General features: G+C 43.4%; 1 protein-coding gene and 1 pseudogene across 5 annotated transcripts; one reads left to right on the top strand and one right to left on the bottom strand.

Annotated features, from left to right (window-relative positions):
- The first annotated feature begins 62,475 nt into the window (after positions 1–62,475).
- LOC112440019 (small nucleolar RNA U3) lies at positions 62,476–62,632 on the top strand (annotated as a pseudogene).
- A 9,909-nt stretch (positions 62,633–72,541) lies between these two features.
- On the bottom strand, positions 72,542–439,192 carry TRIO (trio Rho guanine nucleotide exchange factor). 5 transcript variants are annotated; one of them, XM_034959746.4, is made up of 57 exons: positions 438,937–439,192; positions 312,384–312,458; positions 302,831–302,945; positions 296,218–296,410; positions 292,054–292,566; positions 290,156–290,278; positions 286,022–286,213; positions 278,422–278,553; positions 266,291–266,521; positions 250,497–250,619; positions 244,659–244,850; positions 223,272–223,441; positions 222,090–222,264; positions 217,696–217,891; positions 216,807–216,973; positions 214,642–214,761; positions 212,720–212,911; positions 212,097–212,246; positions 207,279–207,393; positions 203,495–203,610; positions 200,424–200,546; positions 194,245–194,439; positions 194,030–194,145; positions 193,198–193,264; positions 192,483–192,592; positions 191,581–191,650; positions 190,892–190,981; positions 187,760–187,852; positions 184,759–184,870; positions 182,844–183,034; positions 180,851–180,952; positions 176,586–176,728; positions 175,905–176,004; positions 162,559–162,802; positions 121,360–121,652; positions 119,746–119,916; positions 117,017–117,112; positions 111,188–111,336; positions 109,994–110,060; positions 108,555–108,658; positions 105,686–105,755; positions 103,299–103,388; positions 102,639–102,731; positions 101,530–101,580; positions 101,196–101,273; positions 100,061–100,252; positions 97,461–97,638; positions 94,471–95,264; positions 89,934–90,181; positions 85,739–85,877; positions 84,882–84,909; positions 84,505–84,667; positions 84,116–84,237; positions 80,104–80,182; positions 78,148–78,348; positions 75,486–75,624; positions 72,542–74,866 (listed from the first exon to the last, which is right to left on the bottom strand). In XM_034959746.4, the coding sequence occupies exons 1-57, from the start codon at positions 439,091–439,093 to the stop codon at positions 74,324–74,326; spliced, it is 9,291 nt and encodes a 3,096-aa protein (XP_034815637.1). In that variant the 5' UTR covers positions 439,094–439,192; the 3' UTR covers positions 72,542–74,323. The 5 variants fall into 5 exon arrangements, with proteins under 5 accessions (XP_034815637.1, XP_034815639.1, XP_063460239.1 ...); XM_034959748.1 differs by having other exon boundaries at positions 85,751–85,877; positions 438,937–439,093; XM_063604169.1 differs by lacking the exon at positions 438,937–439,192 and adding an exon at positions 437,803–438,018.
- Positions 439,193–538,601: the final 99,409 nt, after the last annotated feature.

Raw genomic sequence — 538,601 nt, 5'->3', positions numbered from 1 at the left:
CTGTTCGCTTGACTGGGGAGATTTTCTAATCTTTCTTCCCCCGCTGGGTCAGCAGAACGGGGTTACACTTACTGAGAACTCACAGTTTACTTTGGGAGCGCGAATATGTGCATTATTGACAAAACTGTCCTCTTATAGAATGATTTATCCAAAGGAAAAAATATGGGGAGTAGTTTACAGTAGAATAAACAGCCCAAAAATGAAAAGGCGCTCACCTTGTTGTTCTCCCCGCACTCTGCCGGTCAGATGGGCCTTTTCCAGAAGACAAAGGAAGAAAATGAAAATCCTGTTGAGCACTTCCTTTTTCTCCAATATACACAGTTCCAGAGACAAACTGACTGCATGGGAAATGTTTTGGCATCTTTTGAAAGAGAAGTTCCATAACTAAAAAAAGATGTGAGAAACAGCCTGGAATCTTGTGTGGCTTCAGTAGCCTCAGGGCAATGTCCACAAGTAATTGGATCGCTTTCCTCCCTTCGCCTAGTCTCAGAACACAGGTCTTTGGCCACTCCAGTGAGATTCTTTATCCCAGCAACAACAGTTAACTTAATGCCAAGCATTTACTGACAGCTGGCATCCAGCCACATGCTTTGATATATGGCTTTTACATGCATTGCTTCATTTAATCCTCACTTGCCCATGAGGTAGGCACTGTTATTATCTCCAATTTACAGACCAGGAAACTGAGGTTCAGGAAGTGCTAGTGCATAGTTTGAACCTAAGTCTGAACCCTCAACCACCCGACCATTCTTCAATGCATGATTCACAGAAGATAATAAAAATGTTCCCAAACTCTACTGCATGTTTAGAAAATAATCCCTTTTATCTAAATCAGATCTTTGACATTGATGGGTAGTTTTCTACAACCATAAACCATCGCTTGCGTGTATAGAGCCACGTTACTCATACAAAATAAATGACTTAAAATTGTTGCGCCTAATTAACCTAAACAAGGGTATGAGCAGTGACAAGTACAAATTGTCTATTCTACAAACTAGAAATACCAGGACTAATTTCTTGCGGTATAATAAAACAAAATTTACTTAGTCCTTTAACCACAAAACAAATTAGCCAGTTCCCCTTCCCTCCTCCCACAAGATAATATTTATGAATACAGCTGTTTGTACTTGGCCTAAAATCCTGTCAATTAATTCACATTTAGGATTTTGGTTGCCTGTAATGTTCATTGTTACTCCAAAAGCTGAATGAGAGGCCTCTTAGTGTGGTACTTAACGACCAAACTTTGGAGCCAGACTGCCTAGTGTGCCTTCATACAAGCCATATGGTCTTACATAAGTTAGTTAATCTTTTTGTGCCTGTTTCCTTATCTGTAAAATGGAGCGCCTAAGAGTATCTACCCCATGGGATTTTTATGGGGGTTAAATTACTAAATATGTGCAAAACTCTTACAATACTTGGCACATAAACATCATATAAAGACGTATATACATGGAGATTTCTAATTGGCTTTCTGGTGATTACATGAGTGATTACATGTCTGCACAATTACGAAGTTATTTTTTAAAAATACCTAGTTCATGAGCTCTTTGAGGGCAGGAACTCTGACCTAGAATCCCTAGAACCTAGCTCAGAGCTTAAATATGTATGAATGGGTAACTTGAGAGTGTGGTGTGATGCCAGCTGAAAGTCATGCTGAACAAAGACCCCTGCAGCAACAGTCTCAGCTGAAATGTGGACGCAAATCATCATACTTGCCAAAACATCCACCTTAGAACTACCAGAAACAGGCAGTGCCTAGCGTTGTGCCCAAAAGCCACCTGATTGTGACTCTGGAAAGCTCAGAGTGATTTAAACTACGGACAATGGTTACTCCAGCTAGTTGCATGAGGGTTGTGGTATGACCCAAATCAGAAGAAAGAAAAACTGGCCAGTATTTCCCAGCAAATATTTAATTGGAGTTTTTGTTTTTATGAGGTTTTCTTGACCATTTGAACTCTGAAAATGGAATGTGAACATTCAGAGCCTTTTAAGGTTCACATTGCAAAATGCATTTTTGGGGGGGGGGGACAGAGTCTTGCTCTGTCGCCCAGGCTGGAGTACAGTGGCACTATCTCAGCTCACTGCAACCTCCGCCCCAGGTTCAAGCGGTTCTCCTGTCTCAGCCTCCAGAGCAGCCGGAATTACAGGTTTCTACCACCATGCCCAGCTAATTTTTGTATTTTTAGTAGAGGCAGGATTTCACCATGTTGGCCAGGCTGGTCTCGAACTCCTGAACTCAGGTGATCTGCCCACCTCGGCCTCCCAAAGTGCTAGGGTTACAGGTGTGAGCCACCATGCCCAGCCCATTTTAACCATTTTTTAAAGTACAGTTTAGTGGCAGCCTGAAGGTCCCAGTGTGGGGATAGACAGAAGCCCCTGCCAGTGCCCGCTGGAAGCTTCAGGGCTCTTTGCGCTACTTCTGTGCCTGCTGTGCCGGCCCCCTTCTTCAGAGTTCTCCTATTTCTCCCTGTTTAGGCTTCACACCTTGCCCCTCACCATTCCAGCCTTGTCCCACTTAATTTCTTAGCGTTGCCTGTGAAATGTCAACTTATCTTGGCCTCACGCCACTTGCAGTATTTGTTCACCTTCACACTGGGATGCTGGAAGTGTGGCATCTCACCCATGCCCTGGACTGGCATGTAGCAGGGTGGTCCACACTTCTACAGCCTCTGCTCATCCAAGAAGAAGATCATACTGTGTCCGGAATTGGCAGGTTCTTGGTCTCACTGACTTCAAGAATGAAGCCACGGACCTTCGCGGTGACTGTTAACAGTTCTTAAAGATGGTATGTCTGGAATTTGTTCCTTCTGATGTTTGACGTGTTCGGAGTTTCTTTCTTCTGGTGGGTTCGTGGTCTCGCTGGCTTCAGGAGTCAAGCTGCAGACCTTTGCAGTGATTGTTATAGCTCTTAAGGCACTGCGTCCAGAATTATCCATTTCTTCTGGGGGGTTCGTGATTTCACTGGCCTCAGGAGTGAGGCTACAGACCTTCCCAGTGACTGTTACAACTCATAAAAGCAGTGTGGACCTAAAGAGTGAGCAGCAGCAAGATTTACCGCAAAAAGCAAAAGAACAACACTTCCACAGTGCTGAACACGACCCAAGCAGCTTACCAGTACAGGTTGGGCAGCCTGCTTTAATTCCCTTATCGGACTCCACCCACATCCTGCTGATTGGCCCATTTTACAGAGAGCTGATTGGTCCATTTTATAGAGCACTGATTGGTCCGTTTTACAGAGAGCTGATCGGTCTGTTTTGACAGGGTGCTAATTGGTGCATTTACAATCCCTGAGCTAGACACAGAATGCTGATTGGTGTATTTACAATTCTCTAGCTAGACCTAAAAGTTCACCAAGTCCCCACTAGATTAACTAGACACAGAGCACTGATTGGTGTGTTTACAAACCTTGAGCTAACACAGGGTGCTGACTGGTGTGTTTACAATCCTTTAGCTAGACACAAAAGTTCTCCAAGTCCCCACTAGGTTAGCTAGACAGAGAACACTGATTGGTGCGTTTACCAACCTTGAGCTGGACACAGAGTGCTGATTAGTGCATTTACAATCCCTGAGCTAGACACAGAGTGCTGATTGGTGCATAGACAATCCTCCAGATATAAAAGTTCTCCAAGTCTCCAGCAGACTGAGGAGCCTAGTTGGCTTCCCTAGTGAATCCTGAGCTCTGGCCGTGGGCGGAGCTGCCTGCCAGTTCCAAGTAGCAAGCCGGCACTCCTCAGCTCTTGAGCAGTCGATGGGACCCAGCGCCGCGGACAGGGGACGGCGCCCCTTGTGGGAGACTCCAGCCGCTGGGGAGCCCATGTGTGGCAGGGTTGGGGCATGGTGGGCTGCAGGTCCCAAGCCCTGCCCCCATGGGTAGGCGGCTGAGGTCCCCGGGGAATTCAAGCGTGGCGCGGGCAGCCCGCGGTGCTGGGGAATCCCACGCACCCTCCGCAGCTGCTGGTGCTAAGCCCCTCACTCCCAGGGCCGGCGGGGCTGGCGGCGCTGGCCGGCCGCTCCGAGTGCGGGGCCGCTGAGCCTGCATCCACCCAGAACTAGCGTGCAGCCCCAGTTCCTGCTGGTGCCTTTCCCTCCACACCTCCGGCAAGCAGAAGGAGTCAGCTCCGGCCTCTGCCAGCCCAGAGAGGGGCTCCCACAGTGCAGCGGCAGGCTGAAGGCCTCCTCAAGCGCGGCCAGAGTGGGCACCAAGGCTGAGAAGGCGCCGAGAGCGAGGGAAGGCTGCCGGCACGCTGTCACCTCTCAATACGTGGCCTTTCAAAAATCGCTGGGTTCTAGCTGGGCACGGTGGTTCACGCCTATAATCCCAGCACTTTGGGAGGCCAAGGTGGGTGGATCACCTGAAGTCAGGAGTTTAAGACCAGCCTGGCCAGCATGGTGAATCCCAGCTATTCTGGAGGCAGAAGAACAAGAATTGCTTGAACCTGGGAGGCAGAGGTTGCAGTGAGCCAAGACTGTGCCACTGCACTCCAGCCTGGGCGACAGAGTGAGACCCTGTCTCAGAAAAAGAAAAACAAAAAATCAGAGTTCCTGGGAGGTGATTTTTTTTAGGGGTTGGTTTCCAAGTGGCCCTGGAAGCTGGGTTCAAATCGTAGAATGTCATTTATTAGCTGGATGACCTGGAGCAAGATACTTTAAACCCTTTTTGCTTCCATGTCCTTACTTATATATTAGGAATAATAATAGTACTTACCTAAAATGGGGCTTGTAGAGTTGATTCAATAACAGCATGTAGAGGCTGGCCCTTTGTAAGTGCTCAGTTAAGTGCTGTCATTGGCACCTATTGACGTCTATATACTGTCCTCTATTAGAAAAGTTGACGCTGACTGATTTTGGTATTAAAGTTTTTGTAGTTATTCAGGGGCTTCGTGTGAATAAGAAGCAGTGTATGCTTAGATACAATGCAAGAAGGAAGTGGAAAGATAAGGATTTCTCACATTCTAACTTTTATGGATATCGACAATGACGGCGTAATGTTTTAAAGACAATGGATGGTCAAATACCCTGCATAGCTGGGCAAGGTGGCTCAAACCTGTAATCCCAGCTACTCAGAAGTCTGCCACAGGAGGATCACTTGAGTCCAGGAGTTCGAGGTCACCTTGGGTGGTACAGTCAGACCCTATCTCCAAAAAAAAAATTAAAATTATCCAGGCATGGTGGCATGCATCTGTAGTCCTAGGTACTTGGAAAGCTCAGATAGGAGGATCACTTGAAGCCAAGAGTTTGAGACCAGCTTGTGCAATACAGCCAGGTCCTATCCCTAAACAAGAATTTAAAAACTAGCCAGCAGCCTGGTCAACATAGCAAGACCCTGTCTCTATGGAAACTAAAAAACCTTAAATAGGCATGGTGGCAGGGACCTGTAGTACCAGCTACTCAGAAGGCTGAGGCAGAAGGATTACTTGAGCCCAGGAGTTTGAGGCTGCAGTGAGCTATGATCATGCCACTGCACTCTGGTCTGGGCAATAGAGTAAGACCTTGTCTCTAAAAGTAAAAATAATAATAAAAAATTAAGACATTTTTCTAAAGAAATTATGTAAATGGATAAGGAGCACATAAAAAGATGTTCAACACCTCTAATCATTAAAGAAATGCAAGTTAAAACCACAATGAGATACCACTTCACACCCATTAGAATGGCTACTATAAAAACAAAAAACAACAACAAAAAAGAAAATGGCAAGTGTTAGAGAGGATGTGGACAAATTGGAACCCTCACTCATAGATTGAGAATGTTTTCCACTGTGAAAAACAGTATAGTGGCTCCTCAAAAAGTTAAATGTAGAATAACCATATGATCTGGTACTCCAGCCTGGGCGACAGAGGGAGACTCTGTCTCAAACAAACAAACAAATAAAAATAAATAAATATGCTTTGAATTTTATTAATAATAAAATAACTGTAAAATGTGTTTTGAATGTGTACCATAATCTTAGTCAACTAAATTACAACACTGTCCTCTTAGTCATTCACACCTCAGTGCCACCCAACCTTGGCACTTTCTAAGAGCAGATGTTGACTGGAGGAGTGCCAAGAGGGCTTAGGAGCTGCCAGAGGGATTGAGGAGGTCAGCTTAGAGCCATAAAGGGAACTGAAAGATGTGGGGGTGGTGTGTGTGGAAAAGAACTTCATGATTTTGAGTAGGTCCAGACCAGAACTTAGCATTTCCTTAATTTTTCAAAAATAATTTTAGCAAATTAGATGGCTTCGCTCCTTCTCACATTCTTGACACCTATACTGCCTGCAGTTTGCATAGAGCTGTGCTCACTCACCACCTCTGACCTTTGACCTTGTGTTTGCACTGCCTGGGCTGTGCTTTTTTCTCCCCTTACCTGGCTGGCTCCCATTGGTCCTTCCTCAACCTGCTCTCCTTGGGGAGGCAATTCTGGACCACCCAAGACAAGCTGGAGTTCACAAGCTGGCTTCTCTGCCCTCCCAGCTCTGCCCACTATTCTCACTGCACCTAGTGCCCTGCACCTAGTACTCTGAGACATAACTTGTTCAAATTCTTGGCCGAGCATGGTGGCTTATGCCTGTAATCCCAGCACTTGGTGAGGCCAAGGCAGGCTGATCACTTGAGATCAGGAGTTTGAGACCAGCCTGGCCAACATGGTGAAACCCCATCTCTACTAAAAATACAAAAATTAGCTGGGATTGGTGGCGGGTGCCTGTAATCCCAGCTACTTGGGAGGCTGAGGTGGGAGAATTGCTTTAACCTGGGAGGCGGATGTTGCAGTGAGCCGAGATTGTACCACTGCACTCCAGCCTGGGTGACAGGCTGAGACTCTGTCTCAAAAAAAATTAAAATTAAAAACAAAAATACTCCATGCTTGACTGTGAGCTCCTAGAGGGCAAGGACAAAGATCTCAGCCTCCCTGGGTGTTCTGCACAATGCTTGGTAGCCATTTAATGAGTGCTTGCTGAACCAGGAATGAGGTCTCTTCAAGGTCCCACTGCCCACTTTCCTCCTCCTCACCGTGCTCTTGAGTCTGCAAATACATTCCTTGGCTTCCTTTACAAGTGGACTCGGTACACAGACATCCTTGTCAACAAATTCGCCTTCTGAAGGATGACACTTCCTCTTTCATGCTTGGTAGGCTTGTTAAGATTTCAGGGACAGCAGGACCCTTGCCAAATGAAATGTACAAATGAAAAGACAATTTTGCCAAATAATCTGACAACTAAGTAAAAATACATGGAGAGATACAATCTCTAAAATCTTTTGGTTACTTTACTGGGCTTGCAGCTCCAGTTAACCAACAAAACAAATTTCTTATGTTTTTGTCAAAGCAGAACAAGCAGCAGTCTTTCTGGCTTTGCCACCCCCACCCCACCCATTTTTAAAAATAAAGCCAAGAGTGGGAAAGAAAACCAGATTGCTCTTTTTTCTCTGAGTTGTCTATTTGTTTGTTTATTTTTTATTTTTATTTTTATTTTTATTTTTATTTTTATTTTTGAGATGGAGTCTCACTCTGTCCCCCAGGCTGGAGTACAGTGGTGTGATCTCAGCTCACTGCAAGCTCCGCCTCCTGGGTTCACGCCATTCTCCTGCCTCAGCCTCCCAAGTAACTGGGACTACAGGTGCCCACCACCACGCCTGGCTAATTTTTGTATTTTTAGTAGAGACAGGGTTTCACTGGGTTAGCCAGGATGGTCTCGATCTCTTGACCTCATAATCTGCCCGCCTCGGCCTCCCAAAGTTCTGGGATTACAGGCATGAGCCACTGTGCCTGGCCTGTTTGTTTATTTTTTGTAGTGACTGAGTCTCACTATGTTACCCAGACTGGTCTTGAACTTCTAGCCTCAAGAGATCCTCCTGCCTCAGCCTCCAGAATCACTGAGATTAGAGATGTGACCCTCTGCACCCAGTTAAACTCATTTATTTTTGAGGATCCCAGGGGCTGGCACTCTTCATTAGTTGACTGCTTTTCTAGTCTAAAATTTTGCTTCAGGTTTGATCTGTGAAAGACAGCTGGCTGAGGAGAGTAAATCTTGGAAACGATTAGTTCTGGCCCTCCACCATCAACTACTTGAAGGACAGTGGAAAATCACTTATCCTATGGGGGCCTCCATTTCTTTATCTGTAAAAAGAATAGAATGTCCTGGATGATTTCTCAGACTCCGTCTAATCCAACAATTACGATTCTGAGATGAACATTTTCTCAAACAGGTTGCTTTAAAAACTTGTGGTGCATTTAAATGAATAAGTACCAAGCAACAATGAAAACTCACAGTCTCAAAAATATTGAGTAACACTGTGCTATGGTCTGAACATTGGTGTCCTCGCTCCCGTAATTCATATGTTGAAACTTCATCTCCAATGCAATAGTGTTAAGGGGTGGGGTATTTGGGAAATGATTAGGTCATAAGCGCTCTGCCCTCATGAGTGGGACTCAGTCTTTAAGAGGTTGAAGAGAGTGGCCTAGTCCCTTCAGCCCTTTTTGCCATGTGAGGACACAGCAACAAGGCTCTATCTATGAAGCAGAGAGTGGGCCTTCACTGGACACCAAATCTACTAACACCTTGATCTTGGACTTCCCAGCCTCCAGAACTGTGAGAGATATTTTCCTATTATTTATAAATTGCCCCATCTGAGGTATTTTGTTATAGCAGCCTGAACAGACTGAGACACATTGGAAAGACATTTTGTTTGTTTCCTTTTAAGAAGAAATGCTATTTTCTTCCATTAGTATTGCTGCTGTGTAAACAACAGGGACTTCTGCAGCCTTTGGTCATTATGAGGAAAAGAGTCTGCCTGATGAGGAAATGTGCATGGAGGAAGTAGAAACAAGAGATGGGGAAATGGCCTTGGTACATTGTTTGAGCTCCTGGATTTAGCCATACCTGAAGCAGTATTACTCTTTCAGTTGCAACTGACATAATACTAATATAGTGTAAGCAGACAAATTTCATACAAAAATATTTCTGTACAAAAAAACTTGGAAGAATAAGCCCCTAAATATTAATTATTATCTATGGGTAATGGGGTAAAAGGCTACTTTTGCTTTCTTCTGCATACTTTTCAGCATTTTCCAAACTTTCCCAAATTATTTACTACTGGCCTAATTTTTAAATGTTATTTTAATGCGCTGTCCCCTAAGAAACTGTGGGAACTTTGCTGTGTTGTAGAGAATCCTGCCTCCTCTGGTTTGACCCTTTTCACTGAGTAACAGTTAAGATTTCATACACTATTGTATCTTGTGAAGTGGGTCTTTGTTCAGCCCCTAAATGCTATAATGGTGTTGGCAAACTTTCTGTAAAGGGCCAGGTTGTAAATATTTGAGGCTTTGCAGGCCATATACTGTCTGTGACAAGCAGTCAACTTTGCTGTTGTTGTGGCACAAAAGTAGTTGTAGATAATTTGTAAATGAATGAACATGGCTAAGTAAAGTTTGTAAATGAATGAACATAACTAAGTAAAGTTTATTCCTAACTTTACTTAGGAATACTGAAATTAATTTTTTTTTGAGACACGGTCTTGCTTTGTTGCCTAGGCTGGAGTGCAGTGGTGTGATCATAGCTCACTGCACCCTCAAACTCCTGGGCTCAAGCAGTCTTCATGCCTCAGCTTCTGTAGTAGCTGGGATTATAGGCATAAGTCACTGTGCCCAGCTTAATTCTAATTTTATATAATGTTCACATGTCATCAGATATTCTTCTTCTTTTTCAACCATTTATAAAAGTAAAAACAATTCTTAGCTCATGAGCCATACAAGGGCAGATGCCAGGCCACATTTTGTCCTCTAGCCATAGTTTGCTAAGTCCTATTCTATACTACTAGGATGTCTCATTGTATCAGCCATCACTGCATTTCAAATTTCCATGACCTTCTGGGTTGAGTCTCCAACAGGAAATCAGGCATGGTTTTTCAGCAAGCCTCATGGACTTGGGGGTTGTTTATGATGTCTGTGTCTCCTCTGGATTTGTGCTTCCTTTTACTGAGATGCTTATAGGATCTTCCTCTTTTTCAACCTTTATATTAGAGTTAGCATCCCTATACCTTTGCTCAAGACAGCAGCCATAGTCAATTCTCAAAGTTGTCAAAGCCCTATTTTGGCATCTAAGGTTGAATATTCCTATTTTGAAGAACTTTAAAGGATGTTTTGTTAATTGCTGCCAGACTGGCTTTCTTCTCTATAATGACCCCTAGGTGAGAGAAGTTTATTGCTCTGCCAAAAATATTAAGTAAATGACAAGTCAATGACAATTTACATTTTTAGAAAATATTCGATTTCAGAATACTTTTGAAGTTTCATTTTAAGAAGGAAAAGAAGAGTGAAAGAGTTTATTTTGGTTGCTATCTTGTGTCAGTTAATAATGTTTTCAGCTCTGACTTTTTACTTTTATTTTTCGAGACAGGGTCTGGCCCTGTTGCCCAGGCTGGAGTGCAATGGTGCGATCTCCGCTCACTGCAGCCTCAACCTCTTAGGCTCAAGCAATCCTCCTGCCTCAGCCTTCCAAGTAGCAGAGACTACAGGTGTGCACCACCATACCCATCTAATTTTTGTATTTTTTGTAGAGATGGGAGTCCCACTATGTTGCCTAGGCTGGTTTCAGACTCCTGAGCTCAAGTGATCCACTTGCCTGGGCCTCCCAAAATGCCGGAATTACAGGAGTGAGCAACCACACCCAGCCCATTTTCAGTTATGACTAACAACAAACTTAAATTAAGGTGGATAAACAAATATGGGTTTCAGGTCACAGAAAGTCAAGAGGCAGGCATTCTGGCGTTGCTCCTGCTTTTCAACCCTGTGACTCTTGGTCCTTCCAACATGATGGCTGTTGAAGCCAGGGAAGGAAGAAGGGGAAGAGTCAGCATTGGCTACATGCATCCTTCCATCAGATAGAGCAAATTCCTTCCCAAAAGCCCTCAGCAGACAACTGATTAAGTAACATTACACAGAATGGTATCATGTGACTATTCGGGCTGCAAGGGAAGATGAAAAAGCAGCATTTAGCTTTTTCAGGCTCCATGGTGGTAGGTGGGGGTGGAAGCTGGCAATAGAGAAGGGAGTTAGGAAGAGTTGTGGGGTTGATATAACATTTATATGATACTGAATAAAATTCCGATGTCACACAAAGCTTTTTTACCCTATACCATGGAATGCACAGACTTCATCTGTCTTGCTGACTGTCCAGCTCCTGGCACGTTGCAGTCACTCAATAAATATTTGCTGATTGAATGAATGAGTGAGTCAATGACAAGATCCCTGGGAAACTCATTGTTGACATTATCAGGTCATGATGTGACCTACCCTTTCTAGGACAATGCACTAACAAAGAGTCCTTTGGTTCACTCAGCTCCCTCCTGCTTTCAGCTATGGTTTAATGCTGCACCATATGACAGCATGCCCTTACACACAGCCCCACCAGTGGTCTCTGCCCCATGGCTTAAACCAGGGGTGTCCAAACTTTTGGCTTCCCTGGGCCACATTGCGAGAAGAATTGTCTTGGGCCACACATAAAATATACTAACACTAACGATAGCTCATGAGCTAAAAACAAAATTGCAAAAAAAAAATCTCATAATGTTTAAGAAAGTTTATGAATTTGTGTTAGGCCGCATTCCAAGCCATTGTGGCCCATGGGCCATGAGTTGGACAAACTTAGTTTAAACCCTTGTGAAATGCCACCTGTTCCCTAGTGCCTTTCTGGGGGGTTAAGAGGAGATGCACTGCTTCCATCACGTTGCCCAGTTCAGAATGAAGCTTATTTAGTGGCTACCTAGAGCCAGAAATCATGAGATGTATTAAGATCATAAGATGAACATAAGATGCACTAAAATCATAAGATGTATTAAGAAGATAAAGATAAAGGTAGGGAGGTGCAGAACAAATATTCATTTAGCCTTTCCTATGTTCCAGACACCATGCTGGAGATTATATGTGATTATTCAAAATTACTGAAGAGGAAGAAAAAGCTCACACAATGAACTGTGAGTCTTTTAGAAACATCATAAGTTAAATAAAACAAGATTAGGAAAATGTTTAATTACCAAATACTAAAAACTGGTAGAAAATGCTTAACAGTGCATTAAGAGTGCATTAATTACCTTTTCTACCCTAAATGACCAAAGCAATTAAAAAAGAAGGACATGGAAAGTCAAAGAAGAAACATCAGTAGGAAAAAAAATTGCGACACATTTTTGGATGAGAGAAGATAGAGAAAGAGTAACTGAGCAGAGAGAGAAAGCTTCCTCACTGAAGTGGCCACTATAGAGAAAACCAACAAGAAGAATAGCTAATAATAATCATGATAATATTTATTGGATGGTTATTATATTCCTGGCACTTCTCAATGCTTAATATGCATCATCTCATTTAATCTGTGAGATATAGATAAGTTTATTGTCTCCATTTTATAGATGAGGAAACCAAGGTACAGAGTTGTAATAGAATGCTTTGAAATGGACCCATTAGAAAACAAGAAAGAGGCCAGGCATGGAGGCTCATGCCTGTAATTCCAGCACTTTGGGAGGCCAAGACAGGCAGATTACTGAGGTTAGGAGTTTGAGACCAGCCTGACCAACATGGTGAAACCCTGTCTCTACTAAAAATACAAAAATTACCAGGGCATGGTGGCATGCGCCTATAGTCCCAGCTACTCGGAAGGCTGAGGTTGGAGGATCGCTTGAACTTGGGAGGTGGGGGTTGCAGTGAGCCAAGATGTCACCACTGCATTCCAGCCTGGGCAACAGAGCCAGATTCTGTCAAAAAAAAAAGAAAAAAGAAAAAGAGAGAGAGAAAGAGAGAAAGAAAGAAAGAGAAAGAAAGAAAGGAAAGAAAGAGAGAGAGAAAGAAAGAAAGAAAGAAAGAAAGAAAGAAAGAAAGAAAGAAAGAAAAGGAAGGAAGGGAAAGGAAAGGAAAGGAGAAAAGAAAAAAAACAAGAATGAGTTCTTAAAAATTAAAAATGTGTTAATTCAACTGAAGCCTTTAACAACGCCTGGCCCATCCACAGTAAAAATTTAATCAATATTAACTATTGTATTGGACCATTTACTTTCTGGTTCCACTTTTATTTTCCATCATTGTTTTGTGACCTATGCCTACTGTGAGTTGGACAAGCTTCCAACAAAACAACTTCCATCATTTTTTTGTGACCTATGCCTACATCTAAATCAGAGCAGCCCTCATATTACAGTCTTTTATTGGACAGAGGGTAGGACCTTAGAATCTTCAATTCTATTACAAACTTGAATCTAGATCCTTCCTTTGAAAGGAATTAACACTGAGGCAATGAAGCCAATTAATTTTCCTAAGGTCATGCAACAACTCAGTAGGTGCAACCAAGAGTAGAACCCTGGCCCTCTGGTTCCCAAGAGAATGGCCCTCTATCTGTCTTTTCTTCGTCCAGCCCTGAAGTGGCCATGCAGGGGGAGTCTGTTCAGCCTCTTTCTTTCAGGGAATGCCCACCTCTCCCTAGTTCCATGTCTTCTTACAGGGGATGCCAGTCATGGGTTCACCAGAGCACCCCTATTTCTTCTGGTCAAGAAGGGGTCACTGATCCACACAGGGCCAATTGGATCCTTCCCTGGGGTTGGAATATGGATGTTAGAAGACAGAAGTTATGGCTGGGCATGGTGGCTCATGCTTGTAATCCCAGCACTTTGGGAGCCCAAGGTGGGTGGATCTCTTGGGGTCAGGAGTTTGAGACCAGCCTGGCCTACATGGTGAAACCTCGTCTCTACTAAAAATACAAAAATTAGCATGATATAGTTTGGCTCTGTGTCCCCACCCAAATCTCATCTTGAATTATACTCCCATAATTCCCACATATTGTGGGAGGGACCAGTGGGATATAATTTGAATCATGGGGGCAGTTTCCCCCACATTGTTCTTGTGGTAGTGAATAAGTCTCACAAGATCTGATGGTTTTATTGAGGGTTTTCACTTTTGCATCTTCCTCATTTTTCTCTTGCCACCACCATGTAAGAAGTGCCTTTCAGCTCCCACCATGATTCTGAGGCCTCCCCAGCCATGTGGAACTGTAAGTCCAATTAAGCCTCTTTTTCTTCCCAGTCTCAGGTAAGTCTTTATCAGCAGCATGAAAATGGACTAATACAGTAAATCGGTACTAGTAGAGTGGGGCATTGCTGAAAAGATATCCGAAAATGTGGAATCAACTTTGGAACTGGGTAACAGACAGAAGTTGAAACACCTTGGAGGCCTCAGAAGAAGACAGGAAGAGGTGCGAAAGTTTGGAACCTCCTAGAGATTTGTTGAATGGCTTTGACAAAAATGCTGACAGTGATATGAACAATAAGGTCCAGGCTGAGGTGATTTCAGATGGAGATGAGGAACTTGTTGGGAACTGGAGCAAAGGTGACTCTTCTTATGTTTTAGCAAAGAGACGGGCGGCATTTTGCCCCTGCCCTAGAGATTTGTGGAACTTTCAACTAGAGAGAGATGATTTAGGGTATCTGGCAGAAGAAGTTTCTAAGCAGAAAAGCATTCAGGAGGCAATTTGGGTGCTGTTAAAAGCATTCCATTTTAAAAGGGAAACAGACCATAAAAGTTCAGAACATCTGCAGCCTGATGATGCAGTAGAAAAGAAAAACTCATTTTTTGAGGAGAAATTCAAGCTGGCTGCATAATTTTCATAAGTAACAAGGAGCAGAAGGTTAATCCCTAAAGCATTGGGGAAAATGTCTCCAGGGCATCTCATAGGTCTTCATGGCAGCCCCTCCCATCACAGACCCAGAAGCCCAGGAGGAAAAAATGGTTTCGTGGGCTGGGCCCAGGGTCCCCATGCTGTGTGCAGCCTAGAGACTTGGTGCCCTGTGTCCCAGCCACTCCAGCCATTGTTAAAAGGGGCCAAGGTACAGCTTGGCCCATGATTCCAGAGGGTGCAAGCCCCCAACCTTGACAGCCTCCATGTGGTGTTGAGCCTGCAGGTGCACAGAAGTCAAACATTGAAGTTTGGAAAGCTCCACCTAGATTTCAGAAGATGTATGCAAATGCCTGGATGCCCAGGCAAAAGTTTGCTGCAGGGGCAGGGCCTTCATGGAGAACCTCAGCTAGGGCAGTGCAGAAGGGAAATGTGGGGTCAGAGCCCCCACACAGAGTCCCTACTGCGGCACCACCTAATGGAGATGTGAGAAGAGGGTCACCGTCCTCCAGACTCCAGAATGGTAGATCCACCAACAGCTTGCACAGTGAACCTGGAAATGCAACAGACATTCAACGCCAGCCCATGAAAGCAGCCAGGAGGGGGGCTATACCCTGTGAAGCCACAGGGGCAGAGCTGCCCAAGACTATGGGAACCAATCTTTTGCATCAGCATGACCTGGATGTGAGACATGGAGTCAAAGGAGATCATATTGGAGCTTTAAAATTGACAGCCCTGCTGGATTTTGGACTTTCATAGGCCCTGTAACCCCTTTGTTTTGGTCAATTTCTCCCATTTGGAATGGCTGTATTTACCCAATACCTGTACCCCCCATTGTATCTAGTAAGTAACTAACTTGTTTTTGATTTTACAGGCTCATAGATGAAAGGGACTGGACTTGTCTCAGATAAGACTTTGGACTGTAGACTTTTGGGTTAATGCTGAAATAAGACTTTGGGGGACTGCTGGGAAGGAATGATTGGTTTTGAAATGTGAGGACATGAGATTTGAAGGGTCCAAGGTTGAAATGATATGGTTTGGCTCTGTGTCCCCACCCAAATCTCATCTTGAATTGTACTCCCATAATTCCTTTGTGTTGTGGGAGGGACCCAGTGGGAGGTAATTGAATCATGGGGGCAGTTTCCCCCTTACTGTTCTCATGGTAATGAATAAGTCTCATGATATCTGATGGTTTTATCGGGGTTTCCGCTTTTGCATCTTCCTCATTTTCCTCGTGCCACCACCATGTAAGAAGTGACTTTCACCTCCCTCCATGATTCTGAGGCCTCCCCAGTCATGTGGAACTGTAAGTTCAATTAAATCTTTTTTTCTTCCCAGTCTCAGGTATGTCTTTGTCCACAGGGTGAAAACAGAGTAATACATAGTGGGACATGGTTGAATCCAGGAGGCAGAGGTTGCAGTGAGCCAAGATCACGCCACTGCACTCTAGTCTTGGTGACAGAGCAAGACTCAGTCTAAAAAAAAAAAAAAAAAAAGAAGTGAGAAGTCACTTTTCACTGGGGTTGCTAGTTAGGGAGAATGTTTGGCCAAAATGGCCACAGCCATCCTATTGTGTTTAGTGTGACACCAGGCAGACCCAGGTAATGAAGAGAGAGAGACAGAGAACCTTGATAATGCACAGAGGATGGACAAAGGGAGTCCACAGAAGACAGTGGCGCAATTGGTACAGGAAACCAGAAGAGTCTGGAAGGGAGGGCTTCAGGGAGAAAAATAAAGTTGATTATTTATTAATACATTTGAGCATTTGGAAAATAATATCCTGGGTACCCGGTAGAGCTGATGACACACTTGGGAAAAAAATTAAATATGGGTACATAGAAAACTCAACATGGCAACAAAATGAGACAATGAACTCCAGGAAGAACAAACCGTTGTACAAAAAGGGAAACATTACATTACGCTTCTTGGCTCACCAATGGACAATATTGACATAGTCATAATAAGGTTAAAAAACTTGTGACATACTACATTGGTCAGATGAAAGGAGACAAACATGTGGGAAGGGAAGAGTAACAGAGACAAATTTTCATCTATTGTAATAGGAAGTCAAAAGATACTGTTTAAAATGATACGGAATAGGGCTGGGTGCGGTGCCTCATGCCTGCAATCCCAGCACTTTGGGAGGCAAAGACAGACGATCACTGAGGTCAGGAATTCAAGACCAGCCTGACTGACATGGTGAAACCCCATCTCTACTAAAAATACAAAAAATAGCCGGTGTGGTGGTGCATGCCTGTAATCCCAGCTACTCGGGAGCCTGAAGCAGGAGAATCGCTTGAATCTGGGAGGCAGAGGTTGCAGTGAACTTAGATCACGCCATTGCACTCCAGCCTGGGTGACACACCGAGACACCATCTCAAAACAAAATAAATAATTAAATAAATAAAATAATTATTTTTAAATGATAAGAAATTGGGTATATTATGTAGAAATACGAAAAGAAATACCATAAGAACTAGGTAAAACAGGTGAAATCTTAGAGCAAGAAGCTCAGGGGTTTTCTTGTTATAAGCTTTTTAAAAATGATGTGGTTTTAAAAATCATATGAACTATTATTTTATATGTATAAAATTATGTATATATAAATATTGGCATATATAAAAATTTCAAAAAGTATGTATTTTGAAAAAACATAACAGATAATTAGGAGTGGCCTCCATGACGTTAAGAATAAATCAATTATTTTATTCCTCCGTTAAAATTAGTCAGCAGATAAGCATAAGAACCAAAATATGCCTCCCTCGAGCACCAGGCTCTGCAAATACAGTGAAACTTAATGATACAGAGGAAAGAAAAGGCAAGAAATAAAGCACTTTTATTAAAAGCCACTTATTTGCAGCTTCATAGAAATGCAAGGAGAGGTCTTTATGGCGAGGGTGGCCCTGGAACTTCCAACTGATGAGGAGGCAGCCTGGGAGGTGGCCGAGGCAGATGTCAGCCTCATACCCTATACATCATGTTCAGAGCAGGGCTGAGACCTCATTACATAAAAATTTAAACATCTTTAAAATAATGACCATGAATGTGAGTGCATAAATCTACACCAGGGAAAACAGTTTCCATTTTGAAGGAACTTGATATTCTCAAGTCTTTTTTCCTTGCCACCATTTCCCATAACCCTTTATCATCCCAGCCCTCTAGAGTCCTGCTAGTAATGCAAGGGACATTTGTAATGCTATCAGCTCAGCCCTGAAGGCCAAGAGCATATTCTCGAGTTGCTTGAACCCTCAGAGAGGACTGCCACTTGCCTTTCTACTGAGGCTGAACTCCAGAATCATGCGGGCATTAGGACATGGGAACTCACTGGTCTAGGGCACCGTGTCTCACTACACCAGGAGGAGAATCCAATGAGGGCAAATGATTTGAATGAGAATTGCAGAATCCACACTGTGGAGTGTTGCTTATATAGTAATGTGGAAATTAGGACCATGCAGATACTAGTGACAGAATCCCAGTTGGAACTAGTCTAGGTTAAAAAGACAATGGATTGATTCGATTAACTGGAAAGTCCAAGGGGTAGCTCTGGCTCCAAACATAATTGTTTCCCAAAGTTCAGACAATGTCATGTCATTACTCTTGCAGTCTCTGTCTCTCAACACATCTAGGTTCCTGTGATCCTTAGCACACACACTCTCAAAAAAAGAAGATTCTCTCTCCAAGCAACCATGGTAATCTCCAAGAAAGGATTGTGGTCCCCCATTAAACATCACATACACACGCACACACACACACACACACACACACACACACACACACACACACACAATTCTGAACTAATCATTGCATATACCATTGTATGAAGCTAGCCTGGATCGTGAACCCAGAAGAGGAGAGTGGTGGGCCCTGCATTTGACAACTCACCCATCAACAATTCCCAAGTGGACAGCCCAGTTTGTTACCAGAAGAAAGAGGGAGGTATCACAGGCAGGCAGAAACTACAGAAATCCATGTAGTCCTAAAAAATATAACTTAAGCATACTTATGAAGTCAGCATAATTACATGTTTAATAGAGTGTTATTCTTGTATTAAGTAATAATTACTCCTTACTAGACAATCAGTGAAATCCATGGCCAGGAACACACCTCTATCCTGGGTCTGTTCAGATTGTCATCTTTTGTCATTCTGACCTGGTGGCGTTTTCTGATTTCCTAGTCATTCTCACACAACCATGTTCCAGGCCATCTACAGAGCTCTCTCCTACCAATACTGTGGCCTGAGATTTCTCAGTTTCTCTGTCTGCAATTGCTTGAAGTACATATTTTAGGGCCTCATTTGCTGTATTTCTGTAACTCTTGTTCTACCTATTCTATGAGCTTTCACAAAAAACCTTACAGAGATCAGAATATAGGAAAGCTGGCTTTTACCAAATATTTTAATGAATGATTTTGTTTGTTTTTGGTATTGAGGCCATTGGTTTTCTTAGCAGGCAAGTAGATCCTGTGATTTCTCACTTATTTTCTTGGACCCATGGCGCATTTCCAATGGTGCAACACTATCTCCCATCCCAATGCCATTCTACGATGCCACCTTGCCATCTCCCCTCCATCCCCCCAGCAAGAAGTGTAGTCTAATCCCACTTCTTTCATCTGGGTGGGCTGGTGACTATGTTGACAATACACACAGTATTGAGGAAGTGATGCCATGTGACTTCTGAGGCTGTCATAAAAGGTGATACGGTTTCACCTTGTTTTCTGGAATACTGGCACTTGGGTTGCTGAGCCATATTGTAAGAAGTCTGACCAACCTGCAGCTAGCATGCTGGGAGTAGGCTGGGGTTACTTGGAGAGGCTCATGTAAGCACTCCAGTTAGTAGGCCTTAGTCTTTGGAAACTACCCCTGCCACCCCGACCATGCCATGTGCCAGACACCTTCCTATAGTCTGAATATTTGTGTCTGTCCCCAATCCATGTTGAAACCTAACCCTCAAAGCGATGGTATTAAGGGGCTGGCCCTTTGGGAGGTGACTAGGTCATGGAGTGGGGAGCCCTCATGAATGGGACTGTGCTCCTATAAAGGAAGCCAGAGGGAGCTTCTTTGCCCCTTCTACCTTCTTATTGCCTCAGTTTCTAACTCCACAAAATGGGGATAATAGCAATACCTACTTATAGGATAGTTGGGAGTTAACTTACATAAACTTATGACTGGCACATGATCATCATTCAACTGTGTAATTGTTAGCTGTTTTTACTATAAACAAGTCCTATGTTTTACATTTTGAAGCCTTTCCTGGCTCTTGATAACTCAGATATTGCTGCTAAATCTAAAGGAATTGGTTTAAATTTAAGGCTAAATGTTAGAGTAGTGAGGGTGTGGCCCTGGTTTCCATCCTATAGGTGTGAGGTCATGAGGCTTCAGGGACACTTTATGCCCTCCCAGATGCTGCCACTGAAGTCTGCAGTCTGTAGTATCAATGCTTGGATCCTTTTAGAGCATTGGAATGGACTCAAATCACGCACGTTTCCATTCAATAATCTCAAAAAACAGTTACACAGAAACAATCTCAATATTTAAATTGGTGCCACATACCATAAAGCAAGGCTCAAAGAAGTCCAGACCCTTGACCCTTGAGGGAGGTGAGGTTGCCCAACCGACATCCTCCCATTCCCCATGCCACACTCCTGTGCCCATCTCCCCTCTTAGCTCACAAAATCAATACCCTGGCCCTGCTTCTTTTCTTTTTTGAGACGGAGTTTCGCTCTTGTTGCCCAGGCTGGAGTGCAATGGCGTGATCTCGGCTCACTGCAACCTCCAGTGCCTGGGTTCAAGAAATTCTCCTGCCTCAGGCTCCTGAGTAGCTGGGATTATAGGCATGCGCCACCAGGCCCAGCTAATTTTGTATTTTTAGTAGAGATGGGGTTTCTCCATGTTGGTCAGGCTGGTCTCGAACTCCCGACCTCAGGTGAGCCGCCCACCTTGGCCTCCCAAAGTGCTGGGATGACAGGCGTGAACCACCAAGCCGGGCTGCCCTGCTTCTTTTCAACCTTCCTACGTTTAAATTAGATCATTGCTTCCTTATCCCATGTGTTTCTCACCAGCTCACATTTCACAGAAGTTTTAGGATGCAAGAGACATCAGTCTCAGCTACTGGGGAGACTGAGAGTGGGTGACAGCAACCTCACCCCCGACACGGGCACTCCTGAGCAGATTGTGAATGAGGAGGGTGTAGAATCTAGGCTTCATGTGGTTTCTACTCTAAGGTGGCAGCGTGAACTTCTATCTTCTGGTAAGTAAGTCTGTCCACGCCCATTCCGGATTATACTTTACAGTTCGTTCCTCTCCTCATTGCCACCTTTGCAGCACGAAGCTATTGTTCTGGCCCCGACCATCTGCTGTTTTCCAAGGGAACAGCTTGGGCAAACAAAAGAGATAGCAGGTGGGGCAGGAAAAGAGACCTAATTACCCCCCTAACAGAAAACACAGGGCAAAGATGAAGGACTTCAGGCTGGGTTTATAATAGGATAAGAGCGTTGCTGATGGGAGGGAGCAGGGGCGACAGGGGTCTCTCCCTGTAGGGCCGACAGGAAACCAGAGAGGAACTGAATTTACCACACTGGGCACGGTTGGCTCTAACTGGTTTGCTCTGAAGCAAAGTCTTATAAAACATTTCAGCAATGACAAAAAGAGAAGAAAAACAGTGTACGTTTTGGAGTATTACTATGTCCTGTTGCCGAATATCCTAGTTATGCACAAAGGTTTTTTTTTTTTTTCTTTCTTTGCTTCCAAAAAAAACAAAAAAAGACAACTAACTGTCAGTGACCATAGAAATTCAACTTTGTTTTGGGGGTGGATTTCGGGCTTGTTTTGGCAAACTGGGCACAATCCCAGAAGTCCCTCCTATGGCTGCCTCCTCCAGTCAGTTGGAGCCCTCTATGTACAAAGACAAAACTCACAGCATCCACTTGCACAGGAGGAAATGTATTCTAAAGGCCTCTTTTCTTTTTGAAGATCTGCCTCCAAACCTCAACAGGTGAAAAGAATGAGAACCATCGTGATTGTACTAAGTTTGAAAACTACAATCAGAGGATTTTTTTTTTTTTTTGGTGGAAATCCACTCATGCAGCTTGAAAGGTCAGAGGTAAATGGGCAACTTCTGTAACTTACAGACTTTCAATGTAACAGGCAGAGTCCGGGTACCACGTAATGCCTCATGTGGTTAGAATTTCCTCAGAGAGACGCACAGACCTTCCACTTCAGCTAGGGCTGCCTTTTTTTTTTTTTTTTTTTTTTGAGACGGAGTCTCGCTCTGTCACCCAGGCTGGAGCACAGTGACGTGATCTCGGCTCACTGCAACCTCCACCTCCCAGACTCAAGCGATTCTCCTGCCTCAGCCTCCTGAGTAGCTGGGATTACAGGCACATGCCACCACAGCCAGCTAATTTTTTATATTTTTAGTAGAGATGGGGTTTCCGCCATGTTGGCTAGGCTGGTCTCGAACTCCTGACCTCAAGTGACCCGCCCACCTCGGCCTCCCAAAGTGCTGAGATTACAGACATAAGCCACCGTGCCCAGCATCTAGGGCTGCCATCTTTGATCTCTGCTGGGGAAGAGAAAGAAAGAGGAGAGGCTCCAGGTCTTCAATCCTAGGCAAGGAGAGGGGCGGGGTCCCGACACATGAGTGTCCCCTCTCCTTCCCCCAAGCCAGCGTTACACAACTGCAGTTGGTCAGAATATATTCAGCAGTTGAAGGGGAAAGGGGATCTTTAAGTGTAAACTGAGGCTGGTATACAGGAAAAGGAGTGAGGAGACCAGCCCCATCTTGGAAATGATGGGGGTTTTGTGAGCCCACTGTGTCCATAACCAGTGATGGCATTTGTGATAGCTGCCTGGCCTTCTGCTGCTCCAGCTGCTCCCTTAAATACCCAAGGTGGAAAGGAACAGATGTGAGGGAAGGAGGGTCCTAAAAGGAGTCTGCCATGTTAACTTAAAAAACGACATCTATAAATTTAGAAAGAAGAGGAGACTATATTTATCTTTCTCTCTCTCTCTCTCTCTTTTTTTTTTTATCTTGAGACAGAATCTCATTCTGTTGCCCAGGCTGGAGTCTGGCAGTGGTGCAATCTCGGCTCACTGCAACCTCCGCCTCCTTGGTTCAAGCAATTCTCATGCCTTTGCCTCCCAAGAAGCTGGGACTACAGGTGTGCACCACCACACCTGGCTAATTTTTGTGGTTTTTTTGGTACAGACAGGGTTTCACCATGTTGGCCAAGCTGGTCTCGAACTCCTGACCTCAAGTGATTCACCTGCGTTGGCCTCCCAAAGTGCTGGGATTACAGACATGAGCCACCACGCCTGGCCAGAGACTGTGTTTCTGTATTTCTTATAAGGGGTTACAGCCTGCAAGGTGGCCATCCCACAGGCTAGGAAGCACAGCGTTGGGCCAAGACCAGAGACAGGTACTTTCAAGGAGGAGGGGTTGGGGTAGGAGCTTTATGCTGAACAAGTTGGCTAACCATACATATTCAATGGGAGCTATGAATATTCATGACGGTGGTCCTGGCATATGTGTATTGAACAAACATGCATGTAACAGATGGCCCATGTTCACTTGGTGGTGGAGACTTAACATTTAAACATATTACAATTAGTCTGTGTACGTCAAAAGGTCTTTTCAGGACATGAAGATGTGCAAGAACACCATATCTGTAACCCAGCTAGGACCAGTCATGTCGGTGGTCTCTTATCAGATGAAAGTTTCTGAAATCAGTCTCTTGCTCAATCAAAACTGGAGTTCTGGCTGGTGGAACAGGAGTCAGTCAGTCAGCGTCTCTGAACTGAGGAGCTGTGATTATTCTAATGTTGCTTATCTCGAGGCTGGTGCTTGTTTAGCTGCTAGAAAAAAAGAAAAACCTTGGAGCAGTTAGAACATAGTTGACTGTTTAAGTGTAGGGGTGCGTGACTTAACCCTTGCCTGGCATGGCCTTAGGTCCTGTTCATAATTTGGAATCTTATTCTTACAAAGAGTCTGTTCAGTCGTCCTTATTGTTAGCAGTGGCAAATCCATATGGCCACCTCAATTCTTGCTTCCTCAGAAGAAGGAATTCCACCGAGGAGCATAAGGCAGAGTGAGAGACAGAGGCAAGTTTTAGAGCAGGAGTGAATGTTTATTAAAATGTTTTAGAACAGTAACAAAAGGAAGTAAAGTACACTTGGAGGAGGGCCAAGCAGGCAACTTGAGAGATTCAAATGCGACTTTGACTTGGGGTTTTTTATGTTGGCATGCTTCCAGGGTCTTGAGTCCCTTCTCCTCTGATTCTTCCCTTGGGGTGGGCTGTCTGCATGCACAGTGACCTGCTAGCACTTGGGAGGGGCCGCATGTGCTGTGTGTAGTACACAGGCTCCCTTGAGGCATTCTTCCCTTACCAGCCAAATGTCCCTAGAAAATCATATACCAGCCGGGCATTTTGGGAGGCCAAGGTGGGCAGATCACCAGGTCAAGAGATCGACACCAGCCTGGCCAACATGGTGAAACCCCTTCTCCACTAAAAAATACAAAAATTAGCTGGACATGCATCGTGTGTGCCTGTTGTCCCAGCTACTCGGGAGGCTGAGGCAGGAGAATCACTTGAACCAGGGAGGCGGAGGTTCCAGTGAGCCGAGATCACGCCACTGCACCCCAGCCTGGTGACAGAGGGAGACTCCGTCTCAAAAAAAAAAAAAGAAAAAAAAAAAGAAAGTCGTATACCAGTTAAACTCCGCCATTGTGCCTTTAGTGCATATACTTGAGCCCACTTGCCCAACTCCTGTGATCTTATCTGAAAGCTGCTGATCACCAGCTTCAGATGTTTTCCATTTATTGGGATACTGCCTTTCTCTGGCACTGGCTGTGACCAAATATTATTTTAGAGAGATAGTTTAACAACTACCTTACCATCACCTGATGGTTGCCTGACATTCCTGGTGGGGGCAGGGGCCCCTTCTGCCTTGCTTATGTCTGACTGACTACCTACTGTAACATTATGATTATTTATTTATTTATTCTTGAGACAGAGTCTCACTCCATCGCCCAGGCTGGAGTGCAATGGTGCAATCTTGGCTCACTGCAGCCTCCGCCTCCCAGGGTCAAGTGATTCTCCTGCCTCAGCCTCCCAAGTAGCTGGGATTACAAGTGCCCGCCACCACACCCAGCTAATTTTTGTATTTTTAGTAGAGATGGGGTTTCACCATGTTGGCCAGGCTGGTCTTGAACTCTTGACCTTAAGTGATCCACCTGCCTCGGCCTGCCAAAGTGCTGGGATTACAGGTGTGAGCCACCACACCCAGTCCCCAAAATATATTTCTTTGACATACTTTGAAATGGCTCTGCAAAGCTTTCTCTTGTGGGGAAAAATCTACATTCTGTAGAGGATCCCCTTCCCTTTCCAGGTCCTTTTTCTGATCCAGGAGAGAATTAACTAAGAGTGTGGCACCTTTTTAAGTCTGATAAGAAACATTTTACAATCTATTCTCTTGGAAGCCTGCTACCTTCATGTGCATAATAAAACCTTGGTGTCTACATCTTTTTATCTTAACCCAGACACTCCCTTTTATTGACTCCAGGTCTTTAGATAAAATCTTTGAACCAATTGCCAGTCAGGAAATCTTGTAATCCACCTATGACATGGAAGCTCCTCCCCCACCCTCTCCCCACCCCCCGCTTCCCCCACTTTGAGTTATCCCACCTTCCTGGACCGAGCCAGTCTTCATCTTATGTGTATTGATTGATGTCTTATGTCTCCCTAAAATGTATAAAACCAAGTTGTAGCCCAACTACCTTGGGCACACTTTCTCAGGACTTCCTGAGACTGTGTCATTGACATGTCCTTAACCTTGGCAAAATAAACTTCCACATTGATTGGGACCTGTCTGGGATACTTCTTGGTTTACGACACCCATGATGGATCCGTTCCTGTGCCCTTCGGGTGTCTGGGTACATCCTCAGCACCGCCTTTCAGTGTCAAGGAAACCCCAGCTGGATAGCCTTAAAGCAGCTTTAATGCTGCAGACTTTGAAGGCACCCCACAAGGACTGGCCCTCTGTTTTACAAAGTCTTCCAGTCTAAGTGCTTCCCAAACTGGAATCATTTGGGGGTTGGGCAAGCTTTGGAAAACCAAAACCAGATTCCAGCCCCAGAGATTCTAAGGTAGAGATTGGAGTGGTACCAGGGTTTCTGTGGTTTTAAGTTTCTAGGTTATTGTGATAGGCAGATTCTCTGTTTAGAAAGTGTGAACCAGACCGGGCACGGTGGCTCACACCTGTAATCCCAGCACTTTGGGAGGCCAAGGTGGGTGGATCACGTGGTCAGGAGATCGAGATCACCCTGGCTAACACAGTGAAACCCCATCTCTACTAAAAATACAAAAAATTAGCCAGGCGTGGTGGCGGGCACCTATAGTCCCAGCTGCTCAGGAGGCTGAGGCAGGAGAATGACATGAACCCGGGAGCCGGAGCTTGCAGTGAGCCGAGATCGCGCCACTGCCCTCCAGCCTGGGCAACAGAGCGAGACTCCGTCTCAAAAAAAAAAAAAAAAGAAAGAAAGAAAGAGTGAACCAAAGGTTAGTTGTAATTCATATTCTTTAGGCTTATTTTTCAGGCAGCTTCAGATTAATGGCTAGGGTGGGGTGGGGTAAATGTCTATCAGGTGACTAATCCTTTTGAGATGGCCAACACTTCTGAGAGGATCATATCAATATTAATAAAGATGTACACACAAGCTGGCCTGTGAAAGGAGGATGAACAAACCAGAAAACTCAAATTTACCACATCACACAGGCTATTTCCCTCACAACTACTATAGATCTGCCATCCCCCTGAGGATTATAATTTACTCATCAACACAACAATGAAATTCAATGAAAAACCTTCATAAATATACATTCTTTTTCATTGACCAGAAGTTACAGACATAACATGCAACAAATAAGACAGTACAGTATCCTCAAAAAGAAGATTTTATTAAGTTGGGATATGGCATTTGGGTATAATTTCATTCTCATAAATAAGAGTATTTATGTTCAGGAGATTTAAAATCAATTTTTTAGGGGCTGATATTCCTCTTAAAAAGGTAAGATTGTTTACACAGATGCTTGTGGAGTTTGTCATACCAGCTGTATTAGTCTGTTTTCACACTGCTGATAAAGACGTACCCAAGACTAGGTAATTTATAAAGGAAAAGAGATTTGATGGACTCACAGTTCCATGTGGCTGGGGATGCCTCACAATCATGGCAGAAGGCGAAAGGCACATTTTATATGGCAGCTGTCAAAGAGAGAATGAGAACCAGGTGAAAGGGGTTTCCCCTTATAAAACCATCAGATCTCATGAGACTTATTCTCCACCACAAGAATAGTATGGGGGAAACCGTCCCCATGATTCAATTATCTCCCACAGGGTCCCTCCCGAAACATGTGGGAATTATGACAGCTACAATTCAAGATGAGATTTGGGTGGAACACAGCCAAACCATATCACCAGTCAAGATGATGAGAACACAACTGTTTTTGAAAAGCAAAATCCACACAATAAAGAACAAAATCATGTATCCAACATTGTGCTGGATGTTACTTTTCAAAAAGTGAGAGTTCATAAAAATCAATTTAATTTTGATTAATTTTGATTATGGGGGCTAAAGAGACCCCGTTCCCTTCCCCCTTAACAGACAAGAGAGTATGGATAGCTGCACTGCCCAAATTTAAGATCACACTGAATTAGGACAAAGGAATTTTTTTAACTGAACTTGCTGTTTGTTCTTGGTTTTTTCAGTAATATCCTCCTTAATTTTCACATTGGCTAAATGAATTTTCAAATACAGATATGTGAGTGTAAATATTCTAGGCAAATATATCGGAAAAAAAAAAGCAGGCAGGCACTGCCCATCTTGAACCCGCTTCTAATAGAATGCATCTTTTAGACTTTGTATTGGCTACGCTGCAGGAGCAGCATCATGTGAGGGCAGAATTTTAAGACCAAGTTTGGGTAATTCACCTCTTCTTTCCAGTTTCTTTGTGAACTTGGTCACCATCTCCAGCCCAGTACAGTACAAGCCCTCTCGTGAGTGACTTACTGGAATAGCCAGTGCTCTCATTCCTTTTAAGACACACAGATGCTGCTCACAGTGTGCCACACACTCGCACTGGCTTGCCACCCTCCAGAACACCAGGCACTTCTGTCCCTACCAAAGGAGTTGAGTCACACACTTCCCAACGGTCAGCATCAGTTCTGATTATCGTAATTTTATAATTAATTTTTTTTGATGGAGTCTTCTTGAGCTGTTGCCCAGGCTGCGGTGCAGTGGCGCCATCTTGGCTCACTGCAGCCTCCACCTCCTGGGTTCAAGCAATTCTCCTGTCTCAGCCTCATGAGTAGATGGGACTACAGGCACCCGCCACCATGCCTGGCTAATTTTTGTATTTTTGGTAGAGATGGAGTTTCACCATGCTCGTCTCGAACTCCTGATCTCAAGTGATCCGCCCACCTCAGCCTCCCAAAGTGTTGAGATTACAGGCATGAGCTACTGTGCCCAGCCTATAATTCGATATTACAGAGCCACTGAAAGGTGATTACAAAAAAAGAGTTGCTTCTATGGCAATTAAGTTGGATGCTGTTGCTACAAATGAATGAGTCAATTAACAGGGCTATTAATCTGGGATGGTAAAGGCAATGGGATGAAGGGTTGGAGGGGAGAGTCCAACAAATCTATAATGATGCTATACTTAGACTGCTTGATAAATTCAGATTCTGCTGAAAGTCTGAAAATGGAAGACAGTGCATTTCAGGTGTGGCTATTTGGGAACAGTGATTTAGAAGTCCAATTAGCAGACCCAGGTGCAAAGAAAGGCCTTTGGTCTCACGTCACAAAATGGGAGAATAAATAGATATTTACATTAGTTAATGTAAAATGTATAAGCCACGGATACATCTTTCTTTGTTTCAATTCCATGCTTTAACTAGCTTTTACAATAGAAAATGGCTACTCTTGTAATTCTGTCTTAGTCCATTTAGGCCCCTATAATAGAATACCCAGACTGGGTGGCTCATGAACAAACATTTATTTGCCAAGTTCTGGAAGCTTGAAAGTCCAAGATCAAAGCATCAGCACGTTTGGTGCCTGTTGAGGGCCCACTTCATGGTTCATAGACAGCCATCTTCCCTGTGTCCTCATGTGGCAGAAGGGGTGAGGGAGCTCTCTGGGGCTTCTTTTATAAAGGCACTAATCCCATTCACAAGGGCTCCATCCTCATGACCTAATTACCTCCCCAAATCCCAATCTCCTAATAGCATCAAATGGGAATTGGGTTTCAACATACAGATTTTTTGGGGACCCAAACATTCATTGAAGAGCAGGTTCCAAGACTCTTCTCTAGCTCTGTTCTCACCTGATCTCCTGTTTGGTATTTCCAACACCACTAAGACCACCTCAAAGCTAACTCACTATGGGTTTGAATGGGAGGCAGATAGTATTAATAGTTGCCCTTTTACAATCAGACAGACATGGCTTCTATCCAGGTTTCATCATTCCCAGTTGCATGGCTGTGGGCCATTTACTCACTTCTCTAAATCTCAACTTCTTCATCAGGACAGTGAGAGTAATAACGGTTCCTACTTCATTGTATTCTTGTGAAAACTAAATGAAATGGTGTGAGTAGTGTTCAGAAGTGCCCAGCACCCTGTAAGTGCCTAATATATGTCAGTTATAAAAATAATGAACTACTAATTCATATTAAAAATATTATCTCCATGAGGTCAAGAGATTGAGACCATACTAGTCAATATGGTGAAACCCTGTATCTACTAAAAATACAAAAATTAGCTGGGCATGGTGGTGCACACCTGTAGTCCCAGCTACTTGGGAGGCTGAGGCAGGAGAATTGCTTGAACCCGGGAGGCGGAGGTTGCAGTGAGCCAAGATCGCGCCACTGCACTCCAGCCTGGCAATAGAGTGAGACTCCATCTCAAAAAAAAAGATCTTTAATTATTAATAATCCAATGACCTATTATAAAGTATTATTATCAATAATCCCAATAATCATTGATTATTGTTTATTAATATTATTATACATATAACCAAATGTGCATGTCAGGAACTAAGAAGGGTCTGAGATTTTATGCTACTTGCAAGCTAACAAATTAGTCTGCCTTAGTTTCATAGATGCTGGCAGAAGACACAATGCTCCTGGGTCAGAGACAAAGGACTTTATTATTCACAGCACTGCAGGAACTATGAGCTTTATGTTCACGCTGGTTCTTGTCCCTCCTAGTCTCATGGGGATGATGATGGCAGGGCCAGGTGGATGTCATATACACAGTAGATCTATGTCATAGCTGAAGGACTTTGAGCTTGAAAAACCTTGATTTTTATGAGGGGACTGCTAACAAATCTGCCCAACCTTTGCTCCAGCGGAAGATGTTATCTTTATAAGCCTGGTCAGGAAAAAATTTGCCTTCTGACACAATAGGAAACACTATCTTTATTTTCCAAAGCTGTTCACTATACCAACATGCCAGAAAAGATTATTCAAGATAAAAGCTATCATGAAACATGTAGAAACACCATAGGATGCAGCCACCCAACAATGTACAGGCTGTGTTTGTCATCTTGGTCTCAAAGACATTGTCCTAAGCCTTGTGGTAACTGTGGCATGTTGTGTAGTGAAGTATGTAGGCAAATAACTGGAATGTGATCTCCTTATCACACATGCAATGCTTTCCACAACATGCCTTTCACCTGTCTCTCCAGCCTACCCACCTGAAATGCACTCTCAGTGTTTCCAATTCTTTTATGTACACACCCCATTTCAGCTTGATGAAACCTTATGCAGCCCTTCAAACTCACTTATATGCTACCTCCTTCATGAAGACCTCTCTGATAGCCCCACTGCAACCAGATATTCTTTTCCATCACTGCACCTCCAAATCACTTTGTATCTCTCTTAAGACTCTTACTTTGCATTCATTGTGGTTTATTATCTGTACCTTATGCCCTTTCTTCAAGAGTTTATACACTCCTTTAAGGATAGCAACATGTAGATGCTTGGGGTCCAAGTTTTGTTCAGGGGCTCTGTAATATCAAGGTTTTGGGATGGCATCTGTCATTCTTTTGGGTTCTCCTCCTTAGCTGCACAATGGCTTACAGAGCATTAGGTATCAAGTCCTCCCCTAAGAGACCTCAGGCAAGAAAGATTATGTAGAGTTAAAAATTGTTCTGTTCATAATATTTCCTTATGATAGAGACTCTCTCCCCAAAACTCAAAACAGTGAGTTTGCCTCCAGTGTTCTCTCTCACCTGCTGTTGAAGACTTTTAGAAACTATTTACCACAGAACCATTTAAATTTTCTTTGAACCCAGAAATATTTAGCAAAATACCTGGTACTATAGGTGGCCAACAATACAATTACTATACTGCATTTACTTGCAAACAAAAAGAGCATAAGAAGAGATACAAGGATACCTCATTTTATTATGCTTTGCTTTATTACACTTCTCAGCTAGTTCTTTTTTTTTTTTCTTTTTTTACAAATTGAAGGTTTGTGGAAACCCTGCATCAAGTCTCTTGGCACACATTTTTCCAATAGCGTTTGCTCTCTTCATGTCTTCTCTGTGTCACATTTTAGTAATACTTGCAGTATTTTTAATTATCCCATTATTACTTTATATGTTAAAATAAGACTGCCCTGTTCTTATTTTATGGTCATGTTATGGTCATCTGTGATCAGTGATCTTTGATATTACTTACTATTGTGATTATTTTGGGGACACCATGAACCATACTTACATAGGATGGCGAACCTAATAAATGCTGTATGTGTTTAACTGCTCCACTGACCAGCCATTTCCCTGTCTCCCTCCCTCTCCTTGGGCCTCCTTATTCCCTAAGACATGACAATGTTGAAATTAGACCAGTTAGTAACCCCGCAATGGCCTCTAACTGTTCAAGAAAAAGGAACAGTCACACGTCTCTCACTTTAAATCAAAAGCTAGAGATGATTGAGCTTAGTGAAAAAGGCATGGCGAGAGCCAAGGTCAGTCAAAAGCTGAGTTAAACCAAAAGCTAGATCTCTTGTGCCAAATAGCCAAGTTGTGAATGCAAAGGAAAAATTCTTGAAGGAAATTAAAAGTGCGACTCCAGTGAACACACAAATGATGAGAAAGTGAAAGAGCCTTATTGCTGATGTGGAGGAAGTTTGAGTGGTCTGGATAGAAGATCAAACCAGCCACAACATTCCCTTGAGACAAAGCCTAGTCCAGAGCAAAGCCCTAAATGAAGAGCAAAGCCTTCTATGAAGGCTGAGAGAGGCGAGCAAGCAGCAGAAGGAAAGTTGGAAGCTAGCAGAGGTTGATTCATGAGGTTTAAGGAAAACAATCTGTCTCCATAACATAAAAGTGCAAGGAGACACAGCAAGTGCTGATGTCGAAGCTGCAGCAAGTTATTCAGAAGACCAAGCTAAGATCACTGGTGGATGTGGCTACACTAAGCAGCAGATTTTCAATACAGATGAAACAGCCTTCTATTGGAAGAAGATGCCATCTAGGACTTTCATAGCTAGACAGAAGTCAGTGCCTGGCTTCAAAGCTTCAAAGGGCAGGCTGATTTTTTTGTTGGGGACTAATGCAGCTGGTGACTTGAAGTTAAAATCAATGCTCATTTACCATTCTGAAAATCCTGGAGTCCTTAAGAATTATACTAAATTAACTCTGCTATGCTCTAGAAATGGAACAACAAAGCCTAGCTGACAGCATATCGGCTTACAGCATGAACATTTTAAGCCAACTGTTTAGACCTGCTTGGAAAAAAAAAATTCTTTCAAAATATTACTGCTCATTGACAAGGCACCTGGTCACCCAAGAATTCTGATGGAGATGCACAGGGAGGTGAGGGTTGCATCCATTCTGCAGACCATAGATCAAGGAGTAATTTCAACTTTGAAGTCTTATTATATAAGAAATACATTTTGTAACACTATAGCTGCCACAGATAGTGATTCCTCTAATGGTTTTCGGCAAAGTAAATTGAAAATCTCTGAAAGCATTCATTACTTTAGATGTCATTAAGAACATCCCTGATTCATGGGAAGAAGTTAAAATATAAATATTAACAAGAGTTTGGAGGAAATTGATTTCAACCCTCAGGGATGATTTTGAGGGTTTCAAGACTCCACTGAAGGAAAGAACTGCAGATATGGTGGGAACAGCAAGAGCACTAGAATTAGAAACAGAGCTTGAAGATGGGGCAAAACTGCTGCAATCTCATAAAATTTGAAGGATGAGGGTTATGGACTAACAAAGAAAGTGACTTTTTTTTCTTTTTCTTTTTCTTTTTCTTTTTTTTTTTTTCAGACAGAGTCTCGATCAGTCTCCCAGGCTAGAGTGCAGTGGCCTGATCTTGGCTCACTGCAACATCCGCCGCCTGGGTTCAGGCAATTCTCCTGCCTCAGCCTCCCAAGTAGCTGGGACTACAGGCGTTCACCACCACGCCTGGCTAATTTTTGTATTTTTAGTAGAGACGGGGTTTCACCATATTGGCCAGGCTTGTCTCGAACTCCTGACCTTGTGATCCGCCCACCTCGGCCTCCCAAAGTGCTGAGATTACAGGCGTGAGCCACCGCGCCCGGCCAGAAAGTGACTTTTTTGAGATGGAATCTACTCCCTATGAAGATTCTGTGAACATTATTGAAATGACAATAAATGAGTTAGATTATTACATAGACTTAGTTGATAAAGCAGCAGCAGCAGGGTTTGAGAGGATTGACTCCAGTTTTGAAAGAAGTTCTGCTGTGGGTAAAACTAGTAGCACTGCATACTACAAAGAAATCTTCCCTAAAAGGAAGAGTCCATTGATGTGACAAACTTCATTGTTGTCTTATTTTAAGAAATTGCCACAGTCACCCCAGCCTTCAGCAACCACCACCCTGATGAGTCAGCAGCTATTGGCATCAAGGCAAGACCCTTCACCAGCAAAAAGATCATGACCCACTGAAGGCTCAGATAATTGTTAGCATTTTTTAGCAATAAAGGATTTTTAATCAAGGTATGTACATCTTTTTTTTTTTTTTTATTTTTTGAGATGGAGTCTCTCTGTCACCAGGCTGTAGTACAGTGGTGCGATCTCGGCTCACTGCAATGTCCAACTCCTGGGTTTAAGCAATTCTCCTGTATCAGCCTCCCAGATAGCTGGGACTGCAGGCACATACCACCACGTCCAGCTAATTTTTGTATTTTTAGTAGAGATGGAGTTTCACCATGTTGGCCAGGCTTGTGTTGATCTCTTGACCTCGTGATCTGTCTGCCTTGGCCTCCCAAAGTGCTGGGATTACAGGCGTGAGCCACCATGCCTGGCCGGTATGTACATCTTTTTAGACATAATGATATTGCACATTTAACAGACTGCAGTATAATATAAACATAACTTTTATATGCACTGGGAAATTTTAAAAAATTGTGACTCACTGTATTGTGATATTCACCTTACTGTGGTGTTCTGGAACCAGACCTGCAATATCTACAAGATATATCTGTATTTTTAAAAAGTCATTGAAATTCCAAAGCTGGAGAGTTTAATCTTGGCTGCAGTGGTCAGTCTAGAATAAAGTAAGTAGCATTTGAGATATGCCTTGAAGAAAGAGTTAGAATTCAGTTGTTTGCACAGGTGAGGTGAGGGTTATAGGCATTCCTCCAGGAAGAAGGGAGAAGTATTACCCCCAGTCTAATGCTGTCACCTGAACACCTCAAGCCTTTGTTTACTGGGATCTCTCCTCCAAAAGCTCCTGTGGCTTGCTGAGTTGTAATATTTAGACGTCTGCTGAGACATCACCCGCTCAGAGAAATCTTGCCCAATCATCCTATCTAAAATAACCCCACCCCACTGCCATTTCTTACCCCCTTACCCTACTTACAATCACCTGAACCATATTTTCTTATTCATTTGCCCATAGTCTCAAAATACAATGATTCTTTGTATCCATTTGCTAGGGCTTCCATAACAAAATACCACAGTGTGGGTGCATAAACAATGTAAACTTATTTTCTCCAGTTCTGGAGGCTGGAAGTCCAAGATCAAGGCATCAGCAGGGCTGGTTTCTCCTGGGGCCTCTCTCCTGGGCTTGCAGGTGGCAGCCTTCTGGCTGTGTCTTCACCTGGCCTTTCCTCTGTGTGAGCACACCCCTGGTGTCTCTCCGTGTCCTTATCTTCTCTTCTTGTAAGGACACCAGTCATATTGGATTAGGGCCCAACTTAATAGCCTCATTTTCACACAATCACCACTTTAAAGGGCCCATCTCCACATAGTCCCATTGGAGGTACTGGGAGTTAAGGCCTCAACATATGAATTTGGGGGGATGCAATTCAGCCCAGAACACTCTTCTTTCATCTTTCCAAATATATTATCATCTCCCCTGCAGGGATATGGGCCACACAGGGACAGGGATTTGGTCTCTCTCATTGCTGAATCTCCAGTGCCTAGAACAGGGTCCAACACCCACCCCCTGCCACCCCCCCCACACACACACACACGCACACACTAGGCACTCAATGCATATTTGTTGAAGGACTAAACAGTGAATTAAAGGGATCCAGGTTCTTCTCATTTGACTACAAATGGTGAATCTAGCTTAATACTGGAACTTCCCCGCTCATGTCCAGATCTGCCTGATGTGTGTGGAGTGGTGCTGGCATGTGTTGCTGATGGCTCTGGTCCCTGCCTCTTGCTTTGGGTTGGACATTTCTGCATTCTGCAGCCTCCTGCCCTACTCATCTGGTGGCCCACTGCTCTGTCAGCCCTCAGTGTCCTCCCATGGTGGCATGCAAAAGAGCCTGGGCTGATGTATGTGTCCCTCAGGGTTGGTGCAGTCCCCAAGAACTTTCCGTCTGAATGCTTCCTTCTGCTCTCCCTAGGCTGAACCTGGAAAGCCAGAAACAAGCTTTCTGCTCAGGGATTGCCTTCCCCACCTTTCTGGCATACTTCGGAGTTTCTATTCATCCTGATGCCCCTGGGGATTTGACCTTAACAAGCAATGAAGTCTCTCTCCTTCCCCTTCTATCTGTTGGGACTTCCCTCACAGCAGATCCTCCTTGTTCCCTGCTTCAGCCTCACAGCATGCTCTCGGTAGAGGAGAGGCTACCAGAAGAGAAGGAGGAGGAGGAGGAAGGGGAGGAGGATGTGGATTAAGAGAAACAGGAGGAGGAGAAAGAGGAGTGGAAGAAGGGGAAGGAAAAGAGGAAGCGCAAGAAGGGGAAGGAGGGAGGGGCAGAGGGGGAGGAACATCAAGAGGAAAATTCTTCAGTAGGCATTTCAAAAATTGCTTCCTTGTTTCATCACGATGATGGAAACTTTCCTAATTGGGAGAGAGAAGTTGGTAAGGAAGAAGTGCAAGAGCCCTGAGCTACTTCTGTATCTTCCTCTTGTGGACCCAGGAAGGTTTCACGGGCAGCTCAAGCAGGGAGATCAGGCACCATCAGCCATTCTGACCACCCCAGTATTAGGGAAATTATGAATGTCCCACTTCCAACACCTGGAAGCATCAGCCACTGACCAGCTATGGCCCTCAGTCACCCGAGACCCAGAATAAGGCATGGAATTCCACCATGAACCATGTGTGTTTAAATGAGAAGGGAAGTCACTGAATCCAGATCTTTCTTTCTCAGCTAATGATCAGAAGTAAGTTTTGTGTGAAGCTTCAACAACTGTAAATAGTAAAGCATCATTGCTCTGACCTCAACCTGCTCTGAACTCTTCTTCTAATTAGATGTCTCTGGTTTATTCCTGTGGCCAAAGCAAGATCTCTCTCCAGATTTTCTAGGGTATTCTCCACCTTCAGCCTCCTGGCAAGTGTCCCACCAAAAGAAAATTGAAAAGTATTATGTAATGTTATCTTTGTTGAATGTCCTCTTTGAGGGGCTGCTGCCATTGATAGGCAGTAGCAGTACAAGGAGAAGCTCATGGTGCTGTTCGTACCTTTCCAAGTGTCCCTACCTAACTTATCTAGACGGCCATTGCTATAGATAGCAATTTATTGTGCTATTATAGATAGCATTTTATTATGCTATAAAATGTCTGTAAAAGGGGGAAAATAATAAAATTTCTAGCTATGAATGAGCGTCCCTACCATCTTTAGGGATGCTCATTCATAGCTTAACAATTTGTATGTGATGGGAAAATGCATTTGTAATTTTATATAATATTATAGCCCACAGAACACTGGGTATATAGCAATGAAAGTTGACTTCTTTGCCCCTGCTGTTGAGAGGATGCTTAAAAGTGTTACCCAGAATATGACACAAAATAGCCCAATGGGAGAGCCATTTTCTGCACAAACATTAAAGAGAAAGTGGTCCTGCAAACCCGTGTGGTCCTAGGCACACAGAAGAAGGTACAAACAGGACTAGAATAGAGTCTGTCTTTTTCTGGGCACACTGGTTATCATCAGCCTTCCAGGTTGATTTCTAACAGGACCCACTAAATCACTTGTGCAAGTTATTGTTTACGCATGTGTGTGAACTACTCAGGATTCTTGCAGCTGTGAGTGAGAGAGACATAGAGACATAACTCAGACTGGCATAAACTAAAACAAAAAGGGAATTTATCAGCTCCTGTTACTACCACGTCTGGGTTACTTCTGGCTTTAGACGGAGGTGGATCTAGAATTTGAACTGTGTTATCGCCACCCCCATCCCTCCCTCTTTAGCTCTCTCCTTCTCTCTCTCTGTTTTTCTCCACTTCACATCTCACATGTCTCTTCTTGGCCTCAGTTTTCAAATAGTTGGGGACTCTCCATATGGCTGCTCTAGACTCAATTCCCCTGGTTTAGCAACTGCATAGAAAGAACTGTGCCTATTAGCTCTGGTACAGAAATCCCAGGAAGAGGCAGGCCTATTTCAGTTTCCATACGTATCCTGTGGTTGCAAAGATAGAATACCCTCATTGGCTAGGACTGGGTCACCCAGGTGGAGAAGGGAGCTCTAGTCACATGGAGTAGGCTTCCCATAGTAATGAAGGGTTCTGTTTCTAGAATAAGTAGAGATGGCACACTGGGCAAACAGGGACAACATACTCACTACAAATGTCTATATAAAATTATTTGTTTACAATTCTAGGTTCTGGGTACAGATAGTCTCAGCTAATCTATTTTGTTTGTTTTCTTATTTATTTATGTGCTTTATGAAGACTCCATTGAGAAACTGTTATTTTAAAATATGCATCAGGGAAATCCTCAAAGATGGCTGACTAGCAGTGCCCAGTGCTTGTCTCCTCCACAAAGAAAGAACAAAACAAATTAGCCAGGTGTGGTGGTATGCACCTGTAATCCCAGCTACTTGGGAGGCTGAGGCAGGAGAATCTCTGGCAACTGGAAGGCAGAGGTTGCAGTCAACCAAGATCATGCCACTGCACTGCAGCCTGGGAGACAGAGAGAGACTCCATCTCAAAAAAAAAAAAAAAAAAAAAAAAAAAAAAAAAGAAAGAAAGAAAGACCAAAACAACAAATAAATAACTGCACTTTGAGTAGAGTGTCTAAGGGAGAATCCTGGAATTCATCAAGGAAGTGACAAAAACTGTCTGAAACACAGAAAGTTGGGATGGTAGAAGCATAGAGAGGGAAGCAAAGCACTCAGCCAGGATTGACTCAGAGTCAAGAGGGACTCCCTATTGCACAAAGGTAAGTGAGAGTTACCCAGCAGTCCTCAATACCAACATGAATGGTTAAAATCCTAGCTACAGGAGAGCACCACAGTCCTCACAGTCCCTGAGCCCAGCAGAATGAGCTGCCTGGAGTCCATGAGGCTGCATTGCTCTAAGAAGGAACTCATGCTACGTCCCTCCCACTCCCTGAGACCCAAGATGCCATTTTGAGAACAGATCTATGCTAGACTGCATCATGTCCTGGGGCCTAATAACCCCTGTATCTCCACATACCTGGGGTCCCACTGTTATCCCACCATGCTCACACAAAGTGTTGTGGTGCTACAACCACAGCTAGACACAGTGGTATAGCCATGTCTGCCACCGGAGACCATGCACACCACAAGGAACAGGAGGTCTAGCACAGCAGGAAGGCCACCCCTGAGATGTGGGGAGCCAATATATGTGCTCATCAGGGCCTGAGAACCAGCTTCCTGGTGATCCCACACCCTCAACCAGCAGAGCTGCCACATATACTCCCAGGGCAGGGACCAGCATACCTGGCACCTGCCACAACCAGCGACCCTGTCCCTTTGACTGGCAGAGCAGAACTACCCAGGGAACAGGTACTGCCCTACCCAGCACTAACTGTTGCTGGCAACATCACCCCCATGACCAGCAGAGCTGCCACACCTGGTGCATGTTCCCCTAGATTCTGAGAACTAGCTTGCCCAGCAGTCCCCATCTCCAGTAAAAACACACTACTGCCACCACAAACATCTGCAGTCTAGGCCAGTGAGACCACACACCAGTGATTGATTACAGCAGTGGAAATCACATGGAGACAATGCTACTGCACTACCAGAACAAAAGCCAAAGGGAGGGATGAGAGTTGTGATAACACAGTTCAAACACTAGATCCAGGCCTATAGAAAGCTGGAAGTAACCCAGACCTGGTAGTAACAAGAGCTGATAAATTCCCTTTTTGTTTTTGTTTATTCCAGTCTGAGTCTCTATGTCTCTCTCACTCACAGCCAACGCTATAGGACACATCTATAGGAAAAAGTCTTTCCCTATGGAAGCTACTCCCTTAAACTAGAAGAGGTGACTGTTCCACCAGATGCACAGATATCAACATAAGGACCCAAGAAACACAAAGAAGCAAAAACAAAACAAAACAAAACAAAAAACACACAAACAAATGAAACGAAACACAACACTTCCAAATGAACATAATAATTCTCCTGTTACAGACCCTAAAGAAAAGAAAATCTATGAAATACTAAGAAGAACTTGAAAATAATGATCTTTAGGAAACTCAGTAAGAGATAAGAGAATACAGAATAACAATTCAACAAAATCAGAAAAACAATTTCTAAACTGAAAGAGAAATTCAACAAAGATGGAGATACCATTAAAAAGAATCAAACATAAATTTTGAAGCTGATGAATTCAATGGATAAAATGAAAAATACAATCCAAAGCTTCAACAGACTAGATCAAGCAAAGGAGTTTTAGAACTCAAAGATAGTCTTTTGAAATAACCCAGTCAGAAAAAAGGAAAGAAAGAAAAAGAAAAGAAAAAAGAATGAAGAAAGCCTATGGGGCTTAAGGGATACCATTAAGCAAATTAATATTTGGAGTACAGGAATTACAGAAGAGGAGATGGAAACAGGCATAGAAGACCTAATTAATGAAATAATAGCTGAAAACTTCTCAAGTCGTGGGAGAGATATGGACATCCAGATCCAGAAAATTCAACAGTCTCTAAATAGATTCCACCCAAAAAGGTCCTCTCTAAGGTACGTTATAGTGAAACCGCCAAAAGTCAAAGCAAAACAGAATACTAAAAAGAGCAAGGGAAATATGTTAAGTCACATGTAAGGGGCTCTCTATTAGACTAACAACAGATTTGTCAGCAGAAACCTTATAGGCTAGAAGAGAATAGGATGATATATTCAAAATACTGAAAGAAAAAAATCTGCCATGCAAGAATATTATACCCAACAAATCTATCCTTTAGATATGAAGAAATGAAGTCTTTCACAGACAAGCAAAAACTGAGGGAATTCATCACCACTAGACTGGCTTTATAAGAAATCTTTAAGGGAGGCCTACATCTGGAAGTGAAAGGACAATTACTACCAGGACAAAAATATAAAACTATAAAACTCATTGTAGACCAGAGATACAAAACAACCAGAACACAATTCATAAAATGAAAAGAGTACATCTTCACTTATCAGTAATAACTCTGAGTGTAAATGGATTAAATTCCCCAATTAAAAAGATATAGACTGGATGAATGCATTAAAAAAAAAAAGACCCAATTATATCCTGCCTATAAGAAACTCACTTCACCTCTAAGGATACACAGAGACTGAAAGTAAAGACATGGAAAAAGATAATCTACAGAAACAGAAACAAAAAGGGAGAAGGACTAGCTATGCTTATATCAGATAAAATGAGATAAAATGGACTTTAAGTAAAAAATTGTTATAAAGAAAAAGATGGTGTTGGTTCGGCTCCATGTCCCCACTCAAATCTCATGTTGAATGTTGAATTATAATTCCCAATGCTGGAGGTGACGCCTGGTGGGAGGTAATAGGATCATGGGGGTGGTTTCTGATAGTTTAGCACCATCCCACTGGTGCTGTTTCGTGATAGAGTTCTCGAGAAATCTGGTTGTTTAAAAGTGTGTAGCACCTCCTCCTTAGCTCTTTTCCTCCTTCTCTAGCCATATAAGATGCGGATCCTTCCTCTTTGCCTTCTGCCATGATTGTAGGTTTCCTGAGGCCTCCCCAGCCATGCTTCCTGTTTAGCCTGCAGAACTGTAAGTCAATTAAACCTCTTTTCTTTATAAATTACCTCAGGTAGTTTTTTATAGCAATGTGAGAATGGACTAATACAGCTGATCATTATGTAATGAAAATAGATCAATACAGCAAGAAGATATAACAATTATAAATATATATGCATCCAACACTGGAACACCCAGATATATAAACCAAATATTATTAGACCTCAAGGGAGTAATACATTCCAATATAATAATCGTTGCAGACTTCAACATCCCACTCATCATTGAACAGATCATCTAGATAGAAAATCAACAAAGAAACATCAGATTTATTCAAGACTAGCCTGGCTAACATGGTGAAACCCCGTCTCTACTAAAAATACAAAAATTAGCTGGGCGTGGTGGTGTGTGCCTGTAGTCCCAGCTACTCCGGAGGCTGAGGCAGGAGAATTGCTTCAACCCAGGAGGTGGAGGTTGCAGTGAACCGAGATTGTGCCACTGCACTCCAGCCTGGGTGACAGAGCAAGACTCCATTACAAAAAAAAAAAAAAAAAAAAAGGAAGAAAGAAACATCAGATTTAATTTGCACTATAGACTCAAATGGCCCTAACAGACATTTACAGAACTTTTCATCCAACAGCTGCAGAATAAACATTTTCTCATTAGCACACAGAATATTCTCCAGGATAGACTTCATGTTAGAGTACAACACAAGTCTCAACAAAGTTTAAAATATTGAAATCATATCAAGTATCTTTTCTGCCCACAGTGAGATAAAACTATAAATTAAGAACAAGAGGAATTTTGCAAATGGTACAAATACATGAAATTTAAACAACATGCTTCTGAAAAACCAATTGTTCAACGAATAAATTAAGACAGAAATTTAGGCCAGGCACAGTGGCTCACACCTATAATCCCAGCACTTTGGGAGGCCTAGGCAGGTGGATCACCTGAGGTCAGCAGTTTGAGACCAGCCTGGCCAGCATGGTGAAACCCCATCTTTACTAGAAATACAAAAATTAGCTGGGCATGGTGGCACTTCCCTGTAATCCCAGCTACTCAGGAGGCTGAGGCAGGACAGTCTCTTGAACCCAGGAGTTGGAGGTTGCAGTGAGCTGAGATGGCGCTACTGTACTCTAGCCTGGGTGATAGAGCAAGACCCCATCTCAAAAAAAAAAAAATCAAAAAAATTTTCAGACAAATGAAAACAGAAACACAACATACCCAAATCTATGGAATACAGCAAAAGTAGTACTAATGGAAGGTTTATAGCAATACATGTCTACATTGAAATATAAAGATTTCAAATAAACAACCTACTAATGCACCTTAAGGAACTAGAAAAGCAAAAAACAAACTGAACCCAAAATTAGTAGAAGAAAAGAAATAATAAAGATCTGAGCAGAGATAAATAAAGACTAAAAAAGTACAAAAGATCAATGAAATAAAGTTTGTTTTTGAAAAGATAAAATCAACAAACCATTAATTAGAATAACTAAATGAAAAAGAGAGAAGACCCAAATAAATAAAATCGGAAATAAAAAGGAGACATTACAACTGATACCAGAGAATACAAAGGATTATTAGAGACTTTATGAGCAACTATACACCAACAAATTGGAAAACCTAGAGGAAATGGGTAAATTCCTGGATACATACAACCTACCAAAATTCAACTGGGGATCGGGTGCAGTGGCTCACACCTGTAATCCCAACACTTTAGGAGGCCAAGGTGGGTGGATTACTTGAGGTCAGAGTTCGAGACCAGCCTGCCCAACATGGTGAAACCCTGTCTCTACTAACAAAAATTAGTCAGGTGTGGTGGCACACGCCTGTAGTCCCAGCTACCTGGGAGGCTGAGGCATGAGAATCGCTTGAACCTGGGAGGCGGAGGTTGCAGTGAGCTGAGATTGCACCACTGCACTCCAGCCTGGGTGACAGACTGAGACTCCATCTCAAAAATAAGAAAGAGAGAAGAAGAAAGAAAGAAAGGAAGAGAGAGAGAGAAAGGAAGGAAGGAAGGAAGGAAGGGAAGAGAAAGAGAGAGAGAAAGAAAGAGAGAAAAAGAAAGAAAGAGAAAGAAAGAAAGAAGATTCAACTGGGAAGAGACAAAGCCTCAACAAGTCTATAATGAGTAAGAAGATTGAACGAGTAAGAAAAAGTCTCCCAAAAAAGACAAACCCAGGACTAGATGGTTTCAATGTTGTATTCTACCAAGTTTTTAAAGAAAAAATAACACCAATTCTTAAATTTTTCAAAAACATTGAAGGAAGGAATTCTTCCAGACTCATTGTATGAGACCAGCATCACCCTGGTACCAAAACTAGACAAAGACATAACAAAAAAGAAAACTACAGGTCAATAATACTGATGAACACAGGTGCAAAAATCTTCAACAAAATATCAGCACACTGAATCCAATAGCACATCAACAACATTATACACCAAGATCAAGTGGGATTAATCCAAGGGATGCAAGGATGGTTCAACATATACAAACCCATAAACATGACACATCACATCAGTAGAATGAAGAACCAAAATCATATGATCATCTCAACAGATACAGAAAAATCACTTGATAAAATTCAACATCCCTTCAGGATAAAACTCTCAACAAATTAGTTATAGAAAGAACATACCTCAACACAATAAGGGCCATATGTGACTAATCTACAGCTAACATTATACTGAATGGGGAAAAATTGAACGCTTTTCCTCTAAACTGGAACAATACAACTGGATGCTCATTTTCACCACTCTTACTCCACATAGTACTAGAAGTCCTAGACAGAGCAATTAGACAAGAGAAAGAAATAAACGGCATCTGAATTGGAAAGGAGGAAATTGTCCTTCTTTGCAGATGACATAACCTTATATTCAGAGAAACCTAAAGGCTCTACCAAAAAAACTCTTACATCTAACAAATTCAGTAAAGTTTGTTGAGTCTAAGAGTGTTTTTGGTGGAGCCTTTAGGTTTTTAGGGTATGAAATCAGTATTACCTAACATTAAGAAAAATTAGTAATGTTTCTATACGCCAATAATGAACTAGCTGAAAAATAAATCAAGAATGCAATCCTGGCTGGACGCGGTGGCTCACGCCTGTAATCCCAGCACTTTGGGAGGCCGAGGCGGGTGGATCACAAGGTCAGGAGATCGAGACCATCCTGGCTAACACGGTGAAACCCCCATCTCTACTAAAAAAATACAAAAAATTAGCTGGGCGTGGTAGCAGGCACCTGTAGTCCCAGTTACTCGGGAGGCTGAGGCAGGAGAATGGCGTGAACCCAGGAGGTGGAGCCTGCAGTGAGCCGAGATTGTGCCATTGCACTCCAGCCTGGGCGACAGAGTGAGACTCCGTCTAAAAAAAAAAAAAAAAAAGACAAACTTTTCATATATAGTATAATAAGCAGAATAAATCCATAAAGCTGAGAATAGGAAATATCATGTAGAGAAAAATCAAAGAAACCAGCAACTAGTTTTGTTGTTGTTGTTGTTTTTTTTTGAGATGGACTCTTGCTCTGTTGCCCAGGATGGAGTGCAGTGGCACAATCTCGGCTCACTGCAACCTCCGCCTCCGGGTTCAAGCAAATTCTCCTGCCTCAGCCCCCACTAGTAGCTGGGATTACAGGTGCGCACCACTATGCCCCGCTAATTTTTGTATTTTTAGTAGAGACAAGGTTTTGCTCTGTTAGCCAGGCTTGTCTGGAACTCCTGACCTCAGGTGATCCACCCGCCTTGGCCTCCCAAAGTGCTGGGATTACAGGCTTGATCCACCACACCTGGCCTAGATTCTTGTTTCTAAACACCAGTCTTCAATAATAGGAATCAGGGCTCCTTGGAGAAAAGCTGATTCTAGGGCTGGGGAGGGAAAAATATATGATGGAGCATATATCTTTGGAGCATCTTGTAGTACCAGGAAGCAAGGAAGTGCTCAAAAGCAAAAGAATGGGCACGTGCCAAAGGGAGGCAGAAGCCAGCCAGAAAGAGCTCTGCATGAACAAAGCTGGGACAATCTGAGCAGCAAATTAGGGTATGTTCAATGGCAATACAATAAGCAGTCACTATAATTATATTGACCAACATTTTATGTATTTATTTGTAGAGACAGTGTCTCACTCTGTTGTCCAGGAGTGCAGGGGCACAATCTTAGCTCACTGCAGCCTTAAACTCCTGGGCTCAAGTGATCCTCCCTCCTTAGCCTCCCAAAGTGTTGGGATTACAGGTATGAACCACCACTCCTGGCCATAAATATTAACATTTTAAAACACATGGAAATAATTTACATTGAGTGAGAAAAAATAAACCAGGTTTCCAAACTGTACATCTATCTGTATAAATATACATATGATTAATAGGGAATGGTCATAAATATTCAAAATGTCAAGTGTGGTCATGTTACTGGCAGAATTATTTCCTGGTTTCCATAATGTTGTATTCTTTTTGCATAGTTTTTACCAAGATTAACATGCAAATAATCACCCTCTAATGTCTTTTAAAACTATAGATTTTCTTGTTGGAGATTTGCTTAAGACACATTTATCTATAATTTCTTCACACTGCAAACTTCAGAGTCTAAATTTATGTCTCTCCATATGACATTCCAAGGAACCCCAACAGTCTTTAGTATCACCTCTGAAAACTGCCATCCTTATAATTGTACAGATGGGCACCACTCCACTTTATTGCTTTTATTTTTTAGAGATGGGGTCTTACTATGTTGCCCAGGCTAGCCTTAAACTCTGGGCTCAAGTGATCCTCCCATCTCAGCCTCCCAGGAAGCTGAAACTGTAGGCACATGCCAGCACACCGGGTGTTGCTCCACTTTGAGGGTGTAGTTTTTTATCATAAAGAATCTTTGGGCCGGGTGCAGTGGCTCACACCTGTAATCCCAGCACTTTGGGAGGCCGAGGTGGGCGGATCACCTGAGGTCAGGAGTTCGAGACCAGCCTGGCCAACACGGCAAAATCCCGTCTCTACTAAAGATACAAAAAACATTAGGCGGGCATAGTGGTGGGTGCCTGTAATCCCAGCTACTTGGGAGGCTGAGGCAGGAGAATCACTTGAACTCGGAGGCGGAGGTTGCAGTGAGCTGAGATCCTGCCACCGCACTCCAGCCTGGGTGACAAGAGCAAAATATCATCTCAAAAAAAAAAAAAAAAAAAAAGAAGACGACTCTTTGGAAGTGAAAACAAGCATGTGGTAGGAACCAGGTAAGCAGCTGTGCTTGAACCAGACTCCAGAGCATGGGGAGGGGAATATGAGCCATGGTGTCGTGTTCTGGAGACAGCTGGGTGTGCCAGGCACAGCAAGGAAACGTTCTCTTCGAACTTCCCCAGTGAGAGGATAATATAACCCTGAGATTTCCCTTCTATGTCAAATGCCAGGAAAGGAAAGCCACATGAGCTATCTTGTTGACATTAGTACGTGAGGACAAGTCCTGTCTGGATATGTTAAGGGGAACGCGTTGTAAATAACCCAATCTGTGAACTTTGGGGCTTGGCTGGCCCAAGCTTCCCCCGTGTTATGCTTGGTGAGTTTGGCTTTTAAACCAGCAGCACACCACAGGAAATGCAAATAAGCCTTTTAAAAATCCACTGGGACAAAGGAGATCTCTAACTTACAACCTTCCCAGAGCTAGATATTTAACATTCTGAGCACATTTTACCAGAGAAATAATGTTGTGGCCAGCCACTGGGACCCAAGGAACCCACAGACGTCTACTTACCCCACCTGGAGCTGAACGCAGGCCATGGGGTGTCCTTGCCATGGAAAAGGCCAGTAAGGAAACAGGAGAGTAATAAAACAGGACAACTCATCTTTGTCTCTTTCTCTGAAATCCGCATGTTTGAAGAACGATGCGATGAATTAATGGAGAAAGTAAATGGCAGAAGTAAACGGCAAAACATTTTTTCTTTTACAGTTCTGAAGGGAATTTGTGTGCCCTTGCAAGGACTTTAGTAACCAAATCACCTATTCTTTACAAAGTGTACTCTCACTTGAAGGAAGGCATGTGTGCTGTATGCATATGGATATAGTTGTATAGATAATATACAGCTGCCCACACACACTCAGCTGCAATAAATGCTGCTCTTGATTTTCTAAATCATATGACTAATTTGGTCCACCCCTGTATTAGTCTGTTCTCATGCTGCTAATAAAGACAGACCCGAGGCCGAGCGCAGTGGCTCACACCTGTAATCCCAGCACTTTGGGAGGCCGAGGCGGGTCTCAATCATGAGGTCACGAGATTGAGACCATCCTGGCTAACACGGTGAAACCCCATCTCTACTAAAAATACAGAAAATTAGCCAGGAGTGGTGGTGGGCACCTGCAGTCCCAGCTACTCAGGAGGCTGAGGCAGGAGAATGGTGTGAACCCGGGAGGCAGAGCTTGCAGTGAGCTGAGATTGCACCACTGCACTCCAGCCTGGGCGACAGAGCGAGACTCCGTCTCAAAAAAAAAAAAAAAAAAAAGAGACATACCCGAGACTGGGTAATATATATTAAAAAAAAAAAAAGGTTTAATAGACTCATAGTTCCACATGGCTGGGGAGGCCTCACAATCATGGCCGAAGATGAATGAGGAGCAAAGTCACATCTTACATAGTGGCAGGCAAGAGAGCTTGTGCAGGGGAACTACCCTTTATAAAACCATCAGATCTCATGAGACTTATTCACAAGAACTGTGTGGGAGAAACCGCCCCCATGATTCAGTTATCTCCACCTGGCCCCACCTTTGACACGTGGGGATTATTACAATTCAAGGTGAGATTTTGGTGGGGACACAGCCAAACCATATCAACCCCTATAAGAGAAATGGCAAGAAAATCTCAGTCATGAGGAAAGATGTCTCCCTGCACTCCCAGGTTGTTACATAGAAATGCCTTGAACTGGCCAGGCGTGGTGGCTCACGCCTATAATCCCAGCACTTTGGGAGGCCGAGGCGGGCAGAGCACGAGGTCAGGAGATAGAGACCATCTTGGCTAACACGGTGAAACCCCATCTCTACTAAAAAAAAAAAAAATACAAAAAATTAGCCAGGCATGGTGGCAGGCGCCTGTAGTCCCAGCTACTTGGGAGGCTGAGGCAGGAGAATGGCGTGAACCCGGGAGGCGGAGCTTGCAGTGAGCGGAGATTGCGCTACCACACTCCAGCCTGGGCGACCGAGCAAGACTCCCTCTCAAAAAAAAAAAAAAAAAAAAAAAAAAAAAAAGAAATGCCTTGAACTAATGCTAAGAACTATAGGCAGAGTTTCTGGCATTCCCTGAAGGTAATACGAGTAGCAGTTGTTCCTTCCCAGGGTTGGATAGTGAACATGGTGTGCATATTTTATAGAGAAATCACGTTGAGGCCAGCCATTGGGTTCCAGGCTGACACTACGTGCCTGACAGTTTTAAAGAGGTTAAGGATGGAGCTTAACCTTAGAGATAGAGTTGCTCCATCTCTAAGGAGGTGGAGAGGCCCCTGGCTAGGCCAGGATCTTCATCCCACCCTCCCCTGTCCTCTGCTGACTGGATCAGGAATCTCCTGACTCAAGGGCAACCAGTGATGTGGCCAGATGTGAACAGATGTGAGGCTTCAACCACATTCTCTTGCTCTTGGAAACTTTAACATGGGAAATGTCGGGAGACTGAGGCAGTTAGAGGTGGGGCAGCAGCTTCTCCAACAAGCTTGAAGGTCTGGGAGTAAGCCAATAGAATTTGTGCAGCTAAGATTGGGTGACCAACCTGTGGAAAAGAAAAGCCCACGGGCAGAATAGGGGGCCTCAGGAAATTGCGTCAGCTGCAGAGTCCCAGAGAGGAGGTCCCAAGGTCTCACTGCTCAGGCCTTAGAGCTGCCAGGGGTTCCAGGCAGGTTCTAATTCCAGTCTCCACCTGGCCCATCTCCATAGATTACCAGGCAGTGCTGCCATGCTGGAGCCCTCGTTGCATGGGAAGACTTGACTTCCCTGCATGCAAAAGCATGTGGCTCACACAATCCCAGGTGTGGCCTTTGTTGAGACTGGGAGGGACCACAGGCCAGGTAGCCTGAGGCTGGGCTGAGCTCATTCTGTTCTTTAGTGGAAAGGTCTCAAGCTGAACTCAAGAATACAACCTACAGGGCCGGGGTGATGTCTTGGTTTTTGTTCCATTTTTAATGTGGTATGAGGATAAAAGAAAAAAAAAAACTCAACTAAAACAAGTGCTATGAAAGCTCATGGAGATGTTCCAGAGATCTCCTTTATTAAAAACAGGAAGCATTTTCAAGGATTTTTCAAGAAGGCTTTGTCCAGATAAAAGCTGGGTTTCAAAAACATCACCTTCGTTGGAAGAGTTTCCATCCACCTTCGTTGGAAGAGTTTCCCTAAGGACTAGCGGCTTGTGTGTGGGAAATGACGCCCCACCCCTTTTCTTCTCTAAAGTGCACACTTCAAACAGCATTCGGCCAAGCACCGTGGATTTGCAGACAGACCTGGCAATGTCTGTAGAGTGCCGCTGGGCATCAGGAACCCGGGAGCCGTTCTGCACAAATGCCAGTTATTCCCAGTTTACAGGTTAGTAGGGTGACCAGTTGTTCCAGTTTGCCCTGAACTGAAAGGTTTCCGGGGCATTAAAACTGACAAAGTACCAAAGAAAGTAGGATGAATTGATCACCCTAACATGAGACGGAGACAGGAATGACTTTCTCCCTTTCCTCTTGTCTGTTCCATCCGCTCGACCCACCTGTATGACTTGATCAAGAACACTGATGCCCCTTTTGACATCCTGGTCTCTCAATTCCTTCACTGTCTTAACTCTAAGAAACTTCCTCTGCCAGATTACACCTTGCTGCTAGTGGGACTTCCTGACAAATAAGAACACAAAGCTCCAATTCTAATTGATAAATGAGATATTTCAACATTAGATGTTTTAATTTGATTATGCACTTGGCTTTCATTTTCAAACATTTAATAGCAACTTGATCACCAGTTCTAGAGAGAAGGGATAGAGAAAGAGAAGGGGTAAGAAGCCTTTTGCTGTGTTTTGGGAGTGAATGCCAGCATCTTATGATTAACTTCCAAGGTCCTGGCTGTCTGTATATTCTGGTAACATCATTCTTGAGAGTCTTGTCCCTGGCTAAAGACCTCAATTTGCTCCCAAGTTGTTGCTGTCATTTATGGATTAAAAACTCCTTCCTCTTGTAAGACATTGTTCGATGTGCTGTGTACAAGTCTTCAGGTTTGTTTATCATTCAAGACTAACAGAGCGTGGCGTGTTTACCTCACTTGAAGAAACATGGCTTTACAGAGACAGGACAAAGGGAGAGGGGCTCCAAGTCCATCCTGACTCACCTCTGCTCCCACAAACTCTGACTTTGTTCTATTTCTAACCCCTGTTTAAAAAAAAAAATCTCAACGATTTATCCCCAGACGTGTACACTAGGGATGCTTTGTGTTATGCCCAGCTAACTAACTTTCCACCCTTAGCTTTGTCTTTTATTTTTTTTTTGGCAGAGTTTTGCTCTTTTGCCCAGGCTGGAGAGCAATGGCATGATCTCGGCTCACCGCAACCTCCACCTCCCGGATTCAAGTGATTCTCCTGCCTCAGCCTACCAAGTAGCTGGGATTACAGATATGCGCCACCAGGCCCAGCTAATTTTGTATTTTTTAGTAAAGACAGGGTTTCACCATGTTGGTCAGGCTGGTCTTGAACTCCTGACGTCAAGTGATCCATCAGCCTGGGCCTCCCAGAGTGCTGGGACTACAGGCGTGAACTTCTGCACCCGGCGGTCTTTGTCATTTTTAAAACTGCATTGCCAAAAGTAAGCTTTCATCTTTGTGTTTCTTTTTGATGATAATGACCTGATCCTGAGTCTTGTGAGACAGAGCAACATAAATGCCAGTGGAGTTGCCTTTCACCCACATTGCGCCTTTCTGAGGCTTTAATAAGCATACGCATCACCTGCAGATCTTGATAAAATGCAGATTCTGATTCACTAGGTCTGGGGTGAGTCTGGCATCTGTATTTTTTTTTCAGGTTGAAATACATTTTATTTCTTTATTTACTGTAGATATGCGCGGACAGAAATACAAGGTCATGAATGAAGTAATGAAAAGATCAAATGCAGATGGATCCTTTTGTGTGTGGCCCTCTTCCATCTCCATGGGTTTGATGGATGATAGGTCTCCTGCAGTCTGAAATCCTAAATTCTTTTTCACCACATTGATTTTTACACTGACCACTAAGCTTTCTGCAGGTATCCTATGGGTTAGAGACAGCACAGTGGGGCTGGGTACGGTGGCTCACACCTGCGGATCACCTGAGGTCAGGAGTTTGAGACCAGCCTGACCAACATTGAGAAACCCCGTCTCTACTAAAAATACAAAATTAGCCGAGTGTGGTGGCGCATGCCTGTAATCCCAGCTACTCAGGAGGCCGAGGCAGGAGAATCGCTTGGACCTGGGAGGTGGAGGTTGCAGTGAGCCGAGATCGTGCCATTGCACTCCAGCCTGGGCAACAAAGAGTGAAACTCCATCTCAACAACAACAACAACAAAAAGTCAGCACAGTGATCTTTACTTCAGTTGAAAGAAGAAAACAATGGCTGGAATTAATAATCTAGGTAGGAAATGATCTTCTGCATCTTTAACAAGCTCCACAGGGAGGCCGATGCTGCTGGTCCAGGGACCACATTCTGGGCAGGGGAAGGAGTAGAGGATGACAGATGTCTAGGATTGGGGGGGCAGGGTGGGGGGCAGGATGATGTTAACAGTCAAATTCTTCATAAGACTCCAATAGAATAAAACACCTATAATCACTCTTTAGGCCATAGATTCTACAACCCATGAGCTTCCATTTGTTCACCAATTCACGGGATTAATTATATGTCATTATGAAGGTTAAATAAAAAATAAACATTTGAACTCCTTCCCTACATTCAGGGTTCCATACAAACTGTCTTGTGCTCTGCCTTAAAAAAATTATTTATCCTAGTGATTTTTCCAATCCATGCAGAGAGATGACTTTACTGATTTGATAAATAAATAGTACAGTATTTCCTTGTGTGAATGTACCTTGATTTATTTAACTGATCCTATCTGAGTGATCTTTTAGTTTGTTTTTGATTTACCTTTGGAGGTTTTCATTAGCATTATCAGTGTCCAATCAGTGACAGCCTGGGCTCATCGGGCCCTCTTATCTAGGAAGCATAAGGAACACTTGAGTATTGGCCTAGTGCTGGGATCACACAAATCAATGCTAATCTAGTCAGCTGGTACAAACCATACATCTCCCAAGAGGAAGTTAATGAAAAAAAATAGAACAAATATTCTTAAAGTAATAGTGATATCACTTTCTGAACAAGCTTATGGCTTCAGCCCTCTCTCTCTCTCCACTGCCTACCACTCTCTCTGCCTTCTTTCTTAACAGGAAAGTTTAACCATCCCTGGCTTCAACATCCTGATGGTTCACTGACCTATAGCTGCAGCCCAGGCCTTTCTTCCAAGTGGCAGTCATTTGCAGGGTGATGTTAATTCTAGGATCTTCTTCCAAGCAATCATGACTTCTTTAAATTCTAATACAACCTGGGCTGGGCACAGTGGCTCATGCCTGTAATCCCAGCACTTTGGGAGGCTGAGGCAGGTGGATCACTTGAGGTCAAGAGTTCGAGACCAGCCTGACCAATATGGCGAAACCCTGACTCTACTAAAAATACAAAAAATTACCCAGGCGTGGTGGCGGGTGCCTATAATCCCAGCTACTCAGGAGGTTGAGGCAGGAGAATGGCTTGAACCCAGGAGGCAGAGGTGGCAGTGAGCCAAGATCATGCCACTGCACTCCAGCCTGGGCAACAGAGACTCTGTCTCTAAAAATAAATAAATAAATTTTAATACAACCCGGAAAAAAACAAAGACAAATTATGCTGTCCCATTGGGTTGTCTGTCCTTGTATCAACACCATGTCCTGATGACTGAAAGTTTATAATAGGTCTTGATAACTGTTTATATAATTGCTTCCAGCTTCATTGTTCTTCAAGATTGCTTTGGCTTTTCATGCTCTTTGCATTTCTGTTCAATTTTAGAATCAGCTTGCCAATTTCCACAAGAAATCCTGTGAGGGTTTTGACTGCAATTGTGTTGAGTCTGTAGGTGAATTTAAGGAGATTTGACATCTTTATAACATCGAGCCATTCAATCTATGAACACAGTATTTCCCTCCATTTATTTAATACTTTAAAAATTTCTCGGCCGGGCACGGTGGCTCACGCCTGTAATCCCAGCACTTTGGGAGGCCGAGGCGGGCGAATCACGAGGTCAGGAGATGGAGACCATCCTGGCTAACACGGTGAAACCCCGTCTCTACTAAGAATACAAAAAATTAGCCGGGCGCAGTGGCGGGCGCCTGTAGTCCCAGCTACTCGGGAGGCTGAGGCAGGAGAATGGCGTGAACCCGGGAGGCGGAGCTTGCAGTGAGCCGAGTTCGTGCCACTGCACTCCAGCCTGGGCGACAGAGCGAGACTCCGTCTCAAAAAAAAAAAAAAACAAAACAAAACAAAAAATTTCTCAGCTGGGCATAGTGGCTCACGTCTGTAATCCCAGCACTTTGGGAGACTGAAGCGGGCAGATCACGAGGTCAGGAGTTTGAGACCAGCCTGGCCAACACAGTGAAATCCTGTCTCTACTAAAAATAGAAAAAATTAGCCAGGCATGGTGGCACGCACCTGTAATCCCAGCTACTTGGGAGGCTGAGGCAGAAGAATTGCTTGAACATGGGAGGCGGAGGTTGCAGTGAGTGGAGATCGTGCCATTGCACTCCAGCCTGGGCAACAGTGTGAGATTCCATCTCAAAAAAAAAACAATTTTTGTTTTCAACAACATGTTGTAGTTTTTAGTGAAGAGCTCTTACACTTTTGTTAGATTACACTTTATGTTTTTGTTATATTTTCCTAGGTATTTTATTTCTTAAAAACATTATTAGAATTGAGCCAGTTTTCTTTTATGAAGTACCCTAGCTACTACTCCCAAAAGCATTGCCTTCACGATTATCATTTTTATTGACTTAAAACATGTTTTGGTTAAAATGAGCAATATATTCCTTAGTTTGGGCTTACCCTCCTTGAAACACAACTGCCTTGGAACACCAGGAATCACTGACAGAGAAGATATTTCATGATATTTCCTTAGCCTCAATTTCTCAGTCCTTCTTAGAAATTATTCTATAGGCCGGGCGCAGTGACTCACGCCTATAATCCCAGCACTTTGGGAGGCCGAGGCACGCAGATCACGAGGTCAAGAGATCGAGACCATCCTGGCCAACATGGTGAAACCTCGTCTCCACTAAAATAGAAAAATTAGCTGGGTGTGGTGGCGTGAGCCTGTAGTACCAGCTACTCAGGAGGCTGAGGCAGGAGAATCACTTGAACCCAGGAGGCGGAGGTTACAGTGAGCCGAGATCATGCCACTGCACTCCAGCCTGGGCGACAGAGTGAGACTCCATCTCAAAAAGAGAAAAAAAAATTATTCTATAGAAACATCTTTAGATTTGCCTGGCAAGCAAACTTGGCAGCACTTTGGGATGTGAGGAGCAAATAGGAAATCAATGCTAGGGAGTTGGAAATTCTTGCCCAGAGTTAGGACATTAATGCCACTGTCCCCAACGTCAAGCCCAGGATCTGTCTGTTCGGATCATGGAGCAGAGCTCAATCACTGTGACTATTGCTGGGTGATTATTGCTGGGTGGAGCGAGCAAAAATTTCCCCCTGGGGTGAGACGAGGCTAGAAAAGAGTAGGTGCAGGAGACTTCTAATGGATGAAAACTTATTTCCAGGTCTGTTTTAGAAACTGAAGCTATTTGCTCAAGCTTTTTTTTCTTGGAATTAATTTGCTTATATTCCAGGCATTGTCTTCACTCATGGCCTGGATAATATCAGTCATTTAACTAAGAGATGACTGCCAGCCTTCCTGGCAAAAGACCAAAAGCCAACTAAAGTTGATGCTAGGACAGATTGGTTCTCCTGAATGCCATGTCAAAGGGAAGGGCAGTGGTATGTATTAAAATGCATATGGATCCCACTGCAAGGAGATGGTCTTTTCCATTTGGTGTTATGGATCTTAAATTTTTAAAATTAATAAACCCATGCTCTTATTTCCCAGCACCTGCAAAACAATGACTAGCTCTATAAAAAATCTTTTTTCAAACATGGCGATTTTTAAAGCAAACATTTAAGAATTTTAGATTACTCATAGAAACAAGTAACAAACAGGCCGGGTGTGGTGGCTCACGGATGTAATCCCAGCACTTTGGGAGGCCGAGGCGGGCGGATCACCTGAGGTCAGGAGGTTGAGACCAGCCTGGCCAACATGGTGAAACCCCGTCTTTACTAAAAATACAAAAATTAGCCAGGTGTGGTGGTGTGCACCTGTAATCCCAGCTACTTGGGAGGCTGAGGCAGGAGAATCTCTTGAACCCGGGTGGTGGAGGTTGCAGTGAGCCAAGATCTTGCCATTGTACTCCAGCCTGGGTGACAGAGTGAGACTCCATCTCAAAAAAAAAAAAAAGTAATAAAACGCAAACACAAATACAACATTCAAAGCTGGTATCCTCATTAAAGACAACCTACAGAACCACTGTGCCTGCAGGATCAACATGTGATACATGGCTGGGGCTGCTCTGACTCTTGGAAGGCAGTTTCAGGAGGTTTACTGGCAGGGTTAGGACGAGTACAAGACCCATGATTCTTCCACCTCAGCAGAGCACAGCAGATCCCAACTTCTAAGCTGGGTTGTGGTCCCAAGGGAAACTGGGAGCTGTGAACAAACTGTCCTGTTCAAGCAATGTTATAGGGATGGGGGAGATTTTCCCAGAGGTCTATAGCCGCTGAAGTCAAAGGACCTGGAATTCCCTTTCTAGCCAGCTAGGGGGAGGTGGGTGGAAGTCTTTGTGAACCACAGGTTTGAACTCAGCCTGCTGAAGTTTGGCTTCTTTTTCCATTGAAAAAGTTTGTCTTGGCTGGGCTTTGCTGGCGTTGGGTCTGAAATAGGCCTCCGGGTGTGAAGTGCAAGGGATCACGGAGGGGTGGGTTGCAGCCTGGGGCAGAGGCTGGTTTGCGCTGGCACAGAGAGAGCAGAGGCCCCGCAGCTCCTGGGGACAGACACCCTGTGCTGGACTCATACTGGGCTAGCCATGGGAAGAAGGATGAGGCAGGAAGGAACTGGGGTTGAACAAGGAGCTGCTGTGGGCTTTAAGGTGAGCCCCAGGGGGAAGGAGAGGGAGGCTATGCCTGCTGTGCCAGTCCTGGCAGCCCTTTGTGGAGTTTTCATCAGTTTCGGGAAGCTTGGAGAGAGAGGGCCGCTCCCAGAACTAAGATGAAAGTGGCCTAGAACTGTATCTGGGTAACAATTACAGGCACAGAGGATCATTCCATTTAGTAGAATTCCCTGACTTTGCATCGTGAAGAGCTTTGGAGTGTCGTCTGTTTCTACTTTTGCTTGCTATTTCTGGGATCCAATATGCTCACGCTTGCATTATTTTTTTCTAAAAAGAGATTTTATTTGTTTATTTATTTATTTATATTTTTTTGAGATGGCATCTCGCTCTGTCGCCTATGCTGGAGTGCAGTGGCGCCATCTTGACTCACTGCAACCTCCGCCTTCCGGGATCAAGCGATTCTCCTGCCTGAGCCTCTTGAGTAGCTGGGATTACAGGTGTCTGCCACCATGCCCGGCTAATTTTTGTATTTTTAGTAGAGACGAGGTTTCACCATATTGGCCAGGCTGGTCTCGAACTCCTGACCTCAAGTGATCTGCCTGCCTCAGCCTCCCAAATTGCTGAGATTACAGGTGTGAGCCACTGTGCCTGGACAAGACTATTTTTTAGAGCAGCAAAATTGAGCAGAATATACAGAGAATTTCCAAATGCTCCCTGCCCTCTCCCCGACATGCACGGCCTCCCCCATGGTCGACATGCAACACCAGAGAGGCACATTTATTACAATCAATAAACCTACGTTAACACACAATTATCACTCAAAGTTCATAGCTTACATTAGGGTTCACTCTTGGTGTTGTACATTCTATGGTTTTTGACAAATGTATAATGACAAATGGACAAATGTACAATGTTAAGCATAATCATCATTATAGTATCTTACAGAGTAGCTTCACCGTCCTGAAAATCCTGTCCTCTGTCCATTCACCCTTCCATCCCCCCAGCCCAGGCAATCACTGACCCCTATACTATCCCCACAGTGTTGCTTTTCCCAGAGTGTCATATAGTTGGAATCATACAATATGTAGGCTTATCAGATTGCTTTTTTTTCTTAGTAAGTTTCCTTCCTTGTTAGCTCATCTCTTTTGTTTGTTTGTTTTTAAGACAGTGTCTCACTCTGTCGCCCAGGCTGGAGTGCAGTGGCACGATCTTAGCTCACTGCAGCCTCCACCTCCTGGGTTCAAGTGATTCTCCTGCCTCAGCCTCCTGAGTAGTTGGGACCACAGGCGCGTGCAACCACACCCAGTTAATTTTTGTATTTTTAGTAGAGACGGGGTTTCACCATTTTGGCCAGGCTAGTCTCAAACTCCTAACCTGAGGTGATCCACCCATCTTGGCCTCCCAAAGTGTCGGGATTATAGGTGTGTGCCACTGCGCCTGGACTTGACGCTGATTTCTTTTTAGTGCCAAATAATATTTCATTGTCTGGAGTCTGGATGTACTACAGTTGATTTATTCATTTACTCACTGAAGGACATCTTGGTTGCTTCTAAGTTTTGGCAACTAGAATAAAGTCTATAAACATTCATGTGCAGGTTGTGTGGACATAAGCTTTCAGCTCCTTTGGGTAAATACTAAGGAGGGTGATTGCTGGATTGTACGGTAAGAGTATGTTTAGTTTGGTAGGAAACTGCCAAACTGTCTTCCAAAGTGACGGTACCCTTTTGCATTTCCACCAGCAATGGATGAGAGTGCCCATGGCTCCACATTCTCACCAGCATCTGGTGGTATCAGGGTTCTGGATGCGGTTATTCTAATAGGTGTCATACTTGCATCTGTCTGCTCTTTCCTGTTTTCCTGGTGTCCCTCAGATGCACTCTGCGAACCTCTCCCTGCCGTAGAGGCTGAAATCTGAGGGCTTCATCAAGGGACTCTCCTGTCCTCTGGCTTTTGGTTGGAATTGGCCAATGGGAGCACCAGCAGGAGGAAGGAGGGAGGGACGGAGGGAGGGAGGAAGGGAGGATTATAAAATGTATTGCCCTCAGCACATGGGAGGAGCCAACCCTGATATCCCTGTCCATACCTTTCAATGGCCCTTTCTAAAACTCTCAACTTCCCCAAGGTGAGTGGGCCATCTGTTTCCAAAAGGACCCTGATTGACAGGTGGCAATCCCTGCACCCCTCACCCCCACCATCCAAGAAAGGATTTTGTATATTATTAACTAACTTTTGGTGTTTGGCCAGTTGGTACATTCCTCCATATGGTCATTTTAAAATTTCATTTCTAACAGTGGACTCCATTCATTCATTCACTTTAAAAATATGGAATGAAATGCATTTCCCTTTGGCAGCAGTGGGTATTCAGATGTATGTATCTGTGTGTTGGGAACTGAGCACAGAGGCAGAGCAGGAATTATTGTCTTCTATCCCTGATGGGGTCAGCCTGCCCTGTCTCTGTTGGGTCGCCCATGGCCCCTGACCACCTGAAAGAATCCGGGGCAGACAACAGATGAAGAGCTCTGCCCCAGGTGGATGAAAGGACAGGACTGAAGGAGTCCAGGTGGACAAAAGGAGTTTCTGGGAAATCTGTGGAGCTCAGGCTGAGTGCCCAGGAAGGATGTCACGGGGTCTCAAGAAGGGCAGAGGAACCCACAAGAAGAGACCTTATTGATTATGCACTAACATTTGCTGCTTGGCCATCGGTACATTCCTCTGTAGGCTCCTTTAAAACCTCCTTTCAGCCAGCTTGGTGGCTCACATCTGTAATCCCAGCACTTTGGGAGGCCGAGGCAGGTGGATCACTTGAGGTCAGGACTTTGAGACCAGCCTGGCCAACATGTTGAAACCCCATCTCTACGAAAAATACAAAAATTAGCTGGCCGTGGTGGCAGGCGCTTGTAATTCCAGCTACTTCGGAAGGTGAGGCAGGAGAATTGCTTGAACCCAGGAGGCAGAGGTTGCAGTGAGCCAAGATTGTGCCACTGCACTCCAGCCTGGGTGACAGAGCAAGACTCCCTCTCAAAAAAAAACAAAAAAAACAAAAAAAACAAAAAAAAACCAACCAAACAAAAAAGTTCTCCTTTCATACTATGGGCTTCTTGAAGCTGTGAGGGAGTCATTATCTATTGGGCAAGAGGTGCTGGGAAGAGTGATAAGTATGACAAGCAAGATTCCTGCCCTCATGGAGCTTATAGTCTAGGAGGGACACAGACAGGAAACTAGCAAGCCACAAATGCATCACTGAAAGTAGGGAATGCAACTCAGGTAAAGAGGGGGATTGTCAGAGAGACTAAAGGGGCGCTCCTTGGGGGTGAGGAGTCGGGGGGGCCTTTGTTTCAAGGACATTTGAGGATAAGGAACATCGAAGGATAAGGAGGCGGTTGGGTCAAGACTGGGGGTGCAGGGTGTCTGGGTAGACAGGGGATCACGTGGAGAGGAGACAGCAGTGTAAAGTGGATGACTGAGGAGAGAACACATGGGGCGGGGCAGGCACAGCACAGCCACATCCTCAGGGCCTCGCTGGGGTCCTCGCAGCCACGCTGGGCCCCATGAGGTTTAGGCAGAAAGGGACGTGATCTAGTTTCCCCTTTCTCATGCTGACCCTGCTGCTGAGTGGGTAACGGAGTGAAAATGTGCAGAAGTGGGAGAAGGGAGCCCAGTCAGAGGCTTCTGCAGACACGTGGGGCCCTGGAGTGTGGAGGTGTGGGGAAGGGGTCGTTTTGAAGGTGGACCTAGAGCTGGATGAAAGGCAGAAGGTAGGGGAGAGGCAAGACGATGGCTACTAAATTTCTGGCCCAGCATCTGGGTAAATGGCTGCCCTCTGGGAATCAGGAGAGTAGCATTTGGGACATCCATGTAGAGCAGGTAGTGACCTGGAGCACAGGAGCGTGTGCTAGAGCCATCGAGTTAGGAACTGTTGGCACAGAGATGGCTTGGGAGGCCCCAGAAGATATCCACAGCCAAGTCCCTGGAACCCGTGAAGGTTACTTACCTTCTGTGGCAAGAAAGAGTCTGTGGATGTGTGTAAGGATCTCGAGACAGGGAGATGACACTGGACTATCCGGCTAGGCCCTAAATGTCATCACAAGTGTCCTTAGAGGAGGGAGTCAGAGGGGGATTTAACACAGAAGACAATGTGAAGAGGAACAGAGGGAGACTGAAGATGCTGGCCTTGAAGACTGACCTGATGTGGCCACAGGGCAAGGAGCCACAGCAGCTACCGGGCACTGGAAGAGGAAGGGAGTTGGGGGCCATGGCTGTGCAGACACCTTGCTTTCTGCCTCCTGATACTGATTTTGGGTACTGACCTCCACATCTGTTAGGGAGTTTCTTTTGTTTTAAGCCACCACATTTGTGGTGATTTGTAACAATTCCACAGGCAACTAATGCAAATACAAAGGCACCAGACCAGCTGAGGTCACCTAGGGAAGGAGCTCATGTTGTTAGAGAAGGCGACCAAGGGTTTCTGCCTAAGGAATTCCCAGGGGAGAAGAGGTCTCAAAGAAATATAGAGTGCTCCAGAGAGTACCGGAAAGTGAATCAACACCGGTGCAGTTGCAGTTCTTTTTTTTTTTTTTTTTTTTTTCGAGACAGAGTCTCACTCTATTGCCTAGGCTGGAGTGCAGTGGTGCAATCTTGGCTCACGGCAACCTCTGCCTCCTAGGTTCAAGTGATTCTCGTGCCTCAGCCTCCAAGTAGCTGGGATTACAGGCGCCCGCCACCATGCCCAGCTAATTTTTATATTTTTAGTAGAGACGGGGTTTCACCATGTTGGCCAGGCTGGCCTCAAACTCCTGACCTCAGGTGATCCGCCCGCCTCAGTCTCCCAAGTGCTGGGATTACAGGCATGAGCCACCATGCCCAGTCACACCTGCACCGTTCTAAGGCCTCCTCTTATGTCTGTTTCCTATTTTGTGCATTTGGCCCTAAAATTGAGAAAGGAAATCAAGGAACACTGACCTTCTCACGCCTTTGGATTACCCCCTGTGATAACTGCTTGGGAGAGCTTAGTGCTGGAGGTAATTTTCATGTTTGCAAAAAAAAAGTGATACTTTGCATCTTTTCTCTTTTGGTGTAAACATTTAAAAATAAATATGGAAACCAGGTCATTAGCATATCTTAACAATCCAGCAGTGTAGGCAATTCTCAAATTATCAACAGGGCGTGTCTCGGAAGCCTGTTTTAATGCCACTTGTTCTGACATACACTTTCCTGTAGAGGCACATTAATAGAAGATAAATGTAGTCATAAAGACCAGTGGAACAGAATAGATTGCCCAGAAATAAAGCCACACACCTACAACCATCTGATCTTTGACAAAATTGACAAAAACAAGCAATGGGGAAGGACTCCCTGTTCAATAAATGGTGCTGGGATAATAAGCTCGCCATATGCAGAAGATTGAAACTGGACCCCTTCCTTACAGCATATACAAAAATTAACTCAAGATGGATTTAAGACCCAAATGTAAAACCTAAAACTATAAAAACTCTGGGAGACAACCTAGAAAATGCCATTCTGATCACAGGAACTGGCAAAGATTTCATGACAAAGATGCCAAAAGCAATGGCAACAAAAGCAAAAACTGACAAATGGGATTTAATTAAACTAAAGAGTTTCTGCACAGCAAAAGAAACTATCAACAGAGTAAACAGACAACCTACACAATGGAAGAAAATATTTGCAAACTATACAGATATTTGCAAACTGTGCTAATATACAGCAGACCTGGCAAAGGTCTAATAAATATCCAGAATCTATAAGGAAATTAAACAAATGTACAAACCAAAACCAAACGATGTCATTAAAAAGTGGGCAAAAGACAGAATACTTTTCAAAAGAAGGCATATATGCGGCCAATAAGCATATGAAAAAATGCTCAATATCACTAATCATTAGAGAAATGCAAATTAAAACCACAATGAGATACTATCTCACACCAGTCAGAATAGCCATTATTAAAAAGTCAATAAATAGTCTGGGCATGGTGGCTCATGCTTGTAATCCCAGCACTTTGGGAGGCCGAGGTGGGCAGATTGCCTGAGGTCAGGAGTTCGAGACCAGCCTGGCCAACATGGTGAAACCCCATCTCTACTAAAAATACAAAAATTAGCCGGGTGTGGTGGCACACGCCTGTAGTCCCAGCTACTCAGGAGGCTGAGGCAGGAGAATCGCTTCAACCCAGGAAGTGGAGGTTGCAGGGAGCTGAGATCGCACCACTGCATTCCAGCCTGGGCGACAGAGCGAGACTGCGTCTCAAAAAAAAAAAAAAAAAAAAATCAAGACTATACTTTCAGGGATCATTTCTATAGTTTGTTACTAGAGAAGTTTCTCTGAACGTGTAGAGCACCGATTTGGTGGGACTGTAAACTAGTTCAACCATTGTGGAAGTCAGTGTGGTGATTCCTCAGGGATCTAGAGCTAGAAATACCATTTGACCCAGCCATCCCATTACTGGGTATATACCCAAATGACTATAAATCATGCTGCTATAAAGACACATGCACACGTATGTTTATTGCGGCATTATTCACAATAGCAAAGACTTGGAACCAATCCAAATGTCCAACAATGATAGACTGGATTAAGAAAATGTGGCACATATACACCATGGAATACTATGCAGCCATAAAAAATGATAAGTTCATGTCCTTTGTAGGGACATGGATGAAACTGGAAACCATCATTCTCAGTAAACTATCACAAGAACAAAAAACCAAACACCGCATATTCTCACTCATAGGTGGGAATTGAACAATGAGATCACATGGACACAGGAAGGGGAATATCACACTCTGGGGACTGTGGTGGGGAGGGGGGAGTGGGGAGGGATAGCATTGGGAGATATACCTAATGCTAGATGACGAGTTAGTGGGTGCAGCGCACCAGCATGGCACATGTATACATATGTAACTAACCTGCACAATGTGCACATGTACCCTAAAACTTAAAGTATAATAAAAAAAAAAAAAGAAAATCTTTGGGGTGAATGAAATTGCCCATGGATTAACTGGAGTGATAAGAACTGGGGATCAGTTAGAGGAAAATAAAACCACAAACTATTAAAAAAAAAATGTTTATAGCATAGTCATAGAAAAAAATACTAGCTATTAAATAAGCTAGTTAAATGGTGCTACAGCATCTACATGGATACATCTTTCAAATGGAATGCTAAGTAATAAAAAGCAAGTTGCCGAAGTTAGATGGCAAGCTACACGAGTTGTTGTTAAATGATTATAAATATATGTGTATATATATGTGTGTGTGTGTGTGTGTGTGTGTGTGTGTGTGTGTGTGTGTGTGTGTGTATATTTGGGAGGGAGTCTCGCTGTTGTTGCCCAGGCTGGAGTGCAATAAAACATCGAAAATTCTGCCATATTAAAATAAAAATATCAATATTATTAAAGAGAACAGAAAAGAAATCAATAAATAACAGGTGCTGGTGAGGTTGTGGAGACAAGGGAACATTTATACGCTGTTGGTGGGAGTGTAAATTAGTCTAAATTAGTTCAAACACTGTGGAAAGCAGTTTGGCGATTCCTCAAATAACTAAAAAACAGAACTACCACTCGAAGCAGCAACCCCATTTACTGGGTGTTTACCCAGAGGAATATAAATTGTTCTACCATAAAGACACATGCACGTGAATGTTCACTCCAGCACTATTCACAATAGCAAAGACATGGACTCAAGCTAAATGCCCACCAATGACAGATTGGATAAAGATAATATGGTACATATATACCATGGAATACTATGCAGCCGTAAAAAACAATAAGATCGTGTCTTTTGCAGGAACGTGGGTGGAGCTGGAGGCCATATTCTTTGCAAACTAACCCAGGAACAGAAAACCAAATACCGCATGTTCTCACTTATAAGTGGGAGCAAAATAATGAGAGCCAATGGGCACAAAGAGGGAATTTGAACAAACACTGGGGCCTACTTGAGGGAGAAGGGTGGGAGGAGGGAGAGGATCAGGAAAAATAACTATTGGGTACTATGCTTAGTACCTGGGAGGCGAAATGGTCTGTACAACAAACCCCACCTGACACGAGTTTGCCTGTATTAACAAACCTGCACATGAATCCCTGAACCTAAACTAAAAGTTTAAAAATGTAATCATAAAGAAATGGATGGATTGCATAAAGCTGAGTAAAAGAGGTTTCTAACCTTCAAAAATGGAGCAGACAGGCATATGTTTTCTATTAAATATGCAGTAATTATAAACGAGGCAACTAGTTTTAAAGCCTCTACTCTTCTTGGACTTTCACAAGAGACTTTGCCTTGCAAACCATCTAACTTTCCCAGAGCAGGAAAATGCTCTGGGAATCTCAGCAGTCCCGAATGCAAGCCCCTGAACTTCAATAGGATGGCGGACACATCCTGAAAGAGAAACCCTGGTACAATTTTTGAATTGTAAATAAGAAATGGCCAATGGAGAAAGATATTCGTGGAAGCAAATGTTCTGTTGCTTCAAATTACATGAGAATTATGCTGTCCTCTGCCACCATTTGCCGTTGCCAGAGCAATTGACACCTGGACCTAACCTGAGCTCACTGCCTGGAAAGCCTGCTCTCTCTTTGCTTTCTCTGGTTCTTTCAGAACTTCTGTTAGACAATTCATTGAATCCCATCTTTCAGAAGTTATTTGGGTCCATTCTTTTCCCCTCTGGCCTTTGCATCCCCTCTGATCCTACCTCATGGACCGCTCTGCAATGAGTGGCTAGGGCCTGCCCAGGCCACTGGCTCTTGGTAGCCTGGCCAGTTTCTTACTTACCATCTGTCATCAGTTACCTTTTTCTGGATATTCTGGTTCGGTTACTGTGGAATAGTAGAAGAATATTACTACTGGTAGTTAAGTAAGACGTCGGCAAGAAATGAATCTGCAGAAAATGTACAAGACAGTGAAATGTGCAAAGAGCTTACATTCTGACAGTTATTGGTTGTGTAGGTTCCCCTTTCTATAACTGATACAATTGATCTCTTTTGAAAATAAGATCAAGCAGTTGTTTTATACCTATCTCAGGAAACCAACGTCACATAATCCTAAAACTAGCAAATAGAAAAAGAAGCACCGATACTGGATTTCTGCTTCTGGGAAATGGAGCAGACATATTCTCTCCTATTCCTCCCACTACCTACAAGAAACAGCTTGATGTTACCTATGAAACAAACATAAGAAGACTCTGCAAGATGAAGACAGCAGATCCGTGTGGGGCTTCAGGGATGAGGAATCCCAAGGATGGTGGGTTCCCTGGGATTTCTTTTTGCCTCATGTATCCCAGACATGGAGCTAAAGAAGCCAGCAATGTGGAAATGCCATAGCTGCAGACAAAAAAGGTCCCAACAAAACCTTGCTCTCTTCAGACAAGAGCACAGGAAAGGGGCAGCCTGCAGGACAGAAAACCTTTAGACATTAACTGCTCTTCTCCAGCCACTCATCACAGAAAAAACAGTGGCTCCCACCTTCACCCCGCCAGCAAAGACTAGTGCAGAGCCCAGACTTCCACCCTCACCCAGCTGTAATGGGGCACCTCTGCCAACGTGGTGTTAGAGAAGCCCAAATGGGGGAAGCAGAACTTTCACCTCTGCTGAACAGTAACAAGACTCTCCATCCTCTTTGCTATTGGAGGGATCGTAGTTTCAGAAAGGACGAGCTGATCTTTCTCTTCTGCATGTAGTAAGCCATAAAGATTCCTCTGGGAGGGGAACAGTCACCATGCCAGAGCAAGAAAATAGCCCTTATCAATAGAGGCTTGGAATTGGAGGCTGCAAGGAACCTGAATAAACATACTTAATGAAGTAACCGTTACCTTCCACCTGTCTTATACCCATACCCCTCCACGTATATCTCCCAGTGACTCCCCTAGAAAATTTATTGCCTCTACCAGATTTTCTTTTTGAGACAGGGTCTTGCTCTGTCACCCAGGCTGGAGCACAGTGGTGCAATCCTAGTTCACCACAGCCTTCAAGATCTGCCACTGCACTCCAGCTCAGGCGACAGAGCAAGACTCCATCTCAGGAAAAAAAAAAAAAAAAAAAAAAAAAAAGCCTGGGCATGGTGGCCATGCCTGAAATCCCAGCACTTTGGTATGCCAAGGTGGGTGGATCACCTGAGGTCAGGAGGTTAAGATAGCTTACTATAGCCTTGAGCACCTGGGCTCAAGTGATCCTCCCACCTCAGCCTCCCAAGAAGCTAGGAACAAGACATGTGCCAACACACAGCTTATATATATATATATATATATTTAGAGATAGGGTCTTGCTATGTTGCTCAGGCTGGTCTCGGACTCCTGGCCTCAAGTCATCCTCTTGCCTCAACCTCCCAAAGTGCTGGACTTACAGGCATGAGTCACGATGCCCAGCCCAGATTTTCTTTATCCTGTCTGTCATTTCTTCTCAAATTTATCATTCTTTGTCTAAAAAGTATAAAAGCATCTTGCTTTGGCCATATCTTTGGACTTAACTCTCTTGCAAAGGTCCTCACATATATGTAAAACTAATAAAATTTGTATACTTTTGTCTTGTTAATCTTCCTGGTGTCAATGTGGTTTCTAGAGCCAGCTGAAGAGTTCACTAACAGCTAAAAGGAGAGGGAGGATTGGAGGTAATCTCTGCCTCCCCTACAACTGTCAGAATTTTATACCCAGCAAAATATATCCTTCAAAAATGAAGGGGGAGTCAAGATGCTCTCAGAGGAAGGAACACTAAGAGAATTTGTTGCTAGGAGGACTGCCTTAAAAGAATGACTAGAGTAAGTTCTCTAAGTAGAAAGGAAAGGATAAAGGAATCAATCTCAGAAAATCAGGACGAGAGAACAATGGAAAGAGGAAATGTATGGGTAAATACATTTTCTTTTTCCTCTTTAGTTTTCTAAATTAAGTTTGATGGTTGAGGTGAAAACATACAACACTGTGTCATGTGTTTCTAAATGTATGTGGAGAAAATACAAATGCTCCTTAACTTATGATGGGGTTACATCCCGGTAAACACAGTATGTCAAAAACATTATAAGTTGAAAATGCATTTAATGCTCCAATAAACCCTTTGCAAAAAATACTAAGTTGGCCGGGTGCGGTGGCTCATGCCTGTAATCCCAGCACTTTGGGAGGCCAAGGTGGGAGGATCACCTGAGGTCAGGAGTTTGAGACCAGCCTGGCTAAAATGGTGAAACCCTGTTTCACTAAAAATACAAAAAAATTAGCTGGGCGTGGTGGTGCACACCTTTAATCCCAGCTACTGGGGAGGCTAAGGCATGAGAATCACTTGAACCCGGGAGGCAGAGGCTGAGTGAGCTTAGATTGTGCCACTGCGCTCCAGCCTGGGTGACAAGAGCAAGACTCTATCTCTAAAAAAAAAAAAAAAAGAAAAGAAAAAAAAGAAAAAGGAAAATCCAAAAGAGTCTACAAAAAATACTCAGAACTAGTAATTCAGTTCAGCAAATATGTGGGATAAGAGATGAGCATTCAAAAATCAACTGTATTCTGTATTTCTATATAGTAGCAATAAATGCATGAACACCAAAATTCAAAATAAATATTTATAATTGTTTAAAAGAAGAAGTACTTAGGCAGAATTCTAATAAAACATATACAATATATGAACTTGTAGAACTACTGATGAAAGAAATCAAAGGAAATATGAATAAATGGAGACATACCATATTCATGGATTGGAAGGGTCAACATAGTAAAGATGTCAGGTCTCCCCAGATGGATACACAGATTTAATACAATGCATATAAAAATCTCAGAAAGATATTTTGTAGATATAAATAAGGCTATTGTAAAATTTATAAAGGCAAAGGAACTAGATTAGCAGAAACAATTTTGAAAAAAAATAAAGTAGGGGGATGTCTACTTGCTTTCAAGACTTACTATATAGCTACAGTGTGTGTGTGATATTGGTGGAGGGATAAATAGATCAATGGAACAGAGTAGAGAAACCAGGAATAGGCCTACATAAATAGTCCCAGCTGATTTTTGACAAAATATAAAAAGGAAGCTTTTTTTTTTGAGATGGAGTCTTGCTCTGTCACCCAGGCTGGAGTGCAGTGGAGCACTCTCGGCTCACTGCAACCTCCACCTCCCCGGTTCAAGCGATTCTTCTGCCTCAGCCTCCCGCGTAGCTGGGACTACAGGCATGCACCACTATGGCCGGCTAATTTTTTGTATTTTTAGTAGAGATGGGGTTTTACCGTGTTAGCCAGGATGGTCTCAATCTCCTGACTTCATGATCCGCCCACCTTGGCTTCCCAAAGTGCTGGGATTACAGGCGTGAGCCACCGCAGCCAGCCAAAAGGAAGCTTTTTTAAAACAAATGTTGCTGTAACAATTGGACATCCATATGCAAACAACAAAACCCTCAGCCTAAACCTTACACTTTATATAAAAATTAGCTCAAAATGAATCATAGACTGAAGTGTAAAACGTGAAACTTAAAAACTGTTAGGAAAAGCAGCTTAGGGAAAAAATCTTAAATATACAACTAGGTAGAGTTCTTAGACTTGACACCAAAAGCTTGATCCATAAAAGGCAAAAGTATTAAATTGGACTTCATCAAAATTTTTCTCTGTGAAAGATCCTGTTAAGATGAAGAAAAGACACACTACAGAGTAGGAGAGAACATCTGCAAACCATATCTCTGACAAAGGACTAGTATCTAGAATATGTAACAAACACTCAGAACTCAACAAGTAAAAACCAAACAATCCAACAAGAAAATGGGCCAAAGATGTGATGAGACATTTCAGGGAAGAGAATATAAAGATGTGCATATAAGTACATGAAAAGAGATTCAACATCATTCGCCAACAGGGAAATACAAATTAAAACCACAATAAGATATCACTTCACGCTTGTCAGTTTGGCCACATTAAAAAAGTGACACCACCAAATGCTGGTAAGGAGACAAAGAAACTGGATTACTCATACGTTGCTGGTGGGAATGTGAAATGATACAGTCTAGAACAGGGGTCCCCAACCCCAGGCCATGGACCAGTACTGATCCGTAAAAATTACTGGTCGGCAGTCTGTTAGGAACCAGGCCACACAGCAGGAGGGGAGCGGCAGGCGATGAGTGAAGCTTCTTCTGTATTTACAGCCACTCCCTATTGCTTGTATTACTGCCTGAGCTCCGCCTCCTGTCAGATCAGCCTGGGCGTTAGAATCTCATAGGAATGCGAACCCTACTGTGAACTGTGTATGCGAGGGATCCAGGTTGCACGCTCATGAGAATCTAATGCCTGATAATGTGAGGTGGGACAGTTTCATCCCGAAACCATCCCCCACTCCTTCCCCATCCATGGAAAAACTGTCTTCCACAAAACTGGTTGGTCCCTGGCGCCAAAAAGGTTGGGGACCACGGGTCTGGGAAACAGTTTGGCAGCACCTTAAAACATGTAATATGTGACTACAATATGATCTTCCAATTGTCTTATCCCAGAGAAATGAAAACTTAACGTTCATATGAAAATCTGTACAATGAATGTTCATGCAAACTATTTCTTAACAACCCAAAGCTAAAAAAAACCTCAGATGTCCTTCAATGGGTGAATGGTTCAGTTGTGGCCCATCCACACTGTGAACTACTACTCAGTAATAAAAAGAAAAAAAAAACTCTTGATACAACAATCTGGATTAATTTCCAGATAATGATGCTCGTAGAAAACACCTGTTTCAAAAGGCTACATACTGTATGATTTCGTTTAAATAACATTCTCAACGTGCCAAAGTTATAGAAATGGAGCACATGTAAGTGGTTGGCAGAGGTTAAAGAAGGGTGTGGTGGCAGAAGGGAAGTAAGTGTGGCCATAAAAGGGCAACAGGAGGGTCCCAGTAGTCGTGGAAATATTCTGCTTCTTGACAGTGTTACTGTCAGTATCCTGGTTGTGATGATGTACGATCGTGTATGTTATCACAGGCAAAGGGTACATTTCTTTTTTTTTTTTTTGAGATGGAGTTTTGCTCTTCTTGCCCAGGCTGGAGTGCAGTGGCGCGATCTTGGCTCACTGCAACCTCCGCCTCCTGGGTTCAAGCAATTCTCCTGCCTCAGTCCCCTGAGTAGCTGGAATTACAGGTACGTACTACCACGCCCGGCTAATTTTTTGTATTTTTAGTAGAGACAGAGTTTCTCCATGTTGGTCAGGCTGGTCTTGAACTCCTAACCTCAGGTGATCTGCCTACCTTGGCCTCCCAAAATACTGGGATTACAGGAGTGAGCCACCACACCCAGCCTAAGAGTACATTTCATAACAATTGGATGTGAATCTACAATGGCCTCAAAATAAAAGGTACAACCTACTTTAAAAAAGCATGTAATATATGAGTTTTACTTAAAAGGCAAACATATCTATGAATGGTAGAAATCAGAACAGTGATTACCTTGGGAGGGAGAGATTGACTGGGAAGGGGTGAGACAGACCCTCCTGGGGGAGGATTATGGATAACAGAAACGTTTTATAGTTTGCTTTGGGTGGCGATCACAGGTATATACATGTATAAAAATTTATTGACGTATGTATTTTCTGTAAGTTAAATTTCACATAAATAAATATAATATGGCCGGGCACGGTGGCTCACAGCCTGTAATCCCAGCACTTTGGGAGGCCAAGGCAGGCAGATCACGAGGTCAGGAGATCGAGACCATCCTGGTTACTGTGAAACCCCATCTCTACTAAAAAAAAATACAAAAAATTAGCCAGGTACGGTGGCAGATGCCCGTAGTCCCAGCTACTCGGGAGGCTGAGGCAGGAGAATGGCATGAACCCCGGAGGCGGAGCTTGCAGTGAGCCGAGATCACGCCACTGCACTCCAGCCTGGGTGACAGAGTGAGACTCGGTCTCAAAAAAAAAAAAAAAAAAAAAAAAAAAAAAAATATATATATATATATATATATATATATATATATATATATATATATATGGAGAATTGATTAGTTCCAAGAATTACTCCTTTCTCTACAATTGTCTCAAAAATGTACAGGAGAAAGGATCTTTTCCCCTAGTGGTCTAAGATGGTCTAATATTTGTAGTTATAAACAAGGCTATTCCAAAATTCATAAAGGCAAAGGAACTAGATTAGCAGCAACAATTTGGAAAAAAAATAAAGTGCGGGGGGATGTCTAGTTGCTTTCAAGACTTACTGTATAGCTACAGTAATCGAAGACCTAATCTAATCTAATAGATTATTGCTTCCTCCAAGATGAGTTTCATAATTCTGCTAAAACACTGATTTCCCTGACTTGTTAGGGCTAAAGAAAATCCGAGTATTTAAAATACTAGAATAACTTGCAGAATGTAAATTATCTTGGTATCTGAGAAAACAAAATCTAACGATCACGACAGACCAAACATCTGAGGCTCTTTCACTGGGCACAGTGAGTTCTGCTAATCTTACAGGCAGAACCACTCCATCGAGTCATTCAGCAAGTGTCCCATTTAAAGGACACCACCACACACCCCTCGCCTCCTTCGTGTTGCTCAGGTGTGGCACTGTGGTGGGCCAGGTAACTCCCCCGGGGCAGGATGCTGTGCTGGGCAGGTAGATTAGAACCAACCTTGAATTTCCGCCCCCTCCAGAGCCCACCGAGCCATAGGTACCGCTGGGACTTGGGCGGGCACACACCTCAGGGAGTTAGCTTCCCATGTCCTGACTTAGAGACTGCACAAGTGTCCTTTCACGTCAGCCTTCTATTCAGGACTTCAGCAAACAGATGAGAAAGAATACCTGTTCCTGATGGTGTGCTGAACAATGAAAGTCATCAGCCCAGAAGGAAAGCCAGAAAGAATCAAGAGAGAAGATACGGTCATTGGAAAAAATAAGCTACTGTCAGCAGGGTGGCAGAGCTGTGGAAGCCACTTGGCTGCAAGTCTCCCTGGACTGGGTGGGCCCAGGGCCGAGGCCGAGGCAGGGCCACCACTGGGGAGTCTTCTCCCAGGTGCAGGATCTTTGGTTTATTCTTAACCAAATGAAACTGTTTCATTTTCTTGAATCTATCTGGACATTACCTTTGCTTTTCTGAGGCCAGGATGAACGAGCTCTTCCCTCGCTTAATTCTCTGTTCATCAGGCAACAGGGTGCCTTAGCTATTCTAACCAGGACAAGCTACAGCCTTGCTGTGCACGGTCAGTCAACATTCTGGCACATACCAGGGTCTCGAGTGTGGTGTCTGTGAACCAGTCTGCAGGAGGCTGAGCAACTCCCATTTCTGAGTGTGTACAGAGGGTTCTCAATCCAGTACATTCTGCCACCTCCCGCCCACGAGAAGTCTCTGCATCAGTCTCTCCCTCAGCCATCTGTCTTTCCGATTCAACAGTGACCAATTTAAATAAAAAGCCTAACACAAAAATCAGGCAAATATGTTTAATTTTTTAAAATAACTGATGGCAAAATAAAATATTTACATCACATCATACTGTGTAAACATGTAAGGTCTCTGTACAAAGAAATATACATGCAAAATAATGTAAAAATTTAACTGAAATAATAAAAGAAACAATACACAAATAAAAATTATGAGGTTACGAATACACATCCAGTTTCGAATCCAATTTCTTTTAAAAAGTTTCTGTACAATTTTACAAGAAGAAACAAACAAAAACCCAACAAAAGAATAAATAAAATACATTGGAAGCTGCAAAGCTTAACTACGCCAGTTTATGGCTCAAGACCCAGGTGTCTGGCTGGCTTGGGAAGCGGGCTGGTCTCCTTTGTAGTGCAGTTCACACGAGAAAGATAAAAAGACATCCAGAAAACTTCGAGGGTGCCCAGAAACCCAGCCTCCTTGAGTTGAAAGGACTCCCCACACCAGTGCGAATGCTGCCACAGTGACTCGGGCATTGGGTACCAGCCGCGGGGCGGCCAGTGCTTAATCGGCTTTTATTTCTTACCAAAAGCTCAAAACCCAGCCAATTTTTATATAGAAAGTTGAACGTCAAAAAGTCTAAAAAGTAGTAAATGTCCAGACTGATTTTGGGAAAAAAAATAATACTTTGGCATTCTGAATAATAGCATAATAAATTTTAAAACATTACCCTATTATCCAGTTTTATATTCAGAGTATGAAATCACTTTTTGCAGTCCTCAAAACCAACAAATTTCACGAAAAGTCTCTTTGAACCGATGGCACAGGGCTACGACCCTACCCACCCACCCGCCAACCCCAACACACACACAAAACCATAAAGCTCACCATACGAAGTATGTGCTTTTTCTATGTATTTATTACAGGTACAACAGAGGTCTTCATAAATAGTTGCATAAAATGTTAAAGCCACAACATTGCACATGATATGAAGTAAAACCAAAAAACCCCCAATGAGTGCATTTACAGTATTTTCATCTGACTGTGTACTGCTCAACAATCTGATTGACGGCTTGGGGCAGGAACAGGGGGAGGGGCAGTGGGGCAGGACCCAACCTGATGTCTTCATTTGATGGGCAGACCCTCGGACCCCCAGAGGAAGCCCCAGGTGGTGGGTGGGGGGTGGGTAGGGGAGGCAGGTGGGAAAATGACAGACCGAAGGCAGGAACAGTCTTATATACAAGTAAGGCCTACATTTCATCAGAGCAAAACGATTCATTCTATTTTATGCAAAAGTTTGAGGTTGAATGCACGTTTCAGAAGCCACGTCGGGCGTGAGATGCACACAGACGAGGCGCCTGGAAGCTCAGAGCCGAGTGGTCTCTGAGCCCTAGACAAGGCCATGGGAGTGGCCGCCACCTAGGTGCGTCTTCCCCAGAGATGCACAGTATCTTTGTTCGTTAACACCAGTGGTTGAACATAGGCATTTTGTTTCCTTGAATAAATCTTGAAAACGTTAAATTTGCAAAATTCTATTCATGTTTGTTTAAAAAAGTATCTTTTTATTTTTTTGCAGAAACCTGAATAAAATACTGTGATACAGCAATGCGACCTCTGCCTTGGGCAGAGTGTAAGTGACGGTCCTCCACCCCAGCGCAGCTTGCAGCTCTGTGTCCAAGCACTGCTGAGCACAGCTCACTTGGAATGCAATTTCACACGATGAACATACCGGCAGCTGATCAGTTATGTTTGCTTGTTTTCTCTTGAAAATTCAGATTAACAGCTGATTGGCAGGTGAAAGAGAATGAGAAAGAACTTCTGGATAGGTCAAACTCTAGGCAGAAGCCTGCTCTGCAGAAAGTTTTTAATGCTACGGATAGGTCGAACATCATTCTGGTGTTTGCGCCGCTCAATGAAGGAAGTCAGTCTGGACGTGTCGAGGACGCCCGTGCTTCTGCCGTTGCCGGCCTGCAGCCACTGCTCCTGGAGGGCCAGCGCAGCCGAGGGACGCTTGGCGGGGTCCTCCTGCAGGAGGAAGCACACGAACTCCTTGGCCTTCTGGCTCACTCCTTTAAAGTAGTCATCTGGGAAGCTAAAGTCTAAGCGGCAAATGTTCAGGCAGGTCTCTTCCACACTGTCATCCAGGAAGGGGGACACGCCACTAAGAAGTACGTATGTGAGCACTCCAACACTCCACGTATCCGAGGTCAGGGAGACAGGGTTCCCGAGGATGATTTCAGGGGCTGCGAATTCAGGGTTCCCCAGTAACTGGTGGATGTAGTAGGTCGTGTTGAGCTGAACAGCATCTCCAAAGTCAGCCAGTTTGATGGTTGGCTTGGCTAAACTCTCATCCACCAGGATATTCTCAGGCTGGAAATCAGAATACGACTGTCATTTTCAGACCATCCAATCTTAAGCTTACTTGTGATGATGGGCGGGACTCTATGGTGAGGTGGAAGGAATCTAGGATGTCAACTAGGACAAGCCATGCATGTGCAAAGCAGGCCGGACCACTCAGCTGGCAGCCGAGGGTGAGGAGGAAGAGATGACACAGCGGAGCTGGGACCCAGATCCACACAGGGCAGCTCTCTTTGGAGATCTAAGTGCCAAGTAGCCTAATGAAACCAGGCTGCTTTATGAAGCTGGGTGTTCATTTTCCCTCCCAGCACCAAGGGGAATGCTCTCTTTCCTGCCTAAGCTACCACTGCACCTGCCACACCCACCGGGCAAAACTCATGGGGACTTTCTGAAAGTCGTGGAAGGCTGGGAGGGCTCCGGCGTTTTACCCAGTGTGCTCCTGACCGTGTGCATCACTGAACGCAAACGCTTAGAAAGAGAGATTAGCAATCAGTGTCTGCGCTGCCCCACCCACCCTTTTTGTCCCTAGTCACTTGGGGGCTCCTGGCCTGGCTTCAGAGGGGGCTCTGTGTCCCGCATGGCCAAGCCGGTGTGCTCAGACCCCCCTTCACCTGCCCGGGGCCTCACCAACCTTTAGGTCCAGGTGTGCTATCCTGCAGTTGTGCAGGTACCGGACAGCTTCCAGAACCTCCCCCAGGTGCGCCCTGATCTTCCCTTCAGTGAGGCTTCCCCATCGCACCACGCAGTCCAGGAGGCGACCCTGGTCAGCCCTAAAGAGGCAGGAACGGGTGACTGTTATGATGCAATTTGCTTTGAAGACCTCTTTGGGCTAGTAAGAAGTAAACATGTCGGACCTGTCACCTGTTATGAATGTGTCATCGGGATCTCAGGGCCATGCCTCTAAGGCGTGACTAGACAAGGAGGGGGATTTTGTAAAGCTCTGTTGGGAAGATGCGAGTGGGGTACAGGGTGTCTCCATCTTAAGAGGGAAGCCGGTGGTAGAGCGGCACAGTCAAGGGTCCAAACCCGCCTGTTGCGGGGGATGGCGTGGCCCGGCTGCCGGCAGTACCAGGTGCAGCAGGCATCCTGCGGTATCTGCTGAAGGAAGGCAAGTAGCTCATGCTTCTCGGAGCTGTAGTTTCCTCACCTGTAGAATGGGCCACGGGTAGACTCACCAAGATCATGTAACCACAGGCTGGGCAGGAGGTGACACACTGAGTGCTCAGTGTTGGACTCAGAAGGCTTCCTCCTCTGAAACTACTGTTCATGCTAAAAAAACACTTACCCAGCACTGCCAAGTGCCAGGGGCTCAACGCCTTCTAACAACTCATTTAATCCTTATGACTCTCTGTGAAGTGGGCCTTAGTGTACCCATTTGATACATGAGGAAACTCAGGCACAGAGAAAGCATGAAACGTTCCCAAGGTCCCACAGCTCCAGAGTGGAGAAGCCAGGATTGGACTGAGGTGGTCTGGCCCCCACCTCTCTCAACACCGGCCTATGCTGCTCTCTCTGCAAAACAGAAATCTGTAGGAAGATCAGCTGCCTGTCTAGCAATGGGGAGTCGCCGGTGAGAACAGGAGTAATCTGTCATGAAAACGGATCCTATTAACAGGATGGTGAGGCCAAACCATTTTGTTTCCCAGAAATGACAGCTGAAAGCACTGAAATGTCAGTCCAGAAACGAAGGCCTTTAGGAGATTTGTGACAAGCACTCAAGCCACAGTTTTGTTAAAACTCCCCAGGGAAGGTGAGCAGTGGCCATTGGTCACCAGCGTCTGGAGCCAGAAAGGAGACCTCCCGGGTCCTGAGGCTCCCAGGCCAGGCCTCGGCTTGGATGTCGGCTCGGCTCTTCCACACACATCGCCCCATCTCGGCCCCACGACAACCCTCCAAAGCCAGTGTGACTTTTAAGGACACCAGGGTGAGAAATGAGCCGATGAGAGGGAGGGCGGGGACTGAGGCCAGGCGAGGCCAGTGGACCGCCTCTCCATACACACTGCTCAGCCTCACTGCGCCCCACCGTCTGCCCTTCTGCCATGAGATGTGCTTTCTATTCTTGAAAGAGGGGCTGGAAGCACGTCCCCATGTGCTGGGGGAGGTTCTAGCTGTGCAGCCATGGGTGGGAGGCCTTCCTGAGACACCCATGGCATATGGGCGGCCCGAGGAAGCTGGTAAGGCTGCATGTGGGGCCATGTGGGACGCTGTGGCAGCCTTGCCCTAGGAAGGGTATGGGGAGGCATTTATAGTTTCTTTAAGAAAAAAATGACATTAACTACAACATCAGGTACAGGGCCTGGAGGGAGTTCCTGCCGGTGAGGGGCCCTGAGCTTGAGTCTGCCCCTACATGACCCCATGGGGGCGCCCTGCTAATCCTATCCTTCCCACTGAAGAAGCTATGCAAACTTCCCAAACGGTGGCAAAAGGTTTTACCCTTCCCCATGGAAAAGCAGCTGTAAATGCAAGTAAATGTATAAAATGACTCCCCCTAAAAAGGAGGAATCGACATTTTTCAAAGCTAAATGCACAGATGTTTGGGGTGGATGAATCCATGGGGGTCGTCCCTGCCTTGCAGGAGGTTGGGTAGCATCCCTGGCCTCCGGCCGCTCCCTGCTGGACTCACCCCCAGCCTGAGCTCTCCTGACATTTCCACGAGAACCCACCCCTAGATGAGAACCGCTCCTGTGGGACGCAGGTTTCAAACTCTTTTCTTGACGTGACTGAATTATTTTCTGATCTTACACAGGAGCCCAGTAAGTACAACGGGGACCAGAGGGGCAGCTCTGGTTGGTGTGCCCGCGCCCCCTCTGCGGAGGACATTCTGCGGGGAGGTGCGTCTTACCCTCCCATCCAACTGGCCTTCACTTGGCAGGAGGCCTGAGGGGCACCCCGCTGATCCGGGGTGAGCTGGCCCTGCACAGGCTTGGGGTATCAGGTCAGCCTCCAACCACTAATGGGGGCTTGGGTTCAGCACCAGAGACAGCCTGGCCTCACGGGACCTTCAGAAAAGGGGTGGGGCGGGGGGGTGCGTCTCCGGGTTGGCTAAGCATGTCAGGTGTTCCATCCCAGCAGTGACTGCCCTTCATCAGGCAACCGCCCTGTGGAAGACCACACTGCTTTCTGCCATTACTGGAAGGCTTGAAAACTGCGGGCTCTGACAGTGAAGATGTTTTTTAGTTCTGTAAATTCTACAAACCCAACTTCTATCCTTCTTAGAGAACAAACAGGAACAACAAAACCCCCTGAGGTGGAGGCAGAGGGCTGGGCAGAGGGAAGGCCAGGTGTGTACGCACATTTCTAAGACCAGGATGTAGCTGGTGGGGGTCTCAAAGGTGTCGAGGAGGCCGACAAGCAGGGGGTGCTGGAGGCTCTGCAGGATGCCAAGCTCATGGGTGACCTGGTCGCGCTTCATCAACTTCTTGTTCACAAACTTAGTGGCCACTGCTCGCTTGGTTCCTTTCTGATCACATTTCTTAACGACAGAGAATCTGCCCCTGTAAAATATGTCAGGGGGACCATCTGCAGAGGCTGCTGAGGTCTGGCACCGAGAAAGACTCTGTTATCCTAAATGGACTGGCTGTGTGGTGGCCCAGCCCTGTCCAGAGGCCCTGCTCTCCCGGCCACTCCACGGAGGGGCTGTGGTGCCATGGCTGTCCCCCAAATCTGCCCTTGTCCCCGCAGCCATGCAGTTCTGCTGGTCCTTCCTCCCAGGCAGCCTTGGTCTCCTCACGTCGGTGGCTGCTTTCCCAGCACTGAGTGTGGGGGAAGTGACAGGGGAAGACCTCTGAGCCTTGGCCTTGCCAGGCGACTCCCTTCTGCTTCCCACGACGAGCAGAAGCTGGGATGGCTGCTCACGCCTCCCGTCAGCCACCTTTCCCTGCACGTTTGAAAGGTGCGTCTGCTGTGGTCACTGCCTCAGCCTCGCCCCTGTGGGGGTGTGTGGGGCAGGCACGAGGACCCTGGAGCTGCCCCTGATGACCCACTCCTGGGGACTGGCCACACCTCAACGCGATCTGGACGAGGCCTTGGACCTCAGGTGGGGGCCTGGGCTGGGGGCCTGAGGTGGGTGAGTGCATTCTGCACATGTGAGGACCAGAGACGCGCCTGTGGCGGGCAGACTGTGTGGTTAAAGGCCACGGTTTTGCTACTTCTGTCACTCGGAGGCGGGGGCTATTCGTCCCCTTGAATCACGGCTGCCTGGGGCTGGCTCTGGCCCACAGGATGTGGAGGACGTTGGTCGTTCTGAGGCTGGGCCTTCAGAGGCCTTGACGCTCCTGCTCCTGCTGTTCTGGGATGCCACTGCCCTCACGTGGGGGAGCCCAGGGTGAAAGTTGATGTGGAAAGAGGCCAGTGTCCCAGATAACGCCTCTGACACGCATGGGGCATGGTGCACCAGCTGACCAGGCCAGGAGAGGCCAACAGAATAATGGTCCCATCTGCCCACTGCACTGGAAGAAGGCACATGTCACCACTGTCCTAAGACAGCATGTGCTGGTGTGACTTTTTATGCAGCCACAGACAGCTGACAGAGACAGCAACAGGAGCCATGTGACTAGTTATGACCTCAGGAATGAACGCCAGAGGGTGCTGCTGGCTGGAGTTTCTGGGGGAGTTCTTACCAAGGGACAAAGGACAGCTGTCATGCTCCTCTGACCTTGCTCTTCCTGCCACATGGGACACAACACCTGAATGTGTGTGCTGTGTGGCCCTGGAGGCAGAGCCAAGAGAAGCCGGGCTGTCTGATGGCACTGCTGGGCCGCCCCTGACTCGGCTGCCCCTCATGAAGAGAAAGAACCCCTTTGATGGGGAAACCTCTCTCTTAAGTTTGTGCAAGAGGACCCCGATACCCCATCTAATTTTACTGTCACTCCTTGAAGTCTCCACGCACGAATGAAACGTGAAGGGCACAAGAGGATTAAGAACTACAAGAAGCGTTTGAAAGACTCCTGAACTCTCCCAAGGACGGCACAGAGCTACCACTATTCCACATGCATAGAGGGAAGCAATTTCTCCCCACTGAGGGGTGACTGGTGGCATTCGGCCCTCTCTGCTGGAACCCGAGTGGAAAACGGCTTCCTTACTTCCCCAGTGTTTAGCGTCTAAAGGCAATGAGAGTTACGATTCAAATGCAAGACACACAGCTTCCAACTGCTGGCAAGATAACACTGCTTAGCTTTATTCCTGCACTCTCTGGTATGTCTTCCCCATGCTCTGCTCTTTCAGAAGGCATTCTGGGTTGTGCATCATACCTGCCAAGCTCAGCCACTTCACTGTAGAAGGAGTCAAAGTTGTCTTTCCAGGTCACCATGATCCCATCCATCCCTGGACCTGCAAGAAGAACAGCACCTGCCTGAGCTTGTTTCCCATGGAGCTTCTTGGGTAAGAAGGCTATCGCCACGCACTGTCCCTCACAGCAGCTGCGCGTGGCCACCGGGCACCTGCCACACGGCTCATGCGAGTGGAGATGTGGTGGCTGCATAAAGGACACACAGACACTGGGGCTTAGTGTGAAGGAAGAATGCAAAATAGTTCACTAATAATTTTTCAAATATTGATTTCATGTTGAAATCTAATACTTTGGATGTATTTCATTAAATTAAATACATGTTAGTAAAAACTGCTTTTATTTTTATTTTTAAAATGTGTTTACTAGAAAAATCTAAACTTGCATATGTGGCCTCTTTTTGCTTCTATTGGACAGCACTGCTACAGATGGTCCTCCCCGTTCACCTGGCCGCACCACCTCGAGGCTAAGTTGCTCTCTCCTCCCCACGCCTCCTTTCACAGCCGTGAGAGATCAAGAGTCCACAGTATTTACTTAACGTCCACAGGGTTTTACATGGTTAATGAATCATAAATACACTACAAAGAGGATTTTATTATAAAAGTGCCAACTATAAATCACCTGTTAGTAATGAACCCTGTGTACATGTCCACAGGAACAGAAAGCATCCTTTCAAGAGTCTTCCTGTGAAAAGAAGCACTAAGTGGGGGAGCCCCACGTGGCCCCGCTGCCAGGCAGCCCCTGGGAAGCACAGCTGCCACTGTGATTCTAGGCCTCCACGGGAGCCTGGCCCTCCCGACCCCACTCATCCAGCCTCCTCTCCCCACTTAGTTTCCTCTCCCCTCTTTCGGCCCGCTCACCTGACCTGCAGTCCAGCCCAGGCCGAGCATCTGCCCATCCCTATCTTCACGTGGGCTTCCTCACCTCTCCCCAGGTTGTCACTGGGAATGCGTTTCCTTAAACCATGTCCAATCCAAGCTGACTTGTCTAATCGGGCTCCCTGGGGTGGTGGCCACCTCCTCCATGTGCCTTCCCTGACTCACTCATGGCTGGAAATCATCTCCTCACATAGCAGTGGGCAGTCCTGGTGGGTGCCATGTGCTGCCAGCTAGCACTGTTGTCACAGGAGTACTGCTGACTGCTACATGACTACAAGTGAACCCGTGTCTGATCCACCTCTGCAGCCTCCCAAAAACCAGAAGAATGCCTGGCACACACAAAGCCTCAAATCTTCACTGAAGGACACACAAGAAGCAATAATTTCACATCAATCACTTAAACCACAGGCTACGTTTTATTCTGCAGTCTTTTTTTTGTTAATGCTGGCACATTTGCACCCCTTTAAAGTGCTTTATAAATGGTAAGGCTAATTCTGACCTTGCAGGTGAAGGAGTACTGAGAGAGAAGCATTAATAAAAATAAAATTATTTCACTAGGCAGATTTGAAGCATCTACCAACTCACATTAAGAAATATTGGACTATTATTTACATAAAAATATTTTTTCTTCTTTTTTTAACTGAAAGGGCTTGGGTTTTTTTTTCTTTTTTTTAAATAAACATTTTTATTTGAGCATTACATATATACAGAAAAGTGGACCAAACATAAATGGCGACTCTGTGACCACCAACCAGACCCAGAGACAGAGCATCATAGTGGGCAGGTGCTCCCTGGCTCCTCTAAAACACACCTTTCTTTTTCTCTGTGCTTTTTTTTTTGTTTTTTTGTTTTTTTGAGGCAGAGTCTTGCTCTGTCACCCAGGATGGAGCGCAGTGGTGCAATCTCGGCTCACTGCAATTTCAACATCCCAGGTGGCAAGTGATCCCCCCACCTCAGCCTCCAGAGTAGTTGGGACCACACGCGCACACCACCACACCCAGCTAATTTTTTGTATTTTTGTAGAGATGGTGTTTTGCCATGTTGCTGGTCTCTAACTCCTGGGCTCAAGCCATGGCTACCTGCCTCGGCCTCCCAAAGTGCTGGGATTACAGGCATGAGCCACTGCACCTGGCCCCCTTTTCTCATGAACAGAAGCCTCGGCCCTGGCTGGTGGGATGACAGGGCTCTCTTTGGATGATTCTCTTGGACACAGTTTGGGGGCCTGCACGTGTCCTCAGGGTGCAGGGCCAATGCCTCCAGCCTCGGGACTCCCCTCTCACAGCCCAGACTCTGACCAGCTCCCTGCCTTGAGCCAGAGCTGGACTGAGAATAAGGCTTTGTTTCCTAAGCATCTGAGAACTGGGGCTCTGCAAGGCAGCCAGGGCCAGACAGAATGAGGGCGCACATCCCAGACAGCTCGTGGGTGCAGGAATAGCCTCAGGCAGACAGGAGTGGAGCCAAGGGTAGATTTAAAACAAAACACAAAATTACTGATGCCTGCAAACAAAGTGGCTTCTCTCAGAGAACAATTTGGAAATGGTTAAGATCATCTTGGAATAGTCCACATAAGATAATTCTTCTGAAGACCTTTAGGGGTGCAGCTGAATTTGTGTGATAGAAGTAACTACACACTTGGATTATTTTCCCATTTGCATTTCCAGGGTATGAATAGTCTTTTTTTTTTTGAGACAGAGTCTTGCTCTGTCACCCAGGCTGGAGTGCAGTGGCATGATCTCGGCTCACTGCAACCTCTGCCTCCTGGGTTCAAGTGATTCTCCTGCCTCAGCCTCACGAGTAGCTGGCACTACAGGCGCGTGCCACCACGCCGGCTAATTTTTTGTTATTTTTAGCAGAGATGGGGTTTCACTGTGTTAGCCACAATGGTCTCGATCTCCTGACCTCGTGATCCACCCACCTCGGCCTCCCAAAGCGCTGGGATTACAGGTGTGAGCCACTATGCCCAGCTGAATAGTATACCTTTCTAAAGTCCTTTAGCTTTTGCTAGTGATTAAAAAAAAAAAAAAAATTACCTGTGTAATTTCTGTGTTATTTACAAATTAGAAAATCTTTACTTTTTATTGTTTACTGCCAAATTCTAGACTTTTAAATTTCTTGTTCCATGATCCAAAAAATCAGAACATGTCTTCTGATTTAATGTTGTTAAAAACAGGAAATTAAGATATCTGGGACAAAAGTTCTAAGACAAATTCTGCTTATTGTCTACACACGGGGTGCTCCAGGACTCAATTTATCTTTCATCTGGGGTTTTATTTGTCCTCTGGAGGCACCTCCATTTGTGGCGCAGCCCAGTACTGCATGGCCGGCCTTCTGCAAGATGGCAGCAGAGAACAGTCCACACCTTTCTCAGCAGCTATCTACATCAGGCAACTACAGGACGTTTTGAAAGAGCCTAAGATATTGGTTCTGCCCCAGGGAGCTTGTGGTTTAGCTGAGGAGAGAGAAGAAGCTCTTCACACTGGAGCAAGCAGGCGCCATGGCAGATGCCTCCTAGCCAGACGCTCTGGACAAGCTACTGAGCCGCCCTGGGCCTGGCTCCTCCTGGATGGGGTGAGGAGGGCGCACATTCACCCAGAAGGGTTGCTGTTAGGGTCTCAGACAGGCACAGGGCCTGCACAGGCCCGGGACTCACCCACATCTCCTTTCCTGCTTTTCCCATGCACATTCTACATGAGACCAACCTAGACCAGATCCAGATTCAGCTGGGTAGCTGGATATGAGTGTTTTGAGTACTAGGAGCACGGAAAGCACCCTGCTCCAACTCAGAGGCTGGTCGTGGGGGGCCCTGGTACCCCATGGTGGGCAGCTAGAGGCCTTCACCAGGCAGGCCCCCATCCTCCTCCCAGCAACAGGAGCTCCGGTGTCTCCCCCGACCTTACATAAGGTGCTGAGAAGTCACTCTCCTGTGACATCCTAGACACTCTGGTCTGCTACTTACAACTGTCTTTTGAAGCCCCACAAATGACTTATTGTTCTATCTTTCAGGCCATTTGGAGTGTAAGGGCAGACTCAGGACTTAAGGAGACTCCTGAAAGACGTGCCCCACTGGGTCACGTAGAATCCTCGTTGCACAGTGCTTACCTAGGACCCTCAGGCTGGCCGACGATGAGGCTGAACCCATGTCATTGACAGCGATGCACGTGTAGATGCCGTCATCTTCCGTGGTCACGCCCACAATCTTCAGAGTGGCCTCTCCCAGGTCACTGCGGCACAGATGGGAACACACTGCGCGTCAGAAAAGCTGGGCCCGTGGCCATCAGCGCTGGCCTCCTCCTTCAGGATCAAGGGAAGGCAGGAGCTCAAGTGCTGATGAGGAGCTGTACACCCAGGCGTGAAATGGGCTCTCACGGAAGAAGTGGAGTGCCGAAGGCGGCCAAAGAAATCCATCCGTGAAGGAGGAATTTCCAGTTGCCAAGTGACAAGATGGTGCTCCCAGCCAGCGAAACCCACCAGGAGTGGGCCTCCCTCACCTGTAGGAGATGCTGTAGTGACCATCGTTGTTCAAGGTGTTGTGTTCAGGGCCCTTCCAGGTAATTGAGGCTTTGGGGCGGCCACAGACTCGACATCTAAGAACAACGGTCTCCCCTGTCTCACACGTGACCTCACTCAATGGAATGACGAATTCTGGGGGAACTGCACGGGAAAGGAGTCGGTAAAGGCCCATCAGCCCTGGCTCCTCCTCCACACCCACCCACATGTCCCCGACAGATTGATAGGACCTAACCCGCTATGCACGCCTAGAGCGCCACGGAAAACTCATTTCCAGAGGCCACACTCAAGTGCTCTGAAACATGCCCCACAGGTCTAGAATCATCTCTAGGACTAGAAGAAAAAGAACAGAACTCACCGTCATAAATGTAGTTGGGATTGAGAAGCTGAAATGGAAACAGCAAACAAGCATTAACTGAAATGAGCTACTTTAGGGTGTATTCCTTTCATTCCAGGGCTACAATTATTGTTGAAAGATTTGTAGAAACTGACTTGCCTGGGCATCAATCAAAACAGACCACATTTTCGCTGCACTCAAAAGCTTCATGTCACACTAATTTGGGTGGGTCTTTTTCTTCCTACCCACAAACACAAAAACACTGCTTAGATGTGTGTTTTTCTCATGCTACAGGCTGAGTCCAGCTGGTCCTCAGACGCCTTCCTAATGCAGAGCCGCCAACGCCCTGGCCCCTGGCGCTCAGAGTCCCTTTCAGGAGATACCTTCTTTTTCTCCAGGCAACCCCCGCCGCAGGTGTCAGGCAATCTGATTATAGGACTAAAGCTGACTGAAGTTGTCCCCAAGGGGATCTGTCACAGCCAGAGAGCCCATATGCACCCCCACATCTAGCCACTTCCCCTTGGCTCTAAGGCAGGAACACTGAAGGAAGCCTGAGCCATAGCTTCTCTGCACCTTCGCTGCTTCTGAGAACCTAGTCTCTGTGCTTCATTTGCAAACCTAACCATATTCTTTAGAAGCCACATGTGCACCTGTGGAAGTGTGCAGGGGTCTACCTGGTTCCTTGTAGGAAGCACCCATCCCTGTGCTGGCCAGCATAGTGCCCCTAACAAGACCCTACAGGACACGCAGGGCACGGGGCTGGTGGGTGGGAGGGAGGTCATAAGCAAGCCCAGCTTCAGGTCTGCAGAGTCTCTGCCCTCCCTGATCCTTTCTCTCATGCTGGGATGACACGGACTCCTGAAGACCCCCGAACACACCTTCACAGATACCTTGTTGCTGAGTCCTTCCCGTGACTTCCGATAACCGTTCTCTAACTTGCCTTCCCTTTTGCCGTCTTTATCTTTTTTCTCAGATTTTTTCCTTAAACGGAGTGCTGTGTGCCAAGATGTTGACTTCCTAGGGGAAATGAACACACTGTGGGTATTATGCCTTTCCAACATTCACCAAGTGCTGCCTGGAAGCGTTAAAGAAAAGCTGAATATTCAACGTATGTGTGTGCAGGGGGATGGGAAATCCTCTACGAACTGTGACCTCTGTTAGAGAAAACATTCCTTTTTTTTAAGAACCAGGAGATAAAACCAACAATCTCTTAAAGTTTGAGGATGAAAATATAAAGGTGCCTGTGATAAATGATTTTATGTGTAACTTGACTGGGTCACAGGATGCCTAGATATTTGTTCAAACATTATTCTGGGTATTCCTGTGAGGGTGTTTCTGAATAAGATGAACATTTTGATGGGTCCAGTAAAGGCATCTGCCCTTTCTAAGGTGAGTGGCCCTCATCCAATCAGCCGAAGGCCTTAAGGGAACACAAAAAGTCTGGTCTCCCAAGCAAGAGGGCGTTCTCTAGCAGACTGTCTTCAGGCTCAGCCTGCACCACGTGCTCTCCGGGGTCTGAAGCCTGCTGGTCCACATGCAGATTTGGACTTGCCAGTCTCCCTAACTATGTGAGGCAATTTCTCATCATAAATCCACTTCTAGACAGGCATACCTTTTAGAGGTCCTGGGGACTTGGTTCCAGACTACCACAACAAAGTGAGCCACATCAAGTTTTGGTTTCTTAGTGCATATAAAAGTTATGTTTATACTATACTAGAGTCTATTATGTGTGCAATAGTATTATGTCTAAAAAATGTACATACCTTAATTAAAAACAGTTTATTTGCTAAAAAAATGCTATCATCCGCACCATCAGTGAATTGTACTGTTTTTGCTAGTGGAGGGTCTTGTCTTGATGCTGATGGCTGCTGACTGATCAAGGTGGTAGTTGCTGAAGGCTGGAGTGGGTGTGGCAATTTCTTTCTCTGAGACGGAGTCTCGCTCAGTCACCCAGGCTGGAGTGCAGTGGCGCGAACTCGGCTCACTGCAAGCTCCACCTTGTGGGTTCAAGCTATTCTCCTGCCTCAGCCTCCCAAGTAGCTGGGACTACAGGCGCCTGCCACTACGCTCAGCTAATTTTTTTGTATTTTTAGTAGAGATGGGGTTTCACTGTTAGCCAGGATGGTCTCGATCTCTTGACCTCGTGATCCACCCGTCTTGGCCTCCCAAAGTGCTGGGATTACAGGCGTGAGCCACCGCGCCTGGCCTTTTTTTTTTTTTTTCTAGTAGAGACGGGGTTTCACTATGTTGGCCAGGCTGGTTGTGAACTCTGACCTTATGGTCCACCCGCCTCAGCCTCCAAACGTTCTGGGATTACAGGCGTGAGCCACTATGCCTGGCCTGGCTGTGGCAATTTCTTAAAGTAAGACAACAAGAAATTTGCCACCACTCCCCTTGTTACAAAAGACTTCCCTGCAGCATGTGACACTGATAGCATTATACCCAGAGTAGAACTTCTTTGGAAATTGGAATCAATCCTTTCAAACCCTGCTGTTGCACTGTCAACTACGTTTATGTAATATTCTAAATTCTTTGCCAATATTTCAACAGTGTTCATAGCCTTTTCACCAGGAGTACACTCCATCTCAAGAGACCACTTTCTTTGCGCACCCCTAAGAAGCAGCTCCACATCTGTTCAAGTTTGATGAGGAGATTGCAGCTCTTCAGCCACATTTTCAGGCTCCATTTCTGATCCTATTTTTCTTGCTGTTTCTGCCACATCTGAGTTATTTCCTTCACTGAAGTCTTAAAACCTTCAAAGTCATCCATGAGGGTTGAAATCAACTTCTTCCAAACCACTGTTAATTAATGTTAACATTCTGACCTTCTCCCATGATTCATGAGTGTTCTTCATGACATCTGGAATGGTGAATCCTCTCCACAAGGTTTTCAATTTACTTTGCCCAGATCCACTGGAGGCATCACTGCCTATGGTAGCTATGGCATTACAAAATGTATTTATGTATTTCTTTTTCTTTTTTTGAGACAGAGTCTCGCTCTGCTGCCCAGGCTGGAGTGCAGTGGCATGATCTAAGCTCTATGCAACCTCCGCCTCCCGGGTTCAAGCAATTCTCCTGTCTCAGCCTCCCAAGTAGCTGGGACCACAGACACATGCCACCATGCCCAGCGAATTTTTGTATTTTTAATAGAGCCTGGGTTTCACCATACTTGTCAGGCTGGTCTCGAACTCCTGACCTCAGGTGATCCACCCGCCTTGGCTTCCCAAAGTGCTGGGATGCTGGACGTCAGCCACCATGCCCAGCCCAAAATGTATTTCTTAAATAAGACTTGAAAGTCCAAATTACTCCTTGATCCGTGGGCTGTAGCATGGATATTGTCTTAGCAGGCAAGAAAACAACACGAATCTCCTTGCACATCTCCATCGGAGCTCTTGGGTGACCAGGTGCATTTTCAAAGAACAGTAATATTTTGAAAGAATTTTTGTTTTCTGAGCAGTACGTGTCGACACTGGCCTTAAAATACTCAGTAAACCGTGTTGTAAATACATGGTGTACAGATGTGCTGTCAGCCAGGCTTTGTTGTTCCATTTCTAGAGCACAGGCAGAGTAGATACCTCTACCACAGCAGGCATTCCAGGGGGATGAAGAGTTGTAAAAACTGCCATCAAATTCAGTAAAATAATACTCAGTGCAGCAAAACCGGCTTCATGTTTCTTAACTGAATTAACCTTTTGGTATATAAGGTGTGATGATAATTAGCATGGTTCTTAAGGACCCCAGGATTTTCAGAAGGGTAAATGTGCACTGGATTCAACTTAAAGCCACCAGCTGCAGTAGCCCCTAACCCTTTTATTTTACAGGATTAGCTTTCCTTAAACTTCATGAATCAACTAGTTTGCTAGTTTGCAACTTTTCTTCTGCAGCTTCCTCATCTCTCTCAGCCTTTATAGAACTGGAGAGAGATGGGGCCTTGTTCTGGGTTGGGCTTTGGCTTAAGGCAAGGTTGTGGCTGGTTTGATCTTCTATCCAGACCACTCAAACTTTCTCTGTCTCAGCAAAGGCTGTTTTGCCTTCTTACTATTTGTGTGTTTAGTGGGGTAGCACTTTTATTTCCTTTGCATTTACAATTTAGCTAACTGTTCGGTGCAAGAGGCGCTTAGCTTTCGGCCTATATCCACTTTTGACATGCCTTCCTCACTAAGCTTCTGGCTTTTGATTTAAAGTGAGAGACATGTGACTCTTCCACTTGAACATTTAGGGGCCACTGTAGAGTTATTAACTGGTCTAATTTCGATATTGTTGTGTCTCAGGCAGGCCTGAGGAGAGGGAGACACATGGGGGAATGGACAGTTGGTGGAGCAGTTAGAACACACGTTTATTATGTTTGGCATCTTGTATGTGTGCAGTTCATTGTTCCTCAAAACAATTATAATGGTAATATCAGACATCACTAACTACATATCACCGTAACAAATACAATAACAAAATGCATGAAATATTTGAGAATCACCAAAATGTGACACAAATACAGAGTGTGAGCATACGTTGTTGGACAAATGGCACCGAGAGACTTGCTTGACATAGGGTTGCCACAAAACTCGTGTAAAAAAGGCAATGTCTTCAAAGCACATTAAAGCAAAGTACAAAACAACCCGAGGTGTGCCTGTGTCTATGCCAACATCTCCGCACGCTCCCTACTGGTCCTGCTCCTCTGAAGGACCCTGACTAATATGCGGCCTAAGAATGTATGTCAAAGAAACAAAGATAGGGGATATTTTCCCCTTAGGTTTCTTAAAACAAACAAACAAACAAACAAACAAACAAAACAACACTTTCTTGAGTTATGACTAACACAAAAATGTCAAATGGGATTCCTCAACAGTGTGCTAGAACAGACTATTTCTAAATGCAGATTATTCAAAGACCCTGTGAGTCTGAGTGTGTGAGATGGAAGGCCACCCATCCTCCCATGTGCTGAGAGCTGAGCCTGTTCTGACACACCAGCGCAGATCTCCCTTCCACATGCTTACCCCGTCTGAGGTCGTGTGCCTCACGGGTGCTGTGCCCCCTCCCTCTGCTGCCTGCCAGGACGCCGTTACTGTCATGCACTCACTTGAGAGTCCCGTCCGGGTTCTCCACGATGACTGCACTGGTGTGGCCCAGGACAAAGCCTGGAATCCAGCCCTCAGCTGCGGGGCACTGGTCAGTGGCGGCTCGGAACACCAGAAACATGTTCTGCTGGTTGCTGGCCAGAATTTGAACGACCTCTCCTTGGTAGACGTTGATCTCATCCTCCTTCACTGCCGTGTAATCGTGTGTCACCAACATGGTGGAGATGTTGCTACTGCTGCTGCTTTCACTCTGCAGAGGGACAGATGAAGACAGAGAAAGGCAGGGAGGAACTGAAACGAGACCTGATCACATGAAATCCCTTGTCAGTGTGCCCCATGGCACCATGACCCCGTGCAGGGCTCACCAGGCAAGCACCGAGAAATTTTCAACATTTCCTTTACCCTCTGGCTAACTGTGTGCATCTATTTCAATAACTGAAAATGTAATTTCTCTAGAAAGCAGTTTAGGGACGCTCTTAAAAACTTCACTGCAATAATGACTCTTTGGTTTTGGAAGCTCGTTCCACTGTGGTCTTCCTTGCACCCTCACGGGAACATTTTAGTCCTCCTGCTGACGCCACGTTAGGTTACTCCTAAGCAAACATAGCCACATCACTGTGAATCTCATTATCAGTTAAAAAAAGGTATTAGAATTGATGCAAAATTAATCTTCATTTCACTGACAGATTAGATAACAGAGAAGTCCCTAAATCTTCCAGATAGAATGTTCATTGGGAATGCATACTCTAGAATCATGCTAAGTTGCTGACATGCCTAATCATTTCTACTTCGTCTCTTCAAAAAGAAGAACATGGAACCCCTGAACGTAAATCGATCACTATTCTGCTCATATGGAGGGCGACTCTGCCTCCAGCAATACGAACTTGCTAGGTGTCCCTCTTATGAACTTGCATGACTCAAGTGTCCCCAAGGCTCTGCTGCCATGGGAACACATCACAAAGCATCCCAGTGCCGCTCGCCCCAGGTGCTGTGACTCAAGCTTTGGGAACGGATTCTGGTGTCGGATGCGTACCCCCACCCTCATACCACTGCCCCTGTGGGACCCGATCTCTTCAGTCACAGGGCTGACATGCAGCAGGAACTCAACATATGGTGAGTGACTCGGTCAGTGAGGCAGGATTGCAACAGCAAGACAGAGATTTCTTAAGGCCCTACCCAGGCCACACACAGAGTGGTGTTAGCTCCTGAGGAGAAGAAACACAAACGGCAGTGTTTGTCCCACTCTCATCTAGCGCGTGGCCTATGGTTCTGGGTGGAGAAGAAATGCAGATCCCCTGCCAACGCCTGAAGCTGCATCTTGCCCAAGTCCCCTCTATCGAGTTAGGATGTGAGAAACGGCATCTGGTGCCTCGTTCCCGCGAACTTGTGCTCAAAGGCTTCCACTGAGGGTACTGTCGGGATGTTCGTGGGTTCCCAAGGCTCCAAAGGCGCTAGCTTCTGCTGGGCTCTCCGACGCCCTGGGCAGATCCTGGGTCAGTGCAGATGCAATTAGTCAGACAACCCTGCTCTACCGCCTCTCAGCCCTGGTCTAGTGAGCCAGTATCAGTACACGCTGGAGCAGGTGGCGGACTGCTGTAGCTGGCCAAAAGGACCAGAGGGAAGAGACCTCTGGCCCTCCTCCACGAGGTCAAGCCTGAGAAAGCCAACAAGCCAGCCACTAGAAATTCCAGGTGCCAGGGCTATCAATCTAGATCTGTGGTGCATACTTAAAACATGGCGGTGCCGCCCAGCTCCTGTTCCTTGTCTCTGCCGTGGAGGAGTCTGCTTCCTGTTCTTGTCCCTGTGGGTGCCCACTGTTTGCCTGTGGCTCTTCAGCAAAAAAGCATGCTGTACAGGGAAGGCTTTGGCTTGTGCATACTCATTTATGCATTATACTTTTAGCATGGACTTTAGTATTCTGACTTATATGGCAATGCCCAAGAGTACTGAGATTACAAAGCTAAATTTCCAAGAATATGTAAACAAAAAACAACTTCTGCAGCACAGCTGCTTTTGGTAATATACCAGGCTACAATCTCATAATTAGAGTATTTTGCTACTACAATCGTAACTATTAGTATTTTCTGGGCATCTCCTATGTACTAGGCATTTCAAGTCTATCCTGCTTAATTCTCACCACCAACCCACCAGTGGGCATGGTTATCAGTCTCTCAGAGTGGAAGGTCAGTGAGCTGGCACTGGCCACCTGGCCTGTGCAAGAAAGGCAGGGCTGGAGTGACTCCAGTGTGCATGCACTTTTATTGCTGCTCAATAAAGCAGGACAAAAGGCCAGACCACAGAGCCGCACGAAGGACTGGTGCAGCCATGGTTTGGGGTGATCCACATCCATGTCACTCCTGCTGTCAGCAGAGGTTTGCAGAAGCTGCTCATCTAAAGGGGGAAGAGGGAGCCGGGCTGTGGGCTGGGCACAGCTGCTTGACTGTGACCACAGACAGCTTGACAGAAGTGATCAAGGAGGAAGGAGGCCTTTGCAGATCTCCAGGGGGACAGAAGTGCAAATACGTGGGGGCTTTTTGAGACGGAGTCTCCCTCTGTCATCCAGGCTGGAGTGCAATGGCACGATCTCGGCTCACTGCAACCACTGCCTCCTGGGTTCAAGCAATTCTCCTGCCTCAGCCTCCCAAGTAGCTGGGACTACAGGTGCGTGCCACCATGCTCAGCTAATTTTATTTTTAGTAGAGACGGGGTTTCACCATGCTGGCCTCGAACTCCTGACCTTGTGATCTGCCCGTCTCGGCCTCCCAAAGCGCTGGGATTACAGGTGTGAGACATCATGCCCAGCCTAGAGGGCATTTTTAAAGCCCCATTTTGGAGTTCTGGAGTCTTCCTAGGCCTTTAGGGCATTTCTGTAAGGCATCTTGACTTGTCTGAAATCCTGTTCAGCAGGTTCCCTTTCCAGGTTCCCTGCCACATGAGAACAAGTAGGAAGAGAAAGAGAGAAAGCAAAAGCAACTTTCCCAACCTAAAGCTCGCGGGAACACGTGCCACTTGCAGATTGCGCCTTGGCCTCAGAGACAGCATTCAGGATGGAGCCAGGGTGTGGCCATTTTTCATGTCTTCTCATGAATGTCCAGAGAAGACTGGCATTGGCTCCTGTCTTGGAGCAGTTGAAGTGTTAATTTTGAAACACAGACTCTGAAATCTCCTCTCGTGCTGAATGGGAATGTGTCCAGGCTATGATGAGCTCTAGATGCTAACTGGCAGATTCAGTGAGGGTCACAGCTATAAGGCCACACCTGGATACTGAGTATCCAACTAAGTGCTGACAGGTATAGCCCGTCACTGGGTTGACTGCATCTCCCCACCACCCCACACTGGACTCAAATCTATGCTCACCCGCCTAGCATACCTGCCTACCTAGCATGTCCAACCTAACTGAAAGGCCACCTTGCTCTGGAGGACACAGTACGGTGGCCATGACAGTGGATGCCTACCCGGCCACTTCAACTGTAAATAAATGTATCAAGACCCATTTGTTAATTTCTTCCCCAATTAAAGTTTAACAAAATACATAACAAAAAATAGTAGGAAAGGATAAGACCAAGTCAAACCAATTAAGGCATTAATAAGTCCAGAGGAAAGAGAAAGACATGCAAAAGCTAGATTTTTTTTTAATATAAAGAGAGACACAGACCCTTTTAGAGAAATGTATTTAAAAATTTATAAAGCGTTCAAACATACACTCATTAGAACAGTTCTATTCACTCACGCATGCCTTCAGGAAAGTGTTACGGGCCAGGCCATCTGCCCTGTAGGAAACAGGTGGGTAGGACAGTGAGGAAGCAGGAAACAGAGGGAAAACCCACCACAGCAACCCTTGTGCTTGAGACGGCAGCATGAGTGACGGGCCAAACGAGGCCAGAGCCCAGCAGGCCGCAGGGACCGGCCCCAGCCTGCACTGCAGAGCCGCCTCGCCAGGTGCCCAGAGCAGTCTCTGTCTTCCAGAGCAACACGGTGACGTAAAGCGTTCCCAGTGGACAGATTCTTTCCCCCCATTTTTTCATCTTAGTTTGCTTTGAGTTGCTGTTGGAAGTTTTCTTGAGGGAATGGTCTTCCCCAGCAGATGAGTCAAAAATGCCGCAAAGATAATTTAAGGCATAAAAGAGCAAAACCAAGCGATGAGCAAAAAGCTTAAAGTGTACAGGTTTCAATTTAAACAGGAGGTAGAGAGCAGGGAAAAGGAACCCTCCAAAAAATAGGTGCGTGAGGAAGGCAGAGGTTAAAAAAGAAAGTTCCAAGAAGATATTCTGCTGGTTGGAAATGGAAGAAACCAAAAGACGCTGCGTTGAGAAGGTTAATGATCGGCTTGCTCTTATTAGAAGACACGAACAAAGCAAGGAGTAGTTAGTAGCGCCGTGGGCCGGCCCGCAGGAGGGTTAGCCTGGTCCCAGGTAGAGGCCGCAACGGGCCGCGGAGAGCGCTGGGCAGCTGAGTTAGTGAGAACAGCCGCGGTGGCGTTTAGAGCTGGCGGGACAGAGGCAGGGGGGCGGGAGGGCGCGGGCCCCCCGACGCGCTTACCCCGTTGCTCTGGGTGGACTGCACGGACTGCTCGCTGGCCGAGGAGCACGTGCTCATGCGGTCAGTATCCTTGCCAGGGGCCGCGTGGCGGGGTGTCTGCCGCTGGAGGGAGTCGCTGTCCCCCGGGAAGGTGAAGGAGCCGGGTCGGCTGGCGGGGGAGGCGGGGATGGAGCTCCAGAAGGAGCCCCCCTTCTGCAGGGGGCTGCTGGGGGGGAAGGGCTCCTTGCCGAGAGGAGAAGGGACCGCGCTGGAGAGCGGCGAGTTCAGCGGCGACGCGGCCCCGGTCCGGGGCTTCCCAAGCGGCAGGGTGCCCAGGCTAGCACGCGCGTCCTTGGCGGGGGCGTCTGGGCTCGACCCCGAGGCGTTCGCGGCGCATTTCCTGGGGCTCTCCAGCACCTTCATCTTGGGGATCGGCTCCGCTTCTCGCTCGGACCCCTCGGCGTCCGCGCCGGGGGGCCGCCTGCTGGGCGCGCTGGGGCCGGCCTCGGGGGCCGCGCCAGGGGGAGGCAGGGAGGGCCCGGGGGTGGACGTACCTGACATCTTGTCTGCCTCTGCCTGGCTCGAGGCTGCAGAGGAGACCAGCACGGGGGGGTGGTGTCGGACAGGCTGGGGGATCCGGGAGGGCCGGCTCCTGCTCGTGCTGGGGGCGCCGCCGCAGCTGCTGGGGCCGCCACTGTGGCCGCTGCCGCCACTGGGGGCCCCGCCGCCGCCGCTGCCCCCACCCCCGCCGCTGCCCCCACTGCCGCCGCCGCCCCCGCTGTGGTTCCTCTGGTACTCGATTGGCGATGTCAAGGCTGTAAGACAAGACAGCGGGAGAGACTGGGTCAGGGCGCCAAGGAGCACGCCGCGGGGTGAGGGAGGAACAGGGCCCACCCTGGGATGGGTCATGGGGCAGACCCCGTGCAGGGGCGCAGAGCAACCCCACCCATCAGGAGAGCTAGAAGAGGCCCCTGCTTGCCAAGGTATTGGGATGCCGGCTGAGTGCAGTGGGTGGAAGGGGCCGCATTCCTCAGCACATCCCGGACTAAGACCAAGGCAACAGATTTGACTAGAACTCCTCCAGCTACCAACTGGCTTCCGCAAAGGTCTTTCCTAAACCAGAGTCCTGGGGTGAAAAAGAAACCCTGGGGCTGCCGTGGAGGCGGTTTCATAGGCCACCTCTGCTCTGCAGGCTGAACACAGCCCCGAGGGAAGCTAAGGGGCTCCTAGAGGCCCCTGGAGCGGGAGGCTGTCCCATCTCTTGACTTGGGTGCCTGAGTTTTCTTACATCTTCATTGTAGAAAAACATAGAAATCAGGCCAAAATAACATGTATGGAAACATGCACAAACTCTTGAAGTGTTAAAGCCTTTGAAAAATACGACAAGCAGATGCAGCCCCCCAGCCCCAGCCCCAGGCAAGTGTGAGCAAGCGTTGAGGAGCCAGAGGCAGTCTACAAACTCTGTGCTGGCCACAGCCTCTTCCAGGACTAAGGGGTGTGCAAGAAGCAGGTGAAAGGGTCCCAAGCTCCCACCCCATGAGCGATCTCCTTTAATCCTCTGGGATAGGTATTACTAGTTACTCAACTGAGTGGGTGTCAAGTAAACTCTGACATCACAGACCATGCGTGCAATCTGGGGGCAGTTCATTCTATTTTAAAGACAATGATGAAAATTTAGAGCATTCTCAATTCCAAGCTATGGATTGGAACTCAATGCACCACATAAGAACACCACATTAAACCTCTTCGCACCTGAGGAACTGTGCCTCCCTATCCTCAAGCGCCCACCCCTAGCTGCAGATGTAAATGATTATCAGCTTGCAAGCAGGATGGAAACTTGGAGTTAACACCCAGGCAGCACATAACACTTGGCTAAAAATGCCATGAGGCTTGAGATTTTCCACTGAGTGCCTATGTTCCTGGCTCTTGAACGTCACGCAAGGTGTAGAGGTGGCTTTCTTGTGACAGAGAACATTACAACATCCTATTGAGCTCGAGCAGGCATAGATGCAGACCGTGAATACGAACATGAAGCAAAGAACCCAGAAGACACAGATGACATGGGCACATAGCTTCGGACTGAATTCTCAAAGTTCTTTGCTGATCACCAAATTAAAAGCCAGTGTTGAAGCCAACAGTTGCAAAGAGATCAAATACATTAAGAGGCAATGGAAGGGTAGCGTGGCCACGCCCACTGTGTTCTGCAGCATCTCTGCAATCCCTCAAGTCACGGAAGCAGGGAAGTACTGAACCGTCTCTTTTTTTTTTTGAGACAGAGTTTCACTCTTGTTGCCCAGGCTGTAGTGCAATGGTGTGATCTCAGCTCACCACAATCTCCGCCTCCTGGGTTCAAGTGATTCTCCTGCCTCAGCCTCCTGAGTAGCTGGGATTACAGGCATGCACCACCACGCCCGGCTAATTTTTTTGTATTTTTAGTAGAGACAGGGTTTCTCCATGTTGGTCAGGCTGGTCTCAAACTCCTGACCTCAGGTGATCTGCCCAACTTGGCCTCCCAAAGTGCTGGGATTATAGGCTTGAGCCACCATGCTTGGTCCCGTCTCTTATTTTTTTAATGGGGAAAGGAGGTGTGCGTGTGCAAGGCCCTCGTGAATGTCTCTGGCCAATGCCATCTCGTGTTCTCGCAAACTCCTCTTCCTAGGACTGGGCCCTGGTACATGTTATGTGTGGGACAGTGTAGCTGTGAGGGGCACAGACCAAGAGCCAGATGGCCACTCTGCGTCCTGACTCTGCCCTCAACAACTTGTGGGACTCGAGGCAAATTACTCAGCCACTCAGTGCCCCAGCTTTCTCATCTGTAAAGCGGGAATAATAATAGTACTGGCCACACAGGGTGGTTGTGAAGATGAAATAAAGCAATATCTAGGCAGTGCCTGAAGAGTGGTGAGTGCTAAGTTCTGTCATTACTATGGATATGAATGGGAGAGGGAAGATAAATACAAGTGAGTACACGAGGAAAGAAAGCACACGTCTAGTAACAGAACACACATTACCATTTAAAAAATTGCGCTGGTTTTCTAAAATTTGGTTGATTTCATGGATCCAAGTTTGCCGGACACTTGGACTAGATGAATGCAAAATGAAGGTCTCTACCACGTCACCCGTCCTCGATGTCAGAGCAAATTTACAGGGATCATTTTCCACATTTTCCTCCAGGCAAAGGCAACTCACCTTAAAAAAAAAAAAAAAAATTATTCATAATAGCTAACAGGTGGAAAGGAAGCAAACCATGTGTCCACTGACCGATGAATGGACAAAGAAAATGTGGGCTATGTGGACAGTTTTTCAGCCTTAACGAGGAAAGAAATTCCGACACACAATACGACATGGATGAACCTTGAAGACGTTATGCTAAGTGAAATATGCCAGTCTCAAAATACAACTATTGTTATGATTCCACTTACAGGAAGTCCTTAGAGTAGTCAAATGTGGGGATAGGAAGTAGAGTGGAGGTTGCCAGGGGCTTGGGGGTGGGGAAGTGGGGAGTTACTGTTTAATGGGTACAGGGCTTTAGCTCTGCAAGATGAAGAGTTGTGAAGACAGATGATGGTGATGGCTGCAAAACATGAATGTTCTTAATCCCACGGAGCTAGGTAATTAAAGATGGAACATTTATGTTATGTGTATTTTACCACAACAAAAAATTAAAGCACATCGATCCCCACTGGCCAAGTGCAAAGTGAAGTTCATCCTACCTCAATCCTGAAACAAGCACTTTTCAGTTGAACTGCCATTTTTACTGCCTCAGAAAACATCTGAAGCTTTTTAATGCCTCTTAACTCAGGTACATGGGGAATACAAGGCTGTTAAACTAATAGTTTGAACTAACAGCCTGAACAATTAACTAGAAATATGGGTCTGGGATTACCTGTTTCCCAAACCCCTCTATGATGCCTCAGTATTTATCCTTACTTACTTCCCAGGGAGTAAATGACACCATTAACCAAATCTCAAATATCAGTAAAACCTATGTTATAAAGGTGTATGTGATATCATGATTAAAATATGTCAAATAATTTTATAAAAATATGTAAAAAATATATACAAAATTCCTACAGTGCTGGAGTGATTTTCTGCCAAAAGACTTGTGAGAAGAATGGGTAGGCAGTTCTCAGGGGATGTGTCCAGTGCAGGGGATGGATGAGTGCAGTTCTCAGGGGATGGGTGCAGTGCAGGGGATGGATGAGTGCAGTGCAGGGGATGGATGAGTGCAGTGCCCGGGATGGATGAGTGCAGTTCTCAGGGGATAGGTGCAGTGCAGGGGATGGGTGCAGTTCTCAGGGGATAGGTGCAGTGCAGGGGATGGGTGCAGTTCTCAGGGGATGGGTGCAGTGCAGGGGATGGGTGATGCAGTGCAGGGGATGGGTGTAGTTCAGACGATGGCTGCAGTCCAAGGGATGGGTGCAGCTCAGCGTATGGGTGCAGTTCAGCGTATGGGTGCACAGTTCAGGGCATGGGTGCACAGTTCAGATGATGGCTGCCGTCCAGGGGATGGGCGCACAGTTCAGGGGATGGGAGGCTCAAGTGTAGTGGTGAGCCCAGAGAGTCTGTGCCTGACATGGCCTCAGGGTGAGGGGCCTCAAAAGGTGGAGTCTGGAGGGGCAGGCGGGTGGTGGGAGGTGCAAGGGCCCGCAGCCCAGCCTCATGCAGAGGCAGCCTCCTTCTCCAGCTGTTTGGCTCCAGGGCCCTCCTAGGTGCTGGTGGGCAGAGGCCCCCAGCCTGGCATCTGTGCCCATGGACAGACCCACCCCGGGTTTAGGCAAATGGAGGCTGCTGGGGACAGCCAACAAAAGCCTGAACGGAGAGTCGGATGGGGGAGTACGCAATGTTCTGCCTGTGTGCTGTGAGGCCCGCAGGTGTGCAGGGTCTGAGAGTTCCCTGTCCCTGATGGCGTAGGGCAGGAGGCCCTACCAAAGGGAAGTACATCTCCCTTCTGACCTCAGGGTCTGCACAGCTGCAGAGCCAGGAGGACCCTGGCGGGGGCATGTATCTCCCAGGAGTCATCTGCTGGGACCTCAGGCCTGCCCTCTGCTGTTCTCTACCTCACCCTTGGTTTGTCCCTTTTACAGACTTGAGGGCCATTTGCAATTATTTTCTTTGTCCCTCTGTCTTCCTTTCCTATTAGAGGATAAGCTACATCAGGGCAGGGAGGGCATCCAGCTGGGCCATTCCTGGAGCCCTCACGCCTGTTGCTGAGTGCTCAGTACCTCCTTGGTGAGTGGAGGAAGAGAAGAAGACACCGAGTGAACTTTTTCTCTGATCATAGAGCAACCCCCCAAATCCGTGCTATCAAATTTAAACCAGTTTTCCTCGGTCCTAGAGAAGGGGGTGCATAAACACTACCCATGACCAGTTCTCATCATGGTAAGAATGAATGGCTGTGGTCACACAGAGGTGTGTACAAGACATCAGCCACTCAAGAACACAGACAGTAAAAAGAGAAATGGGGTGAATTCAAGGCTCTGAAATATACTAGAAAATTCTCAAATACTTAAACCAAGCATCAGGGTATGTCATCATTAAAAGGAAACAGTGTATCGGTGTGATGGGTACATGCGCTGGCACAGAGAAATCACACAGAGACACACATTACCTTGATACTGTTCTTAAACAGGAATCCCGGCATGGAGAAGCCCTTCTTTTTATCAAGTGGCTCGCTGAATATGACGATCTGCTCAAAGAGGAAGATGCGCCTCTCTCTGCAGCGAGGCAGAAGTCCTGCATCTTGGTCTGTGACCAAGAATGTGTCCTGCAAGAGCAGTTTACCCTGGGCAACGATTTTCCCCTAAAACAAGAAATAAAGGGGGAAAAGGAAGGGGAGAAGAAAACATTGCCTTCTAAGTTATCTGAAGCTGTTTTCTTTAGATTTCCTCCCATAGAATAATGTATTTTTCTTTTATTAATCTATGGAGTTTAATTTTTTTTTCTTTTACTGTTCTTGGCTCTAAACAGAATAATTATCTAAATAAAACTCTTGCCAACATTTGTATAGACCTCTGGCGCCTCAATTACAGTCACAGATTAAAAGTGGAATTTTAAATGTCTGGTTTATACTAGAACAGTGGTTCTCAAAGTGTGGTCCCTGGGTTGCCAGCAGGAACTCATCAGGCATGCACAGGAGTTTTCAGAAGCCCTCCAACGGCCTCTGTGTGTGCGTCAGAGAGAACCATAGCACTAGAACTTTCAATGCTAATTCTCTAGCAAAATAAAAACTTCTCCTGCCTCCTTAACTCCGTAGTCAAATTTTTAAAAGAAGATTCTGGTTCTGAATTCATCTTGAGGATATGTAATAGGTAATATGTAATATGAATAGTCTAGCAACTCATGCAAACATATCTTAAACTAATGAGGAAGTATCAAGTCCCAGAGATGAGAGAGTGGGGACCTCCGAGGTCCTACTACATCCATAGCTAACCATGGTCTTAAGTGCTGAGGAAAGGAAACTCAGCTCTTACAGTACTGGGCCCAAGAGACAAAGCCCGGTCCTGCTTGTTTCTGCCATGAGACACTGGGCTTTGAGCACAGGCAAGTCCCAAAAAAGCAAACCAAATGCACCAAAAACAAACAAAAAAAGGAAATAAAATATCAATCAGATTGAGGTAAAGTGAGAGAAGCCAGAAAACCAAGTGTGAAAAGGATCAGCTTTCTCTATGTGGAGAGAAATAATCCAAGACAAAAGAAAGAGATGAAGGCAGAGGTGCTCTCTTAAAAAACAAGAGCCGCATTACGTCGAATCCTTGCAGCCGCCCCACGTTCATCATGTCGTTGCACCGCCTGGGTACTATGCACATGACTTCCACAGCTCTCTGTGGGAGGGGAGAGAGAAGAGTGAAAGCTCAAGTTCCTCTAGGGAAAATCTGACGTGCTCACCCTCCGACCTGATGAAGTTCTGTTCTTCCTCCCCACCCTCTAGTGTGCAGGGCTTATGGAGATGCACTGGAGAGACTCTGTCACCCACTGCTTTGACCCCCTCCCAGGGCCAGACCACTGTTAGGAGACACTTGGGGATTAGGAAAAGAGGCTGGTGGGGATTTGGGTGCGCACAGCCGCTGATGCACGTACCTCTAATTCTGATGTATCCAGGCTGGCCTTTTTGGAATACTTGAGGAAGTCCTGCAAGGGAGATGGAGAGGACATGATAATGGTGACAAAGACAACAGCAGCTGACCTTTCATTTTTTTTTTTAAGAGACAGGGTCTCACTATGTTACTCAAGCTGGTCTTGAACTCCTGGCCTCAAGTGATCCTCTTGCTTTGGCCTCCTGAGTAGCTGGGACTACAGGAATGAGACACTGCACACAAGCTAACCTTTTTGGCCACTCACACTGGCCAGACATTGGGGTTCAGCACTTTAGTTCTGAAAGAATTTTTTTTTTTTAAATAGACAAGCTCTCACTATGTTGTCCAGGCTGGAGTGTAGTGGCTATTCAAAGGAGCAATCATAGCTCACTGCAGCCTCCAACTCCTGGCCTCAAGCTATCCTCCTGCCTCAGCCTCCCAAGTAGCCGGGGCTACAGGTGTGTACCACCACACCTGTCTGGTGCTTTAGTTCTACTTTATCATATTATTCTCTCAGTAACACAACAAAAAGGCATTCCTATGTAGATTTCAAGCTGCAGTACACAGAGTCAGACCAGATCTATCCAATTGTTCCTGTTTAATCCAAGACAAGCTCTTTGTCTCTCTCTAGATCCAGGTCCTAGGTGTTGTACATGAAGGAATATCAATACACTTGAAGTCTCTTTTATCACGGAAAAACACGTGACTCTGCCTTCGGTTATGCTTAAGAATTTAACTCAATCAAGGGCTAGTGTTAAGCCAACAGAGAGGAATACAAAAGGATTCCAAATTTACTTTTATCCAAGGTTCCAAGAAGATTAGAAAATAATTAAAGTTGACAGAGCAGAAGAAAAATCATTAGCATTCCAAGGTCTGTGGTGGGGGAAAAAAAATTCACTTTTACTGATATTTTCATTCTGAACTCGATGTAAATAAAAAATTGAGAAAACTGTTTGAAGTGTTTTCTTAAATTTTTAAGGATTAACTTATCAGAAATAATATACTTGTTACACAGATGATTCCCGTCCTACCAAATCCTTCTTTCCCCAACTGAGTCTTATTTTCTCAGCAAACTCACTCCTGACACCAGAGTTTGTCCCGCCACCTTCTCACCTTCAGTAACAGCTGATACTTCATGATTCTCTGCACTGGTTTGATCAACAGATCTGTGAGCTGTAACCTGTGGCCAAGACGCTGCTTTAAGTCCTGCAGTTTTAAGAGAGAGAAAAGATCGTATGGGCTGTTCATTAAAGCGCAATTTTTTAGTCTTTGTAATTGTCAGAAAGACTACAACATTGGCAGTAAAAGTAACGAGGAAAAAAAGCACTAGACTAACTAGAGCTTTGCTAGCTCACAGAATTTCCAAGTTTTACACTTTCACCTGAGTTGTTTTTCAAAGCAGTCTTTTATGCTTGTTTAAAGGCATTTTTTCAATTGCATTCTTTTATTCATATAAATATATATATTATTTTTAGGCTACAAGTTTAGATCATAATTATTCTGACTTTGTAAGGAGACTTAAGTGTAACACTTATAAAAACTCTTATTTTTAACAATGACTGCAGTCTTCTGAGTGCCAGGGGTGTGACCACAGACTAAATTCATACTCATTTCTCTGATTTACAGGAAAGAAAGAAAGGTTCAGAAGTCTTATCACTCAGGCTAATTTTCTTTGGAAATTAGTCTCCTGGGAAACCAATGATACTTTCATTTTTAGAAATAAGTTGGAACAAAAGATTCAGAAATACTTTCTGTTTGTATCTTAGGTCTTACCTCAAAAAAGGTATCAATGTATTCTGAGACAATGTGCTCAGACTTTGGTTTATTTTGACAATAAACTATGTACATGTGCAACCTTCTCTCCTAGGAATAAAAAAGGCAAACAGTTGGGTTATAACAATGGGAAATTCGATTAGAATACAAGAGTACCCGCACATTTCAGCACATTCATAAAGGGAATCATCTTAAAACCAAGCTGCATAGCTAAGGCTCTCGGGAGTAAATTCCAGATTCAGGATGTAGATCAGCATTCTACGGTGTGGCTCCAAAACCAGTCCTTCCCCCATCACTCTCCATACACACCAAACCCTTCACTTTACAGTACCAAATACCAACAAACACCATAGGTAGCAAAAGAACATTTTTGTTTGTTTGTTTTTTAAAGAGATAAGGTCTCACTCTGTTGCCCAGGCAGGAGGGCAGTGGTGTGATCATGGCTCACGGAAGCCTTAAACTTCCGGGCTCAAGCGATCCTCCCACCTCAGCCTCTGAGTAGCTAGGATTACAGATGTGCGTCACCATGCCCGGCTAATTTTTAATTTTTTTTTTTTTTTTTTTGTAGGGATGGAGTCCTGCTTTTTCACCCAGCCTGGTCTCAAAACTAGCCTCAGCAACCCTCCTGCCTTGGCCGCCCAAAGTGTTGGGATTACAGGCATGAGCCACCACACCTGGCCGAAACACCCTTCTTAATATTAAACAAAGAATTACTGCCATCACTCCAAACCCTGCCAACAGTCCTAGTAAGCCTGGTTGGTTTTAGTAGAGAAGAAGCTCTTTAATCTCAAATCCTAAAGGCAGAAGAAAAAAAATGTAGACAATGAGCCTTTCCATAAATCAGTGATCCTCAAAGTATAGTGTGCAGACCCCCAGGGCCCCCTGAGTCCTTTCAGTGGCTCCATTTGGTCAGAACTATTTTCTAAATACCACTAAGATGTTAGTTGTCCTTTTCGTTGTGCTGACATCTGTGCTGATGTGCAAAACCAATGGTGGGTGAAATTGCTGGCACCTTGGCAAAAACTCTTCACTGCCACAAATTTATAGTAAAAAACAAAACAAAACTGGTTTCACTTAAGAATGTCCTGGATGAGTAAACATTATTCTTTTTATTAAAACTCAACCAGGGAGTATATACCTTTTTAACATTCTTGTGACAAGATGATGTCCACATAACACTTTAATTGCACTTGATAAATGTCTCAAGAAAAAGCACTTATGTAACCGAGTTGTGAGTGGAACTAACCACTTTTTTTTATGGACCACCATTTTTACTTGGAAGAATGATTGACACAAACTGTAATTATTTACTCTTGGGTATCTGCTAGACATTTTCTTGAACATGAACAAAATAAGCCTGTCATTTCAAGGCAAACAACTGGCAGTGTTTGTTAGTGAAAATTACAGCTTTCAAGCAAAAAATTAAAATTTTGGAAATATGTATCTGCCACTCTGAACTTCACAACACTTAAAGACTTCAAAGAGATTGGTGGTCAAGTTCAAAAACTGGATTTTTGGATACTGTGTAATGAAACGTGTCAACCTCTGGAAGATCTGCCTAAGTCTGTGACCTGGTATCTTCCAGTGGACTGATGCCTGATGTCACAGGACCGCGCATGGCTGCAGGAGCCTCGAAGCCCAATAGTTCAATGTATTTAATGTCACAGCAAGGGAGAAGTTTATGGGTAGGTTTTCAGATTCCGTATTGCAACTAACCTTTAAGAAATGATCAGCTGTCAAATTTTTGGTATAGTGTCTAAGAAAACTACGTAATTATCTGAAAAGGCTATTAAAATACTCATCCTTTTCTAACTATATGTGTGTGAAGATGGATTTGTTTGGATACTTGAACCAAAAAACACAGCAATGAGTTGGATGCAGAAGCAGATATAAAAATCCAGCTGTCTTTTACTTAGCAAGACATTAAAGAGACCGGCAAAAATGCAAAAACTCCTGTCACTAACTTCTAAAAATATACCATGATTTTTCCCAAAAAACAAAAAACTTTAATGTTAATACGCGTATTTTCGATATCCACACTATTCGGCTGTTATGTTAAACCCACTGCAGGTACAGTTACATCTCCACTCAACAATACCTGCCTGTTCACAGACACCCCAGATACTGTTCAGGCCTGGCTCTGGTCTTCTCTCACCAACCTGTACTGTTGCTAGCCAAATAGCCAGCTTCAGCCAGGTGACTGGGAAAGCAGGTAACTCATGTTGAAGAAGGGATTTTAATTCCAACTCATTAACACCATGCAGTTTGATTTTATCTTAAACATACGCACTTACGTAAAGTATAAGTGAGTTCTCCTTTAATCTGACAAACCAGTGACTAAGGATGACACCATCAGAACAGGATATAAGCAATGCTATTGTGCTTACGTGTTTAACAAAAAGGGATCCTAGTTTTTCTGGATCTTCAAGGCACTTCTCTAACTCTCCTAAAAAAAAGCTGGAAAGAAAGGAGAAAATATTAGAACTATTTCCAGTGTGGCCTTCTAATTTTAGATTTACGTTTACATTTTTTCTTTTTCTTTTTTTCTTTTTTTTTTTGAGAGAGTGTCACTCTATCACCTAGGCTGGAGTGCAGTGGTGTGATCTTGGTTCACTGCAACCTCCGCCTCCTGGGTTCAAGCAATTCTCCTGCCTCAGCCTCCCAAGTAGCTGGGGTTATAGGCGTGCACCACTATGCCTAGCTAATTTTTTGGCATTTTTAGCAGATACAAGGTTTCACCATGTTGGCCAGGCTGGTCTCAAACTCCTGACCTCAAGTGATCCGCCTGCCTCAGCCTCCCAATGTGCTGGGATTACAGGCGTGAGCCACCGTGCCTGGCCAGGTTTACATTTTCAATAGTCTGTTCTGACATGAGCAACTGTGAAGTGTGAAGTATATATTTAACAAATATATGGAAACTTAACAAGTATAAGGAAAACCTTTTGTTAAGCTACAAAGCATAAAGGAATACAAAGGCACAGAAGATGAGGCACGACTGTATATCCCTTGGATGGTGACCTTCCTGGTCTTTGGATAACAAACATTCTCATCTCTGTTCAAGGACACAAGTGCTAATATCCTAGGCTGAATAATGAGTGAAAAATAGATGTTTCAAAGTACTTGGACATTTTTTATTTCTGAAAACTTGGTCTTTATACCTGCAAATTTCATATTCATTCTAAGATAATTTTTAGAGACTCAAATTGGACAGCAGATATACAAAACTAAATATGTTACCTGTGCCAGCTTTATGAAGTTTTCTCAAATGTTATCAAAATCAACTTCTAGGTTATAAACATCAGCTCCCTTTAAGATTAAAATTAGGTATCATCACAGTGACAAAATAGCTGTAGGACAACAATGTTCATTGTTTTCTGGGCTGTAGTTGTCTTTTAAGATATATGTCCACCTTAGTTATCACTTAAATATATTTTTATATATGTTAATATTTGGTATTACATTAACTCATAAACCACCATGCCAATTAATGTTGTACTAAGGGATTTACTAACCCCGCTGCGGCAGACAGCATCTCTAGATGCAGTGTCTGTCTGGTCATCCCAGAAACACTGTGTCATTTTCAGCTTCCCTTCACAGCCTTAAAAACTAGCCTTGGAAGCAGGAGACTAAATCATAATACAAAATATCCCTTTTTGAATTGGTTTCACTGTAGTTGTTCAGTAAGTCTACAGCACAGAGCTATAAACTGGAGTGCTGTTTCTAAAGTTTACCAATCATTTATCTGTAAATCCAAATAAATTAGACATCACAGGGGATATGAAAATAAAGACCTCTCTGACCTGGGTTCAAAGGTTTTACATTCTATTAGGAGGGAGAAGTACAGAAATAACAACACTACTTGATACATGCCACGGTAGTTCCTCCTCATATCTGTCCAGTATCTCATAGTTTAAAAGAGCATATTCCCATCTGCTTCTGCAGAAGAGAAGGAGTCTGACGGGGAACACCCAGGCCTAATGGAGAAGCAAGTATTGGAGCTCAGCTTCAGAGAGAGGCCAGAGCTTTGGAGGTGATGACATCGTGCTCCACCTGAGCAGAGGGAGGAGCAGTTGCATCAAGACAGGAGAGCAGAAGGCCCGGCCAGGTAACCGGAGCAGACAGTGCATCTGGAACATTCCACTGGAAGACCAGTGGCCAGCATTAAGCAATCCTCAGATGATTAAGGATTTTTAAAGTTTAAGCGAAGTGATCTAAAGGGACAGGTATGTTGACAAGCTCTGGTAGCCAAGGTGAGCTACGTAGCACCAGCCCCCAGATGGATCGCCTCCTGATTAGGATAGGTGTGGGGAATGTAGTGGGATCAGAGTTGAATTTCATGGGCAATCGTGTCTACTTTTTCCATTAAAATTGAATTGGGCCAGGCGTGGTGGCTCATGCCTGTAATCCCAGCACTTTGGGAGGCTGAGGTGGGAAGACTGCTTGAGCCCAGGAGTTCAAGACCAGCTTAGGCAACACAGCAAGCCCGGGTTTGTCTACGAAAACCAAAAAAGTTAGCTGCACATGGTGCTGCGTGCCTGTAGGCCCAGCTACTAGAGATGCTGAGAGATGCTGAGGTGGGAGGATCACTTGAACCCAGGAGTTCAAGGCTGCAGTGAGCTATGATCGCACTATTACACTCCAGTTTGGTGACAGAGCGAGACCCTGTCTCTAAAAAATAAAAAGAACATAAAATAATTGGACAAATCAGTGTCTTCAAGGTCCTCTAATGATAACTTGTATTTATTCTAAAGATGGCTGCAATTCTAGTTAGAAATACTTATTGAGGCTTATTCTATGCAGATGTTGTTTTAAGCACTCTGTAAAAGTATTAACTCAGTCACTCTTCACGAAAAACCCACGAGGTAAAAGTATTAACTCAGTCACTCTTCACAAAAAACCCACATTATAATGTGGGTGTGCAGATGAAGAATGGAAGTGTACAGGAGGGAGGCCGAGGGCTCGGGGTCAGGACCAGGCCAGCAGCTCCGGCAGCTGGCTCCACGCTGGTGCTTCCAGCTACTCCCTTCCACAGACTCTCGACATGGACCAGCATGAAGAAGAGACAAGACTCTCTCCGTGCCACCAAATGCTACTGCAGAACTCCTGAGTACATCAATATCTCCTTTGCACCAGCTCCCTCCAGGAGGCTACACAGGTAATACAATGAACAGAATAAATTCCCTTTGGCCTGGCCTGCCTTGGTTTAGCAAGTGTGGGTGCTTTGCACACCATCGGGCACAATGCATGTTTACGTACTCTCTGTGCCAGTCGTAAATCTGATGGATGTTGCCGAACACAATTTTGTCTTTTCCTTTCATGTCATCAGGAACACCATCTTCTTTCATAAGTGCCATGTAGCCCTACAATTAAACAGTTATGATAAGTGTATTTCATGGAATATGTCTGAATCAACTAGTGGCTTATTGATTAATAGTCACAGAGGGCAAAATGGACACATGCACTGTCTTGTAACCAGTTCTTTGTCTAAAAACAAACAAAAAAACCCGATATGAAAAGTATCCTTAACTGATACTTGGAATATACCTATTACATTCATTGCTGTAATTTTCTTTCCCTGGACTGTTCAGCATTCACAGATCAAAAATCTTCTAAGGAATTAAAGAAGTTTAAATAAATGTAAATGGTTTCATTAAAACAGTTTGTAAATATTAAATATTTGGTCAGAATCATATCTCCTGTTTTCAGCATTTATCTCTTAGAAACAGAAAGATTTTCTTTTCTTTTTGGATTATTTGTGTAATCGGTTAAATAAGGGTTTAACAATATTCTTTTTATAAACTGATTTTTAAACAACAGTTGATTGAATATGCTGCTAAATTGTGGCTTAAAATTTCTATTTAAGTCTGTACAAGAACCTCTTAAGTACTCAGGTTGCTTATCTCATTGTGAACAATGACTGCAGACAAATCAAGCATGTTAAATCTTTTGTGTTACGCAATTAACTGTAATAGCTGGTACTTTTAATGGGATGTGTAACCAAAAAGTATTGTCCTGTACAAATCTGCAAAGATGAAAGAATACACATAAAATTTTATACCACAAAAATAGCTTTTTGATGAGTTGAGTTTCTTAATCTGACTAATCCCCGAATTGACTGGCAGGGATTAGCCTAGAGATGGCTCTCGATCCAGTACAAAAGGCAGTGGTTTGCTATGGCTACAGTGCTTGGCAACTTCTGGTCAATGGAAATGGCAATGTGTTCTGTACAAAACTATCAGTAAATGACCTGGTGCAGCCACAGTACAGGCTCTGAACCTGGGTGGATTCAGGATGGAACCGAACCCACAGCTGGGCCACACTGACTTTTTCAACCAGTAAGGTCTTCATTTCTGTAGTGATACAATTAGGGCAAGATTCCTGTCTACTAACTACAGTATACTTACTTAGTATCATTTAATAATAATATCAAATTATTTATAATAATTGTAAATTTCAATTGTTAAAAAAGATTATGTCAAGATACACTATGCGAAAAAGAAGCATTTACAACTGAATATGGATGGTAAAGACAATTGGCTAAACTTAATTTTTCGGAAATACATCGCTGGTCATTTTTTATTTTGGGTCAAAAATGTTTTTAAAGCTTTTGAGAGGTGTTCAACTGTCTAAAACGATACTACTTTTGACAACTCTTGGAACTGATACGAAGATACTAAATTTCTGGCAATACACACCTCAACCACATAGCCAAGGTCCCGCACATAGTCACGCTCTGTCTCCACTAGTTCTTGCAAAACGTAGCTGGAGAGAAAAAATAGTGTTTATCATGCAAACTGTTTTCTAAATGAATTTTTTTGTACCTTTGCTCCTGGTCAGGACGGACTCCTTCCAGGACTGAATAGTAATGTATCAAATTTGTACATTTAGGTGTTAAATTCTGGAGAGTCCCAAATCACTTACAGGTTCAAGTGGGTGACCCACGAGAGCTCTGGAGGTCAAAAGACACTTAGGCACAGTGCATGAGGGCAATCAGGGTGAATTTACCCTTCTGGATTCTGATCACATACAGGGACAACAATGAAGCTTAGACATAACTTTCTGACAAAGCCATGATAGTAAAGGAAGTGGCTTTTAAAAAATGATTAAGTCATTTTAACCTTCACTGGCTATACAAGAAAAACTTTTAAATCAGATGTTTAAACCTTGTGTCTAATCACATCACTCACAAGTATTTCTGTTTGTTACATTCAGTAACCGTTTAAGGCCACTCAGATAACAGAAGACAATCATTTGATCAGTATAGCAAACAACCTCAATTGGCCTGAAAAGGTTCATCCATGTGTTGTTCAGTCATTCATTCAACCAACATCAACCTGGCACCTCTCATGTGCCAAACACCGTCGGAGGTGCTGGGATACAGTGCTGAATAAAACACCCAGTCTCTGCCGTTTCGTAGTTTACGTTTTTTTTTTTTTTCCTTCTCCAAAGGCAAGTTTAAACCTTTTGTAACATTTTTCAGGACTCTTTTCACCATATGCTGCTTTACTGGCATTGAGAAACCAGTAAAGTATGTTCAAAGAATATTCAAGTTTTGGGGACTGGTTCTAATTTTATATTACTTTTTCTTTCACAATCACATGTACAATAAAAAGTCTAGGAGTTTCTCACCAGATGTGGCAGAAGACATTTTTGCCTTGCATCATTCTTACTTATGAAGTATCATATACAAATAAAACAAGAAACTGCGGCTATGGAATACTGTGCCCTTATTAGGTCCTGAGTCTTTTACATACGTGCAGTTACTTAATGAGAGGCCCTGGAGCTTCTCATCTCGGTAATTCAGAGCTGAATCTCAGTCACATTTTTGAAGGCAACAAAGACAGGACGGAACCCAGAGAACAATAAGAATGAAAACATTTCTGTCTTACTGTCTTCTCTTTAAAGAGCTGGATTTCCTTTCTTCCATCTCATCAATGGGCGAGGAGGAAGAGAGAAGGGAATTATCCGAAGGGTTGAAGGAAGGGCTGCTACTATCTCCCTGGTCAACAAGGAGTGAGCTGGGGCGATCCTCCAGTGCCTGGAAGAAATTGACATAATCAACAACACTTACTGCCCACAGCCCATGATTGGCTAAAACTAAGACAAGAAAATACCCAAAGTCAGAAAATACAGAAAATGTATTTGTGAAATTATAAAATCTTTGTTTGTGAAATTATAGCATTTAATAACACAAAAAACCCAACTATTAATAAAAAAATAGAGTCAAAGGAGGTGGAGAAAAGAGAAAAGTTGGAATGAAAAGGATAGTGAATTTACATACATTAATATATTCTATTTCTTGTTATCAAATAAGTAGAAATGTTATACTTGCTTATGTCAGAGTACTGCACCCATTTTTGGACATATCACACATATTTAATATCTAGCAATTTTCTTACTGGTTATATTCCTGCCAAATGAGCTGCTGGGATGTGCGTGGGTCAGGCCAGTGTGGCACCTGGACATGGTACCTGCATTCCCTGTTGGTGGACTATGTAGCAACATCAGCAATCCAACAAACTTGGTTTGTTTCCTGATTATCCTATTAGAGCTTTGACTCATACTTCAATGCATACAAATCACTCAGGTAAAATTAATCTCCATCTAGCAACTTCCATTCTATCCCTCTATACAAAATAGTAATCGTGCTTGTCTTAATTACTTCTGCAATACATTCTTTCCCCCACTGGCTTTTGGTTTCTATAGGTGATTGTTTTCATTGCTGTATCCCCAGTAGAACCTCATGCAAATCTTTGCAAGTGTTCAGCAAATCTGTAAGTTGAATATTGGTGACTTCTCTCCTTGGATTAATGTGACAATGACTGGTGACTGATTGCTTTCAATTTGGTACATATTAATCTCGTTGTTTTACCTGGATTCACAGAACACGTAAGATTTATAGTTCTTTTAACATTCCCAAAGCAACAAACTGGATATATAGATATGATTGAACTGGAAAAAAATGTGATGAATTTATTCTAGGTTTGAACAGCACAATACAAAATGCAAAAACAATACCTCACTTAAAACATTTGGTATTAATAAACTAAAATCTCTAATACTTGTTCTATTTTCTCCTCTTAACAGTAACAGACTGAATCTGATTTCATTGTTAAGCAGAGCTTTGAGGACACAAAGCATGTACTGTACAAGCAATCTTGTTAAAACCCATGGAGCTATAAAAAACACACCAACTGCTGATCTTATTTTTGAAAAACAGGACATTAAGTTAGTTAAGGAACAGAGTTTGATCTGAAAAATAAATGCACTCTTTTAAATAAATAGCCATTGAGCTTTGCTGGAAGCAAACATTTTGCTGTGAGCAGCAGAGCTTGTTTCACGCTCATCAGATCACATCTGTTTTTGAGAGCGAAGGGAGGACGTTCTGCACCCCCCATCCCCCACCTGGACAGCTGAAGCCTGTTAGATTGAATTCTGTTCATTTGAACAGTGAGAAAAAAGAAAGAAAAGAAAGAGAAAGGCTCCAGATGCCCCTGATGCTGCAGACGGCAGGGAGGTAAAGTCACGGACTTCATCAGTGTCCATGGGGACCTGTCTTCCAGCTTTCTCGACCTGCAACAATGGAGTCTCCAGGCCCCTCGGCTGCCTGTCCTAGATCTGATCTTTCCTGACAAGATGGGCTGCCGAAAGGGTGCACACACCCTGAAGCGGTGCAGTTGTGGCTAGACGTCCTTATCGCCTTCATGAGGCCCATTTGCCTCTTCCACAAATGTGTGTGAGAAGGCTGTCACCAGCATAAGGCTGTCTCAAAACTGCAGCCACTGGGACTTCACAGATTTTGGATGAATTATTTGTGAAACTCTCTGGGTTTGGTTGTTTTTTGTGTCCTTCTCCTCTCTTTCTTACATGAAGATAGGTCTATAGAAATATTCTACCTCTTATGAGATTAATTTTGATAAATTATATTTTCTTAGAAAGCTGCCCATTTCATTCAGGTTTCATTTTAAATTTACTATCAAAGAGATGAACAAAATAATGTCTTATGATTGCTTGAATTTCCTCAGTTTTTTCCTCTCTTATAATTTCTTAATTTTGGGAATTTGTGTTTTCTATTTGCTTGACATGGTTACCTAATGCCTATATTTAAAGAATAAATTTTAGGTTTTATTATGCTACTGTTTTCCAGCTCATTAATTTCTGCTTTTATCTCTATGAATTCATTCCTTCTGCTTTTCTTTGGATTATTTTGTTGTTTTTCTAACATCTTGAGTTAGATGTGATTTCATTTATTTTCATTCTTTCTTGTTTCTCCCTTTATATTTTGATTAGTGAAGAGAAGAAAACCCCAAAGTCAAGTTCACACAATCACTGTGGCGGCAGGGAACTATTACTCTATTGCCGACATGCAGGAAAAATGCACAGCCTTTAAAATAACCAGCTGCATCAAGAACGTGGAGGTAAGCCAGACGAATGAATCCAGGGAACAGTTTTCAGGGTGGCTTTTATTTTTCGAGTCAAATCCTCAGGTTTTAGGTTTAGGTAGGTTCAGTTCCTTAAACATCATACTGTGTAACGGCTGAACATCTTCTCTCCTCTCCTCCCTAACCCAATAAACACATACAGAGCTTCTGAAGAATAAACAATGCAGTGTTCAAATCCAATTATGAATGTGTGACAGCCTCAGAAATCACCCACAAGAAAACACATGTGGATGCTTAAGGATCTACTGCAGAGTCAGTATAAGTTTAGGATATTACAATGATGCATTAGTGTTTTCTAACAAAAAGTAGTTCCCATGTGACGTTAGAGCATTAGTGACAGGAAACTAACACAGGGTGATGCTTCTCTTGAACCAGAAAAAGAGGGGAGAATTTAGATCGCATTCCCTGGCAGAATGAAGACGGGATGAACCTATCACATAAAGTACAAACATGGTTCTCCCAAGGGAGGGGAAGGCACCAGTGAACACCCATGTGGATGAAACCTGGTTGAGAGCTCCCATGTGTAGCTGAAAGACAGTCTCCGAGGCTGAAGGACTTGCCTGGTGGAACTCACCGTAAGGAGACTGTGAACCCAAGTCTGTCTGACTCCAAAACCTATGCCTTTCCTATGCCAACAGCTTTATGCCCACTGAAGTGAGCAGAAACAACTCAGTTTCACCGAGTAAACCGAGAAAGTTTAATTCTTCAGAATTGAAAAAGGAGATTAACACAGTAAGAGTCAAAACTGACCATGCCACAGACCACCTCTCCATTTGGAAGTCCACGTGAATTAATTACAAATGAATCATAGACCACATAAAATGCAATACAATTTAAACAGCTGCAGAATAGTGGCCAGATCTGCCTCACAGCATTCCCTGGGAAACCATTTCGGCTATTTGGTAAGAATGATTTTAATGGTCATTTAACTGACGTGTATAAATGGCTTTTAAAAAAAAGTTTAAGGATGCTTAAAAACTCACTGGATACAATTTAAGCACCCTTCATTTAGACACTTTTATCAACTTGTCTTTTAAAGAGATACCAAGGATGTAGCTGAACTCAGTACATACTGGCATGGTTCCAAGCTCCTTTTTTTGTTTTTTTGATATAGGGTCTCACTCTGTCACTCAGGCTGAGTGCAGTGGTACAATCTCAGCTCACTGCAGCCTTAACCTCCTGGGCTCAGGTGATCCTCCCACCTCAGCCTCCCGATAGCTGGGACTACCGGTGCATGCTACCACACCCAGCTGATTTTTGTATTTTTTTGTAGAGATGCGGTCTCGTGTTTCCCAGGCTGGTCTCGAACTCCTGGGCTCAAGCAATATGCCTGCCTTGGCCTCCTAAAGTGCTAGGATTACAGGCATGAACCACCACACCCGGCCTGATTCCAAAATCTTAACCAGTGGAGTCCGAATTCGTGAGTTATCTACCACGCCCTAGCAAGCTTCCTGTTCAAAGTTCACTGGGTCTTCTCCGGAACACCACACGATTACCTGGGGAGAAATTTCTAGCTATGGCAGGGTGACACGTCAGTCCAAATTTTTCTTTATATAATTCCCATTTGACTCAGTCAACCAGTTTCATTAGAGGTTGTCTGTGGATGAAGGAAGAAATGGGAATGATATATCTGGTACCTAGTTAATGCCCAAATGCAGGAAGAGAAACTTCTAACTTTAAAGAAGTATACTCTGATTTAGCAATTCCAGTGTTGAAAATTCACCTGACAAATATAATCACAAACATGTAATGGATGTTCAGAGAAATATGGGAAACAAGTATGTATTAGGAATATATTTAAATAAATTATAGCATAATCTTGTCTCTGACCCTTAGTGGCTAGTCAAGTTTTTAAATGTTCTGTGTGCCTCAATTTCCTTATCTGTAAAATGGGATAACAATAGCGCATAACAACCTCATAGGGTTGTTGTGGGAAGTATATAAATTAATACATGCTCAGCACTTAGAACAGCGCCTGGCTTAGAATAAGTGCTCAGCGGTATTATTATCACAGAATCCATGTAGAGGAATACTATACAGTTATTAAATAAAGGAAAGAGGTAATCTGTATGTACTGACATGAGAAGATCCTTAAGATGTGTTAATTATTAGAGTCTTAAAAATTGAATGAATCCATTTGGAAAGAAAACGCACGCACATATATATATTTGCACCAGCAAGGAAAACGTCTGGAGGGAAACGTATCGGAACTATTCGCAGTGGTTACCTCTGGAGAACGGATTGCTGAGACAGACTGAGGGCTTTTACTTTGGGAGGAGCTGCTTTTAAAAGACGTTGTCTTTATAGGGATAGTAGGATTTACCAGTCTAAAAAGTTGTTACCATTGGTGGTTTTTCCACTTCCCAGTTAGGAAAACTACAAAAACAGAAATTAATTGATTTGAATCAGTTAGAAGCAACACATGCCTGTCTTAACTTCAAAGAACCAACATTTAATTTGGGGCTTTTATCAAATGAACCCACGTTGGCCAACTGGCAACAAAGAGATCACTAAGAAAATAAAGCCCTTATATAATAATGCAAACCCTTCTCTCTCACACATTGTAAACCCAAATGAAAGATCTCAGGGGTTGCAAAACAAAACTGAGAGTCTAACTGTGGGTACCACTGACCCTGGCACATCTTCAGACAGACTGGAGCTGACCACATTTGCAGTGACTGCAGGCAAGGTATGCAGTGAGGTTTGCCCCCAGCTTCTAGGAGGGAACTTGTAAGTCCTTGGAATGTTCTGCTTGATGAGAATGTCTGTTTACCTGGGGGCCTGGGACCAAGGCAAATAGTCTATGCTAGCAATGTGACAGTGTCTTGATCTCTGGAGGGGCAGGAGACTACCTAAGGTCAGCCACACAGAGCAGTCAGCCATATGTGTCTGAGCCCAAACAGACACTCAACACCAAGGCTCGGGTGAGCTGCTGTGGTTGGCAATCCTCTGTCTGCCTGACTCCACTGGGAGAGCATGGCTGGCAGCTTGAACCAGGCACTCCCTGAGACCTGCCCTATGCAGTTCTTCCTTTGCCTATTTTGATCTGTGTCCTTTCATGGGAATACGCTGCAAATGTGGGAATAATGGCTTTCCTGAGTTCTCTGAGTCCTTCAAATCAGTGAACCCGAGGGTGGTCATGGGGACTCCTGAGATGTGCCATAAGCCACAGCCACATTCTGCAGCCCAGAGCAATACAAAGACAAGGGCAAATCCATCTGCAAGTAGCAACACAGAGCAGCTTCCAAAAGTCAGACTTTCTCTGGGAGGCCTCACCATCTTGCTTTTCACGAGTTCCTCAATTGCACTGACGAGCTCGGCTGCACTCGGTGTTTCGGAGCTGGTGGGGCGGACTAATAACCGAGAAGAGGCCTACGGAAGAAATTAAGAAAAGGAGGGGGTGCGGCAAGGGCTCACATTAGTAACTGGTCAGACAGTAAATTCCCCTGCAAGCTCCATCTCTTTTTAAAGTAATTCCAGACAAAAAGACCACAAGTTTGTCTTTGTTTACATTTATTTAAAGTCATCCTTTTGAATTTACAATATTCTGACAAGAAACATTAAATAAAACCTGTCTGAGATACATGTGGGAAGCAGACAGTGTCTGATTTGAATCGCAGTCATGTAACATCATAGCGTTTTTTTCAAAGAGGTGACTAGGCAAGGGAACGTTCTAACCGTAACTTTCGCAAGTGCTGACAAGGCTCTGGGCTAGGGAGAAGGAATAGAGAATCTGACCTACAGCAGAATGAGAGGCTTAGGGTCTAGTGAGAGAATCCTGGAATAATCAGGAAACAAAACAGGATACTAAGAAATGGCTTTACTGTGTTTATGGGATTAAGAAAAAAAAGAAACGAGGAAGAGGAAAGGAGCGGGGTGCGGTGACCAGACAGGGAAGGAGGGGGACAAGCTCACCATTTTCTGTGCCATCCATTTCCCCATGATTAGTGCAGAGTACAGAAGAGCTGAGGCCTCACAAGCTATCAGATGCCACTTATGGCTAGAATCGAGGGCGTAAAGGGGTTGACAGGAAATCTGGGGGAGGGGCTACTAAGTTCGAGTTTCAGTAATTAGCAAACACGATGTGTTTGCAGATTACTTGAGCCGTTAATTAACTGGGAACTAGAAGGGGCGTAATATGAACCTTGCTTCATATTAAGGACAGCGGCGAGGCATGCGACCCACAGCGGGCTGTCCTGGCCATGCGTGTCTCACAGCAGACAGATACAGGCTCATACACTCACAACAAGGCTTTTACACGTGTGGGTCAAAATATGCACTTTGCAAAACAAATGTTGGTTTGGTCTAATGACACTTGGAATATGGGGTGAAGAAAACAAAGAAAAAAATTCAAACGGAAAGGTAAGGAAATTGAGCCAAAACAGACACAGAACACAAATCAACATAATGCTGCAGTGAAAGTTTACAAAAAGAGAAAACAGAACAAAACAAAAAATTAGTCACGAGATTATATACTGTGTGGGAAAATCACTACAGATTTTTGTAAATGAAGAACTGCTACTGATAATACTCAACGAGGTAACATAGTAACCAATAAGTGATTCTAGCAAACAGAAGGATACAGTGCAGGTCACTCTTTAAATGGAGAAAAATCCTCCCTTATGGGTGAGTAAGTCAACAAGGCCCAGCCCCTCAATGTTTGGATAACCACCCAGATTTAAGAAATGCCAGTTTTCTGCTTTTCAAAAAGGCATGGCTTAGCGTATTACAAAATAGCTTAGGAAATATCACAGAAACCACACAGCCCCATGTCCTAGCCAGGTAGCCCGTGCACTGGGTGGGGTAGGGGGCTGTGGTCCTCTCACCTCAGGCTCCCTGTTCCTTCTCCCCTACACATGGTGGGGAGCCTGAACCTCAGATGCACACAAAACTCCAGGACTCCAACCTGTGCTCAGTCCTGCAGCTCACAGCCATCATTGCAGGCCCCACAGCACCCTTACAGTGTGTTGGTCTCGTGTTAAAAAGGGAGGAGGGAGTAGCTTTCCACCAACAAGGGGTGGTGGACAGGTCTGCCTTGGGTTAAGAGGAGTGCATGATTTGACTTGGCCTCACAGCTGCTAAGCACCGGCTGAGGCCAATCCCAGGTCGTAAAATAGAGGGTGATTAATCTGGCAAGTGACTGTGCAAGTACTGACAAGGGAGTCAGGGAAGGAAAAAGGGAAGCATGGGGGAAGATGTTGATAAAGTTATCTGTTTTACTCAGAAAACTTAGTTACTGCCAAAAAAAAAAAAAAAGCATCACCAGTAATGACTTCATAGCATGATTTTGAGGGGCACAATAGGGCCAGAATGCTAGAGGATGTGCAAGCCACACTGAGCAGGTTTCCTTTCTGCTATTTTATTTTTTAGGGCTCTACAATTGGGCTGACAAAATAATTTTAGACTACGTAAGAACTCAAGAAAACAAATGACTTTCATGGCTTGAAGCTCCTGCATAGACCCAAAGAGCTTTCAACTGATTCTTACACTTTGACAACTATGCCTGCACTCTAGCGTAGGGATCCTACAAACTAATGTCTGGCATGTTGGAAAAAGTAACTGGACAGTGATGTAACCTCATCTCAAACCAGAAACCTGCCTGCAAAAACCTCACAGAGGGGAGATGGCCAACTCTTCATTTAGTGATGCCTTCAGACAGACCTGCATGGGATATCTCTGATTGTTCTCTCAGGGATTCTAGTCAATACATTAGGAAACTTTAAAATTACTTTAGAAGTGGCAATTACTGAAGCATCATTAAAAATGCATTGAGCCACATGTGTAGGAAAAACTGCACCCGCTGGCCTACTGCTATTCTAAATGGCTTTGTTACTCATACTTTTGGGGTACAACCAGGCTGACGCTGCCTGAAAGAGCACTGCATTGCCCTTTTCCACATCTTGGGGCCTCCTGTCTCCTGAAATGAGGCTGGTGTGGAGCAGCTACCGAGCGTGCCCTGCCCCTGCACGGCAGGCATGGATTCCCCAGCCCTCTTCCCCCTTTACCTTGTCATCCTGTGAGTCTGGCTGGAGGAGGCTGTGCTGCTGGATGGCCATGGGTGGCGGCAGGGGCACGGCGTCGGCCCCCTCCTCGCCTTCCTCTTCTCCACAGCTCTGCATCCCCGAGGAGGAGGATTTGGAGAGAGTACCGCTGCTCAGGCCCTCGTTCCGGCCTCTCTGAAATCCAATCAAGATTTGCTCATTATATTCCAGGCCAGTTCACAAACATGGACCAAGGGTTACTTGGAGAAGCAAGGTGGGGACAGAGACTGGGATGGCAGAAATCAGGAACAAAGCTGTTCTCGACCTCGATGGTAACTTTTCCTCTCTTCCTGCTACCCAATAGCTTTGCTTGTCAACTTGGATGACAGAATGGCCACTGAATGTGTCATGTGTCATATAAAGGGACTGCCAATGTGATCTGTTAGGCTCTGAACACAGCTCATCTTTGAGAAGCCAATTTTTAAAAAGGTTCAAAAATCTGAACTACAACCCTCATGTTGATTTAGTTCCTTTGGTCCAGCTGATTTCACTTTGGGTATCTTGCTATAGAAAAGTTCACTGAAATAATAAGGGCATAAAAAATATAATCCAAGATGCATTTTAAGCACTGGATTTGAGTATTCTTTTCCTCTATTCTCACTTTTAGAAACAAATTTCAGTTTTAGTTTTCCTAAGAGGACAGAGGTTTATCAAGAACGTACATAATACATCCCAACCCCCACACTGCAACAAAATCTCATGGCAAAAATATGCCCAGGAAAAAAACAGCAGAAAACAGCTATCTGCCAATAAATCAAATAACACAAATCTCATCCCCACTCTCTGCCTTTTCTTCTTCGAACCTGTGTGAGACTTGAGTCGGGGGTCGATCCAAGTTAATTAAAAACTCTGAGGACCCCTCATTGACACCACCAGTGCTGAAGGCCATCTCCAGCATCCTGAAGGAATTCTGTTTCTTGCAATGTAATTTAAAGCCTCCCTTGTCAATAGGACATAAAAAATCTCTGGCTGACCTACATGCACTTATCTTTGGTGACATGGGAATAACCCAATGTTTACTACTGGGTCAACAAAGTAAATTAACTGGTTATTTTCTACTCAAGACAAGCTGTAAGTATAATAAATATTGGGGAAAAACAATTGGAAAGTGCAAACACTCCACAAGTCCTTCCAAATTTCCAATTTGAGCTTTCTCTGCAAAATGCTGCCACAATGATCAGCTCAGAGACTGCCTAAATCTTCTGCAGTCTACACAGAGCCTCTGGCTTTGCCTCATGGTGGAGTGGGGAGGAGAGGGTCCAGAAGCCACAGTCTGGTCTCCCTCCTGGCCCAGGCCTGGGGGCTGACTGGGCCTGGGGCGCATGGTGGTCTGTTTTGTTTGTTTGTTTGTTTTTAATCAGAAGCCACACGTGGTCCTGAATGTGCTTACTGGGTTCAATTTTCTTTCAAGTGTCCCCACTAAATCTCAGTCTGCTAAGCAGAGACTTGAATGGTAATTTCTGAGTAAGTGCGGAAAACAGAACCAAACCAGTTTACTCATAAGATAAGCAACTATTCTTGCAGCAAAAGCCCAGCGGGCCCCGCCGCGCCGGCCCCAACCAGCGGGCAGAGCCTCACCTCCTCGACCGTCTCGTCCTGCGGGGTGGCCGCACTGTCGTCGGAGTCCTTCTGCGAGCCGGCGTCAGCGCTCTTGCGGACCTCGCGGCTCTTCTTGTGCTTGTGCGCCAGCTTCTTCACGTGCCCGTCGGCCTTGCCGCTGCTGAGCCGCCGCACGGGGCTGGTGAGCCACTTGCGCAGGGTGTTGCCCGGCCGCTTGGGGCCCGGCGAGCTCTGGGCCCCGATCATGTGGGGCTGGAGGGAAGCCACGGATGCGGGTGGACTGGCGTCATTGCTGGAGACGGAGAGCGAGTCTGCCAGGGAGAGAGAGGGAGTGTCACTGACTCGCACAGACCCTCCGGTGGGAAGGCCATGCCATTAGCCCGCAGGCTGCAGGGAAGCCAGTGGGCTTGGATACCTCGTCAGCGGGCTTTGCCTACGGGGTGTGAGATGACAGGGGCTGATGCTTTACACGCACTCTCTTCTCAAATGTGTAGCAAACCTGAGTTCTGCTAGAGATGATCATTCTCAAGATGCACTGTCCTCTCCAAAATCACCCATGTCACCAATTCTGAAGACCAGTATCGTTATCAGCCAGATTTAAGATGTCATTCATCACATAAAATACTGTGGACATTGGTACTGCAGACAATGGAGGACAGAATTTAAAAATCATTTTCACCCATTTTCTTGACAAAAGCCAAGAAAGAAGAATGAATTTAAAGGAAATTTTGAGAAGTTTTAGCTATGCCAACTGACATGCTTACTGTAAGCTAATCCTGTCGCAGAAGTGCATTAGTTTGATTCTCTACCAGTGAACAAAAGCAGAATTGTGTAATTATTATGGATAAAATGACAGTGATTTGTCCTGGTGAGACTCTGACCAGCAGCAGCCTCTGGGAGACCAGCATCCAGGACAAAGCCGATGACTGGAAAGCAGCAGAGCTGGTGGGGCTCTCGGAGGAGCGGCCCTCAGCCTCTTTCCTGTTCACGGCCAGGCCACGGCGGCACACCGGGACTTTGCTCACAGCCTTGACAAACTTACCGCATGTGCCGAAGTAAATATCAGCAACAATGAACAAAAACGCCACCACATTTTAAAAAGAAATGTGAGGGGCCGGGTGCGGTGGCTCACACCTGTAATCCCAGCACTTTGGGAGGCCGAGGAAGGCAGATCACGAGGTCAGGAGATCGAGACTATCCTGGCTAACATGGTGAAACCCCATCTCTACTAAAAATACAAAAAATTAGCCGGGTGTGGTGGTGGGCGCCTATAGTCCCAGCTACTCAGGAGGCTGAGGCAGGAGAATGGTGTGAACCCAGGAGGCGGAGCTTGCGGTGGGCCAAGATCACGCCATCGCACTCCAGCCTGAACGACAGAGCGAAACTCCATCCCCAAAAAAAGAAAAAAGAAAAAAAAGAAAAGAAATGTGAGGAGGAGAAGCCTTCCTCAAATAACCAAAATGCTCTATAGAAAATATATCCAAGTCAGCTTCTCATTGGATCTCAAAAATCAAATATAGTCAATCTGGAGTGGATGACATTTCAAGAGAAAAAAGAAAAAAAAAATCCAATTTTTCTTTGTTTTGTTTTTCAGATGGAGTCTTGCTCTGTCACCCAGGCTGGAGTGCTGTGGCACAATCTCAGCTCACTGCAATCTCTGCCTCCCGGGTTCAAGAGTCTCCTGTCTCAGCCTCCCAAGTAACTGGAACTACAGACGACTGCCACCATACCCAGCTAATTTTTGTATTCAAAAATCTGAAATTTGGGTGACAGGAGACACTCAGCCAATCCATGGACTTGTGTGACGTCTACTGTACAACTCGCACACCAGTGAGCGTGAAAGCTGCTGGGCCCCTTCCTGAGCTCTTGGCTCAGGGGCTCCACCACGGTGGCATGGAATGAAGTGACCAACTTTAGAAAGCAGAACGGTGACAATGGTGATCATTCACTGTGCTTGCTGTCTTCTCAAGTCAAGTAATCTTGTGAGCTACTCCTTTGCACAGATACCTGTAGGGGCTGCACTGCCTCTCTGGCTCTGGACGCCCTTCCCTGCTGCAGGTGAACCCTGTGATTACAGGAGCAGAGTTGGCAGCGGTTTCCCACCAAGTGCTTCCGACGCTGGGACTAGACAGCACACGCCCGTCTCACTGCTGTCCCGTTCCTTCCTTCGCCCAAGACACAGATTAGTGAAGAGTCCAGAAACAGATGATGCGTTTTAGGCATGAATGATCTAGATTTTTCTCAGAGGCAAACTCTGGTTCAGAACCCATTGATATCTGTTAAAGAATGATAACCCTTTCCCCTGGGTATGTGTGTCTATATTATGTTTGTGTACATATATGTATATATATTTTCTCATATATTTACTCTATTTTTAAACAAGAGTTACTAAAACATTTCCCTATCAGTCTCACTTTCCTTCGGTGCAGTCTGGAAGGAGGTAGGAAAAGAATGAAATCCATTCCCAGGGACTTTCTCAGGTGCTGATTTAAGATAAAATGCAAATGAGGTAGACACAGTTCCTAGCCTCAGGAAGGACAAAGAGAAGGGGAGGGTTTGGATAATCTAGATGTCAGATGACAATCTATTCAACGAATATTTTTTAAAGTACCAACTGCTAGCAGAACCCTGCACTGCTCACAGCAGGTGGAGCAGGTGGCAGATTTCAGAGTCACTTACTGTGCTGTGACTTGGAGCCAAGCCCCCGATTTCCCACTGGACAGAGATAAGGAACACCTAGTTTCTTCATCCATGTGACTCACCACACAGTGGTATTTGGATCACAAAATTATCCTGTACTACAGGTGAGGTACAAACCCTGTTAGGGCTGAGAAGGGGCAACAGGAGGAGGAACCATGGAAGGGTCCCTGAAGGAGATGGCACTGAAGCTGGCCTTTGAGGGAGGTGGGCACAGGTAATCTAAGCACTGGGTCAGGAGAATGAATAAAAGCTCCAGGAAGGCAGGGGCCTCATCTGTCTGGGACCTGAGGTACTTCCAGGGCTCTGCACAGTGCCTGGCATACAGTAGGCACACAAGTATTACATGGAAACATCAGAAATCAACAGTCTAAAGAAACAGCAAGCTGACCCACAGCTCATATTTTAAGGACAGTCTTTTGTTTGACATAGATTCACAACTGCAAAAGACAAGGAACTATGAGTGTGGCTCGTGGGGAGGTCGGGAGACACCCCGGATGCCTGAGATGTGGTGAGGTGTCACCATGGAGCTCTGCTGTGCCTTGGATAAACTGATGGAGGAAAAAAAAAAAAAAAGACCCAGGCCCACTTATTTTAGTAAAATGAAATCAAGTACAGGTCTTAACATCCATAAGCAGAACACTTACACATCACAACTAGTAGGACCTCAGCCAATATATCAACCTCACATTTTTGGGCCTGTAAGTTAGAACTTGGGGGGAGTTGGCATAGGAGTGGTATGAAGCCTAAGTGACACCTACCAAGTATTCTGACCTGGTCCCTCTGTCCACCCAGACTTGCAGGGCTGCAGAGAAGCAGGCGTACTCTCGGAAAAGGGTGTGCAGGGCAGGCAGGGACGCAGGGCAGCCCTGAAGCACACAGACCTCCCTACTGTTCAGCAGATCCAGCGGCCTCTGCACGCATGAGAGAAGGAACCACAGTCAATTAATAATGCTTTGTGGCACCCAGCTGGCGTTACAAGGATGATTCCCAGGACACTTAGCCTTGCCTGGGAAAGGAGCTAGTTGTTGTAAAAATGGTTCAAGAAGAAAAGGAAATTAAATACGTCATTCCCCAGCTTCTCTCTGTGGGCTCAGCTGCAAGGGATTTGGTTCTTTGCACTTTGGGAAGCTGGTTCGAAAGAGATTTCCTGCTTACCTGGCAAGTTAAGCATTAAAAATGTGGCTATGGCCTAAATGGTCCCTCCTAGTACCGGGGGGTGGAGGGGAGGGGAGGTCAGGGCTGCCCAAGGTGGGAGCTCATCGGTGCCACAGAATAAATGCAAAGGACTGGGTGACAACTGCCATTGATGAGAAGCAGCAGTTCTTGCCCCGAGTTCCTACTTATTGAATGACAGAAGTGACATTCTTTCATTTTGCCGGACTTATGACTTAGAAAAATGTTAGCAGTGATCATAAACTATAAGAAAAATTTTGTGGAATTTAAAAAATTTTACCTTGAGAAAAATTTTGTTTCAGAAGTCTGCAAATGTAGAGGGACAATAATGACCCCTTCTCTTTAACAAGAATGCTCAATTCTTCACGCTATTTGACTCTCTCTGGTGGGGAAAAAACTTTTTTTCTTTTCACAGTAGAAATTCCTTTGGCCTAAATCAATGGAATGTAACAGCCCATGTCTATGCTCTTTGCTGGGTTGTGATACAATATACACATTAGGAGTTAAAAAAGCTTTAAAAGTCTTTAAACTTAATACCATCATTAACAGAATGAAATAACATATTATTTTTAGCTATCTGAAGAATATAGACTTTGCCCACTAAATCAGCTACTTTGATGCGAATTTTAAATTAAATCCCATGTCCTAATGGTATCTTGAGTAGAATTAAGGTCTCCAAAGTTACTGGGCACAGGATAAGGATATATCACACCATAAACACAGAGCTCTAGAATTCTGAAGTCTCCATGGGAAGACCTTAAATTAGTTTCGTGCACACAGTTGCCTTTCCCCAGAAGAGGTCCTGATGGCTGTGAACACAGCAGCATGAGGCCCCCTGCCCAGACACCCACACTGTGCAGGCATGCTCCTGTCCTTTTGGCACTGTGTCCTTACTTTTTTGCTCAGGATTTGATTGTGGATGGCTCAAACCCATAACAAGAGCAGCCCTCTCAAAGAGAGCCCTGTGATCAGAGCCCTGTGTAATCAGCTCATGATCACACTGAGAGGTGACAACATGCTGGCGGCCCTCGCTCGCTCTCAGCACCGCCTCGACTTCTGCTCTGGCCACGCTTGAGGAGCCCTTCAGCCCGCCGCTGCACTGTGGGAGCCCCTCTCTGAGCTGGCTGAGGCTGGAGGGCTCCCTCTGCTTGCAGAGAGATGTGGTGGGAGAGGCACAGGCGGGAACTGGGGCTGTGTGCGGTGCTCGCAGGCTAGCGCCTGCAAGAGTTCCAGGTGGGCGTGTGCTCGGTGGGCCCTGCACTCCTAGTGGCCAGCCAGCGCCACCAGCCCCAGGCAGCGAGGGGCTTAGCACCTGGGCCAGCAGCTGCAGAGGGTGTGCCGGGTCCCCCAGCACTGCCGGCCCACCCGCACCGCGCTCCAATTCTCGCCAGGCCTCAGCCACCTCCCCGTGGGGCAGGGCTTGGGACCTTCAGCCCGCCATGCCCAAGCCCCACTGCGGTGGGCTCCCGCGCAGCCTGAGCCTCCGCAGCGCCCGGTCCCATCGACTGCCCAAGGGCTGAGGAGTGCAGGTGTGCAGTGCGGGACTGGTGGGCAGCTCCGCCTGTGGCCCTGGTGCAGGATCCACTAGGCAAAGCCAGCTGGGCTCCTGAGTCGGGTGGGGACTTGGAGAACTTTTATGTCTAGCTGGAGGATTGTAAATGTACCAATCAGCACTCTGTGTCTAGCTCAGGGTTCATGGATGCACCAATCAGCACTCTGTATCTAACTAATCTGGTGGGGAGTTGGAGAACATTTATGTTTAGCTAAAGGATTGTAAATACACCAATCAGCACTCTGTGTCTAGCTCAAGGTTTGTAAATGCACCAATCAGCACTCTGTGTCTAGCTAATCTAGTGGGGCCTTGGAGAACTTTTATGTCTAGCTAAAGGATTGTAAATACACCAATCCACTCTGTGTCTAGCTCAAGGTTTGTAAATGCACCAATCGCTGCTCTGTGTCTAGTTAATCTAGTGGGGACTTGGAGAACTTTTACGTCTAGCTAGAGGACTGTAAATACACCAATCAGCACTCTGCGTCTAGCTCAGGGATTGTAAACGCACCAATCAGCACCCTGTCAAAATGGACCAATCAGCTCTCTGTAAAATGGGCCAATCGGCTCTCTGCAAAATGCACCAATCAGCAGGATGTGGGTGGGGTCAGATAATGGAATAAAAGCAGGCTGCCCAAGCCAGCAGCGGCAACCCACTTGGGTCCCCTTCCACACTGTGGAAGCTTTATCTTTGCAATAAATCTTGCTGCTACTCACTCTTTGGGTCTGCACTGCCTTTATGAGCTGTAACACTCACCGCGAAGGTCTGCAGCTTCACTCCTGAGGCCAGCGAGACCACAAACCCACAGGGACGAATGAACAACTCTGGACAGGAGGTACAAACAACTCCAGACGTGCCACCTTAAGAGCTTTAACACTCACCGCGAAGGTCTGCAGCTTCACTGCTGAAGCCAGTGAGCCCACGAACCCACCAGAAGGAAGAAACTCCGAACACGTCTGAACATCAGAAGGAACAAACTCCGGACACACCATCTTTAAAAACTGTAACACTCACCACGATGATCCGCGGCTTCATTCTTGAAGTCAGTGAGACCAAGAACCCACCAATTTCGGACACAACATTTTCCTAGCTGGGCAACTGTGAAGGCAGGAAGCCAACCATGATCTTAGACTCCAGGGCACCATGTCTGGTTGTTTCCAACTACATACCCAGCTGCCAGCAGGCAGCGTGGCATACACCTGGAGCTTAATGAGTATACACTGAATAAATGACAAACAGGTGAGCCAACAAACCAGCTGCAAGCTATTATTTCTCAGCCTATGCATACTGACTGATAAGTCAACCACTATGAATGGTGATGTCCTGAGTTACTGGTATATCCTGATCAGTTTTGAAGTGAACACAAGTAACATCTAATTTTAGTCAAGTTCATGAGTTTGTGAATTATTTATTCAAAGATGATAATTCAAAGCAAATAAGGCATCCCTTCTAGCGACTCATCTCTCACTTGTGTTACTGCTTTGCTGTCTCAGAAGGCAGAGTCCAGACTAAGTGTACGTGAACACTGCCTGTCATGTAAAGCAGTGTCAGGGTGGGGGCTCAGGACAGAACTGACCTGAGAAATACCATGAAAGATCAATCTGGGCCGGGCACGGTGGCTCACGCCTGTAATCCCAGCACTTTGGGAGGCCGATGTAGGTGGATCACTTGAGGTCAGGAGTTCGAGACCAGCCTGGCCAACATGATGAAACCCTGTTTCTACTAAAATTACAAAAATTAGTTGGCATGGTGGCGCATGCCTGTAGTCCCAGCTACTCGGGAAGCTGAGGCAGGAGAATCGCTTGAACCCAGGAGGCAGAGGTTGCAGTGAGCCAGGATTGTGCCACCGCACTCCAGTCTGGGTGAGTGAGACCCTGTCTCAAAAAAAAAAAAAAAAGACGCATCTATTATGCAAAGAAACAGTTACTCATCTCTTGCCTTTCCCTCAACTCCTATCACCTTGGAAGAAAAAAAGTCAACTAACTCTCAGTCCTGCTTTTTCACCCCATCGCTAACTTTCTCATCAGCAAGAATGCCTTCAGTTCCCACTAGGCCTGGTTTGGGAATGTGCTTCCCCCTTTCCAGCCTGGGGAAACCCGCTGATCCAAGGCCCAGATGGATGATCCATAAGGGATGTCAGAAAGAATGCTGGACTTGTCAAAGGGCCTGAGTGAACCTGGCACTCCCACTACACAGCAAACATTCTGGCATGTGAGTTTCCACATCTCACAGGGTTGTAATAGGATTAAATGAAATAATGGGAACAAACAAACTTCATAAACTGTTAAGTGCTGTTTATAAATGTAGGATGGCTGAGGCATAAAGGACTCCATGATAGCACAGAACTCACTACATTGTATTTACATCAACTGTGAGTACCCAGAAAATGAGAATTAGGTTTCATCACAATTAGATTTGTAACTGCAGGCCTAACATGGCGTCTAGGATGTACTAAAAATCACTTTTAATATGAAGGATGAATGAAGCAATCTAGATGAATTACTTCAATTCTATTTCTATTTTTAAAATAGAACAAAGTAAACTTGAGCACAAGATACTATCAGCACATCGCAGTCACTTAAAAAGATGTTCAGCTGTGCGCATGAGAAAGCCATCTGTGATCTGCTTGAAGCACCAAGAGAAAGTCAATTCAAGTTCATTCCTTCTTATTTTGAGGAGGGAAAAATCCTTACATAGATGGCTTCCTTGCTGAAATAAGAGTTCAAAAAAAGTCCATGCTAGATTTCTTTTTAAATAAAAAAAGAAAAAAAAGGTAAAGAAAGAAGAGAAAGCAGAAGTGCTGACATTCAGCCCCACGCAGGAGAGAGTTTCACCATGTGAACACACAAAACACGGGGACTGCCGGGAGAAGAGAGGCTGTTTTCTAGGCCCAGTCTGTAAATTTGGGACATCTGTGATTAATAAAAACCTTAAAAAAAAAGTTTTTTTTAAAAAAAGGAGGGAAAGGACCATATCCTGCTGGTCGCAGACCAAGGAGGATCATGTTTCACTTTAACCCTCTCTTTATTTTCACAATGGTAAAAAAGTCTTAAAGACTTCTGAGTGTTCTAGAGTAACAACTGCATTGCTGAGCAGAGTAGTAAGCCGAACTAAAAACTTCAGCCTCTGAATTTGAAAAGGTTTCACCCAAATCTCTGCATGTCTTCCATTTCTCAGTCTCACCAGCATGGAAGCACCAGGAGAAGTGGCTTTTGCTGCCTTGTGTGTGCTGTATATCTGGAGTTTAAAGTCTGCCTGGCACATGCAGGTGTTCAATAGGTATTTGCCTGGTGTGGTCTTTACAGATGAGTGGACACTCAAGGCCACCGGGCCGGGGTTCCACTAACACCCCTGCCACCTGCTGGGTGTGGGTTCTTATGAGTCAATGACCCCCTTTTTGCTTCAGTTTCTTGATGTGTAAAATGACAGTGATTCCTCTAGCCTTTACCAGGCTGCTGGGGGGAAAAGGTATGAAAAAGGTCTTTGGAAACTTATAGCCTAACACAGTATGAGGGAATACTCACACTGATGTGTAGGAAAAAGCTGCAGAAGGCTGAGGAAGAAAGCAGGATGAAGCAGAGCGGCGAGACGACGAATCTAAGGACAAGCGCCCCAGGCCCAGAGTGGGAAGAAGAGCTGGGGCTGTGAAGGCCGGGCCTCCTTGGACAGCCAGGGTCACAAACCCCACAAGGTCACCAAGCCTCTGCTGTGACTGGCAGCCCTCATGCCACATAATGTCAGCCAAACATGCACACATGTGGGTCTGCTGCTGATTGACAACCAGGGCGTTTCTGATGAGACAGGGCCACCACACGGATGCCCTGCTCAACAGCAGGAGAGTTCCGGTGAACATCTGTCTTGCATTGCGAATTCTCCACGCTGTCTCCCCCAAAGGATTTTAGCTAGCTTATGTTAAAGACAGATATTCCCATCTTACTGTCCATTGTAGGTGTTCAAAAATATCTGTCAAATGAACAATGAAATGATGTCTTGATAAAAACTAACCAGGATACAGCACAACTCAGAGGCAAGTTCTTGAAGCAAAGGGCTAGTTTAAAATTCTAGTTGTAAGGATTTAAAGAAATGTTCACTTAGCAGTTATTGCTATGTGCTGATGAAAGCTAATTCAAAGACACTTTGCAGCAACTGCTTCTAATGTCTGAAAATAACTCCATCAGACTATTTGAAAAGAGGGCAGTCCCGGTGTAATCAGGTATAACCGGCCTATAGCAATTTCTCAAACTTCTGTCTTGTCAAGAATTTGATGCAGTAAATCACATTTTTATTCAGGAAGTTCTTCCACCATACAAGGGAGGTTGTAAGGCAAATGTGAAAATCAGATCTATAAATTACTTAAAAAGAATAATCAAATTCTTAGCTTATGACTGTTGACGGTGTTGGTTCAAATGTTCTAGAGCAAAATTTCTGAGTAAATGATTGTCATCTCTACACTTTCAAACTGGATTTGAATTCCATGCTTCTGGAATCAAGGTGGCCTTTTTTTTTTTTTTTTTGAATAAAGAAAAGACCACAGTGCACTAGAAATTCTCTCACAGATCACATAAAAACTGAGTTAATCTGTAAGTTAATCCTCTGGATGCAACTTCCAGGGACTGCATCTTCTCTGCATCTTACATAGTGATTATAATCATCCCCTGGGCAATGCATATTAAATTAAAATGATGATGATGAGACAAAGCTGGGGTATTACTTGGGAAATCTTAAGCAACTGACTTGCCCAGTAATACAGTTACCCTTTTGGTGGTTCGGAATATACAAGTATTTTTAAAACATTTCTCCAAACTTAAATCTATATTCTATTTGTGAGCAAGTATCTGGAGAGGTTTCTTGGCTGACTTCTATGTGTTCATTCCAGTTACCTTGCTCTTACATATGTTTCGTGTATCGTCTGTGAGTACTAGTGAGTCTTAATTTGTTCCTCTGGAAAAGAAAGATTCATCAGGGGTTGAAACACCAGATTTAGAATGGACACTGCGTCCCCAGGGGTTCTCTGCTTCTCTGCACATACCTGGGTTCCAGGGCTTTATTCTGGGCTGCAACTGTTTGTTATGCTGTCATGTCAGCATGGGAAATCTTTACAACAGCCAGAGAAGCACTGAGCGTGAGTCTGGAGAATGGCAATGACTGAAAATGTGGCAAAAGACTATTAAAAGCAAATTTTACATATTGCACAGTGGGTCCTAAATGCAAAAATATGAACTCTGTCTTTGCTTTCAAATATGAATTGAACACAGAAAACATGAAGGACAAAGTTAAATTCCCCAGGTTTTTTTTTTCTTAAATAATCCCAAGATTCAACCAGAGGCCCAACACAGCACTGCCACGGCTCATGCTATAATGAAGAACACATGGTCTTTGCCGCCTGAGAAGGGCCAACACTTCCACCGTTCCCTGCACAGCCCCCTCCCACAAATTCAGTGGGGAGCTTTCACCAGCAGACACCTCCAGGTGACCCTGAATGCCAGAACACAATGTAATCACTGGCATCAATTAAAACCAACCCAGTGAAAAACAACTGCTCTTCTTTGTGAATTACGAAAATGAGAACACACAGCGGTCTCCCCATTTTGGGCCAGTCTTCATGAGTCATGTCATGAAAAGAGAATGGCCTCATCACCACTCAAGAGTGAGGAGTCCTAGAGATATGAGGCCGGCCGCGTCGATCTCACCAAACAGAACAAGCCAACGGAAGTCACACGTACACACTGGCTCTTACACTCTTATTCTCAGCGTCGTTTCTGAAAACACTGAAAACATTACATAAGCATTGGAAAATGTAGCTATGTAGACAAATGCAAGACTTTGAGCATCATTTTTCCTCTCAAGCTGATTCTTGGAAGGGGAATGCTAATCTATCAGCATTTCCGGTCAGGAAACCATTTCATTTTAAAGGTCTTTCTTTTTATTTTCACCACTGAAATTTCCAATAAAGAAACGTGAAGAAATTAAATGTAAATGAAAACAGATGGTAAGATCCTTTGCTTGGTTAATCAGATGCACAGGATCTCACATATTGCCAAAGTGAAAGTGTAAAACACCTCAGAAATAAAATAAATGAAGAAAGAGTCCAATTACTGATAGTGGATAACAGTAAAAATGGGCTAGTGTGGATCAACGTAAGGAATTAAAACAAGGCTAGAGACTGGAGTTATACATGTCCTGAACGGAACAGGACCTGGCTGGCCTGAGGCTCAGGAATGCTTTAGAAACACGTGGTCTGCAGCTGGTGGACAGTTGATCACCAGGCTGTTGGCTTCCAGGAAAAGATGAGCCTATAGCTGTTCTGCCTTGTGACCAGCAGCCGAGCAACAAGAGGCCAACATAGGAATCAAGTGGTGGTTGTTGGGCTAGTCTTAGTGAGTCACGTCTTGAAAGAAAATGGCCTCATCACCACCCAGAGTGAGAAGCCCTAGAGATAGGAGGCTGGCCGCGTCGATCTCACCAAACAGAACATGCCAGTGCCAACGGAAGCCGCCTCCAAGGGACTTTCTCTGCTTCCCACTACACTGCCTCCCAGCAGAGATGGGGCCGAGAGGGCGTCTTCATCCCACCGGCCGTGGAAGCAGTCTGTTCTGCCTGCCTCATCTCCCATTTCCTTCCAGAGGTGAGATGGGGTGAACCAGGCAGACTCAGATTGATGGCTCACCTGGCAGATGGCCACACATTGTTAAAAACCACGATGTCATAAAAAATCACTAGGTTGTAAAAAAGTCTTTTTTAACCCAACTCTGTAGGCCGAGGCTTACTTTTTAATGTGATCTTTCTCTACTCTGGACAAATACTGACTTGACTGGAGGAGAATGTCTAGGCCATATTGCTGTCTTGAAATGATAGGGCCATTTTCACTGCTTTTTAAGTGAGCCAGCCCCTAAAAATATATTTTTTGGGAAGATGAACAGTATGCTTTTTCTGTAACCAAAAGTCTAAGCTATAACAAAAGGAAAAAATCCCCAAGGAACTATCTTACCAGTGATTACTGGGAGGGGACTTGGACTCATTCCTGACTTTTACACAAGAACAAAAGCAGACAGCCTTGCTGGGTGAAAGAGAGACACTTAAAAAAAAATTCCATATAAATGAAACCAGAAAGACACACACACATCCTGCCAGCTGAAGACATCCATGCCCAGCAGCTTTCCGCCCCGCTCCTAATGCGCAGTCCACATGGCTCTTTAGCACTGGCTGGGGGTAGTGGACCTTGGAAAGGTGATGTCGCATCAGCCCTCGTGGGGAAAGTTCTCCAGCCAGGGAGTGGCCCCACTGCCCGCATCGAGCCCCAATGTGGCACTGTTCCAGGGTCCTCTTTTCAGTCTGACAGCAGAGGTCAGGGGAGATCCGGTTCCCTGCACCTCTCCTGCATGACAGAACAACAGGCATAAGGCCACGTCTAGGCCTGCTGTGAGACAACCCACGCTCTGATGGAGGCTGAGGGCGAGGATGCAGCATGTGACCCCATATTCCCCCAGCCCCCGCCCCAGGCAGGCAAGGAGCGGAGCGACAGCCTGCTGCGGCACTCTGGGCTCTGGTCTGTTTAAATGCTCAGAAAGCAAGAACTTCTGAATGCTCCTCTAGTTGTGTGGCTTTTTCAGATGTTTCTGATCCTCTGTGTCCCCAAAAAGTCAAATGGCTGTTCTTTTCACAAAATTACCCAAGATTCGTATTACTCATACAAAGAAAGATTATTAAAAACAAAACAACACAAAACAAATTCAGCATGCGTATGAGACTATTATTTTGTGTACTGCTGACTGAGGGATACTGAAGTTCTCCCTGTTATAAAATAATGGGTTCTTGATTCTTAATTTCTCTATATGGGAAGTTATTCCCAAGGCAATAAAGTACTTATTATTGTCCTGAATAGACAACCATCATGTAAGGAAACATAAAGTTAATTTTGGGGGAAATAAGCAGTCCCACGGTGCTCACGCACCCTTCTGTCCATCTGAGTCTGCCTTCCAGAGGTGCTCACCCAGTTAAGAAACATGAATGTTGAACCCATGGGCATAATAGTTCTTGACATTAAACACAGAATGTTAGAAATGAAAGATCTAATCTTACGTGAAGAAGGCATATGGAAGTGTATTCTTCATAATGAATATTTATTTTTGGCTAATGTCTTCCTATGATTTGTTGAAAAAAAAATGAAATCACTTTGGCTGCTTTGTTAAAGAGGATACCAAAGACGTTGGGGGCAGGGGGCTATACGCAGATTTTTTTAAAAAGTTGAAACATGTCTTTAAATGAAGCAGGTGGCACAAAAAGACTCTCCCAGGCAAAATGGTTTTAAAAATTGTGCAATTAGTGGTTTAAACTATATGACTGATTTATTTCAGGAGGTGAATGATTTCTCTTCATTCATGTATACATTTATTATTATTTTAAAAAATTTATACCAGATTCAGAATGCTAGCATGGGAACATCTTTTACCTACATTCAAGAAAATTTACTATAAACCATGCTGACTTATACATGCTTTCACAGAGCCACATGACAACATACTAATTTTAATACAGCATTAAGGGGAAAAAACATGGCTTTGGAGTATTCTGCAATCAGCCTGCCAACTACTATCTCTCTTTATTTATTTATTTATGGGACAGTCTCGCTGTGTCACCCAGGCTGGAGTGCAGTGGCTTGATCTTGGCTCACTGTGACCTCCGCCTCCTGGGTTCAAGTGATTCTCCTGCCTTAGCCTCCCGAGCAGCTGGAATTATAGGTGCCCGCCACCACACCCGACTAATATTTTTGTATTTTAGTAGAGACAGGTTTTCACCATGTTGGCCAGCCTGGTCTTGAACTCCTGACCTCAAGTGATCTGCCCACCTCGGCCTCCCAAAGTACTGGGATTACAGGCGTGAGCCACCACTCCCAGCCACTTTACACTGTCTACAGCAAAGGTTAGCTAAAGTTTCAGAGTTTCAAGGGATGGAATATTAGCTTAGAAAGAGCTACAGCTATGTAGAATGAGGAACCAGAAGATTATTTCCCCCCAATAAACCACAAAGCAAATATCTAGTACATTATATTATACAGTCCCTGGTTAATTCAAAAACAAAGAAACAAAAGCTGTAACCAATTAGGAATTCCTTTTACAATTATATTTGAGTAACTCCCCCATCAAAAGGAGAATGCTGCTCAACTAAAGCTAATAAGCACTTGGAAACAGGATGAAGACATGTCGCACAGACTGGAGGAGGTAAAGCGCCCCCAGGTGCATGCACCCCGCAGGTACCATCTACTCCCAAGCACACAAAGCATTACGGGATGCAACACCAAGACCTGAACTAATTTGATTTTATGACATCTTGTCCCCCTCTCTTCCCCCTGCCCACCCACATGCACTGAATGGCAGTGCATTTTATTTTTCAAATCACCATTTTGTCATTTATTGAGGGCTGTCTCCCACTTTTTTGGGATATCACATACTAAAACCACCACAACAATAAAGGCCAAAGACCAAAAGAAAAGAGGGCTGGAGCAACTGCTTTTGGAGTTCTCCGTGTATCCCACACGGCGTTCAAACGCTGTCTCTCCCCTGCTGCCAGTGCCTCGGGAGAAGGCGGCTTTCTAAGAATGTTCCGCACCTTCCTGTTGTTAAATCTTCCTGTGAGGAACTCTTCCCTGCCTGTCAAGCCTCGGAGTGATCACAGTGAGGATAGAGGAAGGGAGCGAGGGAGGGAGGGAGGGCTGGAGTTATTCCAGGCAGGAACAAAGCAAGCGCGGAGATGGAGACAAAGGGAATGAAAGGAGCGCCTCTGCTAAGAACACCAATTAACAGCACGGATCTTGTCCTTGGCTGAATCAGTGCCCGTGGTGTGATGAAAGGCACGGCCACAGACCGGAGGCGACAGTGGGAAATAAGCAGACCGCCCCTGCGTGGGGCTGGGGCTCAGAGTGCCTGTGGTGGGCACTGTGCTGTCTTTCTTTTTAACTGGAGAGAGACAAAGGGAAAAACATTCCATGTTCAGTTCCTGTGTCATAATAAGCACATCCCCTTTTTATTATGGAAGAGTTCCTTACTCAACTGCACGCCTGCTTCTGTGCCCTTGGGCCACTTCTTACCATAATCCATCAGCTTTCAAAGATAAAAGAGGAAGGGGAAGTTGCCTTAGGGCTAATATATTTTGTCTCAGAAGTTTTTCAAAGGCTGTATCCTTAGACAGAAGAATAATTCTAGTCTTCTCATGTTGATAGGTACAGGTCCATTTCACTACAGAAGGAATTGTTGATTTTAACAAGAAGTAGTAATAGCAAGGTTTCTCAACTGCGCATCTGAGAAACTGGACAATGGATATGATTGAGATGGTTTCTTATAGTCAAATATTAAAAGTATCAACAAAAGAAGCGTCATTTTACATATAAACAGACTAGAAGATGTGTCCAATGTGATTAGTGGCTGCCTAAGGGTGCTATGTTCCCTTCTGCTGCTCGCTCTGTCTGGGAGTTTTCCACTTAGCACATATAGTTTCAGAGAAACTAGATATTTGGCGGGGGGTATGTGGTTTGCTCATATTTGTATGGTTTTATATGAGAATTGCAAAAAATTAATAGGAGCATCTTTATGGCTGCCCAGCCCCCACTGCCACTCCTTGGAGACAGGAAGAGGAAATGAGGAAGACTCCATGGATGAATTCCATGGCTTGTTACCCAGCTCCCAGGCCGACTCACTCTGTTTATGGACTTGCTCACGTGCCCCTGAGGCCAACTTTGAGCACCTGGAGGAAATTTTTCAGAATGAAAAGCTATAAATTTGTGTTCCCCCAAAATCTAGCTGAAGAGATATACTTAGAAAGAGCACATACCGAAGACAGATTACAGTTAAACGAGGAGGTGCCTGCTCCTTGTCTAGAAACAAGAAAAGAATTCCAAAACTAGGAAAAGCCACTTTGCCTGAAGGCTCCTAACCTGGGACCTGTGGGTTTCTTGGGCACTTTTGGGGGGAGGTTTCAGTCTAATTTTAATATTAACTTCAAAAACATTCTAATATTTCAAGATTTTATATTCACTCTAAAAAAGGCTATAATACCAAATGACTTCAAGTTTCTTTGCTTCTTGGCTAAAAATATATACAAATTCAATGTGTAACTCTCTTTTTTTGTGTTTAACATGGAAGCAAGGGAACAAAATTATTTTAAAAATGCAGTTTGCTTAAAATGAAATAGAACCTTCCATGTAGATTTTGGAGAGCATAATAACCATAATAGCGAGCATTCTCTATCTTTTTTTGTTTGTTTGTTTTAAACACATGAGGAAACTGCAGCTCAGCGAGATTATCAAGAACTTGTAAGATCACACAGGTCGGGGTGAGCAGGGACAAACTGGCTTCTACAGCAACACACCATTCCCACTATCCTATAATGCACATCCTGTCTTAAACCATTCACTTAAAGATACTTAAAGGGCAAAAAACGATTTGAGATAGAATTTAGTTTGCACAGCAATTTGTGTGAAACAATCAGTCTTCACAGTTGAAACAATCCAACATTGTGACAAGTACTTCTGTGGTTTTTGTTTATTCATGTGAAACTGAATATTCCATGTACTGACAGCTTTAATTTGAGGCAGTACTGTTCATCCACTTGGATACTTTCAGAATAGGTTCATATTATGTATTTCTTCAGCAAAGGAATTTCTTTATCCTATATTTAGTCTTTGGAATGTTTCCCTTTAATTTATAAAAACAAAAATTGCAGTGGTGAGAATCCATATTCCTAACCAAAACAGAAAGAAAGAAAAAAAAAAGACTTCAAGAGAATTCAAGAATTATAAAGCACACAGTTCACTTTGTGTAAGAGTCTGTTCAGTGTTAAGGAGAGTCACCAGATTATGTTTTTCCTGAGCTTGAGTCAGGGGAATACGTATAGCACTGGAATAGATTCCATCTGTCCTATAAAAGGGAATACTGATTTCAGAATGAGAACCAACCCAATAGTTCCACTCTCTTATCCGTAGAGCTAGGCTCTCCCATTGGAAACGTCATAAAAGAAGATTTACAGTTCTTCTTGACCTTACCTTCTCTTATTTTCTTAACAATGGCTTAGCAGTAAAACTCTCCCAGCTCATGTCTGTGTAAGTTATTGACGATGGCAATGTCAGCAAATAAAACAGGCTTCTGCGCAGATTACTCCAAGCAAGACTGGTTCACATTTGGACAGGGGGATGCCCCAATGAACTTCAGGAAGTAGGAAAACTGCCTTTTCCCAAAGTACTCTAACACATGAAGCGCCAGACTGCTTGCAGGTGTAAGACGGGCTTTGCAATCACACTCGGTGATTTCATGGGCACTGTAAAGTTACTTTGGGATTTATTTCTTGGATATTACCCAGAATCATTCTTCCTTTTAAAATGTGATGCATATGTATTTGCCCATAATCAATTTAATAGGTAAAATCAGAATATTAAAACATCACTCTGATATAACAGCATTCAGGAAATTGTCTTGAAATTACTATAAGGGTTAGAAAAGGATGGGCAGGCACTTTCTACGCGCGCGCATATGCACGGATTTCGCTTTTTCTTATCTATCCTTTGTGGTGAAGTGATCATTTTTTGTTCAGGAAATTCCACAGGGGTCATCAATTTTTCTTACGAATTTTTCCTAGCTTAAAAATTCTGAGGTGACAGCTTGAAGAACACCACCTAGAGCTTCTTAATAGTTTAAGAATTACCAACAAAAATATAGAGAGAGAAACAAAAAATGTAACAGCACAATTATCCTCTAGTACTTTAAAAAGCGAATTTAATAATGTCCCTTGAGAAGAATTCTGAAGGAATCAAAATACCACTAAGATTCAAAAATTCCCGCTACAGAAAGAATGCTATGTCTTAAGATCCATTACTCTTTAGAAAAATTGTTCATTAAAATATTTTGTTCTAAACTTTGGGGATGTTTATGATATCCTGAGGGGCGTGCTCTATTGTTACTCCCACTTTGCAGACAAAGAAAGAGAAGTTCAGAGAGAGAAGGTAATTTACTCAAGATTCAGAGCTAGCTAGCGGCTGAGGCATCAAATCAGACTTTTCATGTGACCAGTTGTTCTCTGCACTGCACAGAAATTACTACATTAAATTAGGAGAGCAGATGCATCATCTACTTTAACCCACCCAGTGCAGGAATTCCTAGCGCACAGGTCCCCGAGGGACCTACCCAGCTTGCACACCTGCAGACAGGGAGGTCACCATCTTCGAGTGGTAAAACAATCAGCATAAATATGACAAAAAGAACCTAGGGTCAAAGACTTTTTAAAGGTTTCGTGAACAAAAATACAAGGAGTATTATTGAAAATGATGTTGAGAACCACACATGCAACATTCACGCAGCCAACTCTTACCTCCTAGTATTCCATGAACAAATGGGTAGAGTTAAGCAGCGCCACTTCCCCTTCAGATGCCCAATACATATTTTCTGTGCCCCCCTTTTGATCCGACACCCTACCCCCTTTCTTTGGGGGATCCCTGCACCCCGAAAGACCCTTCTCCATAGAGCTCTTAATGAACTGGAAGTGCCCCGTTAAGTCTCAGCAAATCCCCTTGGCTCTCTGCGTCTTGCCACCCACTTCCGAAGCATATACGCGGATAACGGCTGGCAAGAAAGTGAAGGCAAACACTGAAAGTGACCCAGGCCAAGACCCAAATTCTGGTAGAGAGCATTCCTGCTGGCATGCAGGTGGCACCCTGTGAGAGACTCCTTTTTTCGGCTGTATGGTCTGGACAGACAGCTGTCAAAGGTTACTGAAACAAAGCTGGCCTCTGGAACAGGGCAGCATTCCATGGGCATCTGCAGACCCAACTCCCCTCACCTTGTCTCTTTTGTATCCTGTTGCCTTTTCCTCAAAGTGAAGCTTACCGACCTCTCAAATAACCTTTGCAGGAATCACATCTTCACGTCTTTTCCCTAGTTCTGCAGATAAAGCCAGAATCTGGCACAGACACTCCCTTGAATACAATGGCAATGTTGGAAGCATCCCTCTCCCCAGCTAACTTTGTATTATCTTATCATATGGCTGTAGTTCTCATGGAGAGCCAGAGTCTAAATATGTTAGGACATGTTGTTTTCTCTAGTCTGAAAAACTCCAAACAAAATTAAACCTGAAACAGACATAAAGCCAGCTAAAATCATAAGGCAATTTGTAGCACAGATTACTTTACACTGTTTATATGCCATTTATAAGAAAAAGGGATAATAAAAAGCAGTCCCCAGATATTAAAAAGGTCTTACAACACACAATGGATGTGCAGTGCTCTGTTCCCAGTTGCTCCTCACATTCCCAGTGCCCCCCCCCCCATAAACCATCTCCCAGACACAGCCCCCTCCCAAGGTGGTCACCACGGAACACGTTTCAGGTTCCAAGCACAAAACATTTCTGTTTTAAAGCACATGTCAATCACTGCGCAGCCACTGGAAAGAAAGCAGGCAGAGAGAAAGCAGCGCCAGCCCGAGCATCTGCAGAGAGCTTGTGTACCTAGGTCGAGGATCCAGTACTTGCAGGTGCCCGGCTGCCCGCCGCTGCAGTAGGCTGAACTGACAGAGGACAGCGAGTCCAGCGTGTCCACTGGCTTCAATCCGTTGGGCATGGTGACCGGAGCCGACTGGAGGCTAAAGGTGCAGAACCCCTATCCTACCTCTCCCTCCACAGCAGCTAGAGCCACCCGCTTGGCAGCAAAAGCAGAGACCAGCCAAACAGACACTCAGACACAGACTGGGACGCGACAGGGACAGGCACACAGACTGGCAGTGTGTAGCTCGGCCGGCGCCAGCCCACGGCCCGGCCCAGCGCGCGCCTCTCCCTCGCTGGCGTCTGAGCGCGCGCGCGCTGCAGTTGGGTTTCACAAGTGGGAATACCCAGACGCGGTGGATTTCATTCTACCACACTGACTCTAATTGGAGCTCAAGGAAATTCTTCAGGCACCCTGGAAACCAGATGTCTCTCCCTGCCTGCACTAGCCAGAGCTGCAATTTCCTTACTCAGTGAAATGTGAAGTGACAGTTGCCCTCCCCACGCAGGCCGTTCTGAATGGCTTCCCTGACTTGGGCTTTGTGTACATCTGGAGGGAGGTCCGCCCTGAGACTCACACACCAAACAGCACCTCCTGATGTGACTTGATAAAAAAAAGAAATGTAATGCGGCCTAATAGCCAACTGGTTACATCACTGTGCTGTAATGCCGCTCCTCACTTATTAAAAACATATCTTCATTCTTCCTCACAGGAAGCAGCCAGAGAACTGAAAATGTAAATTCTTGCATGCGAACTATAAGGAGTTTTTAGGAAAGCGTATCTTAGAAGTTCTTTCTTGTCTTCCTTGGAAATTGGATCTTTTCCTTAGCCGAGAAACATTCTTACTCTCTCTTTGAAAGTTTCCATATGTTCGCTCCCTTGTCCCACACCACACAATGGCTTCAGAGGAGAATGTCCAGTGCGTGGGAACTGCCGGGTCTGACTTCCAGCTTCTGTGGTGTGTGTGCGCTCCCCTGTTCCTCGGTGCCCTCCACACTAGACCTGGATGCCCTTGCCTTGGTCTGACGAAAAGTCACCTGGAATATTCGCCACATATCTCAACCTGTAGTGTGGCTCTGAGCTGCTTACAATTTCTTTGAGGAAGTGTTCTTTGTTGAACCTTAAGAAAACATGTACTATCTTGAATTCTTTATATTAATAATTCTTCTCATGTCTGCTTTATCTAACTTGACAGTATAAACAATTTTATTTGTGCTGTTTTTTATGGCTTTGCTAAGAAGAATGTTGCCTTTTTTTACTTCCTCAGTTAAAAAAAAGTTAAAATTTTGGTTTTCTCCCCACCTCCACATTTGTTGCATAATAAAATTTTAAAATCCTCAAAGGAAAAAGAATGTGAAAACAGCACAGACTTCTAGTTTCTTTCTGAGTTTAAGACAATTAACTGCTATAAAAATCAAGATGCTATATCCAGGGCACCCAGAGAAAACTGTCTCAGGTGCTGCAACGGCTCTCTCACAAACTGCTGCAGAGGGGAGTCTGGCATTTATGGGCCCACGTTAGGCTTCATATTCTTCTTAAAACACCAAAAGCAAAGCGTACGGTTGTTTTTCCCTTTAAACGGTCCCGTGATAGATCCAGATGGTGTACTTATGCCAGGACCCAGCGAGAGGCAGAGTTCTGCACAGAGCACGTTTTATGTAAGAGAAGACAACTTTATTGCCAAATAAATAACCTCCTCTTTTGTTAGCAAAAAGCACTAAAAATTATGACCTAAAGGAAATCAAGTTAATTGACATTCTAAGGTTTCAGTTACTACAACCGTTATTAAAAAGTTGACTTTGTCCCTTTCCAAAATACGGACTGCCAACATGGGCCATTAATTTAAAAACTAAAAAAGAGCTGTCAGGGAATTTAATTACTTTATGTGTAATATAAGTTCTCTATGAAAGAAAAGAGGATTAAGCTTAAAAATGAGTACAATAATTTTGGCTAAAGATGTATGGGAAATTTCCCTAGGGACTGATCACTTCAAATCTCAAGTTTGGGCCGGGCGCGGTGGCTCATGCCTGTAATCCCAACATGGGATTTGGGAGGCTGAGGCAGGTGGATCATGAGGTCAGGAGTTCGAGACCAGCCTGGCCAACATGGTGAAACCCCATCTCTACTAAAAATACAAAAATTAGCTAGGCATGGTGGCACATGCTTATAATCCCAGCTGCTCAGGAGGCTGAGGCAGGAGAATCGCTTGAACCCAGGAGGTGGAGGATGCAGTGAGCTGAGATTGTGCCATTGCACTCTAGCCTAGGTGACAGACTCCATCTCAAACAAACAAACAAAAACAAAAAAACCCCTCAAGTTCACATCTGTCAGAGGTGTAGCATCGCAGAGATGAGGGAGTGAGGAAGGAAGACGCCTTCTGGGTCCCCTCCCTCCTTCCAGTCATGTAGGTGAGAGACTGCGGAGCGTGTCAGATGGGACAGGGCATTTTATACAGTAAGTAAAGAGAAATTATCTCAATTAAAGGCACGCCCTGAAGGGCGACAACCTGAGCCACTAGACAGAAACGTGGAAACCAGCGGAAATGCAGAGGTGAGTAAATGACCGATGGGAGAGGAGGCGAGGCAAAAGGAAAGGAAGGAAGTCCAAACCACTGGCAAAATTTCCCTGGAAATAAGTTTTGACGCCAAGCCCTATTTCTACCATGGTGGCATGGCCAGGGATCTGGTCTGAGAATCTGAACAGACTCGGTTCAGGAGAAGACGACACAGGGGTTAGTGACCTCAACAGACCGTGGGAAGAAACCCTGGTTCAAAACCATGGCCGTGAGGGTGGGAAGGAGAAGGGGGTGAAAACAGGTGGGTGACTTGGTTAACTGGGAACAAATTACAGAAGCGACAATGTGATGTAACCAGAAAGGAAACTGGAAGCTACTGAAAGGCTTGAGAAAGGGGACAATGAGGTTAAAGCTTTGAGTCTTAAACCTCATTTGATCTGCTGAATGAGTCTATCTGCCGTGTGAGAACATTAGCAAGTAAGTAAAGGGGGTCAGGAAATAATGACAGAAGCCTGAATTGTCAATGAACAGGACCTAGAAAAGGAATGAAACAGTGAGAGAGGTTTAGTGCAGATGGAGTTGAATTTTGCAAAGAAAGGAGAGATATGTGAAAATGGAGCGAATGGGGTGGGTCAGAGACAAACGTCACAGGCACTTGGCGGAAGAGAACACGTGTAATGTAGAAATTTAACGGAGTTTGTGAAGGAAAACAAGAACTTCTGTTTTTTGGTATTTTTGATAATTTTTGACATTTTACTTTGATGGGTGGACACACAATTTAAAATGTCACAGAGAGAACAGAAGATCCATCAAGATAGTGCTGCTTTAAGGACATAACGTTTGTCTCTGAGGACCAAAGCCAGAGATGCTGGGAAGGAACAAAAGGGTGATATCTATGTCAAGCAAATTGGGCACTGACTCTTAACATCATGGCCATATTTCACATCCCCCCAAACCAAATCATTACAATCTACCAGGATGGTGGGGTTACGGGCTGAACTGTGTATTCCCCAATTCCTATGCTGATGTTCCAAGCCCTGGACCTTGGAATGCGACTGTGCTTTGAGGCGGAAATTTAAAGAGGTGAAAGAGTTAAAATGAGGTCCTTGGGGGGGGTGGTCCTCATCCAATGTGCCTGGTGTCCTCACGGGAAGAGGAGATGAGGGCACAGACATGCACAGAAGAAAGTTCTTGCTTCTGCAAGCCAAGAAGAGAGGCCTCAGGAGAAACCTACTCTGCTGACACCCTGATCTCTAACTCTCAGTCTCCAGAAAATAAATTTCTGTTGTTTGAACCAAGCAGTGTGTGGTACTTTGTTACAGTTGCCCCAGGCACAGCTCATCAGGGCATGAGTGTGTGAGGGGTACTATACTCCAAATGGAATATAAATACGCAGAAACCAATGAACCCAGCTGAACAACACCACCCCGAGGTGGGTGGGGAAGAAAACAACTAACCTAACTTTGAAAAACAGCTTTTTGATTGTATACTGTAAAACCAAAGGAAAAAAAATCTGTAAGTTTCTTCCATGAGTATGGGTTAGCAATTCTGAAACTACTATAGTGAGAATGGGTGGAGCTGAGTCTTACAGTCATAATTAGTAAAAAATTCAATTTCCAAACAGGAGAGGGAAAAAAAGAACTTTTAGAATACAATGGAACAAATAATCACATTCCAGAGAATGAAATCCAAGTGTCTTACTATCAAAGAAAGAGGTTACAAATGAGGAAAGGAAGAAGGTTAGAATACAGCCTTTGTTGATAGATTGCAGTTGGACACTTCAGTATGATGTAAAGTCATACACACACATACAGGAGCCTAGTGGAGCTGTGAGAAGAGGGCCACCACCCTCCAGACCCGCAGAATGGCAGACCCACTGACACAGCTTGCACCGTGAGCCTGGAAAAGCTGCAAACAATGCCAGTCCGTGAAAGCAACCAGGAGGGAGGCTTTGCCCTGCCAAGCCACAGGGGCAGAGCTGTCCAAGACCACGGGAACTCACCTCTTATATCAGCGTGACCTGGATGTGAGACATGGAGTCAAAGGAGATCATTTCTGAGTTTTAAGATTTGACTGCTCTGCTGGATTTCAGACTTGCATGGGGTCTGTAGCCCCTTTGTTTTGGCCCATTTCTTCCATTTGGAATGGCTGTATTTACCCAATATCTATACCCCCATCGTATCTAGGAAGTAACTAACCTGCTTTTGATTTTACAGGCTCATAGGTGGAAGGGACTTGCCTTGTTTCGGATGGGACTTTTGACTGTGGACTTTTGAGTTATTGCTGAAATAAGACTTTGGGGGACTGTTTGGAAAGTATGATTGCTTTTGAAAGGTGATGACATGAGATTTGGGAGGGACCAGGGGTGGAATGATACGGTTTGGCTGTGTCCCCACCCAAATCTCATCTTGAATTCCCACGTGTTGTGGGAGGGACCTGGTGGGAAGTAATTGAATCACGGGGGCAAGTTTTTCCCGTGCTGTTCTTGTGACAGTGAATAAGTCTCATAAGACCTGACGGTTTTACAAAGAGGAGTTCCCCTACACAAGCTCTCTCCGCTTTGCCTGCTGCCATCCATGTAAGATGTGACTTGTTCCTCCTTGCCTTCCATCAAGATTGTGAGGCCTCCCCAGTCACATGGAACTGTAAGTCCAATAAACCTCTTTCTTTTGTAAATTGCCTAGTCTCAGCAGTGTGAAAACAGATGAATACAAGAAGAGATGGAGATGGGGGCAGGGGAGGATGGAGGAGGGGAAACAGAAAATACAGATGTTTATGTACGCATGGGTTGCTACACACACATCTGCTAAGAGGGCCTGAAGCCATGGCAACACACAGCAATGAGCATACCTAGCACCCAAACCTTAGTTTCTAAGACCATTCTCCAACAAAACAGACCACGAGGGCTTCTTGGAGAAATGGCTGACTCCAGGACTGTGGCAGGCAAAATACAATATGAGCCCGGTACATCCTATAGTGCCAGAAAGTAAAGGAGTGCTCTAAAACAAGTTGGGAGCATGTCAGAAGTTCACAGACAGGGCTCCTGATAGCCACAGCTGGAACAATCTAAGAAGAAAACAATGACAGCACTGGGTTATGATCCACACAATAAGTATCCAGGACTCCAACTGATATAACTAAAGAATGGAATAAATTAAACAAGAGGCAGAGGGACAGCTCTTATAGAAGAATTCCAACTGATAAATTCAGAAGGAATGAGGAAACTATGAAATACCATTAGGTAAGCACTACAGTGTTGTAGGCAAGAACTACTGAGGGATGCCAAAATTAGAGGGTAAAGGTAGGATGAGAAACAGAGTATTGCACAGTTCAAAAATATTTCCCCACAAGGTATTTATTAATTACAAAGAGAAAAACAGTAACTTTACAGTGGTGGAAACGCTGCAGATGCTACTGAGACAGCGAGGTGAAAGGGGGTCCCTGGAAACACTCCAACCAGCCTGTGCATCAGGGTGGAGCCTCGGGAAGTCTGCACCCTTTGCAGCGGGGAGGAGCCCAGCTTCTCCTCTTCCCGTGTGGAACCTGGGATTCAAACTGCGGGTGCTCTAGCAGGGAGTCCGGCCTCGTGGAGGATCCTTGTTTCCCCCTTTTTTTCCCTTTTCACCCAATAAAACCCTGCTTTGCTCAGCCTTCAAACCATCTGCAAGCCTAAATTTTCGTGGCCGTGGGATGGACGAGGACCCCGTCTTTAGCTGAACTAAGGAAAAGTCCTGGGACACTACTTTAGCCAGGTGACCAAGGTCCACACACCGGCAGGGAGACGTCTCAGGATACCCTGTACCCCTGATGTGATGCACGGAGAAGGGCACAATAGCATCAGTGCTGTTCTTGCCCAACATGCATGAGCTAAATTTAAGAGAAAACACTGCTTTATTTACTATTAGATAAACTCAAATTGGGAGGCATCTTATGACAGAAAGGACCAGTATGCCTTAAAATTGTCAAGGTCATGAAGAAGAAAAAAGACTGAAGAGCTGCTACACATTGGAGGAAATTATTAGGTCGGTGCAAAAGTAATTGTGCCTTTTGCCATTGAAATGGCAAAAACTGCAATTACTTTTGCCATCAACCTAAATAAATACAATGTGGATTCTTAATTGGATATTAAGCCAGAAAGAGGACATGAAAGCAAAATCCAGGATAAGGCCCAGGGCTTAGTTAAGAGCACTGCAGTCGGGTTCATGCCTGATTTTCATCACCGTATGTGAGATGTTACTATTGGGGGAGCTGGGTACAGGGTGTACAGAAATTCTCTGAACTATTTTTGTCACTTTTCTGTAGGTCCAAAATTATTTCATAATAGTTAAAAAAAAAAACAAAACAAAACTGAGTGTTGTGTTATTTAAATGCAAATAGCTAAAGAAACTGAGAGTATGAAAAAGTTACCAGAAAAAAGTAGGTAAATCAGAGATCTTTGTAGAAAAAGAAACTTATCAGACAAATTAAAGATCTGTAAATAAAGGGGTTTATGATTATCGAAAAAATGTACTGAAGGAACACAATACAAAATGTATTTTTCCGCATACTTTTGTGGGGCAAAAGAATGAACAAAATTACAATAGTCAATCTTATTTTCGTGAAAATAAAAGTATTTTTATTTAGATTAGTTGAAAAGCAGCTCATATGGTCATGGTCAAAGTTAATGCCCACGAAATTTACTTTTTATGTAGCCTTCTCTTGTAATAATCATTTCTCAAATATTTAAAATTTGGACTTCAATTTCAAGTGTCTGTTATTAATCTGCCCATAAAAAATGAGACAAGTCATTTCTGCCAAAAGGAGTCTAAAACAAAAGCAGTAAAAAGGATCAATACACAAATGGTGCTTTAAAAATGAAGACTAGAAATATACTTAAGGCTAAAATTAAGATGAGCCAAAGGACCTGAAGTCTTTCTATTGAAATTATGATGCTTTTTGAGTAAACATATATTTATAATTAAGCAATTAATATAGAATGAAAAGATCCTTAAAATCAAAATCAAAATACTGGATATATAAAACAACATTGGCTGAATTCTGAGATTAGATCTTGAATGATATAATGATTGGGAATATTATAATTTCCTCTAAAAATCAGAAGTGTTTTCTGAGACTTGATTAATACTGATAAAATTTCAGTATTCTACCTTGAAGTCAGTCCTCAAACCCCAATTATTAAAAGGAGCACACAGCTCTGCAGCTGAGGATGCTGGGCCCCTGAAATGTCATACCATTTTTTTAAAGTAGTAATTCTGGACTGTTTTCCTTTCGCCACCTCCCCGGCCCTCGTTTTCTTCCCCGTGCGTTTCCGCTCTGCACAATATGTCCACAGTGCTGGCTTCAAGCACAGCTGCACCACCAGGATTGAGTCTCTCAGGTTCCATGCACAAAGATACTCCTGTTCAGAGGAAGTTTTCTCCGGTTTCTTTACCCCATAGATAATACCTCCTGCTCTGGAGGGAAAGGGATGACGAAACCCCTGCTTCTTAGGGCTCCATTCAGCACAGGAGTTCCTGCTGCTTTCTAGCACAGTTGCCAATCCACAAAAGCACCTTTATGGAGGCATTCAAACTCTTCATGTGGGTGCCAAGAATTCGATAGGCTCCTTTTCATTGCTTTATTTACTATCTTTTCACAAACTATGTGAGTTTTTCTCTTTCTTTAACAAACCAAACATTCAAATACCCCTTTTTTACATTTCACTTTAACTATGTGACATTCTCTGTTTGCACCAGCATTGTGGATTATTTACAGAACTGCAACGTGATATGGTAACCTCACAAATCGTGTTTCTCAAAAAAGTAACAAAAACAACAGTGCTCAAAAAATTAAGAGCCACGTAGCTAACCCTTGACTGCCAACATGTGCTTTTGATGTCCCAGTTCTCTTAAACTTCAGAGAATGAGAGATATAGGGCTAAAATTCACAGGGTGGATGGTGGCGGGGAGCTGACAGGAAGTTGAATTCTTCAGCTCCTTTAAGGAAGAGCAAAGGAGAACAAGCAGCTGATTTTGATTTAGGGAAGGGGGCAGAATAATAGTTTTGGGGCAAAAATCTTTTACTCCTGGATGCAAACTGATAAAGAAAAAATGGCTTTTCCTCTGTGATTGCTTTTTCCATTTATTCACTCATACATAACATGCTCATTGTGAGTAAAGTTCTGTAATCAACTAGGGGAGTAGGAAGAGGAGAAATCTGGCCCCCAAAGATGAAAAAAAGATTTCCATTAAGATGACTTCTCTGGGCAGTGGAATGCATTTGGAATTATTAGATCATAATTCAAACTGGAAATCTGAAACTTGATCTTTTTCATAGAGACGAATTGTTGGAGGGCCCATGGCCTCTCAAGAATGGGCAAAGCCAGAGTGCAGCGAACTCAGGACACCAGGTTCTAGAATTAGCTCTTCCATAAACGATGTCTGGCCTTGGGCAACTGAGTTTGTCTCTACGGGCTTCAGCTTCCTCCCTGCACCAAAGGTTTCTTCCAACGTGCACAGACAGCAGTATGTACAGCGGCTATCTTAAGTCTGACTGCTGCTTTTGAAAATCTCACTTTACGTCCCCTGCTATGTTTGGTTACGTGATTTTTCTGTGCTTCCCTTTTCCTACCCTAAAATGGGGATGATAATGGTGTATGTCTACGTTGTCATGAGGGTATCTTGACGGTGGAACATAGAGAACAGCACTGTGGCTGGTAATGGCAAGTCCGCACCCCGTGCTCTCTGTTACTACTGTTAATTTCTTAAGGCTCCAATGGCCCCCTTGCTATGGGCTGAAGTATGTCCCCCTAAAATCCATGTTGAAGTTCAAATCCCCAGTATCTCAGAATGTGACTGTATTTGGAAACAAGGTCTTTTAAGGAGGTGATTAAATTAAAATGAGGCTCTTAGGGTGGGTGCTGATCCAACCTGACTGGTGTTCTTACAGAAAAGGAAATAGGGAGATAGACAGCTATACGGAGAATCAGCAAGAGGGTGGCCATCTGCAAGCCAAGGACAGAGGCCCCAGATGAAGCCGACCCTGCTGACTCCTTCTAGACTTCTTCTGGCTTGCAGAACTGTGAGAGAATAAATGTCTGTTGTTTAATCCCCCAGGCTCTGGGATTTTGCTATGGCAGCCAGCAGATGAATACACCCTTCTCCCCCTTCTGTTAATAATCTTCTCCATGATCCAGGACTGAAATGATCTAAATGTTTTTGAGACAGTAGGAAACACATCTATATCTAAGAACAGAACTTTAATATTCTTCCCCTCTAGCATTCAAATTCTACAGACTCCTGAAAAGGGGTGGGGGAGAGAATAGATGAGATTGAACACACAGGGCTTCATTTCTTGACAAAAATAATAAAGAATTCCAGAGCCGCTGTGCAATGCAGCCAAGGCAAACGAGCCTGTTTACTGTCCTCTCGAATGTTTGAAAGGACCTTCAAATAATAAACACTTTGGGGGCCCTGTCCTACATTTGGCTAGAAAGGTTTCGGGAAGATGATGCCCCCCTGAAGAGTCTGCGATGTGGAATGACCAATTGCCTGAAGTCTGAGGTGTTCCAGCCACTGCTGGTCAGACCACGATGAAGCAGGGCAGACCCTGAACAAGTCTCAGAAGCCCCAGGCAGCCAGCCCAGCATGAGCCACACAGAACCCCAGAAAGGGGCGTGAGGACGTTCTCCTGGGAGAGGTGGCCACAGGGGCAAGAGCTCAAAGGGTAGCCTCCTACTCCCATGCCTTTTTCTGTCCCCTTCAAAACTCTTCCACAGTGTCAGGAAGGAAGGAAGTTAGATTTGGGAGAGCTTTAAAAACTGTCTTATTCAAAATTCAGGCCAGGCGCAGTGGCTCATGCCTGTAATCCCAGCACTTTGGGAAGTCAAGGAAGGCGGATCACCTGAGGTCAGGAGTTCAAGACCCGCCTGGCCAACATAGTGAAACTCCGCCTCTATTTAAAATATAAAAATTAGTCGGGGTGGCGGGTGCCTGAGGTCCCAGCTACTCAGGAGGCTGAGGCAGGAGAATCCCTTGAACTCGGGAGGCGGAGATTGCAGTGAGCCGGGATCATGCCACTGCACTCCAGCCTGGGTGACAGAGCAAGACTCTGTCTCAGTAAATAAATAAATAAATAAATAAATAAATAAAGTAAAATAAAACGAAATTCACTGTGAAATGTTTGTGGTAAGAAACTGAATCCTTCAGAAAAAGCGGAGATTATACGGAGACTCCAAGGCCCACTAGGAGAGCCATCAACAGCCCAGACTTGTGAATGTATCTCTTGCAACTGCATAGCTTGGATTCACGAAGAACTTTGCAAGGATGGAAGGCGTATGGGGCACCATGAAAGCTATTTTATATACATACTGAGGGAAGGGAAGTTACTTGCTCTTTGGAAATCACTGCCATTTATTTGTTATGTGGAGAATCCCTAAAATAAAAGTGCAAAAATGTTGATGAAAGATGATTTACATAAATATTTCATTGCATGCTCTTGTAATTCTGTGGGAAAACATCCATCCAAACCTCACCTCCCAGATAGGTCACACAGAGACTCAAGATATAATTTATATGAATGGATTTAAAGTGGCCCATTCAAAAAGGAAATTTTTTTTTTTTTTTGCTATTTGGGTAAAAAAATTTAAAAAAAACACGCAAATATCATTACATGCAGTTTTATATTGATTTTTTCCCTATAAATACATTTAACCTATCAATTCTACGTCTAGAATTCTATCTTCCAGACACACCTGCACATGGACCAAATGATACACATGTGAGGGTATCTCCCGCAGCGCTGTATATATCAGTGAACAAACTGATCCCAGCCCGATGTCCCTGCACAGTGCACAAGTTAATCACTAAGGCACACGCACACATGAAGTACTACACATCTAAAAAAATGAAGCAGGTCTCTAGGTACTGGAATGGGGTCAAGGGATAAAAGCCAGGGGCAAAACATACCACCACTCATGTCAGCAAAAGGAGGGAGAAATGCTTATCTATTCACTTATTTACATATGCCTAACAAACACTGGAAGCACAAGCTAGAGATGAATAAAAATGGTTATGTGTACCTGGCACGTGGGGTTGTGGGAACAAGACTTCTCAGTTTATACCGCTTCATGTCTTGTTTTCTGAACCATGTAAAATACCTAAACATAACTTGTAAGTCTTAAAATTTTTCTTTCTCTTATTTAGAAAAAAGTTCTCCATATGGGTGGGGTGTGTGAAAGTGTAGGTAAAAGTTTTGTGCCTATGTGCATTTTCTGGAATAGGTACCAGAGCTCCCATAAGATTTGTTCAGGGACACATGACAAAGACTTCCAAGGCCTCCTGCTTCTAAATCAGCCAGAACGATTTAAGGCATTTTCCCTTCTCTTTGCATTTTCAGCTCAGCTATCAGGATCTGTAAAACATTCTGTGCATGGGAAAGTCAGCCCAAGGAGTACAATATAATCACAAAATCTCATCTCACGCTTCTCTGAACAGAGAAAGGAACATAAGGCAAGAGCCAAGCCACACTCGGGTCTGTTTGGCACACACTTCTCAATCAGCACCTGGCTGCTGTGTTATCAGGTGTCCTCAGAGCCATGAGCTGCTAAACACTATCAGAAAACAAGTTCAGACCCACCCTGCGGAATTACATGATTGTTCCCCTCCAGGAACACCACTTACTCATTTTCAAGACACTTAATGAAAAACAGCAAGCTGGACTTTTAAACCATCTCTTACCCAACACATCATCTCTCTGTAATTTTTCACAGCTTCTGCAAATGCTAACTAGAGTGAACAAATTTAAAAGGGAACCCCGTTTGTGTACTAAGTAGCAAAGTCTGATGTCTAGGAAATGTCAGAAAGGAGGCAGTAAAGGAAGTCCAGTCTCCAGAGAGTGAGAGGCAGGAGAGGACGTGGCGGCCTGGTACCTGTGCAGCCCTGCTTGGCCCATGAGTCACCCCCTCAGGGCCCGTCTCATTTTTCCCACGAGCTCCTCGCTGATTTTACTGCTTCCCCTAAACACTAGGCATGGCCATTTAAAGCAAGTGTGGGAAGACCGTTTCTCATTGTTTATGACTCTGCTATATATATAATTTTGTGATGATCTAATATGGATACTGTCAATACCTGCTCGTGGATTTTTCCTGTTTTAATAAACACTTTAATGTAAAGTTGGAACACGAAAATACCTCAAACATGAAGCACTCAACAGAGTAATGGCCCACTTGTGTGGCTCCATAATTATACGCTATGTAGAAAACACTCCTTAATCACAGGTCTCAGACTGATCTCTCAGTCTTGGCTGCACGGTGCTCAGGAAAGGGACAGCGTCTTTGTTTTAAAATTCTTGGTGTAACTCCATGTTCTTTGGTCTTTCTTCCCACAGGAATTGACATTAGCAGCTGTTCAAACAGAATACAACTGCTCTTTTCCAAGCTAATTAAAAAAAAACCTGTATATAGATTTCTCAGTATATTATTTTTAAGAATGTGTGGGCAGAAAAGGGTTTGAAATATCTAGGCATTAATGTGCTTGGGGTGTGTTTTCTGATAACAGTGGCAATTTGGCATGAATCAAATGTTTAAATATACCTGAATCACGATATTTTCGAGTAAACTTTTTAATGTCACTAAACTCTTCTTAATACCCTACATTTTTGGAAGACTTATTAGGTCACGGAAATGTTATAAGCAGTTTCAGTCTCATATGACTCTGAGGAGACTCAGATTCACCTTTGCGGCAGATCCTTTCATGACCCGGGAAAGACCACATTTGGGGTGAACAAATTTAAACCAAGTCCTCTGAAAAACACCTGGAGAAATGCTAGAGGCCTCAGAAGGGCGAGCTCCGGGTTTGGTCACAGAGGCTTCTGCAAAGGTAGAGAAGAACCTTGGTCTCTGCAAAGCTGGAGTTTTTGGGTGGTGAGGCGACAGGGACTTTCTCTGCTCAGTGTGTGGCTGGCTCTTGTGTTGGTGGCTATATGTGTTGTTGCTCAAGAAGGTGGGTCTGTGGCATGAATCCAACTCAAGTCAGAGTAGGCACCAAAAAGGCACCCAGGCTCGGCTTCCCTGGCTCAGCCTGGACCGTCGGCAGGTCATTTCAGACTACACGACCCCCACCAAAGAACTGGCTGACATGGGACCTCTCCATCCTGACGTGACTGCCCCGGTGAGAATCCAGGACAAGGCCGCGGCCCTGTGGGTAGAGGTGAGGCTCCCCTCCAAGGAGGGCATCCCTCTGTCAACTGCCCTGGGTGGGCCAGTGAAGGGCTTCTCTGTCCGGGCACCTTGGAAAGTGGTTGGAGGGGTGAGGTCGTCTCTGGTAACTGGTTGTATTCTGAGCAGGGAAACAGCACCGGCGTATCCCCCGTGCTGGGGTTGGCTGGGAACACGAGCAGTGAGGCTTGGGCTGGGGGTTCCTGAGAGTGGACATACCTGGCAACCTGGAGTCTTCTCTTCCATCATCTGCAAACTCTGTGAATGTCTCATCTGTGCCATGGGGGGTGAAGGGGACATAGGAGCTAAGGGGAGAGACCTGGCCTCCTCCAATCTGCACAGGGGGAAGGATGGTGGTGGGGCCACTGGCCAACAGGCTAAGCCGTGACCTCACCAGGCCAGAGGTTTAGATGAGGAGCTGCAGAAAGGGGTGGGGTGAGGAGGCAGTCCTGGAGGGAGGACAACAGGGGCACATAGGCACGGTCATCTGGGTGTTGATGGAAACACACCCTGGCTTTGCAGTCACACAGTGCTTACCCCAGTGGTCACCTGTTAGAATGTGATGTAGATGAAGCTCCCAACCTCCAGGCATAGGGCCTGGCACATTCATTCATTCATTTAAAGAAGTGACAAGTGATTCTGAGGAGTAACCCTGGTAAAAAAGCTGTGTACATTTCTAGGAACTCTGAGTAACGGTCCCAGCAAATAAATAAATCTATATAAAGTGCATACCTTTAAAGTTACGAAACAAACAAAAAAAACCCAGAACTCGACAACAAGATTACAAATGAACTGCACTCACTTCCCCATGACCGTCTGTGCTGAGAGTCTCCCACTGAGCAGTTCCGCCATGTTTACAGGGCTCAGTTTAAAGCTCCCCCCGCAACCCCCTGCTCAAGGCCCATCTCCTCCGCTTCTCGCTGGCTCTCAGTGCCGGCCATCTGCGGAGACTCGCTGCTTTCTCTACCGAGCCTACTGTTTAAAACACCTGTGTTGTCTGCATTTCCTCTATCCCATTTTTAAGTTCAACAGTATATCTGCAATCATCATTCCTGTTACAATCTGTTTAAGGTGCTTTCAGTGAGTTCCTGGACAGTTCCTTGTGGGTCTTCAGCGTTCCTTGGAGTTCATCTAACTGGACTTTTTCAGCTGCCCTGATGGGAGCCTCTGTGTGGAAATACTTGCTAACTAGACCAAGATTTATTCTGCTCTCTCCTCCCTTCCATGAGCTCACTGAATACATTTATTTTTCCCATGAGGATTTGTATTTGTATTTGATGAAATGAGATGGGGACTATTAGGTAGGGGTGAGTGAGAGGGAAAAAAGCCCCTATGTTACCTGATGTACAGCTCCAAGAGAAGGTGTATAGGTGTGCGTGTGTGTGCACGTGTGTGTGTGTACATGTGCGTCTATGAGACGAAAGGTCTTGTTGGACATGTGAGGAAGCTGAATTTTATTCTCTGACCAAGAGAAAGTCGCCGAAGAAATTTAAGCAAGAGAGTATGGTAACATTTATGTTTTAGGTGAAACGAAAAAGGGCAAGAAGTGAGGTCAGGTGATCAGGTGGTAAGAGTAACGGTGGAAATGAAAAGAGAACATACTTGAAATATATTATTGAGATAAAGTTAACAAAACTGAGTGGGCAGCCTCAAAAAATTAAAAATAGAACTACCATATGTCTTAGTCCACTCCTGCTGCTATAATAAAATACCTTAAACTGGATAACTTATAAAACACAGAAATTTATTGCTGACAGTTTTCGAGGCTGGGAAGTCTGAGATCCAGGCGCTGGCAGAGTTAGTATTTGAAGAGGGCCTGCTCCTCAAAGACGGTGCCTTCTGTGCCCTCACATGGCGGAAGGACAAAAGGGCTCCCTGGGCCTCTTTTGTAAGGGTAGTAATCCCATTCTCAAGGGCTCTGCCCTCATGATCTAATTACCACCCCACAGTCCACCTCTTAATACCATCACATTGGGGGTTAGATTTCAACATACGGATTTTGGAAGGATGCAAACATTCAGACAACAGTACCATATGATCCATCAATTGCATTTCTGGGTATACACCCAGAAGGACTGAAAGGAGGGACTTGAAGAGATTACTTGTACATCCATGTTCATAGCAGCATTATTCACAAGAGTCAAAAGGCAGAAGCAACCCAAGTGCCCATCAGCAGATGAATGTTGAACTCAATGTGGCATCTGCATACAAGGGGATGCTATTCAGCCTTAAAAAGAAAGGAAATTCTGACAAAAGTCAGAACACGGAATCTTCTACAAGAAATACACAGTCCCAAAAGGACAAGACTACATGACTTTCTACTCACATGAGGCACCTACAACAGTCAAACTCATGGAGACAGAAAGGAAAGGGGCAGTGCCAGGGGCTGGGAGGAGAGAGCGGAGGGTTTTGTTCCATGGGCACAGAGGTTCAGTTCTGTAAGATGGAAAAAAGAATTCTAGAGGTGAATGGTAATGACGGCTGCATAACAATGTGAAGGTACTTAATGCCACTGATCTGTAGACTTAAGAATGGTTAAGATGATACATTTTCTTATGTGGAGTTTACCAGTTTTTAAAAACTGTGGTGGGCAGTGGAGAGACCCTCACGTGCGTTGGCCATGTTCTTGGGTGAACAAGTGGGGAGATGGTGGGAGAGGGAATCTGAATACTTCAGATTTGAAAAAGTTGCTAAGACAGTCAAGTGGAAAAGTAAACTATTCGGGTGGACAAGAAAACCCTTGGGAGAGAGCTTGGAGAGAAGCAAGGAGAGCTTGGAGAAAAGCAGGGTGGACCCACAGAAAAGTCAACATTTCGGACAGTTCCGAATGAAAATATGTCTCTTTCTCATTTTTAACTTGAGTTAGAAAAAATGCCCCATTTGATTAATAGCAATCATGTATCACTACACTTACGAAAGACAGTCCCTGCGTCTTAACTACTGCAGCCAGTCTGGTCAAGCCTGAGAGCTGATCTTGGTAGTGCCCACTGGAGTTGTGGTAAACTATGGGGGACTGTTTTTGGCACAGATTTTACCACAGTAAAACGTAGCATCCTGAGTTAAAGCCCCTGGGTTTAGAGGCTCAAGTCACCCACAAGCAAAAGGTTTTATTTCTCATGTTTTTTTTCCCCTTAATTTTCTCATTCACTGCAGATGACTCATACTCTGAACTTCTTCGAAATAAAATGCAGGTACTGAACCATACTTTTTCTCTATCCAAAGGAGAAAAAACTTTAAAATTGTGAATGACTTTTAGAGTGGTAAAGGTTAATTTTTATAAGTGGGTGTTTTCTTCTAGACATATTTGAAAGCACAAGCAAAAAGGCCACCTGTCATCACATGATGGGTTGGTGTAAGGAAACGGCAGTTTTGAATCGGCCTTTGCTCATAAAGCCTTCTAAGAACCCTGAACTCAGAATGTCAGAGCTGGCAAGGCCCTGGGAGGCCTTCTGCGCCCGCCCCATCTCAGGCCTCCTGACAGGAAGAACGCATCCTGCAAGCTCACCACTCACTCCTCCCTTGCCACCAAAAGGTCTCTTCTTAAAGCCCATTTCATTTTATTTATTTATTTATTTTTTAGAGATGAGGTCTCACTCTGTTGTCCAGGCTGGAGTGCAGTGGTTTGATCATAGCTCACTGTAGTCTCAAACTCCTGGTTAAAGCCTTATTTCAGCAAAAAAAAAAAAAAAAAAAAAAAATTCCATGGGGTCTGAGAGGGGCCTTCCAGATTCAACTTCGAATGGCCAAGGCTCTGGGCAGCAGTAGTGCGGGACACAGGCCCTGGGGTGGTTTTCCACATGTCCTGAGTGGGGAGTGTGACGGAAGGCCCTCCCCAGGACAGGGTACGAACTCCTGTCCCACCCTCAAAACACTATCAGTCAAAAAGATTCATGCCGGGCACTCCAGAAATGCATCCGGCAGAGAGTGAGAGACGCTCATTTGCCCAGGTTTGTGACAACACTATTTTGCTTTTTCCTGGCTACTTTTCCTTCCGATCACACTGGAGCTAAATCCCCAGGGACCATTGTGTAGGGCGACTCTTGGTTGGGAAGAAAGGGAAAAGGTGAAAAAAGCAGGGCAGCGTAGGGCAAAGAGGATGTTTTGAACTGGCCTCACTGGAAATATACACATTCTTGACATTTCTGTTTACTTCCTGTGACCAAGACTGTCAATAAATACATAAAAGTGACCAGTTTTACAAGTTGAGACAATGGGAAGGAAAGAGAACTTGGATTTACTGAGCCATCAACAATGGTGACGTGACACCGATTTCAACAGTGAGCCCACGTACTACACACTCAAGTGGAAGAGAGTGAAGCGAGGTGAGTGGGCCTCAGCCCAGAATGCAGAAGAGACTCGCTGGGGGCACAGACACAGCCTCCAGGCCTAGGCCCCAGCCCCAGAGCCTCTGAGGTAACGGCAGACAGCATAAACGACAAACACAAGTAAGACTGCTGGAGCACAAGGGTTTGCTGAACCCTTATTCAATCCTGCTATGCCCGGCGTCTGTTTAATTCATGACCAAGATGCTGAGACGGAGGAAGGACAGCCAGAGCAAGAGCAGAAGGAGCCATCAGACACGAAGGCTGGCCGGCCCAAAGGACACCGGGACATGCAAGCTTCCAAAGCAAACTTCGTCCACAAAACAGACGGCATTTTTTAAAGAGACTGGGTCTCGCTATGATACCCAGGCTGGTTTTGAAATGCTGGCCTCAAGCGATCCTCCCACCTCAGCCTCTTGAGCAGCTGTGATGACAGGTGTGTGCCACCGCACCTGGCCACAAGATAGCATTTCTCAATGGAATGATGTTCACAGCAGAGTCTTGTTTCAGACACAAAATTATCTCCTTGAAAAACAAATTGTGTAATTGAATTTCTTGTTCATTTAAAATAAGCTGTATTTTTATCCTCTCCCAAATCATTTTAAGGATATATAGCCGATAAAATAAATCTGGTCTTCATAAATTCCATGGATTCTCAGTGTCCGACAGACTTCCAAGTCTAGCCCAGCTTCAAAACCACCACGTGAACCTGAGCACGGCTCATCATGATCCCGGACCCTTCTTGGCTGATCTGAGTAATTAGACTCATTGCAATCCTTAAAACAGCTTATTATTCTCAAGCAAATAAATAGTCATTTGACCTTAATAGGCATGTTTTTTACATTTGACATAAAAATGTGAAAGTTGGATCAGGGTGTTATGAAAAAATTACTGAGGCACTGAGGTTGTGAAAATGTAGAGAAACTAGAACTGAATGAAGGTGCTCCTTCCTCCTGCCTAGAAGGTCAGAGCAGTAAGAGTCAGAGACATATAAGAAACTAACTTTAATAGCAAGCAACAAGAGGCAAATCTGTAAAGCCAGTTCCATACCGTCCCTGAGTTCTGAAGCGAGGGTGAGGCAAGGCAGCCTGAACATCTGATACTGGAGGGGGTCTTACCCAGCTGCCAGAATGATGCATGCCATGGTGTGCAAAGAGGGGCCATGTTTAACTCGCTCGCTGCATATCCTTCAAGCCTGAACAGCTCTTATACTGAAAAGAGGCTCAAAAGGAGAGAGTGGATGGGCAGAGGCATGTGGATGGCTGGCATGGGCAGGCCGGCACATGCCAATGTCTTTCCAGTCGTGGGGGCAGCACCCCTCTTCACACACAGGGCAGGAGAAGGGGGAGGACTGTGGGGCTGAGCAGAGGCAAGCCTGGGTCTCTGCTTCCCAGGGGACAGAGGCCTCCTGCTCCTGCAGTTCCTATGTCTTTTGTTGGACTCCACGTCTAAATCCTCATCCCTTGTTGCCCGACTTTTTGATGATGGCCTCTGTCTCCTAGACAGATTCTGGTCAAGCTGCCTGGTTTCCTGGACGTGGACATGGTCAGGACCTCACCCACGCCCTACCGCTTCCTATCCTTGTGGTTGAAGACGCCCTCCGTTTCCATGTTACTTCTGACCCACATCTGCTGTCTGTTGCTGGGCAGCTCCTAACACTGCAAGGGAACAAACAATCCTTTTTTTTTTTTTTTTTTTTTTTCAGATGGAGTCTTGCTCTGTTGCCCAGGCTGGAGTGCAATGGTGCGATCTCTGCTCCCTACAACCTCTGCCTCCTGGGTCCAAGCGATTTTCCTGCCTCAGCCTCCCGAGTAGCTGGGATTACAGGCGTCTGCCGCCACACCCAGCTAATTTTTCCTATTTTTAGTAGAGACGGGGTTTCACCATGTTGGTCAGGCTGGTCCGAACTTTTGACCTCAGGTAATCCACCCGCCTCAGCTTCCCAAAGTGCTGGGATTAGAGGCGTGAGTCACCGTGCCTGGCCAGGAACAATCTTATGAGTTTCCTTGCATTACAGGAAAAAATAAAATAAAATAAAATAAATAAATAATTAAATAAGGGAAAAAAGAAAAAAATGGATACAGTTCTGAGCCCCTAACCACTGGCTGGCATAAGTTCACAGCAGGTCTTGCTCATTAAGAAACACCTTCTTGGTAAAAATAGGGCATTAGAGGGTTTGTGAGGGGCAGAGTGACTTTCCAGGTACAAGAATATCGGAGAGTATTATAGGGAAAAACAAAATGGTACAACGTAGCAACATTCAAAAACCCAACCTCCACCAGAAGTTTTCCGGACAAAGCCAAGTGTGATGAATGCCTAGTTCTTTCGCCTTGGCTAGCCTGCAATTGCGAACACCAGGAAGTAAGAACACACCACAGGAAAGGCACATGCGGAAGAAATCCTTCAGAACAAGTGTTATTTGAGGCATGCTTAAGTTCACCAGGGCCCCTCTGCAGAACAGACTAATTTCAGGAAAAGTTGTACTTTATTTTCAACTCAAATTCAAGGACTTATATTGATGCAACTGAATATATTGAATGCAAAGCATTCTGGCAACAGGCTAAAAGCCAGCATGGCTCAGATCTCTAAATGCAAAGGCACCACGAGGGGAAGCCCACCGCTGTTCCAAATGCATGGGCAGCTTCACCAGAAATGGAAGTGGACACCTTTGGCTTTTGGCCAAAGTCTGAAAATCCTCTGCCTTTCTCTTCAGATTTCTGGAGAAACAACAGCCTAATTCTTCCTGTTTCTTACCAAAGTGACAGTAAACTCACATTTAGGTCCTGAGAAATCCGGAACATGGCTTGGCCTATAATTAATCAGGAGAGCTAATCAGTAGCTGTTTTCTCTTGCAGCTTCATTAGCTCCCTGGAATGACTAACCCTCTGGAGCCAGGGGATGGCCTCCAGGAGGTATCATGTCACACAGAAGAAGGCACAGATGATAAAGGAAGGAAGCAACTGGAATGTTCCAAAATCAGTGTTCTTCTCTAAACTGATGTCGTATCTCACTACACCACCCTGGAAGTGAGGAGATCACTCATTATTTCTGAGTCGTGGGTGAAATCCTCATTTCCTCTTCAGGTGCTGATGGACTGGAAATGCCCGGACAGTCAGTGACCATGTGCTGAAGGCACAGCTGACAAGGAAGCTCATGCACATTAACAGGCAGGAGAGGCGCGGAGACAGAGCGCTCCAGGGCCACTTCCAGTAGGCGTCTGCCACCCATGCCCCACTGATTCCTACCTTTGTGGTTGAAGATGCCCTCCATTTCCATGCTACTTCTGGAGTGGGCGATGCACAGTGAGCCACAGGGGACCAGGCCTTCTGCCGCTGGGGAGCGGTCAGTGGTCCGCACCAGACACCAGTCAGGCTTGTCATGCGGCCGCTCCAGAACTTCCACGGTCTGGCCCCGTCGGATGGTCAGCTCGTTGCTGTTGCAAGCGGTGAAGTCATGGATCACCACTGTCAGCTCACAGCCACCAGAGAGCTGGGGGGAACAGAGGAAGAGAGGACAGGTCAGCCAGTGTGAGCCACGGTGCCTTCAGGTACAGCTGGGAAGTCCTCCAGGTGGGTTCCTGCCACCCTGCCCCGGAGTGAGCTGAGTGCTCCGAGGTTGTGTGATCACTGCACTCTCCGTATGAAAATATGATTTTTCATAAGAGCTTCCAAATTTCTTGAACCTGAGACATTCTATTTCCTTCCTCACAAAGTGGTATTATATATACACTCATTTTTTAACTTACAGCAGACTAAAAAAAACTCTGCTTGAAGGCTATCTGGGGGATTATCATGAAATATGGTGATAAAATGAGATAAAGTTCTGTTCCAAATTTCTGTTCTGACCCAGTGTTGGGCGTTCCATGCTTTGGAATATGTGGGCTCTTTAAGCATCCCTTGGGTCAGGAAAGAGGCAGCCACAAGAATGGGACTGAACAGGCAATGGGCTATGACCCTGAAACCGAAGCAAAGCACACCTGCCTCTCTTCAGAATCCTTCAAGCGCCTCCTCCTGCTTGTCCAGGGCTCCCCTTGGTGTGGCTCCTGAGGCCCTCTGCCCTCTGCCCTCAGATTCCTTCTAGGCTCCCCCACTCCAGGCCTCAACACGCAACAGGCACCACAGGCTCTGCAGACATCGGCTCGTTTCCCAGAGGTCCTGGATTTTCTGGCCTTCTGTTCCTCCAGCCTGACGTTCCTTTCCCTCCTTCTCTCCTTTTACCATGCTCACTCTCACCTAGGCCTACTGAAACTCTTCCGGTCCTTCAAAGCTCATCCATAAACTCTCTAACAACACACACCCCATGGCCTCTGCCGGTAAAACAAGTGCATGGTCTTCTCATGACTGTCTGCTTCAGATGGCCTGAGCCCTGGTGTGTGTTCCCTTAGACAGTAAACTCCGTGGGGACAGGGCTCATGCGCTCATTAACATCCCTCCTATCTAAGAATCTTTTCATTTTTTTTTCTACATAAGAATCCCGAGAGCAGCTCCTGGTCTCTGGACTGTCCCAGGTTCTGTCTCTGCTGCTTCTCCACTGTCCCCCTGCAGGGACTCTTCAACCACACCTTCAAGCTGACTCCTCCCGAGCAAAGTAAGCATCCCAACCGCAGACTACTTTCGATCCCTGCTGGGCAACTGGATGCTTCCCTGTCCCCGCAATGCAGAGTCTAGGACATGACTCATCATACCCTCCCACCCCCTAAATCTCTTTTTCTTCCGGTGTTGTCTTTTGGGTAACAGTATCACCATCAAGTCACTCAAGCTAAAAAACCCCACTCTTTTCCCTCCAAATGCTGTCGAGCAGATGTTGGGCGGCTCTCCGATCACTTCCTTTCTCTGCACTCCCATACCAATCACTTCACTGGGTCCCGCTGGGGCTCCTGAGCTTCCTCCCTCACAGACTCCAGGTTCTCCTTCCAAGCCATCTAAACACCGCTGGCAGGAGACCTTCTAAAAACACGTCATCCTCTTATGCAAAACCCTCACACACAAAGGCCTTAGCATAGGAGGCAAAGGTCCCCCCCCAGCGGCCAGAAGCACCTCCCTCCTCCTCCTGAGGGTCCTGCCTGTAAGTAGCCCATACCATCCCTCTTGCTGAAAGCCCCCACGTCCCCTCTATTCTAAGCTCCCCACTGGCTCCGAGAGGTCCCTCTCGTGCCTGTCCTCCATGGCACTTCAATTCTGAAGTGAGCCACAGCTGGAGTTACACGTGTGTGTGTCTGCCTTCATCACCAGAAGCAGGCTCACCCTACTCTTCTGTGAACTTTCCATCCCTGGACTGGGAGGGCGGAGATGGGGCTGGGCACAGTCACCCTGAGTCCCCCAGTGCCAGTGGTGGTAGGCATGTGACTTACAGAAGCTGTTAGGAGTGGGGCTCCTCCTCAGCCTGCCTCGCACTGTGCTCCGCATCCAGCTAGCGTTCAAATATTTGTGAAATGAAAAAGAAAAGATACATATGCTCTAAAAATGAAGGCACTGCATTTGAAAACCCAAAACGAAGCCTGGATTTTCCTCACTGGCTTCAGGAGCTCACTCTGCCTGTGCTTAGCCTGCAGACGCTCAGCTCTCCCCTGTCACCTCTTGCTAAAGGGCAGTAGCCCAGACAAACCACAGGGACACAAGAGTGTGCTGCGGGCTATGGGGCTGGCTGTGGGAGTGAGAGAAGGGAGGAGGAAATGGCCCAGCCTCCTGCTGGGAAACATTCCTGTTGGGAGTCCCCTGAGCACAAGCCCACACCCAGAGACCCAGGAGCCCGCACATCCTCCGACGGCTCACACTCCCGCTGTGTTCTGGGGCTGCCCCCTTGTGCTGAGGACCTCTGGGAGCCTCTGCCATGCTCTGTGCTGTTGATTATCCTCCTGTTGTAGGAACCTATCTTTTAAGAGAAAGTTCAGATATTCAGAATAAGAAACACATGTCCACTAGACAACCACAAAGACCAAAACAAAACCAAACTCTTCTACCATGAAGCACAGTATCGACAAAGTGAATCAGCTTTGCTAGGCCACAAGGAAAATTTTCATAAATCCCCTTCTCAATCTTACAAACTTCTCCGTGGAAAACCCATGTTAAATTTTACAGGTCTCTGAACAGTCAAAGATGCTAATGTTAAAAGCTCAAAGGCAGAGGCCCAGCCTGGAAAAGAACTCTCCTTGTAGAACCACACTCATGGAGTGGTTAGTCCCGTGACTTAGAGCTGGGGTGCTTCCTGTTCCGGGAACACAGGACCGGTCTGCAGGCCCCGAAGGAGGGTACAGATTGCCATGGCCCCTTGGACCTGCCCTTCCCAGGCCTCTGGGTCTGGCTAGAGCTCCCCAGTGATGCCACCCGCTGCTTCACTGAGCGCACGTGAGAAGCTCCCAGCAGAAACCCACTGGGCTTCCCTGACATTCTTCTAGCAGCCCCCACTCCCAGATGCTGGGAAGTGCACTGTCTCATCACCTGCCCTCTGGCTGCCTCATTCTCCAGAGTCTTATTAATTTTCCAGACGGCTCAAAGCCATGGGCTGCGGGTGGGGGAAGGGTGGGAAGGGGAGAGAGGGGCTGCCGAGGAAGGAGGATTAAGCTAGACTTTATTTCTGGCACTGATTTTTTAGGCCCTTAAAGAGTAATCAAAAACTATTGGAAACATCTGTGTACTTGACAGCACATAAGAAATAAAAATCAAGGATGTTCTGCCAAAGAATCATATACAAAGTTAAAATTCCTTTTTAAAGGCTTTTGAGAACTTGTTAAGAAAATCCAACAACAGAATATTTCAAAGGGCACTACAATTATTTTAAAAATCTTCCCATCTCCCAGTAAATCAACTGGCTTTACCGAAAAAGAGAGGCCCCATAGGGGAGGATTAAATGGGTGTTTTCTAGCCCAGAGAAGAGCTGTCCTGGGGATGCACCTCAATGCTCACATTTGAATATTTTTAACTTCTTGCTGCAAAACATCTTTGAAACCAGGTTTGCTAATTAAAAAAAAAAACTTTTCTGTGTACAAAAGACTTGTGATAACTATTTTGAGGAAGCAGTGCAAATCATTACTGCTTTTTAAGAAAAATTAAATTCCGAACTAGAAAACATTCAGCCACTATCTCGTATGTTACGTCTGACGGAGGTCTTGGCTTTCAGAGAATTTCTACCCTCAGTTGAAAGAGTTACCATTTTATTTATCTAGTTTAAAAATTCCCTTTTCTTTCTAACCATATTTTGTGCAAGTTCTCACAGTATCTTCGTTGCTTCTATATATTTAATGGATTTCTATCATGGGCTCCCACCTCATGCATTGAATTTAGGATTGCAATTTGTGAAAATCTCACTTTCCATGACTCACATTAACACTTGTGAGATTCATATCAGAAGACAGATTTTTTTAAACCTTTCAACTTTTCACTATTAAAAATATGAATGTGGTGACTAACAAGCATGACAACAAAACAGCCTTAATTGGACCAGGGGCCAGGGACCCACCACCGATGTGCCTCCTCCAAAGACTACACCCACGTCCCTCTTTAGGCCCAGACATATGGACAATTAGCAAAATCAAATCGGTTCCTTTCCTGAATTCTTTCCAGAATGACTGAAAATAAACAACTTACTGTGTTTCACCCGAGAGAATGAAATACTCATCTCTGGTTGCAAGCATGTGAACCTTCAACAATTACCACATAGAACAGAATTCTACTTTTCATGTTCTCCAAAGAAACCATGTCCTATCACTGTCTCGCACGAACGCAGTTAATGGCTGTAACTAACAAGAGCTGTGGCTGGGGACTTCTCACACTGTGAGTTGTCACGTCTTCCTTTGCTCCTCAGAACACCCCCGCCCCGGACACAACAATGAGGCATGTATGGCTCAAGAACATATGGCTCTCGATAGACGGCGGCAATACCTGGTTTGAATTACCAAGCTCTGCGCTGAGTTCTGGGGCAGGCTCTGCCTGAGGAAGAGGGGGCTCTCTCGGACTGCTGTGGTGGGTGATGCAGTCAGTCGTCGCTGCAAACAATTCTACTTAAAGAACAAGAGTCTAATGTGGTAAAGATCAATTGCAGGTGGGTTCTGACCAATTTTCTGAGAGCAATTCAAAAGCAAAAGGAGAATGTGGCCTAATAAAAGCCATTTTCCCCTAAAGAACAAAGTGTATTAACTCCCGTGAACCGTCACAGCCTACAGCCCACTACAGTTCAGTCATTCAGAAACCTCACAAAAGGGTCTTGTGGTTCCGTGAAGGTTTCACACAGAGTAGGCCAAAAAATGATTACTTGGTTAAAGGGAATTAGAGAGTACAGTGCTATTGCTAGCAATGGTTACAAAAAAGGGTAACTATAGGCAGCCAGAACAACTTCCCTAATCAATGCTATTATGCCCCAGGCTCTCACCCACCCAAGCTTCTCCACAGGGCAACTTCACGGAGACTGGGGCTGATCAGCAGCTGTTCTAACATGAACAACAGGCCCTCCGTGCTCACGCCAACACCCAGGCTGCTTTACATAAGGTCAAATTCCAAGAAGCAGCGTTCACTAAAATCTGCCACTTAGAGTTTAAAAGAGGAGGACAGTTGTGATAGGCTCCGATACACTAGGGGTACAGAAAGAAACCTGTGAGGACATAAAAATGGTGAAGACGGGAAACTTTACGTTACATTTTTTTTAACCACAATTAAAGAAAAAAAAATCGGTGAGAAAAAACGTTTTCAAAACCAGCAGCTTACCATACTCAACACTATCTGGAAAAGAAGGAGTGAGGACAGTGTTTGAGGATGCCAGTCCCTCTACTGTCTACTCACATGCTCACACACTGCTTTTCTGATGTGAAAATTGATCTTGGAAGACTTGAGTGTGTTATGTTATATACATGAATTGGAATGAAATAGTGGATGAAAAACGGCTGCATTTAAAAGATACAACTAAAAAGGTTAGGCAAACCAGAGACATGGCAGCTCCCTCGCATTAGGCTTCAAGGGTTCACAGAAGCTCACCTGGACCAACGTTGTATTCTTGCTTTTAGCATATCCCAATGAGAAATGCCGGAGGTGCTGTGCAGGCCCTACAGGCGGCCCTGTGGCGTGGCAGGTAAACGCTTTTTGGCTATGAAGTGGAAAAGGGAACGAGCGCGGGGAAGAAGCAAACAGTTGAAAAACACCTGCCTCACTTAGTGCACTCCCCTAGGCTCTGGAAAGCAAGAAACTTCTTAGGACCATTTAACCCAAAGAAACCTGTTGGCTGTATTTCCTGAGTGACCAAAGCAATCTTTTATTGAGGAAGCTTAATTTGAAATACCTCTTTTTGTCTTTCATGGAGGGACAATGATCTGAGATCTAACGTTAACTAGCTGACCTCAACCAGCTTATGTTAACTAGCTGACTGGGCCCTCACCAGGAAGAGCAATCAGAATAAATACCTGCTTCGAGTCTGAATCATAACTTTATCACCGTCTCCAACTGTAACTTCGATCATGTTGTGTAAAATTTACATTAAATAGCACTTTTCAGTGCTCTACTATTTTACAAACACTTAATTTGTAACATTTCTAACCAAACTTAAAAAAAATCTGTCTTTTCTTAGAACTGAGGCTTTCTACTTCTGCCTGGGGGATTTTGTTTTTCTGATTGGGTAACTGAAATGATCAAAGATGACATTCAGTTTGTGGTTTTATGAGAGAACTTAAAAAACTCATCTAAAAAAATACTACAAAAAGCCACATCACTTAGAAAAACAGAAAACAAAGATGAGTAAAAGAAGGAAGCAGACGTCACACGGAACCCATCACTCAGAGCTCGCCAGGGGAGTGGGGCTCTGTCTCCTTCATTCATTCTTGTGCGCTGAATGCCTATCACGGGGTTGGCACACAGTGGGTGGCCAATACATATCTGAGAATAAATGAACCCACCCTTTGAATACTAGGTCACTGTATACGCATGCAGCTAGGATGAAAGATGAACAGCTGGAAAGGTGCTTTACGCAAGACTCTCCCCCTTCTGCAGTAATTGTGCCCATTCCACACACAGAATTTTGCAGTTGAGCCACCACAATTCATCAGGCCAGGCACTGAAGTAAAACATTTCATTCTTAGGACAGCTTCCAGATCCTAACAAGTACAATACAATCAACAGCTAAATCCACTGTAGCCCCAAGAGTGTGCAGATGGAGGAAGGGGAGGCTGAAATTGACAGTAACCTGCAACAGCAGCAATGCCGGCCAATAGCCCGAGTGAGGCAGGAGGAAGCCATCTGTATAACGGAGACACAGAAACTGAATATTTATTCAGTGCTTAGAACATGCTAGTCACTGATCTAAATATATTATATGTGAGCACTACTATCATTCCCATTTACAGATGAGGAAACTGAGGTTCAGAGTGGTGAGGTGACTTGCCCAAGACCACCAGCTGCTGAGGCAGAGGCCAGAGGTTTGCTGGTGGGTACATCCTCGCTTTTGATTGCCTGCTCTTAGGTGTGTTGTATATGCTATGCCACTGCCAGGTACACTCTGAGCAGAGGAAGGTCAACTGCGGTTGGGAGTGCTCTTTATAAAGGACGTTAAAATAAGCACCATCCTGTGGAAAAGGCTTCTGAATTAAATGACTCAATTTCATGCTTACATGGGGCAAGCTTATCTGAGGTCCTGGGAAACTCAGAGCCCTGAGCTGGCCAGGAGGCAGAGAGCATCCTCTCTGAGCAGCTCCAGCCAGAGGGGAGGGTGTGGGACACCTCTGTGCCTGGCCGAGCAGCCCTACGCCTTCCATGCAGTGAATAGAGGCAGAACGCAGGACTGCAAGACAACCTCGGGAGGCTGAACACAACCATCATTAGATAGATATACACCCTTACCCAAGATGGTGAATTAGGCCATATTTCAAAATGTATTGGCATTAACTACTTTACATACTACCTCGACGCTGCAATTTATGTAAGTCCAACCAAGTTCCTGGAGTGTAGAATGTCACTTGACAGAAAGAGCTGATTGCTTTTCTAAATTTTAAAATACACGGAACCTTGGCTGGGCATGGTGGCTCACGCCTGTAATCCTACCACTTTGGGAGGCCGAGGCAGGTGGATCACCTGGGGTCAGGAGTTCGAGACCAGCCTGGCCAACATGGCAAAACCCCATCTCTACTAAAAATACAGAAATTAGCTGGGTGTGGTGGTACTTGCCTATAATCTCAGCTACAAGGGGGGCTGAGGCAGGAGAATCACTTGAACCTGGGAGGCGGAGGTTGCAGTGAGCAAAGGTCATGCCACTGTACTCCAGCCTGGGAGACAGAGCAAGACTCCATCTCAAAAAAAAAAAAAAAAGAAAGAAAAAAAACAACACGTAGAACCTCATGTCTCCGACACGGTGCTAAGGCTTCATTAAGAATAACTGAAACTGGCTGGATGCAATGGGGCTCAGGACAATAATCCCAGCGTTTTGAGAGGCTGAGGTGGGAGGATTGCTTGAGGTCAGGAGTTTGAGGCCAGCCTGGGAAACACAGTTCGATACTGTCTCTACAAAAATAAAAAATAAAAAACTAGCCAGGCATAGTAGTGTACACTTATGGTCCTAGCTACCTGGGGGGCCAGGCAAGGATCACTTGAGCTTAGGAGTTCAAGACTACAGTGAGCTCTGATCACACCACTGCACTCCAGCGTGGGCGACAAAGTGAGATCCTGCCTCAGGAATTTTAAAAAAAGAGTGACTGAAACCAGTTATGTTTTTAAATATGTGAATCCATATATTCATGTTATAAGCTTGGGAAGGGGGTTCCACATGAAGTTATCAGTCTCAACGGAATTTCTCACTCATTAGAAATAAGAAACATACGGCTTAAGATTCGAAAGACAGCTCACACCTGGGCCCTGCTGGCTCGGGCCGGCTTTTCCACAGGATACCTCACCTCGCCTCGGCCATTTTTCCATGTTGGCCTCAAGATGCTTTGTTCTACAATACAGTTTGAGTTCCATGTTTTCTATTTTCTTTGTAATATGGCTTTTAGTTTAATGATTATAAATCACAGACTAATAAGGAAGAAACAGGGAAAAAATTTTTAAAGATGTGTCTTTAGTAAAAATACTGAGCTCCAAATTCAGCTCTTGCATGAAATAATAAGGCCTGGAAAATGACAGATGATTAAATGCATGTTCCGTGTCTGGCTGTGGCCCTCTGCTGCTGGGAGGCCTTGCAGAGGGCCTGGATCTCCTGCAGTGCCCCAGGCCCGGCTCAGCGCTCTCCTCCCTACCGCAGGGAGATGCACTCAGGACAGATGAGATAAGAATCTGGAAAGCGCTTGATTTCTTTGGAATCCAAATTATATTTTCATAAGATCATTGTATCAGGTTAAGTACCATGGAGATCAGCAAAAATCAGTACTAAATTCACTTCTGGAACAAAAAGAAGGCATATTTTAAAACTGATGTTTTCAAAGTAGGAAATGTGCTGCTGGGGCCTGTGGCTCATGGCCGTGGCCTGGCTAACCCCGCTCTGCTGACCGTGCTCCCTGGAAAGAGGGCGTCTCCAGGGCCCCTCCTTCAGACTCTCCCTAAACCTTGTGTGCCTCATCTGAGAATTACTAACAGCCCTGGCAGATAACTTTTGCCTTCAGAATTCTCCAAGAGGCCGAGTCAAAAACATCCCCCCACCCAGTTTCTGAAATGAAACCAAATTCCATGATAACAACTAATAACAGACATCATAAATTAAGTCGAACAGGCAGAACGTCGTTAAGTGATTTCCCTTGCCAGATCCATCTGCCTGCGTTATCAGAGGCTGCTTAAACTTAAACTACGTAGGGCAGAAAGAACTTCGAGACTCAGGAAAATTACCGTCACCGGAGATGGGGTTGCTGGTTAAGCCTAGTTTAGAGGGACAGTGCATTTTGCAGACTGACTAGGGAAAGGATGGAGTCCTTGATTTTCAAAATGTGTTCTTGAGTCATCTAATGACCCTCAACTGTTCTACTGGAGAGGCATAAGGAGGGAGATGGCTAAGAGAAAACCTCACAGAAGCAGAGCACACACAAACACAGGCACACGTGGGCAGCAAACATGCACCTTCTTGTTTGTAAGGCCGCATGGGTACGTCCTCTCCAAATTCCAAATTCTGACTTATTGGCAAGTCTCATACGCCGTTTAATCCCAAATGCAGGTCTCCAGAACAGAGTAAGACACCCGCTGTGGTTCTGTTCTCACAACACGACATTTCATCCTTTCTGTGCTTTAGAGCCTACTAAGGACCGATGCTCTCAGCAAGTGGCATTAAGAAAATTCACCAGGTCTGTTTAAGAAACTGAGTCTGGAGTGTCATTCCTTCAAGATGGTTAACAACCATGAGAATACCAGGGTGAGTGTCGCTGCGTGGCAGGCTGCCGTCCTCAGTAAGAAAGAGCCTCCCAGGAGCGGGGCTGGAGAGGCAATGGTGGAACTGGCAGGAGAGACCCTTCAGGGATTTCTTCTTTTTTTTTTTGAGATGGAGTCTCGCTCTGTCGCCCAGGTGGGAGTGCAGTGGCCTGATCTTGGCTCACTGCAAGCTCCGCCTCCCGGGTTCATGCCATTCTCCTGCCTCAGCCTCCCGAGTAGCTGGGACTTACAGGCACCCACCACCACGCTCGGCTAATTTTTTATATTTTTAGTAGAGACGGGGTTTCACCATGTTAGCCAGGATGGTCTCGATCGCCTGACCTCGTGATCTGCCCACCTTGGCCTCCCTAAGTGCTGGGATTACAGGCGTGAGCCACAGCGTGCTCAGCCGACCCTTCAGGGATTTCTGAGCTCAGGAGTGAAGTTTAGGGACAACACATCAGATGAGGTCAAGAGAAACTGGTGAATCATCTTCACAGATAGAGTATCTCATAGGGAGTTTTCTTAACATTTTCATACCCTAGTGGACTGCTAGGGTAAAATTTGCTTTTTTTTTCTTCTTTTTTTTGGCAAACCTATACTGTTCTGGTAGTGATTTATTCTTCCTCTTTCGTTAGATACAAATATAATTTGCTGTATTCCCAGTTCACATAAGCCCTCCCTAATATGCTATAACAGATATGAAGTCGTGCTAATTTCACTACTCCTAACTCCAGGATAGAGACTTATTTCTGTTCAAGCCGCTGGGGAATCCCAATCAGCCACGCGCCTTAGGGGCCAGGGCTGTGCTGGGGCTGAGAGGAGGTGGGTACCAGCCAAGGAATTCTCCACACCCAGGAGATAAGTCGTGGCACCAGCAACTCTGTCGGGAATAATGAACTGGAGACTCCAGAGCCCCTTCCTGGATAGAGGGGTCATTTCCAGACTCCCAGGCACCCATTTATCCGTAAACTACCCGAGGAAACAAGTTATCCTTGCCTCTTAGACCAACTTCCAAAAAAGGAACCCTCCAAAGCTAACTTTTCCACTTAGCTCTTTAGCAATTTCATTCAAAAAATTTACTTTTTTTTTTTTAAAAAAGAATAAACTTTTGAACTCATGTCTAGGGGAAATCCAGAGCAGACCCCTAGGAGTTTATCTTAAGAATGGGAATTTGGGGCTTGACGGTGATCTCAAATGGTCTGGAAATGCCCTGAATGCGGGCCACTTTCCCACACACTTGAGCAACCATGATTCAACTTTCCTTTCAGGTGGCAGCCTCATGGAAATTCACCAGATAATCCCCTTGATTACTTTATTAAAAAGTAAAATAAAATAAAAAATTTATCAATATTACTCTAACAAAGTGTTTCCAAGCTCAAACTTTATTTCTTTAACCTCAATGGCCATAGGTGGGGTCTCGGAGAGAAATGCTATCAGGCATCAGATGCCTGAACATGTTATTTATCTTATTTCTTTTTACTACATGCCAAGAAATATTTGCTGAATGCCAATACATAAGGCCTTGAACAAAATAAAATGAGAAATTCTTTTTATTCTCTGGTCTTGTCATTCTAACCACTCCAAGTCCTAGGATCTATTATTTAGTGAACCCAAAAAGTATAATGAGAAAAAAATCTAATCACTTAAACTAGGATATTGAAAATGGAATCACTGCAGCAGAGCAGTATTTTAAATCTACTGACTCCCGTCCTTGAAACTAGAACATTAAGTATCATGAATCCTCCTACAAAACCAAGTGAGAAAAGGCCAGTCTGGGACTAAAAGATGTGCCACGGAAATAACCTTCCAAATATTGGACTCTGTCATCTGTCTGAATCAATTCCCAAGGACGGTGAGGTCAGGGCATTGTTCCTTCCTACCAATGAGTGGGCTGCGGAAATGATGTGCAGAGAACAGACTCCCGGGTCTCATGATGGGGACAAAGGTCTCATGAAATGAGGTCTGACTTGCGTTGGAGAATGAGAAGCTCAGCAATTCTGGGCTCATAAATAAACCCCCTATTTACTGTCAATTTTTTTAAAAAGAATTCAGTCTAGCATTCTAGTAACGTAACAGAACACACTAGTCTTGGCAGGAACAGAAGACTTCATTAAGATCAATGTTCCCCACTGGCTGACAGAGAACATTTTGTCTTTTGTCCATCACGTAAACCCAGGATTCCAAATTCTACTAGCAATTTACTTTGTGGGATGTTTGGATTGTATCAGACAAAATCATGAGATACTCTAGGCTGCTTCTGAAGAAGGTACACCTATACAAACTTTTTTGATAAAAATCAGATCTAGCTCACAGTGGTCATCACTGTTGCCAATTCCAGGGCAGGTTTTCTATGTTCTGCTGCACACTATGGTTCTGAGAGGGCATCTCAGGGCCACAGCCCCCATTTCCAACAGAGCAGCTCCGCTTCTACACTGCCATGAGTTCTTACTATTTTACATTGCCTTGGCATCACTATGAACCCAGAGAAGCTGGACTTTCTCATAACAGGAGCATCTTCTCCCAGGCCTTCAATGTGGTAGGTCCTGATCTCTGCTTCACAGAACTTCCTTCTGGTGACCATTTCTCTAAGGGATAGCCATATAAGACCTGCTTAACTGGCCCTGCTGACACTTACACCTCATGTGGACTGTGCAGATATGCCAGAGTGACAACTTCCTAGTCACAGCATGACCTTCTGAAACTCGTGTCTACTTGCTCTAAGCCCACTCATTGAGACGCCCTGTGCCAAACCTGTTTGGATAATGTCCTAGACACAATGAAGGGCCTGGCCCAAGGACTCCTCTCTCCCCACATGCTCCCTGTCCTCCAGGGATGCCGTGTGATCCCCAGAACCTGTAAGCAACACTCTTTATTTCCATCTTGTGTCCCTCCTAGTCGCTGGAAGGGTGCTGTCCATCTTAAAGATCCTAAATTAAAACATACGCTGGTGTTCTGTGTAGGATTTTATTTTAAATGATAGGTTCTTCTGCTTAGGAATAAGATTAAAAAGTCTAAGTATGCTGCCCTCGAATGTCCAGTAACACCCTTGGCACTGGCAAAGGGCAGGATGGAAAGAGTTGAATGATTTCTCCTGAATCCTCAGGGTTCAAGTCTTCTCACCCCAATCCCCCAAGTCTCTGCCCCACCACGGGATCCTGGCACTACTCCTGGCACGTATCAACTGCTTGAAAATGTTGATGACAAACTGTGAGTAACAGAAAGTAGGGGGCTGCTTTGACCAGAGACTGGCCACATTCCCCTCCGCACACAAAGTGCTGGCGGTGACTCACCTTATCGCTGTCCAGCGTGTTCTGAGACGTCCGTGAGGCAATGGAAATCGTATCAGGCTGGCTGCTGCCGTCTCCTTGGCTGTCCAGATCCTCTCCATCCCTGGCGGTGCAAAGAAACTTTTAGTTCCTGATGCTGCTGAGCTGGCAGTCACTGGAGAAGCAACTGATTTGTTTAATGAGGTGCATATCAGCCTTCGTGAGTGCCTGCTACTGCCAGGATGCGGACAATGGTTAAGGCACCCTTCACCGAGCACAGGCTTTCTGCTAGGCACTGTGCTGAGTGTTTAAAACATATCATCCTGTTGGATTCCCATCACCATAAAATATAGTTGATATGATCGTTGCCATTTTAAAAATGAGAAAACAACAACATCTCGATGCTTTATAACTTATCCAAGGTCATGTGCATGAGTTAGACATGTGCCCTGTATGGTGCTCGGGGTGAGAAAGGCAAAACAATGAGAGGTTTGCACACAGCCCTTCGTTTACTCTAAGCCAATAGAGGCTCTTATCTCTGACAAAGCAGTTTCATTACTAAGAATGATGTTATCCACAAATGGCAGTTTAAAAAACGTATTCCTCAAATGTTTGAGAGAAAGGATTTTTGAAGCAGGGTGAGCTAACACCGCCTCGCCCCTCCCTCCCACATCCACAAACCTCCAGAGGCGCCCAGACACACACCTCCTTCCCTTCTGTCTTGTGGCGGGAGCGGTCTTAGGGATGTGAATGGGCTCCTTCAGGGCTCCCTTCAGGTGGATCGTCCGCTCCTGGATGACTTCGCGGATATGCTTTATCCAGTCCTGCTTGTTCTCTATGCTGGAAGCCTTAACAAGGTGTTAGCGTTGCTTAGGATACGGAACGGCCCTTTCCAGACCTTGCACTAACCACACCCAGGTTTCCTGCATTCCTTGAGTTTCTATTTTCAAAATGACTTTTTAGCAGAAAAGCAACCACATCCGATGTTTAATATGCTACCAAATAAATGACTATTTAAAAATATGTTTTCATCAAAACCCTTTTTGTTTTATAGCACGTATATTACTCCAGATCTCTGACTATTGCAATAATCCATCATTCTCCAGCCCCAAGACCTTTTAAGCAGCCCTGGGCAAATAAACCAACACAGCCACCCTCACTGCCACCAAAACGCCTCTGAGGCTATTGAGGCAAACACTGCGCACTGGTCAGTAGGGGGCATACTGCCAGCAGGAAACTGAACAAATCCCCACAGCCTTGCGGCCTCCTTTGCTGGACTCAGGGAACAGCGGCGCAGCTGCCACCACCTCCAGCCCCCTGTGCCTAGCCGAGGGCTTCTCGCATGCTGTCATCCACTCCCATAAGGACTCTGCGGGTGGGAGACTCCTGCAGCCCCGTCTTATAAATGAGCAACTGAGGTGTGGACAGAAGAAATGTGCCCAACGTTCCAAGCTCACCAACTGCCAATCCCCGATGGCAGATTCACCTTGACTCCATTACAACTCTCAAGAAATGTCCTCTGAGAACCACACAGACTAGATTCTCAGCAAGCACCTGCAGACTGAGCACGCACGACATCACTTGATCCAGACTTTTTTTTTTTTTTAACTCTGCCTCAAAGGAGGTTTTTTTTTTTCTTTCTGCATGTTCTGGGCCTTCCTAACAGCTTTCTAATTTCCTCACAGAAAATATCAATCTCCTATGATATAAGCATAATTCCCTGCAGTTATAATTAACCTAACTGTCATAACTCATCGTAGATGAGGTCACAAAATGGGGAGCACCCAGCATTTCTCACTGTGTATCCTGTTTTTGAAAACAGAAAATCAAAGCCCATGTTGGGAAAGGAAATTAAAATTGATCATCCTCTTTCTACAGAAACCGTTTTAACCAGAGGACCTGTCTTTAACATTACTAACAGGTAGTGACAGGGAAAAGAAATGATGGGTAAAGGCAGCCTCTTGCTCCCTCTTCTCCGGAGTGACATAGGACAGCAGGAAAACCAATGTCTTCTGGCGAGGGGGCAGGAAGGAGGCAGGGTGACCGGGGAAAGGCGGGGGGAAGTAAGGGACTCGGGAGAAGAAACTTTTCTAAAAACTACAAATTGGTTGGAATTTAAATGCCTGATAAAAGTATTTGGAAGGTCAACTAAAGAGAAGTACCTGCAAAAGAACATCTGGCAGAGTTTGGAAACAACTGAGGAAAACTGTTAATATGGTTCAGAAATAAAGAAAATTCTCATATGAATTGATCGTTACACTTAGAGAGTAATTCTCCTAACCTTAAAGAAATTAAACGAGGAAAAAAGATGTCAGTTTTTCAGAAATAGTAAGAGAAAGGTAACTGAGGTAAAGTACTAAATACCAAGGTCCTACCTGGCTAAGAGAGGGGATAGTTCATTTCATAATCTGGGTAGTCGCAATCTGCTTAAGACTTAAAAATAAAATTCTCTTTTCCAGACTAGAGAAGTGAAAATAACCAAAATTTTGTTTTACAACTATGAGGACATCATCATCGCCACTACCACCATTCCCATCACGTTCTCTACCACCATAAGCACACACACCAGCAGCACGATACCTCTACTTCTACCACTGCCTACACCCTCACCACCACAACCTGCACCCTCACCACCACAAGCTGCACCCTCACAACCTACACCCTCACCACCACAACCTACACCCTCACCACAACCTACACCCTCACCACCACAACCTGCACCCTCACCACCACCTGTACCCTCACCACAACCTACACCCTCACCACCACCACCTGCACCCTCACCACCACAACCTGCACCCTCACAACCTACACCCTCACCACAACCTACACCCTCACCACCACAACCTGCACCCTCACCACAACCTGCGCCCTCACAACCTACGCCCTCACCACAACCTGTACCCTCACCACAACCTGCACCCTCACCACAACCTGCACCCTCACCACCACAACCCACCACAACCTGCACCCTCACCACCACAACCTGTACCCTCACCACCACAACCTGTACCCTCACCACAACCTGCACCCTCACCACCATCTCCAACCTTACTACCATTAAAATCTAAAGTATCTCCATCTATGCTCTCACCACACCATCTAGACCAACAAAATCTGTACCCTCACCATCAACACCTAAACCCTCACCACCATCTACACTACCACTGCCTGCACTAGCACTACCACCGCCTGTACTACCACTGCCACCAAATTCTACACGATGACCTCCATCTACAACCTCACCACCATCACCACCAAAGTCTATGCCACCACCATCTATACCCTCATCACCACCATCTACACCACTGCCACCATCTGTACCCATACCCCCATCACCAAATCTATACCACTACCTTCCTCTACACCCTTACCCTCTCACCACCATCTATACCACCGTGACCACCAAAATCCATACCACCACCATCTCCACCCTCACTGCCATCTAAACTTTCACCGCCATCACCACCACCACAGCGTCTCCACCACCTCCACCTACATCATCATTACACTACCATTCCCATCATCACCATCGCCTGCCTCTCTACACCAACACCATGCAGCAATCCCTGAAATTAATGAGAACATCGTTTCCTTTACTTTCTCCTTGGAAGTCAGAAAGGTATTACCCAAAATTCCCTAGAAAACTTGTACCTGGCGAAGCCTGACAAATAAGAAGAGTCTTATTTGTCAACTGTACCATGAGCATTTACAACATCCTAAATGAAAGTCCAGATCTGGCTAAAGTATCTGTCACTATTTTTTGGAAGCACCTTTTGGCATCTACCACTGTAGCTAGTCTGGATAAGCGGTTTATATAAGTTGCAAGTTTCCAGGTTTTGAGTATACCTTAAAATGTTAGACCTTAGGAAGAAAATACAGTTATTTAAATTTAGCTATCGGTGCAAATGATATCAAATAGGGCTTTATGCCAGTACTAGCCAGAACACATTGGGCTGGTAATCACATATTCACTGCAAAACAACCCACTATCACATATGAACAAAAATCTTATGAACACAATGGCTTCCACTGAAGAACACGCTCTAGAAGGCTGACATACAGGGGAGTAACTCATAGTCACTGAAAATACCAAAGAGATGAAAAAGCATGCAAGAGACACAAGGGGTGACATGCAGGTTCATACACCAGAGTCCCATTACACTCTGGCTCATCTCCCAATATTCGATAAGCCTTAGCTCCACCGTCCCCCAAACATCCCAAAGCCGCTGATGGCATTTCCAGATGGCTCCAAAAGTTCCATCTGTATTTTCTCAAACACAGAGGAGGAAAATACATAAGACAACCTTAGAGCTCTTGACCATTCCCAGGAGAGGTTAGTATAATCAAAACAGAGTTCAAATCAAATATTCCAAGATATTTTCCTCCCCCAAAGACTATATACCCTAAAGCATCCCTAGTGGTTTTGAATTTTAAATCATAACAGTATCAAACCCTGTCACTAATAATCATTCCTCTTTCCCTCCGTCTCCAAACTATTAAGCCACAGAGCTGAGGACTCTGTAAGGACTGTGGGTACGGTTGGCCTCGACTTCCTGTCGCAGGTCCTCAAACACGCACCAGGTGACTTTTTCCTTTCGAAACAGGTCAAGTGCGCAATCAGAGTTTTTGGTCAGTATCTCATTCCTCCTGTACCCTGACTTCCTGCATCTCTTATAGAGTCAATGAATTCAAAGACTGGAAGAATGGGAGAAATATAAACAGACCTTGCTTCATTTGCCCTTTCAGGAGTCAAGTGAAAGTTTAACTCAAATTGTTTCATCACCAGAACACCAAACTGAATTTATTCCACTATTCTTTTTGTGGTAGTCACCAATCTGAATAGAACACACACACACAAACAACAACAACAAATAATAATAAAATAATATGAAAACAACGGAAAAGCAAGCATGGATGGCCACAGTAAATGTTTCAAACAACACATTCCCAGCTTCAAATGAACGTACCTTAAGGACAATTTTATTATCTGAAGTTGGTGTTCTCCCCACCCACAGTGCAAATTTGCAAGGGTCTCCTTCAACATGTTCTGTGACACCCAACTCTGAGGTCTGGATAAAAAGACAATTATATAATTAGGTGACAGTAAAATTCTAGAAGGATGCAGAACAGAGACCAAGGAAACAGGTTTTGGTTACTTGTGGCCATGTTAGGTTATAAGAACGTCGCTAGTGATCTCAGCTGTCATGTGAGTTATAATGAGGACATTGTGTTCTTAGGCTACAGGTGACTGGTTTCATCCTTCGCTTCCTGTGAGCGTCTCTTACTGGAGACCCCAGTGCAGGTCAACGAGCAAAAAATTCAGGGGAAGGAAACCAACATGTGAAAATCCTACTATCTGACAATCAAGATTTGACTATTTGCAATCTTACAAGCAACAAACTGCAAAATGAGTCTTTCCTGGTTGCAAAAGGGCTGCCACCATGTTCTCTTCAGTATTAATGACGCAGCTTCCCAGAGGGCAAATGATGTTTTAACAGCTTATTTTCCAATTTCTTTATCAATAGCATTAGCTTTTAGTATTTCATCAATAATTTTAATGGCTAAGAGGCAAAATCCCTCTGTAATATATGCAGAACATGGAAGCATGCAGAGAAAGGTCAATAGCTTCAGCCCCTCCCCCACAGTCAAGGTCCCCCGATGCATTCTCCACCCCAGCAAAGGAAGTGATTCATCATCCAGAGCTCCAGAGGTAGCCTCTGAGGGAATCTTAACTTCTAAAAGATAAATTAAGTGAAGACGTATTGGCTGCTAAAACAGATGAGCTTGGTCTCTAAAGAGAGACTAAAGCCAGCTAATGAAATTACTAGCCAGCAATGTTGCATTTTTTTCTTTCCAGTCAGAATGTGACCTAAAATGATGTCACGCAAGCTGTGATCCAAAAGACGATCTCAAACAGGACACAAGCCAAACAAAATGGTATGAAAACCATCATTTGGAACCTGTGAATTCCAGATTATTACTCAGATGATTTCCATACTCGGAGACATTTTATTACTCGAAGAATTTCATTATATATGGACATCACAAAAAGTATGATGTGTAAGTTGTCCAAATTGCAAACATCTACCAGTATTTATAAGAGATCTGCTGTAAAGAAACCCACCTTCTTGGCATTTTCTATTCTTTTCTTGATGATGATTCCTCCTTAGTGCAACCCAATCGTCCCTTCTGCCTGGCCCTGCCCAGCGACCCTGCATGAATAAGCCTCTGAGAAACGGCCCACTAAATTAGATGGAAGTACACTGGATCCAGAGACGATGCTGCCCTTGGGGAGGCTGGTAAGGCTAGCTAGTGGTCACAAAATGGCAGCAGGTATGTTGCTCTTGCCAAGAAGTACAATGACAGGTTACGAATTAAAATGCATCACCGGATCTGCCAAGCACTCAGGGGCAGCTGTCTCCACATAGCTGCGGCTGTGGATCTTTCAGACTGTACTTTGGCTTAAGTATATTTTCTCTAATAATGACATTTCACTGTTATAAACAACCATAAATTTACTCATGCATTTATATTTCATACATTTATTTTTAAATGTGAGCCACCCAGTAAGGCTGTTTCCATATACTCCAATGTTTATGGTTGAAAAATTAGTTATAATAAGAACTTAGTCATAGATATGATTATTTTATTTATAAAGCTAGTTAAGCACACCGGAGATAAATGATTTCACTTATGAAATGTTTTCTTATCCTGCAGTTATATGATACGGGATTTAAGAAGAGCAAGTTTCCTAAGTCTATAAACTCCAGAGCACCCTCTAGTGGACTTGAGGGTGGGAAATAATTTCACTGAAGATGAAAACCCTACCACAATTCAGACTTGAACATTTCAGGACAGATTGGGAGGTTAAACTGAAGACAATGAACAATTCTTCTCTACCTACAAAAAGACTGCAATTGTGGTACCTTTAGACTTACAATTCTGAACGCCTATACTTACAAACAATTTGCTTTTATAAAGGTACTTGCTTCTCCCACTGGAATCTTTCACTTCTTTACTAAATACTAAGGACATTTCAAAAAGGAAGAGATGCCGTTCTCGACCCTTTCGAATTAAGGTTTTTGGGTCCCACACTTGGAAGGATTCCTGTAGGATGAGTTCTCCCTGAGACTCAATGTTTTCATCAAACCCTACAACATGAAAAAAGGGAGGCAAATCAATTTAAAAGAAAAATAAAAACTGATGCACAAGAAAGCATTATTAGTATTTTCAACATTTTAAAAATGCCCATCGACCAACCCCAGATAAGAGTTTCCCATCTGATCCTGACTCGACGCCACTGACCCATCCTACAGAGGATAATTCTTCCTAACACACCACTTTACATATATTTTCCTTTGTTCAAAAACATTCTGCGATTCCTCATGGCTTTATTCTTTGAGTTCTATCCCTCTGGTGGGCCTCTGCAACAGTTGAGATCTGGTTCCACCCTCTACTTCTCTTCAGCCCTCTCCTGCAGCATCCCACCACAGAAAGCTCCTCCTCTGAAACAGTTCCGACTCTCCTCTAAGCCCCCACCTACTTCCCAGCCTCCGTCTTGATTCTCTCTGCTTCCTCAGCCCAGAGCATCCTTCCCAGACATTCTGCTCAGGTCCAGCCTTTCTTCAAGGACCTGTCCTGGTCTTGCTTCTTGGAGAAGTCCCTGGCTGCCCATGCTTGGTGCACCCTCCCTCCTCTGAATGTGACATTCTGCATGTGAATCAGTCGTGCTCTGGACTTCACTACTGCTCCTCTCTTCATGGAAGTGGCCTACTTTATCACCTGGTTATGAAGCCACCAGGGCTTAGTAAAGCCAGCCCTAGGGCAGAGGCTGCCCATTACCTCCTGACTTCCACTCTCTTTTTACTCTCACAGTAGAAGCTCCCACTAGGGCTGCTCAAAATAAGCACTCCATCCCCCAGCCCCATGAACAGTTAAAAGCAGCTCGGGTACCTACGCTCTGGGCAAGAGAGCAAAGTAGCGGGTACCACTGCTAGTGTCTGCCCATCTGGAGTTTCCTCCCTGACCTTCTTTCCCACTTCCTGCTAAATGGAATGTTGGCATGGTCTTGAAACACCCTGGACCTAGCCAGCCAGAAAAACAACTAGAATGGAGAGAAACTAGCTGGAACACAGCCTGAGTCCTGGATGACATCATGAAGGGTGGCCATACCAGATCAGCATTTTATATCAGAGAAAGAAAAATCTGTTTTGCCTGGCCTCTGAGTTTTGGGTCTTATTACCCACAGTGGCACCTATGTTCAGTGTTACCCATAAAGACACAGGCTAGCAAAAGCATTTGGGGCAGGATTAAAACTTATTCTGTGTAGCCTGGCAAGAACCAAGCTTTGCACAACAGGAAGAGCTTTCTTAAACAGAGGCATTTATGGAAATTATAATTGCTCTAATTTTGAAACATATTTATCTAATTTTCTCTTTACCATGTTACACAAGGAAATATCTGGTGCCTACTATGTTCCAGGCTATAGCAAGTGATGCAATGGATACAGAGGTGGGGAAGCAACACATTCTTTTAAGGATTTTACAGTCCTGGGGTTTGATCCATGCATACACCCACCTACCCATCCATCTAACAGGGAGAACAGGTGGCCTGCAGCAAGCGACACAAAGTGCTATTGGAGTCCAGAGTGTGGAGAGGCTGTTTTCCAGTGAAGGGACCAGAAAAGGCTTTCAATGAGTATAGAAGCATTTTATGTGGTCCTTAAGAAAAGCAATGACACTGATTCTTTAAGAAATGTTCTTAACCACTAACATAGAGACATAAAGCGGGGATTTTTAGGGTTCAGGAAATCCATTTACAAACAGTGTCATTAGAAACTGCATAGATGCACACTGGGGTATGGAGGGTCCTTTACCTTCCAGCATGCTGAGGTGCATGGCGTCATTGGCTCGCTTCGGCACGCTGAGCATCACCTCCAGGCCATCTTTAATCTCTCCCTTTCCTTCCTCACAGCACGTCAGCAGCTCCTGCAAAGATAAACAACAGAAACTAGGTAAAGACTGCAGAATGCTCTGCCAATAAGACCTTGGCAGAAACAGTTTATGAAAGCCCATGGCTTTCAAGATAAAAGCAGAATGTGGTCAACTGGGCATATGTTCTCACAGAAATAAACTACTACCTCTTTATTCAATGGATGGCAGGGTTTGTCCTGTTCTAATCAGAGTAAGCCAGATGTATTCACAGTTTAAGATGAAATTAGTATACCTGTTAACAATCAAGCCTCAAAAATGATAAACAGAGGCCGGGTGTGGTGGCTCACGCCTGTAATCCCAGCACTTCGGGAGGCTGAGGTGGGTGAATCACTTGAGGTCAGGAGTTCGAGACCAGCCTGGCCAACATGGTAAAACTCCATCTCTACTTTAAAAAAAAAAATTAGCTGGGCATGGTGGCATGCGCCTGTAATCCCAGCTACTTGGGAGACTGAGGGAGGAGAATCACATGAACCTGGGAGGTGGAGGCTGCAGTGAGCCAAGATTGTGCCACTGCACTCCAGCCTGGGGGACAGAGCAAGACCCTGTCTCAAAAAAAAAAAAAAAAAAAGATAAATAGAAATATTTAATTATTATGTAACACACGATCAGCTACTGGTTACAGCTGACCGCCATGCCAGGTCCAACTGTGCGTTTACCACACAATCCCAGCGTGACTCTGCACCCTGGAGCTATGAATGCAACGTCCCATCTAAACCGGACCAGCCAATCCACGCAGCAGAAACAGTAACACCGCATGAGTACTTACAGTCAAATGCATTTCCTTTTTGCGTAGGATGTTTAGAAAAGCTCTAATGGTTGAATTACATCTCTCTGGGGAGCCCTATGTGTGTGATTACATTGCAAAGCCATTTAGAGAAACATCCGTTATTAAATGAATGATAACAGGAACAGTAAGTTCACCTTCTGGTGGGCTCCAAGATACTTTTTTTTTTTTTTTTTTTAAGCGGAGTCTCGCTCTGTCGCCCAGGCTGGAGTGCAATGGCGTGATCTCAGCTCACTGCAAGCTCTGCCTCCCAGGTTCATGCCATTCTCCTGCCTCAGCCTCCCGAGCAGCTGGGACTATAGGCGCCTGCCACCATGCCCGGCTAATATTTTTGAATTTTTAGTAGAGACGGGGTTTCACCGTGTTAGCCAGGATGGTCTCCATCTCCTGACGTCGTGATCCGCCTGCCTCGGCCTCCCAAAGTGCTGGGATTACAGCCAAGATACTTTCTTATTGGTGTATTAATAATTACTACCAGTCAGTAATAGCAATAGCAGTGTTTTGTGTCTTGGTAGTCAACAAAAGAGAGGTATGACACTGCAGCCAGCACTGGTCTCCCAGTGGCTACTTGAGAGGAACTCAGCTGCCTGATGGGCACCTTCCCTCATCACCAGATGGTGTTTACCTGTGATTCTAAGCAGCATGGCAAACACTGCTCACAAATGCAGCATACTGAGCCTACTAACTGATAACTGGCAGAAAACCTTCCTTGTTGGGGAGCTCAAGGGAGCTTATCACTGTTCTCCTGAAGAACCTCTGGCAGAGTAAGGCGAGGTTTACAAATTTAAGCACCAGTTTAGCAGAACTACATGCTGAAAACAAAATCCTTACATCTTGAGGACACCGAAAGGTAAATTGCCTTTGTAGAATTAGAAAGCAAAGGACAAATTTGAATATGAACAAATTCGCCTCCTGACTTATTTTGCATTCATAGTAACTATATATTTCTGCGGGAATGGTCACATAATCACTTAACGGCATTTTGATATAAAAGTACAGGAGAGCTTTTCCAATTGAAAAATCCCATAATAGTATCACTTTCACAAAACGATGTAGCTACTTATTACTGTCTGTAGATTTTTCTTGCTAACAAAAAGGGTAAAGAACAGTTTCAGCATTTGTAACTCCATCTTCTAAATTTCTTTTATATCTAGACAGATTACATAATAACTTCCCGTTGTCGAGCCTAGGGCAGTCCCTGGAACATGGCAGGATTCATAGAATACCATCACTGGGATGAACGCATGTTTCTACATTTTAATGCTTAATAACATTCACCAGCTGAGAAAATGGTATGCTGAACATTACCAGACAAAATCTGTCAATTTTTAGGTAGTCAAGAAAATGTGTATTGATGATATATAATATAAAAATAAAATACATTTTGTGACAACTCTTAGCACAAATTCTAAGTTTTGTTTACCTTTCTATTGTCAAGACTAATCACTATTGTTTTCTTAAATGTGATTTTAACTATAGTCATTCACAACTAATAAAAAGCAGAGGTCAGCCTGACTCCAATACTTGCGGTCTGTATGGACAAGGTGTGCCGCGAGGGGTGTGACATCAGGGACAAGCAACAAGACAGAGGAAGCCTCCTGGGCATGGGTTCTCCGTGGCTTCAGTGGAAGCCCTGGGCATCAGCCAGATCTGTGTTCTGAGCTGAGCCTGTTAACGTGTTTGAGTGGTGATTCTGGGCACACTCCTTACAGTCTACAGTCTGAGGCTAGTTTTCATGCCTGCAGACTAGCATTGTTGGGAGGTTAACATATGCAGAGCGTACCAAAGTGGACCATGCCTGGCCCGCAGTCAGCAAGCCACAGCTGGGAACTAAGGGTACTAAAATATCAAGAACTGATGATTTCTCATTTTATGTTTAGGGTCAGTCAGTGCAGTTCAGACGCATAATCATGACACACACTCTCATTTAACTCCTGCAATGAGAAATTGGGCAGGTCAATAAATACTAATGAATTAAAAAGTAAAATTAATTGACTAGGTGTTTCAAAGAATTCAGGGTAATTATATAAATATATAGTAAATGTCAAAATAATACATAATTCATAAAGTTTCACAGGCTGAAGACGCATTATACATACTTTTAAAAGGAGCTGATACTTCGTTATTCGCTGAACTGGTTTAATAAGGTAGGAAGAAATGGAATTGGCTAATCCATGTCGCTGCTGTATCTCCTGTATTAAAACCAAACAAGAAACAAGAGTTATCATAGGGCTACACTATTAAATCATGGCCATAAAACACATTACTTTTCCAAATACTGTACCTGACAACTGTTTAATCATGCTGAAATAATAAAGTTTCCTTTTCCTAAGAGGCTTTTAAATTATTAACACAAACTTCTTTGCTTCTAAAATGTTACTTCTGGAGAGGAAGGGGTACTTTGGAGCAGGAGGATCTACCTTACTGTTCAATCGCACTTTTAATGCCATGATTTGCACTTTGCATTTTGTAATTATGTCCTTTACATGCAATGATCTGTATTGCATGTAAAGGCTGTATTCCTTTACAACTGGTTGTATTCCTTGCTGTATTCCTTGCTGTGAAGACAGGCCCTGTCTGTGCTACTCACCACTTTACACTAGCACCTAGGACAGAGCTTAGAGTTAAATGAGCACCATATAGATGTTCAATAATGCTTGTTACTGGTAAGAAGCATAATCAAAGGTTATCAGATAGCCTGGAGAAGAGAGGAAGCTGTAGAAGAAAGCCTCTAAAAAAATAAACCAACTGTACAAGGAATACTGAAAGCATATAAATTGTGAAATCTCTCAGGCATGATTTCTCTTATTCTTGAAGACATGTTTTAGGGCATAAGGGTTTAAGTTCTGGGATACATGCGCAGAATGTGCAGGTTTCTTACACAGGTGTACATGTGCCATGGTGGTTTGCTGCACCCATCAACCCGTTGTGTACATTAGGTATTTCTTCTAATGCTATCCCTCTCCTAGACCCCCACCCCCCGACAGGCCCCAGTGTGTGATGTTCCCCTCCCTGTGTAATGTGTTCTCATTATTCAACTCCCACTTATGAGTAAGAACATGTGGTGTTTGGTTTTCTGTTCTTGAGTTAGTTTGCTGAGAATGATGGTTTCCAGCTTCATCTATGTCCCTGCAAAGAACATGAACCCATCCTTTTTTTTTTCTTTCTTTCTTTTTGAGATGGAGTCTCGCTCTGTCGCCCAGACTGGAATGCAGTGGTGTGATCTCAGTTCACTGCGAGCTCCGCCTCCCAGGTTTATGCCATTCTCCTGCCTCAGCCTCCCAAGTAGCTGGGATACAGGTGCCTGCCACCACGCTCGGCTAATTTTTTTGTATTTTTAGTAGTGATGGGGTTTCACCATGTTAGCCAGGATGGTGTCGATCTCCTGACCTCATGATCCACCTGCCTTGGCCTCCCAAAGTGCTGGGATTACAGGCGTGAGCCGCTGTGCCCGGCCCAAACTCATCCTTTTTTATGATTGCATAGTATTCCATGGTGTATATGTGCCACATTTTCTTTATCCAGTCTATCATTGATGGGCATTTGGGTTGGTTCCAACTCTTTGCTATTGTGAACAGTGCCGCAATAAACATGTGTGTGCATGTGTCTTTATAGTAGAATGATTTATAATCCTTTGGGTGTATACCCAGTAATGGGACTGCTGGGTTAAATGGCATTTCTGGTTCTAGATCCTTGAGGAATCGCCACACTGTCTTCCACAATGGTTGAACTAATTTACACTCCCACCAACAGTGCAAAAGCATTCCTATTTCTCCACAGCCTCACCACCATCTGTTGTTTCCTGACTTTTTAATGATCGCCATTCTAACTGGTGTGAGATAGTATCTCATTGTGGTTGATCTGCATTCTCTAATGACCAGTGATGATGAGTTTTTCATATGTTTGTTGGCTGCATAAATGTCTTCTTTTGAAAAGTGTCTGTTTATATCCTTCGCCCACTTTTTGATAGGTTTTTTTTTTCTTGTAAATTTGTTTAAGTTCATTGTAGATTCTGGATATTAGCCCTTTGTCAGATGGCTAGACTGCAAAAATTTCCTCCCATTCTGTTGGTTGCCTGTTCACTCTGATGATAGTTTCTTTTGCTGGGGCATAAGGGTTTCTAAAATGGCTTTGATTCCAAACATTAAATGTGCTATGTGCCCTCACTGTTTAAGTGAAATACTTAATACTAAAATATTTCTAACTCCATATACAGGTGCTGAATTTTGTCTGATGGCAAAGACCTAGAATCATGTGAAATATTAACAAGAAAAGGCCACTCTGGCCTGGGAGAAGGCTTCCTATTAACAAAGGCAGTGATGTGTAATGTGTAATGTAATGGTCAGGAGAATGACAATTAAAACAGGGTCATCTACAGGTAGGGCTTCATCTCAAAGACAGAAATTGAAAAGTTTATTCTACTTCCCCAGACTTTCAGATAAGAGCTGATGATCCCACCTGCCCATGCACAAGTGTAAAGACAGAAAACAAGTCCAACATCCTCACAACCTTATGCACCAAACTATGCACACTATTCAATAGCACCTTATCCTTCAATCAAAATGTATTGGCACATATTTGACCAAGTTTTGGAAACCCAGAAAGCACTCTGTGTATCACGTTCTAAAGCTCCATCCCTTTTGTGCTGAATAAGCCGCTGCAACAGCTTTCAAAACACAGATGACCTGTATCTACGTTTACTCCAATGAGAACACACTTAGTTAACCTTCTAATTATCCTAGTTGTTATGGCACTATTTGTAAAACTTTACTGGTAGGTTGTTTTTGAAAATTCATAACATCATGAAATTAAAATAGGAAAAATAAAAAGATTCACATTTATTTTTGTTTTACTGAGGGGGAAAAGAAGCTTAATAGTTTATGCCTTCTGTATACAGTATTACAGGTGAAAAAATGTATTGAATATAAATAGTAATGATATTATAAATGATTGAATATAAATAATAACATATACACACACACAAACATACATCTATGTATTACAATCTGAGTTCCTTACAGATATAAGGCTTCCAGTATTTGTGTAGGATCTTTTAAAAACAGAAGACAATAGAAGAATAGCCCAATAGACATGATAGACAAAATGATAGACAAAAATGATAGACAAAAATGAAAACATTGTACTATCAATTAGGTGAAAGTTATGAGTAATGCCGCATTTTATGTACACAACTTGGAAAATTATGGTCTCTTTAGGAATCTATTACTTACGTCAAAATAGGACCCTGCATGTTCCAATATCAGCTGAGTAGAATCAGGCTTATTTTTGCAATATGTGACATACATCTGAAACTTGTCTGCCTGTAAGCCAAAAAAAAAAGATCTCATTTAAATCATAACAAGTCAACGCATGATAAACTTTCATATAGAAAAGAAGCAGTATGGATAACGGAAATTTAAGCCTCGAGTTGAAGAGACTCTATTTTAAAAAGAAAGCTACTGAAATAAGAAACACATCGTTCTGACAGCATGCAGCTGCAGCAGCCTCCCCGACCCCGGCACGTCGGGCTGAGCACCTGTCCTCTCTTTCCACAGTCACGTGTGCAGAGCTGGCTGTGGGCTTTGGACAGCATGACCGCACGTTCACCTGTCTGCCTCCCCTCTAGACTGGACGATCCCCCAGAAGGACTGGGAACTCACCTATCAGCAAATCCCCAGGGTCAAGCGGAGGCCTGGCACACTAAATATTCTATTTCAAACCATCACCAGGGCCAATAAAAAAACTCACTCCACAAAAACAATTAGTTGAAGTATGCAATTCTTTGAGGTAAAGTCTATTTCTCTGCAAGCATGGATATGAGCAGAAGATGGTGACTTAAAGGAAATGAAGACCATCCCTCCTAACTTCCTTCAACGTCACCTAATAGCTGGGAGAGAACAAATGGTTGAGGTTTCATTACCCAGGTAACAAAACAATGTCCAACATCCTCTGGCAACTGTTCATATTTTTCCAGCTCCTTTAGGAATATGCTGCAAAGAATAAAAATGGTATCATATTACGAAGGTGTTTTAAAACATTTTACTAGTGAGATATGCCAGAAACTGAGAAATCTGTGCCCCCTAAAGAATGAACAAAACATGTAGCTCTTAACTAGGGTAAGTTATTGTGACTTTCAAACAGCTAGCCAGTTTCGCCTTCAAATGCTTTCTAACAAATTTATTTCTGGGCAAGCGCTAGTGTGTTCACTGAGGATATACTTCGAAGACGTAAATATTTGGCTGAAGACCCATTTGGTCTTTTCTGCCTTCTGCTGAGGGGTGAGGGGACTGCGCTCTTGCTGACCCCAGCATCATCTCATCACAGGCCACCTAAAGGAGCTTCTGCTGCCGCCGCTTTAACAATATTAAAAGAGAATCATGTACCTCCTGTGGCCAATGGAAAATGCATCTTATTTTGGTCAGAATACACTTCTGTTGCTTCTTCAGTTCCTATCTCTTACTATAAGAGAGCAAACAGCATAGGCCTGCAGTCCCAAGGGGGCTCCACTGTCTCTCAACCCTCAGAAGTAAGTCACAGGGCACCTGACGGCTCGGCTTCAGAGAAATTAAGCTTCCTATAAAAATATTTTCATAGTTTTCCTGATCTTATTTCTGTAGAAGATAAGTACAAACATAAAGTTGAGTCTGTATTAAAAGAATTTCTAGAATGTCAGTCTTTTTGGAGAAAGACTGATAGGCTTCATTCAAATGGAAACAAAATCACTGAAATCTGCTTAATTCAATGGGAATGGTTCATTTCTTGTGATGAAACTTCAGCACACGGATTTCAAGCGTAACTGCTCCCAAAGAAAAAGCCACTCACTTATTATGAAATTCGTAGATTTCTTGCATGTTTCCAAAGATGATGAGCTCTTTGTTTACAATGCCAGGTGGAATCTCTTCCACGCCACTGGTCATTTCCCACAGGTACGTCTGGCCGAGAGGGAAACAGGGATTAGACACAAATAATCACCACATTTTCAAGAAACAGCTGTTTCTGACATCTGTAAACACACAGAGTTAATGTATAAGTGAAAGTATAACTAAGGACTGGACCCTTTTACAAAACATAAAAAACCCTTCTAAAAAAGGCCCTCAGTTGCTGTTAATACTTGAGAGGAGTTCCTATACTTTTCAACTCTAAAATTATTCCCAGCTTCAAATTTTGGAATTAACCTACTCCACAAGTACAACCAATATTCCTGATACCACTGAGTATTAGTTGCCAGTCATAATTAGTAGGCACATTTCTCTGAAGCTGCTGTACAATTCTATACAAAGAGAGTGTCAGCCAGGCCATCATGTGATAAACAGAATGAGAGGATTAATGCTGTATCATCTCTGTAATGAGTGAAAAACAAACCTAGAACTCTACAGAAGTGCAGAAACATGAAACCGGCTGTTGAAGCATACTTTACATTTTAAAAAATGACAGAAAAAAATTGTGATTATTCTAAGCACTACCAACAGGTAAGAATAAAATAGCAAGCTTATGCTCAATCTAAATAAACAAGCAAAAAAAAAAAAAACTTACTTACATCCATACATTCCCGGAGGTCTCTTACATAAGCCTTTTCAGTTTGAATGAGCTCAGCCATTATGAACCTTAAAGAGAGGAAGACAGTGAGGAGTACAGTCAAGGTGCAGCTTACTTCACTATCTACTTTTATGGATTTATGAAATAACAGAGTGGGTATAAAAGTATTAGTCTTAGATTGATCATTTTGGAGAGGTGAATCACAAATAGAACAGTATCCACCCGCTAATTCAAAGGGGAAAAAAAGATTTCTGCACACACTTTATTGAGGTACCGACAGATCAGGGTTTCTCAACCTGGCACTGTGGACATTTGGGGCCAGGTAACTCTGCTGTGGGGCTGCCCTCTGCACTGGAGAGTGCTCAGCAGCTTCCCACTAGAGGCCAACAGCACTCCCTCCCCCTCCCCACTGTGACAACCAAAGTGTCCCCTCACATTGGGGACGAAACTGCCAATTAAGAACCACTGGATTAGAGCACTCTTTTTTATTTATATATAGTTTACTAACTGGCAACTTTTACACAACTAAATTTGTTTTAGGTGTGATAAAAACTATTAATTTCCTCTCCTTAGTGTCACTATCTATTAATGACAATTCATCAACTCCACATGAAACACAGGCACAGGGATAAAAACTAGATGCTGTTTCTGAACCAGGTGATAAGAGGACAGTGAACCCAGCGAAGTCTGTGCTGACACAACTAAGTCCACCCAGAGCAACAAAAAGCCTGGGTGCCATGTGACTTCAAAGCACACACAGAAGCATGTCTGTCCAAACGACATTCTCTTCACTTTTCCAGTGAATCCTGGTAGATTCTGAAAGACTGGCTTACTCTTTCCTGCGGGCAGATTTCCGCTTCTCTTCATTAAGTTCATGAGCAGCATCTCGAAGTTTCACCTCTGAGCCAGGGATACTGGCTGGAATGATATCTAGCTGGAGACTTTTACTCTGTGGAATAACAGAGCCAATGAACTCAGTTAATTAAATCAGCAGAGAGGGCGTTATGAAGAAGACCATAATTTATTCAGTTTGCACAAGGCCATTTACCGATTTGTTGGAATCTGAAGAAATCCCCAGGGCTTTTTCCAAAGAAGTCCTGTACTTCTCCATCCGCAGAGAGAAATCTCTGTACCTCTTATCCACAGCAGTAACACATTTTTTTATCTCTGCCGCATGGGCATGCCCTTTTTCACAAAAGCCATCAGCCAGCTGTATCAATAGCTTCACTCTCTCTTTGGTTTGCTGCAAAAAACAACAGGAAAGTATTGTGAGGCAAATGAATCCGACTGCCAGAAACCTGAAACACAGTGGCGACTTGCCTCCAACTCTGAGCTCTGAACAGGAAAACCGGCTGATGGTAGAAACTGAGACCAAAGCCCCAGGTCCACCCACTCCATCTCCCGGATTCCTGACCAGCTATCTCTCCTCAGCTCTTCTACAATGAATGGCATTTTTATGACCTCAAAGAATAAACTTAGACTATTTTTCAGCAACGTCTTCATCTAGGAGGTGCTTAGTAAAAATGTGTAGAATGGATGCATGAAGGAATGTATGCGAAGAACGCAGTCTTCACAATGCTGCTACTCTCCTCAAAGCCGCTGAGCAAAGACAGCTCCTGGCTCTATGCATGTTTACTCTTTGTGCCCAACTGGACCCACAGCTCTTTCGGGGCAAGCAGTCATCTGACTTTTCGGTTTTCCTGAAGCATGTGTGGCCACGGCTGTCCCCACAGCAGGCACTCAACAAAATTCCTCATGAAGCTCCTCTGTGTCGTGTTGATTGCTTTAACTCTCAGAAAATGTGAAGGAAAATTCACTAGTCAGGAAATCATCTATATAGAGGTACTGTAAATTTTGTTTCCCTGTTTGAGAGCTCTCTCTAAGTTATTCTATTTTGTATGTACACAGAAAAGATCTTTCATTAAGTTAAGCATAGTTTATTATTTTTCACAGAGATACACGGACAACCATACAACAAGTTATATATACCATCTGGCAACCTCACTCAACTCTGACTTCTCAACAGCTCTCTCTCTTCACATCCATTTCGATGGTTATTACTATTAGGCTTCCTTTGTTATAGTGTTTTCAAATAAGTGAGTTACTCCTCTTCTATGGAACCTGCTATTCTCTGTTAAGCTTTAACTAGAAAATCTTTTTAACACATATTCAGGAAACTGACTTTAAAAATCCCCAAAAGAAAGAAGGTCGGAGTTCAAAACCCAGATAAATGATCTTAGCTTGTAAAATCAAAGTTCTCAGCCATAATTCACTGGGTAACCTGTGAAGTCAGCCGTCAAGATCCTCCAGACTCTACACAAATAACCCCAACACTCCAGCCAGCCCCTAGCCACCCAACAGCACCCCCGTCCCCCAGCTGTGGCTCACCAACTCACCCCTCCAGGCCAGCACCCTCCTTGGGGCCTCTGCACTGGTGCTTCTGCCTGGAAAGCCACTCCCCCAGATATCCCTATGGCTCCTTCATGTCTCTACTCAAATAAACGCCACTCTCTTAGCGGGCCCTGCCTGGACCCCCTTAAACTGCAGCTTGCCTCCCTGCCTATTCTTCTGCTCTGCTGCTTCCCATAGCATGCATGGCCTTCTGACAGAGGGTGCAAGTGATTTTTTACAATCGTCGTCTGTCCTTCTCCTGTGAGTACGTCACCTTCACAGCCCAGAAATCTTTGCTTATTTCACTAACATCTCTTACATTGCCACAAGGGCCATCTGTGGAGGGCACTGTAAACTACCTGTATGTCTATCTTTAAGGGGTTAAGAAAGCTACTGAGTGTTTTAAGTGATGGGGACACAGAAGTGAAGATAAAAAGATAATGCAGCTTACCAAAATTAAACAAGAATTATTGAGCAACTGAATGGTGTGATAAAAACTAAGTACCATAAATCTGCTAACCTATGAACTTTAAAAATATCTCAGTATATTTTTACTTGCATTGGTATTTTTAAAATACATTTACAGGATTCAAAATTCCAAAGATAAAAAAGATACAAAGTAAAAACTCTTCTCACCCCACCTTCCACTGTCACCAGTTCCAATTACCAGCTTCTTGCTATCACTTCAGAGACATTTTATGTGCATGTACAAGCAAGTGCGCAAATGTACATAAGTATTTTTCTCTCTCATATTTCTTACACATGTACTTGCATACAACACACACTGCTCTGTATTAGCATTTTCTACTGAACACATCCTAGTTGTCTTTTCTGATCAGAACTAAAGTCCTCGCCTGTGTTTAGTTAGAGCTGGGTAATATTTCACTATATGGATGTGAACTGTGTGGATGCACATAAGTTAATGTCTCTCCACCAATAGGTCTCCGTGTTGTTTCCAAATTCCGTCTACCACGGCAACAATGCAAGAAATCCATCAGTTGCATGACCGGTGGTTAGACACGTGCCTGAGTGCTGCTGCCGTAACACACATTGTGAGACCTGGAACTACTGGGGCAGACAGGAAGTGCAGTGTGAGCAGGCAGGAGTGTGAGGGGGCAGGAAGATGCCACCAGAGGCCTCTGAGGGGCTGCCCTGCTCCACTCCCCCAGCAACGGAGCCTCGTCCACGCAGCATGGGGTCCACCTTTTTGATCTCGGCTAATCCACTGGGTGAAATGAACTCAGTGTGGTTTTGATGTATGCTTTTCTTATATTAAGTAAAGTTGATGATCTCATGGTGAAAGCCATTTATTCCCTTGCTATGACACATGTTTAATATCTTTTGTCCATTTTCTTGGTCTTTTTTTTCCTTATTGATTTGTAAAAGTTCTTTCTTACTGGGAAATCAGTCCTTTGTGGGATGAGCTGCCTATATATCTTCTCTATTTGATTTTTAACTTTAGATGTTCCTTATGGTGGACTGTCTTGTGTAAAGTTTTACATTTTTTGTGTAGGTGAATTTATTAACCTTTTCTTTCATGGGTTTGGATTTTGTGTCATTTAGACAAATTTCTCCATACGAGGATATAAAAAATATCCTGTTATTTCTTCTGGTACTATTAGGTACCACTGCTGATATTTAAATCTTCTTCTGGTATTTATCTCGGTATCAAGGTGAGATATAAATCCAACTTAATTTTTTTTCCAAAGCCATTTACCTTGGAAAACATCATTAAAAAAAATTCTCACATCTTTTAAAGTGAGATATTATAAGGATTTTCATTCTTATTCTATTTGTTATCTCTCGAGATCGTTACAGTGCTTAAAAAGCACGTAAACATTTTAACTGAACAACTTCATCTGTAGGCATAATCGAGGAACTGGAGAAAAATAAAGGCAAATTGAAGTCTTAAGTCCACAAGCTCAAGAGAGCTTTGCTCATCATGTTCTTAGACAGAAATTCAATGGTGTTAGACACTTTCTAACAAAGTAAGGCATTTGGCATTGCGGACGCTGGTGATCAGGACCACAGGAAGCCCTATGGGAAGAAGGCTGTGGCGTCAGTAAGGCAATGGCTTCCGGACCTCAGTGTGTGCAAAAATCAAGTGGTGAGCTGTTCAAATGCTCATCCGCGGGCCTCACTCCAAGAGAGCCTATGTCACTAGGTTTGGAGTGAGGACAGAAATCTCTCTTAAATAAACACCCACAACCTGGATGCAGGTGGTGCCTGCAAGACCCGTGGAGAAATGACTGCACTGAGAGCTGCAAAGGGACCGAGCCGAGTCTCAGTGAGCCGGGGATGGGAGACTCTTGTTTAGCCTTCCAGCTTCATTTCCAACAACACTAAAAATGTTATAACATTGTAACAAGTGCACCGAAAGACTTTCCTTTCAGAGCTAAGAATTCTCTATACAGTAAAAGCAAAATGGTTTCTTACAAGATTCTAAGATCGGGTGACAGAAGGCAAGTGAGGGAGCCTCAGCTCATGATGAAAAATCAAAGGACATCTCCAAACACCAAAGCAGGTGTTTTCTGATTAAGGGAAAGGCAGTCAGAAACCAAAGAAAAAGATGGCTAAGAAAAGGAAAGGTGAGGGGTGTTCTTTTCAAAATCTACCAGTTCCTCCTGGTATAACCAATTCAATAAACCCAACAAAAGAAACAGTTCTACATATCTGAGGATCAGAAAGGTCATATATCACTCACAATTTTAGACATTTCTTATAAAATACAAGAATAAAAATAAGCCTGTCATTGCCCAATCTTTCAATAACCACACATCAAACTTGAGGAAAAGGAGTATTCAGGAATGGAAAAATTTTTTCATATACACTTTATTAGTGGAGCAGGCCACCATGTTACTCAATTCCAAATAGTCATGTGCACATCACATCCCCCATGCATGGCCCCTGGAGCTGGGCAGTGAGCAGGCTGTCTGGCCATACACAATGGCCTGCAGAGTGGAGCAGAGGTGAAAGATGGCAAATCTTAAATCTAGCTTTGAGTGTGGTATGTGATGTTAGGCATTTTCTTAATACCTTTATAATCAAACAATATTCAAATAAGCAAACATAGCTTGGGACTTTAGGCGCACACACCACCATGCCCAACTAATTTAAAAAAATTCTTTTTGTAGAGACAGGATCTTGTCATCTTGCCCAAGCTGGTCTCAAACTCCTGGCCTCAAGCGATCCTCCCACCTCAGCCTCCCTTGAGCTCAGGAGTTTGAAGAGGATCCCTTGAGCTCAGAAGTTTGAGGATGCACTGAGCCATTATGGTGCCACTGCATTCCAGCCTGGCTAACAGAGCAAGATCCCATGTCTAACACACACACAGACACACACACGCCCCTAAATACGGATCATATAATGTGCATAACTATTATGTAATATCTAAATGTTAACAAAAAGTGAAAACTGTCCAGCCAGGTGTGTATGTGGAGGAGGAAAAGCCATGATCCCTCCCTGCAGGGGAGGGTGGGGCGGCCCTCCTTAGAGCTCATTGTGCCTCTGGGGGCAGCTACTGTCCCGTGGTCCTGCGCCCTGCCCTCCCCCAGTGCTCACCACACCCCCACCCTGGACCGGGTCTTCTTGCTGCGCCCCCCATGCCTGGTGTCTCTGCAGCCCTGCTTGCCTGTGTGAGCCTCCAGGATAGGAGCCATGGAAAAGGAGAGAGCCCAGCACCTCAGGGCCGAGGGAAAGGAGAGCTTTGGGGACCAGGAGCAGAGGGTGGCAAAGAAGAGCAGGAGGAGTCAGTAACAGTAACAGAAAACATAAACATGGACAAATAAATATAATACAAAGTAGCTGTCCTGTCTCTACATGATTGAAAAATTCCTGTTATGTTTTCAAAGCCAGGGTAGGGGCCACAGGAGATAACCAATCTTGCTACTTTATAGAAACACTTCTTTTTAACCAAAAATATTATCCCACTTATCATTTATTTCCCACTCTTATACATTTGAAATAATTGTCAGATTTTTCCAAAAACTCGAAATCTGTCATCAACAATAGAGGCACTTCAGAAAATACTACAAAGGACGTATACTCAGACTTTGAAAAACAACAACCCCACAGGTTGTAATGGTGACTTGAAAAGAGCCTCAAAACTGTTGTGAGTTCTTGGAAGGACTCAGCCTCTGCAGGTATAAGCCTTAATTGGGACAACATTCAGGTCAATATGCAGATTCTTATATTTTTCCTCAAAAAGCCATATTTACTCACACATATGGCATATGCCATAAAGATAATTCAATTTCATAATTTTATTTTTATTTTCAGGAGAAAAATGAAAATGTCTCAAGTTTTAGACACCTCTGAACAAGCACTAACAGAGGCGATGACACAGACTCTGCCAACCATAAAACACAGACAACTGCAGGCTGAACTGAGCGTGAGCAACACGACTGTAACAGTTTTCACCATCTAAAGGCGGTGAAACACCCCCAGGTGTAGGAAAGAAAACACCCCAAGAATACATAAAGGTCAACTTGGGGACACCAAATAGTGTTTCATAAAAATAGCAAGTCCTCAGAAAACATCTTAGAGAAGTAAACAGGAAGGGGAAAGTGTAGAAGGGAATAATGGGAAGGACAAGGAAGAAAAGGAGAGAGATGGCCGTATTCACAGACATCAGAGGGACAAAGGACACAGATGAAGGGAGGAGGTGGAGGACACGGAGGGACACACGTGAACGGAAGGAGGAAGCATCCTCCAGTTAATGTGGAACAGCCCACTGGGTCATCCTTTTCTCCAGTCTCATGAGGTATTTCTTTACGATATTTTTGAAGACTCGCTTTCGACTCAGAGGCCACTATACAAAGTACACTCTGAACCCACCTTTGCAGTTATCTGGAACTCCTCGTGCTCTTTCAGGAGCTCCTGGGTGTGCTGTATACTGGAGCCCGTGGAGGTGTGTGTGGAAAGGTAGAACTCGCCGTTGTCATGGATCCATTCCAAAGCCTGGAAGGGGAAGGAATGAATGGAGTCAGAGGGCTACACGTTCCTGAGAGGAGCCCAAAGCCCCGAGCACCGCATTTAAAGGTCAAATCACAAACCAAAGCTGGCAGCATCGAGAAGCATTCCCTCCCAGAGAGGCAAGTTTCTTAAATAAAACTGAAGTCTGACCACAATTACAAAATTTTTAAGAAGGACATTCTAGATGGTTATAACGGTATCACTTATGTCGCAACAATAAAAATTTGAGTTTCTTAGTATTCCATGGTGTATATGTGCCACATTTTCTTTATCCAGTCTATTGTTGATGGGCATTTGGGTTGGTTCCAAGTCTTTGCTATTGTGAATAGTGTTTCAATAAACATACGTGTGCATGGGTTTATAGTAGAATGATTTATAATTCTTTGGGTATATACCCAATAATGGGATTGCTAGGTCAAATGGTATTTCTGGTTCTAGATCCTTGAGGAACTGCCATACTGTCGTAATGAACTAATTTACACTCCCACACACACAAAAAAAATTAGTTTGAGTTTCTTGTAACCATGAACCTAAAGGCATAATGAAAGTACAATGAAAGAAACCACTACTATGAGCCTTTTTCAGGAAGGGACTAGAGTGGAGAGAGAGGGGAGGCAGCCGCCCTGGGGAGCACCCTGGAGCAGAGGGGCAAGGGGACATGGCCAGGGCAGCAGTGGGAAGCGGGATGGGATACGACAGGATGGGGCTGAGAAACCCAGAGGTCTGCGCCTCCTGGACCTGGTGCAGGAGCGAGCAGCCAGGAGCGAGGAGCGAAGGAGGAGGCGGGGTGTGGGGAAGAGGGAACTGAGAACACCACACCTAGTTGTTTCTAACAACAAGTAAGACAAGAGGGACACGGAGACAGGGAACCGAGAGTGCAGTTCTGCTTCTCATAAAGTCACTGTGGAGTGATGTCAAGGATGTAACTTGGATTTGTGAATCCGGAGACCAGAAATGGAGGCCCGGGCTGGGAGACAGCACACAGAAAAGACAGAAGAGGAAAGAGAGATAAGAACAAGCCAAAAATGAGCACCAAGAAAGGTAATGACTAGAGTGGGAGATAGGAAGGAGAGCAGCGAGGCCTGGGGTGGGTGGCCAGCAGGCGGGAGGGGCCTGCGCCAAGGCAAGATCAGCAAGAGCCCTGGAGGCCAGTCTGCGAAAGCACTGGGTATCCGCTGCATATTGTGACAGTGAACAGAAGCAGAACGGCTGGAAGGCAGACGGGGCACCACCTGCAACAGCATGCACTTCAGGATTTTATTTTCGGTGAATAAGCGGACTTTAGGAAAATGCAACAATACATTCCATTATCTTTCTCTGCCAACAGAATTACGTACAATTTTGCTTTTCTATAGCTGAGGGATTGTCTTTCAAGAGAGATAATAAAGTTATGTGAGAAAAGAACCTGAAACCATCTCTAATTAGAAATCTAACCAGGCCTCCGATGATCTTAAATATGGTTAAACTGTCTAATAAAATGTTAAGAGAGTATAATTTACTAAACGTGACTGCATGCCAGCTGGCTGTTGGGAACATGCTGGCTACACCTGGAACGTCACCAGGAGGAGAGAAGGACCAAGGTGGGGCGCCAGAACCAAGGCCTAGGAACCCAGTTCATCTAACTCTGGGAACTGAGCAGTTCTGAGCATGGGCTGCGTCCTTCGAGACTTACATTTTTCAGATTGGAACAAAAGCTGTTCCTTAAGTGGGAAACCTCTGCTAAGAAAGTTAATTTTTCTTCAGCTAAAAAGCATGTATCCAATGCCTGCTCTGGATCAGCTGCATATGAGGTTGCAAGCTGGATTCAGAAAATGGGTCCGTGTCGTGGTCAGAATGTGGGTCAACACCAACTGTCATCACAGAATTGCCCTGGGGGACTTTAAGGCACCCAGACCAGGGCCAGGCCACACACAGACGCTGGGGGAATCACCTTCTCCCCTGTGCTTCCCTCCAGACCCCCCAAATTCTGGATGAAAGTTTACGGATTCTTAAGCTACCATTAAGGCAAAACAGAAATGACAAGAATCTTAATATTTAAGACGGGGTCAGATTTTACAATAAAATGATCTTCTTCCATGACTGATGATACAGGCAGAAGTACTTCATCCCAAAATGACTTAAGAAGGGGATACTCCAAATGTACCCCCTTGATACATCAACACTTTTTGACTATACTAAATTATTAGAAATTCTGGGCCAGGTGCAGTGGCTCATGCCTGTAATCCCAGCACTTTGGGAGGCCAAGGTAGGCAGATCACCTGAGGTCAGGAGTTCAAGACCAGGCTGGCCAACATGGTGAAACCTCATCTCCACTGAAAATATAAAAATTACCCAGGCGTGGTGGTGGACGCCTGTAATCACAGCTACTTGGGAGGCTGAGGCAGGAGAATCGCTTGAACCTGGGAGACAGAGGTTGCAGTGAGCTGAGACCGTGCCATTGCACTCCAGCCTGGACAACAAGAGCAAAACTCTGTCTCAAAAAAAAAAAAAAAAAAAAGAAACAGAAAAAGAAAGATATTCTGTCACATTTCCTACTTAATTTTAACTTGATTAATCGGAAAAATAAAAACTTTGTCTTGAAAATATAAATACATCAATATAAAAAAAATCCATCATATTTACCTAAGTACAGAACCAAGATTCCCCAATAATTTTTAAATAATCCTTGTCATTATTACTTGTACTTTGCTGTCTTAGAGATGAGGTAAAGACAGTAGGGGAAGGCACACTTGCTGAGGGTCAAAATCACTGAGTGACATGCTTTTACCAGGCTGTGGGGTTTTCTTTTTATAACAAACTTAACTAGAAGGCTATACTGTTTGTCATTAGAAAGTGGTTTTCAAGATGGCGGAAATGTCAAGCTCAGCCTCTCTGTGGAGACAGGTGTGAGCACAGGAGTTTGGGGGGAGGCTGGGCACCAGGTGTGCACTGACCTGCTTGGCACTCCTCTCAAAGACCACGTACTGCTGACACTGGTCCAGCCGTCTCTTCCTCATGGTCCAGTAATGCAATACCCTGTTCTCCCGTTGGAAGAGTTCATTCAAGATATCTGAGAGAAAAAAGAAAATGATGTAGGTTGGTGCTTGCAATCAATTAAAACACCCGCGAAATTCCATTCATTTTTATTTAGACTTTTATGCAAACGCCATGGCAAGACAGCACGATAAATAAAGAATCGCACGGCTTTCCTGTCTCAGTGAGCATGTCGACCAGACCTCTTCTCACTCTCACCTCCATTTGACCATCTTACGATAAAGAGACCACTGGAAATTTAAGGTCAGTCTGTAATACCTCCGGCTGGATGGATCTGTGGGATATGTGTATTTTGTAATATGAATTCGACATAATGCACAATTTTATAATATGCAATTCGACAATGGCTGAAAAAAAATCAGCATTTTTTTCAAGACTATTAAAACCTTGTGTAGATGGAGTTTCATACAGATTAAAGGTTGTGTCAAAACAGTGGAGTAATAATCAACAAGGGTGGATTAAAAAAAAAAGAAAAACCAAGCCGGGCGCGGTGGCTCACACCTGTAATCCTAGTACTTTGGGAGGCTGAGGCGGATGGGTGGATCACCTGAGGTCAGGAGTCTGAGACCAGCCTGGCCAACATAGCGAAACTCTGTCTCTACTAAAAATACAAAAATTAGCAGGGCATGGTGGCAGGTGCCTGTAGTCCCAGCTACTTGGGAGGCTGAGGCAGGAGACTTGCTTGAACCTGGGAGGCAGAGGTTGCAGTGAGCCAAGATCACGTCATTGCACTCCAGCCTAGGCGACAGGGCAAGACTCCGTCTAAAAAAAAAAACAACAAAAAAAAATACAAAACCATAATCCCTTAGGAGAGGAAAGGACATGAAGTGGGGAAGTAGAGAAGCATGAACCTATAAAGGCAAGAAAAAAAAACCAAACCTCATGACACAAACATTTAAAATGTCATAACCAAACAAGAACCACCAAAAACTGGTGCACAGACAAAAAATTTTTAAGCATTGGGAACATATGACATAGAATAGTCAACAGAAAAACGATGAACAATTCTTTAGAAGAATGAGCAAAGCCTATAAATATGAAGTTCACAATTTAAAAAATACAGTCACACTAAATATACAGGAACACATTTAACCTCAAACAATGAGACCATCTTTCACTGCTCTCCTGGTAGACGGGTAAGATCCAGTGTTGGAAAGAGTAAGGGAACAGGTAATCATGATCCTCTATTATGGAGGGAGAAAAACTGAGTATGATGACCCCAGGGAATGACACTGAAAAGGTGCACGCATTCCTTTGAACTGGGAATTTAACTTTCAGATGAACAGTGCTTACATAACTATTCAAAACTGTTTGTACAAAGATGCTGGAACACTGAAGCGCTGGTTAGAACAGTGGAAAATAGGCAGCAATGTATGACCCATCAATTGAGGGACAGGTCAAATTAACTTCAGAAATGCTATACTGGGTATTAAAAAGAACAGCAGATCTTTAAATTCTGACACAGAAAGATGACTAAGATATATTATTAAGTGAAAGATGCAAGTTGCAAGGTAATATAGTCCCATTTTTGTAACAAATTAAAAAGTGGGATGGGTGAGTGAAATATACATTTGTATTTCTCTACATATTTACATTTACATGCACAGACAGGTTGCACAAAAGTCTTGACAGTGGTTACCAGTAGCTAAGGAATTAGCTAACATATGTATTTGTACACTTTTTGAGTTTTTGACACTAAGTCTGTTTTGCTCTAGAAGTTTATGAAACAAACAAAAAACTTAAGAAAAAAATTCCCAAGACTGAAACTGCAAATCAAATAAAGGGTTCCCGGTAACTTTACTACACTGGAAAACCATTAATATAGTAAGTTTTCCACAAATACTTACTGAGTTCCTAGCAGGCTGTACTTTGTGATAAGTAAGAACAGAAGAGCAGCATTTACATCCAGCCTAACAACAGACTCTCTCAATACTACCTCCAAAATGAACCCCAAATTTATTGACTTTTCTCCACCTCTACCATTATCACCCTAAATACCACCATATTCTTATGGTGACAATATGATGTCATCATTTTTGATGACAATAAAAAGTGCCTTTAGACACTGCCAACTATCCCCCAGGGACCAGTGGTCATGCTGTTATTTTTACTCCACTGAAGAGGTAAACTAGTATAGTGAGATAAATTAAAACTTTGAAATCTGAAGTCTGCTAAAAAATTAAGCTATCACTTACATGAAAATATTGCACATGAAAATGAATATGAGATAACGCATTTTTTCTAGTCTCTCATATCCACAGTCTCTGCCTGAGCCAGTATTAATTTTGGGCAAGTGAGCAGCAAACAGTGCTAAGCGCCCTCTTGGATATGGGGCTTCCTCAAGCTCCTGGGGGTCCTCTGACCACGTGGTCTGAGACTCCTCCTTGCCTGTGCCTTGGGGTTAGACTGTCTTTTCTGCCACCATTACTCTTACAGGAACTTAGAGCACTGACTCGAGCATAAATAAACCTTTCACCCCCAAGTAGGCTCTGAGGGAAACAGAACACTTCTATTTTAATTCTTCACAGCATCCAAAATTAGGATATACAACAGCAAAGGCATAATGAAGATCTAACGAGGGAATAAACGAAACACAGTCTCCCTCTCACACAAAAACGTGTGTCAAACTAGTGCAACCTAAAAAGGACCACAGTATCTTCAATCAGAAAAGATAGGACACAACCAACAAATAAAAGCAATATTGAGATATGGGTGAACTTATTTCTACAGGAAATGAGCCAAGTAAACCAATTATCAATGCAAATAACTTGCTGGCCCAGAAGACTTATTCATATAGAAAAATGGTTGCTTTTGTGAGTTGCACACTTTTCCAGAAGAAAAAGCCCATCAATAAATATGTTTTACTGATAGAACTTAGAGAATTATAGTGGTGTAACAAAATTATTTTGTGACAACTAATAGATGAATCAGATGAGCAGACAGTAGAATGTAATGTAGAAAGTTTTTGCCAATCATATTGTTTTGAAAAGTGTGAGATGAATCATTTGCTAACTGATTATCACAATTTTTTTTCCTATAAAACTAAACTTAGGCTGTGTAGCCCTGGTCAAAATTACTTGCTTTGTGCCTTAGTTTCTTTATCCACTTTCCTTCCACATCAATCCTATTACAATTTAGTATACATTTTCCCAGACCTTTTTCTAAACACTTACACACACACACACACACAACATGGTTTTACAGGTTTTTACACTCAAATGATATAACCTATATATTATTATTTTTCAATTTGTTTTTATTAACTATGCCTTAGGTATACAAAATTAATAATACTTTACAGTGATAAAATTGGGATGTATTTTCTCTATTTGAGCTTTTAAAAATACTTTGCCTATAGATAACTCTGGTTTTCCCTTTCCCTCTATTTTTTACTTTAACAAAATAGCCAATGTCAGTAAATATCATCCTGAATTTGCATTTTCTCCCTGTTTATATTCTTCAACTTATTCAATAAATTATCAACCTATTCAATATAATATCAGCCTATAAATTTGTTTAATCTTTTTATTATTAAACTAAGATCATTAGTAAGGACTTCATTAACATGAAACGGACATTTAAAATGAAACTGAAGTTGAGAGTTCAGAACACAACGTGCAGGCTCCTTTTGTCTCTTGCCAGGCATGCACTGGGCCACCCCTGGAGACTCCCAGCTCTACTCACTTTTCACTTGCTGTTCGGGAGCTTTGATGTGCGTCACCATTCCTGGCATGTTCACGCTGTTCCTGTGCAGGTATTTCAGGAAGACGTCTGCATTCCTCCGAGCAAGGGTGCAAGCCTAAAAAACAATGGAGAGCAATGTGTTGCTAATTTGACTTCTACAAACGTGTATTTGGAGCACACATCACTGGACTCTAACATATGTCTTTACCTAAAATATTTATCTGGCCACCTTCTGGTTTAGAAAATGCATAGGATAAAACCTAATTCAATTAAAAAAAAAATCTCTCTCTCCTGAAGCCCTCGCTCTGATGACACCTGCTGCTACATTCTGCCCTATAGAGAGGCCCATGGGGCAGGAAACAGAGGGCAGCCCCTGGCTTATGGTCACGGAGGAAGGGAAGCCCTGTCTCCGTCCAGTCTAGAGAGGTTTGCACACCTGACCTGACCCTGGATCACAGCCTAAGGAGCGACCTTGAGCTGCAGAACTCAGCTGGGCTGTGCCTGGATTTCTACATAGGGTAGACAGTAAACACTTTCAGTTTTGGCGGGGGTCATACAGTCTGTTTCTCCGTCACAACTACTCAAACAAACAACAGATGAAAGCAGCCACAGGTGACAGGTAAACTGTATCAATGTGGCCCAACTTAGCCCTCAGTTCAGAATTTGCCAACCCTGGTTGAAACTTTGTTATGTGATGTTATTGTGGTAACTGACAATATGTGTTTATGTTTATGCAGCAGGATAAACCAAAGCAGTTTCATTCACATATTTTAAAATAAGGGTTTTAGATAAAAGAATACAAATATAAAATCAAAGAAGGTAAGGAAAAACCCTTTAATTATATGTGAATTGGAAACATCTTGTGCATTTCCTGTCTTGGGTCTGGAATTAATCTTTTCTTCAAGGAGCTCTATCTCCTTCTAGTGTTAAATGGTATTTAGAGCCCACAGTCTAGTCATTCGGGATGATCAGGGCTTTGGGGTTGGTCACTGTTTCCAGACTTTTTCAGTAGATGGAGCGAGGCTACCTTTTTTTCAATTAAGAGAAAAACACATCATGAGTCTCTAATGATTCGTGTGAAATTTCAAGTTGTCTGATATGGCCTGGCTCTGTGTTCCCACCCAAATGTCATCTTGAATTGTAATCCGAATTGTAATCTCCACATGTCAGGGGGAGAAACCTCGTGGGAGGTGACTGAATCATGGGGGTGGTCCCCCATGCTGTTCTCGTGCAGCAAGTGAGCTCTCACAAGATGTGATGGTTTTGTGAGGGGCTTTTCCCTGCCTCACCCTGTACTTCTCTCATTCTTCTACTTCCTGCGCCATGTGAAGAAGGACGTGTTTGCTTCCCCTTCTGCAGTGACTGTAAGTTTTCTGAGGCCTCCCCTGTCCTATGGAACTGTGAGTCAACTAAACCTCTTTCTTTTATAAATTACCCATTCTCAGGTATTTCTTCATAGCGCATGAGAATGGACTAATACGCTGTCAAACCAAACAACAAGGAAGACGCTGAAGACTACGAGGGTGATGGCTAAGGACAGCTAAGCAACCTGCCTTGAAAGGGCTCCTATGGATACGATGAGCTGCGTGTTAAAAGATAAATGACAGTGACTGCTTTGAAACACACCAAATATATTTAAATCCATGATGATACTAAAAAAAAGTCATATGTAGAAGTTGCTATAGCAACAATTCATTATCCTGAAAATGGCAAATAAAAAGGATCAAGCAAGCATTTACTCTGCCTTTTCTGGACAAACTCTATTTTAGAATAACCAAATAGCTGAGAGGGAATAATTCTAGCTAATCGAGGCCAAAGGAAATGATAGAATTAGAGTATTACCATTTTGCAATTCCTAAAAAACAGTTATTACCACTGGGTACTAACACCATTAGCTGAAAGGCTGATGGGAAGTACAGAGGGATGAACTGCACTCACCATACTTGAACCACTGATCAATCTTCTTACCAATCACAGAGACAAAAGAGAGAACCAGACATTATGTGTCTCCTGAGTAACTCCATAAGAAGTACAAGCACCACTGGCAAGGTTTTCCAAGCTCGCCTGCACTCTCTCTCTCTCTCTCACACCCCCACCTCTCTTTCTTCCCCCACCATCGCCCCCCCCACCCCGCCTTTCAAACCAGCTCTGATCAAGGCTCACAACCTAACAAAAATCTACAAATTGTGGATGGTGCTAAATGACCCCACAGGATGTAATTACCAATCTGGAATGGGGGAAATGCCTCAATCTGAGGAATGTATTTCTTCAATTAATAAATAGTAATGAAAGGAGGGAATATTGTTTAGATTAAAAGTGATTCAAAAGACATACCCAACCAAATCAATATGTGGACCCTGTTTGAATTTTAATTAAAACCATGTATAAAAAGCCTATAAAGGCCAGGTGTGGAGGTTCACACCTGTAATCCCAATATTTTGGGAGGCCAAGGTGGGAGGATCACTTGAGCCCAGGAGTTTGAGACCAGGCTGGGCAACATAAGGAGACTCCATTACTACAAAAAAATACAAAAATTAGCCAGGTGTGGTGGCAAGTGCCTGTAGTCCTAGCTCCTAGGGGGGCGGAGGTGGGACGATCACTTAAGCCCAGGAGTCTAAAGCTGCAGTGAACTATGATCACACCAGTGCACTCCAGCTTGGTTGACAAGGCAAGACCCTGTCTCAAAAAAAAAAAAGACATTTACAGAACAATCAAAAAAATTTTAACAATGCTGGATTTCAGATAATATTAAAGAATTACTATAATTTTAAAGATATGATAATGGTATTTTATTTGTATTTCTGAAAGGGAGAATTTAATGTTTAAATTCACAAATAAAATGATATATCTAGAATTTTAAATAATCCACTGAAGGTAGATATATGCCCATATATTGATAATCAGAAAAGCTGGGTGAGGAGTAAAATAGGAGGAGAATCCATTCTCTCTCCTTTTGTACATATCTTCAAATTCCCATAATAAAAAGGTACTTAAATATCCTATACACAAACACCACAAAATTCTAGTTGAACAAAGGGATCCAAAAAGGCTTGTGATAACAGATGCTCCTTGACTTATCCTGATAAACCCATTGTAAGTCAAAAAAATCATAAGTCAAAAATGAGTTTATTGCACCTAATCTACTCAACATCACAGTTTAACTTAGCCTAGTTACCTTAAAAGTGCTTGGTTTAAGCCTACAGTTACCCTGGCCTGCAGTTGGGCAAAATCATCTAGAACAAAACCTATTTTATAATCCCATGTTGACTATCCCATGTAATTTATTGAATGCTGCACTGAAAGTGAAAATCAATGGTTGTATAGCATTTGACGTACAGGTTCTACTGAATGCACAGCGTACTGACACCAACAAGTTCAAAAATCACAAGTCAAACCATCGTAACTTGAGGACCGCCTGTATTTTTGTTTTGTAATTTTACCTAAATAGCTATCTTAATTATATGAACTAAGTGGCATTCATTTTTCTTTCATACTAAACAGATCCTGGACAAAGAGGGGAAAATTCTAATGATTCCACCTCGAAATCCTAACAGCGGTCAGCATTTGGTAAACTTAAGCAGTAGGGACATGTTGGGGGCAGGGGCTTTAAAAAGGTGTTGACGTAGTTATAACGAATGACCGTGGAAACTGTGATGGTTTTTTCACCCCGGGAGCTTGCTTAAAAAGAAAATCACTGTGGTGGGAGCACAAAGTAAGTTACCAGATATAATTTCCAAAGAGTTACAATTTATCCTCCCAGACTAAACAATAACTCTGTCAGATGACGGACTTCAGAAAAAAACACAGAAAGTGTTAAGTGTAACAGGAAAGTGGTCAGAGAGGTGAGAACGCTGAAGCAATGAGAAGGTAAGGAGGAAAAGTGACCACCACCCCTACTTTTAATGGGTCTGTGTGGTGATAACAAGCAGAGCCTCAGAAATTCTGTAAGGGCCCAAGAATGCAACACAGAACATTCAGCACCAAATGTTGCAAAATGTTTCAACTACTTTGAAAAATTTAACTGTTCCAAAGCACATCTGTGACTATGTATGACTAAATGTGACATTTATAAAAATATGACAGAGCACTATAGTCCCAGCTACTAGAGAGGCTAAAGTGGGAGGACCGCTTAAGCCCAGGAAGTTCAAGTCTTCAGAGAGTTGTGATTGCACTACTGCACTCCAGCCTGGGTGACAGAGTGAGATCCTTTCTCTGAATTAAAAAAAAAAAAGAAAAGAAAAAGTAGTCTTGAAAAATTCCTCATTAAAGCTTCTCAGAGAGAAAACTCCCAGCCTGGTCTGCATGTGACACATTTCTCTTGTCGGAAGCGTTTCCTGAGTAGGTATCAGCGACTGCCACCACAAGCCGTGTGGTGCTCGCACTGTGTCTACTCCATGCCGTGCTTACACCTCTTCTGAGATGCAATCTTCATTCCCTATGAAGGGAATGAGGAGGCTGAGTCTCCAAAGGAAGATTATTTTAAGCTCTAGGTATTGTTTTTCATCAAATCAATCAATCAATCAATCAATCACTCTGTCTCCAGCATCACCTGGTATTGTGACTTCCAACCAATCCTTATTCATACAGATTTTTAGCTATTTCCCTGTGAAAACTAGAAAGACAAGGCAATCGCACATGAAAAGGATTTTAAGGTTTTCTTTCTTCAGCTGACTTCTCACTGATGCGACACTGCCCGTTACATTCCACAGCAGGCAAGAGGTGTGGGGCAGGCTCCCTTGGGAAGTGATGACTGTGCCACGCGCGGCTGGCAGGCAGGAAGCCTCTGATGGGTGCACTGTCCCGCAGTGCTGCCCCTACCTTCAGGAATGCCTCCTTCTGCTCCAGGTGCTTGCTGATCATGGGCGTCACGTGGTCCGTCTCAGAGTTTGGGCCCAGCTTATCTGCCCCGCCACACCAGTCTTCTTCTCTCTTGTACTCCTGTTCCAGGCTCTCGAGGACGCTGCAGACCTGTGAGCAGGAAAAGTTTGAGGCTCAGACTTGGCATCTGCCGCTGCCGACTGGTATCCCTGGAAAGCCCTTTCAGTCGGGCTCTGGGGATGAAGATGCTGTCAGGAGGATCAAGACCATAAGAAGGAGCCATGGGCTCTACCTGGCTGGAGAACAACTACAGGGTCAAAAGCAGGCAGACTTTTCAGAGCGAGAACAAAACCAAAGCAAATATCCTGTCTCTCTCTAATGTGCTTCCGGTCCTATGTTTAAATGACAAGAGAGGTGTCTTCTCAGCTACTTTCTAGCTTATTACCTTTGACATCTAAGGTACACAGGAATAATTTTAACTCCAGAATGCCTTTTCCCTGCTTGACTGGCAACTGATTGTTTCAATAACGATGAACATGTTAACAATGATTGAGTTGTCCAATAAATTAAGCTCAAAATAAAGTATCAGTGGTGAGTTCAAGGAAGGGAACCTCTCCCCTGACCTGCTCTGAGGTTTTGTAGAAAGCGACAGAGGCGTTGACGAGCTTGAGGCGATCTTCCATCTTGAGCATGAGCTGCTGCCAGTGAGACGCCACCTTCTCGGCACAGTCCCGGATCATGTCCATGTCGTAGTGGTTGGCCTGTAGCATGGCTTCTGCCTTCTGCTGCACCTGCAGCGCGCTCTGATGTGTTTTCTAGAGACAGAGAACAAAAGGGAAGGCTTATTTGTCAGTGTCCCCACTGACTAGAAAGGAACCAGGATGGCTACAGTTACTCTGTTCTTCATGATTTTGTGGAAATACCTTCAGTTAATACTCACTAGGATGCTTCTAAAAGCACAGCAGACAGTTTAGCAAAAAAGGTTTTATGCCGAGAAACAACTAGATCTATGTTTACATTAGCTAATGAAGGATGAAATTCATCAGGACCTCCCAGAATGGGTCTCGGTTGTAGGGTTCTTAGTCTGAGAAATAGCAGGAAAGACCCTTAACAGCCAAAGAAGTGGTTGAAATGTTCCAAGTTTATTATTCCTGTTGATCCTTCTCATAATAGCTGCTGGAAGCAAACGAACAAGCAGAGAAAAGGTGGCCACAGTGAATGCTTTTTATTTTCACTTGCAACTTAAACTCTGGACTCCAGTGAAAAGTTTTCAAGAACTATTGATTTTAAAAAGGAAAGAAAAATCAAAAAGCTAAGAATGAAACAACTGTGTTCTCTGGAGGTCCATGCCATCTGATAAGTCTATGCAAATGGCATGGCAAATGCAGCAGGATTTTGCTCAGCTGTCTTCACTAGAAGAGCCAGGATGGGCTGAGAGGTAAGCTTCTCTCCAATGAGGCCGTAGAGCCAAGGGAGGGTGTGGTCAGGGAGAGCACAGGTCTCTAAGGACACAGATTTTTTTTAAACAATAGCAAAACCTCTCATTTCACCTGAAAAAGTACAAATGATCCCATAAAACACTATATACAATATATTCTAATCCTTTACCCAGACACAGTGATTTATTACCTGCAATTTAATTACTAGAAATCCCTTGGCACAGTATACAGATGCCCAGAGTTCGCACCTCAGGAAGAGGTGTTAATGCGTGTCCAATGGCACCAAACAGTTGACAATAAATTAATCCAGGGAATAAATTAGTGGCAACTTCTATAGCTTTCTTCTCTGGCTGACAACATGTATGTGAGCAGAACAGGAGATAACATTGCTGTAATCAAATGTTCTTTTTCCTTTGACATTACCTCACCACTACCAATCAGAACCATGACCCATGTGCCCTACCCATACCAAAAAATAAAAATAATTAGTCCACATGCTGACAGTGAATTGGATCAGGCCTGGAATTGGCCTGAGTCATTTTGCGACAGTTCTGGCATGGCAGTGACCCTTGTCAAGGTGAACAAGGCTGCTTTTAAGCAGGAATCTGAGGAGTTCTGCTGTCGGCATCGTTTACTGACTGATAGTGAATTCATGATATACACCTGGTCTTGCTGAGCTCTCTGCTTGGTTGAGGTTGGTAACATAGCAGAAATGTGCTTAAGAGACCAGCAAGATTAGAAAACCTCAGCTGAGACTGCAACGTGGGCTCTTTGGTTCTGAGCCATTCCAGATCAGAGAAAGTGCATCTTGCCAGGGCTCCTACAACAGGAGAACAACAGGAACCCCCTGGCCTCCGAGACCTTTGGGATCCTTGCAGCGAGGCTGCCTGGCTGGGATGCAGATCCTCACCTCACCGTGGCACCACACTGTTTCCCTTTCCTGCAATCAGCTGCAGACTTAGAAGCGTTGCCAATTTGGGTCCTCTGAGTCGTCTTTACCAAGCCAGCCCCATGTGGTTCCCATGGTCAGTGCCATGTTGGGGGATTCAGGATGTTTGTCCTGAGGAATGAAAGAGCCAACACACAGACAGGCCCAGCGCCCTTACCTCAATGGCATGCTGGAACTGCTCGTGCTCTCGCTGGAGCTGCTCTGCCTCTTGTAATGAGCTGGCTGTGATAAGTCCGGCATTTAACATGGACTCTCCGTTGCGGATCCAACCCAGCACCTGAAACATTACACAGGACAACTCCAAGCAGTGGACTTTCCAGAGAATCCTGTGGACCACCAGGTGTGAGATACAAGCGTGCAAGATAGTCCAGTTGCTCCTGGCAGGTACGAGGCACTGATGCCTTCGTCATCCTAAAATCCAGGCAACAGCCTGATGTTCTTCCATGGTACCTGACTGCAAGTGCTGCATCTTTTTAATTAGTTCTGTTATTTTTAGTAGCAAATGGGAAATGGAAAGGTGGAGGGTCCAGTGGATTGTTGATAATTAGTCCACAAGTCAAAACAGATTATGGGCCATATTTTAGAAAACCTACTGACACCAGGAATTCCCTGATAATCAAGAAAAGTATTTTTCATTCCTTTCCAGCATTTTTAGGACTGAAAAATTGGCAAATGCTTGAAAAGGGCGAACTAATTTATTTCACGAACTCTTTTTCCAACTTAACTGCAGTGTTGAATGGCATAATAACCAAGGTATGAATAACACTGTGCTACAATGATCAGGTTCAAACCATGAGCTTCTCAACTGCACACACACTCAGAGGAAGTAAATTCTGACAGTGGAAAGCATAGATTGTGGGAGGTCTTCTGGATAGTTAGGTGTGGCAGTGACCTCAAGTAACCTATATAATACCTATTGCCCTCTCGTTTACTTAGCACAGAAGTACTTTTATTGTCTAAGCCCTCTCCCAAAGTTGGGGCTTTACTTAGAAAAACTCCAACTAAGTAAAACCCCAACTTTGAGAGAGGGCTTAAACAATAAAACCACTTCTGTGTCTGGGGTTTTCTAAGTAAAACCCCAACTTTGGAAGAGGGCTTAAACAATAAAACCACTTCTCAGCTCCTATTACAGCTTGGCTACAGTAATGTACAAGTCTAGCCAATGAAAGCAAAGCAGGAGTCTCTGGGGAAGTTTGCGAAAATATTTCTTTTCTGATAGAGGGACTGCCTCTTTCTCATTATGCGTTCCCCTTCCTGATAATTTGGGATATGGAGGTGATGGCTGGAGTTACAACAGCCACTTGGCAACCAGAAGGGAAAGGCCAGCCATCACCAAGATCTCAGCCTAATGTATCATGGGACCACTAAATGCAGACCAGCAATCTTCTTCTACATCCTGACTTGTCACATGGGAAAAACACCTGTTCAAAGCCACTATTTTTCAGTCTCTGTTATAGGCAAAGGTGAATCCTAAGGGATACATTTATTTATTCCGTTATTTCTTAAATAAACTGTTTTGTGTTTTGGCAAGAAGGAGTGCTTTGTTAGCAGGTCACAACACTTATTTATATGTAAAAATACCCACACTACAGATGGCATGTGGGAGACTGAAAGGTGCTCTTTTCAACAGTTCTGACTGAAGAGTCTACCTGTTCTGATGTGAGTACCACCTACTTCTGCACCACCTCCTGCTCATGGTCCAGAGGCATCTTAAGTCCCCTCCAACCAAACTTACTTTCTGTTTGCTTTCTCTGCATCTTTCAGGGCACCATAAGCTTTTCTCTCCCTCCATCAAGCCAGTTAATAAAATGTCATATCCATGCACAGAATCCCACTGGCATTGAGCCAAAAGCAATCCCTTCCCCATGTCCCATTTTCACTTTGTCATGCCATCAGGATGTGGTATTACAGTATCCTGATAACAAAAGAAATGCCCCAGGCATCTGGAGTCTGAGAAACAATCCAGATCCTAACAGTACTGGGCAGAAAAAGTCATATAAGAAGCAATATGCTCAGGGTTTCAAGCAAGAGACAGACTATCAATACTGAAAGAAGCCAAGGGCTGTTACCTTTCAAGTGCTGCCTGTGCTGGGTGAACAGCCAGCCAGCTGTCCTGGCCACTGGCTCCCTTTTCACACATTAGGGATGGCTGTAATCGGGGGGCGGGGGTGTGTGTATGTGCGCATTATCTTACATATCAGGAAAGCTGTGTTCTGAGCAGGCACAATCCTTCCCAATGCTACAGGTCAGAATTTCCAGGAAGTCGATGAGATATCAAGCATCTGTAGCACAGCCTCCCCAAGCATCCAGTCGTTTGCTCACCTGTTTCACTTCTGCCTGCAGGTGGCGCAGCTGCACGCACTGCTCCAGGTGTTTCCGATGCTGCTCTGCGGCTAAATCCAATTCCTGCTGTTTTTCATGAAGAAACTCCAGCAGGTCCTGGACCCGAGTTGCCATGTCTACATCTCTATCACACAGCAGCTCCACGCCTGTGGACATTAAAGGGAGACCCTAGAATTCAGCTAGCACTTCAACCTTCTGTTCTCAAAGGGTGGATGGCACAAAATCTGCTTTTGTGAATGATCTGCCCAGCTGGCGGCCAAGCCATTATGCTGAAGGGCAAGTTCAAGGAGGGCAACGTGTGTCAAAGGATGTATAGGCAATCAATCCACATCCACATCCCATCCGTTTCTACTCCCACACTGATAACTAGGAAAGTGTGGCATTCTTTACAAATGAGCGAATTTCAGGGTTTTTTTTGTTGTTATCCTCATTACTTGCAGTTTCCTCTTTGGTAAGCATTTAATTTGTGTAAAATGAATAATGCAGTATGCAGGTTGTTGCTAAGTTTCTAATACATTTCTGAACCTATAGTGACATCTGCTGGTAAAACATAAACTAAAAAAATAAAGAATGTGAAAATGTTTTCCTGGGATTTATAGTTCATTTACAGAGATACAACATATCATTGTGTAGAATTAAAGTTCATGATACTTAAAATAGTATGTGAGAATATCATGGGTGAGTACTCTAACCATGTTAAATGTGACTGTATTACATAAAAATGCAAACGTTCTTTTAAAGAACAGGTATCTATAATACCTTTATCATAGGAACTAACAAAATTTGCAGTCATCCCACTGAAATAAGCCGAATTGCCATGACGACATGAAGAAATCACAACGGACACAGATGGAGTGAGCCCTCTTACCAGAGGCCTGGACCTCATTGACATACTGCAGAAGATCTTGCCCTTGGTGGATGACGTCAAAAGTCAAGTTGTTCATGGTCAAGGCTTTGTCTGCATGGTGCTGGAGGCGCTGCTCTGCAATCGTGAGATCTTCTGTGTCGAAGTCATTCATTTGCTGAGAAAGCTCATCATTCCAAGACTCGAGGTCTGAGATAATCTGAAAGAAGGTATTTAAGATCAAGACAAAAAATATATATATGCAGCCACTTCTCACTCTGTACCAAGTAAGGAAGGAAGAGATGTCTCTCTGCCAAAGGACAGAGATGTCAAACACTTAAGATGCATGAGTTTGGTGGTATACAAATCACACCTCAATAAAGCTGTTTAAACAAATTAAACATAAATAAATAAATGGACACAGAAGCCAGATGAAGGGGTTCCCAATGGCCAAAGATACCGAAAGAGAAGATAAATAATTTTTCTCTTTGGGTATCCAAAGAGAAAAATTACCAAAACTGTGTAAAATATATCGTATATACAAAAATCCAGTAATATTCCTAATGGTGTTCAAAAATAGTAAGAGAAGCTAAAAGTCAAAAAGAAAGAAAAGTATTTGGTCTCCACTAGAAGTAGACAGTAAATCGGCTGGGGGTGGTGGCTCACACCTATAATCCCAGCACTTTGGGAGGCCAAGGTGGGTGGATCACTTAAGGTCAGGAGTTCAAGAACAGCTTGGCCAACATGGCAAAACCCCATCTCTACCAAAAAATACAAAAATTAGCTGGGCGTGGTGGCATGCGCCTGTAGTCCCAGCTACTTGGGAGGCTGAGGTAGGAGGATCGCTTGAACCTGGGAGGCAGAGGTTGCAGTAAGCTGAGATGGCACCATTACACTCCAGCATGGGCAAGAGTGAGACCCTGTCTCAAAAAAAAAAAAAAAAGTAGATAGAAAACCTATCATTATCCTAAATATTGGTACTTAATTAAAAGATAAAAGAACATTTCATAATGAAGAATTCCTCTTTATAGATGAATCTAGGTATTAAATGCAGAAAGAATAATAAAATTGAAAATTGTTTTCACATTCTCATAAGCAATGATCATCAGCGCATAGTAAACTGTCGTGAGAAAAAGGCTGAGGGGATTTAACCACAGAAGGCTCAGCATAATGGTGCCTGAACCGGCCTCAGGGTCCCGAGGGAAGTGGGATTAGACAGGCCCAGCCTTCGCACGGGGAACTACGATGCACCACCTTGCAAAGACTCGTGCACAAAAACAGAACCAGAATCAGGTCTTTGCATCTAACTTCTAAGTTTAGAGGAAACGCCAGGGAAACTAAAAGTTACACAATCTAAAATAATACAAGTGACCAAACACTGAATGTGGGATCTGGTTCCTTTGACAACCAATCTAGTTATTTCAGCAAATGATGGCATGAAAAGAAGAGGAGGAGGAGGACAAAGGAGAGACAATTCTAGATTAAGAAACTGACCATTAAACACAAGAGCCAACCTCACGCGCCTCCTAATTGAGGCACCCACATCAATCTGAACACGCTGGGAGTCGATGACAATAAGAAATGACTGTCAAATTGGGGAGATGTTTAGTTGATTGAGGGGATGTAAGAAAATGGCCTCATCTTTTAGAAAAACCATTAGGAGTGAAAGAATAAACTGGCAATGATTTTCTCTAAAATACTATAGCACAGCCATAACCAAAGAAGCTTAACTAGTCTGGCAAAATCATGCTGAATTTGTGGGACAGGCACACGGTAGTTCCACTGTACTGTCCTCTGTGCTTCTGTATAGCTTTGAAGACATTCATTCATTCAGAGATGGAGTTCCACTCTTGTCACCCAGGCTGGAGTGCAATGGTGCAATCTCCCCTCATGGCAACCTTTGCCTCTGGGGTTCAAGCAATTCTCCTGTCTCAGTCTCCCAAGTAGCTGGGAGTACAGGTGCATGCCACCACACCTAATTTTTGTATTTTTAGTAGAGATGGGGTTTCATCATGTTGACCAGGCTGGTCTCGAACTCCTGACCTCAGGTGATCTGCCCACCTTGGCCTCCCAAAGTGCTAGGATTACAGGCATGAGCCACCATGTCTGGCCATAATAAGCTTTAAAAAGATTATAAAATCTAAAAAGCAGGAAAAGCTTCTTGCGAGAGATGATGACACCACCCACTTCAGTGGAGTGACATTTTCCGTGGATCCTATGCACGTTCTCCACAGGAGGACTGTCCACACTGGACCTCCATCCACTTCTGAGATGGAGACGCTACTCCAATTGAAACACAAGAGATATGAGGGACTTAAAATAAATTAACCGGGTAACAGATCAATTCTACCATCGACATAACTCCATACTCCTATGGGCCGTCAGATGTGGCATCTTCCTGGATAACAGAGGAAACCTGGCCAAAGCCTGAACTGCTCAGATTTTCATTTTTCAGGATTAAAGAGAACAGAGGTTCTCAGGCTGTGATCTTCTAACAGCTTCTGAACCATATCTGAAGCTGGCCGGAGACTGGGCTGCAGGTACAGCTTCCTCTGCTCAGGATGAGCTCTCCCAGGCTGTGGCACGCTGGCTCTAACTAGGGCACTTGTAATTTCGTGGCTTTGTTGGGGGAAAAATGTATGTTTTTGTTTCCTAATCTGGTTCAATGAAAGCGGAAGTACTTTCATATACTTACGATAAATACAATTTTTTAAATATTAAAAAATTTTTTCTCTTTATAGTATTAAGATAAATGAATCGATTTTTTTTTTCAAGTATCAAAATGTCCTGGAAGAAAAACTGCAACTAATGCTTCTGGTTGGTTTGTGTTTCCTAGTTGAAAATATTCAATATGCAGCTAAGTTTTACAAAAGCGAGTCCTTTGAAGTCAGAGAGGAAAGTGGGCGTGGCTGGCCTCCCGTTTATTCTGTGCTGCTACCTTGGGAAGGACACGGCAGGACCTCACGGGGCAGAGGCCGGCGTGCAGGTGCCTCTTCTCCACATGGCTCCATGTGGATCTCAATGTCAAGACTTTGAGCGCATCTGAGCAGGTTTCACCACGCCACGTGTTTAGGGTTTGACTCCTTTCTTGTTATTCACTAATGATGAGAATGAGCAGAGCCAAGAAGGTCTGTTGTTGTTAACGAAAACAGTGCCGGAGACTTAGACAAGTGGCCAAGCAAAGGCATCCAGGAGAGTCCTGCGCAGGGCTGGTCTGGCCCTTGCACCACAAACCAAAACCACTCCCCAGGGCAGGCCTATAGACAGGCCCAGGGGAAGCCACATGGCCCACTATGGGCAGAAGGTCCCTCCTGTACCGAGGTGACTGAGGGCAGGCTACGCACAGCCCCGCCATCCCCAGCCCGAGTGCCAAGGACTGCTGATGAATTCTAAGCCAGAGACAAGAAATAAATATTGAGAGGGTGTGCTCTACAGGTGTCCAACACAGAGGACCCACAGGGCAGCCCAGAGGTATGTGGAGGAGGCCTTCGGGCTGTCACAGCCACCAGCTGTAAGAAGCGGCCAGACTCCAGGAGAGCAGGCTCACCGCTGAGGGGAGCTTAGGCTCCTTTCGTCACGTTCCCAGGTAAATTCGCGCTCATGCGATTGGACTGACTTCTGCTCGCATGGTATCAAAAAAGAGAGCTCCTCCTAAGCACAGAACCCAGAACCACTCTCTTTTTGTTGAAGAAAGATAAAAGACACCTGTAAGTTCTTTCTCCTGTTCACATATAAGGTGCAAAAGTCCACGTTTAGGTAAGAATCATGGATAATCTAAGAACACCTCTTTGGGGGGGAAATTGTGTTTTTTGTTACCTAAAATGCTACGACCACAAGTCAGGATTATTCCCACTCTAGAAGAGAGAAGGGCAAGAGAGAGAAAGATGGAAAGAGAAAGGGAGGAAGCAAGGAAGAGAAAAGGTAGGAGAGAGAGAAGGTGGAGAGAGAGAGAAAAGGGGAGAGTGAGGACAGGAGGAGAGTGGGAAGGATGAGAAGACGACAGGGAGGAAGAGAGGAAGACTTGCTGCCTGAAGCTGATGCCTGTGCCTAAGCTGAGGACAAGGGAGTGCTGTGTGCAACCCAATCAAGGTTTAAACACCCCAAGGCCGAGAGAAAGCTGTGCTAGCTTCCTTCTGTTCCGCTCAGCGCTTGCTGTGCTCTGCTCCTGCCACGCGAGCTGCCCGCTCTATAGTTTCCAACATTAGGGTCCAGGGCTGAGCATACCCCAGCCTCCCAGGGATGATCCAGTTCCAGCCTCCAGGGACCCTCTCTCCCTCCCACACCCCCTCCTGGTGCAGAGGGTGGGGGTGTGGGTGAGGACACAGGACCTCAGCAGGGCAGAGACAAGAGGGCGCCGGTGCTGTGGAGGAAGCCAAGGGCTCCCACAGGCAGGCAGGCGCCAGCCGCGGGACACTCACGTCGATGGCGTCCCTCTCGAAGATGCGCAGCTGCAGGAAGAGCTCCAGCTTGATCTTGCGCTCCTGGAAGAGCTCCTCCATCTGCGACTGCGCCTCGTCCAGCTGCTGCAGCACCGTCTCGATGTGGTTGATGGAGCTGTTGTGGGGGGTCTTGTTACTGGAGATGGCGGAGTCCCTGCGAGAGCACACAGAGGAAAGGAACTGGATGAGAAAGTCACACATTGTTAGACACCAGATCCGGCCACGCAAATCTTCAGGGGAAGAAAGCTGGCAGGAAGCTGCACTGCTTGTCTCAGAAAATGGAACAGGCTGCTCTCCTGCAAAACAATATTAGGCTTCCTCCTCGGGGCAATCCTGCTGAATCTGAGGATACACTGAAGAATTTCTCTGGCATTTTCTGAAATCACTTGGTAAGAAGGCTAATAATTATAGAAAATTACTTTAGAGTTGTATTTTTAGCCACTTTTCTTCTTAAGTAAAAAATGGATGATACCTGGTTAGTATAAATGACAGAGTCATATTGGACACGAGAGGTTAACCTTTAATGCAATCAATTAAGCCTTTATTAAGTAACTGCTGCCTGCCTCTCTCAGCAAAGTGAACATCACGTAAAGTTATCAGTCAACGATTTGATAAATTTTCCTGAGTGATACAGTAGGGGGTTGAATGGTCCCCCTGACCCAATAAAAAAAATTTGCTTCCAGAGGAAACAAAACCAATCCTGGCTCTGCCTCCATATCCTGCTTTGAAGAGCACTTGGGGGTGGGCGTCCGCCCCATGCAGGCCTGACTGAATCTGGACGTTGGGAGGTGAACACTGCTGTGCTCTAGATCAGCCTGAGGGCACAATCCTCGGAAGCTCACATTAATCTGGTTTATAAAGAAGTGTCAATAATTACCAGTTGGATGTTAAGAGAAAATATTAAAATTAAATTATGTGGTTTATTAGTCGATGTTATAATAAAAACTATTATGAAGTTAAACTGTAAGGAGGGAGAGAAGGGAGGGGAAAGGAAAACAGAGAAGAGAGCCGTTTCTCTCTCCTTTGCCTTCACAGACACTACTAGCTCTGCACTCAGCTGGACAGAGAAGCAGAGCTGACCACTCACAAGAGTAAAAGGGGAAGGGGAGTCACAGGCAGGGTTTCAGAATCTGTTTGGACCAGGAGAGGGGTGAGGCCCACCTGAGCTGCTGGATGAGGTCCTCCCCTTCCTTGATCACGTTGACAGTCACCTGCAGGGTGGTCTGCTGCTGCTGGCCGAAGCGCTTGATGAGGTCCTGCACGGCCTCCACCGACTCGGCATACACGTCGTCCAGCAGCTCCTTCTGCAGCTCCTCCAGCCACGTCCACAGCTGGGGAAGGGGAGAGGCGCGTGAGGCCGGCCGGCCTGGCTGCACCACCAGGTGGGCCGCCCGGTGTCCAAGGGGCCCCAGTGGAGACGGTGTGTGACTTGCCCTGGGAGGGGACTGGTGACAGACCACTCCCGGAGGGAAGGAAGGAAGGACGGGAGGGAGGGGCATCCAGTCCCACTGCCAGCGGAACACATGCACAACAAAAGCGGCATGCCACCGCCGCAGGGAGGAAAATAAACAGGCGAATGGCAGGCAGCACTGTCACAAAAGAGAAAAAGGAAAGGGAAGGGAAGCTGCTCTTTCCCATTCTCCCGAGGCTCAATCCAGACTGCAGTGGAAATAAGAAAAGACCCTCAGTTCGCAGAAACATCTGCTGATATGTCTCGGGCTCTTACTTAGCAGGTGGACACTTGTATTTCAATTTTTCATTATTAAACCACCGATTTCCCCCGGAAGCACACAGAAGGAAGTGCACAATGTGATGAAAGGAATTCACCACCGAGCCTGGCCAGGGACCAGGGTGTGGAGCTAGGGAGGTGACGGCACTAGCCCAGGCCCCACAGTCAGGCTGCCAAAAGTTCGGGCCTTCGACGGAAAGAGTGTGCATGCTGAAAAGACGCAGACACCTCCACTGCCACCACCATAAAACAGGCTGCTGGAGACCTAGATGAGTAAAGACACCCTGGAATGAGAGTGGCAAGAACGACTTTGGGCCAGGTGGGAGCCGGGGAGCAGAGCCTACTTCCTGAAAGTCCATTAACTCCTGCAGATCTCTGGGGTACTATTCATGGAACTGAAAAAAACAATTAATTACATTAAATGGGCCCTGGTGGCTTGGCAGTGGTTTGTATGTAGAGAAAATGCTTTCAGCCTCCTCAGGGACTAAGAGTCAGCTCATGCATCTTCTGTATGTCTAGTGGGGACAGCCGGCTCAGCTGGCGAGATGGGGCAAGTCGGGACCTCCCGCTTGATACCCTGTGCAACGCCTGCTGCCTCAAGACTCATAAGTCAAAACCGCACTTGCAGAAAGAAATTGTGTGTGCATGTGGTCTTCTGTTTCCAAGCCAAGCTTTTTACAAAACGGCTTTACTGAGGACTAACTGACATACTATAAGCTGCACAAATGTAAAGTGTCCAATGTGAGTTCTGACATTTGTCTATACCCAGTTCACCGTGAGCCTCTCCCTCACCTCAAAGCTGGCTGATGCCCTCTGTCATGCTCCCTCCCTGGCACTCACCTGCTCTCAGCCAATGGAGATTACCTTGCATTTTCTAAAATAATTTCTAGAACTGGAATGGGACAGTATGTACTCTTTTTTTTTTCTGTCCAGCTTCTTTCATTCAGCATAATTACCCTGAGATTTATCCATACTACTGTGTGTATCAAGGGTTCATTCCTTTCCACTGTCGAATAGCCGTCCCTGCATGTGTGAAACCACAATTGATCCCTTCACCTGCTGGTGGGCATCTCGGTTATTTCCAGTTTGGAGCCACTACAAATAAAGCTGCTGTAAACATTTGGGCACAACCTCTGTATGAACTTATGATTTCCTTTCTTTTAGATAAATACCTAGGTGTAGAATGGCTGGATCATATGGCAGGTGTATGCTTAACTTAAGAAACGGCCAAGCTTTTCCAAAGTGGTGTATCATTTTTACCTTCCCACCAGCAGCGTATGAGAGTTTCAATTCCTCCACTTCCTCACCAATAACTGATGTGGTCAGTCTTTTTAACTTAAGCCATTCTAAATGAGTGGTATATCTCACTATGGTTTCAATTTCTAATTCCCTAATTACTAATGAAGGCAAATCCAAGCTAAGCTTTTAAGTGTTCTTTTGCTGTCAAACATATCTTCAAAAACACACTATTACCAGATGACTTTGTTTCTCTGAAATATGCATAGGGAAACTGACTTCCATTTTTAACATAGAAAATCTTAGTATCAATTCCATACTACAATTTGTTCACTGAGCAATATTTACATACATAAAATATACTTTTATTGTTATTTGCAGGTCAGTACACATTTAAAATATAGCAGGCCAATTTTAAAATAAGAAAAGTGCTGGCAAAGAAGTTATTTTTCAATCCTGTTACCCAGGGTCCTAAGAATTAATTTTACTGAAAATATTAAAAGTAAATAAAACATTTGTTAACTTTTCTCATATTATCTACCTATTTTTTGTGTCTAAGTTATCAAATTTCATACAGTTCAAGAATTTTAATCAATGGAGTTTTAGAGATAAGCTAGTTCAAAATTTTCATTTTATAGATTAAGGAAGAGAAGCCCCAGGTGATGAAGTACTATGCCCAAAAGCTGGTATCAGAAAGAATACTCAGCCACAGTTGGCATCAATATTGAATTCCACATGAAAATGCCACGCACCAATTCATCAAATTTGAACTGATGCTCTGTACCATCTATAAAGGGTTTATAATCAATAAGATGCTTTCTTGTTCTTTTGTTTTCCTCTAAATTCTCATGAACATGGCAGTTGCATTTATAAATAGGAAAGATCATAGCATGAAGGACTCTTCCAATTTGCACTAACATTTCCCATGAAAAACATTCCAAGTTGCCAAGTCACATGGCATAGTAGTAACAGTATTATAAGATTTAGAGTAAGGCGATCTGGATTTAGGAAATGCTTTACAAAGCATTAGCTGTGTGACCTAAGAGATCACTTAAATTTCTCAGAGACTCAGTTTGCTAAAACAGGGAACCTAGGAATATCAATGCCACCTAAAGGCGTCGCTACGAGGAGCAGATGAAAGAGGACACAGCAGAGGGCTTCACGTCAACAGCAACACTCTGGACAAAATTATTACCCTGGTTATAAGGATGGACTTAAATTAACTGAATAGGCAAGATTTGCTCTAACAAACCAAGTATGTGCCAACTTGGCTGCGCTGAGCTATAACTAACCATTTACCAGAACAAGGCTGTAATGTTTCATGGAAGAGTCAAAATATTTAATCAAAAACATCCATGACATTATCCAATCCATGGACATTTCTACTTAAGATGGTAACCTGCCTTCCACATGCAGGTGGTGGGGTGGGGTGGGCAACTGGCCACACACAGAGGGTGCCCACTCACTCCCAAAGCAAACCCTTTGAGTCGCACGGAGCCACTGCAGCCTCCCACCTTCCAATTCCTCTCCTCAGTTGGACACTGATGAAAAAGCGGTGCTGTGCAACTGCACTGATTCTGCTTACAAAGAAAATAAACCATTTATTTCACTCCTTTCTCTCAAAAATCTCAACTGTATCTTCTGCCTGAATACATTTGCTTCACTGAAGCTGCCCTCACCCTTGTCACTGTCCAATGGGACCTAGGAAATGGAGTATTCCCGGGTCCCCTGCCTGTGATAACTATAGTACTAATCAATGGACAAAAAATGGAGAACACTTAAGGAATCAACAGGGGACTCTGCATAGTTAGCTTATTATTCTGTGCCACTGCCAAGACGCTACCAACGGTGCTGCCTCTGCACTTTATGTTCAAACTTGGAGCAGAAGTGAATGATTTAAGCAAATGTACATCTGAAAAAGGTCCTCAGAAAACAGTTGACACTCTACAATCCTGCAGCCCATTGCTCTTCTCTCACTCCAATCAAATTGGAAGAAATGTAGCTGAAAATAAAGGTAAAGGAGCCAACTCTGACCCAAATATTGAACCTGCAACGCAGCAGGAGGGCGTCCGGGTCACTTGGTGACAAGCTGCCCTTCTGGGCACTGAGAAACCAGGTCCCCTGCTGGCAGGAGCCAATGGAGGCCTCTGGCTGTAGCCGCACTCCCCTTTAGCTAGGTTCTTATGCCACTAATAGAAATTAGTATCTCTTCTTTTAAATCTGTTGAGAAAACAAAAACGCTTTTTAAAAAAAAAGCCTACTAGAAAAACAGCAAAATCAGCAAAACAGAACAAAATTAATCAAGACAGCAGAAGAGAATCCACATACCCTGGACAGGACACACCTCGTAACAGGGCCCTGAAATACAGGTGTCCCAACCACCCTCCCAGCCCTGCTCAGACAGTAGGGGTCAGGCCCCCAGCACCGCTGGGCCCTCTCCCTGAAGCCCTGCCAGCCGAAGCTCGGGGATGTCTGGGCCCTGAACTGGGAGATCAGCAGCCTGTCCCCTGACTCACTGTGAGGCCTCACTCAAGGACCCAACTCGTGGTACAGGAAGTGGGGCAGGCTGGCCATTTGGGTGGGGACCTCTGCAAAATTCCTCTTCTCCAGCAAATACTACCAAAAATAACACTTAAGATACAAAACGATTTTACCAAGTCTCATTTTTATACTCTGGTGAAGAGAAGATGAAAAATGACTCGGAACTGGCTGGATGCACGATACATAGCTGTGCTTCTATGCAACTCCACTGCAACAGCCTAAGAGTTACTATTAGTGCTTCTTCCATAAACGATCATTCAAATCAAACACTTCTCATAGGAGGTAACAGACAATAATGACTAAGAGTGTAGGTTGCAAAGCCAGACTGCTTGCGTTCAAGCACTGACTTAACACTTCCTAGGGTGTAACTTTGACAAGTTACCTGGATCCAGCTCTGTTTTCTCATCTATAAAATGGGCATGGTAATAATGCCTGCCTCAAAAAGTTGCTTGGGGCTGGGTGTGGTGGCTCACACCTGTATTTCCCAGCACTCAGAGGTCGAGGCGGGCAGATCACCTGAGGTCAGGAGTTTGAGACCAGCCTGGCTAATATAGTGAAACCCTGTCTCTACTAAAAATACAAAAAAATAGCTGGGCGTAGTGGCACACACATGTAGTCCCAGCTACTTGGGAGGCTGAGGCAGGAGAATCACTTGAATTGGGAGGCAGAGGGTGCAGTGAACTGAGATCATGCCACTGCACTCCAGCCTGGGCGACTCAGTCTCAAAAAAAAAAAAAAAAAAGTTGCTTAGAAGTTTCAATGAGAAGACAATGCAGAGTGAAGAAATAAGTAAATGCTAGCCACTGTTACTGTTTTTGTTCTAAGAAAAACTCTTCTAATAATAAGAAAGATCACAGTTTTAAAATCTTCCTTCTCTAGATATTTTTCAAAACACATTTGGGTTCCTACCAATTGTTCAAAATATGTCACTTGGTCTAGTAAACTTAACATCATCCCACATTTAAATCTTTTTACTCCTAAAAATAGTACAGTATGAGGAAAACGTGCTAGAATTAGTCTGTTAGAGTCTATAGAAATCACTTCCTCTCAATTCTAGGGGAAGCGCCATGAATCTTTAGGGGTCAAACGTTTTCCCTTCCACCTGGTAGTTAAAAAAAAAAACCCAAAAACTAGCGTATTCCCCGCAACATGCTGGATATTTTACCGCACACTGGATGTGCTCATCCTCCCACTGGCCGGTGAAACCAGCGTGGGTACTGAGGAGACCGTGAAGGAACTGATCCTGGGATCATGACATTAAAAAAGGACCAAACTAAATGAGGCAGAAGGAGCAAGGCTACATTTTAACCATTTAAAATATTTGCCCCTTCGGAATTTTTCTGTCTGGTCCTACAGGAAATATTCTCATTCAATTTGGAGAAAAAAGTCTTAGATAAAGGTCACTTCTAATATCGACTGGGGATGAATGGGCGCACATCATAATGAAACATCACTCAAGGAAAGTCTGTTTTTAAGTTTTTAAAATGGTGTATATGATGCCTAAAATATCCCTGAATAAAGCAATGAGAAAAAACCTCTAGGATGCCTATAAAATTCTTACCATAAACTCCTAAGAGAAAAAATTGTACTTCTGGGCATGCTGCAAATTTATAATAAAAAGATAAATCTTTGCCCAGCAGCAAGAGAGTTGTGTCCTATGGAAGTTCACAGCAGTCTGGATTCTACTGAGAAACAGAAGCAGGTCTGGCAGCCACAGGGTTAGGCAAGGCTGCCCCCTGGAGGCCATCAGAGCTATTGCTGGCCATCTCTAGTGCTGAGAGGTGCCCAGGGGATCTGCAGGCCAGAGGGCTGGGTGGAAGAGGACCTGAACTCAGCCCACAAGTGGGCTGCAGGTGTGTACAGGGCCTGGCTCATGGACCAGGATCCACACAGAAGGATGACTAGGAAGGGACATGGAGTTCTGTGGTGAAAACCCGAGTGATTAAGATGTGGGAAGCCTCCCACAAGCCTCTATGGGCCCCACAGCTCTGCTGGAAGAAATCCCCTTGAAATGCTAGCTTTTGAGATGAAAAGGCCCCTCCTCACTACCTGGAAAGGGAGACCCCGCCACAGAGGATGCCTAGAGGACCTGGCTGGGGTGGTGGACCCTCGGAAAGGACCAAGCCTCCAGTTAAGTCGAAAGTAGGATCAGGGCCCTAAGCTGGGAATTGTTCCAGCTGCAACCTCTCTGTGCTCCCCAGTGGGGTACAAGCTGATGCAGTTTGAACCCAGGCTAAAATCGGTGTCCGTCTGGAGGTGGGGTATGGAAGGAGTGGCCCAACACATCTCCTGGGGTCCTTATCCTATGTGTGGCCTTGGGAAATTCTTGGAGCACTCTATCTTCAGTTTTCTCCTGTATGTAATGAAAGCATTTTACTACATGCATCTTCTCTAACTGGGAAGCCGGAGTGAGAATCCACGTGTGAAGTATTCAACTTCTATAAGCACTTGGTGAACAGAAGCTGTTGCCATTGGTATCTGTTTCCCTACTCTTGTTTTTGACAAAGACAATCATCTGGGTACTTGTGGGAATGGGCGAGCCATAGGGCCAGCAGGGGAAGTAGGAAAGCCACAGCTTCCCAGAGCTGCTGCAAGTCAGAAGCAGAAGTAGGAGTTTCAATGGCAACTTGCAGGTGGAATCTCAGAGGACAACCACTATGCACATAAAATGTGACACAGTTTCAGGTATAAAAACCAGGGATAAAAACGGAACTGCCTCATCCCCGTGCAGCATGTTCCTCTGTCTGAAATGACGAACTGTACTGTGGGTCCACATGCCTGCTGCCCTGATAAGAAAGAGTATGAGTTCGGGAAGCACCTTTTCATTCTTGGGTAGGTGGAGTAAAAGATCCCTTAATACAGGGGTCACCAGTGTGTGGGCTGCGGACCAGTACTGATCTGTGGCTTGTTAGGAGCTGGGCTGCACAGTGGGAGGTGAGCAGCAGGCAAGTGGGCATTAACACCTGAGTTCAGCCTCCTGTCAGATCAGCAGCGGCATTAGATTCTCACAGGACTGTGAACCCTACTGTGAATTGTGCATGCGAGGAATCCAGGTTGTGCACTCCTTATGGGATGAGAATCTAACTAACGCCTGATGATCTGAGGCAGATCAGTTTCACCCTAAAACCATCCCTGCCCCCACCAACACCGCTGGTCTGTGGAAAAATCGTCTTCCACAAAACCGGTCCCTGGGGACTGCCGCCTTAATATGATCAAAGAAAATTTATGAAGGATGTATGGGGTGGAGGTGGGGAGGAACAGAGGGCAAACCAAAGTTAGCATCATGAAGTAATTATCCATGCAAATGTATTACATGTAAGAAAGGAGGAAAAAGCAGAAGAAACACAGGGGCATATTCAGGGCAGCTATGCACGTTAAGATGGGACAGTGCGTGGACACTCCAGCACCAGAGGGTAGACGCCCTGCAGAGGTGCGAGACTGAGTACAGATAAGGCACAGGGGATGTGGCGATGACACCCAAGTAGGATAGAAGATGGATGTGACTAACCTGGGGCCAAAGCTCACAGACAGAACACCATGGACTTAAACTAACCAAACAGTATCAAGTCTAAAAGAAGAATTTGACTTTGGGATTTTTTTATTTTCCTTCCATTGCCCAACATCCCCGCAAGGTAAGACACTCTCTTCAACAAAAGTTATTACCCAGGGGTGTCAAGTTTGGGAAATGCTGCTCCCCCACCCTCAGGTCATTTGGAGAGCAGCCACAGTCTCTCACTGCGGTTGGCCAAAGCGTAATTCCTCTTCGACGTGGCAAGTCTTCAAATACCTGCAGATCGTGCCCATGTTCCCACAGCCTGCCTGCCTTTCCTTAGGGTGACATTTTATTTCTTGAACTCTGTGGGCAGAGCATGACCTGGAGCTCCTTTGACACAAGCTCACTCTCCTCCCAACACTCTCCCCTTTCAGAATATAGTATGCAGTCATAAAAAAGAAAGATTGTGTCCTCTGCAACAACATAGACAGAGCTGGAGGCCTTTATCCTTAGCAAACTAATGCATGAACAGAAAACCAACTACCCATGTTCTCACTTACAAGTGGGAGCTAAACAATAAGAATACATGGACACAAAGAGAGGAACAACAGACACTAGGACCTACTTGAAGGTGGAGGCTGGGAGGAGGAAAAGGATCAGAAAAAATTCCTATTGGGTACTATGCTTAGTACCTTGGTGAAGAAATAATCTGTACACCAACCCCCTGTGACATGAGTTTATCTATATAACAAGCCTGCACATGTACCCCTGAATCTAAAATAAAAGTTAAAAATAAACATTTTTTTAAAAGATGGATTTTGGTTTATATTAAATGGAGAAAGGTAAAAGTTCACCTCGTATGTTGAAAGCAAAAGATAGAAAACAGGATTGGCTTCTTCAAGGGCTCATCTTGTAGAACTGCCACTTGGAAACTTCCTGGTAATGTACTAAAGACAGCAGTCGCCACGACTGTCAATTCCTAAGGGAAGAGCACAGCTTAACCTTGGGCCCTGCGGCTTCAGTGGGATTCCAAAAGGTTTAATGAAATGACTCCTCTAAAATAGTCTGAAAGTAAAAGTCTTTAACACTTCAAAAAAAGAGCAAGGAAAGAGATATGGAATAATAGGGTAAAACACACACATGCTCACATGTGTGCACACACATGCAGGAAAAACACACATGCTCATGTGCGTGCACACACATATACACACAGGAAAAACATGCTCACATGTGTACACACATAAACACACAGGAAAAACACATGCTCATGTGTGTGCACACATATACACACAGGAAAAGCACACATGCTCACGTGCATACACACCCACAAACACGCAGGAAAAACATGCTCATGTGCGTGCACACACATACACACAGGAAAAACACACATGCTCACGTGCATACACATAAACACGCAGGAAAAACATGCTCATGTGCGTGCACACACATATACACACAGGAAAAACACACATGCTCACGTGCGTACACACAAACATGCAGGAAAAACACACATGCTCACGTGCGTACACATAAATAAACACGCAGGAAAAACATGCTCATGTGCGTGCGCACACATATACACACAGGAAAAACACACATGCTCATGTGCATACACACAAACATGCAGGAAAAACACATGCTCACGTGCGTACACATAAATAAACACGCAGGAAAAACATGCTCCTGTGCGTGCGCACACATATACACACAGGAAAAACACACATGCTCACGGGCATACACACACAAACATGCAGGAAAAACACACATGCTCATGTGCATACACATATACAGGAAAAACACATGCTCACGTGCGTACACACACATAAACACGCAGGAAAAACACATGCTCACGGGCGTACACACACAAACATGCAGGAAAAACACGTGCTCATGTGCGTACACACATAGAGGAAAAACACACATGCTCATGTGCGTACACACACAGGAAAAACACACATGCTCGTGTGCGTACACACACATAAATATGCAGGAAAAACATGCTCATGTGCGTACGCACACATATACACACAGGAAAAACAGGTTCACATGCATGTTTGTGTACACACATGCAGGAAAAGCACACATGCTGATGTGCATGCACATGCATATACACGCAGGAAAAACACAGCCTCACGTACATGCGCACGTACATACAGACGCACGCGCACACAAGCAGGAAAATGGAAATGGCATTTTCCTTGCCAAGGAGATGTTTTTAGTAGAAATAAATAGAACTGTGGCCACTTCTTACTGAAAATTAAACATAAGCATGACTCCCCAGAAATGGTATTTCATCAATTGTTGAGCACTAAGAAGTCTAAAGAGTGTATAAATAACCAGTGTAATCTGTTCGAGGATATTATAACTATAGCTTCCAGGGCATGTTCTTACCAGATGATCATTCTGGAATATATCCTGTTTTTATTACTCTCACACTCCTCAAGTCAGTTTTGCCCAGTGTGGACACATTAAATTGATCTGATATTCATTAAGCAAAACAAAACGACATAGGGGCTGGACAACTGAACACAATACCCACGTGATCCAAACAGCAGCCAGAAAGCAAGACGACGGCTTCCCTTGGTCACCACAGTGGAAGGAGTTATTTGGGGGCATGACAGCATTGTGGACTCAATCAAATAACACATGTAAGCTCATTTCTTCATTAAACACATGCTGTTGCCACCTATGTGATTCTTACTCTGTACTGATTCAAAACACTCATATATTAAAACTGATTAATGAAACTTTCTGTGATTGATTTGGTGCTGAGATCTGTTGGGATCTGAATTCTAGCACCTGACGTATCTGACAGGCCCTTGTCTAGATTTGATACACACACCTTCCAAACCAATTCAACCACTCACAGGCTTTCTGCATGAGAACAGACAACTGCAACATGACGCTAGAAACTCCCTCCAGCACTGCTGACGTCATCCACTCACCAACCTCTGCACTGACAGTCTCACTTGCAAAGCTTTTAATGCAGCAACAATTATTTCAGCTGTGGCACTAAGCCTGTCCTTGCTATACGCTGGAAATTTGCCCATTTTTAAGAAAAATAGTGCTTAACACAGCAAAGTAGTTTTCCGGATGCCTGAATTGGGATGAGCAGTCTCTCCAGATGTCACATACAGACATAACAGTCCTGAATAGGTTACGTGGAGTCAGTTAAAAGGCAAGACTGCACTCTTCTCCCCTACAGGCGGTGACACCAGGGATTAAACTAGTCTGTTCTGCAGGACCTCAGGTCCACCTGAGATGACTGGTCCATCATCACCCACCACTACCTTTGTCAGTCAGCACGTCTGATCTAACTGTGGCTCCAGACTGGACGTGACTTCCTTACTGACCTGTGGGGTATGAGGACTGTCTTACTATCAGAAGCTTGCCTCCTGACATCTTCTACCTGGAGATCAGTGTGGGAGGATGAGGAGAGTTTTGGTCTCGTGCTAGCACCCTTGGTTGATTCTTTTATTATAGCCATTCAACAGTCTAATTCTAGTAACTAAGAGATAGCCCATACTTTCCTTTCTTGTCTACAAATTAAATGTTGAAAGGCCTGGTCAAATGCCTGCCCACTAATTCCACCACATGTCCTTCCTCAAGCCAGAAACCTAGTAGAGAACAAAATAAAGTTAACACATTATAACTTGTTCATTCACTTTTCCTGACCAGCGGTTTAAAAACTGTCTCTAGAACTCTGCCTAGGATTAACCTCACTCTGAGTAATGCATGAAATCCACCTTCTTTAAAAAGCACAAGTGCGTTTTCAGCTTCTGGCATCAGCCCACTTTCCCACAGTTGCTTGGACTGATATGCTCAATATGGTGATATAATTATCAAGTTCTTTTGGTACCCAGGGATCTAATATGTCCTAGAACAGAGGCTTGAACGCGCTTAGATTAAATAAGTCTTTCCTTACAAAGCCTTCACCATTTGGGGCTTTTGCTTCTTCTGGCCTATGTCTGGAGAGTGCTCCCCTCGAGGAGACCAAGAGGCAAAGTGAGAGACGATGGGGTCCACTTTCTGCTTGTCATTCATCAACATCACAGCTCTCAAGCAGAAAGCTCAACTCTTCCTTGATCTTCTGGTTCTGAATTTTGTACCTCAACAAATGGAAGGGAAAACAAACAAATGATAACAAAACCCAAAAAGCCTTACCAGTCTCTCCAAGCCTGGCTTATCTGGAGCTTTTAAGCTGTCCTGGCAAAACTCTAGCTAATACATTGTTGGCCAATCTCTCTACCTATTCAATAAGAACAACGAAGATCAGTACAAATGTGTCAGAAATACATACGAAAATACAAACAGGTAAGTTTACCTCTTTCCTCACCAAAGACTTGTGGTTCTTTGATAATAAAATATTTAGTTTATGAAGCTGAGTATCAAAATAAGAAATAGAGAATCATAAAATGCCCTTTAAAACAGAAATTTAACAAGTAAACAGGGCTGGGCACAGTGGCTCATGTCTATAATCCCAGCACTTAGGGAAGCTGAGGTGGGTGGATCACTTGAGGTCAGGAGTCTGAGGCCAGCCTGGCCAACGTGGTGAAACCCTGTCTCTACTAAAATGGTGGCACACGCCTGTAATCCCAGCTACTTGGGAGGCTGAGGCAGGAGAACTGCTTGAACCTGGGAGACAGAGGTTGCAGTGAGCCAAGATCACACCACTGCACTCCAGCCTGGGCGACAGAGTGAGACTATGTCTCAAAAAAAACAGGGCTATTCATGTACGCCTATTTCCAATTGGGCATTTTAAGGCCTTAACACTTCATCTCTTGACCTTGTGTTGAAGTGCCTCACCTTTCACATTACATTAATCAAGTCCTACTGACAAACAGCTAATTAAAGCAGACATTTACAACCCTCCATTTACAAATGACCCTCAGCAAGAAACTATAAAATCGGAAGTCAGTGAACAGTCTTATATTTTCAATCAATCCCTACTGAAAAACTGCGTTACAAATGAAGATAATATATTGTCAATTCCTTCACCCGATAGTCATCTACTCGGTGACTATGATGTGTCAGGTATATCAGCGCTGCATGATCTTCCACAATAACTGCTAAGCTCTCTGTTGGCATAAAACTTTTCTTTACTTGAAAATAGTGATCCGATGTTAACAAATAAAAATTGTATAAATTTAAACCACAATTTTACATCATCTTACAGCGTTTTAAGTTATTCTGATAAAAGGACTTTCCTTTCAGATAATATTATAATATCACTCTCTTCCCACTGGCCAGTACAAATGCTTTATACATGTTTATTTGGAGGGAAAAAAAATCACTTATTTCTGTTGAAACTTTAGCTGGGATCTAAGATCTAAATACTTTGTACTTAGTGATGTGTACAAAATGATTTTTGCCAATATGAAGGGAACCATGGGTAAGGGTTCTTCCCAGCAGTCTACTCTGCTCTGAGGGCCAGCAGCTGGAGATGGACAGAGTTGTGTATATCCCACGAAAGGCTTTTGGTTTTGATGTTAAGAACAGGATCAGAGTGAGGTTATTACTCAGAGGAAGACAGGAAGTAGATTAAGCAGTTACTGTTGCTCAAAGATTAATGAGGTAGAGACAACATTATACCTAGATATTTGTATCTTTGCCCCTTACTTTAAAGTCTGTATTATTTTATCTATATCGATGTTACAATCGGGGTCAAGACAGGAAAAAAGAACACTGGCCAGCAGTTACTCTAAGAAAAGCATTCTGAGGTGCTTTCCACGTGTAATTTAATTTGTCTCACATTCCTTAGAGATTGTATTATCCTATATTGTAGCTAAGGAAGTTGAGGTACTACACAGTAACTTATCCCAGATCACTCAGCAAATTTAGGGGGTGTGTTTGTTATACTATATTTTCTCAATTATTTCAATAAAGATTATATTTTTATAGAAAGACATAATTGACTAGATCTATTTTTTTTGGATATTCCCACCAATGGGAAGACCACCTGTTTTTTAAAATCAGTATGCCACGCTAGATACTGCAGTCTATGTAAAGACATAATGCTATGCCAGCAGGTGCCAAGTGATGCCAAGGTCAAATCTAATGCTCAGTCACACAGGGGCTGATGATGCAGTTGACAGTTCTAGGCTGTTAGTTTCCTCTTGCTTTCACCGGCTGGTGGACATATTTAATTACTCATTTGTACCCATGTCAGAAAAATAAAGAAATCAAATGTGTAAAAGCATATAGAGAGAATTTAATGCACTAAAGAGTGCAGTTAAATAATTCATATTAAACAAAAATTACTGAGGCTTGATCATATACAGTGAACTTTCTACTCTAAAATATCACATACTGGATTTTAACCATTCTCATTGACAAGCTTAAAGCAATCCTGGACTTGTAAGATGTTGAAAAGCTGAAGATCACTCATACATTTCTGGTGGTAATGTACCATGGTACACTCATTCTGGAAAACAGTTTGGCAGTGTCTTTTAAAAACTAAACGTGTGCTTACCAAAGGACCCAGCAAACGCACTCCTGGGCATTTATTCCAAAGAAATGAAAACCATGTTCACGCAAAAACCCAGACAGGATTGTTCATAATTTCTGTGTATTTCCCTGTAATAGCCAAAAACTGAAAATAACTCGAATGTCCCCAATGGACAAACAGTTAAATAAACTGTGATATATCCAGACCATGAAATACTACTCAGCAATAAAGAGGAAGGAACTACTACGGATACATGCAACAAAGTGGGTGTATCAAAGGAATTATGCTGAGTTAAAAAAAAAAAAAGCCATCTCAAAAAGTTACATGCTGCATGACTCCATTTATGTAACATTTTAGAAATAACAAAATAATAGAAGCAGAGAAGAACAGATAAGTGGTTGCCAGGGGTTAGAGATGGAGCAGGGGTTAGATATCACTGAAGGAAGCCAGTGCAGGGAACCCTTTGATTATGGGAAAATTCTGTTATGGTTCTGTATCTTGAAAGTGATGGTGATTACACAAATCTATACACGATACAATTGCACAGGACTAAACCCACACACACACATGGGCACACATACATATCTAAACCTCGCGGAAAGTGAATAAGCCTTGTGGGCTGCAGCAAAGTCAGTGTCCTGGTTTGATTGTGTGCTGAGGTTATGCAAGATGCTACCGCTGTGGGAGGCTTGGTGAAGATGCACAGGACCTCCTTGTCCATTTCTCTCTCTTTTTTTTTTTTGCAACTTTCTGTGATTCTATAATTACTTCAAAATAAAAAGTAAAAAGAAAAGCTAGGGAGTATGTTTAAAGATATGACATCTTTGGAGGTACAAACGGTCCTCAACCTAAGATGGTTTGATTTTGATTTTTCAACTTGACGATGGACTTATTTGGGCATAACTCCATCATACATGTAAGTTGAGGAGCATATGGACTTACAACGGTTCAACCTGTGAATTTTCATCTTTGCGATAGTATTAGTGCATTTTCAACAATAGATTTATTGGCGTGTAATCCCCTAAGTTAAGAAGCATGTGTGTATATGTGGGGTGGAAACAGGAATGAAAGAAACAAAAAACAAATCATTTTAGAGAATAAAGGCAGACGACTCATCAACAAAAATACTTCCAGGAAGGCCAAAAGGCAATGCTTGGAAGCTGGGAACCAAATTTTAGACAACTTTGCACAAGAGATATAAGGCATCTGGAGGAATCCAGGGCGCACGAGAGACTGGGATAATTCAGAAAATGACTGTGTTCTGTGGCTGCAGAGAGTCATTTCCATGTAGAGCAAAAAGCCGCACCTCCCATGGGAAAGCCCCCAAGGAGGAAGTGAGGCCTGCTTAGTGACAGGCTCTGCACTGGAACCACTGATAATCAGAGCACCCATCGGAGGGCAGCTAGTCTACACAATGAGCACTGTGGACCTTTAGTCAGTTTTCCTGTTTAGTTTAAACACCAGATGCCCGATGCAGTCTCCAGCTCTGCAAGGGAAAGAAGGAAAAGAAATCTGGGCCCTCTAAGCAGTGGGTGCTTGAGAGAAAACTGGGTATGTTTTCAATATACTCCTGGAGCAAACTCAGTGAGGACCTGAGGGTCAGAGGAGAGGCAGCTCCGAGAGCCTCACACACCAAGAAGCCAGAGAGTACCTGCTTCCCAGGAACCCTCCCCCGGCCCCAGTGCAAGAAGCCTGGCAGCTCTGGCTTTCTCCCTCTTTTCCCCTCGCAGAGCTGAGCAATGGTCCCAGCACAAAGAAAACTGGATGCTCAATTGTTAGGCATAAAGACAGAGCCAGGCTGGTGTCTGCAACAAAACATCTCCAGGTGGCTGGGAGGCCTTTGTTTTTGACTTCTGAATAAAATGAAAGGTTCCTCTTTTCCCAGCCATTACTCTAAACAAAAACTTGTCCCAGTTCCGTGTGTAAGTTTGCAGAACTAGAACCAAGAGGCTTCCTTTACTTAAACACAGCAAGAATCACAGCCCAATTCAAGTGGGAATGATTTTTCCTGGGAAACCTTGGCTTCTGAGAACAAAAATCAATGCAATGGAACTGAATCAATTCCAGAAACAAACTCTGGCTGAGAGCTCAATGTCACCACCTGATTGCCTCAAATAACCCACACATTTCAAAGGTAATTATTAGTTAACTCAGGACCTAATTTTGAGAATGAAGTTGAATGAATATGAATGAATGAAAATAGTTATGCTTTTGCTGTATTCGAAAATGGAAATCTCATTCAATCACTAAATCTATCATTAAATCTCAGAATAATATGCTAGAAATAGACATCATTTATTTCACAGGCTTTCACTGAGTATCTGCCAATTCCAGGAGGCAGACTAGTTAGTGGAAACACAAAGGTAAGTGAGACATGGTCCTGGGCTTCAAGGAACTTAAAGGCTACCAAGAGAAACAAACAAATGTCTAAAATGTAGGAGACACACAAAAGCAGAAGCATGTTCTTTTGGTCATTCATTTAGGTATCACCTCCTTGCACATTACCATTGCCTTCAGAGACCCTTTGGAATGAATGAGTGAAAAGAGTGAATGAACAAATAAACAGTGAAAAATGCATTCAAAAGGAAAGGAGGACAAACAACAAAGGACAAACAGCAGGAGCATTATCAACAGCACTGATGTGAATAAATGCCATACACAGGACTGAAGGGACTGCATACTGCAGGGGGACTAAGAGTGGATGACAACGTGTAGGAGGAGAAAGATCCTCCCCAAATCAAACCCAAACTTATGTCAGGCCAATCAACATTCCTTTCAAATACTTAAAAAACAAAACAGAAACAGAACAAAGCACCAGGCTACAGGCATTCTGAAAGGAGGCTACGAACCTCAGGATTCTTTTTAGAGAAAACAGCATCTTGGAATACTTCCGAATCTGGGCTTGAGGGGCAAATGGGCTGAAATTTCTATCAACCACCTGCTGCATTCTACCCCGAGGTAGAAAATATTTGTCCCCTAGGTAAAATGCATCCCCTTTTCTCTCTTCTCAGGAACAAGTGTCTATTCTGTCCTCTGGGGTAAAAGAATCAGAGTACAGAGGTCTCAGTTTTTGGAGTCTAAGAGCCTGGTCTTCAACAACACTTCCGGCAGCCACCTTCTTCCAGCGGTTTCTTAAAGAGATTCCTGAGCTAATGCTCAGTAAACATCACCTTGACTTTGCACCTTTTTAAAGTGAGTTGTTATGACCTCATGTTTGTATTACTTGTTCATCAGAGGGCCAGGAATTTATTGCAAAAAGAGACGGTGACAACTATACTCCAGATAAAGTGAGGACGAGAGCCACTGTGGAACACCTGGCAGCAAGGAAGACTAACTTCTGTCACGAGAGCCTTTAGCAACTTCTAAAAAAGCTTCATGAATTTGCCTAAATGAAAAAGACAAGCTACTTTTTCTTTCTTTTTTTTTTTTTTTCCCAGACGGAGTCTTGCTCTGTTGCCCAGGCTGGAGTGCAGTGGCACAATCTCGGCTCACTGCAAGCTCTGCCTCCCAGGTTCATGCCATTCTCCTGCCTCAGCCTCCCAAGTAGCTGGGACTACAGGCGCCCGCCACCACGCCCGGCTAATTTTTTTGTATTTTTAGTAGAGACGGGGTTTCATCGTATGTTAGCCAGGATGGTCTCGATCTCCTGACCTCGTGATCCAACCGCCTCAGCCTCCCAAAGTGCTGGGATTACAGGCGTGAATCACCGCGCCCAGTCAAGACAAGCTACTTTTTCTATCTTCCTCTATGCAATTTTTAATTGTATGATCTGCTTAAGAAGAACAGACTCAGACAATGTGTATCTTTTAGCAATTTTTCGTTCATCTGATATGTAAATACATTTAGTGACTTTATGCAAACACCTAGCAAATTAGCATGATTTCCTCTTCTAGGCCCATCTAGCTTTTCATTTTAAACTAATTAAACTTGTTCTAAGCTTATCTTAGTTTTCATTCAATAACCAGCTTCAAAATACGATGACTGAAGAAACCATTCTTTCCTGCATGGAACCTACCAAGGATTCCTGGGAGTTTCAGGGCTTTTGTACAGCACAGAGAAAGAACTGAGGGAAATTCTCAGGCTGGTCAGGGAAAGACAAATCTACTGAAGAAACGGGCAGCATTCCAGCCTGCGGGCAGCGTCCTTGAATGCCAATCACACGGGCACACGTGTGTCCTGCTATGCCCTCCCTAACTGGGCCCCGATCCCTCCTTGGTCCCAGGTTACGTGAGGTGCACACAAGTAAGACGGAGCAGGTCGAGGAAAACATGCCAGTTTCTCTGCTACTAAGATGGCCTTTCATAGACTGCACTAAAAATCCTGCAGTCATAAAAGTGAACCACTTAGTCCTTAAAACTGATTTAAGGTCTCCTTAGTCTACAAACTCATACATACTAGAAATTCCTATTGTGTAAGTCAATGAAAACAAAATGTATTTTTACTTTTAAATAATTTCCAAACCTAGTGACAATACGGACTCCGTGGTCTTATAAGTGGATGCTCTTATTAGAAGATTGTTCCTTAAAAATGCTGCTATTACAAAAGCCAATGAGCCCAAACGAAGCCTCTGGACAAGAGCTTTGTTTCTGTGTTTGAGACAGTGTCTTGCTCTGTCGCCCAGGCTGGAGTGCAATGGTGTGATCTCGGCTCATTGCAACTTTCACCTTCTGAGCTCAAGTGACCCTCCTGCCTCAGCCTCCCAAGTAGATGGGACTACAGGTGCCACCACACCCGGCTATTTTTTTAAAAAATTATTTGTAGGTAACAGCTTTTGAAAAAGCACTTTCCTTCCAGTTATCCTTTAGTGTCTGGTTTCTGAAAACCACTGCCAGGTTGAAAAGGTGACTTAAATGACAAATACTGCTTGGTGGGAAGAGTCTTCTGTCCTATAAGGAAGCTAGATCCTTACCTCAGACTGCTAAGCTGCTATAGAATATGGCCAGGCATGCCACACAAACACCAGCTCCAATCACCTGGCTCTGGAACGTGCCACAGATGCAAGGCCCTCTGCCCTCTGCCCCTTCCTCTCGATTTGGCCTCTCAGCCACTCCCAGCTGCCTGACACTCTTCCTGCCTCTCCCTTATGGCATCTACGGCATCCAGGGCAACTGTGGTCACTGGGCCCCGAATGAGGAACCTGCAGACTGGACATCCCTGCCCAGGCCCCTGCCCTCAGAAGGGTCCAGGCTGCTGTGCTCCTGGCCCATGTTCTGTCAATGTCACAGCTTAGTGAACTGTGCCACAACCTGTTTTCATACACAGATCACCTTAACCCTCTCTTTCTCTCTCAGCTACAGTGTAAAAACATGTAAAGTAACACACAATCACACGCATGACAACTGCCGTTAACAGGTGCATGTAGAGGGAGCTCTAGAAGGTGCAAGGGAGAACGGCTAACCACGCCCATCCTTGTCTCAAAGGTGCCAGAAAGTCCTGGATCAGGGGATACTGTGTTGAGTGGGAGGGGCCCTGGAAGAGGAGGACACAGCACAAGACAGTCTGCAAGGAAAAACGTGGTCTATGTTGTGAGGATGCAGAGGTATCAGGCTGCTCCCCACATACAAGAAGAACCACTGGTAGTTTAAAAGCAGAGGTACAGCCTAGTCAAATTTCTATTTCAGAAAAATTACTCTGGTAGCGGTGCCACAGGGAGGCTGGGACAAAGAGCTAGCAGAGGCTGGAGGGCAGCAAGAGACAAGCTCGGTTCAAAATGAGTGGGAAACTTAGTCTAGAGGCACGTGCAGCAATGACTAGGAACTGCCACAGAACAATGTCCACTTAATGTGTCTCCTCAAAAAAATTGCCTCTTTGTAAGAATTTTCAAGAGCAATTTCAGTGATGGCATTCTGAGGAGCAGGAAAAGAAGTTAGCTGTGCCAGTTTCTATCCTGATGACCATCTCAGGACCAAGAAGCACCAGCCCCTTGGCAGAAAGGATCGAGAGAGCCAGCTGCCAGCCCAGGGCAGGACTGAGTGCAAACCCCAGGGGTCCCAGTGGTTTGCTGTGTACTCTCCTCCACTCCTTCACAGCTTCACAGGGTTTCAGAGGGAAGCCTGCAGTCCAAACATTCCAGCAACAAATGACCCGACTGAGGACTAACTGTCCAAGATCTCAGAGCTGGCAGTGCCGTTCTTTTCCTTTAAAGGAACTGGTGGGTCTCCGAGCACTGATGCCTTGAAATGAGGCAAGTCAGGCCTCGCCCTCCCCTCTTTCCCCAGTAGTCCTACTCTTCCAGATCCTTTTTCCCATCCTATGACCACAAGCTTCCATGTGCATAGTCCCCAGTTACCCAGAAGGGCCCCTCATTTCCAATTCATCAAGAGCTGCATCTGAATAAGTTACGATCCTCTGTGAAGGTCCTCGGTGACGCAGGGAATTTTCTTTTTTACACAGAAGTAAGGTGTGGTAAGTTGACATCCCTACTCAATTTGTAGTCACCCTGAATATGAACTTTTATTTTAAATTCTTTTTTCCTCAAAAGCTACATAGTAGTTTCTTTCATGTAACTTTATATGATTTCTACCAAGAATAACATATATGCAAGGTATAATGAGTACCTACCTATTTTTCACACACCAAATAACATTATTTCTTGTCATGAGATGAGCTGATTAACAGGTGCATGCCTATGACATTAGCTTTAATATTATTCGTACCAGGTTGGCTCTGGCACATTTAAACTCAATATTAGGTAACACTCACGTTTACTAGCATCTGAGAGAAGTCTCGTAAAATCCAGAGGCAAACACGTTGGCAGCCATGTGACAGGTTCACACCAAGGAAGGAAACCCAACAGCTCTGACCAACAACGCGCAGGTCCCCTACTTATAGAAATGGACGTTCTCTGTCTCTCCCAACCCTCATGGGTCCTCTCTTTATGGAAAGCCCCAGCAAAGGCAGCCATGCACTCACAAAACAAGGAAAGCCAGCACAAGCCCGGCTTTTCCCTGTCCACGCAGACACACTCAGCACTAATGGGCTACATCTTACAACTTGCCACCTTTGTCCACTTTCTCACATTATGACTAAATTTAGGTTCCTCCAAAAGAGTTCAAAGACCCTTTCAAGCACAGATCATATTTTGGTCTCCTGGCACCTTACCTCTTTCACATGGGTGTGAAAGGACACTGACATGTCCAGTAGGATCTTTCGCTGCTCAACACGCCGAACGAAATCTTGAATCCGGTCTTCCAGCTGATGGGCAGCCTGATAAATCTCTTCGGGGTCACATTCCCCAGTCTGAGCCAGCTGTTCTGCTGCTTCCAGTAATTTATCCGCATTGGTGTATGTGTTCTGCACAAGAGAACATCCCAGAGAAACAGAAGGTAAATGAAAAGCAGACCAGCCAGGCTGGGCGCCATAATATATAGCAACACAGTCAATTTGTGATATTTTTGATCACTTACATGAATCAAACAGAAAAATATGATGGGGAGAGATGATTTTAGGAATTCTATGCAGAATCCCTTTCCCGCTGTTGTTTTAGATTGTTAAACTTTGAACCCCATATCAAAACCCTTGTATTGAAGGTAGCGATGGACTATCTGCAGGCAATTGCTGGCTGTCTTGTGACTCAGAGCTTTCAGATTTTTGCCAAAGTGGAGTAAGGAGACAGCCCCCAGCAACAAATGCCTGCTTCAGTTTTTTTTTCCAGTTTTATCACCAAGCAGAGAGTTCCAGTCTATGTCTTTCCGTATGATACAATACTTTACAATAATTCTCGAAGTACAAGTTAAAGGTTAAATTCCAAACAAACATAAGTTGCTATCCCTTTTCACACATTTCTACTTGTTGGTAATTCTGTGCTCATCTTCTTTCTACTTAAGGCTATATATTTTTTATTTTTCTGTTTTGTTTTCCAGCTTGCATGACAGTCTCACTCTATGGCCCAGGCTGGAGTGCAGTGGTGTGATCACAGCTCACTGCAGCCTTGAACTCCTGGGCTCAAGCAATCCTCCCACCTTAGCCTTCCAAGTAGCTGGAACCACAGACATGCGCTACCATGCCCAGCTAAATGTTGTATTTTTAGGAGAGACAGGGGTTTGCAATGTTGCCCAGGCTGGTCTCGAACTCCTGGGCTCAGATAATCCTCTCGTCTTGGCCTCCCAAAGTACCGGGATTACAGGCGTGAACCACTTTGCCTGGCCACATTTTTTGAGAAAAAGGAAATAATAACTATAATGGCTCTAAAATAGCCAGAGTTTTAAAGAGCTCAAAGTGTAAACACATGTCTAAAATACTCTAAAAATCACCTTAATTCCTAATAATCTGAGGCTGTAAGTGGGTTCCTCCAACAGGAAGGCATGCGAGAGCCCTGATGCTGTTACAGGAAGCTGCTGCAGAGGGGTCCACGGGTAGGAGGGGAGCCCCAGGAGAGGCTGGGGGATGCCAGGACAGGAAAGGAACGGAGCTCAGGCCTTCTAAGAAGGCCCGGGAAGTCAGCTTTTGGTTTCCCTTGAGAAACAAGGTGAATCCTTATCCTTCTCAGAGATGTAAGATGAGCAGGGAAGGCGTTTCATCAGTGAGGGTCTGAGCAGGATGTGAGGGCGTCATGTGGGGAGGGGTGGCCTCCAAGTTGGGAGACTGGTTACATTAGCAGAATGGAATTACACAAGTAAGCCAATACCTGAGGGATAATGGGAGCCAGGTTTCTCTATTTGAGAAAAGGGAGTTATAAATATAGCGAAGGAGAAAACTTGAGTGAACTCTTGGCATTGGGCTGGAATTGGAGCTATTCGCATGAATACATGGTTTTTAACAGACAGATGTGAATGCGCATATGTACACACACACACACACACACACAGGAGACAGATCTAAAAAGCAGCTTTCACCTATGGAACAATTCCTGACTGCTTTCCAGGGCTTCTCTCATCCAGGCCCTCCCCTCCTATGGCTGCCACCTGTGCCTCTAGGCACAAGAGTGGGCACTCCTGTGACCATGGTCAGCCATGAGCACCAACGGCTCTGCTGTGGAGGGTCTGCATGCACTCTTGCCTACAAAGGTTCTCTAGCCATCAGAGGCCGCACCTGCAGGTGGCTTCCTTCCAGGGAAGAAGGCTTGGAAGTCCCTGCTTACCCCCGGCTGAGCGTCACCTCGGAACCCCTGTGTCTCCATCTCTATCATGGGCACAACGGGGCCTCCATGCTGAATGAAGCTAACGGTGTAGCAAGCTGTACAGAGAACCCAGAGTGCCACAGACGCACATTTCTAAAGAGCTGAATCCTGTTTTCCTATGATCACCACTACAGTTTTAGAATCGTGGACTTCTCATATTTGGTAAGTGGATCTAAAGATGACAGAGCCTCCCAACAGCCAAGTATTACGTTTCTGAAAGCCTTCCCACCTCTATTCCAACAAGTAAAGATATTTTTTAAAATGTCCCAAAGAAACAAGTGCATTTCTGAATGATCTGAGACGTGAAACAGCCATCATTTATTTCCCTTTTAATCTTGTGCTTGAAGAACATGAGGCAGCACAAAAGGTGCCAGGGCTGGTGGGGCCTGTGTCAGCACTCGTGCCTCTGAAACCCCTGGCCAGGTTTTCCCGGGAACGAAACCTTCCCTGGGTCCTTCTGCAACTGGAGAACAGAGATTTCCTTGTGCTAGCATCAACCATACTCATCAGAAATGCTACCTTTATGGCACTTAACACTGTGCCTCACAAAAGCGGCAGGACATTACCTGATGTATCCAGGCAGGATACTACCTGATTTCCCATTTCACAGGCGAGGAAATCGAGGCACAGAGGGGTACAGTAACTTGTCCACCAAGTCAGTCAGCAGAGCTGGGATTGTTAAAACAACCAGTACCTAAGCCACAGTTCCTCACACAAGGGGAAACTGAGACACTGGACTAAAGTGGGAAGGATATCAGAGTCAGGGAGCATTTGAGAGACTGGGCTTCTCCTGTCCAACTCCTACTATCCTGTTCCTGAGGCATCTCATGCTAGACCCGTTTTCTGATCTGTGGTGTGTGGGTCATCCCTGCCATGGGGATTAAAAGGAACAAGGTAAGGCCAGGCCAGGGTGGGGGCCTAACTGGTGTCCTCTTTTTCTTGAGAACTTGGTAGGACTCAAGCAGACAAAAAGAGCCACTAGAAGGCAAAGGTGCATGAGACTTTGCTCTTCCTGCAATCCTTGGCTGCAGGGCTGTTTCTCACTGAAGATGACCAGGGGCTGTACTTAGAATTCAATGGAAAATAAGGGATTTGGGGAACTTAGAACAGATAGGAAAAAGAAGGAAATGAGCATTTGAGGCCTAAATACTTTCATTATATTTGCTTGGTTTAAAAGACAACAAAGTCTGCATATTGAAAACCTCCAAGGTATTTTATTAATACAGAAATGTAATCAGAAGAATGATGGGCCAGGACACCTACAGTGCAAATTAAAAGCCCCAGATAACTTAAATTATCACCTAAAAGGCACACAAATTCCCAGGGATCGTCTTTTCATCCGTGAAGGGAAAACACGGCATCCCAAGAGACAAGCTCACCGCCCCTGCAACATGTGTGCACAGGACAGAGTAAGCAGCACCACAAACACTAACTAACAATGGACCCAAGAAGTGCTGTGGATTTCTCTGGACACAGCAAAACACAGACAACTATCTATGTCTCTCACCATTTGACCGGACATACACTGTTGTGTAGTGTGGGAGTGGGAGGGTTTTAGCGAGGTGAAGTGGCCCGCGGGTGATACAACTCCAACATGCTCTGGTGCTGCTTTCCAGTGCTGCTGAGGATTGCAGGAAGAGCCAAGTCTCATTATTTTCCACTGGATTCCAAATACAGCCTCTGGCCGTCTTTAGTAAGAACTGGTCCTGCAGCTGAAGACTGCAGGAAGGGCAAAGTCGCAGGCGCATTTGCCTTCTAGCGGCTCTTGTCCCAAAACGTAAACACAAGGCTAGTACTCACCAAAAGATCTGAATAATCTGAATGATCGTACTGTTCTAGGCAAAGACAGCACCAGAAGCGCCTGCTGGGTGTCAGGCATTTCTACATGTATTCTCATCACAGCCACTCGGTGAAGGTAGGTGTTAGGTATCATTTTACAGCGAGGAAAACCGAGGCTCCGAGAGATGAAGTTTTCCACTGTCTTGCAATCAGAAAGCAGTGGAGTCATATTGGTAAATTTTAGAAGTATTTTTAATAAGGAAAAATTAGCAGATGAGAAGATTTGGTACCCTGTAAATACGTGCCAGTCTAAAGGAAATGCTTGATAGCAAATAATTTGCCCTGAATTTTCCACTAGTAATTTATTTTAAAAGATTAAAAACAATACATCTTATATTAGGAACCAAACTTACTGCAAAGCAACAGCCTATTTTGTACATATGCATGCTCTAACGGCTGTCACAAATCAGAATTTAGAGCATGCTACACGTGGGGACATTCTGTATGTCCATGTGTTATGGAGGCAGTTATCCTCCTTGCAAAAGATGAATGAGTTAAGTAATGACCAGGGAGTCACTGGTCTGCTTTTCTTTTAAAAATCAAGAATGAATTCAAGGTCTCCTGCTTTCCTAAATGACAAACTCTTTTATCCAAGAAGACAAGATAATTACGTGGCACATACGAAAAGCTGTTGACAGAAATGGCTTCCTGGATAATAACTTTGTGACAGGTTACATCTCTGAAAGATAATTTGAATCCAGGGGGATAGGCAGAAAAGAGCGAGGGTGGTTTAAGAATTCACAGAGCAGGTACTTAGGAAGGATGCTATGCCAAAGGTTTACTAATGATAGTAAAGATACCTTCTGTGCTCTCAAAACCAGATTCTTCCTTGAACCTGAGTTTTCTGGGCTTTACTGGCTGTTTTAATCATAACTTTTAAAATCTAAAACAGGAACATTAACATGAAAGAGTATCTTCCTGACAGTTATTTGCAAAAAGCTTCGCATGAAAAGTATTTTTTATTTCTTTTTTTACACTAGCCCATGAAAATGCACGATGGCTATTCACACCACACATACACATCAATTAGCATGGATTCATTCAACAGGATAGAGCTACTCACAATCACTGTACAAAATTAAGGAATGGACCTTCAAATTAGTCACGAGGAAGTTCTTGACTCTGCAAAACTGCATGCAAAATGGATCCAAGTGCTTCCTGAGGTGACTGCAGCCGTGTCTAAAACAAATTCTGAAACCCAGGGCCCCTGCAGCTAGGTCTTGTGTCTGCAGAAGTTACACTGTATGACTCGCTTCCACCACCTAAACATGAGGTTCGAATTTTGGGTTCCTCCTTCTCAGAACACCAGAACTGTTCTATATAATAAATCTGTATTTAGTACATTTTTAAATGAATTCAACCATAACATTTCACCACTTCCTTTCTGAATCTCTGCTGTGTTACTTCATCAAGCCACAACTCACTAGTTTAAAGAAGTTGACTATAAGAAAAATCTTATTAAATAAATTACTGGGCTTATTTTTCAGATCAGAAAGTTAACCTTAGAAAGGTTAAGCGACTTGTCCAAAGTCAGGCGGCCAGTGCTCAAACCCCACAAATCCCAAATTCGGAACACACTGGACTCCCGGCTCCTGTTTCCTAAGCCCACACATTTAAAGAAATGCAAACAGAACAAGTAAGGCTTAGCCTACTACTATAGAAACGCAGAAGGAACTGTTATTTCCTGATTATAAACTGGAATTTCACAAAGTAGTCAAAAGGCACTGGTATAATAAACAAGACAAAAACACCCAAGCCACATTTCTGTTCCAAGAACATCGTATTTTGGAAAGGGTCAACTTACCAAATCATGTTTCTGCCGAGGCAATGACAACTTCACTCTGAAATCGGAGCCTTTACCTCATCTGAGGTGTCAAACACATCGAGCTAATGCTAACTTATCTCAAATGTGGTTAAAACTGTAATCCAAAATCAACCACACGGGTATTTATGGGATAAAATAATAGAAGCCATTGTTTTACCTGTGCCACTTCTTCAAAATCTTCATGACGTTTCTGCAATGCTCTGGCCCGATGAAGAGATTTCCCCACACCTGTATGTTTGCTCAGAAATGCTTCTCCGTGGTTCTCGATCCAGTCTAGCACCTACAATGAAATACAGGTACATATGCCATAAAAACAATGTCCTGCCATGTTCAATGTTTAAGGTTATCCAATGAAGACCCCTTCTGTTGTCAAAACTCTGTAAGAAACAAGAAGCAAACGAGAAAAAAAAAAATGGGAAGAAGTAATTGGATACTAATTTAACACACTCGATAATTACAAGCTGATAATTACATCAGCTTTCCCAGCAGGACTTTAATCATCTCTTACATTAAAAGTGTAAATCTTTCTATGTATAAACGTTGCATGCAATAATGATTAAATTAAATCTCAACTTATCTATGCACCACTGGGCCACCAAACTGACTGGGTATTGTATAAGACAGTGATTAGGAAGTCACACAGGGCCAATTTAACTTAGCAATTTTATAAGGCTTAAAGCTACACTACTAAGGCAATTCAAGTTTAACTACAGAGTCATTTTTTTTCCATCTCTTCTTTAGAAGACTCAAACACATGAAGTAAAACCTAACACTTACATGCCTCAGTCTTGAGCTTGGATAATTTATTCTTTAAACTAAGATGCTGCAAAAGCTAATAAGCATTTCATGAATTTAATTACTTAAAAGTTCTTGCTAGGTGAAATCCACCACACTAAAGAAAAAGTAAAAGCAAAGCAGTATAATCTGATGTTTTAAACTTCGTAGTTGGAACTGAGTAGTTCATTGGGTCTCATACTTAAATCACAAAACGCTGACAATATCTAACAAACTAGAGTTGAGCTGTGAACAATATGGGTTTGAAATACACAGGTCCACTTTTATGTGGTTTTAAAAAATAAGTACAGTCGGCTCTCCGTACAGAAGGGTTCCGCATCCACAACCAAATGTGGACTGAAACTACAGTATTTGCAGAACGTGAAGCCCACATATACAGAGGACCAAATGCAGGACTTAGGCACCCATAGATTTTGGTATATGTGGGCGATCATGCAGACACTGAGGGACAACTGCATTTACGCTTTATCAAATGCCCACTTTGTCCTCTTTGATGGATAGGAGATAACCAGCAAAAAACTAAGTCAGTGATGTCTTTAGCTAAAAACTAAAAACTTTAATAAAAGATTTTAAATATTTAAACATATTTGTTAACGCACAGCTATAGTATTGAAGGTTCACTCATACTTCGCATGTTGTAACTCTGGTGCTCTCTTTGTCCATTCAGCCTGCTCTAACAAAACACCTTAGACTGAGTAATTTATAAACAACAGAAATGTAGGGCTTCATAGTCTGGACACTATGAAGTCCCAGATCAAGGAGCCAGGAGACTCAGTGACTGGTGAAGGCTTGTTCCTCGTTGAAGGTACCTTCTATGTGTCCTCACATGGAGGAAGGGGCAAACAAGCTCTCTCAGGCCTCTTTTATAAGGGCACTAATGCTATTCACAAGGGTGAAGCCCTCATGGCCTAATTCCCTCCCGGAAACCCCACCTCTTCTGAAGTATATTTCAACATGAATTTGGGGGGACACAAACATTCAGACGATGCAGATCAAAAAGACCTTGGACTAAAGAACAAATAGGCACACACAGCAAAGACAGTGGTCTAGGGGGCAATCTGGGAAGCCAACCAGCCATGGCTCTGCTAATGGCAAAATAAAAGGGGCTTAGCTTGTGGTTCCTTACCCTTGATCAACTGTACTGTAGAGAGATCAGCCATGTTCATAGACATAGGGGAAAAAAAGCAGCAGCTGGTGAGGATCAGAGCCTGACATGTTCTTCATTGCTCCAAACCACTGACCTTCACACCTGAGGGCCTGGCAGAGGGTCCTTTCTGCTCAGGGTCTAGCAAAGTTAGTATTACAGGTAAATTGCAGACCTTAACAAACCTCTCGTGGTCCTCTGTACAGACCCTTCTAGAACTGGCAGGCACTGAAATCAGACGTGTGGGAGGTGTGGGGTGGGGGTGGAGGCCGAGCCTGGTCTCATTTCCACCCCTCCATTTCCAGCCCCCCTATACAGAGACATAGAATTTAGCTGTGTGCTCTTGGGCAAGTTCCTTATTCCTTCTCAGCTTCAGGTTCCTTACCTGCCCAGTGGTGACAGTCACAGGTAGTTGTCAGCATTCGATGACCTCTATGTCAAGCATCTTAATGCCAGTGTGGCAAATGGCATCCCCGCCTATAACCAGAACTCATGGCAAGCTTCCATCTCATTTCAAGCTCCTGACGGCACAGGCTGTACATATTCCATTTTAACTAATGTATTCGGTACATTATTTTAACTAGAGTATTGAGTGCATTGTTTTAACTAGCGTATTGAGCACATTATTTTAACTCCTGTATTGAGCGCATTGTTTTAACTCACTATTGAGCACACTAGTGTATTCAGCACATTGTTTTAAATAGCATATTGGGTGCATTGTTTTAACTAGTGCATTGAGTGCACATTACTTTAACGAGTGCATTGTTTTAACAAGCGTATTCAGTGCATTGTTTTAACTAGTGTATTGAGCACATTGTTTTAACTAGCGTATTGAGCTCATTGTTTTAAGTAGTGCATTGTTTTAACTTGCACATTGTTTTAACGTATTGAGTGCACATTACTTTAACTCATGTATTGAGCGCATTGTTTTAACTCGTGTATTGAGTGCTTTGTTTTAACTAGCGTATTGGGCGTGCACTTTAACTTGTGGATTGAGCGCATTGTTTTAACTAGTGTATTGACTGCATTGTTTTAACTAGTGTATTGAGCACATTATTTTAACTCATGCATTGAGTATATTATTTTAACTCATGTATTTAGTACATTATTTTTCTTTCTTGGGATTAAAAAGAGAGTCCTATAAGGTATTGCTACATTCACCACCTGATTTCCAGGCAAAGCGTTGCTGAGTTGTTTGTCCCACAGTCTTTTATATTATAAAACACAGGTCCATTCCACGGCTAAAGAAATGTCTCAAGGACAACTTCTGGACCTCTCGGCCTTCAGAATGGATACATTTAATGGAATGTGCTCCTGGGCATGAGGCCAAACCATGCAAAAGAGAAGTATCAAATATTTCTAGCTTGAAAAGAATTTAGAGGTACATAAGTAACACCTCTGCTACAGTTCACCTGCCTGTAAGATCTACAGGAGGGCTAAGGAGACTTTTTTAAAATTATATAATATATTCAGTATATTACTCAACTTACGTAAAGAGAAAAATTAAGTCACCAATAAGCAGCAAACCTGATGATTATTGGAAAGTCCATAGAGACTTGAAATAAGGGCACAATTTCAAAAAATAAAAGATAAACATTATTTGGTAGAAAGGGCCAGAGGAAGCAAAATACAACATTTTTAAATTAATAAAAATTTGTTTCTGGCCAGGCGCGGTGGCTCACACCTATAATCCCAGCACTTTGGGAGGCCAAGGTGGGCAGATCACCTGAGGTCAGGAGTTTGAGACCCGCCTGGTCAACATGGTGAAACCCTGTCTCTACTAAAAATACAAAATTAGCCGGGCGTGGTGGTGCACACCTGTAATCCCAGCTACTTGGGAGGCTGAGGCAGGAGAATCGCTTGAACCTGGGAGGCAGAGATTGCAGTGAGCTGAGATCATGCCATTGCACTCCAGCCTGGGCTACAACAGCAAAACTCCATCTCAACAACAACAACAACAAAATAAAAATAAAAAAGAAATTTGTTTCCAAGTATTTTAGGAAGTTTTAAGTTGGAAATAAAAGCTGCTATAAACCAACCACTCAGGATTATAATGGGCATTTTTCTTTTAACAGTGATTCCTGCTCCCTCTCCCTCTCCCTCTCCCTCCCCCTCCCCCTCCCCTTCCCCACGGTCTCCCTCTCTTTCCACGGTCTCTCTCTCATGCGGAGCCGAAGCTGGACTGTACTGCTGCCAACTCGGCTCACTGCAACCTCCCTGCCTGATTCTCCTGCCTCAGCCTGCCGAGTGCCTGCGATTGCAGGCACACGCCGCCACGCCTGACTGGTTTTGGTGGAGACGGGGTTTCACTGTGTTGGCGGGGCCGGTCTCCAGCCCCTAACCCCGAGTGATCCGCCAGCCTCAGCCTCCCGAGGTGCCGGGATTGCAGACGGAGTCTCGTTCACTCAGTGCTCAATGGTGCCCAGGCTGGAGTGCAGTGGCGTGATCTCGGCTCGCTACAACCTCCACCTCCCAGCCGCCTGCCTTGGCCTCCCAAAGTGCCGAGATTGCAGCCTCTGCCTGGCCGCCACCCCGTCTGGGAAGTGAGGAGTGTCTCTGCCTGGCCGCCCATCGTCTGGGATGTGAGGAGCCCCTCTGCCTGGCTGCCCAGTCTGGAAAGTGAGGAGCGTCTCCGCCCGGCCGCCATCCCATCTGGGAAGTGAGGAGCGCCTCTTCCCGGCTGCCATCACATCTAGAAAGTGAGGAGCGTCTCTGCCCAGCCGCCCATTGTCTGAGATGTGGGGAGCGCCTCTGCCCTGCCGCCCCATCTGGGATGTGAGGAGCACCTCTGCCCGGCCGCGACCCTGTCTGGGAGGTGAGGAGCGTCTCTGCCTGGCTGCCCCGTCTGAGAAGTGAGGAGACCCCCTGCCTGGCAACCACCCCGTCTGAGAAGTGAGGAGCCCCTCTGCCCAGCAGCCGCCCCATCTGAGAAGTGAGGAGCCTCTCCGCCCGGCAGCCACCCCATCTGGGAAGTGAGAAGCGTCTCCGCCCGGCAGCCACCCCGTCCGGGAGGTAGGGGGGTCAGCCCCCTGCCCAGCCAGCCGCCCCGTCCGGGAGGGAGGTGGGGGGGTCAGCCCCCCACCCGGGAGGGAGGTGGGGGGGGGTCAGCCCCCCCACCCGGCCAGCCACCCCATCCGGGAGGTGAGGGGCGCCTCTGCCCGGCCGCCCCTACTGGGAAGTGAGGAGCCCCTCTGCCCAGCCAGCCGCCCCGTCCGGTAGGGAGGTGGGGGGGTCAGCCCCCTGCCCGGCCAGCCGCCCCGTCCGGGAGGTGAGGGGCGCCTCTGCCCGGCTGCCCCTACTGGGAAGTGAGGAGCCCCTCTGCCCGGCCACCACCCCGTCTGGGAGGTGTACCCAACAGCTCATTGAGAACAGGCCAGGATGACAATGGCGGCTTTGTGGAATAGAAAGGCGGGAAAGGTGGGGAAAAGATTGAGAAATCGGATGGTTGCCGTGTCTGTGTAGAAAGAAGTAGACATGGGAGACTTTTCATTTTGTTCTGTACTAAGAAAAATTCTTCTGCCTTGGGATCCTGTTGATCTGTGACCTTACCCCCAACCCTGTGCTCTCTGAAACATGTGCTGTGTCCACTCAGGGTTAAATGGATTAAGGGTGGTGCAAGATGTGCTTTGTTAAACAGATGCTTGAAGGCAGCATGCTCGTTAAGAGTCATCACCACTCCCTAATCTCAAGTACCCAGGGACACAAACACTGCGGAAGGCCGCAGGGTCCTCTGCCTAGGAAAACCAGAGACCTTTGTTCACTTGTTTATCTGCTGACCTTCCCTCCACTATTGTCCCATGACCCTGCCAAATCCCCCTCTGTGAGAAACACCCAAGAATTATCAATAAAAAATAAATTAAAAAAAAAAAAAGAAGAAAACACTTTGGTAGAAAATAAAAAGATCTGTTTTGGGTAACAGTGATTCCTTCAGACAGAAATGTAAATACCAGGTGAAATTGTATTTCCAATAAACATGAAAATAATTCAAAGGAATATGTACAAATTCCAATAATAATTTCCACTTTTAAAATAATAATAAATAATTGCAGACAGCTATGAAATCCAGCTAATATTCAAAACCAAACTCCCCATGAGGCTGTTGATTCTAAGTATGGGTAGATTACTCAGATTACCCAGTGATCCTGAGTCAATATACCTGGTCTAAGTAACATTTTAAAGACACGCTTGTGAAATCTTCCCATTTAAAACATACTAAGATAAGCAAATTACAGGCCTTTATCTATCCAGTCCAGCCAGCTGCACCTCCGCCCCCTTCCCAGACAGTCCTGTTATCTGTTTGCTCTGTGTCCTCAACTCCACAGACAATAAGGCTGGCCTGGGGCTTGCTGCTTCCCTTCCAGATGAAAAACACAAAAGCTGATCCCTTCCCATGGCTACTCTGCACAGAGGCAGAAGAGTAAAGCTGGAGACCACCACCTTCCTCTCTGTTCAGAGGGTGTGGTGTGGGCTCATTCCTCAGTACACCAGTGCCCTCTAATGGACAAAACAACAGTCCCAAGGTCACGGTTGTTCCAAAGTGGACCGCCCACACTTGAAACAGCTACCATCGCTCAGCACCTAAGTCAAATGTCAGAGGGCAGAAAGCTGTTCAGAATGTTTAGCTTAACTCCCTGTTTGTAATGAAAAGGAAACCAAGGTCCTAATTGCAAGACTGAACGTGATGGTGGCATGATTACGGTCATTTGACTAGCAATCATCTCGCTATCTGAGCACCTGCTGTGGAAGCAGCCCCTGACCTAAGGCTGTGTGTGCGGTGAGCCATCCATCCTCACAGTGAGCCAGGGGTAGGGCGATCCCTATCCTCTTACAGATGAAGACACAGGCAGGGCCCGTGGAAGCAGCCCCTGACCTAAGGCTGTGTGTGCGGTGAGCCATCCATCCTCACAGTGAGCCAGTGGTAGGGCGATCCCTATCCTCTTACAGATGAAGACACAGGCAGGGCCCTCTGTGACTTTATGGGAAAGCCTGAGTGTGCACTAGAAGCCAGGATGCCTGCCTCAGGGCTCATCCTCCCGTCTACACTGCTTCTGCCCTGACATACAGGTGAGATGAAAAAGGAAAGAGCTCTGCTTTTGTTTCAGAATGGTTCAGGCTATTGGGTAAGTAACCTCTTAGGAAATGACGCTGTCACAACGCTCAGCAAAACTGAGTTAGGGTAAATCAGCGAATAGTTACCAACCCTTGATTAGATGCGACAGGAACTGGCCACAGGTAATGCTTCCTGAGGCCCGCTGCAGAGTTCTGGCATCCTGTATAACCTATTTGTAAAATTATTTTCTGTGGTAGGTCCCTACTATCTAATACTCAGTATTTGTGGTCTTGTAGAGTATTTACGGATTCCTCTTTCTCAGTAATTACTATTTAAAAATTTGTTTAAAAATTTCTCTCTCTCTCTTTCTCTCTCTGCTGTGGTTTGTTTGGCCCCGCCAAGTCCCACACTGCAATATGATATCCAGTGTCGGAAGTGGGACCTACTGGGAGGTGTTCCAGTCATGGGGGCAGATCCCTCATCAGTGCCCTGATACCACCTCAAGGGAGGGAGTGAGTCTAACTCTTAGTTCCTGCAAGAGCTCATTGCTGAAAAGAGCCCAGCACCTCCCTCCTTTTTCTCTTGCTTCTCTCTCGCTGTGTGTTCTGTACACGCAGCTCTGGCTCCCCTTTGCCTTCCATGCTGAGTGGAAGCAGCCTGAGGCCTCCTCAGAAGCACATGCTGGTGCCATGCTTCTTGTACAGCCTGCAGAACCGTGAGCCAAATAAACCTGTTTTCTTTAGAAATTACCCAGACTCAGGTATTCCTTTATAGCAACACAGACTAAGAAACACATACTAAACCCTCATCAAACAGGAGAGTATTTCAAAGCCTACCTCACAACAACATACGATGTGAAAACCAATGTAAATGATATTTTCCCTTTGAAATGCAGAGGTGTTGATTGCAAATACTTCCTAGAATGGTTTTCTATCATGGTCATGCATCGCACCATTGCCATCAGCTCCATTTATTGAATGACTGTTCTATGCTCTGCTTGGGAGGGCAATACAGTTCCATGATCTCAACCACAGAAAGCTCTGAAATTCCAAATATTTTTCAAAACTTGGTTCTAAAAATTCATCCGTCAATAAAACCTAACCTGAGGGTACTTACATAGTCTTTACCGAGTACTTAATAAGTGCAAGTCCTTGAACATTCAGCTATAGAAATAGCCATGCATTTGATTATGGGGGGCTGTCCAGATGCCACTAGAAGTGTTAGTATTGTACACTGTGTTACTTTTCTAATCTTTGAGAAATTCCGAATTCTGAATCACAAATAAAAGCTACAAATAAAAAGAGAGCAGACTTTTATCATTATTTCTATTAATCAAGAAATTGAGGCTCGGATAAGTAACCTGCCCAAGAAAAGAGATTCAAATGGAGGTCTTCTCAACTCCAAGCTCACTACATTCCACTTCAGTTTGTAAATACTGTCTTTAAAATATTTCTAAAACTAGAGTTTCATCTCTAGAATTGCTACTTGAAAAACTACATAATACATCTGACATAAAGCAACCAAGAACATACTAAGCTAGTTTGTTTTTACAGGTAATTCTGGATCCAAAGAGCACACAGAGAAAATAGATAATCATCTGTCAACTGCAGCCACTGTTCTCAAGATACAATACATAATGAATTCGTGTGTTTTAAGTCAAAACAATGAGAACCCCTTCTAAGTCACATCTTACGCACACAAAAATGAAAATAAGCTCCTCTGATTCTATAATCCATTTAAAGAATACAAGAAACAAATGAAAAGCAAAGGTAAATCTAAAATACTCTGAATTTGTTCTTTTTTATACAAAGTCAGATTTTTTTTCCAGTTGCAAAATAAAGATTTCCTCCCTGCCAGCCCACATTCTCTATAAAACCAAAATTAACAACCTGGTTCCATTTATTTTAGTTACTCAGTCACTGTCTTTTATTTAAATCGCTGGGGAAACTGATAGAGAAATGAACATATTACATTCTGAGCTTTCTGGACTATCAAATCAATGGTATTTTAGGGATATACAACAAAAGATGACTCATTGACTAAGCAACATCATTTCAGATCGGTTAAACCAAAGTAGGTGGCCATAAAGGAAGACTTTCACGTAGATAATGTTAATTTTTATTAAAGGCTGGTGTTTGGCAGTGCTGTAAGGATAGTCAATATTATGCTACTAATGAAATTTACTTACAAAGTAAAAATCACAAATGAAGGAATCCTTCTGAGTTTAAATTACTGGAATTCATATACTCATCCTGCGTTAGTCTAGCTCACACTTTCTTTCCTAGTGCTCTGGCGTACTTTACTCATGAAATCACTGGTCTTATTTTTCCCTCTCCCACGGAGGCCAAGCTCAGGAAGACCCCAGACCGCATTATTCACCCCCAGCTGTCTAATCACCATGCGGCGAAGCAAGGGAGGCCTGAGATAGCTGAGTGGGCTGGAGAGTGGTCATGGGAGCTCCTTTTCCCTTTCCATTGATTCCCTCCTAAAGGACTAAACTCCTATCTCTCTCTCTCTGTTCTTAAGCGGCTGTTTTCCTTCATGGTCACGGGCAATTGCAGCTTCTAGGAAAGCCTGTTCCCTGTGACTAAAAGCACCACTCAAAGATTCTTTCTTCAGTATCACGTTGATTTTACTCTTTGCTTAGCTTAGAAGGTAGGCATCCTCCTCAGACCCAGAGAGGTGACACAGAAAAAACACCAAGAGGTTCTCGGTGCTTCTGCCAAGCCATTCGACTTTTCCAAGGCTTGCTTTTATTACCTGGAAAATGAGGGGGCTCCAGCTTCAAATTCTATTGGGTGTGAGACTACTTTTAAAAGTGAAATAAAACAGACACAGAATTCAACACACATTTGTGGGCTTTGGGGACCAGGGGAAGAATGGGAACTTTTGAGGTCTAGCATTCACCACGGACTGACATTGAAGATGTTTTAGATGAGGGGTGTGTGGGAGGGAGCCAGCCCTTTCCCCAGCCTTTGTCCTCTCACTGTTAAATCTGCAGCTCCATCCTGGCTGTGGTTCCTATGATGGCTGGATTCCAGTCCCACCTCCTCTGTGCTCACTACTGCAGAAGGTTAATTAGGAGCTGGCTCCAGACCCACCAGGAAGATCAGCAGGTGGCCTCTACCTGCGCCCAGTAGTTCCCAATCCAAAACCAAGCCTGTGCCTCCACTCAGCACTCCCTAATTCTAATAGAGAACTCAGAGAAGATGGCAATCCTGTAGCCATTCTAATTAAGAGACACAATCAAAACTGCGAGTGCTGGAGTGTAAACAGAAGCAAGTGTTAAACAGCTAGGGATATATGATTCTGACGACTGGAATCAGAAAACTCCCTCCTGACTCAATGAACAGATGACAAGGGAGTTCAGGAACTCAAACTTCACTTAAAAGCTAGGTCTAGTGTAGGTGATGCTAAACCTAGAGCTCCTGAGTCAGGCTTCCTGCAGAGCTGGCTTTTGCAGGCCGAAGAAATAGGCTGGGGCCTGAGGCAAATCTGTGAAATTACTTCTCTATAATAGACCTGGGATGTGTTGCTTTGCCTCTTAGGCATATGCCAACTTCCCTCCTCCAGCTGGAATTCAGCATAAAAGACCCTCATTTTGCATTCAAATGACCAAAATCCTCATGAGAGATCTCACACTTCCAAAATTCCCATGCACTGAAATTATCACTTCCTTCCTTGGACACCCCTAGTTCCCCAACATCAATCAAAGATTCCATTCCTTCAGGCAGATCTCCCAGATATAAGACCAACCCTCCCCCATTTTAAAAGAAATGAAGCAACTTTTAACCCCAAAGAATCTTTAATTAGCAAAATTGGGGAATTCCTTAAATTCCTTCAACTATTCATTCATTCAACAAATACTGACATCTGCTCTTCCAGACACTTGGGAAACACCAGTGAATGAAACACTGATGGCTGTCTCTGTGGTCCTCACGTTCTTACTCTCCAAGACTTACTCACCCATGACTTGCAGGGGCGTTGTATTAGTCTGTGCTCACGCTGCTAATAAAGACGTATCCAAGACTAGGTAATTTACAAAGGAAAAACATTTAATGGAGTCACAGATCAGCATGGCTAGGGAGGCCTAACAATCATGGTGGAAGGCAAAGGAGAAGCAAAGGCATGTCTTACATGGCAGCAGGCAAGAGGGCTTGTGTAGGGGAACTCCCATTTATAAAACCATCAGATTTCACAAGACTTATTCACTATCACGAGAACAGTACAGGGAAGACCCGCCCCCATGATTCAATTACCTCTCACTGGGTCCCTCCCATGACAAGTGGGAATTATGGGAACTATAATTCAAGATGAGATTTGGGTGGGGTCACAGCCAAACCATATCAGGAGTCCACATGGGAACCTAACCAGGTTCCTGGCCTTTAGGTTCACTCCTGCTATCCACCCTCCACTGCCTACAGCATCAAGTTAAAAGGCACAGAATAGGAGATCCTTCGGGCTTTGAACTCTATGAGGTGAAATGGGTAAAGTTCAATGGGCCAGCTGTGAGCATGCAGAGAGGAAAGACACATACATGGCAGTGAGCACCCACAAAGCACCAAGATGAGCTTGGTGCTGTTCAGAAGTCACACACAGCCCTTGCACCATGCACTGGCATTCGGCGCAGGTAAGCATGAGCTCCTTCAACAGGGGCCCAAAACCCTCATCGTGGGGGCCACGCTTTCTGTGCCTGACCCCATGTTACCCTGCTGGCACCAGCCCCACCTCATACCTCCCCATCCACACTAGGCACTTGCCGCTCCTTGGATGGGTCCTGCCTCTTCTGTCCTACTCTTGCTGGAATTCCCATTGCCCACTCCTCAATCTACTGACCTTCTCCTCATCCTTCAAACAGCTGCTCAAACTCCACCTCTTCCACGAAGATATTCCTAGTAGCCCTCAATATGATAGCTGCTACTTGCCCCTCTACTATAGGACCTTTCATTTTTCCTTGTGCATTAGACCCTTGACGTTTGAGAAGAATTCAGAAAAAGCTCTCAGGAACACCCAAATTTGCACAAATCACTGAAGTGTAGATATGCCCCATCAAAATGTGTATGCTGCAAGGCAATCAGACACCACAGAAGAGGTCGCAAGTTTCATTCACCCCTCACTCCTGATAGCACCTTGACAAGGAGGATTCAAATTTATGCCTTAGCAAATTATACTCCACAATAACCAAAGACATGAGTGTTGCAGATGAGCCTGGCACAGTCAAATTTAGTAGACTACAAAACTATCTGCTAAAAATAATATGCTCTTATCAGATTATAAATTCCTTGAGAAAAGGAACTTGGACCCTGTCAACATATTTATCCCTGAAACTTTCAGAGCATCGCACATTCAATTAAGGTATTTTGGAAAGAGAAAAAAAGAATAAAGACTGGACAAGAAGAATTTAGAGTGGACTAGGTTTGCCTGATCATTTTTAAAAGAATATTAATTAAAAAATGGTCCAACATGGCCCTGGAGGGTCCTGCCAAGAGACACTTGGAAGGGGGTGGCGCTCACACATGAAGGGCTGCGGGGGAAACGGGGGTTTTGCAGAAGGCATCCCTGCTGAGGGGCTTCCTCTAGGGGACTCAGTAGGCTTCAGGAAAGCAAACCTATGGGGCCACTCACTGCTCCTGACATGCTAGAGTAACTGAATCTCAACAATCCAAGAAGAGCCACGCCAGCCGAACAGCTGAGGCAGAAAAACAAGTCTGATGGCATCCTCTTTGGACTACTACTACCCATCTGAACAGGTAAAGCAAAAATGAGTTACCTTCCTAGAGAAAACTAAAGCATACTCTAAACTAGAAAACAGTGTGTAGCAGTAACACAGCTATTCATTTATTCATTCATTCAACCAAACCTTCGCTGAGAGTTACTCTGATAATAAACATAAGGCAATGGAGAGATGTATATTATCTGATCATTAGGAAATGTGATAAAAAATTTCCATTTTCTTTTTAAGTGAACAATGGCAAAGGCAGCCAGCATGTGCATCTGGGAAAGTCCTCAGCAGGTCTTCCCAATTCCCCGCCCAGCTCTAAATTGGAAGCACGGTAAGTGTGCTACACACAGCAGCTTCAACCACCTTTCCCGCCACGCCTGACTACCATCCAAAATGCCTTCTACACAGAAGTTATGAATTGGCCCCCGTTTATTAAGAGGGGAAAAAATTAACCTTGAAACCAAAATTAACCATGTTTTACAAACCAAACTCCCTCTGTCATCCTTCCCCATTCAGTTCCTCAGGGCCCACTAATAGACATATTTGCTCCTTCAAATATTTTTCAACAGACAAGCATTTACTCCTCTGGGGTTACTTTCATAAAACTGTAATCATTCCATGCCTCGCCTATTGTTCAGTAACTTGCTCTTCCTTTTTCTCAATGTACTTACAGGTGCTTTTGCATCACTCAAAACAATCAAATGAAAACCAATGTCGTGTCTCTAACTGGCTTACTATGTTTTTATGGATTTCGGTTACTACTGTCTTTACAAATTTATCTTCTGCTGGTAACGTCCTTCTAAAGTACTACTATTTTTCTTTCATTTATTCTTGACTTGCCTCTCCTACTCTATGCTTAATATGGCAAAAACTTCCCTATGTGTCATTAATTCCTTGAGTTTCAGAAACACGTTTTTGGTTTTGACATCCTATTGTCGCAGTATTTACTTTGATTAATCTTACCAGCCTCACTCTTTACCTCACAAGTCAAAGCCTACAGAGCAATTTCCTGTTCACACAACAAGTCCAGACCATTCCAGATCATTCATCAACAAAAATATTTACCTTAATAAGCAATATCTATTTTCTATAGATTGCTAACAGGACCATATATGCATTATGTGTATTGCAAAAAACACTTTCTCCTGCTGACATCCAAGCCAATATGCTGTTTGAGAGGGGGAAAAAAGCTAGCTTAAAGAACTGGCCTCATAATTATAATTACCTTTCTACATGTTTGCTGTTTTTAAATTCAAGCACATTAAGTATTTGGCACCAAATTAGATGGCCAGATTCAGCCTATTCCCAAGGGCTTCCTTACCTTGTGCCCTTTTCTAACCTAAGCATGAGGTGAGAGAAAGAAGAGCCATGAGAAATGGGGCGTGGGGGGAAAGGAGGGGGTGCCCTTGCTGCTGCTGCCTCGGAAGAGTTAATGAGGCCCCCTATTGGGAAGTGCATCAGTCCACGGATGTGGAATTATGCTCAACCTAAGGGATACAAGGAATGTGGGGAATTTTTCAACAATTAGATTTAAACTCCAACATTTCATGGTTTGTAGAAGTTTTTGGACAATTCAAAAACACAATTATTCATGATTTCATTCCCACAATGTCTGTCCTCTCAATCCCTCTTCACCACTGGCTCCAGCCTCTTCTTTCCTGCACTGTATTCTTTCTCTGGCAATTATCTTCTTGGACTAAAACAACATTGCTAAGAAGCATGAATAATAACAAAATGATCATTTCTGAAGCACTCTGTATATGTAACCTTCAGAGAACTCAAAAAATAAAATTAGAATCAAAGCACGGTATATGAAAATTAAAAATTACAGGGCCATTCAGTCTTTTTTTTTTTTTTGAGATGGAGTCTTGCTCTGTCACCCAGGATGAAGTGGAGTTGTGTGATCTTGGTTCACTGCAACCTCCGCCTCCTGGGTTCAAGCAATTCTCCTGCCTCAGCCTTCCAAATAGCTGGGATTACAGGCATGCGCCACCACACCTGGCTAATTTTTGTATTCTGAGTAGAGACACGGTTTCACCATGTTGGGCAGGCTCGTCTTGAATTCCTGACCTCAGGTGATCCACCCCCCTCGGCCTCCTAAAGTGCTGGGATTACAGGCGTGAGCTACCTCGCCTGGCCTGATTTTTGTATTTTTAATAGAGACAGGGTTTCACCATGTTGGCCAGGCTGGTCTCAAACTCCTGGCGTCAAGCGATCTGCCACCTCAGCCTCCCAAAGTGCTGGGATTATAGGCGTGAGCCACCGCACCTGGCCCATTCAACGTCTTTTGAATTTCCCAGATTCACATGAAGTGAAGAATGATGAGAATGATGGTGAATGACATACAGAGAATCTCAGTCTCATCAGAACACAGGGCGACTCTCCAAATTCCCAGCCCATTCAGCAGAAAACTCACTCACCTTCACATGACACTCAGGGAGATGGAAACCTGAGATCCTGAGAGTGGCTCTACTGCAGGCTTATCACGGCGGTTCCCAGCCAACTTCCTGAGGCCATGGGCTACCCTGCATACTCCAGGATTCCTCCTCCCCAGAGGTGACACCTCATTCATTCCCTTGTCTTTCCCTCTATTTGGGGGCAAGGACATGGCTATCATCTTATTTATCCCTAAAGCTATGTCATATTTTACTCCCATAGCTTTAATCCTTAAAACTCTTATTCTATAATAAGGAAGCAAAACAATGGGGAACTGGACTTATTCTTATTTTTGTTTCTCTAAAACAAAAGAGATGTCAACCGCTTAGAAATGAATAGTCATAAAAGTCTACTTTTCGTCAACAAGATAACTAATTATAATGCACCTACTGTGCACCATGGACTGCACTACCTACCACGTGGGAAGTGAAGCATGACCACCTCACTGTTTACACAGTTGGAAAAGCAGACAAGTGTTAGCTAAATTATAACAATACACTGGTGTGAGCACACCAGCATTATTGTCACAAATAAATATAAATGAGAATGATCCAATTCTAGAAGAAAACTTCCCAGTGTAGGCCCCACATCCTCTCCTGGGTTCTGTGCACAGGAGCTACTGGCTGACAGCAGCCTGAACACGCGTTCTTAAGCCCAGTTTTCACTTACATTCAACAAAAAAGCTCCTCTCCTTATCTTCTAGTCATCACTCCTTAAGCACAGATCTTCCCAATATGATGATGTATTCCAACTCTACTCAACACAAGCCATTTCCCATGCAGAAGGGCATGAGGCGAAACTGACCTGCTGAACGTCCTGCTGGAAAACACACAGCTGCAGCCTCTGATGCAGCCGGACCTTGCGGTGTTGCCAGATGTTCTCAAGCTGCCGCTGGTGGTGCAGCACCTCGTGGATGACATCCAGGACATGGTGCACGGCCTTGGAGTAGTTGGCAGAGGCTGTCAGGGAATCGGAGCTGCCGGGAGTCAAGGGCCGCTGGAGCTTGTCAAGGAGCGACTTCCCATCTTGGCTCACCTGCCCACAAAAGAAATGAGTGATTCTTCACGATCTGAGGTTTGGCCTAGGCTGTGCCACAGATGCTGTCCTTGGATACATGTGTGTGCACATACGGGCACACACGTACATGTACACACATTACACACATGCCCAGACATTCATTCACACACCACAGTTTTACTCAGAGGCAGTTTTATATAGGATAAAATTTAAAACAATCCATCAGCTATCCAATGACATCACAAAGCCAAATGATGCAAAACACCAGGTGAAAATAAAAGAACATTAATTACTACAAAACACTATAGTAGATACTACTCAAAGAATAAGCATACTATTTGTCTTAAATGCCATAAATCAACTAACAGAAACTGCATTCCTGGGATATCTGCAAATTAAAATTTAAAAGTCATAATTTTATCTTGAGACATGTTAGAGAGAATACAGCAGATCATCACAATGGAACAAAATTGTTCCTTAAAGCCTCAGTTAAAACAAAAAAATCAATCTAGCACTAGGCATAGAATATGTACTTAAACTTTCTGACATAGCTGGAGAGCAATTTAACTTCACAAAAGAAAATTTAAAATGCCATTCTATTTGGTTCATTAACTTTAAAAAGTAGTTTTAATTAAAATGCCATCAAGTGCTATATTACAGCAATTTATTCTCAAACTACAATTAAATGAAAGTATTCGGGTTAATCAAAGGAATAAGAAAAGGTGAGGGTGCAATTTAGAAAGAAAAGCATTACGTATTTTTCCTACTTAAAAGTGATTCATAAGACTTACGAGTAATTAATTACGCCAGATGTTATTGGGGAAAAAAAAAAGTGACAATCAGACAACACAAAGTGTGTGTGAGATGCATAAGGTAACCAGGTGTGGGATGCAGGTGTCTTTAGTAGGTAGGGCCTCTTCACATGATCCTTCAGCTTAGATACTTCCAAATCTAAAAACCTCTTTGGGTTTCTAGTAAGCAGGCCGGGCGTGGTGTCTCATGCCTACAATCCCAGCACTTTGGGAGGCCGAGGCAGGCGGATCACAAGGTCAAGAGATCAAGACCATCCTGGCCAACATGGTGAAACCCCGTCTCTACTAAAAATACAAAAATTAGCTGGGCGTGGTGGTGGGCACCTGTAGTCCCAGCTACTCGGGAGGCTGAGGCAGGAGAATGGCTTGACCCCAGGAGATGAAAGTTGCAGTGAGACGAGATTGTGTGCCACTGCACTCCAGCCTGGGCGACAGAGTGAGACTCCATCTCAAAACAAAAAAGAGGAGCAAGTTCAGGGGCACTTTTAACAGACACAAGCCCAGTTTAGAAGAAACCCTTAGAATAAAAAAGAGCACACAGGGAATAGGTAAATGGGAAAAGCTAACACTGAGAGCCTTTAAACCAAAACCTGGTGGCAAGTGACCCTGCAGAATTTCCTAATTGCTTCCTTTAATCCTCTTCTAACTGCAGTTGTGCCAGATTGTAACACGTTTACTTTTCAATACCTGAATTTGAGACGCTGGAAATGCTGATTATTCCTTACGAAGGCTTCAGGGTTTAAAATTCACTTAATACAGCCTAACAGCAAAACTTGGGAGGAAATCAGCTCAGCTGACATAACCAAAGATAATAAAGGAAAAACCAACCAAGTTAACTGCTGAATCAGTGTCAGTTAAAACAAAAATGGAAAATTTAAAGAGTCTTCTCAAGCAGGGTCTCACTTGTGCCCAGAAGTCACTGAAATTGGTGTGGACATTGTTGATGCAATGATTTTGAAGAGAGGAGGCACCATGATTGATTTGGGTGGTGGATTCAGAGAAGCAGGGTACTCTGAAATGAGCAGGATATTAGCACATGGTGAAGAAATGTCCTGCTTTTTGTGATCATCTAAGCAAGGCTGTTTTTAACACATAAATACACGGTTTTTCTCTTTTGCCCAGGTTTAACACCACTGATCTTTCCACAAATCCAACAACCATGTTAATCAAAGAAAGACAGTGTTTGGTTTTCTTTGGAACTTTACAAGAGCTGTTTTCCCTTTCAAAATATCACATGACCACAATAAAACCATTCTCAATACTTGCATCACCAAGATGCCACATGACCAGGCTACAGTTGTAGCTGCTATATTCACAATAGTTTTATATATATGACCAGCATCTGAATATCTAATTTTTTCACCTACAATAGATGTATTTAGGCATTTATAGACTGAAAAACATTTTATCATAAATCACCTTTGTCTCCAACTTACAATGTAGCATATAATTTTTATGTACACATATAAATTATATGCAAAGGTAGATTAAACTACGTATGCATTTTAGTTCAGGATCATAAAGCAGGTGTCATAAAATTTGTGTTATATCATTGGAGTGCTGCATCTCTTAGAACTGAGAGCTACTGCTCCAAGTCATACATTTCACATGGTGTTAACCCTAAAAAGAATTCCTTACAAATATTTCCTCTACATTTTACTCCTTGCAATACTGTTGGAAAATGTACACCAGAGCCTATGATTTGGTGAACATGTGCCAGAAACTGACAGCTGCCTCCCCAAAGTCCACTTGCCCCTCCTTGATAGCCAAACCCCTACAGTCAGAAACAGCAACACTCCAGCTGCAGTGCCACATTTCCCAGCCTTGCTTACATATATGAGTGGCCAATATACAAAAGTAAAAAATGTTGAATGGGAATTCCAGGAAAGCTGTTTAGGGGCTAAGCTGGCAGGTATGCTCATCCCCTTGTCCCTTCCTCCTCCTTGCCACCAAGAACTTGAATGAGATGGCTGGAGCTTTAGCAGTTATTGATGACTCTGAGGCAATCTTAAGAACAGCAGCCTACCTGCTAAAAAAGGCAACACAGAAAGACAGAAGGATCCAGAGATCCTCTTACTAATAGAGCTACCACACTAGCCCTGGAATGACAGCCTTTGGATTTCTTTTACACAGGGAGAAAGCCAATTTCCATCTTAAGCCATTGTTTTGCAACTTAAACCACCAATGCAAAAGGACAAGATGAGTTCCCAGCCCTCAGCAAGTTTCCAAAACTCATCCCTGTGACACCATTAATATTCTTCTACTGAGAATGGAGTACTCTAAGCAACAACATTCCATGCAATCTTTCTTTCCTTGAGTATCTCTGCAACTGTTTAACAGATCTCCATGCCAGAGATCATGACTGGATTTCAAAGGACACACTTGCTCATGGCAGTGGAGGGGTAGTGGGAAATGTCTGCTGAGGAAGTCAATACACAAATACCTTAACATAAAACAACTCATTAAGGAAAGCTCCACCTTCTGAGAATTCATAAGCAGGGATTAATGTGTCTGTTGGTCCCACCACTGGTACTGTCATTTACTGATAGTGACAGCGGCAGTAAAGACCCTGGGCGAGAAAACACCTCTTGTACCCACTTTAAAACCAGACAGCATGGAACTCCAAATCCATGTTCAAAAACAGCATTTCGCCAATAAACCTTTCCAAATATGATTCTATATTATTTCAGTACAAGTTTTGTAGATTTGGCAATTAAAAAGTATGATTTAAGCACATAAAGGATGGCATATATAGTTTTCACTTTTGGCAAAATGTCTTAGTCTTTGTAATTACAGTAATATTATGTGGAAACAATATGCTACAATTTTATGAAGACTGCTGTTCTGTTGTATAGAGATAATAATTTTTAAATGGTACAGAATAACCAGGAGAAAATTAATGAAAGAAGAGACTGTATAGAGCAGACAAAAAAATTCATATAAAATGTAAGTGCTAAAACAAGTAATGTAAGTTTATGGCACGTAGTGTAGTTCTACAGTTTCTTAACTACGGAACCAGGTGAGTGCATTTACTTCAGTTATACATTTTGTTTAAAACGCTGTTTTTAGCTTCCAGGCACTGAAACTCTGAGCCACAAAGAGACAACAGCTGCAAAAAGAAAATCCACCTTATTAAATAGCAGGACTTTCCTATAATAATTTTTGAACCAATCAGATCAGCTCATTTTTCAGTCTGCTCTTTGTTTTTCTTGGAATACACAGCTGGGGAACTTGAAGGGCAATCAAAGTTACATGTTACAAAGATTAACATTTTATAAAGAGAAACTAAAATGCTCTGATATCCAAATGAGTTCAGAAAAATGCAAGTACTAACTAAAGCAGAAAAAGTAATTAAAGGTAAGTTTAAAATTTTACCATATCAAAGATATGTTTGTTCCTAATATTTAAAAGGTAGTGTAACTATTTAAAATGTAGAACAATGGGCTGCTTCTTGAATATTTACTGTTCATCAGAACTGCACATAGACTTGTAACTTGGATTTCTGCATGTCACCCTTAAAAAGAGCCATAAAACTTCAGAGATTTGCCTATTCTTGTTTCTGGTACTGGGATCTCTATACGTTTCCTGTAAAATCAGATAAGGGCTGAGCGTTTCCGGCAGGAATATTCTTCACCTGCACAAGGGATGAACGTGGCTCTGACCTAAGGAAAGACAATAGCATCTAGACATTCTTGCTTACCACTGCAAAAGCAGCAACTGCCCAAAGACCAAATAAAGATGAGTGACAGCATATCAATTAGGTCCAAACGCAGTGTTTTAGATCTAAAAAGTGCTAGAAAATGGCATTCCCAAGATACAACAAAAACAGGCAAAATACACCAAGACATTTAGCCTGTAATAAAGAAAGTGTTCCTTCAAAACTTTTATGAAATGAATTGCACTATTTCTGCTGACTCAAAGCCAACACTGTCTTAATTCTTTTTCAGGCTTAGCTCGCCACGGCCTGCAAAGCACAGACCTCCACACGAAGCCTGGGAATGATTTCACTCTCCTCTCCAACTCTTGCTGAACTTATTCTCATATCAAGGTTCTAATAAAGCAGAAAAGAATGAAAAGGGGTCAGCAGGTAACCACCCAGCTTATTCTGCAGCAACAGTTGACATTCCTTGGCCAAACAATTGAACCCTTCTGAGTAAGGAGGTTCCAATCTGTCTTCAGATGGCTACATAAGATGCGCCTACCAACAGTGCAGGTCAATTACCTCCTGAAAGGTCATGTGTGTTCCCAACGACAGATACTTTCCCATGCTTCAGGGAGAACACAGAGAAAGCTGGTTCCTTCTCCAGGCAAAGTTCTTATTGGATGGACCTCCAAATCATGATTTCTATTTCTTTCAGCTATTCAGTTTCTTATTCAAAACCAGATCAGTTTACCTTGGTTTGACTCTCTGACACCTGTAAACCTGGGATTATCAGAAAGGAAAAACCAAAATAAGACCAAAACAGGAAACGTCTGGAGCAGCCCAGTTGGCGTGAGTCAGTTCCATGTGCCTGACATGCGTGTTCCATAGGCTGCACCTGGGCTCTACTTTTGTTGCTCTTATATTTCAAGTGCTTGCAAGGCCTCAAGCTGAGTTTGGGGTGAGAAGAAGACAGCTGTCATATGGGCTGTTGGCTCTGATACTATGGCAGATGCTGACTACAGCACTGCATGTCGCTACAGCAACACTGCGATCTTTAATGAGGCTTTATACAACTGTGATAGAAGTGACAGCTGGGCGCGGTGGCTCACGCCTGTAATCTCAGCACTTTGGGAGGCCGAGGTGGGCGGATCACTTGAAGTCAGGAGTTCAAGACCAACCTGGCCAACATGGCAAAACTCTGTCTCTACTAAAAATATAAAAATTAGCCGGGCCTGGTGGCATACACCTGTAATCCCAGCTGCTCAGGAGGCTAAGGCACAAGAATTGCTTGAACCCAGGAGGCAGAGGTTGCAGTGAGCCTAAATCGCACCACTGCATTCCAGCCTGGGCAACAGAAGAAGACTCCACTCCGCCAAAAAAGAAGTGACTCTACCGCAAGGGAACTGAGCTTCCACACACGTCACGGAGAGGTGGTTTTTTGGTTTTAAGAAGTTTCCTATCCAGGTGACTCATTTTGCTGTGTGTTTTCATCTTAGGCTAATAGCACTGACCCTGCCATCACCCACTGATACAGTGCCTTTAAACAGGAGCTCAACCAGCTTTGCAGGCAGTAAATCAGTCATTCCCATGAGGCCCTGTTGAGGCACACACTAAGTTGGCACATTTGTTAAACTGAGAAATGGATGCAGAATCTAAGCCCTGAAGTCACATGAGATCCAGCAGGCCAACGCCCCATGGCACTTCGCCTTGCTTGTGCTCCGTGGCTGCAGCAGTGGCCCTTTGGTGGATGTGTGGCTGCTTACTATGCAGTCTCACCTTGCAATCCAAACACCTGGCATTGAGGCTTGTGAGGCAACACAGGCACACTGAGATGAAAATCATTTTTATAAATTCAGTTTGTTGAAAAACTGGTAGCTGAGTTGGCTTACTTAAAATGTTAAAAATGACTACAACTTATCTCCAACGTTTACACTGCTTCACTCTCTTGTGATCAACTGAAGCCAACAAGATTAGCTCAGACCTGGCAAGCTGAAGCAAGTGAGTGTTCAGGAGGCCCAGGTGCATTCCTGTTGCTAAAGCACAAACAGGAGTGACAAGGGCAGGTCTAATTAAAGCACAGCAGAGCAGGTGCTTGCGTCTTGGAGGAAAAATGCTGGGAAAGTTTCCGAAAGCAAATTTATATGATCAGAGACTAGAAACTATAAAACCTGTTCAAAGAAAAAAAATTGTAGAGAAAATGAAGAGAGGAGGAGAGAAGAAAGGGAATAAGGAAGGACAGGAAGAGAGAGGCAAGGAAAAGGAAATAAAAAAAGCAAAGCAAGCCCTGCTTATAAGTACTCCTAACCCCACATGACCTGGCATCCAGTTCAATGTCTAGCACTTAGCAGGGGCTCCATATCTGTGAGATGGACACCTCCTCAGCAGACCCCCAGCTCTTCAGAGCAAGCTCAGGAGTGCTGCTCAGCATGTGATCTGTGTACCATTGGCATCAGTCACTGCAGCACTAGGGAAGGCCTCTGAAAATGGAGATTCACTATCTCTGGGGTAGAGTACTGCTGCATTTTAAACCAAGACACTCAAGTCTGCAAACCACTGATTTAGGAATATAAAATAAAAATCACTTACAAAACAAAAGCAGTCCTTCCCTTCCCACCTTCCTGACACCTTCCCTCTTGGCATGAAGAAAATGAGGAAGTGAGGGGTGGAGGTGCCAAAAGAGGTGTCCCTGTGCCAGGTTAAGGGAGTGGGTGGTAGGAGTTGGAGGTGGAGAACCCAGACAGAATGGTTGGGAAATGGAGCAAATACACCAAGTGAACAAGTAAGTTAATACATTAAGGAAAATAGAAGCCAGGTTTCTTGCTGCCTGAGAATAGATTAACAAACTTAGAAAGGGAAAGGATGGAAAGAACCCTGAGGTATTGGATTCGAAATGTACAAACACATGTATTTTTAATACAGATAGACACAGATAGATACAGCAGTAATTTTATATGGATGTGTATGTGCATGTGTAGATAAATGTGTGGATGGGTGGGTGGGTGGATAAGTGGTGGGTAGATAGATAAATGAATGAGTGGCTGGGTGACTGCGTGGGTGGATGGATGGTTGGGTGATGAGGTGGAGATGGACAGTTGGGTGACTGGGTGTATGGATAGGTGGTTGGGTGATTGGGTGGATGGACAGATGGACTAGACAGATGTGGATGGGTGGTTGGGTGACTGAGTCAATGGATGGGCAACTGAGTGATATGGCAGATGAATGGATATGGGTAGATGGGTAGACTGATAATTGTAGGTGGATGGCTGTAGGATGGGTGGTTGGGTGGTTGGCTGGATAGATGAATGGATGGGTAATTGGATGGATGGATGGATGGATGGATGGACAAATGAATGGGTGGTTGGGTGATTAGGAGAATGAATGGATGGATGGATGGATGGATGATGAATGGGTGGCTGGGTGACTGGTTGGATGAATGGATGAATGAACGCATTAATGAATGAATGATTGGATAAATGGACAGATGAATGGGTGGTTGGGTGACTAGGTGGATGGATGGATAAATGGATGGAGGTTGGGAGGGTGGATGGATGGACGGATGGGTGGCTGGGTAATTGGTTGGATGGAAGAATGGATGGGTGATTGGATAAATAGAGGGATGGATGGTTGGATGGAAGGATGGATGGTTGGATGGAAGAATGGATGGGTGACTGAATGGATGGATGGATGGATGGACAGATGAATGGGTGGTTGGGTGTGTGGGTGGATGGATGGATCGATATAGATGGATGAATGGATGAGTGGTTGGGTGATTGGGTAGATGGATGGGTGGTCGGGTGGATGAACAACGGGTGGTTAGGTGGACAGATGGATGCAGAGATAGACGGATGGGTGAATGGATGGCATTCATATGTTTCCTAAGTCTGTCTGCTAAGAGGGTCTAGAAGCAGTGACACCTCACAAACAAACAAAACTCTGAGAACCCAGGTCTTTAAAATTCTAAACACCATACAATACTGTAAGGAACCATCCCACTTAGTGAGACGAGTGATCCCAGGGTAGGCAGGGAAAGTACAAAATGAGCTGGGAACAAGTGCTCAAAGGACAATAAGGACATATCAAAAAGACACAGAAAAAAGCTCCTGCTGGCCAAGTCTGAACAATTTAGGAATCAAAAGAGTATCAAATTATAACCGACTGATATAGTAAGATCTCATACCTTCATACTGATATAAACAAACAAAAGAGAAAGGAAATACAGCTCATTCTTATGGTAGAAAGCCATCTAATAAATACAGAAGGAATAATGGAAATAGGTGATCATCATCACAGTGGTGGCTGCTATGGGCAGAAATCCTCAGTGGAAACTACGGCTGTGAGAAGTCTGATGAGAAACAGAGACTGGTATTCTATTAGAGTAGCTGCCCACAAAATGTGCAGCAAAGACTAATTTTTTAAATGGTGACTGTGCATTGGAGAAACCCTGCAGACACCAATCTGACCAAGTGGCCAAGATGAACACTACTCATAGCCGGAGAGGTCAGTATCCTCTGTCCACTGTGATGACACCCAGAGAAGGACATGCACTGCCAAAAAGGCACAGCCTGAGTCAGCCCACGAGAACTGGGGGGCAACCAGAAGTAGAGGGCCATCTAAAGAATGAAAGGCCTGTACTCTTTAAGTATGTCAAAGACATAAAGGCAGAGAAAGACTAAAGAACGTTCCATTTTAAAGGAGACTGATTGATAAGACATGGCAATTAAATGTAGCGCACATTGCTGGACAGTGCCCCAGACCAGAAGAGAAAGGGGCATCATTGGAACACTTGGGGAAATAGGATCAGTGGCTGTGGAGATGATGGTCATGTTGTATCAATGGTGCTTTGCTGACTGGAGAGAGAGGCAGTGGGGAGAGAGGGTGGAGCAATGTAGTGAAATTCTACAACTTGGAAAATCTTGGTCGAGGCAATGTGGGAGTTCTCTGTGCTATTCTACCACTTTCCTGTAGCCCTGAAACTATTTCAAAATGTAAATAATTTAAGAGGCAAAATAATTCATTCTGTTCTACTGAAAATCCTTTCAGTTCATCCAGTTCAAATTACTGTCTCCTTGAGTTTACAGCTCAGTTGCAAACATGTTCTTAGGCTAAAATTCCATCTAAGACCTCAGTTTGAGAGGCTGTTTAACTTCCTATCAAATTATTTTGAGATACTGGTACCAATGTAAATCAAATAAAACTATACCACAGGTAAACATAAGTTCCTGTGTCAAGATGCCCCATTTTTATAGAATGCACTGGTAACAATTAGGAGATTCTGTATTTAACGAAAACTGCCGAGAGCAACAAGCAGACTGAAAGAGCCAGCTTGGCTGGAGGATGACACTGGCTGGGTCAAGGTGACTCTGATTTAAGTTATGCACAAAGACTGTATTCCCAGGGTCTGCCAATCACCTGGTAAATGAAGGCTATTCAATCCCATCTTGGTTTGGCAAGCTGGCTGCAAGCCCACCACTGCATTCAAAGAACAGCTCCAAAGCAAGAGATTCATATAAGCAGATGAGTGGAGGCCTCATTACATGTGTGAGTAACAGGGTCATTCGCTTTCTGTGTTATAGGTCAAAATTAGACAATGCATAGAGATGGCACATCACGGGAAAGAACTTGATGGTTTTTAGAAGTGACATAATCCTCATGAGCCAATGTGATTAAAAAAATTATAAATGTGTTCAATTTTCAGTTTTACTATAGAAAAGGCTATCACTTATTTAAATAGTTTCTAACAGACTAGACAACCAAATTAGTTAAGAAACATTGGTGCAAAATTAAGAAACAATACAGAGTTGACTTTCTTAATTCCATAGCCAACACGAAATGCTACTTGAAAAAACTGTATCTTATTAGGCAAAGGTGGCTAGAGAAACAAATACCAACTGACACGGGAAAGAGAAGGACTGCCCACATTCTGAAGCAAATATACAGTTAGACATCACGTGGTATCAGGGACACATTTTGAGAAATGAATCATTAGGCAATTTCGTCCTTGTGTGGACATCACAATGTAGACTTTCACAAAGCTAGACGATGCAGCCTACTGCACACCTAGGCTATAGGAAGCAGCCCACTGCTCCAGGCTACAAACCTGTACAGCATGTTACTGTACTGAATACTGTAGGCAACTGTACCACAATGCTAAGTATTTGTGTATCTAAACATAGAAAAAGTACAGTAAAATACAATATTATAATCTTATAGGACCACTGTCTTATTTGCAGTCCATCATTGACCAAAACATCTTTATGAGACACAAAACTGAAGCAGCAAATCACATGTCCATTTAATTCGCTCATGGACACTAGGATGTCAAGACAGCCAGGCCCAAGGATATGAGAGTGACAGCTGGGCAGTGAAGCACAACAGGAAATATCAGAATGAAATGCAAATGGCCACTTTCTTCCCAACAACTTAGACAAGTTTGGATGTGTTTGGATCAAGATTTAGATTTAAACACAGAAAGCATTTATTAAACATCTACACTGTCCAGCACTCTTCCAGGTGCTGTGAAACTCTTACAGAAGCCTTGCGATAATCTTTCATATTAAGATAGAACACTGTAGATATAGATGCTTCTTACTCAGGGAGAAAACCTTGCAGAAAAGTAAGGACACAGAATTCCTCTCTACGCCCCTCGCCTTCACCTCCAGGAACGTAACTATTATCACAAAGGTAGGCTGGTCTCAAGGGCCAGATGAACAAGGCATGGGCAAGGGTGGTACTCGTCAACCCATCTAAAGTTGCATCATCAAGCAGCTACCACGTGGTATGGCACAGAGGCCGCAGAGGGTGGTGACTGAGAACATGCAGCCTGCCTGCCTGGGCTAACCCTGCTCCACTAGCTGCTGACCTGGCGCAGTCATTTATCTCTGTGACTCATTTTCTTCATTTGTAACAGCAGGGACAGATACAGTATGTGAGCATTAAGTCAGTCATTACATAAAGTCCTTACAACACAGTCTGGCATAGAAGGTGGCAGAAAATAAAACAGGGATTCACTAAGTAAATAACGTAATACACCCTAAAGTAATAAAGAAAATGTTACACTTAGATTTCTAAAATAGACACATGTGTGCCTTGCAATCTAGCCCATCTTCTCTAAAAGGTTTCATTTGGGAAGATTAAATTGAGTTTGACTAGACTGAAGAGCACACAAAATACACATTTCTTAAATACATGTAGAAAAAAAGACTAGGTTTTCCTTGACTGTAGCAGCTGAGCATATAAGCGCTCTATCGGAAAGGCTACTGCCTGCACACCATTCTGCTTCCCCTACTGCCCCACCCCACCCCCCACACACGCAGGGGTTCAAATGCTAAACAATTAAACTGCAGTCTAACTCGAAATCTATAAACTTTTTCTGGGCTACCCAAAACTTTTTTTTTTCTAGCTTCCGGTGTACTATGATGCAAAAATGATGCTGCTTTGCAATGTAAGTAAAATTGGCCACTTACCTCAGAATAAGCAAGAGTGATATGTTCATATATTCCCTGGTGGTGATGAATGGCATCTTCTAGGTCCTGCAGCTCTGAGGGAAGGTCTACCTCACCGCAAGCTTTACACCATGAATCCACGTTGCTCATATACTTGGAAGGTTAAAAAAAGATTATTTCTATCAATGACAATTTATATTGAGAAGTGGACATTTTTTAACATGGTTTTGAAAATTAGGGGACTTGAGGGAGATCCTACGAATTTAACATGGTTGACTCTCCATCTCAAATGGCATCCTCAACTCACATGAGACTCCTGGACTCCAATCCCAGAGTGAGTTCCAGCAGGACTGGGGTGAGTCCGAGGAATCTGCATTTCAGATGAATGCCTCAACTGACTGCTGCCCAGGTCTGGGTGTGCCCCTAGAGCAATGCAACCCTGTTTTGGGCATTCTAGTAAATTCTCCCAGTCCACCTTTGAATCCACGTTTCTAACTGCCCTGCACTCCTAGCAAGGGAGGACAGAAAGATGACTCCTCCACGTGCCCCTTAACTAGGGCTCAACAGCAGGATGCTCCTTCTCCTTGCAGCTACACGTCAGCCTTACTCCTTTCCTTTTACATTGAGATGTAATGAAAAAGTTCCAGTATCTAAAAATCATTTATCTGAAATAAGGAAGAGCAGCCAGTCCATTCCGCTACTGTTTCAAAGGAAATTGATACCAGAATTAAAAGGAGACCAAGAAAAAGGGGCCTGAACTTCTCTGTGAATCTTAGGAAAGGCTTAAGGAGGCAGGGGCATCATTCCCATCCTTCCCAATTTGCACGGAAATGAGAAAAGCCTGAGCCATGCGAACAGCCCTGAGGCTGCCATCCCAACCCTGGCTCAATCTCCTCCACTGCCACCCTCCATCTCTAGGATCATCAACAGTCCTGCAGCAGCCATCCCAATCCTGGCTCAATCTCCTCCACTGCCACCCTCCATCTCCAGGATCATCAATTCCTGCAGCTGCCATCCCAATCCTGGTTCAATCTCCTCCACTGCCACCCTCCATCTCCACGATCATCAACAGTCCTGTGGCAGCCATCCCAATCCTGGCTCAATCTCCTCCACTGCCACCCTCCATCTCCAGGATCATCAACAGTCCTGCAGCAGCCATCCCAATCCTGGCTCAATCTCCTCCACTGCCACCCTCCATCTCCAGGATCATCAATTCCTGCAGCAGCCATCCCAATCCTGGTTCAATCTCCTCCACTGCCACCCTCCATCTCCAGGATCATCAACAGTCCTGCAGCAGCCATCCCAATCCTGGCTCAATCTCCTCCACTGCCACCCTCCATCTCCAGGATCATCAATTCCTGCGGCAGACATCCCAATCCTGGCTCAATCTCCTCCACTGCCACCCTCCATCTCCAGGATCATCAATTCCTGCAGCAGCCATCCCAGTCCCGGCTCAATCTCCTCCACTGCCACCCTCCATCTCCAGGATCATCAACAGTCCTGCGGCAGCCATCCCAATCCTGGCTCAATCTCCTCCACTGCCACCCTCCATCTCCAGGATCATCAACAGTCCTGCGGCAGCCATCCCAACCCTGGCTCAATCTCCTCCACTGACACCCTCCATCTCCAGGATCATCAACAGCTGAGAAATCACTGCCAAATTTCCTAGGGAGATCCTATCGAAATCCATCACAGTTAAGAGTGAAAGGCAAGTGCGGAAGGCCCAATTAAAAAAGCTAATTCAATTAAGCCAAACAGACATCAACACATTTCCCTCGGTTTTAACCTCTTTACTCCTGTTCCTCACACATCTTTTAACTTAGCAGGGAATGCAGAGGAAATGCATTTTGAAATGCAATACTCGACTGACCAGAAAGAAATGTGCTATAATTCCCTTAAAATATAGTAAGAACAAACTCCCAGTTTATTTTTAGGACATTAAAATAGACAAGTCACCCAAATAATAACTGTTTATGGAAATCCTTTTATTGTTGAGTGCAGAAAAATATCTATGCAGACCTTAGGGCTTGAATCCAATTCATATGGCATTAAGTGTCAACTGAGTATTTCTTGGGTGTCATGTTCTATAAATGTCAATTTGGTCAGGTCAGATGATTGTCAGTATTTTTGAGCTCTATTTCACTCTATCATCTTCCCGTATTGCATTTAATACCAATTATTAAATTATTGTGTTTTTCAAACACAAATTGATTGAGGTTAACCATCATCATTAATAAATCATCAGGTCTAAGTCAGCAATTAAGCGCTCCTGGACAATGGCCACTGCAGAACACCCAAAACCAAGAGGAGTTGCAACGTATTCTTAAGATCAAAATGCTTCTGACAGAACATGGTGGAAACACATTTCAGTTATATAATACTTCATAATGTAATGAACAGAAGCATCAGATTAACATATCACTGTATCAAAATCATTAAAGTATACTGGACTCCAATTTTTGAAGCAACAACCAATAAAGAAAAAACATTCAAGAAGTTTTACATATTCCTGTAATTAGAACTAACTTATAATTTCTTAAAGTATCCTGAGAGGGCACTGATTATACTTCTCTGAAAACATATAGCCAGGGAAGGATGGTGTGCTACATGAAAACCTTGTGGACAAAGGATTCTGCCCTTTTTCTGGGTTAATAACAGCCCATGATAGAAATAATCCTAGCCATGGTTTTACAGAGGGTTTTGCACAGCATCATTTTTCTGTTCTTTATTTCTAAGACACAACCCTAGACTCCACAGACCAAGCTCTAGGCCTGATTGTTTTCCGAAAGGCTGAACGCCCACAGGGTCTGAAACCAACAGCACCAGCACAGCAATCCCCATTCCGAGATGCATGGAACAGGGAACAGGGTGTCAACAGATACTCCACAAAGAAAAAGCATCCTGAGGTCAAGTTTGGTGTCGAAATTCAACAGGCACCTTCATAACAGAACCTCTTAGAAAAGCTTCTAATATGACAATGATATCATACGAGGGGGGACCTGGTACTTCCCTCACTCTGATACACATACACACACATATGTGCTACCATCCTGAGTAACCCAGGTTGGGACTGCAGTGCTGGGGGAACATGTCTAGCACAGAGCCTGACACTTAGGAGATGAGGACAGAAGGTGGCTACTGCAGTCTAATGAGATCAGAGCAGCTGGCTTAGTATCTGATGCTTTAAGTGCTCCCTAGATCAAAATACGTGAACACAAAGCATCCGGGGGACTGGGGGTAAAGGCAGGAGAGTGCGAGAGAATGAAATGTTGCTCTGTCAATTCAGATCAGGAGCCTGCTTCAGATCTGGGGATCCTGAAGCTGAGCAGAATGGTCGTATTAAGAAAGTGTTGCTGAATAAATGATGAAGGAAGCCTGGATCACCCAGTTTGCAAAACAGAGGCAAGCAGAGGAGGGGAGCAGTGCAGCTGGCTTAGTATCTGATGCTTTAAGTGCTCCCTAGATCAAAATACGTGAACACAAAGCATCCGGGGGACTGGGGGTAAAGGCAGGAGAGTGCGAGAGAATGAAATGTTGCTCTGTCAATTCAGATCAGGAGCCTGCTTCAGATCTGGGGATCCTGAAGCTGAGCAGAATGGTCGTATTAAGAAAGTGTTGCTGAATAAATGATGAAGGAAGCCTGGATCACCCAGTTTGCAAAACAGAGGCAAGCAGAGGAGGGGAGCAGTGATTCACATACATAGCTTTAAGAGGAGAACTTGGATAAATAATTAACAGATTGCTTTTCCTAAGCATTTACTCTACTACTCTCTGTCTGCTGGGAGGGGGGGGGGCCCTCCAATCTGGGAGCCACTCATTTCTTCTGCCTATTCTGGGCCCCACCAACCAGAGCTGGGATCCTTGAAGCTAGTGAACTGCACTCCCATCCATCTCTCACCCCCGCCACCTCTTGACGGAGCCTCAGCTGAGCACAGGCACTAAGCCGGACTTAGGAGACAAAGGGACGGAAATTTCCTAGATTTAGAACTTGCATCTATGTCATGTTTATAATAAATGTTAATTCTAAAAATACTTATGGGAAGTGAACTTTTATAAGAATATTAATGCAAGTGTGAAACAGTTTGTTATTATGTCAGGAACTGAAAGACCTAGCCATAGACCTCAGCGAAAGTTCTAGCTTGGGAAACATGGCCAAATCGCTCCCCATACAGATTATCAGGACAATAATATTACAGTCCCATCTACTCCACCGGGCTGATTTAAGGATGAAATGAGATTTCATGTTAAAGGGTTCTCTAAATATTAAAGAACTATACAAACACTGTTACTTTATTTTTGGTTATTATCAAAGTACAGAAGGCCTAAAGTCATAGATAAATTAAGGTGATCGGATGTGTGGTTCACTCTGCAGGTAAGCCTCTGCAAGCACTACCCGAGTGGATAGAAATGTGTATCTGTGCTGTCAATTACAGCAGCCACTGGCCACATGTTGCTCCCGATACAGTGAATAAGCAACTACATTTTAATTTAATTCTATTTTTTAAAATGATGTTATCATCTTGTTATTTAACTCTGAGTAGCTTCAATAGCCACACATGGTGACAGGCCATCACAATGGGCAGTGCAGCTTGAGGTCACAGTAAAAAGATATTTTAAGCTGTAGCAAAATCAAGTCACTTTGTTTTATAAAAATGTTAATTCTAATGGTATCTGCTGTGAAAGCGTCTTAATATAAAGGGTCTGTCCTGTGGATATACCACATGACCAAGACAAGCGAAGGCTGGAGCCCCTAAGCAACATCTACCAGTAACAACATTAACACTGTGGTTGTGTGTCCACATATTTGCAAACGGATACTGAGATCCCACACCTTCACTGGAGATGACACAAAACAGACTGGCTGACACATCTATGGAAGTTATAGCATCTATGAAACATCATTCTCATCTAGCTTTAACTTCAGAGTTATGTTTATAAAGCCACAGCAAATGCTAGCACACCACCACCCATGGAGAGAGAGGGCAGGGCTGGACGGTGCAGCTAAGAGCTGTAATCCTTACAGAGAAGGCGGCTGCCGTTAGTAAGCTCATTAACCATGGAGTCATATATTTGAGCCTTATGTCCCCCTAATCAGATTTAAATTCCACATGAACACTCTGGATGTGATTCAAAGAGGTGACTATGATGGAAACTTAACTTAGGATGTCCAAGCTTCTGGTCCTTTCCAGACTGAGTTTATGAAAACAGGTTGAGCATAACTAGAAGGCAAATCATTTAAAACGAGGGAACAATGTTGACCTAGTCTTGGGATTGCTCTCTTGGGAAAAGAAAACTGCTTTAGTGAGGAGCATCAGAATTTCAAGGATCTTACTTTTCTTCAGTGAGGGGGACGAGACACAACACATTTTTACTTGCAAGTAAGGACTGTCTTTCTGAAGACGTCCTAATCTCCCATCTGTGCATTTCAGTTGTCTACGTGCAGGCCTTGCTGCTTCGTTAAGGTCTGGAATACACGCTGGGCCCCTTCTTCATTAGGCTACTGTCCCTTCACTCCTATTTGGCTTCTTCTCTGGCCACCGTACATGCACTGAGACTTCAGGCGCCCTTACAGTTCATGCAGGGTCCCATGAAATTCTGTTCAATAATGTGTTCACCTAGTTTCATTTCCTTCAAATCCATAAATTACACTCATTCATTTTATCCAGATGAGAATACCCCAGGCTCTTTCAATTTTGCTGTATGTTTAAAATTTTTTATAATAAAACACTGGAAGGAAAATGCCCCATGACACCCATGTTTCTAGATTATTTTCAGAAAGGTCACAGTGGCAATTAATCTCTGGGTTTATTTACAATTCTGAATCTCATCATGTTTATGAAAGATGTTCTCTGTATGTTATGCTTCAGCCTGACATTCACCCACGCAGCTTATCCTGCTTCAAATTCATTCATATCACCTTACTGCCAAATGATCGAGTGTATTGCTACTTTGTACAACGATAAGGATCGGAGATGGCTATAGGGTCATGAAGATGGTTTTATTTACGCTGAAGCAGTTCCTGTTACTTTAAAAAGTTGTTTTTGTGTGTGGGCTTTTGTCTATCTTTTATCACAAAATTAGTCAAATGCAAAAAGTTAGAAAGTAGAAAAATCCTTAACATTGAAACTCTCAGCTTTTACATGGTGCTATGAAGGTTTGTTTCTCTTTATAAATCACTCGGCTTCCTCTCTTGCTTTATACTTTAAAGGTTTCTAGAGTTGAGATCACTGCTAATTAGTCTCTTGTGCAACATTCTGACTGCCCTGCCAAAATCCTAGGCAAGTTGGGGCCTCTATCTTCCTTTACTGACTTCTTCACTCTTCAACAGAGACTGTTTCTAGATGAAAGAGATACTATTTCCTTTTTAAGAAGCATCCGTGCAAATGCCTGAATCCAGTCTTTCCCCCAAAAATTAACCCTGAGGAAGATATACTGATACTTTTCCTTTTTAAATTAAGCAACCGTTTTCCTCTACCCCATATATGTGTCTTCCTGGTGGTTAAAAGTTCCTATGCCCTTTCTCCACATCCTGAAAAGGTACTCACTGTGCTGCTCACCTTCCGATAATAAAGTCTGAGTCATGAGCAAATCCCTTTCATTTTGCTACTTTCAGAGCGTTCGTTTAAGCAAGTTTGCTTAAATGGAGGTATGGGGAGTGTTGGGGGCATATATTACCCATTACTTCTTAAACTAGAAATTTTGACACAACACATCTGTCAACAAATGAAGCCAAAGTCAGATGCCATGTAGCTAAGTGTATAATTATGAAAGACACTGTCAACTGTGTACCCAAAAAAGCCATTTTCCTCCCTCACCCTTGCTGGCAGCACCTCCCTAAGGAGGCTAAACACCAGATCCACCCTTTCCCCCACCCCTTGCAGCAAGGCATGGATGTGCACCCCAAGACTAGCTGAGGGGAAATGTGCTGGGGGCGGGGCCTCTGGAAATAATGTTTCCCTTATAAAGTGGCAGGCAAAGACAGCTACAGCCATCCCTGCGGAGGGTGAGCACTGTGGCTGAGGAGGAGCTGGTGCGTGGAGCTGAGGTGTGCTGCCCTGACTGTGAGGGGAGGCCCAGCAAGCCTGAGGGCAGCAGACACCACCCCTCCATAGCCGTGCAGCTAGAGGTGCCTTCGCCTTAGAACTTCGCAGTTTGTGAGAAAACTAAACCCTTGACATCTGCACCACGGATGGGCGTTCCGTTCCTTGCTACCAAACCATCCCAATTGGAGTAATAAAGCACTATCAACAAGGAATAAGAGCAAAGAAGGAGCCAGGAGAGGAGGGGAAGAGAAGAGCAGCTGCCACTTCTTAGTGCTTACTGTGCCGGGCACTGTGTAGGGCACCTAGCATCACATTTACATCAACAGTCCACTCAAGCAGGTACTTTTATTTCTACTTTACAAATGAAAAAACAAAACAGAGAGGCTAAGTCACTTGCCTAAGGTTACGCAGCAAGGACTAAAAGAGCTGGAATTTAAACTCAGGGCCAAGTGACTTCAGAGCTCACATGCGGAGCTCACAGTATGTGCTACACAAGAGTGTTTGCACACACACCAACATTCATGGAGGAAGAACTATTCTGGTTACCACCTCGTGGGCTGGGGGTTCGAGGCACTGACCTTTTCGGCCTTCTGGTGGAAAATGGAGGACATGTCCAGCAAGGTGCTCCGCTCATCCAGGGCTGCCGCAAACGCCTTCCACTCCTGCTCCAGCTGACTCGCGATCTGCCTGATCTGCTGCGAGGCATAGTGGCCAGACTCCACCAGACGATTGGCCACCGACATGATGCGGTTTATATTTACATACACGTTCTGGAAAGTGGGCAGGAAAAGAGGGCTCCTTAGGGGAGAGCAAATAGGAGGCTCCCTTCTAAGAAGCCCAGATGCCACCTGCTGAAACACAGGCTTCTACCAGTGATCACCTCTCTCCCAGGAGCGTCACCGGATATATATAATATTATACATATTTGCTCTCTAGATTTCCATAAACTTGAAGTATTGGTTTCCATTTCTATTTTTAAAACTGTAAAATTACAAATCAACTAGCTGAAAGGCATAATTGTTCAGCACAAAGCAATCAAATACACAAGTGGGTGCACACACATATACTATTACTCACTTCTTGGCTTCAAATACTGAACAGGGTCCAGATGGCAAGCCTGCTGCCAGGCAGTCACAGAGAACTGAGGGACCCAGCGCTCTGGTTTTTAACCAGAACCCAGAAACCCAAAAACACGTACCTAGCAACCAAAGGCTATTTGTGTGAAAGCAAGCTCTCCTTTCTACATATGCCCAAGTCATTTTTGGGTGCCAACAGAAAATATTCTGTAAATAGATCCACCTTCTCCCAGGAATATGAATTGCAGTAAAAACACAACAACGCTATGCTCAAATTTTAAATAAAGCTTTTCTACTCTGTCAAAATTCCTATCTTCAAGTCTATCAGTTTATTGCGAAAATAGGGATTTTAAAAACCCACCCTTTTTGCAGAACAAGCTCTCATATGGAGTTTCCCTTTCCACCTCCAAAGTTCTTTAAGGCTCAGTATCGCAGGGTGTGGTGTGGTGCGGGATTCAGACCTTCAGCAAACCCGAAGTTGCTGTTGTTCATGTATTTTTTATTTTTTTCACTGTTACCACATCACTCCTTCCCATGGGTCCCCCAAAATCGTAGATGCCTCTTTGGCTCCTCTCAATGTTGTCCCAATCTGGTTTCCTGATCTGTCCAAACTTCCCTACGTTTTTCCCCCTTCTCTCACTTCCCACACAACCCCTCTGAGCCAATCTCCCACTGCCTCGAACAGGGACCCCACAACAGCCTCCTTCCTGTCTCTTGCTGCCTGCAGACCACCCAAGTAAGCGGCTGAAAGAACTCACTTGTTCATTATTTCTTTGTATCTTCTTTCATTCATCCTTTCCCTCTATTTCTGACCCAAACCAGAACTTGGTGGAGTTGCCTCTGTCTGGGATTAGAGCCACAGGACTCCAGCCTCAGGGTTACATCTCCGGGCTGCATCTGAAGGCTAGCATCAGCTAACAGACATCGCATGTCTGGAGTCGCAGAAAGAGGCTGCAACAGTCAAGCCATGCTCAACATGCTCAACAGAGGTGACCTCTCTGGCTCGTGTGGCATTAACGCTCTAACTGGCATCTGGTAAATTAAAAGCAAGGCCTCCCATTCCCAAGTGCATTCTTTCTCTCTTTTCCTCCCTCCTAGTAAAGTGACAAGAAACTAGATTTGCTAATTTTGCTTTCTCTATATCCTTAAAAGAGAAAAACCAGTCCGACAGGTCTGTTAGGAAAAGCACAAGATGCACTCTGTCAGGATCTGGAGAAGAGATGTCTCTTTGGATGGCTCTATTGTGACAACCACTGACCATACCTACCCATTCCTAGATTGTAACAGCTTCCTGTATCACTTTTATATAAAAACAGACTTTACTAGTCTATGTATGATGCTTTTTCCATCTCTCCATCACTTCTAGCACACATAAACGAGTACGGTGGCATACAGCCTAAATCTACAGCCTGGACATCAATATGGTAATGTGCAATTCCCTAAATTAAAAGTACCTACACCTACAGGCTTATCATCATAGTTTTTATAAATATCTGTTATAGTAGAACATGCATAATTGTTGGTATCCCTTAATATGCTTTCTTTAAAAGCTGTTAACTTGGCATATTGGTATTTAGTATCCTTATTTTGTCAGAAATTGTTCAAAACACTATAGCGAGCAGAAGGGGCTGAAGGTTAAATACCCTTGCCCTGCATTATTAAATGCCACAGATACTAGGGATTCGTGGAGGTATTCAACATAAGGAGCAGGCTTGGTCCAGAAAGCTCCCCAGCAGGCATCACCTTCATGGCATCGAGCTACCTGCATGCGTTGTATTACAAGTTTAACTTAGAAAAGTAACAGAAGTATATTGTAGAAAATTAGAAAATATATTCGACCCCCCCCCCCCAAAAAAAAATAGCTGTAACTCATACTTTTAAGTTTCTTACCTGCTTTAACTGCATCTTTAATTATATTGATAACATCACTGGTAAGAATTAACATTTATACAGTACTTACTACATGTCAAGCAGTATGGTTTGCATTTTACATATACATGTAATACCATGGAAGGCAGGTATTAACCCCAGTTTACAGATTAGGAAACTGACGCTCGAAGAAGTTAAACAGCCTTCCCAAGGTCGCATGGCAAATAAGAAAGTCAGAATTAAAAGCTTCTACGTCCACAACCCATTTTCCTGTCTTCTACACTATGGTTCCTATTCCCTTGAGTCCTAAATCTGCCACTAATAATGCTGAAGAAAGGGGGAAGAGAGAATATATTTTTCTGTTCATTTCTAGCACATATTTTAGTATTTCTAGTTTTTAAAGTATGTGGCATAGCAGACTGGTCTCTTGCCAAAAGTTTCAGAAAATTCTAAAAAAACTGACAGTAATTTCTTACAAACAAATTTTTATCTATGCCCAGGTTTGACGATTCGAACCAGAAATTCTCTTACTTTAAATTCTAGAACAGATGTAAAACTTTGATGGCATTTATTACTAAAAATTATATTGCAAAATCTTATCTTTGAAACTACCTAAATTGTAGCACCTAGTTGACTGTATTTTAATTAAATGGCATCTTTCTGAATTAACTTAAACAAAAACCCTGTCTTCATATTGCTTTATTTGTATTTTTCTTTTTGAGACAAGGTCTTGCTCTGTCACCCAAGCTGGAATGCAGTGGCGTGATCATAACTCACTGTTGCCTGCAACTCCTGGGCTCAAGCAATCCTCCAGCCTCAGCCTCCCAAATAGCTGGGACTACAGGTGTGCACCACCACACTTGGCTAATTTTTTAATTATTTTTTTTTTTTAGAGATGGGCTCTTGCTGTGTTGCCCAGGCTGGTTCATATTGCTTTAATGCTCTGCAACAAACGTTACAAGGTTTAAGAGTGGACAATCCTCACAAGGCTGGCTTAAAGTCCAAACCAAAACTCCTTGTCCCTGAAGAGGAAATTTCTAGAAGCTTCACAGAGTACAGAGGCAAGCAAATGTCCTATAGAACGTACAGTTTTAGTAACATTAACTATAAAACTGTAACAGAAGTGCTACTCAAAATTCAGTGTTTTGGTTTGGTTTTGGTTTCTGTGATGTAGTCCTACAGTCACCCCCTATCTGGCCTCTAAGATCCTGACAGTCACGACAGCCAAGGGTAGCAGACGCAACAACCTTAAAGAGGGCCAGGGGATCCCAGGCAAGGCTGAGGGCCAGATCCCAGTCCTCCAGCTCAGCTCGGAAGGAAATCTCATGCCTCAGGAGAACTAGCGAGTGCCCTGAGGTCAGCAGCAGGCTTGCTCCTTTCGCTGTCATGAACAGCAGCCAGCAAACTGACAGCGCTCCGTCTGGGGGACTCACTGTGCCTCCCAGCAGCTTTGCTGGGGCCCCCGTGGGCTCCTATGAAGTGCAGCACAGGAACCAGCATCCCAAGTGTCTGTGCTGAACTAGCCAAGTCATTGGTTCAAGTTTCACTGGTTCGTCTGTTTGCTTGTTTTCATTTTTGTTTAAAACTTAAAATATGGGATACTGAGACAATGGAACCCTAGGGAACACCCTCCATGTGAAGGTCAGCTGCTACAATCAACAGCCACTCCGAAGGCCCCTTGAAAGCCCCAGCACACAATTTGCCAAATGCCTCCCATTTGCTAAAACACTGTCACATGCCAGCGTCCAGCTGTTCCGAGTGTCTTACCATACAGTTCATGGCAAAGTGATTGTGCTGCGTCTGAAGCTCCATGGCATGAGGGTGGCTGGTCCCAATCTCCGTGTAGCTGTTTAGAAACAGGCCTTTGTTGTGTGTGATCCAGTCAAACATCTACCGGAAGGAAAAAGACAACCCGCAATCACTCCAGAAAGAGAAATTACTGACACAGGCCCACAGATGGGGCAGTACCAAGAAAGGGCAACTTCCTTCCTTGGACAACTTCAAGCGCTGTCTGATTCTCTCAGAAGAGTCTTTACTTCGAAGAACAAGTCAGCAGTTCTGAACTTGCAGGACCTACCAGAAAATCTTATCTGATGTGTTCCTCTTACAGAGAAGGAATTAAGAAGCAGATAAGTAAAGAGAGTTACTCTAATCCCCCAGGCTGATTAAAAACTCTGATCCTCTGACTCTCAGCCCAGTCTCCCTGCCACGCTGAACTACTTAATTTGCCACAGTGAGCTTCAATTAAAGACCCGTTAGGGTGAAATTAGGAACTTATGGGTCTCTGGATGGGTTCTGCTGTGCCCACAGGTTACTGACAGAAATATCAATGACTAAAAGATTCCACTGTTTGATCAAGAAGTACATAGACACCTGTGCAGATTGCAAAAACATAAAATTTACTATAAAAAAGGTGGGAAAAACTAACTATGACATCTCCCTTAAGGTTCAATATAGATGTTACTTGGACAAGGATGTCAATTAAGACATTTGCAATGAAAACATTTAAGAAAATATAGATGACTATCATCAATTAGCATTGCTACCATGACTTGAACCAGAATCCCAGTGACAGTAACCTGGTCTTCCAGTAATTGAAAAGAAGGTATTCCAGTCTCTTAGACAAGGTGCTACTTAAAACAAAAGAACACTGACAGATACGTTAAAAGCTTTAGTAATAAAAACACTGGATTATCACCTTTTGAAAAGTCCTTTTACATCCAAGAATTCTAATGTGGCTTTTTACTTTACAAAATATTCTCCTGTCCATGTAATATAAAATTCAATGAGCTCAAATAAAACTCAATGATTAATTCACCCATGTTCATGGCTTGCAACACATACCTATGGGTAAGTGCCCAGTTTCCACATTGCTAAGATTCAATTAGCCAGTAATTGATAAGGATTCACTTTGACCAGTTGGTCTGCCTGGTGCATAAGAATAAAACATGAGACTAGAGGTGATTACCGACTATATTACCCAGAAACTGTTACTTTTAACACATTACTCATCTTGATTTTAAAAAACATACTCAATAGATTGGAATGGTGTTTTGTCAATAACATAACCCTGTGAAATTTTCACTTTTTTTTTTTTTTTTTTTTAAGACGGAGTCTCACTCTGTCGCCCAGGCTGAAATGCAATGGCACGATCTTGGCTCACTGCAACCTCTGCCTCATGGGTTCAAGCGATTCTCCTGCCTCAGCCTCCTAAGTAGCTGGGATTACAGGCGCGTGCCACCACACCCGGCTAATTTTCGTATTTTTATTAGAGACGGGGTTTCACTATGTTGGCCAGACTGGTCTCAATCTCCTGACCTCAGGTGATCAGCCCACCTCGGCCTCCCAAAGGGCTGGGATTACAGGCGTGAGCACGGCCGAAATGTTCACTCTTTTAAGTGAAAATATCATTCCTATCTTACAGGCATCCTAGACCAAAGAATAAGTAATTTGAACTCAAAATTTCTAAAACAGCACTGTATTGCACAACGAGTAAAACCGGAAAACAGATTTCAGTGCCATTTCTGAAATGACTCTCGCTGGTTTAGAGCACACACGGTGAGTATAGGCTTACCATTCTCCACCTTTTCTCTTTCCTTCCACCCGAACCCACCAGCGCTGGCTTCCCCCATGTCCACTGAGGCATTAGCCTCCCCCGTCTTTACCTTCTCAGCATCCTGTTCAAACAGCCTCAGCTGGAAGCACTGGTCCAGCTTCAGCTTCCTCACATGCCACATCTGGTGCAGATGCTGCCGTGTCGAGTGCAGCCGGTCCAGCATGGTGGACACCTTGGGCAAGAGGTTCTGCAGGTCCGCATTGCCTGAGCCTGAGTTCTTTTTGGGAAAGCTTTCACTGCTCTGTATCCTCTGAAGCAGCTTCTGTCCCTCCAAATCGAGGTCCTCGATGGGGGCCTTAATCACCTTCTTCTTCAGCTGAGAATGTTCCTCGATCATATTCCGAGCCCCCTCTAAATCCTGAGGCAGCTCCTTCTTAGCTAGGATGTCCTGAAGTTCCTCCAGCCGAGACAGCATGTGGGTGGCATTGCTAATGTAGTCTTCAAAAGCAACTCTGATTTCAATCCATTCTTCGTGGTTGTATTCCAGGCAGCCATCAAACTCAGGAGTTAGCTGAGAAGGATCAACTACTTTGGTAAGGCCTTCTAAAGAGACCATATTTGTCTTAAGGGAAAAAAAATCACGTATAAGAAGATGAACCAATTTTATATAGTTTTAACATAATGCAATTTGCAATGCTCAGTCACAGGTTTTCAAAGTTAAAGTAATCTATTTATAGAAAACATAACATACCTGGTTCTGGCCCCATAAAAATAAATGTAGATGAAAGAAGCATTATCAGTACAATGAAAGACAAATCCATTATAGCAACACATATATGTCAGCTGGAATACCTAAAATTGTAGAATCGTGTATTTCATGAGAGCTAAAGAAATGAGATTTCTTTCCAAGAAGATGGAGATTAACCCACTATAACAGACACATTAAACTAGGAAACAGGTTAAATTGCAAGTTCAGAGCAAACAATTCAGAAATTTCACTTACATCAATGCATTCTTCTCCCCATTCTTTTTCATCCATGCCAGAAACTCTGTGGAGGTTTTCTACTACTTGCTATTACACAAACGTCTTGCTCAAGGGCATCAAAACCCTTTTAAGTGTAACATCACTCTAAATTCAATTACGTGTGGGCTGCCTATTAAACGATGAATGCTGCTCCAACCAGACCACCCTATCATTCATCTTGCCTAAGCCTAACCCCACTGCCCATCAAATAACAGATGATGGGATATGAATGAATTTATAAAAATTTAGAAAATATTCAAGAGTTGGCAAGAAAGCTGGCAGAGGCTCATTTGACAGAGCTAAGGACAGAGGCAATGTTTTATTCATTGCAATAATCTGCTGTGATTCTGAACAGTCCTAGAGTTGTATATAATCTGTACTACATTGCAATTTAACAGTGACAAAGTTTTAGTCAATTACAGTCTAAGCAAGAAATCTTTATATTTATTTATTATTTTTTTTTTTTTGAGATGGAGTCTTGCTCTGTCACCCAGGCTGGAGTGCAGTGGCGCAGTCTCAGCTCACTGCAACCTCTGCCTCCCAGGTTCAAGTGATCTCCTGCCTCAGCCTCCCGAGTAGCTGGGACTACAGGTGCCCACCACCACGCCAGGCTAATTCTTTTGTATTTTTAGTAGAGACGGGGTTTCACCATGTTGGTCACGCTGGTTTCAAATTCCTGATCTCAAATGATCCACCCACTTCAGCCTCCCAAAGTGCTGGGATTACAGGCATGAGACATCGCACACGACCTTTTTTTTAAAAAAGGAAAAAAAGGGTCATGCTCTGTCTTCCAGACTGGAGTGTGGCGATGATTACATGCTGTAAGCTTAAATTCCTGGGCTCAAGCCATCCTCCCATCTTAAGCCTCTTGAGTAGCTGGAATTACACGTGTGCCACCACACCTGGTGATTTTTTTTTTTTTTTTTTTTGAGACAGGGTTTTGCTCTTGTTGCCCATGCTGCAGTGCAGTGGTGCAACCTCAGCTCACTGCAACCTACACCTTCCGATTTCAAGTGATTCTCCTGCCTCAGCCTCCCGAGTAGCTGGGATTACAGGTGACTTACACCACGCTCAGCTAATTTTTGTATTTTTAGTAGAGATGGAGTTTCACCATGTTGGCCAGGTTGTCTCGAACTCCTGACCTTGTGATCCGCCCGCCTCGGCCTTCCAAAGTGCTGGGATTACAGGCATGAGCCACCGCGCCCGGCCACACCTGGCTAATTTTTAAAACAAAATATAGAGACAGGCTCTTGCTAAGTTTCTCAGGCTGGGCTCGAACTCCCAGCCTCAAGCAGTCCTCCTCCCTTAGAATCTCAAAGTGCTGGGATCACAGGCATGAGCCACTGTGCCTGGCCTCGGCAAGAAATCTTAACCTCACCTTATCATGATGTGAAGCAGATTAATATTAATATGCCTCAAGGAAAACATGGAGGGGGATGATTAAATGCAAAGACAAAGGTGAAGGAGAAAGAGTTGTGACCTAGAACCAAAAGAGAAAACAAGAAGGGCTGGTCCGGCGTGCTGGTTGGCAAAAGAAACAGCAGAAGGCAGCAGAGGTAGAAAGAGGGATGACTCCTGATCCAGCACTTATGCCTACAATCCTACCATAGGCCCATTCTTCTCTCGTTTGCTGGACTTTTTTTTTTTGAGGCGGAATCTCGCTCTGTTGCCCAGGCTGGAGTGCAGCGGCACAATCTCAGCTCACTGCAAGCTCTGCCTCCCAGGTTCACGCCATTCTCCTGCCTCAGCCTCCCAAGTAGCTGGGACTACAGGTGCCTGCCACCACGCCCGGCTAATTTTTTGTATTTTAGTAGAGATGGGGTTTCACCATGTTAGCCAGGATGGTCTCAATCTCCTGACCTCGTGGTCCGCCCGCCTCGGCCTCCCAAAGTGCTAGGATTACAGGCGTGAGCCACCAAGCCCGGCCCTGCTGGACTTTTAATAATCTCCACAGAGGCAATCACTGGGGGAGAGAGAGAGGCTGGTAACAATGTAACAAGTTCCATAGAAAAACTGGTGCCTTTAAGAGCCCTGAGGGAGAGATCAAAACTGGACTGGAAAAACCTGTATGAATTGTATTGCCAGACCATTATTTTTACTTAAAACACTTATAATTAAATACAATGCACTTTCAATTCTGCATCAAGAAAATAATTAACACCCAATAAACTGTCCTCCAAAATTACTTCCTATTCTCTATGAAGATAAAGGCTTACTGGGTTCATCTTTCTGATGGAGTGTAGTAAACCTGAGTAGTTTCAAATTTAAAACTAAGTTCATATTTTGGATAGAAAAATGAGTACTATGGAAAGAATTTAAAAATCCAAGTAATACACCTGTGCAAACACTTTGAAAAGTATAGCATTATAACCTGAAGATTAAGGATTAACACTGTCTGATGTTTAATATTATTGCTGTTTACCTTAAAATACATGAATACATCCACTGAAACCTAATGTTTGAGCAGATTTGCCAGAGGAAGCAATCTATTCAACCAAAAAGTATTTCTTATTAGAAAATATTAAAATCTTATTCCAAATGGAGCAAGAATCAAGTTTCATGCTGGCAGGAAGACTTTCCTCCCATAATCATCTCATTAAACTAACTGCACCGAAGGCCTTGTCAGAACCTTGGTAGCTTAAGGAGAGGAGGTTACAGTGGGAAGCAAAATAAGTAGTGGGCTGAGGGTTTTGTCTTGTTTTTACCACTGAAAGACGGCAATCTTCCATGCCTAACTGAATTCAGGACTCTGCACAGTTTTTAACACACTATCTCCATTTTCAGAAATCAGAGGCCTAATACATGCATTCTCTCCATTATCCATGACAGGATGAAACTTAGGGACTCTGAAGTTGGGCATTTCTCCCTAACATTCCCTCATCTCCAGGGCTGAGGCAAGGAGAATGAATCTGTAACCGTGCAAAGCCACAGTGCTGCCTGGTAAAGCTGTTTGTCAAGTGAAATATAAGGCAGCCAGCAAGCTTCTCTGCCAAGGCCTCACAACTCAACAGCCCATCACCCAACCCAAGGGAACTGAAACCTAAGCCCATGTGGGTAAAACAATCCACTCGGATGATGAACGCAGCTCTGTTGTTTCATGCAATAACTAATTTTACGTATCACATGTTCGTAAGATATGCAGCTCCTGTTTAATATGTGGTTTAAAAAAAAAATCTCTCATTAGCCTCAATAGCTTTTAGTAAACCACACCAACTTGTTTAGTGGGTCTAGCCACACAGGGGAAGTTACCTCAAATTCAAATTTAGAACTGCCAAAATTAGTCCTCTGTTTCTGCCAGAAGTTGTCTGGCTTGATGATCAGGGCCACATGGATGCAGCAGGGGAAGGACTCCTGCAGGATCTTCAGCAGGGGCTTGATGGAGTCCCACTTGGACCCACGCATGTCCACGATCACCGTGAAGCCACGCTTGCAGACCTCCTCGCTGCAGAGAAAGAAAACATGGCTGAAGACGGGTTACATCTCTTGCCACTCTGTCTGGTCAGAGTCCCACTGGGTGCCACAGACCCAGCTTCCCTCCCCTGCTGGACACGTGCGGAGGCAGGGGAAGGAGCACACTGTGCTCAGCTCCTTCTCGTCCCTCCCTTGTACCATAAAGGAAGAGACCCAGGCTATACACGCTTCATGTTCAACCTGCAAAACCTGTTAAGATTTCAATTTTGTATTAATGGTTTTGCATCCCGTCTTCTTTTCAGGAAAACAACGGTCACCATGCCCATTTCTCCTGACTTTGGTGCATTAACTGATTACATGAACTCCTCCAGTCACTCCTGCGAGCAAAGGTCTCCAGGGAGCATCGGGTGAGTACAAAACCCTGACAGCCTGCAAAACCCAGACTGGGGACAGTCTGAGACCTGTGGACGGCAGTTACCCCAGGACTCCCAGCACCCCAGGTGCTGAAAATGACCCCCCACTAGCATGGCTGGCAATGATGAGAACTTTCTTATGTTCCATTTTATTCCCTTTACCCTATCCCTGGCCCTGAAGCTATCTCAGTGGTTTTCCATACCATCCACCCGTCCCTGGGAGTTCTTGGCACCCTTCTGGCAGGCTCTGTGGTTTTAATCTAGTTCCACAACTGTACTAAGCCTTTATGTGGTAGCAACGCTGGCTTAACACTGCTGGCCTCTGACACACGTCAAGGCAGTGCTGGGAGTCACTATGTTCTTCCTCTCCACATTATTGCACTTAAAAAAAAAAAGTGCCAGCTTCTAATTGTATTAAATCTCAACCACTGACTACATGGGAAACACATACAATGCAAATCTGCAATAAAGAATGAGCAACAAGAGTTAAGGTGTCCTTAAACACAGGTTAAAAAAATACTTAGTCGCACTTGGTTACAACTTCAGTGATAGAAGCTTCCGAATGGCCCTACAGTAAGGAACAACTGCAACCCTCACTGTTACACAGGGGTCTCTGACAGTCTATGCAGGCTGCTGATGCCTGCACCAGACAGTAACCAGGTAACGACTGCCTACAAGGTCTTTTTTGGAAATATACCTAGGACCTTATGGTACTCAATACGCATATGTGGTTTTCCCCAAACATAAATGTACCTTAGGGTAGAAAAGACATTTGACATTTTTCTGCTTTGGATAATTACCCCCCCCCCCCCAAAAAAACTAGTCTAAATTAAAAACCTGGAAAACTAATTGCTATCATTAAGTAATGCAAATAAAATTAATTCAAAATTAAAACCAATTTCATGCTCTTACATAGGCTCACTCCCCTAACCCTGCCCTCCTTCCCCCTCCCAACTAACTCACACTCACACACCCCATTCCCTTCTATATCTTGATTCAGACTATCAGACTAACTAGCTTTCCACGTTTTACAAATGCAAAGTACATATGACATCTACATCAGTAAGAGGGTGTATCACATCAACACCCCAAAAAAATGCCTGTATGGTTACAGCCCAGCAGTAGGACCCAATCAGAAGGCGGCTCACAGTCAGAGGAGCACAGTGTCTAAAGCCAGGAGGAGAAAACAGATCCAGCAGCCTAGTTTATCACCCAAATGCTGAAAACTGATTAGGAACGATGTGATGAACTTCTAATAACTATCTCATAGGGATGTAAATTGAAATGATTTCAAATACTCCTCATGCCATCACTTTTCCTCCACATCCCAATTAGGTCGTGGGTTACAATCCGGGTAACATCACGGGCAGAAACATCACCTGTTTTCTGACCTCCTTCATGAAACCTAGAGGCAAATGGGACTCCCAGAAACATCTCCTAAAGTCTCCTGTCATGGAAATTAAGCATTCTAGACTTCCTTGGGCTCTAATGGGGTTTGCAATCCCTCGAGATTCCATTCCACAGAAACTCCAGGGCCCTGGAGGCACTGGGGTGAGGGCAGCCTAAGCAGGAAGAGGCAGGTGCCCGGAGGCCAAGAGCTCTGCAAAGGAAGCCTGCTGTCCAGTAAGGCATTCTACTCCAGATTCACATATTCTGCTGCCGTACACCAAAGACAGGAGATTGTAAAACGGTGGCAATATGTTTTATTTGTTTTACTAGTTGCTGTTTGGTAGACCGCACTGTAACCATCAGTCTTCACCATATCAAGATAAATTCCCTTGAAGCCTGTCTTTCTCCTAACATGGCCTTACACAGTATGCACATGAACTACAAAGCCCCTCTACTTGAAAGAAGCTTAAAAGGAATCCTGAATGACTCCAGGCTTAACAACAGGAATAAGCGGGAGAACAACAAAACCAAAAGCTACGCTGAGCTTGCACAGTTTACAGAAGGATTAACTATTCGCCTTCCTCCGTGGTCAAACTGCTCCCACCCAGCGGCTTCCTAAGTAATGAAAATGGCAAATGGACTGGGCTGGGAGTGCACAGCATTTCAATCCATCTATTTTTATCAAGTTAAAAGCCAGTCATCATTAAGACAGCAGTGACTTGTAAACATCCCCAAACCTGGGTCCTATTTATGAGCACCTAATAAACAGCTGCCTACTGGAGAAGGGCCCCCAAGCCCTTCCACCACCTAAGAGACACTGTTCTTTGGGAAATGTGACTTATTAACCAGTTATTTTAGCATTTTTACCAAAGAGCCTCATGTTTATCTGTGAGATAAAGAAAGTTTACATAAAAATAAGGTCCCCTTTCAACACAGGTCCCTAAAAAAGAGAAACTCTACTTGTTTCGTTCCTAGAGGAAGAAAGTATCTTCTTATGTGAGTATTTATGAATGAATCAATTAAAAATCTTCGTATCATTTCATTAGTGGACAACAAGGAGTAAGAGTGGTTTATCTGTTAATATTTAGCAACCAAAAATCATTCTAAAGAAGGCAGAATGTTCTAGAACATAATTAGTATTAAATACAGTTCAAGTAATAAAAGCAACAGCCACCGAGAGACATTCTAAGATTAATGTCACTGTGCAGGACTTGCAATGACAGCAGCAAGAACTGCTGCTGCTTCTTATTTCTCCTACACACGTTTAGTGGAAAGTTTCATTGCAAATGAATCTTATGAACTCACCTTGTTACTACAATTGTTTGTTTGTTTGTTTGTTTGTTTAAAAAAAAAAAGGGCAGGGAGGGGCGACCCCAGCAATAATACTCAAATCACTCACAGCTGCTCAGGTCACGTTCCTGTTGAACTGTGCCGGACCCAGACAATCTAGAAAGCATGCAGAAGAAAACAATGTGATCTGCCTCTATAAATCATGTCAAAAGGAAAGTAATTGAAGGAAAATAGAAGGGTGAATATGAAATCAGAAAATTATTGCACTATATCTCAGCAAGCTACTGCATGTCAAGCACCATGCAAGATTGCAGGAATAATCTTACTCGATACTCACAATGATCCCAAAATGTACAGGTCATTATCACATTTTCAGATCAGGAAAGCAATGAAAGTGAAGTCATGTGTCCCAGGTCACAGTCAGTCTGATTCTGAGGCCCATGTTCTCCCTTCACATATGACACCAGCCCTGTGACTGTCTAACTGAGGAATGGCCGAAGGGCTGCCTTCAAATCTGGGAAGCACGAGGAAGCACTGGACACAGCAAAAGGTCTCACAGGCCCCAAGACATACACACAAATGTACAGCTGGGTAGAAACGCCTTGTGTTCATACCACTCTACTACAACAAACCATCAGACTTACAAACTACACATAAGCAAAATCACAAGTCCAAAGAAATTCACACACCAGTAATTTGCTGATGATTTTTACAGATTGGTAAAATCTGTATCACATAATTTGTTTGGTTAAAACCAAACAGCGCTCCTGCTGCTATACACTCACTAGGGGTAGCACCTGCAGGACCCTGGGAGAGAGGGCCCAGAGAGGACTCACTTTGTGGCCACTTCTTTCAATTTGGACTACTCTGAAATCTTTCTCCATTATCACTCGGCAAATGCGTCATTTACATGTTAATCCACCTCTCTTATTTGCTCATTAATCAAGGACAAGCAAAATGGCATTTCTTGTCACTTGGGACTGCAGTTAATGCAAACGCAAACCTAGGTACTGACATGAAGAGACTGTTCAGTGGCCGGAGGGTCATCCTACACACTCAAGTATTTTTGAATGACATGATGTGATCTTTGGGATTTGTTATAAAATACACCAGGTGAATAATTAGAGAAAAACAAGATTGGCAAAATCTGATAAACGCTGAAGCTGGGTGAAGGGTATATGTGTGTTCATGATATTATTCACTCCACTTTTGTGTATTCTCACAATTTCCCACAAAAAAGAGGTTTTTTTTTTAAAGTGGGTCATCCAGATTATCCAAAATGTGCTTGAACCAATTTCTATATCAATTAAATGAATAATTTTTAATATTTACTATTAACATAGGTTTCAAGACCAAAAAGCAAGTTGTCAAAGTTACCACTATATAGTATTCAAATTCACAAGAGTGAATATCAAATTCAACTTCAGTTTTTATTAAACTATATGACAAGTATCATTTTGATTGGCAGTTATTTTTTTTTTAACCCTGCCCTTTGTATTTCTTTTTCCATCATTATCACAGACTTGGCACATAGTCAAAGCTTAGTAAGTAGTAGTTTACACTCTATTTTTATTTATAAATGATAGTGAGTATAAATAACTTCTAGACTACTTTCCAACTCTAAGATTTCAACAGGCCAGCTGCCTAAGAAATACCAGAAGAAGAAAGGGAAAACTTACTCCAGATAAGTAGGGCTCACTTAGTCACTGATGCCACACAGTGATAGTTTTCTCATAAAGGATACTCTGACAGAAAACCCAAGAACCTCCCCAGCAAGTAAAACTATCAAGACCAAAAGCTGATTGCCATCAGCCACAGCCAGCCCTGTTAGGGAGGGGCATGGCTGCCTTGTCCCGCTGGTGTCAACCTACACAGGTTGAGTGCTGTGAACCACGTGCTGTGGTAGATCTATTACCTTTACCACAACCCTTGAAACCCATTATGCTGTTACCATCTTACATCATTCTCTTGTAACATGTTCCTTAAGGTTACTATCTAGCCAGCCCATATTATGGCCGAGTTTTCTCTCACACATCCTCATTTAGTCTCTTAGGAAACACCTCCTCTCACTCTACCATGGCCGCCACTGATGCCCTTCAGTATGTGCCTTTCTAGAATAAAAGAGACATCTGAGGACTCACCCCTTCCTCATAGATAGGCACCCCTCCAACCTGCAACACACACCAAATCTCCTATTCCAGGCATGACTGTATCCTTAGATTATATCAGCATGGTATTATATTTTCCAGAATATAACTGGAACAATTAAATGGAGATATTAATTGGTGTGACCTGGCTCTGTGTCCCCACCCAAATCTCATGTTGAACTGTAATCCCCAATGTTGGAGGTAGGCCTGGTGGGTGGTAATTGGATCACAGGGCGGGGGGAGTTCTAATGGTTTAGCACCATCCCCCTAGTGCTGTCCCCTGATGGAGTTCTCAAGAGATCTGGTTGTTTAAAAGTGTGTGGCACCTGACCCCCTACCTCCACCCTCTTCCTCCTGCTCCAATCATGTGAGGATGTGCCTGCTTCCCCTTTGCCTTCTGCCATGATCGTAAGTTTCCTGAGGGCTCCCTAGCCATTAAATCAATTAAACCTCTTTTCTTTATAAATTACCCAGTCCCAAACGTTTCTTAATAGCAGTGTGAGAAAGGGAGGAAATTTCCTCCACCAGTTGTCAGCTAGATCTACAAATAAAACTCGAGTAATACATTTCCAGAGCAGAAACAGATTCTAAATTCCTCAAGTACACACACAGGCCAGCTCCTAGTAACTCACGACTCCCCACTTGCGGACTCTCCAGAAAACACAACATTGCTTGCTCTTGGTGTTCTTTGGCATCTATGCTAAAAATTCCCATTACCAATGGAGTCTCAATTTTGATAGAGATTCCCAAATCTACGCCCAATATATAGCTAATAAGGATTTTTAATGCCCCACAAACTTCGTGCTACGTATCAACAGACTATTTTTAAAGAACTAACGTTTGCCAAGTAGGCAGAAATGCATTATCAAAAGCAGCACCCAATTCTGATCACCCAGGCCTCTGTGTCACGGTATTAGAATCATCAACAATGGCTTTCTAACTCAGGCACCACATCCTGAAATCCCAGCTGAGTATCCCAGATCCACTGTCAACACACGAAGCTCTTACCTACCTTCATGTCCCTGCTCCCCAAAGGGCTTTACACTAGACAATAATGGTCACAAAATGGTAATAAGGAGAAAGATAATGACTTTCATTTTATACTACTTTGCCTGGAATGCAGGCTACGATTTAGCTGATTTCTAACGAGTATAGCGCCACATCTCTTGTAAATGTGACATCAGTGACAACCACAAGCCACACAGAACTTACCTGGGAATACAGGCTAGATAGGAAATGAGTCTCCTGAGATCCTCCTGTCGTATTCTGTCATGATTGCTGCGGGCCGGAAACGTTAAAATGGGACCTCCACGTTTATCTCTACCACCTAAAAAACAAACATTAGGAATACACTTAGACACAAGATAAGACAGAAATCCTATGTTATCATCCATTCACTCTGTCAAAATTATTCCTAAAGCAACTACACAAATTTGCACAGGGCAGAAGTCCTTGTTTCACCTGAGGCACAGTGAGGACATGTCATCCCTTCAGGGGATCTGGGAGAAAATGTCTGAGCTCTGCAGGCCACATGGAAGGTACTACATATGGCCTTGTCTTTTTCTTCCAATGTTTTGGGGAAAACTCCTTTCTTCAGTTTTTATGTTTTGGGCAGAAAAAAAAGTTGTCACGTCCATGTGTTTCACTCACCTCAGACAACCACCTCCCTCACAGCTGCCCTCTATGCCAGTCTCCCCCACATTTTTCCCCATTGCCCTGCATTCAAAGTTCTTTCTTTCCTATCAAGAAGATGTGTCTAAGTCTTGAAAGGAAAGCGAAAGGAACATTCTCCAAGCTATGCTGATGACTTTATAATCTGCGACGGACGGCACCTGACCCTCACTGGTCCAGCTTTGCCAGTCTCTCACACAGAACCACACACATGCATGTGAGAGAACCACATGAGAATTTTAAAGCTAATTAGCTTAAGGATTTTAGAAAAATTCTATCACACACTAAGAGTACAAATCTCAGAGTATGTGACTTTGACAGACAGGCAGGCAGAACGATTTCTTGTTAACATATACAATCCTAATGAAGTCAGCTTGGTATCACTAAACGCTTATGGTAAAATTGTCACATTTATTTTATTACTTCCATCGGGGTTGTCAGGAAAATAGAGGAAGAAAATTTAGCCTTCTCAAGTGGATCCTTCATTTAGTTTTAGAACTCTAATGATCTCTCTTCGGGAGACCTCAAAATTCAAGTCACAATACAAAACTCTTCATTATTTTCTGTGCACCAAAAATCATCATCTAAAATTAGAAAGAAAGCAAACAAATAAAAAAAAACCCAGAAGATTCTTTCCTTTTAGAACAGCCAAAAAGCATACAGCAGAAGATGATGGTATTTTAAAAACATATTTTACCAATATGGTTTTCATAACTTCATGGAATTACGTACTCATTCTAAATAATAATGAAACTTCATTTTGATTGGGAATACTTAAAGCAATCCACATGTATTGTTCAGTCATGTAATCTAGAAAAGCCTTAAATTATTTCTAAATCCAATAATTTAGGTATTATATGGGAGCAACAATCATAGGTAACAACAGATCCAGGTAGGGTATCACATGCTCTACATACACTTTCTGATGTGATTTTACAATGACTCTGTTGAGAGGTTTTATCATTCCAGTCTTATAAAGATACTGAGGCTCCAAAAGCTTAAATAAAGATGAAGGAACTATACAACACTGTCATCGCTAGGTCTTCGCCCAGACAAAAGAAAACTGTGTGATCTTTCGAACTACTGGCTTTACTTCTTTTTTAGTAGTAAAAATGTCACAGAGATAACTAAATAACGGGTTCCTGGTCCTTTGAGGGGGCTAACATTTATGAATGAAAAGTACTATTAAACATGAGAAGCAGTACTGCTCATTATCAACTGATATTCTGAAACATCTGATATGATTTTTAGGGTAACATCAATAGCTCTAATTTTTTGGAATACCTCTTATCCCCAAGATAAGACAGATTAACAATTTCAATATTTTTCGCTTCCCAATACCTTTCATGCTTTTCAAAAGAGTCAATCTCCTTGACTGAAATTATCATAGATCAACACATATTATAGAAACTTGAATTATTAAAAATACAGTACATATTATTTAAATTAAAACATTCCCCTCACTTTGGGTAAAGAGAAAGCTAGCATCTAACATTTTTTCTCGACCACAGTTGTGAATTTTTAAAATGTGTTTGAAATGCAGCATAATGTTTGATTCCATAGGGACCCACATGACACTCTCCTCCCTCCTGGGTCACCGTAGCTCACAAGTCAAGCAAGGCATGCTCCACCACGGGTGTGAGAAGTAGAATCCAAAATCTGCCAATCTAAGAAAGTTGCATGGGAAGTCAGTAGTGTGCACAATGCGCACGGCCATTCTGATCACCCCAGACCTGAGAACCAAAGGCAGCTCTGTGCAGAAGTTTCGACAGCCCCTACTACACTTTTCCAACTTTCAACTACAAAGATTTCTCCCAGGCTGGTAGCACTAGTGAGCAGTATCCTAAGACTTGCTACCAAGTTCATCAGCTTAGGCACTGAGTCATGTCCTAAGAAAAGCTTATAGACACCTGAATCTGAATTTTAAGATAGAGGAAAAATTTTCACTTTTCCTTTTCCTAGAAAAGAACTTCAGAAAATTCACTGGGATATTTTTACAATTTTATCAAAAATCATTTGTGAAGTAAGAATCTTTTCCCATGCTAATCTCCCTGCTAAGGGTGCACCTTCCAATAGATGGTATAACACAGTTAATGATCACTTTCTGCTGACTCCTCCTCAGGGAGGTATGAAGAAAAAATCTTAGAAAGGATGAAGCATAGTTCAGAGGAACATGGTCGCTAAACCTCAAGGAGCTTAAAATCAACTACACAGGTGTCTGTTTAATTCTATTCCCCAAGATTTAGGTTAGTTTCCAACATCACAGGAAGTACCCAAATGAAAATAGCATCTGAGTATAACACAGAAAAGTCACACATGCAAAGTTCTGTTCCCATTCCTAAACTAGTAAAAATAACAGCACTGCAGTTCATAAAAACTTCACCTATTAGATACACTCATATGTGTGTGTGTTATCAACCCTAAGCCACATGGTGAGGCAGGCGGGACAGATGTCAGCCTCATTTTATAGATAGGAAATCAATGCCTTAGTTTCTACAATGAAATGAAAAAGACAGGAAATGCTGCCAGCATCACAGGATGTCTATGTATGGAAGCTTTTCATGTCTGTAACCAAACAACAGCTCATTGATTATCTGCTTATCCAAATGCTGCCTTAGTCAAAAAGCAAAAAACAAAAACAAAAACAAACCAGTTTTTGTTTATAATGATGGTGTTTTACCTTCAGTTCACATAAACATGCATCCTCTCCTATAACTAATCTTATTTCTCTAAGGCACTTCTTACCTTCTAGGAAATGGTACAATTTACATATTCTTTTTGTCTATCTGTCTCCTCCACTAGAACATAAGCTCCATGAGGGCAAACATCTTTGTTTCATTCGCTGATTTAAGAATACACAATGCTCTCCATGCCCAGTGAGACTGGCATTTGCTGAATGGATTATTTTTCCATATTCCACACAACATTAACTAAAAATACCTCCTATCAGGTATCAGTTAGCAGCAATGCCTGATGGATATCCTGTGGATGCTAAGGGAACTGAGGTTTATTTTAATAATAGAAAGAAGGCTGAAAGGGTCCTACACTATAGCTATACATGTCTGTGTGACACTTATTTCCTCAAACCCTGAGACCTCATTTCCCTCTTCTTAAAACTCCAGGAGACTTGGTCTCTTGAGCAATGTGGCCCAGGATGACCACAGAAACAGCTAGATTCACAATCACCTCTTTCTCTTTAAATGAATTAGAAGCTCACCTTTCACTTATTTAGAAAGAACTTGCAAGAAAGCCACGCTTGCTTTGAGGAGTAAAATGTAAATTTCAACGAACCAACTGTATCTTTCTCTCCATAGCGCTTGTTTCAATTGAAATGATTCTTCAGCCGCTGTCCAACCTCCCACTCCCAACTCCCAAGGAACAGTCTAACTCACACTGACAATAAAAAGCAGCCTTTGCCAAGGAAATCTCTGAAAGACACAGTTTGTGAAAAAGAGAAATGATGGCTAACGTCTATTAAGTGTGCCATAAAATAATACAACTCTGTTAAAAGGATGCCCACGGGGCTCCTGCTCTAACAGCAGCCAAGGCGAGCACCTCGCCAGCCCTGCACCTTCTAGGCTCACCTCTTGCTGCCTGGTCCTGAGAACCAGGAATTGGCTCATGGAGTATTTCTACTGAAGGCTGAGAAGACTCGGCAGCCTGCATGAAAAGTCCCGCCAGTTCCTGCACTCTCAGTCAGTCCCTGCCAGCTCCCACTATGCTAGGATGCTAACAAGAATATTCAAGATGAATGGAAGGTTCCCCTTCTCTTCCGGGGAAATGCAGTACTCTGCAAAACTGGACCATGAAGAACTAAGGTACCAGCAAACCTTAAGGCATCAAATCCCACATTCCTGTCAATATCCCCAACTTGATAAGAGTGAGTGTTCACTGCACCCCAAAAAGCGATTCTAAAAGAAAAAAAAAACAAATGTCCATCAATGGGCATCTGACTGAATTAACTATATATATACACATATGTGTGTGTGTATATATATATATGTATGTATATGTATGTATATATGTATATATAGACACACATATATATAAACATACATATAGACATATATATATAAACACATATATATATAAATATATAAATATATATATATACACATAGAGACAGAGTTGTGTTTTAGTCTGGTATATATATATATTTGTGTATTACTCTGTTACACAAAACAGAGTAATACACAACTGTAAAAAGCAATGAGAACTCTATTATGTGCTGCTATATACTGATCTCCAGAATATTCTTTGAAATAAAACAAGCAAAGATAGAAAATGAGGCCTATTACGTTTTTGTTTATCTCGGGGAGAAGAAGATGAAAACAGAAGGGAAAATCAATAGAATTGCTCATATTTTAAAAGCAGAAGGATTAAACCAAAAACTTAAAAAAAAAAGTTTTCCTATAGGGGAGGCACAGGGTGGAGAAAGCAAACACAAAAACTAGATTTTTTTTTAACCATACCTTAACTTTTAACTATTTTTTAGTTATTACTGTGGAATTATGCTAAGTTTTACTTAAAATTGAAGCAAGTTGGGGTTTTTAAGTCTCACAAATGTAAAGCAAAATAAAACAAATGATTCCAGGTTTCAAGCTGATGGCATATCCACATGGAGAGGAACTGTTTCGTGTGACTTTAAAATACAGTAGTAGGTCTGTAGATTTCTAATAGCATACATCCTCAGGACCAAGACAACAAGAAAAATACTAAATTACATTTGGTAGTCATATACTGTGTAATACCATTAGCATTACAAAGTAAGTAAGTAATTATGTCCACATAAGAACTAACATTTTTAGATTCATGAAACAGATATCCACAAATATATAATTGAAAAAGTAAAATGAAATATCTATAATCCTAAATTTGAACTATGATTTTTAATATAAAGTCACGATATCATTTCTCACTAAAATGCGTGTGTGTGTTTTCCCCCAGATTTGTCCACTAAAGAGACACAAAAACGACAACCCACCCGGTGGATATGCCTAGCAACCTGTATTGTTTCCCACTAAAAGGAACCAGGGCTCTTTAGAGAAATGGCTGATTCCAGACCTGAGGCAGGAATTATACAAGATGGTCCTGAAACATCTTGTCACATCAGCAAACAAAACTTAGGAGCCAATTTGAAGAGGCTCCCATTGGCCAAAGATGGGACAATTTTAACTTCATAAGAGAGAAAATGTGTAATGAATCAAAACATCATATATATTTAAAATCATGCATTTGAAATAAGTCTTTACTGGGGGAAAAAACAAACAAACAAACAATGGTCCTTTTTCAATAGCCTGAAAACTGGTTACGGACAGGAACCAATCACTTATGCTACTTCTCCTGTAAGAACTCTTTCTCAGGACAATCAAGTAAGTGGTGATGGGACATCTCTCTTTACGGGATATCCAAGTTAATAAATGAAAAAGAAAGGACATAAGTAGAATATCACCATCTTGCAACTCTTAAATACTAGATCTAAGCCATAATCATCAATGAACACCATAAAAATAAGACAAGACTCTCCTAATAAAACTCCCTATGAAACTAAACAATCACACCCATTAAGTATTTTTGCCACCTTCCCTGCCAGATCAAAGCTCGGTCTAATCAAGCCTCAAGACCTAACTCCTAGTCTGCAAGAAATATGGGGGAAGTGAAACATGTTAAATGACCACCCAGTGATACAACCAGCAAAATCTACACTATAGGAAAATCCACAGGAAGACACCTGGATTCCTCGCTTCCTAAAACATCAGGAGGTAAGACACAAAGAACCTACAGGTTAAAAGAGCCTTACCAGACATCTCAACCAGCGGCAATGCATATGAGACAAGCATAAAAATTTGAATACCTATCGGGTTTTTTGGGGGGATATGAAATAATTACCTTCAATTTTTAGGTCTGTCATTGGTATTGCAGCGGTTTTTTATAACATTTACATTTAAGAGATAAATACTAAATATTTATAAATAAAATAATATCTGTAATTTACTTCAAAATTATCCAGAGTGAACGGAAGACTAAGTGGAAATATAGATGAAACAAGTTGCTGAAGTGGGCTACGAATTCGTACAAATTCACTATACTATTTTCTTTCCTTTTGATGTTAAAATGTTCCATAATAAACAGTTAAAAAAGAATGTGTTCTTAATTCTGGTGGTTGTCGTGTGAGATTTTCTAAGGCTCAAACCCTAGTGGCATAGGAACCACACTAACAGTTGACATTATATGTAAGATGCCATTAGGCGCAAACTCCATTAAATATAAACTACAGGGCATTTTTACGAGGTTTGGTAGTCTTGTGAGGGCTGCGTCCTCCATGGGCAGAAGAGGAATGCTGCGTCCTCATATGGCTGAAGGGCAAGGGTAAAGCCTCTTTATAAGGGCCTTAATCCCACACAAGGGAGGAGCCCTCATGGCCTAATTGCCTCTTAAAGGTCCCACCTCTTAATAGCATCACACTGGCAACATCTGAATTTTGGAGGTGATCCATCAAACCACAGCACCGTCCTCTGACTTCAAACACAAAGTCAGTAAGACATTTAACCTCACTGAGTTCATCCTAAGTGAAGGAAGTAGTACATTCTATCTTACTTAAGTGCAATCAGCATTACTTTTTAGAAGACCTAGACACTAAGGATCGGAAATATTCAAGTTCAAGAAATTATCACTGGGTTTATCACTGGGTTTTTAGAGATCTTGACCTAGTAAGTATCTTTTAAAATCACTCATCTTTTGGTCTACTTTTACAAAGCCCCTGCCATTTTATTTAGATTTAACTATTAAAAGCCATTCACATGGACAGCTTTTACAAAGGTACCATAATATTCCCTAATATTTTTTAAAATGGGGTCAGAGCAGAAAGTAAATTAGTGATTGCCAGTGCTGGGGGCTTGGGGGTGGATATGGGGTTCCTGGGAGGTGATGAAAAGGTTCTGGAATTAGTGGTAACAGTTGCACAACCTGGTGATACACTAAAATCCACTGAATCACACGTTTTAAAAAGGTGGATTTTAGAGTATGTGAATTAGATTTCAATAAAAAAGAAACAAAAAAATGAGTTAGAGATAAATTTTATTTTGTAAAGTTTACTCATTCTTCGTAATTTTCAAAAAATGTAATACAACACAAGTAGTCAATTTCTACTTAATTTTATGGGTTTTTTTTCCCTCCTAAAGGACATAACGATAAGCCTAAAACAAAGAGCAATGAGCTCATGCTAATCAGCTTTGCCAGTTCTGGTCATAAATTAGGAATACTGTAAAAGTGAGGTGACACCTACTAACGTCATTTTGCTAACACTGCTGGAAGCTCTACCATCGCTAATATTTTAAACAGTTCCTACTAATCTGTGGTAAAAGCAAAACTTCCCACCCTACCAAAAATATCCAACTTTATGTAACCCTGCAGAATTTAAGTATTTATTAAACATTTAAGACAAACTCTGAGAGACTGCCGATTTTGTTTCTTTGATTAAAAGGTAAACAGTTTTAGTGTTGACTGTAAACTATATAAAAATGTCAGCCGATAATATATTCTGTATTAACTGCCTAATAAAAGCATGAATACAAATAAAACCCACCAATCTTAACCTTCCACCTTTCTTCACATGTCCATCTCCACGTACTAATGAAAGAAGAAAATGGAACAAAACGTTCAGAAACACAAGAGGGGTCGGGGGAGCAGGTGCTGTTATCACAGACCCAGACTTTAAAAATAAAAAACTGATAAACACATGAACTCAGCTTTAAGCCTTCCTTACAGATACCTCTAATTTTTATAAGTAGAGTCTTTCAATTACTCTGTTTGTAAACTACAAAATCAGGGGTTCGCAAAGCTGGCATGAGTCCTTACAATGCAGTTTGTCAGTAAATGATTAGAGAAGAGCAAATAAATGCTACTTTTAAAACTCAGTGTATTGTAAGCCAGTATTTGTTTTTCACCATGTATTTCCAACAATTTAAAGCACCTTCTTTTCATGAACTCCTTACACTCTTCTGTGAACCTTCCAAATACATAATGAATTAGATTTACTCCCACAAAATCAAACCATATTAACAGGGACCAAGAAATATTACTGAACATGAAGCAAAACAAGATTAGCAAAAACACCATAGGAAGCTGCATCTTAAATATATAGCAGTATCACATGTCCAAAGGACAGAAAAACTTATAAAAGCAGCTAGCAGTGTTATATATTAAAAATGATATGTGTTCAAGAGGATACACACATCAGCACAGAATGCCTATTTAAGAAAGATAAAAATTCTCAAGGGAAATTCATCTAAAAGCATGTGACGACAATCTACAGATGTACTTCCTGATAGGGCAGAAAAATCTTGCAAATCTTTGTTTGGTAACAAGTGAACTGGTGTCCAAAAGGTATAATACCCAAGGGCTGTTCTGTTTATGTGAGAGGGAGGCCCCAAGAAGACAGTCCAAAACGGCCTAACGCTGACTATGTGCAGAAGAAAGGGCAGTTAGGTGCCCCCAAGCCCAAGGGACTGGCCCAGAGTCTGTCTGCAGGCGGGCCAGGGCCTCAAAGACTGGGTCTACAGGGAAACAGACTCAGCTGGTAAAATCACCAGGGCTTCATCGTCCATGACATGGGTCCTAGTTACTCCATGACCAGAGAGCCACAAAGGAGCAGATCTCAAGGAGAAGCAGGCGTCCTTGCCTCCCAAAAGACAAGGCAACAGAGGCAGGTACAGAGTACGAGAAACAAAAGTGAGAAATTCAGGACCCATCTACATACCATCACATTCCCACCACCTTTGTTGAAATGATCGGATTTTTAAAATCAGTTTTTTTACTTAACTGATTGGGGCAGAACAGCTGAATTTTTGTTGAATGGCAGAAACAAATGTATTTTCATCACCAACACTAACTAACTTATCATGTGCCTCCTAGCTGGAAGAAAATGCTTTGGGCACTAATTTCTCAGAAACAGTGCTACAAGAATAAAGCAGTTCAAAATTCATAGAAATGCCAATGTTTTTATATGTTGTGGCAGGTGAGTTCATTTATTACGTCAGACTCTGAAATTGTGTCAGAGCAGTTGGATAGAGCAGAGTTGAAAGTTAAACTTTACCTGAAAGGTATGCAACTTTTTCCTTCAAAATTGGTAAAACATCCATAGCTTTCATTTCATCGTTTTTTCGAAACCCTGAAATACAGAAGGAGAAAATAAAATTACTGGGTTGCCAGAGTGACAGTTAATTCCTTAACCATTCTATCCAATGCCAACACAGCAGCTTTATCCACATCCATTAAATCAACTTAAGAAACATGATCATAGCACAACATTTAAATTCCATGTCTGTGATCACAAAACTGTCTTCTATTTTAATGTTGAATAATGATTTGCACACAGACCCAGAGGCTCATGTCCCCAAAAGGCTCGCTCTCAGTCATTTCTAGCAATAACAACTTGGTCCCAAAAGGAGACAGGATATGAAATCAGTCCAGATTATTTACCAAATCTTAATTTTTATGTAGATTAATGTACATAAATCTTTGCTGGTACAAAGAAAACAGCAACACTGCTTTATAAAAATTGCTGCTTGTGACATCCTAAAACCTCTAGGGGGAGCTCAATGCCTCATTCCATCAGATTTCAGGGTCTGGTTAAAAATACACAGTGGCAAGGCGGAGAGAGGGGATTATAAATAGCTGGGGCCTGGCTTTCTCCTTCCAGGCTTTCTGGGTCATGCCCCCTGGAGGAATGTCAATGGCTAATGTGGTCATACGGCCCAGTGCCACTCCAGCTTCAGAGGTGGCCAAGGTCCCTCTTCTCACTAAAAACCAACTCTGCCCCTACTCCCAATATCTTAGAAGGCCCAGTGGGAATATTGTAGAAAAGGAGCATGCAATAGGCAAGTTAGGCCAAAATCCATCTAAGCAAAAGGAATTCTTGCAGCCCAAAAATATCTAGCCCAGCTCACCAGGGTGAATGCCTACGTGGGAATTTGGGGTCCAAAATGTCCATACTCATCATAATAACTGGATATTTCTCTCGGCAATCTCTAACAGAGGTAATCTAGGTTCAGGGATGCCTACCAAAACTAGTAACTAACATTGTTAGCAGAACAATCTCTAGGAAAAAACAAAACACCACTTCCCCACCCCCATTTGTGTTTGTTTTTGCCAAAATAGTACAAGAAAAGCATCGCAAATGCTAGCATGGTAATACAACCACAGCAAGATGTAGACTTGGAATTAGAAGGCAAGGAAAGTACTGAAGTCAAGGAGTGAACATTTCACTTTTGGTGTCCTGAGCAGCAACTCCCGGGCAAGCCCTGCTACAGGGAACATTTATAAAAAACGACTCTCTCCAGGCACTAGAGAATGACAAAAGCTGGGAGAGACACCTGGAAAAGGAAATGACCCTGGGTACACAACCCATCATTAGGGCTGTTAGCCTGAGGGCAGGGCCCCATCTAAGCAATGTGGAGCTTTTAAAACAAAAACCAGGTGAATTCCAAGCAGCCCTGCTAAGGATTAAAGATCTAAATCAAAATTTGAGTTGCTGCCCACTGCAAACACAGAGAATGTGTAGTGTGGGTCAGGCCAAATTACATGCCTGCTAAAGCAGGCAAACAAGCAGCAACAAAATCAACATCTTCGGGAGGAATATAGCAGAATTCAGTCTCTACAACATTATCATTCATAGAAACAAAGAATGAATAAATCAGCGGTGTGATCTGATTTCTTAATGTAAATCGCTCCTGTCCATAGAATACGTCCACGTGTATAATGAACCCAGTTTAATGAGATTTAACTATGACACTGACAATTACCACAGACTTCACAGCAAACACATCCGGCTGAGGACCATGAGGTCCTAGGAAGGCTGCGTGGAACTATTCAGCCAGTTATGGGTAGATTTGACCGAGCTGGGGCCTCCACAGCACCAGGCCATTTTCCTTTCCAATGCACCATGCTTTGTGCTGGCAACCCACCGAGCTTTGAAAACAGTGGCTATTTATAAAAGGCAAAACATCTGAGCCAAGAGTTCTGCAATTTCATCCTCAGGTTCCTTCAAAACTCTTGAATGGATGCAATCTAGTCAGCAATTCACTGCCAGTCACCGTAACTCACTGAATGTGTCTACAAAGACTGACTTCATCTGCCGTGGCTGCCGTGGACACAGATGGCACTGGGGCAACTGCAAGGCAAAGAGGACTAAGGCTCCCCAGCGACCCTCAAAGAGACAAGCTGACAAACACCTATAAAACAAGGCAGATTATGAAATGTTCATAGGCAGCACGAAGTGCTATGGGACCCAGGCAAATGAGGAGGGGACAGATCACATGATAGACAAATACTAGGAAGGAGTAAGCGACAGCTGTAGATCCCTATCTACAGGTATTTGAAGGGAGGATTCCCCTTCTGTTGCTCAGATGAGAAAACGCATGCTTCCTACCATTCCCACGTCCACACCCACACGTCATGGCCAGGACACAGCAAAGCCCTCAGACAGAGAAATGTCACCACCAACTACAGCCCTGGCTCCGACACTAGAGAGACAGAGCCCCACTTGTGAGTCACACAGCCATCACCAAGAAGAATGTCCTGATCCCAATGCTGATATCCCAATAGAGGGCTGTGTGACCTGAGTCATCATTCCAAAGCATTTTTGACAATTACTGCTAACTTTCTGAATCACACCTATTTACTGATACCCACAATGGAGTGGAAGATGGAAGTGAGGGCTGTCATATTCCAGGCCATCTCACAGGAGGAATAGCATATTGATTTGAAAGTAGGGTGCAGAAAACAGAACTCAATAAATGTCTCAATTTCCTATGTCCCACTATGAGTCATGGACTCCCTCCCATGTGACCTTTCATTTCTCAGAGCTGTAGTTATGTTAACCTATTGGTCCCTCAGTTTCCCCCCAAATTAAGGAAGACTCAGTCTTTCTAGAGGAAGAAAAGTACATGAATTAATGAGAAACTTATGTGAAAAGGTGCTTCACTTTTATTGCGATGTAGGTACATGCCCACGCATAGACCAGAATATAAATTCTAACCAGTTTAACTATATTTTTGTAGATTGTCACTGAAAAAGAGTTAATTTTAAACCATCAATTAATACTTCGAAAACAGAAAATATAAAAAGGGCAAAAATATAAAACTAACCACACAAAGAAACTTGAGTTTGTGGTTATTGTGGTGACTGGTCACTTAGGTATTATTTTAGATCTCATTTCCATTTAAAAAAAAAAAAACCAATAAGCAAAGGACTCAGGAAGCATGTATAAATACTAAAACCAGATTAAATATATCATATGTAACTTTCAATAAAAAGCAGGAAGAACCCAACCATGAAAGTTCCTCAGATCAAAAAGGCAGGCTGTGTTCCATGCCCTGAAGAGCTATTTAGGAAAACAGTGTGGAACTATAAAAACGTTCTAAAAAATTAAAAATAAGTGGCTTCTCTGCTATTCCACAGATTCTAGATTACACAGCAGATAAGACTCAACTCCTAATGCTTTCTTCATTCATGCATTAAAGGATCTAACTGTGGTTCTCAAACTTACTGAACAACAGCAAATATAGGCTGCCCTCGGTGGCCGCCCCCTGGAAGCACATACTTCTCATCATCAACAGAGAGGTTCAGGAACAGCAAATACCACCGCAGAGAGGCCCTGATAGGATCCCAGACCTTATCTTTGTACCAAAGACCAGGCGTCAGCAACATTTCTACTTCTCAGTGCCACCAGGGGGGTTTGTCCATGCTACTTAAATAGGTGGAAGGGCGTGCCACAAAGAGAAATTTGGTAAAATTAGGATTAACAGAAAGCCTAGACAAAGAAGAGCAACTTGAGAGGAGATAACCAGAGGGTAAATGGCCCAAATTGGGGGACATTAAGTTGTACCCATTTTTTGAATTATATAATTTTTAAGTTATATAGAGCCCATATTAAACTGTGCAGAAAAGACAGACTGGATTCCATCACAGTTTGAGGCATATTTTGCTACTATCTGAAATACAGCAACCATTATGGACTCTAATGAAAAGCTAGCTTCATGAAACAGTGAAACAGCAAGAACGGAGTCAGTCGAGGCTTATCTCTAGGTGCAGAAGATGTTTCCCAGGGGAGTCCTTAAAGGCAGGCAACAAATATGCTTCTGAACCAAGTCTACAATGACTATGTTCAGAATGTTTACACTAATATTTGTTGAATGCTACTGAGGAAAACAGGCTTAGGTTAAAAAATCAGATTTTATAGTTGTTAACTAAATATAAATATATATAGGTGGTGCTTGATGATTTTCTTTCTGGTTTCAAGCCAACACACAAAAAACTGCCTTTCCCTAAAACAAATTGGAATGTTTAGAGATTTTAACATACTCATTTTAAAATAACTACAAGTTTCAGCATACTACTTGCCAAAATTAATTCTGTTACCACCTTTTAAATTACTATTTGGTTCGACAGCATGTCAGAGTGAGCATAAATGTTAAATCTGCACCCCCAAATCACTTCTATTCCTTAATAATAAACATTATACTGTTCATCAAATGAATAGTTGCCTCTTTTTCTCTAGATCAGCCAATTTGCCAGAGGACATGTCTGTTTTGCTCCCTGCTGTATCCTAGATACCTAAGATAGGGCCAGGCAAAGGGCATTCATCAGATGTGGGTTGGCTGGGTAGAAAGACGGATGAAGGGGGAGGCCGAGGCAGGCAGATTGCCTGAACTCAGGAGTTTGAGGCCAGCCTGGGCAGAATGGTGAAACCCCATCTCTACTAAAATACGAAAAAATATTAGCCAGGAGCAGTGGTGCACACCTGTAGTCCCAGCTACTCGGGAGGCTGAGAAAGAATCACTTGGACCCAGGAGGCGAAGGGTGCAGTGAGCCGAGATCATGCCACTGCATACCTGGACGGCAGAGCGAGACTCTGTCTCCAAAAAAAAGAAAAAAAAAAGAAAAGGAAAAGAAAGATGGATGGATGAATGAAGGAATCAATCAATCAATGAACTCAACCAACAAATAAATATATTTCTACAGCATCTTGCCCCTGAACCCCTACCCAAGAACCCCAAAATTCCTTAGTACTTTCTATTTTTGTTTTGTGAAATGTTAGGTATAGTTTAGCCTTCAATCATAGTATGATTTATATTCATAAGATGGAAAATTAATCTCTCTGCCCTAACAAGGAATATTCTGCAAGTTATCATTCAACAGTGAAATATCTTTCCACTGAATCAACAGTCTGGAACTTCAACTATCTAATACCCCACTGACCAAATCAATTACTCATCTTTCATCCTGAAACCCTGCAAAGAGATGCTGCACTGAGACAAATACCTTTCTAAGCTAGTCACTGATGACCAGAATGCTCGCTCACTTGGTCACTTCTGTGGCATTAAATTTAAGACAACAATAACAAATAGTCCAGGAACAACAAGCCCCTCTCCGATTTATTTATAATAAAAAGCACCCTAGAAATATTTTCACAATGAGCAAAAGCTTTTATATAGCATATTATGTTAAAAATGGTATTTTTACATAATTGGCAGAAAGATGAATCAAATGAATCAAATTTAAAAATTTTTTAAGTAAAACATAGGTTTTATTATTTTTTTAATCCTGTATTTCTCCCAGGACTACTGGCAGATACTAGTAATCTGAAATTTTACCTAATCTTCAAATTAAACTAGTCAAATGAGTTTTCCAGTAAAAACTGTTAGAAGAAACACAGTTATTCCTTGACCATTTGAGCTGTTGAACAAAATGAACTGATGCGGTTCTAAACTGGCTGCGTCTCCTCCTTTAAAAGCAGCCAAGCCCACAAGACAAGCTGTGCTCCTCACCCATTCTCAGGGGTTTCATTTGCCTGTCAGCTATTCCGAGTTAGTGTTTACTAAATGGGAAAATAATCTGCGGGAAGAGATTGGAAAAAAAAAAAAAAGAATCCTACATACTTAACAAAACACAGGTTGCAGCAGTAACAAAAATGTTAATAAATAAGCCAGTATTTTTAAACAACCAGAAAAAGAAGGTTAAATAGTAAACTGGAGCTTCCTGTAAGTACTGGGTCTTAGTGGTAATTACCGAATTTTACTCATTAGTTAATTTGGGGGGAACTTCGCGCGCGCACGCCTGCACACAAAGAGAAGAGTGATAAATCTGCATCAGTTTGGCAGGCACCGCCCTCGCTCCGCAAGCGCACGCGCAGAGGGAGGTGACGTCACCCTCTCCGGGCCGGCCACTTCTCTGCGGAGCCCGCAGGATTATACTCTCAGCACAGGGAGCGGCCGCACGTGGCTGCCTTGATGTTTGTGCTATCAAGGGTTTTAGCTGTGCACGCATCTAGAAGTGATGCATAGGAAGGAGGCATTTTAACAAGCCTAGATCCCCTAATGAACATGTTAAAGGGTGGGGGGAAGACACAAGGTTATAACCCTCACTTTTTCTAATATGTAAAAAAAAAAAAAATCAAAACATAATACAATGCTTATATTATTTTTTTAACATAAATATATCAAAATCCACACTTATAAAATGCATATAAAATGAATTAAGACTTATGGACATGTTCACAGACAAGACCACACAAGAATATGGATGGGTTTCATAATACAGCATTACAATTTTTACCTATAACCTTTATGGTTATAACTGTTGGACTGGCTAATTTACCCCTTCACATAATTTTAGAAGCAACAGCCTATAACAGCATACCTCAAAGAAAGAAAGTAGTTTATTTTTTATTAATTCAAGGGAGTTAAAGAAATTTCAACTTAAAATAGTTCTATTTAATATAAAATACAAAAGAAAACCAAAATAATCAAAAAGACCATAACAAAAAAAAGTTTAAACAAATATATATATTTTTAATGTAAATGAAGCAATCTGTAGAACTCTTAAGGTTTGATGTTTTAATTATGTATTAATTGTGCAATGGAAGTTAATTTAAAAGCATCACAGACCAATGGAAGGGAATATTTTGATAGTCAAGAAGTAGTAGTATTATAAAGGGACTCTATTTCTTACAGTCTCATAAGTCAAAAAAGAAACCATGTGCCCAGGTGTGCCGTTCATGTTTGGATCCCCAGGGACAAGCACAGAGCTATGCACAGAGAAAACTGATCCTGTTTGCCTAATGCCAGAATAAAGAACACATTCGTCTACCTGTCTGTGCATGTCCCTGTAAAGCCTGTCAGGGATGCCTCTGAGGCTGTATTCTGGAACTGGAGTTACCCCACCCTTATCTACATATATACATCCCCTTACCCATACACACACACATACATGCACATATAGGGTTCTGTGATGCTGTCCTGCCCCAAAGACTTGCTTTACCGAAGTGTCTCAGAAAAGCCATTTAGAAATTTAGTGTGTATCAAATGAACCAGAGGGACAAAACTACTACAATTTGATCATCATATCAAGTGGTTTGATACACATCAGATCAAGAAGGTTGAGTGCTAAAAGAAACCCTATTCAATCATTGTATCAATCTGCTCACGAATTTTAACACTCTTACTCTTCTTCAGACAAAGAAAAAGAAAAAACTCAATTATCCCATGTGTTTTAATGCAAAAGAAAATCATATTCTGTAAAAGGCTTCAGAAAATAAAGCTATAATTCTACTCCTTTTCCTCTATTATCTTTTTGATTACTACATAAGGAACTGGGGCCAGAGGGGCTCTCAACCACAGAGAAGTGATATAAACTAATTATCTGAAAACCTCTCTCAGTGCACATGGACTAGCTCTGCATGGAGTTGGGGGTGCTCATATACAAAGTGTAATCTAGAGCCTTTGTTGACCTTAGCCTGTTTGGGAAAGAAAGCAACACATATGAGTTGTCAGTTCTGTGGTACAGATATTCGGTATGGAAAAATCAGGGCCAGAGGGATGAGAATAGGAGAAGATGTCCTATCAAATAAAAGATCTGTGTGAAGTGTGGAAGAAGTAGTCCAAAACCGGGCACACTGGAAAACAGAGAGCACTCCAGCCAGAGCAAGCAGCATCAATAGATGTAGACAAACAAAAACACAAAACATTCATGGAAGAGAAGAAAGCAGGAGTGGGGTGGGCTATTATAGTGGGTTTTGACTGATAGGTAGGAAACTGTCCATCACTGGAACAAAGAAGTGCCATGAAGAAGAGGCACCCACATGCCTATAGGATAGCCATGCCCCCCTGAACATCCAACCCTGCCTCATGCTCATGCCCACAAACCTGCTCCCCACAGTGTAGGTCCCAGCACAGTACCTGCCTCATAAACCATCGACCTCGTGGCCAAACCAGGAACCAGGCTTCTCCCTGCCCTCCATCCTCTCTCCCATCCCCTACCTCCATGAAACAAGGAGTTGTAGGGACTCCACAGTCCCATGAAGCACCCCTGTCTCTGCCAGCAATGCCCTCATGTGCTATTCCAGCGATCTCCTAATAGATGTTCTTAATTCCCTCGAATGCATTCTGCCACTCTCCCTAGCATGTTTCTCAAACAAATATCTCATCATTTTACTCCCCTAAAATTCTTCAATGGTTTCTTGGTGCCCGCAACTACAGTCCCTCATGATCTGATGTATGCTGCCTCCACAACCTCATTGGTTCACCATTACCATCTCCCCAGGCTCACTCCAGGAACTGCAATTACCTGCAGGGAAGCCACACCTCCCCCTCACCACTGTACCTCCACACACATGCCTTCCTCTCCCCGCCCCCAACACACACCTCTTCTTCACCTGCCCCCAGTCTGGAGTCCCCACTGCTCAACTAGACACCGCCAAGATGCACTCCCACAACACCCCAAATCCTTATCGCACTGCAGGGGAAATATCAAAAGACTTCTCGGTGTTCCTATTAGCAGCTGGGCTCCTAAAGGAAAGGGGCTATGCTGAGTCCCACTGCATGGCAGTCTCACTGAGCAGACTGCCATGGCGCAGAGCATGAACTTAACACCCAGCTAGTTAAACCTCAAGATAGCAAACACGTGGTACTCTACAATTCGCAGTTCTGGGCAGAGTATCCATCTAGGCACAGAGCAATAGCGACAGCTCCAACGCATGCAACCGGCTATAAAAACTCCTTTGAAAAGCTAAAGTGACTCCATTCATTCTCTGTCTAGTATATTTGGTGACTGATTAGTACATAAAATTACATTTACATATAATCAATCTATATTTTAAAGGAGAAAAGGGTTTTTACCTTAAGTTTTTACAAAGTAATTTAGAAGTTATCTGCCCAAACCAAAGAAACAAACCAATCTTCTCTGATGGAAAGAGGAGACTCTGCTTTGGAAGAAGTGAACTGGGAGGCTTGTCGTTCCAGCGCCTCCACAACCAAAGGAAACGCAAGCCTTCAGGGAAGTGGTGTCTAAGCAGGAAACACAGAGCCTCACAGCTCTGCTTCTCTGCAGTCAGTGGGCTTTTCCCCCAAGAATTTAACGTGACACTGAAATGTTTTCATTATGAGATTTTGTAAACAGACCAAGCATGACGGAAGCAGCAAGCCAAGTCAACTCTACACACCTCAAAGCTGAGCATCCGCCTTTGTTCTTCTGAATGTTAGCCCACACTGCTGTCTCAGGTCCCTCAGCCTCATAAGGCTGGCTGGAGGCAGCCTACTGAGGGCTCATGTGACTCCATTTGCTGCCACATTAACTGAACACAAGTTAAGCCTCTGTGAGGCCTCCCAGCACAAACTGTAACTCCTCAGAACACCTGTACTACTTTACCCACTAAATCCTGCCTGGGACTCACTGTGAGTACGAAGGGTACACAACAAACACTATACAACAGGTAGGCCAAGCCAAAGCGTTCCAGACAGTCTATACATTTCCAGAAGAAAAAGGAACTGAATTCCTAGCACTGAACCACGATTTGGGTTTAAAATTTGGCTTATTCTAGCTTATCTCCCCATGAGTAGCCTCTACCCCAGCCTTACCTCTGCCGGCCCTAAAACTCAAAGGTTCTGATTCTGAATGAATGTTTCCTCCACAGATAAACAAAAAAGGGTTTAAGGAGGGGGTAGGTGCAGGTACTAGTCACTGAAGCCACAATCCTCATCCAGGGGCCTTGCTCACCAACAAATGCCTACCAATCCCCTCTACTCCAGTATTCTGTGTTGATTCATTTTCCAGCCCTGGGGAAAACATACACCAAAGCTGAGTGTCTGAACAAGCTATCAATTAATCTGAGTGACCAGTAATTATGTTGAATTTAAAATACAGTATCAGAGTTACTAAATTACACATATAAAATACCAAAGTTTCCCTAATGTACTCCACAAAGTTAAGATACTTTAGGTCCATGCCCACTGCAAAAATCCCATTAATTCATTTACTCCTATTAATATATAATATAAAGTAAATGCCACAAACAAACATCAGAATTTTTAACTTAAGGTTTGAAAAGTTATTTCCACTTCAGTAAGCATGGATTTGATTCTAACATGAAACTCAGTACAAAAATAAATCTCTAATAACATCAAAGAATTTGGCAAAACTTTCTGCCAGTCAGTCCCTTGATAAAGCTTAGAATTGTGTTTAATCGCTTGGCATTCATAAAATACATATTTATGCATGGTACTCTCTTAAACCCCAGAGATTTTTCCCCTAAATGGCATGTTCCTGATTTTAAGAAGCTTACACTCTAAAACAAAATAAAACACACATTAGACAAACCAGTAGCCTTAACTGTGTAAACAGTAAGAGCTGACAAATATGTCTTCCAAAATACACTGTTATGTGTAAAGAGATATAGATACTGTTATTATTAATTAGACAAATCCATTTAAAAGTGTTACTTTTCATTGAAATGCTTTATTATCACTGACACTAAAAATAAGTCCTTAACATAAAAAAGGTGTTCCAGACCATTCTGAAAGGGTTGGAAACGCTTGCTGTAGAGATTAGAAACACAAAGCACATTAGTGAATAATAATGTAAGTAACATGTTCGAAGATTAATACTGTGATGTTCTAATATTAGAAACCCGTATTATAGCTCACATATAAACTGCCTTGCCTAAGTTACTTCAGTTAATCTACTTTGCTTTGACAGCTTTGTTCCTTCTTCTCTGAATGTAATTTGCAATACATCTGATGCTCTGAGGATTCAGCCCATCAGAAGCCAGCCAAGTCCTGCTCTTTAGATGTTTATTGACCTGCAGAGGCCAGACAGCCTTGTAGCAGTCTAAGAACCCCCGTAAGAGCAATCCTGTTACTGTTACGACAACTCAAAAAAAAAAAAAAACAAAACCTGGCACTTTGTAACTTGTTTTTAGGCTGAATTCAGCATGCAATCTACAGTTAATTTGGAAGTTTTCTTCCAGATCCTTCTATTTGTTGTAAAAAGATTTGACTGCTCAACAAGTATGTTAACCCAGAGGCCATACCTGTCCAACTGTCTCAGGATTATACTGATGCTGGCAACCACTGGCTTTTGCTCATATTGACTCAGGTGCTGCTGTCCTGCCCTACACCCTCTTTTCCCAAGCAGAAAAAGAATTCTGGTAGATAGGCCCCTATCATTTACCCTCCTACTGAATTGCTAATGAGAAATTTAAGAAATTACAAAGAGGGTTGAGAAAAGTAATGCATCTGCTAACGCAGAAAACAAAGAGAAAAGAGAAATTCATTTCAATTCTTCTCCTCCTACCCCTTTCCCCTCAAATTACCTTCTGCATACAGACAAAAGCTGAGTGGTGGGTTTTTGTTTTTTTTTAATTCTGGTTAAAAATGTGTTTATTAAGCCAAATAATCTAAATATACTGATGGGAAAACAAATTTTGACACAGAAACAGATTTGCTGTGATGGACTCACCTCTCTCTTGGCATCTGTATACATATTCAAACACATTCACTGGTCAACAGAACGATGCAAACACACACACTAAGACCGAAAGTGACCACTGGAGGCGTGAGGACCCTCCGGGACCTGGCAGAGGGAAGCCTCAGGAGGAAATCACTGCTTGGAGACGCAAGTGAGCTTGAGGAAACGACCAGCTCACTTGTGGCCTGGTGGCGTCTCCTCCCTTGGATTACCTCAGGGGAGGTTGGTACTTAGGAACTCGAAGGCAGCACAGGCTCAGAGGACTGCGCATCAGTGCCCTGCAGCCCACCACCCAGCAGGACTGCAGCCCTCATCTGCTTCCACTGTCTTGAAATGACACGGCACAGCTAATCCAGTGATCACAAAAAGTTCCCACAGAAGCAGCTCCAACTGTGTGACCATCTCACTCATTATCCCCCTGGGCCACTGCTGTGGAGCAGGAGGCCGGGATGGCTAGAGGCAACTGGGCTGGTGCTGGGGCCACAGGGCCTCCTCCTGCTTGCTACTGGGGGGCCCTCAATAAATACTGGGGAGGTAGAAGGTGAGAGGCAGACGAAGCTCTTCCGCAGTTTTATATCTTTAGACACCTGCCCTGCAGTGCCCAATCTGAGTGGGGTAAGATCCTAAAAGACTCTGCAAAGCTGAACGTCTTGTAGGCTGGGGAATCTGTTTTCCTTTTTCCAGTCTCCTAATTGCTACACTCCTGACAGGACATCTCAGTATCTTATCTACTAGAAAGCACAGGGAACATCGTTTTCCAAATTAAACTCAGTATAGTAATAAAAACGGCAGGGCAGTAAGGACATTTAAATAAGGTGTGTGGCACTCCCTCACCGGCCAACTCTCTGCACCTACAGCATCATTCCAGTACCCTGCAGGGAGACCTCAGGGTGCCTGCTGCCCCAGGAGCTGGGATCCAGCAGAGGAAATGACACAGGGTTACAAGCAGCCACCTTAAAAGGGAGCTACACACATGGGGATGAGGTGTGGAGAGGATTCAGGAGCACGCTCGCTGTGGGGACAGGCAAAGCTGCACTTCACTAGCATTACAAGTGTTAAGTACATCGGCTGCAAACCACAATGGTGCCACAACTCAAAACGAAATTTTGTGTCAACAGTTACTTAGGTGTCTAGTTAGGAGCCTGGGCTTGCCACCTCCCAGGGGGGGTGACTGTGGGCAGATACCTGTGAAATGGACAGCCTGAGAATCACAGCTCACAGAACTCACTAACAAATGCTATCAGTAGCAGTTGTAACAGTATTAAAGTATTAATATCTGAAACTTAGCTGTACAAGTTTGGTAAGTGCTTTAAATAACTGAATTTTGGGAATTTTTGCCCATTTACCTAAAATTATTGTATTCTATTAAGATAGACATCTTTACTTAAAACTAAAAGAACAGACTGAGACATGTAATTATTGTTAAAAGCCACTAACAAATAGACATATTTTTTAAAATCCACACAATCATAGTAAATTCACCTGACTATAAATAATTTCTCCATAACTTCTCCCAGGTGGACTATAAATAATTTAAGGAACTATAAGGCAATGGGAAAGTCAGGCCACTCGGGAAGATCTTTCCCACGCCCCGTCTGTCCCCCTTCCCCACCCCACAAGCACCTGAGCACTCTTAGGGTCCTGCTCAGCCTTGCTCCTGGCTGTGAAAAGGGCCAGCCAGAATACAACCAGAAATGGAAACACATGAGCCAAAAAAACCACGTGAGCAAATTTTTTTTTTTTTTTCCTGGAAGAGACTACTAACTACCTCTCTCCCAAATGGTGACAACAAAAGCTTCGATAACCTGTCTATCTTTCTGCATCTTGTTACTTGTGCTAAGAATTCCGTGTCTCCCTTGAAGGATGGAGGTGGGACAGATGAGAGTGAATGCTATCACAACGCATTGCAGCTGGGGCCTCACACTTGCTAGTGGCCCCTGGATCTGGTGGAGGTGCCTGCGGGAGCCTGTCTGGTGTCCAGAGGGCAAGAGGGCAGAAAGCCGCGACTGGACAACAGGAGGTCGCCAGAGGCACAGACAGACCTCATTCTCCTCCCATCTTCGGCTTCCACCTTTGGGCTCCCTTTTCAATAGGCAGACATCTCTCATTTTAACAGATGATCAAAAATAAACAGGATCTTCCCACTCTACTTTGACACAGAGGCAAACACCACAGGGAACAGTGACTGGACACACAGACAAAGATGCCAGCCTTTGTACACACACTGCCCTTGGTGCCACACCCTTGGCCCACTATGCTAAAGGCTGAACTCATTTGTTTAAAGTAATGAAAAGCCACACTAAGTTTTCCTTCTTTATTCTTGCAAAAGCCAGGCCAGATGGTTTTGTGAAAGCTCACAGTACGATATCATCAGTCAACTCTGCGACCAAAACACTTTAACACCTTCAAAACCTCCAAACAGGAGGAGGACGGGCGGTTGCCATTATAGTAAATAACTTCTAAGGGGCCTGGTGGTTTTAAATATTCAATTACTCACTTTATGGTAAAACAAAAAGGCTTTTTAATCAATCCTTCTAATTCTTTCAGCTACTAAAATGAAAGTCTCAGCAAAATAGTCCCCAGACTTGGAAGAGAATTGGTGTGACCTGTAAGAAGGTGTGTATATTTATTACATATGTTTGAAACCACTATCCGGTTTAAGAACCAGAACACTGACACTCCCCTAGAAGCCTTCCCCACGCCCCTCCCTGATTGCACACACCTCCCTGGCTCTAGACATAACCACTATGCGGACTTTCTGCATAACCATTTGATATAGTTTGGATGTTTTGTTCCCTCCAAATCTCGTGTTGAAATGTGACTTCCCATGCTGGAGGTGGGGCGTGGTGGGAGGTGTTTGAGTCATGGGGGTGGATCCCTCATGAATGTCTTGGTGCTGTCTTTGTGAGTTCTCACTTGGTTCATGTGAAACCTGGTTGTTTCAAAGAGAGTAGCACCTCCCACTTCTCTCTCTTCTCTTTCACCATGTGAGACACTAGTTCCCCCTTCACCTTCAGCCACAAGTGGAAGCTTCCTGAGGCCCTCACCAAAAGCAGATCCTGGCACAGTGCTTCCTACACAGCCTGCAGAACAATGAGCCAAAATAAACCTCTTTTCCTTATAAATTACACAGTCTCCAATATTTCTTTATAGCAACAAAAGAACAGACTAGTATGTCATTCAGTCCTTATTTTTCTTTACAGTTTTGCCATTTACAAACCTAATCTATTAGTATACAATATATTGCTGTGTTGCTTATTTTTGAGCTTTATATAAATGCAATCATGCTACAGGCTGAACACCTCTAATCAGAAAATCAGAAATGCTCCAAATTCCTAAAGTCTTTGAACACCAACATGACTCTACCACAAGTGGAAAATTCCACACCTGACCTAATGTGACAGGTCTCAATCAAAGCACATCAAAACTTTATGTACAAAATTATTTAAAATATTGTATAAAATTACCTTCAGGTTATGTGTATAAGGTATATACAAAACACAAATGAATTCTGTGTTTGGTCTTGAGTCTCATCCTCGAGATGTCTCATTTTGTATATGCAAATATTCCAAAATCCAAAAATATCTGAAATCCAAAACACTTCTGGTGCCCAGCATTTCAGAGGAGGGACGCTGGAACTGTACTTGCGTTCTCCCATGACTTGCCTCCAGTTTGCATGACTCATCTACATTGATGTGCTTGCTGAGTTTTATTTAATACAATTTCATTGTTGCATAGTGTTCCATTTGATGACTACAACTTGAACTTATTTTGGCAATCTTGTAAGTGAACATTTGTTTTGTCTCTCATTTTTGCTATTACAAATAATGCTGCCATGAACAGCCCCATCCACTACCCGAGAACCCACGGCCAGTGGATCTCTACGCCTAGAAATATGTCAGGGTTAAATGGCTGGCTTACCGTTTACGCACTTTCCCAAGTTTATGAATTAATATTAAACTGTTTTCCCAAAGGGTTGTATTCCACATCCTCTTTAAAGCTTGTATTGTCCGTCAGACCAGTCTATGTATTTAAGGATGCAACCATTTGCTGCTACCTTTTACCAAGTGAGTTGAAGAATACAGAAACAGGCATATTAGTGGACAAGAGATTAATCTGAAATCAATTTTGGATTCTAAGCTCTCTGAACCAATAAAACAATAAACTAGATTTTCATATTTTGCTTTAAAACCGTGAGACTAAAAGAACAGGATACCCCATTGTTTCCCTTTCTGTTTATGTCTCAACTGAATTCCTCTAATAGTTCCTCCCATTTAAGATTCCCTACGAGTAAGTGCCAAAAAGGAACTGCTGGGGAGACCTGCCCATAAACTCAGTCTCCAACCTCCAAGTGGTCTGGGTTCCAAAACTTTGTTAAGAAGACTGCTGTTTCTCAATTTAAAAATATATTTTCCCATAGAAATAATGCTACAGGTTGGTATGAGGGTCCGAGAGGAGCCCACCAAAGCCTATTTCATATACAATAACCCACTTATGCTACTGGTGTGGTTGGAGAAGAAACAGGAGGAGGAGGGTGGAGACCAAAAACCTTCCTGCCTTTCTCGCGGGAGAACAGAGCCAAGACCAACGGTAGAAAGATGGCCTGGCCATCCACAGGACTCCCCACTTCCTGTATCCTTCCTTTCCAGGCGCCTCACATGGCACATTGCTGGAATGCACTAACCAGACAAGGCGATCATGGTCCTCCATGCAGCAAGCAGTTTCTGAGGGTTTGAAGCCCAAGACTCCTTTATACCTCTTAAAAACTACTGAGGATCCTGGAGTTTGAGACCAACCTGGCCAACATGGTGAAACCCCGTCTCTACTAAAAATACAAAAATTAGCCGGGCGCCTGTAATCCCAGCTACTCGGGAGGTTGAGGCAGGGGAATTGCTTGAACCTGGGAGGCGGAGGCTGCAGTGAGCCGATATCATGCCATCGCACTCCAGCCTGGGTGACAAAGCAAGACTCCGTCTCAGGCGGGGGGGGGGGGGGAGAACTATTGAGGACTCCAAGGAGCTTTTGCATTATGTGGGTTCTATTTATTACTTACTTTACTATTCTGTCCACCTAATATCTAGATATCTCAGATATATGGGTATTTACCATATTAGAAATTAAATCTGAGAGAAATTTTTGAAATAATTTCTTCAAAATAATTAATTCATTACATATAAACATAAAATACTTTTTCCAAAAAAAAAAATCAGAAAGAAGGCCGGCGCTGTTTCACACTTTTGAGACTTCCTTTAATGTGTGGTTTAAGAGAACTCATCTTAAATCTCACTTACGTTTCTGTCTTTAATCTGTTGTGATGTCACATGTCAGGTAGCCTCTGGAAGACTTCAGCATACACTTTGGAGAGAATGAGAGTGAGAAATAGCTAAGACTTTATTTCCCTGTTGTGAAAATAGTTTTAACTCAGAGATTCCCTACAAAGGTCTTAGGGAGCCCAAGGGGTCCCTGGGACCACACTTTGAGAATTGCCACTTTAAGGGCATAGTCTTCAAACACTTTTGATCAAGAATCCCATCACTGGCCAGGCACGGGAGTTCATGCCCGTAATCAATCCCAGCACTCTGAGAGGCCAAGGCGGGCAGATCACCTGAGCTCAGGAGTTCAAGACGAGCCTGGGCAGCATGGCGAAACCCTGTCTCCACAAAAAAAAAAAAATCAGCCAGGACCTGTGGTCCCAGCTCCTCAGGAGGCTGAGGCAGGAGGATCACTTGAGCCCAGGAGGCAGAGGGTGCAGCGCACCAAGATCATGCCACTGCACTCCAACCTGGGTGACAGGGAGAGAGATGTCTCAAAAATAAATACATAAATAAAATCCTATCACTAAAGAATTTCACTACATACCCTCAATCCTAAATTACACACGTACTATTCTGTACTAGTAAAGTATGTATGCAGTAACACATACCCCTAAATAGGCATTTAAAAATAAGCCATAAATAAGTATTTCTTAAAAGATTTTTCTATTCTTCCCATACCCAGAAGACCGTGGTGCACGTGGCAAGTGCAGCGCTCCTGTCCTCTTTGAAATCAGCATTTCCTTTTCTTGAGCAGAGTTTGTCTTGACTACTGCTGGAGTAACAGTGATATGATCAGAGTCACTTGCATCAGTGGCTAAAAACTGTGCTGACACAGAAGGTATTTCCCTGGTTAAATGAATGGCTAATTGTAATTTTGGGGCCAGGCTGCCCCAGTGAGGCGAAATGATAGCAGTGTGCATGGCGGTACTGCAGTCCAGGAGCCCCAAGTATACAAGCCAGTCTTGCTGGGTGTGCCCTGGGGTCAGCTCCCCCATGGTTTGCCTGCTTCCACTCCCCTCAACCTCTCCCCCAATGAATGGCACCTAGGGAGGCAGGAAGGCTGCACAACCTTGTCCCTCTGCTCTCCTGGAGTGAGCTGCAGAAAGCTCGGGGCCAGGCTGCTTCAAAGGGATGATGCCCTCTGGTTTAAAAATAAAAATCTGTATTCCTGGTTTATACACAAGTAACCCCATTTAAAGGGAGTAATTCGGATCTAGAAAGGTCAGTTTGAAAGGAGATGTCTCAGGGATGGTTTTAATTGTTTCCTGGGCTCTCCTGCAATCTTTTGTTCTTTTTATGAGAAGCAGCAACAGAAAGCACAGGTACCATTTAAAAAGGACACAGATGAAGTCCCTCGGGGATACAGGTAAGACCTGTTGTAGAATGTGAGTTTAACCTGCTGGGGCATTCCTGCCACTCTGACATCCCGTGGCAGGCCAGTTACAAGGGCTGCCTCTCAGTGGGCCCCTAACAGTAAACGTGGTTGAGCAGCCACCCTGAAAATCACCAAGAAGGTGGCAAGCCTGCAGGCAGGAAGTCTAGTATGGTGGCCAGGTGCTCGGTGAGGCCACAGCTGGATAGAGAGTGAGCAAGGAATCGATGTAGAATTATCAGGAAGGAAAAGCAACTGGATCTATCAACAGACATGGCACGTAAAGCAAAGGCCTTGACATACTGAAGTCTCTGCAAAGAGTCTTACATAAAAGATGCTTAATTTTTAATGAGACAAAATCTTGAACAAGGCAAAAAATTGTCAGGAGTGAGTTTACAGTAAGAAAGTAACCTTTTCCTTCTGTAAACAAGTATAAACAAAGCCAAACTGATTGTTTCAATGTCATATTTTACAGCATCTGGTTAAGGAGGTACCACAGCTTGGGAAGGGCTTTTTTTTTTTTTTTTTTTTAAAGTTGCCTCTTTCAAAACCATCTGGTAAGGCTCTGCTGTCATTTCAAAAGTTGGTCAAATGTAGTCACATCCAGTCACCTTTACCTCAGCCTCCTCTCAGGTTGTAGAGAGAAAACAGATGCAGTCTTTCTCAAATAATCTGTTCCTGATCCCATGGCTTCTGTTGACACCTGCTTCATCTGTTACTTAAGCCACCCCCATCCTCACACCTTCCCTCTGCAGGTGAATTCAAGGCCCCAATTGTTCCCACCTCCCAGGGTAGCTTCGAGGTCAGCAAGGGTGAAGGCTCAATAAACGAAAAGACGCCCCACCTCTTCTCCCCCTGCACCCAGTCAGTGAGGAGCCTATGCTGTCCAGAGGGAGAAAGAGGGGCCTTTTCAAAGAGGCTGCCCAGCCTCTGGTGCCCCAAGGCTGCAGGTGGCTGTGGAGAGGGAGGAACAGATGCACAGGCCCAGCGCCAAGGTGGCAGCACCAACAAGTGTTCCTTGCCATCTCCAGTTCACTCCATCTCCAAATTCTCCAAAGACCATGGTAGTTTAAGAATCTCGGATTTGGGTGCTATGATTTTTAATTATACAGGAGTTAGGCTCTGTCAGGTTACGTGCTGCCCATGAGTGCTGATCAAAATCAGTAGGGACACAGTTTAACTGAGAGTCCCTAGAGGCATAGGGCCGGAAGCCTGGGCCATTCCATTGTGTTCCTAAGAGGTTCTAATAATACAATCAAGACAGTTTCACTTTTAAAATCATCAACTATAAAATCAAGGAAACCTTGTAATTTCTTGTATCTGACATGTAGTAGCACCTGATCACCATAATACCAACCCCAAGAGCAGAAAGCTGTCCTGGCCTCATCAAGCCTCAGTGGCTGAGGGCTCACACCCCCCACCCCAAATCTCATGTTTTCTTTAAAGAAAAAAATAATGGGGATCAAATTCAAAGGGTTCCCCTCGCCCCCTCCTCTGTCTTCTGTGTGTTCCCTTTTCTGACATGGAAGGGCCTGAGCAAATCATTTCACCTCTCCTGGCCGCAGCTTCCTCCTCTGTTAAGCCATGTATTTCAAAAGGCTGCTGGAGAATTCAGTGAGAAAATGCGTGTAAAGTGTTTAATTCACCTGAGCAAATCTGGGCACAATTCATGGCAGCTATTAAATCAAACTGCCCTCAATCAAACAGGATGCAGTGGTGACCACGGAGAAAGGCACAACCAAAAACAGCACCATCGGAGGATTCAGTTTTCCTTGAAAAGGATGTGCTTCTATGTACACACAGCTGAACACAGTACAGCCTCTCCATCCCTCTCGAGTGTCCAGGCTCGGGTGCTCTCAGAACTCATGGGAAAGCAGGGGAAGGGAGGGAAAAGCCCAAGCTTTGAGCTTTTCACTCCCCTAATAAATAGGCAAATGGTTACTATTGGCAACAGAGCATCTCCTCCCCCAGTGCTAATTTGTGGGCATACGGAGAGGCTCCATAGCGCTGTACAAGAGGCTACTCTGGTCATTTTTCTGCATAAAAGCTCCCACTGCAGTTCAGCTGTAAAGCCAGCCACACACTACCCTCATTAACAGGCCTACCCAGGTGAGGGACAGCCCTGGCCAGGGAGAGCAGGCATGCAAGGAAAACGCAATTTAATTACAAACGCACAGTCGCTCTGAGCCGATAAACTGCTGGCAGCGCAGAGGTGGCTCAGAGGTATCGTCAAGACAGTGACGGCATGCTGGCCACGTGGCCGGCAGCTAAAGGGATTACATCATCTCCTTTGTGCAAAGATGAACTGTGGGAGGAGCAACTGCTCACTGGCTTAAGCACCTCACAGGGCTGCGCTACAGAGGGCTGCAGTTTCTGTCGGTGTAAATTGCCCTTATTTCTCCTTTGTGTCAAAAATAAAACATGCTCCAAAAGATGAGACAATCAAGCAGCCTGGACTTCTCTAACAAATTCCTATTTGTCATTTCCCTGTGCCTTTTCCAGCACACTGTTTAACAGGATAATTGCTAAAGTGGAAAGGGGGAAAATTGGTCTTTTTATGAACTTGGTATGAAAATCAGCAGAACATGCATTCTCATTCCAGATCACTGCAGCTTTCCATTCTGAGGGTGGGTGATTTATACTTTGTCTCCATGTTCTCTCCCACCATCAAATGAAGCTGCTCTGGGTGTCAGGCAGCTTGAGGATGCAGGTTTTTAAACCAATCCTCATGCAGGGCTATCTGGGTCCAGAATGCTGTTCTGCTCATTTTTACATAATTCTATTAAACCAGGAAGGCAGGCATCAGCTCAGAATGACGTTATCACCAAGAAACCTGCTCACAAAATGTGTCCTGCAAGTAAACATGCCTGCCCTTTACAGCTGCTCTCAATCTCACCATCCAACAAGGTATTTATGCCAAGGGGTCGGACCAGCTGCTTAACCTCAACACATGCAAATTAAACTTACATAAAGGAACAAATGAAGCCTGAACCACATGAACCCATTCTCCATTGGCAATTCCCCCCTCGAAAGTCCAGAAAGTTCAGCTATCTTTCAAGCTGAAGTAATGATGGTGCCTCCCTCCCTCCCCCACTCCACTCACTCTGTAAACTGGCATTTGCCTGGAGTGATGGGTAGTAACAAATGGGTAAGCCTAACCATGGGCGGGCTCTCATCAGCTTCCTACCAACAATCTCCCGCACCACAGAATTTCAGGATGGCTCTGGAACTCAGAAATCAACTAAATCAGAAATCATTTTCAACCTTTCCAAATCTGTTTTACCAACAAGACTCCATTTCTATTTCTCTTGTACATTTCCACTGTTTTCCTTCATAGGAGAAGCCATGCATCTACCTCTGAAAAACCGACAAGTCAGCCTGCCTCCAGCCAAGGTGAGCACTGCCAAGACTGCCCGTCTATTCTCAGCCTATGGGCACCTCAGGCAGGAACTATGTACATCTAGCTCACCTGGACCCCTGTGTTGAGCAAGTACCTCACCTGGACAGAAGCTCAGCAAATCTTTTTTGAGGGCTCTCAGTCTGGTGAGAGAGATCACCACCTTCAGGAAGTCAGCCAGGCTTGGAATCAAACCCCAGAAGTACCACGTCCAAGTTAATACACTCCTTACAGCTTTGGAGCCATTGCCCATCAAATGGGGATCAGAATTTCTTATTGGTGGGCTTGCTCTGAGGATTACAGGAGAAGTCTGTAAAGCACTGAGCACCACTGTAGCACACACCAACAGTGTCCACCAATGTCAGCTCTGATGACCTGTTCCAAAGCACAGCCCAGGGTAGCAGTTCCTGACAGCGAGGGAGGATGAACAAGATAGGTGGGCAGCACTTGGGGGCCCTGTGTGGACAGCGCTTGCAAGGGGCTCCCCTCAGGAAACTGACTGCCAGGCCCTGAGCTGCCTTCTGTTCCAGGCAGGCCTTGTCCCCCTCACCTATGGCAGCAGGTGCAGGGACACTGCCTGGGGCCCCGGGTGTATTTAATCCACACAGTCAACATAAAATTAACCATTCAAGTAATGAATGGATCAAATCACTTTATTTTACTTTCCTAATCTACTCAATGTCACTTTAAATTGGCAGTGGATGTTACTAAAATGCATTCAACACACTTCGCAAGAGCAACTGTCTGAACAAAAGGGTATGCTATAAGATTTCAGTTACCTAATGCCTAAGGTTTGACATTCCATTTGTAATTTTTTAAGTGGGAAGGTAATAACATTAAAGAATGATTCCTTCAAAATCTAATTTTGATTATTTTAACTTGGTGCATTACCAAGTTCTAACTCTATGATTTCCTAATATACCATGAGGTACAAGACCCATTGAAACATCCCACACTCATAAGCTAATAACCCCAGCTGCAAAGAAGGGGCAGTGGTCTACATTTCTTTTCTTTTTTTTTTTTTTTTTTGAGACGGAGTCTCGCTCTGTTGCCCAGGGTGGAGTGCAGTGGCGCAATCTCGGCTCACTGCAACCTCCACCTCCCGGGTTCAAGCCATTCTTCTGCCTCAGCCTCCCAAGTAGCTGGGACTACAGGCACACGCCACTGTGCCCAGCTAATTTTTGTATGTTTAGTAGAGATGGGGTTTCATCATATTGGCCAGGCTGGTCTTGAACTCCTGACCTCGTGATCTGCCTGTCTCGGCCTCTCAAAGTGCTGGGATTACAGCTGTGAGCCACCGTGCCCCGCCTAGTGGTCTATATTTCTTCTGCTTCCCTCTCTATATTTAATTTATATATCTAAGCCCATGTATTCCAACTTATCAACTTTATTGTCAAAATAGCATGCTCTTCTTAGCACAGACTATAACATCCTAAAACAAAATTAACACCTATTTTAAGTGCAATATAATGCAAAATCTTATATGACATATACCAATCAAATATGTATGTGTCCTACAAGGAATCTACCATAAAATTCAGTAAAGTTTCCCAAACAGAGTTCAAATGATCAAGAGTTTCTTCAACATCACTTCAAGTCTTGAGTTAATCTAAAAGAACACATTCCTTAAAAGACTTTTATATCTTACCATAATAGGATATACGAATTAGTAAGACTTCATTTAAAGCTGAAACCCTCATTTAAAAGTATATTTCTACATTTGGAAATAACTGAAATGCATATTAACATGTTTCATAGTTCAGGCTAATCTTCCCCTAATTCTGAAGTTTACATCCACACATCACAACAATGGATTACAGCATCCAATACCCAGTTGTGACAGTGACAGGACATTTCCATGTCTTGACTTGGCCCAGGCTCCAGCCGAGGGCAGCAGAGGGAAGGGACCACACAGGCTAACACCAACGCGAAGAAAGCACACGAGGCTCACTGAGGGGCCACCAGGCCTGCACAATGCAGGTGCCAGCCCTTGCTCAGCGGGCTGAGCTGTGCAGAAGGGGGGGGTGGGGGGTGGACAGACAGCGGTGGCCTGCTACCTGTAGTTTGGGAGGACACACATTGCTGGTGTGGACAGAGAAACACCAAGAAGCGAGGCCAGGAGGACTGCCTGCAAGGCAAAGGGACTCAGTGAGCAGGGTGGAGAGGGGAGCACCTCCAGGGTGCACTCTGAAGGGGAGTTGTGAAGGTGGCCAGGAGTGGGCACCACCGTGCCAAGGAACATTCCAGGAGGTGGTGTGGGGGGTGTCTCCGAAGAATCCGAGAGACAGGTGCAGAGACAGAAGCAGAGCACAACAGAATGGCAGGGAATGGCTGAGTCAAAAGAGTGTTACCCTTTTCCTTCTTCCTTGTCCCTAGCCCCCAGATGGAGAAGCCACAGGGAACAGGAGGCGAGGGGTGACTGGAGAGGGAAACAGAAGAAATACAGCCCCTTCCCCGAGGCTGGCCCACAGAAAGGGGGCAGGCCTCCGCTGGGAAGAAGAGGGCTTCCAGTGGGTGAAAGAGTGACATTCCAATTGAGACTGGCTTGGGCTCTTAATGCCTACAGCACTGACTGTTCCAATATCCAAAAGAGAAGTGACAGCCACAGGGTCTGCCTGAGAAGCGACCAAGAGCAGAGACAGACAGGGAAAGTGAAGCCCATTCCTGGCTGCGCTTTCCAAGTTCCAGTAAAGAGGTTATGTGACTTTATTCATGGACTTGGTATTTTAAAATATTAACAAAGTTCCACAAACACATGTACCTCCCAGCCCTCAATGATGTTCCCCCTAGTTTAACGGCTAGTTCCCCAGAGTTCCCCCTAGTTTAACGGCTAGTAAATCAAGTTTTAAATTTAAGAAAAATGAAGTAGCAGAAATTTAATACTGTTGATCTTATAATTATGTTTTATTTTCTATCTTTAAAAAGCATTATTTTGAACTTTCACCTTCTGATTTAAATTGTTTCAAAGGATACAACGAAACTGTAACTGTTTATCAGATAGAAGAAATGGTTTAAGGTGAGAGGGGAAGTAAAATTTATCAGGGATTTAAGTAAATCAAGGGAATGGATAATGAGTGTTTTTCCCCTTATATCATTAACCGGGAGTTACTCCCAGAATAATAAGCAATGTTGAATGTACACTCTAACCTAGGAGGCTTCAATCTTGTCCTAAATGGAATAGACATCAAAAATATTCAACACCCTAATAGGCTTCTAATTCCATTGCCTGTGTCATTTACCTGGAATGGACATCACCTGGCAAACTGCGCTTTAGGAAGGTCAAATTCCTGGCCGGAAATGGTGGCAGCACACCAGGGGTCACCAGCTATTCTGGATCTGTGGCACTGGCCAGAATATCTACGCCTGCCCTTCATTTGCCCCGTGTTCTTCTCAGGGACCTCTGTGTGCACAGGTGGAGACAGCCTTACAATCAGTCCACTCGGTGCAAAAACGGTCAAGAAGAGTGTGTCTATTGCAAAGGCCACTCATCTGCAGACAAGACTCTCCACGCCGAGGCATCTCCAATTCAGTAGCGCAGAACTGTCACCAGCTTGGTCTGACATACACTATCTTTAAGCAATGACAAGCACAGCTCTCAAGAAACCAAGTTTTTTGTTAGCAGCTGCCTCAAAAATAATATAAGCCTTTCTTTTCTTCATCTACAAGTGGAGGAGGGCAATGAAGAGAACTGCAAGCACTCCCCTGAATAAGAAACTTTGTGGTTGCAGAAAGACTGAACCATTTGAAAACCGTACACTGATCCTATCACACACATTCAAGAAGAATGTTCCAGTTGAAATAAGAAACTTCAGTGAAAGAGAGCTCAGATTTCTAGGGTTTACTAATGGAGAAACTGTGCCAGCATTTTCAACAGGTGCAAAGGAGCTTTTACAATAACCTAATTTAAATACTAGGGACAAATGGATATACCATAGAACGGCGAGTGGATGTTCAAAGTTGAGAACAGTGAAACCCTTACAGAGGAACAATATTAGAGAAGCTGATCACAGCAAATGCTATCTTTTCATTGACTCAAAAGACTCACTGGCTTTTCCCAAGTCTGTCAGTAATATTTTACTGTTTGCTGTAGAGAATTGTGGATGCATAGCTCCCGATGTTCAAGTACTTAACTCGGAGCTGCATCCCCCTGGGCCTGTCTCAGACTCTCTTTTCCTGGGGCTATACCTCCCCTAGCTGCCCTTGCAGCCCATCCCCTCTGCCTATGCCTCTCACAGACCCCAAACCTCATTTACCCTGTGCTCCCTGCTCCAGCAACTGCAGCCTCCCTGTATGAGCCTGACCCAATCCTCACTGATGCCACCTGAATACACCAAGGACCCGCTGCAATCCAGGCTGACGGCAAGGAGTGGAACGTGGAGTTCCCAGGTGCTGCTTCTTGCCGCTGTGGGCTATGGTGAGGAGTCAAACATGGTCCCATAAGCTCAGCAGAATTTCAAATTTATTTTAATGATTAATGCTTATTTTCTCTGACATTCTTAGTACTGCAGTTCAGCAACATTATAGGACAAGACAATTTCTAGGGCTGGCCTGAGAGCCCAGCCATACAGATAACAATTCTACAGAAAAATCATATTCTAGAATGTAAATAACCAATTTGGAAAAATTGGCCATAAGGTGCTTGTAAGTATTCTACATACTACTATGAAAACCCAGTATCTTTAATAGTCTCAAAAGAAAGCATCTGATTTCTACATTCTCTATAGCTTCAAAGATAGCCTCTTCCATGATATGTGCCCCATTTACAGCAGACAATGCCAAACCATCAATCAGAAATCCTATGCATTTCTATATTAAATATCATAAATTAAACAGGAAATTACAACTTCGAAGTGCATTCCCCAAATTGGCAACTTCAAATGCAAAATATAATACAACATTGTAAATATCTTTGTGAAAAACAGATTATAATTTTAAGTTATTAAGATCTACCTTCATGAACCTAAAAGATCAATCCCTATGTTAAAGTGTACTACCCAAAGACCTCATAATGTTCCATGATGTTTTACTTTCCTTATTTTAAGCAACGCACCCAAAGTGTAAAATGCTAAATTGCCTCCCCTTGGTCAGCAGCGGCTGAGCTGCACAGCCAAGCAGGTCCTGGCTGCAGGACCTGAGTCACTCCTCCCTAAGAGGAGCCCTTCTGCCAGGCATGGCCCTGCATATGGCGCTGTTATTGTACTAGCTAGTTTGCTGAACAGCAAGTGGTAGGCTCCTATGAGGCCTTTGCTATTTTTCTAGAAATACCCTCTCTTTGATGAATTAAAAGCTCTAGGCTATTGGCATGCCTATACCAAAAATGGATCATACTAGACAAAAACTCATGAAAAATGTACACAATTAAAGAAAAAATGCCAACACAGAAAGTCAATATGGTCTTTTAATGCACCTAATTATTTCTATCCCATATGTTTTCCTTATAAATATATGAGGAAAACAAATGCTGGGGAAAAACTAGTTTGGCTTATATCCTCCTATGGAATAATTTTTTTTAATCCAGAATATTACATTCATTATAAGATATTATGTTTTGTCATTATGACCTCTATTTGACATACACCTTTCCAAAAATCGTTTTCTAATTATTTGAAGAGACTCTCATAATAAAAGTTACCTAATGGTATAAAAGTTACCTAATGGTTATAATTAACAGATACATGGAAACTTAATTTAAGTACCATAGACATAAAGATCAGCCAAGGACTCTAAGCTAGAAACAACTGAATTGGGAGGAGGGGTGGAATTTTACTTGCATTAAGGAATATAATCTTTAATCAAATTTAAATCTAACTTTAAAAAAAAAAACATTTCATGTCTAAGTTGCGAGCAAAACATTGAGAGAAAAGGCAGGGTACACACGAATGGAGAGGGAGGGGGGAGTAACAGCAGAGGCAGGGACCAGGACATGGACACACCCAAAATCCCAGGCGCCGGAGAGGGGACACAGAAGCAGCAGGAAAGAGCCATAGCAGTAGTGGGAGTGCCCGGAATTCTTCACTGGCTTCAACACAAGACTGAGCTCCTCCTGAGCTCTTCACACTGAGGGGCCTGATAAAGTCTCCAACCAAGCCCTGCCGTCTTTGCAGATGTGGCTGTGAGAGAAGAGACTCCCTGGCTGGGCCGCCAACCACTGCATGTGTCTGTTCCCTCTGCCCGAGCAAGGTATCCCAAAGCTCACCTGCAATTTACCTTCCGGAGTAGAGAGGGATTTAGAGAAGGCAGGGCCTGTGTTTCCCATTTCTGGTTTATCCTCCAACAATGCAGAGTAGAGTGGGAATATAAGAGCTGGCTGACTTTGAGCAATCAAATAATAGATCAAAAGGCCCGAATAGCCTGAACAACACAGTGAGACCTCATCTCTGTAAAAAAATGTTTTAAAAGATTAGGCAGGCATGGTGGCACGCCTGCAGTCCCAGCTACTCGGGAGGCTGAGGTGGGAGGACTGCTTGGGCACAGCAGGCGGAGGCTACGATGACCCATGATCCTGCCACCGTACTCCAGCCTGGGCGACACAGTGAGACCTTGTCTCAAAAGGGGGCAGTGGGGAGCATGTTACCATCTTCTCCTCCTGACAGTCATTTGTGAACCAGTATGGATACAAAACCAGAACTCCTTTATGCCTGGTAGGCAACACTATTTTCTTCTTGTGAGGATCCCCAAAGAAAAAAGTCTATCAATTTTAATAATATTTTAATCACAAGAATTGACAAGAGCCCTGATTTGTATAAGATTGGTATCTTTTGTGTTTCACATAAATGATCTTTATTCTGCACTCAGATTTGTAGGTTAAGATGATTTAGCATGTCTTTATTATACACATATAATATATACATTCATATCTGAGGCCACAGTAAAGAAATGGAGAAAAGAGCTTTCTGTTAGTCAATGGAAAACATGAAGTAGAGCTGCAGTAGTCCAGAGGCTAAGAGCACAGGAGCAAGGCCTCCCTGCTTGGATTCCAGGCCTGTCTCTGCCACTTGGCAGGTATGTGGCCTTGGATAAGTTACTTTTCCATATCTCTGTCTCCACATCTGTAAAATAATATGCACATCTACTAGCACTGTAGTAAGGATGAGAGTTGATACAGGCAACAGTTTTGACCAGTGCCCGGCACATGGCAAACACCATTAGTGACTATGATCAGTGTAATTAATATTTACAGTGTCGTTGGAATAATATAATTTACTTTTAACTTCAAAAATCATAGCACTCAAGTGTATTGAACTGCTACAAAAAAAAAATGTTCTAAGCTTGCAATGGAATATAATTTGTCCCACATCTTTGGCACCGACAGGCTGTACTGCTAATCTAACTGGTATATCCTAACATGTAAACCTAGAAGCAAATCCAATTATAGAGTGTCTGGGGGAAGACAGAAGAAACAAGAACCCAAAGTGAACAAATCCATGTTTGAATTGCTACTGTTTTGCCTTCTTGAAAATTGTGCTATTTTAAATAACATAAAATATGAAGCATCCTAAAATCAGAGTTTTAGAGCTGACAATGCCTCTATCTCCACAACAATATAAAATTTAGCCTATAGTAGGAATCAAGTTTCAATTCAATAAAGGGTTTTAAGAACATTTTTAAAGCACATGTTTTAGTCTTAAGCAGAAACCAACAGCTTACTCTATTACTCCCTTCTCAGACCACTCCCATAGCATCTGATAACGAAAAGCTTAATTCACTAGCTTGCTTTACTACGTACAAATTATATGATCTTACCAAACAATTACTAACAGATTACAGAAACTTCTACCTAACCCATAATTTCTACCTCATTTCCCCAAATCAGTGTATTCAATTTCCTATTATGAAATCATCAGGCAGATTCATGATACTCATAGGACACAATAACTATAAATTTGAATATATATGAAGAAGGCCCCCCAAAATGTCTATACTTGTAGTTCATATGGGAAAAAAGGTATTTGGAAAACATCCTTCTTTGAAGAAAACTCATTGTTTTAGCAAGTCTTCACCAAAAACAAAGTCAGTAGGATTTTAAAAGCCTTAATTCTAACACTGATAAATAAAAAAGAGAATCAAAGTGGCATTTTTGTTTCTTTCAACGTATTGACATATAATGCTATTTCCCTAAAAAACCTCACCAGTATTTTAATGACTCATTCTAGGGACCCAAGAACTTCTCTTAAAAACTTATTTCACGGTTCAAAAGAAAATAATGTAAACTTCAATCTTTTACCATATTAATTCCAAAACAGGTTTTGCCAATAATTTTAATGAATACCATCTCAATAGTTAAAAAAGGGGTGGGGGGGAACACCCAAATTTCATATCCTTTCAAATATAAACCAATTAGTAGATTTGCAAAATGTTATCGAATATTGACAATTGAGGTCTTGTTTAGAACTTTTCACCTTCAGTGAAATGTAAGTAGTCCGTCTTGTCTGAAAATCTACAGAAGGATGCCATCTCTCTGGAGAAGGCAGCAAGTCTTCTGATGTCAGACTCACACCCCATGGAATGATACCCACTCCCTGCAGCTGAAAGGGTTTTGGAAAGTGGCTGACTGGTTAACAGATGCTTGGCTTAGATTTCATCCCAAATATGTTTTTAATGCTGATAATGCTTAAATGCAACTGTTCACCACAAGGGAAAGAGGAGAAGAATGAAAATCTGCTGTGATGTAAAAGAACGGGAAAACAGCTTCAGGGTAACAGCTTAGCTCAAATTTTACAGTGATTTTCACAGACATAAGAATATCGGTCCTTCCCAATCTTTTCACCACTGAGAACCCCCTTTTCTTCCTTTATCCCCACTGAGAAGCTCATGATTTGAAAGAAATCTCCCTACCAAATTGCATTTAGTAGATAATAACTGACTCCATTTTCAGAAATAGTTTATGTTAAAATAAACCAATGTGAGCACACTGTGTTCATAAAAGGAAATAAACTTCAGGCTTCACTTAGTTTCTGAAGCCTCATTCCACAAACCTGTATGAGTCCCTTTAACTCTTTTTATTACTATTTGAAAACTTATTAGTCACAGACTAGACATAAAATCAGAAACTGAGGTTGCAAAGGAAGGAAAGTCAGGCAAAAGCTAATTTAGGAAAGAACCGCTGAAGAGACAGGGAAACCTGGGGGATGATCTACATGAGAAAACCAGGGTACCCTGAAACAACTTCTAAATTATGTACGAATACTTTTAAATCAAGAAAATACTCCTCCTCCTCCCATGGCAGTTCCCTCCCATGAAAAGCATCCTTCGTTAAAGGCATCTCAAACTTCATGAAGCCTTTCCTAGTGATCAAAAACAAATGTTCTCCTTTCAGATCCTACACAGTTCCCTACCCATTCTTCATTGCTGAAGTGAATTTTGCACCTCTGTTCTAAATCTCATAGTCATTCATGTTCCTGTATTATCCCTCCATGCAACGAGAACGCAGACAATAGTGGAAAGAATGTGGGTTTTTAGAGTTGGCTCAAGCTGATCAGAATTCAGTTCTGCAACTAGGTGACCTTGGGCAGGCTGTTAACACTCCATGCCTCAGAATCCCTACCTGTAAAGTGGGGCAGCAGCATCTGATGAGGTCAGCGAGGATCAAACAGGGAATCAGTACCCAGGGGAGTGCCCAGTGAATACAAGTCATTACGTGAACGACACCTCTAGGGGTTTGTGAGGGTGGGGAGATGAACGCTGTTTCTCCCATGTTGCTGTGCTTGCGTATTTCTGTTAGTAAAGAGACCAAGGAAACAAGAAAGCTGGCACTGCAGATTTGATTCACTGCATTTAATTCTTATTGTATACATTTCAACTAAGTATAGAAGGAAGAATAACTACATTTTCAAGAACACTTACATAAGAACTAAGAATGGGGGGGAGGGGAGGTTGAGTCCTTACTGCTAACTAGGATAGAAATAATTTTTAGACTTCCTATCAAAAAGAAGTATTTTAGCATAACAGGTCAGAATACCACTTATATATTCTGAAATTATTCCTGGTATTTTAATATTTGAATTTTTCAATATTCTGAACTCTGTTGACTACATATATAAAACACCCTGGGCACATCTCAAGCCTAGAGCCAACAATCTTAGGTTATACATCACCTCTTACCATCGTGTATGGAAAAATAAGTCCAACAGCACAAGCCTCATCAGCGTCACCATTCGCTGCAGTGATACAAGCTGGCATCTCCCTTAATCCTACGAAGTACCTGTTTTTATACTTATTTTCCATGAGAAAATGGAGATTTGCAAGGATTAATTAACCTGCACAGTTAACAAGGCAGCCAGCCGGGTGGCAAAGATGTGGGATGTAAATCAGGTTCGTCTTAGCTCTGCACAACACTCTTTAAGACCAAGTGGAAAACATTTTAGTTGCACCCCCCACCAGGGCCTTTCCAAACTTTTCTCTTTAAAAAGAACCATCCAATAGGATCCTACATTGTAAGATTTTAACTTAAAGTAGCACTTTATGAATTATTTAAAGAAAAAAAGATGAAATATGAAAAGTTACATTAACACTGAATTCTCTTTAATATCGTCTGCTATTAAATGTGCATGGAACATAAAGGAGAAAGATTCATACCCCTTATCTCCTCGGGTGTCCCATGCACCAGCGGCAGGAATCCATGACAGGTGGTGCACGGGGCCCACAGGGACCCAGGAGGGCCCACATGGGCTGGTGGAGCCCTGGAGGCTGCGAATGCTCTGGCACAAAGATGGGACAGCAGATATTTGGCTTCGAGTTTACTTAACACCATACCGTGCAGGAGGGAAAAAACCCTAGCACTGACAGTATAAATGTTTTAAAATAATGAGCAAATTAATGACCACATTCAAATCAGCATCAAAGAAAACAATGGAATGCTTCTCTTCACTTAGCTGCAGGAAGTCCCTCCCAGCATGCAGTAGTCAGTTCACCTCCAGGACCCTATCCCTCCAAAAACAAAATCTCTGTGCATTTTTCTAACTTTTATTCCTACTAAAATCAACTACACGTACACTGTTTCGAGAGAACTGACATAAACTTTACTTTCTCATGTGTAAAGTTCACTATCTCTAACTTCATCTAAATATTATAATCACTTAAATTCACAAAAAGTAAAAAGGAAAATTCCTACATGTTCTGGTGGATAACAGGCAGGATATGGGCAGTGACTACAAGCTGCTCAGAATAACATTCTTAAGGTAAATTTGTCCAACAAAGAGTAATAATGCTAAATGTTAGAGGAAAGAAGAAAATTTGATGAGTCATGAATTCTACCTCAAATAGTAGCAACCTCCAAATTAAAACCAAGCAAGCAGTTTTGGGCTCAGCTGGTAACCGTTTCTCTTTTCAAAACCTAGCTATCAAAGCTTGATCAATATTATTGGCGAACTAAGAATCTATCAATCAAAAGATCTACTTAGAGGTAGAGAAAGTGGCTGAGCCTGGGCGTTAAGGCATTTTAAACACCATGCTGGTCAATGTAGAGGGTTTTATGCCTCATATTCAATTGTATTCACATTCACTTCAATCTGTGTCAAGGCTACAACTGTTGATTTCCACCCAACAACTGCTGTCCGCAGCAGGTGTGAGCACGCCACATGTGCCCAAACATCTCCACCGTGCCACCAAAGCAAGCAGACACACATGCCAAGTCATCCTGCCTTCACGAATCCGGATTCTCTGGTGTTCAAGGCAACATGCAAGCCATTTCTTACAGGCCCCATCACACGACACTCACAACAGCCCCACAATATCACTGTCCCCTGTACTTCTTCATCACTGTACTGACAATCGCATTAACACCAAGTTACATGTTGAATGTCCCAAATCCAAAAGTCCAAAATCTAAAATGCTCCAAAGTCTGAAATATTTTGAGTGCCGACAGGACACTTAAGAGAAAATGTTCACTGGAGCATTTCAGATTTCTGATGTTCAGATCTGGGATACTCAACAGGGAGTATTTGCACATATTTCAAAATCTAAAAGAAAATCTAAAAGAAAAATCTGAAATTCACAACCCCTGTGGTCCCAAGCATTTTGGATAAGTGATACTCAACCTGTACTACCAAAGCAAAATAACTCCTGCTTCCTTTAAAGGGGAGAATAACTCTCTAATGCTGACAAGCAGGCAGGTCCCATTCCTCTCTCAGCGGCTTACAAAGGTGCACCAGGTTATCACAGAGTGTAACAGGAGAGGCTGAGAAGCTTCCCTGTGGATACCTCTCTCAGGTTATAAAAACAGGTTGTTTCATAGGCAAAGCCACTGAGACAGAAAGTCGCCTGGTAGTTGCTTGGGACTGGAAGGAATGGGGAGGCTGGAGGGGTGAAGGGTAAGGGCTGTGGGGTTTCTTTCTGGCGATGATGGGTGCACAACTCTGTAGGTGAATATACTAAAAGCCACAGAACTGTATATCTTAAATGGGGAAATTGTATGCTATGTGAATTATACTTCAATAAAGCTGCTACACAAAACAGGTTATTTGGAAATGTTATTATACTAAGACATTCCACACAAAAGAGTAATTGGTTATTTAAAACATATATATTGAATGAGGGAGAAACCATTTTGGGTAGATAAGGTATGATTACTTCTTCTCTCCTAAAACCACACAAAGTTTTGGTATATACAATAGTAACTAAAATGGTAACAATGTTTAATACCTTGGTGAAGTATTCCTCTAGAAAAATAAGTGCATATATCCTAAGTAAATCATTTCTGAACCCAAGAGTTACGTTTGGTGTACTGAGAAGAAAGATAGTTATTTAAGTATTCATTACCTTCAGTATGGCAAGTAGTTTACTGTAAGACTAAGCCCTGAAAAAGGAACGTTTAAGATTTAATAACCAGGACAATTTTTTCATAAAATGTTTTTATCACTGTATAGAAAAAATGAAAACACTAAAATTTTTAACACATTTGAAGAAAATACCGTTAATCATATTTTTCCTTTCTGGGGACCTCTGATGTTCTGGGGGTGGGGTGGGGAGGCTTTATTTTACTGCATCCTCACAGGCCAAACCACAATTCCAGGTAATTTGGACTTTCACTCTGAGAAATCAACAGTGCAGTAACACAAGCTTGGTTTCTACCACAAACAAATTATTTGTTAAGTAGGTGATCTATTTAACCAACTATGTGAGTTGGTTGAATCTACAATTATAAGTTTTATGTTTCATCGAAAACGTACAGTTTTATAGGGCTGGGGCATGGTGGCTCACACCTGTAATCCAGGCACTTTGGGAGGCCAAAATGGAAGGAGATTGCTTGAGGCCAGGAGTTCGAGACCAGCCTGGTCAACACAGTGAGACCCCAACTCTAATAAAAAAAATTTTTTTTAATTAAAAATTAAAATGTACAGTTTCATCAGTGAAACCACAAAAAGCCTATATCCCCTATCCATAAACTTGTGACAACTTTCCCATGAACTGTTTCCCAAATGCATGCTTGTGGATTTGAATGGGTGTAAGGGCACCCTAGATCTCATCTGTCTAGCGTAGTTCCATTCTGTGTCCAATGCAACCACCTGCAGACCTAGCAGAACAACCAAAATTCTACCATTAAAAGCTAGTAGTTGTAACTGTAACAACAAACATTTTATATAGACCTTTGCAGTTTTCAAACTATTTTCCCAAGCCTTATTAACTCACTTCATGCCTAAACCCATCCTGTATGACAGACATATTTATTGTCTACACTTTAGAAACCAGAGACTCCAGTGTCAAACATGAAACTAGAAGACTTACTAGAGAAAATACAGCCAGGAAGCAATCATCAAACCCAGGTCTTCTGACTTCATGCTATTTACTGTACTCAACCCAGAGCCTAAATTTTTGTTTGGATCTCATTAATTTTATTTCTGGAATTTATATTAGTTTGTATTAATGAAGTTGACTATTATAATGCTTAGAATATACTTCTGAAGTATTAAAAAAATCTGAAAAGAAATATTTCATAAATAGCAAAATATACTTCCTAGGTTTCCCTTATATTTTGAATAAGTTATGCCAGGATGGGTAGGGTAACAAGTTTTTACTTTGGTTTGTTTTCTATAGATGCCATTTTTTCTCTTAATTCCCTAAGTCAGGGTTTCCTCAAAGAGAACAAATGTTCTTAAAGCTTCTGCTAATATTTAGATCAAAATTTCCAAATTACTGGACTATAATTTAGGGCAAAGTAGAACACCTGTTATATAAATAAAATAACATTTTAAAAGAAAAAATAATACATTTTAACTTAAAACAATTTTTCCTTAACATTCTGGACTAAAGACATTCCTTGAAAATAATCTAGTTTTGTAGATTAGATGAAAATTTTAAAATAAGTCATTTCAGAACTTTTTGCAAATAAAGTACTTTTTAAATGTTCCACACCTCTGTGAAATGATCTGACGTGGCAATTTAGGCATTTCTCTTAATTGACATATTTGCTTCTGTGAAATAGGCTAATACATTTTGCATCACAATCCGCAATCATTAAGGCATTACAAGGCTTCCCTTTACTTGTATGTGTAATGTAGGAACAGAAACAATTTTCACTATTTTATTCCTTTACTATACCAAATATGAATTTTTTAATATTGCTTCTGTAAGTACAGATCACAGAACATTTCCCCCAACTCAACTGTGGTGTAAACCTTCCCTCACACAGGTATCTACTGAGATTGCAAAACCTGCTCACGGGGCTGCCTCCAGCAAACATCAGACTTCTGACTAGCATTATTAGCCCATCTCTCAACAACAGGGAATGTTAAAAATGCCAGGGCAGCTACCACCCCACCCACAGATTAGCAAAAGCAGGAGCATTTCCTCAACTCACTGGTCTTGCCACAAGCTTCTAAGGTCTCTACTGCCTGGCACCCCTACCCACTGCCCAGCTTGTCCAACTATCACCACTGAACTGTACTTTTTTATCCTCTGCCATTCATTCTACCTCTGAAACTACCACTATCTCCCTATGGGCCTAAAGTAGTCAACATTGTCTTTGTACAGGAACCTCATTGGCAATAATAATGACAAGAAGTAAATATTTTAGACGTCTCTGGTATAGGATAAAAAAGCTTAACCAAGGCCAGACATGGTGGCTCATGCCTATCTCAGCACCTCGGGAGGCCTGAGTGAGAGGATCACTTGAGGCCAGGAGTTTGAGACTAGCCTGGGCAACAGTGAGACCCTGTCTCCACACACACATACAAAAATTTTAATTAGCTGGTTGTGGTGGTATGCACCTGCAATCCCAGCTACTCAGGAGGCTGAGGTGAAAGAATCACTTGAACCCAGGATTTCAAGTCTGCAGTGAGCTCTAATTGTGCTACTCCACTTTAATCTGGGTGACAAAGTGAGACTCAAAACAAACAAAAAACAAAACACACAAACAAAAAACACAAAACCAAAACAAAACAAAAAATAGCCTGGGCAACATAGGGAGATCTCATATCTACAAAAAAAATTTTTAATTAGCCAGGCGTGGTGGTGCATGCCCGGAATCCCATGCCTGTAGGAGGCTGAGGCAGGAGGATCACTTTAGATTCAGTGTGCCACTGTGAAATAATAAGAGATACATGTTTTGGTATGTATTAATAAGATAATAATAAGAGAAGGAAGAAAGGAAGGAAAAATATTTACTAAAGGAGAAGGGAGGACAGTTACATGATTCCTTTTTTTTTCTTTTGAGAGAGAGTCTCATTCTGTCACCCAGGCTGGAATGCAGTGGTGCCATATTAGCTCACTGCAACCTCTGCCTCCCAGGCTCAAGCAGTCCTCCCACTTCAGCCTCCCAAGTAGCTGGGACTACAGACACACACCACCACACCGGGCTAATTTTTTTTTTTTTTTTTTAAGAGACGGGGTCTCGCCATGTTGCCTAGGCTGGTCTCGAACTCCTGGGCTCAAGTGATCCACTTGCCTTGGCTTCCCGAAGTGCTGGGATTAAAACCGTGAGCCACTGTACCCATGATTCTTTAAGACCCTTCAGCAGCCCATCATTCCAAGATGATATGGTCTTATCCCCTGAACTAGGTATCTGACCTCAATCATAGCTGAGTCCCAGACTTCCAATGAACCTTACACCCCACCACTCCCCCAGTGATCCTTCATGTTGATGCACAATCACTCACACACCCTCGCATGAGCCCAGCACTTCCCACCCTCAACCATGCTTTGATCAACTGCAGTCTGGTTCCACTGTGGCCATGGAGCTTGTTTAGTTACATGTATTCCCACAGGGCCTGCCCTGGCACCCCCAGCTCCAAGTGTAGTGGGTCCTGGATACCAGCTGATCCTCTAACATACAGAAAAACATATTAGGAACTCCTTGTTTTAAATATTTTTATCCTTTTTCAAATGCCAATATCATGTATTTTTACAATATGCGTGTACATTAAGTAAACACATATATTAAAAATATATACTCAATTCTTTTCTAACTTAATGGGCAATTTTTTAAGTTTGTCATCCATAGCTCAAAGGATACACACCTCGCTATTAGAGCCTCTCTCAATATCTACTCTGTGTGTATTTAGCATAAAACATGGTGGACAAAAGTATGAACATCCATTCATTTATTCATTTAATAAATATGTACATCCACCAGGTGTCATGTGCAGCAATGATGGCAGACAATTCCTGCTCTTGCGGAGCTTAGAGTCCAGGACACCAGACAAACAGAGCAACAAACACCATAAACGTAACCAAGTATAAAGCTGAGCGTTATAGAGGTCAAGGAGTGGGGGTGCTGTAAGCTGGTGCAGGGGCCAGAAAAATGCCTGTCTGCAACAGTGACACCTAAGACCACCAAAGATGAAACTTAAATGATGATTAGAATTTAATGGGAGGGGTTGGGGGGAGTGGTATGGAAGGTGTATTCATTGAAGGCAGAAGGAACGGAGGCTATGGCAGGAGGGCATGCCTCACTCAAGGAACCGGGAGAAGCCCCCATATGGCAGAAATATGCTATCAAGAACAGTGGCAAAAACACAAACTCTGCCCCTACCAGCTATATGACCTTAGGCAACCACAGGTCTCTCATCTTCAGTCTCCAGCATTAAAAATGAAGATAACGAGACCTACCCTCCATGGGCTGTCATAAAGATTAAGTGAGATAACATAGTATGCTTTTATCACAGGGCTGTGGCTGCTGTTATAATTAAGTCCTTATGTTCTCCAGTAGACTTTAACACCTTTAAGACCAGAATCTTTGCCTGAATGATCTTCTACATATAGATTCCCAAAGAGTATTTGTTTTATTCCCCTCAAATGGCCTATGATAGTATGAGAAAACAATCAGAAAAAAAAAAAAATCAGTCACTGGCTTATGCCTATGTAAGACTCTCCAAGGAAATACAAGAAATCCCCAAGATCAGAAAGGTTCACCTATTATGAGTCTACAATAAAATACATAACTTTCTATAACTTTGAATAAAAGTTTTAAGTAACTGTGTCATCATGACACATTTTATTCTTGCATACTTTATATGTTCTAATCACATTATTAAATAATACTTTATATGTTCTAATCACATTATTAAATGAACTCATAAAGGTGAGAATGAGGCTGAGAAACGACTCTATGCTTCCAAGGCAGAGAAGATGGAAGTGGCAGCCCCTAGCAATGAACGTGCTAAGGAGAGCAAAGAAGGCCCAGAGAGAGGTGTTAACAAGAGGTTTTCAACTTGATTCCAAAGAAAGGTTTTCTCTCTTCATTGACAGCCTGGAGGGTCCAAGAATAAAATGTATATTTCCTCTGGTTTGGGAAAATTAAGTAGTGATTATGACTCATTACTACTCAATGTGAAATCCATAAAAGTGAGTGGCCAACATCTGTTGAAAAAGCCAAAACTGCTTCATAAAATATAACCTTAACTCTTGTTTCAGACACAACAGTAGTAACACCCCCTCCACTTTCAACACAAGCTTTAATACTAAAATCCACCAACCATCAGAGGGTCTGGCCTAAAGATGGAAAAATGGATGCGGTAGGTGCCATTATTTTAAAATGGACTTTTTCGGCAACACTGAGTATAACGGGGTCACAAGAGGATCGAGAGGGTTGTTAAAGCAAAGTAAATTCCTAAACCTTTGGATTGTTAAAAGAGCAAACAAAGACAAGAATTCTTTTTCCTGTCTTTGTAATGTCTACCATTTAAAGAACTAAACACAAGAACTAGGTATTGGCAAGTAATCAGCAGGCACTAACTTGCAAATTTAATCCTCCAACACCCCTATGTGAAAGGTACTAACAGTAGCCCCATTCGCAGAAGATAGATGTGCAGGGGCCATAACTCCATCACTTTCCAGCTCAAAAAACAATCAATAAGCAAGTAAGTGATATTAGAAACAGTACACTACACATTTCCAGTGCTTTAATTACAACTGGTATAAATTATTTTCAACACACCTTACAAAACGATTAAGACTCACCAATATGTTGAAACAGCAAGATGAGAAAATTTACCCTAGAGAATGATACAAAGGAGAAATGACCAAATAAAATGGGGCCGTATTAGGGGAGGGGGGCAAAAAGGAAGAAATGAATATATATGTATATGAGAAGACATTCATGGAAAACAAGTCAGAAATTCTGAGGAAGCACAGGAGAGAGTTCAGCTGCTTTTATCATCCCTCTGTGGTTCCTCTGCACTATGAGAGCACAGGAAAGTATGATTCCCACATGTAACCACTCTCCCCAGATCCTCACCTGCATGCTCCTTTGTTTCATTTTATATTTGGAAATCTGTGGGGGTATCTGCAGTTGTCACAATGACGGGGGGCAGACATTGTGTGTGACAGCCTCCCCTCATCACCCAACACACACACACACACACACACACACACACAAACATCTTGCCTGACTTTCCAATTTCCAGACATTCTCCAGTAAGTAAAAATCCTGAGCATAGACCCAACTCCATTTCACACATTTGTGGGCACAGGTTTTATACACAACATTTTTCAGGAGAGGAACTATCACATAAGTGGAGGAAATCTCTACTTCAGTTTAGAAGTGTACCAAAAACTGTCCACCGCTTCAGAAAATCATGTCACTAGTGGCAAAGTGGCTCATAATATATGAGTTGCCAATAGGACCCCTCTAAGGACCTCCCGTGCAGGGGGATTCTACGTGCAAGCGCTGGCAAACGTTACATCTTCTGGAGTTCAAAGTGTGATCTGCAGACTGGTCACAAGTCCTTCATTAGGATCTCCTGGTGCTTAGAGAAGGAGTTTGCACCTCTTTCTTTTTTCACAGCAAGACTGACTCAAAGAAGGCAGCTGTTGAGTGGTTTAGAGATGACATTCTCATAGCAGACCTGCATTTCGGTACCACTGTTTTAGCAGTCATACCTAAGCATTCCTACATTTAAATAAGTATTTATAAATGATATTTCCTTTCATTTCTTCTTTGTGAGTTAAAGCGCTATTTTCGTGTTTTCAGCATGTGTTAATCACACTTCAGGACACTACAATGAGCGTTACACAATGTATCATAAATAGGGGAGCTTGGTCCAACAGAGTCAACACTGCTATCACCAAAGAGAAGAACCACCTGGACCCAGCCTTGAACGTTGTCTTCCTAATGGTACAGGGAAACCTATCAAAAAAGGCATTATTACCTGGGCTATTCCAACATGGTCAAATTACATAACACCAACTCTAAATTAAACTCCTAGGACAGATTCTAGAGACTGCTCATGTTTAACAGTTTCACTGACTAGTAGTAGAGAAAAAAGATCCCCTCTCCTCCAGGCCTTACAACAGTACTGCAGGTGGCAAAGGAGGGCCTGCAGGCCAACTCTCATCTGTCAGCATTTGTAAATGAAGTTTCACTGGAAGGCAGCCATGCCATCTTATGTGTACTGTGTCCATGCTACTAGGTGGCCGCCATCCCACTACAACTGCAGAGCTCAGTAGCTGAGACAGAGACTAAAGTATTTATCCGGCTATTTACAGAAAGTTTCCCAACTCCTGTTCTAGATCAGACATACCCTGGTGTGTTTTAGTTGTATCTTAAACCTATTTTTAATTTTAAATAAATCTATATATATCATAAACAATATTACAAATGTAAATGCTATGAGGGATGTTTGAGATAAGCAGGATAGTCTGAGCTTCAATAAATACTCCTAAATTTTAGTCTCTTTCATTTTATGAACACATACCTAAAATTCTCTGCCTAATTTTGTTTATCACAGTCTGAGATCAGGATGGCTTGACTCTATGAATTATAATTTGGTATATTCTTTTTTCTTTTCTTTTTTTTTTTTGAGATGGAGTCTCACTCTGTCACCCAGGCTGGAGTGCAGTGGCATGATCTCAGCTCACTGCAACCTCCGCCTCTCGGGTTCAAGTGATTCTCCGGCTTCAGCCTATTCAAACAACCTTAATAACAGAAAGCCTTTTTTTCTAACAAGTAAGGTTCTAAAAAGCCAAAATAGTCCAATAAGTACAAGTGGTGATAAAGCAGATATCAATTTCATTCCAAAAAACTTAGTCAAAATGATATGATTTGTGCCTATACAAATTATCTGCTTAAATCCACATGTGGCCTCCCTGATAGAATCTGCTACTCTAAAAGTTCAGAGAATTGCATCCAAAACACGAGATGGGCTACTGAGTGACTTTCAGTCCTCAACAGCTTTTGCGCCCAGGAAATTCAGTCATGTGCTGCTGCAGTTATGCTGTGCACTTTCTGTGTGACATTCTCAAGCCATTTGTCCTCTGATTCCTAATACGCACTCTGAAATGCATGACGTGCTTTTGTCAACCACAGGCTCACATGTTTGCGGCTGTTCCCCCGGCAGGGAACAGTCTCCAACTCTGGATGGTTTTTTCTTTGTCACAGGTACCAGGGATTGATTTCTGTCCATTCTGTGCCCCATAAAACACATCAGAATTGGAGCTCCGGGTGTGGAACACTGCATTAAAATACACAAATATCATTTCCCCCAAGCCTAACCAGGCAGTAATAAAAACAAACCTGTTTTTCTTTTTTCCTTTATTGGAGGTGGAGGTACAGTTTCCTCCACTAGGAAATCGGACATGAGAAACCCTGAACAGGCCCAGCTCCCTGGCCTCCTCTCCACACAGGCCCCCACACCCTCCCTCTGAATCCCCCCAAAAGCTCAGACACAAATGCTCATAGGCATCTATTAATGGAATACTTGGCTAAGCATTAATGATGAGCTGTCCTCATTGTGAATATCAAATATACAACAAGTATGATATTAGCAAAACTAGATTCTAATTTTACTCATAAGAGACTTTTTCATTACACTGAAGAGCTAACATTCTTATACCATAACCTTTCCATTGAGACTAAAGAACAATGCTAAAGTTGTTTCCCTAAATTTTATATCTAAATTAGTAAACAACCTAAGAGTTAAGAGTCCATATCAGATTACTTAAACCCTCCCAATGCAATTGCATCATATCTAATACAACATAATCTGCCTACTTGTACTTAGTGAAAAACACTCTGGGGCTCTACATGTGTCTCCTAAACTCAGGTCTTCCTTCCTAACCAAATTCCTCAAAGGGTGGTATCTTTTATTTGCCATGTCCTACAAATCTTAGAGGAACAAAGTTCTGAGAACACGATAGATAACTAAGAAAGTACTCCCCAGCAGACTGCATTAAATAAAAAACTGGAGTATGCCACTTAGTAAAACAGATCGTCAGTATGACAACCACAAATGAGGTGGTCCATGAGAAGTCCAGAGTTACACTGTAACCAACAAGCTACCCAAGGATTCAATTTCCCACGCACAAAAGGAGGTCCCTGTCCTTTATCACAAACATCGAGTTTTTCCACTTTCTCTTCCTGCTATGACTAACAGAAATATCCTCATTTTAACCTTCCAAGTGGTGGCCTTGGAGTGAGGTCCCTTAGCATTTGTGATACAACGGCTGGCATCTGTGCACTTCCTGAAGGCCATCAAGGGTAGAATGACCAAATGCTTGAAATACCTCAAGGACTGTGGGTGCGGAACAAGACAAACCTGGCTGACAAACTGAGTTGTTAAGATAACACAGCGTTTCCTATTTCCGCATGTTTTCCCCAAAGCTGTCTCATGTGCCTCAACTCTCCACGTCCCAGCAGTTGTGAGTTTATGAAAAGCTTTCCTATGATGTTTTTCCCTGTTTGGAGGACGCTTGTCTTCGGATTGTGTTCCTCCCTCCTGGACTCCTACTTTAAGCACAGGGCAATGCAAAAGCCAGAGAGCTGCAGAAACCACTTTCCTCCCCTTCTTCTGACTTCCTGGCCATCGGCCACTTGTGCCCTCCACATCTCCGAACCCTGGGAAGATATGGAAACACTCTACCCAGCACCTCCACTTCAGGGTGGAGCCTTTCAGGGTGCTGGGTTAGCAAGGCAATTGACTAAACAGGTTAGTCACATAAGTGAAGACGTAATGCTTCACCAAGCTTCGGGGACAATGTTAAACTATAACGTTGTGATTATTAGAAATTCCATGTCTTACAGCCTCTTATAAATGCATAATTTGGAATAAAACAATATTGTGCAAAAGAAAACTACTTTTATAAAAACCCTTCTATCTAGCTACCCTTAGTTTCAAAAATAATGTTCAGATTCCTGGTTTACTAAAACTTGAGGCTCCGTAAGTAAAATTATTCTGTTTGTCGTCCACGCTCCACTCCACTCTCAGGGTAAGTCTTGTCCACAACCAGAAAGCTGCATGAAACTGGCAACACCCTGGTTTTCAACCTCCACAAGGTCTTCTAAAAACACAGCTGCACTAGCAGGGCTCGCAAGGCTGTGGGGTTCTACAGAAAAAAGGACTTGAAGTTCCCTCCTTCTAACCTGGTGACACCAATCAGACAGGCAGTTGGGAACATCAACATCATCATCATCATCATCAAATAACCTAAGTGGGAGGACTGGAATCTTCCATGCTGGTCCCATGAAGACCCACCCATCAGGAGGAGCCCATCTCATCTGCACTGTGTATGCTCAGCCCACCTCCTTGCCTCTCCTGTGTGAGCTCCGGCATTAACCAGGTGCCTCCCTGAAGTCACTTACGGTCCCTCCAACCTCCCACCCTCACTCAGTCAAATGCACAGGAAGCAGGAAGGAAAGGAGCAGGAAGCATCAGCCCTGCCATGGCGGAACTCAAAGCTGACTTTTAATTTATTTCCCTTTCTTTCCTTCCTCCCTTGCTTTCATTCATTAGTTCAACCTGCAAGTATCTAACACAGTGGCAGGCAGAATTCTTAGATAGCCCTAGGACATCTGCCCACCCCCGTTGTTATGCCCCTTGTATCATCCTTTTGGGCTTGGAGGTGGGGGGGTGGGAGCAGTGAATATGATGGGGTAGCATGCCTGTGATTAGGTTACTAATGAGCTGACTCTGTGTTCATCAAAAGGGAGACTTCCCTGGTGGGCCTGACTCATCAAGGGAAGCCTTTAAAAGCAGGTGCAGTGTCAGAGAGATGACCTTCTGGCCTCAGAAGAGCAAACTGCCATAAAGTGCAGCAGGCCATGTGGCAAGGACCTGAGAGTGGCCTCCAGGAAAGAGTGACCCCTGCCAACAGCCAGCAAGAACCCTGGGACCTCAGTCCTACAACCACAGTGAAGTGGATTCTGCCAACACCCTGAATGGACCTGAACAGGACCCCAAGCTTCAGATGGAAATGCAGTCCCAATGGCCTTGTGAGACCCTGAACAGAGAATCCAACTACCAGACACCTGACCTACAGAAACGGTGGAGTAAGAAATGAGTGTTTTAAGCTGCTATGTTTGTGGTAATTTGTTAGGCAAAAATAATACAAGCACCTAGATTATTTTCGGGTTCCACAGATTTAACTCCACCTGCTTTTTACTTTTTTTCTCAGAAGTATACCAAATCTCCTCCCTCCTGTCTGCACCACTCACCTCACCCCAATCCATAAAACAGACAATTAATGTTTCTGATCAGCGTGTTACAGCCAATAACTCTACACTGATTCTCTACGATTCAGATAAACTTGAGGGAAGGCTATGTTTTAGGGCTGTAGGGTCCTGTCACAAGCAGCACACCATCTCCATCAGGCTTCCTAAAATGACAGAAACTGCTCAGGAGTTCTACATCAGACATGAGGTAGTGCGACCCCTTTCATTCTCAGGAACAAGGAAGGAAGGCTCAGGGAGGTGAAGTAGTCAAAGACCAAACAGCCTTTAATTTTTACACGTGATACTAAAAACACCTATTGCGTATTTAACATAATGTCACATATCTTAACCTACGCATTCTGGTATCCTACTTTTTTCTCTTTCATTTAAAAATTGGTGGTATGTCCTGTTTCTCAGTTCTTCGTTATTCTCTCATGTCTATAATTCAACTTCCATGCCTAGATCCATTAGGGTTAAGTCCTCCAAAAACAACTAACAACAATCATTTCTGGCAACTGAACTATATTTTAGCCACTGAGTCCTTCCACTTTGCCTTTTCTGTGAAGCTTTATTTACTAACATTTGTTTTGGATGCCTGCAAGCAACTTAGGACTATCCCTTGTAACTCATTCATGAAAGCAAACAACCATCCAGCCTTCCCCAAGCTAGTCTCCATGCTTTAAAATATATATAAAGTAAGTGTCTAAGATGGTGCTAATATTACAGACTATGTCACCTTCAGTGAATCTTCTAGTATATTCTTTCTTCACTTAATTCTGTGCTCACCAAGAACCTCAGACTTAACTACATCTTCTCAGCTAAGAGTTCTTCCTTACTCCAAGAGTAACCTAAATTTGAAAACAGCTTATAACTTATATTGTAAACTATTTTAGAATTAAAATTATTAAAAATTATTTTTAAAAGACAAATGCAGGAATTTCTACTTAAACAGTATGTATAAGATTAACCTGCAGATGAGGTAGGGTTCTCGCTTCATATACTTTCTGAAAACAAACAAAATAATAATAATATAATAATAATGTGTTCTTCCATTAAAAGAATCAAGAAATGAAAAATGGATAAACACCGTAACATTAAATAAAATTAAACATAAAATTCTCAAAATAAAACATGATTTGGTAGCATATACCAAAAACTATGGCTGCAATCTCTGCTTGAAAAACATTTACTTTTATTAATACTATTTTCAGGCCAAATGTGGGTTCTGTCTCTAACTATGTACCTCCTGGATATCAAGACAAGCATAACAAATGTAATCACTTGTGAATCCAAGTCAAGACTTTGGGGATATCAAACACTGAATATCAGTAAAATGTAACAGTAAGACAATATGTACCTCTATAATCCGACTTAGATTAAGACTAAAATTCGATAGGAATTTGAGCCTAAAATATTGCACATTTACAAAGAGAGGAAGCACATGTGCCAAAGGGAGATGATGACCTTCAAATGAAAAACAAAGTGCCTGTTTAGGGCCACAGAATGCACAGCTGCACACAGCAGCCCTGCTTCCCGGAAACTTGGCCATTTCCTCTTGTTCTCGCAAATCTCACTGGACGTGGCTTCCCACCTACACACCATCAGAAGGGGTTTTGAAAGTAAATCCTTCTCCGTTTCTTTAGGTAATAAGATTAACCTGAAGCCAAGCAGGGTCACCTAGGCTAGTTGCTCCACCGCCCCGTTCCCAATGCTTGCCTTGGTGAATAGGACACAGAGGACATGGCTGTGATGCAACTTGCACCAGCCTCCTATGGGGAAGGAGGGCCTGCTCCTGGAGGAGCCCTCAAAGTGCACGCTGAGATCTGCTGTGACCCACACAAAATCTGAACTGAACTGCAGGGTGCCAACGAATGATTCTGTTTACATCGTTTCTCTGGGGGAACTCAAAAGACGTGCATACATTTTGTTGACCCATTCAGTATCTCTGTCAAGGTAAGAAACAGGAAATACTATTTTTCCAAAAGATAGAATCACAGAATTTAAAATCTGGAAGAACTCTCAGGGATAGACGCTGTCACATAACCCTCTGCCACTGCCCAAGATTCCAAAGCTGGGGCAGAGCTGGGACAACTCATAAGCAGCAGACACGGCTACCTGTCCTCTTACTTGCCCCTGTGTCAGCTGCACTCATGGAAGGAGGAGGTCTCAAAGGCTATCCCAGAGACAAAAGGCTTCATGCCCAGGATTCCAACACTATCATTTTTCAACAATCCTATTTATTTTTGATCCGGGAGACGCCCTCAATCAGGAACTTACATCGTCCACACTGCACGCCATCTGATTCTCTCCAAGTAGGAAGGGCAAGAGGAACGGCAGCCTCGTGCTGCCCTACCAAGCCCGCGCCTTAACATCTCTGCGATGTTAGAAGTCACCAAGTCTAATCAACTGGGGCTTCAGGATTCTTATCTGGAAACGGGGAAAAGTGGGAGGGAGAGGAGGTGCCCCTCAGAGAATTGTTACAAGGTTTAAAACTTCACATGTATTTCTTAAAAGGTGGTCCCATAAACACCTGCATCAGAACCCTGTGGAACAGTTACTCAAAATGCAGGTTCCAAAGCTCCGCCCCAAAGATACTGAGAAAAGAGGTCTGGAAGGGGCTGCATTTTACTGTTTCCAAGACAATGCTTAGGTCAAGTTAAAAGCTTCCCAGCTTCTTTTATTCTTAGTGTTTGTCTCAGAGCAGATGATTTACTGGCTGGGGGTCTGAGCTAAGGATTCAAAACAATACAAAATGAGGTTGCGATGAAAGGGAACTAAGACATCATCTAACCTACTGGGTTTCAAACTTTTGTGACCTTAACCCACATTAAGAAATACCTTTTACAATACAACTCAATACGCTTGTGGGTTTGGTTCCAGACAACTGCAATAAAGCGAGTCACACAACTTTCTTGGTTTCCTAGTGCATATAAAAATTATGTTTACACTATACGTTACACAGTACATTTATCCTATACTGTAGTATATTAAATGTGTGGTAGTATTTGTCTTTAAAAATGAACACACCTTAATTTAAAAATACTTTATTGCTAAAAAAAAAAAAAAAAAAAAGTGCTAACATCATCTGAGCCTTCAGAGAGTCATAATCTTTTTGCTGGTGGAGGGTCTTGCCACGATGTGGATGGCTGCTGACTGCTCAGGGTGGTGGCTGCTTGAAGGCTGGGGTGGCTGCGGCAATTTCTTAAAATAAGACAGTGATGCAGCTGCATCTATCGACTCTTCCTGTGATGAAAAACTTCTCTGTAGCATGTGATGCTGTTTGACAGCATTTTATCCACAGCAGAACTTCTTTCGAAATTAGAGTCAAGCTTCTCAAACCCTGCCGCTGCTTTATCAACTAAGTTTGTGGCACATTGGAAATCCTTTGTTGTCATTTCAACCAAGTTCACAGCATCTTCACCAAGTGTAGATTCCATCTCAAAAAACCACTCTTTGCTCATTCATGAGAAGCAACTCTTCATCCCTGAGGAGTTTAATCACGAGACTGCAGTAATTCAGTCCCATCTTCAGGCTCCACTTCTAGCTCTAGTTCTCTTGCCATTTCCACCATATTTGTAGTTACTTCTTCCACTGAAGTGCTGAACCCTTCGAAGTCATCCATGAGACTGGAATCAACTTCTTCGGAACTCCTGTTTATGCTATTTTGACCTCCTCCCATGAATCACAAATGTTCCTCATGACATCTAGAATGGTGACCTTTCCAGAAGGTTTCCAGTGTACTGTGTCCAGATCTACCAGAGGAATCACTATCTATGGCAGCTACAGCCTTACAAAATGTATTTTGTAAATGATAAGACTTGGAAGTCAAAATTACTTTTTGATCCATGGGCTGCAGTACGGATGTTGTGTTAGCCGGCATGAAACCAACATTAATCTTCTTATACATCTACACAAGAGCTCTTGGGTGACTAGGTGTATTGTCAACGAGCATCAGTATTTTGGGGAAAAAAAAATCTTTTTTCCTGAGCAATAGGTCTCAAGAGAGGGCTTAAAACAGTAAACCATGCTGTCAACAGACGGGCTATCATCCAGGCTTTGTTGTTCCATGTACAGAGCATAGGCAGAGTAGATTCAGCATAATTCCTAAGGTCTCTAGCAATTTCAGAATGGTCAATGAGCATTGGCTTCAACAAAGTCCCCAGCTGCATTAGCCCCCAACAAGAAAGTCGCCTGTCCTCTGAAGTTTTAAAACCAGATGTTGATTTCTCCTCTCTAGCTGTGAAAGTCCTAGATGGCATCTTCTTCCAATAGAAGGCTGTTTTGCCTACACTGAAAATCTGATCTTAGGAAGGTCTTCTGGAGAACTTGCTGCAGCTTCCACATCAGCAGTTGCTGCTTCATCCTGCACTTTTGTTATGGAGATGGCTTCCTTCCTTCAATCTCAGGATTTAACCTCTGCTAGCTTCCAACTTTTCTTCTGCAGCTTCCTCACCTCTATCAGAATTTGCTGAGGCCTTGCTCTGGATTAGGCTTTGCCTAAAGGGAATGCTGTGGCTGGCTGGATCTTCTATCCAGACCACTAAAACTTTCTCCATGTCAGCAATAGGCTGTTTTGATTTCTTATCATTTGTGTGTTCACTGGAGTAGCACTTTTAATTTCCTTCACATTCACAACTTGGCTGTTTGGCACAAGAGGCCTAGCTTTTGGCCTGTCTCAGCTTTCAACATGCCTTCTTCACTAGGTTTAATCATTTCTAGCTTTTGATTTAACATGAGAGATGTGCAAACGTTATTTTCACTTGAACACTTAGAGGCCATGGTTGGATTTATTAACTGGCCTAATTTCAATATTGTTGTGTCTCAAAAATAGGAGGCCTGAGGAGAGGGAGAGAGGCGGGGTAACAGCTGGTCAATGGAGCAGTCAGAACACACACACTTACTGATTAAGTTTGCCACCATATACAGGTGTGGTCCATACTGCTGCAAAACAATTACGCTAAAAACATCAAAGATCACTGACCAGAGATCACCATAACATGTAACAATGAAAATGTTTGAAATACTGTGAGAATTACCAAAATTTGATACAGAGATACAAAGCAAGGACATGCTGTTGGAAAAATGTCATGGATACACTTACTCAACACAGGGTTGCCAGAAACCTTCAATTTGTTAAAAAAAAAAAAAAAAAAAAAAAAAAAAAAGAAGAGGAAGAAGAAAAAAACCCCCACAGTATCTGTACAATAGAACAAAGTGCAAAAAAAAAAAAAAGTATGCCTGTACATGAACACTTGTGTTATATATACTGACTTTAGAGACTCACAAAATCACTCTTGATATGTGCAATGAACTCTGGTATTTCTGTACTATTTTAGGGCATCTTTTAGTTAAAAAAAAAAAAAAACTGCTGGACGCCACATGCTGCTTGAAAAATACTGATCTATTTTACCTCCTCCAGAAATGGTTCTTTAATGTTAGTCCTCACGTAAAGATCCTGGAGTAAAAGTGAACCCTGAACCCTATCCCAAAGATTCTGATGCCTCAGGTGGTGCTGAGGATTCTGCGTTTTCACGGGTATTCCAGGTGACACTAATGCAGGTGATTCCTCATCACAGCAGAAGACCCGGCCCAGGTTGCCACCCGCAGTACTGTCCTATTAATACGGGATTGGTGGTAAAGACACTGTACTAAAACTGGGAATCCACAAACCTGGAGGGTCCCCTACGACTCCGGCCAGAAACAGCCTAAGGCTTTGATAGAGCCATCCAAACATGCGGGCAGCATTCCCACACGGGTTGGTAAGACAGGCACACTTTAGAAAGCAGCAGATCTTTTTTCAGCACGAAATAGGACACAAAGACTCTCTGGCTGAGTATTTTCAACAAGGAAAGCAAGGTTTGCAGAGGCAGAAGTACAGGGCAAGGATCTAAATGGAGTTTTCCTACTCCACTGTGGGCAGGGGGTAAGGAAAACAATTATCTGGTCAGGCTTTTGCGGAGTAAACAAAAAAAAAAATTATAGAAAAAGAAAGCAAATCATCCTCCTCCCTCTCCACTTCACATACACACACAAAGCACTTGGCCTTAAACTTAGTTTCTTATGCCACTGGCTCTGCTAAAGTCTAGTAGTACTTCTCCATCTCACAAACATTCACCAATGTCACACCACCACACTGGCCTCGTCATAGTTCTATAAACTGAGCTACCAGATTTCACCTTGACCAAGTCTCTGACAGCATCAGAAACCGAGGCACTTGTCCTAAATCTTGTAAACTAAACAAGAAGGCGCAGAGCAACAGCTTCCCTAGCTCAGTAAGAGCCGGAGAAGGGTTGCTGCTGGCACTGCCAGCGGCACAGGGATCCCACTTCCACATCCCAGTCCTCTTCAGAGGAGTTTACTGCTATTGGAAAGTTCACAGCCTTTGGAAATTCCCAAAGCCGGAGAAGGGTTGCTGCCGGCACTGCCAGCAGCACAAGGATCCCACTTCCACATCCCAGTCCTCTTCAGAGGCGTTTACTGTTATTGGAAAGTCCACAGCCTTTGGCAATTGTCATCTGCCATGTTTCAACCAGGAATTGGTGCCCCATCTAATGCAGGAGGGCAGTGGCCGCGGAACCCCCACAGCAGCCGGGTACTGCCCTGGCTGCACAGGCTGTGCGACCCTCACCTGCCCCACTGGGCTTCTTGTGAGGAGCACATGAACCACAGAAGCCACAGCTCTGTGGGGAGGGGCCCCTGCTCCAGCCCCACTGCGCAGCCTCCCCCAGGGCCCACCTGCTCCTTAAGACTTGCCTGAGACTTTCTTTTCAGTTACAAACTACTCTTATTATGTTGTTGGGTTTTGAGGGTTTTTTGTTTTGTTTCTATTTCAACATCAATTTCACAGTAGAGTTGACTCTTAGAGACTCAGCTCAGGTCCTTAGATGCTAACTGTTGGAAAAGTTAAGATTTTTTTCAAATTAAATGACATAAACATTGCGACTATTTCTTCTGTGCTCTTAATATCAGTCTTCTATGTGGGTTATCATGATTTCATAGTAAAATTAAGAAAATTACTTTAGCAATCATTAGACACTCACTCTGTCCAGGCACCACCCTAAGCTCTTTAAACCGACGACTTCACTAATTCATCCTAATAACCTGCCAAAGGGGGTCCGGGCAGGTCTGTGCCACTTAACTGCTTACTGACACAGATGACAAAGTGCAGAGATGAAAACATGCCCTTGTGCTGAATCTTACTTACTTTGCAAAAGTTGCATTTTAAAATCCAACCTGTTTTGGGAAGGTAAACGAGACTCTCCCCCCAACACACACATGAACTATAGTTATACTAAAAATCATTAATAAGACTTTTATTTATTTAATCAGAAAAGCAGAGTCTTCTTTCAAAAAGTTACTGAATGTTTTTAAATGCTTGATTTCAACCATGTATGTTATTCTTTTACTATTTTCTCAAACTTTGGACTGATTAGTACTGGCAATACGGTGTAAAAGACAGAGACACTTTCCTATAACCTTATGCAATCTTTATGCAAGCCATGTGTCAGGCTGGGAATGCCCACACACACTGCCCCACACGTGCTGCGACAGTCACACACCAGAGGCCCTGACACCGGGAACCAAGTGCCAGGACAGCCACAAAGGGCTGCAGCAAGTGCCACACACACTTCTAGAATGATACTCACATTCACATAGCTGCCCAGGACTTACCTTAGCCATTTTCTCATTAATTTAGTCAGGTATGCCCTTGTCATCATTGATCAAGACAATCTTCCTATAAATCAGAAATCTAATTTTAATAACTGAGTGTGCCTGTGACTGAGCAGGCTGCAGCTGTCGTGGCTGGCATGGGAAAGCCCCAGAATCCTAATTCCCCACCTTCTTATACTTCATACCTGGGTTCGTGGGGGACAGCACGAGGGAGAAGAAAAGCTTTATGGTCATTTCAATGCAACAACTCTCACTCTCCTGGGGACTAGTGCCAGGAATGAGGGCAAGAAAGGGGCCCAGAAAGAAGCTGCAGGTGTAGGGATAGCATTTCCTTTCTGTGAACTCTCCTGGTAATGGTTTAACAGGACAGAGTTAGGACACCTCAGAGAGTCGACCTGAATGGCCTGCGTATAATGACCACATGCTGTACAGTGGCTCTCAGGACACTGTAGGTTCTGTTGTTCTGTTCATTCCTGGCTCCAGGTATGCTTAGTAACAAACATCCTTTAGCAAACAGTGGGAGGAATGAAGTATGTAAAAGACCGGTGATCAGAGAACTCGGTGACGCATGGGGCATCGTGCTGGAGGAGGAATGCATGATCTGGGCCTCTGTTCACATACCAGACCACTCGGCCCTGCCGTCTTAAGCTGGGCTGTTCCCAGCACGCCTCCTCGCCCTGTAGGAGATTTCTAAGAGGTGGCATAGCAGTTAAGAGCCTGGCTCTGGCCAGGCTGCTGGATTCCAATGTTAGTTCCCCTTCCTAACGATGAGACCTTGGTCTGGCTATCTACCATATGAAGCTATTACAAGGATTTGATGCAGCAAGGCAAATAGGCCAGTCATGGAAAACAGGAAAAACAACTGTACCGACCAGGTTCAGGACCCTTGGAGGCAGTTTCCCTGGAATCACTGAATCATGTTAAACGATAAACATGCTTTTATAACACTGCTCCCATCCTGGCACATGCCAAATGGAATGACATTGGCAATAATACGATACACAGAGTCTTTAAAAACCAAGAGGTAGGACTCCAATCCACTGTACAGATGTTTATGGTATGCACTGAAATACGACACCTTGATGTCAGTATTATGAGAACAGACCACAAGTTATTTCTAAGACACAATCAACTCAATGACCATTCAGCTCTTTTGGAATGGTTGGACATGCAACACCAACTCCAACAATCCAAGAAGGTGAAGCAAATACAAACAAGAAGAGAAAAACCACCTTGCTGTTTGAAACACCACATCTTTTTTCAAATAGGTGTATAAATAAATGGGCAGGCAAAACTAACAACAATGGTTGGACAAGTGTGAATTCTATGGCTGGCTCTGAGACAAATTCAACTCTAATACAGCCAAACCCATTCATAAACTACCTAAGAGAAAACAGAATCTGCAGCATTTCCAGATCATAAAGCTAGTGCTACGGGCAAACTCAAAGAACTCTTGAACTTATGGAAGGAAAGATGTCTGTGCAGGCTTGCTACTATCATGAAAAGAATGAGTCCCCATCACAATCTGAGGAGTCAACCCTTGTTAAGCTCTTGCTGTGAGCCAAGCTTTGCATGGATTATCTCACTGAATCCTCACAAGAACGCTAAGAAGTAGATACCATGATTACCCCTAATTTACAGACAAGGAAACTGACGCACAGAGAAGGCAAGCAGCATGGCTAAGATCAAACGGCTTGATTAAGTGGAGGGGATGGAATTCAAATTTGATTCCAGAACACGAGTTCTTAATCGCTAAAGAAAATTTTTAAAATAACCAAATCAACATAAATAAGTCACCGACTCTCAAAACTAGCTTCTATTGTCAAAATTCAGTTGTCTATTTAGAAGAACAAAAACTAGTTTAATGGTTTCTCGATTTTTAGGCACTTTGGAGTAGCAGAACTTAACCCAGGCCATTGGAGAAATTGCAAATAGATTTGTACATACAAGTAAGATCTCACACTTCATGGAATCACTGGATCTTGGAGCTAAAAGATCTCAAACTTTGTGGAATCATCAAATCTTGGAGCTAAAGAAACTTAAGGAATCATTTAGTCTAAAGCCATTTTATGGATGAAAAACCAAAGTTTGCAGAAGTTCTCAAGGCCATATATAAAAGAAGGTTGGTCTGAATAAAGAAAGCTGAAGGAAAAAAATCAAGTTTTTATCACTAGCATATTCACTAATAAGATGTAAAATCATAATAAAACTGTGATAGGTTTCCAGATCACAATAAGGTTTGTCATTATACACCAATAAACACTAACAGTGTGCATTGGCAGACACGAATAACAAAGTCACTACAAAAGAACGTTTGTGAAAGAAATGTAGTAGAAGCAACTGCCACAATTCAACCATCTCTTAATTAGCATCATATAAAAAACGATGCATGCTTTTAGTTAGGTTTGTTATGGTTTTCTTTTTCTTTCACCTAAAACAGTTGTGAAGAAGATAAGCTCCAAATCATCTTTATCAGTACAGAAGTAGAGAAAATCTAGGCTGCTTTTTTTGGTCTAAATTCATTTCTCCATTCTTATTATTGAACTAGACAGTCTAGCCTCCTTTTTAAATTACACATGGTAAACACCAAATACAGAAAAGATTTACTTTTCATACAAAATAAATTTCTCATCATTTTACTTTCTTCCTCCAAGTCAAGTTTTTAAAGGCACTTCATTCAACACAATTTTTTTAAACTGTAAAAGGAAAAAATAACATCATAACTACTGATTTGAAATCAATGAGTTCAAATGACTTAAGGTAGGATGTGTTTCATTACCTAAGGTGTTTATTTCACCTTTGTCAGAAATAAATAGAACACACACTTGTCTACACACGTACATTGACTGATGTCACAGACAAATCAATGAGGTCCTGTATCATCAAAGTGAAATATAACACTCGGTTTCATTCATCCATTAAAAAATAATTAGGTAAACTGAAGTGACAATGAAATTGATTTCTGATTCGTATTATAATAGGTCTGCACCCATTCTGCTATGTTCTTTCAAACTTTGTGGTGAGCTACGGTAGATGCTAATAACATCCGGTAGATTTTAAATAACAGAGTTTTTTCCCCTAACCTTTGCAAAAAACTGTGTTTGTCAGACTAACCTGTATTTCCAAACTGAGATGACCCTGCATCCTTTCAGAAAACAGGTGGTAAGGAAACACCTACTGAGTTCTCAATACTGGAGTCTGAGTTTTTCAGTGTGTGGTCAAACATCTGTGAGTCTTGGACAAACAGCCTCGGTTCTCTGCCTGTGAAGAGAGGAATTCTCCAGCGGCCCTCCCTAGGTGACCCATGGCATCCCCTTCCATGGGGCCTGAAGGGCTCTGTCTCTAACCATGAACACCATGGCTTATGGATCTGTCAGGGTAGCAGAGAGCAACTGATGCCACCAATTTCAGCCTTCAAGATGGCCAGTCAACCCAGCCCTTCTCTAGGTTTCCACCTGTGTGTAATTTAAAGAATAAGGAATCTGATTGATTTCCAGCAGGAGCCCATGACAGTAAACTCAAGCAGTGACAGCCCTGACTGCGGCTTGCCTGACTGCATGAAGCTCTCTTTCTCAAGGGGATCACTTGTAGTCAGGTAAGATAATTTTTAACTAAGTCAGTTAAAGCAGAGAGTCATTAGAAAGCACACATTAAATATGGTTTTCTTTCATCCTCCCGCTCAATACAGGCACATTGCTGAGTGCCACTTGAACAGCCCCGTCCCTCGCTGTCAGTCTCCTGCCCTGGGCCAGTACCATGGTCTTTTTGTGAATGAAGGATGAATCCCTGGACAGAAGCTCTTCATTGTCTTACCTGAATAAACCCTAATACTCCAATTCTGGCATTCATCCTTATTAAACTGGAGTTAGAATACAGACACACTCTGAAAGAAACTAAGGTCAGAATGCTCATAGATGTTTACAAAATTTTCCCTGACTTTACAGTTCTCTCCTGTGCTTAATGTGACAGCTTATTTTAAACATATCATCTTTAACAAGTCATCCCAAATCATTCAGTTTAGCCTTTATAGAAATACTTTTCCCACTCATATCTGAAAATACTCAGAAAATATTTAATTAAATTACATGTTGATAGTAAAGGTGTACTTGGCATAAATGGGTTAGAAACAAGCACAGCTAACTTGTGCATCAGCTTAGTATCTAACTGGTGAGTCAGGCATGTGAAAGTAGCCTGCTCGCCTCTGCTAGCAGCTAATTATCAGGTTAATACATATATATAGTGCATATATTATAAATAATTTTATATATATATTAATATAGTATAGTGTCATTTATATATACCAATATTAGTTTACATATATTAACCTGATAATTTAGAAATAAATAACTTTTGAGAGAGAAGAGGGGAAGAAGAGTGAAAAGAAAAGAGGAGGGAGGAGAAGCAGGAAAAAAATTGTACTTTCCTTCTCCTTCATTCCAACCAAAGAAATCCTTCTGCGCTCTAAGTGCAAAGCAGACTTGTTTCCCTCCCAACCCCAGTGTTTGCAAGGTTGTTTGTAAAGAGCACACAAACCTCTAGGAGCAGGAAGAACCTCACACCTGCTCTGAATTCCCCTAGTGTACTTTGTCCGTGTTGTTCAACAGCAACTGAACTCTTCTTGGTCAGAAACAAGAAATTACAAATCAGATCCGGCCATGAGTCTTAACTAACCGTACAGTGTTTTCATCAGGCAAACATGAAGAAAGTACAGGCTACCCTATTTGGTCTCCTGATTGCTAGAAAATAAATGAACAAGTATGAGTACTATACAAATATAAGTCATGAGAACCACTTTCTCAAAAGTTGATGCAAAGCAAATTCAATGTGTAAATTACAAAATTAAGCAATAAAGTGCCAAACCCTAACTTCCTGGCTATAATCAATCAGTAGACCTGATGTACACTGGTCAGGATAGGGTAATTTGCTTTGTTCTCCATTTTGGGGATGGGGGGGACATAGCTCTTTCCTTTTTCTTCAATAATGCCAACAATTCTTACCCACCCACCACAGTCCTTCCTCAGGCACTTCTGCTATTTTTACTGGCACAGGTTAACATTTAAACTTCAGACACTTTATTTTAGGCGTCTGAAATTTAAAACACCCTACATGCCTGAGACATCTGAGGTTCAATGAAAGCAGCATCTGCACGTTTGAGCAGGTATGTGAGTCTGGAGGGAGAGTTGGGGTGGAAACAAGGTTCACAGAAGTTGGCTGGAGTTCCCCGAAGGTTCCAGAGGAGCCCTGGGGAGCTGCACTGGGGTGTGACGTCAGAGGGAGCCACCAGCCCAGGCACCAAATCAACATACTTGGGCGAGCTGGAAATTTTTCTGGTCCTCAGAAACCCGCCTGTTGGTCCTTATAGTGATGGAAGCTGTCCATGCCACCTGTTTATAATTCTATCCTTCCTGAGTACTCTACAAACTATAAATAACACATTTTAACCATTAAACCATCAATTTGCCTTTTTTTTTTCTTTTTAGGACAATGTCTCACTCTGTCGCCCAGGCTGCAGTGCAGTGACAGGATCATAGTTAACTGTAGCCTCAAACTCCCAAGCTCAAGTGATCCTCCAACCTCAGCCTCCCAAGTAGCTGGGACCACAGGTGCATGCCACCACGCCTGGTTTTTTTGTTTGTTTGTTTTTGTTTTTTTGGGTTTTTTTTTGGAGAGATGGGGTCTCACCACTGTGTTGCCTAGGCTGGTCTTGAACTCCGGGGCTCAAGTGATCCTTCTACTCTGGCCTCTCAAAGTTGATGGGATTACAGATGTGAGCCATGGCATCTGTCCCCACTAATTTACTTTAATCTACTATATTTCTCTTTATACTTTTTATTTCATTGATAATTTTTTCTTCATAGTACTATTTGATCAGAATACTAAAAAGATTGCCACATTCTGTTTCTTAAGAACAAACTGTTGCTCTCTGTATGCAGATCTAGCCAAGAGAAAACATATGTGACAAAAAGATTGTTCTTATTAATTTCTAAAGAACAGATCTTAAATTTACAAAAAAAAAAACCAACTGAGTGTGCTCAGGAAAGCTCTATATATACACTTCAACTGGTAGATTCTTGTTTTAATATATACCTTCAAGCACACATGGCAAAATATTTTATTGTTTCATATTTTAAATTATTGTATGTTTTATTATACGTTAATTCACAGCAGGGGCAAATTTATAGTAATGACTGCTTATGTCAGTCCATTTAAAGTTAGCCAGCCATTTAAATATATGAGCTTTATGCCAGGTTTGCTTATAAACAAGTCTAAATTACTCATTCATATTATGCATTTTGCCAGCCCAAATTATTATATGTTAACAGCTAAGCTTTTTACATCAAATCTTTGAGATGATGATTCTTTCTGAGATACTAGAAACCCAACTCTCTGATTCTCCTCTTTTTTGAGGAAATGATTTTGGCAGTTGTTAAATATATGAATCGTTGATCTAACTATAACTTACTGTTCTAATTGGAAAGTCAGAAGAAGGTAAAGTCAAAAGGCCTAAAAATAATGTGACTTTTATTATGATTATTATTTGCAGTTGGCACGGCTTCAAGTGGTCTCCAGTAAACCTCAGCAATTCCCCAAAATGTCAAGGAAATAGACCTAAGTTATCTAGGGGCTCATGGCAAACTTACAAGGGCAGGAGTGGGGAAGATGGAAAGAAGGGAAGGGAGAAAGAGGACAGAGAGGAGAAGGGTGAAAGGAGGAAGGGAGTGGAGGGTAGGACAAGATAAGGACGGATGGACTTTTTGAATATGTGTCATCCTCTGACATCCACTTCATTTCTGCTGAATTCAAATTTTAATTTTAACTGTACGTAGAACTACTGGACAATAAGGCTGAATAGAGTAAGCTGCACTTTAAAAACATACCGCTACAATAACTGATGAAAAAATAAGGGTGATATCTATGATTCATGTTGAAATAAAAATTTATTTCCTTTTTCTTTCATGGTTTTTCCCCAAAACAATCATAAAACCACAACAACAACAAAAATTAAAAAAAAAAAAACACTTTCAAAAGTGGTTTGAAAGGAGATTTAGAAGAAACAAATGCTGCAAAATAACCTCCTCTCAACTGCTCCACAGATCTGGAAAAGAGAGACCTCTAAATGGGCTCTGACAGATGCTCCCATAAGTTAAAGGGCACCTGGACAGCAAGAAGCTAAACGCAGGCCACAAAATCGCTGGCTGCAAATAGGTCCCCATGGGGATCACAGCAGAGGGTGCGGAGCCTGGGGAAAGCTGGACACCCCTACTCTTGGCTGGGGTCGCTGGACAATTACCTCGGTGACCTCAGACAAGCCAAAGCTTCCCTAGACTCAGTTTCTACATCTGTCAACAAGGAAGCTGTCCTCAAAAGTAACCAGTGGTTTAATTTCATGCCATTTCACACTTCCAACCTTCTACACAGAACTTCCCCGTTCATCTACCATCTACTTGTATTCCTTCAAAACTCAACCAAAGGGGCCGACCGCTCCTCCATCTGACTCCCCCTGACCCCACCTGGGGCGCCATACCCTGCACTCGCTGCCCTAGTTGTGGCCCCAGCTGGGCTCCTCCAGCAACCAGGGCTCCCATGGCACCAGGACCCCACTTGGTCCACGCTGCAAGCTGGATGCTAGGCCCGCACACAGGGAGCTCAGCACACAGGGAGAGGGGGAGCAGCCAACACCCTGGGGACCCCATTCTGGGGGGCTGCAATGCTCTGCCACTGCCTCTGTCCCTCTGTGCAGAAGCCCTCCTAAATTCCTCTCACCAGAAGATCTGAGTCTGATAAAAAATCTCCCGACAATTTAAAAATACTGCCTTGAGGGCCAATACTGTCAATTTTGTTGAATCTTTTCTTTCTTAGAGTACATTTTAAAGCACTTAATTAAAAAAAAAAAGTGTGCTGCACAACCTCAAACAACACAGAGTTCCTCTAGACCACGGAGCTCAACTAACAACGGCTGCTCGAGAGATCCAGCTAACAGGGTGTCTGTGGCAGCACCCCCAAGGCCACACAGAAGAGTCAACTCAAGTGACCCACTATCAACCACTGGTTTAACCCAGTACGATACAAGCATGGAAGAGTAAGCAATCATTTTAAAAATAATGACATTACACTAAACTATTTACAGGAGAAAGAATATATTAGTAACTGGGACTTGCCTCAAAGTAATTGAGGGAATAGAGACATGACACGTGACAGGCCACAGATGGTGACTGCTGAAGAGCTCACGGGTGGCATCACCCATTCTTTCTACTTCTATGTATGTCTAAAACGTTCCAATATGAATTTTAAGAAATGATGGCAAATATAGTTCCTGACATAAAGGATGTTCACAATATGGTCTTTACAACGTCATGAGGTATTTTAAGGTATAATTTACATACCATAAAATTTACTCATTTTAGCAGATAGGGCTCTATGGTCATAACATGAGAATGGGACCTACTGGCTCTGAGACCTGTAAGTTACCGGCACTAGCCCTCAGTTTCCTCTTCTGGAAAACAGGAATGTAATCTACCTCTTAGGACTAGATGAAACAGAAAATGGCAAACTGCGACCTGTCGAACAAATTCTGGTGCACTATTTTAAAAATATTCACCCATTTTACACGGACTGTAGTAAGTTTATAATTGCACAACCAGCATCACAATCCAGTTTTACAACATCACAATCCAGTTTTACAAACAAACTTTATAACAGAGTTTAACTGAGAATAGGATGATTCGAAAATGAGGCAACCCTTAGAACCAGCAGAGGGTTCAGAGTTCCACTTCAGGTAGGCAACACTTATGAACAGAAAATAGAAGTGAGGTACAGAAACAGCTCAACTGGTTAAAGCTCAGCCTTTGCCTTATTTGAACAACGTCTGATGAACTGGCCACTTGTGACTAACTGAAGCCCAGCTGCTGTGATTGGCTGAGAGTCAGCTATTTGTTACAAAAGTATACTCTTCAGTTAGACTTTATGTTAGTTTACATACTAAGTTAGATTACAGTTGCTTACATAAGGACTCAAAGCACAGAGACATCTTTCAGGCTTTAGTTTGGTTTAACACTTTCTTCGCTCTGAAATGTTTCCTTGTGACTCTTTCCAGTCAATCCTCTCACTGGCCCATACCCCAAGGCAACCACTGAAATGCTTTTTTGCCTAATTTTGCTTTTTCTGGAAATTTCATAGAAATGGCATCATGCAATATGTCGTATTTTGTGTCTGGCTTCTTTCACTTAGCATGCAGTCACTGAGGTTCACTCAGGTTGTGGCATGTGTCAGAAATTTGTTCCTTATTGCTGAGGAGTATTTAACCGTCTGGATATGATGATGATATACCACATCTTGTTTATCCATTCCAGTTGGTGGACATTTAGATCATTTCATTTTTGGCTATTATGAGTAATACTGCTGTACATTCGTAGAAAAGTCTTTGTGCGGACGTGTTTTCATTTATTTAGAAGGAGATACACAGGAGTGAAACTGCTGGTTCAAATGATAAGCCTATGTTTAAACTTTTAAGAAACTGCAAACTGTTTTCCAAACTGACTGTACAACCTTATATTCCCAATTTATGAGGGTTCTAGTTTCTCCACACCCTCATCAACACTTGGCAATGTCAATCTTTTTTATTATAGCTGTTCTAAGTGAGTAGTGGTATTTCATTGTGATTTAAATTTGTATTTTCCTAGTGACTAATGATATTGAACATCTTCTGATGTGTTTATTTGCCCTTCTTTGTTGAGTGTCTATTTAAATCTTGTGCTCAATTTTTAATTTGATTTTGTTCTTTTTATTGTGTTATGAAAGTTCTGCATATATTCTGGATTAAAAATCCTTTATTGGATATATGATTTACAAATATTTTGTCTTGGTCTGTGGCTTGTATTTTCTCTCTCTCTCTCTCTCTCTCTCTCTGAGACAAGGTCTTGCTCTATTGCCCAGGGTGGAGTTGAGTACAGTGGCACGATCACAGCTCACTGTAACCTTGAACTGCTGGGCTAAAGCAATCCTCCCACTTGAGCCTACCAAGCAGCTAGGACTACAGGTGCATGCCACCATGCCTGGCTCCGTGTGTGTGTGTGTGTGTGTGTGTGTGTGTGTGTGTGTGTAGAGAGACAGTCTTGCTATGCTACCTGGCTGTGTGTGTGTGTGTGTGTGTGTGTGTGTGTGTGTGTGTGTGTAGAGACAGTCTTGCTATGTTGCCCAGGCTGGTCCTGAACTCCTAGCCTCAAGCCAACCTCCCACCTCAGCCTCTCAAAGTGCTGGGATTACAGGTGTGAGCCACCATACCCAGACCATTTCCTTAAAGGTATATTTTGAAAAGCAAAACTGAATATAAAAAAGTTTAAACTATAGACTTTTTTCTTATGTTGTTCATACTTTCTGTATCTTAACAAATCTTTGTTTAATCCAAGATCACAAAGATTCTCTAAGTTTTATAGTTTTAAATTTAGATTTGTGATCCATTTTTATACATCCTTTGACAGAGAAAAAACCAGTGATAAAACCGCATTGCAAAATGACCCAAACATATGTAACATGATTATATATGCTTATATGGAGTTACAGGTACACAAACAAATAAAAAGAGAAAAGCCTAACTGGACGTGCACCAAAACAGCAGTAGGTACTTATATCCTAGAAAGTTTTATTCTCTTTTTTGGCAGTACACGGAAATAGCATATAATGAAGTGGCTCTAAAATACTACACACCAATCTGTACTGTCTCACCCAGATAATGAATATGTACTTCAGTCATACACAGGTAACACACAGGCACCATCGAAATGGAATGACAAATTTCAGGAGCAAGGCAGCAACTGTCAGGTTAGGCACATGCCAGAACAGAAGGGCAGCGGGACCTGAGAAAGAGGCTGCTGGGACCTCAGAGGCTTACTGGGAGAAAGAGGTTGAGTTAAACTTTCAAGGATAAGAAACATCTGGAGAATCCGACCACAAGTTGAGTTCAGAGGATGCAAAGTCCTCAAGACAAGAGCAAGAATCTAGAGGAATTAAGCAGTATGCTTAGTTTTTTTAAAAGAAGTTTCTTTTTCCAAAAAAGTACATTTTAGACCAGGTGCAGTGGCTCATGCCTATAATCCCAACATTTTGGGAGGCCTAGGCAAGTGGACTGCTTGAGACCAGTAGTTCAAGACCAGCCAGGGCAACATAGTGAGACCCATCTCTACCACAAATACAAAAAATTAGCCAGGTGTGGTGGTGCGATGCCATGGTCCCAGATACACAGGAGGCTGAGGTGGAAGGATCACTTGTGCCGGGAGGAAGAGGGTGCAGTGAGCTGAGATTGCGCCACTGCACTCCAGTCTGGGTGACAGAGTGAGAAACCATCTCAAAAATAAAAATAAATAAAAATTACATTTTAAAATGAAAAATATTTGGCCGGGCACAGTGGCTCATACCTGTAATCCCAACGCTTTAGGAGACTGAGGCAGGCAGATCACCTGAGAGGTCAGAAGTTTGAGACCAGCCTGGCCAACATGGTGAAACCCCTTCTCTACTAAAATACAAAAATTAGCTGGGTGTGGTGGCACAGGCCTGTAATTCCAGCTATTCGGGAGGCTGAGGCATGAGAATCGCTTAAACATAGCAGGCAGAAGTTGTAGTGAGCAGAGAGCGTGCCACTGCACTCCAGCCTGGGTGACAGCATGAGACTCTGTCTCTAAATAAATAAATAAATTGAAAAACATTTGTATAAAAGTATTTGTATGCGTATAATGTTTTCATTAGTAAGAAACCAACTGGTATCTTCTGAAACACTAATAATTCTTATATTTTGTGCTAATAACACAGTAGCCAGATAATAAAAATTAATGTTATTATGAAGTATGATATGTAACTTTCATGAACTAAATTTAATTGTAACTACAGCTGGATAATTCCTATTTTTGCCAGGGGTTTTTATCCTGTCCCTGGCCAAGGAACTTCAGATACAAGATAGACCTTCATTTTGAATCTAACGTAATGAACAGTGTATTGACTTGTAACATTACTTCAAATGCTGAGGGACTACTGTTCACTGTTTCAGGTACTTCTGAATGAAACTGTTAGCTGCTACATTATGGGGACAATTATTTTATCCTTTGTTCTTATTTTCTTCTTTTCTCTAGATCACATGTTCTATTTTCCAAAGAATTTGCAATCCACAAAAGCAACAGCCCAGGAAGCATGCGGTGGATGTGCTGAGTAACTCCACCTCCCTGGCGCTGAGGCCAGAAAGCAGACACTTCCTGCAGCTGCAGTTACACAACGATGTTCTGTGGATTTTTCTGGCAATAGTTAATGATTTAAGACAATAAAATTCTGTGCCCTCCTGAATCTGTGGGCACTTCCCTTTGCACCACAAATATTGGCCTCTGTCTCTACTGCAGCCACGGTGGAAACAGAGAGCAGGAAAAAGAGCTTGGAAGAGGAACCCTGAAGAAGGGGTGACCTCACGCATCCCAGACTTCTACACGGCTAGAAACACCCCTGACTAATATTATTACTAAAGTGTATACATGGTGGCAGGCCCTGTTCTAGGCTCTTTACAAATATTAAATCACTGAATCATCAGAACAGCCCTGTGAATGAGTACTATTGTTATCTGCATTTTACAGTGAGGAAACTGAGGCAAAGAGGGGAAGGCACTTGCCCAGGTCAGGGTCACTGCTCTAAGCTCCTATATCCTTAGGTTAACTCTCCATGTTACACTGTATCTGTTACTTCATCTCTGTTCCCCAAAATCTGAATAGCATTTTAATGAGAGACAGGGTTCAGGACTTCATAGGATAATATACAATAGTCTTATTTTGGGCTATACCTTCCTCAAATCCTTTGTTTCTTGAAATCTCTACTTAATTAGCTATTGTTCCACCATACTTAAGTACACATTCCCGTAAGACCTAGAGACCAACACTGACCATAAAATGTTAGTATGTGGTCCACTCACTCAACCACGGGTGCCAGGACCTTGCTTGTCCCTAAGCTGCCCACGATCATAAACACAGACCAAGACAACCTGCAGAACAAAAAAGGAGTAAGTTCACACACTTCCTCCTCCGTGACCATCGACCAAGGAAAAGAACTCCCCTTTCTCTCTGGCATCCATGAGGCTGGCAGTGCAGAACTCCTTCCCCGGGCACCCTCCACTCCTCTCCCAAATTACCTCTGCAGTAAAAAGACAGGCTGGTGCTTTCAAAATCAGTATTTTATTGTGAGGTCAAGCAGAAATGTACTAGCAGCACAACCACAGATGACACTTGTTTGGCTTAAAACAAGACACACAACTCAAAACAAGCATTTCCCAAGAAATAAAAAGCATAAGCAGCTTTTAAAACGTCTAGGCTATTGACAGACTCAAGTACTTTTATCAAGGTCTAGAAACATTTGAGACATCCATCAGGATCCTGAAAAGAGCAGTTCAATTCTTCCTACATTTGTTGCTTTACTTAAAAGTACCAGGCATCTTCTGAGGTGCAACGTAACGATAAGAGAAAAAAAGGAAAAAGCTACCAGGTTTGAGTGCACAATCAACAAGAGCTCACTTTCCTTCTTCAATTTTACACGCTATTCTGGCTGTGTTTCTCTAATAAGCCATCAGCCCACCCCCACCCCTTTCCCTGGTCTGCTGAGAAAAGGACTAGGCTTTGTACAGCTTCAGCACCTAACAAGGGGCAGGTGACTGCCAGCGGAGCGAAGCCCCCTTGTACAGAGTACAGGAAAGGGTCAGTCACAGATGCCCGTCAAGGGCTCCATTCCCATGCTTGAGGGCACTGAACGCCACACTGGACAGTTACTACAAACATTTTTTAAAAGACTGTTTCTTAGAATTTGTTACTTTTTATTCTAACAATATAAAAAGGTCATTTCCATAAAACTCACAGGTGAACATAAGATCTCTGTCTTAATATGCTTGTTTCATTATTAAGTACAAAACCAGAAATATCTGACCAGGAAACATGGTCTGTAAAAAAAGAAAATTACCTTCCTACTTGATTCTAAAAATACTGTGAGAATGATGATGATGTTTTGTAAGGCTTTTGTAGTCCTTGGGGGGAAATGTTTCTGGACACAAGGAATGAAGCTGTTTTACTTTAAAGATACCAAAAAGCAATCACCTTGGGATGCTGCAGACTTATTCCATAGGAACACTGCCAGGACTCAACGCCTTCTGGAATCTCTCTTTTCAAATTGCCTATTATAGGACATTCTTTGGAAAAATCCTTAATGCAGTAAGCCATTATTTTTTAAGAACAGATTAGAGTTTGGGAAATAACTATTCAGTGCCAAATATACATAAACAGAATAATCAAACTTGTTTACTCCATTTTTTAAAAAGTTACGAATATAACCTGATGTATCAGCTATCTAATTACTACAAAATGAACCACCACAAAACTTATCATGGCTCAAATGATAATAGCTTATCATTTCTCATGACTGTAGGTTGACTGAGTGGATCTTAAAAATTATAAATAAAAGCATAAATAAAAATTATAAATGACCGGAATGGTGTATTAGGCCTTTTCACATGGCTGATAAAGACATACACGAGACTGGGTAATTTATAAAGAAAAAGAGGTTTAATGGACTCACAGCTCCACGTGGCTGGAGAGGCCTCACAGTTATGGCGGAAGGTGAAAGGCATGTCTCACTGCAGGGAGAGTGAGGCCCCATTGTACAGAGTACAGGAAAGGGTCAGTCACAGACGTCTTGGCAGCAGACGAGATAATGAGAGCCAAGCAAAAGGGGAAACTCCTTATAAAATCATCAGATCTCATGACACTTATTCACAACCACGAGAACAGTATGGGGTAAACCACCCCGAAGATTCAATTATCTTCCACCAAGTCCCTCTCACAACATGTGGGAATTATGAGAGCTACAATTAAAGATGAGATTTGGGTTTGGACACAGTCAAAGCATATCAAATGGAGATACTGGTAATCACAACATGAGCTACAGTATTCAAAATCACTTCAACTTGCTCATAGTAGGTCAGGAGTGTCCAATCTTTTGGCTTCCCTGGGGCCACACTGGAAGAAGAGGAATTGTCTTGGCCCACACATAAAATACACCAATACTAACGATAGCTGATGAGCAAAAAAAAAAAAAATCACAAAAATATTCAAAATGTTTTAAGAAAGTTTATGAATTTGTGTTGGTCCATGGGTTGGACAAGCCTGGTACGGGTCCTTAGAACTGCCTAGCAATGCTGGGTTATCTATATGCTATATGCTGTTTTCACAAGTTCATAACAGAACTTTTATTTTCACCTTTTATCTTTTTTTTTTTTTAAGTTATACTTTAAGTTTTAGGGTACATGTGCACAACGTGCAGGTTTGTTACATATGTATACATGTGCCATGTTGGTGTGCTGCGCCCATTAACTCGTCATTTACATTAGGTATATCTCCTAATGCTATCCCTCCCCCCTCCCCACACCCCACAACAGGCCCCGGTGTGTGATGTTCCCCTTTGTGTGTCCATGTGTTCTCATTGTTCAATTCCCACCTATGAGTGAGAACACGCAATTTTCACCTTTTTTCTTGAAACTGTCAAAGCCAAGTAAACGTGACTGCCATTCAGAGGTCCACCTATTTCTTGGGGCCCAGATTTTTAATCATTTCTGTATTTTTGCTTTTATATAAATGTAGGCCTGTGACTCACAGACAACTTAGTTTTAAAAAGATGAACAATTTATTCAGAGTTAACAAATGAGCAGAACAAATTCATTAATATTTCCAAGTAAATCTGACTAAGTGAAGTAATTTTTATAATCTCTCCTTTGATCCAGATACAGGATCATCTTAGAACACAGCTTGCCTCCTACCCACCAGGAAAAGCTTCTGTTATCAGAATAACTACACGTAATCCTCAAAGTTAACAATCAATGCTGCCAAATGCTCTTAAAACCACAAGATATGACCTTAGCAAAGCATTTCAGTAAATAATGCTACGTATTTATCTGTAATTAACTTAGTGTTGGAATTCCTACTCAAAAGTGTGTTTTAATTTTTTTTAAAAAGCTGCTATAACCAAGGTGTGATTTTAACTCATGTCGTACTTTATATATAAGGTAAAACAAGAAGCAGAATCTTCTTAAATTACTCTAAAAAATAGATGAGAATGTTTTATGTTTTATTTACTTTTTATTTTTTGAGATGGAGTTTCGCTCTTGTTGCCCAGGCTGGAGTGCAATGACGCGATCTCGGCTCACTGCAACCTCTGCCTCCCCGGTTCAAGCGATTCTCCTGCCTCAGCCTCCCGAGTAGCTGGGATTACAGGAACGTGGCACCATGCCCGGCTAAAATTTTTGTGTTTTTAGTAGAGACGGAGTTTCTCCATGTTGGTCAGGCTGGTCTCAAACTCCCGACCTCAGGTGAACTGCCTGTCTCAGCCTCCCAAAGTGCTGGGTTACAGGCGTGAGCCACCACGCCCAGCCGAGAATGTTTTATTTTTATATACTGTTATTTTTTAAAGAAAAATGATTTTTCTAAATCATTTAAACATGAAAATGGAATTTTTGGCCAACTTTGAAAACAGCAAAAACTCAGCTGTTTAACAAAAGAGAAGAAAAATTAACCCACTAAGCCGGTGATTTGTTTATATGCTTACGCTAAACAACAGCAGTAACCACATCAAAGCAGAAGCTAAGAGTAGGAGTCGTATATTTCCATAAGTAGCTTTATTCTGCACTGCAAACCAAAACAACATCAACGACTCCCTCCCTTACTGCACTTATATCTACCTTCACCAGCCACTCTACAGTTGTTAGGTCCTTTAATCTCTACTTGCAGGTTCAGTCCACCAATTTCAAGGTCAATCCAGGTCCAATGGGGGAAAATGCTAAACCCGATCCATTTATTCAACAAGTTATATACTGAATACTTACAATGCACCATCATGTATTAGACCCTGGGAGCACAGATGTGAATGACATTCAGTCCCTGCCTCCAAAAAGCATGCCTGTCTTACAGGGGAGACCAAAATTAAACATGTAATCAGCACAATTAGGATTCTGTTCAAGCGACAAGCGCAATTACAGACAAAGGACAGGATGGTGGAAAGCATCTGGGGGGACTTACATCATGGGCGCGGGCAGGAAGCCTTCTGTCTTGAGCAGGTGGCACTTAAGCACAACCTCAGGGTGGGGATTCACGGGGAAGGGAAGGGCCCTGAGAAGGATGGAGGCATATAATGGATGGCAGGGAGCAGAGGGGCAGGGCACGGCCACCTGGCTGAATGGCACAGTAGGCCAAGCCCCTAGTACATAATGCCTGGCACCCAGAGGACACTGCTGTCCTGGCTGGTTCTCTCACTCTCTTGCAGCGCAGAAGCCCAAGTATGAACCGCTGTCTAGTTGCCAGGACACTAAGATCTCACAACCCTAGTATAGTCACTAGAGAACCAGCTGACGCTACTTCAGCCAGGCCTCCTAATCATAACCGTTGGCCTTGAACACTCCACATAGAGAATGCCGTCTATGTTCTCTCTTTTAAGTCTGTCTCGGCTCATTCTAACAGACCTGGCCCTGACCTCTCCTCCCCAACTCCCTGTCTTGGAATAGGTACAGCCTTACGTCCAACTGAAGAAACCATGGTCTGGCAATGGTCGGACCCAGGACAAGATAAATCTCAAGATGCCACCTGGAAATTAGGCTTGCTTCAAGGCCAGCAAAGCTTTGGTAGTAAATGCCATCATTCTATAAATCCCCTGCTTTAGGATAAAAGGGGAGGGGGAAAGAAAGAGGAGAGGGGCAGGGAACAGAAAAAGGAGATGGTCATTAGGATGCAGAATGCCACAGGCCCAAGAAGCTTCTCTGTCATCCTCTCCATAAGCCCACTGACACCGGGAGCAGAGCTGATCCTTAGTACCAACACTTTCTTCTTAGTACAAAAAGCTGGAACTTGTTTTACTGTTTGAAGGCAGCACATCCTTAAAATTTTCCAAGAACTAATAAGCTTAAGTCATTCAACAAAGAATATTTTCTTGAAAGCAAGATAACACAGCTTTGTGGCTTTTGAAAGAAAGCTACCATTCAAAAAATTATTTAGCAGTTCTGCATTAATAATCCAAAACCTCATGGTCCTGAATTTTTTTAAGCAAGGCAAATTCCATTAATATAAATACCTCACAACTGCCTTTAATGGAATCTAGAAATATGAATACTTAACACTTTGAGTTGCAGTTTTAGGGAGGTACTTTTTTTTTTTTTTTTTTTGAGTCCCACTCTGTCGCCCAGGCTGGAATGCAGCAGGTTCAAGCAATTCTCCCACCTCAGCCTCCCAAGTAGCTGGGATTACAGGCACCTGCCATCATGCCCGGCTAATTTTTGTATTTTTGTAGAGACAGGGTTTCACCACGTTGGTCAGACTGGTCTTACACTCCCGACCTCAGGTGATTTGCCCACCTCAGCCTTCCAAAGTGCTGGGATTATAGGCGTGAGCCACCGCACCCGGCCCAAGAGGTACTTTTAAGATAAGATTTTTCCATTGTTTTTAACAAACTCCAAGAAAATACATGCCTGGAAACGAACTATCTAGCTACTATCTACAAGGAATTGAGTCAGACTGACAGAATAATTTTTAAAACTCTCTCTGGGGCAAGTACTTCCCAAGGCCATTTTGATTCTGGAGGTGCTCTCAGGTGATGGCTATAAGCAAAAGTGGCCCTTGAAGTTCAGCCCCTACAGTCACTATGGACTTGACTGGGCAACATCAAGGGGCTCAAGAGGGTCTAAGAATGAGGCTCAGGTTTACAGAACCCAGTCAGAGTCTAATGCAAAGGCCCTCACACCTTCAGTACAATGTTAGCAAGGAAATCATCCAAGCAATGTTGCCAACCCAACTTCTTTCAATGCCCCAAATTCCCATCATTGCAGTTCCATATTAAGGTTTTCTTGTTGGTTCCAGAAGGTCTCAGTGAAATGTAATTATGTTAAATGAGAAAGTTAACACACATGTTAAATGAAAAGGTTGGACCAGATGATCTGAAATCTCTGCTCTTCAACCTCTAAAACTCTGATTGTATACTTAGTACAATTAAATGTTAGGCAGAGAGCAGGGCACAAGGGAACAGAAGATTGGGCAAAGATGCTTCACCACATCAACAAGAATACAGACAGCAGAGAGAGGGAAATGGGCATGATACAGTGGCAGGTGAAAAACATCACATCACAAGATAGAATGTACAGTATAAACCAATTTTTATAAAATACATGCTATATGAAATCATTTGTATTTATGGCTAAAACTCTATATATTTCAAAAACCTTAACAGTAAGAGTGGTAGGACTGTAGTGACTTATCTTCTTCTGTTTTCTAAATTTCTATGATGCATATTGTTGGTAGATAATTCTCCGTGGGTCTCTTGCAATTCTGTACATGATTTAAGCAGAGGCAATGACTATCTTTGTTCTGGACTATCATTACAAGGATATTTTTATAGTGAATAGACTTAGAGAATAGTGTCTTCCTCCAGAGCAAAGGGCAGGTATGCTTACAGACTTGGAAGACAGAGACAGCATCTCCCTTAAGAACAAAAAGCAGGCATGCTTGCAGTCCAGTATAAGAGATTCGGGTACCTTATATTCAGGGTTCCTTTCCTGCAATGCAACCCACTGTGTGTGCACAACTGGCCTTCTGCAAGTCGCTCTGTGAGAATCAGGGCTTGAAGAACGGGTGCAAAAAACAAATGCTGGTATCATGACTACTGTTACCACTGTGAATAATAAAGTCCTCTGTCTGACCCAGGAGTCTCATGTCTTTTGCCAGCAAACTAAGGCAGGTTAACCTAGCTTGCAAATAGAGTAAAGAAGCTCAGACCCTTCATAGTTCTTGGCAAATAAATACTACTGTTGCCATATGAGATGCTTATAATTGGCTAGAGACAGTTTTGACTGCTTGCAACCAAAAGCCCTGACTAATGATATGACTGCTTTAAAAATCAGAATATTTAAAAATAAGAAGAAGAAAAGAAAAAAGAGGGATACAGATCAAAAGAAGACCCATCTCCACAAGATAGCCTGGACAGGGTAAAGAGCATTCTCATTTTTCCTGCACTCCTGCTGTGAGAAAGGCTCTGCGACTGGGGCTGAGGACGGAGCTGGGGATAAGACAGACAGGAAGCACTTCGATACACACTTTATGTAATTACCACCACAGCAGGCACAACAAATCAGTATCTGGTGCTCAGAGGGGAGGACAGCCCAGGGGACTCACAGCAAGTCACAGGGGCGGGGAAAGCTTCCTTGGCAATCTACAGATAGCACTTAGTCGTGCCCAAGTAGATTTTTTTCTTCTGGCAGGCATGTCTTGATTCCAGAGAAAGTTCACAAGTTCAAACAGCACAAATTTATCAGGCCTCCATTCTTTCAATCCAACGATGTTTTTTACAAGTATAGAATAACAGTGTAATTACACATTGAACACCAGGCAGTAATCACAGCGCTTCATAACTATGGTCTACCAAGAAATCAATTTAGACTCACTTGAAGTTGTTAATCATCCAGCATGGCCAAATGGCCTTTGATAATTTTCGGATATAAAATTTTGGAACATGACTCATCAAATGGCATATGCAAATTTCAGCTAAAGGATCTTTAAAACTTCATTCAGTATCTGGTCATTAGAAGGCAGTTAACAAACAAAACATTATTAAGAATTTTCTAAGAACACTGGACTCAGAGCCAGAACATCTATCTGCTCAACTAACTCTGTGACTTTGGGCAAGTAACCTAACCTCACAGGCACCAGGTGCCTCATCTGTCTTAAGAAACGGGGAGAGCACAGGTTATAATGACTTCCCAACTTCTAAAGGTAGAATAATTATTTCAAGTCATGAGATCAGTATTTAGTGACAGTGCTCCATTTCACATATGATGTGTGCTGGAAAACATGAATGCTCTCAAATGACAGGTGCAAAACACAAGATAATCTCAGTCAGTCTTAGAGGTACGTGATTTCCACCACTCACAACAAATCTTTTTTTTTTTTTTCTTTTTTGAGACGGAGTCTGGCTCTGTTGCCCAGGCTGGAGTGCAGCGGCGTGATCTCAGCTCACTGCAACCTCCACCTCCTGGATTCAGGCGATTCTCCTGCCTCAGCCTCCCGAGTAGCTGGGATTACAGGAGCACGCCACCACGCCCAGCTAATTTTTGTATTTTTAGTAGAGAGGGGGTTTTCACCATGTTGGCCAGGCCGGTCTCAAACTCCTGGTCTCAGGTGATCCACCCCGTCTCAGCCTCCCAAAGTTCTGGAATTACAGACATGAGCCACCATGCCTAGCCTCACAACAAATCTTTGCAATGTTTTTAAAAAGCCTTTCTTCCTTGATATAAATAATACATGTGCTAGATGGCTGATTTTTTTCCAGAAAAACAAATTAGAATAACCAGTAATCCCACAACCCAAAGGCAACCATCATAAACATTTAAATAATGCTCAGTTTTTAAAATTTATACAAATACAGATATGGAGAAAAAGCTGGATAAAATCTAGTAAAACAATCCACAACTGCGCCTCTCCCCACCCCCACACTGAAAGAGAACAGACAAAAAAAATAAGCAAGGGCTTGGAAAAAGACAGGACCAGGCACAGCCTGAACTGTCCCCGCTGGCCAGCCTGGAACAATCGGAGCAATCCAGTCAATCATGATAATAACAGATCACAATCAGCAGAATCAAATAAGGACCCATGAGCCTGTTCTGAATAATTAAGTCAATGAGAAGGGAAAGCTCTTCCTTACAGTAGGACTTAAACTACAAAAGTGGAATAAGCGGAAGAATTTAAAAATTACCATTTGACGAACACCACACTAACAACTGGTTCAGGCAAAAATCATGAATGAGTACAAAATTAATGGGTAAAAGTGTGATGAGGAATAAGATATTTACATACTTTCACAGAGAATCTCAAGACACTTCATTACAAAGAAAAAAGTTATCAATTTGACAATGGAGTTGGCGGACACCATCTTAACTATGTGACCAAAGTTTATGTCATCACCCATAGGACAGGCATATCAACACCTTGCCTGACAAAATGCACAGACAGCACAATACCACCTTTCAGTAGTATTCCCACCCACATCACAAGGAAATACCACACAAATCCAAATCAAGGGTCGTTCAGCAAACTTGCTATAATTAACTAGATTGTATTCTTCAAAACTGTGAAGGTCCTGACTGACAGACTGAATAGCTCTTCCAGACTAAAAAAGACTAAAGAGGGCTGCAATTAAATGCAACGTGTGCTCCTGGAATGGATACTGCACGAAATAGAGAACATTAATGGGCAACTGGCAAGATCTGAATAAAGTCTGTAAATTAGATAACAGCATTGAATGAATGTGGTATTCCCAATTTTCATCATTTTACTTCCAGAAGAGAATGTCCTTGGTTTAAAAAAAAAAAAAAAAACACTGAAATATTTAAAGGTAAAAGAAGTATTATGTCTGCCTTAATTATCAATGTTTCAGAAAAAAAAGTTTATCTAGGTGATACATGTACAAATACAGAAAGAAGGGTATAAGTGGTATAACAAACGGCAAAATATTAACATGTAAGATATCTGGGTAAAAGGTATATAGAAATCTTTGTGTAATTTTTGTAACCATTTTTAAGTCTGAAATTGTTTCAAAATTAAAAGACGTATGCATATATGTGTGTATGTGGTTACCTTTCTGTAAAAATAAATACAGACCTAAATCATTATCTACAAAGGCTATACACTATTCCTCTATTAAACATACCACAAAGTAGCATTACCAACTTTGCCACTGGCAATGACTAAATATTCAGAGATATGCCTCTGTATACTGTTTATTTCAGCAGAATTCCTGGAATAACATCCCTCCCTTGAAACATGGATTTCACTGAATTTCAAAAGCTAAGTTACTAGCTAGATATCTAGAGATATCTAGCAACCTAACATTTAACTTAAAAACAAATCAAGTCCTCAAATCCTTCACCCTTCTCCACCTCTTCACCTAATGGAGCACCTGTATAACAATAAAGAAAGAAAACAATTATTATAAAACCTTTTATACTGCCAACAAGAGATCACATAATACGAGCCTTATGTACTTTATTTCCATTTAAAAACTTTACAGAGAAAAAGAGAGCAGAAATACAAAAGAAAACAATCTACTCCCACCTGCTTACATATTTAGACATCAAGTTGTAAGAGAAAATAATATGAATCCGATCAATGTATAAAACTACATGCCATGAAGTAGTAAAAAGACAGCTCTTTTTTTAAAGGAACTTCTATAGGTAGACAGGTACCGAGTAATGGGTACAATTTGACAATGCAGGGATGTTCAACATTTGAGTGGACAGAAGCTATGTCTATGTCCCCGAACCTGAAGAAGACTCACTGCATGGAGGGTTTGGACAGGCCAGGACAACTGCTGATGGGATGAGCTTCCTTGCTGAGAATACTGAAAAACCACCGGGAAGATAAGACAGACTACTGAGTCTAGTGAAAGGAGCAGGTAAGGACTTCAGGGCAGAGTCTGTACCAGGCACACGAACACACAGTAAACGGTCACTGTTATCTACAGTAAGGTCAGCATCCTCATCATCATTGCCATCATGTGTAATATTTTTGGAGGCTATAAGAATGTATGTAAGGTCTTATTCTCCAGTTTCGCGTAAATTAGTCACATAAATGTATCTGGAAATAATCAAAGGAAGTGTTCAATGAGATACTCTCTGACAGCTGACTTTGCAGAGACCTAAAAAACAAAAATGGACATGAACTGTTTGAACATTTGCCAACCACATGGCTGCCTAACTGGTTACAAAACATTTTCTAGAGGACATATAGTGACTTACCCCTTGTTTTTGACCCTAAGAATGAGATGACGGAATGATTCCATTACTTGAAAACACTATTTTGAACATAAAAAACTAGCCAGCTTCAGAATACACACCAGCACTTCAATAAAAGGAAACAGGTTAATGTTTATGTTTTCATATTTTTAAAGTAAAACTAAACAGAAAATATGGTCAATTTATTAGTTACAAGGAGATAAAATTAAATTCCACTGATCCTCAAATAAGCATTTAAATTTAGTAAAATATCCTTGCAGTATTTTATCTGTATATGTGTGCCCACAGGTACGTTTTTCCTTAAAAAAATGAATACAAATAATAATACTGCTTTTTAATTGCCTGCTTTACTTATTTATAGTGAATATCCTTTTGTGTCACGATATATTGCTTCAGTATTACTCTACTACACATATTTTAATAACTGCATCACACAATAAATATTAATTCAAAATTGTTACTACCAGAAACTGCATGGCAACACAGATTTTCAGACAATCTTCCAAATCTGAACTCTCATAATTACAGTAATTATCAACATATCTGAGTTTCTTCCCAGCAGGGTCTCCACTTCATTCCAGCCAACAAGAGAACGCTTTCTAAAATATCGTTTTCCAAATTTCATAAGCTGTTAAGAACAATGCCATATATGGCATTTTTCCTTTACTATAATCACTCTTATTATCTTCAAAGTAAACTATGACTTGCAAAGTAACCATTTCTAACTTGTAAATCATCATAAAAATTAATAGACACCAAAGATTTAAGAATTTTTTATTTTAAGGGCAGTCCAAATTCAACTCTGAGGCTACGTAATGTCTACACAGAATTTTAATACAATAGCAACCCAGAGTAAGTTAGTGAGTTAATGTACTCCACTTATTAAGCAGACCTTCCTCTCTTGTATTCTTGACTTGTAAATGTTCAAAGACATTTGTTTAGGGAGTAAGTAGGGTCCCATTATATTCTTTTTATCAACTGCCTTATAGGCACCTGTTATCCCAGCATACTGATATTATTAATAGCATTCCCTCTCATTCTTAAAAATATGGTGAGAGGCTGAAGTGGGAGGATCACTTGAGCCCAGGGACTCGAGACCAACCTGGGCAATATAGTGAGACCTTGTCTCTACAAAAAATTTAAAGAATTACCTGGGCATGCATCCACTACAGGTGGACATACACCTGTAGTCCCAGCTACTCAGGAGGCTGAGGTGGGAGGATCACTTAAGCCCAGGAGGTAGAAGTTGCAGTGGGCCAAGATTACACCTCTGCATCCCACCCTGGGCGACAGAGCAAGACTCTGTTCTTGGGGAAAAAAAGAAGAAGAAGAAAAAAAAAGGGAATAAAGTAAGAGTTTGTAAAATAAATAATTTGGAAACCTCCTTGGTGTCCAAGAAGTTGCTGGGGGCACTTCTTTTATACTGAAATGAGATAATGTATATATGGCTCAATGCAATCTGTATTATTGTCATCATTATTGCCATTGCCATTACTAATGCTAGATATATTCTTCTTTACAACACAATCAATGCAACTACATTATCTCCTGGATATTAGATACATGATTCTTTCTGAATTCCTTTTATTTTTCTTCACATCTTTGATATGCCAACATCTCCTACTAATTTGTTTGGTATAAAAAAGAAAAATAGAAAACATGAAACAATAAATGAGCCATTTAGAGTTGTTATTGAATACAAAAAGGTTAATCAACAAAATCAGAGTTTTATGGTGAAGGAGCAGAGCCACTAGGTTCAGGAAGACAATTTATTAAGAACCACAAGAACTCTTTACTAATAATTATCTTTTCCAGTCTGCAATTTTCCTGACTGGCTGTGGCTTACTTCTCTAAGTTCTGATTACTGTCAACTTCAGTATCAGAATTAACTTCCCTATTCACTTTACCTATGATTTTAATCTTCTCTAAGAAAATATCATAAATTACATTCCATATGTTAATGATGAAAATAAGTGGACAGTTTGCTGTGCCCATTCTAAAAACAAGAATAAAAGATGTACTACTACTACCACTTTTTTTTTTTTTTTTTAAGAAACAGGGTCTTGCTCTGTCACCCAGGCTGGAGTGTATGGAGGGACATAACTGGGACTAAAGGCATGTGCCACCACGGCCAGCTAAATGTTTTCATTTTTTTGTAGCGATAGAGTCTAGCTATGCTACCCAGGCTGGTCTTAAACTCCTGACCCCAAGCAATCCTCCTGCCTCAGCCTCCCAAAGCACTAGGATTACAAGTGCAGCCACTGTGCCTGGCCTTTACTTCTTATTAATTCCTAGAAAAATCACTTAAATGCTTGTGAATATAGAATGCTACGTACACATACACGTTTATATATACATGCTCCAACTAGGTCAAATTGGTCTTTTTGAGACAAAGCATCAGAACTTTAATATACCAGCCTTGACCCACTAGGTAGGAACCAGACCCAGCCATGCAATGAACAGGGGCTGCTGGTCAACATAGTGCCAGCCACATGTCCCATGTCCCTCCCACTGAGGCCTGCGGGTCACAGCAGAGGCTGTGGTATTCCTCCTGCCGCTGCCCCTTTGGAGAACACGCTGCGCTAGTTATTAATTATATATGCATATCAATCTCAGGGGGGGCCGTCATTACCTAATGCATGAGGGAAATCAGAGAAGTGCTTGTGTGGATACAAACTGATTAAATGGCTATCCGTTATCTGGCTTTCTTTTTAAAAGCCACAGGTGTCAGATGAAGGGGTGTGTGTGTAAATTTGTCCTGAGATACTTCTGAGGTGATCAGAACAGCCATTCACTTCTTTTTGAGGTGGATTTTTTTTTAATTTAGTCAGCTCTTTTAAGACAGGACAGCATGGTATTTGCAAAGGACCAGAAGCTCTACAAGTCACTGCCCCAGTCATATGAGTCTGTCTTTAAGTGAATAAGGGGCAGTCGGAGAAGACAACTTAAAGCATTCTTTATACAGGCATTTCATGAGCCTGAATCATTTAAACAGGGCAGGAACGGCCACAAGCATGACGCTTCCACGGCACCAAATGCACTCTCCTCAGACTGACTCAGATTTCTGCACTCTCCTCAGACTGACTCAGATTTCTTTACAGGAATAGACTTATCTCGCACACACATATTTTGTAAATGATCTCTTATGCACAAAGGGGTTCACCAAAAATAGTTTTCAGTATCTGCATATGTGGTTGATTTTTCTGGATTTTTTCTTTTCTTTTTCAGATTGTCTGAGTTTGCTGTTAGCTCTGTCATCACCTCAGCCTTCCTTGCACAGACTCCTGGCTCACTGAATGGCTGTGCCGCTAGCTGCACTGCCTGCCCCTGTAGTCCACCCTCTTGCCTGGCACCGCACAAGCAGTGGCCAGTGGGGATTGAGGAAGCAATTCCTTTGGAATAGATTTCTCTCCCTCTATTCAAAAACTAGTAGCCTCTACTAGATGGAACCTGTAACTTTCCATCTCTACAGACCCACTTACAATCTCCTGTGCAAACCAGCTCTGTTGACTGAAAAAAGGTCAACTGTCTGTGCCAGATATGAATGATCTTCTGAAGATATGCCGGGCATGGTACCTCACACCTGTAATCCCAGCACTTTGGGAAGGCCAGGCGAGAGGAATGCTTGAGCCCAGGAGTTTGAGACCTGCCTGGACAACACAGCAAGACCCCATCTCTACAAAAAATAAAAAATTAGCTGGGCATGGTGGGATGCGCCTATAGTTCCAGCTCCTGTGGAGGCTGAGACAGGTTGAGCCCAGGATGCAAAGGCTGCAGTAAGTTACCATCAGGCCACTGCACTCCAGCCTGGGCAACACAGCAAGACCTCACCCCATCTTGAAAAAAAAAAAGTTAAAATAAAACGAAGACATTCAGAACAGCAGCTCCTCAGCTCTCAGCAATCCCAAATGAGCTACAGACCTTTTTAAGGCTTAGACAGGCAGAAACAGTACTAAATACGTTTCTAAGTGCATGAAAATAAACGACACTCACGTGTGAATTTATCCAGTGCCTTGGTCATATATGTACAACCTAAGATGAGAATTATCCAACACATTCTCCCAGGCCACACATTTACTTTATGATAAAAAGGAACTGCTGTTATTTGTATTTGGGGGGATTAACCCTTCTTTCCACCCTCCTCAATCCAATTCTACAGAAATACTAGGTGTTTCAAAGGTGATGAAAATTTCAAAAACATCTCACTTGTATTTAGGCTAGTGATTTCATCCAAAATTTGATAATAAATATAGCATTCAAGGTATTAAGTACTTCATCAAACCACGGGGACAGGAGCATCAAAGTGTTACACGTATTCAAAAGTGGACAAATGCTCCAAGTACAGGACAGTCAGGTACCAATATCCTCACTAAAGCTTAGGCTTAGTGTAGTATAACATATAGATACATTTTTACAATACTATTACAATATTTTAAAGCTCAAATACTAAAAATAGAAATAAATACAATTAAAAAGCAATGTGATTCCTTAACGCTTATACCAAACTGGCAATTTGTATGAGTTTTTCAAGAGAGAGCCATGGCCAAACCTGTAACATCTGTGGTAAAAACTCAAGACCAACATTTAAGAATTACTCACGGAAAAACATTTTCACTACAATGAACCAAAGCTCAACTGCTAAAAACATAGTTAATGTGCACACAAGTGTATGGGCTTCTGAAAGTATTCATATTCTAGTATTTCAACTTGAACTACATCACCATATTCTCCCCACCCAAAAGTTCCCAGGCTAAAAGGCAAGAAACTACACTAAAAACCATGGAATTCGATGCGCGGGACAAACCTGGAAATTAATGAAGAATTATAGTGGGAAAGCTGAAAAGCATCAATGGGTCAAAGAGGAAAACTGTACAGAACCAAAACTTATGATTGGCATCTTATCTTTCTCCTGGTCTTTTACAATCTTTATTTGTAAGGTTATCAGCAACAGTGCAGGGGAAAACAATGAAAATAAGGAAAGAAAAATCATTCAAAAATAGAAACACTTTGCATAACTTTAGTATGTATAAGGCATTGAAAATAAACCCACGGGGCTAATTTCATCAGTCACATAAAAGAAAAATTGTGTTAAATTATACTCATGTCTAGTATATGATTTAGTTAACAACAGTTATAGCGAAGTGGTTAAGAGAATGGGCCAAGAACTAGGTTCAAACCACCCCATCCCTTAACTAACTCTGTACTTTGGGCTAATTAACCAATCTCTCTGTACCTCAGCTTCCTCATCTGTAAAATGGAGAAAATATTACATTTATTAAATAATACAGGCAATGAGAACAATACAGGGCAGCATTGGCACTCAAGGACAGTTAGCTGGCATCATAATTATTCTAAGATCACTTGAAAACCACATCACAAAATATTCAGCCCAGAACTCCAACAAGTACATGATTTGTCCTTTCCACAAAAAATGGTTTTCAAAATTTTAATTTTAGGTAAACTGGCAGATGTGACAAATAAAACACCAGTGGATATTATAAAATCTGTGTTCACTATTCAAAAGTTACAGCTCATCTTGAAGATGTTCTAGTCTAACTCCTCGGCTGGCAAGGAGAAAAGCAAAGACATCCGGGTTTCCCATCAGCAAATTTAATACAGCAGGGTCTGCTTCTAACGCAATAAAGACTGGCTCGGTGACAGAACAAATAAAAACTTCAGTGACAAAACACATTTATCCCCATAAGAAAGCCCTTTCTCCTATTATGTTAATAATTCCTTCCTCCCCTCCCATATGTCTCATTTTGTCATTGTTTTGTAAACACATACATTACTTTAATAATGAGGAAACTCCACAGAACGCAACACCTAAATAACAATAATCACTTAAAGTACTTCACATAAAATAAACATTCATATCACCTTTTACTTAATTGGACTTTTATGTGGCATCTACTTAAAAATTCACACGTCAAATCTTGTTAGAAATATTCGCTTTTGCTCTTAAGTTCAAAAATCTACAAACAGAAGAAATAGAACTTACTTAGATTAAATAGGATGGCCTGTGGCTGTTAGATCCACTCCTTGGCACAATGGTTTTCAAAAACAGAGTCAAAGGTACTGACTGAGAGTCAATTATGGGGCAGATGTCATGTTAAGGACTGCAGGGAATAAAAATAAACAAAGCCCACAACACAGATGTTTACAATTTCTCGGTAATACAGAAAGACTGGCAATTCTCTCTGTACCTTAAGAGTCCCAGCCATCAAAAACACAAAACAAAACAACAGAAAGCATCTAGCAACTTCTGCTTTTCCGTAAAAATCCTTATCTCCCGTTAACTGTTGGCTGGGCATTACATCTGTAGTCCTTGTTAATGCTATATACTACATTTTGAAACAGTGGAGTGGGGAAAAAATATAATACATTTTAGTACTTATCAACTTTTTGCAGTTGACACTATAATTAGACACGTAAGAGAGACCAGAACCGACATTCCCTAAAATACTAGCATCAGGTTCTGGTTCATCGCTTTAGGCTGCCTTGGACAAGTAACTTCTTCATCACACGACTTCTCCACATTTACATATCTTGGTATTACCAAGCCCTCACGCCCTATCTAATTTGCACAAATATTACTAAACATTAATATAACATTATCCACCATGGGAACAGGATATTGGTTCACACTAGCATGACAAAATCATGTGGCATTGTGCCCAAGAGTCTCAATCATTAGAAATTGATCACTAGCCGGGCGTGGTGGCTCATGCCTTTAATCCCAGCATTTTGGGAGGCCGAGACAGGTGGATCACCTTAAGTCAGGAGTACGAGACCAGCCTAGCCAACATGGTGAAACCTCATCTCTACTAAAAATACAAAAATCAGCCAGGCGTGGTGGCATGCACCTATAATCCCAACTACTTAGGAGGCTGAGGCAAGAGAATCGCTTGAACCAGTGGGGCAGAGGCTGCAGTGAGCCAAGACCGCACCACCGCACTCCAGCCTGGGCAACAGAGTGAGACTACACCTCAAAAAAAAAAAGAAAAAAAAAGAAAGAAGGAAATTGGTCACTAATGTGCAAATGACAGGCCGACTCATTCAGAAATGAATGCAAGAAACCCCGTGCCTCTGTGCAGGTAAGGCTGTCTGTCCCTGCCCACCCACCACAGCAACTCAAAGAAGGCAGCAACCAGAAAGGTTCCATCGGGGCCTTTCACTTCCATTTCCAATGAGTCCAAATTTAGACCGTGCTCTGGAACAAAGTGGAAAAACTATCTTGAAGCATGTTTTTGGAGTTCTTTAATATCCACTGGATGACTCACAGTTATGCATCATAGAGGCCAGGTACTTTTATTTCTATAAAAGGAATATGTTTGAGAGTTGGGAAGGCCAGCCTGGAGCTCAAAAGCCTGGTGATCAGGCCAGAAAAACAAGGGAGAAACTGGCTGTCTCCAGCTCAGGCAAAGTGGTTTTAAGGACCAAAAGCTGGTTTAAAATGTCACACTTGAGTTTGCAATTTATTTTCCAGCATAGTCCCATGAATCTAGTCAACATCTAAATACTACTCAGTAGTGCTAATTGGGTGTACCTCTTAAAAGTCTGTTTAACAAGCTATTCAAAACACTCTGGTCCCCAGCTGCCTAGGAAAATATTCTGAAAACATTTACTAGGGCACAACTAGGAATCGGCCTTTTGCACAGTTCTTCACTGGCGGAGGTACTCAAAATTGCAAAACAGTCTTCTCCAATTGGAAGATGAAAAACTCCACACTCCTCACCCCACCCCATGTCCACCACCCATAACTAGACTGTCCCTGGGTAAGATCTGAGAAGCTCCAGTGAGTCACCAAGGACTCACATTTGTCCATTTCACTTTACAAATGAGAGAAATCAACCCGTCTGTAAGAGGGGCAAGCCAAGTCTGAATGTCACTCACCCACCACGTTCCTAGCAACTTGGCCTTTTTTCCCTCTGTCTTCTCCCAATCATTTTCACTCATCCTTCAGCCCCTCCCCACCCTTTCCTAGGCATTTGGCCTGAGAAGAGCTGCCCCAGTTTCTCCCTGCTCTTCAGCCAGGAGCCATCTCTGCCTAAGTGCAGGCAGGGGCAGGTGGCAAGGGATCCAGCCAGCTCCAGTGCGTGTGTGGCCAGTCTGGGCCTGGGAGCCTGCTCAGAGCCAGCAGACGTGCTGTGGCTGCCATGTTTAACAACTATGCTGGGCACGTTTTTCATCACAGCTATGCAAAGGGTGCCCACCCCAGTTAGGCCCAGGAAGAACTGTGCTATTCATGTTTTTAAGTATTCACCATTCAGTCTGCATCAGGAGTTTTCAGGATTCAATTTGGGTGAAAGAAAATAGGACCAAGTGCTTCTGTAATCCTCCAGAACTTTCACTGTTCTGGTTTCAAGGGTGAGAACACCCACTATTAGCCTTTAGAAGAAACAAGAAGGAAAGGAGAGAGAGAATGGTGGTGGGGGGCGGGGAAGGGGGGCAAATTTTATGGGGGAAGTGGAAAGGCCCAGATGTTCAGGATTGAAAATCACTGAAAATAACTAAAATGCCTTTGAGATGTGGCAGTCCACATAAGTTTTAGGGAAATCCTAAAACTGTCCATGAGTCATGGACGACTGAGATGGACCCAAATAAGGAGGTATTGGTGACGTCCACCCAAGCCTGGCACCAAGTATGCTGCTCCAAGGAGGAGCCCGATTTTGGGTTAGGAGTGAGAACACTCAACGTGATTAATGAGCAGTAGGACTGCCCTCGTGCATTAGATTAGAGTACAGACGCAGGAGGGAAGCACAGCAGTGGCTGTAGGGCGCCAACCCCGCAACCGCACTGGACCCAAGAGGCGTCCACGCTCACACCCACTAACCTAACTTCATTTTTTTTCTGAAACACCAAGAACTAACTACATAGGCTATGTACTGGAAAGAAACATACTAGAACAAGTGTTTTACATTAAGACTTTGCATCAGGAGCATTTAAAAGATGCTGAGATGCGCTCTTTCCTCTAAGAATATGTGGTGTTCATATGAAGACATAAACAATTAGCAAGGGAAATTAGACTCATCCATAGCAATGAAGTCCTGAATTACACTAGAGGCTAATATAAAGAAAATGCAAACACTTTTCCAGTCCACTGGAGCTTTATAGTTTGCTCAGTATTATTTTCTAAAAACATATGTTCAAAGTCTCAATAACATTGCCAAGTGCCTTTAGTAGAGTGCAGGGCACGTTGCAGAAGGGAAGCTGTGATCCCATGGCTGTACAGAGGCCATGGGACAAGGTGGCCTTGCAGCCTTGGGACACATCACTGCAGCAGCTTCCCACTGTGATTGTGCTGAGAGGATACACAAACAGCGCACAGTGCTCTCTTCGGCTCTCAAAACAGAACTGCTGTTGCTAAGCTGAGCAGCAAAGCTCTTTTAAAAAAACATTTCTAAATCCCCACAGGATGATTTCTGCAAGGCGTTTCGTTACTAGCCGGCTGGATTTTTAACAGACATGGCACCCAACCATCCAAACACACAGCATTCTCTGTCATGGCTGCTCATCTGGCCTAGGAGCTCTGAGGTCAAGGTCCATCAACAGTCCTCCTAGAGAAACCCTGGAGCCACACATCAGAGAGCCAAAATAAGAACTGTATTTTTTAAAGTCTGGGATACATCCTTACCTTAGAAGCCATGTCCTCTTGGGTAATTTATTAATCTTTTTAAAAAAATGGTTACCACGAAAATAAAATCAAAGTAAAACAGTCACTATCTGCCAAAGGTTAACAGTTGGCAGTGTCCCTCAGGATCCCAGAACACCAACAAACAACCTCTAGATATCCCAAATGGGCAGTGAGGAGCAGCCAGCATGCTGTAACTGCGGCCGCGTGCCTTCCCTCCTCAGCAAACGGGAGGGGCAGAAACAGCACAGAAAGTTTTGTTCCAGTTTTTGATCCAAGTCTGAAACCAAACCCATTATGGAGGGGGAAAAAAATGAGACTCTGATGGTTAAATAGCAATGTTAAATTCTTTTCTGTTTTTTTCTCTTTTTAATTACTTAGAGTTTCTTTAGGGCTTTTCTTGGGGGGGAAGGGAGGAGTTTATTGTTTTCAATTTTAGTCAAAGAAAGTAATACTTTATTTGTTTACATTTTTAGGGGATGCAATAATTATTCTGAAAGAGTACTTTAACAAACTGATCCCTTTTAAGCATCTTTTAAAACAAGTCTCCAAGGACATATTTTTTCATTATGTAAACATACATATGTTTACTGCATACTTACTATTACAGGAAGGGGAGAGAAAAGCCCCCGCTTACATCACAATCTTGCTGATGGAGAGAAGTCACAAAAAAATGACTCCCAAGGGCACAACATACGTCCCACAGAACTGCAGTTCAGAGACTTTCAACAGAGGGGAACAAGGGAAAGCCTCACTAAGGTTGTAGCTTCTGTAAAAGTCCAGGCCACCGGGAACAAACCTAGCTGTGATAAGGAGTTAGCCCCAGGAGGCCAGGAGGAACAGGCCTTCTGAACCCTAACGAAGACCCCACCTCCCCAGCTCATGGAGCAGCTGGCTCCATCCTAGAGATGCACTGTTGTCTACCTGGTGCTGCCCAGAGGCCTGCGGAAAAGGATGGGGCCCTGGCCCAGCTCAGAGGAAAGGGAGCACAAAGGATGATGCGCTACGGCCAGGCCTGCAGGCAGGGGCACGCAAATGCCTGTAGCTGCCACCCTTGCTCTAGAACAAAGTGCACGGCAAAGTGGGGGGTGGGGGGGTCTCCACTGTATTTGGTCCAATTTTCCTTAGGAAATCTCTGGAAAATCAGAGAAGGATTTTTAAAAATCATCAGAACTCCAAATTCATACCTAGGGAGCACTTCACCTGTCAGGAGAAATTAAGGGAATTCTTAAGGGCTAGTGAATGTTCCAACAGATAATGTCTTAGAAAGAAAAGCAAATCATGAGATTTAATCAGAGAAAAAGTACAGCAAGTGTAATAATTAATGGCATTTTCTTACAGACCAAGCTCCTACATGTAAATTTCTCACTAATTTTTAACACTTCAGTTATCAACAAAATTAAGGCATAGAATTGATACTGTCATTGAATCATGTATGTATTACCACAAGATTTTTAGCTATGTCTATGGACAAGAAGAAACTTGCATTGTATTTGATAAGGCAATCATTTCTAAAACTTTGCTATTCCACCTACACTCTGACAACAATTTCTATCAGATATAAATTTGTCCCAAGGTAGAAGCATCTCTAAAGAGTGAGCCAAAGACTAACATTAAGACCCAGGGAACCAAGATGCTCTCTCAGCTAAGAGGGAACCAACAAGGAGTAACAGGCGGTTCTACCAAATAGGAGGACGTGCACTCTCTCTCCCTGAGCCTCACAGCAGAGCCGGGGTCCTTCCCACTTCCCAGAGGAGCCTGCTCCTGAGGAATAACACAGAGAAGTCTCGTTTATCAAATCTTCAGGCCACACAGCTCAGAGACATCATTACTGTGTTGGATGAAAAGAAAAAAAAATGCCCTTCCAAGATTTGAACAGGAAGAACCAAAAGTAATAACATGAAATTCAATGATATGTGGGAAGTGGTGTTCACATTCAAAATATTAATTTCTTAAATACAAGTCAGGGAGGATGGGGGATGGGGAGAAGGAGATTAAAAACAGAGGACTGAATATTCTGGAGAGTTCTATGAGGTCAGACCTAGAATTTCAGACCCACATCAGCCCGGAGTGTAGAAACTACCAGAAAAGGAACAGTGAGGGCAAATGGGGATGCAAAAGAGCCCAAGCCGGGAGAGGCGTGGCCACCATGCGGTCTTCAGACTTTCTCTTCTTTCTCCTGCCATCCATTCAAGACTCTGAACTTGGCCTCAATCCTCTAATCCACCTTTACAGACCCCTGACATTGGTCTGTAAGTCAAGCAGGGGGCAGCCAGCGTTTTCAGGACAGTGAAATGGCCCTCAAAGGATTTCTGCAGTGCAGCTGCCTGGGGGCAACCGCAGACACAGGTCCTGTGTGAGTGGTCCCACGTGCCATCTCACAGACTACGCCCCCCAGAAATGCTCCACATCCACTCACAGGCCTGCCCACGACCATCTGCAATCTGGCACAAAGGCCATCACAGATTCTGAGATTGGGCAGGCCACAGAATGGCTGTGAAGTTCTAACAGACAGTGCCAGGGACCCCCCAGGCAGGAAACAACAGATGACTGTGACAGATAACTAGTTCTACAGATTTGTCTGGGCTCGGGTGAAGTAGACCACCACAATTTTAGTTTCAACAAACACCAAAAACTTCAGAGAAGTACTAACAAAATTTCAAGCAGGCCAGTATCTGAAAGGACATTTCCTTTTCACGGTTCTCTAATACCCTTTAAGGCATCCAAGAATAATATGGTATTTGTAGAAATTCTATATCCCTTAAATAAGATGTCGTTTATTTTTTTAAGTCTGCAGTGTTAGCTGTATGTCCTACAAAAAGGTAAGAGCCTAAGAAATACAGCTAATAGAAGAATGAAACCAAAAAAAAATACATTGTAGTATTCCATTGTTATTTTTTTATAATCCATATAATGGAAACAAGGAAAATTCTAAATGTGAATGTTTATGAACACAATTTTCTTGCATGTTCTTTATACCTTAACTTTTTTCTGAAGGATTTCCCTAGACAAAATTAAATATTTTAGTATATACAGAAAATAAGACAACTCAAATCATAAATTTCAAAAGAAAATTAAAACTGCCTACCTACCTATATTTCTTTTTTTTTTTTTTTGTGGGGGCACTGGGGGGACATGGGACCACTCACTCTGTCACCCAGGCTGAAGTACAGTGATGAAATCAGAGCTCACTGCAGCTTCAAACTCCTGGGCTCAAGAGATCCTCCTGCCTCAGCCTCCTGAGTAGCTAGGACTGCAACTGCGTGCCACCACGCCCAGCTTTTTATTTTTTTGTAGAGATAGGATCTTGCTATGTTGCCCAGACTAGTCTCAAATTCCTGGCCTCAAGCGATCTTCCCACCTCAGCCTCTCAACTCGCTGGGATGACAGGCATGAGCCACTGTGTCTGGCCTATATTTTCATATGCAAAGATCAGACACTTCTAACAACATGGTCTGCCTTTTTTATTTAAGTTAAAAATGTGATTCTTACAAAGGAACAATTTAGGTTATATTCTTTAGAAGGCAAACAATCCTTATTTATTTAAGAATACTAACAGCTTTCATTTCAAACAATACTAAGTCTTAGCATAGTTTTATAAAAAGTTGTAAAGTCAGTTATCTTCTTTTGTCCCATTCCCTTCAAAATAATCTTTTTTAATCCAATGAGAATAGGAAGCTCCAGGCAACATCTAATGATCGGTTTGGAAATTCAGGCCACAGACTGAAAATATCAGCATGTAACCAGCTTTTGATCCAGGTTACTTTAAGAGGTTGTGCCAGAAAACTAGGGAATATAACGCATAGGCTTTACCACATCTATATTACAGTTAATCTTTTTTTTTTTTTTTTTTTTTTTTTTTGAGACAGGAGTCCTGCTCTGTCACCCAGGCTGGAGTGCAGTGGTGCGATCTCAGCTCACTGCAACCTCCACCTCCTGGGTTCAAGCGATTCTCCAGCCTCAGCCTCCCGAGTGGCTGGGATTATAGGCGCGTGCCACCACGCCCAGCTAATGATTTTGTATTTTTTAGTAGAGACGAGGTTTCTACTGGCCATGTTGGCCCGGCTGGTCTCAAACTCCTGACTTCAGGTGATCCACCCACCTCAGCCTCCCAGAGTGCTGGGATTACACACCTGAGCCACCATGCCCAGACAGTTAATCATTAATTTAGCCAATACATGTTCAAAAATCAAATGAACTTAAAATATGTGTAAAATTCCAGATTGAGGCTGGGTGTGGTGGCTCATGCCTTTAATTCCAGCACGCTGGGAGGATGGCTTGAGCCCAGGAGTTCGAGATCAGCCTGGGCAAAACAGTGAAACTGCACCGCTACCAAAAAAAAAAAAAAAAAAAAAAAATTAAAAACTGAGCTGGGCTTTGTGATGCATGCCTGGCTGAGGCAGGAGGATCACTTCAGCCTGGGAGCTCAAGGCTGCAGTGAGCCATGATTGTGCCACTGCTCCAAATTGGGCAACAGAGTGAGACCCTGTCCCAAAAAAGAAAAAAAAAAATCCAGATTTTAAGGAAAAAAAAAGGCTTTGTTGATTTATTTAAATCTTTATATTACTGAAGAATTCTGAGGGCAGAACAAGTGAAAAGAATACATTTTTATTTTAAAATAGTTTTAAAATTGTAATGTAGTATTACAGAGTAATTAAGAACAAATACAAAACAATTCCTCTAACTTCACCATATGTTTGAGTCTAGCATATGGTAAAGAAGTCACAGGGTACCTAACTGCTAAACAGGATTTCTCTCTCCATTCTGAGACACCAGACCCACAAAGGTGGGGGGTGGGGCCAAAGCGGGGTGGGTGGCAGGACAGGACACCGATGTGCTGGCCGGGAGCAGCAGGGGACTATGACCAAAACTCTTCCCTCACTCCAAACGGGAAGGCAGTGACAAAGGCTTTCTCACCACCCTCCAGTCCCGGCTTCTGCGGGGGTGGGGGGAGTACAAAGACCCCCTTCTGAGCTCTTGGTAAAGAAGGGTAGGACACAAGCCAGGTCCTGGGGGCTGACAAATCCTGATTCATGGCTCAAGTCACACTTAGCTCACACACAAAATGAGCGATTCAGCCACTCCAGGCTATGGGGAGGAGGCTTCTTCAAATGTGCTGTAGGTCTGTTTTCAAACAGACCACCACTGACAGGAGGTGCTGACTCAGCAGCACCCCTGTGACCACTCTCCTTGGCCAACTGTCCATGCCTTTATGTATCCTGGACTGAGTCAAACATCATCTTATCCAAGTTAGGGGTGAGCCACAAAAAATGACCATTGGGAGTCATAAATATCTTCACATGACTCTCACCCTCTACATACTGAATTATGAAACTGTGGTCAGTCAGTAGGTTGAGTCATCACACATCCTAGCTTGACAGACACAGTCTCAGTTTACCCCTACTGTTCTAGAATAATTATTGGTAACACCCTCTTTCACCCTCAACACCATCTCTGTTTAGACAATTACATGGTCAGCTTATCAAGAAATGTGAAGATATCAAAGCATCAATATTTGACAGCAACACCTGTCACCTTTCTAATACCAGGCAGGCACAAGGCTTTTTATCCACACCATAAGAGGGTTCCTAACATGTGGCCAGAACACAAGATTAACAGCCTACGTCTCTCACATTGAATCTGTGCAAACATCTCTATGCCAGTAAATTTGAATATTATTCATTTTCTCCTCTTTTTTAATTGACAGCATTCCTGTGTCGACAACCATCAGCTACAAATGACCTCTCTTAAAAATCCTTGTGGTGTAGGACCACACGTACAACTCTGTTTCTACTGCTTGTTTGGCAAATCCAAAGTAATAAAGGCCAAATGGAATCTCTGCCCTAGCAGACTATTTTTAGGGAAGAATGGTTAAGAGAAGTGGCAAAATGAATTACTCCACAAACAAGGAAAACCATGAATACAAGAGTATTTGTTAAAAGCAAACACAAAAGCCAAACACATGACAAACAGTAACTGTAATATTAAATTAAATGAATAAATATAAAATAATCAAGTAAAATAAAAAAGTAGACAATGTTGATAAAATACTTGCAGTGCATTAGAAGCAGAGCCAAGCCACGGTATGGTGAGGACCGATTTTGCTTTTCTGTTTAATAAAGGGCCTGTGAAAATTCCAGAGAAAGTCTTCATTAGCATGAAGATGCAAAGCAGCCCCTCCTTCCTGCAGTCCATATACTCAGCCCTCAAGACAGGCAGAAGGGAAACTCCTAGGCACCCAAGCCCAGGAACTGATGAGAAGTGGGAGACCTCTGGGCAGGAGACAGGAGGAGCGGTTCTTCCTCTCCAAGGGGTCCTGGGCTCTGGGACCCAGCGAGGGATGGAAGCCAGTCAGTCCGGCAATATTCTCTCTCTACCCTGTTAGCTTTTTTTGTTGTTGTTGTTCTTAAATTTCCTATCTGGTCATAAACCACAGGCAGCAGGCTTAAAAGTACAAGAATCCTGGGCTATCCTTGAAGACGCCCAGGTTCCAGAACAGGAGCTCCAGCAAGGATGGTACAAACCTAGGATGATGCGTTTCAGAGCAGTCAGATACCAAGAATCATCATGAAATTCACACAAGTGCCAGAAGTGCATGCCACTAAAAAGACCTCTATGTTTGAAAATCCCCATAAGAAGATTTTCATAACATCTGCTCATATCCCGGTGATTACCAAAAAAATTTAAAAGTGCCCTTTAAACTTGTGAAATATAAGCCACTAAAAGCAAAACTTAAAAGTGGCGGCTTATAAGAGTTTTCTCACGTATGTAACATAAATAATAATCTGTTTTCAACACTCGAGTGAATTCCAGAATAAATCACCTGCCCTCCTGGGGCATAACTGTATGCTCACCACTGTCAACCCATGAGTGCCCTGGGTGCTCAAACCTCAGGGCAGAGTCCATGGAACCCAATTACAGTATGTAAAGCTGGACACACAGTGTTTGAAAACAGGTTGTTTGTGCTTACCTAAGAATATTCTTATAAAAACTAAATGTAATGGTCAAGTGTTTCATTTCTAAAATGAATCTATTATAATATTATCAACCCTGTAATATGTGCATAAAATATTTAATGGCCATAAAGAAAAGTTAAAACCACATTTTCAAGTGCCTATGACTTAAACAAGAAAAATTAAATGTTTTGGCTCTTTCCATTTACTTAACAGTAAGCAAAAAACGTTACTTTTGAAAAGTTCGTGTTTCTAAATTTTAAAATCATCTTTAAAAGAATGAACTGAGGCTGGGCATGGTGGCTCTCGCCTCTAATCCCAGCACTTTGGGAGGCCAAGTGGGTAGGAGTTCAAGACCGGCCAAGGCAACTTGGTTGGTGAAACTCCACCGCTACAAAAAAATACAAAAAATTAGTCAGGTGTGGTGGCACACGGCTGTAATCCCAGGTACTCGGGAGGCTGAGGTAGGAGGACTGCCTGAGCCCAGAAAATCGAGGCTGCAGTGAGCAGTGATTGTGCCTCCAGCCTAGGCAACAGAGCAAGACTCTGTCTGTTTTTTTTTTTTTTTTTTGAGACAGAGTCTCGCTGTGTCACCCAGGCTGGGGTGCGGTGGCACGATCTCGGCTCACTGTAAGCTCCGCCTCCCGGGTTCATGCCATTCTCCTGCCTCGGCCTCCTGAGTAGCTGGGACTACAGGCGCCCGCCACCATGTCCGGCTAATTTTTTTATTTTTAGTAGAGATGGGGTTTCACCGTGTTAGCCAGGATGATCTCGATCTCCTGACCTCGTGATCCACCCGCCTCAGCTTCCCAAAGTGCTGGGATTACAGGTGTGAGCCACCAAGCCCAGCCTGACTCTGTCTTTAAAAAAAGAATGAACTGAATTTGTTTTTAACAGAGACAGGGTGGGTCTCACTTTGTTGCCCAGGCTGGCCTTGAACTCCTCCTTGACTCAAGTGATCGTCCCACCTCAGCTTCCCAAAGTGCTGGAATTACAGACATAGCCCACCCTGCCTGGCTTTTCTAAGGAATTAGCATACAATGTATTTTTAAATAAGAATTATGGTTGATATTTGGTATTCTCAAATGCATTAACCTTCAGATATTCTTCACAAATCAGTATTGATGCAAAGGAAATACTTTTACTGTAACATGACACTTTGTGAACTTTTCTTTCATAAGGTGTATCTCCCCAACCCAGGACATTAGCAGTCTAGGTATCCCGTCTATTTTCATGACTCGCACAGATTTTGCGGAGCTCTTACTAAATGCATGTATAGTATTCTATGCTAGAAATAGGCTACATTATTGTACAGGGGAGTTTCCCAAATATTTGTGTAATTTTCAATGTGACTAGTTTTAAATAAAACTAGTTTTATTTAAAATGCCCAGGTAGATATAAGTAAGCTTTATTCTGAGTCTCATCATTTCTAACATTGAGAAACACAAGCTTGCAAAATATATGGTGCTTCCCCATCTGGGGTTATGTTCCCAGATCTAGTTTTGTATCTAGACATATCTCTAACTTTCAAAACTATAATAATCTAGAATCTTTAGCTCCAAAGAATGTATAATTTACGCAGCAAAAAGCAAACAAAAAATGGAATCTATTACTAGATATTAAAACATTAAAGGAAGTAGGAATTGTTGAAAGGGACAAAGAAGTTCTAAGTAAGGAGTGGAAAAAACCGGAAATGAATTAGAAAACGCCTTTTAGAAAGCATTTGAATCCTGCACATGTATACCCTATGTAACAAACCTGCACATTCTGCACATGTATCCCAAAACTTTAAGAAAAAAAGAAAAATTTAAATCCTGACAGCCATAAAGAGAAAACTGTAATCTCAATTCCAACCAGCAATTTTGGGGGAGTAGTATATTTCTAACTAGTGGCAATCTGGTGAAACTTATGAAGCTCTTCTCAGAACACTGTTTTTAAGTGCATAGAGAGACTTAAACAGAAAACCAATTATATCTAAAAAAAAAGTAATGATCATCAAAAGATTTTAAAGTAATATGTGCATCTTTACCACACATTAAATGAAAAGATCTAGCAGTCATTCTAGTAACTTCTATAGTTTTGAAGTGATAAGCATGAACAACATTTTGAGAGATCTGTAATAATTAATGTCGATTAAAAATATCTGCAGTATCCACAGGTGAAAAGTCACAGATACTACTAGAACTACATTCACAATTGAAAGAAATACTGAATTTTATTGGAGATCCACGAAAATAAAGATATAATTCATTTATTTCCTACCAAAATTCATAGGTCTCGACTGTAGACTAAAATCCCTGACTCTAGATACTATTATTTATTTGGCGATCTGACCTCTACCTATGGAGGGAATGTCACAAAAAGTGATCAAAGAACATCTTCTTAACTGGGGCCATAAACTCTGTGGCAGAATCTTCTCTGGGGCAAGGGTTCAGGCCCGCAGCCTTGTGTGTGTTGTATACGTCCCTGACGACTGCTGACCAGATGGCCTGACCCATCACGTGACCATCAGAAATGTGAAACTTTTCAGGGTTGCTCATCAATCCTGTCTTGAACTAGGAAGGTGAGAGGAAGTTGACTGGGTAGAGAGAGAGGCAGGCGGGCATAAAGCCCACCCCTAGGGAGAAACAGGAAACAGAAACAAACTTGGAGCAGCTTTGCTGGGGCTTGCCTGTTCCCACTCGCAGCAGTTCCTCTTGGGGTGAGGTGGGGTAATACCACCTTCCCTCGGGTTAGCTCAGAGGATTCTTTACTCTGAAAATAAATTTCCTTTTTTGCTCCAGCAACCAAAAGTGCCTTAACTAAGTTAGGCTCTGAAAGCCTAGGGCAAACTCTGCATGCTCCTGCTCAACATGGAGACTGTTAACAACCACAGCAACAGAAGGTTATAGCCACACGGGTGGAAGGCAACTAGCGCTCATTTCTCCATAAATCAGCAGCTCTATAAAGTGGATCTCTCTAAACAGTACACAAAGAATCTATACTTTAGTGACCTCACATGTCAGCAGACATATTTCTCTGTCTTACTTTCCTACAACAGCCTTGCGTAAATGGACTTGCAGCCGCTGGTGCTCACTGCTGGCCATTTGGGCAGCATTACTGGGTATTTCAAGAGAACAGCCAAGACATACAGACAGCATGTGGCTCTACATTTATACAAACTACTACAGGAGAGTAACAGTCACAGAGACAGACGCTTCTAATTTACATGTGGAAAACAAAGCAAACCTCTGTGCTCTTCTATCAGTGTTACTGCTTTTAATTAGCAATAAGCAAACATAGAAAACCAAAATTACATTATCAGCCTAAGTGGGTGAAGTCAGTCTCTTAATCTGTCCTAAGCGTAGAGCTCTTCGATTCTGCTCTTACTGAAATGAAGGGTGCCCCCAATCCTTATCTAATTATTCCTGATTGCCTGTAGCCTCCTAGGAAAAACAAAAAACAAAACAAAACAAAAAACAGTGGGCTTATTGCTTCTGTAAATGAAGACAAGGTGATTTTTATTAGCGGCTCACAGAACACTTAAGAACATTACCAGGCCAGGCGCGGTGACTCACACCTGTAATCCCAGCACTTTGGGAAGCTGAGGCGGGCGGATCACCTGAGGTCAGGAGTTGGAGACGAGCCTGACCAACATGGTGAAAGCCTGTCTCTACTGAAAATAGAAAAACTTAGCCGGACATGGTGGTGCATGCCTGCAGTCCCAGCTACTCGGGAGGCTGAGGCAGGAGAATTGCTTGAACCTGGGAGGTGAAGGTTGTAATTAGCCTAGATCTCGCCACTGCACTCCAGCCTGTGTCTCTGTCTCAAAAAAATAAATCCTCCCTCCCGCCAAAAAAAAAAAAAAGAACATACAATGTGAGCATCTGAGATGGCTGTTCAGTAACTTATACTCCTGGACCTCCTAGAGGCTGAGGGGAAGGGGAGGAAGAGGTCTGACCACCCCAACCGTCACATTTCTCATATTACCCATGCCTAGTGATCAACAACTCACTGGTGATCCCCATTCTACAACTCATTTGTTTAACTGAATCCAAGGGTCTTGAAACAGCCTTCCACCTCTAACTCCGCACTTCACTGCATAGCCACAACACTCCGGTTTGATATCATCCCCCCTGTTATTGTGACCAAATGTGTTTCTGCCTGGTTAGAGTTGTTGTGGTTTAATCAACTGTTGTTAACCTGTCCCACTCCATTAAGCCAGTTCTTCAACAGAAGGGGCTTTATTCTGTGTGCCTGGTCAACACTCTGACTGCCACTTGAAAGAGACTGTCACTCAGAAGACAGGAGCCACTGCTTCTGAGATGAGTCTGCCTGTCACTACTGTCTGTGACACTGTTTAGTTATTTTGGAACTTTAGTCAATTTCAACCAAGACACTAGATTTGTTCAGGCATTTCTACTAAGTCTGCTGCACTTCCTGCTTCTCAGGGGCAAGTACTGCTTGGCTATTCAGTTACAGAGGTATTTTTAAGCCCAAAATCTGCCCTCAAGACAAATTAAAACAAAAATATGCACAATCTTTCTAAAACCTAACTGACATCGACTTCAAGCAAAAGTAACTCACAGCTTAGTAATGCTGCAGTGCTTATTAGTGTCCTAATGAATATAAAAGAGAGAAAGAGAGAGAACAGATTGGCAAAAAGTTAACAGTGAATTGAAGGAAAGGGTATTCAGATGCTCAAGGCACTACTCAACTTATCTGCAGGTGTATGTAATTCTTTTCAAAACATAAGTTAGAGGCATGGGATTATGACACCTTGCATACAAGCATATCTTCGCTCACTTTTGCAAAATGGAAAACAGAGTGTGTATACATAATCTTCTATAACTACAGAACTTGGCCACATAAGCACTCAGCAGTATTTCACAACCCAAACTGGCTGAAAAGGCTACTCTAGGTCCACATATCTACTAACCACCGACCATCCCCCCACCCCGCTCCTCCCTGCCGTCTCTTTCTTGCTTTTTAATTTTATAACCAGGAAGAAGCTTAAGACTGAATAATACCCAGCAACAGCAACTAAGTAGTCCTTAAACACAGTCCAGTTTCAGATACTCTATTACTTAACAGTTTCTTAAAAAATTAATTCTGAAGCAACCTACCCACACCTCTGTGGGTGATATCCATCTGTACCTCCACCGGTGATAAGACTACATAAGAACAGTGTTTGGCTAAACTGTACCTTTATCCTTCATTAGCCCAAATAATTTACAGCTATCTAATTTTGACGTCCGGCTCATCAGCTTATGGTCTACATTCAAATGTTATAAAGTTTAGTTAGCCAGCATTACCTTATATGGTGCAATTTTAAAGTCTTTCAAACACTGAAAAACATAGATTTACATTCCTGCAGTTTTGGTCAAAAGCAGTGATTATTTACTGTGACCAAAGGCCGACTTAGTCAACAGGTTTTTCTCATAATGGCATGATATTTTTGGCAAACTATTATAAAATATTTTGTTTCTTCTATAACAATGTAATAACTCATTGCGTGTACAGTTCTTTGTGGTCATGCAAACTGAAGTGACAAACTAAATGATTTATTTTCTTGGGCAAGTCAGGTTCAGCTGGATCCTCTGAATGTTCTTGGTATCTTTAATACTCTAGAATTGTAACAATTTCCAAATGTTCACCCAAAATATCTTCATGATACTTTATTTTAGGGCAAGGAATATAATTTAAGATCTGGAATGCTAAAACAGAGTCAAGTTTCAGTAATTTTTCATTATTTATACATTGTTAATATTCCATCTTCATTTCATCTAACACTGAAATTGTATATTAAGTTAAAAACAAATATGTACTTATATTTTATTCTAGTATTTTCTATGTAAATAGTTAAATAAAGTGATAAAGATAGTTCCCTAGATGTAATATTATCTTTCAAGAGAATATATTACATCTCGAGCCAGGCACAGAGGTTCACTCCTGTAATCCCAGCACTTTGAGAAGCGAAGGCGAGAGGATCACTGAAGTCAGGAGTTCCAGACCACGCTGGCCAACATGGTGAAACCCCGTCTCGACTAAAGTACAAAAATTAGCCAGGCATGGTGGAGCACGCCTGTAATCCCAGCTACTCGGGAGGCTGAGGCAGGAGAATCACCTGAACCCAGGAGGTGGACGTTGCAGTGAGCCAAGATTGCACCACTGCACTCCAGGCTGGGCGACAAAGCCAGACTTCTCCAAAAAAAAAAAAAAAGAGAGAGAGAAGCTTTACTTTTAGTGACTGTTTAGCACATAGCAGGTTCTCAGCCAATGTTCAATGCATGAATAAGAATCAAAGATTGTTTTAAATAAAAGTTAAACTGAAGGGTGGAGGGTTCAAGCAACTAAAGATTACCAAAAGCAAATGTACAACAATTTTAAACAAAACCAAACCTTTCTAACTACAGTATATACAAACTACTACAATCTCTCCATTGAATTTTTTAATTAAGAAAGAAAAAAGCTAGATATTATCTATATTATAAAGCTCTCACAAAGAACTTTATTAGTCTCTTTTATATGTCTAGTAGGAAACTTACCAAAAAAGAAAAAAAGACTTTCCAAACATGTTATAACAAAAATCGCTGGTTTGGATAAAATACAGAAAACGCATCCCAGGATTACAGATGAGCTCCATCAGTCAATTCCCTCGGTGCCTGCCAAGCAGCCTGACTTCAGATCTTCTTTCACCTTTTCCCTCTCCCTCTCCCTCTCCCCAACTTCACTGGCTTTCCATTAAATCACCTGAACCCTGCTTTTCTAAAAGACTGTCTCCTTTGCCTATGAAAACTAGCTACCACTTGTTTTTAGTAATAAAGCCTTTCTAAAATGCTTTGCCTAATTACCACATCACTCTACAGATGGTCACAACACAACTGTATGTTTCAAGTACAATCAACTTACAGATATTCTCAAGCTAATCCCAAAATGCCATTAAGTGCTTATCACTTTAATTTTCCAAAGGTAGATTTGAATCTATCAGTGGGTGATCCGTTTTTTTAAGAACTGACAGTGAATCCAACATGAAAAACCATAATTAAGAGGTTTAAAACAATTTTATTACCACCGCTGCACAAAGTAAGGGTCAACAAGTTACACTTCATGTCACACACATGTGTTTGATGAATAACAACTCAAGCGGTTCAGGTGAATAAAGTAAAGAACACCAAAGGCTTGACAATCACAAGAGAAACCAACGTCTAAGAATTTATGAAACTGGGCAAGTTATTTCCTGGGACTCAATGGTAAAGACACAGCAGTAATCCAAATTTTCCATCTTTGAAATTTTCCATCTTTCAGTCAATATTAGTAATACCTGGGTCAAAGGGGAGAGTTAGGCATACCAATTAATGATCATCAGAAATGACATAGTCCTACGAAAGCAAAGAAAATTTAGAGACACTTTCTTAAAAATACGACTCTTGGTACTGTTGAAGAAAACTGTATGCGGAAGAACGTGATGTAAAAATAAAAATGGGGAACCTTCCATCTAAAAAAGAGAAAAGTAAAAAAAAAAAAAAAAAAAAGGCAGTTTTATTGCCCATTAAAAAAGAATATAATGGAGTTGAACATAAGTAGACCAGGATGTCTCAAATTTCCCTTTAATTCTGTCCAACACAAAGAACGAGAAACCTAAACCATGCATTCACCTCAAATAACCCAATTAAAAAGCAAAAATCAAACAGCAGTAGTCAAAAAACTAATCCCCTAAGTAGAGGCTCCATGTGCAAAGTCCAGATTGCAGGTAGGACAGTCGGCAAGGCCTCCCTGTTTCACAGCTCTCTTCCCAACCCATGGACAAAGACTACGGTCTGCTGCCAGGAGCGGAATGCCAGATAGACCTTGGGTTTCTCAGTGACACTTCCAAAGACACATTTGCACTTCAACACTTTTTCCAAAAAGCAAGCTGAAACATGTATTGGTAATTAAAATGAGAAGATGGCCACATAGATGGACATATAGTAACAAAAACTGAAATGTTTAAACCACAAATGATAGTATAACTCACAAACCATGGCACTCACCAAGTCAAAGAAGTCAAATAAAGCCAGACCAACTGAATGCTAGCTAAAAAGGGCGGAACTCAGAATCAGAAGAAACAGGAAGAAGACATGCACCACAAACACAGCACTAGAAAACAGCACCCAGAGCCATACAAGTCATTCTGCTGCAGACAAACAATAAATTGGACATCAATCCTCCTGAAAATCAACTACAGTACAAGGAGAAATGAACCGATTTATATCAGGCTGTGTAAGTCTCATTCTGTTGGCCAATAGCCAGATCCACTTGGGAATCTCCTATTTTAAAAATATGAGTAATGTACTTGGAGAGAGCCTATTTAGTTCACCTACGTGGGACCTCCCTATTTGGGGGATTTCAGGGTAAACTTCTTCAAGTGAATGTCTTGCATTAGGCTGTGTGAACAGCACATAAAACTCAGTCATGAATTAAACACGTGGCATATCCAGTTCTCACGGATGATAAGGTCCATGAAATCAGTGAGAGCATTTCACTGATTTCAGGATGACACACTTGAGTGTGAGGCTGTGAGTGTTTACACCTGTGAACACCGCCATTTTTCACAGCTATTCTGGCTTCTCTTCCAATTGTTCTAGAAACTTTTCCAGGGATCCTGCCAGAAATTAGTAACATTCTTAAGGGTACTAATTTCAGACACATGTGAAGAACTATCTTGTAAACCCCATCTTAGCTTCTTCCCTTCCTGATTTGCTATGGCTTAAATACCTCCTCAGTATCACACAATTATCAGATGATTCTGATATATAGATTAAAAAGCACAATTTAAAAAAAAGAGATTTAAGTCAATCTCTACTAAGTAAGAAATGAATGTTCAGTATTTAGGTAAAGCAAGGGTACTTGTTCCACTGGTGGTGGGTCGGGGGGACTAGTGAATGCTGCCAGTAACAGCCCTTCATGGTGCATCCACCCAGAACCACGCTCCTCTTCAAGGGCACCAAGAGCTCCTTAGAGGCCCTTGCCCAGCCTCTGACTCACACCTATCCCCGGATCTTAGTCCTTGTGGCCTGCAAGCTTTCTCTTCATGATGTCTGGGGCAAGTCTCAGTTCTTCCAAGGTAGGCCCCAGAAATCAGCATTTTCTAGTACTAGTATTATCCCAAGCCCGAGCGACAGGGTTAAGATTTAAACAATGGGTATCTTTTCTTAAAATACTTTTTCTTTAACAAGACTGTTTTTGGAATCCTGCTTTATAGAAACAATCTGACCTATTTATGAAAAACTGGGTTGGCCTCATATTGACGTGTGTGATTTCAAACAGCCCTGCAGCCTGCTTTCAGGTTCGTGTAAATAAAGTTTTGACGTTGGGGAGAAGTCCTAAAAATGGAAGTGAAGTATGGAAATGGGGAGACAGGGCAAGACCTGGAACATTCTTAACGGGCTCATGGAACATACTCCTGTAAAAATATACCCAAGAACTTAGCAAATCTTACCAATGCCATCTTCCCCCCAGAGTTACTGTTCCACAGCCTCATCATTAGGAAACAGAAATCAACTCATTAACACATAATAGAAACACCAGAGGCAACTAGATCTTAAATCTCAAAGGAAACCTGATAATGGATGCTTCTTCACCCTCCATTGACTGATCAAACCCAGTGATCGGTCAGAAAATATTAATTAGGGTCCACGGGGAGCCTGGTCAATCTAGAGACCGAGGAATTGTGCAGAAGACATAAGCCCAAGAATGGGCGCTTGAGGACTAATTATTAACAGTGAACAGCAGTTAGATCCACAGCAGCCAAGTGAACACAGCCCAACAAACAGGGGTAGCTGCTTTTGCTGAGACCTCCCTTCTCCACTGCTGCCTATGCCCATATTCCACAGACACGCACACCCACGCACACCTCATCCGTAAGAATCTACCGTCTCCCTTTCTCCTTTTTCCCCTCTCATGAATTTCTACTGGAGAGGACATTACACCATAAAATGGCCCAGCCTCTGGCCCAGTTTTGCTGGCTCAATAGTTACCACGTCCCACCAGCCTCCTGAGACAGGGAAACTGGCCACTGGACTTGGGGATGCAGCAAGCGCTTGTTCTTGCTTTTGGCGAACACTTACTAAGCACTGACTATGTGCTGAGCACTCGGGGCAGAGGGATGAGTAGGAGTTAACCTCAACATGAACTGCAGCTCGGAAAAGAAAACGTCAAGAAGAAATCACATGACACCAGGGCAACTGAGCCAAAGCAATTTTTAAGGAATAATATACCACAATTTAGAAAAAGGGATTAAATTACCCCGAAATTAAGAAGCATCACACTTATTTGCTAAGCCAAATTTATTAAGATCACCATAAAATGCAAATTTTAAATCAGACAAAACTGTGCTTAAAGGGGATTGGGATCAAGCAGTAAGAGAATTAAGTGTCAAGAGACCCCACTAAGTGACGGGATGCCTGAGAGACAGGAAGGGGACATGCAGAAGAAGACAGGCTCAGACCCAGGGCCTTGGGGCAGAAAAGAAGGGGGTGCCCCCCAGGCACGGCTTACCCCCAGCTGAAGTCTGTAGTGAGGTGCTAATGCAGAATCCAACAGACTCTCCACCGGGAGCATCCCCCTAAATTCCTGCCCCACAAATCAGACTCATCTCTGCCTCCAGCACAGTTTAGCAATGGGCAATGGCCATGAGTGACACCGTCACTCTTAAGTGGTCAAAGAAGAATGAGAAACAAGAGAAATGCAGGAGAAAGGAAGAAATGAGAAAAAGAGGAGCTAAAACAGAATGATAAGGAGTCCATTTACAGAAGAAAGGCATTCATTCACTCAGCAGGTCTGGATGCAGTCCATCTGGGCCTAGCGGCCACCTACCATCCCAGGATGGTTGGTGTTCCTACCTCTGGAGGCTGGGAAACCCAGACCCACAAGGCTAAGAATGACACCACCGGTAGAGTTCACTGTGCAGGAGGGCACCTGGGATCCAGGGGCCTTTGTGAAAATGCTTACTTCTGGGCAAATGCAGCTCTGTCTGCGAAGGGCTACATCCCTTCCCAAGGAAAGGTTGAGAATGACCTCAGGATGAGTCACTCTCCTAAACAAAGGAAAGTCCCTTTGAAGGGTCCACAGAGACACAGAGCCTCAGAAAGACAGACAGAGGGTCAACAGGAAGAATAAAATAAAAATACAGCTGCACTATTCACAACAGCAAAGACATGAAGTCAACCCACGTGCCCACCAATGGTAGACTGGATAAAGAAAAGGTGGTACATATACACCATGGAATACTACGCATTGATTAAAAAAGAATGAAATCATGTCTTTTGCAGGAACACGGATGGAACTGGAGGCCATAATCTTAATTAACACAGGAACAGAAAACCAAATACTGCATGTTCTCGCTTATAAGTGGGGGCTAACATTAAGGATGCATGGACGTAAATACAGGAACACTAGACACTGTGGACTACCAGAGGGTGAGGGTGTGGGTTTAAAAACTACGCATCAGGTACTATGCTCACTACCTGGGTGACGGGATCCGTATTCCAAACCTTAGCATCAAGCAATAGTCTCACATAACAAATCTGCTCGTATATCCCCTGTATCTAAAATAAAAGTTGAAATAAAATAAAAACAAAAGTAGAGCTACTGGGAAGGCTTAAAGGGGCAACACGGGTAAGGGGACGGCTTTGATCCATTTGATTTCCCTGAGAGTGCCCTTCCTTCCTTTGTTGAGAGACAGGAGCTCCACAGCCACTGTGCACCCAAGGACCACCTGGCAAGGGCCATCTGTTCTGTGGCCTGTGCCTGTTCCAGACCCAGGGTTCCCAGGGGCCTTACATGCCATTAGTGTTTGTAAAGTAACTAAACAGGCAAAATGACAGCAACACTTCAGGGCATGGGGCCTATATGTGAAGAGCTGAATTGGACTTAGACATGCAGATACTCCAATGATGAAATCCCTCTGGCAAGAGTAACTGACAAGGCAATACTGCAAGGAAAAGACAATCATAATGACATCAGGGGGTCAGGTGACAGGAGCAAAATTTTGACCAAAGGTAAAAGTTTACATTTCCCTACTAATGAGAAATAAGATCATGGAGAACTACTTACTCTTTAAATCCAGTAGGTTGAGAGGCCATTGTTTAAATCTGCCTGAAGCAATCTCAGGAAAACAAGATCCTGAGCGTGGCACAACAGAGCCTTTGTGCCCTCAATGAAAATCGGATTCTTGAACAAATACTACCATCAGTCTCATCTCACTACCATGACATGTGGCTTTACAGAACCAAACACCCTCTCCTGAAGCCATGCAATTCAATACCCAGGTAATCTGATTCCAATTTATTTAAGCTGGAGCTAGCCCATTCTGCTGCAGGACAGTTACCAGGAGGTTGAGCCAACCTTGTCTTGTAGTATGACATGCTCATCAAGGAAATTATAGCTTATTTCCACACTATTTCCCTCACTCCTGTAATGGCTCTAAGCCCTTCTGATAAGACTGTTTTTCAGATGCTTTCTGATATAATTACCTAGCACTTTTATAAAAAATTTTCTAGCATTGACACAGAAGTGTCAAAGAATTTAAGTCACGTGAATGCGTCATCCTGAGGTAAAAATTGCTATATCCAACAGGGTCAGGCTCACAACTGACCTCTCTGTCCCACTGCTGAGTGGCATCAGAAACCCCCATTAGTATAAGCAGTGTAGGCTAGTAAAAAAGGAGTCAAAGAAAGTGCTCACTACTATGAATGTCTGGATTCAGTTAAAACACACATTCACACAAGAGCAACTCAGGAATTATCTGGAGATCGGAAAACTTACTTAATTTCCTACTGTATGACACATAAGAAATGAGGCTCATGAAAATGTATGGAGAGCCTATTTAAGATTCCTGAATACTTCAAGCATGTGAGAATAAAACCATATGAAATAGTTGTGTTAATATATGTCTAACTACAAGTACTTTAAAAATAAGGTAAGCTTTATTAGATTTTTAAATTACACTCACAGGATTATGATTTTGTTAATTTGAAATGTTTTAGGTACGTATCTACTCTGGTCATCTACAACAATGTGCATGTGTGAATGTGCCAGAATCCCAATCAGGATGCAGCTCCCTGCAAGAGGCAATAGTTGTCCTTAATGAAGGATACAATCTTTTAAGACTTACACATCAGACCCAGGCTAGAATAGAGAGACAGAAAAAATTTCAAAGAAGTCTCCTTTTAGAAAATACCCTTTAGTTGGCCAGGCCTGGTGGCTCACACCTATAATCCCAGCACTTTGAGAAGCTGAGGCAGGTGGTTCGAGACCAGCCTGGCCAACATGGTGAAACCCCGTCTCTACTAAAAATACAAAATTCACACCATAGAATACTATGCAGCCATAAAAAAGAATGAGTTCATTTCCTTTTCAGGGACATGGATGAAGTGGGAAGCCATTATTCTTGGCAAACTAACACAGGAACAGAAAACCAAACACCACATGTTCTCACTTATAAGTAAGAGTTGAACAATGAGAAGATATGGGCACAGGGAGGGGAACATCACACACCGGACCAGGGCCTGTCCAGGGATGGGGGGCAAAGGGAGGGAGGGCATAAGGACTAATACCTAATGCATGCAGGGCTTAAAACCTAGACGGTGAGTTGATAGGTGTAACAAACCACCACGGCATGTGTATACCTATGTAACAAACCTGCACGTTCTGCACATGTATCCCAGAACTTAAAGTAAAATTTAAAAAACAAAAAAACAAACAAACAAAAAACAAAAATTAGCCAGGCATGGTGGTACACACCTGTACTCCCAGCTACTCAGGAGGCTGAGGCGGGAGAATCACTTGAACCTGGGAGGTGGAGGCTGCAGTGAGCCAAGATCGTGCCACTGCATGCCAGCCTGGGCAAGAGAGAGAGACACTGTCTCAAAAGAGAAGAAAAAAAAAGAAAATACCCTTTATGTGGTTGATGACATATAAAAACACCTTGGAAGTGATTATGCTGCCTGAATCTACATGATCATATAATACTTGCAAACAGAACTGCACTTGCAAAGGAATACGATTATCATCAAGCCAGGATATAAAAATGATCCCTGACCAGTGCTATCAAAATAATAAGGAAGACAGGCTTATTATTCTATATATCCAGGGAACTGAGGGTAACAGATTATACAAGCAAAGTTAAGGAAGCCACTCCTAAAATGCTTTCACATACCACACTGTGTATGTGGCATATCTAATACCCATTTTAGATCTTACTCAATATGAACTCTGCCATTTTTATAGGTAAAAGAACAAAGTAAAAACTGATACCTTCAATGTTCTCAAGTGTCAGTACAAAGAATATGGGCTAGAAGAGTGTTAAATTACAAGCCATCTGTTCTGATAATTTACGACATGATTTCTCTAATCTCCTTCAACACTACACAACATCTCTATGGCAACACAGTGACTTCAAATGAGAGTTTGAAGGGCCAATTGTGCCTTCAGTATGTTCACAGAGCAGGAAGCTCCTCCACGAGCCAGGATCTTCTCCTTCACGGAGCACATCATCATAAAGGGACTGCATTCATTTTCTCCACTCTCTCCAGATATATGAATGGAATGATTCTGCAACTGCACTTACACCTTACTCCAAATTGGCCGTGATTCCATAACCCACAACTAATACTGTGCCTTGGCATAACTCGGTGGTTCCTAACCCTAGCTGTGCGTCTAAATTCCCAGTAGAGACCAGGCATGGCGGTTCACACCTGGAATCCCAGCACTTCAGGAGGCCAAGACAGGCAGATGGCTGGAGTCCAGGAGGTTGAGACCTGCCTGGCCTCCATGGCAAGACCCCATTTCTACAAAAAACTAGCCAGGCATAGTGGTATGCACCTGCAATCCCAGCTACTCAGGAGGCTAAGGTGGGTGGATCGCCTGAGCCCAGAAGGTGAAGGCTGCAGTAAGCCATAATCACACCACTGAACTCTAGCCTGGGTGACAGAGTGAGACGCTGTCTCAAAACAAACTACAAGTAGAGTTTTTTCAAAATACATATTCTAGGGGCCTAATCTAGAACCACTAAATCAGAATCTCTAGGGATTCTGTATTTTTAAAGGAAACTTTCCAGGTAATTATGCTAAAATCTGAGTTAAGGAACCACAGGCATAAATCACAAGCATCTACTGCACTTCTACCTGGGGACTGCTCTGGGCCGGCACTGGGGTCAGAGGTCCCAGCAACTCAAACTCACAAGTGAAGGAGCAATTATAACCCAAAGGAACCAGTTCAGAATCCAGTTCTCACAAAGTGCCATGCCAACACCAATGGGCCTCAAGAGGCTGGGACAGGATGGTCAAGTGCAGTTTTCCAAAGGAAAGGATGTTTGAGCTGAGTTAGGAAGGGAAACCAGGAAGAGGAGGGAACAGCAAACACAAAGAGGTACAGGTACAAGAGCACAAGACACACAGGCCAACAGGGGCAAGAAGTCCAAGTTTCCCAGGAGGTCCACCCAGCTACAAAGGACAGGCTGATCTGCAACTAAGAAATGTGTGTTTGAGCCAGGCGTGATAGCTCACACCTGTAATCCCAGCACTTTGGAAGGCCAAGGTGTATCACTGGAGGTCAGGAGTTCAAGACCAGCCTGGCCAACATGGTGAAACCCCATCTCTACAAAAATACAAAAATTAGCTGGGTGTGGTAGCGCATGCCTGTAATCCCAGTTACAAGGAGACTAAGGCAGGAGAATCGCTTGAACCCAGGAGGCGGAAGACAGAGTGAGTCAAAATCACACCGCTGCACTCCAGCCTGGGCGACAGAGCGAGACTCCATCTCAAAAAAAATAATAAATGTATGTTTGGGCATCACATGTGGCCTTGGTTACAAAGTGCCATCCTAGACCATGCAAACAAAAAGAGAAGCTTCAGTGGGAGAAAGGGACTAGTCAGGAAGGAGATCTGAGAATAATTCTGCACTGGTCTTCACCAAATTCCTCACCTGTAACACAAGTAAAATAGGCTGTGTACCAGTAAATGTGTGATAAATGGGAGCTAACACATGATGTCTTTTTAAGAGCATCTCAAATTTCATTTTCACCTTGAGGGCAATTTCAATTAGGTAGACTTGAGCTAGTTGATCATCGTTTATAATTTTAATTTCTACATTATTCCCCAGCACATTTTTAAAAGAGGCCAAAAGAGAGAATCTGCCTAATCATCTTGCCTCTTTAGACTATCAACTCCCACTGGACAGAGTATTATTTTTGTCTTCTCCAGCTGTATGGCACCTGGCATGTTGACGTTGTTCAAGGGATAAACAGCTCATTCATTACACAGTGTCATGTATATTAAATAATGTCCATAACGTCCTTTGAAGATGAAAACCACTTCAAGCGCTGAGTAATTCTGAGCTAGGCATTTGAAACTGGGAAACAAAGATGACAGTCCAAACATCATGAAAAGGTCACCCCCCGGTGGGAGGCACTGCACTAAGAGACTCTTGTTCTGACAGACCTCTGGTCCCTTTGCAGGCATTCTACCCAGCAGACCAACCCCAACCTGCTCTACGTGTTCTTAATGTATATAACTGGCGAGAAGGTTTCAAAACACCACAAAGAACAACAGTCCTTAGAGGCCCATTTCTTTCAGGGACTGTGCCCAAAATAAATTTCAAAGCCACACAAATTCTTCTTTCTGCGGTGTCTCTTTTTTAATTGAGTTGGAATACTCTGTATGAAGTGTCAACTCAATTCTAAAACAGGCACAATGAAAATTATTGCAACAGAGCATATGCGCTTTTATGCAAATTAATGCCGTTTCTGTTTTAGAGTCTAACAACATACTCTATGTCTCGGTCTATATGCTGGTGAGCAGAGGTGACTCCAATATTCAAGAATATAAAGCTCGGCCGGACGCGGTGGCTCACGCCTGTAATCCCAGCACTTTGGGAGGCCGAGGCGGGCAGATCAGGAAGTCAAGAGATGGAGACCATCCTGGCAAACATGGTAAAACCCTGTCTCTACTAAAAATACAAAAATAAATGAGCTGGGTGTGGTGGCGCATGCCTGTAATCCCAGCTACTCGGGAGGCTGAGGCAGGAGTATCGCTCAGGAGATGGAGGTTGCAGTGAGCCGAGGTCGTGCCACTGCACTCCAGCCTGGCGACAGAGCAAGACTCCATCTCAAAAAAAAGAGAAAAAAATATATAAAGCTCACACTAGCAGAAAAACAATGACACCGATTTTTAATGTTAATATCACTTTCAGGAGAAGCATAGCAGAAAGTTGCCTCTCCCTTCAACTTTCCCAGAATGTTTAAAAAACAATAAAAGCTAAAGCATCATCAGTTTCCACTTTTTCAGCTATGCTTTTCACTATCTCAAAAGACACCACCAGGACTGAAACAATCTACAGGGAAGCAAAGTCTCTCTCTCTCTCTTTTTTTTTTTTTTTTTGACTGCGATTTCCTGAAAAGTTAACCCAGGTTTTTCCACAAAATTTCCAAATATGCCATCAAATCACAACTGAAACCTGGTCAAATCTTATCCACAATCCCCTCCTTCAAATAGAGGTGATTTCACTTTTTCTAACACCAAAAAAAGGGAGAGGGGGAGTGGGAGTAGAAAAAACTGAGTCAAATTCCTCCATAAGAGACGCACGTCAGAGTAGGAGACACCAGCACAGGCGGATTCCACCTCCGGCAGAACCCACTGTGCGCGTGGTAACCTTGTCCCTATAGCCACCTGAGCTGGGGCAAGTTAAAAAACCTCTCTGAGTTCCATTTCCTCAGGTATAATGTTATCACTGCCTACTTTGTAAGGGGTAGGAAAATTAAGTGGCTTATACATAGTAAACACTCAATAACTGAAGCTATTTCAAAATCTGAAATGTATCACAAATTTAGCCATGACTTTTTGTTCTTTATTTTTATTTATTTATTTAAGAGACAGGGTGTCATCGCTCTGTTGCCCAGGCTAGAGTGCAGTAGCACAATCATGGCTCACTAGAGCCTCAAACTCCTGGGCTCAAGCAATCCTCCCACCTCATCCTCTTGAACAGCTGGGACTACAGGTGCACGCCACCAAGCCCAGCGAATTTTAAATTTTTGGTAGATACTGAATCTCACTATGTTGCCCAGGCTGGTCTCAAACTGCTGGGCTCAAGAGATTCTCCCACCTTGGCCTCCCAAAATGCTGGGATTACAGGCAGAAATCACCGTTTCCAGCCTCATCACTATCTAATTCCAAAACATCTCCATTAGCTCAAAAACTTTCCTCAGAATGTTTGACCTATTAGCAGTCATTCTCACTACCCCTAGTCATGACTTTTTACTCCCAGATTTTTTTTTTTTTTTGAGGCGGAGTCTCACTCTGCTGCCAGGCTGTAATGCAGTGGCGTGATCTCAGTTCACTGCACCCTCTGCCTCCCGGGTTCAAGCGCTTCTTCTGCCTCAGCCTCTCCAGTAGCTGGGACTACAGGCGCGCACCACCACGCTCAGCTAATTTTCGTATTTTTAGTAGAGACAGGGTTTCACCATGTTGGCCAGGATGGTCTCGATCTCTTGACCTCGTGATCCGCATGCTTCGGGCTCCTAAAGTGCTGGGATTACAGGTGTGAGCCACAGCGCCCGGCCTATTCCCAGTTTTCTAATATCAAAAGCCCTTCTCCATTAAAATATTAATAAGCAAATTATGATTTTTTTCTTGCTAAAATGTGTAATCATAGAAAGGGTTGCTAGAAATACAGAGGCCAAATTTTCCAGAACACAATCTAACAAGCATGAGGATGTTTATGGGCAGTACAGAACATAATATATGAAACTGAGACTGTCTCCCCAAGTCAGGGACATAATATCCATGTCATCATTTAATGTAGAAAAACACAGAACAGGCTGGGTGCAGTGGCTCATGTGTATAATCTCAAACCTTTGGGAGACTGAGGCAGGTGGATCGCTTGAGCCCAGGAGTTCAGGACCAGCCTGGGCAACATGGCGAAACCCCATCTCTACAAAAAAAGATACAAAAATTAGCTGGGTGTCGTGGCACATGCTCAAAGTCTCAGCTACTTAGGAGACTGAGGCAGGATCACTTGAGCCCAGAAGATGGAGGCTGCAGTGAGCCGAGATCATACCACTGCACTCCAGCCTGGGCAAGAACAAGACCCTGTCTCGAAAGAAAGAGAGAAAGAGAGAGACAGGGAGAGAGAGGGAGACAGGGAGAGAGAGGGAGACAGGGAGAGAGAGGGAGACAGGGAGAGAGAGGGAGACAGGGAGAGAGAGGGAGACAGGGAGAGAGAGGGAGACAGGGAGAGAGAGGGAGACAGGGAGAGAGAGGGAGAGGGAGACAGGGAGAGAGAGGGAGACACAGGGAGGGAGGCGGGGAGGGGGAGAGAAAGAGAGAGAGAAAAGAAAAATACAGAACAGCAAATGAAATCCTAAGATCTCACCCACCATTCCATGATTTCTGGGACTGAGTGCACATAAACTCAGTTCCCAGAAATCCCGCACTGAGGCAGAAACATAGCTGCTTTGAATTTACTGCAGGTGGTTTCTGGGAAGAAATATTTAGTCAATGAAGGGCAGTAAGCAACAGTCTTTCAAGTCATGACTCACAGCTTACTCCAACACATGAACTCAGCTTCTTCTCCTCGTTGTAGAATGTACTGGATCCCTGAGAAAGGTCCGCTCGACCCATCCTCCTCTACACACCCATTCTCACTGGCTCAACACTTTCCTTTTTATTTCTTCTCTTTGGCAATTTGTACATTGAGATGAAGATGACAAACTGTTTTTCCCACAACAGGTGTCCTTTTTATAAACTGTATGAAATTAATCTCCCTTTCTTTTCTGGCGACTCCTGATTTTTCAATTTTGTGCTCCGACATCACCAGAAAGTAAGCTGTTGATGGAGTCTGGCAGCTCTTTTCTTAAACATGCCCCTGGGGAACTGCAGAGCATTACTTCATCTGTTTTGTTTGGATGACTAACTGACAAGGCACTGAGCTGAACAGAAGCTGACCACTAACTGCTGATTTGAACAGTTTAAACTTGGGGGTGGAGGTTCATTTATCACCGTGGTGTGGGTTAGCATTCTCAAATTACTTTCTGCATATTCTAGGATTGAGTGAATAAGTAAAGACACGGAGGATAAAAGGAGCCAGGTTTTTCACTGTCAGAGAAGGGAATTACAAATACGGAAGAGGAAAGACTAAAATGCACCCTGTGGTACTGTATTGGAATTGGACACACTGAGTCTAAACATATGGTTTTTATCACCGAGAGGTGCAGAAAGAGATCTCAATCACGTGTGCATATGTGTAATTAATGTCTACGTGTATGCGTACATACACACACATACACGCATACACTTCTTAGCTCTGTCTACTGAGAGGCCCTAAAAGCAAGGACAACTCTGTAGCAATGAGCACGCTTAGTGCCTAGATCGTGTTTCTAAATACCATTCACTACTAAAATGAACCATTTCTCCAAGGGCTCCTTGGAGAAATGGCTGATCCCAGCCCTGGGGCAAGGAAAGCACAAGGTGCACCTGGAACAGTTTATTGTGCCAGAGAGTAAGAAAGTGCTCCAAAAAAATGATGGAGACAGGTCACAAAAGATAAAAGAGCCAGGATGAAGGGGCTCCCACTAGCCAAATCTTAGATAATTAGAGCATCAAACTAAGTGACAGCAAAGGATCATAGCTCATTGCATAAAACAGGAATTTCTGAGGCCATACTTATATAAATAAATAAGTGGAAGATAAGGAAAGCTCTTCCTTACAGTACAAAGTCAACTAAATACAAAAGGAATTACAAAGTTAGAAAAAAAAATCAACATTTTGCAACCATCATATTAATAACTGATTCAGGTGAAGATCATCAACGGATGCTACAACTAGCAAATGAAAGAAGGGAGAGGAACAGCCTCAGATTATCTCCCCACAAAATGCTAACTAATGACAAAGGGACAAATAGGGTGGAGAGACCTGCAAGTCATCACCTCAACCAAGTGATCAAAGTGCTCATCACCACAGTGGGACAGTGGATATCACATGTTCCCAGACACGATGCTCCAAAAAGGATGCAGCCCTTCTGCCAAAAATGCACAGCCTGAATTTAGTCATGAGAATCAGGCAACCCAAACTGGGAAGTAGTCTTTAAAATAACCACCATGTAATCGTCAAAACTATCAGGGTAACAAGGGAGACAGGCTGAGGAGATGTTCCAAATTCAAGGAAACCGAAGAGATACAACAAACTAAACGTAACATGGTCCTGAATGAGATCCTGGACCATAATTTTTTTAACTGCCAAAAGGACAATCCTGAGACAATTGGTAAAAAGGTGTTAAAGTTAGTGATTTAGATCATGATATCGTATCAAAACTAATTTCCTGATTATGATCACTATGTAAGAGCATGTCCTCACTCTTAGAAAATATGCACTGAACCATTTAGAGGTAAGGGACATCATCATATTTGTAACCTACTCTCAAATGGTTCAGAAACAAGGTAACATGTAAATTAGCTATATCCAGAAAGAGAAGCAGAGGAAGACAAAGCAGAAGTGGTGAAATACTTACAACTGGGGATCTGAAGCTGTTCTTGCTTCTTTGAGCATGATGAGTTCTGCCTTCTCAAAGTAAGTTTACTCCCCCCCAAAATAACTTTAGATGTAATCCACAATACATGGACCAACTAAATGACCAAAAACTACAAAGCAAAATCACAATTCAACTAAGTTAATTCAGACCTGAGCTTTGTATCACCTTTATTAGTTTAAAATAAAAGATATACTACAATAGCAGGTCAAAAGCAACCCAGGGTCTTAAAGGCCAATCCTTTTAATCCTAGAAATCTTCAAACGGAAAGAATTACATAAAAATGTAAAAGCTTGAAAGTTTTAGAAACTCCTAGGGCAAACTAGGAGGAAGTGACTTGTAAATGTTTAGAGCACAATCTACCTTCTGATTATACAGTGTCTGCCTTCAAGAGACCAGCATTTCAATCATCCTGACTGAAATATTAAAACTCCAAAGTAAACGTGGAGTCACACAGAAAAACAAAGCATATTCCCAGTGTGGAAATGATGCTAGAAAACAACAGCTCAGAAGTTTTATGTGGGCATAAACCTGAGCAAGCATCCCATAAAATCATGCCATTGACTGTGAGGGGACCACATGAGGTGTGGCTGATGAGAACGCAACCCACACACAGAGCAGCCTAGGACACGTGCCTGAGACAGTGGGAAGGAAATGACCCTGCTTCCCCTGACTAAATATCATCTACGTGCACATTTTGATGAAAAACAGCAAAAAAATGAGTGGCTGCAACGAAACAGCTATATATAGCAAAACCAGGAGTGACCACAACCATTTTATAAAACCAACCCCAAAAAAGCAGCTCAGTGGTGCCCTCCTGCCCCTCTCACTCCCCGGCCCTGTTCCTTTCCTAAGTTAGAAAGGAAGCCCTGGTAGTGTTCTAATGTGTCACACACAGCAAGGGCTGGGAAACCTCCCTCCCTGGCCAGCCTCTCCCCGCCCTTCCCGTACTCCCCGCCCCCACATTAACGGCCAGAGATTTCCTATCCAACACTTGAGTCCAAGTCCAGACAGCCAACAAAACAGAGGGCCAAGATTTCAATCAGGATTTCTCCCCAGACTGTGAGCCGGGGGAGCCTGTAAAACTCAACAGAGCCAACATGCCTCCACTGGAAAGCTGGGACTGCTAGAGTTATTTACGTAAAAGGTAACATCAGTTTTAATTAGGTGAGAAGAGGAAAGGCACAGAAACTAAATTACAGGGCCCAAACCAACATGGGAAAAATACTTGCTATAGACTGGAATCTTTCACTCAAGTTTTATTTGGTGTGAGACTTGTAAATTATAGCTTTGATCCTTAACACACGAGTATACACAAATTCAATTCTCGGGATTTTAAAATGAAAATCCAGGAGGCTGTGGGATGCTGTATAGAGGAGGGGTCATGTCTACTCTCTCCTTCCATGAGAGGGAAGGGGCATGGAGGGGGCTTTGTAATCTGCCAGCCCTGGGCTTAAATTCCAATTCACGCCCTCACAAACAGAGTCAAATGGGGCAGGCAGGTCGCTTGCCCTCCCAGAAGCAGACATCCTCATCCACAACCCAGGAATGGCATCCACCTGCTGAAGGAGGGGGAGCTGCTTCTATCCAAGGAAAAGTATATAAAACACTCTGCACAGTGCCTGGCAAAGTACAGGCCCTTGGATGGTAAAACCAGTGGTGGCAATACAGAGATAACAGTGAAGAGGAAGATTTTACCAGGTTTTCTTAGAGAACAGGATGGGACTTACAGCTCTGGGAGAAAAAGAAATATACACAGTATCTTAAATCTCATCCTATGACATTGCAAGCAGGTTACGACTTTGCAGATGTGCTTATTTTACTTTCCTATGGAGCACAATTCCAAAGGTGCTATCTCATCCCGCGTGACAGGGGTCCCGGCCTCTCTTGCTGCTCCCTGGCAGCTGCTGTTAAAGATTTAGAGGATAGCAAGGGTGTGGCAAGCATGGCCAGGGGCAGGCTGTTGCAAGGCTGCCATCCTACTTTCCAAAGCCTCCATCGTCCACTCTGCAGGTTATCAGCGAAAATCTGTGTGATTCCACCTCAATCTTGCATGCCTTTCGAAGGCTTCCAGCTCTTTGGTTCAGTGGGCAGCTTCCATCTTACAAACAGGCTGAACCTTATGAGAATTCAGACTCCAGCAGAGTTGAGGCTGGCCCTAATAAACAATACCCATGAGGTATGAGAGAAAGGCCTAACAATGAATCCTGCAAATTCTGCAATTAAACATTGGAAAAGTAATATGTATACCAACCAACTAACAAAATTTACCTACTAACAACATTCTGGCACTAAATGACTCTACAGTGAAGCCCCTGCCATGAAGAGCTGCTCTCCTATGGGCAACCCATCAGGATGCACTGATCTGAATTGGCACGTGAGTAAAAGGTACAGCCTGAAACCATCAAATTAGCACCCGTTCTCCAGGCTCCTGGACCCAAGACATATTAGGGTAAGTGCAACAAAATTTAGATGGAGGTGAAGTGACTCTTAAAAAGCGTGAAATACGGGCGCAGTGGCTCACGCCTGTAATCCCAGCACTTTGGGAGCCCAAGATGGGTGGATCATGAGGTCAGGAGTTCAAGACCAGCCTGGCCAAGATGGTGAAACCCCGTCTCTACTAAAAATACAAAAAAATTAGCTGGGCATGGTGGCGGGTGCCTGTAATCCCAGCTACTTGGGAGGCTAAGGCGGAGAACTGCTTGAACCCGGGAGGCAGAGGTTGCCGTGAGCCAAGATTGCGCCATTGCACTCCAGCCTGGGTGACAGAGCGAGACTCCATCTCAAAACAAACAAACAAACAAACAAAAAAACTGAAATACATCCTGCCCCCGTGCGATCTGGGTTTGTTTTGTTTTGTTTTGTTTTTCGAGCTAGTAATGCTCCCTTGCATGCCAGCTTTCATCACTCTGGTACTGAAAAGGGCAGTGAAGGCTGGGAAGAATTTCTCATAATCATGAATTTAAATTTTTTAAAAAGCTACCTACAAATGAGAAATCTATTTGTTTACTATTAGACTAATGAGGGATTTATTCCAGTTATTTAGATGTCAAAATATTGGGCAATTTAAACTTTAGAGATTTTATTGTGTGAAGCTAGTTAGGTGGAAATATTTATAACACTCCAGTCAAAGCATTGTTTTTCAATATTTGTGTGGTTCAGCTTCAGAATAAAAAATAGAGGAATTGTAGCTCTCGGTCCTTATCATTTAAAACTTAAGCTAATAAAGTTATCTAAAAAACAACAGAATTTTTATGCTATTCCTGCAGGCCCTGGCATATCTGTCATGCAGAACAAGGATGAACTTAAAAAGTAAACACAAATAAGAAAATGCAAAACTTTCAGAATGCAAATGCCAAAGAGTGCCCTCTCACAGGTATCAGTGGCATCCTTCAATGGCAGCAGCAAAAAAGAATCATTGTGAACTTGAAAAAGTGGATGGGTCAATGCAAGAGGAAGCAAAGCAAAATGAATAAACAATGGAGATCAATTTATACACACACTGTTTTGGCCAACATCTTAACGACTTCTCATATGCACATCATTTTCAAATCACAATCTAAACATTTCGCCTGAAAGCATTCATGTCATTTATACATGTCACTTCATATATACTAGGAAACACGAGTTCTTTGAAAATAGATTTCAAGTATTAGTCTCCGATATATTCATTCATTCTTGCACTGAAACCACCTATTCCACAGAAATCCAAAGAGGGGTATTTTATGACTTTCCAAGAGATATACCTACATACATACATACACACACACACACACACACACACAATGAAAAAACAGGCACCAACAAACCCCATTTAAAAATATTTTAGGATTATACGTGTAAATTTGAACTGTGTTTTTCTCAAGTTCATGCATAGTTTTATGGTTATGAGTCTTAAAAGTAGGTGGGGCTAACACTTCATAAATTCATTTATTAATTGTCAATACCGTGAAATAGGTAGCTGTCAATTATATACAAGAATGCCTAAGAACAGAGGGCAAATGACCTCCTATAGTTACTCATGTAGGAACGAAGCCCTCCAGATGAAACTAAACTTCTTCTTTCGCACCAGGAACTGTGAGGCGCTGAAGATCATCCTGCATGGGCCACTTGTCATCTTCAATCTGGACAGCAGCACAAATCACGGGAGTGGGAAATTTTGAAGCAGCAAAAATGGTAACTGTCTATAGCTAAAGATTATTGTCTTTTAAGTCAGATTTGACTTATACACCAGATGGATTTCCAAATTAACACATATTACAGAATCCCAGGAAAGAATCTTTATTTCCCCCTATCTATCTTTACCATTACCCTAGATCACCCCCGGGCAATTATAAGAAGCTAGGTCCTACATAGCAAAGTATGTACACAAGTATTACTATCTTTCAAATCGATATAAAATCTTTCCAAATTAACTCAATTTTGTTCAAGTTTACTTAGGAGAATAATTACTTATATGAGCTTTGGCTTTTGTTGGTATCATTGGTTCTATCTGCATTTCCTCGATTACGAGTGAGGCTGAATATGTATTTTTTGGCCATTCATACTTCTTTTAATTGTTTGCCTATTTTCTTTCTAGATAATGTCTTGTCTTAATTGATTTGAGGGAACCCTTTACTAATTACATATATATAATCCTTTGATTTGTAATAGTTTTTCTCCCAGTTTATTATTGCCCTTTTTTTAATGTCACATTTTAAAATAACATATACAGTTAAACTGTGTGTGTGTGTGTGTTGTGTGCATGTGTGTAAAGGTCTGTGAATTTTAACACATGTAACTGCCACAACCAGAACAAATCAGTTCCCCATCCTTCACCTGCCTCCTGCCCCCTTGTAGCCATACTCCCCCACCCCCTAACTCCTAGCAATCAATGCCCATCTGTTTTCTGTCACTACGGTTCTGTCTTTTTGCCAGTGTCATATAAAGGAACTCATACAGCATGCAGCATTTTGAGACTGTCTTCTTTCACTCAACATTAATGGAATGGCTGTACTATAGTTTGTGATCTATTCACACCTACACAGTTTCAATGCTAACAACAACAGACAGACAGCAAGGGGCCCCTTGGCCTTCCCTGCAGTAAGCCAGTAATGGAGCAGCACCAGCTCCCCCTCCTTTCAGGAAAGGGGTCCACAGAGCAGCCAGGACAAATCTGCTGCCACTCACTGAAATCCCTCCCCAAGAAAAACCTCCTGCAATTCATCCCTGTCCATAGCAGGGCTACAGACTGTGAGAAAACAAGCCTGATCAACTCACGTGGACACCACAAAATCAAAGTACCCTAGACCTAGAATCCAGTCTTTGTGTTGAGTAAGTTTTCATGAAAGCTTTCTCTGTCAGTGTAACTGCTAAAATGCACTCATTGATGACAAAGCCCAAATAGGAAGATGCCTCCAAAACACCAGCTCTAGACTACTCTACAATCCTCCCCCATCAGACAAGAGTAGACATGTGGCTAATGAAAAGAGCCAGTAATCTAAAACTCAAGTATGTTCATCACCAAAACGAGGTTTTACATTTCCACAGCCCCTCTGCCATCAAATGGCACAGGGAGAAATCTCAGAGGTCAATGCCCTCTGCCCCCCGCTCGTAGCCTCACTCTGGTTTGCTCTCTCTTTTCCCACATACAACCTTTCCCGGGGGGCAGGTGATTAGTAATTTGGGTTTCAAGGGGCTTCCTTATGTGGAGAGGGGACAGAAAAGAGGAAATTAAGGTAACAACACAACTATTCAGTAAGCAAATTAAGTGTTTCCATGAGTGAATGAGAAGCGAAAATGAATGTTTATGCACTTGTTAACCATTAAACATGAGAGCAAGATTCCCCATAAGCAAGACTGTCTGCACAGAAGGCTCAGTAACATCAAAAAGCTGGGAGTCCTCACTGGACAGTCTATCCAGGTATCTCTCTTTGAGATTTACGAACTAGCAGGGAGCTGGGCACCTTGGCAGTGAGAGCAAAATCCTGTTCTGCGGGCACAGGGGGAGGAGACCAGGGGTCCAGCAGGAAGCCAGCAGCACATGCAGGGCCCCGCAAGCCTCTGACCACTCCTCTATGCTCCCTTCCCCTCAGTTCAGAGGCACAGCAATAGGAATTCCCAGAACAGCTCCGGCTGAGTAACAGCAGCCAGAATTCCCAAGTGCAAGGGTCACTGGGAAGTCTCCCTGTTCATTCCCTCTCCCAGTGGCCCACTGAACAGCGCGTCAGCAGAACTGGAATAGGACGAAGAGAACCCTGTGGATGCACATCGAACCCGCTTACCCCTTGCTCCAGCTGGGGACCCAGCCTGGTCCCTGCAGCCCATTCATTAAAATGAGGCTGAGAAGATTCAAAAGACAGCATCTCCATCCACCAGGCCAACCACACCATCACCCTTGTCAGTTTGGCCAAGTCTACGCAGCTGAGTACTTGGAGGAAATGGGAGGATGAGGTCAGAGCACGCACTTTCCACCAGAATACACTGGGATTCTCCCGCAAATCCAAGTCTTCACTGTCCAGGGAGTCGCTACTATTTCCTGCCAGTGGCGCTGTTAAAATTTTGTCAAGACAATGCACTTAAGGAAATAAAAGCCAATTCATTATAGAATTGAGGAGGAATGGGGGCGGGGTGTTATCACTGCTTTTTGTAGTAAAACACAGCTCATCCCTATCAATATCAGTGAGTTTACTAGGCAGTAAAGTGTGGCTATTGATTAAGAATTAGACTTTTCTCTGGAATTCTGCCAAGGTTATGAGATTAAAATTTTATTTTCTCGATAGTCAAGTAAATAAACAAAGTAAATATTGAATACAGCTGACTTAGATTATGACAGCTTCAAACACATCTTTCACCTGCAGTTCAGAACAAATCTCAACTTTATCGTAACATTTAAAAGGTCAAAAAAGGCCACTAAAATTACATATTTCTAGGGTAATATTTAGGAAACATATGTAAACCACATGCTTCATTTTGAACACCACCACCGGCTTCATTTAAATCTGGTTAATCATTTAAATGGTGGAAATGGCTTCTTTAAATTTTCATTTGAATCTTAAATAGTTCAATTGCAAAGGGAAAAAATACAATATCCCACATCAATATGTCGGTTTACAAGGTCTCAATGAAAAGCTTCTTTCAGTGATGACTTTACTGCACTTCTTTGATTCCTCGAAAGTCACTTACAGGAATTTTAGAAATCTCCTTGCTTTCCTCTAAAACTGACTGTGCCACCTAAAAAGGAGAAACCAACATTCACTATCAAATTACATTTCCTTCAGTTTCCGTTTTTGAAATATTGAGGGTAACAAGGACCCACTTTGTAATACAATCATTATTGGTGCTCACAAGGACCAAAGCTGCCAGGCTTCTCAATACCAACAGAAGTAGCACAGCCCGCCCCAGGCCAACTACCTAAGCGGCATTCAAGGCATAAATATGAAGAAAAGCTTCTCTCAATACTCCACAAGGAAACCGTCATATCAAAATATATAAAAGTATGTGTGCTTCTCCCTAATAGACTTGATTTTCTTCACCTGTTCCCTGGAAAGACAGGGGCTGCAGGAGGAGTCCAGAGTAAGATTTAATAATGAAAGAAACCAAGCACGACAGGACGTGATGCTTCAGAATAACCACAAACCTTTATTCTCCAGATATTCATTTAACGCCAACCTAAAGCGTGCCAGGCAGGTTAAAAATACTGCATTTATGTAAGCACCTCCACCACACACACACGCTCTCGCAAGGTTAAACAGGGAGCTCTGAAAGAATGATTTATTGCCACGAGAACAGAGCCCCAAAATAGATTGGCAATAAAAATGATTGGTCCCAGTGGGGTTGAGAACTAATGTAAGCAACGTCCTGGCTATGAGAAGCGACCAGGAAAGAGCACCAGGGACCAGGGCCCTGACTCTAACTCTACCCAAGTTCCACTCTGAGGGGCAAGTCATGAAACCTCCCTAAGGCTGATTCCTCATCTGTAAAATAAAATTAAAACAAGGCTAGCTCATTTTTGTGGTGTCTTTTTTTTTTCTTTTTGCTCTTGCATTGAAATTGGTTTTACTGTGCTGAGCTCTGTGCAAAGGAGAAAAGTGAAGTTCGAAATTCACTAACACCTGCAGAAAATCTCTTACTGCTCTTTAACACACAAGCACCAGGACTTGACTCACATTATTACAACTCAATCCACTTGAACACTAATTGGCCTGCCTGCTTCATGCCAGGTCTATAAATAGGTGATCAAAATGATCGTCAAAATGAATAGGGAGTGCCAAGGTCCTGAGCAGAGAACGGAATGACAGCAAAGGAAATGAGACCTTGGGTGAGGTGAACCCTGGGTGGACGCTCAGCAGAGGAGAAGGGCACCAGGGCTCTGGAGCCCTGAACTACCCAAAGAAAAGCAGAGAACAATGATTAGGCACTGAGGACTCAGAGAAAGCCAGAGTCCACAGGGAAAGGGGAACAGCCCCAAGGTCATCTCCCGGACCCCTCTCCAGGGCAGCAGTCCTGTCCCCTGAGCCCAACTCCAAACCCTGCCAGGTGACAGCACCTTTATGTGAGCACTTCCAGTAATGGAGAAATCACAGGACTGTTCACTCTATTTCTGAACTTCCCTTAATTGTTTAAAAGTTCTATTAAAGTCTTCTCTTTCTTTCATCCAACCACTGGTATTAGTTTTCAATCTGTGGCTACAAAGACAAAGCCGAATGCGGGCAACAAGAACGAATTTAAAAAAAGAAAGAAAATCAGGCAGCCATGCAAACAGAGTTTCAGGGCTGAGAAAGGAAAGGCAACCAATGGAAAGCCTTTGTCTAAGTCAGGTTGGCACTTTTAGTACCAGGCGCAAAAACACACCCTGATCTGTCCTCCCCAGTCAATGAGAACCTATTTTCCCATGTTTCTGAGTCTTAGAAAAGAAAGCCAGATTTCTGATGGATTTGACTGCTCCATTCTCCTCAGCTTCCTTGCCTGGTCAGCCCTGACTGTTCAAACCCCACCCCCACACCGACCTATCCAACAGAATGACCCCTCTCTGCCCCCTGCTAGACATCGTTGGCCTAGATGCTAGAGCCAAGATCTAGGTCAGGGACTCAGAGCTGCCCAAAGGAGCTTTCACTTTTAAAAAGACGTTCCAGGCTATCCCTGGAATGGGACGCTGCATCTGATACCTACTTAAGTTCTGCCCTGGCTCCTGATTCTAAGTGAAACAACTAAAAAGTTAAGTTTGTCATTTTGGAGGGCAGAAGAAAGGAACAAGCCAGTGAGACATTACCTGGTTCTGACCCAAACGGAACATGAACAGGAGCCCTGGCGGCGGGGGCAGCACAGGCCTAAGCAAAGCCAAGAGCAGACGACAACTCCTGGAGAGAGCCACGCCAACAGGCAGCAAATCTTCGGTGTCTTTTAGGGAGGGCTCTTAGCGGCAGCAGAAGTGATTTTTGTACTATGCATAATAGAGATGTAAAAAAGCCTGGTCTCACAAACACCAAAAAATCCATCTCCAACGCAGAAGAGCCTTTCTAACAGAGAGGAGCTGAATTCTGCACAGAATCTATTATTCTGTGACAGGTGGTAGAGAGAAAGCTAGACTTAGCTTCAGGGCATGAAGGGAATACGTCCCAGTTCTGCTATTAAGAGGTAAGACGGGGCTGCTCTATCTGGCCAGTCGCACCAAAAAAAAAAAGGGGGGGGCGTAGCTTTCTTTAGAAGGAGCTCATGTTTTCCTAAACCTTTGCTTTCTGCAGGCACTTCTCAAGGAGAGTGAGCACTGGGGAGTAGATTAACCCCAAGCTAACACTGGACAGTCGGCTGTGTCACTCCCAGCCACAACCAATCTGCTAAAATGAATCAAAAATAACCCCGCCTAGCAAAGATCAAGACAACCAAGAGAAGACAGTACTAAACCAGGTATCTACCAGCACTGCTAACTTCTGCCTCTCACCATCGCCCTCCCGCTGCAATTGCTCCTCGTGACCCGGATTGGGGAACTGATCTCACCGAATCTGGGGAGGTGATTTTCAAAGAGGCCACGGAAAAGCGTGAACCGCCGACCTCCCGCGCGTCCCCCAGCGCAGGGCCGCTCCCCCGGCCCGTCGGTGTCCCCAGCCCGGCCGTCCTCCCCGAGGCCGCCACCAGCACCCCCGCCCGCCTCTCCAGGCCCGGACCTGGCCCGCCCTCCTCCGCTCTCCAACCCGGAGTCTGCATCCTCCCTGCCCCGTGCCCGGCCCGCTAAGGACTGCGCTCTGGGCTGCGGGCCCCGAGGCCGCCGCCGCCGCCTCCTCCTCCTCCTGCTGCTGCTCAGCCGACGCGCGAGCAGACCGGACTGGGCGCGGGGACGCGGGACGCGGGGACGCGGGTCCGGCTCGCGCGGGATCTGGGCCGGAGCGGGAGGAGGCGCCGCCGCTGGGGTACCGGGGACGCCCTGTCACGCCCCCTGCGCAGCAAACCCGGTGCCCCTCCCGCGGACCGGTCGCCACCCGCGCCTCTCCCGCGGCCACCCCCTCTGCGCCGGGGTGGACTCGGGGCCACCTGGCACTGCCTCCACCTCCACGCCACCCACACAGTGCCCCGCGAGCCCCAGCCCCGCGCCGCCCCCCCGGGGCCACGTTCCCAGCTGACCCTCCCGGGTCGTCCCCGGAGACAATGGCTCACCGCGCCTCCCGGTCCTCCGAGCTTCAGCTCGGCCACCGTCCCCACTCCCTGGGCAGTGAGTGCCGTGACTGCCCCGTTTCACAGAAGTGTAGACCAAGGCCGGGGAGATGACAGGCTAGAGGGCCAAGCAAAGAAACCCGGCTGCTAATGGGGTCGAGGAGGGTCCAGATACAAATCAGCCAGAGACAGGCACAGATCAAAGACCAATTTCCCGTCCCGGACCGGCCCCGGCTCAGTCCGCTCGGCCTCCGGGGTAAGAGCCTCCGCCCACGCCATCTCCGCCGCCGCCTCCTCGGTCCTCCAGCGAAAGAGACAAAGAGCCGGCGCCCCAACCCGCGAAGCCGCGGCTGCCGGGAGCAGCAGACCGGGGGATTCTGCTCTAAAACGAAGGGCGGGCGCAGGGAGGGCGAGGTGGTGGCATTCGGGCCAAGCTGCCGCGCGCCCGGCTGCGCGGGCAGCGGGACACGCGGATGTGAGGCGGGCAGCCCCGGCGCATGGAAGCAGTGGTCCCAGGCGAGAGCGTGCGGGCCCCGACGGACGGACGGGCGGGCACCAGCGCGCGGTGGCCGGAGCTCGGCAGCTCCGCGGCGGGTCGGCCGAGCGCTTGGGGCAGCGCCGCTGGGCGGGCCGGCCGCAGTTGCACTCACCGGATCGGAAGAAGGCCGCGATGTCGGCCAGGTCCTTGGCCGCCTCCTCTGCCCCCTCGCCGGCACCGCCCCCGCAGCCCGAGCCAGCCGCGCTGGCCGCCGCGGCGGGGCCGGAGGACGCGGCGGGGGCGGCGGCGCCGCCGCTGCTGCCGCTCATGGCTGCGGCGGCGCCCGCGGCCGCGCCCGCCTCGGGCCCCGCGCCCCTAGCGCCGCGTGCCGCCCGCTCCGCGCCGGGCCTGGCGGCGCCGAGCACCCAGCTGCCCGCGCCCGGCGCGCGGACGCAGAGCCCCGGGGCGGCGGGGGGCGGCGGCGGCGGCTCGGCCCAAGGAGCGCGCCCACATAGACGAGGACTCCGCCCGGTAGCCGCGAGCTGGCCGAGGGGCGGAGGCGCGGAGCCACGGCCTCCCGGGCGCCGGCCGGAGCGCGGGCAGCAGCACGCGCCTCCCGGACACGCAGTCGCGAGGGCGGGGGCCCGTGGCCGGCGAGAGCTCCGGGATCACGGGCGCCGGCGGCTGCCGCGAGCCTCCATCTTGATTTCAATGGGGAAGGAAGGAGGGGGGAGGGGGAAATCACGGCCGAGGGAACCCGGGTGAAAGGAAAAGGGAGAACAGGGAACGGAGAGGAAGGAAAAAAAAGAGGGGCTTCGGTAATTTCCGGCGAACTTCGTCAAGGGCCGAGCCTGGGCTCGGCGGTGGGCGGAGCCTGGGGGAGGGGCGGGGCCGCGTTGGGCGGATGGGCTCCCGCAGGGCCGGCGGGGAGGCTGCAGGAACGTTCGGTTTGGTTCGGTCTGCTTCCCCGGGGCAGCTCCAAGCCTTGGAAGGCGCAGGAAAGCTCTGACCAGCCGGGGCGGACCTTCCCAGGCCCGGCATTGCGCCCCCAACCGGGGCGCTGGCTCCTGCACCGGTGCGCGGTCCCCTGAGCGCCGAGGCGTTTCGTCGTCTAGCCCGCAAGGCGGGGTGACGCGGGCCGGGGCGGGTGCCTCCCTAGTGGGCTCAGCGCTGGCCCTGGCTCGGGGAGGCGGCTTCTTAATAGTTGTTGAGTGAACATAGAGGGCCCGAAAACAGGTTATCTGCTCCAGTCCCGGAGGCCACGGTACTCCTAAGGGTACAAAGCTCTCCTGTAAAATGGGATTCCTCTCGGTGTATCCCCGTCTCCCAGGGGACTTTCGGCTGCTGAACCTCGGGTTCACGGTTTCTCAGTCCTTACTCCGCCAGAATGAATGGGGAAGACGACGGGGTCTGGGGAGGCCAAAAGAAATGTTCCTTTGCGGAAGATCCATGTCAAATCAGCGCTGGACGAATATTCTAGTTCAAAACGCCTATGCCCCGGCTACGAGGAGAGTGAAAGGATCCAGTGCCGGGGGAAACAGGCAGAAGCAAGAGAGATGAAAAACAACTGGGTGATGAAACCACCACACGAGTATACTGGAAATAGACAAATGTAAATGGTGGATGGTGGCCATCAAATCTTCACTGCTGGAGTGGAGGTTACAGCCAGGAAGAGGCTAGAGTGATCCTTGTGGTACAGGGTTAGAGTTGGAGACATCGGTATGGACTCATGTTTGGGGTCTACATCTATATTATATATTCATAATGTATATAATGGGTCTGTACAGAGATTTGTAGATAAAGGGTCGTACACATACTTGTATCTCTTTGCTTTGTCAGCTGAGTGGGCCTAGACACAACACTCTGTAGCGACGAATACACCTAGCGCTCTGATCTTGCTTCTAACACCATTCTCCAATAAAAGGAGCCAGAGCTCCTTGAGGAAATGACTGATTCTAGGACTGGGACGGGAAATATTCAAGGTGTGCCTGGAGCACCTTGTGCCAAAAGGTAGGTAATTTGCTCCCCCCATGAAAAAAATTTTTTAATTGACATCAGCAGTGGTGGGGGTACCTCAAAGGGACACAGGAGCTAATTGAAAGCGCTCGCAGTGGCCAAAGCTGAAACGATTTGAGCAAGAAAATAAAGCAGAATGTGATTATAACCAAAAGTATAAAATAAATTATCCATGAGTCCATAGTGATGAAAATAAATGATTAAGCAAATGAGTGGGATTAAGTAATATATAATATAGTATTTTTAAAATTAAGTAAATCAATGGGATTAAGTAAATACATTGGGAACAATTCTAAATAATTTATGTAGATACTGTGCCCTCCATGAAATGGAGGAGCCCTCTCCTAAACTGTGGCCTGCACATAGTAACTTCCTTCCAAAGAATACAAAATGGAAAGGAGGGGCAAAAGAGTAAGTTTACAGTGGAGAAATGTGACAAATACTACCTCAGCCAGGTGATCAAGGTGAACAGCAGAAGCAAGAAGGCGTGTTGATACTATGTACCCTTGATATGATGTGATGAGACCAGCATTTTACCTTTGTGGTCTTCCTCTCGAAAACCCATAACTCCGATCCAATCATGTGAACAACAGTAGATGAATCCCAGCTGAGGGACATTCTAGAAACAAACCAGGCCAGTACTCCCCCAAACTGCCCAGGTCATCCAAAATAAGGAAAGTCTGTATAATTGTCACAGCCAAGAGGAGCCTGAGGAGACAGGATGACTAAATGGAATATAGTGTTCTTGATGGGATCCTGGAACCACAAAAGAACATTAGGTAAAAACTAAGAAAATCTGAAAAACATATGGACTTTAATCAATAGTGATAAACCAACATTGCTTCTTTAATTGTGAGAAATGTACCATATGAGTAAAAGATGCTAATAATAAAAGAAACTTGGTGTGGGGTATATGAGAACTCTGTACTGTCTTCACAAATTTTCTGTAAATGTCAATCTATCCTAAAATAAAAGTTTATTTTAAAAGTTACTGAAGAATTGCATGGGCAGTGTATCCCAAAAAATAATGCAGTAGGTCCAAAATTCACAGGCCATCAGCTCACATGTGCTGACAACATTCCTTTGATTTTTCCCCTCAGTTAATTTGAGTCTCCAGCTCCCACTGGCCCTATGGCAGAAAGCTTAGTTTTAGTTTAGGGAAAACTCAATCTCTTGGGGTTTTCTTTGTCAATTAGATGTTCTTCCCTCCCCCTATCTTCTCCCCAAGATTGTAGCCAAGCTCTCAAGGCTTTCGCTCCAGGTGGCAACAGAGAGGTACCTGGTCCTTGATCATCATGGATTTATGCTGGCATGGGTGTATAGCTGTGTCCCTCCACCCTGGCATCCTGCCTGGATTGCAGGAATTGCTCAGGCCTTGCCTTCTGCTGTTACTTCTCTCCCAACCATGGGAACTCCAGAGGTCAGCTGGCAGTCAGTGCCACTCCTGAGCTATTCCCAGCCACCCAGGGAAATAATCAGCTGCTCACTGGAGTGCTCAGACCTCCCCACAACCACCAGCAAGGTTCCCTTCCCAGCCAGCCTCAGAAAACAAGACTAGGGCCAGGCATGGTGGCTCCCGCCTGTAATCCCAGCACTTTGGGAGGCCAAGGCGGGCAGATCACGAGGTCAGGAGATGGAGACTTCCCGGCCAACATGGTGTCTCTACTAAAAATAGAAAAATTAGCTGGGTGTAGTGGCGCGTGCCTGTAATCCCAGCTACTTGGGAGGCTGAGGCAGGAGAATCGCTTGAACTCGGGAGGCGGAGGTTGCAGTGAGCCGAGATCGCACCACTGCACTCCAGCCTGCAGACAGAGCAAGACTCCGTCTCAAAAAAAAAAAAAAATTGGGCAGGCGTGGTGGCGGACGCCTGCAGTCCCAGCACTTTGGGAGGCGGAGGCGGGCAGATCATGAGGTCAGGAGATTGAGACCTTCCTGGCTAACACGGTGAAACCTCGTCTCTACTAAAAAATACAAAAAATTAGCCGGGCCTGGTGGTGGGCGCCTGTAGTCCCAGCTGCTCCGGAGGCTGAGGCAGGAGAATGGCGTGAACCCGGGAGGCAGAGCTTGCAGTGAGCCAAGATCTCGCCACTGCTCTCCAGCCTGGGCAACAGAGCGAGACTCCGTCTCAAAAAGGAAAAAAAGAAAGAAAGAAAACTAGACTAAGATCTGTGCTCTCCAATCCCGCAAGCCTATCTGGGTACAAGCTCTTTTCTCAGAGGCTCATTAGGGTTTGACACTATCCATCTCCTTTCCCCCAAATTGAAGAATATTTATCTCATCTCCAGAAAGAAAATCTCACTCCAGTTTCGTCATGCTTTCTTCCAAATCTGTTGGTTTTTTTGACATAAAGTTTGTGTTCCAGTGGAAACTCAGCTCCTAATATTCAACAATTTTTCCCCCCAATTATTCCTTCTGCCATGGATTCCAAAGTGTCTCTTAAAATTCAGAAACCAAGTGCCAACTTATTTTTTTCTCTTTGCATCCATCCCATTATAACCCTACCGTGTGGATAGTGAATACAGAGCTCCTCTCTGCTGCCAAAATGGTGGAGAAAGGTCGAGAATTTGAAAAAGTCAAAACTGCTTAGGAGAGAGGGGCAGACTGGATGAAATGCAGCCACAGAAAGATTGGCAATACCTTAGTGGTGGTGCCTGGGAAGTGACAACTGGAAAAGCCTGACTTGTGTTGGAGAATTCTTGGGTGGAGGCAAGTTCTGGGGATGGGAGTTGGCCTGAAAGGGAATGTGGCTGAGTGGTAATGACGGCTAAGGGTGTTGGGAATCGCCATGTCTGGGGAATGGTGTGGATTTGGGCAAAATGAGCTCTCTAGGGTTGGGACTCAGATATTGACCAATTCTGTCTCTGGGAGAGTCAGTTCCAAGAACACCATATAGAAGATTTGTGTCTGAATGTGGGACTTGCTTGCAGGCTCACCCAGATTGCAGTAAGAGAAAGAGGCTGCACACAGGTTTTTCCCTTCTGCTATCTGAGCATGTGGAGGGAGGATCTAAACAGGGTTTCGTGACAGCTGCTGTTGATCCTGCACAACCTTCAAAATTCAGCTCAAATTTCATCGCCTCTGGTGAACCTCTGAAGCCCTATTCACAGGCATGGGGCCTCGAGAATTGTCAGCTGGTCATCAGGGTGGATTGGTAAAGAGTCTTTTGGGCTCTTCCCACCAGTGGTTTTTCCACTCATTGGAATAGCTCTGAATATACAAATCAAGCAGAGGACTGGGTGAGAGGTAGAAGAGGGAATTAGGAGGAATGTGCCTAGGAAAGAACCAGGGGATGGAATTTGGGAGCATTTGAGGTGTGTGTGTGTGCATGCGTGTATGTGCGTGTGTGTGTGTGTACACATGCTTTTGCTTCCGAAGATGTTGGGTTGGAATTGATGAAGATCTTGATCTGGTAGCAGGAAAACCCAGCAATTCAGGGGAAAAAAAGATAAAGGTAGATTTGGCTTTGAAGTGAGCTGAAATTTGGAAGTTGCGAGGAAGGTTTTATTATTACTAGTATATAAATGAGAGATGTATAGGAGAAGTGACAATATCTGTATTTGCTGCCTTGGCTTCCAATTGATCCATTTTCCAGGCTTGTTGCTTAAAAACAGCTGACTTGTTGTTCTTGGCCAGTAATTCAAAGAATTCCAAATTGAGCCTCTAGCCTGAAATCTGCAGAATCTGAAATTCTACCTGGTAAGATTCATTCATTCTGATCCTGGCCAACTGTTGGTCTTCCAGATTTCTCTTTAAAGGATAAATACTCCTGGGAATGCTAACACCTTAAGCCTTTATCACTTAATACCTCATAGAGAAGATTAGTGGATTAGCCGAGAATTGGTCCAAAGTAATGAGGGATAAAAGAAAGAAAAGAGTGATGGAAGGCACCAATAAAAAAAGTACTGGTGGGGCACAGTGGCTCATGCCTATAATCTCAACACTTTGAGAGGGCAAGAGGATAGCTTGAGGCCAGGAGTTCAAGGCTGCAGTGAGCTCTGATTGAACCATTGCACTTCAGCTAGGGTGACAGAGTGAGACCCCATCTCAAAAAAAAAAAAAAAAAAAAAAGCAAAAAGCACTGACTTTGCTTGTGCTTAGAGCTGGTCTTACTGCTTCTGTCTAGTGTAGAACCTGAGCAAGGTCTTCCCTAGTGCATTTGCAACAGTAATGAGGGTTTTTATATTTGAGGTTCACTGATTACTTACTGAAGGGCTCCCATTGCATAGAGGAAGCCATCTAAAGACTCTATGTCCAGTTTTAGACTGTTCTAGAAGCCTTGATTTATTCATGCTGTAAACATGTTCTGAGCCCCTACTATATGGAAGATGCTCTTTTAAGCACTAGTGAACAAAACCAGCCAACATTCTTGCCCTCATAGAACTTACTTTGTCATAGGGTGGGATGGGTATGACAGACAATAAGCAAATAAGTAAAATGCATCGTGGCCAAATGACAATAAGTGCAATGGAGAAGAATAAGACAGGAAAAGGGGTGAAGTCTGAGGGACGAAGCAGTGCAACATTTGATGCAACATTTGAGCAAAGATCGGAAAGAGATAAGACAATGAGGGTGTACATCTGTGCCAAGCATGGTGGCTCACGCCTGTAATCCCAGCACTTTGGGAGGCCGAGGCAGGTGGATCACCAGAGGTCAGGAGTCCGAGACCAGCCTGGCTAACATGGTGAAACTCCATCCTTACTAAAAATACAAAAATTAGCCGGGTGTGGTGGGACGTGTTTGTAATCCCAGCTACTTGGGAGGCTGAGGCAGGAGAATTGCTTAAACCTGGGAAGTGGAGGTTGCAGTGGGCCGAGATCATGCCACTGTAGTCCAGCCTGGGCAACAGAGCAAGACTCTGTCTCAAAAAAAAAAAAAAAGTGTACATCTAGGGGAAGAGGACTTAAGGGAGGTGAAACAGCAAATGCAAAGGCCCTGAGCAGGAGCATGCGTTGCTGCTATTTGGAGAATATAGGGGATGCCACTGTAGCTTGGGGAGTTTGGGTGTGGGGGATGAACAGTGGATCTGGTTGGTGAGGTACAGGAATCTCAGCAGGTGCTCTGTAAGGACTCTGCCTTTTCAAAAGAATGTGGTTGCAGATGTGCATTGTTGTATGGGAAGATTCTAAGTGATTTTAGGTTGAAAGTAGATTATGTGGACTCATTAGAATGTTTGGGGATAAAGCAGAAGTTTGTAAAAAGTTTTGTAAAAGATGGCGATGGGGCTTTCTCTAGAAACCAGCTACTGTCATCTCCCAGGGGAGAAGTCTTGGTAAGATGCTCAAGAACCACCACACGAAGTGATGGGACCCCTGCCCAGGGCTGGGAGAGCAGGGATACCCCCTGCGGAGGTAACACCAAGGCAGTGGGAATTGGCCCCATCATTGCTGATCACCCCGCAGCCAACCCAACTGGGTCTGCAACCACACCCCAGAGGACTTCTTCCCTCACAAGGTGAGGGGACCTGTCCACGGACCTCCCTCCTCCTGCCACCACCCTGCCAGGTCTCAGGGACCAAGAGAAGAGAATGCAGGCACAGCTCGAAAATCACTTCTTAGAAAGCACCTCCTCTCCAGCCTATTTTTGCTTTCTGTTTATTTATCCTCTGGCCTCAGGGCAAAATCATGGCTGCAAAAAGCAACAAAGAAACCCGGTGAGTGGATTGGATTTGTTTTCAAAACCAGTGCAGTTAACTGCCTTCTTCTAGAGACACAAGGGTAGATATTGTCATGGAGGGAAAAGAAGCCCCAAGAAGAAGCGGTTTTCAGTCCCAGCTCTGACACCAACTAGCTATGTGATCCTGGGCAAGTGAACTGGAACTAGAGAAGTGAATCTTGCCTGTCTGGCCCCTACCTTCAGGAAAGCCAAGTTCCCAAAGAAAATCACACTTGCAGTCATTAGTTATATCACATAACTCTCATCTGCCTCCTCCTCCATCCCTGCCTCCCTTCATCAAGAGGTAAGAAAGCACCTCAAGACTGAACTCAACACTGAAAGGAGTGGAGCAACTGGGCAGCAGGGGAAGTGTGGGGGTGGTGAGAATGGGCATGGGGAGCAGGGAGACGGGGCACTGCCCTTGTTCTAACCTGGGTATTAGTCCAGTCTCACACTGCTGTGAAGAAATATCCTAGACTGGGTAATTTATAAAGGAAAGAGGTTTAATTGACTCAAAGTTCCACAGGGCTGGGGAGGCCTCAGGAAACTTACAATCATGGCAGAAGGGGAAGCAAACATGTCCTTCTTCACAAGGCAGTAGGAGAGAGAAGAATGAGAGCCAAGAGAAGGGGGAAGCACCTTATAAAATCATCAGATCTCGTGAGAACTTACTATCAAGAGAATAGCATGGGGGAAACCACCCCCTTGATTCAATTACCTCCCACTAGTTTCCTCCCATCAGAGGTAGGAATTATGGGAACTGCAATTCAAGATGAGATCTGGGTGGGGACACAGCCAAACTATATCAGTACCCATCCCCTTTGCTTACCTCCTTCTAATCACCTCCCTTTTTCTGAGATCATCTGGGGGTTCTATAGCTATAAGCACCTCACTGGAAAGGAGATCAGTTCCGGGGAATGGTTCCAGGCCACAGACTCTTACTGAACAAATGGCTGTGGCTTCAGAGCAGAGTTGGGGAGAGGGCAGAGAGCTCCTCCTCACATCCTGGGACAGAGTTCATGTAGCTCACAGTTGGCAGGGTGGAGACAGCTAGTGAGCCATCACCTTTGCTTCTCAAGGATAGCCCATGGGCCAGCTGAGGGCAAGCTGGGAAGGGGGAGTCATGGACCAAGAGCAACTTAAAGGGGGCAATGAATGTGACCATGACCAACCGTTTGGATAGCCCTGCTCCTAGCCCTGATTGCCTTGCACACTGTTGATTTGCCAAATTTCAGCATCACTTGAATTCTTTACTTTTCTGTGTTTCTATAAATACAATTAAAGATTCTTTAAAGTGCAATGGGCATATCTAGGAGTAATTGCAGGGATTAATACCTGCCCCCACTCTATGCATCACAACCCTCCCTGCACCCCCACTCTCTCCCTCTCCCAAAAACACCACTAGCTGCACTTCTATCTCTGGACAAGCAAGGTGACCTCAGCTAGCCTGAGGCAACTGTGGGGCTAAGCTAAGAATGCCACTCAGGTCTTGAGTGAGGCACCATGCAAAGTCAGATCAGGGAAGAAAGGTGCCTAGGCCCCTGTCCTTGTACTCTGCTCCCTGCTGGACCCTGGGGAGGGTCCCTGAGGGGTCACGCTAGAGAAAGCCATGCTTATGGGGCTCGTGGAGGGGCAGCAGTGGCACATCTGGATGGCTGCCCATAGCACAGTCTTAACTGGAACCCAGGAGCATGTACAGGTGCTCAGTCCCTTCCTTATATTCCTAAAATCCAAAAGTTCTCAAAACCAACATTTTTTGTAACACTTTCGGTGTCAAAAACTGACAATATCACCTGAGGTCATATACACTTTATCCCATTTAGGTTGAATCATAGTATTTTTGCAGCAGATACATTGAAGAGTGTCTATGAACTTCAGAAAGGGTCAGAATTCTGAAATCCGTCAGGCTCCTAAAGTCTTGAATAGGGAAATGTAGACATAAAGCTTGTGTATAAATGGCCAATAAGTACATGAAAGGATACTCGGCGTTACTAGCCACCTGGGCAATGCAAACCAAGCCAGCATGAGATACCACTTCACCCCCACTGGAATGGCTAAAATAAAGACAACCAACAGCAAGTGACAAGGCTGTAGAGAGCCTGAAACCCTCATTCATTACTGGCAGGAATGTAAAACAGTACAGCCACTTTAGAAAACAGTTTGGAAGTTCTCCAAAAGTTAAACATAGAGTTAGCATATGACCTAGCTTATCCACTCATTGGTATTTATTCAAGAGAAATGAAAACATACATATGTCCATACAAAAACCTTTGTACACAAATGTTCTTTTTGTTTTTGTTTTTGTTTTTTTGAGGTGGGATCTCACTCTGTCACCCAGGCTGGAGTGAAGTGGCACAATCATGGCTCATGGCAGCCTTGAACTCCTGGGCTCAATTTCTCCTCCCACCTCTCCTGAGTAGCTGGGACTACAGGCACGCACCACCACACACAGCTAATTTTTTGTATACTTTTTTTTTTTTTTTTTGTAGAGATGGAGTTTCACTACGTTACGTAGGCTGGTCTCAAACTGCTGGGTTCAAAGAAATCCGCCCACCTCGAGCCCCTAAAGTGCTGGGATTATAGGTGTGAGCCACTGTGTCCAGCCACAAATGTTCTTGGTAGCATTATTCATAATAGCCAAAAAAATGGAAATGACTCAAATGTCATTCTGCTGATGATTGTATAAAGAAAATGTTGTATATTCATATAATGGAATATTATTCAATCATAAAAAGGATAAAGAATTGATACATCTACAACTTGAATGAACCATTAAAACATTGTGCTAAGTGAAAGAAGCCAGATACAAAAGGTCACATCATGTATGATTTTGTTTATATGAAGTATCTAAAATAAGGAAATCCATAGAGGTAGAAAGTAGATTGGTGGTTGCCAGAAGCTGGCAAAGGGAGGAAAGGAGAGTGACACTAAATCAGACCTTCTTTTATGGGAAATAAAAATGTTGTAAGATTAGATTGTGGTGGCTCACGCCTGTAATCCCAGCACTTTGGGAGGCCAAGGAAGGTGGATCACTTGAGGTCAGGAGTTTGAAACCAGCCTGGCCAACATGGTGAAACCCCGTCTCTACTAAAAATACAAAAATTAGCCAGGCATGGTGGCAGGCGCCTGTAATTCCAGCTACTTGGGAGGCTGAGGCAGGAGAATCGCTTGAACCTGGGAGGCAGAGTTTGCAGTGAGCCGAGATCATGCCACTGCATTCCAGCCTGGGCAGCAGAACAAGACTCTATCTCAAAAAAGGAATAGATTGTGGTGACAGCTGCACAACCCTGTGAATATTCCAAAATGTGAACTGTACACTTTAAATGAGTGAATTATATGGCATATAAATTATATTTCACAAAAACTGTATAAACGTATATCTATAAAGGTCCAGATTAATAGATTACAGCTCTGGCTAATTCAAAATAAAGCAGTAGAATGTCAGGGAATCTCAGAACATTCTCAGGCCCAAAAATAAATGATAAAAAGGTCAAACTGGCCAGAAACAGACTGCCACAGTAGTACAGGCTCTCACACGGGATTCCTCCCAGTAGCCAAAATAATACACCAACAGCCAAACAACCATAAGCCTCTCCATCCTCAACTGCCAGGCCTCACGGAGTCAGCTGAAAAATCTCCCTTGGTAGATGCTGTCCTTGTTCAGCTGCAATGTAGGGTGCTATCCTTCCAACAGCCAGAAAGGGTGAAAGGATCTTTTACGTGCTTTCCTAAAGGAGAGATATGTGCCAGTTGTATCCACTGAGCTCTGCAGCCTTATGCAGGTTGTGCAGCTGGCAGTTAACATTCACTCTTCAGCCCGGTGCCGAAGAAGTTGCAGAATGGCAGGAGAGGATTGTAACAAAACCTGAGGAAGCATGGGCGTTGCTGGAGATTGTGGACTGTGAGGCTAATAAACAGCTAGGGATGTCTCTTGATGCAGTGGTTTTGTCCTGACAACACAGAGCTTGCAAGAGAGGAAACCAGGGGAATGAATACTGACCTCTCTCTCCTCCCACTATCACTTCTTCTGCTGGCGTCTCCCACTAGTGGCACCACCAGGAGTCAGAGAGGAAGGGAGCCTGTGAATGGGTCCACAGCGGTCATCCTCCTGAGGACACAGCGAGGTGGAGGAAGGCAGAGAGCAGATACAGTGGGCTAAAGGAGGACATCCAGTGCAATCATGAAATGGCTCCAGCATTTGGGGGTAATAAATCAGTCAACAGACACTCAACACCTCTCTGAGCATGACACTGTGCACGGAGCTATAAGTGACAAGACATAGTTGGAAAGATAAGACCCAGTCACTTGGCGAGACAATTATGATTACAAAACAGAATATACATTCAAATGAGTAGAAGACACAATAAATGTCAAAAAAACTCAGAGAGGGGGAAACCCTTCTTGCACTGGGGTGATGAAGGAAGAACTCCTAGGTCAGAATTGTATTGCTTTTGGCCAAAGACCAAGACTCACAGTACAAAGAATAAGTACAATGTGATCTTTTAAATAAACTTGGAGATAAGCTATCTGTGTGGAATAGAGAACGTGGACTTCTGAGCATAGACATCAGTAAACATTTAGGCAGAGTTTCATAAAGAATGCATTAGGCTGGACGTGGTGGCTCATGCCTATAATCCCAGCACTTTGGGAAACCGAGGTGGGCGGATTACCTGAGGTCAGGAGTTCAAGACCAGCCTGGACAACATGGTGAAACCTCGTCTCTACTGAAAATACAAAAATTAGCCGGGCATCGTGACACACGCCTGTAGTCCTGGAAGGCTGAGGCAGGAGAATCACTTGAACCCGGGGGTGGAGGTTGCAGTGAGCCAAAATCATGCCACTCCATTCCAGCCTGGACAACAGAGCGAGATGCTGTCTCAAAATTAGAAAAAAAAATGCATTAGATCAATCTATGGCTGTGTCATTTTACCTTACACACCCTTCAAATATATGCCTTTGGGCCAGGTATGGTGGCTCATGCCTGCAATCCCAGCACTTTGGGAGGCCAAAGTCAGAGCATCCATTGAGCCCAGGAGTTTGAGACCAGCCTGGGCAACACGGCAAGATCCCATCTCTACAAAACTGAAAAGAATTAGCCAAGTGTAGTGGTGTGCTTCTATAGTCCTAGCAACTCAGGAGGCTGAGGTGGGTGGATTTCATGAGCCTGGGAGGTTGAGGCTGGAATGAGCCAAGATCATGCCACTGTACTCCAGCCTGGGTGACAGAGTGAGACTCTGTCTCAAAAACAAACAAACAAACAACCTATGGCAAAGGACTTTGGTTTTCTTGAAGAGGTAACATAACACTGTGGTTCTGAGCAAGACTCTGGTGATTGAGTGTCTGAATGCTGGCTCTGCTACTCTCTAGATATGCATCCTTGGGAAAGTTACTTCATCCCTCTGTGCCTCAGTCTCCTTATCTGTAACATGGAGATAAAAAATAGTGGTTACCTGACAGTGCTGTTGTGGGGACTGAAAAAACTCATGTAAACTAAGGATTTACAACGTGCTGCACTTTCTAATGTATGATATTGATTAATATTATCTTGCTATTATTATTACTTGAATTGGCTACTCAAAATCATCCCAGCAAACTTCTGCCAGGGTTCCAAACACAGAGCTGACAGTAAGGTCATGCAGGGTGAGGGGTACCACCATTGTCCCTTTTCTCTTTCAGTACTGAATGTGGCGGGAAAAGAGACTATTTATAGGAAGATCGGATTGTCTAGTTCCATGATCGGATTTAATTAGCTTTTACTACCTGGAGATTTGAAAGAGCTAACTAAATTTGAGACTAGAGCCTATTTGGATATCACCTGCAAGGTTCCAACTGTGTGTTTCCAAAGTCTGCTTTATAGAACTAATTCCACGGGAAGTTAATAACTGTTATTGTTCTAAAGTTCTGTGCTGAAATAAGTTTGAACAACTCAGGGCTAAAATGAATGAAATAAATTCCTTTTAAGCAGATATGCGTTTTGCATCCTCAAGAAGGGAATATATGCTGCAGCATTTCCTGAATTTATTGGACTATTTAAGCCTGGCTTTTCACTGAATGTTGAGAGACTGGAAGGGACTTGGAGAATAGTGGCCTGCAAGGTTGGAAAAGAGGTTAAAACAAAAACCCTTAGAAGCTGAGTTATTGGACAGCATCAAAGAGGAGACATGGAATGATCTCAATCTTGAAGTATTGTAGACAAGAATGGAGAATAGGCCTGACAGTAGAGCACCATGCTAAATGCAGAAGCGCACATGTGGAGAAGGCAGCGAGTTCAGGTCTGGACCTGACAATCCTGGGAAAGACAAATAGGGGCAACACTGGGGGAGGTCTTGACTGCCGGGTCAGTAACTTTAAAACTCCAATAGGTGGTGGGGAGCCACTGCTTGTGAGATGAGCAGTAAAACAACATAATGAAAATGCTGAATTGGGGAAAATTAGCCTGGCCAATGTGCGCAATGTGGATTGAAGCAAGAGACCGATGACGGGGAGAAAAATGAAGCAGCTATTTCTGTGTTCCAGATCAGAGCTTCCAACTGGTATGCCTAGTTGGACTGCAAGCAGGTCAACTTAATTGGATCCTTGCACCTACCAGTGCAGCCTGGGGCAGGCGTCGGGGGGTATGGAGTGGACACAGCCATTTGCCTCCAGCCTGGATAAGCCCAGTGGGCTGAATAAATCATGTCATTTCCTTTGTGTGCCATGACATGAGCAAGGCTGTGGAGCACTAGTCTAGTTGTAAAGGCCTGTGTAGGCCAATGATGGTAGCAATGCAAAGAAAGAATGACTGGTGGAGATGCCATAAGAAGTGAATGCCAGCAATTGACTCTCCCCACAGAAGGAGAAAACAGGCATCCACATTGTCATCCAATGGCTGGAATACCAGTTCTCAAACCCAGGAATAAGAAGAGGAAAAACAGGGATGACAGCTGGAAACCTGCAACTTCTCACAAAAAGGAGTCCCCAAAAAGAGGGGATCAAGTCAACTTTCAGGGTTCAGGAAAAGCCTCTAACATCTGCTCACTGTTGGCAGGTGAAATGCATCCGGATAACACTTCTCTTTGGCTGTGAACACATGACCTCTCTCATGTTACGATATCCTTCACACAATAGCCAGCAGTTGCATCTTTCTGTGTGGGAGATATTACTCCATCTCTCTTCCATCCTGCTCTTCAGTACAAAGACTCTTTTCTGAGAAGAAACTCAGGAAAATACCTCCCACCTGCAGAGGGAAGCTCCAGCTGTGTCCTTTAGCATGACACTTCTCTGCTCAGCTCTTTCTAGTTCTTCACAACCGTGGAGAATCAAGGCAAGGAACTAGTGTCTATTGCTTGAAATATGTCGTGATTTTTCCCTGGTGGTAGGACAGGCATTTGATACCATTCTAAAGCCATGTTCTTTCACTCATTCACTTCCCTCCATTCCAGTCCCCACGTTGGTAATATCTTCTTGGGCCCCTGGTTGTCTTGCATTTCTGTCTCTTCTACTCTCTCTGACATAATCTAATTGGCACCCCCTGATGGTTCTCTTTCCTGAGATAGGCAGAATGAAGGAGAAGTCAATGGTAAGGTGAAGGTGAGACTATTGAACCACAGGGAAGCAAAAGTCACACATTGCTGGGCCTCCTCAATCTGGGACTCTAGAAACTCCCCTAGACAGAGCATGTCCAGATTATACTACTCTTCAGTGCTACAGGAATAATGAAGATTTAACTTTAGGTGCTCTGCCTTTATTGGGACTCATCTGCATTTGAGGATGCTGGCCTCATGTTATTTAGTTTTCCTTTATTAAATAAAGACCCATGCATTAGCTGTTTTAAGCTTTGGTAGTAGAAAAGTTTGTCTCTCCTGACAGATGGCTATGCTTTTATGAGCGAATGCAAACTATGTAATTCACCATATTTCTTTTTATACCTTGGAAGTCAAGATGCTCAGAATTAAGTATGTGCTTTTTTGCATCAGTTTTACAATAATCTATTTCCCTTTGTTATGTGCCTTTTATTCTTTTATCCCTATTTTTAAGGTTTTTACTTCTCTGTTTATCTTTTTGCCTTGAGTTCTTTTCTGAAGGTTGAGATGGATGGATGGATGGATGGATGGATGGATGGATGTTTGGATGGAGGGATGGGTGGATGGATGGATGGATGTTTGGATGGAGGGATGGATGGATGGGTGGATGTATGGGTCGGTGGTTAGATGATATACAGACAGATGGATAGACAGACACACCAAGTGGACTAAATTGTGAAGGGAAAGACAGATTGCAGCACAGTTCCTCTCCTGATCTTTCTTTATGCCATGGGCTTACCTTGTCTTTCAAGCATCTAGGGCTTTCCATGTTTATCAAAATCTTGACAGGCTGTGCAGCATAGTAACTAAGAGTATGGCTCTGGAATCTCAATCAGGTTCAAATTCCAACTTAGCTACTGTATCTGTGTAAATACAAGAACTTTCCCCTCAGCTTCCTCATCTGAGAAATGAGGATAACAGCATTTCCTACCTCATACAGTTATTCTGAGATTTCAATTAGACAACATGTGCAAATAGTATTTTGGGCAGAGCACCGGTTTAAAAGAATTTGGAATGCTGCATTGTTGCAGTGAGTTAACTGGCCAGTGAAAGGTGATATTCATGACCATGTGACGTCATTTGTCTCCACAGGTGCCTGAGACTAGGGAAATCTGGGGAGAATCTCTCATGGAGGTAGGATAGAGGGTATCTGTCTCTCAGGGAAGGGCTGTTCCTCTGGGCCTTCCCCATGCTGCAGGTGCACCCTAACCATCCCTCCTTTGACCTCAAGCCCAAGGAACTTCCCAAAGGACAGGTTGGATTGTGCCACTCTTCTCAAAAACCTTTGATTCATTTCTTGCCCTTTAAAATGGTCATGGCTAGGCGTGATGGCTCACGCCTGTAATCCCAGCACTTTGGGAGGCTGAGATGGGAGGATCACTTGAGGTCAGGAGTTCAAGACCAGCCTGACAAACATGGTGAAACCCATCTCTACTAAGAATACAAAAATTAGCCGGGCATCGTGGCAGGTGCCTGTAATCCCAGCTACTTGGGAGGCTGAAGCAGGAGAATCACTTGAACCCAGGAGGCGGAGGTTGCAGTGAGCCAAGATCACGCCCAACCTGGGCAACAGAGCGACACTCCATCTCAAAAAATAAATAAAATAAAATAAAATAAAATAAAATGATCTTCATACTCCTCAGTGTGGACATGAAAGATCCTCCTGGCTAATGCCCTGTACCTCAGAATCTCTTGAGGACCTTTATTTGAAGCCTGCTTCAAGCAGAATGGCTGAGGTTGTCCCCAGGGACCCTACAGTTGTAAGGATTTGAGTCACACCTGGTGTAGGATCTGGGCAGAAACATCCCTTGAATGCCCTGACCCAGGCAGGTGGGGACCTCATCCACTTACATATATAGGTCCTGTGGGGACAGCCAAGGAGCACCCCAGTCCCACAGTCTTCCACCAATGCTGTGCCCACCATGGGGCCTTTGTTCTTGATGGTCTGAGATGAGCACCCCTCCCTCCCCAACTCCATGCAAGTTTTCTCATTACTCTATTCAGAATCACTTTCCGTTATAATCTAATCAGATTTTTAAGTGACCGACTTTCCCACTAGCTATTTGAGAACTGGGACTAGCCCGTTTATTTTTTATGCCCTTTACTGTATCTGGCATAATACTTTGCAGAGTTAGTCAATGTTCAATAAATGTCTGTTGAAATTGCAAAATCTGGTTTTTCTCATTTATTTTTAAGTAGGAAGGTTAGTCGAGTGATTGCTTCCCTCAAGATGGCTTACACTTTTCCTCCAATTATTTTCCTCCAATTATGCAACAGAATGTCTTAAATAGGTTTCCCACATGAGCAGGCACAGGAGTTTAGAGCCATGGGAACCACACCAGTGGGGAGTGCATCTCTGCAAGCCACATGCCTTTCCTAACGTTCCCCTCCGAAGAGAAAGGAAAGAGCAAAGTCAAATCTACCAAACCAAGACTTTGTAGCGGTTGGGTTTCATCCAGCTGAACCAGTCCGCTTGTCTAAGCATCTCTTTTCTTTGCCCCTGGTTATTGCCTCCGAACCAGCAGCCAAAAATATAGGATGGGGGAAAACCTGACCCAGAGAGCAAAACTGGAGCATTACAGCCTTTGGAGGGAAAAAGCCTTCTGCTGTAGTTGCATCTGTTGTTTTCTGTCTCTCTGTGAAAGGTCAAGATTTATCAGGCATCAGCTCAATTGATCAACAGATACTCGTTGAGCCCTATGTGCTAGGGACTATGTTAATGATTTTCTGCAGTGGATCATAATCCCCATTTTAGTAGTATTTATCTCTTTAAACATTTGTGCCTATTGTAAAAAACTTCTTTGTCAGGCGCAGTGGCTCACACCTGTAATCTCAGCACTTTGGGAGGTCGAGGCGGGCGGATCACCTGAGGTCAGGAGTTGGAGGCCAGCCTGGCCAACATGGTGAAACCCCGTCTCTACTAAAAATACAAAAATTAGCCAGGCATGGTGGTGGGCACCTGAAATCCCAGCTAATTCGGAGGATGAGGCAGGAGAATTGCTTGAACCTGGGAGGCAGAGTTTGCCGTGAGCTGAGATTGCACCACTGCGCTCCAGCCTGGGCGACAAGAGTGAGACTCCGTCTCAAAAAAAAAAATAAAAAAATAAAAAAAAAAGAAAAAATAAAAAGAAAAAAACTTCCTCAAGGTCAGTGAGGAATCGCCTTACTTACATGAAATGCAGCTTCTATGTAAGTAAGGTGATTTACTTACCTAGTGATTTACATGGTTTCAAGGAATGTGGCTTGCAGGGATGCACAGCCACATCGTGCATCCGTTCCCACGGCTCTAAACCTCTTTAATGCCTACAGTGATGGGTTCTGCTGGTGCTCACCAGTGCCCATTTTTCTCCTCTTCAAAGGCCCACAGACTACACCGTATTTCCTTGCAGTCAGGTGGGGCCATGTGACTATATTATGTTCCTTGTGATATGTACACCCATGTGTGAGCCTCTATTCTCCTTCCCCATCCACATCAGCCTTGAAGCCCAGATGAACTAGCTTGGAGCTGCAAGATGGAACACAGCTACCCATCCTGCAATAGACATGACATGAGTAAAATAGACTTTTACTTTTGTTAAGCCACTGAAATTTGGGGGGTCTGTTTGTCGGCACAGTGTTTAGATTAGCACATGGTCTTTCTTTAATTTAGTGGGGGGTTTGGTTTGCTTGTTTGTTTGTTTGGTTTAAATTCTTTCTAAAGGCTCAGTGTCCTCCTTGTCTCTTTTTTTTTTTTTTTGAGATGGAGTTTCACTCTGTTGCCCAGGCTGGAGTGCAATGGCATGATCTCGGCTCACCACAACCTCTGCCTCCCGGGTTCAAGCGATTCTCCTGCCTCAGCCTCCCGAGTAGCTGGGATTACAGGCATGCACCACCATGCCTGGCTAATTTTGTATTTTCAGGAGAGATGGGGATTCTCCATGTTAGTCAGGCTGGTCTCGAACTCCCAATCTCAGGTGATCCACCCACTTCGGCCTCCTAAAGTGCCGGAATTACAGGTGTGAGCCACCACGCCCGGACTCCTTCTCCATTTTTTTTGAGTGTGATGCAATGAATCATCTTGAGCAGAAACTCACATGCTTAGGCCCCACTGCTGTCTCTCAACTCTCCTCCAACATTCTGTGAACTGACCCCGGGTCGTTTCCTTGTTAGTCTACTGGCACCAGGTCCCACAAAACACATTTTCATGGCTTTATTTCATGTGTCTTTCCCTAGGAAGTTAATCAGGACCTTATTTCAGCTCCTCAAGCCTGGATTACCCTAACATATGCTAATGAAATGAAATTAAACTTTGCAGACGGTAGCTCTAACCCCTTGGAGTAGTTGTCATAACAGCACTTCTTGTGAGCGCTCTATGGCCTGGTTGTCTCTATGCCTCGCCTCCCATTCTCTCTCTAGCCTGCTGCAGTCTGGCTTCTCCCACTACCACTCCAGGGAGTTTACTACCAGCAGCATCAACTAACAGACACTCTCCAGTCCTTGATTTTCTTGTGTGGATGGGAGAGGTGAGAGAGACGCTTGTTCTCTAATCCCAGTGTCTCTCCTTCCATGTGGGTTGAATTACCTGATTGGTGGCTTTGGGAGGAGGAACTGGGCAGGTACAGTCTTGCCTCTCCCTCTTTTCCTCTTGGAAGCAGCTGCTGTGGGGAGCTGGCATTCTGCCCTTCTCTTCCTCCAGGCCCCCCAGTGAGGAGGCCTTGCAGGGTTCCAGCACTACCTGTGCTTCAGCAAGGAAGGAGTCCAGGTTTCGCAACTGGAGAGTTCGTTACTGCCGCATACCTCCACCATAGTCTTCGTGATCAATTTCATCAGTAATGAAGGGGTGGCCAGTTCTCCAATGGCCTACTCCTGTATTTATCTCATAATCAGCTCAGAGTGCAATTAGGGAAACCGGAAAGATTTGTGGAGCCCCCACAAACTTCAGTATGGTTTACCAACCTCCTTTCTCTTGGCTTGTGACGCTAAACCTTGGTTTTCTTCCTAACATTCCCTAGTCTTCAGAGATGTTTGTCTCCTCTCCCTACAACCATTCCTTACATCGCAGTGCTTCTTGTAGTTCTAGTAATTCTAGACACCATCTCTTGTCACTGTTAACAGAAATTTGTAGGAGATTCCATCCATGCCTAGGATTTCTTTTTCCATATAGATGCTAGTGACCCTCGGCCTGCATCTTTAAGGCAGGAATCACTCCTGACCTTCAGACACACATGGTAGCTGCTTAGTGGACAACTGAAACAAAACTCGAATCAACGTATCCAAAACTGAATTTTTTTTTTGTCATCCTTCCCCACTCCTTTCCCCCCAAAACCTCCATTTCAATGAATGCCATGGTCATCCACCCAGACTTCTGGCCACCATCCCACCCCCTCCCTCAGCTATACCTCCTACATCCAGTCCATCATCTAATTCTCTTGATTTTACCACTTGAATACATTTATTTGATCTGTTTAAATCTTTCCATCCCCACATATTACCGTCACTTTCACCTGAGTTACTACAACACTCAAAAGTGTTACTCTTCCCTTCGAGTTAGCCCTCCAATTTCTTCACCATGCTCCTATGATTGTGATCTTTCCTAGGTGCTTTTTTTTTTTTATCCCGATTAGAGTCCCTCAGTAAGTCCTTACTGATAGTCTTGATCTTCAATGTAGCCGACAACATCAGGTCCACATTTTCCTTTTTTTTGGAAATGGAATCTCACTCCATCACCCAGGCTGGAGTGCAGTGGTGCAATCTCTGCTCACTGAAACCTCCACCTCCTAGGTTCAAGTGATTCTCCTGCCTCAGTCTCCCAAGTAGCTGGGATTACAGGAGCATGCCACCAAGCCCAGTTAATTTTTTTTTTTTGAGATGGAGTCTTGCTCTTGTCACCCAGGCTGCAGTGCAATGGTGCAGTCTTGGCTCACTGCAACCTCTCCCTCCTGAGTTCAAGCGATTCTCCTGCCTCAGCCTCCTGAGTAGCTGGGAATACAGACGCCTGCCACAACACCTGGCTAATTTTTTTATTTTTAGCAGAGACAGGGTTTCACTATGTTGGCCAGACTGGTCTTGAACTCCTGACCTCAGGTGATCACCCACCTCAGCCTCCCAAAGTGCTGGGATTACAGGTGTGAGCCACCGTCCTCAGCCAATTTTTGTATTTTTTAGTGGACATGGGGTTTCACCAGGTTGGCCAGGCTGGGCTCGAACTGCTGACATCAGGTGATCCGCTTGCCTTGGCCTCCCAAGGGCTGGGATTACAGGCATGAGCCACTGGGCCCGGCCCCCCACGCTTTCCATCACACCAAACTATTTACACTCTGGCCCTTTATGCATGTGTTTTCCTCTGCAGCCCCCATGCCCTTCACAACCGAGTTACAGGAGACTTTCTCCTGAAGCTCCCGTCATCCCTTAAATTGTGTACAATAAGTTTCGTAGATGTGCGGATAGACTCCTGTATTTAACTCTACCCTGCTCCCATCACAGTGTATTATAACATCGTCTGCACTTGTGCGTATCTCTTCACAGGACTGTATATTTGTGGTGGACTCTGTGTTGCACCATCCCCAAGCTTCCCTTCATGAAAGATTTGTTGCTCCAGCTGCCGGGAGCACTATAACCTTCAGCTGTCACCCTCCTCAGGAATGACCTCATTCTGCCCAAGGTCATGCCCACTCCTGGGGTACACATATACAGATTGATTTGAGAGTATAAAGGCCTGGCCATCTCAGCCAAACTCAGGATGATTCTGATAGGCTATTCCAAGTCTGCCTTGGAGCTGACAAATATCCTAAGATCTTTCATGTTACTAAAAGATGAACAGATGGACGGGGCCATTCACTCCTATGTTAAAGGTCACTCTCTCTGCAATCGTAATACATGAAGATAGAAATGAAGGAACTAGTTGTATTGCAACAATCATAATGGGACACTTAAATTAGGTAAATTGAACCTGCACTAAGCTATACCCTTGTGAGATAATAGAAACCTGTTCTATTTCACAGCATGCTAGTTTCAGAGCAAGGAAAGAGTTTCTGCTCAGTGTTGTTTTGCCTTGTGTCTGTGACTGGTCTAGGGCCAGCTTACATCTATTTCATTTAAAGACTCTAATGGACTTTGGTGAACTGACAGCATTTTTCCCCCCAGAGATCTGTAGGTAATGATTATACCCAGAACACTATAATTTAATGATATAACAGATGTTGGCATATTAAAGAGTAATAATCTGATTTGAATTCAGGTCTTTGTCAAAAGTAATAAAGGATGTGCATGGTGGCTCACACCTGCAATCCCAGTGCTTTGGGAGGCTGAGGTGTGATGACGAGGTCAGGAGTTCAAGACAAGCCTGGGCAACATAATGAGAGCCCATCTCTTTAATAATAATAATAATAACTGGGTGTGGTGGTGCATGCCTGTAGTCCTAGCTACTTGGGAAGACCCTTAAGGTCAGGAGTTGTAGGTTACATGAGCTATGGTCATCACACCACTGCACACTCTGGCCTAGGCAACAGAGCAAGACCATGTCTCTAAAAAATAAAAATAAAAAAGCACATAGGTAATGTTTCCCAGGACAGAGAGGAAGCTTCGTGTCTTAGTGTACCGGGGCATGGTTTCACCTTCTTCACAGTTCTCTCATTGAAGATATAGTCTGAGTATTTCCTATCTGAAGTAAATACTTTTGGTGGCAATATGACAATATGTCTGATTATTGTCAAAAGAAGAAATATGGTAGAAATGCAGAACTTTCAGGAAAAAAACTACAATTAACAAATTGTGATAGAGGCCTATTTAGCTGTTACTGGTCACTGTCGCTTGGTAATCTTGTTGCAGACATGGGAAAAATTTTCACTTTCAAGATGGAGCATAAAACATGTAACACTGAGCTTGGCACTTCTGTATGAGCATTATTTCTTCCATACCTTCTTTGGTCAAAGAACACCAACACGGTTGAGACTTAATGCCTGTTGAAAACAGCCTAATAGAGAAGGGGAAATTTTCCAACAAGTCCCTCATTGGAAGATCCAGTTCTCGATGGATTTTTTTTTTTTTTTTTTTTTTTTTGAGAAGGAGTCTCACTCTTTTGTCCAGGCTGGAGTTTAGTGGTGCAATCTTAGCTCATTGCAACCTCCACTTCCGGGTTCAAGCAATCCCCCTGCCTCAGCCTCCCAAGGAGCTGGGACTACAGCTGCGCACCACCACGTCCAGCTAGGTTTTTTGTATTTTTAGTAGAGACAGGGTTTTGCCACGTTGGCCAGTCTGGTCTTGAACTCCTGGCCTCAAGTGATCCACCCACATTGAGCTCCCAAAGTGTTAGGATTACAGGTGTGAGCCACTGCACCCAGGATTCTTAATGGATTTGAAGGACCTTGGGGTCTTGGCTCCATCTTGATATATAATAATGGCCGCATGGTAAACTGTTGGGGCTGCATTTCCCACAAGTGACCTCTTGAGGATGCCTTGGCAGAACACTGCCCTGGCAACCTCGGGCACTGGGCACATCCCAACCTCCACTGTTGTCTGGGCCCTCCCTGGATGGGGATATGCACAGGGACAGGGCTCAGGTGTGGCAGTCTCTGAACTGCCTGGTGCTCCCACAGGCGGGCTGGTCCCAGATTGGCCCCTGAAGCTGCCCATCTTGGCCTCGAGTGCTGGGAGGGTTGTGGTGGGAGGAAAGAAGAGCACTTAGGAGGCTCTGGAGCAGCAGCCATTTGCTGTGATTTCACCAGACCGTGACTTCTAGATATCAGCTGCATGTCAAGGCACCTTCTGAGACCCTTCCATGCTAAATGTCATTGTGGTTTTGCAGTTTGTTATATTCTGAATGCCCAGCTCTGACCCAAACCCTTCACAGCACACACCAGCCCATTGCTGTGGCCACAAGGAAGCCAGCTTTAGTGTGCCTCCTTCCCCATAGGGTGGTCTTCAGCTTACAGATTAGACTCTCTTATCACAAGGTCCTTTGAGGGTTTCTTTAGCCAATTTCCTTAAAGGAGGTGTTAAGATATGTTAGTCTCAGAATTCCACCCATGGTGGTATAGAAAAGCTTTGTGTGTTAGTGTTTGTTTTAACATTATTTCCCTTGTCTCTTTTTAGGGGGTGCTTTTTAAGGAATCTCCCTCTCCGTCAACCCAGAGTGAAAACACAAAACATTAGGCTGAAGCCACCAAGCGAGAGGTCATTCCCGGTTTTAATCCTGCGGAGTGCTAACTGGACCGTCCTTGATGCCAACATGCAGGCGTGACCCTCTGTCCTGGCGGCCCACTCCAGGGACCATGTCACTTGTCATGTGAAGGCTTTTGATGTGTTGCAGAAACTGCTCAGGGAAAGCTGTAGACGGCAGCTTGGAGATTCTTTTTCTCTTCTAACATACCTGTGATACCCATTTCTCTCCACCAAATGCTTGCTCTCTTCATCCAAACTGCTCTGCATGTCGATGTCAAATATCTGACAAAGAAAATGATAAGGTGTCCAGCTAGAAAGCGTGTGCTCAATTTTGAACAGTTCACAGACTTTTAAAATGTGTTCCTCTTTTTCTAGGCCTTACAAGAGGGAAGATAAAGAAGTCAGACTCTCTGCTTATTCATCCAGTCCGGGAGTGTGTGCAGGTGGCTGTTGGAAAGTTTTCACTACAATTTACTACAGTTTCCAGGGAGTTTCAGACCCATGAGTGTGGGACGTGCAGTAAATGCCAACACCGGGCAGGGAGAAGCCACAGACAGCTAATGGCCCATTGTCTGTGCCTGTCGCGTGGTCTCCTAGGACCAGGCCCTCACTGGAGGGAGCCCTGGCTCTTGGCAGCAGCCCCTCAGCTGCTCCGTCAGCCACTGGCAGCCATTCTGGGGACACAGGCACTTCTGTGTCCCTTCCCTCCCGCTAACTCTGCCACGGGCTAAGCGACTGACCCCGGAATCAGCAGCAGCTTTCAACTTGAGCTTTTGTGATGGAACAATAGTTAACTATGGCTTTCAAAGGAACTCGGAGGCAGCTCCTTTCACAGTGGGATTTCCTTCCTTGTGGGTTTTCCCAGCTGTCTTTGTCTTGGGTCATGTCTAACAGATGTCGGAGGCCTTGGAGAGCCTTCCAAAAAACCAGTGACAACTAGACCTGGGGGGCCTTCCGGGAAAAGTGCCTCAAGGGCCCTTCAGGGGTCAGCTGAAGCCATGGCAGGAATGACATTGGCAAATCACAAGACACCACTCGCCTCTCCCACCTCCCTTATGTCCTTTGCCTCCGAGGGTTGCTGTGGAATGCTCTAGGGGAGATTTAGGAGATTGCTTCGATGATGCTCTCCGGTGGAGATAAAAATCAAATTCCAGGAATCCTTCTTTTAGAGCCCGCCTGGTAAACTTAGAAAGAACTCCTCAAACATGGAAAACACGAAACTGCAGACTATTGGTGTTTTGGAATCAATCTGATAAAACCTGATATATCCAGATCAGAGTCATCCTTCAAAAGGGTTCCTGGGAGTCAGTGTACTCATTCCAATTATGGTTTCACTGCCTCATACATAATTGAAACTCCCCTTTTGGAATTGTTTTCTGAATTAGTCAATTCAACAATTAATAGTGAAAAGGTTGCCAACAAACCAAAGGGCTAATAACAGAGAATGAGTAAAGAATGTCATATTCTATGGTCATTAGAATATTCTTTGCAAAAACTGTGGGACTAAGATAAAACATGAAGTGAGAAAGAAATACATGAGTATACATAAATGCTTTCTAATTTAGAAAAAAATATAAATTAGACACAAAGATTAGACAGGACAAAGATACCCCCAAATGCTAACAGTAGCTTTGGAAAGCCAGTAGAATTATAGGTAATTAATTTACTTTCTTCCATTTTGCAGGTTTTTGGTAGTGTGATTATTTACCCATGTAATGAAAAAATGTGTAATTTTAAAGAAGTCTTCTGAAAATTATCGCCTGGGAAAAAAGGCAATAATTTTCTCCTTTAATAGATCTAGGAGAAAATCAGTCTTATCAATTCATAATTGCAACTTACTTTGGGTGCAAATTCCTATTATGGAATTAATTGCATCTTCTCTGACTTTTGGCTATTTCTAAAAGCCAGATCTCCTTTAGAAACTGGTGAAATTTGCCACCACTGAATATTTCCATGAGGGCATATGCGTTTTTGCCTTTCGTCCAGGGATACATTCCCAGGTCCTAGCATGGTGCTGGACATATAGTAGGACCCAATAAATAATTGCTGAATGGATGAACAGGCTGTAGATGGTATAAGGGGCTAGGATGCAGAACAGAGAATGGAGACCATAGAGTGAAAATGTCAGTCAGAGTATGAAATCCTCAGACAGGTTTAGCAGGTAACAACTGTGATGCATACCACAGGGCTCCCCAGATCCTCCCAGGTTCCCCCCCAACACCTGCCACTCTTCGTGGAGGACTGCCCTCGGACTCTGGGAACTTATTTGTCTGTCAATGAAGAGCAGGGAGTACTAAGGGATTCTTTCCCCCAGGTAGCCCCACACTCCTGAGATACCCTGTGGGATTAGGGTGAAGCTGTCCCTCCTGGGACTTTGCCTAAAATCACACCTTTCCTTGTCTCAGAGTCTGCCTTTGAGAAACATGACCCAAGACAACAATACTGTTATTATTTATTTATTTATTTTTGTGATGGAGTTTCACTCTTGTTGCCCAGGCTGGAGTGCAATGGCATGATCTCGGCTCACTGCAACCTCCGCCTCCCAGGTTCAAGTGATTCTCCTGCCTCAGCCTCCTGAGTAGCTGGAATTATAGGTGCCCGCCTCCATGCCTGCTTAATTTCTGTATTTTTAGTGGAGACGGGGTTTCACCATGTTGGCCAGGCTGGTCTCAAACTCCTGACCTCAAGTGATCCACCCACCTTGGCTTCCCAAAGTGTTGGGATTACAGGCGTGAGCCACCATGCCCAGCCGACAATAATACTTTTAGCAACAGGAAGGCATAGCATTTATGGTCTGTGTTCTGTGCATCAGGCACAGTTGTGATGCCTTAGTGAATTATTTCAGGGGGAGCTCTCAAGGACCTATGGAAGAGGGGCCATTATTATCCCCATTTGCACTTGAGGAAATGGAGGCACAAAGCTTCTAAATAACTGGCCTTTATACATTTAAATACTAGTCCCATCTTGCATGGGACATTTCTGCTCATCTTCCATTGTGATGGATAATTTTATGTGTTAGCTTGGCCGGGTAAAGGGATACCCACAAAACTGATAGAATATAGGTGTGTCAGCCTGGCAAGGTGGCTCACACCTGTAATCCCAGCACTTTGGGTGGCCGAGGCGGGCGGATCATGAGGTCAGGAGATCGAGACCATCCTGGCTAACATGGTGAAACCCCGTCTCTACTAAAGATACAAAAAATTAGCCGGGCATGGTGGTGGGCGCCTGTAGTCCCAGCTACTTGGGAGGCTGAGGCAGGAGAATGGCACGAACCTGGGAGGCAGAGCTTGTATTGAGCCGAGATGGCGCCACTGCACTCCAGCCTAAGGGACAGAGCGAGACTCCATCTCAAAAAAAAAAAAAAAAAAAAAAAAAAAGAATATGGGTGTGTCCCTGAGGTGTTTCTGGAAGAGATCAGCATTCGAATCAGCCAACAGAGTAAGGCAGATCATCCTCACCAATGCAGATGGCATTATTCAATCTGCTGAGGGCCCTGAAGGAACAAAATGCCACAGACAGGATAATTAATCTACTTTTTTGTATTTTCTGTCCTTCTGGAGCTGGCACCTCCATCTTCTCTGGTTTTCAGACTTTGGATTCCTGGTTTTCAGGCCTTCAGACTCACCCTGAATCCCACCCCTGGCTCTCCTGGTTCTCCAGCTTGAGGATGGCAGGCTGTGGGACTTCTAGACCTCCATAATTATGCGAGCCAATTCCCGCAGTCAATCCCCTCTTATTTGTCTATTCTTGTCCTATTGGTTCTGTTTTTCTGGAGAACCCTCACTGACAAGTCCATGAAGGGACTGGAACTCCTCTTGGGGTCCTTTCTTCTGGTGGAAAAGACCAACCCAGAGGGTGGAATGGGTTAGGAGCCCCATGAGGAGCATGGGGGAGTTGCCCAGCCTAGTGTGGACAGAGCAAAATCGAAACTGTCCTCATAGGCTTAGCAAGAATTCTGGACAGAAATAGAGTTGTAATTAAGCATTAGTCAGGCCGCACTGTGGCCCACTTCCTTGTCACTGAGCCATGTAGCGCTAGATACTGATCACCTGCATCCCTGCTGTTCTTCTAGATAGGATTTCTGATGTTAGACTCATAAGGCGTTTGTTTAAGAATTGCCTAAGATGTTTTCCATATCCTGAATTCTGGCAAAAACAACTCACATCACCCAGTTTGAGGACCCCCACAAAGGAATGGAATCAGCATGAGAATAGTTTCTCCACTCCCGGTCCCATGACTTCACCCCCGCAACTCTTGAACCAATTAATGATCCTCACACTTCAGCCCACTCCAAAACCCTTAGAAATCCTAGCCCCAAACTCCTTGGGGGAGACAGATTTGAGGTCTCTTCCCATCTCCTCCTTTGGCAGCCCTACGATTAAACCTCTTTCTCTGCTGTAGCCCAGTGTCTCGGCGTATTGATTTACCCTGCCCATCAGGCAATGAACCTATTACAGTTACAAAAGCAGAATCAGGAAGGGTCAGCAAGAAAGTCCCCACATTTGTGAATGGGAGCAAAAGCAGCAGCATTTAAGAGGCAGCCCAAGGTCTGGCTGCTGAAGACATGCTGGGGAGAAGATGGGAAAGCCTGGCTCCTCCCGCAGAAGCTACATTCTGGTCTTTGTGGACAGCCATGGGCCCACCTCCAGGGAACATCTCTTTTGGTCTTTAAGGAGCCAGAATTGGAGGAAACATGTGACATGCGATGCCTGTTTCCTTTGATAAGATAATTTTGCTGGTAGAAGTGAGATGATTTAACTTGAATCGAGTTATGTTCAAACATTCTTTTGGCTTAACACTCAGACTTTATCCAGTCCATTTTGGTTGAGTTAAGGAGTGGATGAATGTGAATGAAGACAGTTCCCTGAGGGTGAGTGAGATCTTTATCAGCCCAGGCTATCAGAGGAAATGACAGTGGGATGAGAATGGTATTCCTGGAGGTTCGATCCACTTTCATGCATATTCATGGAACACTCGTTGTGTGGAGGTGTTGGGCTGAGTTATGCAGGCAGTGGATGCGAAGGTACAGGGAGGGAAGTAAGAGAGATAAGCCCAAATAGGACTGTGACTCCAAGTAGAAAAGGTGAAATTTGGGAGAGGTGGCAGGCAAGAGTTACAGGGGCTCAAAGAAGAGTGAAGTCACACTCATTTAGCAGGGACATTCATTAGGAAAGGCGATCCAGAGGAATTTGAGTTTGCCATGAAATAAGTAATATTTCAATGGAAGAGGATGTGGGAGTGAAATCCAGTTAGGATGGGAGGATGTGGACATCAAGAAAACTGAATAGGTTGGTGTGGTGGCTCACGCCTGTAATCCCACCACTTTGGGAGACCGAAGTGGGCAGATCACAAGGTCAAGAGATTGAGACCATCCTGGCCAACATGAAACCCTGTCTCTACTAAAAATACAAAAATTAGCTGGGCATGGTGGCGCATGCCTGTAGCCCCAACTACTCGGGAGCCTGAGGCGGGAGAATTGCTTGAACGCTGGAGGCAGAGATTGCAGTGAGCTGAGCTCACACCATTGCACTCCAGCCTGGTGACAGAGCGAGACTCTGTCTCAAACAAAACAAAACAAAACAAAACAAAAACAGAAAAGAGAATAAGGCTAGGGTGAGAAGTCTAAGATGATTGGCACGTGAGTGCTAAAGAGAGGTAGCTGTGGACTTAAAAAAAAGTTTTCATTATCGTGATGAATTTGAACCGATCTGTTTTTATATTTTTGCCTGGTCCTCTTTGAGAGGCTGGAACTGGCTGGAAGTACAAGTAACTGTCGCGAATGTAAATAAAACAGTGGCAGCTTCACCCATGTCCTGGACCCCACGAACTCTCTTATCAATGAGCTAAAATACCTGTTTGAATTAGAATAGCCTTGGAAGGTATTAAAGGATATGAGTTAATAACAGTTCGGGCCCCAAATGTAACCATGCCAACAGTTAAAAACATAAACTGAACATTGTTCTGTGCCCAATTAAACACAGAATAACAGTGTGGAAATGGAAATTTATCCGCAACCGGGTAGCTTATAAGTTGCAGTTTAATTACGAAGCTGAGTGTGGCAGGTCATATTTTCCAAAGATGGCTGCAACAACATCTCCCATCCCACATCCTTTTCAGTAAGATGACCTTCCCACTCACTCATCAGGAGGGGGAATTTATTTCTCCACACCCTGGAATCTGGGTGGGCCAATGGTTGCTTTGATAAATAGGATGCAGTGGAAATATCGTTGTAACAGTTCTGAGCCACGCCTTCACTGGCCTGGCAGCTTCTGCTTCCTGAACTTTGAAACATCCGCTCCTGGGATGCTCCACTGGAGTGAACCACCCTGTGTGAGAAGCTTAAGCCACAGGGAGAGGCTCACGTAGGTTAACAGCCCTTCATGAGCCTGCAGGCCATGTGAATGGGCCTTATAGGACATCCAGCTCAGTTGAGCCTTCAGATGACTTCAGTCTTAGCTGACCTGATATCAGGCTGCAACCACATGGGAGGCTTTGTGCAAGAACCACTTAGCTGAGCCCAGCCAACCTCCAGAACCATGGGAGATAATAACAACAAGTTGTTGTTTAAGCTGTTAAGTTTGCACTCCACAGTAGATACCTGGAACACCAAGATCAGAAGTTGGGTTGTAGGCCAAGGATAGCTGTGAATGCAGGCCCACGGCCATGAAGGGGATGGGGCAGTGAAGTGTGAGTGGTCAGGGGCATCTAACCCCATGACTGGCAAGACACTCTAGTGTGAATGCCCACAGTGCGGGAGTGGGTGAGAGGATGTAAGCCTGAATTCTGGCAGTCGCTAAAGACTGTTTTCTCAATAGCAAAGTGAAAATAAATCCTCATAGGGTGGTTATGAGGATTAAATGAGATAGTGCAAATGAAAACACTTTATAAGCCTTTGTTGGAAGGTATCATAATGATTTCTGGCAGATGGTTGAATGTTAATGATGTTAGTATCTGAAGATCGCACATCCTACAAAGCTTTATTATGAATGTATTTCTCCTTGGATGGGTCTGCTGCTCATTGCAACCCCAAAAACAATTCTTACAACATAGATCCCTTGTGCCTGGGAGTACTGTAAAGTTTTCTATATCCATTCACTCATTCGTTTCTTCATTCATTGAATAATTACTTGAGTGCCTATTACAGGCCAAATAGTGTTTTAGGCACTCAGCGTAGAGCAGTGAACAAAATACAAATTGTCCTTCCCTTCTGGAGTCTGTAGTCTAGATCTTCTAATCATAGTGTTTATAGTATGATGCTGCTTGTTATGAACTATTGGGGCAGTATGGTGTGGTAGTTAATGGTATATGTTTGGGGGTGAGGAGGGGATCAGATAGACCTGAATTTACATCCTGATTCCACTGCTAACCAACGTGAGACTTTGGCAAGTTACTTAAGCTTTCTGTACCTCTGTTTCTTCATCTGTCCAATAAGCATAATAATAATAACAACAACCTACTTCAGAGGCTTGTTATGAGGATTGAATGAGTTAATACAGTGGTCCCCAACCTTTTGGGCACCAGGGACCAGTTTCATGGAAGATAATTTTTCCGAGGTGCCGGGTGGGGTGGGGGAGATGGTTTTTGGGATGAAACTGTTTCACCTTAGATCGTCAGGCATTAGATTCTCATAAGGAGCACACAACCTAGCTTCCTTACATGCACAGTTCACAATAGGGTTCATGCTCCTATGAGAATCTAATGCCACCGCTGATCTGACAGGAGGCAGAGCTCAGGCAGTAATGCTCACTCACCACTGCTCACCTCCTGCTGTGCAGCCTGGTTCGTAACAGGCCACAGACCACTACTGAGTTATTACATGTAGAGGACTTGAAAAAAGGACTTGGAACAATGACCGCCTAGAGAAATCTGTGTCACAACAAATGTTATGTATCATTACCAATGTTAAAAATGTTGTTTATCATTATTACCAATGTTATTCTTTTATTTCAATGAGAAATAATTTTCCTATATTAATTCTTGTTTTATGATCAATAGCACATATTCTATTCTATTCTATTCTTTTGTGGTAACTTTTCCCTTCTTTTCTTTATAGCTTCTTTCTTTCTTCCCTTCTTTTTTTTTGTGCTGTGGAAAGAAGCATTATAGATGATTCATGACATTCATTTATCTGCCAAAGTGATCCATGGGTTGGAAGTTTGAGAAATCTAGTTTAAATTAGCCCTTAATAAAATTGTAATACCATAGATTGTATTAAAGATTGTTTAACCAATATTTGAATCTAAAATAACATTTTTACTTGTATCCCTGAGGATGTAACTCCAAGAAGGTTGAAGGTAAGCAGAAATTCTATGAAAGTGGGTGAGCTGGGACCAGAGGATCCGGAGGACCCTATTCACACTGTCTTCTAAGTGAGAGTGTCTCATGGCCCATGATATAAGAAGGGTCCTCCAGAGTTACATAACGTGCAGGACTTGGTGAACCTGTCTTAGAAAGTCAAGGAAAACAGTACTGACTATGCTTGCTCAAGAATCAAAGACAGTTTTAGAGAAAGTAGAGTCCTAAAACCTATTGAGTTGGCTGTATCAGTGAATAAATAATGAAAAACTCAAGAAAGAGACCTCCTATTAGGTAAAAGAAATCCCAAATTAGGCAATTCTGGGTGGGCATGACATCAACTTGGTCATCAGGTGTATAGGTTCTTTTTATCTTTCTTCTACCCCCCTCAGAGTGTGGCTTTTTTTCTCAAGGTCTATCTCAAGATACAAAATGGCTGCTGGAACGCCAGCCATCATGTCCACATTTCAGGCAGGAAGAAGAAGACGTGGGTGGAACCGTAAAAGAGCTCACCTCATAGCTGAGTCAGCCCTCTTTTAGGAACTTTTCCAGAGGCCCTATCCAACAAGTTCCGCTTACATCTCATTGACCACTTTGGAGTTGAGAAATTGTTGCATTCCTAGGATATCGTGCTTTTTTGAGACAGGCTAGGCTGAAGCCTCTGTGATGACTTTGACTGCTTCGGGGGTGCTGCAGTGAATGCTCTGTGTTGGCTGAGACTTTGCCCCTAAGTTCCTTTGAAGTCAAAACCCATCAAATATAATATAAAATATCTGAAGTACTTAATTATAATGACACTTCAAGTCTTGCAAGTAGGGAATCTTTCTCTGATTTCAAATAAGAATCATAAATATTTAAACAGTCTTTGTCTGCTTCTCCTTCCTTTCTAATTCCCTCCCACCCATCCTCCTACCTCATCCCAAACCTGAATTCCTGGATTAATTTTTAATAGTGATAGTTCCGGGAAGAGAATCTTAGCTTCTGTATTTTTTCTTTTGAAGTTGCTCTATTCCCTGTTAGGTTGCCTCACACATTCCACTCCTGGAATATCAGATGATGTTCTATGAGGGTTGTTTGTATGAATTTTATGTCAGGAAGCCAGAAAAGTTACTGCTGCCTCGGAATGAGCACAGGACTTTTGAGTTTAGATCCTAAGTCAGATCACTTTATTTATTTAATTAGAATTAAATGTATTCCCAACAAGTTTTTAGCTAATGTACAAAATTAAGCATAATTAAAAATAAAAACGTTAGGGCTAAAAATCCCACTCGCTAGATAGATTTTAACAGGGAATTATCTTTCTTTCTCTGACTTATCAAAAGGAAATCACAGTGATGCTTCTTCAGAATAATACTGTGTCGAAATGTCATGACCATTTGCCAAGTGCTTTGAGATCTACCATGAAAAGCGTTACAAACCTCAAGTGTCATTGTTATTAAGCACTGTCATTCTAACACGGCTTTTAGCATTTCCGTCCTATCTCTAATGCAATGGGAGCTGTAGGTGTTATCTTTAGATTCAAGGGACAAGTAACTGACTAATATAATAACACACTCTTGTTGCATACTCCACCCAATAAATAATTGCGGGAGAGATGTATAGGATGTGTGCTAACACATGCAATATTCACCGTGGATGGATTTTGCTTTCTTCCTTGAAGATTCTTCTTACAAGGACTCGTTTAAAAGGTGTCAATGTGGCGGCTGTACGAAGCTTCAAGTCTGGATGGCTGCTTAGAGAGGCTTTCTTCAAGTTGACCTGGTGTTTGCATTGCCTTCTTAGTACATCTCTAAAGGAACTGGGCACAAAAACGATCCTTTTAAGATATCATCTCTTGCTGACACTGCCAAGGAAGTGCAATGAATAGTGTTTGTAGATGAAGATCATCCGAGACGTAACAGATCCAAACACTGGACTCTAGTCTCTGCTTCATCACTAGCTGGCTGTGGTCTCTTGAGAAAGCCACTTTGATCTCTCAAGATTTTAGTTTTCTCATTTATGAAATTGAATGATCTCTTCCAGCGTCATTAATTTTTAAGCTTACAAAGCCCTGAGCTTTACTAATTCTCTGTAAAATCTATCTGCCCCTGTGTGAGAATGGGCGGGGCTACCATTTTCTTCCCTGTGGTGTGACACAGTTTGTTTCATGATGACTGTTCATCATGAACACTTTTGGTTTGTGATCAGCATGACTCAATGATTAACACTGAGTCAAATCAAATCCCATGGTATCTTAAACTTAGTACATAAAAAATGATTGCCATTTGGTAGACCATTACAAAACATTTTTAAAACCTAAATGGTGCTGAGAAGTGGGTGGAGATGGAAGAGAAGTAGGCAGTACAGATGTTTTTCTTTTGAACTAATCTCTGCATCTGGAGGGCAAGACGTCCAGCTTTCCATTACTAGTTCCTGATTCAACAACACAGATTTAACATTCAATCTGTGAATAGATTTTTATGGATTAAAAAAAAATGAGGATGCAAATAGAGTGAGGTCCTTAGAGATTAAAAATGGTCATATGGTTTTGTCTTTGTTATTTGGGCTTAAATTACCGTGCTTTGGTGAGCAGAGATTACTCAGTTTGTAATCAGAGGAAGGAGTTAGCTGAACTCTTGTTTATTTCTGTAACCTAGAAGGCGTTTTCGTAAACACGTGGCTTCTTTAAAATCTCCTGGGCTTCAGAAAGGCCTCGGATTTAGTGGAAGACTTATGGGCACTCCTCCCCCTACTGGGCACGATCTGCAACTGCTTATTTTATGGTCCCTGCTGACCAAGGTGGCGGATGGTGGTGGGGGCGGCGGTGGGGAGCCCTGGTAACAGAAATCTTGAAACTCTAACTGTCGTTCAGGAGTTGGGGAAAATAAAGATAGGGGTGTGTGCGCGTGTGCGTGTGTGTTTTCTACCAGACTGGAATAATAGAACAGATAAAAGGATGGAAGTTAGCAAAGAAGAATGTAACTGAAGGAGAAGTGTTACGTAGGAAAAATCACGAGACTGCAGTTGGAAAACTAGGTTGGAGCTCCCCGTGGAAGAGTTTGCATGACAAACTGCAAAGCAGGGAGCCACTGAAGCTACTTTGGAATACGGGAATTCACCTGTTTTTTACGTACTCAGCTGCCGTGCATTGAGCCCTTCCCACAAGCCAGCCGTTTGCTAAGTGCTGTGGATCAGCAAAGCTAAAATTCACTTGGATCCTGACTTCAAGCAGCTTAGCGTCTAGCAGTTGATATTAGATATGTATATAAGTAACCATAACACAAAATAGAAAGTGGCGTATCGTGTGAAGTAAAAACTGGGAAGCAAGAGGCATTGCTTCCTGCAGGGAATGAGAGCAAAACGTAATAGAAGATTTTCAGGTGAAGGGAAGGTTGATCTTGGCAGTAAGGATGTACTGAAGACTTGAGCAAGAGAAGCCACTTAGAAGCTACCAAGATTTTTTGTATATCATCTTATATTGAACATATGCAATTTTATAATGTAACAATTTAGATTGCTTATATGTATGGAATAATACGTAGAATGCATGTGGATAAACAAATTGTGGTGTATTCATACAATGGAATACCAATTTATGGCCATAAAAAGGAACAAACTACTGACTCGTACAACAACGTGGATGAATGTTCCCCCACGTTATCGTGAGTAAGAGAAACTGGAGGCGAAAGAGGAAAGCCTGTATGTTTCTGTTTGTAGGATGAAATTCTTAGAAATCAGATCGGGGTTGACTAGGGTGTGGTGGTGGGGTGTTGATTGACTGAAAATGTGCACGGGAAACTTTCTAAGGAGATATTCTATGTTTTAAATGGGGCATTGGTTACATGGATATTTGACGGAATTTATCCACTTCCTCTTAAAATTTGTGAATTTTGTTGTGTACATTGTAGCACAGTAAAGTTTATTTAAAAATTAGGAAATGATAAAGCATAAGAAGTAAGTATGGTCAGCAAGGTCCTTAATTTGCAATCGATCATTTCTAAACTATGTTAATTCATGAACTATGTTAAAATAGTTTAGTAAATATACTCACTCTAATAAAGAATTGTGTTTTTATGCACAGCAAAACAAAAAGAGATATGGTGGATAAACTGAGTCGGTTTCACATATTTCCTGAAGGAGTGAATGGAGAGAAGGAAATAAATGAAACATACAAAGAAATAAATGACAATTGGAGAATTTACTAGAATTGGTGAGATACATGGTTCCCCAGATACAGAAAGTACAATAAGCACCAACTAGATAAATAAAAATGTTTATCTCCATTTGTAGATTTAATCTTCCATAGAAAAATAAGAAACAGTGGGAATTTCAGTGGAAATAAAAAAGAAACTGATGAAACTAGAGAACTAGAGACAATTGAGTGGTAATGTGAAGATATGTGAAGATTGATCAATAGTTTCTCCAATCAAAACTTTCAAATGCTTCCTGAATATGCCCAAATTTTATTATTCATGGTACTTTTATTAGAAAATCAGAGTCAGGTTTTCTTGGGTTTGGCTGGGTGCAGAGGCTCACACCTGTAATCCCACCACTTTAAGAGACTGAGGCAGGTGGATCACCTGAGGTCAGGAGCTCAAGACCAGCCTGACCCACATGGTGAAACCCCGTCTCTACTAAAAATACAAAAATTAGCCAGGCGTGGCGGTGCGTCCCTGTAGTGCCAGCTATTTGGGCGGTTGAGGCAGGAGAATCTCTTGAACCTGGGAGGCAGAGGCTGCAGTGAGCTTAGATTGGGCCATTGCACTCCAGCTGGGGCAACAGAGTGAGACTCTGTACCCTCCCCCCAAAAAAAAGAAGAAAAAGAAAAGCAGAATTAGGTTTTCTCTGGTCTCTAAAAAAAGTCACTTTTTCAAATGAAGCTTGAAATAGACTGGAAATTGTAAAGCGAGTTTTAGTAGGTCTGAAGAGCAGTTTGATTTTCCATGTAGGTGAAAATTGAAAGGATATTCCTTGATAGGCAACATTTCCTACAAAATCTTGCTATAGAAATAGATACAGTGGGAGACTTTGTTTTCTTCTGTATAGGAAACATATAGATGGTAAACATTCTATAAACTAGGAAAGTTGTTATAAAAATGAAATTGTGATAAAAGATCACAAGTAGATTTGAAGCTGCTTAAAAATAGATAGGGAACCTTGCCATGGGCTGATGGTAATGGAAATACTTTGCTTTGGACATCTGATTTTATTATTCTATAATCATTTGCATAATATCTGCTTAAGCCATGCATTCATGTGTGTTGCACTCAGATTTAAGGGATAATTTTGTTTGCTATAAATAGACAAGAAAGGAGAATAGGAAGAGATGAAGAAAAAAAAGGCAGAACAATAAAGTCAGGGACACCGTATCTTCTCTTATGCCTGCCTGTGTCTGCATCCTTGTCTTTATTTAGTCCTGCCATTGGCAGGCAGCCCAGAGACCACAGGTTCAGTTATTAAGCAAATTCCTTACCAATGACTCTGAGAAGGGATTTTGGTTGTGTCTAATCTGGAAGAAATGTGGTAATTTCCATCCAACTGTCAAAGCTCTGCTGAGGTTAGGGTGCCCATCAAGGCCATTCAACATTCTAAAAGGGAATCTCTTGCCTCCTTTGCTCTAAAACAATAAGAGTTTCAGGGCACAATCTGCCTTTTTTTTTCTGTTTTTTTTTTTTTTTTTTTGAGATGGTGTTTCGCTCTTGTTGCCTAGGCCTGAGTGCAATGGTGCAATCTCGGCTAGGCACAGTCTTGGCTCACTGCAACCTCAGCCTCCTGGGTTCAAGTGATTCTCCTGCCTCAGCCTCCCAAGTAGCTGGGACTACAGGCAAGCACCACCACACCCAGCTAGTTTTGTATTTTTAGTAGAGACGGGGTTTCTCCATGTTGATCAGGCTGGTCTTGAACTCCCGACCTCAGGTGTTCCACCCACCTCAGCCTCCCAAAGTGTTGGGATTAGAGGCGTGAGCCACTGCGCCTGGCCCAATCTGCCTTTGAACTGATCAAAAGTGTATGGAGTTAATTTCTCTTCCCTGAAAAGAGCAGCTTGTTTCCAGACATGCAACGTGAACCAAGAGGGAGAAGTTCTGAATCCTGTGTGAATGAGCTCCCATAGACTCCATACCATCTCAAATTTTTATTTACTTTTATTTAAGAATTCTCCTTTCATTGCTCATCAGTCAATGGTGTCATTGTAAGAAATTTACATAATTATATTATCTGCTTGGGGATAAGAAGGAAGTGCATAAGCAGTAGGTTCTCCTCCTAAGGGCAAACCCTTAAAAAAGTGTACTTTCCTTAGTAATGTAAAAAATACCCTTGAGTTTATTGAGATCTTGGACCAAAATTTGCAGAAGCATCTTCTCATTAATTCCTATTCAATTTTTTATTGTGTGGGTTGTCCAGTGTCTACTGGTATTAGTGAAGGTGAACAAGTGTCTTTTTTTTTCTTTTTGCATTAAGTGTATATTTTAATTCCTTTAATAACTTTTTCACTATTTTTTGAGTTTTTAAATTGGTTTCTTTAGAGATTACCATATATATCTTATCAGACTCAACTTCAGATTTATGCTAACTTAATTCCAGTTACATATAAAAATATTACTCCTAGCCAAGCACCGTGAATCACGCCTGTAATCTCAGCACTTTGGGAGGCCAAGGTGGGTGGATCACCTGAGGTCAGAAGTTTGAGACCAACCTGGCCAACATGGTGAAACCCTATCTCTACAAAAAATACAAAAATTAGCTGGGCGCAGTGGTGTGCACTGTAATCCCAGTTACTTGGGAGGCTGAGGCAGGAGAATTGCTTGAACCTGGGAGGTGAAGGTCGCAGCAAGCCGGGATCATGCCACTTCTCTCCAGCCTGGGCAACAGAGCCAGATTCCATCTCAAAAAAAAAAAAAAAAAAAAAAATGGTACTCCTATAGAGCTTATATAGCTCCATTACCTCTCCCTTGTTTTGGGGTCATTATTGTTATATATAACAATATCCAACAACTCGATATAAAAACCCAACAATACAGTGCTATAATTGTTACTTTATATAATTATAAGTCTTTCAAAGAAACTGAGAGAAGAAAGAACAAGCATATATTTATAAAGTTTGTTATATTTGCCTTCTTATTTACCAGTTCTGGTTCTTTTCATTTGTTTCTGTGGGTTCAAGATACTGTCATTTCTTTACACCAATCTATCTTTACTTCCACCTACATCCTTTGTGTTGTTATTGTTAAATATATTACATTTCTATATGTTATAGGCCCAACAATACAATTATATATGTAACTGTAGATATAATTTGTTTGTTTGTTTGTTTGTTTGTTTTGAGATGGAGTCTCGCTCTGTTGCCCAGGCTGGAGTGCAGTGGCGCGATCTTGGCTCACTGCAAGCTCCGCCTCCCAGGTTCATGCCATTCTCCTGCCTCAGCCTCCCGAGTAGCTGGGACTACAGGTGTCTGCCACCATGCCCAGCTAATTTTCTGTGTTTTTAGTAGAGACGGGGTTTCACCATGTTAGCCAGGATGATCTCCATCTCCTGACCTCAGGACCCACCCACCTTGGCCTCCCAAAGTGCTGGGATTACAGGTGTGAGCCACCGTGCCTGGCCCTCCTTTTGCTCTTTGAGCATATTTGTAATGACAGTTTTGAGGTCTTTGTCTGTTATGTGTGACATCTAATCTTTTCATAGGCAGTTTCTGTTGCCTGCCCTTTCCCCCTGTGTATGGGTCCCACTTTCCTATTTCTTCACATATAGCATAATTTCTTTTGGAAAACTAGAAATTTTTAGTTAATGTTGGATATAAAATGCTCCAGGAATAAATGCTTGGTGCTGTGAAGTAAAACCGATACTCAGGCAAAAGTTTAATTCTCTCAGCAAGGCAATATACTTCTGCAGAAGGGTGCCACTTGCGTCAATCAAGATCATAAGAGCACAGGGAACAAAGGAGACTAGGGGGTTTTTATATCCTTAACGCAATCCCTACTTCTGTGTCCCTCCCTCATGGGCTGGGGTCGGACCGCACAATCTGAACTGACCCGATTGGCTGCTGGTACATATTTTTCTAATTATAGAATGGGAGGGGGATGTGAGGTACAGAGGTGGAGTGTGTGAGATGTGCAGTTTTGGGGGAATAAGGGGTACAGGTAACGAAGGAAATGGGTGTGAGTTATTGATTAGAGCTGATGGGCAGTGGGTAGGCTGTTTACAGTAACTAGGGGCAAGGAGGAACAGGAAAGTTGAGTTTGAGAACAAAAGACAAGAAAGTTAGCAAGCTAAATTTTTGAAGAGAAACTCAGAGAAATTCATTGTATCTTACAATGTCTTGTAGCAATTCTGGATATTGACTTCTTCCAACTTCAAGGCTTATAGTTGCTGTTTGCTTGTTTATTTGTTTAATGTCTTGGCTGAACCTTTTTTAGTAAAGTCTACTTTCTCTGCAGTGAGAAGTCTTTGATGGCAGAGAGCAGAGCCTTGGTCATATATGTAGTCACCCTGGGCTGGACAGTAGTTTTATCAGGGATCTCTTTGTTATTTCTCCGGATTTCTCAGTTGTCTTCTCTGTTGGTATCACATCCATTTGTTAGATTCCACTAATAGCTGGCTGATTGCTCTCTGTTTTCACAATGCTTTGGGGCATAAATTGCTCCACAGTTGGATCCAATTAAATGTGGATCTCTTTTCAGGGATGGTTTTTGAGGCCAGTCTTTGGAGTTTGTTCTTCCCCCAGGAGTGCTGTTATTAACTGTCTCTTTTCCAGATTTTCTCTGGGAAACTAGCTGGTTCTGGTGTAGCTTTTCTATCTCATGAAGCTACCAGCCTCCTCTTAATTGCTTACCACCAAGACCTCCGTTGTTTTTGAGAGTATCCTTAGGCTTCAACTTCCCCACCGGCTAGTTTTTAAAAAGTCAGTCTATTTGGGGAAAGCTTCAGAGCTCTGTTTTATAGCCTGTCTCTCCTCTTTGGCAAAATCTCTGAACAATGACTCCAGAGCTGACGGCAGGGGCAGTGGTGTGCTCCTGAGTGACCCTCTGCTTTAGGGATGGGCTGCTGGGCCTGGTTGGGGGTGTGAGCCTCTGGTCTTCTGTTTGCCTTTTTGGTGTGGACCTCTGACCCATGAGCAAATTGGGGTGAAGGAGAATGGGACTCTTATGTTCTCAGCCTGCTGCAATTAAGGTAGAGCCTCTGCCCTGCCTATGAAGTGTGGCCTGGTGGAGAAAAGGAGCTCAGGAACTCTCAGCCATGCTTGGAATTCAGGCTCTGTAACAAGACCTGGAGGCAGAATGAGAAATGCTGTTGGCTTAAGCCTCCCAGGGAGACGTTGTAGCAACTGATTGAGAGCTGAGAGTGAGCCCCATCTTCTTGGCCACACCCACCTGGAATACAGCTTCCATCATGCTGAGCAGGACAGAGGGAGTGGAGAGTGACTTCAGTGCCACTGATTCTTGCTGTTCTTACCCAGATTTAGGACATTGAATACTTGGTTCTTCATTTCCTTTGGACAATTTCCTAAGACTTCAAATGACTGGGTTTTAGTTTTGTTTTATATAAGACAAATTTCTTTAGAAATAGGGTCTGGCAGGCCAGGCGTGGTGGCTCAGGCCTGTAATCCCCGCACTTCGGGAGGCCGAGGCAGGAGGATCACCTGAGGTCAGGAGTTCAAGACCAACCTGGCCAACATGGCGAAACCCTGTCTCTACTAAAAATACAAAAATTAGCTGGGTGTGGTTGTGCACACCTATAATCCCAGATACTCAGGAGGCTAAGGCAGGAGAATTGCTTGAACCCAGCAGGCCGAGGTTGTAGTGAGCTGAGATCGCGCCACTGCACTCCAGCCTGGGCAACAAAGCGAGACTCTGTCTCAAAGAAAGAAAGAAAGAAAGAAAGAAATAGAGTCTCACTCTATTGCCCAGGATGGAGTGCAGTGGCATAATCATGGCTCATGGCAGCTCAGCCTCAAACTCCTGGGCTCAAGTGATCCTCCCACTTCAGCTGGGACAACAGACGTATGCCACCGCACCTGCCTTTTTGTTTTTGTTTTTTTGTAGAGTTGGGTTCTTGTTATGTTGCCCAGGCTGGTCACAAACTCCTGACCCCAAGTGATACTCCTGGCTTGGCCTCCCAGAGTGCTGGTATTACAGACATGAGCCACCATGCCCAGCCTGTTTTATTATTATTAATTTTTTTTGAGACGGAGTCTCGCTTTGTTGCCAGGCTGGAGTGCAGTGGCACGATCTGCAACCTCCGCCTCCTGGGTTCAAGTGATTCTCCTGCCTCAGCCTCCCGAGTAGCTGGGACCACAGGCGTGCACAACCACACCCAGCTAATTTTTGTATTTTAGGTAGAGACAGGGTTTCACCCTGTTAGCCAGCATGGTCTCGATCTCCTGACCTCGTGATCCACCCGCCTCGGCCTCCCAAAGTGCTGGGATTATAGGCGTGAGCCACCGCGACTGTTCTAGCCTGTTTTATAAAAAATAATTTTCATGCATTTTGATGGTTGCGCTGGTGATGGCATTCATGATGCTCACATTGTTATTCTGGAAGTGGACTGCCCGACTGTCTTTATAAAATTTGAACATGAAATAACAACAACAGCAACAGTTAAACCTGCCTCTGTGGCATTAATTCTATCACTAAAAACAAGTTGAAGTTGCCTTATTATTCCATATCAAAATTTTGCATTTATTTAGGTCAAATCTTGGCACTTAAAACAATTATATTTGTAAAGAATTACATAACAATTATGAGACAAGTGTAAATCTGACGCCTACAGGTTTATAAAGAAGTTTCATTACAGCATTAACAATTGTAGGTATTTTCACACATTTCTTGAACTATTAAGATAAACAATTTAAAGAAGTAAAATGGTAGTTTTCTTTCAGAATTACTATGTTTGCTTTTCTAGTATGATTTCTTTCTTACTCACTTCGCAAATAACGTACCAAATTCTCTTAAACGGTGGATGCCAGGATATTGTTCGTGAAGAATTAGACAAGGCCGGTCGTGGTGACTCACACCTGTAATCCTAGCACTTTGGGAGGCCGAGATGGGCAGATCACTTGAGGTCAGGAGTTCGAGACCAGCCTGACCGACATGGTGAAACCCTGTCTCCATTAAAAATTAAAAATTAGCCAGGTGTGGTGGTGCACGCTTGTAGGCCCAGCTACCTGGGAAACTGAGGCAGGAGAATCACTTGAACTTGGGAGGCAGAGGTTGTCGTGAGCCAAGATCATGCCACTGCACTCCTGCCTGGGAGACAGAGGGAGACTCTGTTTCAAAAAAAAAAAAAAAAAAAGAGAAAAAGAAAAGAAAAACAACATAGGATTTCAAACTCTGTAGTGCAGGCCCTGTCAAAGGCTTGTCCTGCCTCCTAGACAGGGGATCCCCATCAGCCTTCCTAACAAAGGCTGGCTGATCAACCTCTGGTCCACTTTACATATAGAAGGCTGTTTCTCCTCTTTCTCCTACTGAGCACAGTGCTTTCTTCTTGCACCTTTAAGTGACTCAGTGCTAGGTCTGTCTTCTGAAAAAGTCTAGATCAATTTTATCTTCTAAAGACAAATCTTGATATAGGACTGAGCATGTAATTTTGTGAGTATTCACAAATAAGCCCATTTAAGAGAAAATATATTAATGAGCAGGCTTTCAGCTGCAGTAAACAGCCTCTTTGACAGAATGTGGCTTAAACAGTGAGGTTTATTTAAAAATCTTGTTTTCTAAGAGGTTTGGTAACAGGTGGTTTCAGGGATGCAGCTCGAGGCAGCTTCCCTGTCCTCAAGATTATCACATGACTCATGTACCCCCAAGCATTACTTCCCCCAAAATGAAGTCTAAAATCAGGGAATAGAGAGAGCTAGCTTGCCTGCCTGCCTGCCTGCCTTCCTGCCTTCCTTCCTTCCTTCCTTCCTTCCTTCCTTCTTTCTTTCTTTCCCTCCCTCCTTCCCTCCTTCCTTCCTTCCTTCCTTCCTTCTTTCTTTCCCTCCCTCCCTCCCTCCCTCCCTCCCTCCCTTCGTTCCTTCCTTCCTTCCTTCCTCTCTTTCTTTTCTTTCTTTCTTCTGTCTCTGTTATCCAGCCTGGAATGCACTGGTGTGATCAGAACTCACTGCAGCCTCAAACTCCTAGCCTCAAGCAGTCCTCCCTCCTCAGCATCCCAAAGTACTAGGGTTACAGGTACGCACCACCACATCTGGCCTGGGATCTTCCTTTTTTATCTAGGACTTTTTATCCTGCTAAGAGTTTTAGCAGAAGACTTCTCTTTTGTGTCAATGGCCAGGACTGGAACACCTGCCACTCCTGAATGAATCACTGTCAAAGGTAGATGAGGATATCGTGATGGGTTTGGAGTTAAGGTAATCAATACTCAGCACTTGGGAGAGGCACACTGTTGCCTCTTACCTGGACAAAATTGGGATTTGGCTTGCAGAGACAAGAGGAGAATGGTTGTTGGGTAGCCAACTCACAATGGCTACCACAATAACTTAATCAAAATTTGAAAATCCAAGGCCAGGTGCAGTGACTCACACCTGTAATTCCAGCATTTTGGAAGGCTGAGAGGGGTGGATCACTTCAGCTCAGGAGTTCGAGACCAGCCTGAGCAACATGGTGAAACCCCATCTCTACAAAAAATACAAAAATTAGATGGATGTGGTGATGCACACCTGTAGACTCAGCTATTCAGGAGGCTGAGGTGGGAGGATCACCTGAGCCCAGGAGGTGGAGGCTGCAGTGAGCCGAGATTGCACCACTGTACTCCAGCATGGGTGACAGAACCAGATCCTATCTCAAAAAAAATTGAAAATCAAGTTGTATGACAGGTGGATTTCTTTTTCCTAATAGAGCCTATGCTAAAGTATGTTTTCAAAAAAAAGATCCATTGAGATATATTTTATATACCATAAAACCCATCCATTTATAATGTATCATGTTTTATCATATTCACAGCCATATGGTCATCACTATAACCTAATTTTAGAACATTTCATCACATCAACATTTCTGAAGAGAAACCCCCTATGTATTAACAGTGATTCTCATGTTCATTCCTTCCTCCCTCCCTCAGCCCCAGGCAACCCCTTATCTACTTTCTGTCTATGTGTTGATTCACATAAATGGAATCATATAATTTGTGATCATTTGTAACAGCCTTGTTTCAGTTAGCAAAATGTTTTTCAAGGTTCACTTATATTGTAGCATGTATCACTACTTCATTCTTTTTTTATTGCCAAATAATACTCTATATTAAAAAACCCTCACATTTTTAATCTATTCATCAGCAGATAAGCATTTAGGTTTTTTCCACTTTTGGGGGTTATTATGAATAATCCTGCTGTTAACATTTGTGTGCAAGTTTTTGTGTGAACGTGTTTTCAGTTCCCTTGGATTCCTAGGAATGGAATTGCTAAGTCATATGGTAACTCTGTGTTTAGCAATTTTAGGGATTGCCAAACTATTTTCCAAAACAGCTGCACCATTTTACATGTTCAGCAGCAAATAATGAGGGTTCCAATTTTTCGATATATTCACAAATACTAGTTATTGTCTTTTTTTTTTTTTTTTTTTAACAGAGTCTCACTTCTTTACCCAGGTTGGAGTGCAATGGCATGATCTTGGCTCACTGCAACCTCCGCTTCTTGGGTTCAAGCAATTCTCCTGCCTCAGCCTCCCCAGTAGCTGGGATTACAGGCATGTGCCACCATGCCTGGCTAATTTTTGTATTTTTAGTAGAGACTGGGTTTCACCCTGTTGGCCAGGCTGGTCTTGAACTCCTGACCTCAAGTGATCCATCCACCTCGGCCTCCCAAAGTGCTGGGATTACATGTGTGAGCCACTGTGCCTGGCCTAGTTATTGTCTTTTTAATACTAGTCATCTTACAGGATGTGAAGTGGTATCTCATTGCGGTTTTGATTTGCATTTCTCTTATAACTAATGACTTTAAGAATCCCTTTATGTGTTTGTTGGCCATTTGTATATTTTTTGGGGAAGAAATATTTGTTTAAATCCTTTGCCCATTTAAATTGTTTTATTTGTCTTTTTATTGTCAGTTTCTAAGAATTCTTTATATATTCTGGATAGAAATTCCTTGTCAAATATATGGTTTGAAAATATTTTCTCCCATTCTGTCCATTGTCTTTTCACTTTCTTGATAGTGTCACAAAAGTTTAAAATTTTGATGTAGTCCAATTTATCCATTTTATCTTTTATTGCTTGAGCTTTTGGTTTGTATCTAAGAAGTCATTGCCTAATCCAAGGTCACAAAGATGTATTTCTGTGCTTCCTTTGGAAGTTTTAGAGCTTCAGCTTTCACATTTAGTTCTGATTTATTTTTAATTAATTAGTGTGTGTGGTGTGAGACAGGGATTCAACTTCACTTTCTCGCATGTGAGTATTCAGTTGTCCCAGAGGCAACTGTTGGATAGACTATTCTTTCCATATTGAATTATCTCTTCTAATCTTGGTCAAAAATAAACTGACCATAAATGTAATGATTTATTTCTGGTTCAGTTCTATTCTATGGATCCATATGCCTATCCTTATCCCAGTACAACAATGTCTTTATTACTGTAGCTCTGTTGTAAGCTTTCAAATTACGAAGTGTGTGTCCTCCAACTTTGTTTTTCTTTTTCATCATTGTTTAGCTATTCTGGGTCTCTTGCATTTCCATGTGAATTTTAGGGTTATTTTGTCAATTTCTGCAAAAGATCCAGCTGGGATTTTGACAGGAATTGCATTGAATCTGTGGATCAATTTGGGGAGTACTGTCATCTTAACTGAAAAGTTTTGATCTATGAACATAGGATATTTTTTCATTATTTAGATGTATGGTTAAGTTTTGCACTTCTTTTGTTGAATGTCTTCTTGAGTATTCTTTTTTTTATGCTGTTGTACATAGTCTTCTTGATTTATTTTTGGATTATTCCTTGCTATTGTATAAAAATACAATTGATTTTTGTATATTGATCTTGTATCCTGAGACATTGCTAAACTTATTAGTTCTAATAGTTTTGTAGAGGATCTTTTAAAATTTTCTATATATAAGATCATGTCCTCTGCAAATAGAGAGCATTTTACTTCTTGCTTTCCAATCTGGATGCCTTTTGTTTCTTTTTCTTGCCTAGATGCTCTGGCTAGAACCTCCAGTACAATGTTGAATAGAAACGGTGAGAGCAAAGATCTTTGTCTCATTTCTAGTCTTAGAGGGAAAGTTTTCAGTTTTTTTTTCCATTAAATGTGATGCTAGCTGTGGGATTTTCACAGATAGTCTTTATCAGGTTGAGAAAGTTTCCTTCTATTCATAGTTTGTTGTCAAAGTGCCATTTAGCTGCCTTTTGTAAAATCAAGAAGTAAACAGAGTTAGTTTCCATTTTCCCTTCTCCTCTCCCCATCTTCAATTTTCCATTCAGTTTTAATTTACTTAGAAAATGTTTATTGAGCTTATATTCAATAATAAAGTAATTTTGGCTGGGTGCGGTGGCTCACGCCTGTAATTCCAGCACTTTGGGAGGCCAAAGGCGGGCAGATCACTTGAGGTCAGGAGTTCAAGACCAGCCTGACCAACATGGTAAAACCCTGTCTCCACTAAAAAGACAAAACTTAGCTGGGTATGGTGGTGCACACCTGTAATCCCAGCTACTCAGGAGGCTGAGGCAGGAGAATCACTTGAACCCAGGAGGTGGAGGTTGCAGTGAGCCAAGATTGCGCCAGTGCACTCCAGCCTGGGTGACAGAGCAAGACTGCTCAAATAAACAAAAAACAAAAACAAAAAACAACAACAAAAAAACAAAAAAACCCCAAAACAATAATAGAGTAATTTTAAGAAATTACTCAAGAAATTAGTTGTCTATAGAGTATTCTCTTTCCCCACTGCAGGCACTGTATTTCTCTTTCCTCTCCCCTTCTTTCTCAGTAGTATATGATGAGTTACTAATAATTTATTCTTAGTGTAGAGCTAAATCAAGGTAGTAGCACTGACTGAGGGGAATTGCCTTTCAAACCTTTCTCTAATTGATGTATGAAAGATATTTTCCAGTTAAGGAATTTCAGGCATTAGTAATAATCACTTAGGCTGCCACCTACTCTGGTTAAAGAGAATAAATTGGTATTTGATATGAAGATGCCTTCTGCAAAGCAGTAACATGGAAGCTCTTTTAGCACTGTGTAGAGCAATGTAGCCACTTCAATCTAACGCTCAGTTTCCCATCTGTTTATGTCAGCTAGTTTTTGAAACCATCCTCTTGAACTTTGAGTATGGGTGATGTTCAAACTGGCCGCTAAATAACCAGTGGCATAAACAAGGTTGGCAAACCAGCTTCAATAAATCAGAGAGGTGCTTTATTCCTTTACGTCCAAATTTCTTTCAGAAAGAAGATAATGCCACTTGAGTGAACTCATGAGGAGATTGCTGCTTTGGGAAAGTGAGGGCAGGAAAGACAAGTTGTGCCAGCTCTCTATGGCTGGATGAACCCCCCAGCGAGGGTCACTGGAAGATCTTGCCCCTTCTGGAAATATATGCCTCTATCCTTGCTGGCCAGGAAATGTGGAAGGGGATGAGGTCCCCTCTTCAGTTGGCCCAGATGAGAAGAAGTCGGTTTGAATCTCACTGGGAGCGTGGCAATGGTTGCTCTCTGGAGTTCCAGACACAGTGCCCACCCTAGAACCATGAGGAGGGAAGAGGGGAGGGGCAGCACAGCCATCCTCCAACATTGTGCTTCCTTTCTTACCCCAGGCATCTAGAGGTCTCCTAGGGCACAGATAAGGATAAGACTTCACAGTCACTGCCAGCTAGAGCCGATGAGTTTTAGGGGGTTTGGGGGAGAAAAGTTCTGAAATCACGCTTTCTAGATGTATGTTTGGGAAGCATCAAATCATTCTAGTTAAGTGAATGAGCTATGGAGTAAGACTGCTCAGTTCAAATCCTGAGTCTGCCATCTAAGCCTACTGCCTGGCATCGAGTAAGCGCTCAGAAAAGAACACCTGTTCTTAGACGTGTGGATAAGTCCATCTTGCCTCTTCAAACAAGTGAAGTGCAGTGTCTCACCACTCTTCAATCCCAATTCAAAAAGGGGAAAGAACCTTAAAAATGTTAAGAATATAGGCTTAACCTACACATATCAATAGTATTTCAATGCATTGTTTATTGCAGTGATAAAATGTCTACAAATTTATATTTCATATATATTCCTTTTCAGATAACTTAAGTTTACCACAACAGAACATTATGGATGGTGGTCTGTTATCTATATTACATATGTAACGACTATCTCATATTTTGTGATTTATTGACCATACCAGATTACTTCTACTGAAAAGATTAATTCATGATACCAATTGGTTTGCAACCGGAAATCTGAATTCCAGATGGCATAATGGATTCTACCTCTTAAACACGTTTTTATGACCTCTTTGATGTTGAAGGACTTTGAAATTAATCTGCATAACATTAGTTCCACCGGTTTGTTGATGAATTTTTTCTTATACGTTTTACACCCTTGTGGGATAATTTATGTGTCTTCCGAATTTTTAATGAGACCCTCTTCTTGCTTCATGAGGCAGGCCACAGACGCACATTTGCTGCCTCGCCACTTCTGATATGGTTTACGTCTCATTTAAAGTTTCAACATTTGCTAACTATTATTCCACTTCAATGGTTGTAAAATCAAGTGCTGACTTCTCTTCTTATAAAAATATAAATGACCTGTGTCATACTAGAAAAAACTGGAGGCCATTTAATGGGACCAGACCCTTGTCATGAAGTCAAAATTGCTGCCATTATTCTTTTTTTTTTTTCTTATCTAAGAATAGCTTCTTGCATACGCTGCAAAGACAAATTAAGAATGAGAAGCAATGGGACATCTTTCCTCTTTGGAAATTCCCAGCTCCTGATTCATTGCTTTGTTTCAGGCTTTTGAACAGGGGTCCCTTTTATCCAGTGAAGATGGCAGAAGAACATCTATTTTTCTTGAGAGCATAAGAGGAGACTATGCCATCTATCCCCTGAAAATGAATTACATTTGTTTAATCACTGTTACCAAAGCTTCATTATTATGAAATTAGCTCAAATGTCTGCTTTATTGACATCTTCATGAGCCAGTGGGGGAGTTTTGCATTCTATTCTTTTAGAGTGTTTGTTTTCTCACTCTTCAATTCACACACTTTTTGCCTTGTCTCGTTAATGAGAGTATGAAACAAAAAGAGAATCTTCTGCTTTGTAGACAATATCACCAGAGCTATTTTTAATGTCAGTTTCTGCAAATAATCTGCCTTGCTTGTATGGGAGGGGGAGAAAAACTCAGGCTTTAGAAAATACGGGTATGTTTTAGGGAGTTCACTTTTATGTGTATTTATAGGAGATTTTTAAAGGAGTCAAAAAACCAAGTTCTCATAGTATAAAATTTCCCACACCAGGCATACATGCAACAGCATATTGTTGACTGAGCATTAACTTTATAACATTTCACTTTTTAACATCTTCTTCTTTTTTGCTGTCTGCATCTGACTTGAATGAAAGTTGAGAGCGCTGTCACAAAAGAATTAACAGGGGCCATTTTTTTTTTTTTACCAGAAATTTGCTCAAAGTAGATCTATTAATGATCCAGGAACTGTTGCATAATGGAATTAATAGTTACAAGCCAAGTCGTAACCGTTGTGCTACAATTCTAGATGCTTAGATGTATTTTTTTTTTTTTTTTTGAGACGGAGTTTCACTCTTGTTGCCCAGGCTGGAGTGCAGTGGCGTGATCTTGGCTCACTGCAACCTCTGCCTCCTGGGTTCAAGTGATTCTCCTGCCTCAGTCTCCCAAGTAGCTGGGATTACAGGTGCTCGCTACCACACCCGGCTAATTTTTTGTATTTTTAGTAGAGATGGGGTTTCATCATGTTGGCCAGGCTGGTCTTGAACTCCTGACCTCAGGTGATCCACCTGCCTCAGCCTCCCAAAGTGCTGGGATTATAGGCGTGAGCCACCGCACCCGGCCGCCTAGATGCATTTTTATTATGGGATTTGCTCTTCAGCTAAATGTTACTTTAAAAAAGACTGCTTGGCTGAATATAATTCATTTGTTAGTATAAGAAAAAATGTTTCAATATGTTAGCAAAAACATAACAATATCTTTAGTCATTTGGAAAAATGAACAAACAAACTTACCTTTAGATTTAAATTGGAAAATTTGCTTTGGATGTAAGATTTGAGAACAGGTGTATTTTTCCATCTTGGGTTCTGTGGAAGACTAAAACCAGAGACTCAAAATATCCAGCAGAATTCATTCTCTGCTGTCTTAGGACACAGAGGAGTAAAAACCCTTGCTAGGAAATTCATCCCAATTTTTACAGAATTGATTTTTTCATCTGACATTAGAGACTGGTTATTATTCAAGCAATACCTCCACTCTATGCCACTTAAAATCCATGCATATTGAATATTTTGATAATTATTAAAGTTGAAAAATAGTAGTACCATATGACCAGGATGGTAAACAGAAAAGTTAATTAAATATGCCACGATTATCAACTTACTGTAAAATAAAATAAGACAGATTTGTATTTGATGCTATAATTGCTTTTATTCTATGATTCAGGAAGTATGTTAGGTGTTTATAGGGTCACCAGTCATCATTGTGAATAAGAAGGCTATACATATTTGGAAGTGCTCTTTAATAGAGGAGTGGCATAAGGCACCATGACAACATGGCTTCCTGGCTCCAATTTTTTTTTTTTTTTTGAGACAAGGTCTTGCTCTGTCGCCCAGGCTGGAGTGCAGTGGCGTGATCACAGCTCCCTGCAGCCTCGACCTTCTGAGTTCAAGTGCTCCTCCCACCTAAACCTCCTGAGTAGCTGGTATTACAAGTGTGTGCCATCACACCTGGCTAATTTTTTATTTTTTATTTGTAGAGATGGGGTCTTGCTATGTTGCACAGGCTGGTCTTGAACTCCTGGGTGCAAGTGATGCTCCTGCCTTGGCTTCCCAAAGTGCTGTGATTACAGGTGCGAGCCACCGCTTCTGACTGGCTCCAATTCTTGCTATCTTTGTGATTTCAAACATGTTAGTTGTATCAGTTGTCTATTGCCACTGTAAAGTTTTTGTTTTGTTTTGTTTTGTTTTTTTGTTTGAGACGGAGTTTTGCTCTTATTGCCTAGGCTGGAGTGCAATGGTGCAATCTTGGCTCACTGTAACCTCCACCTCCTGGGTTCAAGTGATTCTCCTGCCTCAGCCTCCCAGGTAGCTGGGATTACGGGCACCTGCCACCACGCCCAGCTAATTTTTTGCCTTTTTAGTAGAGACGGGGTTTCATCATGTTTGGCCAGGCTGGTATCGAACTCCTGACCTCAGGTGATCCACCACCTCGGCCTCCCAAAGTGCTGGGATTACAGGCATGGGCCACTGCGCCCAGCCTGCCACTGTAAAGTTATATAACAAATGACCCCCAAACTCAGTAGCAGCTAATAACATGCATTCATGGGTTGGCTTGTGTTGGTTGATCCAGGCTGGGCTCAGCCGGCCTGGCTTTAAGCTGTTGCTAGGTTCAGGCCTGCTCCACAAGACATGTTTTTCTCTTAACCACGGCAGAAGAACCAAGGGGTAAGCACAACCAAAAAGACAATCACATTTCAAACTTCTCATGCCTGGTCCACTAACATTCCTTCCCCAAATTTAGTCCCATGGCCCTCACCCAACAAATATGGAATAGGGGAAGTATATTTCTCTCATGGAGATTAAGGATGGGGGTGAACATTGACTGAGCAGCCATCTAATTTACGTATTATTATTTGGCCTTTCCAAGCCTCCATTTTTCTCATCAGTAAAATTGGGACAATAGTAATTGCCTCACTGCATTGTGGTGAAAATGCCATGAGATATTGTAGTGTAAAATCTGTAAGGCAGTGGTCATACCAGTAAGAAATCCTGAGGTGGTGCTGTTACTATCATCAAAAGAAATACTGTAGACGTATAGAACAACATGACTGGAGGGGGGTGCTAAGGGATCATTTAATAATTTCAAGTGTTTGGAAGAATTGCCAAAATAGTGCAAAGAACATTAGTATGCATTTTGCCCAGATTGACCAATTGTTAACATTTTGCCACATTTGCTTTTTCTGAACCATTTGAGAGATAGTTGCAGATATCATGTCCCTTTATAAATGCTCCAGAGTATACTCCTAAGAACAAGGAGGGTCTGTTATATAGCCACAGTACAAATATGGGATCCAGGCAATTTAACATTCATACAATATAATTATCTACTGGAGTCTGTGTTTAGATCTCACCAATTGTTTCAATAATTTTGTGGCAACTCATGTCCTCCACCTCTTTTCCCCACCCCACCTCCTTTCCCCACAATCCTGAGCCAAATCGAAAGCTCAAATTGCCTTTAGTGATAATGATTTTTTACTTACCTTTAATCTGGAACAGTTTGTCATCTTTTTTATTCTTCATGTTATCACTTTAAAAAAATTGTAGGCCAGTTATTTGCTAGCTGCCCTTCACTGTCCCTCAGTTTTTTTTGTTTGTTTGTTTTGTTTTGTTTTTTTGAGACGGAATCTCACTCTGTCGCCCAGGCTGGAGGGCAGTGGCGTGATCTCAGCTCACTGCAACCTCCGCCTCCCAGGTTCAAGAGATTCTCCTGCCTCAGCCTCCCAAGTAGCTGGGATTACAGGTGTGTACCACCATGCCTGGCTAATTTTTGTATTTTTAGTAGAGATGGGGTTTCACCATGTTGGCCAGTCTGGTCTTGAACTCCTGACCTCAGGTAATCCACCCACCTCAGCCTCCCAAAGTGCTGGGATTACAGCACGGTCATACCAGTAGGAAATCCTGAGGTGGTGCTGTTACCATCGTCAAAAGAAATATTGTAGACCCATAGAACAACATGACTGGAGGGGGTGCTAAGGCCTCAGTTTGTTTTTTTCTGATGTTTCCTCATGATCTCATTCAGGTTATGCAGTTTGGACAAAACACTGTATGAGTGACATTGTGCTCTTCCCATCATATCACATCTGAAGGCACGGTAGTCATGTCAGTCTGTCCTGTCAACTTTGATCTGTTGATTAGGGTGACATCTTGTCAGGTTTCTTCCCTAGAAATCATTATTTTCTCCTTTGTAATTTATAAGCAATCTGCCGGGAAATACTTTGAGAATATAGAAATATCCTATTGTTTGTCACACACTTACTCTACTTTTCACAGCCATTGATAATTCCTACTTGAATCAATTATTACCAGGATGGTTATAAAAGAGTGATTTTCTACTTCTGTTTTTTTCTACATTTATTAGTTTGCATTTTACTATGAGAAAGCATGTTGGTTTTTTTCTCCCATTTATTTTTAAATCAGTATGGACTTTCCCATTCTTATTTGATTCAATGGATGCCAGGATAGGATGCATTTTTTTTTTTTTTTAAGATGGAGTCTTGCCGTCGCCCAGGCTGGAGTGCAGTGGTACAGTCTCGGCTGACTGCAGCCTGTGCCCTGCAGGTTCCAGCGATTTTCCTGCCTCAGCCTCCCGAGTAGCTGGGACTACAGGCACTCGTCACCACGCCCAGCTAATTTTTGTATTTTTAGTAGAGATGGGGTTTCGCCATGTTGGCCAGGTTGGTCTCAAACTCCTGACCCCAGGTGATCCACCCGCCTCGGTCTCCCAAAGTGCTGGGATTACAGGCATAAGCCACCACGCCTGGCCAGGATGCATTATTTTTGTTATATTTTGATGCTCAAAGTGTCCCTGATTTGGCCAGGTAGGAGCCCCTTTATACAGGATCGTATGTCCTTTTGATCATATCCTTACTTTCCTTACTTTTTGGCAAAACAGGTTGTTGCAGGCTCATGCTGTAGTTTCTTGCTCCAGTCCTGGAATTAGCCATTTCTCCTAGGAGCTCTGGTTTAATACATTCTTTTGCCTTCGGGCTGAATTGTATTAATTTAGATGAAAATGTAGCCCATAAGCTCAATAACTCAGGTTTAATAATATTTTCACGTGCACTCTGAGGAACTGTGGACCCAAACATATTTTACTGACTCTTACATGAGAATTCCAAGTTGATGATATTATAACGTATCATAATTTGGAAAATTGACTGATACACAAAAATTGCATTGTTCATTAATTGACCACCTCAAGCCATTTAAGTGGTATTCATCATAAAAGAAAAGATGTTACCTGCAGATTCCACCTTATACAAAACAGGCACATAATTATCATACACTAGACACTAATTCCTGGAAGCTTTTTTTTTTTCCAGGAAGAAAATTATAAACGAATGGTGAGACATAGAGACCATCAATTCCTGTATTTGCTGTTACCTTTGTACATTAAGAAGATTCCAAAGCCCCTGGCAATGGTCTCTTCAAAAAAATCATAATCAAATAAAATGAAGAATTTGGACATTCTCTTGACTGTTGCAGGAGACGAATGTCATCTGTCCGAATGTAACATGGAAACTTCAGTGAATGTGTTAGAACAGAACTCGTATGAGAGCATCAGCCAGAAACACAATGGGTATGCCTAATCTCTGTCTCTCTTTTTTTTTTGAGATGTAGTTTTGCTCTTGTTGCCCAGGCTGGAGTGCAATGGCGCGATCTCAGCTCACTGCAACCTCCGTCTCCCAGGTTCAAGCGATTCTCCTGCCTCAGCCTCTCAAGTAGCTAGGATTACAGGTGTCCACCACCATGCCTGGCTAATTTTTGTATTTTCAGTAGAGACAGGGTTTCACCATGTTGGCCAGGCTGGTCTCGAACTCCTGACCTTGCGATCTGCCCACCTTGGCCTCCCAAAGTACTGGGATTACAGGTGTGAGCCACCCCGCCTGGCTGGGTATGCCTAATCTCTTAAACCTCCTACTAATGCAGCAGTCTTTTCACCATGCAATCTGCGTAGGAAGTGGGTTAGTCATTTAGGAACTGATGTTTTCTAACTCCTACTTGCCCTCACTTCTAGATTAGTGTTCTGTTTCATTCCCATGGATGTCATGCACAGCACCCCTCTTCATCTCACATTCCTGGGGATGCTGGCTTCTCTAACAAGAGGCTGAGTTTCCCTGGGTTTCTGTAAGGACCTGAACACCTCCAGTAGCAATCCGTGCCCTTTGCTTGTGACTCCAGAGCTCCCAGATAGAAGTGGTTGGATGGAGCCAGGAACAGCAGAGAACTCCGGCCGAGGGGTGACCCACCAGCATCGTTCCACCAGCCTCCAGCGATGGTGGGTGTGGACTTGAACTTCCAACTTCAGTCTGGGCCAAGGGGAGGGCAGTGAGAGGTTCGCATACCCATCATCCCTTCCATGCCCATAAAGGTTCCTAAAATATCATTTGTTAGCCCTAAACTGTATGAGACCCTCCCTCCTAGTGTTCCCCTGTGCAATTGTCACAACATGATTAATCTAATTTGCAGTATTATTTGTTTGCTTGTCTTATCTCCCTGCTCTCTAAATTCTTATGTAAGTACCTTGAGGTCAGGGACATCTCTAGATGATCTTTGTACAAGTCATTGCATGAAGAAAATGCTCAATAAATATTTGTGGGTTTTTTTGTTTGTTTGTTTTGTCTTGTTTTTTGAGACAAGGTCTCACTCTGTTGCCAAGGCCAGAGTGCAGTGGCACAATCATGGCTCACTGCAGCCTCGAACTTCTGGGCTCAAGAGATCTTACCACCTCAGCTTCCTGAGTACCTGGGACTACAGCACAAACCCACCACACCTGGCTAATTTTTTTTTTTCCAAACTTTCTGTAGAGATGGGGTCTCATATGTTGCCCAGGCTGGTCTCTAAGTCCTGGGCTCAAGCAATCCCACATCTTGGCTTCCCAAAGTGTTGGGATTGCAGGCGTGAGCCCCTGCACCCGGCCAATATTTGTGGACTTGAAATTGGATTGTCTCCTTTATCCCTAATATCCAGTTATGCAATATGTTCTTTTGCAATTTTTTTCAAAAACATTCTTACTAACTAGGCAACACTCCAACTTAGACCCTCATTACTCATGACTAATTACATTGCTTTAAGAATGGTGATTAGGCCCTGGTGGTCACCTCAACAAGCAAGTGTATTACACACTCAAGAGTGAGGGATGGTGGCAGGGATCCTTGTGGTGCAATTAGTAATTGTCTGTTCTTAAGAAGTGGGAAGTTTCCACAGGTTCACAGATAGCACCTTTCTGAATCCAACGTCTCATTTATGGTCCTAGAATGTAGTATATTTACTTTATTTATTTATTTATTTTGAGACGGAGCCTTGCTCTGTCACCCAGGCTGGAGTGTAGTGGCACGATCTCAGCTCACTGCAAGCTCTGCCTCCCGGGTTCACGCCATTCTCCTGCCTCAGCCTCCCAAGTAGCTGGGACTACAGGTGCCCACCACCATGCCCGGCTAATTTTTTTTTTGTATTTTTAGTAGAGACGGGGTTTCACCGTGTTAGCCAGGATGGTCTCGATCTCCTGACCTCGTGATCCGCCCGCCTCGGCCTCCCAAAGTGCTGGGATTACAGGCGTGAGCCACTGCACCTGGCTGAATACAGCATACTTACTTATAAATGTTTGATTAGTTTTGTGAAGCCTTTAAGTCCCAAACCCTAAGTGCTTAATACATGCTTACTCATTTAAATAAATGATTAAAATAGGAATTGGAGCTTTTCTTAAAAAGAAATAATGACTGAGTATAAACCAGAAATCTGAAGGCTTTGTTCTCTTATCTCACCATCCTTTGACCCTGTCTTGGCTTTGGCAGCCAGGTTCCAGAGACCGACCATCCTGCTTGGAATCCAAGCTCTGCCACTTTCTGGCCGTGCTGTTTGTGCAAGTTCTCAACCTCTCTCATCCTCTATTTCCTCATCTTTAAAATGGGCATGCATTAGAACAGTTCATTTGACCCATAATGTTGCTGTGAGGTTTATATCAGTCAATATGTATTAAAAGCTCACCACAGAGCTTGGTGCGTGGCAGGCACCAAGGCACAGAGCTCTTGGTGAGGCTACGAGTTGTTCTGTGAGCATCTGTGCCAAGGCTTCCACCAGGAGGTGTCAGCTTTTGGAGACTATTTTGGTTCTTTTCCTAATACTAAAAAGAGCTGAAAGTCTACTGATTGTGGAGGTGGGAAGTGGGGCAAATTAGCCCTTTGGGGCTTGGAAATATTTCTGGGCCGAGGTTATAGGTTTATAAAGTGGAGTTCACTCCCCTTGGGTCTCTGAGTTCCTAGTGGCCATGGCAGGTCCAGCTGCCGCCCCGTCAATGGGCGGGCTGGCTTCTGAGAGGGCATGGGAGTGAGGTGAGTCAGGCTGTGGGGATACTAGCATCAGGGGACCCATGAGGAAGGAAGCCACAGGGGAGGACAATGAGAAGGAAGGAGGACTGAGGTACCAAATGTCAGGCTTTTAGTAGAAGTGGAAGGATGCTGTTAATTGTGATTAGGAGCCTGAGCTTGTAAAGACTTAAGTGTACGTTAAGCAGATGCCAGGGTGTTACTCTACAAGGGCAGCAAGTCTCAGGGATGCTGTAAAAGCTCTTTTAAGGGGCCTCTCCCACCTATTAACATTCTGTAGCCTCCCTTTAGAGAGCCTCGTGACATCTTCCCCTGTGATTTCCAAATGTGAGCTTGCCCATTCATCTCTCAGCGGGTCCTGGGCAGCCAGGTGCAAACTTAAACCCAAGGACCATGAGAGATAACGGCACACAGAGTGGTCCGGGGCTTCCTTTTGGCTAGCAGCCACGCCCTTCTCGTTTCTCCCCTTGAGGCTGGGATGGTTTGCAATCTATGGCCTGCCTGAGGAAACCATTCCTGGGATATTGGAGCCCTAGATATTTGATGAAACCTGAAAGCAGGCTTTGAGGTTTATGAGAGAAGCAACGTCAGTTCTGCAATGAGTGAGTAGCATAGGTTATGTGTGGTCATTTATTGTATTTCCATTCCCATTTTTATATGTGTTTACTTCTCTTTGACCTGTGATGCTTCAGCATATTTCATTTTAGCTACTTGGCTTCCTTGACCTGGAACCAACATCTCCAACACTGTACCAGTAATTAAAATCAAATATTGTCTCTCTTCTGGAAGAAAAAAAGAATCCATGTATTTTTCACTGAGCAAATGGCCACCACATTTACCTTGATACTGCCTGCATTTCAGAACGACTGTTTCCTTCACTTCATGTAATAGGAAGAAAATGAACACTTTACATTCTACAGTGGATTTGAGGAAAGATTTCTGATTTTACAATGCTGAATTGTTAAAACGGCATGGCCCATGAATGATCTCATGTCACTAGTACAAAATGAAAATCTCCGCAGGCAATTGCTTTTCCTAATTCTGTTTGATTTTCTGAGCACAGATACCATTATTCAAAGCACATATGAAATCATGCACCTGGGCATATAAATTTGGCATGGAGTCTCCTATAGGCCTGAGCTTGAAAAAGGTTTTGGGGAATTAGCATTTTCCCAGCAGTAGACTTAATAACCCTAGAGAAGGCTTTGCCAACCCTACTGTCCATCATGGAGCTCGGTTCTTTTAAAATGTCACATCAGGGAATTAGATTTTATTATAAAAATTCTACTCTACTGACAATGAATTTGAAAATTATAATAGACAAAAAACCCTAATCATGTGTTATGAGATGATTTGTAAGGTTTCTGTTAAGTTTCTCTTTTGGGTTTTTCTGTTTGTCTGGCATTGCAAATAAGCAGTACCAGAAACAAACAAACAAACAAAAGTCTTAGCAGTGGCTTGCTGTAGAAAAATAAAATCCAATATGCATGAAATCTAGAGAGGAAAGTTCCTTCCACCATCCTATGCTTGTTCCTATGCATCACTCATTCATTCATTCTTCATTTGGATTTTACTGTCGCTTCCATGAGAGGCACAGTTTCATGGCTTATGATGGTGCGTGTCAGAATCAATGGAAGGACACATTGAACAGCTTTCTCTGGTATTTCCTTTCCTTGTCATTCTAGGATCATATGTTCACATGCCCATGTGCTTGTGGGATCAGTGTCCTCATAGGGGAAATAGGACCTGCAGTGTGCCAGGGGCAGAGGGAGGCAATAGGGGGCTGCAATTGAGCCATGACACTCTGCCATCCAGCTGCGACCCCACACAGGCCAAGGCTGTGATTCCTTCAGGCACTTTGAACCAATACTCAGCTATTGAAGAGGATAGTCAACAGAGTGCTTGAATTTTCTAGAATGATTACCTGAATTACTTGCTTTGAATCACCACTGGAAATTCTAGCTATGTGCCTTTTATGTACTTTCGTACTTATCACCCATCCATCCTCTTGACAAGTGTTGGTTGAGTGTCCACTGTGTGCCAGGCACGTTCTAGGTGCTGGAGATGCAAGAGTGGAAAACAAATCATGGACACAGTCCCCATCCTTATGCTACAGAGATGCTGGGTTAGTGGGAAGAAAGGCAGTAAATAAAGAATAACAAAAATATAAGAATTACAAACTGCAGGAGGACTCTCTGAGAAGAAAAACTGTGTGTGCTTTTAATGACTGTGCCAGGGGAATCTGTTTTAGAATTGTGGGGATAAAAGACAGTCTCTCTAAAGGTGACACTTGTCCTGAGACCTAAAGAATGAGTGGGCATTGGCCAGGCAACGAGTTGGGCACAAGAAGGTTCCAAGTAGACCAAATAGCATGTGGGAAGCAAGTCACAGTGAATAAGGGATAGGGGAGGTCTCCACAAGCAGCCCCTAGCTAGTGGCAGTGAGTGTGGGAGGATAAATGCCCCAGCTCCCTCACCCCTTGAGTCACATAATCTTGTGGCCATCCTACTTCATCTCCTGCAGGACTGAGCTCCAGTTGCCTGCAGGGGTAAACCGCTCATGAACAAACACATCATGCATTGGTTTCCTTCTCTTCTTCATGCCACTCTCACACTCCCCTCCCAGTACTTCCTGGGGTCACTTAGCAAATCAACTACTTGCTTTTGAATCCTTGTCTCCTGGTCTGCTTCTAGGGTAGCCCAAGTTAAATCACTGAATGAGGATGGGGCCAACAGGCAGGCAGAAGTCAGAGCATGGAGGGCTGCAGTTCTCAAAGCATAGACCAGGGAACCCTAGTGTCTCCTGAGACTCTTTCAGGGAGCATGAGAAGTCAAATGTGTTTTTCATAATACTACTAAGATGGTACTTACTTTTTATATCACTTTGACATTTCACTGTCAAAATGCAAAACAGAAGTTAAAATGATGGGGCTTTAGCCCACACCAAGGCTGTACCAGGTGTCATTGTATTCTTTACCACCTGCATTTGCAGAAAAAAAAATCCAGTTTCATTTAAGGATGCTGATGAAGTTGTAAAACAATTACTCATTTATTAAATCTCTTGTCTTGAGTATACTTTAAACAATTTGGATGCATTGAGTGCTTGGCTGCATACCAAACTCCAGCAGTTTTCTCAGGGAAAAGCAGTTGAGTTGTGATTGAGTTGCAAGACTCACTAGCCCTTTCTTCATGGAATACCAGCTTTCCTTGAAAGAGTGATGGCAGACAATTGAACTATGACTATTCAGACTTGGATACCTGCCAGGTATTTTCTCAAAAAATGAACAAAGGGAGCCTGTCTCTTCAAGAAATACAATAGTCATTATTTGTAGCCAATAATACAATTTGAGTTTTCAAATGAAAACTAGAATTTTGGAAAACTTGTATCTGTCATGCCTAACTTGCATAGTTCTCTAATACTTGAAGACTTTTCTGATGAGATGGGGGTGATTTAACGAATGTGATTTTATCGTTTTGATAATGTTGGCTGGGTGCGGTGGCTCACACCTGTAATCCCAGCACTTTAGGAGGCCAAGGCGGGCGGATCACCTGAGGTCCAGAGTTCGAGACCAGCCTGACCAACATGGAGAAACCCCGTCTCTACTAAAAATACAAAATTAGCCAGGCGTGGTGGTGCATGCCTGTAATCCCAGCTACTCCGGAGGCTGAGGCAGGAGAATGGCTTCAACCCGGGAGGCAGAGGTTGCTGTGAGCCAAGATTGTGCCATTGCACTCCAGCCTGGGCAACAAGAGTGAAACTCCGTCTTAAGAAACAAAAAAAAAAAGAATGTAAAAGTGTACCGTGACAACATTTGGAAGATCTGCTTAACTCAGAGATCCAATATTTTCCAAATGACATGATGATAGAAAATCATGTATGTGTGACAGACCCATTCAAAGGACAAGATAATTTCATGGATTTTAATATAATTGAGTCTGAAAAGGTTACTGATATGGTTTCAGATTTCACATTGCAACTAACCTTTGAGAAATGACTATGTGCTGAGATTTGGTGTCATATCAAAAAGGAATATTCACCATTATCTGAAATGCCTATTAAGTATTCCTCTCTTTTCTAACTGTGTATCTGTGAGAAGCCAGGTTTTCTCTAGATGTGCTGACATAATTTATCACAGCAGTTTGAGTGTAGACATGAGAATCCGGTTCTTTTCGGTTAAGTCAGACATGAAGAGATTTGCAAAAATGTAAAATAATGCCAGTCTTTTCACTAAAAATTGTGTGCTTTGAAACATAGAGTTACATTTCATAAATGGGTTATTTGCATCAATAATATTTATGTTAATTATATTTATTTATGTTAATTATGTTAACAAAACAATATGTTTATATTATATATGTTAATTATATTTGTTATATATGTTATATTTGTTATAGATGTTAATTATATTTATGTTAATTATATTAACAAAAGTTTTATTATTGTTTTTAAACAATAAACATTATTAAATTAAAAACTGTTTTATGGCCAGGTGCAGTGGCTTATGTCTGTAATCCCTGCATTTTGGGAGGCCAAGTTAGGTGGATTACTTGAGCCAGGGAGTTCAAGACCAGCCTGGGCAATGTGGTGAAACCCCGTTTCTACAAAAAAATACAAAAATTAGCCGGGTGTGGTGGTGTGCATCTGTAGTCCAAGCTACTTGAGGTTGTGGGGTGGGGATTAGGTGGGAGGATCCCTTGGGCTTGAATTTTGGAGATCGAGCCTACAGTGAGCCATGACTGTGCCACTGCACTCCAGCCTGGGTGACAGAGCAAGATCCTGTCTCAAAAAATCACCCAAAAATTGTTTGATGTCCGGGCGTGGTGGCTCATGACTGTAATCCCAGCACTTTAGGTGGTTGAGGCAGGAGGATCACTTGAGCCCAGGAGGTAGAGGTTGCAGGGAGCCATGGTGCACTCCAGCCTGGGTGACAGAGTGAGACCCTGTCAAAAAAAATTGTTTTATTATTGTTATTTAAAAATGAATTCATAATTAGAAAGAAAATGTTCTCAGTTTAAATTTCTAATATGGTAGATGTTGATAGATATAACTCACATACACAAAAACCCTTTGAAGTCTTAAATATCTTTGATGAGTCTAAACAAGTTTCGAGATTAGAATGTTTGAGAACTGCTGATGTAAAACTTTGAAGATTTCAGGATTTTGGATATTCTCAGGAACGAAATCAGGAGCCCCTGATAAGTTTTAAGAAGGTGAGTTTCAAGTCGAAGGAGATCATAAAGATCATTAACCTTGCATATGTGTTTATGTGGGTGATTAAAATATGTTAATAACTTCTGCAGCTAGGGAAGTCTAGCAGACCCTATTGGGGCATTTCCAATCTGTTCCAACAATCCCTGCTAGACAGAAAAACACCTATACAACCGCGCTTTCCAGCAGATCACACAGAGGTGGGGCTCCATGATACATGAGCTTGCCTTTGTTGGTCTTCAGTTAACTGTGTGCAAATCACTGAGGTGTACAGAAAGCATTCAGTTAGTCACAAGCCACGTAAAAAATACTCACAAGGTACATTGTGGTGTCTGAGCCAGTGGAGATCAGACAAAGTCCTTACCCTTGAAAAGTCCAGGGTCTAAGAAGGGAGAGTAGAATTTGCTTTCTAGAGGGGAATGATTACCATCCTACTTTCCTTCTCATTTGCCTTTGACCTGATAATACTGTATTCTTTTAAAAAAAATTGTATAAATTGCCGGCACGGTGGCTCACGCCTGTAATTTCAGCACTTTGGGAGGCCGAGGTGGGCAGGTCACGAGGTCAGAAGATCGAGATCATCCTGGCTAACACAGTGAAATCCTGTCTCTACTAAAAATACAAAAAATTAGTTGGCGTGGTGGCAGGTGCCTGTAGTCCCAGCTACTAAAGGAGGCTGAGGCAGGAGAATGGTGTGAACCCAGCAGGTGAAAGTTGCAGTGAGCCGAGATCACGCCACTGCACTCCAGCCTGGGCAACAGAGCAAGACTCCAGCTTAAAAAAAAAAATTGTGTAAATGTAAGGGTACAAGTGCAGTTTTGTTACATGGATCTATTGACTAGTGGTGATGTCTGGGCTTTTAGTGAAACCATCACCCAAATAATGTACATTACACCGAGCAAGAAATTTCTCATCCCTCACCTGCCTGATGCCCTCCTGGGTCTCCAGTATATATGATTCTACACTCTGTGTCCGTGAGTACACATTGTTTAGCTCCCACTTATATTATTTATTTATAAAGAAATAATATTTATTTAAATATTTTTAAATTTATGTTAAGTATTTAAATAATTAGTTATTTATAATATTTAAATAAATTTATTTAAATATTTTATTTAAATATTATTTAAATATTTTTATTTAATATTTATTTAAATAATATTTAAATAAATAAATAAAGAGTGGCGTTTTCGCTCTTTTTCTCCAGGCTGGAGTGCGATGGTGCAATCACTAGCTTTGCTTTCTTTACACCTTATAGGTGTTGCTCCCTCAAAATACCCTAATCAACTTTCTTTTTTTGTTGTTGAGATGGAGTCTCGCTGTCGCCCAGGCTGGAGTGCATTGGCGCAATCTCAGCTCACTGTGACCTCTGCCTCCCGGGTTCAAGTGATTCTCTTGCCTCAGCCTCCTGAGTAGTGGGGATTACAGGTGCCTACTACCACACCAGGCTAATTTTTGTATTTTTAGTAGAGATGAGGTTTCACCATGTTGACCAGGCTGGTCTTGAACTCCTGACCTCAGGTAATCCCCCACCTTAGCCTCCCAAAGTGCTGGGATTACAGGCGTGAGCCACCTTGCCCACCAAATATTCTTTAAAATTGTTCCTGACCTTACACTTTGTTCTGGACAGTGGGATCCACTTGAGCCAAAGGAGAGTGAGAAGGAAGATTTAAATGGGAGAAGTGGGGAGGAAAAAGAGAAGATAAAAGAGCAAGGCACTCTAGCTGAAACATCATTTAATTTTTTTAGAGACAGGGTCTCATTCTGTCACCCAGGCTGCAATCACAGCTCACTGCAGCCTTGACCTCCTGGGCTAAAGTGATCCTCCCACCTCAGCCTCCTGACCAGCTGGGACTACAGGCATGCACCACCACACTTAACTAATTTTTTTACAAGATTGTTTTGTAGACATGGAGTCTAACTATGTTGCCCAGGCTGGTCTTGAACTCTTGGCCTCAAGCAATCCTTCCACCTTGGCCTCCCAAAGTGTTGGGATTACAGGCGTGAGCCACCCAGCTTCTAAACAGCATTTCCAATGTACAAAGAGTACATTGTTCAAGTTCCCAAACTTGGCCGGCTGCTCTGACTGGGGGATGGCTTGTGAGTTTAGAACACGGTGTTTCATGAGCTGAGTGGAGGATGTGAGCGCTTGTCTCCCTCAGTGGAGGTCAGCCTGCTGCAGTTCCTCCAGGCAGCAGCAGGAAAAGAGAAGGAATGGTTGTAATATGGTCCGTGTCACACTGAAGCAAATGCTAACTTTCTGGGTTACAGCTCGACTGAGCGACAAAGAATGTGCATCCCAGCGTGAACCCACTACATGCAGAGCTGAATTCCCCGCCACACAAACAGAGCCCTCAGGCCTCTGCGGCACAACCATGTCCTGCCTATTGCCTGGAACGCTTTCTACCTGGAAGGGATCCTCAGCCTTGCCTCCCTTCAGGGGGCTAGGGGGCTCCTCTTGAACAAATCTATCCCTTTCAGCCTTGTGTTTCAAAACTCCTTATAGGAATAAAGTACAGGTTGATTCCTTTTGAACAGACAATAGAATGGGAAGCAAATACATGTACATGAAGCTTGTCCAGCCTGTGGCCTGCAGTCCGCATGACACCCAGGATGGCTTTGAATGTGGCCCAACACAAATTTGTAAGCTTTTTTAAAACATTATGAGACTTTTTTGCGATTTTTTTTAAAGCTCATCAGCTATTGTTACTGTTAGTGTTTTTTGTTGTTGTTGTTTGTTTGTTTTTGTTTTTGTTTTTTTTGAGGCAAAGTCTCACTTTCTTGCCCAGGCTGAAGTGCAGGGCCTGATCTCGGCTTGCTGCAACCTCTGCCTCCCAGGTTCAAGCGATTTTCCTGCCTCAGCCTCCCAAGGAGCTGGGATTGCAGGCACATGTTGCCATGCCCGGCTAATTTTTGTGTTTTTCGTAGAGACGGGGTTTCACCGTGTTGGCCCGGCTGGTCTCAAACTCCTGACCTCAGGTGATCCACCTGCCTGGGCCTCTCAAAGTGTTGGGGCTACAGATGTGAGCCACCGGGCCCAGCCGTGTTAGTGTGTTTTATGTGTGACCCAAGACAGTTCTTTTTCTTCCAATGTGGCCCAGGGAAGCCAAAAGATTCCTTCAATGCACATGTTCCCCAGGAAGGGACGTGGCCAGGGTGCATGAAAGGCAGGACACCCTCCTCCTGGAGAGCTGTTTGTCTTGCAGGGCATGGGCGTCCTGGGGGAAGTTATCCCTGAGAACACAGAACTCAAACATGTCCGTGGGAAGCCGCCCCCTCTAGCTTGCATCTGATGTGGACATGGTCATCCCTGGTGCTTGTTCCTTTTACTCCCTTAGGAGTAGTGCTGAACTTTTGGCATCATCTTGCAGAAGTGGCATCAAAGTGGAAACATGAAACCTCCAGGGTATTTTTCCAAAACGTGTTCTTTTCTCTGTGATCCCCTTGCAAAAGAAGGAAAGTCCTCAAAGAGAGATTTCTGGTTTGACTTTGCCCCTTCATCTCCTCTCCAGGTTTCATTATGTGCAACTCTGCACTTACTTCAGTGGTATCTACTATATAGATAATTTTAGCAAAATGATCTGGTTTTGGACGTTTGCGAAACTTTGCGAACTATTTGGAAGAGTTTCTCCAAAGCTGAATGCATTCCTTCAGCTCAAACTCTAATATTTTGATGTGAATGGATTGTTAAGACAGATAAATGATTCCTTCTCTTTTCTTTTTGCCTGGTTCTCTGAAAATTTCCTCAAAGTGATTTCACCCTCTCTCTTCTCACTAATCCAAAAGCGATTTCACCCGCTCTTTTCTCACTGATCCAAAAGTGATTTCGCCTGCTCTCTTTTCACTAATCCAAAAGCGATTTCACCCGCTCTCTTCTCACTAATCCAAAAGCGATTTCACCTGCTCTCTTCTCACTAATCCAGCCCTGTTGCAGGTCTTCATCACCCTCCGTGTGTCACTTCGACGGCGTCTTCACCCATCCGATCTCCTGGACTGCTCCTGTCTAACCCATCGGCCACAACCGAACGCTGCTCACTTTACCCGCTCCTCCCCTCTCCCTCCCTACACTTTTGGCATCCTGTTGCCTGAGGGACAAAGGCTGAAGCCTCCTGAACATGGAAGTCACAGAGAACACTGTGGATACTCACTAGACTTCACATGCTCCTCTGCACTCCCCTTCTCTCGCATTAGACCGACACCAACTGACCAAGTTCCAGCCAATAGGAGAGAGGCAAAAGTGATGGAAGTCACTTCCACGCTTGGCCCTTAAAACATCCTGTGTTTTCCCCGAGCTCTTTCCTGTCCTGCTGTGGTGACCTTGTAGGCTATATGTGTGTGTCTCCTTAAAAGCTATGTTGAAATCCTAATTCCTCACACCTGTGAGTGTGGCCTTATTTGGAAATAGTCTTCGCAGATATCATCAAGTCAAAATGAGGACATTAGGGTGGGCTCTAAATCTACCGTGACCGATGTCGTTATATGAAGAGAAAAATCTGGACACAGATAGATACAGAGGAGAGAAGGTCGTGTGAAGACGGAGGCAGAGATTGGCATGATGCTGAAAGTCAAGGAACAGCTGGGGCCACCAGAAACCAGATGAGGCAAGAAAAGATCCTACCTAGAAGCTATGGAGGGAGGAGACAGCCTGCGGTCTTAGACTTTTTGTGAGTGAGAAATAAACCTTTACCGGGCTAAGTCACAGAGCTCTAAGAACTTTGTTGTCATTGCAGCACACTCTGGCCCATCCTGATGGAAACAGTAGTGAGTACACTCAGATGTTGGCCCTGCCTACCTTTTCAGCATTTTTTTGCTACCCTGCTCTCAAGTGATATACTTTATGCCTCTGAGATTTGTTGTGGGTTTGTCTTCCTGTCTAGAATGTTCTCTCTTCTCTTAAATTTTTTTTTAAGAGATAAGATCTTGCTTTCTTATCCCAGTTGGAGTATAGTGGTGCAATCATAGTTCACTGTTACCTTGAACTCCTGGGCTCTAGTGATCCTCCTGCTTCAGTCTCCCAAGTAGCTGGGATTACAGGTATATGCTGCCATGCCTGGCTATTTTTTTTTTTTTTTAACTTTTTGTAGGGACGGGGTCTTGCTATGCTGCCTAGGCTGGTTTTGAACTTCTAGCATCAAGCAATCCTCCTGCCTTGGTCTCCCAAACTGCTAGGATTACATGCTCAAGCTACTGCACCTGGCCTCTTCCCTTCTTTTATCAGGAGAAATCACATCCCGTTAAAGCCCACCTCAAGAATCACTTTCTCCAAGAAGCCTTTCTCACTGTCCCTTGTTCTTGTAACATGTTACCTACATTTCTACCTAAGTTAATAGTTACCAGTGACACATGTCAGGATCCGTACACACGTCTGTGTGTACATACCGTGCTAGAAAGTGGGGCCAAGGATAGTACATTTTATTTTTATTGAACATATCTCAAGTTTCTAGCATAATGTTTAATTCATAGAATGAGATTAAACGCTTTCATGAAATTAATTCTAACGGGAACTTTTGCTAGTCTGGCTCTAAGAATGTCCGGGGGGCCCTGCCCAGTGAGGTCTGAGATCTTCCCTTGTCCATTTGCCCTCTGTAATGCCCAGGACATGCCTTGGCCTCCCCTGAGATGGGGATTCATAGCAGTGGTCAGTCCCCGCATTGTGAACACTTTATGAAGTTGGTTTCCTTCAGGAAGGCCTGGTGGAGCTCTGAGATCTTAAGTTCCATGTATACTTACCCGGGCTCAACAAGTGACTGAAAGATCCCTTGTGCCCTGCTTGTGCCCGTGTTGTGTGTGTGCATGTGTGTGTGTGTGTGTATGACCATTTTTGGGGGTCACTAAGGGATTCTGCAGGCCAGAGGTCTGTGATTACTTTTCTTAAGATACCAGTCAGACAACAGTCCAAGAATTCAGATTGGATAATTCTCTTATTTCTTAAAAACTGTTGAAGAATTAAAAATATGCAGAAAAGTACAGATTAGAAACCTAAATCAGTGTACACATGATACATCCAGAATTAACACATGCTGACATTGTTGATTTGGCTTTGTATTTTTTAAAAAATAAGAGACAGATCATTGTGGATAATGTTGAAGTTTCCATTTGTTCCCCTGCACAGTTCCCTGGGCCTGTCCCTGATCCAAAGTCACCACTTTCCTAAATTTGTGTTCTTCCACTTACATAAGTATGTAGTTTTACCTTGTGTTTAAAATGATCTAATATGTTGTATACCTTCCTAAAACTTACTTTTTTAAAAAACCCAAAAAACTCAGCAATTTTATATTTGAGACATATCCACATCGATATGTATGAATTTAGTCCAACCTTGCAACTCCTGGAAAGCATGCTTGCATCCCTTGATGTGTCACAGTTTGTTTATCTGTTTTCCTAGTGATGAGTATTTCAGGTTGTTTTCACTTTTACTGTCACTGCTACTCTGGGTATCCTAGTGCACGCTCCCTTGTATAGGTGCTGGAGAGTTTCTCTAAGGCATATTCCCAGATGCTGAATTGCCTGGTGATTAAACACATACATTTTCAACTTTATAAACAGAGCCCTCTTTTCTGCAGCTGCTGAGCTCACAGATTTCGGCCAAAGGGAGCTGACTTACCCAAGGTCCCTCGTTGGGTACAGCCTGTAGGCCATGGTGGGGAGATGGAAAGGAATACAAAGGCTTGGCCTTATTGTTTCAATTTAGAACAACCTTGAAATGTCATTCCAGCTCCATAGCTCCCCTGGACTGGCTGAAATCTCTGCTGGAAACTGCATTGCAGATCAACAATTCTGTCTGCTCTTGCTTTCTTTACACCTTATAGGTGTTGCTCCCCCAAAATATCCCAATCAACTTTCTTTTTTTTTTTTTGAGACAGACTCTCGCTCTGTCACCCAGGCTGGAGTGCAGTGACGCAATCTCAACTTACTGCAACCTCCGCCTCCTGGGTTCAAGTGATTCTCCTGTCTCAGCCTTCTGAGTAGCTAGGATTACAGGTGCCCACCACCATGCCTGGCTAATTTTTGTATTTTTAGTAGAGACGGGGTTTCACCATCTTGGCCAGGCTGGTCTTGATCTCCTGACCTCAGGTGATCTGCCCGCCTTGGCCTCCCAAAGTGCGGGATTTCATGCGTGAGCCACCATGCCCAGCCTCCCCAGTCAACTTTCTACATGCCAAGGTCTGGCTCAGAGTCTGTTTCAGGAAACTTACCTATGGCACTAGATTGTGTTTTCTAAAGTGCATGTCCTAATTTACCTACACATCAGCAATTCCTCTTTACCCCTATCTTTGCCAACACTTTGTATTGTTAAACTTTTAGATTTTTCCTGTTTCATATCTAATGGATATGACATTGAATTATAGTGTGGTTTATACTTACATTTCCCTAATTACAGATCAGATTCTTAATAATGAAAACAAAACATGCTAGCAAGTGCAAGTTTATTTTGTGGTCCCATTCTCACCCTGATGAGGTTATTGATTGGGCTCCTTTTAGCCACAAGACCCTTTAGGGTGAAAATGGAGATAGAAGATGGGGAAGGTTGCAACTTGTGATCAAAAGGCTTGCCGACTGTGAACCATCTGCTTTTGCTTTGAGAGAAGTCTCCAGTTCTCTGATGCTGTTGCTTTGTGCTCCTGGGTCTCCAGGCTGGTTGGAGAAAAATCCAGTCTAGTGTGTTTGAGTGGGTGATGCTGCCCCCAACATCACTTCAGCTTTTTGCATTGATATGCATAGTTTTGCTTCTCAAGTCACAGGTGACCAGGAGCAAATGACATGGTAAACAAAACAAAACAAGACAAAAACAAAACAAGACAGAACCACACATTTGCTGCCAGGTGATGATCTGGGAAGGGTGATGCCTTTTACCAGGTCAACAGAATGTCTTTCACTGAACTCAACATGTGGAAATGGATTCAGGACAGGAGACATCTCTCAGCCTGGAACAGGTGGTTATGGCTGGGTCTTTAAGGAGGATAGGGTTTTCCAGTAGGAAGTGAATGGTGCTCACTAATCAGCTCTGGACTGAGGTGGGAGATTCTCCTGTGAAGTGTCTTTGGGCACTGACATACCCTGTTTTCAGACTAAAGCTCAGGTGTTCACCTAGACCAATTGATGAAAAAAAAAAAAAAAAAGAAAACCACTATCACTTAAATGTTCCAGTGGGAACAGCCGGCTATTGAACTTGATTTTGGATAAATGAGCTCTGAGTCTCTGGAGTTCTGCCAAGAGATATCCATGCATCAGTATGTGGGGGGAAGTTTTCCTAACAAATTGTTCTAACCCACAGGTCTGATCACATTGCTCCCCTGACTACATGCCTCAAAGGCGTCTCACTCACCAGGGGATAGAGGGAAACTCCCCAGTGTGGCATATAGGATCTTGCATTTCATGACCCCGCATTTGTTGGGCTCCGTATGTGATTTTCTTTATCTTTTCTTTCTGTCTGGAAAATGTGTCCGTTCCCTTCTAAAATCAACCAAATTGTCACTTCCTGTGTACAACTTTCTCAGACATCTTCAGGTGGGATTGGCATCGGCTTCTGTGAGTTCCCTGAGACCCCTGATGTCCATGAGCTAGTCATCATTGCCTGTAATCCTGAGCCGATCACCTGTCTCCATACTTCAGGTTTGGGGTAGTGGGTGGGGACTGTGTCTCCTCATCTTCACGTCCCCAGTGCTGTGCCTGACACAGTAGACAATCAATGAGTTTCTTAAACAAGTCAATGGACAGCTTCTCAGAGACACAGTCTGAAAAGCAAATAAAATTTGTAGTTTGTTTAATGTAGTGGGAAGACTTAAATTGCTTCCTCAGCTGAGAAACTTGGCTGTTAGAAAGAGACTATGTGGGTCACAGTAGTATTCCCTCTGGATGGCTCAGGAAAAAGTCATTTCCATGAAGGAATTCCTTCCCAGAATTTCTTGAAAAATTTGTATAATTTTTAAAAATTCCAAATCTTGATGATAAAATCAGACAAAAATTGAGAAAATGAGAAAAGTGATCATAATTCTCAAGTGAGAATGAAAGCTTAATCAACATGGAGACATTACTGTTTAAAAGAAATCCACTGACATCAAGTCAAAAGTCAGAGCAGGAAGAACTGACAAGTTGGCATGAAGAGTAAGGTGGACTCTATGGTTTGAATGTATCTCCCAAAGTTGATGTGTTGGAAACTTGATCTCCAATTTGGAGGTGTTGGAGAGAAGGACCTTTTAGATGTGTTTAGATCATGAGGACTCTGCCCTCAAGAATGGATTAATGCCATTATTGTGGGAGTGGATTTGTTATTTTTGGAGTGGGTTCCTTATAAAAGGACCAGTTCAGAACCTTTTACTCGCTGTTTTTCTTTCTTTGCCCTTCTGCCTTCTACTGTGTGATGATGCAGCACGAAGGCCCTCATCAGATGTCAGTCCCTTGATCTTGGACTTCCCAACCTTCAGAACCACAAGCCAATCAACTTCTGTTCATTATAAATTACTGCATTGCTAGTATTTTGTTATAGCAGCACAAAATGAGCTAAAAGGGTTGACATTTCCAGAAACTAGGACAAAAGTCCTAGTTTAGGAGAGAAGTGGTCACAATTTAATCAGTCAGTGTTGCTTGTAGCTGTCATGTGTGTGTTCATGGTCCTGTCTCCTGAAAACAGCAAGTCATTTTTGAAACTAAAATAAATACTAATAAGTTCATATGCATAGTGTACTTTATATAAATGCTATGAGTGGGTTACAAGAAAAATTAACTTTGAAACAAAATTCACCCTTACACTGCAATTTTGACACCTGAGAGTGGTGTTGTAAACCTTGCTAGTAGATCTGAATGTAATATTATTCAAACACCTTCCAATAGTGTTTGCTGGTGTCTTTCAGTGATTGAATATTGCTGTAGGTTACAATTCTTTGTGAAACTGACCATGTATTTTCATCATTAAAAAAATAAATGAGCTGGCTGGGCATGGTGGCTCATGCCTGTAATCCCAGCACTTTGGGAGTCTGAGGCAGGTGGATCAGTTGAGATCAGGAGTTCAAGACCTTCCTGGCCAACATGGTGAAACCCCGTCTCTACTAAAAATACAAAAATTAGCCAGGCATGGTGGCACCGCCTGTGATCCCAGCTACTTGAGAGGCTGAGACATGAGAATCGCTTGGACCCGGGAGGTGGAGGTGGCAGTGAGCCGAGACTGCACCACTGCACTCCAGCTTGGGTAACAGAGTGAGACCCAGTCCCAAAAAAAAAAAAAAAAAAATTATGTTGAACTTTTTTTTATTGTAGTCACTCATTGTGATTTTAAAACACACCAACAAAATGTTATGAAAATTATGTAATAGACTGGGTGTGGTGGCTCAATCCTATAATCCCAGTACCTTGGGAGGCTGAGGCAAGAGGATTGCTTGAGCTCAGGAGGTAGAGGCCACAGTGAGCCATAATTGTGCCAGTGTACTCCAACCTGAGTGACAGAGTGAGACTCTTCCTCAAAAAAAAAAAAAAAAGCTATTTAATAGCTTATGCATTTAAGAATGCCTGAAGATTCCTAAGAATTCTTATTTTTCAATCTTGAATCCCAAAGATTAGTATGTGTTGGAAGTTTGGGAACACGGAAGAAGCACTGTCTATTAACATGGGAGACCCTCTATAAGTGGAAAGCCAACCAAGAGAGAAGCCAATGTGCTGGAGCAGAGCCAGGGCATGGGAAGTGCGTCACTTACCGTGGAAGTGGGGCCAAGGCCATCATGATAGAAGGAGGTGATGTTTTCACGTGGATTAGTCTGGGAGGTTCTCCAAAGAAAACCGACTTTGTGCTGGCAAATTATGTTTGCCTTCAGGTACTTTAGGAGAAATCTGCCCCCAGCACTGCTGGGGAAGGCAGAGAGAGGAGAAGGGGCAGAGCTGAACCCAAACCCACTGTTTGAGCTCCCATTTTGGGTAACGCATGTGCCAGGGTCTGTGCCCTCTCTCTGCAGAGCCAGCAGCGTGAGAACTAATGAAGAAGACTCTGAGGGTTTGTAGGACACACGAAGGGGCTGGATCAAAGAGCTTTATTTTCAGACAGGCATAGAGTGTCTTGAGGGGGGATGCTGGGTTTGCAAGGACATAAAAGAGAATGTGCTAACTTGTGCGGCAGGGATGATCTCACCCTCTCTGGAAGTCTAAGCTGTGAGGCCACATATTGGCTTTGTGGGGTTCAAGGGAGTGAGCTGCACCAACAATCTACCCCATTGTAGATTACATGGCAAATCCAAGCCCCGTCCAGCCTGAAAAATCAGATACGAGTATTTGATGGGGAGCAGTTCTGCTTTGGGGTTACATTTTAATTTACCATTTGTCTCAGATGCTAAGATAAAATTCTTGGAGGAAATGTGGCATCCCTTTTCAGAGGGAGACCTCTCACTCAAACCTCTATGCCCTTCTCAGGTTCTTAGAAAAGTGGGAAGATAGAAATGCTATGATGCCAAGGAAGCTATAACACTATTACCACCAAGGAATGGAGAGGAATTTCCCTTGGAGTGGGACACTAGGCAGCCTGTCCTCACAGGCTAGGTGGAGTTAGGTGACATCTGGCTTTGATAGTAAACCCAAAACTCTCCTGAAGACCCAATCATTTACTGTGCATTCCAGATTGCAACTGTTGTAAGAGAGCCCTGGCTCTTGATAAGACAGTATGATTGTTGGAGACTGTGGCTACACATTCTTACACATTAAAGCAGTTGACGGGGATTGAAAAGTAGGTGAGATTTCAATGGCTTGTGGTGATAGCTTGTCTGGAAAGCTCAACAAGTAGCAAGCTATGACCCAAGCCACTCACTCCTCGTGTGTTCCCAGGACCTGCACACTCTCTTCCTCTGTACCTCTCTTCTCTTTCTGTCTCTTTCTTTCTCTTTCCCACCCTCTCTTCTTTTCTACATTTCTCCCTCTATTTATTTTCACATTTATTTATTTATTTATTTATTTATTTATTTAAGACGGAGTCTCACTCTGTCACCCAGGCTGGAGTGCAGTGGCATGATCTTGGCTCACTGCAACCTCCACCTCCTGGGTTCAAGAGATTCTCCTGCCTCAGCCTCATGAGTAGCTGGGATTACAGGCATGTGCTATCATGCCCGGCTAATTTTGTATTTTCAGTAGAGACAGGGTTTCACCATGTTGGTCAGGTTGGTCTCGAACTCCTGACCTCATGATCCGCCCGCCTGGGCCTCTCAAAGTGCTGGGATTACAGGTGTGAGCCACTGCGCCTGGCCCAGGAGGAGCAATATTTGAAAGTGTTACTATCTGCCCTTTGGCAGCCCAATGTTAGTTTGTGGCAGGAAAGGGAAAGTCAGTAGTGGGACCACTCCTGGGAATGAATTATTGGATCTGGAGCAGCACCACCCAACAGAAACAGAATGCAGGCCACATGTGTAACTTCACATCTTCTAGTAGACATATTTAAAGAAGTAAAATAATTTTAATAATAGATTTTTAATTTTAATTACATATACATTTTAATAAATATGTTAGGCACAGGAGGTGCCTCTTGCCTGTAATCTCAACACTTTGGGAGGCTGAGGCAGGAGGATCCCTTGAGCCCAGGAGTTCAAGTTCAGCCTGGGCAATATAGCGAGACTTTGTCTCTAAAAAAAAAATTTTTTAATTAGCCAAGTGTGGTGGCACTTTCCAATAGTACCAGCTACTTGGGAGGCTTAGGTGGGAAGATCATTTGAGCATGGGAGGTTGAGGCTGCAGTAAGCCGAGATTGCACCACTGCACTCCAACCTGGGTGGCAGAGTGATACCCTGTCTCAAAAATAAATAAATAAGATGGGCACGGTGGCTCACGTCTGTAATCCCAGCACTTTGGGAGGCTGAGGTGGGTGGATCATTGAGGTCAGGAGCTTGAGATCAGCCTGGCCAACATGGCGAAACCCTGTCTCTACTAAAAATACAAAAATTGGCCAAATGTGGTGGCACACAATAGTAATCCCAGCAACTTGGGATGCTGAGACCAGAGGATCGCTTGAACTCAGGAGGGAGAGGTTGCAGTGAGCTGAGACAGCGCCACTGCACTCCAGCCTGGGTGATAGAGCAAGACTCCATCTCAATTAAAAAAAAAAGTAAAGTGCCACTGCACTCCAGCCTGGGTGATAGAGCAAGACTCCATCTCAATTAAAAAAAAAAGTAAATATATAATATTTACTCAGGCACACCAAAAATGTTATTTCAGAATAAATATTGTTATTTTTATTATTATTATTTTGAGACAGGGTCATGCTCTGTTGCCAAGGCTGGAGTGCAGTGGCTCGATCACAGCTCACTCCAGCCCTGACCTCCTGGGCTCAAATGATCCTCCTGTCTCAGCCTCCCAAGCAGCTGGGACCACAGGTGTGCACCACCATGCCCAGCTAATCAATACAAAAATTATTAACAAGCCATTTTATATATCTTTTGTACTAAGTGTTTGAAATCTGGAGTGCATTTTACACATTCAGCTCATCTCAATCAGGACTAGCTGTACATCAAGTGCTCAGTAGCTGCATGTGGTTATTGATGACCACATTGCCCAGTGCAGCTTTTGAGCACTCTGCACTGAATCACTCTCTCTAGTCTCTGATCATTCATGTGGAGCACCTAAAGCTGGAAGGTTCAGGGCAATCACCCTGATTCTTGATAACTTACAAATAAGGGGATTGTATAATTTATTAAGCAAACCAAGACACTGTTGAGGGTGAAAGAAAGGGAGCACTCTTAATAACTGTGTGGACAACAGGCATCCACCAGCACTGGACCAGCAGACAGGACAGATGTTATAAAAGGATTCCCATCAGAGGAGGCTCAGGCCATGACCCTGAATACCAAGGTTGTTGTGAGAGTCATCAGGTAGCCCTGGGTAGCCAGTGGGCATCTCAAGAGATGAAAGACACCTGAACAAAGGCATTGACGAGGCATCAAGGGGCACCTAGGCAGAGTACCTGCAATTTAATCCAGGATGAAGGAGACTTGGATCAACCGTGGAGGTACAAAAAAGTGGAGGCAAGCTAAAACTGCAAAATGTGAGATTGATGTCAGACCCAAGAAGAGCTCCCTGGCTCTCAGAAAGCATTTCTGAGACTAGTGTGCTAGTGCCTTCTGGGGGCTTTAAAAGCAGCATAAATTCAGTTCATCCAGGCAAAGAATTACCTGCTGCAAGGAAGGAAGGTAAAGTTGCAGCTGTCTGAGCCCCTTCCAGCTCTAGATCCCAAGATAAGACAAAACTATTGCTTGTAGGAAATGTTCCAAAGATGAAACAAGTTTTAGCTAGAGAAAATTTATTGCAAACATTTGTTAAAGGTTAAAGCACAAACCTTGAGGAAAATGAGGGGGGAAAATCACCCAACATAAATTTTGATGATTATTGGTACTATAGAGAGAAATGATTCTTGTATTTCATTTTCCTAGAGTTTACGATGAAAAACTATGAGAAAGAATCTTCCCAGCAGCTTTTTCTTGCATGTATTTTTTTTAAATAAACTACATCACTCCTTATATTTTAGTCTGACATATCATGAGGTTCAGATTCCCATAATAAGGTTCTACTCTTTTATAACACTCAGATCAGAGGCACGTGGTTAGCTAGCGAGGCACAGTAACGACAATGAGCTGTTTGAGTAGACAGACGGGAATAGAAATCACAGCACCTCCACTTACTACCTGTGCAACAGATCCATTTACTTAACAGCTGTGAGCCTCAGTTTCCTGATATGTAAATGAAGATAATAATATCTATCTCACAGAGTTGGGGTGATTTCATGACAGAAAACTGAAAGCGCTAATTGTAGTGTCTATCAGAAAAGCAGATGCTTAATAAATGGTAGTCACATAGGCTATACAGGAGGTAGTTTCAAGTTATTACTTAATAATAATGATAGTGTATCTGAGAAACCTTCAAGTCTCAGCAAATTCAGTAAACCCAGGTGAACACACACTTAACAAGCATGTACTCTATGCAAGCTATTGTATACCCAGACACCACATTCTTCATTTGTAATGGTGGTTCATGCCTACAAGTGCCTTTTAAGTTCTTGTGGCTTCTTTCTTGCCGTTCAGCTTGGGTTCACAGCATTCCCTCATATCTGAATGTTGGGGAGGGGTGGGGGACAGGGGAAATAAATGATGAAAGCATCTTCAATTGTCAGGGGTGGAGAAGAGACAGGGAAAGGAAGGAGGTAACAATCAAGTCTAAGAGTCAGCTAGTGGGGCCAATCACAAAATATAGTGCAGCAATTCTATGAACAAGCAGAAAAAGGAGTGGGCCTGACTGTGTATGTGAGGGGATACGTGAGCATACAGGAGATATGTTTTCATACCCAGAATAGATATCTTTGAGTGTTATTTACTTTTATTTTTAAATTTACTTTTATTTATTTTTCGAGACGGGGTCTCATTCTATTTTTTTTTTTTTTCTTGAGGCAGAGTTTCACTCTTGTTGCCCAGGATAGAGTGCAATGGCACGATCTCGGCTCTCCACGACCCCTGCCACCCAGGTTCAAGCGATTCTCCTGCCTCAGCCTCTTGAGTAGCTGGGATTACAGGCATGTGCCACCATGCCTGGCTAATTTTGTATTTTTAGTAGAGATGGGGTTTCTCCATGTTGGTTAGGCTGGTCTCGAACTCCTGACCTCAGGTGATCCACCCGCCTCAGGCTCCCAAAGTCCTGAGATTACAGGCTTAGGCCACCGCGTCCGGCCTGGTTCTCTCTGTTTTGCCAAGGCTGGAGTGCAGTGGTGCAATCATAGCTCACTGCAGCTTTGAACTCCTGGGCTCAAGTGATCCTCCCAGCTCAGCCTCCTGAGTAGCTGGGACTACAGGTGTGCACCACCGTGCCTGGCTACTTTTTTATTTTTATTTTGATAGAGACAGCGTTCTCCCTATGTTGCCCAGGCTGGTCTCCAAGTTTTGGGCTGAAACTATCCTCCTGCCTCAGTATCTCAAAGTGCTGGCCTTTAAGTCAACTTTGTTGAGGTATCTACATCTAACATCTAATAAAATGCATCCATTTTAGCAATACACTTTGATGAGTTTTGACAAATGTATGCAAGAATGTAACTGGCACCACAATCAAACTTTAGAGAAATTCCATCATCCCAGAAAGTTCCCTAATATTCCTTTCTCCCAGCTCCAGGCAACCATTGTTCTCCTGTGAGTCACTAGATTAATGTAGCCCCATGGTTCTCAGACTCTGCCAGGGTACTCTGGGATGCTACAGCAAATTCATGGTGTATCATGGATGTTTTAAATTTTTGAGGGAAACACAGATCTGTTGGATGCCGTAGGAACCACTATTTTGATGTTGTTTGGGCCTAATGAGTTAATAAATTGAACTTTTATGTATTTTGTTTGGTTTAGGGGCATCATGAAAAAAAGATTGAAACACTAATAATAACATTTTCACAGCTCATCTATGTTATTGCATGTGCCAGTATATCATTTCTTTATATTTCTGGGGATATATTTTAGTACATGGATATAACACATTTTTTTCTAAAGAAAGCCGCTTGAGCATTTATATACAAATCTTTTGAGTACATATGTTTTCATTTTTCTTGCGTAGATGTATAGAAGCAGAATTTCTGGGTCATATGTTAAGTGTATGTTTCACTTTTAAAGAAAACGCCAAACTATTTTCCAAAGCACAATTTTACAACCCCAGTTGCTCCACTTTTTTGCCAACATGGTACTGCCTGTTACTTTAATTTTAGCCATTCTAGTGGGTGTGTGATGCTAGATCATTGTGCTTTTAATTTGCATTTTCCTCATGACTAATTATGTTGAGAATCCCTTCATGTGCTTGTGGGCCATTTGTGTATCCTCTCTAGTGAAGCTGGTTGAAGTCTTTTGCAAATTGAAAAAAAAATCAAGTGGTTTGTCTTATGATTGAGTTGTAAACATATCTATACTCTCTTAATATAAGTCCATTGTCAGATGTATATGTATCTACTATAGTTTACAACTCAACCATAAGAAGAAAAACCACTAGGTTTTTAAAATAATTTGTTCCTGGTGTATTGTTTGTCTTTTTATGGTCTTAACAGTATCTTTCTTTCAAAGAACAAGAGCTTTCAATTTGATGAAGTCCATTTCATTAATATTTTCTTTCATTGTCCGTGCTTTTCTGTATCCTAATAATTTTTTGTTAATTTCTAAGGTCACAAAGAATTTCTTCTGTTTTTTCCTAGATGTTTTATAGTTTTAGCTCCTACATTGTGGCTTAAGATCCTTTGTGGAGTTAGCTTTTGTGTATGGTGTGAGGTAAATGTGGAGGTTCTCTTTTTTCTTTATGGATATCAGCTGGTTAAGCAGCATTTGTTGAAAAGACAATCACGTTGGCACCTTTGTTGAATATTAATTGATCATATATGTGTGCATCTATTTCTGGGTTTCTTCTTTTCCATTCATCTTATGATTATCCTTTGCCAATACTGCACTGTGTAGATTACTGTAGCTTTATAGTAAGTCTTGCAATCCAGGTAATATAAGTCCTCCAATTTTGTTCTTTTTTCCCCAAAATTGTTTTGGTTTAAATTAAGTCCTTTGCATTTTTATATAAACTGTAGAATCAACATGACATTTCTACAGAAAAGCCTATTGGAATATGATAGACTCTTTCTTGAGCATGAATGAGGCCGTTAGGCCAATCCTCTGGAAGGCTGTGTAAAATTTGGTGGTGATTTAAAGGGTAGTGCCAAGAGAAACATTGCCCACTTCAGCTTTGTTCTGAAAACCACAATTCAGATGCATCTTCTCACGGGGCGCATTGCCCTAGTCCAGTTAAGCAGAAAGGATAGAGTGCAAAACCTGTGATCTTAGCATGACTTATGGAGAGCTGTGGTGACTTTGTGTTTGACAGGGACAAATGGTGAAATTTCCATGGTGTTTGTGAAGTTGGGAGTAATAAAAATAGAATAAAAATAGAATTAAAAGTATTAATTATATTAACCAAAGATAGGCAGAGGTTAAAAGGACGATAATGAAGTTGGAAGACAGTGTTTATGAGATACGAAAAAACTGTGGCTATTGGAGCCAAAATATCGTGGATTCATGTCCTATTTTTTCCACATTCTTCTTATGTGACATTAGAGCAAGTGGATTTTAACGTAGATTTCATAGTTTGCTTTGAGGATTAAACGAGATCTCTCCAGCTGCCTCCTGGATATCATGGGCACTGCTCATTCAATGGGTCCAGAAATAAACCCCTATTTCCCTTCTCAAACCAGCTCCACCTTTGGTGTTTTCCTTCTAAGTGATCTCAGCTGTGATCTCAGCTAACTCTAACACCTAACCCTCACCCTAATTCCCTGCTATCTGCTATAGCAGGTATGTGCCCTTTGAAACAGCCTAGAATCTTTTTTTTGAGACAGAGTCTTCTTGCTCTGTCGGCCAGGCTGGAGTGCAGTGGCGCTATCTCGGCTCACTGCAACCTCTGCCTCCCGGGTTCAAGAGATTCTCAAGCCTCAGCCTCCTGAGTAGCTGGGATTACAGGCGTGCACTGCCATGCCCAGCTAATTTTTGTATTTTTAGTAGAGGCAGGGTTTTGCCATGTTGGCCAGGCTGGTCTCCAACTCCTGGCCTCAAGTGATTGGCCCGCCTTGGCTTCCCAAAGTGCTGGGATTACATGCGTGAGGCACTGCACCCAGCCCTGAAGCAGCTCAGAATCTCTAGAACATCTTCTCCACATTTGATTTTTCCCCCAACATGCAAACCAAAACACAAAAGAAAAGTGGACTGCATTTCCCAGCCTCCCTTGCTGCTAGGATGCAGTCATGTGACCTAGAATCCACCAATCCAACCGATCAGATGCACCAGGGCCTTTTGCTTCTCAGTGGAGCTGGAAAGGGTAGGACCGGGCATCTCCATCTTGTTGACACAGGTGTGAGCAGAGGCAGCCCTGTTCTGGAGTCTCCTTGCTGTTTTCACCAGGGAGTCGTTCCTGGAAACTCAGCCTAGACCTTGATCTACTCTTTCTAACAAAGATTGTCCATACCCCTTTATAACCCTCTTTTTTTCCAAACTAGCTACAGCAGATTCCATTGTTACAGTTCAAAACCCAGACCAATATGCCAGAAGCAATACATACTAAATACCCAAGCCAGAAACTTGGATGCCTAACCATGACCCCTTTCCCTCTCACCACCATAGCCAGTCAGGCGCCAAGTCTTACTGATTCTGCTCCATTCCCCTTCTGAATCTGTCTCTTCCCTCTCCCGTCCTAGCCCTGGTCAAACCACCACTGTCTCTCATCTGGATTTTGGTGATCATTTCTAATGAGTCTCTCCGCTTTTAGTTCCCATATCCCAAGCTTGTCTCCACGCTGTCCAGAGCCACCTTTGAAAAAAGGCAAATCTAATATTAGCATGTTCTTGAATAAGACCCTTCAATGGCTCATTACTGGTCTTAGAGTAAGGTTCAAAATCTTCAACCTGGCCCACCCGACCTCACATCATCTACCTCCTGCCTCTCCCATAGGCCCATCTGTCTCCAGCTACACCGTTCCTAGAATGGGCCAGCCCTTTCCCATCTCAAGTCCTTCATTCACTGTTCCCTACACCTGGAATGTGTCCCATTTCCACTCCAACTCTTCCTGACCCTTTAAATCCTAAATCTTAGCCTCGGTTGTACAATTCAATGAGGCACCACATACTCTTCTGTTGCACAACACTTTTTACAGTTGTTATGAAATGACCGTGTATTTGTTTGGGTAGGCAGAATAGTATAGATTGTAAAGCATGAGTTTTATAGCCAGACTAAACTATAAATTTGTTTCATTTTCTACATGTGTGACTTGGAACAAGTGACTTTGTCTGCCTGTGCCTGTCTCTTCATGTGCAAAATGAGCATAATAAGAGTACTGTACCTATGTCTAAGGACAACTCCTGTTGTGCTTAGAGCAGAGGTTTAGTATGCTTTTCCTGTAAAGGAACAAATGGTAAATACTTTAGGTTTTGTGGGCCTTGTGGTCTCTGTCTCAGTTACTCAGCTCTGCTGCCATAGTGCAAAAGCAAACATGGACGATAATACATAAATGAGTGGATATGGCGGTACTCCAATACTATTTTATTTATAAAAACAGGTGGTGGGCCAGATTTGGCTCATGGCTCATTGTTTGCCAACACCTGACTTAGAATAGTCTTGGCACAAAGCATGTGCTCAGTATATGTTAGCTATTACTATTAATTGTTTTATGGCTTTCTTTCCTGCTAGAATATAAGCTTCCTAAGGGCAGGGACTGTGTGAACCCTGAAAATCTGAGACAGGTCTCAGTTAATTTAGAATGTTTATTTTGCCAAGTTTGAGGACGTGCGCCCGTGGCACAGCCTCAGGAGGTCCTGACAACATGTGCTCAATGTGATCAGAGTATGGTTTGGTTTTATACATCCTAGGGAGATATAAGACATTGATCGGCATATGCAAGATGAACACGGGTTCAGTCTGGAAAGGCAGGACAACTTGTAGGAAAGGCAGGAAGACTTGAAGCAGGGGAGAGGACTTCCAGGAAGTAGGTAGCTAATAGACAAATGGTTGCATGGTTGCATTCTGTGGAGTTTCTGATGAGCCTCTTCAAAGTAGGCAATCAGATATGCATTTATCTCAGTGAGCAGAGGGGTGACTGAGTAGAATGGGAGGCAGGTTGGCCCTAAGAAGTTCCCAGCCTGACTTTTCTCTTTAACTTAGTGATTTGGGGGCTCCTAAATTTATTTTTCTTTCACAACTGTGTCTCTGTTGTTCACTGCTGTATCACCAGGGCCTAGTTCAGTAAGTAGTAAGTAATTCAGGCTCAATAAATGCATGTTTAATGTATGAATATGTCAAGAAGTTAATGCAGAACCCAGGGCACAGCTGGTGCTGAAGAATTGGTTTTCTTCATTTCCTTCTTGCTTAAGAATGGTACTATTGACTTATCTATAATACGGCATATATTTTGAAGGATTTTTTCCTTAGTAGAAATGGTAGACTTGATTTTCTTCACATAGGTTTTCAAGGGCGGAATTTTCCAGTTAAATAACAGGACTTTTCAGTCTCTTTATACTTTCTAAAACAGTATACATTATAATAACAATAGCTAGAACTTATAGGGTGCCTATCAGGTGCCAGGTATTTTGACAAAGCTCTTTCATCTTTACCATAATACTATGAAGCAGAAGAAGAACCCCATTTACAGAAGAAGAAACTGAGGTTAGGGAAGGTTAATTGTTTTGCCAACTAGTAGTCGGCAGAGCTAGATATTGGACCCCAGGTATATTGGATTTGAGTTCCATCCTTTTTCTATGAAGCTACACTGTTCCTCCCACTGCCAGATTGCTTTGCAAAGGGGCCAACGGCAATGTTTCCCTATAGCTCCAAGTTTTCCTATTTCTTCCTAATTCAGTTGGCAAAAATCCATAACAATTCAAATGTTGCAGCTGCTGTGGAAAATAGATTGTAGTTCCTCAATAAGTTAAATGGAGTCACCATATGCTTCAGCAATTCCAGTCCAGGTATACAAAAGAATCAAAATGAGGTGTTCAAACAAAAACTTGTACAAAATATTTATGGCAGCATTATTTACAATAGCCAAAAGGTGGAAATAACCCAAATGTTCATCAACAGCTGAATGGAAAAGAAAATGTTATATATCCATACAATGGAATATTATCTGGCCATAAAAAGGCTAAAGTTCTAATGCAGGTTACAACATGGAGGAACCTGGAAAACACGCCGAGTGAAAGAAGTCAGACACACGCCACGTATTGTTTGATCACATTTATATGAAATATGCAGAAGAGGCGAATCTGTAGAGACGGAAAATAGATTAATGGTAGTTAGGGAACTAGGGGGTGGAGAGTGACTGCTAATGGGGCTTCTTTGTGGGGTGATGAACATGTTCTGGAATTAGAGAGTGATGATGGTTGCACAAGACTTTGAATGCAATAATGCCATTGAGTTGCATGCTTTAAAATGGTAAATTTTATGTTATGTGTGTTTTACCATGACAAAAAAATCCAGAACAAATCTGTAAGATGATAGGCAAGAAATTTTCCAGAAATATCAACATCTAGGTACTCACACAGCCCTTTCTTACGGCTCATCCTACACTCTTTTTCTTTCTTCTTCTTAGGAGAAATATTTATTTCTCTCCCACTTTACACTTAGGCATCCAAAGGCCCATGGACAACCTCCGCCAGGTATGTCGCTTTCCACTTCTTCTGGAACTGAGGGTGTGTTTGCTGCTGATCAGGGCAATGTCTACTTTATCTTCTTGGCTGTCCTCATTAGACTTGCCAAGCACTGTCAGAGAGAAGCAGGCTTTCTGCTGAAACATGAGGCTTTCTCCCAAACACATGGGTTAGTTCTCAAACTCCTGTTCACCTCTTTGCTTGGTTTCCTCTTGTGGCTAAGGGAAAAGGACAGAAGTTCCATGGGCTACTTTCTGAGTCCGCGTCAACCTCCACGACAATCTTTTTCTCTAACCTGGAGTTTCTTTGGCAACCAAGTTAATAGTCCATCACTCACCGCCTTCCACTCTTCAACTTCTTATTAATGCTTGTTCAATTTTGAACAGTTTGTCTAACTTGAAAACAAACTGCAGAAGCTGCACTTTTGTAGTCACTAATTTTTTTTAAAGCTTGGCTTTCTGCCAGGCTTTTTAAAGGGCCCGTACAGATTTCCCCTATGATTGCCTGAAAACGCAGTTAACAACAACCACGAATTGTACCTACTGTGTGTCAGGCAGTATTCTTGGTGTTTTACATATAATCATTCATTGAATCTTCATACCTTCGCGAGGTAGGTATAATTATTATTCCTGTTTTACAGATGAGAACAGTGAGGCACAGGGAGGTCGAGTACCTTGCCCAAGGTCAGCAGACAGTGTCAGTCTTAGACTGTACGTAATTTTTTTCAAATCTGTGTGGAGTGCCTGCATTTTCACAGGATGCTCCTCAAGCGAGGAAGCCATCATCCACAGGGGTGGATTCATAGTGATGGAGTCCAGGTACTGTGGCAGGTTAGTGGGAGAGAGAGTTTTGGGAAGGGGATCTTTCAGGACAACTCTTCACATCCCACCATCTGGGCATTCAGAATACCACAAGTGCAACGTCCCTGTTTTTTTGTTTTCGTTTTTTTTTTTTTTAAGACGGAGTCTCACTCTGTTGCCCAGGCTGGAGTGCAGTGGCATGATCTCGGCTCACTGCAAGCTCCGCCTCCCGGGTTCACACCATTCTCCTGCCTCAGCTTCCCGAGTAGCTGGGACTACAGGCGCCCGCCACCACGCCCGACTAATTTTTTGTATTTTTAGTAGAGACGGGGTTTCACCGTGTTAGCCAGGACGGTCTCGATCTCCTGACCTCATGATCCGCCCGCCTCAGCCTCCCAAAGTGCTGGGATTACAGGCGTATGTCCCTGTTTTGACTGACCTTGGCATATGACAGAGTGGTTTAAGAAGCACAGACTCTGGGCTCAGGCAAAGCTGGGAAAAAATCTTGCCTCCGTGACTTAATCAGTGGGCAAATTACCTTGGAAATTATTTTTTTCCTTCAATTATTTTATATTCAGGGGTACATGTGCAGGTTTGTTACATGAGTATATTGTGTAATGCTAGGGTTTGGGCTTCTATTGACCCCATCAGCCAAATAGTGAACATCATACCCAATAGGTAGGTTTTTAACCCTCCTCCCCCTTCTTTCCTCCCCACTTTTGTAGTCCAGTGTCTATTGTTTTCATCTTTATGTCCATATGCACCCACTCTTTAGTTCCCACTTATAAGTGAGAAGTGGTATTTTATTTTCTGTTTCTGTATTAATTCACTTAGCATAATGGCCTCCAGCTGCACACGTGTTTTGGCAAAGGACATGGTTTCATTCTTTTTTATGGCTGCATAGTACTCCATATTACGTTGGAAATTCTGAAGCCGAGGCTGACTGAGCCAGGAGGGAGTTCTCTGAAGAACTGCATGCCTAGGTAGAATTTTGGATTTGACTAGGATCTCTCAACCTTGGCACTACTGACACTGGGGAACACAGAATTCTTTGTTCAGGGGGGCCGTCCTATGCATTGGGTGATGTTTAGCTGCATCCCTGGCCTCCACTCACTAGATACCAGCAGCACCTCCCAAGTTGTGACAATGAAAAATGTCTCCAGGTGGGATCAAATGTTCCCTGGGGGGCAAAATCGCTCTCAGTTGAGAACCATTAAATTAGATGACCTGAGGCCTCTTCCTATTCCAATATTATTTTATAATTCTGTCAACATGAAGAGCTGTTTTATACAGCATGGCTTCATTTGCATGTAGAGCAATGAGAATTGAGAGTCACCACTCAGATATGCAGAAGGGTAAGCAGATTCCTGGAATTTGTTACATGAGCCTTTTCCTTTCAGTGGAAAAAAATCTCCGTAACAGTCATTCTCTGTTTTCACTCGGAAAAGCAATCTTGCCACTCAAGGTAATTCTGTATTTTCTGTTTAAAGACGAAAGCCTCTTTTGAGTAAATTTCTCAGTCATTTCAAAGTTTGAAGTTCTTATGAAAGTTTCCCACCTTCATGATTTCTCCTCTCATCAGAAGTCCCTGAGTAATCCTTCTCCACCCAGAGAAGTCCCTGGGGCAGGGAGAAGTTTCTGGAACATTGAGGCATTGTCCTCAGGCAGCTGGTCCTCTGAGCTGGCCTGGGAGGAGCAATGTGTCCTCATACTTGGTCTCTTCTGTGGGTGGAACCTCGTCTTACTTTCTCTGCACACTGGGTACTCCCAGGGAGCTTGCGCCCCTGCCCTGCTGCCTGGACACCCAGCCACAACGTCCTTCTGGCTCCCATCCCTGAGCTGTCACCCCTGGCCAATGTGCTCCTCTGCTCCAGTACAGGTGACCCCCAGCAGGCACCCTGAGGGAATTCTCAGTTACTACTTGGCCCTTGCAGGGCTATGGGAAAGTCCCTGGATCTCCACGATGCTTGGTGGGGTGTGAGTGGCTCTCCTGGGCCCTTCTTACTCCACATCTGCACTATTGCTGAAGGCAGCCCATTTCCTTCCCACCTCCCACCCCAACCTTCTGAGGCTGCCTTCTGCCTGGGCTCCAGGAAGGAAGAGTGGCACTGTCTGCCGGGCCTTTGTAGCAGCAGTCTTACCTTTGCAAGTCTGGAGAAAAATGGAAACAGCTGTTTCAGTATTTATGTTGTGTAATGTTAATTGGAAAGTGTTTAGAATTGACTTTGTAACTCCCTATAATGCCCCCCTCCAGCAATCCTTCAAGCCCACGGGATCACAATCCACTGAGCTTACCCCCAGGAATTTACCCTGTCGCTCTTGGGTGTTCACATCCCCCCTTATCCTGCTGAAATTGCACCTTTAGTTGGTTGTAAACACCTCTGTCCCTTCTCTCTCACTTCATTGCACTTGCTTGATACATTAGTCAGGGTCCTCAGTTTAAACAGAACCAATAGAATATATATACAGTGATGGGTTGCTTAATCATGGGGATACTATTATGGGAAATGTGTCGTTAGGCAATTTCATTGTTATGCGAACATCACGGAATGTACTTACACAAACCTAGATGGAATAACTTACTATACACCTAGGCTATGTGGTATAGCCTATTGCTCCTTAGGCTACAAACCTGTACAGCATGTTACTGTACTGAATACCATAGGCAATTGTAACACAATAGTAAGAATTTGTGTATCTAAACACATCTAAACACAGAAAAGGTACGGTAAAAATGCAGTATAAATGATGAAAAATGGTTCACATATACAGAACATGAATGGAGCTTGCAGAACTGGAAGCTGTGCTGGCTGAGTCGGTGAGTGAGTGAGGAATGAATGTGAAGGCCTAGGACATTGCTGTGCATGACTGTAGACTTTATAAACATTGTACACTTAGGCTACACCAAAGTTATTAAAGATTTTCTTTCTTCAATAATAAATTAACGTTAGCTTACTGTAACTTTTTAAATTTATGAACTTTTAGACTTATTTGTAATAACTACTTAGCTTTAAGCAGATTGTACAGCTGTCCAAAAATATTTTTTCTTTATATCCTTATTTTAGAAGAGTTTTTCTATTTTTACAATTTTTAACTTTTTAACTTTTTTTTTTTTTGAGATGGAGTTTCGCCATTTTGCCCAGGCTGGAGTGCAGTGGCACAATCTCGGCTCACTGCAACCTCTGGCTTCTGGTTTCAAGCGATTCTCCTGCATCAGCCTCCCGAGTAGCTGGGATTACAGGCACCCGCCACCACACCCGGCTAATTTTTGTATTTTTAGTAGAGACAGGGTTTCACCATGTTGGCCAGGCTGGTCTCAAACTCTTGACCTCAGGTGATCTGCCTGCCTCGGCCTCCCAAAGGACTGGGATTACAGGTGTGAGCCACCGTGCCTGGCCAAATTTTTTTACTTTTTAAACTTTTTTGTTAAAAACAAAGTCACAAATACACACATTAGCCTAGGCCCACACAGGGTGAGGATCACCAAGGTCACTGTTGATGATATTGTCCCACTGGAAGGTCTTCAGGGGCAGTAACATGCACGGAGCTGTCCTCTCCTGTGATAACAATGTCCTACTGCCTACTCACTGTCTCCATTTGGAAGTCAAATAGTTGTCTCAAATGTAACCTGTTCAAAACTGAGGTACTAGTCTTCCCTCTATATCTGCTCTTCTTGTAGTCTTCCTCATCTCAGTCTCCATCCTTCTCGTTACTGCAACTCCATCCTTCTAGTTACTGAAATAAAAAAATCTTGGAGTATTTCTTTTTCTTTTCTTTTTTTTTTTTTTTTTTTTTTTTGAGACAGAGTCTTGCTCTGTCTTGCTCTGTTACCCAGGCTGGAGTGGAGTGGCATGATCTTGGCTCACTGCAACCTCCACCTCCTGAGCTCAAGCGATTCTCCTGCTTCAGCCTCCTCAGTAGCTGGGATTATAGGCGTGCACCACCACGCCCAGCTAATTTTTGTATTTTTAGTAGAAACGGGGTTTCGCCATGTTGACCAGGCTGATCTCGAACTCCTGACCTCAGGTGATCTGCCCACCTTGGCCTCCCAAAGTGCCGGGATTACAGGCATGAACCATCGCGCCTTTCCAAGTCATTCTTGAGGTCACATTTTTCTCTCCTACCCAGCGTGTGACCCACCAGCAAATATCATCGGTTCTATCTTCATATATATTCAGAATCCAACCACTTCTCCCCACGCCCACTGCTCCCATCCTGACCCGAGGCACCAGCTTCTCCTAGATGACTGCATAGTCTTCTGACTGGGCTCGCCGCTTCCACCTGTCTTCTCCAGTTCAGTCCTAACACATCAGCCTGTGCTCTTGTTAATGGGCTGGTTGGATCATGTCCCTCCTCTGCTCCAAACCCTTTAACAGCTCTCTAGCTCACCTCAGAGTAAATGTCAAATCTCTGTCATGACTCTCTAGCCCTCCTCTTCGTATCTGACCTCATCTTCCACAACTCTGCCTTGTTCACTGGCCTATAGCTACACAGACCCCTTTGCTGTCCTTGAACTCTCCAGGTGTACCCCCACCTCACGGCCTTTGCCCTTGCTGTTCCCTTGGCCTTGAATGCTCTTGCCTCTGTTATCTGCTTGGATCAACTTCTCATCTCCTGCAGGTCTTTCGTCAGGCGTCACTTCTCAGCACCCTGTATGAATTTGAGACTCCTCCCCTGCCTCCTCCTCCCTACTTCCTTGTTATTCTTCCCTGATTTGTTTTTCTCCTTAGTATTTAATATCATCTAATGCATTATAGAGAGCATTTTAATAATTATTACTTTCTTTCTTTCCCTATTGCTGTATTCCTAGCGCTTACAATGGAGACTGACATATAATAGATACTCGACTAATATTTGTTGAATGAACGTGTTCATTTTTAGAAAGTTGGTAAAACTAATATTTAGTAAATTTCAAAAAAAAAATTACAATCAGAGTACAAAATATCAAATAAAGATGTAATATTAGAAAATACAGTGGTTGGCCAGGTGTGGCTTACGCCTGTAATCCCAGCACTTTGGGAGGCTGAGGTGGGCAGATCACGAGGTCAGGAGTTTGAGACCAGCCTGGCCAACATGGTGAAACCTCGTCTCTACTAAAAATACAAAAAAATTAGCTGGGCATGGTGGTGGGTGCCTGTAATCCCAGTTACTCAGGAGGCTGAGGCAGGAGAATCACTTGAAACCGGAAGGCGGAGGTTGTAGTGAGCCGTGATCATGCCACAGCACTCCAGCCTCAGCAACAAGAGCGAAACTCCGTCTCAAAAAAAAAAAAAAAAAAAAAGGGAAAATACAAGGGTTAAACACGGATGCTACTGTAATACAAACGAGAAGCTACAGGCTCTGTGGCTCCTTCCACATCAGCCAGTAGACAGCTGCTCCCTCTCCCAAGTGGAACTCTGAGAAGGACACTCTTGGGCAGCTCCTTCCTTCTGCTGCAGACTCAGATTCCAGCACTTAGAACTGTGCACTTTAGATGGAGAGCTCCACCCTTTTTTTGAGACACAGTCTCACTGTGTCACCCAGGCTGAAAGCAGTGGAGTGATCATGGCTCACTGCAGCCTCGACCTCCCGAGCTCAAGTGATCTTCCCACCTCAGCCTCCCAAGCAGCTGGGACTACAGGCATGAGACACCATGCCTGGCCTTCACTCTTTTGTTAAAAATAAAAATATAATCAACTTTATTGAGAATTAATTTATATATAATAAAAATGCACAAGAAGTATCTAGTTTGATGAATTTTAACAAATGTATCCACTCTAGTAATCACCATTTTAATCAGATAATCAATCAATTTCATCACCCAGAACTGTCCCTTGTTCTCTATGCAGCTAATCATTCCTCCCTCTCACCCAACTAAACCACTGATCTCTATGTTAGTTTTTCCTGTTGTGGAAATTCATAAATGAAACCATACAGTATATATTCCTTGGAGTCTGGATCATTTTGTTTAATATAATGTTTCTGAGATCTGTACATGTGGTTGGGCATATTTGCTTATTTTTATTGTATTCTATTGCACAAATATACCACTATTTGTTTATCCATTCATCTTTTGAGGGACAGTTGTTTCCAGTTTTTGGTTATTATGAGTAAAGTTGCTATGAATGTTTATGTATAAGTCATTTTGTGGACGTATGTTTTCCTTTTTCTTAAGTAAATACCTAGGAGTTTGATCGTACATAAGTATAATATGTTTAACTTCATAATAAACTGCTTTTCAAAGTGACCGTGACGTTTTACACTTCCACCAGCAATGTACAAGAGTTTCAGCTGCTCTGCACCCATGCTAGCACTTGGTATTATCAACCAGTCTTTTTAATTTAGTCATTCTCGTGTGTAGTAGCACTTCACTGTGGATTTAATTTACATTTTTCTGGTGACTAGTGATATTGAACATATTTTCATGTGCTTATTGACAATTTGTATATATTCATTGGTGATGTGTCTGTTTAAATCTTTTGCCTATTTTCTAGTTGCCTTGTTTTCTTAATATTTTTTAATAGTTGTAAGAGTTGTTTGCATTTTTTCAATGCAAAATATTTGTCAGCTGTATATGTTATGAATATTTTCACCCAGTGGTTTGACTTTTCATTTTTGTAGTGGCATTTTTCAAAAAGTGGAAGTTTTAAATTTTAATAAAGCACAGTTTATCTTTTTTTTTTTTTTTTTTTTTTTGAGTTGGAGTCTCACTCGTTGCCCAGGCTGGAGTGCAGTGGCGCAATCTCGGCTCACTGCAAGTTCTACCTCCCGGGTTCATGCCATTCTCCTGCCTCAATCTCCTGAGTAGCTGGGACTATAGGCGCCCGCCACCACGCCTGGCTAACTTTTTGTAATTTTAGTAGAGACGGGGTTTCACCATAGTTAGTGCTTTCTATTACTTGCCTAACGAATCCTTGCCTGCACAAAAGTCATAATATTTTCTCCAAATATTATGGAAAACTAAAAGCCTTAGCTTTTAGTTTTAGATGTATGAATCAATTTTTGTAACTTTCCAGGTGTACCCCCACTTTAGATGTGGTACAAGATGGAGAGTGTACATTTTTTTCTCACTTGGATACTGTGTTTAGTTGTTCCTGTGGTGTTTGTTGAAAAGACTGTCCTTTCTTCATTGAATTACCTTGGAACCCTTGTCAAAAACCATTTGACCCTATAAGTGGTCTCTCTCCTATTTCATTTATTTTTCTGCTGTTATGTGAATACCACACTCTCTTTGATTAGTGTGGCTTTATAGTAAGTCATGAACTAGGTAGCCTAAGTCCTTCAACTTTGTTCTTCTTTATAAAAATTGTTTTGGCAGCCATGGAGATACCCTACTCAGACTCTCTCCTTCAAGGGAATCTGCCATGGAGAGCATGGCTGATTGACAGCCTCCAGAAGCTAACTGTACATCCACCAGGGCATTCATACCAGGCCACTCTTCTCCAGTCTGCTCCCAGCCAATGGCTGATTATGGTGGGGTTATTTTAAACGGGCCATCTTGCCCAAGGCAGGATACTTTTGTATCAGGCTCTTTCTAGTCAGTCCTTCCTTCACTTTCTCCTTTCACAGGTGTCAGACCTGTATCATGGTCTAAATTCTCTCCCTGGCTGCTCCTGCTGCCTCTCCTTTAATTAATTAATTTATTAAAAAAAATTTTTTTTTTGAGATGGAGTTTCACTCTTGTTGCCCAGTCTGGAGTGCAATGGTGTGATCTCGGCTTACTGCACCCTCTGCCTCCCAGGTTCAAGCAATTCTCCTGCCTCAGCCTCCCAGGTAACTGGGATTACAGGTGTCCACCACCATACCCAGCTAACTTTTTGTATTTTTAGTAGAGACGGGGTTTCACCATGTTGGCCAGGCTGGTCTTGAACTGCTGACTTCAGGTGATCCACCCACCTTGGCCAACCAAAGTGTTGGGATTACAGGCATGAGGCACTCTGCCTGGCCTCCTTTTATCTTTCACAGGCAGTTCTTTCAATACATCTCTTGTGCATCAATCTTTTGACATCTGTTTTTGGAAGGTCTCACACTAATACAGTTTCTTACCTGTTCTAAGTCATTTGGATTTCCATGTAAAACTTATAATAAGTTTTACATCAATCTCTAATTTCCAAAAAAGGCTTTTTAGATTTTCACTGGGATTGTGTTGAATCTGTAAATCAATTTGAGGTGAATGAACATCTTAACAATATTGAATCTTTCAATTCATGAACATGGTATACCTCTTAATCTATTTAGATATTCTTTAATGTATCTTAGCCATATTCTGTAGTTTTTGTCATGGAATTAATATCTGTTAAATTTTTCTAATTACTTTATATTTTAGTAGACTACAACCTTTTTTAAGGAGTAGCCAATGAAAATGGGAAGTGATAGCAGTTTGTCTGAGCTTAGTGGTGAAGAAGAGTGGTGGGGTTCTTGTATGTAGGGTGCCTGGGTTGAGGTAGGAAGGTTAATAAAGGGCAGACATAAGAGAGAACTAAGAAATTGAAATAAAGCTGGTGATTCCAGCTGAGTCACCTGAAATAGCATAATTATACCTCAAAACAAAACTATTCCTGGGTATTTTGTCCTTTACACAAAGAGTGATATGCTAGAATACTTAAATACCAACAGTTCTTATTGCAAACACTGCCTCAGATCTATCTGTGGGATGGTGGTCATGGTGAATGTGTCTACCACCCATGCCTCTTATCTCCCAAGGTTTTAATTCCCTTTGTGGGCCTTTGGTTATATTTCCCTTATTCTCTGCTTCCTCTCTCTGTCCAAGTGCCTTCCTCCCAGCCAGTAGGGTTTTTCATGTCTTCCTTAAGCTCTGTGGCTAATGTTTGTAAACATGTTTCCAAGGAAAGTTCTTTTGGAATTCAAAGCAAAATTACTTTTCTATAAGAAATCTGTTTCTTTCCAATTAAAAGTGTTTTATTCACAGACAATTGTGTCTACTGTGTCTTGGGACATTTATATATTGTAACACTTTTATATTTTATTATTTTATGCGACATCCACTTTTTCTCCCCAAAGCAAAAGATGATATTGATCTGAGGAGGAAGAATGGTAGAGCAACAAGAATACTTTTAGAGAAAGAAAATACCACTTTTAACATTAATTGATTTCTTGGGTTTTGAGTTTCTGGGGCCACACAAATAGTGCAAAATTAGAACCTCAAGTCATGAGGATGAGACCATAATTTAAAAATTTTAGGGAAATTATTAATACTCTTTTTCAAGTTCAGGCAAAAACAAGACATTTCCTTACCATCTCCACAGGCTAATGGGTATTTCTTTTTCCTGTACTACCCTAGGGACCTCAGTTCCAATTCCTCACGTGGGACACACCCAAAACCTTCTCTACTGTTCATGTGTGGTAATTAAAACATAAATTCCCTGGTTACAAAAACTTGCCACCTCTCCAATTCCCACAGACCAACCCCAGCATCAGGTCACATTTACCAGGCTGGCTTTCTGTTCCCTTATTGGTTTTGGCCCTGGGGCTATCCCTTGCTTGCTTAGGAGTTTGGCTATGAATTAAAAAGATATTTGTCATATTTTATTCAACATTTCTAATGCTTGATGGTGAGAGGATATTTAGGTTATTTTCCTTGCCATGTTTTCAGAAACAGAGATCTGTCTCTTGTCTCTGCACTCAGGTTCTGATATCCACTTACAGTCCTCCTTGCTTTGGTGATGTATCTGGACCATTCTCCAACTTGAATTTTTGTCTCTCTCTTAGACGTGGATCAGTATTCATCTTTTATCTCTCCTACAACTAACAGCAAGAAGTATTTTGTCACCTTGGCCGGGTGCGATGGCTCACGCCTGTAATCCCAGCACTTTGAGAGGCCGAGGGGGGTGGATCACGAGGTCAGGAGATCGAGACCATCCTGGCTAACACGGTGAAACTCTGTCTCTACTAAAAATACAAACCAAACCAAAACAAAACAAAACAAAAAATTAGCTGGGCATGGTGGCGGGAGCCTGTAGTCTCAGCTACTCGGGAGGCTGAGGCAGGAGAATGGTGTGAATCTGGGAGGTAGAGCTTACAGTGAGCTGAGATCACGCCACTGCACTCCAGCCTGGGTGACAGAGCAAGACTCCATCTCAAAAAAAAAAAAAAAAAAAAGAACTCATATTTTGCATGTGAGGCTCTAGCCTGCCAATTAAGGTGTAGCAGGCTGAATAAATCCCCTCCTCCCCCAAGACATCCCTGGAACCTGTGAAATCCCTGGAACCTGTCACTGTGTTCCTTTTCATGGCAAAGGGACTTTGCGGATGTGATTAAGCTAAGAGTCTTGATATGGGGAGATTATCCTGGATTATTTAGTGAGATTGATGTCATCACAAGGGTCTTTGCAAGACAGATGGATGCAGGAGGAGTCAGAGTGGGAGAGAGAAGGCCATGTGATGATGGAAACAGAGGTGGAAGTGAGGTGCTTTGAAGACGGAGGACAGGGCCACAAGTTAAGGAATACAAGTGTCCTCTAGGAGCCAGAAGGAAAAGGAAAGAGATTCTTGTCTAGAGCCTCCGGAAAGAACACAGAACTGCCAACACCTTAATTTTACTCCAGTGAAATTGATTTTGGACTGTAGGAGAATATATTTATGTTGTGCTAAGCCATGAAATCTGTGGTAACTGGATACAGCAGCCATAAGAAGCTAATGCACAGGGGACGCAGATCAACTAGATGAGGATCTAGCTCCTTGTTCCTTCATGTTAACACCTCCCACTGGTGTAAGGGAGGTGACTGGAAGCTGGAGACCAGCCTGTGGTGCAGGCAGTCCTGGGTTTGGGATGCTTGCAGGGATAGGACACCTGGGTGTGCTTTAGTGCCTTGCTAGAAATGGGTTTGTTGCCAGTTTATCAATCTGAGACTCTAGGAAGTGAAGCCAGGTGAATACTAAGCCAGGAGAGGGGTGAACTGATGTCTCTGTCTGGAGGGCTTCAGTGGGGGCAGTTGCTGGTGGTGATGGAGAGTGATGATCAGTTCAGGGTGGCCAGGGACAGAGAAGTAGAGCAGGTGGAGAGGGGAATTCAGTACTCTGAGGACTGATATTCTAGGGCCTGCCATTAGGAAAAATGTGGGGCCAGGCACGGTGCCTCATGCCTGTAATCCTAGCACTTTGGGAGGCCGAGGTGGGCAGATCACGAGGTCAGAAGATGGAGACCACTGTGGCCAACATGGTGAAACCCTGTCTCTCTTAAAAATACAAAAAAATTAGCCAGGTGTGGTGGCATGCGCTTGTAATCCCAGCTACTCAGGAGGCTGAGGCAGGAGAATCGCTTGAACCCGGGAGGCAGAGGTGGCAGTGAGCCTAGATTGTGCCCCTGCACTCCAAGCGAGGCAACAGAGAGAGATTCTGCCTCAAAAAAAAAAAAAAAAAAGAAAAAGAAAAATATGGTAAGTTACACATAACATAAAATGTATCATTTTAGGTGCTGTAAAGTGAACAGTTCAGTGGCATGAAGTGTATTCACATTGCGGTGTAACCTTCACCTCCATTTATCTCCAGAACATTTTCCTCTTTTCAAACTGAAACTCTGTGCCCATTGAGCACGAATTCCCCATTTCCCCACTTTCCCTAGAAACCCCCATGCTACTTTTTATCTCTATGAATTTGACCTCTCTAGGGACCTCATAGAGTGATTCATACAGTATTTGTATTTTGTGAATGGCTTATTTCACTAAGCACAATGTCTTCAAGGTTATCCATGGGTAGCATGTGTCAGAATTTCATTACTTTTTAAGGCTGAATAATATTCAATTGTACATGTATATACAACATTTTGTGTATATACATACATTCATGTGTTGATGACGTGGATTGTTTCCACCTTTTGGCTGTTGTGAATAATGCTGCTGTGAACATGGTGCACACATATCTGTTTGAGTTCCAGGGCCTTTTTCTTTCCTTTTTCCTTTTTTTGAGTTGGAGTTTGCTCTTGTTGCCCAAGCTGGAGTGCAATGGCCCGGTCTTGGCTCACTGCAACCTCTGCCTCCCAGGTTCAAGCTATTTTCCTACCACAGCCTCCTAAGAAGCTGGAATTACAGGCGCCCGTCACCATGCCCGGCTAATTTTTTTTTGTATTTTTAGTAGAGACGGGGGTTTTACCATGTTGGCCAGTATGGTCTCGAACTCCTGACGTCAGGTGATCCGCCAGCCTCGGCCTCCCAAAGTGCTGGGATTACGGGTGTGAGACACTGTGCCTGGCCCAGGGCATGTCTTTAATGCTTTGCTTCACTAGTTGGGGAGTGAACTCTGAAAGGGGTAGTGTGGGCCTGACATAGGACCACAGTCCCTTATCCAAAACTTGCCACTGGATGTGTTCCAAAATTCAGAATCTTTCTTTCTTTCTTTCCTTCCTTCCTTCCTTCCTTCCTTCCTTCCTTCCTTCCTTCCTTCCTTCTTTCTTTCTTTCATTCTTTCGACAGGGTTTCACTTTGTTGCCCGGGCTGGAGTGCAGTGGCACGACGATGGCTCACTGCAGCCTGCACATCCTGGGCTTAAGTGATCCTCCTGCCTCAACCCCTGGAATGGCTGGGACAATAGACACGTGCCACCATGCTTGGCTAATTTTTACATTTTTTTGTGGAGATGGAGTCTCACTATGTTGCTCAGGCTGGTATTGAACTTCTGGCCTCAAGTGATCCTCCTGCCTCGGCCTCCCAATGTGCTGGGATTACAGGTGTAAGCTGACATGCCCAGCCCAGAATTGTTTTTAGTTTTAGAAAGATAACTCAGTATATACGAGGGATGTGATGTAATATGCACAGCATGATTACAAACGACTACAAATCGCCCCATATCAATTTTAGGTTTGGTTTTGTCACTAAATATATTTGCTG

This window comes from Pan paniscus, chromosome 4 (genome assembly GCF_029289425.2).
Source record: "Pan paniscus chromosome 4, NHGRI_mPanPan1-v2.0_pri, whole genome shotgun sequence".
Classification (NCBI taxonomy): domain Eukaryota; kingdom Metazoa; phylum Chordata; class Mammalia; order Primates; family Hominidae; genus Pan; species Pan paniscus.
This window is presented reverse-complemented; position numbering and strand designations above follow the sequence as displayed.

Excerpts from the sequence above, each read along its gene's own strand:
- TRIO (XM_034959746.4), bottom strand. The coding sequence starts at position 439,093 with ATGAGCGGCAGCAGCGGCGGCGCCGCCGCCCCCGCCGCGTCCTCCGGC. Across the intron at positions 292,567-296,217 it reads GTTCTAAATTTGAATTTGAG|ACAAATATGGTCTCTTTAGA; the intron begins GTAACTTCCCCT and ends TTTTCCCTTAAG. Across the intron at positions 193,265-194,029 it reads AAATCTGCCCGCAGGAAAGA|GTTCATAATGGCTGAGCTCA; the intron begins GTAAGCCAGTCT and ends CCTCTCTTTAAG.